The sequence below is a fragment of the Meles meles genome, chromosome 1 (genome assembly GCF_922984935.1).
Source record: "Meles meles chromosome 1, mMelMel3.1 paternal haplotype, whole genome shotgun sequence".
Lineage (NCBI taxonomy): Eukaryota > Metazoa > Chordata > Mammalia > Carnivora > Mustelidae > Meles > Meles meles.
The window spans coordinates 180440259-180902934 of record NC_060066.1 but is presented as its reverse complement, the minus strand read 5'-3'; the positions used below and the strand labels follow the sequence as shown (position 1 = coordinate 180902934).

General features: G+C 41.1%; 6 protein-coding genes, 1 long non-coding RNA gene, 1 other non-coding gene and 1 pseudogene across 19 annotated transcripts; 3 read left to right on the top strand and 6 right to left on the bottom strand.

The window, feature by feature from the left end:
* The first annotated feature begins 40284 nt into the window (after positions 1-40284).
* Positions 40285-246212, top strand: MAST2 (microtubule associated serine/threonine kinase 2). Of its 11 annotated transcripts, XM_046010782.1 has the most exons (31): positions 40285-40790; positions 66524-66671; positions 71117-71259; positions 119878-119909; positions 151131-151328; positions 188918-189009; positions 209963-210038; positions 211207-211227; positions 213032-213110; positions 215280-215434; positions 217309-217384; positions 227530-227739; positions 232689-232790; positions 233591-233723; positions 234537-234598; positions 234866-234951; positions 235412-235620; positions 236660-236798; positions 238671-238803; positions 239585-239750; positions 240274-240375; positions 240611-240733; positions 240910-241019; positions 241344-241498; positions 241745-242028; positions 242137-242334; positions 242951-243174; positions 243355-243477; positions 243897-244033; positions 244148-244341; positions 244648-246212. In XM_046010782.1, the coding sequence occupies exons 1-31, from the start codon at positions 40599-40601 to the stop codon at positions 246153-246155; spliced, it is 5610 nt and encodes a 1869-aa protein (XP_045866738.1). In that variant the 5' UTR covers positions 40285-40598; the 3' UTR covers positions 246156-246212. The 11 variants fall into 11 exon arrangements, with proteins under 11 accessions (XP_045866738.1, XP_045866723.1, XP_045866770.1 ...); XM_046010767.1 differs by having other exon boundaries at positions 119881-119909; positions 241745-242334; XM_046010814.1 differs by lacking the exon at positions 151131-151328.
* LOC123928237 lies at positions 143024-143127 on the bottom strand. Its single transcript, XR_006815648.1, has one exon. It is a non-coding gene; the product is annotated as a U6 spliceosomal RNA (small nuclear RNA).
* Positions 246213-251883: 5671 nt separating the features above from the next.
* On the bottom strand, positions 251884-373639 carry PIK3R3 (phosphoinositide-3-kinase regulatory subunit 3). Of its 2 annotated transcripts, none has more exons than XM_046016273.1 (10): positions 372795-373639; positions 299578-299686; positions 297397-297495; positions 287331-287511; positions 286574-286699; positions 268710-268852; positions 265836-266012; positions 262773-262847; positions 262174-262344; positions 251884-254240 (listed from the first exon to the last, which is right to left on the bottom strand). In XM_046016273.1, exons 1-10 carry the CDS (start codon positions 372898-372900, stop codon positions 254042-254044), a joined length of 1386 nt encoding a protein of 461 aa, XP_045872229.1. In that variant the 5' UTR covers positions 372901-373639; the 3' UTR covers positions 251884-254041. The 2 variants fall into 2 exon arrangements, with proteins under 2 accessions (XP_045872229.1, XP_045872237.1); XM_046016281.1 differs by lacking the exon at positions 372795-373639 and adding an exon at positions 366764-366787.
* Positions 317718-318357, bottom strand: LOC123949026 (annotated as a pseudogene).
* Positions 373640-406617: 32978 nt separating the features above from the next.
* Positions 406618-407460, bottom strand: P3R3URF (PIK3R3 upstream open reading frame). Its single transcript, XM_046016316.1, has 2 exons — positions 407086-407460; positions 406618-406797 (listed from the first exon to the last, which is right to left on the bottom strand). Exons 1-2 carry the CDS (start codon positions 407327-407329, stop codon positions 406754-406756), a joined length of 288 nt encoding a protein of 95 aa, XP_045872272.1. The 5' UTR covers positions 407330-407460; the 3' UTR covers positions 406618-406753.
* A 1034-nt stretch (positions 407461-408494) lies between these two features.
* Positions 408495-410861, bottom strand: LOC123949040. Its single transcript, XR_006820014.1, has 2 exons — positions 410716-410861; positions 408495-408608 (listed from the first exon to the last, which is right to left on the bottom strand). It is a non-coding gene; the product is annotated as an uncharacterized LOC123949040 (long non-coding RNA).
* A 778-nt stretch (positions 410862-411639) lies between these two features.
* On the top strand, positions 411640-416452 carry TSPAN1 (tetraspanin 1). Its single transcript, XM_046016293.1, has 8 exons — positions 411640-411776; positions 412221-412285; positions 414697-414903; positions 415114-415188; positions 415287-415385; positions 415465-415620; positions 415721-415804; positions 415978-416452. Exons 2-8 carry the CDS (start codon positions 412229-412231, stop codon positions 416023-416025), a joined length of 726 nt encoding a protein of 241 aa, XP_045872249.1. The 5' UTR covers positions 411640-411776; positions 412221-412228; the 3' UTR covers positions 416026-416452.
* A 2103-nt stretch (positions 416453-418555) lies between these two features.
* POMGNT1 (protein O-linked mannose N-acetylglucosaminyltransferase 1 (beta 1,2-)) lies at positions 418556-427817 on the bottom strand. Its single transcript, XM_045978266.1, has 22 exons — positions 427703-427817; positions 427051-427220; positions 426310-426424; positions 426037-426155; positions 425342-425407; positions 425137-425250; positions 424199-424316; positions 423909-424007; positions 423615-423742; positions 423221-423291; positions 422918-422993; positions 422651-422734; positions 422520-422561; positions 422246-422304; positions 421837-421909; positions 421624-421752; positions 421394-421519; positions 420321-420385; positions 420078-420122; positions 419713-419848; positions 419329-419438; positions 418556-419229 (listed from the first exon to the last, which is right to left on the bottom strand). Exons 2-22 carry the CDS (start codon positions 427168-427170, stop codon positions 419142-419144), a joined length of 1983 nt encoding a protein of 660 aa, XP_045834222.1. The 5' UTR covers positions 427171-427220; positions 427703-427817; the 3' UTR covers positions 418556-419141.
* Positions 427818-431330: 3513 nt separating this feature from the next.
* LURAP1 (leucine rich adaptor protein 1) lies at positions 431331-443189 on the top strand. Its single transcript, XM_046019781.1, has 2 exons — positions 431331-431718; positions 441937-443189. The coding sequence occupies exons 1-2, from the start codon at positions 431515-431517 to the stop codon at positions 442465-442467; spliced, it is 735 nt and encodes a 244-aa protein (XP_045875737.1). The 5' UTR covers positions 431331-431514; the 3' UTR covers positions 442468-443189.
* The last annotated feature ends 19487 nt before the right edge of the window (positions 443190-462676 follow it).

Sequence of the window (462676 nt, the reverse complement as noted above, 5' to 3'; positions counted from 1 at the left end):
ATGCTCTTCCCTTGAACCAGTCAGACTTCCTTAAATTTTAGAAATTTTAGAAGTTTTATAACTTATCCATAAGGGTCTTATATATCTTTTATTAAATTTATTCCTAAGTACTTTATCTTTGTGTTATCATACATTATATCTTTTTTAAGAATTACACTTTATGGGGGCACCTGGGTGGCTCAGTGGGTTAAAGCCTCTGCCTTCAGCTCAGGTCATGATCCCAGGGTCCTGGGATCGAGCCCCGCATCGGGCTCTCTGCTCAGCAGGGAGCCTGCTTCCTCCTCTCTCTCTGCCTGCCTCTCTGCCTACTTGAAATCTCTGTCAAATAAATAAATAAAATATTTAAAAAAAAAAAAAAGAATTACACTTTATGTTTGTTGGGTAAAGAAACTAAATGCATGCCTGTACACTAATTTTACAGACAACAAGCTTAAGTCCCTTATTAATTAAAAAACTATAGGTTTGTGGAGTGCCTGGGTGGCTCAGTTAAACGTCCGGCTCTTGATTTCGGGTCCTGTCATGATCTCAGGGTTGTGAGACAGAGCCCTGCATGTGGCTCTGCACTAGGCATGGAGCCTGCTTAAGATTCTCTCTCTCCCTCTCTCCCTCTCCCTCTGCTCCTCATCCCCAAAAAGAAAAGAAAAAAAAAAAAAAAGAATATGCACATTTGTATTTATGAGTGAGGCTGACCTTTACTTTTTCTTTATTACACTATTCTGTTCTGATTTGAGTATCAAGATGATACTAACTAACCTTCTAACTCAGATTTAAGAGTGTTTCCTTTTTTCCTTTTCTTTCTCTGCATGAGTTTAAGTAAGGTTGAAATTGGGTAAGATTGGAGGAGGTTGAACTTGCCTATAAAATTACGTGGCTCCATTGTTTTCTTTGTGCAAGAATTTCTACATGTTGATTCAATCTCCTTAATAGTTATGAAACTATCATGTTTTCTCTTTATTCTTGAGTATGTTTTGCTAATTTATATTTTTCTAGAAATTTGTCCTTTTAATAAAATTTTCAAATTCATTGGCACATAATAAAACAGTACTATTGTTAATAATATTCTGAAATTTTAATCTCTGTTGTATCTATAGTTATAGCTTCTTTTTAATTCCTTTATTTTTAAAGTAGGCTTCATGCCTGGCATGGAGTCCAACACGGGGCTTGAACTCACAACCGTGAGATCAACACTGGAGCTGGAGAGCAAGTTAGATGCTTAACCACTAAGCCACTCAGGTACCCCTCCTTTTTAATTCCTAATATTTATTAATGGCATTTCCCTTTTATCTTCATCAACCTCGCTATAGATTTCTCAATCTTATTCTTTTCAAAGAAATAATTTTGGCCTTGCTGATCCTCTCAATTATATCTTTGTTTCCTACTTCATTAATTTCTGCTTTTATGTTGATTATTTACTTATTTTAGTTTTCATTGAAATTACTATTTTCTGGGGCGCCTGGGTGGCTCAGTGGGTTAAAGCCTCTGCCTTCGGCTCAGGTCATGATCCCAGGGTCCTGGGATCGAGCCCCGCATCGGGCTCTCTGCTCAGCAGGGAGCCTGCTTCCTCCTCTCTCTCTGCCTACTTGTAATTTCTGTCTTTCAAATAAATGAATAAAATCTTTAAAAAAAAAAAAAGAAAAAAAATTACTATTTTCTTATTTTTAGTTTAAGGTTTTTGAGTTGCTTAGTTCCTGATTTTCAGTCTTTTTTCTTTTAGAATCTAAGTTTAGGGTTATAAATTTTCCTCTCAGTATTGCTTATAACATAAACATGAATAGTACCCCTCTGGAAGCTAGGCAACAAAGTAGCCCTGTTGGTTATAGCTGGTAGTAGAGACAGAGTTGTTTAGGGAAACATAATGAAATTTTCTGGCAGTAAGGGTTAAAAGCTTAAGTGCTAGAATCACAATGCCTGAGTTGAAAATTAAGACTCTGTCCTTTATTAGCTGTGTTACTTTTGGCTAGTTATTTACATTTCCATTTCTTCAACAATAAAATTCAATGAATATTTACTTTATGGTGGTTTATAAGTATTAAATGCATTAATGCATATAAAGTATTTATATCACTTTTAGGAATAAACATTTAGCTATTACTTTTCTTATTTATCTCATTTTCACTGCTTGAAGTAAGTAACCATGAATTTATAGTGACATGGATTTACCCAGTTGAATAATTTTACTTCAATAGTGCTTTGCTGCCTGCCTGGATACAGAAAAGCAACCATTTGGATTGATCCAGGATTAAGGTTTTGCCACACAGATAGAATGAAAAGAAAATGGGTCAAGGACCTTAAGGATTTTATGACAGTGGTTGAATGAACTGAAAGAGTCATTCTTAAAAGCCCCAGGAAAGTTGTTCAGTAGAGTATGTCCCAGAAAAGTCTGTGGCAGAGGTCTACTGCTTGCTGAGATTCTTGCTAACTTTTTTTCCTGTTTTTACAGAGAGGGACTAAAGGAAAAAAGGAAAGGAGACATGAGAGTGAGCTTCATTTATCCATACTTAATGAGGGCCAACAATGTAGCAAACACTTTAGGTTGTGGTGATATAGTAGTGAACAAAAATGTTCCAGTGGCACCTGGGTGGCTCAGTCATTTAGCGTCTGCCTTCGGCTCAGGTCATGATCCTAGGGTCCTAGGATCAAGCCCTGCATCAGGCTCCCTGCTCCTCAGGAAGCCTCCTTCTCCCTCTCCCACTCCCCCTGTTTGTGTTCCCTCTCTCACTGTCTCTCCCTCTATGTCAAATATATAAATAAAATCTTAAAAAAAAAAAAAGGGAGAGTGTTCCTGTTCTTGTGGGATTACATTCTGAACAAGAAGGCAGAAATCAACAAATAAGTGAGTAAATATATATCAGGAGATGATAAGTGTTATGAAGAGGATAAAGAAGGATAAAGAGATAAAGTGACATATTAGGGAAGGGGTACTCTTCTAGACAACGTCGTCAAGGAAAGCCTTTCTAAGAAGATGACATTTGATCAGAGGCCTGCATGGAGAGAGAGAGTCATGTAAAGGAGAATTCTAGACAGAAAAGTAAATGCAGGGGTGCCTGTGTGGCTTAGTCGGTTAAGTATCCGACTCTTGATTTCAACCCAGGTCATGGTCTCAGGGTTGTGAGATCAAACCCCGCACTGGGCTCTGCACTGGGCATGGAACCTGCTTAAGATTCTCTCCCTCCTCACTTGCCCCTTCCCACCTCTGCTCATGTGCAGTCTCTCTCTCTAAAAAAAGAAAGAAAGAAAAGAAAAGAAAAATAAATTCAGGGGCACCCGGCTGGCTCAATCAGTAGAGCATGCGACTCTTGATCTCAGGGTCATGAGTTCAAGTCCCACGTTGGGAATAGAGTTTACTTAATAAAAATAAATAAATAAAAAGAAAGAAAAGAAAAGTAAATGCAAAGGTCCTATAGTGAGAGTATGCTTTAGGTTATTTAAGAAATAACAAGGAATCCATTGTTACTGGAGAAATATTAGCAAGGGGAAGAAGAATCTTAAGATATGAAAGTAGACAGGTAGCTAAGACCAATATCGCCTAGTGTCTTGTATACAGGAAGGGCTTTGGCTTTTTTTCTGGGTGAAATAGCTATACTGTATAATTGTTTTTGTTGTTATTTGTTTTGTTTTCTGAATGACAAAAGACAAATGGCTTTCACACATTTCTGCTTATAAAAACCTGAAGAATTACCAAAGAATTAAAAACACTAATATGCGGGCGCCCGGGTGGCTCAGTGGGTTAAGCCGCTGCCTTCGGCTCAGGTCATGATCTCGGGGTCCTGGGATCGAGTCCCGCATCAGGCTCTCTGCTCAGTGGGGAGCCTGCTTCCCTCTCTCTCTCTCTGCCTGCCTCTCTATCTACTTGTGATCTTCTCTGTCAAATAAATAAATAAAATCTTTAAAAAAAAAATAAAAACACTAATATGAAAAGATATATATGCACCCTTATGTTTATTGTAGCATTATTTACAATAGCCAAATTATGGAAGCAACCCAAGTGTCTATCCATAGATGAATAGATAAAGAAGATGTGGTATATATATAAAAGAATATTATTTATTCATATATAAAAAATGAAATCTTGCCATTTGCAACAGCATGGATGGACCTAGAGTGTATTATGCTAAGTGAAATAAGTCAGAGAAAGACAAATACCATATGATTGCACTTATATATGGAATTTAAGAAATGAAACAAACGAGCAAAGGAAAAAAAAGAGACAAACCAGAAAACAGACTCTTAGCTATGGAGAACAAACAAAAGTTTATCAGAAGGGAGGCAGACAAGAGGAAGGACTGAATAGGGGATGGGGATTAAGGAGTGCACTTGTTGTGATGAGCAACACAGTAATGTATGGAACTGTTGAATCATTATATTGTACACCTGAAACTAAGATTAACTACCTGGATTTAAAACAAAACAAAAACAAACTGTCTGAGTTCAGTTGTTTGAGTTCTTAAAGAACTACATGTGTTTCAGAAATCTGATTGTTGAGCAGAAAATGGAGGGACTCTAAGGCCAGTTTTTCTAGCTAGCCTAGGCACCCTTCTCTCATGCCCTGATTTCTAACCTTTTCCTTGTATATTGTTTGTAAACATTGTGTCTCTGGCTAACCTTGTGACCAGGACGGACAGACTGAGGGAGCAACTGAGCAAGGGATTTGTAAGATTGGGTGCCCCTATTTTCCTCTATTTTGTATTCCTCTATTTGTATTCCAACCACCTAGAACAGTGGTTGGCACACGGAATTTGTTCAATATTTATTAAGTGAGGGGCGCCTGGGTGGCTCAGTCAGTTAAGCATCTGCCTTCTGCTCAGGTCATGATCCCGGGGCCTGGGATTGAGTGCTGCATCAGGCTCCCTGCTCGGTTGGAAGTCTCCTTCTGACTCTGATCCTAACCCCTGCTCGTGCTCTCTCTCTCCTTCATAAACAAATAAAAATTTTAAAAAATATTCATTAAATGAACGAATGAATAAATAACATTTCACTCTTTCTGCTTCGAGTTTATCCCTGCTCCAATTCATCTCCACCTGCAAGTCAGACATGGGATTATATCACACGTGAGATTATATCTTCCTACACGTGGGATTATATCACACCCTTGCTTATATTCCTTCAGTAGTTTCCAATTATGTTCAAAAAGAAATATCATGAAATATTCAAGAGTACAAACCAGAGTCACGGTGCCTAGGTTCAGGGCAGTTTGCCTTTGGGCAAGTTACTTAACTTTATTGGTAAATAGGAATAGAGTGCCTTTCTCTTAGAGTTGTGGTAGTGATTAGATAATCTTATATGTGTAATGTTGCCTAGATAATTGCCAAATCCATTATTTCATTAGAGGTGGCAAAACATTGGCTTTTAAATTCTGTCACGTCTTTATCATTCATTTACTAGCAATGCTATTTCTATAAAGAAATTTCCCACATCATACTTAAAGTATAGTCTATATAGTAAAGACAGAATAGAGTTGGATGCTTACTATTACTTAACAATTTTTCAGAGTAATGATTCAGGACCCTAGAAACTTCCAAAGATGACCAAAGAATAAATTTTAGTGTCATTATGAAATAATAGATCTTTATTTATTTTATTATTTGATTTGGTTCTATTCCTTGCAGTCATTTTCATTTATATTCATTTTCATTTAATTCATTTTGGTAAGTAGGAATCCCTTTTTTTGGTTGGCTCCTGTATCTTTTGACACACCACCAGTAGTCTTTGATAACTTCTTTGCTTTCAGGCACAAGATATTTTAGGCTCATCTTAAAGTTTCTTGTCCCAGGCCTGGAATTGGCCATTTATCCAAAGATCTATCTCTAGGTCTTTTTTAATGGGAAATGGTATTTAGAGACTACAATTTGGACACCAGAGGGAGCTAATTGCTACTGGGTTAGAGTATACTTTTTTTTTTTTTTAAAGATTTTATTTATTTATATGACAGAGAGAGACACAGCGAGAGAGGGAACACAAACAGGGGGCATGGGAGAGAGAGATGCAGGCTTCCAGTGGAGCAGGGAGCCCCATGCGGGGCTTGATCCCAGAACCCTGGGATTATGACCTGAGCTGAAGGCAGACACTTAACCATCTGAGGCATCCAGATGCCCTAGAGTATACATTATTTTAAAAAGATTCTGAGTTGTTAGTACACAGTTTGGCTAATACCATTGTTTTCCTTAGAAAGTTATGTTAAAGACTAGACAATGGAGACTTTCCAACTTAGTAAACTACTTCACAATGAAGTAGAGTAAATTTATTAATCAGAAGTTCAATACTAGGGGCGCCTGGGTGGCTCAGTGGGTTAAAGCCTCTGCCTTTCGCTCAGGTCATGATCCCAGGGTCCTGGGATCGAGCCCCGCATCGGGCTCTCTGCTTGGCAGGGAGCCTGCTTCCTCCTCTCTATCTGCCTGCCTCTCTCCCTACTTGTGATCTCTGTCTGTCAAATAAATAAATAAAATAAAATCTTTAAAAAAAAAAAAAAAGAAGTTCAATGCTATTTATATTTTTCTTTTTCTCTTTTTATTTTTTCCATTTCTCCTGAGAAGTAGTAGTGTGGGTTGGAAATGAGGAGTAGGGAAGAAAAATGGTTGATAAGAGAACCTGCTTTAAGGTTTGAGCAAAACATGTGCTATAGAATTACCAGAGACAGAGACAAACAGAATTTCTCATATTAACCAAAGAATACACAACTCTGGAATGCAGAGAAGACAGAAAATATAGTGGTTCCTTCAGGAGAGGGTCATGGAAGGAAAGTATATGATTCTTTTTGGTGCACAGCCCAGAAGTGCTCAATAATTCCACAGCCATTATATATACTAATTTGGTAAGCAAATCAACAAAATATCAAAGAACAAGTAAAGTAGCTTATTTACACATGGGAAGAGAATTGACCTCAAAGTTCACACTCCACCCTGTCCATACTTTCCTCAAAATTTAATCTTGAATCTTGGTTGAGGCCCACTCTGCATCTAAAACATATGCTGGTTTTGACGTCTATTTAATGCCCATGATTTTATTTTGGTTAAGAAAAGAGAGATAAATCTGGCTGGACCTCTTGTGATCTGGATTATATTTCCTCTGCGGGTCAGTTTCAGGGCTTCCAGGAGTTGGGTTTAGCCAGAGAATCACACCTCTCCCAGGATTTTTTTTTCAAATGGGTCTTTTTTCACAAAGTACTTTTCAGACAATTGCCTGTTTCAAAGGCGATAGTTCTCAGCCCTGGTTGTCCATTAGAATAACCTGAAGAGCTTTTAAAAATAGGGATGCCTGGGTGGTTCAGTTGGTTAAGCAGCTGCCTTTGGCTCGGGTCATGATCCCAGCGTCCTGGAATCGAGTCCCACATTGGGCTCCTTGCTTGTCGGGGAGCCTGCTTCTGCCTCTGCCTGCCACTCTGTCTACCTGTGCTTGCTCGTGCTCTCTCTCTCTGACAACTTAAAAAAAAATAATAAACAAATAAAAGTAATATTATGCCAGATGGCTTAGTTGGTTGAGAGACTGACTCTTGATTTTGGCTCAGGTCGTGGGCTCAAGCCTCCATATGGCAGCTCACAACATGACAGCTTATTCCTTCCAATCTAGCAATTAGTGATAGTCTCCTAGCGAAACAGTTACAATCTTATGCAATATAATCACAGATAATCATGTACAAATACAGTCACCTTTGCCATATTCTATTGGTTAGAAACAAGTTACTGGTCCCATTCACATTCAAAAGGAAGGTACCACATAAGGCAGTGAACACCAGGGATCATGGGAACCACTTCAGAGTCTGTCCACCGCTTGAACTAAGTAACTAAAGAGTGAAGGAGGTTAAAGGGAAAGCTTTTGTTTCTGGTAACAGATCGACTAATAAATGTAGAAGAATGATAGGCAGTCACTATTTTCAACCATCACAACAATAAATGATATAAATAAAAATAGTTAATGGATGCTGAAACTATTGAGTAAAAAGATGTCAGAGAACAGGATATTTACATCCTCTCAAAGTATCTCCTCCTAAACTTTCACTTCCAACCATAATTTACACTCAAGCATAAAACAGGTAATAATTTGGACAAAATATTCAGAAGAATATTTTTCAGATATTGGAAAACAGGTAGAACAAGAGAGTGATTCTTGAGAGAAGGGAATCAGATATAGTGAGCCCTATAATTACCCCAGCTTACTGCATGAAGAGAATTTCCTGCGACAGTTCAAGGAAGGAGAACACACAGTGCAGCATTCTTACTGAGTTGAGGAGACAAAGTTGTTTCCTACTAGTGTAATTTACCTTGATCTGTCCCTTATTTTTCTGTAACTGGAAGTTAGGACTAAAAGTTTGCTTAAACTCAATTAACTATTGAGGCTAGAATATTTAGTAGGTTTTACTGGGTCCTTTATACTGTATAACAATATGATGCCCATAATGTTAGGTTGTTTAATTAATAGTGATGCTAGATTTGATCACTTGGTTAATGATCCCCAGATCTCTAAGTTGTAAGGATACGTTTTTCTTTTTGCAATTAGCAGCAAAATAATCTGTTGGTAATGGTTTGGCATGGTGCAAATATCTCGTCCCCTAACGGCTTTAACTCGTGATTTCAGCATCCCCCAGGTTTTCTTGCCTTAAACAAGTATTTTACAGGGAGTAGAGAAATGGCAATTTCTTAATTCAGTTATTCCTTTTGCATTTAATAGCTGATTTCCCATAAAGAAAAACTTTCCTTACCTGCTTAAAAGGTAAGGTGAGGAAAAAAAAAAAGGTAAGGTGAGTGCTTAATCTCTTATATTTGCCAATTTTCAGAATAGTGTGGATTTTCAGGAGCCTGGTTGGCTCAGTCATTAAACGTCTGTCTTTGGCTCAGGTCATGACCCCAGGATCTTCAGATCTAGCCCTGCATCTGGCTCCCTGCTCTGCAGGAAACCTATTCTTCCTCTCCCACTCCCCCTGCTTGCGTTACCTCTCTTGCTATGTCTCTCTCTGTAAAAAAAATAAAATAATAAAGTTTATTGTCAGTTAATTCCATCTCTTTTTCTGTCTCTAAGCAGTGATATGGACTTGCTAATTATTATGTATTCAGTATTTTAAAATCACAACCATTGTTCTTTTTGATTCTAAAGTTATCCCAAATTTGGCCAATGAGAATTCCTTCAACCTGTTTCCTTGTGCTTATGATATGTTTCCATTAGACTTTGAGAGATTCCTTGTTTTCTGGCACAACAAGATAACCCAGGTTTACCTTATACTTTCCCTGCCCCATACCTCTCATAAGCTATTTCTTTAAGAAATTGTGGCTTAGGACGTCTGGGTAGCTCAATCAGTTAAGCATCTGCCTTCAGCTCAGGTCATGAACCCAGAGTCCTGGGATCCAGTCCTATATTGTGTTCCCAACTTGTTGGGAAGTCTGCTTCTCCCTCTACCCCTCCTCCCTGCTCGTGTGCTCTCCCTCTCTCAAATAAATAAGTAAAATCGTTTAAAAAGATAGAAATTGTGGCTCATTTTAGTGAAAGATAATAATTAGAGATCACAATGTCAGTGCTAGGTATACCGATTACTGTTGGAGTTTGTCCTCATTTGGATTCCCCTGAAAGCAAACCCTGAGACAAGGATTTGAATGCAAGTATTTTTTTTTTTTTTGGAGGGTGATCCCAGTAAGTATAAATCAGGAAGTGGGGAAATGAACCAGGAAAGGGGAAAAAAACCATAAAGGGTGTATTAATGAAAACATTACTGTTGTGAGCAAATCGGGCTCAATCCTGCTGAGAATCCTTTGAGGAACAGCCTAAAATACGCCCCAGAACTATCCAACACAGGGACAGAAATGCTGGGATATCTATCCACTAACTTCCATCCCTCATTGTTTGAAGAACTGTCGAGATTGTTAAATCCCAGCACTTCTTTCAGAGGTTTGAATTCATAAGCATGACTGAACTATTTACTGTAGCTTCAGCTGAACTCAGAGCAGACAAAAAGGAAATATAGTATAGACCATCCATATAATCTATTACAAATTATAGCCTCTAGGTGCTTTCAGAAGACAAAGCTGAATCCATACTAATTTCCAACTCAAAATGAACATTACAGGATTTTTTCTTTATTTTTAAATTTTATATTGTATCTCCCTTCTCATTTACTGAAAATCCTGGTTTTTGTTTTTTTTTTTAAAGATTTTATTTATTTATTTGACAGAGATCACAAGTAGGCAGAGAGGCAGGCAGAGAGAGAGAGGAGGAAGCAGGCTCCCGCTGAGCAGAGAGCCCGATGCGGGGCTCTATCACAGGACCCTGAGATCATGACCTGAGCCGAAAGCAGAGGCTTTAACCCACTGAGCCACCCAGGCGCCCCCAAAATCCTGGTTTTTAATACTGATAAAATTTATTCATTTGTTTTATCCTACAACATACATAATTTTTTACATTTGTTTTTATTTAAATTCAATTAATTAGCATATAATGTATTTTTAGTTTCCGATGTAGAGTTCAGTGATTCATCAGTCTTATATTATACCTCATGCTCATTACATCCTGTGCCCTCCTTAAAGTCTATCACCCAGTTACCCCATCTCCTGACCCCCTCCCCTCCAGCAACCCTGTTTTCTTCCTATGATTAAGAGTCTATCTTATGGTTTATCTTCCCTCTCTGATTTCATCTTGTTTTATTTTTCCCTCTCTTTCCCTATGATCCTCTATTTTGTTTCCTGAATTCCACATATGAATGAGATCATATGATAATTGTTTTTCCCTGATTGACTTATTTTGCTCAGCATAATACCCTCTAGATCCATCCACATTATTGCAAATGGCAAGCTTTCATTTTTTTGATGGCTGAGTAGTATTCCATTGTATATATACCACATCTTCTTTATCAATTCATCTGTTAATGGACATCTGGGCTCTTTCCATAGTTTGGCCATATAATACACATCATTAAATTCAAAATACATGACCAATATTACTACTATCAATAGTAACATTATTGTGGCACCTGGGTGGCTCAGTCAGTTGAGTGTCCAGTTCTGGATTTTGGCTCAGGTCATGATCTCAGGGTTGTGAGATAGAGCTTCCCTTTGCTGGGGTATGCCCCCAGCATAGAGACTGCTTGGGATTCTCTCTCTCCTCTTCCCTTTCTCCTTCCATGCTTCCCACTCTAAACAACAACAACAACAACAACAATAATAACAACAATAAGAAGATTATTGAATAACATTGAAGATTTCTTCAAAATTTTTGTATCGTTAGGATATACCTTCTGACTGTAACCAGAATGTATAAAAAATCCTTACAACTCAATAATAGACAAATAATCCAATTTAAAAATGAGCAAGGAGGGGCGCCTGGGTGGCTCAGTGGGTTAAAGCCTCTGCCTTTCGCTCAGGTCATGATCCCAGGGTCCTGGGATCGAGCCCCGCATCAGGCTCTCTGCTTGGCAGGGAGCCTGCTTCCTCCTCCTCTCTCTCTCTCTGCCTGCCTCTCTCCCTACTTGTGATCGCTATCTGTCAAATAAATAAATAAAATCTTTAAAAAAAAAAAAATGAGCAAGGAGGGACGCCTGGGTGGCTCAGTGGGTTAAAGCCCCTGCCTTTAGCTCAGGTCACGATCCCAGGTCTTGGGATCAAGCCCCGCATCAGGCTCTCTGCTTGGCAGGGAGCCTGCTTCCTCTTCTCTGCCTGCCTCTCTGCCTACTTGTGATCTCTGTCTGTCAAATAAATAAAATCTTAAAAAAAATGAGCAAGGATTAAAAAAATGGGCAAAGCATATTTATGAATAGACATTTCCTCATAGAAGGTATACAAATGGTCAATAGCACATTAAGTCATTAAGGAAATGCAAATCAAAAGCACAATGGTGGGATGTTTGGTTGGCTCAGTTGGTAGAACATGTGACTCTTGATCTCAGGGTTGGGAGTTCAAGCCCCACATTGGGTGCAGATATTACTGAAATAAACTTTAAAAAACAGAAACAAAAAACCCACAATGAGTTATCATTTCACATCCATAGGGTGACTGAAACAAAAAGATAGACAATAGTAACTGTTGGTGGAGATGTAGAAAGATTAGAACCTTCATTAGAACCTTCAATTAGAACAGCCACTGTTCTGCAGTTCATCAAAACATTAAAAACAGGGGTGCCTGGGGGTGCCTGGCTGGCTCAGTTGGTAGAGCACATGACTCTTTGGATCTTAGGGTCCTGAGTTCAAACCCCATGTTGGGCCTAGACTTTATTTTTAAAAAGTAAAGGGTAAATTTTTTTAAAATGTTAAAAACAGTTACCATATAATCAAACAATTTTGCTCCACAAGAAATGAAAATATGTGTCTGCACAAAACTTGTATATGATGGTTCACAGTGACATTATTCATAATAGCCACAGAGCAAAAACAACACAAATGTCCACCAACTAATGCATGAATAAACAAAATGTGGTATCTCTATACGGTAGAATATGACTTGACTATAAAAAAGAATGAAGCACTGATATGTGCCACAACATGGATGACCCTTGAAAAAATTATGCTCAGTGAGAGAAACCAAAAACAAAAGACCACATATTATATGAAATCTCCAGAATAGGCAAATCTGTCATAAGTACATTTCATCAGTCAAGTCCAGGCTCAACTCCTCCTCCATCCTCCTCTCTTCTCCTTAATTCTTCTCCCTCACTTCAACATAGCCCAAGAGGTACTTGCACCCTGATTTTTTTTAAAAAGATCTTATTTATTTATTTGTGAGAGGGAGAGAGTAATAGTGAGGGAGACCACGAGCGCAGGGGAGAGGAGGAAGCAGGCTCCCCGTTCAGGAGGGAGCCTGATGCTCAGGGCTTGATCCCAGGGCCCCGAGGTCATGACCTGAGCTGAAAACAGACACTTAACCAACTGAGCCACCCAGGAGCCCCTGCACCATGATTCTGATGGAAAAGTCCTAGAGGGGATTCTGCCTTCCTTCTCTCTGTCTGAGCTGAACAGGCCCAGGTGCATACATTGGACAAGGTTTCTAATACATCTGGACACCTCCTGAGATATTCTACTCCTGGGTTTCCTCTATCCCAGCTCATACAAGGTTCCCTGGATGAATTGTCAGGAAGAGCATTATGTGGCTGAGCTGAGGACCCTATCTATTTGAGGACAATCAAGTTCTTGGGCTTGTATATTGGTTGTAAACATTGTGTCCAATTGGGTCCAATGAAGTGGATCCTTATTTTTCCAGGAACCCTTTTTTTTGGGGGTTTTGTTTTGTTTTTTAAATATTTTATTTATTTATTTGAGAGAGAGAAAGAAAGAGGGAGAGAGAGTGATCACAAGCAGTGGGAGTGGCAGGCAGAGGGAGAAGGAGAAGCAGACTTCCTGCTGAGCAGGGAGCCTGATGCAGGGACTTGATTCCAGGACCCTGAGATCATGATTTTAACCAAAGGCAGATGCTTAACTGACTGAGCCAACCAGACGCTCCTCTAGGAGCTCTTGTATGCCTTTAGGAAGGGAGCATTGAGGACACCAGTTTAGGAAAGGAACTAGAAGAGACAGAATTTTCTGGTTTTGGAGACAGACAAACCTGGGATTCTAGTCCTAGCTGTGTCACTAACCAGTTATACAACCACAGGAATATCACTTAACTTCTAAGCTTACATCACTTTAACTGTGCAGTGGATATGACACTGCCCCCAAGGGCCCAAATGAGGCTCAAATGAGATCATACAGTTAAAGGGCCTCATAAACTGTTTGTCTTTATGCAAGCATATGCCATTGTTATTGCAAGGACGATTGCTTCCTGTATGGCCAAAGTGGCTAGTGGATTTCCTGTATGTGCAGTGTGCATCTGGTCATACTCCGGCTGCTATACTGGATCCCAGGGAAGCCACACTGAGTTTTTGCCTTCAACCAAGGAGTTTATTTTGTAACTTGGCCCTGTTCACCTTGGGCTGGCATCGGACAGGACCATCCAGGAAGTTCTGCCTGGCTAATCTCAGCCTCCTAAGATAAGGGGTTGGAAAATCATTATCTGGATCCTGTATATTATAGAAAAGGTCTTCTCAGTTCAGTTCTTGGCTTCAGTTTTTTTAAATATGTAAAAAAATGTGTATAGTTTTACAATTTTACATTAATTTCAGGTGTACAGCATAGTGATTTTTTTTTTTTTTTGACAAATGGTGGGTCTTTTGTTTTTTTTTTTTTTTCTTTTTTACAGAGAGAGAGAGAGAGAGAGAGAGATTACAAGTAGGCAGAGCAGCAGCCAGAGAGGGGAGGAAGCAGGCTCCCTGCCAAGCAGAGAGCCCGATACGGGGCTCGATCCCAGGACCCTGAGATCATGACCTGAGCTGAAGGCAGAGGCTTAACCCACTGAGCCACCCAGGCGCCCCTACAGCATAGTGATTTGACCACCCTATACATTATACTCTGCTCACCACAAGGGTAGCTACCATCTGTCACCATATAACATTATTGCAATATCACTGACTATATTTCCTATGCTATACTTTTCATCTCTGTGACTTATTCATTCTATAACTGGAGGCCCATAGCTCCCATTCCCCTTCATCCATTTTGCCCAACTTCCAACTCCCTTTCATCTGACAGCCACCAGTTTGTTCTCTGTATTTATGGGCCTGTTTCCCCTTTGTTTGTGTGTTTGTTTTTGGCTTCAGTTTTTGAGCTGTCCACATCTGCTTCACCTCCCTCCACTTTCTCTGTTTCCTGCCCCTGCTTCCCCTGCTCATGTTCATAAATATGCTTTTTAGGCTCTGGTCTTGGCTCTGCTTGGCTGGACAATCAATCATCTATTTGATGATTGAACCACACCAGTCTCTATGCAGCTGGCTCCAAGAGGAAGGGCTGCCTGGATAATTTGTCCCCGTAATTTCTCTCAGATCCAAAATCACAGGGTAGCTTTAAAGAAGAGACCTCTGGGCTTGGTGAAAGTTGCGAAGGAGAACAAGGCAGCCCCACTCCTTCACCCCCATAGACTGACACTCTTGTCCACAGACATGCACACACGAACACATACACATTGTATACACACATCATGGACAGACAGAAACATGCAAAATGATACGATCACACACATACATACATAAATACACACTGACACAAATACTTTAAGTTGGAAGGTCTAGATGGGGTAGGGAAAGTGATTGGCTCTGATTCCCCTTTATTCCTCAAAGTCTGAGACAGACACGTAAGAGCTTTACGCAAAGAAAGACTTGGCTTTTTTTTTTTTTTTTTTTTTTTTTAAGTAATCTGCACACCCAATGTGGGGCCCTAACTCACAACTGTGAGATTAAGAGTTGCACCTCCACTGGGGGCGCCTGGGTGGCTCAGTGGTTTAAGCCGCTGCCTTCGGCCCGGGTCATGGTCTCAGGGTCCTGGGATCGAGTCCCACGTCCGGCTCTCTGCTCTGAAGGGAGCCTGCTACCCTCTCACTCTCTCTGCCTGCCTCTCTGCCTACTTGTGATCTCTCTCTGTCAAATAAATAAATAAAAAATCTTTAAAAAAAAAAAAAAAAAAAGAGTTGCACCTCCACCAAATGAGCCAGCCAGGTGCCCCACCCCAGGACTTGGCATTCTGAAAGATGTGCCTTCTGTCTTTTTTTTTTTTTTTTTTTAATCTGAGAGAGAGAGAGAGAAATAGAGTGAGCACAAGCAAGAGGAGGGCAGAAGGACAGAAAGAAGCAGTCTCCCTCCTGAGCAGGGAGCCCAGTGCAGGGGAGGGAGGCTCGATGCAGGGGCTCAATCCCAGGACCCCTGGGTTTATGACCTGAGCCAAAGGCAGCAGCTTAACTGAATGAGTCACCCAGATGCTCCTGTAGATACATTTTTTTTGCCTGAAGGTCACTCAACCTTTGTATCAAGCAGGCTGCAAGTACACTGACAGGAGTGGTAGGGAAGGGAATGAGCTCCCCCCACCTCCCCAGCAGTCCTCAACCAGTGACCAATGGGAGTTGGTGTTCCTTACCCTTGACATGCAGTAACTTTGAGGCTTATATTCTACACGGTTTCCTACAGTTTCTTCAAGAGATTAAGCTCTAGTAACTACTGTGATAGTTCGTTTGACAGTTTGTTCTTTATTGACCTTTCCTTCCCTTTGTCACTCCTCACTTTCCTGTTGGTGTTTCCTAATAAACTACTTGTTGTTGAATCCTTGTTTCAGAGTCTGTTTCAAGGGGAATTCAGATTAAGACACCCGCTCTCCAAGGAGACATTGGTCCCTTTGGTGTATGCGTCCTTGGTGTTTCCTCCTTCCAGCTCTCATCTCTCCCGGGGAAACTTTCCTATGTTAACTCATACACAGAGTACACACTAGCTTACTACCTCCATCACAGTCCAGACTCTGAGTGCAGTTTGGGCTCAATTGGGACATCACACTATACCTGTAAGTAGATGGAACTGAGGGTCAGAAAAGGAAAGTGGTGTTTCCTTCTGGTTGTATCTGTGCTGAGACTTGGCACACCTGGTCTTGGTGTAGATCTAAGAGGCTATTTTGAGCTGCTCCTGGGTGGAAGCTTTGAGTGTAGAAATGTAGATTACAACGCTGCCCTTAATCCCAGCAACATGGTGACATGAGGCTGCCACTTTCAAAAAGGCTTTGCCAAAGCCTTGAAGTTGACACAGGAAGTAAATGCAGAGTCACATGATATTAGACCATCTGTCTCACAAATAATAGTCTGTTTTCTTCACCTTCATTCATTTCCATTCTAACTCTGAGCTACCTCCATGCAGTGTACTGGGCATAATCTGCCCTCTTTGACCTGCCTGGGGGCTGGGCTGCAGACTTTTAAGCGTCTGGACACGGGAGTGATTATGATTTTCCAGACTTCTTGTCGCTATCAAAATATCTATTGACTGAATACAGCATATAATTCCAATTCATTCACAAGCAACAGAGACTTTCTTACACAAGATGAGACCTCAATCAGCTTTTCTTTTCTTGATCCAGCCTCTGCCTGCTCTGTGTACAATGGCCACTGGATATCTAAGAGGCAGCTTTGGCTGCTCCCTTTGCTTTGCCTGCAGTTTTGTCTCAGTTTCCCCTCACTGTCACTCACCAAATGTCTGGATTTTCTAAGCAATGCTGTAATTGGCTCTGCATTCCCACCCATTCTGCCTTTCATTCATCCTAAGGCTTTGGGGGAAGATTTTGTCTTATGTTGTAAGAAAATCACAGAATAATCTTTTCTATCCTTATAAGGCTTTGACAGGTTGAAGTTTCATGCTAGAAGACACAGCTGTATGGTTGATCAAACAGTGCCATTTGTACTCCTGTCTCATACAGAGCAAGGGCATGTTTGAGAGTCCACACCGAGTTCTGGGTAGATACGAGTGCTATAAGCTCCATTTACAAGCACCTGAGACCTCTTAACTCTCATCCGGTAGTATTCAGAAAAAATGTGGCGGAGGGCTGGCTCACGTTAGCCTAAGGAAATGGTGTTTATAACTTTCTCTGACAACAGAACAGAACAGAGATGAGGAAACCCAGGGGGACTCTTCCTTTGCATTACTAAGAAGCCATAGTTCTCAGAGATACCCTTGAACAGTTGACCTTGCTATTGGACTCACCTTGCTATTACTGTTGCTGCTAAGTTACAGAGAAAGAACATTGCCAACTGCGTGGATATAGGTGGTGGGTTTAGAACCACCTACCCTTGGGCCAAAGCACAAATTGAGCATATACGTGCACATGTGCGAAGTCAGTTACATTCCACTCCCAGAGAAAAAATGCAACTGTATCTTTTCCAAGTCCCCAGTTGTTTAGACCGTCCCACTTATTTATTTGTTTGATTGAAAAAATTGTCCTGTCATTTTGTGTGTGTGACTGAATCAGAAAGAGGATGGGTCAGGGGACCTGGAAACCACACCTAGTAAGTCACTCTTGCCTTGTTCAATGTTCTGCAGGCCTGAGAGTCAGGTCTGGTCTGAAAAGACTCAGCAGAAGGCTTCATGTGGTCAGGTCAACATTTGCAGATTCAATCCCCTGCAGGCTTTCTACTCTTAAAGATTTTTAAGGTGCCCAGCATAGTCCTAGTACATAGCAGGTATTTACTTTTTAAAAGATTTTATTTATTTATTTTGGAGAAAGAAAAAGAGTCAGCACATAAAAACAGAAGAGGGGCGGGCGACAAGAAGACTCCTCGCAGAGCGCGTAGCTGGAAGCAGGGCTCTATCTCACGACACTGAGATCACGACCTGAGCCGAAATCAGGAGTCAGACACTCAATTGACTGAGCCACTCAGGCACCCCCATGGAGGATATTTAATAAATTATTTTTGAGGAAATGGATGAATGAATTTGAATAGCAAATCTCTCTTAAAAGGCAAATGGAGAAAATGTCTAGAGGAGGAATGAATTTCAAGGTCACATTATCATTTAGTGAAAGAGGACTGGGAATGAAGTTGGTCAGATAAATGGGGTGTGACTGTGTTTTGGTGTCAAAACAACCGAAACTGCTTGGGGACTTATAAGAATTCTATCCAAATGCCAAATTTCCTATCTGCAAACTTACTAATGGGAGTAGATCTAACCAGAGATGCTATCTAGTTTTCTTGACTATTTCAGACCAGGCCCAGTATTCAAGGCTTGACTAAAAAAGCATCTTCTCTTTCAACCATAAAGTTGAAAAGGTCCCTTAAGATTTTTAAATTCATCCCCTCAGGGTACAAGAAGGCAGTCTTTAGAGTCTGGCGCCCCAGGCTGTCCAGAACTTAAGAGTGTTGAAGGAGTGGCTCCCAAGGCAGACAATGACTCCAACAATTTTTAGCTCTGGTAGCTAATGCTCTTGGCTATTTAGCAAACTTTTACGTTCACCCGTTTGGATAACAAAACTTGCTCCTCTTTCTATAGGAAACATAACTCAGCCATAGCCCGTTGTAGAGGTCCATTTTCCTAGCTCAGTGATTGGTCCACAGGGGACATGTGACCAAGAAGAGCTAATAGGAGTTCCTTCTTGGCTTAAGCTCCACACTGTAGGAGAGAAGCCCTCTCCTTTTTGGTGGCAGGTTCTTTTTTTCTGAGGTACTGTAAGTCTGGGGCTGCTGGCTACCATCTTTCCTATGGTGCAGAAAGCCCGGGAACTGTAGGAGAGAAACCAAGGGAGCAAAAGTGTACCAAATAATACAATTGCCTAGCATTTAGAAAATGTTAGCTTCCCTTCACTATCAGCCTTGTAAGTTCAGTCTTCAGTCAAAAATCTTTCAGTTCTTGGGGCGCCTGGGTGGCTCAGTGGGTTAAGCCGCTGCCTTCGGCTCAGGTCATGATCTCAGGGGCCTGGGATCGAGTCCCGCATCGGGCTCTCTGCTCAGCAGGGAGCCTGCTTCCCTCTCTCTCTCTCTCTCTCTCTGCCTGCCTCTCCATCTGCTTGTGATCTCTCTCTGTCAAATAAATAAATAAAATCTTTAAAAAAAAAAAATCTTTCAGTTCTTGGGGCGCCTGGGTGGCTCAGTGGGTTAAGCACTGCCTTCGGCTCAGGTCATGATCTCAGGGGTCCTGGGATCGAGTCCCATGTTGGGCTCTCTGCTCAGCCAGGAGCTTGCTTCCCTCTCTCTCTCTCTGCCTGCCTCTCTGCCTACTTGTGATTTCTCTCTCTCGCTGTCAAATAAATAAATAAATAAAATCTTAAAAAAAAAATCTTTCAGTTCTTTAGTTTTTTGAATAACAAATGATCCATCTTGGGTCTTTACCTATAGTCTCTATTTTTTTTTTTAAAGATTTATTTATTTATTTATTTATTTATTTATTTATTTGACAGAGAGAGAGAGAGAGAGCACAAGTAGACAGAGAGGCAGGCAGAGAGAGAGAGAAAGGGAAGCAGGCTCGCCGCCGAGCAGAGAGCCCGATGCTGGACTCGATCCCAGGACCCTGAGATCATGACCTGAGCCGAAGGCAGCGGCTTAACCCACTGAGCCACCCAGGCGCCCTAGTCTCTATTTTTTATTCTCCAGCCGGGGAGCTCTGAGGAAATGTTGGCAGAGCAAGTCTAGCAGAGGAGTTTCATAGAACTAAGGACACAGATAAACAAGATAGATATTGTCTCTATCCTTAAGGAGTTAATACTTCAGGGAGGAAAAAGACATTAGCACAGACAACGACAACACAATATGTCAAATGCAATGACAGAATTTTGCACTAGAGGCTGTAGTGGGATAGGTCCAACTTCACGGACAAATGCAGTGCAGGGGAATGAAACTTTGGTCTTCATAGTTGCATGTTCCATCCATAAGGTCAGCACAGTGAAAAATCTCCGGGTAGCTGTTTCTGGCACCACATGTAAGTGTCCAGCTTCTATGCTGCAGTACTGACTACTGGAATGTTGGCTCCTGTTAGTGGGGACTTAACTTCTGAACTGACTTCCCAGAAGACAGAGCTGTCCAGACAGCCCAGGACTTCTTAAATTTCTTTCTTTTCTTTTCTAAGACAGGGTCAGGGGGAGAGGCAGAGGGAGAAGGAGAGAGAATCTTAAGCAGGCTCCACACCCAGCACAGAGGTCAATGCAGGCTCCATCTCATGACCTTGAGATCATGAACTGAGCCAAAAATCAAGAGTCAGATGCTTAACTGTCTGAGCCACCCAGGTGCCCCAGATAGCACAGGACTTCTATCCAAACTCAGCTATAGCTCCTAGAGAGGAGGGGAGGACTTGGGAGAACTGGTGGTGGAGCAGCGAGTGGAACCAGGCAGGAGACAGCAGTTGCTGGAGAGCAGGTGTGGGTAGCCCAGAAGAAATGCAGATGTTTAGCTAACAGTTCCAGAGGTCTCATTTACTCATCTGCCCTGTAAGAAAGCCTGACTCTTCAGCCCGGTAGCGGAAATCTTCACTTTCTTTACCAAGCAGATGGGAAGAAACCACACAAAGTTCTGCCCTGGACAGAGGAAGCACTAGTCCATAAATATCTGGAAAAATACTCAGGCTTACTAGTGATTAAAAAAAAAACCCACAAATTAAAACCACAACAAGATACCACTTTTCCCCTTTCAAATTAATCACTGTTTCCTTAAAGTTAACAGGTATAAGCAAACAGGAATTCCTAGTTACTGCAGGTGAAAGGGCAGGTTGATACTCTTTCTGGAAAGCAATTGGCTTTAAAATGCTTATATCATTTGATCTGATGTTTTCACTTACCTATCTATTCTTTTTTAAAAAAATTTTTATTTATTTGACAGATAGAGATCACAAGCAGGCAGAGAGGCAGGCAGAGAGAGAGAGGAGGAAGGAGGCTCCCTGCTGAGAAGAGAGCCCGATTCGGGGCTGGATTCCAGGACCCTGGAATCATGACCCGAGCCGAAGGCAGAGGCTTTAACCCACTGAGCCACCCAGGTGCCCCTTACCTATTTGTTATAAGAAGAGAACTTGACATATGGAGACCATGGTAGACATCTTCTGACTTACATTCTCAGCTCATGATGATTCACTTGTCTTTGAGAATAGAGGGTCCTATTCATGTCATCACCCACCTTACTCCAGCCTCATTGATCCATTGACCTTGATCCATTGGCTACTGTTGACTGGACCGGGGTAGACACCTGACCAAACTAGGTTAATTATCTTTCTCACCTATGAATTCTGAGCTGATATCTTGGATGGACGGAGTGTGAAAAATCAGGAATTATGTCAAGGCTATTATCCTCCAGAGAGACTGAAGAGCAGAGGACACCAGTTTGTAGAGAGAGGAGAATGAGGCAGGGATGTGGAGAGAAGCAGGGAAAAGAAAAAGAGATAAAACATTCTCCAGAGCATTCCATTGTACATTCTAGTTACTTTATGCATTCCTGCCTCTTCATTCTATAAAACACAAGATCCTTTTAACAGCTAATAATTTTTCCTTTAAGACAACTGAGTTTTAATTCTTGCAGCCAAATACTAATAATAGCTTTATAGCTAAGGGAATGGCTGAATAAATTATTGCACATTCTTTGTATGTAGATTATTTGCCATTAAAAATATTTTAGGGGCGCCTGGGTGGCTCAGTGGGTTAAAGCCTCTGCTTTCGGCTTGGGTCATGATCTCAGGGTCCTGAGATCGAGCCCCGCGTCGGGCTCTCTGCTCAACAGCGGAGCAGCTCAACAGGGAGCCTTCTTCCTCCTCTCTGTCTCTGCCTGCCTCTCTGCATACTTGTGATCTCTGTCAAATAAATAAATAAAATCTTTAAAAAAATATTTTAGAAGACTATTTTATGCCATGAAAAATGCTCATCCTACAACAATTAGTAAAAGTACCAGGATATACAATTTCCTGTGCACCGAAAAAGTTTGAAAACACACTAAACTTTTGGCAGTAGTTACCCTGGGGTAAAATTTCATTTTTACTTCGTACACCTTGTTTTTATTTGAATTTGTACTTGGAGCATTGCTAATATTATTAAGGTTATGTTAGAAACATTTTCTCTATATATACTTTTTAATTGCTATCATTTTAGTGGCTACATAATATTACATTATAAGAGAATATAATAATGTATTAAACCAGTTCTTACTATTCATTAAGTTTTTAATAATTTTCACTATTGTTTTTAAAGTTTTACTTATTTGAGAGATAGAAAGAAAGCACGAGCTGGGGGGACGGGGGCAGAGGGAGAGGGAGAAGCAGACTCTTAGCTGAGCATACAAAGGGCTCTATCCCAGGAGCCCAAGATCTTGACCTGAGCAGAAGGCAGACACTTAAACCACTGAGCCACACAGGTGCCCCATGACTGTCAATATTTAATGTAAAACAGAGAAGCTGTTGTTGGCCATGTTTTCTGCTGTATGGACTGAGGAGTAGAGAAAGCCAGATTAGATAAGAAAAGAGTATTAATTCAATATGCAGAGAATAATAATGAGATAAAAAAGGAAGATCTATAGCATTCCAGCTTCTTCCAAGAACAGTTTACTGAACTCCAGTTTAGTTTGTACAATCTGTGAGTTACTTTAGGATCCCTCCAATATATTCTCTTCATCAGTTAGGGATGTATTCAGTTTTAGGTAATTAACATGGCCTAACCATATAGGAATTTATTTTCCTCTTATAAAAAAAATGCATGGAAACAGGCATCCAGGGTAAGAGCAGCTGTTTCAGATTACAGAATGTCATAAAAGACCAGGCTTCTCTGTCTTCCTTTTCCACTATCCATAGTGTGAGAAAAAATAGAGGCTGTACCTCCCAAGTAGAGTCTGCTGCTGCCTTATCAAGAAAAGAAGGAAAGGATAAAGAACAGAGGACTGAAGGAGTAAGCATATTATCCACATACCTCTGGAAACCTTACTCTGAAACTTTCTTTTATTCTCTCAATGGTCAGAGTTGGGTCATATGGTCAGTCCTAAGTACAGATTACCCACATTTTCACTCTAGAAAAGTAAGAATTTTTAGCTGCTATAAGCACTGCTATCCTGTATAAAATTGGTATTCCTTCACACAGAAGACAGAAGAATAGATATTGGATAGGAAATTAGCAGTGTGTTCTGTGCTTACCTCATTGAATTAGGTTTTGAACACTTGAAACCAGATACATTTTGACTAATAACAGCCTTCATCATCTCTTTACTGGATTACTGTATTGAGGCCCCTTCAAGTCTCCCTGCCACTGATTCTTGAAATGGTGATGCAAATGCAACCAGCCTTCCCAAAGCACTTCTCTGCCTGACTATTCCATTGCCTAATACAGAGGTCAGCAAACTTTTTCTATAAAGTCTAGGCTTTGGGGGCGCCTGGGTGGCTCAGTGGGTTAAGCCTCTGCCTTCACTCAGGTCATGATCTCAGGGTCCTGGGATCAAGCCCCGCATCGGGCTCTCTGCTCAGCAGGGAGCCTGCTTACCCCTCTCTCTCTGCCTGCCTCTCTGCCTATGTGTGATCTCTGTCAAATAAATAAACAAAATCTTAAAAAGAATAAACAAGATTTAAAAAATATTCTAGGCTTTGTAGGCCAAGTGGAAAAATTGAGGATATTACACAGATGCTTGTATAGCAACAGAGAAAACCAATTTCCACAGACCACAGACTCTTAAAAAATTTTTATTATTTATTTATTTTTAAAAGATTTTATTTATTTATTTGACAGACAGAGATCACAAATAGGCAGAGAGGCAGGCAGAGAGAGAGGGGGAAGCAAGCTCCCTTCTGAGCAGAGAGCCCCATGTGGGGCTCGATCCCAGGACGCTGAGATTATGACCTGAGCCGAAGGCAGAGGCTTTAACCCACTGAGCCACACAGACGCCCTTATTTATTTATTTTTAAGATTTTATTTATTTGACAGAGAGACACAACGAGAGAGGGAACACAAGCTGGGGGAGTGGGAGAGGGAGAAGCAGAACTCCTGTCCAGCACAGAAGCCAATGCAGGGCTCAATCCCAAGATCCTGGGATCATGACCTGAGCTGAAGGCAAACACTTAACCAGCTGAGCAACCCAGGTGCCCCAAATTTCCACAAACTTTTATTGAAAATATATTAACTGGGTTGTTTGGCTTTTCTGTGTGTTTTTGTTGTTGTTGTTGTTTCTATTTTTGTTTTTTGTAATACAACTCTATTCATAAGGAGAATGAAGTTCTTTTTTGAGGGGAGCTAACATTTCATTTAACTGGGGTTCAAAATTAGTGTTTTCTATCATCAAGTAGATTACAAATGTTGATCTGTCACATGGGCCTAGCAAAAATAGGCAGCAAGCCAGGTTTTTAGTTTGCCAACCCATGGCCCAGTGCCTAAACCTTCTACATTCTGAAGTTTGGTAATCAAAGAGTTTCCAAGATTTGGCTATTTGCTGCCTTTCCATCTTATTTCTCGTGGCTTCTATTCACATACTTTACTAGTCAAACTAAAATATTTACCATTCATTATAGACCACCTACATATCCCCAAGTCCACTCCTTTGTTCATGTTGTTCCACCCCAAATCTCTCAATACCAAAATAGTTCAAGGTTCTATTCAAGTGACATTTCTTACTTGAGGTTCGTCCTGAAACTTTAGCAAGAATTGATCCTTTCTTCCTTTGAATTCTCATAAAACAGGCATTGCCTATTTCTCATCACTTGTACATGTTTTAGTTTTTATGATAGACTCTGAGATCCTTGAGTGCAAGTATTAGGTCTTATTCATTTTTGTGTCTCCTTCAGGATACGGCATGAACAGACATTCAATAGATAGTTGTAGAATTTAGGATTGGATACTGGGAGAGAATGATTCATATTAGGGGAAATGCCCTCTGGAATTCTATAATCAACAATAATAACAACTGTGTGGTAAAGCTCTTATCTAACTCACTGCTACGGGAACTCTCTAGTTTCAGTGCTCACTTCCTTGTCCTTTGATGGATGATTGAGTAACATTAATTCTCATGGTATATATACACTACACAGATTATTTATATCTGCTAGGGTCTGGTCAGAGAAACAGAGTCCATTCCAGTAGTTAAATAGAAGGAATTTACTATAGGGAGCTAATTAAAAAGAGATTAGTGTAACAGGGGATGGGGAAGCAAGTCAGAAATTAGGCACAACAGGAAACCTCTATCACCCCCAGGGCTGGAGAATGAGAGGAGGAGGTATTGTTAACAGATCCCATGACCTGAGACAAACTCAGTGGGAACTGAAACCGTAGACTCAAGAACTGCCCTATAGGAGCTGAGAGAGGGAGAAAGGGAGGTTGGTGAGACCTGGAATCATGGAAAAGACATAGCCTATGTTGGAGATTCTGTCTGTAACAGAGAGCCTCCAGCATTTTCCCCACTAAACAAAAGTAACCATGTTAGGAAACTTTAGATATATAGTTTGCATGAGCCAATCCTCTGCAAGATAGAGCAAAGTAGTAGAAGGCCAAGAAATCAATTTGAGATTAGCACAGTTAATTACGGATGAAGTTTACAAAGATGTCCCCAAGTGCATTAGATTTTTATTTTATTTTTATTTTTGAAAGATTTTATGTATATATTTGAGAGGGAGAGGGAGAGTGAGAGAGAGAGAGAGAGAGAGAGCGAGCATGCCATTGAGAACACAAGAGCAGGGGGAGGGAGAAGCAGACTCCCTGCTGAGGAGGGAGACCAAAGCAGGGCTCAATCCCAGGACCCTGGGATCATGACCTGAGCCAAAGGCAGATGTTTAACCAACTGAGCCGCCCAGGCACCCCTGCATTAGGATTTTAAAAAATCTAACCTAAAAATTGTAGAACATTAATAATAAAAATAGAAATGTCAGGGCTAAATGGACTTTCTTATTCTATTTGTTATTGATTTCTTTTTTAAAGATTTTATTTATTTATTTGACAGAGAGAGAGAGAGAGAGATCACAAGTAGGCAGAGAGGCAGACAGAGAGAGAGGAGAAAGCAGGCTCCCTGCTGAGCAGAGAGCCCAATGTGGGGCTCCATCCCAGGACCCCGAGATCATGATCTGAGCTGAAGGCAGAGGCTTAACCCACTGAGCCACCCAGGTGCCCAGCTATTGATTCTTCAATATAGGTCACATTTTAAATCGCTTCATCTTTGGACTCTAACTTTTTGTTTTTCTGGAGATTCTAATAGCCTTTTTTTTTTCCTTATTAAGAAACTTGTATTTTCTTTTTAAAAAGATATTGTTTATTTATTTGAGAGAGAGAGTATGAGAGGGAGCAGGAGCAGAGAGAGAGAGGGAGAAGGAAACTTCCCACTGAGTGCAGATCCTCGTGCAGGGCTTGATTCCAAGACCCTGAGATCATCACCTGTTAGCTGTCTTCCATGTGATAACTCAACAATTCCACGCTTCCAGTGAGTCTCTGCAGTCACCTACAGGGAAGGGAGAACATGACAAATTTATACTCCCTCTTTTTACATTTTAGTTTGAAACTTACATATCTTAGTTCCTTTCATAGCTCACTGGTCAGATCTGGTCAAGTGATCCCATCTAACTGCAAAGAATGATGGGAAATGTAAGGAATCATATGGGTATTTAGTGATCAATAAATGTGTCTTGCACATATCCATGCAAAATAATGCGTGGAGGCACCTGGGTGGCTCAGTGGGTTAAAACCTCTGCCTTCGGCTCAGGTCATGATCCTAGGGTCCTGGGATCAAGCCCCGCGCCAGGCTCTCTGCTCAGCAGGGAACCTGCTTCCTCCTCTCTCTCTCTCTGCCTGCCTCTCTGCCTGCTTGTGATCTCTGTCCGTCAAATAAATAAATAAAATCTTTAAAAAAAATGTGTGTAACATGTATGTAAGTTTAAAGCATAATAAAATAGACACTAGGAAATTTACCACCTCACCAAATAACTACAACATTACCAGGACAATTGACCCTGTCAGCTTTTGGTCTTCTAGGAATTTGTCACAAACTGGAATTTTACCTATTTTATTATCTATTTATTTGTTTATCAAATTTGATGAAATTTTTAGAAAGGGAAATTGTCAAACATATACTGTAGTAAACATAGCCTCTTGACTTATACTTTCAAAAAGACAATGCTGGTTGAAGAATGGATTAGAAGGGGCAAATAGAAATGGGTAATCTAATTAGAAAGCTATTACAGTTGTACAGATGAAAGATGATAATGGCCTGGGCTAGAGAGGTAGCAGTAGAAATAAGAAATGAAGAAGCTGAAGGTTTTTTTTTTTTAATTTTATTTACTTATTTGAGAGAGGGAGAGAGAGCATGAGAAGGGAGAAGCAGACTCCCCAAGGAGCTGGGAGCCTGATGTGGGACTCAATCTCAGAACTCCAGGATCATGACCTGAGTTGAAGGCAGTGGCTTAACCAACTGAGCCACCCAGGTATCCCAGTTGAGGTCTTTCTGTAGATAGACCTAAGAGAATTTGGTGATTGACTGCATATAGGGGATAAGGAAGTCAGTGGCATAAAAGATGACTTCCAAGTTTTTGGCTTAAGCAAATAGCTAAATAAAAGTGTTATTTTTCAAATGTTAGGTGAAAAAATGTAACAGGAAGGAGGGAATGGACTGTACCGGGCTCTCTGCTCAGCAGGGAGCCTGCTTCCTCGCTCTCTCTCTCTCTCTCTCTCTGCCTGCCTCTCTGCCTACTTGTGATCTCTGTCTGTCAAATAAATAAATAAAATCTTTAAAAAAAAAGAATGAAATTCTGCTATTTGCAATAACATGGATGGACCTTGACGGCATTTGCTAAATAAAATGAGTCAGACAAAGAGAGGCAACTACATGTGATCTCACTTATATGTGGAAGCTAAAAACAAACCAACTAAAAAAGCCAAAAAAACTGAGCTCATAGACGGGTAGTTGCCAGAGGCAGGGGATGGGCAAAATTAGTGAAGTGAATCAAAAGGCATAAATTTCTAGTTATAAAATAAGTAAGTCATGGGGATGTAATGTATAGCATGGTCACAGTAGTTATTAATACTGTACTGCATATTTGAAAGTTGCTAAGCAGTAGATCTTAAAAGTTCTCACCACAAGAAAAAAATTTTTGTAACTATGAATGGAGATGGATGGAGACTGAGAGATCATTTTGAAATAGATACAAATATTAAAATATTACCTTGTACATCTGAAGCTAATGTAATATAGTATGTCAATCATACCTCAGTAAAAAAAAAGAAAAAAATTAGAAAAAATGAAATAAGACCAAAACATAGAAAATTTCTTTTTTTTTTTTTTTAAAGATTTATTTATTTGACAGATAGAGATTACAAGTAGGCAGAGAGGCAGGCAGAGAGAGAGAGGAGGAAGCAGGTTCCCTGCTAAGCAGAGAGCCCGATGCGGGGCTCGATCCCAGGACCCTGGGATCATGACCTGAGCTGAAGGCAGAGGCTTTAACCCGCTGTGCCACCCAGGCGCCCCCAAAACATAGAAAATTTCTTACAAGTAGATTCACAGACATAAAATTACTCTGCCAAATTGTTATAAATGTTTTGTGAGAGCTTGCTCTCAGTTTCTTTCCTTTTACTTTATAGATCAATAACAAAGAGTTTGCCAACTGGTTCAAGTCTCGAGGCTAACACTTGGAGTAGCTCTGCTCCCCATGATATCCAGATTCCTTTTTGCTCTGAGCAGTCAAGAATTTTTTTTAAGATGATGAACTTCTAATTTTTATCTTTATTATATAACTTCCTTTATTTTAAAAAGATTTTATTTTAGTTTCAGTTTTTAAATTTTTATTTTATTTATTTATTTTTAAAGATTTTATTTATTTGTTTGACAGACAGGGAGACAGTGAGAGAGGGAACACAAGCAGGGGGAGCAGCAAAGGGAGAGGGAGAAGCAGGCTCCCCGCTGAGCAAGGAGTTCTATGCAGGTCTCAATCCCAGGACCCCTGGGATTATGACATGAGCCAAAGGTAGATGCTTAAGGACTAAAACAGGTGCCCCTAGTTTTAGTTTTTTTTTAGAGAGAGAGGAATGCATGTGCACGTGAGAAGCTGGGAGCCTGCTTCTTCCCATCTGTTTGCTGTTCCCCCTGCTCGTATTTCCCTCTCTCTCTGTCTGTCAAATAAACAAATAAAATCTTTAAAATAAATAAAATAAAAATTAAAAAACTGAAAATAAAATCTTTTTTAAAAGAAAATAAGTTATATAATAAATATAAAACTAAAAGATCTCTTTGTCTCTGACAATTAAATAAAATCTTAAGAAAACCCAAAACATGTAATTTAATTTTTTAAATTTTTATTTATTTATTTATTTATTTATTTATTTTTTTAAAGATTTTATTTATTTATTTGACAGAGAGAGATCACAAGTAGACAGGCAGGCAGAGAGAGAGAGAGAGGGAAGCAGGCTCGCTGCTGAGCAGAGAGCCCGATGCGGGACTCGATCCCAGGACCCTGAGATCATGACCCGAGCCGAAGGCAGTGGCTTAGCCCACTGAGCCACCCAGGCGCCCCTATTTATTTATTTTTTAAAGATTTTTAAATTTATTTGAAGTTACAGAACACAAGTAGGCAGAGAGGCAGGCAGAAGGAGAGGGAGAAGGAAGCAGTCTCCTCTCTGAGGGGAGATAAAAAAATTTAAAAAAATAAAAATAAATAAAATAAAAATAAAAATATAAAAATAAAATAAAAATATAAAAAATATAAAATTAAATTAAAAAATAAAAATATATTAAAAATGAAAAATATATATATTTTAAAGATTTTTAAATTTATTTGAGTTACAGAACACAAGTAGGCAGAGAGGCAGGCAGAAGGAGAGAGAGGAGCAGTCTCCCCTCTGAGCAGGGAGCCCAATGTGGGGCTCGATCCCAGAACCCTGGGATCACGACCGGAGCTGAAGGCAGATGTTTAACTGACTGAGCTACCCAGGCACCCCCAAACCTTTAACTTTTTTTTTTTTTTAAAGATTTTATTTATTTATTTGACAGACAGAGATCACAAGTAGGCAGAGAGGCAGGCAGAGAGAGGAGGGAGCAGGCTCCCTGCTGAGCAGAGAGCCCCACGTGGGGCCTGATCCCAGGACTCTGGGATCATGACCTGAGCTGAAAGCAGAGGCTTTAACCCACTGAGCCACCCAGACGCCCCCGAACCTTTAACTTTTAAATAAACTTTTATCTCTATTATTTATTGGCTTTAAACAATACCTTTTGACCTCTCCAAAGTGAAAGATGAGGAAATCACATTTTAAAAATTTCTCTATTTCTTAAACTTTATTAAGTTATATTAATATTAATTTTATTAGTTATATTATTATTTTATAATTAATATTATTAATTATTATTAATTATTAATTATTAATATTATTTTATAATTAATAAAATATTATTAGTTATATTATTTCACATTGCGTTAATGTGAAATAGCACTAATTTTGTGCTCCAAAATTATAATGCTCATGGTTATTTTAGTCTCAGGCTGCCATTTGTTTGCAATGATGGAGCATCTGAATGTTTAAGATGCTTTAGAAGTTATAGGCTTCCTCACTTTTCTTAAACAACTGTTCATCCATCATCCTTACCTTAAATGTTGGACCTTAATCTTTCTACCTCGGCTACGTACCCTGAATGACATATATATACACAGAGCAACGACTTCAATTTCCATGTGCTCCCAAATTTATACATAGCCCTTAATGAATGAGAGAGGGTAACATAGCACAATATTTGCATGGAATCATATTTAGAGAAGTACATAGTTCAGCAGCCAAAAGTAACTTCAAAATGGTGCAAATAAAAAATATGATAAAAAAAATTTAAAAAATGATGCAAATCATTATGGCATTGCTTGGGAACAGAGAAGAGGGTTTGTAGCAATACTTATTACAGCTCCTCTTCCTCTCTTATCCACTTCCTCCACAGACCACAAAACAAGTATTCCCAGCCACCCATATAGTTTTCTTCTCTTTGCTTCCTTACCTCCAGCTGTCTACTTTCCTCCCCTCTTATAGCTCTTTTTAAGTAATTCAACTTAGCCTCTTGAACTAAGTTCTACTTCTTTTATCCCTTAAATTCTTCTTCTTCATTCTCATTCTCATTATTCTGCGTCCCCAAAGTCCAAAGAAGCAGCCTGGCATCCATAGAACTCTCTTGGCTGGGGAAGACTCAGGGGTGGGTGAGAAGGTTGGGAGCATTTGCTTGTTAGCATTCTCATTCTGTCATGTATATGTCTGACTGAGAGTGTTCCCTGAATTTTAGACCCATTTATTCATCTGGTAGATCTCAGAGAGGCTGCACAATCAACATGTTTCAAAATTATGCCTCTTTTTGACACCCAGTGAGTGTATTTGTTCAATATTTCCCTCCCTGCAAGATGAAAAAATACTTGTTGAATGTGTGAATAAATGAGTGAATGAAATTATGAAATTTTTTCTTCCTTCAGTATTCTCAAGGATATGAAAAACATCACCATTGACCTGGCTATTTAAGCCAGAATCCTGAAAATCATCCACGACTCATCCCATTTGCTTATTTCCCCTTTCTGACTATTCATTAAGTCCTGCAATTCTACATCTTTAATATTTTTTCAGTCTCTCCCTTCCCCTTTAGCTCTGCCTATAAAACTCTGACAAGAGTCTGAATACTTTTATTTATCAATATAGACTCCAAAGTGGTTTTTTTTTTAAAGATTTTATTTATTTATTTGACAGAGAGAGAGATCACAAGTAGGCAGAGAGGCAGGCAGAGAGAGAGGAGGAAGCAGGCTCACCCGCGGAGCAGAGAGCCCGATGCGGGGCTCGATCCCAGGACCCTGAGATCATGACCTGAGCCGAAGGCAGCGGCTTAATCCACTGAGCCACCCAGGTGCCCCCAAAGTGTTTTTTTTTTAAAGATTTTGTTTATTTATTTGATAGAAAAAGATCACAAGTAGGCAGAGAGGCAGGCAGAGAGAGAGAGGAAGAAGCAGGCTCCCCACTGAGCAGGAAGCCTGATGCGGGGCTAGATCCCAGAACCCTGGGATCATGACCTGAGCTGAAGGCAGAGGCTTTAACCCACTGAGCCACCCAGGTGCCCCTCCAAAGTGGTTTTTGGTCTCACTTTTATTCTCCTCCAATTTATCTGTCCAAGACATTTTACTCATAATTCCAGAATTTTATTCATAATTCGAGACAAGAATACCATTCCCCTTTATGGAAAATTATCCCTTCCATATCTCTGTCTAGGGATGGTCTTAGGCAGTCATATTCTGTACCATATAACATCGACTTCCCAATTCCTAGACATTGCTGACTGGACCATGAAGGTATCCCTGAATAATGTGTTAAGATATCCAGTAGCTATAAAGTAACTTGACAGGTAGAGTTTGGCTAATTAGCTTCTCAATCTTAAGCAAATGAATTAGCAAGTAGGGAATGGATCGGGTATTAGAAGCAAGAAATGATTTTTTAAAAGTTGCATAGAGAGGCCAATAAATAGAGAAAAGGCCATGATTGAGACAAAATTTTGGCTAAGCAGAGAATATTGGTAGGCAGAAGTGATGATAAAAAACAATGATAGGTTACAGAGGATTAAAAAAATGGTTAATTCTGGGAGGAAAATAAAAAACATGCATGAATTAAAGCAGAGCTCAAGAGGGAAACAGTCATGGTAATGACAGAGCATAGAATAAAATGCCCTAAACTCCAACTGATGAGGAACCTGGAGATGCTTCCACATCCAGATTCACTGAGGTCAGATTATACTTTTATTCTTGGATTTCCCTGAGACTCCTGTCTTTTTTATTGCCAAGTGTATCCTACTACATTTAATATGACTTCAGTTTCCATCTGTAGCTGGTGCCCTACCCAAAATTACGTTTGGGAACCATCAGCTTCTCTAACACAACAGGTATTAGAAATCATCATATTAAGTGTTAACAGTAGAGGTTGGGTTACATGTAACACACATCCAAATTTACAGTGACTGAAACAAGGTAGAAGTGTATTTGTCTATCACATAATAGTACAGAGGGCAAGGATGCTGGCTGTGCTCCATGAGTTCATCTTGGAACTTTCTTTCCTTATTATGAAAAAATTAAAAACATTTAAAAAAATTTATTTATTGTTTGTTTGAGAGGAGAGCACACGCACTCGAGCATGTAGCGGGGGAGGGGCAGAGGGGAAGGGAGAGAATCTCAAGCAGACTCCCCACTGAGCGCAGAGCCAGTGAAGGTTTGGGCTTGATCCCATGACCGTGAGAGCATGACCTGAGCTGAAATCAAGAGTTGAATGGTCAGGGGCGCCTGGGTGGCTCAGTGGGTTAAAGCCTCTGCCTTCGGCTCAGGTATGATCTCAGGGTTCTGGGATTGAGCCCCGTGTCAGGCTCTCTGCTCAGCAGGGAGCCTGCTTCCTCCTCTCTCTGCCTGCCTCTCTGCCTACTCGTGATCTCTGACTGTCAAATAAATAAATCTTAAAAAAAAAAAAAAAGAGTTGAATGGTCAACTAATTGAGCCACCCAGGCAACCCTCATCTTGGAACTTTCTACTTTCTACACTGTTGCACTGTCATCCATCCTAGGATGTTTTCTCATCTCTGTGGTCCAAGATAGAGTTCTACTATGACTGCTTTCTAAGCAATAGGCTGGAAGAAGAGAAAAAAAGAAGAAAGGAAATACCTTTAATAGCATAATTCAAAAGCTGCATTCAACTCTTATGCTCAAATCTCATTGGTCAGAGCAGAGCTTAGTCACAGAGCTACATGAACCACAAAGAAGGTTGAAGAAACTTGTCTTTATTCTAGGTGGCCATATGTCTAATAATCAAAAAAGGGGAAAATGAATATTGGGGAACAAGATCTGGTTTTGCTATTATTATAATAAAGAATCTTTTAAACTGACTCTTAGAAGAATAATATAGGCCCCTTTGAATTACCTAGGGAGTCTTTCTTGGAAGGGTTAGATCATGTTAATATCACTGAAAGAGGTCTTCTGCAAGAGGATATGTGTAGATTCTCCAGGATTAGCAAGCAATCATTGCCCAGGCAAAGGGAACATTCTGAGCGTTTGAGAAGAAAAACTGCTGGTCTCTAGAATGTGGGCTCCTTGGGAAACTTGTCTTGGGAATGTTTGTTTTTCTGGCAAGTGACTGTGCTATGTATGGAACTGAAATAGTATAGGACTAAGAGCTTCGGTTGTGGGAACTCTGATCTAGGCATCTTTGGTTGATCTTGGCACTGATGTAATGGAATTGTCCTCCCTCAAAAAACGTTTTTCAGATTATGAAGACCTTGTTTTATGGTCTGTATTGGTCTGCTTGAGTTGCCATAACAATATATCATGGACTGCATGGTTTAGTTATTTTTATTTTTATTTTTTAAAAAGATTTTATTTATTTATTTGACAGACAGAGAGATCACAAGTAGACAGAGAGGCAGGCAGAGAGAGAGGGGGAAGCAGGTTCCCTGCCAGGCAGAGAGCCCGATGTGGGGCTCGATCCCAAGACCCTGAGACCATGATCTGAGCCGAAGGCAGAGGTTTAACCCATTGAGCAACCCAGGCACCCCTATTTTTTATTTTTTAAGATTTTATTTATTTATTTGACAGAGACCGAGAGAGAGAGCATAAGCAGGGGCAGCAGCAGGCAGAGGGAAAGGGAGAAATGGCTCCCCAGTGAATAGGGAACCCGATGTGGGGCTGGATCTCAGGACCCTGGGATCATGACATGAGCTGAAGGAAGGTGCTTAATTGACTGAGACATTCAGGTGCCCCAGACTGGGTGGTTTAAACAACATAAACCTATTTTCTTACAGTTCTGGAGGCTAGAAGTCCAAGGTCAGAGTTCCTGGTGACTCAGTTTCTGTTGAGAGCTCTCTTCTTGGCTCGTAGATGGTCGTTTTCTCACTATATGGTTACATGGCCTTCTTTGGTGCATGAATGACTGGAGTGAGGGACTGGTGTCTCTTCTCATGAGGATAATAATCCTACTAGATCAGGGACCCACCCTTCTGGCTTCATGTAGCCGTAATTACTTCCTTAGAGCCCCATCTCCAAATATAGCCAAACTGGGGGGGTTAGAGCTTCAACACATGAATTTTGGGAGGATATAAACATTCAGTCCACAACATGGTCCCAGGAAGTAATGATGCTAATGGACTAGTCTAATTCTAGCTAGACTTGGCTGTGGAAGTTGGACCGGTCTTCCTGGAGTAGATTTCAAAGATAGTCACAAATTCTTCCCCTCTCTGAATTTACTCTTTCTTGCTATATAGCTTTAGTCCCTTCCCACAATGACCTGCTTTGGCAATATCACAATTGCCAATGTGACGGTAAGAAAGTCCTGCAAAGTGCTTTCACACTGGGGCTTGCTGTTTTTGTTTCGTTTTGTTTTGGTTTTTGTTTGTTTGTTTGTTTTTTCTGTTTTTGGAACTCCTACCATTGCTGCCATGTAAGGAATTTCAGGCTAGCCTGCTAGAGGATGAGAGATATGTGACTTAGTTACTCCCATTACTATTGTCAATAACCTCCAATTGCCAGACATGTAAGAAAGGCCATTCTAGACTATCCCCAGCTGACAGCGGATGCATTTGCAAACCTGGCATTAATCAGCTAAACTGGCAAGACCTAAAAGCCACCTAGATGACCCACACAAATTTCAACTAAATAAATGGCTGTTGTTTTTTTTTTTAAAGATTCTTATTTATTTATTTGACAAAGAGAGATCACAAGTAGGCAGAGAAGCAGGCAGAGAGAGAGGGGGGAAGCAGGCTCCTTGCTGAGCAGAGAGCCAGATGCGGGGCTCGATCCAAAGACCTGGAATCATGACCTGAGCCAAAGGCAGAGGCTTTAACACACTGAACCTCCTAGGCGCCCCCAAATGGCTGTTGTTTTAAGCAGCAAATATTCGGGTGGTTTATTATATTACAATAGGTAACTGCCATATCTTTTAGAATATATAAGAACCTTGGAGTTTTTAGATAACGAAGGAGGAAGCACTAGACTTCCTGATAATATGACATGAGGAGCCTGAGTGATGAAATAGAAAAAGAGCAAAGAAATGTGGTCTCATTTATACTCTAAGATTACATAACAATTTATGTTAGTAACACATCTAAATATTGGTAACCCTCAGTTCTAAGCGCTAAGTCAATTTAATAAAAAAATGTACTGGAGATTTTCATTTGGGCTTCTCATAGTCACTGAAGAACAAACATTTAAAATAACCATAATCACCTTCAAACTTCTTCTCCACTGCTCTGTACCTCAACTGCCCATGCCAGAACTCAGAAATGCTCTCATCTTCTCTCTTTAGACTGTAGGTCCTGTTTTTCTCCTTTATGAGGCTAAAATCCATCCACTTTCTTCCTTCACCACTATTGCTCTTTTAGTATTTGTGATCATCACCTCTCTCCCAGATTTTGTAATATCCTCTTAATTTGCATAGGATTTGCTAGTGGAGTGGGTGTGATGTGTATGAGAAAGAGAATCATTGTGGATCCTGATCAATGGATCAAGGATCATTCTGAGGTCTTGGCCTAAGCAACTGAAAAAGAATGGTTTGTCATTCATTAAGCTGGAGAAGACAAGGATAAGAGTTGTTTCAGGCCAGGTTGTATCACATAGTCATCTCTGACTGATGGGAGGCTGAGAAAGTATTTGGCTGTATTTGTTTTCTATTACTGTCCAATTACCACAGACTTATCAGTTTAACATAACACACACTTGGGTGCCTGGGTGGCTCAGTTGGTTAAGTGCCTGACTCTTGATATCAGCTCAGGTCTTGATCTCAGTGTCATGACTTCAAGCCCTGCATTGGGCTCCATGCTGGGTGTGGAGCCTATTTAAAAGGTAAAAAACCCAAAACCCAAAACCAAACCCAAACACACACACATACACAGTTACTGTGGTTCAGGAGTATAGGTATGGCTGGGCTGTGTTCTCATCTGGAGATTCAACTGTAGAAAGATCTATTTCCAAGCTCACTCAGGTTGTTGGTAGAATTAATTTCCTTTGATTGTAGAACAGAACACTTTGAGGTTTTTTTGTTTGTTTGTTTGTTTTGTTTTTGCTTTTTTTCTGGCTCCTTGGTCCCTTGCTCCTAGCAGTTATTTGTAATTTCCTGCTATATGTCTCTCTCTATAAGCCGTTCAGAACATGTAACTTGCTTCTTCAAGACCATTAGAAGAGAGAGAGAGTGAGTCTGCTAGCAAGACAGACTCTTAAAAATGTAAAGTAAGGGGTGCTTGGGTGGCTCAGTGGGTTAGGCCTCTTCCTTTGGCTCAGGTCATGATCTCAGGGTCCTGGGACCGAGCCCTGCATCGGGCTCTCTGCTCAGTGGGGAGTCTGTCCCCCCCCCTCTGCCTGCTGTTCTGCCTACTTGTGATCTCTCTCTCTCAAATAAATAAATAAATAAAATCTTTAATTTTTTAATTTTTAAAAAAGATTTTATTTATTTATTTGACAGACAGAGATCACAAGTAGGCAGAGAGGCAGGCAGAGAGAGAGGGGGAAGCAGGCTCCCCACTGAGCAGAGAGCCCAATACAGGGCTCTATCCCAGGACCCTGGGATCATGACCTGAGCCGAAGGCAGAGGCTCAACCCACTGAGCCACCCAGGTGCCCCTAATTAAATAAAATCTTTAAAAAAATGTAAAGTAATCAGGATAGAGATATCATATCATCTTTGTTATATTCTATAGGTTAGAAGTAAGTCATGGGTCCCACCTACATTCAAGGGGAGGGAATCACACAAAGGCATGAATGCTGGTGAGGAGACAGATCATGAGGGCCACTCTAGAGTCTGTGTGCCACATTGACTTCCGTAGTTCCTATAGCGGAAGGTGAAAAGTTAGAATGGATTTCTGGTCCCTAAATTACCAAGGCTGAGTCAGTGGATTCTCCTGCCAGAGACTGTGAATCTGGAATGGTGATGTAATTATGAAGAGATTAGAGTCCTTTTGCAGAGGTGCATGGCAGCAGCATAGTACATTGTCTGTTGGTGTGTGTGGGAGTGGTGGTGACAGCAGTGTCCTGACATTGTTCCTGATTTTCAGTTTGTAGAACTTCTTGTTTCCTGTCAGTTTCATAAGCCTGCTTCTCCAGTCTCTGTTCAATTTTGTGAGCCCCTCTATATAGCCTTCAAATAAATTCTCCCTTAGGTCTAGGATACTCAGAGGTTGTTTCTAATGTTTGTAACCAAGAATGTGGCAGCTCCCGTACATGCAGGTAACTTCAGACATCTGGTATAACTGTAAATAGTTGGTACAGCAGGAATTAATAGGAGAAGGAGAGGTAGACAGAGATTAGATCTTGGATGGCCTTGTCAAATATAATAAGTGAACATTTCATCTTGGAGGTCATCGAAATCCATTCATTTTAAATAAAGGCATAACATCATCTTATATGAGGATTCTTTTAATGGCTTTTTGGAGGATGGGTTTGAAGAGAAAAAGAGTGTATGTAGGTGAACCAGTTAGAAGGTTTCTTTTTTTTCTGAAGATTTTGTTTATTTGTCAGAGAGAATGAGAGAGAGAGAGAGAGAGCGAGAGGAAGAGCATGCAAGCTGGGGGAGCAGCAAGCAGAGGGAGAAGCAGGCTCCCCACAGAGCAAGGAGCCCAACACGAGACTTGATCCCAGGACTCTGGGATCATGACCTGAGCTGAAGAGAGATGCCCAACCAACTGAGCTACCTGGGGGTCCCAAGTTTTGAAAGTTTATCAGTCAAGTAGGTGAGAGAAGGTAAGACTTGAGCTGAGGTAGTGTCAGTGGAATGGAAAGAGGAGACAGTGGAGAGAAAGTAAGGTTATAGAAGTAACAAGGACTTGTTAATTGGACATGGGGGCAGAAGGTCAGGAGGGAGTCTAGGATGACAACGAAATTTCTGGTTGAGGCAAATGGATGGATGGTGGTTAGGAATCGAAACAGAGTATACAGCAGCAGACTGGTGATAGGCAGTATACTTGATTGTGTGTGTAGGGTCTGGTATCTGACAGACCTTGGTTTGAGTCCTGGCTTTGCACTTATAAACTATGTCATATTGAGCATGTTAGGCAACTTGAGCCTCAGTTTCCTCAACTATAAACTAGAAATTATATAACTTAACTCTTGTTTTGTGTGTATCAATTGAATGCACAGTGTCTGGTTTCCAGTAGGCACTCTATAATGCTGGTTATTATTACTTCTCTAAGAAGGTTCAGGGAGAAAGCCTAGGAAAAGTGGGTGAAAGTGGGTGAAGAAAATCTTCAGGAAAGGTTTCTAGGAGAAAACTGTGTTCAAGACTAAAGAGGAAAAATACAAGGTTGTGGCAGACCAGCTGAACCCAGAAGGAGGAGGCCAGACAGGGCTGAGCTACAGCCACGTTGCTGTGAAGATGAGTCACTGCAAGTGCAGGCAGGGCTGCCCAAGCCACAGCTGGACTGGCTGTGGCCAGGCTGGATTGGGCTATAACATGACTTCATTGTCAGTGGGGAGTCATGAGGATTGTTCCAGAACAATCCTTTTTTGTCCTCCCCTTCCTCCCAGAAGGAATCCATCATTTCTTCCTCCTTTATAGGACTTTGCATAGCCTGTCTTACCTTCTGGAAGCAACAGAAAACAGTGAAAAGGGACAAAAAGCAAGAATTTGAGTTTGGTCACCGGTTGGCTGAGTGACCTGGTGCATGTCACTTCACCTTGGTCTTCTTATTTTAACAGGAGAATGAGCTGACCTGCATCCAAAGTGTGATGTGAAAACAGCTCAATAAAAGGGCACACATTAGTATCCCATTCGTTAATTGTGTATTTTGTTTCCTACTTGTTCCTGGTCCCTCTTTCCCTAGATTCCTGAAGACACTAATCAGTTCTAACTCATTTTCAGATCCCTAGCGCTTAGCTTGGCGGGGCAAGCGATTTCATGAATGGATGAATGAATCAATGAGCGCCCTCAGCCGCAGTAGCGGCGCCAAAAGCCCCGCCCCCTTCCGTTCTACTCTCGGAGCTGGGAGGCCACGGGCGGGTCTGCAGCGACCGTTCTTTGGCGCGTGCGCGGGAGGCCGCGCGCGACCGAGGCGGCGGGCGGGCCGCCCGTGCGCTCGCGCGCGCGCGCGCGCGGGACGGGGAGGGCAGGGGCGGGGCAGGGCCAGAGGCGGGCGGGCCCGGCTGGTTGCTGGCTGTAGTGCCGGCGGCGGGTGGCCTGCCGAGCGTGTGCCGGGTGGGAGAAGACGAGGCGGCGGGGATGCTGCCGCCTCTCTAAGGAGCGCCGAGGAGGTCGCGGCGCTTGAGGCCCCAGAAAGCGCGGAGGAGCGGCGAGCTGGGGTCGGTGGCTTCGGGCGCCCGCCCGGCCATGGTGGCCGCGGGCGGTGGTTGGCGCGGCAGCGCTGCGGCCCGGGACCGTACGGGGCTGGGACGGTCGCAGTGCTGACGCCCGCGGGGCCCAGCCACAGATATGAAGCGGAGCCGCTGCCGCGACCGACCGCAGCCGCCGCCGCCGGCCGGCCGCCGGGAGGATGGGGCTCAGCGGGCGGTGGAACTGCCCCAGCCCCAGCCCCAGCCCCTGCCGCCGCGCCGGCGGGCGCCTCCCGGGAGGCAGCTACTGGAGGAGCGGACCGCGCTCTCGGGGCCCGAGGTCAAGGAGCAGGTACGGGGGCCAGACGGCGTCCGGGAGGGAAAGGATGGGGAGCGGGAGCCTGAATGGGAACAGTGGGGGAGGGGATCTCAGGCGGGAAGACTTGGGCCAGGGCATTTGAGGGGTGGGGACTTTGTAGTTCGTGGAGAGAAAAGGAAGGTCTGGAAAGGCAGAAAAATGGGGAGTGGAGAAATGGAAGTCATGGCCTGGGGTTGAATGGGAAATGGGGGAATTGGGGTTTGGAAAAATGGTCCTGTGGACGTTTGTAGTCAGGGATTCTGGATGTGAAGAAGGGACGCTGGAATGTAGCCTGGGAGTAAATGAACTGCAAAGAATAGGCTTACTCAAGGGATTCCGAGGAGTTAGCCAGAGGGGTAAATAGTGTAAAGTAGGGAAAATCAATATGAAATAGTAAATGTTACCCTATTTCCTAGAGGTTGTCTTGACAGTTATAAAAACGATGTCATTTCTAAGCATTCTCCGATTTGGCTATGATTGTATAGTCTGGTAGGAAAGTGTTCAAATCTTGAAGATTTTCTTTGGTAACGATCTATTTCATGAGAACGCACTTATAAATAACACTTGCATATGTGCAATTCCAAATCCAGCGCCGTGAGCCCTGAATTTATATGGATAGGCTCTGTCTTCTGGGAGTTTACCACTGAAAACATCTTCATGGGAAAACAGAGCTAGAAAGCAGTGTAAAAGAATTTATGGAGTTTCTGAATGGACAGGATGTGTTTGTATAATTCATTCATCAAACTTAGGTGTATTTAGAAATAGGGGATAAAGGTCAGTTTTATCAGGGAGAAGTTGCCACCAGTAGCTGTAGGAAGTGGTGAAAGGAGAATGTGTTACTGACCTTGTAGGATTTGCAGAAAAAATATTCTGTAGTAAGAACTGTAGTGACAGCTTTCCTTTTGCAGAGCCCTACTTGAGACCCTAGTAACTTCATCCTTGATGTTTTCAAGACTTTTATTAGACCTACCTCTTTCCCATCACTTAAATAAGTATTTTACATTATGTGTGTGTATATATGTAAATAGATAGATACATATATAGATATACAGGGAGAGAGTGAGCATAAGCAGGGGGAGCAGCAGGCAGAGGGAGAAGCAGGCGCCCCACCAAGCAAGAAGTCCCATGCAGGGTGCAATCCCAGGACCCTGGGATCATGACCTGAGCCGACTGAACCACCAGGGCACCCACCTCTTTGAAACTTTTAAAATGTATTTAAAGCTCTGATCCTTTCCTGACTCAGTTTACTTGATTCAATTGACCTTATTGCATGCTTCGCCAGAGAGTTCAAGGTTACTTGTTTTTCCCTTCTTTTCTATCTCACAGGTATTTTATTTGTTTATTTAGCCAGCCAGCAAGCAAGCTCTCAGCCCAATGTGGGACTTGAACTCCTGACCCCTAGATCAGGAGTCACGTGTTACACCAACTGAGCCAGCCAGGTCCCTCTCTATCTCAAAATTTCTGTCTGACTTCTATGAACTATTTGTCACTGTTGCCCATGTGTTCCTTCTTGGTATTTTCATTTCTTTTGTCATTATGTCCATTATAGTCCTATTTCTCCGACTGCTTCCCATGTGTCTTTTTTGTTTTCTCTTTTCTTCTAAAAGTTTCTTGAGGATATGTCCTCTCTTCTTGGCTCTCTCCTTTATTATACTGTTTTTTGGCAGGTCTACCCTATTCATGGCAAGTACTTAGGATGTGGAACAGGGTCTCTGGTCTTTTATTCATGGCCTTGTGTCACAGAACCTCCTTGTAGAGTGATCTGAGTTTCCAAGTTTGACCTCTTTCCTTAGCTCTACATTTCCACTTTTGTGCTTAATGTTTTCACTATAGACTCAGCCTTTGTGATCTTAATATTGTGACTTTTATAATTTGATAGTGTCCTTGAAAGCCCATAACTTGTAATTATTTGATTTTGAAAAGATAAAGATTTCACATGTGTGTTACGAGGTCAGATGGATTACCTTCATTCAGAGAGTAAGCTTAGCTAATCAATAAATTTCAAATTCTCACAGACGACTTTGTTTTCCTCTTCTCATGACATGGAGTAATGCTTGTTATACTTCATAATATACTGGTATTTAGAAATAAGTTCTGAACAGGATGCTGGACTTGGATCTATGGATCAGTGGCTTGCTATATCCTTAAAACAGAATCCATTATTTCTCCTTTGAAATGTGCTTTTCCCTGTCTTTCCTTTTTCTTGTCATCCAAATTGAAGTTGTATCCATGGTCTTTGACTTCTCCTTTTGCTTGACCTCCTTATCCAGGTTTTTGCTGATTCTACCTTCATGACACCTTTCAAATCTTTATTCTCACAGTCATCACCCTAATTCACCGTTTATAAATTTGTCTTGGTTATTGTAATACCTTAACTGTATTTATTCTGCTTTTAGTTTTAACCTCTAGTTTATTCTGCATTCTAGTAAAAAAAAAAAAAAAGATTATAATTCACTACCTGCCTGAGTTCCTGTAGTAGATAAATATTTGTTAAATGATCACTTCATTTCTTTTCTTTCTTTTCTTTTTTTTTTATTTAATTGAGAGAGAGAGAGAGAGCACACATGCATGAGGTGGGGTGGGAAAGGAGGGGGAGAGGTTAGAGGCGGGCTTCCCACTGAGTGGAGCTTGGGGCTGGATCCTAGGACCCTGTGATTATGACATGGGCTGAAGGCAGACACAACCTACTGAGCCACTCTGGTGCCCCTCATTTCATTTATCTTCAGAAACCTTCATTAGCTTAGTCTCTATAGAATAAACTCTGGAGATCTTGGCATTTAAAGTCTACTTGATACTTACCACTATTTATTAGAAGAATTGAAGTTAGATTCCCCTTCTCTTGGTTCCCAAGACTTGGCTTTATAAATTCTCTGAGGCCCACATTGTTTCATTTACTGTTGTACAACTAAGGCCCACTGTGGTATTTGAAACATAGTTATTAGTCTGAATGATTATTAGAAACATAGATATGTGGTAGTGCTTGAAACAGATACTTGCTCAATGAATATGCTAATTGGCTTTAAGTGTCTCTTAAGAGAAGAAACTCCTCAGAGACTGTCTTATTCATCATTGTGTCCCCTTAGTGTTTTAACTGGTACAGTAATGGGCAGTCAGTAAGTATTTGTTTACTAATGGGTATTTTCGTATACTTATTCTAATTTGTCATCCATCTGAAAAACTCTCTGCTTCTTCCCATTGAAATTCTATTCAAGCTTCCAGGTCTAACTCAAATGCCTCAGAAACTGTTCTTTGAAGTTGTTTTCCATGTGAGGTCCACCTAAGAGGATCCTTGATTGTGCTTAATAAATCTTTAAATCTCCTGAAATTTCAGTTCTCAAATTTCTGTGATTCAGAAGGTGAAAGCTTGGGTTCTATGAGATTAAAGGAAAAAATGATTAGAAGCACATAGTAGATAGGTACTTAATTTAAATACTAATTCTTATCTCACCTTGTTTCTATTTACATTGTTTTGCCCATTACATGGTATATAGTAGTATCTGAATAAAAATATTTGCTCAATGAACAGATGAATGAATCAGTGTTTTAGCACTTTTATACTTCCATATTTTGTATTTCTCATTTTTGTTTTTAAGTTGTAAATGATTAAAGGTAGGAACTATATCATCATTTTTTCTGCCATAATGCATGGTCAATGGCTTTGCTCACAGCAGGTGCTAAGAATTATTTATGACTAGAAAAATGATTCAAATATTTTGAATTTAGGTGATTTGAATAATAATGGTAGTATGATAGAAATAGCCAACTAAAGGAAATGAGACATTTTTGAGGATGAAGGAAGGTGGAATTTAATTTTGGTTCCTAGAATTCCCTCAGCACCATTGAGAAATTTTCAAAATTATTTTCATGGGAAGCAGCACCATCTCTTTCCTCTGTGCTATAATGTTAGTACATTGGCAAAAGCACAGAGAAGAAAGTAGACAGAGGGGAAGCTGCATATTGTGTGTGGGGAACTAAAATCAGTTTGGTATTGTAGGAGCTTCAAGTTTAAAGCATAGGTGGTGAGTTAAGAAACTGAAGGATCCTGGATTGTAGAAGGTCTTTAATATTATGTAAAAGGTTATCCCATAAGTATGGGAGCAGGATGATCTTACTTGTGTTTTAGTTGGATTACTTTGGCGACTGTGTGGGGGATAGAATGTTCAACATGGTGATTGAGACATGGACATTTGAGAATTCTGAGTTTTCAATGTAGAAAGTTTTTTAGCCCTTTTTCCTGTCTTGTCCACAAGTGAAATGGGGAGAGGCCAGCTCCTAAAAACCTGTTAGCTTTGGAAGATTTGATTTCATCAAAGGTAGTCGGGGTAGAGAGCCTGGGATGATTGAAGCTAAAGGCTGGCTTCTTGTTTATTTTCCTTTCTTTGTTCTACTAGATGCCCCTTAGCCTAAAGATCGGCCTAAAGGCTTTCATCCCAGTTAATGATGGTGACCTACAGACATGAGTATCAGAAGCAGCTAAATATTGCAGTCAGTATATTTCCTTCATTGCTGGTTTTAGCTGCCATGACTCTCTGCTAAATTTGTCAACTATAATATAAATAATATATTATTATATTATTAATTTATATTATATTAATATAAAGAAAACTTTATATTTTCTTGATGAAATCCCTATGGTACCTTGGTAATTATTACTTTTCATCAACAGGTGTTAACTGTTTTTCATTAATACACATACTTGGGGTCCCAAAGGGGTTTGAAAACTGAGTTTGTTGGATCAAGGCTTAGCCTTGGTGAAGAAGAAAAAGTCCTTGAGGGAGAATAGAGGCTAGACATTATTGGGAATAAGGGTTTCCACAAAATGCATCATTAGTGAGACATAGTTGACAACCTTTTCTTTTAGTTTTGAACCTCATTTTTAACTCCCAAAGGTTCTTTCCTCATCTCTGTACTACAGCCATGTACACAGTGAATATATAATAAATATTTGATGTAAAAAATTGACATCAACCTGAACCTTCTACTTCAATGTTCATTAGGTATATTTCATCTTTGCCAGTAATTGTCCCACCTCTAAAAATCTTAGTTTTGAGCTAGCTACACTCTGACATTCACATCATCTCTATTTTTCTATTTCACACTTCTTTTACTTTTTTATTTTATTTATTTATAAAAGATTTTATTTATTTGACAGAGAGGCACAGTGAGAGAAGTAACACAAGCAGGGGTAGTGGAAGAGGGAGAAGCAGGCTTCCTGCAGAGCAAGTAGCCCCACGTGGGGCTCCATCCTAGGCCCTAGCTAGGATCGTGACCCGAGCTGAAGGTAGATGCCTAATGACTGAGCCACCGAGGCACCCCTCACACTCCTTTTAGAATTTCCTCTTCAAAAATTGTTCAAGGTCTTTGGAATTTCTAACCATTTTTTTTTTTTTTAACCATCTTTTTATTGTCAGTCACCCAATGCTTGTACTTTCCTCCTTTGTCAACTTAACATTTCATGGACTATCATGATCTTTCCTGTGCGTGTACCTTCAGTTTCTTTGCCATTTTCCCTTTCTGTCATATGTGACTTATCCACAAGTAAATTCCAGCTATCCTTGCACCAACACTGAGACTTGACTAAATTCCAAACATCATTACACCAACTTTACCTATTTTGTACCTGTGTTTAAGTAACTGAATGTGGTTGGAGAAAAAAATGACCATATTGACATCTTAGTTTGTGATCAGGAACCTCAAAGAGTCTGTTAGGACTGCCACTCCTCAGTTCTATGACATTTTCCTAGTCTATTCACTGTTTTTTGTTGTTGTTGTTTTTCTTTAGAGGCGTGGGGAGGGGCAGAGGGGGAGAGAGAGAGAAAGAGAGAGAGAGAGAGAGAGAAAGAGAATCTTAAGAAGGCTCCACACCCAGCACAGAGCTGAATCAATTCTGGGCTGATCTCATAACCCTGAGATCATGACCTGAGCTAAAATCAAGAGTTGGAGGCTTTAATTGGCTGAGCCACCCAGGCACCCCTTCCCTAGTCCTTTTTAAAAGATTTATTTATTTATTTTAGGGACAGAGTGTGAGTAGGGGGAGGGGCAGAGGGAAAGAATCTTCAAACAGACTCCCCACTGAGGAGGGAGCCCCATTTGGGCTCCATCCCACAACCCATGAGATCATGACCTGAGACGAAACCAAGAGTTGGCTGTTTAACCAACTGAGCCTCCCAGGTGCCCTGAGTCCTTTCACTCTTAAATGATAGTTTAATTTTTCTCCACAAACCTCCAACACTCTGTCCTCTTTACTGTCTGTTGATGTCCTTATTTCCTATTTAACTGAGGGGGAAAAATAATCAGAAGAGAACTTCCACAAGCTCCCATTATAAGTTACCCAACCTACCTCGATCTGTACCCACATTTTATGCCTTCTGTCCTATCGCTGTGGATAATCTCTTTCTACTTCTATCAAGGCCAACCTCTACATCAATTAAGAGTTTTATTCTTAAAATTAATCACTAGTTTTGCTTTTCTGTTGCATGTTGTGTATGTTGTTGTCATCAATATACAAACATGGCTATAATACTTTCCATTCTAAAAAAAATATTAATCTTACACTCCTGCTTCTTTCATTCATTCTTTTAAAAAAATTATTTGAGAGAGAGTGCATGCGCACAAGGGTGGGGAGGGGCGGGCCAGAGGGAGAAGGAAAATCAGATTTCTATTGAGCAGGGAGCCTGACATGGGGCTGGATTCCAGACCTTGAGATCATGACCAGAGCTGCAGGCAGAAGCTTAACCCACTGAGCCACCCAGGCGCCCCTTTCATTCATTCTTTGATTCAACAATTTTTTGTCTGTTTTGAATACTCTTGGATTACAGGAGTGGAAAAGGCAGACCACAAACCCTGCTTTCATGAAGTTTCTATTCTAGTAGAGGTAATGTCACACTTGATCTTAGCCAAAAGCTGAGAAGTGATAGTAGAGGGAATATCAGATAATAAAATAAAATATGTTGTATGTTATATGGGGATAAATACTATGAAAAAATAAAGTAGGGAAGGGGGATAAAGAATGATGGAGGATTATGGTTTTATTTAATTTTTGAGAGAGAGAGAGAGAGAGAACACGAGAGAGTGGGGGTGGGGCAGAGGGAAAAGGAGAGAAAGAATCTTAAGCAGGCTCCATGCCCACTGCAGAGCTCAGTGTGGCTCCATCTCATGATCCTGAGATCATGCTTGAGCTGAAATTAGGAGCTGGGTGGTTAGTCCACTGAGCCATTCAGGTGTCCCTGGTTTTAATTTTTTAAAAGATTCATTCATTTATTTGAGAGAGAGAGAGACAGACAATGTGCAAGTGAGTAGGAGGAAGGGCACAGGGATAGAGATAATCCTGAAGCAGACTTCCCATTGAGCATGGAGCCTGACTTGGGGCTCGATCCCAGTACCTTGAGCTCATGACCTGAACTGAAATCAAGAGCTGCTTTTATATTGTGGCTATTGTAAATAACACTGCAGTAAAAATAACGGTGCGTACGTCTTTTCAGATTAGCGTTTTCCGTTTCTTTGGGTAAGTACCCAATAATGGAATGACTGAGTTGTGTTGTATTTCTATTTTTAATTTTTTGAGGAACCTCCATGCTGTTTTCCACAGTGGTTATACCAGTTTACATTCACATTAATAACGCATGAGGGTTCCCTTTTCTCTATATCTTCGCCAAAAATTGTTATTTCTTGGGGCGCCTGGGTGGCTCAGTGGGTTAAAGCCTCTGCCTTCGGCTCAGGTCATGATCCCAGGGTCTTGGGATTGAGCCCCGCATCGGGCTCTCTGCTTAGCGGGGAGCCTGCTTCCTCCTCTCTCTCTCTGCCTGCCTCTCTGCCTACTTGTGATCTCTGTCTGTCAAATAAATAAATAAAATCTTTAAAAAAATAGTTATTTCTTGTCTTTTTTGACACTAGCCATTTGTATTGGTGTAAGGTGATATCTCATCATGGTTTTGATACGCATTTCCCTGATGATTAGTGATGTTGAGCATCTTCTTATGTGTCTGTTGGTCGGTCATCTGTATGTCGAATTTGGAAAAATGCCTATTCAAGTTCTTTGCCCATTTTTTTTTCAAGTAATTGCTATACCCAGTATGGGGCTTGAACTTACAACCCCAAGATCAAGAGTCATACCCTCCATGTATTGAGCCAGCCAAGTGCCCCATCTGACTATTTTTTAATCAGATTGTTTTTTGTTTTTTTTTTGTTTTTGGTTTTGAGTTGTGTTAAGTTCTTTATATAGTTTGGATATTAACCTTTTATCAGGTACATAATTTGCAAATATCCTCTCCTTTAGTAGGTTGCCTTTTTGTTTTGTTGGTGGTTTCCTTTGTTGCACAAAAGCTTTTTATTTTGGTGTAGCCCCAAAAGTTTATTTTTGCCTGTTTCCTTTGCCTGAGGGACCTATCCATAAATATATTACTAAGGCAAATGTCCGAGAGATAACTGCTTATGTTTTCTTTTACAAGTTTTATGATTTCAGGTCTCACAGTTAAGCCTATAAGCCATTTTGAGTTTATTTTTTGTATTGTGTAAGGAAGTGGTCCAGTTTTATTCTTTCACAGGTAGCTGTCTAGTTTTCCCGGCACCATTTATTGAAAATACTGTCTTTTCCCTGTTGTATATTCTTATCTCCTTTGTCTTAGATTAATTGACCATAGAAGCATGGGTTTATTTCTGTTCCATTGATGTATGTGCCACTACCACACTGTTTTGATTACTGTAGTTTTATAGCATACCTTGAAATCCGGCATTGTGATACTTCCAGCTTTGTTCTTCCTTTTTTTTTTTTTAAAGATTTTATTTATTTATTTGACAGAGAGAAATCACAAGAGAGTCAGGCAGAGAGAGAGGAAGGGAAGCAGGCTCTCTGCTGAGCAGAGAGCCCGATGCGGGACTCGATCCCAGGACCCTGAGATCATGACCTGAGCTGAAGGCAGCGGCTTAATCCACTGAGCCACCCAGGCGCCCCTGTTCTTCTTTCTTAAAACTGCATTGATTATTTGAGGTCTTTTGTGATTCTGTATGAATTTGGGGATTATTTGTTTTAGTTCCATGAAAAATGCTGTTGGTATTTTGATACGGATTCCATGGATATTTTAACAATATAAATTCTTCCAGTCCATGCGTGTAATGTATCTTTCCATTTGTTTGTGTTGTCTTCAGTTTCTTTCATCAGAGGCTTATAGTTTTCAGAGTATAGATCTTTCACTTCCTTGGTTAAATATATTTCTAGGTATTTTATTCTTTTTGGAACAACTATAAATGCGATTATTTTCTTAGTTTCTCTTTCTGCTACTTTGTTATTAGTGTATAAAAAATAACAGGTTTCTGAATATGAATTTTGTATCTTTAACTTTACTGCATTCATTTATTAGTTCTCATAGTTTTTTTTGTGGAATCTTTAGAGTTTTCTATATACAGTATCATGTCATTTGCAAATAGTAACAGTTTTACTTCCTTCTTACTGTTTGGATGCCTTTTATTTCTTTTTGTTGTCTGATTGCTACAGGTATTACTTCCAGTACTATGTTAAATAAAAGTGAGGGTGGTCATGTTTATCTTGTTCCTGATCTTAAAGGAAATGCTTTCAGTTTTTTACCATTAAGTATGATGTTCGCTACCGGTTTTTCATAAATGAGCTTTATTATGTTAAGGTATGTTCCCTCTACATTCATTTTGTTGAGGGGTTATGGTTTTAAATAGCATCAGGAAAGACATCCTGTTGGAATGGGATATTTGAGTAAAGACCTGAAGGTTGTAAGAGACAGAGGCATTTAGATAATCTGAGGAAAGGCATACTTGGTAGAGAGAATAGGAAGTACCTTCTGCCAGAAGTATGGCTCCACTTTTAAAATTTGTATTTGAGGAGCAGGAGGAGGCCAGTGTGGCTGGAGTGGAGTGAGTAGTAGATGAGCTCAGAGGGGGTAAGGTGGAGAGAAGTGCTGGATTGTGGAGAGTTTGTAGTTTGTGAAGGGTCTTGTAGGCAGTTGCAAGGATTTCAGCTTTTACATTCAATGAGATGGGAAGCCATTGGAAAGTTTTGAGTAGAAGAATCATGTGAACTAACATTAATTTTAATCCAGTCTGTTTGGCTACAGTACTGGGACTGAATGGGTATGTGGAAACAAAGACCAGTTAGGAGGCTTTTTGCAGTAATTCAGGCAAAAGAGCAAGTGATATGAAATAATTGACCACAAGTAGGAGAGTGCTCCTCCTTATAACTACTTGAAGAGTTGTCTGTATCTTTGCTTTCATTTCCTCTCTCCTCATTCTTTTTTTTTTTTTTTAAGAATTTTTTTATTTGACAGAGAGAGACACAGCGAGCGAGAGAGAGAAAACACAAGCAGAGGGAGTGGGAGAGGGAGAAGCAGGCTTCCTGCTGAGCAGGGAGCCCAATGCGTGGCTCCATCCCAGGACCCTGGGATCATGACCTGAGCCGAAGGCAGAGCCTCAATGACTGAGCCACCCAGGCGCCCCTTTCTCCTCCTTCTTTATTGAACCGACTCCAATAATAATGGAGACAATTGTCTCCAATTGTCTCCATTATTCCACTGAAATGCTTATGTCAAGGGCACCGTGGCTAAACACAGTGGCTAATTTCCATTCTTCATCTCACTCAACCTGTTTGCATTTGACACTGTTGATCACTCTATCATTTGGCTTCTGGGACCTTGCTCTCTTGGTTTTCTTCCTATCTCAGTGGTGCTTGGGAAGGTTCAGTCTGCTTTTACAGTCTGTTCTCCCTTTTGATATGATCTCATCAGATTGTACTGCTTAAAATTCCATCTGTGTGCTGATGATTCCCACATTTATTTATCTAATCATGATCTTTCTTTCTTTCTTTCTTTCATTTATTTGACAGACAGAGATCACAAGTAGGCGGAGAGGCAGGCAGAGAGAGAGGGGGAAGCAGGCTCCCCGCTGAGCAGAGAGCCCAATGTGGGGCTTGATCCCAGGACCCTGAGATCACGACCTGAGCCAAAGGCAGAGGCTTTAACCCTCTGAGCCACCCAGACTCCCCATGACCTTTCTTTTGAGCTCTAGACTCTTAATTTCAGTTGTCTGTGCCTATGTCTGTTTTCATTTGGATAGTCAATAGATCTCAAACTTAATGTGTATAAAACTGAATTCTTGATTTTTTTACTCCCATTCTGTTTCTTTCCAGTCTTTCCCATGTCAATAAATGGCACTACTATTCTCTCATTTACTCAAATCAGAACTTGGAAGTTGTCTTTGATTCTTTTCTTAACTTCATATTCCACATCAGTCCATCAGGTCTGGTTGCTGCTACCTTAAAATTGCATGAGACTTTTCCCCACTAGCTTTGCTGCTACCCTAATCTTAGCCTCTGTTATCATTCATTTGGATTACTGTAAAAGTCTCCTCACTGGTCTGATTATGTTCCTACTTCTCCCCACCCGGTGATATTTTGTATATTTGTATACACAAAGATCGGTATTGTCCTGTTAAAGCTTAAATCAGAGTTTGTCACCCCCTAATTCAAAACCCTGTGATGGTTTTCCATTACAATGGAAAGCTTGCTTTGTCCTATAAGATTCTGCATGATCTGCCTCTTGGCCTTCACTAATTTACTTCCACTCTTCCTCTTGTTCAAGAGGTAGTCATACTGACACTTTGATGGTCTCTGAATATATTAAGCATGCTCCTGCCTGAGGATGTTTTAAAAATTATTATTTGAAGAATTCTACACTTGGTAGTTTTCTTTACCTGAGATGTTCTTTTTCCAGATATATCTGTCTATTGGCTATAGTTCATTCAGGTTTCTGTTCACATATCACCTCCTCAAAGAGCCCTTTCTTGACTAGTCTTTTTAAAGTAACAGTTATTGCCTTTACCTCTTCTTTTTTTTCATTTCTTTTATTTACCTGGTATTGTCAGATATTTGTTGTTTATTATCATTCTTCCACATTAGAATATATGGTTCCTGAGGGCAGGGATTTGTATCTACCACACTGTATCTACTATACTGCTGTATCTCTAGCTTCTAGAATTGTATGTAGAAGATACTCAATAAATATTTCTGAATGAATTTGTAATGATTAAGACTGAGTCATTTTCTGACTTCAAATCCCAGCTTTGTGACCTGAGATAAGTTACTTAAGTTCTCCAAGCCTTAATTGTCCCTTATATATAGCAGATGATATTATTATCTATTTCATAGTGTTTTTGTGAGGATTTATTAAATTAATCCACATAAACACTTATTAAAAGCCTGATATCAAGAAACTATCATCATATATATATATATATTTATATTTTAAGGTTTTATTTATTTATTTGACAGAGAGAGAGAGAGAGAGATCACAAGTAGACAGAGAGGCAGACAGAGAGAGAGGGTGAAGCAGGCTCCCTGCTGAGCAGAGAGCCCGATGCAAGGCTTGATTCCAGGACCCTGAGATGACTGAGCTTCGGCAGAGGCTTAACCCACTGAGCCACCCAGGCACCCCACTATCATCATATTTTTAAGGTTCACGCAGAATGTGTGAATATAGAATTCATATTTTTTTAGTGTTCTCATCTGGTTTTAGAAAGAAATATAATAGAAAAAGATGTGTCTTGACCTTTGATTTGTTGGTTTTATTGAACTATTCTTTCACTTTGTTCAGCTTGAAAAGAAGGCTTTAATTTGTGCGTTTTTCCCTTTGGGAACCTTTTATGAATTTTTTGTTAAGTAACTGGCTTAGGAGATGGTGTAATCTCCCTAGGTTTTGGAATGTAATTAAGAACAAATTCAGGCCAACGTAACCACATTTAAAAATTCTGTGATACCATTTAGGTGTGCTAACTTTAATGTAACAGTACTTCCTAAGGGTGATCCTGAGTAGTAGATGCACAAATTTTTTAACCCTTAATATTTTGGAGATTAAAAAGTCACATAGTTTCTCTGTGTATATTTCAGTAAAGCAGAGGTTATATAGACTTGTCAGGCCTTCTAATTTGCACAACTCTTTCAGGCATGTTTTAAAAAGCAGAGAATAGAAATAGTTGGTATTTTTAAAAAGTCCGTAAGCTATTTCAAACGTGTTTTTTTTATTTTATTTTATTTATTTATTTGACAGAGATCACAAGTAGGCAGAGAGGCAGACAGAGAGAGAGAGGAAGGGAAGCAGGCTCGATGCCAGGATCCTGAGATCATGACCTGAGCCGAAGGCAGAGGCTTAACCCACTGAGCCACCCAGGCGTCCCTGCTTTTTCAAACGTGTTTTGTTCAAGATGGTTTCAAGATGGTTTTGTTCAGGTGACCCAGGAACATCTGAGTCCTGCCTTTGACCAATAAGAGAAGGGGACATTTTATTAGTAGCACTCATGTTAGTAGTCTTTTATATTAAAGAACACTAGTTGCTATAACAGATACACTCAAAAGAATCTAAACTCTACCATTTTCTGCACATCACTTCCAAGGTCATCTGGAGCAGGTAGGGGAATCTCGTGGGAAGCTTTGATGGACCTGGTCTGGAAATGATTAATTACTTCCACCCATCTTGCATTGCCAGAATTCAATCACAGGGCCGTGCCTAACTGCTAAAGGGTTGGGAAATAATCTAGTTGTGCCCAAGAGGAAGGTGGATCATGTTTGGTCAACAAGTAGCTAGTCCCTGCTAAGGCTTCAAACCACAATATAGTCCTCGTCTAGAACTATATAGAAATCCTCTTATTTTGGGTATAGACAGCCTAGGACTATAGTCTCCTTTCATTTCTTGTAGGTCCACAGAGTTTTGGGTAATAACCATTTTGAATTCAAGTAAAGGCCTTTTTCTTTTTTTTCTTTTTTTTTTTTTAGATTTTTATTTATTTATTTGACAGAGATCACAAGTAGACAGAGAGGCAGGCAGAGAGAGAGAGAGGGAAGCAGGCTCCCTGCTGAGCAGAGAGCCCGATGCGGGACTCGATCCCAGGACTCTGAGATCATGACCTGAGCCGAAGGCAGCGGCTTAACCCACTGAGCCACCCAGGCGCCCTAAAGGCCTTTTTCTAAGAATATCTAGGAGATCTGGAAAAGCTTGTTTTCCTCAGCCTCTGGCAGGACTAGTCACTGCCAACCTCTGTACTCCTTCAGTCTTGGTGGCTAGAGAAGGCTGTCCTCAGGCATTTCTCACTTTGTCCGTGAGCCATGGGGAAGAGGGGAAAAAGCCAGAAGAAGCCAAAGAGATGCCGGAGAGAAAAGTGACTGGGTTTCAGCTGTTCTCAGTATAATAGGCTCCTGGAAGGAAGCATGGTCCTAGACAGCCCACCTCCACATATTCTTTGACTTTTTAAGTTACAGTAACATATGCTTAACATAAAATTCGTGACATTTACTACATTAAAATGTTGTGGAACCATTATCACTAAATCCAAAACATAATTTTAAAAGATTTTATTTATTTATTTGAGAGAGAGCATTAGCAGGGGGCAGAGGGAGAGTGACAGGCAGACTCCCTGCTGAGCAGGGAGCCCAACACTGGCTCAATCCTAGGACCCTGGGATCATGACCTGAGGCAAAGGCAGAAGCTTAACTGACTGAACCACCAGGTGCCCCTAATTCCAGCACATTTTCATAACCCCGGAAGGAAATCTATCTATTAAGTTTGTTACTCCCTGTTTCTTCCTCCCCCCAGTCTTTGGCAACCACTAATTCATTTTCTGTTACTGTGGACTCTGGACATTTCATATAAATGGAATCATACAATATGTGCCTTTTTATGTCTCGCTTCTTTCACTCAGCATAATGTTTTTGAGATTTAGCCATACAGTGGCAAGGATCAGTACCTCATTTCTATTTATGGCTGAGTATATTTCATTGTATGGATGTGCCACATTTTGTTTGTCATCAACTGGTGGACATTTGGGTTGTTTCTACCTTTTGGTGATTGAGATGAACTACTAGGAAGCTACTATGAACATTTGTGTATAAGTTTTTGTTTGAATACCTGTTTTCCCAGGTTTTTTTGTGATATAGACAGGAGTGGAATGGTTGGAGCATATAGGAGTTTTATGTTTAAGTTTATGAGAAATTGCCGAACTGTTTTTCATGGTGGCTGTACCATTTTAATATTGCCACCAGCAATGTACAAGGGTTCCAGTTTGGCCATGACTTTCTAACACTTGTTATTTTCACATTCTAATAAAATTTTTAGCCATCTGGGGGTGCCTGGGTGGCTCAGTGGGTGAAAGCCTCTGCCTTCGGCTCAGGTCATGATCCCAGGGTCCTGGGATCGAGCCCCACATCGGGCTCTCTGCTCCGCGGGGAGCCTGCTTCCTCCTCTCTCTCTTTCTGCCTGCTTCTCTGCCTAATTGTGATCTCTGTCTGTCAAATAAATAAATAAAATCTTTAAAAAAAAAAAAGTTTAAATTAAAATTTAAAAAAATTTAAAGATTTTATGTTAAATAATCTCTATACCCAACATAGGCTTAAATTTACAACTCTGAGATCAAGAACCTCACGTTCCACCTTCTGATCCAACCAGGTGCCCTCATTGTGCTTGCGTATGTATATATGTATGTAATTTCAACACCCAATGTGTGGCTCAAACTCATGACTCCAAGATCAAGAATCTCATGCTCTTCTGACTGAGCCAGCCAGGCGCCCCTCGTTGTGCTTTTTGATTTGCATCTCCCTATAGGTCAATGATGTTGAACATCTTTTTGTATGCTTAATCTTTGTTATAGAAATGTTTACTCAGTTCTTTGCCCATTTTTATTTTATTTATTTATTTATATTTTATTTATTTGACAGAGAGAAATCACAACTAGGCAGACAGGCAGGCAGAGAGAGAGAGGAGGAACCAGGCTCCCCGCGGAGCAGAGAGCCCGATGTGGGGCTCGATCCCAGGACCCTGGGATCATGACCTGAGCCGAAGGCAGAGGCTTTAACCCACTGAGCCACCCAGGCGCCCCTTAATTTATTTTTTTATTTGCCCATTTAAAAATTCGTTTGTTTGTTGTTGAGATGTTGAGAGTTCTATATTTATTCCGGATACTAGACTCTTATCAGATATATGATTTGAAGGTATTTTCTCCCCTTTGGCAGACTGTTTTTCACTTTTTAAAAAATGTTTTATTTATTTGAGAGAAAGCAAGAGAGCGAGAGCGTGTGGACGAGTGTGGGTGGAAGGGCAGAAGGAGAGGGAGAAGCAGACTCCCTGCTGAGCAGGGTACCGAACATGGGGCCCAATCCCAGGACCTCCCAGAATCACAACCCAAAATGAAGGCAGACACTTAACCGACTGAGCTAGCGAGGAACCCCTTTTATTTTATTTATTTTTAATTTTACTTTTAAGTCATCTTTCCACTCAATGTGGATCTCAAACTCACAACCCTGAGATCAAGAATTGCATGCTCCACTGACAGAGCCAGCCAGGTGCCCCGTTTCAGATTTTAAAGAAGTAAATAGTTACTGTTAGCATCCCTTCCCTCCTCTAGGAGGAAACCACTATCCTGAAAGTGGTGTGTATTTGATACTACACAAGTGGGGGGAAAAATCCATTACAAAAGATATTTATAAGTAAGATGTAGCAGTATTTGTTTTTAAATTTTATATAAATTATGTGTTACTGTATCTATCCTTTCACTCTTACTTTTTTTCACTCATCATTGTTTTTGAAAATTATGTATATCGTGAATCAACAAACTTTTTCCTTATAGGGCCTGATAATAAATATTTTAGACTTTGTTACACTGTCTCTTTCTTAACTACTCATTCCTTTCGTAGCACGACAGCAGCTATATGATATTAGGTAAATATATAATCGGTAAATAGGTAACTGCACTATGTTCCTATAATATAGACGTTGAAATTGGAATTTTATATAACTTTCAAATTCTTCATATTGAAAATATTTGATGAAATATTGTTCTTTGATTTGTTTTCCAACCATTTACAGATGTAAAAACTACTTTTAACTTTTTTTTTTTTTAGGATTTTATTTATTTATTTGACAGAGAGAGAGATCACAAGTAGGCAGAGGCAGGCAGAGAGAGAGGGGGAAGCAGGCTCCCTCTTCAGTAGAGAGCCCGATGTGGGGCTTGATCCCAGGATCCCAAGATCATGACCTGAGCCCAAGGCAGAGGCTTAACCCACTGAGCCACCCAGGCTGCCCCTACTTTTAACTTCTTGGCTGGACATATACAGGCTATGGTTAGGATTTGGCCTGCCAGCTGAAGTTTGCTAACCTTGATCTATGTTAATATATTTAAATCCGTTTCATTAATTTTTTTTTTAAGATTTTATTTATTTGACAGAGACACAGCGAGAGAGGGAACTCAAGCAGGGGGAGTAAGAGAGGGAGAAGCAAGCTTCCCACCGAGCAGGCATCTGATGTGGGGCTCGATCCTAGGACCCTGGGATCATGACCTGAGCTGAAGGCAAATGCTTAACGACTGAGCCACCCAGGCGCCCCCAGTTTCATTAATTTTTAATTTTTAATGAATAAATGAGTTTACTCATTCTTATAATAATGGACCCTTAGGTCATTTTCATTTTCCCTATTACAGTGCTGCAGTAAATATCCTTGTGCTTATTTCCTTGTGCATATATGTAGGAGTTTTTCTTAGTGGATATTTTTGCCAAATTACTTTCTACAGTGATTGTACCAATTTACACTTTGGCCACTGATGTTTCTCTGTCTTTGCCAACTCTTGGTGTTATCAGGTTATTACTTTTTTGGTAATTTGTTAGGTTTATTTGGCATGTCAGTGTTTTAAATATATTTCCCTAATTGCTAGTGAATTATATAAGTTATTTAGATTTTTCCCTTATATCTATTATTTGGATTTTTTTTGTCTTGTGACTTCCTTATCCACATACTTTCTTTTCTATAGACTGTTTTTTATTTTTCTTATTGATTGTTACAAATTCTTTATTAGTGTCATTTAAATATAACATGGAGGAAAAGCATGCTTTGGACTAAGTTTGAATTCTCCCAGTAGCTTAGTAAGTTTGAATATGAAATAGGATAAGAGTGTCTATTGTGTCGTGTTGTTTTCATTGTTAAATCAAGATTTAGAATTTCTCATTTGTATTGGATCTCACTAAATGTTTGTGTTTTTTATAGTGCTTGTTTTTTGTTACTGCTCTAACTTCATGTGTAGCAGAATATACCCTTACTTTTGTAGCAGGCTACTTGTTTTGTGATTATTTTTCTTCTTTCCTTTTTTCTTTTTAGCCTTTTTATTGTAAAATATAACAAGTACAGAAAAGCATTCAAAACAAATGTATAGCTTAATGAATTATTATGAAATGAGCACCCTTACAACCACTCCACTACCCAAGTTAAGAAAAATGATTTTGGGGGCGCCTGGGTGGCTCAGTCATTAAGTGTCTGCCTTTAGCTCAGGTCATGATCCCAGGGTCTTGGGTTTGAGCCTCTGCTCGGTGGTAAGCCTCCTCCTCCCTCTCCCACTGCCCCTGCTTGTGTTCCCTCTCTCGCTGTGTCTCTGTCAAATAAATAAATAAAATCTTAAAAAAAAAAAAAAAAGATTTTGCCAGCCATTCTAGAAATTCCTCTCCCTGTGTCCAACCTCAATCACAGCCCCACCTTACCTCCAAAAGTAATCACTGTCCTGACTTACAAAGTAATAATTTCCTTGTAAGTTTGCATCTAAAACATTACAATTTAGTCTTGCCCATTTAAAAAATCTAGATATGGTAAAATCTTTTTTAATCTGTTGGTTTCTCTTCCATCTCTTCCTTTTCCTTAAAATTTATATGTTGAAAACCCCCGAGGTGTTTGACATATGGAGTTTCCCACAGTGTAGCTTTGCATACTTAGATGTATTTTAGAATGTTTCTTTGTCCTTTGTATTTCTTGCAGTTTGCAGCTGGATATAGTCTTCATCCGCCTTAGGTTCAATTCCTTTGGCAAGATTATGGATGTTTGTGTGGTCTTTCAACAGGAGGCATGTAATAATAACTGATGTTTGCTCTTTGATTTTAGCAGTTGTTGATGCTCATTGCCAATATTCAGTAGTTGGGAGTTGCAAAATGGTGATGCAATTCTGTCATTTTATTTTCGATCACTATATGGAATAACATTTTAAGGAGATGCTTCCCTTCGTGTATTATTTAGTTCTCAGTGGTATAGTACATCTAAGAAAGACTTGATTCTTTCTTTTAAAATTTTAAGATAGCAAATTGGTTCCCTGTCATCTTCAGAAGGCGACCAGTTAATTAGTTTCTTATTATCAGTGTGGTTATACACTTAAATATATTTGTGTTTCAACCCATATGTAAAGTGTTCTTGTACTAATTGAAGCTCAGATTGTCTTGTTGTCTAGAAAAGAGCATTGTTCATTCCTTAGGCTTTTGGAGCTGATCCTAATAGGATTTTGTTTGTTTGTTGGTTTTGTTTTTTAGGATTTGCATATTTATTTGAGGGGGAGGGGCAGAGGGAGAGGGATAGAAGCAGAATACCCTCTGAGTGCGTAGCCAGACACAGGGCAAGTCTCCATCTCAGGACCCTGCTATTATGTTGGTCGTTGTTTCTACAGCTTTTCAGTGAGTGCAGTTAAGAAATACATAACTATGTTGTCAGTTAACGGTATATTTGCAAAGAACTACAGAGATTTCTTTTTTTTAAACTTAATCTCCTGTATATTACATTAGTATTTCTTCTCCTCTGTACCAAGAATAATATTTCCAAAGATTCAGGGGGTGAAAGAATTGAGTCTTGGGAAATGTCATCAAAAAGATGTGACTGGTTGACCTGTGAGCTGGACCTGGGTTCTGGGAGGTTCCTTACCCCCAACCTTCTGTCCTTAGGAATGGGTTCCTCTTGCCTTTCCTGATCCCACAGGCAGCTCCAAGGACATAGCCTTGAGATAGTGATGTCGTGTTGAAAACACCTGCATGGTACACGTGACCGCACCTAGTTAAAGCCTCTATAAACCAAGATCTGGCGGCCCGGTGTCCGGATCCATTTATCTTGTTGCTCCCAAGACAAGCCTTGTATGTACGTTCCCTTTGCTTAATAACGCTGCCACCTACCAACTTGGAGTTCTCTGTCTCTTTTGCCTCTCCCTGCTCTCTGAGTACAGGGGTCTGTTTCAGATTATACCCGGGAAGCTCCTGAGAGGGTTTTGAACCAGCAATTAGAATATCCAGGAATTATTCATTTACTTTGTCATATATTAAATATGTGTCCCTAATGGCATTACTAATATACTATCACCAATGATGATTAATGAGAACTCTTAAGTTATTTTGAATAAGCTGTTTCTATCTTCCCCTTTCCATTTTGTGGTTGACCTATATCTACCCTTGCAAATTATATAGTCATTATGTACTGTACTCTCCCTTTTAATGTACATTTATTTATTCTACAAATGACTGTATATTTAATGCTAATCACCATAGTAATATCACTTTAGTTATTTTGATTGCATGAATCTTCTTCTCTAGTAGATTCCTTAGGAGGGACTTATTGGAAGAATATTCAGAGTTATTTTATATTGATAACAGTTTGCCTGTGCCTTTTACATTGAAGGTTAGTTATCCTGGATGCAAAAATCCTTGGCTCACATTATCTTTCCTTGAGTGTCTTATAAATGCAACCTTGTTTTTCTTTCATGCGCTTTTTTTTGGATTTTCATTTGTACAATTTGAGCATAGACAGGCATTTAAAGTTTACTATTAGGTCTAATGCTGGGCTTCCTCAGGCATGGTTTCTGTTAATTTATTTTGATTGTTTGAATGGGCCATACTTCTTCATTTCTTTGTATGTCTTGTGCTTTTGTTATTGTTGCTGAAAATGGACATTTGAATGTTGGTAACTCTAAAAATCACCTTCTCCCCTTTCTCTAAGTTTGTTGTTTTTGATTGTTGAAGGCTGTAGTTGTCCATTTATCTAGTGAGTTTTCCCAACTCCCCCGCCCCCCAGAAATTGAATTCCTTGCTCTGTGTGGTGCTGAAGTCTCTGTTCTTAGCTTGTGTTTTGATGGAGACATCCTTGATCACCAGGAGCTAAACAAACATATCTCCTCCAGGGTTTTTGCAGGTGGACTCTGTGCTTAGCCAGACTAGAGATCAGACTGAGATGAAAGCTTAAAATCTTTTGAGGTCTTCCCTGAGCATTCATTTTGCCCAGGGCTCCCCCCCCCCCACTTTATTTATTTAATCTCTACACCTAACATGGGGCTTAAACTCAGGATCCTGAGATCAAAAGCCCATGCTCTTACTGCTGAGCCAGCCAAGTGTCCCTGCCTTGGGTTTTCTGAGTTATCCTATATACACAGGTATTTTTAATTGCCCTAATTTCCCAAAGAAATTCTTCTCTTTTCCTCCCAGATTTTAGGCAGTTTATTTTATGTCTCATTTATAATCTTTTGGCCCAGGTCGCTGTGGGTGGTTGGATCTTTTCACAGTGTTTTTGAGCAATGCCTTCTGCTTTTCCATCATGAGCAGATTCAGAGTTAGGTGAAATAAAGGTACGCCTTGAGTCAGTCCTTCAGGTAGCCCCAGACAAGTTGGAATAGATACAAACAATAATTTGCAAACAAGGTCTGTTGTGTTCCTTTTAGAACCAGGGGTCAGGGTCCTGCACTGGAAACACCAGTTGACATCTGCAGACTGTATCTAGGAGTGGGTGGGCAAGGGCAAGCGAAAATGCTGCAAAGCTGTCCTACTATTATTTTTTTAAAAAGATTTATTGATTTATTTTAGAAAGTGAGCACATGTGTGCACATGAGCAGGGTAGAGGGGTAGAGGGAGACAGAAAAGGAGAGAGAATCTAGAGCAGCCTTCCTGGTGAGTGCAGAGCCCAAAGTAGGGCTGGATCCCTTAACCTTGAGATCATGACCTGAGCCGAAACCAAGCCGAAACCAAGAGTCCCAACACCCAACCAGTGGAGCCAACCAGGTGCCCCGCTTTCCTACTATTTTCAGGTTGACTTCTTGGTTCAGCATTTTCTTGGCTGTAAACTTTTGACTATTTCCCAGAATTCTGACAAAGGTGGTTCTGACATTTTCTGTATGCTTTTTCAATTGTTTCTGTGGGGGGATGTTAGCTTGCAGCTGTGGGGTTTTGTTTTTGTTTTTGCCTCTCATTTGATTTTTTTTTTTTACACCTCTCATTTGATTTTAATTTTTGTTTCCCTAATGATAAATGATGTTGAGAATGGTTTTGTGTGTTCATTTGCCATAATTGCCTCTTGTTTAAGTGTCTATTCAGTTTTTCGCTCATGTTTTTTATTGGCTTATGTGTTTTCTTACTGAATTTTCAAAGATCTCTCTATATACTGAATGCCAGTCCTTTCTCACATGTGTTTTGCAAGTATTTTTTCCTTGTGTGTGATTTGTTTTCATTTTTTTTTTAAGATTTTATTTATTTATTTGACAGAGAGAGAGATCACAAGTAGGCAGAGAGGCAGGAAGAGAGAGAGAGAGAGAGGGAAGCAGGCCCCCGCCGGGCAGAGAGCCCGATGAGGGACTTGATCCCAGGACTCCGGGATCATGACCTGAGCGGAAAGCAGAGGCCCAACCCACTGAGCCACCCAGGCGCCCCTTGTTTTCATTTTTTAACAGTATCCTTTTATGAGTAGTAGTTTGTTTTTTTTTTAAGATTTTTTATTTATTTATTTGACAGAGAGAGAGAGATCACAAGTAGGCAGAGAGGCAGGCAGAGAGAGAGGAGGAAGCAGGCTCCCTGCAGAGCAGAGAGCCCGATGCGGGGCTCGATCCCAGGACCCCGAGATCATGACCCGAGCCGAAGGCAGCGGCCCAATCCACTGAGCCACCCAGGCGCCCCATGAGTAGTAGTTTTTAAATTTGATAAAGTCTAATTTATAAATTTGTTCTTTTTAAACTTATGTTTTGTATCTTATCTAAGAACTCTCAAAGTAACAAAAATTGACTCTTGTATTTTCTTCTGAAGTTTTATACTTTTAGATTTTATAGTTTGATTCATGATCCATTTAATTTTTGTCTGTTTTTGATATGCTTGAGGTATGGGTCAAAGTTCTTGTTTATGTATGTGTGTATATATATACACATACATATAGATAAGCAAAGGTTTTTTGATATGGATTAAGAGGATGGACTTTGATTAGCGTGGCACCTGGGTTTGACTCTTGGTAGGGTAGATCAGGAAGAATCTGCCACAAGGTACAGAATTCTTTTCACCTACCAGTCTTTGGTAGGTGAAGGTAGGTAAGACAACTCCTAATGAGAGTTAATCCAAGTTTTTAGTCTTTGAGTGTAGACTCCACTTTCAGCTGTGAATCCTTTACTTTGAATCCTATCCTTAATAGCACAGGTACAGTGTAAGCACAACACTAGCTTTCTGGGTAAAGTTTGCTTTGGTATTGTGGAGGAGGGAGATGGTTCTGAGCCAAGACACAGAGACTGAGTCTTTGTGAGGATTCCCAGAGTAATAGGCAAAATAGCCACAACTCAGTACTCTGAATTAAAAGAGAAAGCAGTAAGCTGCAGAGTATATGGATGAGCAATTAGTCTTAGTCACAAAAGGAGCAACAATAACCACCAACACAGGACTAGATCTCTACCAATTAAGAGAAAGTCTTATCCTTTTCAATCATCCTATTCCCTAGCATAACATAACAAAGGAAAAAAAAAGGCCAGAGAACATTCTCTCTCTCTCAAAGAAATAAATAAAATCTTTTAAAAAATACTAATTTGAAAGTTAAATTTCATATCCAATTTAACTATTTCATATCCAATTTAACTAATTTAACTAATTTCATATCCTCCCTTTGCAAGGTTTTGACAGGTGAGACTTAGAATAAGAAGGAGTATGATTTACTTTTACTTTTCTGTTTTCTAGCTTTTTTTTTTTAAAGATTTTATTTATTTATTTGACAGAGAGTGATATCACAAGTAGGAAGAGAGGCAGGCAGAGAGAGAGGAGGAAGCAGGCTCCCTGCTGAGCAGAGAGCCTGATGCGGGGCTCGATCCCATGATCCCTAGGATCATGACCTGAGCCGAAGGCAGAGGCTTTAACCCACTGAGCCGCCCAGGTGCCCCTCTAGCTTTTTTTTTTTTTGGTATGTTATAAGAAATAGGATAATTGAAAAGGATAGGGCTTTCTCTTAATTGATAGTGATCTAGTCCTGTATTGGTGGTTGCTCCTTTTCTGGCTAAGACTAATTGCTCATCCATACACTGTAGCGGGCACTCCAGTGCCGACTCTCTGATGTAGCTCATTTGTAAGTTATTTTGAGGATGAGACCTTTCCTTCTCCATATTGTCTTCACCTGAGATATTATTTCAATGCTTGATATCCTTCAGGGCTTCCTTATTTTCTTCCACCGAAAGCTGGTTGCTGAGGGTGTTGCCTATGTGAGTAGCCAGCCCTTTTTTGTGGGTTATCAGCATTAGTGCCCAAACCTGGCTTCCTTCCATGGTTTGTCCTTGATTCATAGGTAGTTTCATTCTTGACACACCAAATGGTGGGCATGTAGACTGCTCTCTTACTGCCTTCTTTCTGTATTAGCTACGTCTTCCAATTCTGCCTCCCTGCTCAACTCTGTTACAGTTAACTTGACACATCATTTGCTTTAATGATTCAGTGCCTAAGTATCTCTCCTTATCATTTTATCCATCTACTACCAGTCTGTTTATTTATTTTAAAAGATTTTATTTATTTATTTGACAGAGAGATCACAAGTAGGCAGAGAGGCAGGCAGAGAGAGGGTGAAACAGGCTCCCTGCTGAGCAAAGAGCCTGATGTGGGGCTTGATCCCTGGACCCTGAGATCATGACCTGAGCTAAAGGCACTTTATTTAGCTCAGCCCACTGAGCTAACCCAATGAGCCACCCAGGCGCCCCCATTTACTACCAATTTAAAAAATACTGTTTCCTTGTTTCTTCTGTTATTTTTCTTTAAGTTTACATTTTTTTTTCCCTTGGGCATATATAAATTATATTCTGGATAGCCATCACCAACCAATATTGGCACTTTCCCATGTTTTTGAACCCATCGGTCACACTGTATGATCTTAGAGGGTTTTTTTTTCCTTAAATCTTAAGGAGGCTGGCATTTTCTGATTTTTCCCCCTCTGTGGCTTTTACTATTTACTCGAGTCTTGTTCTTCACACGGTGGGAAACATAGATTTTAGTTATTTCTTTTTATGTTTCTCATTTTTGTCTTTGTACTGTCCATATCACTTTGATGTGCGACTTGTCTGTGTTTGTTATAGCTTCCTTCATTGAAATATGAAAAATATGTCTCATTTGCCTTATTTTTTTCAGAATAGTTTAGTCACCAATTAGGTGAGCATTTGCTTCAAAATGTATGAATTTTTTTTAAGATTTTATTTATTTATTTGAGAGAGAGAGAGATCACAAGTAGGCAGAGCAGCAGGCAGAGAGAGAGGGGGAAGCAGGCTCCTCGCTTAGCAGAAAGCCTCATGCAGGGCTCAATCCCAGGACCCCGCGACCATGACCCGAGCCCAAGGCAGAGGCTTAACCCACTGAGCCACCCAGGCGCCCCAAATAAATAAAATCTTAAAAAAAAAAAAAAAGAAACTAAGAGTTGGATGCTCAACCGACTGAGTCACCAGGTGCCCCTTTGGCATTTTATAATCAATGTCCCACAGCCTTCATAGCATACCCAAACAGCTTTTACTAAGAAGTATGTTTCTGGCTTTAGCTGTTGAGCAGAAAGTATAAAATGCTGGCACTTTTTAACTGCAATGAATGTTGTAGAGATGTTTGATATAAAGTCCTTGCAGACTTTATATCAAACATTACAGACTTATATTTTACCTTTTTTTTTTTTTTTTCTTTAAAGGATGTGATAGCTGGACTTAGTCCCCTGCTTTTTAGGAAGCTCAGTAATCCTGACATATTTTCATCCACCGGAAAAGCTAAACTCCAACGACAACTTAGTCAGGATGACTGTAAGTTGCGGAGAGGAAGTCTGGCCAGTTCGCTGTCAGGTGAGTATCTAATTTTGTTTTTTAAGAAATGTGCAACTGTGTTGTCCACACATTCAAGTGTATATCACTTATATTTAAGGGTATATCAACTGACCTGGCATCTTGATACCTTCTTCTCTGGTGATAGTCTTGTATAGAATACTTACAGGATAAGGCCTTCTTCCTCTCTTTACTATTTCCTCATGGCATATCAGAATGGTGGCTTCAACCCGCTAGATATTTCATAGTTGACCACTATCACTGGTTTTTCCTTTCGAATTTGACTTTTGCTCTCTGCTTATTCTGTGGACCTCAGATCCTTTGCTTTTTTTATTTACTTTTTCCTATTTTCAAAATCTATTCCAAAGCCTACAGTGCCTCCCCACCTTCCCCATAGAAAAGTCTTTAAAAAATTCAAGGGGAAGAAATGATACAAGAAGTCATCGTCCAAATAGGAAACAGTTAAAATGTGACATAATTTTAAGCAATCAGTACACTATTAAAGAATCCACTGGTCTCAGCTGAAAAGATAGTAGAGAAGAAAATAAAATCCTCCTGTATTCCCTTCTAGTTTTAAATTTCTTCTTATTTTTGTCCCTTTTCAGGGGTATTCCCTTGGCTTTATCTTTCCACTCTTTGATTGAAATTGTTATTTTGCCAGGCATTTAATCACATAGAGCCATTTTTTGCTTTCATTGTATTCTGTTCTTCTTTTAAGGAGGTATTATAAGGTAATAACCTTATAAATACTGTCTGAGTAAATAGAATTTTGATTTTTGTATTAAAATTTTTTTAAAGTTTTATTTTGTTTCTGAATCAACTCTTTTGAGCACCTAATAACCAGAATCCATTGCTTTGCTCTGAGATGCCATATTCCTTCTATCCTTTGAAGTAATTGATTGTACTGGGTTGTACAATGTGGGAATGTGGTTGTGTTTGATTCTTTATAGATTTTCAGTTAATCTGAGTTCAGCCTTACATCTTAATTTTATATCCTCTTTGGTAGCTTGCATTTCTGAGTACTGAGCTTATCTGAGATTTTGCAGGGTAGCCTCCTATTGCATTTAACTGCCATTTAACTGTAGCCTTCTCTAAGCTTATTTTACCTTGTGTCTTTCTTTCTTTCTTTCTTTTTTTTTTTTAAAGATTTTATTTATTTATTTGACAGAGAGAGATCATAAGTAGGCAGAGAGGCAGGCAGAGAGAGTGAGAGGGAAGCAGGCTCCCCGCCGAGCAGAGAGCCCGATGTGGGACTCGATCCCAGGACCCTGAGATCATGACCTGAGCCAAAGACAGCGGCTTAAACCACTGAGCCACCCAGGCACCCCTCCTTTTTTTTTTTTTTTTTAAAGGTTTTATTTATTTATTTGACAGACAGAGATCACAAGTAGGCAGAGAGGCAGGTAGAGAGAGAGAGAGGAAGGGAAGCAGGCTCCCTACTAAGCAGAAAGCCTCGACTCGGGGCTTGATCCCAGGACCCTGGGATCATGACCTGAGCCGAAGGCAGAGGCTTTAACCCACTGAGCCACTCAGGTGTCCCACCTTGTCTTTCTTTGCCCAGTTCCATTGGTTACGATTCATCTGTCTGTTTTAGGTTTCCCACAAATTTTATTCATCTCCTCAGTTACTCCCCCTTCCCTCATTACAGCCTTTGTTTATTTTACTTCTTTCTTTTCTTTTTTTTTTTTTTAAAGATTTTATTTATTTATTTGACAGACAGAGATCACAAGTAGACAGAGAGAGGGGGAAGCGGGCTCTCTGCTCAGCAGATCGATGCGGGGCTCGATCCCAGGACCCTGAGACCATGACCTGAGCTGAAGGCAGAGGCTTAACCCACTGAGCCACCCAGGCGCCCCATATTTTACTTCTTTATTTTCATTTTCTGTCCTGGGTGACAAAAGATAAAAGTGTGTGCTCATTCAGCCATATTTAACAGGGAATCTTTTACATATTAACCTCTTGAATCATTGTGAGAATAATTAGAAGTTTTTTTTTTCTGAGTTATTTCTCTACTAAAGGGCTAGTTTCTCCATTTGTTCATATTGTTGCTTCTGTTTTATATTGTTTGTTTTCCTCAAATTCTTGGCAATCCTGCGTACATTTCTTTTTTTTTTAAAGTGGTTTTTTTTAATTTTTATTTATTTATTTTTAAGATTTTATCTATTTATTTGACAGAGAGAGAGATCACAAGTATGCAGAGAGGCAGGCAGAGAGAGAGGAGGAAGCAGGCTCCCTGCGGAGCAGAGAGCCCGATGCGGGGCTCGATCCCAGGACCCTGAGATCATGACCTGAGCTGAAGGCAGCAGCTTAATCCACTGAGCCACCCAGGTGCCCCCCTGCGTACATTTCAAGGCCAGACTAGTATATGTCCAAATGGGTTTCTTTTGCAGGTGCATAAATCTCTTTCCCCAGCAAGCCCTTATTTTGAAGGGAGATAGAGATATGATACTAGCCTTTGTTTATGTGTATAGGGTAAGTTAAGGAGCTAGCTTTCCTTTAGAATATATAGATGAGGATAAGCAGATGATCTGGAGAACTTAGCAACATTTGTAGAAGGAAAGCAGACAGGCTGTCTCTACTCTGGTCTTAATGGAAGTTTTGAGTAGGGAACTATTCTTTGTAGAGGGTTTTGTGGGAAGACTTTCTGGTAAAGCATACATTTGCACACAGACTTGGAAGATAACTAGACTTTTAAAAAAACATTGCATTTTTCTGATTAAAAAAGTAAATATGCCAGTAATAAAAAATTTGAGTTCAAAGACCAGCATTATGTCAAAGTGAAAAGTTCTTCTTAGGGGTGCCTGGGTGGCTAAGTCGGTAAAGCTGCTGCCTTTGGCTCAGGTCATGATCCCAGGGTCCTGGGATTGAGTCCCGTGTCTGGCTTTTTGCTCGTCAGGGAGCCTGCTTCTCTCTCTGCTTCTGCCTGCCACTCTGCCTGCTTGTGCGCGTGCTCGCTCTCTCTCTCTGACAAATAAATAAATAAAATCTTTAATAAAAAGTTCTTCTTAATCTTTACTTCTGTCTCCCTTCCTCCTCCCTTAACCTTTATATATACTCTTTATATATACCCTTTATATATACTTTATATGTATATATACTCTTTATATATACTCCATTATTTTAAAAATATACTTTTAAAAATTTATGTAAATATACACAAACATTTTCTTTAAAATAAAAATTGATATCATATGCCATACACTTCCTTTTGGCTTTCTTTACTTAACAGGAAATGTTGAACATTTTTCCCTTGACTACATTTTGAGATGCCTCATTATTTTTAATGGGTTCAGTATGTCATTTTGTAGAGATACTATAATATCTTTAAATTGCAATAAACGTTTATCTTATTTTCAGTTTTATTCTGGTGAGCATTGCTAGGTGAGCGTTCTGGTTTATTTTTTCGTTATACTACACTACTACAGGTGGAATGCTGGGTCCAAACATATTCAAATTAAAATTTTAGTCAGTTTTGCTAAATTGCCCTCCAAATAAATTGCATCACATTTTGTTTGCAGTAAAAGGGAATGTTGTACCAAAAACAAAACTAAAAACTCCTTTTGCTCACATCTTTATTACAGTGGGTATTTCCATGTTGAATAGGATTTTTCCAGGAAGAGGGAAAGGTTTTCACATGAATTGGGTGATCAAGATAAACCCAGGTGAAAATGCAGGGCATAATATTGAAGTTGAGTGAGCAAAGGGATGTGGAAGAATTAAAGGAGATGAGGCCAGGAAGATAATCTGGATTTATGGAGGAGGATCTCTTTAGTTTTTTTTTTTTTTCTTCTTCTTTTTTTTTTAACGTTTGGCTAATTTTGAACAGTAGGGAGTCATAAGAAGTTTTTTTTAGGGTAGGGAATGATACCACGTTTGTTTTGGTTAGATCACTAGCATCAGTGTTGAGGAACATGACGAAGGAAGAGATTGAGATAGGACTTGTACCTCAATTAGAAGGTCATTGCAATTCTAGGTACTCTGTCTTTTGTAAGTGACTCTCTTGTAGTCTTTGGGATTAAGGTAGCCAGTCAGTCAACCTGGACTGAACACATGAAGTCTGGCCAGAGCATTATAGATTCCTTGTTCATCTTCTGAAAACGTGAGGGCCAAACTTACCTAGGAGAAACTTTCAACTCCACTCATGTTGCATTGAGTTGGTGAGAAACTAAGTAGCATGGAAGGGACTAGAAAAAGCCTGCTGGGTTGGATGTCAGGTTTGGGTGCTGGCATGGTGATGGATATTACAGAGAATTTAAAATAGTCAATTCAGTTTCAGTACTCTATTTACAATTCTCCTTTCCACCAAGACAGCTGGAATTTTTTAAAGGGCTACAGATTCTAAAATGAATATGGCAGAACTTCATTTTATTTTGGATCACTATACTTTTATCCACTTGATATTGTATATTTTCATTAATTAATTAATAAATAATTACAAGTATATTTTCCAAACTTTGTGTTTGAAGGTAAGCAGCTGCTCCCCTTGTCCAGCAGTGTACATAGCAGTGTGGGACAGATGACTTGGCAGTCTTCAGGAGAAGCCTCAAACCTGGTTCGAATGAGGAACCAGTCCCTTGGACAATCCGCTCCTTCTCTTACTGCTGGCTTGGTAAGTGTTGGTAAAGACTGTCCCTTGCTCTATGAACAAATTCTTGATTGCCATGGCCACATTTATTATTTTTCTTTTTAGGATTTTGATAGTTTAATTTTTCAAAGTAAATTATAGAAAAAGAATGGATTTAATTGAATATATTCTGATTGCTCTCATCCAGTCACTGTACTGATTAGGTACGGAGAGTCAAGAAAAAGACTTAGTATGGTTGATTGAATGAATACATTTTCTGGGAAAGAGCTTTCCTTTTTCTTTTCTTTTCTTTTTTTTTTTTTTAAGATTTTATTTATTTATTTGAGAGAGACTGAGATAGCGAGAGAGCACAAGAGGGGAAAGAGAAGAAGAAGTAGGCTCCTTGCACAGTGAGCCTGAGGCAGGGCTTGATCCCAGGACCCTGCGATCATGACCTGAGCCGAAGGCAGATGCTTAACTGACTGAGCTACCTGGGCGCTCTATGTTAAAGAGCTTTGTAATAGATAGGATTCTTAACCTTGTGAAGTTATGTTGCTTCTGTGTATAGTTCTGTGATACACATATTTAGTATATGAGGATAGCATAGTGGGCAGTTCAGGATATATTGGATGCAAGAATGAGCCTTTCAGGATTTGTAAGATAGACAGAATCTAACAAAGGTTAAGCTGTGTAGTCTGGGCAGGTTGTTTTCTGCCTGTAATTGCATCTTCTACACTTTTATCCTCAGTACCTCTGCCTTTCTATTGAAGGTGCCCTTTGACTTCCTGCTTATCTCACATTCTTCCTAAAGGACAAGGCACACAAGTAATTTTCAGGGTACAGTAACAGAAGCTTGTTCCCATTAAAATATAATCTCATTGGGGCGCCTGGGTGGCTCAGTGGATTAAAGCCTCTGCCTTCTGCTCGGGTCATGATCCCAGGGTCCTGGGATTGAGCCCCGCGTCTGGCTCTCTGCTCCGCGGGGAGCCTGCTTCCTCCTCTCTGCCTGCCTCTCTGCCTAGTTGTGATTTCTCTCTGTCAAATAAAAAAAAAAAAAAAATAAAAAAATATATATATATGTATGTGTATATATATATATATATATATATATATATATATATAATCTCATCTATTCTTTAGGATTATAAATCTTTTGGGTTGGCATGTATAGATTAGAAAGCTTTGTCCATTTGTCCATTCTGGGAAGTGGGGATAGGGAAAAGAGTCTTCTTTATTGTAGGTGGGAAGTTAATTTTTGGGTCACAAGATTGCCCTGTGATCTGAAGTTTGTGACTCTTAGGCCACAGGAAGAATCAGGAATTTTCCACTCCTTAACTTTTTATTTTGAAAATTTCAAATACAGTGAATATCCACATAAATTTACTTAAATTGGTCAATTTGGTTGTAACTCATATTTTGCCACATTTGCTTTATCTGTGTATATATATGTATTTTTTTTTCCTCTGAAACATTTCAAAGCAAGTCACAGACCTTATGATACCTCATCCTTAAGTATTTTTTGTAAGACCAAGGGCAATCTCTTAACCATAGTATATTATCAGATCCAAGAAGTTTAAGATCAATTTAATAATAGTATCTGAGAGAAAGACTATATTCAAATTTCCTTACTTGGTCTCAGCATGTCTATTAAAGCGCTACATCTTCTTCCTTTTAACCTCTGGAATATTAAAAAATATATATATATATATAGATATACACATATATCTATATATATGTATATATATATGTACCCTATCATAGAGATTGATTAATTTAGATTTTAAAGTAATCTCTTGGGGCTCCTGGGTGACTTAGTCAGTTAAGCATCTGCCTTTGGGTCAGGTCATGATCCCAGAGTTCTGGGGTTGAGTCCTGTGTCGGGGAGTCTGCTTCTCCCTCTGCCCCTCCCCCGTTCATGCTCTCTTTTTCTCTCAAATAAATAAAACCTTAAAAAAAAAAAAAAGTAATCTCTACACCCATAGTGGGGCTCAAATTCACAACCCCTGAGATCAAGAGTTACATTCTACTAAATGAGCCAGCCAGGCACCCTGCTTCATAGAGATTTGGATCCAATGGGACTTATTGCTACATAGACCCAGCCTCCAAGGGATTTCTGGGTCAACAGGAGACATATGTAACAACTAATTTTAACATTTAATGAACTGCCCATTATGACTACTTAAAACATAATTAAAAGGGGACAAGAATAATTATTCTTGGGTGTAATTATTCGGGAGATAAATTTGCTGGAGGTTACACTTGACCAGAGTCTGGAGAATGGATAACCAAAAGCTTAATATAGCAAATATTTTCTTTTCTTTATTTCTTTTTTTTTTAAAGATCTTATTTTATTTTATTTTATTTATTCATTTGAGAGCCTGTGTGCATGAGGGGTGGGCATGAGCAGTGAGGGGTGGGAAGCAAAGGGAGAGGGAGAGAGAATCTGAAGCAGACTCTATGCTGAGGTGGAGCCTGACATGGGGCTCCATCTCACTGCTGAGAGATCATCGCCTGAGCTGAAAGCAAGAGTCAGTTGCTTAACCGACCGAACCACCCAGGCACCCCTACTTATTTATTTTTTAAAGGGAGGTGCAGAGGGAAAGGGAGAGAGAATCCTAAGAAGCCCCATGGTGCTGAACATGGAGCCCCATACAGGACTCATCTAATGACCCTGAGATCAGAACCTGTGTCCAGGGGCGCCTGGGTGGCTCAGTGGGTTAAGCCTCTGCCTTCGGCTCAGGTCATGATCCCAGGGTCCTGGGATTGAGTCCCGTATCGGGCTCTCTGCTCAGCAGGGAGTCTGCTTCCTCCTCTCTCTCTGCCTGCCTCTCTGCCTACTTGTGATCTCTGTCTGTTAAATTAAAAAAAAAAAAAAAAAAGAACCTGTGTCCAAACCAAGAGTCAGCACTTAACCAACTACACTATACAGGCCCCCTGCAAATATTTTCACTTTGAGGCCATCCAAGTGGTGGGTGTTTATGAAGAGATTTTTAGACTTATCCCTCATTTCCTAGTATCTGGTGAGAGGATTTCTCTGAAGACCTATTTCCCCCATATATGTAGAAACCATGATTCTAATTAGTGGCTTCTAATTAGTGTTCTTATAAAAAGGATTATACAGTCATTATATTGTATGCTCCCAAGTGGGAAAAATTTTAGATGACATCTTGTCCGAGATTAACTTTGTCTTTAAAAAAAATTCATATACAATTGAAAATCTAGTGTTAAAAGTGGCATGGGAGAAACACGTTTGGATTAGAACTTGGAAGACCAGGATGTATCTGATACTTAGCTGTCTGAATCTGAGTAAAGACTAGACTTATTTGAGCCTTTTTTTCACATCTTTCAAATAAACTTACTTTCTGCTTTGCTTTCTCATGAATTGTTAATATCTAAAACTTTGATCTTTGATTTTTGTCTCTTGTTATTTCTGACATGAATCCACTGAACTATATCATCATGTCTAAGACTCCATCTGTTTTAGCTTTTTACACTTGTTAAATTTGTTTTTAAAAAATCTTTTTTATGTATTTGAGAAAGAGAGAGAGAGAGAGTATGTGTGAGTCAATGCACAAGCACAAGCAGAGGGAAGAGGAGAGGGAGAGGCAGGTTCCCCACTGAGCAGAGAGCCCAACTTGGGGCTCCATCCCAGGATTCCAGGATCATGACTTGAGCCCAAGGCAGACGCTTAACCGACTGAGCCGCCCAGGTGCCCCAGGACTCCATCTGCTTGTTCTGCCTTTCTGTTCCCCTAAACCATTTCTTCCTTGGCTGTTCCCTGAATTGTTAATTAGCGCTATTATCCACCCAGTAGTTCAGCCAGACACCTGGAACTCTTTTTTTTTTTCCTTCTTTTTTAAAGATTTTATTTATTTATTTGACAGAGATCACGAGTAGGCAGAGAAGCAGGCAGAGAGGGAGAAAGGAGGAAGCAGGCTCCCTGCTGAGCAGAGAGCCTGATGCTGGGCTCAATCCTAGGACCCTGAGATCATGGCAGAGGCTTTAACCCACTGAGCCACCCAGGTGCCCTGAGACCTGGAACTCTTTGACTCTTCCTCTACCCTTCCTCTTCTCCCCTCCCCATCCAGTCACCCAGACAGCGTTAGCTTGCAACATCTCCAGGTGTCTACATTTTTTTCACCACAGTTGTAGCCCATTCTAAGCCATAATTACAGTCTTTTTGCTGAGATCATTGTTATGTCCTCATTATGTGAACACCATATTCAGTCTTCTTCCTTTCCAGGCCGCTTTTTACTCTAAAGTCTTATTTCAAAGACAAAGTGATCACGTCTATTGTTTCTTTAGTTTTTTTTTTTTTTAATTGAAGTATAGTTGACACACAATGTTATGTTAGTTTCAGGTGTATAACGTAGTGATTCCACAAGTCTGTATGTTGTGCTGTGTTCACCTTAAGCGCAGCTCCCATCTGTCACCACACAGTGCTACTACAATACCTTTAACTGAGTAACCTTTTAGTTTTGTCTTCCAGTTTTTTCATTTGGCTAATATTTATGCAGCACCAATGTTTAGCCATTCACTTGATTGTCTTTCAATAGCTTCCTATAATGGTTATTATAATGTATAATAATTAATAATTATTGAGTGGATGAGTTTTCATTGAGATAACAAATAGGTAATGAGAAACTAGAGACAGATTGCAGTTGGAAGAATTAGGCCTGGATGCTTTTTCTTGGAAATCAGAATGTTGGATTCAAGTAATTTATATCTCAGTATAAGGGTGACCTAAGCAGTGAACAGTACTGAATATTGGCATTTTAGTAGGAGGAATGTGAATCCCAAAAATCTTATAACCTGTAGGGTTTGACTGATTCTTCAGATGTACAGTACTCATACAGTATTTGTCTTTCTCTGATTGACTTATTTTGCTTATTTTTGCTTTTGAGATTCTTTTTTTACTTTGTTAGCAGACATTGCCTTTATAGGAATGATGCCTTTACAGTGTTAAAAACAAAACAAAAATCAACCCGACTAGATTTGAAGATCTAATTAGCTTTATTAGATCATTTATGAATCAGACAGCATCACATCCAGCAAGTAGAAGGGAGCTCCAAGGAGTTGAGCAAGAAAAAGGTTTTTAAGGGAAGGAAGAGGGCACACAAAGAAAAAAAGAAGGATTATTATTATTAGCAGGGCATGCATTGTTATTTTTTTTAAGACTTTATTTATTTATTTGACAGGCAGAGATCACAAGTAGGCAAAGAAGCAGGCTGAGAGAGGAAGGGAAGCAGGCTACCCGCCGTGCAGAGAGCCTGATGTGGGGCTCCATCCCAGGACCCTGAGATCTTGACCTGAGCTGAAGGCAGAGGCTTTAACCCACTGAGCCACCCAGGTGCCCCAGGAATGCATTATTTAGGCAAGGTTGCCCTCTTTTTTATTTATTTGTCAGAGAGAGAGAGAGCACAGGCAGACAGAGTGGCAGGCAGAGAGAGAAGCAGGCTCCCTGCTGAGCAAGGAGCCCGATGTGGGACTCGATCCCAGGACACCGGGATCATGACCTGGGCCGAAGGCCCAACCAACTGAGCCACCCAGGCGTCCCGCAAGGTTGCCCTCTTAAGGGGAGGAGGAGTCTATTAGTAAATTTTCCAGTATTGACTGGGAAAGTCCTTTAGGTGGGTTAAAGGTTATATTGTTGGGGATCGAAACTACAGTTAGGTTAGGTATTGTCTTTCTGACTTTAGGCTTAACCTAAGGGATGCCATTTTGAGTCTCTGGTTTTCTTTTTAACAATAGGAATGATCATTTGCAAAGAATGACTCTGTCCATCATTATGTTTCCACTTTACATGTAGCATTATATGTGGCACATAGTAAGCAATGCATAATTTCTTATTAAATGAGTAAAGAACTTTTTGGAATATCTTTGCTAATGTTACAGCTGGTTGGATTAATACTTGTTTGCAGTATAACGTCTGCAAAAGAAGGTTGATTTTTTTTTTTAATGTGTCAGTATTAAAATGATATCACACAGATCTGAAATGATGTCACACAGATCTCTATTCTTGTCCTTAATAATCATTCATTTCATCAACTTCCTTAATAAACATATAGAAAGAATGTTTATCACATATGCTGATGGCACATTTTCCATGTTGAATACATTCAGTCAGAACCTCAAAAACAGAAATGATGGCTCAAGAAGAACTAGCAAATGAGATTTAACAGAGAAAAAAAGTAAGATTTAAAGAACCAGAGCTCAACACCAGATTGAACTTTGGAGTTAAGTTTGAAGACATTATATACCCTAAGAGAAAAATCTCTAACCATTAAGCAGTCACTCTCCATTCCACCTTCATCCCATCCCTGGCATCTACCAATCTGCATTCTGTCTCTATGGATTACCTAATCTGGATAGTTCATGTAAAGGGAATCATGTAATTTGTGATCTGTTTCATTTAACATAATGTTTTTGAAATTTATCTACCTTGTAGTTGAGTTCTTGGTTTAAATTCTTTTGGATATATAACTAGGGGTGGAATTGCTGAATCATGGTAATTCTGTGTTTAACTTTTTGAGGCACCACTAACCTGTTTTCCACAATGGCTGCATTGAAAATTGTTTTGTAGGGGCGCCTAGGTGGCTCAGTGCGTTAAAGCCTCTGCCTTCAGCTCCAGTCATGATCCCAGGGTCCTGGAATCGAGCCCCGCATCGGGCTCTCTGCTTAGCAGGGGGCCTGCTTCCTCCTCTCTCTCTCTGCCTGCCCCTCTTCCTGCTTGTTATCTCTATCTGTCAAATAAATAAAATCTTAAAAAAAAAAAAAAGAAAATCGTTTTGTATTCCCACCAACAATGTATGAGAGTTTCGGTTTCTCTACATCTTCACTAATATTTGTTATTTTTAAAAAAAATTACAGTCATTCTAATGGGTGTTTAGTGACTTTGATTATTTAAAGTTTTCATTATTATTATATTTTAAAAAATTATTTTAAGATTTATTTATTTGAGAGAGAGAGAGTGGAGGGGAAGGACAGCAGGAGAGGGAGAGAATCTCAAACAGACTTGGTCCTGAGCGTGGAGCCCAATGCAGAGGCTCAGTCATGACTCAAGCTGGAATCAAGAATCTGATGCTCTTGGGGCACCTGGGTGGCTCAGTTGGTTAGGTGTGTGCCTTTGGATTGGGTCATGATCTCAGGGTCCTGGGATCGAGTCCCACATCAGTGCTCTGCTCAGCGCTCTCTGCTTCTCCCTCTCCCTCTGTACTTTCCCTCTCTCTCAAATAAATAAATAAAATCTTAAAAAAAAGGTCAAATGCCCAAATGACTGAACCACCTAGGCACAACTATTATTGTATTTTTAATTTAATAATAGCTCAGAACTTTCTTGAGGTGGGCATATATGGGCTACACTTTTTTTTTTTTTTAAGATTTTATTTATTTATTTGGCAGAGAGAGATCACAAGTTGGCAGAGAGGCAGGCAGAGAGAGAGAGGGAAGCAGGCTCCCTGTGGAGCAGAGAGCCCGATGCGGGGCTCGATCCCAGGACCCTGAGATCATGACCCGAGCCGAAGGCAGCGGCTTAACCCACTGAGCCACCCAGGCGCCCATGGGCTACACTTTTAAAGGAATTAAAAATCCATGATACTGGGGCGCCTGGGTGGCTCATGGATTAAAGCCTCTGCCTTCGGCTCGGGTCATGATCTCAGGGTCCTGGGATCGAGCCCCGCATCGGGCTCTCTGCTCCGCAGGGAGCCTGCTTCCTCCTCTCTCTCTGCCTGCCTCTCTGCCTAGTTGTGATTTCTCTCTGTCAAATAAATAAAATATTAAAAAAAATAATCCATGATACTACTTAGAACCTTCTCATAACATTCTTTTTATTTTAAGCATTTGAAATATGGTTAAGCTTTATTCATTTTTAGATCTTTGTGATTAAAAAATTTTTTTAATGTAGTTTAATTTAGTTAACATATAGTGTATTATTAGTTTCAAGGGTAGAATTTAGTGATTCATCACTTGCATATACCCAGTGCTCATTACATCAAGTGCCCTCCTTAGTGTCCACCCCACTTACACTCCCCCAATCTCCCCTCCAGCATCCCTCAGTTTGTTTCCTGTAGTTAAGAGTCTCTTATGGTTTGTCTTCCTCTCTGTTTTCATCTTATTTTGTTTTTCCTTCCCTTCCCCATGCTCATCTGTTTTGTTCTTAAATTCCACATGTAAGTAAAATCATATGGTATTTGTCTTTCTCTGATTGACTTATTTTGCTTAGCATAACACCCTCTTATTCCATCCACATTGTTGTACATGGCAAGATTTCATTCTTTTTGATGGCTGAGTAATATTCCATTATATGTATATACTACATTTTTTTAATCCATTCATCTTTTGATGGACATGATTATTCTTTAATTATCATATAACAACTTCAAAGAGCAATACCCACAAATTTTTGTTTTACCCACTTCTATGTGACAGAGAGATTCTAAACTCAGCAACTTCCCCTTTCAGTCATGCCATTCTGTAGCTGTAGCTTTGCATTTTTTCCTGTGAGAGTTGAAGATCTCTGTATCTGTATTGTAATCAGTTGTATTGAGGTATCATTTACCTCAGGATAAAGTTCACCCATTTTAAGTGTACAATTTGATGAACTTTCCCAGATGTATATAATTGTGTCACTGTCACCAAACCATGATATGGTATAGAAAATCAGGGTATTGAAATATCATCCCAGAATATTCCTTGTCTCTTGTTTGTGGTCTATTCCCTTCCCCAGCCCCAGCCCCAGCCCTTGGCTACCACCGATCTGTTCTCTATCACTGTGATTTTTGCCTTTTGCAGAATCTCCTGTAAATGGGATCATATAGTATGTAATGTTTTGTGTCTTGAGTTCTTTTACTTAGCATAATGGTTTTGGGATTCACTCACATTGTTTTCAGTATCAGCAGTTCTTTTTTTTTTCCAAATTGCTGAAAGCATTCCTTTGCCATGGGTGTAATCAGACTTTGTCCATTCATCAGTTGATGGTCGTTTGGATTGTTTCTAGTTTTTGCCTGTTACTGAGAAAGCTCCTATGAAAGTTTGTGTGCAGTATTTGTGTGGGCTTATGCTTTCATTTCTGTTTGATAAATAGCTAGAAATGAGATTGCTGGGATATATGGTAAGTGTATGTTAATCTTTATAAGAAACTGCCAAACTGTTTTCTAAAGTGGCATTTTTGCATTTCCACTAACATTTGCTTCACATCATTGTCAGTATTAGGTATTATTAATTTAATCATAGCCATCCTAATGGGTGTGTAGGGGTATTTAATTGTGATTTTAATTTGCATCTCTGATGGCTAATAAGGTCGAATTATTTGTGTGTGTGTGTGTGTGTGTGTGTGTGTGTGTGTGTGTTGATTTGCCATTCATATATCTTCTGTGATGAGGTATCTGTTCAAATCTTTTGTCGGTTAAAAAATTTTAAGCTGGGGGGCGCCTGGGTGGCTCAGTGGGTTAAGCCGCTGCCTTCGGCTCAGGTCATGATCTCAGGGTCCTGGGATCGAGTCCCATATCGGGCTCTCTGCTCGGCAGGGAGCCTGCTTCCCTCTCTCTCTCTCTCTGCCTGCTCTCTGCCTACTTGTGATCTCTCTCTCTCTTGCTGTCAAATAAATAAATAAATAAATCTTTAAAAAAAAAAAAATTTAAGCTGGGGGTGCCTGGGTGGCTCAGAAGGTTAAGCCTCTGCCTTCGGCTCAGGTCATGATCTCAGGGTCTTGGGATCGAGCCCCGCATCGGGCTCTCTGCTCAGCAGGAGCCTGCTTCCTCCTCTCTCTCTGCCTGCCTCTCTGCCTACTTGTCATCTCTGTCAAATAAATAAATAAAATCTTTAAAAAAAATTTAAGCTGTTTGTCTTATTACTGACTCTTAAGAGTTCTTTGTTTATTCTGATACTAGTTGTATATCAGATAATATGCTTTTAAATATTTTCTCCCTGTCTGTGGCTCACGTTTTCATTTTCTTATCTGTGTTGTATTACAAAAATTTATATATGGAAAAAAGCAGAAGTCCATTGTATTTCTCCATACCAGCAATGAAAGAAATTGAAATTTTAAAAATCACTACTATTTACAATAGCTTAAAAACATGTAACAAGTAAATATAAACTTAAGAACTCCTTTGTAAGACCAGTACATTTTAACTATAAAACATTACTGAGGGGCGCCTGGGTGGCTCAGTGGGTTAAGCCTCTGCCTTCGGCTCAGGTCATGATCTCAGGGTCCTGGGATTGAGCCCCCCATTGGGCTCTCTGCTCTGTGGGGAGCCTGCTTTCCCCCCTCCTCTCTCTGCCTGCCTCTCTGCCTACTTGTGATCTTTCTCTCTGTCAAATAAATAAAATCTTAAAAAAAAAATACTGAGAAAAATTAAAGAAGACCTAAATGAATAAAGTGATATAGTATGTTAATGGATTAGAAGACTTGATATCAAGATGTAAATTCTCCCTATTGATTTATAGATTCAGTGCAGTCCTATTAAAATAAAAACCCAGTCTTTTTCAGAAAGTGACAAGATGATTTCAAATTTATATTGAAATGCAAAGGGCCTAGAATCACCAAAATTTTGAAAAAGAAGACGAGACTTAGAGGAATAACTTCAGGGCATCTGGGTAGCTCAGTTGGTTGGGCATCTGCCTTTGGCTTGGGTCATGATCTTGGGGTCCTGGGATCAAGCCCCACATCAGGCTCCTGGCTTGGTGGGGATCCTGCTTCTCCCTCTCCCTCTTTTCCCTCTGCTCATGCTCTCTCTCTCTCTCTCTCACGGTCTCTCTCAAATAAATAAATCTAAAAAAAAAAAAAAATTAGAGGAATCACTTCACCCAATTTTATGACTTTCTATAAAAGTACAGTTAGCCAGACAGTGTGATATCAATATAAGGATAGACATGTAGATCACTGGAACAGACTATAAAGTCCAGAAATAGATAAATGTGCCAAATTAATTAAGTAGGGAAAATACAGTCTTTTCAACAAATGTTGCTGGAGCAGTTTACATGGGGAAAAAAAAAAGAACTTTGACCTTTGCCTCATGTTATATACAAAAATTAACTTGAAATGGATAAGATAAAACACGTATAAGCAAACACAAGAGAAAGTCTTTGATTTTGGGTGAGGTAAATATTTCTTAGAGTACAAAAAGTAGCACAAGTCATAAGAGGGAAAAAAATCTGACTCTATAAAAAATTTTTGCTGTTGAGTATTAATTTTTAATGGGATAGAGGCAAAATGAAGTGCATCTACAATAAGGTGAAATGGAAAGCGTCATGTAACATTGTTAAACCATTAAAGAGATAATAGGTTTTGTTGTTTGGATTTTCAAAAAATATCCCTACCTCCTTTGGAGATACAAATCCAGAAATCACAATAAATAATACTTGCGAATAACTCCTATGGGCTTACCCATTAATTCTACCTTTTTTACTCCTACTCAAGAAAATATATTTGAATGAAATGATTATGAATGCTTTCTACTTTACAAAGGAAGTAAATACTAGCTAAAGCTGTAAGCCTATACTCCACGCTCTTATCCTGCCACTTAGTAAACATATAAACCTAAGGAAGTCACTGAACTTTAATCATCTCGGTTCTCATCTTTAAAATCAAGATAATTATAGGGCTTTCTCATAGAGTTGTTAGGATAACATGAGACAATCTATGTAAAATAACATAGTGCCAGATTTGTCATAAGTATCAACTAAATGTTATTCTTTATTTGCATGCCTTTAGGTACCTTAAGTAGTAATAGAAGCAGTTATTTATAATAAGGTTATACTCATGGGAAACTGCTGGATTAGACAGAAGAGAATCAAGAAATAAAAATGAATTCTTTTATAACTTTGAGGGTTAGATTGTGGTACATTTAACTGAAATTGGGTATGTAGGAAAAGGAACAAGCTGGGAGAGGAAATTAATGAGTCTGATTCTTAGCATATTGATGATGGGTCATATGGTATAGATACCCATTTATTTATTTTATTTATTTGAAAGATTTTATTATTTCCTTTGAGAGAGCGAGATGGAGATAGTGACAGAGATAGCACAAATGAGGAGGAGAGGAAGAAGCTGGCTCCCCATCTAGCAGGGAGCTCCATGGCAGCCAGATCCTAGGACTCTGGGATCAAGACCTGAGCTGAAGGCAGATGCTTAGCCTACTGAGCCACGAGGCACCCCTAGGTATGTTTTATAAATAATTTATGGAGATGAAATTCATGTAAGTGTAACCATTTTAAAGTGAACAGTTAGTGAATATTTAGTACATTCACAGTGTTGTGCAACCACCACCTCTATTCATTTGTAAAACATTTCTGTCACTCCTAAGTAAAACCCCTTATTCATTAAGCACTTCTCTTTCCCCTTCCACTCAGCCTCTGGCAACCTTCAGTGTGCGTTCTGTCTCTATGGATTTATCTGTTTTGGATATTCCCTATAAATGGAACCCCACCCTATGTAACCTTTGCGTCTGACTTCTTTGGCTTAACACGATGTTTAGATGGTCTGCCTATATTCTAGCATATATTAGTACTTCATTTTTTTGGTGACTGAATAATTTCCCATTGTATGTATTTTTTTTAAAAGATTTTATTTATTTATTAGACAGACAGAGATCACAAGTAGTCAGAGAGTCAGGCAGGGAGAGAGGAGGAAGCAGGCTCCCCGCTGAGCAGAGAGCCCGATTGGGGCTCGATCCCAGACCATGACCTGAGCCGAAGGCAGAGGCTTAACCCACTGAGCCACCTAGGTGCCCCCCGTTGTATGTATTTAACACTGTTTATCCATTCATCTGTTGATGGACATTTGGAATGTTTCTGCCTTTTAGCTGTTGTGAATAATGCTGCTGTGAACATGTATGTATGTATGTATACATGTTTGAGTATCTGTTTTCAGTTCTTTGGGGTTTAAATCTAGGGAGTGGAAATTGAGGGATCTTATGATAATTCTATCTTTAACTTGTTAAGAAATTGGGATACTGTTGCTATACCATTTTACATCATCACCAGCAATGTGCAAGGATTCCAGTTTCTCTACACAGTTGCCAACACTTATTTTCCATTTAAAAAAATTGTTATTTTTGGGGCACTGGGTGGCTCAGTGGGTTAAAGCCTCTGCCTTCGGCTCAGGTCATGATCCCAGGGTCCTGGGATCGAGCCCCACATCGGGCTCTCTGCTCAGCGGGGAGCCTGCTTCCTCCTCCTCTCTCTCTCTCTCTCTGCCTCCTCTCTGCCTGCTTGTGATCTCTGTCAAATAAATAAATAAAATCTTAAAAAAAAATTGTTATTTTTTTATTATACTATCTTGGTGGATATGAAGTGGTATCTCATTTGATTTGCATTTCCCTGATGACTAATGATGTTGAGCATCTTTTTTTAATGTGCTTTAAAAAAATTTTTTTTATTTTTTATTTTTATTTATTTTTATTTTTTAATTTATAATAATAATTATTATTATTTAATGTGCTTTTTTAACCATTTACATGTATTTTTAGGAGAAATGTCTATTCAAGTACTCTGCCTGTTTAAAAATTTTGTTGTTCAATTGTAAGAGTTATTTATATATTCTGGATACTAGATCCCTATCAGATGTTGATTTGCAAATGTTTCCTCCCATTCTGTATTTTCACTTTCTTAATGGTATCTTTTGATGTATAAAATTAAAAATTTTGGTGAAGTCTAATTTATTTTTTTCTTTTTTTGCTGGTGCTTTTGGTCTCCCATCTTAAGAATACATTGCCAGATCCTGGGTCATGAAAACAATACTTCTATGCTTTCTCCTAAGAGTTTTTCAGAGTCCATAGTCTCTTGCTTTCTCCTAAGAGTTTTACGGTTTTATCTTGATATTTACTTCACAGATCCATTTTGAGTTAGTTTTTGTATACGGTGTGAAATAGAGGGGTGCAGCTTTATTCTTTTGAATGTGGAATATCCACTTGTTAGATAACCTTTTAAGAGCTAGAAATAAACACTTAGAGTAAAGGAGATCAGTTTTAGAGCTATAGATAGGGATTTAGAAGCTGTGGGTTAAATCATGCAGAAGAGGACAGAGAACAAAAAGGAACATAGGAGAGCATGAAAAATTTATATGTGAAAGGGCAAAATAGTGAAGTATTCAACTTAGTAAGATTTATAGGAGTTTAGATCATTCACTGTCAATTTGAGAATTGCTGTCTTTTGTAGTCTTAGTTTCTTCATTTTTGTAAGAGGAACATGTTTCTAATGCCACCTAGTGTCTTTTCAAAGTATGAGGGTAATATTTCATAAGAGATTTGATATTAAAAGTTGAGAGATTTTCATAAGATTGAATAGGACACTAGCAGCTTGGTTGCTTTTTCTCACGAACATCTTTAAGAAAGAAGCAAACGAACAGACTATTTTCCTGAACAAATTCAGAGCTGAATTTAATTTGGATTTGTTAAACATTTTTATCATATCTTCTGCAATAATTTGTAAATTCTTAGAGAATTTAAGGTATATAACCTTAAAAAATAGTGGGCTTCATATTTTTAAAAGACATTTAAAATTAAAATTTTTTTTTTTTTTTTTTTTTACTTAAACTGGTTGATTGGAACTATTGAAAGACCTCTTGTTGAATTTGTTGAGGTTTAGAATACATGACAGAATGTTTTTGCAAGTGTTTCATAAAATATCACATATGTAAAAAAATGGTATTGTTAAACTACAGTTAAAAGCTATAGGTTTTGTTCTGTTTTTGTTTTAAATCTTGTACAGAAAGTCTTTTAAATGTATTATTAATCTCATGTACTGCTATCATAAGTGTATTTAAGAATGCTGAGGAAAGATTGAGAAGTATACATATTGGTACATTATTCTTTCATGTAGACAGGGTAGGATTATTGGAGATATTTGAGTTGGGGTAGAAAAGTAATGATGTTTACTAGACCCTAAACTTAGGTTCCTTTACATATATTATCCTTTATTTTCTTAGGAACATTGTGAGGTAGATGTAATCATCTTATTTCATAGGTGAGGAAATTCAGTCTTGGAGAGTTATGTTTATTTGTTCATTTATTCCACAAATATTTATGAAGTACGTGCCATGTATCAACACTGTACTAGATACCTGGAATAAAACACTGAAAGGAACAGTTAAGTACTTTGTTGTAGGTCATTAAGTGAATGTTAGAGCAGGCATTCAAGACAAGTTCTGACTCTATTTTAAGACTTGTAAGTAAATGGAGGGGAAAGTCTTTGGCAGGTTGGATTATTTGAATTGCATTCCTCCACCCTGAATTGATTGATTGATTGATTGATTGATGTATTTATTTGACAGAGAGAGAGAGTAAAAAAGGAAATATAAGCAGGGGGAGTGGGCAAGGGAGAAGCAGACTTCCTGCTGAGCAGGGAGCCGATATGGGGCTAGATCCCAGAACCCTGGGATCATAACCTGAGCCTAAGGCAGACGCTTAACAACTGAGCCACCCAGGCGCCCCTCCCCTGGATTTACTGATTTTTCTGTTTGGATACTGAAGACTTTGATCAGGATTACATATAGGGAGAATTTGGTTTTGATTACATAATATTTTCTATGAATAGAAAGGATTTTCTGTTCTTTAGAGTAGGCAAGTAAAGATAAAATACATTTAATTATATTCCACATATTAGGGTCCTGGCAGCAAACAGAACAGGAAAATTATGACACTTTAATAAAGGGATATGGGTGGGGTATACTGAAATGGTAACATACATACAGTACCTTCTGCTTAATAGCAAGTCGGTACTGATACTAACCCTGAAAGGGTGAGGGAAAAACTGATTCTTGGAACTTGGGAGTTAGAGAGCCTGTTTATGTAGAAAGTGCCTGATAATTGGTATAACTTGTGGTAGTGGGATGCAGCCAGCCTAACTTGACCCTCTAGGAACCAACTCAGGAAAATAAATTGCCCCCGAATTTCTCTGTTATCCCCTTTTCTTTCTCTGACCTTTTTGTTGATGCCACCTATTGGCTGAATCCAACTGGACAGAAAAGGGCAAGGAAACCTTCTGATATAGTTCATAATAATCCTACATTTTGGGGTACAGAGGATGATCTGGAGGGGCAAATGGAGATATCAAGTTTTGAACTTATTCAAGTTGCAATCAAATACATTGCAAGTTTTGAACATTGACCTTATTTATACATAGTTTTGATTATGGATTACTTTATGTTAAATTATATTGCAGGTCAGGAACTTTTCAGCTGTTATTTCTTCAAATACTTTTTTTTTTTTTTTGATCTCTTTTCTTCTCTCTTCTTCTGGAATCTCTGTAATGTGAGTTATTGTCCTTGATGGTATTGCTGAGTTCCCTTAGTCTGTTGTAATTTTTATTATTCCTTTTTCTCTCTCTCATTCAGTTTGATTGCTTTCTATTACTCTGTCCTCCAGGTCACTTGTCCAGTCTTCACTTTTTATAGTCTACTGTTATTCCCTCTAGGGTATTTTACAGAGTTCTTCATCTCTAACTGGTTCTTTGTTATGTTTTCTATCTATTTTGGGTCTTACTGAGGTCCTTCACTCTTTTCTCAACTGCAATGAATATCTTTGTGGCCATTACTTTAAATTTTCTATCAGGCACATTACTTACCTCTGTTTTGCTTAGGTCTCTTGCTGTGATTATTTCATCTTTTCTGATTTGGGACATATTCTTCTGTCTCCTCATTTTGTGAGCTACATCTCTTGCTCTTGTAAGTAGTCATCTTGTAAGTAGTCAAGAAGAGGTCCTGTAGTGCACTGCAGTGCTGTGTCTGTTGTTCACCAGAACCTGGTGCTTCAGGGCTGTCTCCTCCTACATGTGTTGTGTGCGCCTTACTGTTGTGGTTGAGCCACATTTACCTTCAATCTGGTCATCTGTAATGGCTCTCTTTTCCTATCATGAGCAGGTTTTGGTCCCTGTGCTGTTAGTGGGCCACTCTGGGGCCACCTTGGGCTTAAGTTGATTCAGACCAGAGATCCAGTAGCACTGAATTTCAGGGTGGTCTCCCCGTGTTGCCCCCTGAGAAGCTTTTGTTGGTAGGTGGGGCCTGCACTCAGACCAGCTGTCTGTGTCTCCTCCCTTTCTACCATCTTCCATGTGGCTCTTCTCTACATTTAGCTGGGGAGAGTCTGTTCTGCCAGGCTTTGGGTCATTTCCTAGACTTTTTACACTGATGTGGATGTTATCCAGATGTATCGTGAGAAGAGGTGAGCCTAAGATCTTCCTGCGTCATCTTCCCAAGTTTTGTAGTTTTACATTTAAATCCATGATGACTTTTTTTTTTTTTTTTAAAGATTTTATTTATTTATTTGACAGAGAGAGATCACAAGTAGGCAGAGAGGCAGGCAGAGAGAGAGGAGGAAGCAGGCTCCCTGCGGAGCAGAGAGCCCGATGCGGGGCTCGATCCCAGGACCCTGAGATCATGACCTGAGCTGAAGGCAGCGGCTTAATCCACTGAGCCACCCAGGCGCTCCCCATGATGACTTTTGAATTAATTTTCACATATGGTATAGGTATAGTTCAAAGTTCGTCTGTTTGTGTCTTGTCTGAGCTGTGGATGTTCCCCTGCTCTTGTACAGTTAATTGAAAGGTCTATACTTTCTCCATTGAATTGCTTTTACACTTATATGTCAAAAATAAATTGGGAATGTTTGTGTGGGTCTATTTCTGGATTCTCTAATCTGTTCTATTGGTCTATGAGACCATCCTTAAATCTTAGATATGGTTAGAGTGATTCCTTACACTTTATTCTATTTCCAAGTTGTTTTAGCTATCTAATGCTTTTTCATGTAAAATTTAGAATAAGTTTGTTTCTACCTATAAGAAGTCTTGCTGGGATTTTGATAGAGGTTTGATTAAACATATTTGCCTTAATATATTAGAATAGCTTTTTCATCAATATATTCAATATTTTAAATATCAAATTTGCATGAAAAATTCTCACATTTCTGTCCCCTACCTTGTTTATTTTCTTTATTGTGTTTATCATGTTCTAACATACTGTATATTTGATATACTCATTGTCTTGTTTAATATCTGCCTATACCCACTTTAATGCAAGCTCCAAGAAGTCAGAAATTTTTATCTTTTTTTTTGAGAGAGAGAGAGAGAGGGAGCGAGCAAGCAGGGGTGCTGGCAGAGGGAAAGAGAGAGAAAATCCCAAGCAGAATTCACGGCCAGTGTGGAGCCTGACCCGGGGTTCGATCCCATGGCCCCCCCGAGATCACGACCTGAGCTGAAATCAAGAATTAGGCGCTCAGCTGACTCTTTATCTTTTTAAATTAACAGTTTTATCTCTACTACCTAGAATAATGCCTGATACATAGAGGATACTTAATTTTTTTTTTAAGATTTTTATTTATTTATTTGACAGAGAGAGATCACAAGTAGATAGAGAGGCAGGCAGAGAGAGAGAGAGAGAGAGGGAAGCAGGCTCCCTGCTGAGCAGAGAGCCCGATATGGGGCTTGATCCCAGGACCCCGAGATCATGACCTGAGCCGAAGGCAGTAGCTTAACCCACTGAGCCACCCAGGCGCCCCAAGGATACTTAATTTTTATTCTACAAATAAAAATACTTCCCAAAGAAAATGATTTCCTGTGAGGTTTCAGTGAGGAATCTTAACTCTAAAAATATGCGAATTCTAAAATAGGGGATATCAGATAATCAGTGGTCTTTTTACCCTGGGGAGCATATTTTTCCTCAATAAAAAGCCTACCTATTTTGAAGGAACTTTACTTGACTGAGTTTCCATGTAATCAACAATAAAGAAGACTCTTTTGTTGAACCTGTCACGAACCATAGAAGTTCCAGGTTCTGTGCTTTGTGGTATGTGCAGTGTCACAGGCAGAGGCTGTGGTGGGTCTAGTGAGAAAATCTCTGCGACTGCCTTTAGGGCTTAGGTTTTGTAGCAAATTGACTTTTCTCATTGTGCTTACATTGGCATGTTTACCATGTAAAGCTCCTTATAGCTTTCCATATTGAAATAGTTACAAGATATTCCCTTTCTGATAAATGAAAGAATGGTAATTTATGTTGAGAACATACGTAGATGCAAAGTAGTCTAAGAATTTATGTATTCAACTTTATTTAGGTTGATACTTAGTTTTAACCTAGTTGTTGCTAAATAGTCTTTCTCTTTTTTAAGAGTTTATTTATTTATTTGACAGACAGAGATCACAAGTAGGCAGAGAGGCAGGCAGAGAGTGAGAGGGAAGCAGGCTCCCCGCTGAGAAGAGAGCCTGATGCGGGCCTCCATCCCAGGACCCTGAGATCATGACCTGAGCCGAAGGCAGAGGCTTTAACCCACTGAGCCACCTAGGCGCCCCTTAAGATTTTATTTTTAAGTAAACCCGACACTCAGTGTGCAGTGTGGGGCTCAAACTTATAATCCTGAGATCAAGAGTCGCATGTTCTACCAGCCACATATCCCCCCAGTAGTCCTTTAAAAAAATATATATATATTTATTTGAGAAAGGAGAGAGTGAGAGAGTGTGCACATTTGAGGGGAGGGGCAGAGGGAGAGAATCTCCAAACTCTACACTGAGACCTCCCAATCCTGAGATCATGACCTGAACTGAAACCAAGAATTGGACACTTAACTGACTGAACCACCTAGGTGCCCCTCTGTCTTATTAACACCAAATTAATGTAGAATAATTGACGAAGATGTTCTCATCTTTTCTAGGCTAAGTAACCCTCCACCATCTGTTCTATTTAGTTAAATATGCATGTTCTAGCAGGAACATGTTCCTACATATAATTTCTAAGCATGTTGCATTCCCTTGGTGGGTCTTAGATTTATTCAATTATGAAATAATATATTTCATAATTTAACTTCCATTCAGTTAAATTAATACATCCATTTATAAATCAAATTTATTTGAAGCAGAATTCAATGTGAACTACTAGGGTAATTTTTCTTAGCAGTCCTTATGTCTAAACCCTTCCTTTCCTCAATGCTGTATGTACTAATCTTCTAATTATTTTTCCCTTCATGTTAGATACTGTCATTAGGCATAAATCTCCCAACTCCTGCTATTATCTTCATTATCTTTATCTTCAGCAACCATGTGGACCCTATCAATATTCCTACATCATAGTTGCTGGACCTTATCACCATTATTTCTAGTCTACCTGTATACTCTCTTTGGGACTGTAGTTTGTGCATTGTCATACCACTGAAATGTTCGCCTTCTAAAATCATAATGCTGGATAACCTTCTCACTAGAGCTTGATAGATTTCAGCTTATTCATATGCTTCTTTTTTTTTTTTTAAGATTTATTTATTTATTTGACAGACAGAGATCACAAGTAGACAGAGAGGCAGGCAGAGAGAGAGGGGGAAGCAGGCTCCCTGCCGAGCAGAGAGCCTGACTTGGGCCGATCCCAGGACCCTGAGATCCTGACCTGAGCTGAAGGCAGAGGCTTTAAACCACTGAGCCACCCAGGCGCCCCTCATATGCTTATCCTTTTTTTTTTTTTAAAGAGTTTATTTATTTATTTGACAGAGAGAGATCACAAGTAGTCAGAGAGGCAGGCAGAGAGAGAGAGAGGGAAGCAGGCTCCCCTCTGAGCAGAGAGCCCGATGTGGGACTCGGTCCCAGGACCCTGAGATCATGACCGGAGCCGAAGGCAGAGGCTTAACCCACTGAGCCACCCAGGCACCACTCATATGCTTATTCTTAAAGCATACCAGTTCTTAGGCTTATCAGTATCTCCATTAGATTCTTCTGATTTCTTCCTGTTCTTTCATCTTTACTTTCCTCCCTTTTTAGCTTTGATTCCATTAACTAACTCTTTAGTCAATGTCATAAATCTTTTGTCTCATTTTTTGTTAGTCAGTCTGGTAAATCAGTCTGGTAAAACTTTTGTCTTTGTGTCACTGTAGTGTACTGAAAAAAGCCACATGTGGAACGGATTGGTGGCCCTATAAAATTATGATGGGTAATGTCAGTCAGTCCTCAGCATTGCTCACCAGTCCTACCTTTTTCTTTAATTAACTCATCATCTTGTTCTCTACATTATCTTCAGATTTCCTTGCTCTTCTCAAATCTCCAACCTCTTTGCTCTCTGCTGATTTCCTTCTTTATTTTGCAGAGAAAATAGCTCTAATTTGGAAACTTCTTTAGCTTCTTTACTACTAAGATTACAGATATTTTGTTGCCTGTACCTGCTTTTTAGTTAGAGTGGAAGAAGTATTCCTTCTATCTCTGTTTATGCTCTGAAAACCATCCATTCCTTCTTCTTCTTCTTCTTCTTTTTTTTTTTTTTAAGAAAATTGGCTGTCAAAGGATAGGAAAGAATTAAATGGGAGCTGGAAATGCTGTCTAGATTCTCTGTCTTTATTTCCTCATCTCCTACTTAATCTGTAACCCACCGCAATTGGGCTTCTGCTCCTATCACACATTTACCCTGAAACTGTTCTTACAAAGGGCACCACTGACTTTCATGTCAGTAAATTCAAGGGTGTTCTTGGGTCTTCTGGCAGCATTTGTTATTGTTCAGCCTTCCCTGAACAGTCTTTTCTTGGCTTCCTTAATAGCATTTTATTTTCTCTCATTTCTCTGGCTATTCTTCTGTCTCCTGCAATTTAATCAGTACTTAATCGATATTAATATTAAAAAGTAAGGGTTTCTTAGGTTAGAGAGAAGTATGCAAAATTCCAATGAATTTTAAGAACAAAACATGAAAATTCACTTTTTTTTTTTGGTTGGTGGGTTATTTTAAAGAGAGAGAGCATGAGCAGGAATGGCAGAGGGAGAAGGAGAGAGAATCTTAAGCAGACTCCACGCTGAGTGCAGAGCCCAAGTTGGGGCTCTGTCTCATGACCCTGAGATCGTTACTTGAGCTGAAACCAAGAGTCAGATGCCTAACTGACTGTGCCACGCAGGCACCCTAGAACATGAAACTTTAAAGAAACCAGGTTGTGGAAGGAAATTTGTGCAGGGTGCACTCACTTTTGTCATTAGAGATAGTGAAAAAAGTTAAGAATCGTCGATATATGTTATTTAAATTATTCTTTCAACAGTCTTATAAGGTAGATGACTGCATTTCTTTGCAACCACAAAGGATGCGAGATGGAGAAGGATGGTTGTGTTCAGGAAACTGTGTGTTTTTCTTTCTTATCGGAAGGCTCAGGTTACAGTAACGTAGTGGAGATACAGTCTATTGTTTCAGTGTTTTGGGGTGCCTTGAATGCAAGAGGAGGAGTTTTTTTTTTTTACTTAATTTTTTAGATAATAAGGACTGGTTGAGGATTTTTAAGCTGTGTACAGGAAAGGGAGACTATCACAGCCAAGGGCTGATAATCTGTAACACTAGTTTCAGGGACCAGATTGACACTTCTACTGGAAGCCTTTTTGGAGTTGTCCTGATGTAATGAATTGAGCCTTCAATGACCTTCCTTTTTTTAGCACTTTGTCTTATCTCTGGTAGAATTTCTTACACTGTACCATAATTATTTGCTTATATTTGACTTCCCCATTGGATTTGAGATCTTCTGGAGCAGAATTATAGTTCATGAGTAGTGTTAATCTTGGTAATCTTTCCCCATGCCCATCTCAGTGCTTAGCATAATAGATGATTCCTGAATTAGTAAATGAATAAAGAGTTTGAATTTTGAATTACTGGTCTGAACAGTTTATCAGACTGCACCATTTATATTTCTCAGGAGATGGATTAGAGACCTATTCCTACCTTGTCTCTGCTGATGTATGTTTTATTTATTTAATAAAATCTACTATGATAGAGAAGTTCTGTGGCTTTAAAAGCCTGTAACTTTGCAGAAGCTCACATAGGGGATAGTATACCCTATGCAAATCAGCTGTCTGTTCAGGTCTTGTGTTTGTTTTCCCCATAGTCATAATCCAGCCGTTAGTGGTTTAAAGCAGCAGATGGAAAGAGTCCATGGAGATGTGGATTTATTAGCTCTCACAATGAAAGACCACACTGGTTGTCTAAGGATTAGAAGTTTGTTGCTGAATGAAAGGGAGATGAATCCTGCTTTCTGTGCTATTTTCAGCAGTATGGCTAGTTCTTGTTTTTACAGTCAGTTTTAAGACGAGAAAAAGATTTTGTAAATAAACTTTTAAGCCCCAGACTGATGGTACAGCTGCCATAAATATATGAGCGGCAGCTTTTCTTTTCTCCTTGTTGAGTGCAAACTGAATCAGTCTTATGGTTATTGCTATATTTATTCTAAGGAGTAAAATATATATATAGTCTCTAAGGAGACCATAACAGCCTGCTTCATATATGCTATATATACCTTTATATATACTTTTATGTGTATACTCTTTATACTATTGAGAAGAGAACAATGCTTTATATATACCTTTATTTGTCAAATTAGGAAGTTTGGATCACTATCTCCCACAGTCCTTTGGAGAGTGAATAATTTTTATAGTATGTCCTATAGTTTGAAGAACGAATGATTACAAATTGGCAAATAATGTTTTAACCCTCCTCCTAAAAATATAGTGCTGCCTTTGCTAACAGTTTTTTTGTGTGTGTGTGACTTAATTGGAAACACCACCAGTTTGCTTCACGTTTCCCCTGTGTTTACTAAGATTCTGGAAATTAGTATAAAATTGGAAAGTTTAAAACATTACTTATAGGGTGTTTAATAAAATCATACCATGTAAGCCAACCTTTCACTATAGAACTCTTAAAATACCTGTATATTTTAAGAGTATATATATGTGTATATATATATGTATATATATTCCTAATATAAATTAAGACACTAGAAGCATCTTTAAACTTGGCTGAAGTCTTGAAAATGGCAGCCAGTGACCAAAGAAATGATTCCGAGATCATTAAAGCCTGAGTAAAACTAGACTTTTTCATGCTGTGCCCTTTGAGAAGTCTGATGGAATGGGGAGCTTTTCCTGTGACAGTACTATCAGCAGTGAATAGATGAATGAATTCATCCATGCTCAGAACTCACCACACGTGTACTAGCCCCTTCCAGGAGATAAAAGAGCAGGGAAACCGACCTTAGCAGTGATCTAAGCTCCTGAAGAAAGAGGCTTTCTTGACTGCCCAAGAAGTGAAGACCAGCGTATCTAGAGATAAAGAAACAAAAGAGCTTGTGACAGTATCAAAAGAATCTGACATTTGCTTTGTCTATACAAAGGATGAAAGGAATTTTGCCGACTTAGTCAGAACAATAACTGGTTTTACATCAGCCTCAGCCTAAAATACAGGCGTCCGAATAATATGTTTTTCTTTGTATTTCTGAAGAATTGTTATCTTTTTAAAAACGTATGTGAAGTGGTTTTGTTTTTGGAAAGGAAAACGTGACATGGATTTTAAAAGCTCAGTAGCTGCAGGTGGAGACTCTCTTGTTTTGCCTGCCAAACCTTTTTAATAAGCAATGAAGTCAGGAAATCAAAGATTGGATTTTTTCTGGGACCTTTATCCTTTTCTTGTTTCTTCAAATATTTTAACCAAAGGAGTATGCCTGGAAAAGAAAAACAAATATGAAATATTTTCCTCTATTTTGGTGGTGATTCAGATGAGATCTGTCTGTATTGCTGTGAAGAAAGACATGGCTCTGATGCGAGGCAGAGACTGTCCACTCACACTGGACTGAGAACGGATTAGTGGAGTGGTGGTTAGTGGGCATAGCATGGAGAAAGGGATTGTTTGTCTCTTTACCCAGCAGTAAGCAAGTAGGCACTAGTAGTTGACTGTCTGGGGAGTGGCTTTTTTTTTTTTTTTTTTTGGTCTGGCATCTATTATGGATGATTCCAGTATTCTGCGAAGGAGAGGGTTACAGGTGAGTATCAGAAAGCCTTTTTACTGATCTTCTTCCTCTTAGTGTCTTGAAAATGGTACTAAATGGATTGCTTCAATTTTATTTAATTCATTTGAAGCAAGGTAGAATGCCTCTGAGTTCCTCTTTATTCCATCATGTATAGTTATAATTAGAGAAATTATCTAAGACCCTTCTACTTTGATAGAAAAAAAATGCTGCTTGCACTTACTTACAATATATTAAATGAGTGGTGCAATTAAGTCAGATCTTTGTAGCATGCAAGTCTAATTTTTTATATTACATATTACTGTTGACAGATTGTTTACAGTCAACATGTTCTGCTCCTGACCACTGTGCCTGCTTCCCCACCCCCCTCCTTAATTAAGTCACATATATAATATACATTTGACTCTACACATAGTTTTAGGAACTTTATAAAATTACGACTTTGCATACGTATGTACACATATACAAAATAGTCATATATGATAGCCATATATCTGACACCTGTTTTCGAAGTCTTGGGTAATTTGGCACATGAAGAGGTAAGTAAGGTTTAATAATGAAAGGAAAATGGAGAGACTGATGGATAGCATTCAGCTGAGTTTCAGTGAATGTCTTTAGCACTAAGAGAAGACATACCACATTTCTTTTAAAATTTATGATCAATTTTTTCATCCTTTGTAGAGTAGATCATCCTGTCTTGGTCTTATTAATAAAGAACGAGCCAGTTTCCTTTAGTCCAACATTGAATGTGTTAAGGACTGACCCAGTGAAGGTTTCAGTATAAAACACTGAATTCAACAAACAACCTGTGCAGTTCTCCTCATGAAATGTAGCTATTTCTCTTGTTTTTATTTTGACATTTGTAAAGCACTTTTTTTTTTAATACAAAGCAACTTGGGTCTTTTGAATGATCATAAATTAACGTCATTTTGGTTTCTTTAAAGTGTTCAGAAAGAAAATATACAGGATTGGTAAAATTTAGGTGGATTATGATATTTGTAGCTCTTATTATTTATCTTTTTTATTAATGGCATTATGAGCATACATAGCCTCCTGGGAGCACTTGCTGAATCTTCAGCACTTTTTCAGTATGACTGGCCTTTAAAAGTCAATGCCTTATTTTAATTTCTCCTACTAGTGCAGTTGCTTTGATGAGATCTGTCATTTGATTTCTTGGGGGTATTTTAAGAAGTATTTATAAAGTACTCAGAAGACCTCTCATAAATCGTGATGTGTGTTCAAGTAGCTGTTGATAGAAAATGGCTGGCACATTTAATTGCATTGCCTATTTATATCGTTATTTAACTTTTTAGTTCCCCAGATTCTGAAAGGGAATCCTATTTGTTGAGTAGGGAATATTTTCAATTATTGTGTCTGCTTTGTGTTGACTCAGTCATTTTCTCCCTAGTGACTGAGTCAGTCTCCAGTATCCGCTCACTCTGTTTCCTAATGCCCTTCCTCCTGAGTCTTTGTTTCTATCTAGCTGGAACTCCAAATTGCCAGACTACATACACTGGAGTGTGTTTTCTTACAGCCCCCTCTTTCCCCACAAGTATTTTTCATTACTTTAACAGTTCATTCTCCAAAAGACTGCATTGGAACATTCTGAAATAGAAATCATATTGAAAAGCAGCAGTTTAGATTATTTGTTTTAAACAGGTAAGTTATAATGTAAAACTTTAAAAGTTAGTTTTAGATTTGTGTATGTAAAAAGTGAAATGTATCCAGTGGTACAGGTAATTTACTGGATAACCTCAGATTAGAAGATAAAAATCCAAATGAATGTGTGAGCCTTACTAACTGCCTTTTGATAAATAATTTAGAGTTCCTAAAAGTTTTCTAGAAAACCAGTGAAGATACAGCCCTGCTTTGATCTTTCTGGCTTTCTTTCCCAGGTTTTCTGGGAGGTGGCAGTGTGACAAATGATGCATTTATTGTGTGCCTGTTTTGTGCCCTTCGTTGTTAGGCTGTACATTATCTCTTTCAGTCATCAAGACGTTGATGACAGGTAGGTTTTATCCACCTTTTCAGGTGCAGTTAATTTTAAAGAAGGAACAGAAGATTGGTTCAAATTATAGTTCTGCCACATTCTAGCCATAATAACCATGGTTAAATTTTGAAAAACTCTTACTGCCTGCCATTCTGTATTCCACTGTAGAGGCAAGATGATCCTTTTTTTTTTTTTTAAGATTTTATTCATTTATTTTATTTTATTTTTTTATTTTGAGAGAGAGCACAAGCAGGGGAGGGGGCTGAGGGAGAAGCAGACTCCCACAGAGCAGGGGAGCCCACCGCAGGGCTCGATGCCAGGACCCCATGATCATGACTTGAGCCAAAAGCAGACACTCAGCCAACTGAGCCACGCAGGCACCCCAGAGGCAAGAAGATCTAATGATTTGTTGGAGGTAATAGCAGTGGAGGCAATGGGAGATTTTTCTGACCGGCCATTTTTTCAGCTCTGTGAAGCTTAGTAACTTCCTCAAGGACAAACAACTTGTAAGTGGACAGGCTAGGTGTATAGGTCTGGATACTCTGATCTGAAAGTGACAGAAAACTCTACTATGATTTAAATACTTAAAAAAAAGATATTGACTTGAATATGGATATCCAGAGGTTGGGTGGGTTTCAGAGTTGGGTAATCTAGTGACCTAGTGTCTTCCTCTGCTTCTCTGCTCTGTGTGTTCTCAAGCCGGCTTCCTACTTATTAGAGAAAGGGCTCTAGTGGTTTCAGCCTGCACGTTCACACATCATAGCATCCTTAGGTCCTTTTAGACATCTGGGAGATTATGTGGCAGCTTCTTTTCCTTAGACTAAAGGAGACTCTATCCTGTGTAGGAACTGACATTGTCTTGTTTGAAGAGTGGTTCAGGTTTGGGTCTTTGGGTCAGCTTTCATCCTATTGCTACTTTTGAGGTTGAAGCTCCTTGTGGATGAAAGAAGGTGCTTTTGTATTTGCTTTATTTCTCAATCATCTTTATGGGAGAGGATTTTATTTTAACTTTGAAAGGTAAGCTGATTAGCTACCATAAATACATTTTTATTATCGACTCTTTTACTTTCATGATTTCTACATATTTGCCTAGAAGGCAGACACAGTGAATGGGTTTCATTCTATATATAGAGAGAGAGCCCCATTTCCTAGGTTCTGAGTTAAGAATATTTGTTGTGCTGGTAAAGTTATTGCCCTCGGGTGAAGACCGTGTAATGTTTCTTCCACCCCTTTTGTGCTTTTGATGTTCAAAAATAAGAGTACTTAAAAGTGCCATTGTTCAGGGGCATTTAATTATTTTGGAGAACATATGACAACATAATGCATACTGGGAAGAAGCATTGTTGACAAAGCTTTCTTGGGATTTTTTTTTTAAATTTTGAAAATTATGAACTGTCCTAATTAGTTCCTCATATGAAAGTAATTCAGTTTAGATTTGTAGTCCTTTTTTTTTTTTTTTAAAGATTTTATTTATTTATTTGACAGACAGAGATCACAAGTAGGCAGAGAGGCAGGCAGAGAGAGAGAGGAGGAAGCAGGCTCCCTGCCAAGCAGAGAGCCCCATGCGGGGCTCGATCCCAGGACCCCGGGACCATGACCTGAGCCAAAGGCAGAGGCTTTAACCCACTGAGCCACCCAGGCGCCCCAGATTTGTAGTCCTTAAAAGCAAAGTCTTCAAGAACCAGCTAGATTTCAAACATTCCTTTTCCTCTTTAAAGTTATTTCACTTTTATTTTTTTATTTTTTTTTAAGATTTTATTTATTTATTTGACGGAGCGAGATCACAAATAGACAGAGAGGCAGGCAGAGACAGAGAGAAGGAAGCAGGCTCCTGCTGAACAAAGAGCCCGACGTGGAACTCGATCCCAGGACCCTGCATGACCTGAGCCGAAGGCAGCGGCTTAACCCACTGAGCCATCCAGGCGCCCGTAAAGTTATTTCACTTTTAAAAAGATGATAGTGTATGTACAAAAATGTAACATAGTGATTTCCTTCTGATTTTTTTTATTCCCTTTTGTGGGAAGTTGAAATAAAAATAGAGAAATTGCAATTTATAGTCATCAGTCCTTAGTACTACTAAATATTTTCATCATGTCAGTAAACTAAATGACTTTGAAAATTGAATGATTTATCTTACTCATGTACCTTCTCTCTTTTTTTTTTTTTTTTGCCGTATATATTCCTGTTCTATGTTGGAGCCTCAACAGACTACTGTCTTTTATTGGGAGGGATTTATATTTAACATATTCAGGTTCTCTGACATTTTTCATTCCTGAGTGTCGTTTTCTTCCTTCTCTATCAACCTCCTGGTCATCTTCCCCATGTCCCATCTAATTTTCAGATTCTTACTGTCATCCTGATTAAGTTCAAGATCTATGTAGAGAAGGATAATTGGGCCCGCCTCATAGAGTTCCTCTTCTTCCTGGATTTTATTTTAATGGCACATTTTCCCTAAATAGGATGTATTTTGTCCATGGAGTTGTTTCATTTAGAAATCTAATAGTAATCTAACGTTACATCCCCTTATCATCTCTGAATTTAATTCCTGCATTCTCCTCTGTAAATCAGGATCACAGATTTGTAGGTCTGTGAACCACTTCCTGTGGAAGTGGTTTTTTTTGGGCCACCTTTAGAGATTTAAAGAAAAATTGATGAATATAGTCCCTACGGATCCTTCCTTTGTTTTGTATTTTGCTGCTTCATGTATTTACTCTGTTTCTTTTATTTATTTATTTATTTATTTTAGTAGAGAGGGGGAGAAGGTGTGGTGAGTGTCAGAAAGAATCTTTTTTTTAAAGGTTTTATTTATTTGACAGAGAGAGAGTGCAAGCAGGGGAGCAGCAGTTGGAGAGGGAGAAGCATGCTCCCCGCTGAGCAGGGAGCCTGATGCAGGGCTCCATCCCAGGGCCCTAGGATCTTGAACTGAGTCGAAATCAGGAGTTGGACACTGAACCAACTGAATCACCCAGGGGCGTCTGTGTTTGTTCATTTATAAGACTCACATCTTTTTACTTAACAGCTCTGAAATTGTGGTATGTTTTGATGGTGTGTTTTACTTTAATTGGCAGTTATTTTAGTTTTGCTTAAAAAAAATTTTTTTTTAAAGAGTTTATTTATTTGACAGAGAGACAGTGGGAGAGAGAACACAAGCATGAGGAGTGGGAGAGGGAGAAGCAGGCTTCCCGTGGAGTAGGGAGCCTGATTCGGGGCTCAGTTCCAGGACCCTGGGATCATGACCTGAGCTGAAGGCAGATGCTTAATGACTGAGCCACCCAGGCGCCCCCCCCATTTTTTTTTTTTTTTTTTTTACTGATATCTGAAATAATGTCATCTTTTGCAGTAATAGTTTTTCAGATTTTATGAAATATATTATATTACTTTACTGGCCTGTGGAAGTATTTAAGTTTGCAACATTTATGTTTCACCCTGAGAATGTCTACCTTTATTTCAGCTCTCTTCTTTTTCTTTTTTCTAATGTCTTGAACATTTCTGGTCCCTTGATTCTTTGCCTTTTTTTTTTTTTTTTTTGCTTTTCTTTTAATAAGCTGGTACTCATTTGATATGTCCTTTCTGTATCTTTTGAGAATATGATATTGTTTCTCCATTAATTTATTTGAGATGTATTTATAAATCTTGTATTGCGTAACCACTTAAATTTTGATGCTAAACCCAACTCAGGCATAATGTATGATTCAGATTTTAAAATGGAATGGATTTAATTTAAGCTTCCTATTTCATCTTTAGGTAGTTTTGGTAAGGTTTATAGGATATATTTATAGGAGTTTGTCCATTTTGTCTGTTTATGGAGGAAAAAAATTGATATTATTTGCTTTTTAAGAAAAATCTCTGTTGATGGATAGAACTAGAGGGTATTATGCTAAATGAAATAAGTCAATTAGAGAAAGACAGTTATTCAAATGATCCTACTGATATGTGGAATTTAAGAAATAGGGGAAGAGAGGAAAAAAATGAAACAAGACAGAACCAGAGAGGGAGACAAACCATAAGAGACTCTTAAACAAAGGAAACAAACTGAGTGTTGCTGGAGGGGAGAGTGGTGGGGGGATGGGGCAACTAGGTGATGGACATTAAGGAGGGTACATGACGTAATGAGCATTGGGTATTCTTTAAGACTGATGAATCAGACCCGTAACCCTGAAACAAATAATACATTATACGTTAATTGAATTTAAATAAAAAACAAACAGAAATCTCTGTTGAGTCTGTTCTTTTGTCCCTCTTTGTGTCTCTTATTTTTTTAAAGATTTATTTATTTGAGAAAGATTGAGAATTTATGCATGTGCCAGTGCAGGAGTTGGGGGAGGGACAGAGGAAGAGGGAAAGAATCACAAGAAGACTCTTGGCTGAGCATGGAGTCCAATGCTGGACTCAGGGGTCGAACTCATGACTCTGAGATCAAGACCTGACCTGAGATCAAGAGTCAGATGATTAACCAGTTGAGTACCCAGGTGTCCCATGTTTTGTTAGTTTTTTTTTAAAGCCAACTATCACTTTATTTCAAACTTTCTATGTCATTTTGCTTTTGGATTATCTGCAAATGGCATGCAGTAGGTTTTTTGTTTTTTCCTGTCTATGCTGGTAAATTTGTCTGTTAACATTTATTAAGATTACTGATATACAGGGGCGCCTGGGTGGCTTAGTGGATTAAAGCCTCTGCCTTCGGCTTGGGTCATGATCCCAGGGTCTTGGGATTGAGCCCCGTGTCGGGCTCTCTGCTCAGCGGCGAGCCTGCTTCCCTCCTCTCACTCTGCCTGCCTCTCTGCCTACTTGTGATCTCTCTCTGTCAAATAAAATCTAAAGGGAAAAAAAAAGAAAAGAGAAGATTACTGATATACATGAATTTGTTTCTACCCTATTATTTCTTGTATTCCAATGTCCTGCATTTCCATGCCTTACTGCTGCTCCCCCCTCAATTAAAAAATATTGATAGAGGGACACCTGGGGGGCTCAGTTGGTTAGGCATTTGCCTTCAGCTCAGGTCATGATCCCAGGGTCCTAGGATGGAGCCTGGGAGTCTTTTTCTCCCTCTTCCTCTTACTCTGCCCCTCCTACTGCTTCTGTTCTCTCACTCTCAAATAAATAAATAAAATCTTAAAAAAATATATCGATAGAAACTTTTTCGGTTGTTTTTCTTCCTTGATCTTTCTAACTCTACTGGTGAGTTAGAACAAAATCAGAATATTACCCCATCTTAAACAACAGGGCTCCTTACCTCCTCTAAACTTACATGCTGCTTTTGTACAGTATTATAGTAAAAAAAAAAATTTCAGGGGCGCCTGGGTGTCTCAGTGGGTTAAAGCCTCTGCCTTCGGCTCGGATCATGATCTCAGGGTCCTGGGATCGAGCCCCACATTGGCCTCTCTGCTCAGCGAGGACCCTGCTTCCTCCTCTCTCTCTGTCTGCCTGTCTGTCTACTTGTGATCTCTGTCTGTCAAATAAATAAATAATAATTTTTAAAAAATTCACAAATTAGATATTGTTATTACTGTTATTTTATACAATCAGTACTTACTGACATTTATGTACATTTACTAGTTTTCTTGTTTAGTATTCCTTCTTGGGCCTTAGACTTTTGTCCTAGGATCATTTTCCTTCTTAAAGTATATCATGTAGACATTCCTTTAGTATGGGGTAGTTTGTTAGCAAATACTCATATTTATTTAAATGTCTCTATTATGTCTTTGACCTTGAAAGATTGTATGGGTACCCAACTTTATGTTGGTTGTCATTTTCTCTCAAACTTTGTGCATGTTACTCAGCTATCTTTTGGTTTCCATCATTGCTATTGAGAGATATGCTGCCACTGTAATTGTCTTTCCTTTGTAGTTTATGGATCTTATTCTCTGGTTCTTAAGATTTTTTTTGTCTTTGGTGTTTTTCAGTATTACTGTCATTTACCTCGTCTGGATTAAAAAAAAAATAAGCCCACTTGAGTATATTATGCTTCTTATATATGTGTATTCATTTCATATTACCAATTTTGGAAATTTTTTAGCCACCGTATCTTCAAATTTTGTAACTTCTTTACTTTTTGCTTTCTGGGATTCAAATTAGACTTATATTGAATAAAATTGCTAGACACAAAAGAGTATAGACTTTTTATTGGATTTAAGAAAATGCCAAGACAACAAAAGTGATCTATAAAAGTTAGAAGTGAAGATGATGGTTTCCTTGGGGACTGTAGGTAGTGACTGAAAGGGGGAGGCACAAGGATATTTCTGGGTTGATGGTGATGCTCATTTTTTTAAAACCCTGGCTGTTGGCTACACTACTATATTCAGTTTGTGAAAATTTGAGTTGTATGTTTATGTGTACTTTTCTGTATTTATATTGTTTTTCATTAAGTAGTTAAAAAAAAATTTGTTGTCTTCTTTCATCCAGTGGGATACTGAAGTACAGGATGTTAATTGTCATCAGCAGTGGAGTCTGAGTGGGCCCTAGAATGTTGTTCTCCACTCCTACCCTCACCCCAAGCAGTGTTATTTATGTTAGTCACAGTATATTGTTTTATTTATAAGTTCTATAAAGAGCTATCTAGTCATTCAGTGGTGAGAATGCCATTTTCTCCCCCCTTATTTTAAGAATTTGTTTATTTATTTGACAGACAGAGATCACAAATAGGCAGAGAGACAGGCAGAGAGAGAGAGAGGGGGGAAGCAGGCTCCCCGCTGAGCAGAGAGCCCGATGTGGGACTTGATCCCAGGATCCTGGGACCACGACCTGATTCGAAGGCAGAGGCTTTAACCCACTGAGCCACCCAGGCATTCCCCCCCCTTGATTTTATATGTTAGTAGAGGTGTTGTCTCCGAAACTGAACCCTCAAACTTTACTCTCTGTGGAGTGGAAGGTTGAGTTATATGTTTCTTGAAGCCTGTTAATTTCCTTCTCTAGGAAGAGTGCTGCTATTGCAGTGGAAGACGAATGGGTGAATGAATGAGTATGAGTGAGAATTCAACTGGAAACTGTGAGGGAGGCTCAGAGAGGGAGCTGCCTGAGGCAGAGAGATAGCTTTGACCCACCAGTCCTCTCCATGCTGGTGAACTATTGATGTAAAGGACAAATACCAGTCTTGTGACTCTTGGCTTGCATATTTACTTGTGGGGGTAGTAGTTATTGCCTTTGGACACTTGGCCTTTGTCTTTTCTTTGGAAATATTTTATGGGTTTAGTCATTGTGAATTATGAGTAATGCACGTATACCGTGATTCCCCATGTGAACAGCGCCATCTCATTTTGTAAGTAATACCTTTGGAAATTTGTTTTGTGGACAAGTGAAAGGGAGTGAATGGTTATTTTCCTAGAATTTAGTATATACAGCTTTGTTTGCTGCTTTAGAATATAGTTCAAGAAAATATGGGAATATCATCTTCAGCAGATAGTATCAAACTATCTCAGTTTCAGGGAACCAAAATAGTTGTAATAAAGTAATAAGAGAGTAATAAAGAGACTTTAAACAATATATCCTTGAGTTTTGGGGATAGAGTTAGTTTTTGGAGAATAGTGCCTTTTCCATTAGCTTTACAGCCTTGGTGCAGGTGGGTCAAATTAGGAAAATGCATCTCCTGTTACTCATGATATTTCAGGCTGTCAAACCTTAAGCTTTTCTTGGGGGTTGGGGAAGGTCATTGTTGTTGTTGTTTTTTTTACTTTCTTTTTAGAACAGTTGTAAGTTTACAACAAAAATGAGAGGAAGGGACAGAGATTTCCGACATATCCTCTAGACCCCACACATACACGGTTTCCACCATTATCAGTATCACTCACGAGAGTGATATCTTTTTTTTCCCCCAAGGATGAACCCTTAATTGACACTTTATTATCACCCAAAGTCTGCAGTTTATTTATTTATTTTTTTTAAAAAATATTTTATTTATTTGACAGAGAGAAATCACAACTAGGCAGAGAAGCAGGCAGAGAGAGAGGAGGAAGCAGGCTCCCCACGGAGCAGAGAGCCCGATGTGGGGCTCGATCCCAGGACCCTGGGATCATGACCTGAGCCGAAGGCAGAGGCTTTAACCCACTGAGCCACCCAGGCGCCCCATGTCTGCAGTTTAATGTAGTGTTCACTCTTAGTGTTGTGCATCCTATGGGTTTGGACAAATGTACAATGACATACATTCCTCGTTAGAATATCATATGAGCTATCGTGAGTGCTGTGAAGTGTGTAAACCTGGTGATTCTCAGATCTGTACCCCTGGGGCTAATAATATATCATATGTTAATAAAAAATAAAAAAATAAAAAAGGAATATCATATGAGGGTTCCTGTTGCCCCATATCACCAGTATTTTTTTGTTGCCAACATTCCATATTTGGGGCATTTTTATAGAAGTTGTATAGTGCTATCTCATTATTTTAATTTGCATTTCCCTGATTACATATGATGCAGAGCATCTTTTCATTTGAAAACTTTGTTTTTAAGTATATATTTTTAAAAGATTTTATTTATTTATTTGGCAGAGAGAGAGATCACAAGTAGGCAGAGAGGCAGGCAGAGAGAGAAGGAGAAGAGGCTCCCTGCTGAGCAGAGAGCCAGATGCGGGACTTGATCCCAGGACCCTGAGATCATGACATGAGCTGAAGGCAGAGGCTTAACCCACTGAGCCATCAAGTCGCCCCTTAAATGTATTTTTTTAAAGATTTATTTATTTACTTTAGAGAGAGAGATTTGTGGTGGGGTGGGGGGGCAGAGGGAAAGAGAGAGAATACTGAGCAGAGTTTGTGCTGAGTGTGGAGCCCTATGCGGGCTCGAGTTCACGACCTGAAATCATGACCTGAGCCAAAACCAAGAGTCAGTAGCTTAACCAACTGCCCCACTAGGATGCCTAGGTGGCTCAGTTGGTTAAGTGTTTCTGCTTTCAGCTTGTTCATAATCTAGGGTCCTGGAGTCGAGCCTGAGCCAGTCTCCTTGATCAACGGGGAATCTGCTTCTCCCTCTCCCTATGCTGCTTCCCCTGTTTGTGCTCTCTCTCCCTCTCCCTGACAAATAAATAAATTAAAATTTTTAATTCAAACAAAACAAAAATCTGACTGCAGCACCCAGGTGCCCATTAAATGCATTTTTGTATTCTAACCTTAGGCTGTCTTTGTGAGATAGGCAAAATAGCTTTTTGTTTTTTGTGAAGTAGGTATTTTTAAAAAAATTATTTGAGAGAGAGAACATGTCCGTGCAAGCCAGGGGAGGGCAGAGGGGGGAATAGAGAGAATCCCAGGTGGACTCTGTGTGGAGCTCAAAGCCCCTTATAGGGTGATGGAACCAAACTGAGATCACAACCTAAGGCAAAACCAAGGGTTGGGTGCTTAACCCACTGAGGTACCCAGGCGCCCCGCAGAGTAGGTATTGTTATTGCAGGTATGCGGAAAAGAAAAATGAGATTTAGGAAGGCATAATCACCTACCAAGATTTATGAGCATAATAAGCAGTAGAACTGTGTTTAAAAATGTTTCGACTCTGAGCCCTGAGTTTTTATGCCATGTGGAATACCCTGTTAGTATCATCAAGCTGTCTTTACTGTTCTTCAAACTCACAGGAGAACACATCTGTCATTTGTGTCGCGATTTATAGAATAAAACACTTTCATATACATTATTTTATTTGACCTTTATAAACATTTCATCTAAGCCTTAGAGGCAGGTGAAATTCCAGATCACATAAGTTATGTGTTATTGAGCCATAACATGAACTTTATATTGTGTGCTCTTTTCCGTGTTCCTTAATATTGTATAATGTAAATACTGTATCATTGAAACCTGTTCTCAGGGTGATGACATTTGAATTTAATGGAACGAGGTGAGTGAAATACATTAGTTTCATAGGTGTACTGTAGCTGCGTTTACACTGATTTCCCCCTTGGCTTCAGACCTTAAGATAGATTCATACTCAAGTGGAGCTAAAACACCATAATGCCCAGAGCAGTAGTAACAGTACATTTGCTACATGGGAAAGAGAGCTTTTTATGCATCCCAGCAGATTTATTTGCTGCCAGAGCTTAGGGGAGAGGACTGTATTTGGGGGTAGTGGTTCCTTTAAAAAAAAAAAATATATATATATATATATATATGAATATATATATATATATATATATTTATTTGACACAGAGAGAGAAATCACAAGTAGGCAGAGAGGCAGGCAGAAACGGGGAAGCAGACTCCCTGCTGAGCAGAGAGCCAGATGCGGGCCTCGATCCCCAGACCCTGAGACCATGATGACCTGAGCTGAAGGCAGAGGCTTAACCCACTGAGCCACCCACGTGCCTGATAGTGGTTCTTTTAAGCCCACTTAGTAAACGGTGTTAAAGTATATTTCTGTGGTGGGTTATGTTTTTCTTTCCTAAAGGCATTTTTCTTTTTTACGGTCATTATAATACCTACCAGCCAGGAGACTGTAGTAAAAAAGCATTGATAACAGAGTGTATCCTTTCTCTAGTAAAGCCTCTTTTACCAACCTTTATTGCAGTTGATATTTTTCATCAGTTTAACTCCAAATGAGTAAGAAGACCCTATTTTGAGCATTATAGTGATGATAATGATAGTAAGTACCATTTACTTACTTGATTGATTCATTGTTTTATTTATTAAATATTCATTTGGTACCTACTAGGCTAGGTATTGTGCTGGATGCTAGGAATGTCCTTGTGAGCAAGATTAATCTCTGTTCCTCTAGAACTAATAGTCATTCTCAGAAAACGGATAATTAAGTAGGTAATGATAGTGAAGAGTTGGAAGTATGTAGAGGTAGGCTAGGGAAACTGTATGTAGGGAGACTTCCCAGAGGAAATGAGATTTAAGCTAAGGTTCAGGAATGTATAAAAGGAGATAAGGAAATGTATTCCAGGCAGAATAATAGGTGTGAAGCCCTGAAGGTGAAGAGAAGGTATGCCGCGTCCTAGAGATCAAAACTCCAGTGAGACTGGGGAGTTGTACAAAGGACACTGAAGAGGTAGGCACTAGCAGCCAGGTAGTACCCTGTAGGCTACAGAAAGGATTTTTGAGTTTATCCATTGAGGAGTTTAAGTAGAAAAATGACCCAATCACTTCTGCAGTTTAAAATGATCTTTTTGGCTGTTTGCTTTGTTAAACAAAGATAGTATCACTTAGACAGATACTAATTACTTGATATTTATATTGATATAACATTAAGGATCCAGGGGAACAAACTAAAAGGTGATGAACTAGGAAGGTGATAAAGCATGATGCTGGTTTGGACTAGGGGACATGGCAGTGGAGATAAAGTGAAACTGACAGGCTAAAGATAGACCTTTTGGAGGTAGAATTGGCAAGGCTTGCTGAATAATTGGATTGGAGGGTGAGAAAAAGTGAATCAAGAAGGATCTGAACTGAAGTTGATAGAGGGAGGTAGGTGGGAGATGGGCTACATGGGTGATTGGTGGGCACTTATTAAGATGAACACTGGGTGTTACATGAAAATGATGAATCACTAAATTCTACTCCTGGAACCAATATTACACTATATGTTAACCCCTGAGAATTTAAATAAAAATTTGTAAGTAAAAAAAAAAAAAAAAAAAGAATGACTTTGGATTTGTGGTACCATCACTGAAATAGAAAATACAGGATGAGCTAGATTGAGTAGAAAGCCAGGTTGAGTTTTTAGACATCTTAAGGACAAGATAGTTATTTTAAGACTATAGAACTCAGGAGAGAGATGGGATGAAGATACAAATATGGGAGTCATCTGTAAAATATGTAGAAAGAGTTTCCAGGCAGAGCTTTAAGGACAGTCAACATTTAAAGGTCTCAGATGGTGAAGGATGAGCCTGCAAAGGTTTTTAAGTAGTGTTTTCAGAAGTAAGAGCTGTAACAGGAGAATGTGGTTTTAGGGAAATAAAATTCTTTCAAGATAGAAGAGTGAATGATACTGTCAAATTCTGCTGAGCAGTCAAGCCAGAAGAAGAAATGGTAGACAAAATGCATGGGAGGTTTTTTTTACATGGGGTCCATTCATAGCCTGGCAAGAATAGTTTAAATGGGGATGGTAAAGTCTGGGGATATTTGCAATGTGCTGAAGAACGATTAGGAGGTGAGAAATTGGAGACAGTGAACGTTGAGTAATTCAAAAATTGTGGTTGTGATTTAAAAAAATGGGGTGGGAGGGTGCCTGAGTGGCTCAGTCCATTAAGCTTCCAGTACTCTTTTTTTCCAAAAGATATATTTATTTATTTTTAGAGAGAGATTGAACGAGAGTGAGCTGGGTGTGGGGAGGGGCAGAGGCAGAGGGAGAGAGAGTCCCAAGCAGACTCTCTGGTGAGCACAGAGCCTGACACGCGCTCGGTCCCAGGACCCAGAGATCATGACCCAAGCCAAGACCAAGAGTCCGATACTCAACTGCCTGCACCACCCAGGTCCCTAAGCTTTGGACTCTTTTTTTTTTATTTAAGATTTTATTTATTCATTTGACAGAGATCACAAGTAGGCAGAGAGGCAGACAGAGTGAGAGGAAGGGAAGCAGCTTCCCTGCTGAGCAGAGAGCCCGATGTGGGGCTGGATCCCAGGACCTGAGATGAAGGTAGGGGCCTTAACCCACTGAGCCACCCAGGCGCCCCAAGCTTTGGACTCTTGATCTCAGCTCAGATCGTTGGTCTCATGGTCAGGTGTTGAAACCCTGCCTTGGGCTCTATGCTGGGTGTGGAATCTACTTAAAATAAAAAAAGAAGAAAGAATAAAAGAAGTGTGATTGTGAAGGGAAAGAGACTTGATAAGGCAGTGGTTGAAGAGGGATGTGTAGTAATCAAGGGAATAAATTTTTTTAAGGTGGGATAGACCTGAATGTGTTCAGAATGCTAATTCTGATCATGAAGAATATGGAGAGTCAAGATATAACTAGTAGATCAGAGAAGCCGGAATGGGATGGGCTTCACCTGATGTTATAATGTATTGTCAGATATTATCATCTTTCTGATATGAAGTGATAAATCAAATTTATAGTTATCTGTCTAAATGAGGGTGCTCTTATCTCAGCTAAACTTCCTGACTATGCAGCTTCCCTCCTTAATTTGCTTTGAATATTCTCTGGGAAAGGGAGGATTGGGAAATCCTATCTGATTGGAGAGCACTTTTTGTTCCACTTTGTCTTGGGCCTGTCTCTGTGGTACCAGAGTGCTTGTCATAGAATGCACTCATCTGGAGCCCTGGGCATCCATCTTGCAAGTGCAGGCTTTTGTGGAGGTCCAAGAGGAGAGGGTAAGGAGGAAGGGATGGATCTTCATGGATGCATTTTGTTATCTTATCTAAAAGGAATTCAGAGAGGGGCACATAAGCATTGTAGAATTTTTATTATTATTAATATAACCCACCTCATGTTACCTATTTAAACTATTCAAAAAGCCAGAACTGTCATACAGGTTCAAAGAATGGTATTACCAGTTTTATATAGATTGTTTCAGAATAAAAAAGAAAAAGAGGACACATTCTCTAACCACATTTTATGAGGATTATGATGCCTAAACTGATAAGGACAGTTTGAGAAGAGAAAATACACAGGCCAATCTTACTTAACAGAGAGGCAAAATCCTCAATAAAAGCCTCCAGACCTAGATGATTTTATTAATGAAAACTGTATAATAGGGGCATCTGGGTGGCTTAGTTGGTGAAGCATCTGCCTTTGGCTCAGGTCATGGTCCTAGAGTCCTGGGATTGAGCCCCGCATTGGGCTCCCTGCTCAGTGGGGAGCCTGCTTCTTTCTCTCTCTCTGTAGCATCCTCTGCTTGTGCTGGCTCTCTCTCTCTCTCTCTCTGTCATATAAATAAACAAAATCTTTAAAACAAAGCAATGCTATTTAATAATTAAGGAAGAAATAACACCAATCTTATACAAGCTCTTTCAGAAAATAGAGGCAGGAACACTTCCCAGCCAATTTTAGGAGGCCAGTATAATTGTGATACCAAAATCTGACAAAGGCATTGTAATAACATCTAGAGACCATTATCCCTTATGAACATATAGATACAAAAGTCATTAATAAAATATTAGCAAAGTTAATCTAACAAAGTTGGGTTATCCCCAGAAATGTAAGATGAGTTTAATAAGGATAGTCCCCAACTTATGATAGTTTGACTTGTGATTTATTAACTTTATGATGATGTGAAAATGATACACATTTGGTAGAAACTGTATGTCGAATTTTTAAAATTTGGTATTTTCCTGGGATAGTGGTAATAATGTAGTATGCTACTCTCCAGTCAGTCACACAATTGATATACTTACAACCATTCTGTTTTTCACTTTCCCAGCAGGGGAGAAGGGCAGAAGGAGGAGAGAGGGAGAAAACTCCCTGCTGAGCGGAGAGCCCAATGCAGGGCTTGATCTCATAACCCTTAGATCAGGACCTGAGCCAAAACCAAGAGTCAGCCACCTAAACCGCTAGCCACCCAGGTGCCCCAAGAATGTAATTGTTTATACATAAAAATCCCACAGAATCTACAAAACAGCTATTACAACTAATAATGAATATAGCAAAGTTGTAGGAATCAGTCAAAATATAAAACAAACTTGATTGTATTTCTGTACTAGAAGCAAGCAATTGGAAAACATTTTATTTACAGCAGCTTTAGAAATATTGACTTAGGGGTAAGTTTCACAAAAGAAGATCTTTTTGCTGAAAACTATAAAACTTTGCATAGAATAATTAACATAGATCTAAGTAAGTGGAGAAATACTATGTTCATGGGTTGGAAGACTCAATATTAAGATCTCAGTTCTTTCCAAATTGGTCTGTAATCTCAGCAGACATTTTTGTACAAAGTAATAATTTCTATGCAACATTTATATGCAAATGCAAAGAGTCTAGAATGTCCAAATCATTCTTGAAGAAGAATGAAGTTAAAAGACGACATGGTCTGTGCTCGCTTCGGCAGCACGTATACTAAAAGACGACATGGTCTGACTTTAATACTAAAGCTACAGAATCAAAGTGTGGTGCTGGCACAGGGTAGATAAATGGAGTGCAGTAGAGAGTCCCAAAATAGCCCATTCTATTTTAATTTGATTTTCAACAAAGGTGACAAAGAAATATGTTGGTGGAGAGATGGTGTTTTCCATAAATGGTGCTGAAATAAGTGGATATCTATATGGAAAAAAAAAATGAACCTTAACCCTAACTCCCATATTACCCCCAAATTAATTCAAAATGGATCATAGGCCTAAGGGCTAAAAACCATAAAACTTCTAGAAATAAAATATAGGAGAATATTTTTGTGCTCTTGGCATGGGCAAAGTTTTCTTAGGCAAGATCCTGAAAGCATTAACCATTAAAAAAAAAAATGGATAAATTGACCTTCATCAAAATTTAAAACTTTTTGCTCATCAAAAGACACCAGTAATGACTTTGTTAGTCAAGCCACAGACTGAGAGAAAATATTAATCAGACATATCTAACAAAGGACTTGGGTCTAGAATATGTGAAGAATTCTTTTTTTTTCCCCAAAGATATCTATCTATCTATCTATCTATCTATTTATTTATTTGACAGACAGAGATCACAAGTAGGCAGAGAGGCAGGCAGAGAGACAGAGGAGGAAGCAGGCTCCCTGCTGAGCAGAGAGCCTGATGCGGGGCTCCATCCCAGGACCCTGGGATCATGACCTGAGCCAAAGGCAGAGGCTTTAACCCACTGAGCCACCCAGGCGCATGAAGAATTCTTACAACTCAAAAATAAAAAGATAAATAGCCCAATTGTAAAAGGGGCTTCATAAAAGAAAGATGGTTCATAAAAGAATATGTACTGATGGCTAATAAAGCACACAAAAAGAAGTTTAACATCATCATCATTAGTCATCTTCAAAATGCAAATTAAAACTCAATGAGATACACCTACGCACTCACTACAATCTAGGCTAAAATTTAAATACTGATGGCACATATTGGCATGAATGTGGCACAGTTTCTGGGGTGAGTATAGAGCAATTCTTATTATTAGTAATTATTATTACTATATTAGCTAGAGTGTGGAGCAAGTTAAAATTCTAATACATTATTAATGGGAATGTAACTTGGTATAATCACTTCAGAAAAAGATCTGGTAGTTTCTTATAAAACAAATTTATGTCTGTCTTATAACCCAGTATTCCCATTCCTAGGTATTTACCTAAGACACATGAAACATAGGCCTATCAAAAGACTTGTACAGGAATGTTAATAGCTCATAACCCAAATATCCATTAGTAGGAGAAAAGCTAAATAAACTGGTATATTCATATGAATATTTCATATGAATTTCATATGAATTTTTCATGCAACATATGGATGAATTTCTAAAATGCTGTGCTGAGTGCAAGAAGTTTTATATACAAGTGTTCATACTTATTCCATTTAATGAAGTTCTAGGACAGGCAAAACTAATCCATGGTGGAAAAATGGGAATAGTATTTGCTTGGGTGGGGTAATAGTGGTTTGTTGGGAATTTACCAAAAAAGGATATGATAAAACTCTCTGGATTGATGGACATGTTCTATATTTTGGTAGGGATTTGGGTTACCTGAGTTTTACATTAATTAAACTTATCATCTGGCATACTTAAGATTTGTGCAGTTCAGTGTAAATTTATTTCTATCTATGTATCCAACATGAAAGCATAGTAAATAAATGTTGAATTCTGGGTAATGATATACATGCTTAAGGGTCTACTGATATTTGTAGTCTGCTTGAAGATGCATTTTGTTTTTAAAAAATGGATGGGTGGCTAAATATGTGATAAAGATATTGTGTGTTCAGTTCCAGAGCACCACAGTAAAGCAAATATTACAATAAAGCAAGCCAAATGAGTTTTTTGGTTATCCAACGCATGTAAAAGTTATGTTTACACTATACTATAGTCTATTAAGTCTATTAATAGTCTATTAAGCAATAGCATTAGCAAAGCAGAAGCAATAGCATTCTGTCTAAAAAAAAAAACCTATATACCTTAATTTAAAAATACTTTATTGCTGGGCGCCTGGGTGGCTCAGTGGGGTAAAGCCTCTGCCTTTGGCTCAGGTCATGATCCCAGGGTCCTGGGATCGAGCCCCGAATCGGACTCTCTGCTCAGCGAGGAGCCTGCTTCCCTTCCTCTCTGCCTGCCTCTCTGTCTACTTGTGGTCTCTGTCAAATAAATAAATAAAATTAAAAAAAATACTTTATTGCTAAAAAATACTAGCCACCATCTCGGCTGTCAGTTATAATCTTTTTGCTGGTGGAGGGTCTTACATTGATGTTGATGGCTGCCAACTGATAAGGATGGTGGTTGCTGAAGGTTGGGATGGTTGTGGCAGTTTCTTGAAAAAGACAACAGTGAAGTTGCCACATTGGCACTCTTCCTTTCATGAATGATTTCTCTGTAGTGTGACATGTGGTTTGATAGTATTTTACCCATAGAACTTCTTTCAAAATTGGAGTCAATCCTCTCAAACTCTGCCACTGCTTTTTTTTTTTTTTTTTAAGATTTTATTTATTTATTTGACAGAGAGCAAGATCACAAGTAGGCAGAGAGGCAGACAGCGGGGAGGGGGAAGCAGGCTCCCTGCTGAGCAGAGAGCCCGATGCAGGACTCGATCCTAGGACCCTGAGATCATGACCTGAGCCGAAGTCTGCCACTGCTTTATCAACTAAGTTTATGTGATATTCTAAATCCTTTGTTATTGTTTCAACATTCTTCACAGCATCCTCACCAGGAGGAAATCCCATCCCAAGAAACCACTGTCTTTGTTCATCCATAAGGAGTAACTCCTCATCCGTTCAAGTGTTGTCATGAGATTGTAGCAATTCAGTCAGACCTTCAGGTTCCACTTGTAATTCTAGTTCTCTTCCTATTTATACCCCATCTGCAGTTACTTCTTCCACTGAGCTCTTAAGCTCCTCAAAGTCACCCTTGAGTGTTGGAATCCACTTCTTTCACATTCCTGTTCATGTTGATATTTTGGCTGCCTCCCATGAATTACGAATATTCTTCGTGGCCTCTAGAATGGTGAATCCTTTCTGGAGGGTTTTCCATTTACTTTGCATAAATCTGTCAGAGGAATCACTACCTATGGTAGCTAAAGCCTTGTAGAGTATGTCTCTTAAATATTAATACTTGAAAGTCAAAATTATTCCCTGATCCATGGGTTACAGAATGGTTGTGTTAACAAGCATGAAAACATTAATCTTGTTGTACATCTCCATCAGAGCTCTTGGGTGACCACATGCATTGTCAATGAGCAGTGATACTTTGAAAGGAGTCTTATTTTTTTTTCTGAGCAGGTCTCAACAGCAGGCTTCAACTATTCAGTAAAACATGCTATAAACAGATGTGCTATCATCCAGGCTTTGTTGTTATGTTGATAGAGTACAGGCAGAGTAGATTTAGCATAATTTTTAAGGGCCCTAGGATTTTTAGAATGGTCAGTGAGCATGGACTTCTACTTAATTCACCAGCTGCATTAGACTCTAACAAGAGAGTCAGCCTGTCCTTTGAAGCTTTAATGCCTTGACCTTTCTAGTTATGGAAGTCCCAGATGGCATCTTCTTCCAAAATGAAGCTGTTTCATTTACATTACATTACATTAAAAACCTTTTGGGTAGTGTAGCCACCTTCATTAAATATCTTAGCAAGATCTTCTGGACAACTTACTGTAGCTTCTACATCAGCTCTTGAACCCATTCACCTTACATTTTTATGTTAAGGAGATGGCTTCTTTCCCCACAGCTTAATGAACCTACTTTTGCTCGCTTGATACTTTTTTTTCTGCAGCTTCCTCATATTTCTTAGCTTTCATGGAAAGGAAGGGAATTAGGGCCTCGCTCTGGATTTTAGGGAATGTTGTAGCTGGTTTGATCTTCTATCCAGCTACTCAAAATATCAGCAATAAGGCTGTTCTGCTTTTCTTATTCATGTGTTAACAGGATCAACTCTGGATCAAGTGCAGTGTCAAAGTTTTTATCTACAAGTTGACTCTAAAATTTATGTGTAAGAGCAAAGCCCCAAGATTAGGTCTCATAATTTTCAAGAGCAATAACAATGTGAATGGACTTGTCTTATGAGGATCAAGATTTATTGTCAAGCTATGCCAATTAAAGAGTGTGGTATTGGCACAGGGGCTGACAGTACAGTGGAACAGATTATAGTCAAGAGAGACATCCCTGCATTTATGGAAACTTAATGTTGTACTGAAATTGCACGTCATTTAACAAATGACCTAAGATAATCGATCATTTATGTAGAGAAAATATGATAATATTCCTATTTGTATGAAAAGAAACCTACAACTCTTTTAGGGGAAAACTTAAGCAAATATTTTCATGTGGCTGTGTGTTAGAGATGTATTTCTTATGTATAAAAAATAATATAAGGAGAGATTGGTAAGTTTGACGATGTAAAAATTAAATCTTTTGATGACTCCATTAAAAATAAAAGTAAAAAAGAAAGTAAAAAAGATTAGACTAAGGAAACATTTTCAATGAATTAACTTATAAATAATTATTATCCAGAATATATCTTATAATTCAATGAGAAAAACAGAAAATCTAGTAGTAAAATGGGCTGAGGTATAAATAGGCAGTTCACTGTTGAGGACACCCTAGTGGTCAGTAAAAACATGAAACCTTGCTTAATTTCACTTATAGTTATAGGAAATACCAATTAAAACCATACTATGATGGGGCTTGCTTGGCTGATTCAGTTGGTGGAGAATGTGTCTCTTGATCTCAGGGTTGTGGGTTTGAGCCCCCACGTTGGGTGTAGAGATTACTGAAAAATAAAATTTAAAAAATTTGAAAAAATTGAAACCATACTATGATCAGAGCCAATAGATTGGTAAAAATGGAAAAGTCTGGGGTGCCTGGGTGGCTCAGTCAGTTAGGCATCTGACTCTTGATTTCAGTTCAGGTCATGATCTTGGGGTTGTGGGATTGGCTGTGTTTGGCTCTGCGCTCAGTGTGGAGTCTGCTTGAGGTTCTCTCTCCCTCTCCTTTCCTCTCTGCTTCTCCCCCCTTTATATATAAAGACTATATAAATATAATCTTTAAAAAATTAAAAAGTTGGGGCATCTGGGTGGCTCAGTCAGTTGGACGTCTGCCTTTAGCTCAGGTCCTGGGCCACATCAGGCTCTCTGCTCAGCAGGATCAAGGCCGGCCTCTTCTGGCTCTCTGCTCAGCAGGGAACCTGCTTCCTTCTTTCTCTCTTTGCCTGCCTCTCTGCCTACTTGTGATCTCTGTCAAATAAAGTCTTAAAGAATTCCTGATGGATGGTATGATTTCACGCATATGTGGAATTTAAGAAACACAGCAGATGAACATATGGGAGAGGGAAAAAAGAAAAAGGGAAACAAGTAAGACTCTTAACGAGGGGCGCCTGGGTGGCTCAGTGGGTTAAAGCCTCTGCCTTCAACTCAGGTCGTGATCCCAGGGTCCTGGGATGGAGCCCCACATTGCATTGGGCTTTCTGCTCAACAGGGAGCCTGCTTCCTCCTCTCTCTCTGCCTGCTTCTCTGCCTACTTGTGATCTTTGTCTGTCAAATAAATAAATAAAATCTTTAAAAAAAAGTGACTCTTAACAATAGAGAACAAACTGAGGGTTGACGGAGTGATGTGGGTGGGGAGATGGACTAGAAGGGTGATGGGCATTAAGGAGGGCACTTATGATGAGCACTGGATGTTATATATAAGTGAGGAATCATTGGATTCTACTTCTGAAACCAATATTGCACTGTATGTTAACTAACTAGAATTTAAATAAAAATTAAAAAAAGAAAATCCTTCAGAAGAGAAAAAAGGGGAAAATGATTGTGACAAAACTCTTGATAATCATGAAATTTTAATGATTAAGAAAATAAAATTATAAAATAAAGAATTTCTGATGGATGGGATATGATGGATGTGAATTATGGAGAAGTCCAGGTATTTTGGTCTAAACAACCAGAAGAATAGAAATACCATCATCTGAGATGGGGAAAGCCTGTTGTTGAAATCAATTTTGGTGGAAAGAATGAGCTCAGTTTGGGACATATGGGTTTTGAGTTGCTGAGTGGGCAAATTGGTTATAAGTGTCAGGAGCTTGGGAGACAGGTCTGGGAAGCACTGGAGGGGGAGGTTAAATCTAAATGTATACTTCCAAGAAACTTTTTATAATGTGCATGATGACACAAGTACAAGCTATTTATAGGAGCATTGTTTTGATGGAGAAGAAAAATATGCAAAGAAAGTTAACTTTCTGTTTCCTGAAAAGTCGATAAATAAATATTATAAATAAGTGTCAAAATAAATTTATAAAGTGGATTAATGAACAAAAGTGAGAAATATTCATGTGGGTGAATCTCCCAGTTATAATGTTGAAGTCAGCAGATGAGTAGATACAATATTTTAAATAATTTAAAAACATGTGAAACAATATTAATAACTGTTTATGAATATATATGTAAGAAAATATAAAGACATATGGCAAAGAAACAAAATACTCATAACAGTTAAAGTGGGGAGTTGTGGGAGGTGGTCCTTGATAAATTTTGAAAGCAAGTCACCGAGGCCCATCTGTGACTGGTGTTCTCACCCCAGTGGTGTCTATAGTCATCCCTTTGTTATATTACTTTCTGTACTTCTTTGTCTAAAATGTTTCCTAATTAAAGAAAAATCGTTTCTATCTTCTCCCTGACTCTTAATGACGGGTGAATACTTTCTAATTCATCAAGTTAATGGCTAGCCCAATGTGTAGCTGGAGTAATCTCCACTGGTGAGATGGTTCCATCTAGTGGGGAAAAGGCTGCCAGTAGTCTGAGACATTCCTTTTGGAAGTAGTTAAACTGACTGCTCTTTGCTTTGCTGAATTTAAAAGGTAAGAGAAGAGGTTATTGTTTGGAAATACTTAACTTTTGCTCTTGTTAAGATAATGCTGTAGGACATTTAATGCAGACCTGTAGGACTTAGGTGTGTCCTTATTTCTGTGTAACTTGTGTTTGTGCTTTGTTTTTCAGAAGGAGTTGAGCCTTCCAAGAAGAGGCAGCTTGTAAGTTGATGATTATTATGATTATGATTATGAACACTAGCTTAGGAATCCCTCCTGGGGACCATTGTCAGTTATTATTTGGAGGAGTCCCATATATTCCAAACTCCCCCCCTCTCCCTTCTTATTTGGTCCATAGGCATATTTTGGTCATTTTTGTGATATCTAAAGTTAGGCTTACCATAACTTCCTTAAAATAATTAGAAATAAATACCTTTTAATAAGGTAACTCACATTTAAACAATTGATCATTCAGTAAATGCACACTACACCGATCTAGGTTTTGAGGTTACAAGATTCAGTTAGACATAACCTTATATTTGGAGGATTTATCATTAATTAAGCCAGAAGTACCTCAGTGCAAACAATGGTTTTTTAAATCTTTAATATTGGAGGAGTAGAAAAGTTTTATTTTGGAAGGAAGCAGGGAATCCTGGATACTAATCTAGGCTTTGCCACTAATAAGTTGTATGTTGACAGGAACTATCATTTCTGGGACTGAATTGTCTTACTTACAAAACAAGGGGTTGGGCTTACTTCATGTCTGTGCTTAGATCTCTCACCAAATAATTGAAGCTCCATGGCATCTCTTTTGCATAGAGCTGGGCAAGTCTTTGTAGGAAGTATGTAGTAGGTAGCAAAGTATGGCTTAACATTTGTAGTAAAGAAGCCAGGAAGGTATAAACAACACAACATAAGATGTTTGAGTAAGTTTAAATAATACTTTAATTTTATAGTAAGTGTGGAGAAACTGGTACTAATGAAACAAGTGACTTAGCTATTTACTCCATTGTTTCTGGTCCTTATAGACTAGTCTGGAAGTTTGTTTGTTTGGTGTTTTTTTTTTTGGTTTTTTTTTTAAAGATTTTATTTATTTATTTGACAGACAGAGAGATCACAAGTAGGCAGAGAGGCAGGCAGAGAGAGACGAGGAAGCAGGCTCCCTGCAGAGCAGAGAGCCCGATGCGGGACTCGATCCCAGGACCCTGAGATCATGACCTGAGCCGAAGGCAGCGGCTTAATCCACTGAGCCACCCAGGCGCCCCTGGTGTTTTTTTTTTAAAGATTTAATTAATTTATTAATTTGAGAGAGAGAGAGAGCACATGCTCTCCGGGGTAATTTTACAGGAATTACCACTGTCTTAGTTCAGAACATCTTCATCATCTGAAAAGAAGACCCTACTTGCTGGCATTCGTTCTCCATTCTGTACTCCCTCCAGTCCCTGGTAACCAACAAGTCTACTTTCTGTCTAATAGATCTGCCTATTCTGAACATTTTATTTAAGTGGAATTATATAATATGTGGACTCTCGTGTTGGGCTTCTTTTGCTTAACACAATTTTTTAGAGACTCATCCATGTTTTAGTTTGTGTCATACTTAGTTCCTTTTAAGGCTAAATAATATTGCATTGTATGTATGTATCACATTTTGTTTATCCATTATCTGTTGATGAACATTTTGGTTGCTTCCCCTTTTTGGCTGTTGTGAATATTGCTGCTGTGATCATGGGTGTACAAGTTTGAGTCCCTGCTTTCACTTATTTCAGGTAGATACCAAGAAGGGGAGTTTCGGGATCATATGGTAATTCTATGTGCAACTTTCTGAGGAACCACCATCCTGCTTTCTATGGTAGCTGCACCATTTTACATTCTAACCAAAAATGCATGAGGGTTCCAGTTTCTCCACATCCTAGCCAACACTTGTTTTTCCATTTTAAAAATAATAGTCATCTTCACAAGTTTGAAGTAGTATTTCATTGTGGCTTTAGTTTGCATTGTCCTGATTACTAGTGACGTTGAGCATCTTTTCAGTGCTTACTGGTCATTTGTAAACCTTTGGTGAAATCAGTTTCTTTGCCCATTTTTTTAATTGGGCTGTTTATTTTTATTGTTTAATTGTAGGAGCTCCTTATATATTCTGGATATTAAACTCTCTCTCTCTTTTTTTTTAATATTTTATTTATTTATTTGTCAGAGAAAGAGAGAGAGAGAGCATAAGTAGGGGGAGCAGCAGGCAGAGGGAGAAGTAGGCTCCCTGCTGAGCAAGAAGCCTGATGTGGGACTCCATCCTCAGATCCTGGGATCATGACCTGAGCCAAAGATGGATGCTCAACTGACTGAGCCACCCAGACGTGCCCACCCCCCGCCTTTTTTTTTAAAGATATTTTTTGGTATTTAACTCTTGTCAGATAAATGATTTCCATATATTTTCTTCCATTCTTTGGGTTGCATTTGCATTTTCACTCCCTTGATAATATCTTTGATTCACAAAAGTTGTTAATTTTCATGAAGTCCAATTGATTTATTTTTTCTTCCGTTGCCTGTGCTTTTTGTGTCCTATCCAAGGAATCATTGCCAGATCCAGTGTCAAAAAGGTATCTTCCAAGTATTTTCTTCTAAGAATTTTATAGTTTTAGGTCTTTGCTCCATTTTGAGTTAATTTTTGTTTATGGTATAAGATAAGTGTCTAACATTCTTTTGCATATGAGTTTCTAGTTTCCCCAGAATCGTTTGTTAAAAAGATTGTCTTTACCCCATTGGATGGTCTTGGCACCCTTGTCAAAAGTATTGGATCATATATGTGAACATTTATTTTGGAATTCTCTATTCTATTCCATTGGTCTAAATGTCTGTCCTTATACTAGTACCATACTGTTTTGATTACTGTATCTTTGTAGTAAGTTTTGAATAAGAAAGTTTGGTATCAAAGAACTCTGTTCTTCAAGATTATTTGGTTATTTAGGGTTTCTTCTGATTCTATATTTCTATAAAAATGTCATTGGGATTTTGATAGGGGTTGTTTTGAATCTGTAGATCAATTTGGGTAATATTATCAGATTGACTAATATTAAGTCTTCCTATGTTTGAACATAGGATATTTTTCCATTTATTTAAGTCTTCTTTAATTTCCTTCAGAAATGTTTCATAGTTTGCAGTATGTGGGTCTTTCAGCTCCTTAGTTGAACTTATTCCTAAATTTTTATTCTTTGTAATATTATTATAAATGGACTTGTTTCTTAAATTCTTTTTTGGGTTGTTTATTGCTAATATATAGAAATGCAACTGATTTTTGTGTTTGTGTTATATCAACTTTGCTGAATTTATATCTCATTGTAGTTTTGATTTGCTTTTCTCTAATAGCTAATGATGTAGATAGAGTCTTTCTTTTTCTTCTTTCTTTCTAGGATTTTATTTATTTATTTGAGAGAGAGACAGAGATAGCAACAGAGATAGCGAGAGAGAGCACAAGCAAGGAGGAGAGGGAGAAGCAGGCTCTCCTCTAAGCAGGGAACCCAATGCTGGGCTTGATCCCAGGACCCTGGGATCATGACCCGAGCTGAAGGCAGACGCTTAAGCAAGTGAGCCACCCAAGTGCCCCTCTTTCTTTCTTTTTTTCTTTTCTTAAAGATTTATTTATCTATTTGAGGGAGAGAATGTGTATATGAGTAGGGGGAGGAGTAGAGGCAGAGAGAGAGAAAGAATTTCAAGTAGACTCCCTGCTGAGTGCAGAGTCCAGTGCAGGGCTCAATCTCATGACCCTGAAATCATGACCTGAGCCAAAATCAAGACTTGGATGCTTAACCAACTGAGCCACCCAGGTGCCCTGGTAAAGTATCTGTTCATGTACCTGTTGGCTATTTGCATATCTTCTTTGGAGAAATGTTCATTCAAGTCCTCTGCCCATTTATTATCTGAGGTATTTATCTTTTTATTATTGAATTGTAAGATTAGTTTATATATTCTGTATACTAGACCCTTATCAGATACATGATTTGCAAATATTTTCTTCCATTCTGTGGGTGGTTGTTTCACTTTCTTGATAGTGACCTCTGATGCGTGGAAGTTTGTAATTTTGATGAAGTCCAGTTTATCTGCTTTTTCTATGGTTGTGCTTTTATTTCATATCTAAGAAACCATTGCCTAATTCAAGGTCTTATTTGTTTCTAGGCTGAATATATAAAGGTAACTAAGTAATGACACAGAAAGACTAATACTATTGAAAGAAAAATTTATTACTTAAAATTTCCCCAACATGGGGTGCCTGGGTGGCTCAGTGGGTTAAGCCACTGCCTTCGGCTCAGGTCATGATCTCAGAGTCCTGGGATTGAGTCCCGCATCGGGCTCTCTGCTCAGCAGGGAGCCTGCCTCCCTCTCTCTTTCTCTCTGCCTACTTGTGATATGTCTGTCAAATAAATAAATAAAATCTTTAAAAAAAAAAATTTCCCCAACAGAAAGGAACATGCCATGCCATGCAGGCCACATGAGGAAAGCACCAGGTTTGGTCAGGAGGCAGAAAGGAGCAAGAGGAAGGCCTAAGCCAGAGTCTTTATTGGGGTTTGTACAGAAAAGGCAAGGCAGGGCAGGGTAGCCAGCTTAGGACTGGCTACTTTGAATAACATTAGTGGGTTCTAGGCTGTAGCAGTGGTATTTAGTTGTCTAGTACTTGACCCTGAGTGATACAGGGCAGGGGAAATACTAGCTTGATGTGTGAGCGTTTGATAAAGGAGGTGGCTGTGAGTATGGACTCAGGATTGGTTAGAAGGTTTGTTAATAGGATTTTTGCCCCACCCCCCAAAAAAAATTGGATTGCAGGGGAGATATAAACAAGTTTAGCTCTTAGTTTGGCCCTATAATTAATAAGTGCCAAATAGGGGGTGCTTGGCTTACTCAGTTGAGCATGCTTGATCTGCATGTTGTGAGTTCAAGCCCCACATTGGGTGTAGAGATTACTTGAGGGAAAAAAAGCCAGTAGGCAAATACGGAATCTGAGAAAACAGAACGACATTGTGATGACTTATTTATATTTCTTTTTATGTTTTAGTTTTATGGTTTGAGCTCTTACTTTTGGACTTTGATTCATTATTAGTTAATTTTTATATGTGGTATAAGGTGAGGATTTGATTTAATTCTTCTAAATGTGGATAGCTGTTGTCCCAGCTCCATTTGTTGAAACAACTTTTCTTTCTCTGTTGAATTGACTTGGGTTTTAACAAAGTCACTTCTTGCTCAGAGGGTAGGGAGAACAGAAGTGAAAGCAGGGAAGTGTGTGAGGAAACCATTACAAAAATCAGTCAAGGTGGTGGTAGTTTAAACCAGGTGGTAGCAGCTGAGGTGGTAAGAAATACTTGGGTTCTGGATATATTTTGAAAGGAGAGCTGACAGTATTTCTTGATAGTTAATTTTGGTATATGAGAGAAAGCAAGGAACTGGTGGTGATTGCAAGATCTTAGGACTGAATAGCTAGATAAATACGGTTGCCATATATTGAGCAAGATGGGGAATATGTAAGTGGAACAGGGTTGTTTTCTGTTGTTTCTCTTTTTGGGAGGAGCAGGAGTGGGAGTTGTTGGAGGAATCAGGACTTTGGTGTTTGTTTGACATCCGAGAAGGAGTGTTGAAAAGATAATTATGTATGTGAACTGGGGATCAGGGGTGAAATCTGATCTGGAAATATATATTTGGAGATTGACAACATATAAATGATTTTCAGAGTTAGGAGATTGGAGAAATAAACTACCAAAATGCTACTCAAGTGTAGTCAGCTGACTGGTGGTGGTTATCAAACTGTTTGTTACCAGTTTGCCATGAGTTAAGTAAAGAAATTTAGAGTAAGCAGCGGACATTGTTGTAACCATCAAGCATTTGATCATTTTTCTGTTATTCCATATTTATTGTATCTTGCAGTGGTTTGTGATGGATTAAAATTTTTGCCTGCTCCTTCACCACAGCTGGTTTGAGCAGCACTGACCTGTTGAGCGAGTGAGTCTAGAAAGAGATAGAAGGACTGAGCCTTGGGTCACTTGAGTGTTTACTGGTTAGGAGGTAAGGAGAATCCGTTGGTAAAAAAAAAAAACAAAAAACTGGAAAGGAGCAGCCAGTGAGGCTGGAGGAAAACCAGAAGAGAGAGGTGTTTCCAAAGCGATGAGGAGAAAGTATGCCAGAAGCTGCTGACAGATTATGTAACATGAACGCTTAAGAATTGACCTTTGGATTTAGTAATAGGCAATTCCCTATTGGTGACCTAGGTGAGCAATATATATATTTTTAATATATATATACATTTTAAGATTTTATTTATTTATTTGTCAGAGAGAGAGAGAGAGAACAGGCAGGCAGAGTGGCAGCAGAGGCAGAGGGAGAAGCAGGCTCCCTGCTGAGCAAGGAGCCTGATGTGGGACTCAATCCCAGGACACTAGGATCATGACCTGAGCTGAAGGCAGCCGCTTAACCAGCTGAGCCACCAGGCATCCCCTAGGTGAGCAATATTGATGGGAAGTGGGTATAGAACTTGATTCGAATGGGTTCAAGAGAGAATGAGAGATAGTATTATCTGTGTAATATTTAGGCTAAAAATGTTCTACCTCAATGTGCTATAGGAAGAAACAATCAGAGAAGTCCAAACTGAGGGGGTAATCTGTAGAAGCTATTGGCTTGGACTCTTCAAAAATGTTGAAGTTGTAAAAGATTTAAAAAAAAAAAAAAGACTAAAGGATGTGTTCCAGACTACTAGATACAAAAGAGACTTAGTGAATAAATGTAATGCTTAATTCTTGGGTGGATACTGGATTTAAAAAATAGTTGAAGAACAATATTGGGACAATTGAGGATACTTGAATGTGGACTTTTATTCAATAGTATTATTGTATCAGTGTCAAACTTTCTAGTGGGACAGTTGTGTGGTGGTTCTTTCTTGTTAGGCAAGGATTAATTGTGGAAATATTTGAGGGAAGAGGTTTTAAGGTGTTTACAAGTGACTTGCCAATGGTTCAGCTAATTAACAAGAAGTAATTGCATGTGTGCCTGCTTGCCTGCCTGCCTCTGTGTACAGAGAGAGAGGAAGAGGAGAAGGGAGAGAAACTAGCAAATCTAAGTGAAGAGTATATAGAATTTCATTTAATTATCCTTGCTCCTTTTCTGATATTTTGGGAGGATTAGTGAGTAATATTATTTCAAAGAGATTTGCTGAAAAGAGGATCATAGAAATCAGGTGATAATTGGAAAAGCTCATGGAGTTTTCTCCCTCTCTTTAAAATGCAGACAGGAGGTATTACATTATGTTTTTATGTCAATGAAGTTATCCAGTAGAGAAGGAGAAGTTAATGTGAAAGAGGCTAGAACAATTGCTGGAATGTCCTCAAGTAGGCAGAAATGGAGGACTCAGGAGTGCCTGGGTGACTTACTCAGTTAAGTGTCTGCCTTTGGCTCAGGTCATAAGCCCAGGGTCCTGGGATGGAGTCCCACATCAGGTTCCCTGCTAAGCGGGGAGCCTGCTTCTGCCTTTCCCTCTGCTCATGTACGTGCTCTCTCTCAAATAAATAAATTAAATATTTTTTTAAAATGGAGGACACACATCTCAGTATTTATTGAAATACTGGCCTTAGACAGGAGCATTGACAATTTGTCCCCAGTAGCCTTGGTTTTCTCAGTTTATTTGTAAAAAATTATGCATGTAAAATGAATGGCATGGTGCCTGCAATGAAGCCCTCAACTATTTGTTACAGAAATTAGTACAGTGCCTGTTAGTATACTTCTGAAAAACCAGTAGTTTATTTAATTTTATTATTAGGCCATAATTACCTGTTAGAAACTGTAAATTCTTCAGAAACACAAATTAGTTAAAAAAAATTCTACCTAATAAATTTGAAGATGTAATGGGCTTTATTAAATGATTCATGAGTCAGGCAGCATCCCACCCAACAAGTGGAGGAGAGTTCCAAAGGGCTACAAAAATGGAAAGGTTTTTAAAGGCAGGACAAGGAAGTCCTAAACAGAAAAAAGCGTTATTTCAGGTGAGGTTACATCTGAGGATGAAAGGGTTTTACTAGGTGGATGGGGAGGGTCCATGTGACAGATTACCGTTATTGGTGCTGACCAGAAAATTCTTGACCTGTTAAGACTACATTTCTGGAAGAGGTTGTAAATCTAATTAGGTTAGGTATTCTGCCTTCCTTTGGTGACTTGGCCTAAATAACACCATTTTAGGCCTGTAGGTTTGTTTTGTTTTTTAAACATTAGTAAGATGCTAAACCAAGTTAAATGAAAATTGTGCACCGTAGAAAAGCCAGAGGACATTCATGATTGGCTTTGTTCATGTAAGGGAAGAGAACAACTAAGTTCCAGTATGGGAAATGAGAAAATCCAGGCCTGCAACGATGAGGGCTTTGTTGGAGAAGTTGGTTATGTAAGTTCTTTTGGCTCATACCATTTATATTAGATACAGCTTTCTGAAATAAAATTTACATATTTAGAAAGCTATTTCGCATTTAAGCCCATCTGGATATTTTTCAATACATTAAAAAATGTAATCTAGAATACCAGACCTAGAGGAGTTGATAACCTTGTTAAAAGTGTATATATCTGTGGAAAAAGAATTGAGAGAAAATGAAGTTCTAAAGCTATTTGCATTTGTTTTCCAAGCTATGGGAATATTTTGTTTTGCTTTTTCTCAATTGGACCAGCTCTAAATAGCTTCCCTTGCCCAGCTTCATGAGGCAGCCCTCCTGTGGCAACTCCTTTCAAATACAATTACTTTTTTGTGGATTTCAGCTCCAATACCTAGACCCTATGCTTAGGATTTCATTGTAAATAGTGTTTAGTTAATAAACACTATTAAGCTTTTCTACTATTCATTACAACTTAAGGTAATTATCTTCATATTTCTTGAAATGTCATTGCTTTATTTCTTTGAGGCTGTGAGCAGTCCAGTGGAGGTGAAGAGGAGACTGTAGGAGTGAAGAGGTAGCTGAAGCACCTGTCGTGTGTGTGTGTGTGTGTGTGTGTGTGTGTGTGTGTGTTGCTATTGGTGACTTTTATTCTTAGAGTCCCTGGGAATAGTAATCCTTTTGCATTGTTGGCTTACTCATTCAGGCGGTGGACTTAGACATCAGATATTGGATGAAAGTAAATGCTGGGTGTAAGTAAATGCAATGATAGGCGGTGGGCAGGGAGGAGTTCCTGGGGCTCAAGGATATGATGTGTCTAACTTTTGCCCCTGTGAAACTGACATGTGAAACAGTGTCATGTACTTTCCCACTCTGATGCAACTTGATGGTATTTGCCTGGATAAATGCTTCTGGAGAATGTGCTAAAAAGAGATACCACCTGCTGCACATAGTAAACTCTTTGTGTGGTATCCGTGGTGCCTGATATAGGGCTTTAGTTTCTCTATGGACTTTGAAAATCAGGAAATTTTGGTAGTTTTAAGGACTCTGAAGGCCAGAGTAATAGCTCTATGTACTTAATAGTGTCTCTTCTTCTTCTTCTTCTTTTTTAAATTGGGCTTATATAGGAAATGATTCATGTAAGTTCTCTATTTCCAGTGAGAAGGCAGGGATTGGCAGAGGTTGGCAGGGATAGAGCAATAGTCATCACTAATTTCCTAGTAGGAGTCATTTCGTTGTTAAGAAATGGATGTATTTTGTCAGTGAGCCATGAGTATGTGGACACAGGACTTGAAAACTGAAATTCTTTGAGAGCTCATTTTGTTACTGTTATTTTTAGAATTGCTATTGTTATGTTAATTCTTCTCACATTTGTATCTCTAGACCTCACAACTACCAATTCACTATAATCTACTTGGATATCTCAGAAACATCTGAAGTTTAGTGTTTGTAAAACTGAAGTCATTGTGGGGCACCTGGGTGGCTCAGTGGGTTAAAGCCTCTGCCTTCGGCTCAGGTCATGATCTCAGGGTCCTGGGATCGAGACCCTCATCGGGCTCTCTGCTCGGCAGGGAGCCTGCTTCCTCCTCTCTCTCTCTCTCTGCCTACCTCTCTGCCTATTGTGATCTGTCTGTCAAATAAATAAATCTAAAAAAAAATAATCAGGTTGAGTCATAAAAAAAAAACTGAAGTCATTGTCTTTCTCAAAAACCTACTCCTCTCATATTCCCTAGCTTACTAAATGGTGCCACTTCCTGATAGAAAACTTGGTTATTCTTTCTCTTCCTTACACTTACAACTCCTTTCTGTTATATCTCTCAAATATCTCTCAGATATTTCCTCTACTTCTTTCTACTATCACTGGTATGTCCATGTAGTCCAAGCCATTGTAATCTCTTGCCTCTGTTTGCTGCCATAACTTCCTAACTGGTCTTTGTCTCGCATTGCTTTGCCCTAGTCTATTACTCCTCTATCACACAGTAACCAGAAAAAGCTTTTTAAAGTACAGATTTGATTATTAGATGTTTATGTGAACTTGTTTAGTGAATTTTTTATTACTCTTAGGATCATAACTGAAAGTCTTGACATGGCACATAAAACTATCTACACAGTCTGGTTCCTGTCTTTGTCTCCATATTTTGCACAGTATGTTCCCTGTACCTGGAATGTTTTTTCTTTCATCTTTACCTTGCTAGTTCTTATTTTCTGTCAAGTGTCAGCTTATATCTTACTTCCTTATGAAAAGCTTTTCTGATCTCATCCGTACTGTGCTGTCCTTAGATTAAGTTGGATTTCCCAGATGTACTTTCATTCTTTTCTTTCATAGCTTTTTACAGCAGTTGTAAATGAAGAACTATTTATCTATATTCTCCCATTGTTTGATCTGTTAGTCTGCTTGGGCTGCCATAACAAAATACCACAGGCTTGGTGACTTAAATAACAGAAATGTATTGTCACGGTTCTGGAGGGCAGATGTCCAAGATCTAGATGCCAGCAGCATCGGTTTCTGGAGAGGTCTCTCTTTCTGGCTTGTAGATACCACCTTCTTGCTCTGTGCTCGCATGGCCTTTGGGAGGGAGTTGGGAGAGGAGAAGGGGTAGGGGGTGTGTGTACAAGAAAGATTTTTTTCCTCTTATAAGGCCACCAGTCCTTTGAGATTAGGGCCCCACACTTATGGCTTCATTTAATTACTTCCTAAAGACCTATCTCCAAATAGGGGTTCGACATATGACTTTGGGGGTGGGTGGGAACATGGTTTGGTCCATAGCAGATGGTAAGCTCCATGAGGTTAGGACATGTTGTGTGGTACAATTCTGTGGTCCTGCGGCCTAGTATAGAGTTAGCACATAATGGGCAATCACTTATGCCTGTTCCTAGTGTTTGGTTAGCCTGGAACAAAAATACAAATGGAGATACAAAGTTGGAGTTTTACATAATGCTAACAAACTGTAAAATAAAATGTTCTAAAACATTTTAAACATTAAAACATAATTAACATTAAAATTAAATTTAAAAGTTTAAAATTAAAAAATTAAATTAAATTTAAAATTTTTTAAAAATTAAAATTAAAACATAAAATATGTTCTATTTTCCTATCCTGAAAAATATAGTTTTATAATAACAAATTAAAAAAAAACGTGTGAAGCTATTGATTAAAAAAATTAACCAGGTAGATGTTGCGGCCAGTTTAGAGAAGTAGAAGCAGCATAGCTTTATCTGTATAAGGAAATGTTGAAATATATTTGTAAATGGTTACAAAACTGGATTTTTCTGTGGGGAGAAGGGAAGTCAATTGAACCTCAACTTTACAGAATTTATTTATAAAATTTATAGACAAGAACTGTTTGTGTGTCAGTATCATTTATATATAATTTACAGAGCTGTAAAATAGCTTAAAGGCAATAAAAGGATAGAACAAATAATGTATTCTCTAATACATAGTTTTCCATCAGAAGATTGTTATGTTTTCTTTGATTATAACAACTTTCCTTACAGTCCTTACCCTTTTGATCTAAAGCAATATCAAATATTATTTTAATCACAAAACAGGGCTGGTCTTAAGTTTGGCTTGGTTATTTACATGGGATAGAAATAATGTTCATTTTCCATATAGACCTTTTTAATTTGCTTTGCTGGAGAATTTATAAAGAATCTCAGATTGAACTTTTAAAAGCCTCTATTATTTGTATTTTGAGGCTAGAAATCCAAGCTAAAGAAATGCTCTATCAGATTTCATCTGCAGTACCTATAAAGTTGGGTGAATACATTTCTCAAGATCTCCTGAATGTCCTAAAGGTCCTGGGCCTTCCAGGAAGTGACCTTCTTTACCATCTAGAAGGCTGAATCCTGGAAACTAGGAACCACGCAATTTTCCTGGGAGGGTTTCATTGGTACTGGCCCCATAAAGCCAACTGTATTTTCTGAAAAAGTTGCTTAAATAAGTAAGCATCATTCTCAAATATGACATTTCAAGCAAATTCTTTCTTGGGGGGGGGATGGGGAATGGGCAAATCCTTTGTTGTATAACTTTTTACAGTGATGTTTTAAGGGCATTTAATAAGAAAATTCAGCAAGACTCAGATCTCACTGGGGGGAAAAGTCTGTGAAATCAGGTATGATTCAGGAATGTTGCGTTTTACAAAAGCAAAGGGTAATACATTTTTTAGGGTTTAGTAGCTTAAGAAGGAAGAGAGCAGGCTTGCTTCTATATCTAGAAAACAGTATTAAGGCAATATTCCAAATAAATAACTATAATCATCTCTCAGTTCATTTAGGCCTGTGTAATTAATTCTCATTTCACTGGATCTAGTTTAATGGTCCGCTTCTCAACTAAAAAGAGTTCTGGAAATTCCGATCCAGTTCCCTGGAATGGTCTGGAAGTTGTCCAGTTGTCCAAGCAATGGCTTTAGAAGCCTGTCCCCAAGAATCCATTCTTTCAAGTGTCAGTAGTTTGAGATACCTGCTACAGTCCTTTTCCAGGGGGCTCTAAGACAATCCTTTGTTGAAAACACAGACTCCGACTTCTAGTTTGATTGCAGATCATTCAGACTGCATCTGTGTAAAACAAAATCTCTCTATGGATGACAGAGACTTAAAATAGCTGTGGTCGGTTTATAACTGGTGATTTTTTAAATGTGAAAGGTCTAATGAGAGTTCATAACAAGAATAAGGCAACTAACCAGGGAATTAGGTTGTTTCTGGGGCATACAAAATAAGGATATTAGAACTAACTCAAAAATATTTTAGCAAAACATTGCTAAGAGTAGTTCTTTTCAAAGAAGACAGTAAATATGATAGCTGATTTATAAAACATGAACATAATTATTACAGAGGAAAAAATCCTGATATATAGCATATGATAATCTTATGGCATAATGTACATATCAAGGCTTTACGAAAGATCTCAAGTAAAAAGATTTAGTGAGTCAGAAATAAGTCCTAGATACCTATATTTTTTAATAAAACTACATTGACCTAGAAGATTCAAATTTTAAAAGTAAGCTTGTTACCAAGTAAGCAGCTTATTTATTTTTATAAGTTTATTTATTTAACTAATCTCTACTCAGTGTGGGGCTCAAACGGAGATTAAGAGTAGCACGCTCTTCCGACTGAGCCAGCCCAGTGCTCCCCCCCAACAAAGGATTTTAAATAATAAAATGCTAGATTCAAATTTTAAAAATAAGATTGTAACCTAGTAAGCATTTTAAATAATAACCAAAATTAAGACTGAAAACACTAAACTCTTATTTCCTCAAATGTGGCAAGACACTATCTGAGGGCGCTTGGGTGGCTCAGTGGGTTAAGCCACTGCCTTCAGCTCGGGTCATGATCTCATGGTCCTGGGATCAAGCCCCACATTGAGCTCTCTGCTCAGTAGGGAGCCTGCTTCCCCCTCTCTCTCTGCCTGCTGCTCTGCCTACCTGTGATCTCTCTTTCTCTCTGTCAAATAAATAAGTAAAAATCTTTTAAAAATATATTAAAAATTAAAAAAAACACTATCTGGACTCATAAACAAATATTATACATAATGGGGCATTGGCAGATCTCTGGGAGCTTCCCATAAATGATACAATTTCTAGGATATTTATACTAATTTTGCCTGTATGGATTTAAACTATGGAGGGATGAGTGTCTTTTCTGATTTGAAAAGTTTTCCCATGAAACTCATCAAAAGTAAATATCAAATAATTCTATTTCTTTTTTTTTTTTTTTAAAGATTTTATTTATTTATTTGTGTGACAGAGAGATCACAGGTAGGTAGAGAGGCAGGCAGAGAGAGAAAGGGAAGCAGCCTCCTGGCTGAGCAGAGAGCCCGATGCGGGGCTCGATCCTAGGACCCTGGGACCACGACCTGAGCCGAAGGCAGAGGCCTTAACCCACTGAGCCACCCAGGCGCCCCCAAATAAATCTATTTCTAATTCCTCTCTAAAAACTTGAAACAACACTTCATGGTTTTTCCAGGAATGCTCTGGAATATCTCTAAGATAGTTTTAGTTAGTAAAGATATACTGGAAGTTTTATTGTTTCCTATATCTAGGATTGGATTTTGGGAAGACAAAACTTCAGAGCTGTCAGTGAAAATAATTAAGATAGGAGCGTTAGTGCTTGAGAAACAATGCCCAGTTACTTAAGCAAGGTGACAACAAAACACTTCATTTTTGTTTTGTTTTGTTTTTAAAGATTCTATTTATTTGTCAGAGAAGGGTGGGAGAGAGAGAGAGAGAGAGTGAGCGCACAAGCAGGGGAGTGGCAGGCTAAGGGAGAAGTAGGCTTCCTGCTGAGCAAGGAACCTGACATGGAGCTCCCCAGCCCAAGGCAGACGCCCAACGAATGAGCAACCCAGACGCCTCCCAATAAAATACTTTAAAAGGCAAAAGATTTGTGCAATCTGAAGAGAAACCAGAGTATGCCTAATAAAATACTTTAAAATAAACATAGAAGTTAGCCAAATTTGAAGAGTCACAGCTTTTTCCTGAGGAGACTTTGTTTTCTTAAATAATTAAGGACATGCTAAGCATAAAGCAAAGAAAATTATTCTAGTAAGACACGAACTATTTACTACCTGGACATAATACACAGAAAAGAAAAGAATAACCTTTAATATTGTAGGTGAAGGCAATAAACTGTAAACCAAGGAGAGTTAGCCCATCAACCTAGCAAACTTAGCTAAGATTTTAAGCAGTTCAAAGCTTCTCAGACTCATGGCATGGTATTATAAACCATGGCAAACAAAATTCACATTATAAATTTTGTTCATTCTTTTCCTTCATATTCTGTAACATTTATACTCTACTTGAGGACAGTTCTTAGGGGGTCATCAAGGTCAAGTTTAAATTTAAAATAATGCTGAAATGATACTGACATGCAGTGCATTTATCATTGGTGTTTTCAAATTAATTAATAAGTAAACATTTAAAAATGTCTCAGACTGTCCAGCCGATCATGGTCAACCCGTAGAACCAAGAGAGGTTTTTTTTTTTTCCAAGAGAGTTAATAATAAATGTTTTGAGGTACTAAGTTTTGGGATTATTTGTTAAGTAGTGTTTTGTACTGGATGTTTGTGTCCTCCCAAAGTGCATATGCTGAAGCCTATTTCCCAACCTTCTGGTATTTGGAGGTGGGGCCTGTGGGAGGTAGTTAGACTACCACAACAAACAATGTGTAGAATATTTTTATTACCCAAAAATATAACTGGTGTCCTTGTGCAGGCAATTCTCATTTTACCTCTTGGCTCCAGGCAACCACTGATCTGCTTTTTGGCACTATATATTAGTTTGGCCTATGGCAGAATTTCATAGTGTCTGTTCTTTTGTAATAGACTTCCTCATGTTTCAATACTCCTGTTCATTTTTTTTTTTTTAAGAGAGAGAGAATGTGCACATGCATGCACAAGGTGAGGGGTGGGGAGGGGAAGGGGCAGAGGGAGGGAGAGAATCTTAAGCAACTTCCCCGCTCAGTGCCAGTCCCACACAGGGCTTGATTTCACAATCTGAGGAGAAATCAAGAGTTGGATGCTTAATCGACTGAGCCACCCAGGTGCCCCTGCTCCTGTTCTTTTTAATGCTTAGTTTAGTATTTTTCTTGTGTAAATATACCACTATTTGATGGTTATTTGGATTGCTTCCTGTTTTGGGATATTATAAATAAAGCTGCTATGATTATTCATGTACAAGTCTTCTTATGGACATATTTTCCACTTTGGGGGGTTATATACCTGAGAGAGGTCAGGCCATGAACACAGTATCCTAATCGCTGCTCCCACCAGTGGGAGTAACTTAGCCATAAACAAACCTAAAACAAAATCTGATTGTATAGAGGAAAAATAAATTTATAAAGGTAGAGTCAGCAAACTTCAGATAGCCACTTCAGATTTACCTCTGGAAGTCAAGAAAAGACATTCCTGGGCAGCCCACATGAGATATACTTATCTCTGTGGCTTTGTGAGGTGAATCCATTGGGCATTTTGGTGGAGGACTTCCAGTACTGTTTAACAGGTAATTTTCCAAAAAAGATAAAATCATGGCTCTTATCCAGATATAAAATGAAAACATTTAAGGATTAAAAAAAAAACCCTCATCTTTAACAAGTGAACCACCCCGATGTTACAACCAGTTATCAATTCTTTTCCATTATCAATTTTTATGATTGAAAGTTGAAAAAAATATTAAGGATTATAATTTAATTAATGTTGTCGCCATCTAGGTATTCATCTGTTTGAGCAATAAAGTAACGGCAAACAATTATTTATTATTATTGAATGTTCTATACTTTTCCTTGCCTTTATTTCAGCAAAATCATTGTTGTAATTAAGATTTCTAAAAATACCAAAAAAAAAAAAAAAGATTTCTAAAAATACCATGAGAGACTATGGACTCTGAAAAACAACCTGAGGGTTTTGAAGGGGCGGTGGGGGGGGGGGGGAGTGGGAGGCTGGGGAACCAGGTGGTGGGTAATAGGGAGGGCACATATTGCATGGAGCACTGGGTGTGGTGCAAAAACAATGAACACTGTTACGCTGAAAAGAAATTTAAAAACAGTGAAAAAAAAATTTCTAAAAATAAATGGACTTGGGGGCGCCTGGGTGGCTCAGTGGATTAAGCCGCTGCCTTTGGCTCAGGTCATGATCTCAGGGTCCTGGGATCGAGCCCCACATCAGGCTCTCTGCTCCGCGGGGAGCCTGCTTCCTCCTCTCTCTCTGCCTGCCTCTCTGCCTACTTGTGATCTCTCTCTCTCTGTCAAATAAATAAATAAAATCTTAAAAAAAAAGTTTAAAAATAAATGGACATGGGGCACCTGGGTGACTCAGTCGGTTAAGCATCTTCCTTCAGCTCAGGTCGTAATCCCAGGGTCCTGGGATCAAGCCCTACATCGGGCTCCCCGATCAGCAGAGAGCCTGCTTCTCCCTCCCCCCGACCCTGCCTGATGCTCCCCTACTTGTGCTCTCCCTCTCTCAAATAAATAAATAAAATCTTGAAAAAATATGGTGTTATCTTTATGCCAATTATATCTCAAGAAAAGCGGGAGAAAAGAATGTTAAATAATTCATTAACATTTCATCTTATATATTGAAATTATATTTTGAATATATGATACTCAAATAAAATATATTAAAATTTTACAAAATTGTGTTATTTGGCAATATTGTGCCAAATTAACAAACTTACTTGAGCCATTTTGTTTCTTACCTTATTTTAAAAAGCTAAGTTCTCATTAAGTTCTCATGGCATTCTGCTGCCATGAATTTCACACATCAAACTTCATAATGGAGTTTCATAAATTACTGTTGTCATAGGAGATATTACACAATGTTTTAATATCATCTTATAAGTTGTTATCTCTGTTACTACAATGTCACTGTTTCTTAAAAGCATTGTCTAAGGCCATGTAACAGTTCTTAGGATCTTCTTTCATCATTTCACTACTAGGGTATTATAAAGAAAAGCAAAAGTAGCAGCATGTTCATGATAAATCTTAATCTGTGATGGTCTCAAAGTAGTCTGTAGAAATCAGTTTGAGATTATTTGGTGGTGAATCTTCTTCATGGTCATGTATGGTGAACATCATATAAGGTGGCTCCTATGCAGTCCTCCTCCTTTGGTGTTCATGCTTTTGTATATTCCTCCTCCTCTTGAGTGTGGACAGTACCTGTGGTTTGCTTCTAACCAATAGAACATACATAGTACATGTGATGAGATATCACTCCTGCGACTATATTATGGTATATAAGACTTTGCCTAGTTAGTGGACTCACCATAGAGACTGTACTGGTTTGAGAAAGTAAGCAGCACATTGGGGAATAATACAACCCAGGTGACGCTATGATTATAGCCTTGTGAGACCCTAAGCAGAGGACCTAGCTAGGCTGTGCTTGAATTTTTGACTCACAGAAACTGTGAACTAATCAGTGTTTATTGTTTTAAGTAGTTACATTTGAAGTAATTTGTTACTCAGTAGAAAATGACTACGTGATGCAGATGTATTTTCACATTTTCTTTTATTTCCTTGTATCGCAATGTCACTTTCCTTGTATTTGCTATGTGGAAATTCTTCTGATTAAAATATTTTTAGTCTTTTAAAAAGTGAAAGAACCCAACTGCCGAACATATTTCTTTGGTTTTTGCCCCCTCATCAAATGATAAATGTTAAGTGTATGTTGTAAGTTTATAAAAAAAAATCACATAATTCTTTTTTTTCTTTTAAAGTCCTGTGAGGTTGGTTTCCTTTCAAAGATTTTATTTATTTATTTGAGAGAGCATGAGAGAGGAGACGGTCAGAGGGAGAAGCAGACTCCCTGTGCAGCTGGGAGCCTGGTGTGGGACTCGATCCTGGGACTGCAGGATCATGACCTGAGCCGAAGGCAGTCGCTTAACCAACCGAGCCACCCAGGCACACCAAGTCACATAATTCTTCAAATGGTTGTACCATTTTATACTCCCACTAGTGATACAGGGAATTCTGATTGACCCACATCCATGCTAAAACTTGTTGTGGTAAGACTTTAAATTTTAGCCATTCTAGTGGGTGGGTGGTGGTATTGCTTTGTAGTTTTTAACTTGCATTTACCAGAAGAAAATGATGTTGAGCATGTTTTTCATATATTTATTAGCTATTTGTATATCTTCTTTTGTGAAATGTGTGCTTAAATCTTTTGCTCACTTAAACAAATAAATTGGTTTATTATTATTGAGTTGTAAGAGATGTTTGTATGTTCCAGATACAGATTTTTTTGGTCAGATGTGTTGCGACTCTTTTCCTCTAGTCTATGGCTTACCTTTTCCTTTGGAAGTACATGGAATAGTAGCTTTCAGAAAGCGTAAGGTTTTAATTTTGATGTTCAGTTTGTGAGTTTTTATTTTTTACTTATTTATTTTAAAAAGATTTTTATTTATTTATTTATTTATTTATTTATTTTCTTTTTTTTTTTAAATATTTTATTTATTTGACAGAGAGAAATCACAACTAGGCAGAGAGGCAGGCAGAGAGAGAGGAGGAAGCAGGCTCCCTGCGGAGCAGAGAGCCCGATGCAGGGCTCGATCCCAGGACCCTGGGATCGTGACCTGAGCCGAAGGCAGAGGCTTTAACCCACTGAGCCACCCAGGCACCCCAAGATTTTTATTTATTTATTTGACAGAGAGAGAGATCACAAGTAGGCAGAGAGACAGGCAGAGAGAGAGGGGAAGCAGGTTCCCAGCTGAGCAGAGAGCCTGATGTGGGGCTCAATCCCAGGACCCTGAGATCATGACCTGAGCTGAAGGCAGAAGCTTAACCCACTGAGCCTCCCAGGTGCCCCAAGTTTTTATTATTTACTGTGAGTTCGATTTGTGAGTATTTATCCTCTGTCCAAGAAATCCTTGCCTATCCTGAGATCATGCAGATTTTCTCCAGTGTTTTCTTCTAGAAGATTTGTAATTTTAGCTTTTATGTTTGGGTCCTAATCCTTTTTGAATTCATTTCTTTAAGTTTTAAAAACTGTAATAAGATACATATAACATAAAAATTTGCCATTGAATTGTATACATTCTCAGGTATACAATTTAATGGCATTAAGTTCATTCACAATGTTGTGTAACCATCACCACTATATTTCTAAACTTTTTCGTCACCCTAAGTAGAAACTTTGTAACCTTTAAGCGGTAATTCCGCATTGTCTTCTTTTCCTAGCCTCTGATATCTCTATTCTACTTTCTGTCTGATGTATTTGCCTGTTCTAGGTATTTCATGTGAGTAGAACCACACTATATTCGGCCTTTTTGTCTGGCTTCTGTCACTTAGCATAATTCATATTCTCTGTATCTTAAGTTTTGATAAGATATTTTATGAACTTTTAAAAAAGATTTTATTTATTCATTTGACAGAGAGAGAGAGCACGCACAAGCAGGGGGAGCAGCAGAGGAGAGGGAGAAGCAGAGGAGAGGGAGCAGACTCCCCACTGAGCAGGGAACCTGATGTAGGGCTTCATCCCAGGACCCTAGGATCATGACCTGAGCCAAAGAAAGGTGATTAACTGACTGAGCTACCCAGGCGCCCCAGTTTTTTTTATTTATTTGAGAGAGAGAAAGAGAGAAATAGAATGAGTTGGGAGAAGGGTAAGAGGAGGAGGGAGAGAATCCCAAGCACACTCCACACTGAGCACAGAGCCCATCTTGGGCCTCAGTCTTAAGGACCCTGAGATCATGACCTGAACCAAAACCAAGAGTTGGATGCTTAACCACCTAAGCCACCCAGGTGCCCCTGAAATTTTTTTTGTAAGTTATACATCTTACATATTACTGGCATAGGTTGTTCATGGCATTCTCATTCTTTTATTGTCTGTTGAAGTATTGCAATAACCCATCTTGTATTCCTAAGAACGGTAATTTGTGTTTTCTCTCCTTTGCTTCTTGATTCGTCTTACTAGGATTTTTTTTTTCTTTTAAGTAAACTGTACGTCCAACATGGGACTCGAACTCATTACCCTGATATCAAGAGTTGAATGCTGTACCATTTGAGCCAGCCAAATGTCCCTGTCTTACAAAGATTTTTATTAATTTTATTAATAGTTTCAAAGAACCCACTTTTGGTTTTGTTCATTTTTTTCTATTTCTTTTCTGTCATTGATTTCTTCTTTTTAAAAACAAATGCTTAGGGGTGCCTGGGTGGCTCAGTGGGTTAAAGCCTCTGCCTTCAGCTTGGGTCATGATCCCAGGGTCCTGGGGTCAAGCCCCGCATCGGGCTCTCTGCTCAGCGGGAAGCCTGCTTCCCTTCCTCTCTCTCTGCCTACTTGTGATCTCTGTCTGTCAAATAAATAAATAAAAATCTTTAAAAAATAAAAATTAAAAACAAAACAAAACATGTGCTTAAACCATCAAGGCAGCTTCTAGAGTTTGTGACCATGCTCTTCTATCCTCCTTCCCTTTTTTTAATTGAAGTATAGTTGGCAGTGTTTCAGTCATTGATTTCTGTTTTTGCTTTATGTATTCTTGTATTTTGAATTTAATTTGCTTTTTTCAGTTTTTAGTGTAGAGGTGTAAGTTAGTGATTTTTAGGTCTTCCTTTTTTTTTTTTTTTTTAAATTTATTTGACAGACAGAGATCACAAGTAGGCAGAGAGGCAGGCAGAGAGAGAGAGAGAGAGGAGGAAGCAGGCTGTCTGCTGAGCAGAGAGCCCGATGCGGGGCTCGATCCCAGGACCCTGGGATCATGACCAGAGCCGAAGGCAGAGGCTTTAACCCACTGAGCCACCCAGGTGCCCCAGATCTTCCTTTTTTAATGTAAGCATTTAAAGTTATAAATTTCCATTTAAGCACTCCTTTAGCTGCATACTCTAAAGTTTGATATGTTGTATATTAATTTTAATTGAATCTAAATTATTTTCTAATTTCCTGTGTCATTTCATCTTTGACCTATAGATTATTTAGAACTGTGGCTTAATTTTCAAGTGTTGAGGAATCATGTAGGCTTTTTTAAAAAATTGTAATTGATTTTGAGTTCTGTCGTGTTCAGTTAACATTATTTTGTAAGATTTCAGTCTTTTGAAATTTCTTGAGATTTCTTTTATGTCCTAGTTTGTGGTCTTTCTTGATGAATGTTCAATGCATCTTTGATTAGCTGCCCTGAACTCTTACCTGTGCCTTTTCAGTTTAGTGGAACTACTGTGTTTTGCTCTCTGTGCCACTGTAAGAAAATTGTTCCAAGCAGAGGGTAGGGACAACTGGGATGCCTCTGCATTTGAGTTTCCCTTTTTTCTGGGTTTGCATTTTTGTATTGCTTTTTCCTAATGCCTGAAAACTACTGCCTCAAATATTTTGTCTAGTTTTATGGGGGTTTGTAGTAGAATGGTTAGTTTTGTTTCCATAATTGTGTCATAGTTGCAGGTGAAAATTTGACAATTTTAATGCCTAAAATTGAAGTTGGGGATCATATGATAGTTGTCTTTCTCTGATTGACTTATTTCACTAAGCATGATACCCTCTAGTTCCATCCACGTCGTCGCAAATGGCAAGATTTCATTTCTTTTGATGGCTGCATTGTATTCCATTGTGTATATATACCACATCTTCTTTATCCATTCATCTGTTGATGGACATCTAGGTTCTTTCCATAGTTTGGCTATTGTAGACATTGCTGCTATAAACATTCGGGTACACGTGCCCCTTCGGATCACTATATTTGTATCTTTAGGGTAAATACCCAGTAGTGCAATTGCTGGGTCATAGGGTAGTTCTATTTTCAACATTTTGAGGAACCTCCATTTATTGACTTTTTTTACTGCTGATAATTTTAGGTGTGCTTTCTGGATGTGGTAAAGTCTTGTTCATGTCTTAGTTTTTTTTTTTTTTTTTAAGATTTATTTATTTATTTATTTGAGAGAAAGAGACAGATAGTGACAGACATATAGCAAGAGAGCACAAGTGGGGAAGAGAAGGAGAAGCAGGTTCCTGCTGAGCAGGGAGCCCTACTTGGGGCTTGATCCCTGAACCCCCGAGGATCATGACTTGAGCTAAAGGCAGAAACTTAACCCACTAAGCCACCCAGGTGCCCCATTAGTTTTGTTTTTCAATTTAAGCAACTTATTTGTAGATTTTCTTTTTCTTTTTTTTTTTTAAATTTTTTTTAATTTTTTTAAAAGATTTATTTATTTGAGAGATAGAGAAAGGAAGAGAGTGCACAAGTGAGAGGGACAGAGGCAGAGGGAGAGAAAATCTCAAGCAGACCCCATGCTGATCATGGAGCCCAACACAGGGCTTGATTTCACAACTCTGAGATCATGATCTGAGCAAAAACCAAGAGTCAGATGCTTAACCGACTGAGCTTTTTCTTAAGCTACACTTTCCTGCTTTTCTATCTCTGTCATGATTATAGCTTGTACTCGTTATTATAATGATCTTTAGGATTTAAAAATAAAATGTAATTGTGTTCAGAGGTACCAACTTTGAATATGTATTTTTTCAGTTTTCAAAAATATATTAAAAAATATAAAAATACAGAACACTTCATGAATTTGTGTGCCATCCTTGTGTAGGGGCCATGTTAATCTCTGTATTGTTCTAGTTTTAGTATAAGTGCTGCCCAGGTGAGCACAAGTTTGAATGTATTTTTATTAAAAAAAAAAATCAAGTGTTAAAAATGGGAAAATTTTCATGCTTCCAAATTTATTTTTGTTTTTATTTTTATAAGATTTATTTATTTATTTTAGAGAGAGAGCATGAGAGCACAATCAGGGGAGAGGGAGAGAGAGAATCTTAAGCAGATATCCTGCTGAGAGAGGAGCCCCATGTGGGGCTCAGTTTTATGACCCAAGGTCAAAATCAAGAGTTGGACACTAAGCCAACTGAGTCACCCAGGTGCCCCTATTTTTATTTTTAAATATTTGAAATTATTGAGGTGTCTGGGTGGCTTAGTCAGTTGAGTGTCAGACTCTTGGTTTTGGCTGGGGTTGTGGTCTCAGGGTCGTGGGATTGAGCCTCAGGGCTCTGCAGTCAGTTGGGAGTCTGCTTAGGGTTCTCTCTCTCTCTGACCTGCCCCCTGCTCATGTACTCTCTCTCTAAAATAAATCTTGGGGTGCCTGGGTAGCTCAGTGGGTTAAAACCTCTGCCTTTGGCTCAGGTCATGATCCCGGGGTCCTGGGTTCGAGCCCCACATAGGGCTCTCTGCTCGGCAGGAGGCCTGCTTACCACTCCCCCCTGCCTCTCTGCCTACTTGTGATGTCTGTCTGTCAAATAAACAAATAAAAATCTTTTAAAAAAATTCTTTTTTTTTTTTTAAAGATTTTATTTGTTTATTTGACAGAGAGACATCACAAGAGAGGCAGGCAGAGAGAGAGGAAGGGAAGCAGGCTCTCCGCTGAGCAGAGAGTCCGATGTGGGACTCGATCCCAGGACCCTGAGATCATGACCTGAGCTGAAGGCAGCGGCAACCCACTGAGCCACCCAGGCGCCCTCTTTAAAAAAAATTCTTAAAAAAATTAAGCTAAATTAATGGGCGCCTGGGTGGCTCAGTGGGTTAGGCCTCTGCCTTCGGCTCAGGTCGTGATTCCAGGGTCCTGGGATCGAGGCCCGCATCAGGCTCTCTGCTCAGTGGGGAGCCTACTTCCCCCTCTCTCTCTGCCTGCCTCTCTGCCTACTTGTAATCTCTGTCAAATAAATAAGTAAATCTTTAAAAAAAATTAAGCTAAATTTAAAAATTTTGTCATTTTTAGATAAATCTAAGTATGTATTTTTAGAAAAAACTTTTCAGTCTTAGCATTAACGGTACAATTGTCCTATAAAAAATTAGTCTATGGCTTTACATATGTTATGCCTAGACCTGCACAAAAATAAATTAACTAGTACTATGGATTAGTTCAGCAAAATGTTCCTCAGCTGCCATGTGCTCTGTTACTGAGTACCGAGCCAAATGGTGGATACTGGATAAATGATGGATATCTTTCATACCATGGATTAGAACAGAAAGGAATCAAGTAAATAGTTAATTTGGCTATATTAGGAACCAGCACTTGTATTAGCCAAGAAATCTGTTATATTCATGTTACCTGAGAGGAGGAAGGATTTGACAGATTAATTAATTTGTCTTTTTCCTTTTAAGGCCCTTTACTGTTAAAATATTTTATAATCTCAACGGAGTTCTTTACGAAGCTTGTTGCTTCACAGTCTATAGCAATGTGACATGGTTGTCTTCTTAAAATATACATAGGAAGAAAAAAAATACATAGGAAGAAAGATGTGGGCAAGTGTTTTCCTGGGGTTTGAACAGTGTAAATAGTAAGAATGGATTTTTAGGGTTCCACTTTTTCAGTGCAGTATTCCAGATCACAGGTGTGACAGAGGCAACCCATGTCTTTAGGGAATTTATATTTTGTATTTGTGGTTTTGCAGAACTGCTAAAGTGAGAAGCCCATGGCAGGGACCTTTCTTGTCTGACTGTCAGGATGGTAAGACAGTCAATAAATAGTTGTGTGAACAAACAAGAAGAGGTTGCTGTTTGATTTTCCATACCTCAAGTTGTTGGGTGCTCTCCAGTCCCGGGGAAATGTTAAGCTTTTGTAGTGCTGACAAAGCTACAGGGATATTGGCACGAATGTATTATAATGCCAGTAAGTTTAAAGAAAGTGCTCTGTGTGGAGATACTTTATTTTTTTATTTTTTATTTTTTTAAGATTCTATTTCTTTATTTGACAGAGAGAGATCACAAGCAGGCAGAGAGGCAGGCAGAGTGAGGGTGGGAAGCAGGTTCGCCACTGAGCAGAGAGCCTGATGCCGGGCTTGATCCCAGGACTCTGGGATCATGACCTGATCCGAAGGTAGAGGCTTTTTTTTTTTTTTTTTAAAGCTACATGATCTGCTTGAGTTGACACACTGAAGAGTAACTTCAGGAGTACCACGGAACATAGAAAGGTGTTGGGAAGTTGTTCCACCTTGTTTTCTCCTCAGGTGCTTATTTTTTTTTTAAATGTTTATTTATTTATTTGATAGAAAGAGAGATCACAAGTAGGCAGAGAGGCAGGCAGAGAGAGAGGAGGAAGCAGGCTCCCTGCCGAGCAGAGAGCCCGATGTGGGGCTCGATCCCAGGATCCCGGGACCATGACCTGAGCTGAAGGCAGAGGCTTTAACCCACTGAGCCACCCAGGCACCCCTGAAGGCAGAGGCTTTAACCCACTGAGCCACCCAGGCGCCCCGGAGATGCTTTAAACTCTAGGAGTAAGAGTGATAGCTTCTTTGGGTTAGATGAAGAATATAATATATGATTCCATTCTCTAAAATGCAAATATTTTTAACCTTTAGCATTATTTAAGGAGCTCCATGCTCTCTCTCCTCTCCCAATTTATTATTGCACAGCAGGCTAGAGAGAAATGTATTTGCTATTGTCAGAATCTTCTGCTGAAAGGTATTTATAGCACAGAGGTTCATAACATTGATTCTAGAGATTACTTCAGTTCACCAACTTGGCTGAACACAGGAATACTTCTTGCTAGCATAATTCATATGTAGGGTACCTAGGTGCAGATATATTGAGGAAAGGGTATTTTCCACTTTACCACCCCTTTAAAAATTTTAACCTCTTTGTGTGTGTGTGTGTTTTTTAACAATGGGAATAATAATAGTACATGTATCATAGGACTGTGATGATGAGGACTACCTCGGTATTATGTGTAGAGTACTTAGAATAAAATCCAGTACATAATAAGTACTTATAATAACAAGTACTTATAAATACTTATAATAATAAGTACTTATGAACATTGGTTGCTGTTATGTCATCATAAGGAGAATGAGCTTGAGTTTTAGAGAATGGATTGTATTGAGTAGAAACTTAGGGCCTGGCCTTAATTAACTGCATGGCTTTAGCTTGGCCTCAGCTTAGGATGGGGATAGACCATGGCTGGTTTCTTAGTTGTGGGAGTGTGGGCTTTTGTGACTGACCCTGATAATATCACAAAATTTTCCCAAAGGGGGACTCAGGACTTATTGAGACATTGTAGATTTCTGAGAGTATTTCCATTTTCATTAGGACTTAGAGAGAGCAGGGGATTCTGAAACAGGAGCTGTGAGAGCCAAGTGATTAGACTGGTAATGGGAGGGAAAGTGAGTGTAGCTACTAGGTGAGAGTGAGTTTGCTTGGGTAATAAGTACAGTGGCTTTCTAATCTTTTAGACTCTCACTCTTAATAAAAATAAATTTTACATTGCAACCCATCACAACTGTTCGCCTTTGTATTTATATGTATTGTCAGTAATAGATGTCATAGACTTACATGTTTCATAAAACAATTCTTACTGTGTGAAGCACTCTGATATTTTCTGTTCTATTTCATTCTCTTTCCCTTTTAAGAAAGTGTTTGTCCTGATTTCTAAATTGATTTTATGAGTTACTAAAGAGTTGTGACCTGCAGTTGAAAAAATACTGGCTAGGATAGAATTGTTTGGCTCTTACCCTAGAAAAACAGTTTGACATACTTTGTCATGTCAGTAAATTAGAGGAGCCCTTCAGAGTTGGCAGGGGCTCTTATGCAGGGGACCAAGACTTCTACTTACTCTGGTTCGCTTAGCTCCACTGGATCACTCGGTTTTCTTCAGGCCAGGCTGCTTTTGTCAGATGGTTTCTTGTATGTTGGGGCTAATCTCCTCCTCTACATTGGGAGCCAGCTCCTGGAGGGCAAGAACTATAATAATAGCTAACACTTCTGGGGTGTCTGGGTGGCTCAGTCGGTTAAGTGTCTGCCTTTGGCTCAGGTTATAATCCCAGGGTTTTGGGATTGAGCCCCGTGTGGTGTTGGGCTCCTTGCTCAGTGGGGAGCCTGCTTCTCCGTCTGCCTGCCACTCACACTGCTTGTGCTTTTTCTCTCTCACTATCTCTGTCTGTCAAATGAGTAAATGAAATCTTTTTGGGGAAAAAAAAACTAACACTTCTATAGCACTTCCTCTTTGTTAGGCACTTTTCCGCTTTTCATATATTAATCTTCACCACAACCTATTTATTAGGCACGTGAAGTTATTTTCATTCTACAGATAGGGAAAACAAATCATACAGAAGTTAGGTAGCTTACCCTTCATTAGAATTCTTCTGTAGCTTACCATAATGTCTTGTGTAACATCTGCCATACAGATGATTTCATTAATAGTTACTGACACGTTAAGCCAAATAGTTTCTGGGTTTGTTTTCTTAGCTTTCTTATGGTTTTTCTCACCACAAGGTTATTCAAGTGATTAGAGAGTAGTAGAAATTGAATTAAAAATGATGCTGAACTTTGTCAAAGGAAGGAATATAGAGTTTATTTAAATTGGTCAAATTCAGAATTTAAATAATGGCTGTGCTTTGAGCCCTAACATTAAGACTGTCATCCTCACCTGACATGGGTTTGAGAATGAATAATGTTGCAGAAATGCCCACCTATTCTTAGCTCCTTAATTTACTGATTTGGGATCTTAGTGTGCTTTCTTCCAATCCTGTGCCCGCTACAACAGCTGTTCTATACTGGCCCACGCCTCCAGAGTGAATGGTATTTCTGTCACAGTGTGAGTTTTCAAGTTGGTATGTACAATTTTTGCCAGAGTCTTCACTGCTACCAGGCCTCAGGGTTGGAGGTTGAAACTGACTTGTGGGGGAGGGAGTTTGGTGCTTGTCACTGAGGAGGAACAAGGTGCTCTCTGACGCTCTGATTTGTTACAGGCTGAGTGTGAATGATGTCAGGCAGATCAGAGGACAGCTGATTCATTTGCGATCTGGGACTCCTCACTGTGGCTCACTGCTGCCTCCTGGTCTCTTAGGTCTTTCACAGAGGGGGTGGGAGGGAATTCTGAATATTATGTTTTTGAAGAACAGTGCTTTAATTTTTCTCTTAAGTTTGGGGAGCCTTTGTAAGTTTCCTTTGGCTTATAGACCACATACCCCTTGTGTGAGAGAACTTCCTGCCAAGACTCCCGAGTGTGAGAGGGCAAAAGCTTTGAGTAGCCAGGAAAATGATGAAACGGAGGAGAGAGAGACTGGGAGCACCATGTCTGCGGATTCAGTAAGGAGGCTGGGGTCTCTGAGTGGAAAATGGCAGATGTCAGGAAAAGAACTAATGCCAACTAACACACTTTCATTTGCTTGAATAAAGGCTCTGCTTTGGAGATGCCTGTCAGAAAGAGGGCTGAGCTGGCTTCACAAATTCAAGGTCAAAACACTGGTCCCCGGCAGGGGCCTATGGGGCTTTTAATTATGAAAATTGAGTTAGATGCCATTTTAGGGGTCCTTCGTTACCTGGGGAACTGGGTTAACAATGAAGATCTTTTTTTCCTGTCATGAAAGCAGATGTGTATTTAAACTTAGTATTGAAGCTGTGTATACAAGCCCCAAGAATGTGAGAAACAAATGGAAATGAAAGTATCTTCTCCTTGGACTAGAGAGGGTGTTGTATTTCTGCCCCAGGCCTGTCAGCTCAGGACCTCAGATCTGCCCTTGCAGATCCAAGCCTGAGTCCTTTAGGGTGTGACTTGAATTTTATTTCTGTGTTGGCCAATAGAGAAATAAAATAGAAAAAATAGAAAAATACTTAGATAAGAATTTCATAGCTGGGGAATGGAAGAAGGCTTCCATGTCAGGTTAGCTTTTCCAACAGCTTTTCCAACAGGCTTATTTAATGAGGAAGGGTGCATTGATCAGCAAAGTAGGGAGCCAGGGAAAGAAGTGTCCTAGAATCCATTCCACTTCAGTAATCTGTCTTGAACTGTCTTTGCATGACTCACAGAGTGAAGAGCATGCCCTTCAGACTTTATTCCCATGAATGTTAGAGCTTACCTGGAGATAGCATGGTATACTTGAATAGACACACATACTTCTTCAGTGGGTTTCCCTTGGGTCATTGCTCTTCTGTGTTAGTGGATGCTTGTTGATTAAATTAATGATTGTACCAGACCTTGGAAGACTGTAGTTGTTTGAAGCATATAATTGGAAAGATTGGTGTATGTTTAAAAAAGTGTTTATTCTCCTACTAAGACTAAAAGTTAAAGACTGTAAAAAGAAGCTTCATGAACTAAAGTGTCATTTAAAGTGAAGAGGATTTGTTAGCGAAATTTAAATTTTTTGAATTAAGCTTATAGTGTAAGAAAACATAAGTGGTCAAAATCATTCTCTCCAAATGTTGGTGCACTATGGTTGGTAATCGTTGTGTCTGTTTTAGTGACATTGAATTTAGCTTAGGAAAATTCCCCCTGTGGAACTAGTAAGTAGTTTATAAATCACCTTTCCTTTTTCAAACAATCCTATTTAAACTCTAGCCTCATTGTATAACCAGTTTGCAGAGTGGCAATTACTAGCAAATAGAGAATGAGATTTGGTTCTTATAGATTTATAATCTTAATTATATATGCATCAAAATGGCTAAGCCTCATTTTACGTGTTAAGATTTGAGACTCCAAAATTTTGTATAAGCAATATTATTTAGGTTAATAAGAACTGTCTTATTGTATATTCTATTTAGCTCTAGCTTATATATACTAGGGAGCCAAATTTTTGAAATAGTTCTTTAGAAAAGTGAAAATTCTTTTTGAAAGTGAGAAATTAATCCAAAGTTAATATTTTCAATTCTTGTAATTTTTATTAATTGTTGAGTTTATGGAAATTTGAGTACACCTGTAATTTGATATAGTTTTCTGCCTTCTACTTTTCTATCCTTTTATATCCTCATATTGTATACTCATCTGGGAAATATTCTGAAGCCAGCTAAAGGGATGATTAGTAGCAAGGTAAAGATTTCCTTTGACTATATGTAATTAAACACAAGTAGAATATAACCATATATAAACTGTCAGTAATAACAGTACAGGAAACTAATATTTTTAAACAGGTGCTTATGTGATGCTTAAGTTTTTCAAAATCTTTAAAATGAAATATTGTGGCTAAATACGGTATTTGTATAGAAAGCCATGTTCCTACTATAGTAAATTAAATGCTGTGCATCTGTCAATTATTTTTCATCATCTGTGACATATCAATGATCAAAGAAGTAGAAACCCATATTTACCATCCATTTTCAGTCTAATGATGTTATTTAATTTACTCAATAGTCTTCAGTACTACTTAACATATATCGAGATGATTAGGTTGTTTTTAGGGGAAAAAACTAATCTAAAAAACCAAAATTTAAGTAGAAGCACAATTCAGTGATGTTATTTGAGGTTTCATTAGGCAGAAGTTAGCTAAATAAGTTGGTGTTATGGTAGATATAATCTGTTAGTGTTTTACTTTTATGGATATATTCATTTCTATAGGAAGTTTTAGTCATTGCACACAGAATATTACTTACTGCTTGCTAATTGGTGAGTTGTAGTAGATTTGCAATATTTTTCCAGAAGTGAATTCTAAATACTTTGAATACCCAAAGCTTAAATTTTTGGTTTTAATTCTATGGATTAAATTTTAGTCTTGATGGTCCTCATGTGCCATTGCACTGAGGTAGGATATTTGAGAATGATTTTTGACCGCCTTTTTTTTTTTTTTTTTTTTTTTTTTGAGCCTCTTGCCTAAACTAACCCACTTTGCATATGTTTCTTTTTGGTTGAGAAATTATCCCTGACCCTGCTTTTTTCTATCATGGTATGTTGTCAGAATCTCTTCTCTTTGCCGAGGATCTGAAGTAAACCAGCACATGTTTTCGCCCACATCAGCTCCAGCCCTGTACTTCACTAAAATCCCATTTAGCGCTGATTGTGCCCTGGCTACTACTTCTCCTCTTGCCTTTTTCCTGAACCCACAAGCTCATAGCAGTCCTGGCAGTCCCTGTTGTAGCCGCCCGCTGCAGTGGAGGTAAGGAAACCTGCTGCGACGTGAATGTGGGCCTTGGTGATTGCTTTTGGCCTAGTAGCTAAAACCCAAAACTTTCTCCGTAATAATGGGGAGAAATAGAATAAAAGTCACAGAGAAGAGTAAGAGGAATGTCAGATATTTCTGCTATATTCAAAATTCAAGAGAAAGAAAACATATCAGTAGTTAGACAATTATGTGCCCATTGTGACAGTAGGACAGCCCTGTGACCACTCCATGGGAGAAGCACAGTGTGAAAGAATGCTAGAGCTCTCTAAAGGTTAACTAGTGCAAATGCCACATTTTGCACAACAGGAAAATTTGATTCTGAAATAGGTTAAGTGATTTGTTCAGATTGCTGAAAATAACCCTCTTCTCCTCGTTTCTTTCTGCCTTTTTATCTAGTTACCATTTGAGTACATGCTATGTACTGGACACTGTTTTAGGCCTGAAAAACAGAAGAGTGACCAGAAAGAGCTAAAGTCCCTGCCCTCAGAGGAGCTTAGATTCTAGTGGAGTAAATATGAGTAAATGAGTAAATATATAAATGAGTAAATATATAACAGATGGGCATATGCGATATTGGGAAAATAAAGTAGGTTGAGGAGAGTAGGGAATGTGAGGCCCAGGGGTTGACATTTTATATAAAATTGTCAGGGAGGTTCCTTACTCGTAAGTTGAGATATGAGCAAAGACCTGAAGGAAAGTCCCAGAGCCAGAAAAGAGGTATCTGGAGAAGAGTGTTTCAGACAGAGGCCACAGTAAATGCCGAAAACCTGATCTAAGAGTTTGCGTCATGTGTTCTTTGTTCAGCAGAGTCCAGTGAAGCTATGTAGAATGAGTTAAGAGGTAAGAAGTGGGAAATGAGGTCTGAGACATAGTGATAAGCCAAATGGAATAGAGCTTTAAATCCATCGTAAAAATTTTTATAAAATTTTTGTAAAAATTTTATGCTGAGTGACATGAGAAGCTCTTGGAGGGTTAAGCAGAAGAATATTATGATCAGACTTAAATCAAAAGGGCACGTTTTGCATGGAGCACTGGGTGTTGTGCAAAAACAATGAATACTGTTACGCTGAAAAAAATAAATAAAATAGAAAATAACTAGAAAAAAAAAAAGGATCCTTCTGGCTATAGTTAGAAGGTTACTGGTGTAATCTAGGAAAGACTCAATGATTGTTTGAACCCTTGGTGGTACAGGTGGTAAAAAGTGGACAGATTTGATTATGTATTTTGGAGGTAGAATTGATAGGATTTGTTGATGGATTAGATGGCAGAGTTTGAGAAAAATATGGTGAAGGGTGACTGAAAATTGGGGGTTAAACAGCTAGAAAACTGTAAAATCCAGGAACTGACACTGGGAAACTGTAAGAGATCGCTGATTAGACATTTGGTTAAAGATAGGTGAAATTTGGGCTGAGGATATATAAGGAATTGTCAGTGTTTAAGTGAAACAAATGATTAGGTTTATGAGATCATCCAATGAGAGTCTGTTGATAAAGAAGGAAGAAATGTCAAAGGATTGAGCTCTGAGGCCATCTGACTTCAAGAGATTGGGGAGATGAAGAACTAGCAGAGGAGAGACTGAAAAGGAGTGAGGCTTTTTAGGAATGAGAAGAATCAAGAGAGAGGTAACTAATCAAAAAATACTTCAAAAGAAAGTATGTTTGATCAATAGGTATTTGTTAAGCTTTATGTTAGAAAAAAAGAAGTAACCAGGAAACCTAGAAATTTGAGTAGAAACAACACTTATTATATAAACTTAAGTGACATTATTTGATACAGGAGTTCAAATTCCACAGACATACTAGGGCAGTGTTAGACTGACATAGGACAATGTTAGGGGCTGACTTCTCCTGAAGTCACCTTTCCAGAGGTACTAGACTTGGTATATGATGCTGGGTAAAATGGTAAGTTGGGTAGCACCCACAGCCCAACGTGTGCCCCCTTCTTGGCACGTGACTTGAAGTCTTATCTCTTCACACCTGTGGTCTTGTAGCTTAGGGCTTGAAAACATCTTAAATTTTTTTTTTTAAAAGATTTTATTTATTTATTTGACAGAGAGATCACAAGTAGTCAGAGAGGCAGGCAGAGAGAGAGAGGAGGAAGCAGGCTTTCCACTGAGCAGAGAGCCCGATGTGGGGCTCGATCCCCGGATCCTGAGATCATGACCTGAGCTGAAGGCAGAGACTTTAACCCACTGAGCCACCCAGGCGCTCCCATCTTAAATTTTTTAATATTTTTTTCATACACTTGTTCACATGTCTGTGTTAGTGTTTCATTCCATTCTTCTTTTGTATCCGTCTCATGCCAAGTACCAGTCAGTGACACAGCAAGATGACTTTACCTTGTTGTTTGCTGCATATGTTTGTATTTCTTTAAACATTCTTGAATTTTATTCTAGGATGCAGTTATATTATTCAGATATAGCTTGATCATTCTGAGGATTACTTTTTGGCTTTGTTGGGTGGGCCTAGAGCAGCACTGGGAGGTATAATTTTTTCTTAACTCTAAAGCAGTGCTTTCTGAGTACTCTAGTCAATGTCTATGCATAATGGGTTTTGGTTTTTTTTCCCCCACTCATGCTGGTGGGTATACGATCTATCCCTATGTGATCTCTGGGGAGTGTAATGCCTATTCATTTTCTTGGATAGTTTTCTCACCCACATCAATTGGCTGAAAATTCAAGAGGAACCCCCTTGCTGAGCTCTCTCTGTGTAGCTCTCTCCTTTCTAGTACTCTGCCTTCCAAATTTTAGCCACCTTAACCTCCCCAGCTTCTCAGTTCTGACTCTTCAACTTGGGTAGATAGCTCAGCTCTTTGGGTACTCTCTGTGTTTGCTTCCTAGAAATGTTCTCAAGGTAGTAAGCTGGGGCAATCTTAGGACTTACTTTGGGGCAATTTTAGGGCTTACTTTGTATGTTTCCCTTCTGTAAAATATCTAAAAGCTATTGTTTCACATGTAGAGTTTTATTTCATTTTTGTTTTGTTTTTACTTTATGAAGCACAAGGGTGAATCTGGTCTTTGTTTCCCCATCATGGCAGGAAGCAAAAATTCAATCTTTTTTTTTTTTTTAAAGATTTTATTTATTTATTTGACAGAGAGAGAGATCACAAGTAGGCAGAAAGGCAGGCAGAGAGAGGAGGAAGCAGGCTCCCTGCGGAGCAGAGAGCCCGATGCGGGGCTCGATCCCAGGACCCTGAGATCATGACCTGAGCCGAAGGCAGCGGCTTAATCCACTGAGCCACCCAGGCGCCCCAAAAATTCAATCTTTCTTAATATTTTGAACTCAGGCCTCTATGATCACAAGTGAAGATTGCCTCATGAGATTATCGGTAGACTGATTCATATGTTAGATAAACCTAGTAGAAGCAGGACAGACTGTTTTACCATGCTTAGTCAAGAAAGGTTGAGAACTAAAACAGCAAAAGAATAGAATAGGTAACTTAAGAAAAAAAAGTAAGAGGGGTGTCTGGGTGGCTCAGTGGATTGAGCCTCTGCCTTTGGCTCAGGTCATGATCTCAGGGTCCTGGGATCGAGTCCCGCATTGGGCTCTCTGCTCAGCAGGGAGCCTGCTTCCTTCTCTCTCTCTCTCTCTCTCTCTCTCTCTGCTTGCCTCTCTGCCTACTTGTGATCTCTCTCTGTCAAATAAATAAATAAAATCTTTAAAAAAAATTATTAAAAAAAAAAAAAGCAGGTAACTTTGCCAGACATTTAATGTGTGCTGAACATTGTTCTAATCCTCAGAATACCCTGATGAGATGGTTATATAAATCCATTTTATTGATGAAGTAGATAATCCAAGTAAATTTATTTATAGGTAAGGGCACTGTGGTACAGAGAGGTTAAGGAAATTATTAATAAGTAATAGAAACTGGCACTTAGCCCCACGAATCTCATTTTAATATCCGTTGTCTTTTTTTTTAAAGATTTTATTTATTTATTTGGCAGACAGAGATCACAAGTAGGCAGAGAGGCAAGCAGAGAGAGTGAGAGGGAAGCAGGCTCCCTGCCGAGCAGAGAGCCCGATGCGGGACTCGATCCCAGGACCCTGAGATCATGACCTGAGCCGAAGGCAGTGGCCTAAACCACTGAGCCACCCAGGCGCCCCAATACCCGTTGTCTTAAAAACACTGGTCTAGGGGCGCCTGGGTGGCTCAGTGGGTTGAGCCTCTGCCTTCGGCTCAGGTCAAGATCCCAGGGTCCTGGGGTCGAGCCCCGCATCGGGCTCTCTGCTCACAGGGAGCCTGCTTCCTCCTCTCTCTCTCTGCCTGCTTCTCTTCCTACTTGTGATCTCTGTCTGTCAAATAAGTAAATAAAATCTAAAAAAAAACAAAAAAACAAAAAAAAAAAACACTGGTCTAATGTTTCTGATGGAACATGTGCTATTTTGTATTTAGTTAAAAAACTAACAAACTCTGAGGACCTAATCGGTCCCAGGGAGTATTCTAAGCATTTAAAAATTAGAGGTCATTCAGTCCTCCCACCAATTTTATGAGGCAGGGATTATTATTATGCTTATTTTGCAAATGAGAAGAGGTTAAATAAATTGCTCAAGATAAAACAGCTGGTAAGTGGCAGAATTGGGATTAAAACCTAGACAGTCCAGCTTCAGAGACAATATTCTTTTTTTTAAAGATTTTTACTTATTTATTTGACAGAAAGAGAGAGATCACAAGTAGGCAGAGAGGCAGACAGAGAGAGAGTGGGAAGCAGGCTCCCAGCTGAGCAGAGAGTCCGATGTGGGGCTCCATCTCAGGACCCTGAGATCATGACCTGGGCCAAAGGCAGAGACTTAACCCACTGAGCCACCCAGATGCCCCCACCCCTTTTAAAAAGATTTTATTTATTTGAGAAAGAGAGAGAGAGAGAGCACAAGTGGTAGGGAGGGGAGAGGGAGAAGCAGACTCCCCACTGAACAGGGATCTTGATGCGGGGCTCGATCCCAGGACCCCAGGATCATGACCTGAGCCAAAGACAGACACCCTTAACCCATTGAGCCACCTGGTAACCCAAGACCATATTCTTAACAACTATATTGTCCTGCTTCTCCATCTAAGATACCTCATTAATCTAATATAGTATATTCTGAATCTATATTATTTTTCAGCCCCAGGTTTTCTCTTCCTAAAAGACATGTTCATGACATTCTTTACTAAATTTCCCCATACTGGGGGTAGGAGTTAGTATTTTATAATCTATTGTCACTTCCAGGCCTCTGCCTTTATTATCTTTTTTCTTCTTTTAGGCTTATTTTATTCAATTTTATCTTTTACCCCTGCTCATTGCAGTTCATCCACTAATTTAGTTTTGTTCTCTCTATTCACATTCAGGGCCTAAAAGAGCATCAGTGGCTAGTGAGTACAATGGTGCACTTAAATTCTACAAAATCCTTACCATATAAATGTGTTTATTGCACATTGCTGTTAAGCAATTGAGCAAATACAAGTTAAGAGAAGAGAAAAATGATTCTAGTAAGCAATATGAAGAACTAAAAATTAAGAGCTACTGGCGTGAATTTGACCTCTATTTAAAAATAGATGCCCAAGGGACACCTGGCTGGTTCAGTTGGTGGAGCATACAGTTCTTGATCTCAGGGTTATAGGTTTGAGCCCCACATTGGGTGTAGAGATTACTTAAAAATAAAATTTTTTAAATAAATATATAAATATATAGAGAGATGACATGAGAAAGGGAGCTAGGATTTGTACACTGCCATCTTGCAGTGGCCATATTGAATTGTCTTTTATTCCGTGGGGTATAACTATTGATATGGACTGAATTGTGTCCTCCTTAAAATTCATATGTTGAAGTTATAACCACCCCCCCCCCCAGTACTTTTAATGTGACTGTATGTGGAGGTAAGGTCTTTACAGGTTAAATGGGGTCATTGAGGTGGACCCTGATATGAATGGTGACCTATAAAGAGGGGATTTATGACAAAGATGCAGAGAAAACCGCCATTTACAAGCCAGGTAGTGCGGTCTCGGAAGAAACCAACCCTCTCGACACCTTCTAGCCTCCAGAACTGTGAGGAGATAGATGTCTTTTGTTTAAGCCACCCAGCCTATGGTATTAGTTCTGGCAACCCTAACAAACTAATAGAGCTATTGAGGCTTTTGGCTGCTTTGCCCTAAAGGGCTAGAAAATAGTATCCCTTTGCATGGTTGTTAAAACTGGCCCTGCTCAGAATCTTAACCTTCCTTATTGACTACATCTTTGTCATGTGCTTAGAACCTTAGTTATGTGCTAGAACTAAATTGTTGCCCATAATAATTTGACGAACAGTCAATGCACAGTTTTAAAATGATGCCCACCCAGTCTGCACTGCATTTCTCTTTGTTCCTTGATGAGAAAGGGTAGATGGGTCTGTTCTAGACGAGCCTGAGGTGGCTCTTAGGTGTCTTGGTAGGTTCTGATCAACCTTAAGAGGCATGGTAAATATAATGATTTGGGTTGAACTGACTAGCCTGTAAACTTTAGTCAACTTACGCATCTTCCAGGAATATAATTCCAGCCTGTTGATTGGCACTCAGAGTATTGCACTGGGTATTGCACTGTTGACACAGCCTGATTTGAAGGGGTGCTAGATAAGGTCTGTGGTGCAACTGGTGTCCCTGCAGAGAAGAAAGGCAGTTGTGTCTGTTGCTATTCACGGGTCCAGCTAGGCCTCCTGGGGATAAAAGTTTGGTGTTGGCAACTTCCTGGAACGTAGAACGGTTTAGATTTTGATTCGGTTTTAAATGCCATAGACTTTGTGAGCCCTGTGTAGTTGGGAGGATTTACAACAAGAAATATTTACTCGAGTTATACTGGAAGGGTTCTAACTCTAGCTCACTCCGTTCTGTGTAGGAATTCTTTTTGTACATTGTCTAGAAAAAGCTATTCAGCCTTGGCTTAAATCTTTAGCAAACAAGAAGTTCACTACTGAAGTTTGCAACTGATACTAATTCAGCCCTCTGGCCACTCCCATGTCACATGTGTGAGAGGCTTTTTGTAGACTTTTATGGCAAAGGACAGGTGTTCTTTTGGGCCTCCTCCCAAATGAGGCAGCCTTTGAAACCCCTTTTTGGTAGTGTCAAGATTGTTTCCTGCCAGAGAGAAAGCACTATTTTCATTTTACCAACACCTGCTTTTCTTGTCTGTCTTTTTTTAAACAACTGTTTTTCAAAGTAACTCTAAAGAGGAACGTCTCCAGAACTTGTTCTTATCCTGGCCCTGTTGAAGGCAAATTACTTCACTTCTTTCTGCCTCAGTTTTCTACATCATTAAAATGGGGATAATAATAGGTTCTTCAAGGGTTGCTGTAAGGATTAGATGGGTCATTACATGTAAAATTGTTCAGAATTCTACCCAGGCTGCGTAGCAGTTACTGTGTTGCTGTCTTTGTTGGAAAACTCACATGTTGCTGGTCCTTACTCTTCATTTTCTTCCATTTGTTTTCTCATATTCTTTTTTTTTTTTTTAAGATTTATTTATTTGACAGACAGATCACAAGTAGGCAGAGAGGCAAGCAGAGAGAGAGAGAGAGAGGAGGAAGCAGGCTCCCTGCCTGAGCAGAGAGCCCAATGCAGGGCTGGATCCCAGGACCCTGAGATCATGACCTGAGCTGAAGGCAGAGGCTTTAACCTACTGAGCCACCCAGGTGCCCCTGTTTTCTCATATTCTTATTTTCCCTTGGATAACTCTAGATAATCACTTATTATTCTGCCCTGCCTGTGGAAGCTTTGTTACTGGCTAAGATAAGGCAGTGGCAGCTGGGTGCTCTTCTGCCCTCTCATACGGTTTCACTAATTGCTGCTAAAAACTGGCCTGTTGGGGCGTAGCAGGATGTGGACTAAAATGAGGACAACTCTTTCGGGGCTGTTTTTTGGCAGTAAGAAAAGTTCATCAAACTCTAGGGTTAAGGTGTTTCATTTTTCCTGTCCTCCTGTGTGAGGGAAAGAACAACTTGAAAGTGCCTTTGGGAGATAGGAAAGGGAAAGTATTTTATTATTTAAAAAAAAAATTTTTTTTAAGTAGAAAGGTAAAATAATGAAGAATACTAGCTGTGAATTATCCTTGGTATGGCAGAAAATTTTTCATAGATCCTGGCTTCAGGTAACTGAATAAATATATAGTTCTATTTGGCAAGATGCCAAAGTCTTGCTCTTGGATTACGAGCAAAAAGCTGAAAGTTTCTAGGATATTTCTATTTCTAGAAATAGGAAAATTTTGTTTACTGAAAAACTCTTTTTAAAAAAATGTTGTATAATAGAAAATATCAAAAACATTACAAGATAGAGTAGTCTCATGTCTTGAGTATCTACTTACCAACTCGTGGTCAGTATATTATCTTCTCTGCAGCTCTATCTAGACCCTGCAACCCATTTATTTTAAAGCAAATCTCAGACTGTGTCATTTTACCTGTAAATATTTCCGTTTCCATCTAAAGGTAAGGGGTCTTTAAAAATATAAGCATATTACCATTTTAACACCTAAAACAATAAGAATTTACCAGTATCATCAAATTTCCAATGTTCTTGGCTTTTTTTTTTTTTTTTTTAAGATTTACTTATTTATTTTAAAGAGAGGAAGAGAATAGGAGGGAGGGGCAGAAGGTGAGGGAAAGAGAAACTCCAAGTAGACACCACACTGAGCACAGAGCCCTTACAGGGTTGATCTCACCACAGCAAGATCAGAACCCCAGCTGAAACCAAGAGTTGGACGCTTAACCAACCGTGCCATCCAGATACCCCTGTTTATTTATTTATAACTTAAAAAATATTTTTTAAAAGATTTTATTTGAGAGAGAGAAAGCACAGAGGGAGAGAGACAGGGAGAAGCAGACTCCCCTCTGAGCAGAGAGCTGGACATAGGGCTCCATCCCAGGACCCTGAGATCATGACCTGACTGAGCCAAAGGCAGATACTTAACCCACTGACCCACCCAAGCACCTCTGTTGTTCTTCTTCTTTTTTTAATCAATATCCAAACTATGCCAAACACCGTTCATTTGATTAATATGTGTTTTAAGTAGGGTGATCTTACAATTTATTACCTTAACTGGGAGATTCTGTTAATAATTATACTGGGACAACAGGCAGAGACCTGATTGTTATGGACAATTTGGGATGTCTGGTCACTCTGCTTCTAAGTTTCTTTTAATTTAAGTTTTCCCACAGTTTTTCTTTTTCTTTTGGCATTTCATTTGTTGAAGAAACTAAGTTTGTCCTCTAGACTTTTCCTACATTCTGGATTTTGCTTTTTGCATTCCTGAGAGATTATTTAACATGTTTTTATGACCTCTGTATTTCCTGTAAACTGGTAGCTTGATCTGATTCTGGTTTGATTTGGGGGACTGGGGAAGAATGCTTACTAGTTGGTGCAGTGCACAATTGTCGGGAGGCAGATAATGTTAGATCCCTTCCATGTTTTGACAGTATTGACCATTGAGAATTGTTGCCATGGAATGCCTGGGTGGCTCAGTTGGTTAAGCGGCTGCCTTGGGCTTGGGTCATGATCCCAGTGTCCTGGGATCAAGTCCCACATCAGGCTCCTTGCTCAGCGGGGAGCCTGCTTCTCCCACTGCCTCCGCCTGCCACTCTGTCTGCCTATGCTCACTCTGAGAAATAAATAAATAAAATCTTAAAAAAAAAAAAAGGAGAATTGTCGCCATTATTTTATTAAGAGTTTGCAAAAGTGATTCCCATTCCCTTTCCATGTATTAGCTTTAATACCTACACTAAAGGAATTTCCCCCTCATTATCTATTTGTTAGCCTTACTCTTGAGAGAGTTTAGCTAGACTCTTTCCTGGCTCTTCAACCTGATGCATCAAATGTCACCAGTTCCTTGGTCTTGTTTCAAACTTGGTAACTACTGTTTTGTAGTGAAGATTGTATACACAGAGTAGTGCAGCAGCAGATTTTTGTGTGTGCAAAGGCCTTTGGAGCTTGCTGTTTAAGTAGATGCTAATTGATTGCAGCGCTGAGGAAAAGCTCTGCTTCTCTCTTGGCTCCTAGTAGGCATCCTGGGGTAGCTTTTATATAGACTCTTGTTATGCAAGTGCTCCAAGAGGTGAGAAGGGATCCAGATATCAAGAACCCAGCAGCCCAGGCAACCGCAAAGATACATGTTATTTGTCCGTGGCTTTCTTTTTTTTAGGCGGGGCTCTTGCAGCTGCTTCTCTCTCATGCCCCCAGATGCTACCAGAGGAGGAACCAGTGCCAGTCCCGATTGCCTTGGAGGGTCAATCCCTACCCCCGTCTTGGTAGATAGGAGGTTTGGAGTTAGTCCTTTTGAGGAACTAGCACACTAGTGGAAGAGTCAAAGATACAAATAATGTTCAATGAGAGAAACAGTTACCTAGTATAGAAGAGTTAATTTTCATGGTGTACCTTAGGATAAATTCCTAGAATCGGGGATTCTGAGTCAAAGAATAAATGCATAGTGGTTTTATTAGCTATTGTTCAGTTTCCCAACATAGTGGTTATATCATTTTGTATTTCCACCGGTGGTGTAAGACAATGTGTGCAGTAGTCCCCTCTTATTTGTGGGGGACCCAGTAGCTGCCTGAAACTGTGGATAGTACCAAGCCCTATATTTACTATGTTTTTTCCTATACATACATACCTATGATAAAGTTTCATTTGTAAATTAGGCACAGTAAGAAACTAACAACAACAAAAAATTGTAAAATAGAACAATTATAACAATATACTGTAATGAAAGTTACATGAATGTGGTCTTTCTTTCTCTGAAAATATCTTACTGCCCTATGTTTACCCTTCTTGTGATGATGTAAGAAAATAAAACGCCTGCATGATGAGATGAAGTGAGGTGAATAATACAGACACTGTGAGGTAGCATTAGGTTACCACTGACCTTCTGACAGTATGTCTTCCTGACTGTGGAAATAAAAAGATTGAAAAATTAAAAAGCAGGGGAACCACTGTATTTGCTCACAGCCTTGCCATTCAAGCTTTTTAATTTTTCCAGTCTGATGGGTGAGAAATATCTCAAAGTAGCTAACTTAAAAAAAAACAAAAAAAAAAAAACCCAAAACATATTAAGGGACAACTGGGTGGCTCAGTTGGTTAAGTATCTGACTCTTGATCTCAGTTTAGGTCTTGATCCCAGGGTGATGAGTTCAAGCCCTGTGTGGGCTCACAGCATGGGGACTACTTAAAGTAAAATAAATAAAAAGTAAAAAAGTAAAAAATCATATTAAAATGATCCTTAAGGATGAGGACTGTGTTTTCCAACCTTATGTGGAGGGAATTCGTTGTCCTGTCCTAGGAAATGAGGTGGATTCATTCATTATTTCATTCAACAGTGTACTAGATCCTGTGAGTAGAGGAATGGGCCTAAATTGGCAGTAGGAAAATTCCCAGTAATGGCAGAGTGAGAGAGAATGTTTTTTGTCCAGTAAGCTTTCAGCTTTCAGCCTTATTCACCTCTATTACAGCCATCCTGAGATTGCTCTGGAGTTTAGCAGATATTTTTTAGAAAGATTTTATTTATTTATTTGGGAGAAAGAGTGAGAGAGCAAGAGAGAACAAGTGGTGGAGAGAGGGAGAAGCAAGGACTCCGATGTGGGCCTCCATCCCAGGATCCTGAGATCAAGACCTGAGTCGAAAGCAGACACTTAGCCGACTGAGCCAGGTGCCCTGAAATTATTTTTAAAAAATAGCTGCTAGGGACGCCTGGGCGGCTCAGTCAGTTAATCATCTGCCTTCAGCTCAGGTCATGATTCCAGGGTCCTGGGATGGACCCCTGCATCGGCTCCCTGCTCAGCAGGAAGCCTACTTCTCCTTCTCCCTCTACCACTCACCCCCAGTCGTGCTCGCTCTCTCGCTCTCTCTCTCTGTTCTCTCCCCCTTCTCTCTCTCTCAAATAAAATCTTTTTAAAAAAATTTCAAAATTGCAAGAATAGTTCAAAGAGTTCCCCACCCCCAAACCAGTAGTCAGCAAACTAGAGCCCATGGGCCAAATGAAAGCTGTGGCCCCTGTGTTTGTACAGCCCTTGTGCTAAGAATGGATCTTACATTTTTGAAGGGATGTTTAAAACAAAACAAAACAAAACAAAACAGCCTGAGGACTGTGCAACAGAGATCACATATGGCCTGCAAAGCCTGAAATTTTATTATCTGGGCCTTTACAGAGTTGGCCAACTCCTTCCCTAGTCCATTTGAGAATCTGTTCCTGACAAACCCCTCACCCCAGAATCCTTCAGCATGTACTTCCTACAGAGACATTTTTGTAGCTATGATATAAGTCCTTAAAATCAGGAAATTAACATTGATAAATACCATCACCTAATCTATAGATTAATTCATATTACTCCATACATCCCAGGAATGTCTTTTATAACAAAGGGATCCAACCAAGAATCATGTGTTAAAATTTTATTTCTTTTAGTCTCCTAAAATTCAGAACAATTCTGTAGTCTTTTCTCAACTTTTATGACTGACACTCTTGAATGTTACAGGTTGGTTCTTTGATAGAATGTGTTGCAGTTTGGGTTTGTCTGATAATTCCTCAGGATTAGTTTCAGGTTATGCATTGTTAGGGAGGAAAAACTTTTCCTCTACCCTCTTAGTTCAGTGCCTGGGGGCCTGTGAATTAAATTAACAAAAGAAAGATTAGCAGGAGAAAAGGCATAAATTTTTATTAATATTTGCATGTGTAGGAGTTCATAGAAAAGGAAACGTAGCTCAAAGAACTGGTTAGACTCAGAAACTTAATGTTCCTTTTTACAAAGGAAAGTGGGTTTGGGCTTCAAGGGATGATAATTTGTGGGGCATACAGGAAATATGTGGTGGAACTAATGGAAAGTAAAGTTTGTTTATGCAGACATATTGTAGCTCTTCTCTCCTAGGTACAGAGGGACACATTCCTCAAAGGGATATCTGCCTGGTTTCAGGCAGATAATGAGAGGGCAGAGAACCCTTTCTGGATCTGTTGATTCTCTTTTGTCTTTGGCTTAAAATAATCCTTTTACCAAAATAGCGTATTTTGGGGTGGCAAATTCTGGTCCCCTTCAGCATGTTTAGCAGGATGTTCCCTTTGCTGTTCCTGAAAAAGGGTGGTGTGTTCTTGTTGCATCCTATCGGTGATACAGGCTTTCATTTTATCCCATTACCCTAGTATTAACCTTGATCACTTGATGTGCTAGATGTGTCTGCTGTAAGGTTACTTTTTTTTTTTTTTAGCCTCTCTAATTAGTAAGTATTTTGAGGAAAATTTATGTGACTTTTAATGAAATTTTGGAATAACCCTATTTCTCATCAAATTCTAACCCAGTATTTTTAGCTTCCATTCATGTTTCTTGACTGAATTGTTACTCTGTGCTGGTTGTCAAATGTATTTTTCGAATTCCATCATTCTTTCTGCACTCATCAGTTGGCATTGCATTATTAATGGAATGGTTTCTCTTCTCATTTTTTCTCTTGTATCAGCATGGATTCAGGGGGCTCTTATTTTGTTTAATGGGTTATAGTCCATTTTAAAAAAATATTTATTTATTAGAGAGAGAGCACAAGTGAGGAAGGGCAGAGGGAGGGGGAGAAATAATCTAAAGCAGACTTCATACTGAGTGCAGCGACGGATGGAGGGCTCAGTCCCATGACTGCAAGATCATGACCTGAGCCGAAACCAAGAGTTGGATTCTTAATCACCTGAGCCACAGTTTGTGCCCATATTTAATGGGTTATAAGCTATAATCTATAATAATCTATTAATAACATTATATATTTTGATGTTCAAATTGTACCATATAAGGTCAAGGAGAGTCTCTTCATTCTGGCTTTTTTTTTTTTTTTTTTGGGGGGGTGGGGACACGTCCCCACCATTCTTTCAGAACCTCATAACTTTCTGGCCCTGTAAGACATTCCTGTCTGGCTTATTTTGTACTCTGTACCCTGGCCCTTGTATTAGCCATTTCTTCAAGGAATGCAGATCCTTTTAGTGGGGAATGGGATTTAAAAGCCAAACTATGACTGATAGGCACGGTTGCTGATATTTGGGTTCATTGTTCCAGGGAATGTATACACGTACCAGACATGTGTGGGTGCCTTCCCCAACCACTTGGCCATTGTCATCATCATCTAATGGGTTCTAGACTGAATTATTCGGGAAGGAAGAGGAGGAGGGAGGATTTTAAGTCCACTACTTACATTAGATGCAGCCTTAGATGCCTGTATAGTTTTTTAAGATTAGGTGTACTGAGATATCATTTACATACTATAACATTCAATTCTAAGTTGTCCAGTGGTTTTTATCTAAATTTGAAATATTTTCATAACCCAAAGAGTTTCCTTGTGGCCCATTACACCATTGCCCTATTTTCTCCCAGGCAACCTCTTACCTTAGGCAACCACTGCTCTGATTTTGGCTGTAATTAAATGTGCTGTTTCTGAACATTTCTTAGAAATGGAATCATATACTTTGTAGGTTTTGTTTGTTTGTTTCTGGCTTCTTTTAGTGTAATGTTTTTGAGGTTTATTCCTTTTTATTGCTGACTATTGTATGCATAGACCATATTTCGCTAATCCATTCACCAGTTGATGGACATTTGGATTAGTTCCAGTTTGGGACTGTTAGGCATAAATGTTGCTGTGAATGTTTGCATACATGTCATTGCGTGGACATGGAAATGTTTCCATTTTTCTTGGGCAGATCCTGGGAATGAAATTATGTTGTATGGTAAGTTTATACTGTTTAAAAACCTCCAGACTGTTGTGTATCGTTTTATATTCCCACCAGCAATATTTGATGGATTGTTTTTCTACTTCTTTTCCAACATTAGATATTCTGCCTTATTGACTATAGCCAGTTAGTGGGTGTGTAGTGGTAGCTTATTGTGGTTTTGATTTGTGTTTGCCTAATGATTAGTGATGTGGAGCAGCTTTTTATGTGTTGTTGACCATATGTATATCTTACGAGAAATATCTTTTCAAGTCCTTTGGTCATTTTAAAATCTGGTGTTTGTTGTTGTTGAGTTGTAGGAGTTCTTTATATTTTCTGGACATTAATTTTTTATAGTATCTTTGCATAGATTTTGTTCTGGTCCTATTTGGATTACTAATTATTTTTAAAAGAGGTAGATTCTTCCTAGTCTAAATGTTTGTAAGAAGTTCACGTAGAAGAAGGATCAAGGCAGTGAACTAGACTGTATGGAAGTGTCTGTGGTTCATAAAGAAACTCATTGTACTGCAGTTTTTCTCTCTAACTGTAACTCTGTCCTTCAGCCTCTGCATTATGGTCCCAAATAAGGGAGTTTATTCAGGAAATAACTCCTATAACCATTCATTCAGTGTGTCTTTGAGTAGGTTCCTTAGTACTGTCTTTCACTAATTCTCTTTTTGATTATTTTATCTCAGAGTTTACCTCATCTGTTGAGTTTTAACAGTTTTTAAAATTGAGGTATAATTGACATATTAGTTTCTTACAACATAATGATTTGATATTTATATATATTGTAAGTGATTACAGTATGTCCAGTTAACATCCATCACCATACACAGCTATAAATTTTTTTCCTTGTGATGAGAACTTTCTATTTTTTTTTTAAAGATTTTATTTATTTATTTGACAGAGAGAGAGATCACAAGTAGGCAGAGAGGCAGGCAGAGAGAGAGGAGGAAGCAGGCTCCCTGCAGAGCAGAGAGCCCAATGCGGGGCTCGATCCCAGGACCCTGAGATCATGACCTGAGCCGAAGGCAGCGGCTTAATCCACTGAGCCACCCAGGCGCCCCCTTCTATTTTTTTTAATTAGTGAATTAATATAGAGCAAGGGAGAGAGATCGAGTAGGGGCAGGAGCAGAAGGAGAGGGAGAGAGAGAATCTCAAGTAAACTCTACACTGAGTGTGGAGCCCAACACAGGGCTCTATCTCACGACCTGAAATCATGACCTGAGCCGAAATCAAGAGTTGGACGCTCAACTGACTGAGCTATCCAGGCACCCCTGTGTTGCAAACTTTCAAGATCCCCTCTTTTAACTGTTTTCAAATATGCAATACAGTATTATTAACCAGATCACCATGCTGTACATTAAATTCCTATGACATTCATTTTATAACTGGAAATTTGTGTCTTTTTACTCCCTCCACCCATTTTGCTGTCCCCCCATCCCTCACCTCAGGCAACTGCCATCTGTTCTCTAGATCCATCAGCTAAGTTTGTTTTAGATTCCACATATAGGTAAGATCATACGGTATTTATCTATTTCTTTCTTTCTTTTAATTTTATTTATTTATTTGACAGAGAGAGATCACAAGTAGGCAGAGAGGCAGGCAGAGAGAGTGGGGGAAGCAAGCTCCCTGCTGAGCAGAGAGCCCGATGCGGGACTCGATCCCAGCACCCTGAGATCATGACCTGAGCCGAAGGCAGAGGCTTTAACCCACTGAGCCACCCAGATGCCCTGGTATTTATCTATTTCTTTCTGACTTATTTCACTTAGTATAACGCCCTTGAGGTGCACCCATGTTGTTGCACATGGCAAGATTTCGTTCTTCTTTATGGATGAATAATAATCGATTATACCACATTTTCTTTATCCACTTATCCTTTCAATATCTGTAATTTTAACTTATAAAATAGCTAATTAAATTATCTTCTGTATTCATTCTTATTTTTGCTAGTTTTGATTCATTTTTATTTTTAAAATGTTATTCATTTGTATTTCTGATAAGCTGAAGTATCTGTATTTGGAAGTCTTTCTTAGAGTTCCTTCTCCTTCCTTCCTTCCTTCCTTCTTTCTTTCCTTCTTTTTGAGAGAGCGGGTGTGAGCAGGGCAGGGAGAGAAGGAGAGAATCTTAAGCAGGCTTCATGCCCAGCATGGAGCTCATCTAAAAACTGTGAGATCATAACCTGAACCAAAATTAAGAGTTGGGTGATTAACTGACTGAGCCAACCAGACATCCCCAGTAGTTGAATTTTGACCCAAAGAAATTCATCTTCCCATCATTGATTTTGTTGACTGATTTTCTTAGCATAAGAATTCATCTATCCATAGCAGAAATTTCCATCTAAGCTGCAAAATGCTTCTCAGTATGTTACATCAGATGATCTAATCACCCCAGCATTACTCCTAGAACCCTCTCATCTTCTGTTCTACTCTCCAGTAATCTGGCATAGTTGTTCTCAAGGTATTCCCAGGACCTCTCTCTGTTGTTGGTTCTGAGTTCCCTAGACCTTCTGCCTTCTTCTTAGTTTAATCTTTCATTTTTGTGGAGCATAGATACCTAGATTCTTTTTTTTTTTTTTTAATTAACATATAATGAAGTATTTGCTTCAGGGGTACAGGTCTGTGAATCACGTCTTACACAATTCACAGCACTCACCATAGCACATACCCTCCCTAATGTCCATAACCCAACCACTGTATCCCTCCTACCTGACCCCCCAAGCAACCCTCAGTTTGTTTCCTGAGATTAAGAGTCTCTTATGGTTTGTCTCCCTCTTGATCCCATCTTGTTTCATTTTTTCCCTCCCTACCCCCCATGACAACTTGCCCTGCCTCTCAGATTCCTCATATTAGAGAGATCATATGATAATTGTCTTTCTCTGCCTGACTCATTTTGCTCAGCATAATACCCTCTAGTTCCATCCATGTTGTTGCAAATGGCAAGATTTTGGGGGTTTTGATGGCTGCATAGTATTCCATTATATATATACACCACATCTTCTTTATCCATTCATCTGTTGATGGACATCTAGGTTCTTTACATAGTTGGGCTATTGTGGACATTGCCGCTATAAACATTCAGGTGCATGTACCCCTTTGCATCACTACATTTGTGTCTTTAGGGTAAATACCCAGAAGAGCAATTGCTGGGCTGTAGGATAGTAGCTCTATTTTCAACTTTTTGAGGAACCTCCATGCTGTTTTCCAGAGTGGTTGCCCCAGCTTGCATTCCCACCAACAGAGTAGGAGGGTTCCCCTTTCTCTGCATCCTCACCAACATTTGTCCTTTCCTGACTTGTTATTTTTAGCCATTCTGACTGGTATGAGGTGATATCTCACTGTGGTTGTTCTGATTTGTATTTCCCTGATACGAGTGATGTTGAGCACTTTTTCATGTGTCTTTTGGCCATTTGACACCCAGATTCTTAAAGGGAAACTGTGTTAGCTTATGTTGCTTGAGTTCTCTTCCCTGACCTATCTAAGTTTCTTCTTTCTTGGGCCTCTGAAGGCCAAGGATTGATTATATATGCACATTTTTTAGTCCTTTGTGTGCCTGCTGTAGCACCTTGTGATTAACTGTCACTAATAACCACTGTGATAGAATTTTGGCTACTAAAAGTGGGGGCCTGGTCCTTAAAGTAGCCTCTGTATGTATTGCTGCTTCCTAGAAACAGAACTTTTTTTTTTTTTAAGATTTTATTTATTTATTTGACACAGAGAGAGAGATCACAAGTAGGCAGAGAGCAGGCAGAGAGCGGGGGGAAGCAGGCTCCCCGCTGAGCACGGAGCCCAATGCAGGGCTCGATCCCAGGACCCTGGGATCATGACCCGAGCCAAAGGCAGAGGCTTAACCCACTGAGCCACCCAGGCGCCCCTAGAAACAGAACTTTGTTTTAATCTTCTCTATTATGGAAATTTGGGCACAGGCCAGATAGCTGGGCTATTTATTGAGGAAGGAGACAGAAAAGAAGGGCTATCACTAATGCGGGGTTTAATCTGGATGTTGGACTAACATATGGGAGTCATTACAAGACCTTTTTACATTTATTTATTTATTTAGATGATCTCTACATCCAATGTGGGATTCAAACTCATGACCCTGAGATCAAGAGTGACATGCCCTTCTGACAGAGCCAGCAAGGCACCCCTTCCGGACATTTTCGTGTCTCACTTTAACCAATAGCTCTCAAAGAAGCTGGTCTGGAAATGTAACGTGGGAGCAAGCTCATAATTTGGAATTTCCAAAGAAATTTGGAAACCATGGGAATTAATAAAGACAAACTAAATTTACCACAACTTCCTAGATACTGTGTAATCAGGAATAGCTTTATACTATTTCATTTTACCAGGGCCCTATATTTGTGGAGGGCCTCTTTAGTGGAAGTATACTTCATTCAAGGAAAAAAAATCTTTAGTCTCAGGATGCCTGCATGGCTCAGTCAGTTGGGCATCTGCCTTCAGCTCAGGTCATGATCCCAGGGTCCTAGGATCAAGTCCCACATCAGGCTGCTTGCTCAGTGGGGAGCCTGCTTCTTCCTCTGCCTTCTGCTCCCCTGCTTGTGCTCTCTCTCTCTCACTCTTTCTCTCTCCAAGTAAATGAATAAAATCTTAAAAATCTTAAAAAATAAGATGACTTTGACTACCAAGTGATGTACAGCTTTAAAAATGTATGACAGGACCATTCTCTCCCATTCATTATTTATCCAAGTAATAATAACTGTGTATCAGTTCTGGGCCCTGAACATACAGACATGCTTAGAATATATGAATTCTGAAGCAGTAACCACTCTTGGGCTTTTGAATTTCTTTCCTGTCTCTATGGCCATGTTTATTCATTTAGAACCCTGGGAATTTGAAGCGCCTGGGTGGTTCAGTCAGTTAAGCATCTGCCTTTGGCTTAGGGCATGATCCCAAGGTCCTGGAATTGAGCCCCACGTCAGGCTCCCTGCTCAGTGGGAAGGGAAGTCTGCTTCTCCCTCTCTCTCTTGCTTGTGCTTGCTCTCTCAAATAAACAAATCTTAAAAAAGAGAGAGAGAGAGAGAACCCTGGGAATGTGAACATCAACTACAGTCACCAATGACAGAATTATCTGGTCTCTAGATGGTGGGTACATTTACTGAGTGGGGGTGGGGACATGTTGCTGTCGCCATGTTAGGGAACCTTACCGCCATGTCATACAGTTGACAGGGGAGGGTGTTGCACTGGTCTACATTTGGCCAGTTTTCCCCTCTCTCCTCAGGTTTTTTACTTTATAACTGTTGATTCATTCTAAGCATTCTGGATCTTTTAAATCCATGTGGAGTTACCTTGGACATTGACATTTGAGCTTTAGACCTATGTTTATTTCTTTTCACTCTTAAGTTGTTTTTGTTGCAGGATGATGTTGCTCTTTTAAGTTTGCCTGTTAAAAACTGCTACAAGCTGAATCATATCCTTGTTTTTGTGGACGCATGCCTTCTGAATCATCTTTAGAGTGGAGATCCACATTAAGAAAGTCCTACACATGATCTTAGCCAAAATACCAAGAAGCAGTTTCACATTGAGAAAGTCGTAGAGCAACGAGATGTAAATTACATTCGATTTTCAAAAAATGTTAGTACCTTATTGTGATTTAAGATTAACTACTAAGCCTCTCTCTGTCTCATAGTTCCTTGTCTGTATAAGGGGAATAATAATAGTACCTGCTTCATAGGGTATGAGATGCTACATGTAATGCCTTAAATGGTGCCCAGTTAGCACTTAACAAATATTAGCTATTACGATTATTGCTTTTTTCTTTTTAAGATTTTATTTATTTGACAGAGATCACAAGCAGACAGAGAGAGAAAGGAGGAAGCAGGCTCCCCACTGAGCAGAGAACCCAATGCGGGGCTTGATCCCAGGACCCTGAGATCATGACCTGAGCTGAAGGCAGAGGCTTTAACCCACTGAGCCACCCAAGCGCCCCACGATTATTGCTTTAAATGTGTAGCTAAATTCAGTAGACTATAAGGAAAATGCCAAGGGACCCAAATCTAAGAAAACAGTACCTGAACAGTGGGAACCAGTGTGGAACTTCTTAAAAAAAAAAAGTGGGCTAAAGAGTAAGTGTATTAGTCTTGATATCCTTTAGGGGAAAGAGGATAGGCCTTGAACTTGTTTTGGGTAGGGAAACTCTAAGGTAATACAGAATTGAGATTCCATATATAATTAGGACCCTCAGAGGACTTTATCCTCAGCGGGCTAGGAAAACAGTTTACCACTGGCATGGAATGAGGAAAAATTCTTTAGTCTCATCTTGGTTTTAAATAGGGCTCTTAATAATAAAAAGTTTTCCTTAAAAATAAATTGTAGGCTTTTATTTAACTGAATTTGGGGTCTGGAGTTTATAAATGTATATGTGGTCTAGGAACTGATTCTGAGTTGGTAATAACCTTGACAAATCTGTCAGAAAGAAACTCAAAATTTCATTTAAATGACACATCTTGAAATCAGGTAGTGCAAGGTTCCCATAAATAAAGCCGTACTGAGGGGCACGTGGGTGGCTCAGTTGGTTAAAACCTCTGCCTTCGGCTCAGGTCATGATCCCAGGGTGCTGGGATCGAGCCCCACATTGGGCTCTCTGCTCAGCAGGGAGCCTGCTTCCTCCTCCTCTCTCTCTGCCTGCCTCTCTGCCTGCTTGTAATCCCTGTCAAATAAATAAAAATCTAAAAAAAAAAAAAAAAAAAAAGACAAAAAAAAAATAAAGCCGTACTGAAGGTGATTTCACAGTACAAAATCATAGATCATACAAGGAAACAATCTACCACAAATGAGATTCAATAGAAAAAAGGAAAGAATAAGCCTAAGAACTTTAGAAAGTAACAATATGGATAAAGATTATGAAATAAATATATTTAAAAATGAATAAAAATATAAAAGACACAAGAGAAAAAAGACTTATTTAGTAAAGCCTTTATTTCCTTGTTGAACTTTTGCTTAGATGATCCGTCCATTTCAGTAAGGGGGGGGTATAAAAATTCCCTACTATTATATTATATTATTGTGGATGTGTTTCTTTGATTTTGTTATTAATTGGCTGCTCCCATGTTAGGGGCATAAATATTTACAATTGTTAGATCTTCCTGTTGGATAGACCCTTTAAGTATGGTATAGTGTCCTTCCTCATCTCTTAATATAGTTGTTGGTTTAAAATCTAATCTGTCTGGTATAAGGATTGCCACCCCAGCTTTCTTTTGATGTCCATTAGCATGGTAAATGGTTTTTCACTCCAAAACATATTTAGTAAAAAAAAAAGACCAGGCATATTTGGGGAAAATGTGAATTAGAATTCAAGAAATTAAATATGTTGTGTCATTAAATTTGCAAAATTAACAGGTTACATAGTAAAGCTGTGGACAAAGTTAGTAAAATTTTATCTAGAGTGCAGCACAGAGATGGAAAGATACAAGAATGAATGAGAGCTAAGAAGTATGGAAGATACAATAAGAATGTCCAACAGAATATAGAGAAATGGCGGGGGGGAACCATATTTATAGAGATAATGATTGAGACCTTCCAAAACTGATTAGAAATAAAATAACTTCATGAAGTACAATAAGCAGAAATAAATCTCCATCTAGATACATTGCAGTAAAATGGCAGAACCATAAAAACAGAGGTTTTGAAAGCAGCTAGAAAACCCTCAAGAATCCACAAAAGCTAAAAGAACTCTAACAAATGAATTCAGTAAGGAAGCCCCCCAAGAGAATTGAAAACAGATATACACACAAATACACAAATGTTCATAGCAATATTATTTAAAATAGCCATAAAATAGAAACAACCCAAGTGTCCATCAATTTATGAATAGATAAATAAAATGTGGCATATTTACTCAATGGAATATAATTTAGCCATAAAAAGAAATGAAGTACTGATAAAAGCTGCAACGTGGGTGAATCTGGACAACATAATGCTAACTGAAAGAAGCCAGACACAAAAGACCACATAATGTATTATTCCGTTTCTATGAAATATCCAGAATAGCTGAATCCATAGAGATAGCAAGTACATTGGTGGTTGCCTGGTAAGAGAGGTGGGAGAGGAAGGGAAGATGGGAGTGACTGTTTGTGGTTACAGAAGTTCTTTTGGGGGTAATGAAAGTGTTCTGGAGTTAGTGGTGATGGTTGCACAGCTTTGTGAGTATACTAAAAAACCCTGAATTACATACTTTAAAAGGTTGAATTCTATGTTATGTGAATTATATCTAAAAAACAAAGCTAGCGGTTAAAAAAAAAAACTAGAGAAAAAAGAAAAATTAACTACAAAAGAATAATAATCCTAAAAGCAAGCTTCTTAACAGCAATAACAGGAGCCATAAAACAATGGGATAATATCTTTAAAATACTGTGAAAAAAGTCACTCTCAATAAGAGGTTGTAAGATTCTATACCTGCTTATTTGTCCTTGGAAGGTATTGAGCAAAATAAAAACACTTTCAGGCAAACATCAAAATTGAGAAGTTTTTTATCACTATCAAATTCTGACTGAAATCATTGCTAAGAAAAGAAGAGAGATGTGAGATCCAAGAGGAAATGCTGAGCAAAGGAATTGGAAAATCTATGATAAATTTAAGCAAGCAATTCTTGCATAGAACAGTAATAATTATTAATTTGGCAATATAACAGCCAGCTAGACCTGAAATACTGGACCAGATAACATGTAAGTTGAAAGGGGATGGGGGAGAATTGGAGTTAAGATCTTTTTACTTTGTTCGGAAGGGTTGAGATGCTGGCTAATCTTAGATTTTATTAAGGTAGGAGTACTTATTAAAACTTTAATAATAATAACTACTTAAAAAAATAGAACAGTGTATAATTTCCAAATCAATGAAGGAGGGGTTAAAAAATACTTGGTTAATCCAAGAAGAGCTTCCATCAAAAAGAGAGAGAGAGAAAGAGAGAGAGAGAAATGAAGGAAAAGAAAAAGAAAGAGTAAGGCAGATTACGGGAGAACAGGACACAGTATCATATAGGGAAATGGGTAAGTCACATTTTGGTAAGGTCTTGAAAGAGGTAAGGGATTTTTGCCATTGTATTACTGAGGAAAGGGCATTTCAGGTAGAAGAATTAGTGCAATGACTGGTGTAGCTAATAACTTCTATGTTAAGTTAGGCTTTGGAAGGTTTTGGGCAGAGTAAAATAATCTCATTTATGTTTTTATTTTTTTTAATTAAAAAAAATTTATTTATTTATTTATTTATTTGACAGAGATCACAAGTAGGCAGAGAAGCAGGCAGAGAGAGAGGAGGAAGCAGGCTCCCTGCTGAGCAGAGAGCCTGATATGGGGCTCGATTCCAGAACCCTGGGATCATGACCTGAGCCGAAGCAGAGGCTTTAACCCACTGAGCCACCCAGGCGCCCCCTTATTTATGTTTTTAAAAGATCATTTTGACTACTTGTGTTGAAAAGACAAGTAAACAAGGGAGAATAGTTAGGAGGCTACTGAAACAGTGATTCAACAATTCTATTACTCCATGCTTAATGCTGATAAAGTATACTCTTAATCCTCTTCACCTATTTCATCTATCCCACCACTTTCCTCCGCTCTGGTAACCATCAGCTTGTTCTTTATAGTTAAGATTCTGGTTTTCTTGGTCTCTTTTATTATTTGTTCAATTGTTCTGTTTCTTAAATTCCACATATGAGTGAAATCATCTATCATTTGTCTTTCTCTGTTTCATGTAGGATTTTACCCTATATGCCCATCCATATTGTTGCAAGTGGCAAGATTTCCTTCTTTTTGATGGCCGAGTAATACTCCATAGCATGTATATACCACATCTTCTTTATCCATTCATCTATTGATAGACACTTGGGTTGTTTTCATATATTGGCTATTGTAAATAATGCTGCAATAAACTTAGGGATACTTATAGCTTTTCAAATTAGTGTTTTTGTACTCTCTGGGTAAATACCCAGTAGTGGAATTATTAGATCATATGGTAATTCTATTTTTTATTTTTCAAGGAACCTCCGTACTGTTTTCCACAGTGGCTACACCAGTTTGCATTCCCACCAATAGTGAATGAGTGTTCCTTTTTCTCCACATCCTCACCAACACTTGTTGTTTCTTGTGTTTTTGATTTAGTCATTCTAACAGGTGTGAGGCAATATTGTAGTTTCAATTTGCATTTCCCTGATGATGAGTGATGTTGAACAACTTTTCATGTGTCTGTTGGCCATCTGTATGTCATCTTTGGAGAAAGTCTGTTTATATCTTCTGCCCATTTTAAAATTGTATATATTTGTGTTTTTGAGTTGTATCAGTTCTTTATATATTTTGGATATTAGCCCCCTAGTGGATATATTATTTGCCAATAACTTCTCTTCTTAAGTAAATTGTCTTTTAGTTTTGTTAATGGTTTCCTTTGCTGTGCAGAAACTTTTTATTTTGATGTAGTCCCCTTAGGGTTGGTGGGGTGGGGGGGCTTTTGTTTCCCTTTCCTCAGGAGACCTGTCTAGAAAAATGTTGCCATAGCTGATGTCAGAGTAATACCTATGCTCTCTTCCAAGATTTTTATGGTTTCAGTTCTCCCATTTACTGGGATGATCAAATGATCAAATGATTAATCCATTTTGAGTTTATTTTTGTGTATGGTGTATGAAAGTGGTCCAGTTTCATTCTTTTTATGTAACTGTCTAGTTTTCCCAACACCATTTGTTGAAGAGACTGTCTTTTTCCCATTGCATAATCTTGCCTTCTTTGTTAAAGACTAATTGGCCATATAATCATGGGTTTATTTCTGGGCTTTCTATTGTGTTCCATGCCCTCTATGTGTCTATTTTTGTGCCAGTACTATACTGTTAGGATTACTACAGCTTTGTATTATATCTTGAAATCTGAGATTGTGGTACCTGCAGTTTTATTCTTCTTTTTCATGATTGCTTTGGCTATTCAGGGTCTTTTTTGCATGTTTTCCCACACAAATTTTCAGATTATTTCTTCTAATTCTATGAAAAATGCTGTTGGTTTTTGTTTTTTGTTTTTTGGGTTTTTTTAGATTTTATTTTAAAAATTTTTTCTTAAGATTTTACTTTATTTGAGAGAGAGAAACAGAGCATGAGCAGGGACAAGGACCAGCGGAAAAGCAGACTCCTCCCTGAGCAGGGAGCCGGACCCAACCCAGGGCTCCATCCTAGGACACTGGATGACCTGAGCTGAAGACAGACACTTAACCAGCTGAGCTACCCAGGTGCCCCTAAGATTTTATGTTTTTAAAGCAATCTCCGTACCCAACTTGGGGCTCGAACTTGAAGCCCCGAGACCAAGAGTCACGTGCTGTGACTGAGATAGCTGGGTGCCCCTGTTGCATTAAATCTGTAGATTGCTTTTGGTAGTATCAACACTTTATCGGTATTTTCTCCCAACCTGAGAATGTAATTTCTTTATATTTGTTTGTATCATCTTCAATTTCTTTCATCAGTGTTTTATGGTTTTTAGAATACAGGTCCTTTACCTCCTTTATTACGTTCATTCCTAGCTATTTTATTCTTTTTGGAATTTGACAATTCAAATGGGATTATTTTCTTAATTTCTCTTTCTGCTACTTCATCACTGATGTATAGAAATGCACTAGATTTCTGTATATTTGATTTTTGTATCCTGTGACTTTACTGAATTCATTTATCCATTCTAGCAGTTTTTTGGTGGAGTATTCCAGGTTTTCTGTATACAGTGTCATGTCATCTGCAAATAGTGAAAGTTTTACTTTTTCCTTACCAATTTGGGTACCTTTTATTTCTTGTCTGATTGCTGTGGCTAGGACTTCCAGTACTATGTTGAGTAAAAGTGGTGAGAGTGCACATCCTTGTCTTGTTCCTGACCTTAGGGGGAAGCTCTTTTTCTCCACATTGAGTATGCTGTTTGCTGTGGGTTTTCATATATGGCCTTTATTATGTTGAGGTATATTCCCTCTAAACCTACTTTGTTGAGTTTTTTTTCATGAATGGAAATCGTACTGACAAAAATGCTTTTTCTGCATTTATTGAAATGATTATGTGGCTTTTGTCCTTTCTCTTATTGATGTGATAACCATTGATTGGTTTGCAAATATTCACTCACCCTTCTATCCCAGGAATAAATTCCACTTGATTGTGATGGGTGGATTTTTTTTAATGTATTGTTGTATTCGATTAGCTAATATTTTGTTGAGAATTTTTGCATCTGTGTTCATTAGAGATATTGGCCTGTAGCTTTCTTTTTTTGTAGTGTTTTATTTTATTTATTTGAGAGAGTGTTTACCTAGTTTTGGTATCTGTAATGCTAACCTCAAAGAGTGAATTTGAAGTCTAGCTTCTTAGTCTTCACAGGGACATTGTCATGGTTGTTACTCTGAAATAACATTTGAAAGTCCTTGATCTTAAATGATCCCAGTTTCTTCTGTATTTTATTGATCACACTTAATGAACCAGAAGTGGTCTTTTCCTCCCTCTGAATTTTGAAGGGAAGTAGCTACTTGTTAGCCAAGTACTGAGTTCTCAGGTTTCTCAGAGCAACTGGACTTGTGGGATTTGGAGATTGGAGAGGTATTGCTTCAGTCTGGGAAGGAGACCTCCTAAATGAGTTTACAGCAGCTCCTGCAGGGAGAGGGCAGGGGCAGATTTGCATACCTGCTAGTTGATGGAAAGAAGCATTTTTGAAGGCTGGGATTTCTCCACATACGGCCACAGTGCGACAGTATCACAGAGATTGCACAGGGTGCTTTAGTCGTTGCTGCCACTATCCACCGAGATGACTATGGTGAAGCATATAGGAAAGTGAAATACCAGGTCTTGCTCCAAGTGACCAAGTGACTGGTATGGTATTAACCAGCAGTCTGATTTAACCCAGTTCTTGCAACAGGCATCAGAGAATCAGCTCAGAGGACTTCTAGGTTTCCTCCTTGTCAACTGAGAGTTAATGTGGCTGACTCCGTAAACATCCAGTACTTTGATCTTACTGGGATGAAGGAATTAAGACCTGATCTTTATCTTCTAGGATCCAGGGGAAATAGCCAGAGTCTGTTGAAATGGAAAAATTAGCCAGTTTCTTGTTTCGGAGCCCAGCTGAGTCATGGCATCTGTACCAGGGTGTCTGACCTTTTTTTCCCCTGGCAGCTGTTGCAGATTTGCCAGTTGAGATTATGTGTACCTTCATAAAAAGGCACGTGGCCTGGAAATATGATCTTCAGTGTTTTGGATTTTGTTTTAAATTTTAAATAAGATCATGGCAAATGAAATTAGAATCAATTATCTGTTCCTGTGGTGTCAAGAGATCTTCATTTTCATACACAAGGAGTTTAGACACAATGGTTTGATATACCTTACACAGGCGAGGTGTACATTAAAATACTTATTTTAATCCTTATGACAAATCCTATTCATCCATTCATTCATTCATTCATTTAACAAATATTTTTTGAGAGCCTGCCATGTGCCAGGCAGTGTTCTAGGAACTGAGGAATACAGCAGTAAGCAAAGCATGCACAGGCTTCTGGCCTCATGGAGCTTAGATTTTAATGGGAAGAGAGACAGCAAACAAAATGAATTTGCAAAAAATGTAGTATGTTAGTAGTAAGTTCTCTTGAGAAAAATACATTGGGAAAGGGAGCTAGAGAGCTTTGGGGGTGGAGTTACATTTTAAATAGCATGATTAGGGGCAAATTCTTGGAGAAGACTGCACTTGAACAAAAACCTTAAGGAGGTGCGGGACCAAACCGTGAGGCTATCTGGGGAAACAGAGCGAAGGAAGTACCATTTGTAAAGGCTCTGAGGCAGTGGCATGCTTGACCTACTCTAAGAGAAGGGAGGAAGCCCATGTATCTGGAGTAGAATAAGAGGGAAAGAGGAAATGGAGATCCAGACCATGTAAAGCCTTGTAGGCCGCTGTAAGAACATTGATTTTCATTCTTAGTGAGACAGGGAGAATTTTATTTTATTTTTATTTTTTTCAAAATTTTATATTTCTTTTTTTATTTAATTTTTTTTTATTATGTTAATCATCATGCAGTACATCCTTAGTTTTTGTTGTAGACAGGGAGAATTTTAAGCAGAAGAGTGACTTTGATATTATTTACATTAAAAATATTTTTATAGTTTTTGTTGAATATGATTGAAGCATAATAGATTGTACATGTTTAAAACATAAAATTTGATGGGTTTTGATATATGCATGCATCTGTGAAACCATCATGACAGTCAAGATAAACGTATCTAGAAGTCCCCCAAATTTCCTTATGCCTCTGTATGATCCCTCTCCTGCCTCTGGTCAGGCAACCACTAATCTGCTATCACTGTAGGTTAGTGAGCATTTTCTTAAATTTAATATAAATGGAATCATTCAGTATGTACTCTTTAATGTCTGGCTTCTTGCTTTCATCATAATTATTTTGCAGTTCATCCATTGTTTGACTTAGTATTTCATTCCTTTTTATTAAAGAATAGTTGTCCAGTGTATAGATATATTATGACTGATCGTTCATGTCAGTGAATATTTGAGGTGGTTTCTAGATTCTGGCTGTCACAAATAATAAACAGCCTATAGTTTGGCCCTGCTATTTTGTTCAATCTGAAAGTCTCTGCTGTTATTTGAATATGTTTTGAGAACATTTATATTTTATGTGATTATTGGTATAATTGGCTTAAATCTGTTATCTTACTATTTGTTTTCTTTTTTGCCCAACTGTACTTTTTTCCCTTTCTTCTTCTTCTTTTTTTTTTTTTTGCCTTTTTTTGGATTGTGTATGTTTTATGGTTCTATTTTATTTCCTTTGTTGGCTTATTAACTGTACCTTTTTTTTTAGTGGCTGCATTAGTTTGTATAGGATAAAATTTTAACTCATTATGGTTCACCTTCAAGTAATACTGTATCACTTCACATTTAATGTAAGAGCCTCACAGTGTTGTACTTCCATTCTTCCCTCCAAAGCTTTGTGCTGTGGCTGTCCCCCATTTTATATCTACATAGGCTTGTAAAGCCCACAGTAAATTATTATATTTCCTTTAAAACTCAATTATCTTTTAAAGTGATTTTAAAAATAAAAATCAAGATTTATATTTGCCCATATATTCACCATTTCTGGTGCTTTTCTTTCCTCTGTGTAGATCCAGATTTCTATCTGGTATCCTGTCCTTTTGCCTGAAGGCCTTAATGCAGGTCTGTTGGTAATGAATTATTTCAGCTTTTATATGTGTGAATAAGTCATTATTTTGGCTACCTTTTTGAGAGATATTTTCACTTGGTATTGAATTTGGTGTTCAACATTTTAAGACGTGTCTTTTCTATCTTCTGGGTTGCATCTTTTCCCAATGAGAAGTCTATTGTCATTGTTGTTACCTTTGTTCTTCTGTGTGTTACATAATCTTTATATGTAGTGCTATTAAGATTTTATCACTGATTCTAAGTAATTTGATTATGATGTACTTTGGCATATTTTTCTTCATGTTTCTTGTCCTTGGGGTTCGTTGAGTTTCTTGGATCTGTGAGTTTATAGTTATCATCAGTTTGGAAATTTTTTAGCAGTTAGTTCTTCAAATATTTTTTGGTCCCTCCCTTCCTTTTAGGGACTCTAATTACATGTTTAGTCTGCTTGAAGTTGTCTCACTGCTTGCTGTTGCTGTTTCCAGTTTTAAACATTTTCTTTTCTGTTTCATTTTGCATAGCTTCTCTTGCTGTCAGTCTCGGTTCACTGATCTTCTGCAGTGCCTCATCTCTGTTAATGCCATCCAGTTTAATTTTCATCTGAGACTCTTATTCTCTAGAAATTTTATTTGTGTTTTTTTAAAGATCATGGCTATTCATAAATCCCTCCTTCACATGCTGATACTTTCCTGTAGCTTATCGAAAATATAGAATATAGTTATAGTAACAATTTTAGTGTTCTGTTAATTCTATCATCTCTATCATTTCTGCATCTATTGATTTCCACTCATTATGGGTCCTATTTGCCTGCTTTTTCCCATGCCTACTGATTTTTTATTACATATAAAACTGTGGATTTGTTACATGTGAATATTTTTTATTCCTTTTTATTTAAATTCATTAACATACAGAGTAATATTAGTTTTAGGTGTAGGATTTAGTGATTCAACACTTGTTTACATCTGGTGCCCATCACAACAAGTGCTCTCCTTAATCCCCATCACATATTTAACCCATCTCCCCACCACCACCTCCCCTCTGGTAACCATCAGTTTGATCCCTATAGTTAAAAGTCTGTTTCTTGGTTATCATCTCTTTTTCTTCCTTTTCCATCTGTCTTCATTTGTTTTGTTTCTAAATCCCACATATGAGTATAATCATGTGGTATTTCTCCTTCTCTGACTGACTTATTTTGCTTAGCATAATACTCTTTAGCTCGATCCACAGGATCTCAAATATCAAGAGTTCATTATTTTTTATGGTTGAGTAATATTCCATTGTGCATATATACCACCTCTTCTTTATCCATTCATCTGTCAGTGGACATTTGGGCTCTTTCCATACTTTGGCTGTTGTTGATGGTGCTACTATAAACATCAGCGTTCATGTATCCCTTTGAATCAGCATTTTTGTATCCTTTGGATAAAACTTAGTAGTGCAATTGCTGGATCCCAAGGAAGTTCTTTGTTTTTTCTTTTTTTAAGATTTTATTTATTTGACACAGAGAGAGAGAGAGAATGAGTAGGCAGAGAGGCAGGCAGAGAGAGAGGGAAGCAGGCTCCCTGCTGAGCAGAGAGCCCTCCCAGCATCCTGAGACCATGACCTGAGCTGAAGGCAGAGGCTTAACCCACTGAGCCACCCAGGCGCCCCCCAGGGTAGTTCTATTTTTAACTTTTTGAGGAACCTCATACTGTTTTCCAGAGTGGCTGCACAGTTTGTATTCCTACCAACAAACAGTGTGAGGGTTCTCCTTTCTCCACATCCTCACCAACACCTGTTGTTTCTTGTGTTGTTAATTTTAGCTATTCTGACAGGTGTGAGGTGGTATCTCATCGTGGTTTTGATTTGTATTTCCCTGATGATGAGTGATGTTGAATATCTTTTCATTCATGTGTTTATTGGGCATCTGTATGTCTTTTTTGGAAAAATGTCTATTTGTGTCCTCTGCCCATTTTTAAACTGGGTAATTTGGTTTTTTGGGTGTTGGGTTTTATGAGTTCTTTATATATTTTGGATGCTAACCCTTTATCAGATATGTCATTTTTATTCCTTTCAATATTTTTGAGCCTTAACTGAGATACAGTTAAGTTACTTGGAAATAGTTTGATCTTTTTCAGGATTGTTTTTAAGCTTTGTTAGGTAGGACCAGAGTAGCATTTGAGACCAATATTTTCTTTCTGCTGTCCCATGAATAACCAGATTTTCATCTTCTGAGTGCTCAGAGCACAAACTCTTTCTAACCCTATGTGTACAATGAGGAATTTTCACCTCCTTTTCTTGGGTAGCTTTTTCAACTCCAGGAGACTGCCAGGCTCTGTGCAGGTCTCCTCTTCCCTGCACTGTTGCTGGGAAGTTTTTTCAGATAGTAAGCTTGGGTAATCATAGTACTCATGTTGTTTGTTCCCCTTCTCTTAGCGATCATTGTCCTGAATTACTACTTGTCCAGGGTCTAAAAATTGTTTCATTTTTTTGGTCTAGTTTATTATATGAGAGGGTAATTATATTATTTGTTACTCTATCATGATTGGAAGCAGAAGTATTTTCTGAATTATATTTTACTTATTTGACAGACAGAGATCACAAGTAGGCAGAGAGTCAGGCAGAGAGAGAGAAAGGGAAGCAGGCTCCCCACCGAGCAGAGAGCCCAATTCGGGGCTCGATCCTAGGACCCTGAGATCATGACCTAAGCTGAAAGCAGAGGCTTCAACCTACTGAGCCACCCAGGCGCCCCTCTGAATTATATTTTAAAGGCTGTTTTGTTGAGAACAGATTCCACGGGAACAAAAGTGGAAGTAGGACTACCAACGAGGAAGCTAGTTTACTTAATTCAGATTAGTGGCTTGATCCAATGATCAGCTTTGGATATATTTTGATGTTAAGGCCAACAAAATTTATGAGGGATCGATATACAAAATTTATGGTGGGTCGAAAGAGAGGAGTCCAGAATGATAAATAAGGTTTATATTATCTTCATTTTATAATTGAGAACACTAGAGCATGAGAGTTTATGAGGCTTGTTCAAGGTCGAACAGCCAGTTTCAAACTTAGATCTTCTAACTGCAAAGCCCTGTCTCTTTCTACTATACCACAGTGACACACTGAGTGTAGGATAAGCTACAAGTGCTAGAAGAGTACAAAGAAAAGAGAGACATTAGCCTGCTTGGAAGAATAAAGGAGCATCCATATCAAATCCTCATTTGAGCTCATGCTTTCTAAAAATTTGGCATAATTGGGTAAGTCCAGGAGGAGAGAGCGTTAATTATTAAGGGAGTAGGGTGACCTCGGGGTGCCTGGGTGGCTCAGTGGGTTGGGCCGCTGCCTTCGGCTCGGGTCATGATCTCAGGGTCCTGGGATCAGGTCCCGCATCGGGCTCTCTGCTCGGCGGGGAGCCTGCTTCCCTCTCTCTCTCTCTCTCTCTGCCTGCCTTTCTGTCTACTTGTGATCTCTCTCTGTCAAATAAATAAATAAAATCTTAAAAAAAAAAAAAAAAAGGGAGTAGGGTGACCTGAAGTGCAGAAGTCTCTGAGGTATCTTTTGACTCAGGATTCCCTTGATCTGGGTAAGCTCGCCAAAGGTCAATATGGTTTCATATGTATGTTTTGTAAAATTTCTAACGTTCAAAACTGAAGGGCCTACTGACAATATTTGTATCCTATTTGCCCTTAGAACAGGGGGCTGAATAAACATAGGTATGTTTCTTTTTAAGAAGATCCAAAAGACAAAATCTTACTTGAGATCCTTAACATAAAACAACAACAACAACAACAACAACAAAACCTTTATAGTAGGGTTAATTTGAATGGCCATGGTGAGGAATTTGAATTATATTGCAAATGGGATGGGAAGCCATTTTTTTTAATTAATTTATTTATTAGAGAGAGAGAGAGAGCGCACGCACACATATATATGTGAGTGAGGGAGGAATAAAAGGAGGGGGACAGAGAATCTCCTGAAGACTCCCTGCTGAGTATGGAGCCTAATGTGGGGCTTGCTCCCGAGACCCTGAGATCATGACCTAAGCTGAAATCAAGAGACAGGAACTTAACTGGTGCCCCACCATTAGAGTTTTTATTTTTTTTATTTAAAAAAATTTTTTTTTAAAGATTTTATTTATTTATTTGTCAGAGAGAGAGAGATCACAGGCAGACAGAGAGGCAGAGCAGAGAGCGAGGGGAAGCAGGCTCCCTGCTGAGCAGAGATCCCAGGACCCTGGGATCATGACCTGAGCCAAAAGCAGAGGCTTAACCCACTGAGCCCACCCAGGCGCCCCCATTGGAGTTTTTAAAAAGGGAATTCACATGATTTCATCTATAATTTTTAAAATATTACTGTGGCTGATAGGTGAAGAATAGACTGCTAGGAGCGGGGGGTGGGCAGGAAGAACCAAAGTGGAAGGAAGATCCTTCAGAAATCTTTTATAGACTTGAACTGGAGTTGTAGTAGTATTGAAGGTAATGAGAATGGCTTGCACTCAGGGTATATTTTTAAGGTATAATTCCACAGAACTTGCTGGTTGTTTTGGATGTGGGTGTGAAGAAAAGAGAACAAACAATGATTCATAGGTTTTTGCTTGAGCATCCGGATGAATGGTGGTACCATGCAGTGAGATAGTACAACTTAGGAAGGAGTGGCAGATTTTAGAGGGAACTTCAAGAGCTCTGTTTTAGAAATGTTAATTTGAGATGCCTTTTAAGACATCAATGGAGATGTCAAGTAGGCACTTGAATATATGAGTCTTGCATTTTCAGGAGAGAGCACAGTATTAGCAATAAAATGCTAGGTATTGTTAATTAATATCAGAGATTTAAAACTATGAAACTGGAGGGGTGCCTGGGTGGCTCAGTTGGTTAAGCATCTGACTCTTGATTTTGGCTCAGGTCATAATCTCAGGGTTGTGAAATCGAGCACTTCATTGGGCTCCATGGAGGCTTAAGCAGGTTCTAAGATTCTCTCCTCTCTTCCTTGACCTTTTCCCCCAACTCCCTACTCATGTGCTCTCTCTCTCTCTCTCTCTCTTTCTCTCAAAAACTATGAAACTGGACAGAAAAAAAATAATTTAGGGAGTGAGTGTAGGGAGAGAAAAACAATATTTCAGATCTGAGCCCCTGAGTGCTAAATGATTTAGTGGTCAGGAAGAGAAGGAGCTAGCAAAGGAGAATAAAAGATGAGTAGCTAATGAGATAGGAAGACCAGGAAATCATCATGTCCTAGAAACTAAAGAAAGAAAAGTGTCTCAGGAAGAGTTACACAGATATTAGTTTGAACAAAAGGCAAGCCCACACAAAAATACATAGTGTGCAATTCTACTTATAGGAAATCCAGTAAAATACAAATAATGCCATATGTTAGAAGAAAGTGATTGGGAGACAAGAGTTTGGAAAGGGGCACATGAGAACTTTCTGGGGTAATAAAATTATTGTCTTTTGTTTTGGACATTGTTATATAGATATATATAATTATCTCATGAACAGAACACTTAAGATCTGTATATTTTATTGACGGTAAATTATATTCCAATTAAAAAATTTTTTTAAAAGAGGGAGTTAAAAACTAAATGATGTTGAGAGGCTACATAAGATGAGGACCAAGGTCACTGGTGATTTTTTTTTTTAAGATTTTATTTATTTATTTGACAGACAGAGATCACAAGCAGGCAGAGAGAGAGGAGAAAGCAGGCTCCCCGTGGAGCAGAGAGCCTGATGTGGGCCTCTATCTCAGGACCCTGGGATCATGAAGGTCATTGGTGATTTTGACAGCAATGATTTCAACGGCAGAATGGGGATGATTGACTCAAGTGGGCTGAAAAGAGAATAGGAAATGAAGGTGTGAAGATGACAAGTGTAGAACGCCCACATGGAATCTTTCCTAAAGACGGGAGCAAAGAACTGCACAAGCCAGGGAAGTCTAGGAAAGATTTTGTTTTTATTTTTGTGTGATGGAAGAAATGACATGTTTTTATGATGATGAGAATGATTTAGTAGGAAGTAGAAATTCATGGCAGAGGAGAGGGAGGGCAGTGTAGGTGGAGACCTTAAAGAGGAGAGTCAGAGGAGTTGTCTTTGACAGGAGCATGGTGTTTCCTTCTGCTGTTGTAGATAGGAAACTAAAGTATATGGATAAAAATTTAGGCTAATAGACTTGTATAGCAGAATATGAAGCATTTTTGTGTTGTTGCTTTTTACTCCCAGTTGAATAAAAAGCAAAGTCAGCAGATGAGGGTGAGATTTGGGGGAAGGAGTGCTGGAAGTTTGGAGAGAAGATGAGAGTTAGTTGTCTTGGAGAGAGAGTGGGCACACATTGTCCAGGTAACTGTAGTATGGTTAAGGAGACCCACTTGATAGTTAACATCTTAAATATAAAGAGATACTGGCCAGCATGATTTGGGGTTTTTCTTTAGTCACCCTTCAGCTGCCTGAGTGCAGTTGTAAAATATATGGAAAGTTGGGTTTAAAATGGTTGGGATTTCACCAGGACTGCGGTGTCCTATGTGTGTGTTAGGATGGGGATTAAGCAAGGTTTCAGTTAGAACTAGAATTTAAAATGAATGTTAAGCAAAGAAGTTGAGAATATAGGCAATTTGCTGAAGACAGAATGAGTTCTGTTCAGAATGAGTTCAGTGGAGACACACTGCAAGCTTTTCTTGTTGGAAGATCGGAGAATAAAGGGAGACTATATCACATTGGAGAACGAGAAGCTTGGACATATGATGGTGACTGAGTAATGAGGGCTGTGAGACAGGATTAGATTTTTCCTGATGGTTTCTTAGGGGAAAGTGCTCATTATTTCTTATCGTGATCTCATTCTTGAGCTTGATCTCAATCCTTTCTGTGATTTCCTGTCACATTTCCAGTAGTTCTTTAGAACAGTCTACCAGACCTGCAGAGTCTGGCTGTGACCTACCCCCATACCCTTTCTAACCTACTCTTTTTCCTATCATTCTCCCCTCCTGACGCCCATTTTACTATTTCTTGAACATTCCGCCTCCTCCCCCCATCCCTCTCTTTATCTTTCTTCATAGCAGTACTCCAGTTTGAGGACAAAGACTTCTCTCTTGTTTCCTATTGCTTCCTTAGCATCTAGAACAGTGCCTGGTGTCAAGTAGGTGTTTGGTAAATATTTGTTTGGATGAATATAAATGGCAAGTTTCCCTAATGCCTTTCAAATACATTTATACACGTTTTCACTAGCAAGTACAGCATGAAATGGCTTTTCATGATGATTTGGTTTTCTCCAACCACAAGAAAAAGACTCAGGCATTAATTAACATGTTATAGGAAGCCAGTTTTTAGAAAGAACCCACCTTTTCTGAAATTTATAGTGAAATGAAAGTATTATTAATTCTTGATTAAGCAGTTTTTAAAAAATAAATTTCATGGGTTAAGTTAATGGTTTCATTTTTATGGCAAGAACATTAATTTTTATGAAATATGAGAATATGACTTGTGTGTTTTGTTTTCTAAATTTACCATCACCATTCTTCTTCAGATACCACTAAATCATGGTTCTTACCTTTAGAGGAGCTCCTTGAATTTGCTTGGGAAGCAAAACCTAAACATTACAAAGTGCAATGGCAATACAAGATAAAAGTCAAGACAGTGACAAAAGTTATTGTAAGGCAGTGAAGTCTTTCTGGGGCAAACAGAATTTGCTGCCCTAGTTCAGTTTGAAGTAGTATACTGCTCAGTCTGTCGAATGATGTCACTCTTGTTCCTTAGTAGCCATTTAAGTTCTCTGAGCCCATGGTGGACCCTATTATAACTCACATTTCTGTTTTCATTGCAGTTGTCGGACAAGTAACCGCAAGAGTTTGATTGTGACCTCTAACACATCACCTACACTACCAAGGCCCCACTCACCACTCCATGGCCACACAGGTGAGTGCTTGAAGGTTAAGGCAGGTGGGGGAAAGAGTGACCTGTGACACCTAATTTCTTTCCTACTTCTCACTTTGTGTGGCTCAGCATACTACATTATTACTTCACTCAGTTGACTGAGGAATACAGAGTTCATGGGCATGCTTTCTATGGGAGATGTGTTCAGTCTGTTTTTGACTCTTAGTTGTTTCTTGCCTCGACCTACCAACATTCCTTTTGGCCTTGTGCATGTTTGGGGGCCGGGTTTGTTTCCTGGTTCTATGGCATCTGTTCTGGTATATAGAGAGCATGTTATGGCTCCAGTCATCTAGGACCATGGGAAAAGAGCTTTATTAAATGTTGTCCTACCATGCCCAAGGGGCAGTCCTTATAAAGATGGTTTTCTGCCTCATGCGACTCCTGATAACTTTCTCTGTTAGAATAGGAGTCAACAAAGTGATAGGAATATTTGTTTTAAGTTGGTATTGATTTCACATATTGTGATTGAAGCAAATGATCTCTATATTCAGACTCTGCTCCATCTGGAATATGGGCTCCTCTGAACAGTATAAGGACTGATTTACTTGCCTCTGATTGGGGAATATAGAAAAATTAAGAAGGAGAAGACCTCATTTGAGTTAGCCATATATTTTAGTTGAGACATGTATTTTTGTATCCCAGGGAAGCCAGCAAAGGGGTCTTAGCTTTGCTAAAGGGGTTGCCACACTGTTACACTGTTCACTGCTACATTATTTACAGTGGGAGTTCCAGACCTAGGTGTAATGGAAATGGAACAGACTTGGAACCGTAGGAAGCTGTTTAGAGCTTACTGCGTGGATAAGCCATGGGCCTTGTCTATCTTTGGGCAATAAAAGAGTACCAAAGCAATGAAACAGCTCATCATCAAGCCAGATAAGACAGATCTGTTTCACTTGGGTTTGTTTCCTTGCTCACAGTTTACTGTGTCTTTGGAGGGAGAAAATGAGTGCATGTGGAATAGTTGTCTAAGCACCCTGCGAGACGGCGATTCTGAAATTGCTCTTTGTCCTTGGGAGAAGGTTCTCACTTTACTGGGCTCCTATCCAACTATTCAGTGGGCTCATAGCCCGTTTCCAGGAATCAATAAAACTCTTAAACACTAACTGTCACATTAGAATACACCATGAAGAGTGCAGGAGGACCCAGGGGATTAGAGACTTACTGAGACTGGAAAGCAAAGCTCTCATTGTGTTTAGGTATGTTCCTCCTCAAACTGACTGGGTTATGTGCACTCTACCCTGGAACTTTGTAAAAACAGCTTATATCTGACCCGGCCTTTTTATCCTATAGAAATAAATTTAGCATCTCTAGATCTTATACATTATTTCATAACTATAATGTGAGTACTAGGCATTAATTACTACTGGCTGTTCATTTCTGAGATGATTATCTATTTAGATTCCCAGCAGTTAGAGTTTAGGACTAGATCTTCCCTATTCAAGGGACTTTGATTGAGAACATCATCTGGTCTTTCAGCCTGCCTAGGACTGTGGACTGTAGCTTTGAATTAGTATGTATAACATACTTCATATTCCATAAATGTTACCTGTCATCATCATCATCTCTCCCCAAATCACTGCAGAAAATCCAGGTGAGCCTCAGACCCAGGGAAAAAGGATTAACTTAAAAGCCTAATTCATGGCTGTAGACCCTTTACCTAACCTAGATACTAAGAAAGGCAGCACTGATTATTCCATGTAGATCAAACTTCCCATTAGATTATATCCTCAGATCTTATACATCCTGATCTGTTGAGTAATATGAAGTCTGTTGATTTGAAAGGCGATTTATTCCATACAGGTCAATTCGTTATTAAATATTTAGTATATATAAGTAGATTACAACTACAGTAAGGTCAGTTTAGTAGGTAGTCATTCTGGAAATAGAACCTTCCTAGTTTGTTGGTTTTTTTTGTTTTTGTTTTTGTTTTTTTTAATTTATAAAGTTTGTTTAATTTTAGAGCAGTTTTTAGGTTCATAGCAAAACTGAACAGAAAATAGAAAGAACTCCCTTATACACCGTCCCCACACCACGGGGCAGAGTGGGGGGTATCCTGCACCAGAGTGCTACATTTGTTGACGTCAATTAACTTATATTGGTACATCATTATCACTCAAAGTCCATAATTTATATTAGGGGCCACTCTTGGTGTTGTATAGCCTGTGGGTTTTGACAAAGGTACAGTGACGAGTATCTATCATTTTAGCTTCATACAGAATAGTTTCACTGCCCTAAAAGCCCCCTGTGCTCTGCCTTTTCATCCCTTCCTGCCTCTAACCTCTGGCATCCACTAATCTTTTCATTGTCTCCATAGTTCTGTCTTTTCCAGAATTTCATATAGTTGGAATCATACAGTATGTAGCCTTTTCAAATTGGTTTATTTCACTTAGTATTTACACTTAAGATTCCTTCATGTCTTACCATGGCTTGATAAATTATTTCTTTTTAGCCGTAAGTAATAGTATTCCATTGTCTGATGTACCACAGTTTATAAACCCATTCACCTACAGAAGGACATCTTGGTGGCTTCCAAATTTGGCAGCTTGAATAAAGCTGTGGTAAATATCTCTGTGAAGATTTTTTGTGGACATTAATTTTCAGTTCATTTGGATAAATACCACAGAGCTTGATTGCTCTGATCATATGATTAAGGGTATATTTAGTTTTAAGAAACTGACAAACTGTCTTCCCAAGTATCTGTACCATTTTACACTCCCACCAGCAATGAATGAGAGTTCCTATTGCTCCACATCCTCACCAGCATTTGGTGTTAACAGTGTTTTGGAATTTGGCTATTCTAATATGTTTGTAGTGGCATCTCATTGTTTCAATTTTCATATCCCTAAGGCATATGATGTTGAACATCTTTTCAGATGCTTACTTGCCATCTTTTTTGGTGAAATGTCTCTTCACATCTTTTGCATGTTTTTTAATCAGGTTGTTTGTTTTTTTATAGTTGAATTTTAAATGCTCTTTGTATAGTTTTGATAATAGTCTTTTATCAGATGGCTTTTGCAGATATGTTTTCCTAGTCTTCAGCTTGTTTTTTCATTCTCTTTTGCATAGCAGAAATTTTTAATTTTAATGAAAACAAACTTAATTATTTCCTTAATGGATCCTGCCTTTGGTGGTGTGTGTATATTTTTTTATGAATGAATGAGGCAGTGGACATACATGCAGGAGAGGAGGGACAGAGGGAGAGGGAGAGAGAAAGTTTCAGCAGGCTCCATGCCCAGTGCAGAGCCTGATGTGGGACTCGATCTCATGACCCTGAGCTGAAATCAAGAGCTGGATGCTTAACCAGTTGAGCCACCCAGGCATCCCTGGTGTTGTGTCTAAAATGTCATTGTCAGAGTGCCAGGGTGGTTCATTCGGTTAAGCATCCAACTCTTGATTTCGGCTCAGGTCATGACCCTGGGGTCCTGGGATTGAGCCCCACATCAGGCTCCCTGCTCAGCAGAGAGTCTGTTTCTTCCTCCGCCCCTCTTCTCCACCCATGCTCGCTCTCGCTCTCTCTCTCTCTCAAAAATAAATAAATAAAAAATCTTTTAAAAAAGTAAATAACATGTCATTGCTATATCCAGGGTCATAAAGGTTTTCTCCAATGTTACCTTCTTTTTTTTTTTTTATTTTATTTATTTATTTGACAGATAGAGATCACAAGTAGGCAGAGAGGCAGGTAGAGAGAGAGGAGGAAGCAGGCTCCCTGCCAAGCAGAGAGCCCGATGCGGGGCTCCATCCCAGGACCCTGAGATCATGACCTGGGCCGAAGGCAGAGGCTTTAACCCACTGAGCCACCCAGGCGCCCCCAATGTTACCTTCTAAGAGGTTTATAGTTTTGCATCTTATGTTTAGGTCTGCGATCCATTTTTAGTTAATTTTTATTAAGGTCTGTAGACTCATTTTTTTGCATGTGGTTGTCCGGTTGTTCCAGCACTATTTGTTGAAAAGACTGGGTTTTTTTCATTTTGTTTTGTTGCTTTTCTCCTTTGTCAACGATGAGTTGACTGTGTTGGTGTGGGTCTGTTTCTGCCTATTTGTTCTGTCTCTATTCCGTTCCATTAATTTGTCTTTTCTTTATCTAGTACCATACAGTCTTTTTTTTTTTTTTTTTTAAGTACCATCCAGTCTTGATTACCATAGTTTTATAGAAAGTCTTGAAGTTGGATAGCATTAGTTCTCCAACTTTGTTCTTTTTCTTCAGTATTAAGTTGACTATTTGGGGTCTTTTGCTTCTTCATATAAACTTTAAGAGTCAGTTTGTCAACATCTACAAAATAATTTGCTGGGATTTTGGTTGGGATTGTGTTGAATCCATAGATTAAGTTAGGAAGAAATGACATCTTGACAATATTGAGTACCCCTTTCTATACCCTTTTTTTCCTAGTCGTATTATATTAGCTAGGACTTCCACTGCAGTGTTGAGAACCAGTGATGAGAAGGTACCACTTGGTGGAAAAGCTTCAAGTTTCTCACCATTAAGTATGATATTAGCTGTTTGTAAAGGTGCTTTATCAAGTTGAGGAACTTTCCTTCCATTCCTAATTTGCTGAGAAGTTTTAAAACCATGAATGAGTTTTGGATTTTGTCAGAAGCTTTTTCTGCATCTGTTGACATGATCATTGGATTTTGCTTCTTTAGCTTGTTGATTTGATGGTCGTGTTAGGTAATTTTCAAATATTGAACCAGTCTTGCATACCTGGGATAAATCCCCTTAGTTACGGTGTATAATTTCTTTCAGGTGTTGTTGGTTTGATTTGCTAATATTTTTTGGAGGATTTTACATCTATCATGAGAGATAATGGTCTATAGTTTTGTTTTGCTTTTTTTCTTGTACCATCTTTGTCTGGTTTGGTATTAGGATAATGGTGGCCTCATAGAGTAAGTTCCCCCTGCTTCTGTCTTCTGGAGGAGATTGTGGAGAATTGGTATAATTTCTTACTAAATGTTTGATAGAATTCATTATTGAACACAACTAGGTCTGGTGCTTTCTGTTTTGGAAGGCTATTAATTATTGATTAAATTTCTTTAAGCCTATTTGGATTATCTATTTTTTGCCTGAGCTTTGGGAGATTTTTTTTTTTTTTAAGGAATTGGCCTATTTAATCTAGGTTTTCATATCTATCGACACAGAGCTGTTCATAACATTGTTTTATTATCCTCTTCATATCCATGGAATCTGTAGTCCTGTCCCTTCTTTAATTTCTAACATTAGTGATTTGTGTCTTCTATTTTTCTTAGCCTGGCTAGAGGTTTATCCATTTTGTTGGTTTTCTCAAAGACCCAGCTTTTAGTTTTGTTGATTTTTCTCTGTTGATTTCCTGTTTTTGATTTCATTGATCTCTCCTCCAGTATTTATTTATATCTTTTATTTACTTTAGACTTAATTTGCTCTTTTTCTAGTTCCTTAAGGTGGAGGCTTAGATGATTAATTTTAGATCTTCTTCCTAATATATGCTAATACTATACATATATAATATATATAATAATTTCATGCTATGACTTTCTCTCAAAGCTGTGTTTCACTGCACCTAACAAATTTAGGTAAGCTGTAACTTCATCTTCATTTAGTTAAAAATATTTTTAATGTATTTATTTATCTTGAGATTTCTTTTTTGACCCATGTGTTACTTTAAGGTGTGTTTTTAATCTCCAAGTATTCTGCCATTTTCCAGGTATCTTCTGTTCTTGATTGCTAATTTAATTCCGTTATGATCTGAAAGTAGACATTTTGTGATTTCTGTTCTTTTAAATTTGTTCAGATGTGCTTTATGGCCCAGAATGTGGTGTGTCTTGATGAATGCTCTATGTGATCTTGAGAAGAGTGTGTGTTCTGCTGTCATTGGATTTAGTCCATAGATGTCACTTATGTCTAGATGATTGATGGTGCTACAGAGTTCAGTTATGTCTTTATAGATTCTCTGTGTATGTAAATGTGGAATTGCTGAATCATGGAATATACTGTATAAATTTTGGGGATAAGATTAATAGGTCTGTGGTCATACAGATTTATATGATGTTTAAATATCACCTGATTTTAAACTAGTATACTGGGACTTAGAGGGTGACTTCCTTGAACCTTTGGAGCAAGCCCCAATAATTCATTCCTCTTTACTCCCTAACACTTACAGCCTCCTCACTCTATCTTCCTTGAATCCACTAGGGCTAATTTCATTATCCCTTATTCCTGTTACTGTCAATCACTACTGGACTCCCCTGGCACCCTCCTATCCCATCTCCTACACTCTTAATTCCCAGAAATCTCTGAATATTCCCTGTTTTGTCCCTTTTTCTTAACCTAATCTCTCTGACTCTTGAAACCCTTCCAGTGTATAATATAATAAACTCCTTCTGGAGTTTATTATCAGCAAAGTATCCTATACGCTCAGTCTTGTTCTAATGGAATCTTGTAGGAGAGGGAAGGGCAAGAACAGATTGTCCTGCAGCTCTCTCAAGTGTTAGCTCTTACCTATCCCATGACCTTATACCATTGGGCCTGAAGGGAAGAGGAAGTTGTCCTCCTTATCTTTTCATTATTCTCTTTCTAATGTCCCCAAACTTTGAATCTTTTTTTTTTTAAGATTTTATTTATTTATTTTACAGAGAGACATCATAAGTAGGCAGAGAGGCAGGCAGGGGGGAGTGGGAAGAAGGCCCCCCCCGCTGAGCAGGGAGCCAATGCAGGGCTCTATCCCAGGACCCTGAGATCATGACCTGAGCCGAAGGCAGACGCTTAACCCACTGAGCCACCCAGGCGCCCCCGAGCTTTGAATCTTATACTATTAAATTCTATCACTACCCATTGTTGCAGTTGTAAATATCTTAGCTTTTAACTCTGTTACTCTTCACTTCTAACTGAGAGACCGTGAGAGAGGGAATACAAGCAGGGGGAGTGCGAGAGGGAGAGGCAGGCTTCCTGCTGAGCAGGGGGCCCGATGTGGGGCTTGATTCCAGGACCCTGGGATCATCACCAGAGTTGAAGGCAGACGCTTAATAACTGAGCCACCTGGGTGCCCCTAACTCCTGTTATTCTTGATGTTTGGAATACACTCGTTGATTTTGCAGTTGTTTGAACTCCTGTCTTCCAGTGATTTTTTTTCTTCCATAGTACCACAGTTACTTGGGCCATGTGTGCATAATTTTAGTTTCATTTTTCTTGCTGCTCTCCAAGCACCTCCAGTCTTTCTACCTGTGCCATCTAGAAACCTCAACCCCCCAGACCAAACATTTGATTCCAGGATCTCCAATCCTTGAGACCCTTAAGTATATTAAGTTTGGGATGCCTCCTATATACTGATATGGGTAATTAAATGCATTAGGCTGGAGAGTACCTGAAGAGAACATAAGGAGTCAGCAGAATACCTACCCCACGTCTAGGGCCTGTGATGCAAAGGGATGTGTGAAAGCAAACACTTATTACTCGAAAGAACTTCAGGGGAAGCTGTGTATTCAGGGAACAGTAAAATTTCACCTAATATGTTACGGGCTGTATTAAATATATGTACAAGGTGCTTGGGAGTATAAAAGCAAGGATACACTGGCAGTTGCAAGACCAGTTAGGAGACCATTGCCATTGTCAAGATGTAAGGGAATGTCAGAAATGGAAAAAGTATATGAATATGAGAAAAATTAATGAAGTTAAATAAGCAGGGATTAGAATCAATAATCTCCAGATTTCCTGCTTGGGTGATTAATGAGTAATAATGCCCTTATCTTAAATAAAGAATATTGAAGAATCAATGTAAGGGAAGGAAAAAGAAGATCCCGGAGGCAAATCTATATATATATGGACCCTTGATTTATGATGAAAGTAACACTGGGGCAGTTGTATGTCCATATAGAGAAATTGAAAGATTTAACTCTTACTTTACAGACATCAATTCCAAGTGAATTTTATATATTTTTTCAGTCTCCTTAAAGTATAACTGATAAATAAAATTGTAAGACCTTTAAAGTATACAGCACAATGACCTGATATACATTGAATTGTAGTTTTGATTTGAAAGTCAATACCCTCCAGTTCCATCCATGTTGATGTAAATGGTGGGTATTCATCCTTTCTAATGACTAAGTAATATTCCATTGTATATATGAACCACATCTTCTTTATCCATTCACCTGTTGAAGGGCATCTTGGCTCCTCCCACAGTTTGGCTATTGTGGACATTGCTACTATGAACATAGGGGTGCAAGTACCCTTTTCAGTATATCTGTATCTTTGGGGTAAATACCCAGTAGTGTAATTGCTAGGTTATAGGGTAACTCTATTTTCAGTGTCTTGAGGAACCTCCATACTGTTTTCCAGAGTGGCTATACCAGCTTGTATTCCCAGCAGCAGTGTAAGAGCGTTCCCCTTTCTCCACATCCTCACCAACATTTGTTGTTCCCTATCTCGTTAATTTAAGCTATTCTGACTGGTGTAAGGTGGTAACTCATTGTGGTTTTGATTTGTATTGGCTAATGGCTAGGGATATTCCCTGTTCTGTTTGTTTACACGTTTCATTATAACTTGTTTCTCTGGCATGGATGACTCTTTGCCTTGGAACCATCTCTTGCAACTGCTAAACTGCTTGGTAAAGTTGAAAAAAGCCTGCCTTATAGGCTGCTGAGTTTTCTGTCTTGATGAGATTTTTTTTGTCCTGTTTTCCCATTTCTGGCTTTTTTTAAGAAAGAGGTTTTTTTTGTTGTTGTTGTTTTGAAGAGTTCTTCTGAATAATGTGATTTTTAATAATTAAATATTTGCTTCAAAATGTTAATATTCTAACATCTTAATCTTATTTTTTTGAGTTTTTATTTAAATTCCAGTTAATTAGCATAGAATATAATATTAGTTTTGGATGTACAACGTAGTGATTGAGCACTTCCATATGTCACCCAGTATTCATAGATTCATAGTGACAAGTGCACTCCTTAATCCTCATCACCTATTTAACCCATCCCCCTACATACCTCCCCTCTGGTAACTATACTTTCTTCATAGTTAAGAATCTGTTTCTTGGTTTGCCTTTCTCTCTCTCTTTTTTCCCCTTTGCTCATTTGTTTTGTTTCTTAAATTCCATATATGAGTGAAATTGTGTGGTATTTGTCTTTCTCTGACTTACTTTGCTTAGCATATTCTCTAGCTCCATCCATGTTGTTGCAAATGGCAAGATTTCTTTCTTTTTTATGACCGAGTAATATTCCATGGTATATATATACTATATCTTCTTTAAGACTCAGGAAAAGCTGGGGTAGGGAGAAGAAAAAAGACAGAAAAACCTTTGATAAACTAACTTTGAGTGAATATATTCTGACTTCTTTATGGTCTTATGAAGGCCCTTATCACCTTTCATTTGACTTATTGAAGAAACTCCCTAACTCCTTTTTTCTTTCTACTCAGTCCATTCTAAGTTTTGAAACTGGACTTTTTTCCTAATATATCACTTTGTACCCATCATTCTGCTACTTAGAATTTTTGAATAACAGCATTCGCCAAAGTGGTTCTCTAAACATGATCTATTCGAGCATGGGGGGAAATACAAAAACTTACCTTTTACCATGAAAAATGAGAATTAAATCAGGGTTTACTAGCATTTAAGTATGGATCCACACTGGTACTACCCACATTAGACCCATGTGCTAGCCTGTGTCATAAACTGTACATAACCGACCATGAACAGAGTTGAGTTCCCCTGTGCACCCTCAGTCATCATTTTCGTTGGGCATCTTGCAACTTACAGGTGCACTTCCACAGTTTTTGGTTTTACTTAAGTTTTTGCTATTACTTAAGTCTCTTTTAAATTCCAATATTAGTGTACAGTGTTAAATTAGGTTCAGGTGTACAATATGATTCAGCAATTCTGTACATTACTTAGTGTTCATCAGAATAAGTATGTACTCTTCATCTGCTCACCTTTTTAACCCATCTCCCCAACCCCCGCATTTGTACAGAACCTTGTAATACAGTGTGGAGGGAGCCTTTGAAATGGTTTGTGTAAGAAGGAAATTTACTGGTTGTCTTATGGCAAATTACTTAAAAGAGTGGTCAAACTAAATGTTGTAGCAGTTTTCTTTTACAAAATGTCAAGTCTCCCAAACTTGGAGAACTTGTCTGTGCTAACAAGTGCTTTTCAGTAGTATGCTGCCTAGAAGTTGAGGTGGAGAGTGGATAGCAGTGACAAATACACTTAGTCTGTCTGTTCAAGGTGAAGGTAACGTGTAACAGTGAGTGAAAAAGTAGCTTCATTTTGAAAGAAAATTTGTGCCATGGAGAGAGCGTTTTGAAAATGGATATTTGGAAATGTTCCCATTTGTATGTGATTTTTATTGACAAAAATGATGCACTTATTTTTTTATGGGAAAATTTTTATTGTTAAAAATTTTAGAAAATATAGATAATACTGATAAGGTGAACATTTTAAACCACCCAGAATCCCACCACGTACTCATAACTGCCAACAAGAGTTTGTTGCAGAGGTTTGACTTTTTTTTGATGTCATTATATGTGATACTACATTACATTATATTAATTACATAAGCGGGGGGAGGGGCAGAGGCAGAGAGACTCTTAAGCAGGCTCCACACTCCAAAAATGATGCCACTTATTAAAACGGATACATTTGCCTCTTAAAAATATTGGAAATAAGATGTTCTCATCTTCCCAATGAAAAGTTTAATAGATTTTGAACCTATTTGTTAAAAATGTAATAATATTAGAAACTTTTCCATTCATTTGCAAGAAAAACTGCTTGGCATCAAGGAAGGTGGAAATTTACCATCCTGGGACACCTAGGTGGCTCAGTTGGTTACGTGTCATGATCTCAGGGTCCTGGGATTTAGTCCTACATCAGGCTTCCTGCTCAGCAGAGAGCCTGCTCCTTCCTTGCCTGCAGCCTCCTTTCCTGCTTGTACTCACTCACTCTCTTTCTTGCTCTCTGACAAAATCTTAAAAAAAGAAGAAGAAGAAATTTACCATCCTTTGGGTAGAATTAAAAGATGAGTACCATGATCTAATTAATATGGCTAGTAAAGCACTTCTTCCATTGAGAGCTGCATATCTTTGTGATATTTATTTTTCGTCTATAATATAGACATGGGGGCACCTGGGTGGCTCAGTGGGTTAAAGCCTCTGCCTTAGGCTCAGGTCATGATCCCAGGATCCTGGGATCGAGCCCCGCATCGGGCTCTCTGCTCAGCAGGGAGCCTGCTTCCCTCCTCTCTCTCTGCCTGCCTCTCTACCTACTTGTGATCTCTGTCAAATAAATAAATTAAAAAAAATAATAATAATAATATAGCCATGAAGGTCATGAAATAAATATAAAAACTAAACTGCAAAAGACCTAAGATTTCCAAAAATGTGAACCATCTTCAATCACACTACACTCAAAAAAGGGGGAGTAAAAAATTGTGTACCATGAATAAAATTTAATTTACAAAATATTTATTTTAAAGTATATAATTTGAGAAAATTTGACATACATATATATACACCTATGAAATTATCACCACCATCAAAATAGTGTATGTGTCCATCATGTCCAAAAGTTTCCTCATTACATTCTGTAATTCCTCCCATCTCCAGGCACCCACTGGTGTGCTTTCTGTTAGCTATAAATTAGTTTGACTTTTGTAGAATTTTATCTAAATGGAATGATATAGTATGTGTTCTTTTTTGTTTCCTTATTTTTTTTATTTCCATATAAGTTTGAAAATCAACTTGCCCAAAAGGTAGCTGGTAGGAGAAAGCTTGAGTGAGGGCAGAGAGTATTTTGAAAATCCTGTGCCCTTGCTCAGTTTTGCTGTGAACCTAAAACTGCTCTAAATAATAAAATCTATTTTTAAAAAAGGCAGCTGGGGTTTTGATTGGGTTGTTCTAACCTGTAGATCAATTAGGGGAGAACTGACTTCTTAACAGTGTTGAATGTTTTTCCCTGTGGTATATTTCTCTATTTATGTAGGCCATCATTAATTTCTCTTAACAATGTTTTTAAAAATACTTTAAATTTTTATTGAAAAAAATTTTAAATTTATTATTGAAGTATAGTTGCATACAATGTTTGTTTAGTTTCAGATGTAAAACATAGTGATTCAACACTTTTGTGCATTAGTGCTCACCATGATAAGTGAAGTCACCATCTGTCTCCGTTGACTATATTCACTATGCTGTACTTTTCATCTCAATGACTTATTTATATATATATTTTTAAAAGATTTTATTTATTGGGTCACCTGGGTGGCTCAGTAGGTTAAGCCTCTGCCTTCAGCTCAGGTTATGATCTCAGGGTCCTGGGATCAAGCCCCACATCGGGCTCTCTGCTCAGCAGGGAGCCTGCTTCCTCCTCTCTCTCTGCCAGCCTCTCTGCCTACTTGTGACCTTGGTCTGCCAAATAAATGAATAAAATCTTAAAAAAAAAAAAAAGATCTTATTTATTTATTTGACGGGGGTGGGTGCGGACCACAAGCAGGGGGAGTAGGAGTGGGAGAAGTAGGCTCCCCGCTGAGCAGGGAGCCTGATGTAGGACTCGATCCTAGGACCCTGGGATCGTGACCTGAGCCTAAGGCAGGTGCTTAACGACCGAGCTACCCAGGCGTCCATGACTTACTTATATTGTAACTGGAAGTTTGTACCTCTTAATATCCTCTTAACAATGTTTTGTGTCCCTCTTGTGCATCTTTTATCAGATCTTCCCCTAAATATTCATGTTTTTATGCAATAAGTGGTATTTTTATTTTCAATTTCTGATTATTGCTAGCATACAGAAATATAATAGATTTTTGTGTATTGTCCTTGCTTTAAACTCATTTAAGTAGCTTTATTGTAGATTCTGTCGGATTTTCTAAGAAATATAATAAATACTTTATATAAATGTAAATCTATTATAAAAATACATTAATATAAATATTATACTTTAAAACAAATATTTCTCCCTTTCTGACCTAGATGGTTTTTATTTCTCTTTATTTTCTTATTTCACTTACTAGATCCTCCAGTACAAATTTGAATACAAATGGTGAGCATAGACATCCTGCTCTTGTTTCTGATCTTAAAGCATTGTGTCATAACCATTAAAGTCTGGTGTTAGCTATACTTTATCACCGATGCCCTTTATTCATTTAAGAATGTTTGTTTCCTTCTATCCCTGGTTTGGTGAAAGGTTTTATCGAAAATGGTTGTTGGGGGATGCCTGGCTAGCTCAGTTAGTAGAACATGCAACTCTTGATCTTGGAGTCATGAGTTCAAGCCCCACATTGGATGTAGAGATTACATACATACCTACATACATACATAAATGTTTGAAAAATGGTTGTTGGGGGGCGCCTGGGTGGCTCAGTGGTTTAAGCCGCTGCCTTCGGCTCAGGTCATGATCTCAGGGTCCTGGGATCGAGTCCCGCATTGGGCTCTCTGCTCGGCAGGGAGCCTGCTTCCCTCTCACTCTCTCTGCCTGCCTCTCTGCCTACTCTCTCTCTGTCAAATAAATAAATAAAATCTTTTAAAAAAGAAAAAAGAAAGAAAGAAAAATGGTTGTTGGATTTTTGACAAATGATTTTTCTATGTCTACTGGGATGATCATGTAGTTTTTGTCAGCCTATTATAATGATAGGTTGTATTGATTTTTCAGATTTTAACCAACTTGTATTCCTGGGATAAATCTACTTGGTCATAATGTATTATTCTTTTTATAATTGTTGGATTTGATTTGCTGAAGTTTCATTAAGAATGTATGTATATACATTCATCTTTGGCTGATTTTGGAATCAGGGTAATGCTGACTTCATAGAATGAGTTGGGAAGAATCAGTTTTCTGGAAGAATTTATGTACAAACATTTCCTTGAATGTTTGGTAGACTTGTCCAGTGAAGTTAAGGGGCCTGGAATTGTCTTTATGTATATGTTTTAAATAATAAATTTAATTTCTGTAATACAGAATACAGGTGTATTCAGGTAACCTATTTATCTGTGAATGAGCCTTGGTAGTTTGCATCTTGAAGAAAATTTTCAATTTTCAGTTTCATTTAAGTTGCCAGTTGACAATGTTCATAATATTGTTCATTTATTCATAATGAATAAATATACATAAAGTTGTTCATAATATTGCCTTATTATTTTGATATCTCTAGAATCTGTAGGATATCACCTCTCTTTCTTGATGTTGGTAATTTGTGTTTTCTTTCTCTCTTTCCTAGTCTGTCTGTAGTTTATTAATCTAAAATCTGTGTATGGTTTTGTTAATTTTCTCTGTTGTATTTTTTTTATTAGTTTCTCCTATGATCTTTGTGATTTCCTTTATTCTGAGTTTCATTTGCTTTCTTTTTTCTAATTTAAGATAGAAATTTAGGTCACTGAATTTAGTCCTTCTTTTTTAATATAAGTGTTTAGTGATACAGTTTTCCCTGTAAGAACTGTTGTAGTGGTTTCAGATGTTAGGTTTTAATTTTTGTTTAGTTTAAAGTATTTTTCTATTTCCTTTTTGATTTCTTTCAGTTATTCAGAAGTGTGTTGTTTAGTTTCCACAGATTTGGAGATTTTCCTGAGATCTTTCTGTTACTGATTTTTTTTTTCTGTTACTGATTTTTAATCAATATCATATTTGTCTGGAATTCTTTGAAGTTTGTTGAATATTGTTTTATGGCCCAGAATATGATTATTCTTAGTAAATGTTCCACGTTCACTTGAAAAGAACGTATATTCTGCTTTTTTTCTGTTAAGTGTTAATTAGGTCAAGTTGGTTGATAGTGTTTTTCACGTGTTCTATATCCTATCAGTTTGTCTCTTCCCCCATTTATAAATTTGTTTAATCATTTATGTCATAAACAATATGATCCATAGACATTTATTTCATAGTATAACTTTTATAGCATTAGAATATAGTGTAATATATAAATATTTGTAATCTATTAATACTTCATTTTGTTCCAAATTGTTCTAGCTTTGGCCATTTGGAGTTCTTTCATTAGGCTGCTGTTTCACTTGGCATACTGCCAGCAGTGTGGTTTTTGCTTGGTTTTTGTTTTTATTTTTTTAAAGATTTTGTTTATTTGTTAGACGCAGCAGCAGAGGGAGAGGGAGAAGCTGATCATGACCTAAGCTGAAGGCAGACACTTAACAGACTGAGCCACCCAGGTGCCCCTCTCTTAATAATGTCTCTTGTAGAGCAGAAGTTTTTACTTTTCATGCAGTCCACTTTTTTTTCCCCCATTGATTGTGCTTTTGGTTTCATATCTTAACAGTTATCACCAAAGCCAACATCACCTTGATTTTCTCCTATATTATCTTCTAGAAGTTTTGTGTTTTACATTGAGGCAGATGTTACATTAGGATCATTTACATTATCAATGTTGAGTTAATTTTTGTGAAAGGTTGTGTCTAGATGCCCTTTTTCTGCATATAGATGATCAATTGTTCCAGAACCATTCATTGAAGAGACTGTCCTTTCTCCTTCAAACTGCCTGTGTTCTCTTGTCATGTATCAATTGACTACAGTTGAGTTTGTCTGTTTCTGAATGCTCTGTTCCGTTTTATTTATCTCTATGTCTGTTCTTTTACCAATATCACATTGTCTTGCTCACTGTAACTTTTTAGTGAGTTTTTTTAAAATTCCAGTATAATTAACATATAGTGTCATATTAGTTTCAGGTATATAATATAGTGATTCAGTAATTCTATACCTTACTCAGTATTCATCACAATAAGTGTTCTCTTCAATCCCCTTCACCTGTTTCACCCATCATCCCACTCACCTCCCCCCACCCCTGGTAACCACCCGTGTATTCTCTGTATTTAAGAGTCTCTTTTTTTGTTTGTCTCTGTTTTTCTTTGTTTATATCTTAATTTCCTCATATGAGTGAAATTATATGGTATTTTTCTCTGATTATTTCATCTAGCATTATACCCCCTAGATCCATTCATATTGTTGCTAATGGGAAGATTTCTTTCCCCTTTTTATGGCTGAATAATATTCCATTGTTTATACCTCATCTTTATCCATTCATGTCTTAGTGGACGGTGCTTGGGTTGCCTCCATATTCTGGCTATTGTAAATAATGCTACAACAAACAGAGAGAGGTTCATATATCTTTTCAAATTAGTGTTTTCATATTCTTTAGGTAAGTACTCAGTAGTGGGATTGCTGGATTATGGTAATTCTATTTTTAATTTTTTGAGGAACCTCCATACTCTTTTCCAGTGGCTGTACCAGTTTGCATTCCCACCAACAGTGCATGACGGTTTGTTTGGGTTTTTTTTCCTCCACCTCCTTGCCAACACCTGTTGTTTCTTGTGTTGTTAATTTTAGCCATTCTGACTGGTGTGAGGTGATATCTCATTGTGGTTTTGATTTGCATTTCTCTGATGACTAGTGATGTTGAGTTTTATAATGAGTTTTAAAGTCACATAATGTCAGTCCTCCAAGTTTGTTCTTCAGTATTGTGTTACTTTTCTGGTTATTTTACCTTTCCGTATAAACATTAGAATCCATTTTTCAGTATCCACAGATGAGCTTGCTGAGATTCTGATTGAAATTGCATTGAATCTGTAGATCAAGTTGGGAATAATTGACATCTTAGCAATATTGAATCTTCCAATCCATGAACACGCAGTACTTCATTTATTTAGATCTTCGATTTCTTTAATTATTATAGTTTGCAGAATATAGTGTATATATTTTGTTAGATTTATACATACTTCATTTTTATGTTAAAGTTAATTGTATTGTGTATTTTTTTAAAAGATGGGGTTGTTTTTTGGTTTTTGTTTTGTTTTTTTTTTTTTGAGAGAGAGAGAGATAAAGAGCACGAGCAGAGCTGGGGGCAGAGGAACAAACAGACACCCCGCTGAGCAGAAGGCCTGACACAGGGTTGGATCCCAGAACTCTGAGGTCATGAGCTGAGCCAAAATCAGATGCTTAACCAGCTGTGTCACCCAGGCGCCCCTTGTGTATTATTTCTAATTTCAAGTACCAATTGTTCATTGTTGGTATAAAGCAAAGCAATTGACTTATTAGTATGTCTTCTGTAGATGTTCTTGGTCAAGTTGAGGAAGTTCCTCTCTATTCCTAGTTTGCTGAGAGTTTTATCATGAATGGGTTTTAGATTTTGTCAAATACCTTTTCAGAATCAATTCATGCAATTATGTGGTTCTTTCTCTTTAGTCTGTTGTGGTTGTGGATTATATTAATTGATTTTCAAATGTCTGATCAATCCTGCATACCTGGAGTAAATTGCACTTGATTGTGGATGTAGTTTTTTATGCATTGTAAAATTTTATATTTCTAACGTCTTGTTGAGAATTTTACGAATATATCCATAAGAGACACTGGTCTATAGTTTTCATTCCTTCTAATGTTCTTCTCTGATATCTGTATTAGGGTAATACTGGCCTTATACAATGAGTTTAGGAAGTGTTCTTTCCCCTTCTATTGGAAGAAATTGCAGAGGTACCAGTTTTTCTTTAAAAGCTTGATAGAATTTATCAGAATGACACATGAAACTGATGTTTTCTTTTTTCAGGAGTTACAATATAGCTTCAGTTTCCTTAATAGGGTCTTTTTAATCCAATCTGACAATCTATGCCTTTTATTTGGGGCTTGTAGACGATTTATATTTACTGTTGTTGATACGGTTTGGTTTAAAACTGTCATCTTCCTATTTGTGTTATAATTGTTCCATCTGTTTTTTTCTTCTTTTTCTCTTTTTCTGCTTTATTTGGGGCTGAATGGTTTTTATTCCACTTTATATCCTTTCCTGGCTTATGAGCTATAACTGTTACCTAGTAGTTGCATTGACATGTGCAATATATATATTATACCTCTTCACAGATAGTATAAGAATAACACTATTCCATTTCTCCTCTTACAACCTGATGCTGGTTTCAGACTTCTTATTCTCACATGTTGTAAATACCACACCACTTTATTATTATTTTTGTTTAAATATTTGTTATTCTTAAAGATATTTAAATAACAAAAAAAAATCTTTGTTTTCCCATATAGTTAACTTTTCTACTTCTCTTCATTCTTTTGTGTTGATCCATATTTTAACTTGGTATCTTTTTCTGCCTAAAGGACTTTTTTTTTTTTTTTTAATTACAGTGCAGTCTACTGTTCTTGAGGATTTTTTTTTTTTTTAAATCTGAGAAGATATTTATTTCACCTTGGTTTTAAAAATATTTTTACTGGTGCAATGACTTTTAACACTAATTACGCAGAATTAAGCCATATCTGGATTTGGTTTTGGACATAGTCCTCCACAAAATTGTCATTACTTGAGACACCCAACTGCAAGCTTGGGGTTACGAGGCTACCCATAATTCTGACCAACTGAATGTAAATTCAAAGGTTCCCGCTACCTCTTCAGGTTTAGTATTTCAGTAGAATGACTCATAGAACTCAGGAAAGTGTTATACTTACAAATAGAGTTTTATTATAGCAAAAAGAATATAAATCAGAACCAGCCCATAAAAGGGACTCATAAATTGTAGTCTGGGATGGCCCCACATGTGATGTTTTTGGTGTCTTCTCCCCATGATATCTGGATCTGCCCTCCTCCCAGCATATTGATATGTAGCAATATACAGAGTAATAGCCAGGAAGTTCACTGAAGTTTTGGTATCCAGAATGTTCATTATGTAGGTGTGATTGATGGACTCATTGAATATGTGATTAAACTCAGTCTTTAGCCCCCTCTTCCATTCCCTGGAGGTCAAACTGTTATCAAATGGCTTAGAGCACTGACCCTCTAACCACATGGTTGGTCTTTCTAGATTGACCAGCCACCATCCTGAGTCATCTCATTTGCATAAAGTATCAGGCCCCACCATGAATATCAAAGACACTTCTGTCACTTGGGAAATTCCAACATTACGAGGCTCCTTCCTAGGAACTGAGACAAAAGCCATCAAATTCTTTATTACACAGTAGCTGGGTATAGACTCTTGTTTGGTAGGGTTTTTCTTTTCATAATTTGAAGATATTGCTCTGTTATTGAAGATACTCTTACATTGTTTTTAATAAAAAATCTGCTAGAGTCCGTATCTTTGTTTCTCTGTATATGTCTTTCCCACCTACCACCCAACTGTTTTTAAGATTTTTATTTTTATCATGTGTTTTGAACAATTTGATTATAATGCGTTTTGGTGTAGTTTTCTTCATCTTTCTCATGCTGAGGGTTCTTGGAGATTCTTGGATATCATTTCTTCAACTGTGTTTTCTGTATGCCTCACTATCTCCTCCTTTAAGGATTATTAGGCTGCTTGAAGTCATCTCCTATCTTAGTGATGCTCTGATGATGATGATGGTGGTGGTGGTGGTGATGATGATGATGATGATGATGGTGATGATTTGCAGGGATTTTTTTCCTCTTGGTGTTAGTTATTTTTGACATATGTATGTTTTTTGAATCCCTAGCATTACTGTTAGCACCTGAAAGATTCTTTGTGTTCTATCCCATAACCAGCACTGCACCTGGTCCTTGGACGGGCAGTCATTATTTGTAGGATACCCATGTTTAGGGATTTCTTTGAGGCTTTAGCTGAGGAGTTTGGGGAACCAACAAAGGGCATTTAGCTTTACACTCAAGGATCAAGCTGAGGATATTTGTTAATTTTGGAGTGACATTACTTTAAAAGAATAGAATTTTTTTTAAAGGCTTTGATAATTCTGAGGAGGCCTGATACTTATTAAGGCCTGGCTAAGGAAACAATTACTGCGGATCATTTCTCTCACACCCTCATAGCCTGTGCTGGCCAGGAGGTAAGAATAGATCCTAAGAGATAATCCTAGACACAGAGCGTGGGAAACCCAGAGTTGGTGCAAGGTTGAGAGCAGACCTAGTACATAAGGCTGTGCACCTCACAGAGGCTTCCAGTCAACGGGATAAGTGGAAGCTGAAAATGCCTCCTCCTAATTAGCTTTCCCATAGTGTCTTTATTTATTTATTTTTATTTTTAAAATATTTTATTTTTAAGTAATCTGTATGCCCAGCCTGGGGCCTGAACCCATAACCCTGAGATCAAGAGTTGCACAGTCCACTGCCTGAGCCAACCAGGCGCCCTCAGAATGGCTTTATATAACTGATTCAGAGGTGCTGTGTGGGAAAGTGAGTAGAGAAGTGGGGAGGTGGACAGAGATTGGCAGAGAGGTCAGCACATCATGTAGTATGGGGCTTACTTTGACATGGCCCTTTGGGTAGAGACACATTGACAGTTCTGCCAGCTAGGAGCTTTTGAATACTAACCCCCAGCTGGAAGTTAGGCCAGAGAAGTATGGCAGTCTTAGGTTCAAGAACTATTGTGACTAGTGCAAAGGTAAGCAAAGTTTTATTCGAACCTTCTGTACTGTACATTAGCAAGTTACAGGGAACATGTGAAAACTAATAAGGGAATGGAGGTAATTCCTATACCATGAGGAGGTTGGGCTTGTTTGCAGACTTGGGGGACTTGTGTTTGGTCTCTTTTAAGGAATGCTGCTATCCTAAGTCCCCACCGGAGAACTTGAGTTTCTCTTACACATGCATATTTCTGGGTTAGCCTTGGATGCAGTGTGCGGAGATATATGTCCAAAAGACTTTTAGATCAGGAAGAAGTCCTGTTGCCTTTCAAGAAATGTTTAAGCATCTGCACCAAATGAATTCTTCAAGCCTTTGGAAAGTTGGGTTAACCTGACTAAGCAGATTGGAGCCTAAGAAGTTCCGAGGAAGGCAGGAAATTGGCAAGTTGCTGCTGTAACTAGAATGGATGTCTGAGAGACATAGATGGTTACAGGCAACTTGGGAACAAGGGAGAAACCTATGGGCTACCAAACTTTTACAAAGAGAGAATTGTTGAACTGATGGTGGGCCTGAAAACATAACCATCTGAGTGCTAATTGCCAGTGCTCAGGGGAGAATACTTCCCTAAAGGTCGCCTCAGTCCTCCTCAGAAACAGACTTCACAGAGGGTTTCTTTTCCTTTCCCCACCCACAGGTAACAGTCCTTTGGATAGCCCCCGGAATTTCTCTCCAAATGCACCTGCTCACTTTTCCTTTGTTCCTGCCCGTAGGTAAGTTGATAGAAAACCCTGTGAGTAATTTGTGTGTGGCATCTGCATGAATGTCAGTTAAATGTTAGCTTCCTCCTTTAAGGTGCTGCCTTGGGCTGTTAGACATCAACATTCCTTTCCTGCTTTCCCCATCTTGTTCAAATTTTGCTTTCCAGATGCCCTAGGTATTTGCCTTTAGACGTTTGAATGGGCAAGTACATACAAGAAGTGGATTTATTTTTATAATCCTAAGCACAAGTCCCTGGTTTCCTGAGGTATCCTGGCATGATCAATGAGAAAATGGCCTCTCATCCCAGGGAGACCCAAGGTTTTACTCTTACTCCTCAACCAGAATAAAAATGCCTTTAATAGAGATTCCGTAGTATTTGACAGCTGTGTCCCCTGGTGTATAACAAGCGCTTAATCATTGCATTTTGGTTGAATGAGTGATGGGGAAGAATAATGAATAGGCAAGCACTTATAGTTGTAAACTGTGGTAAGCACCAGGAAGTGAAAGAATGTGAGGCTGCATGAGAGTGTAGGAAGGGAATGGGGCTGGAGGATCTGTACCAGGCGGTCATGTAAGGCCTCCCTGAAGGGGATTGACTTTTAAGTTAGGACCTGAAGGATAAGAGTGAGCCTGCCATGTTGAAAGGGAGGACACGAGTGTAGGCCATTGTAGACAGATGGAATAGCATGTTCCATTTGTGCCCTTGTGTCTGCCTCATTATCAGGGCTTTAGGAATAAGATCAGCTAGGGGGGTTTCAGGGCCCAGTGTTACGATCCAAACAGGACTGTGCTGCATGGCATGAAGTTTGAGTCATGTGTGTGGAACATGGAACTCTGGGCTGTCCTCTTAATAGGACATAGTAGGAAAAGCAGTTAGGTATTGGTAGGGGTGGGGAAGAGGACTTCAGCCCTGCCAGAGTACTCAGGAATTGTGTTTGCTAGGTTACTGAGGTCAGGTTTGAACCTTACAGGATCACATGGGTTTGGGATATCACACAAAGCAAAACATTTAAGGAATTGCTAAGGATAGATCCATCAATCCTGCATTTCACCTCAAACATACACACATTCCTAAGCAGAAAGTGCCCCTGCCAAGCATGACCAAATGCCAGGGGTCAAACAGATCAGTCTTTCTGGTTCCATTTGATTCTCACTATAATATATGTCTTTTCACTACAGCCATGGCCACAGAGCAGACAGGTAATAGTGGACATGATGGGGAGAGGGGCTGGGAAACTGCTATGCATGGCCAGATAATATGGTTTGTGATGTTGTGCTTGGTGAGAACTGGTTGTGCCAAGTCTTCTCTGACTGTGGATATGAACATTTGGCCTTTCATATCTAGTGAAGAGGCCCTAAGGGAACCCCTGCTGGAACCAAGGCTCAGAGCTCGTATACTTAGAGGCAGGAAATGCTGATAGTTCCAAGTTTCTGAGCCTGGGGACAAGTCCCCCTCATTCCCACAAATTTCCTCAGTCACCCAGTGAGATGACCAGGCGGAGGAAATGGAGGCATCCTGGAGAGGCATTTCTTTCTGACTGCGGTAGCCCTTGCTCTTCAGATTACAGAAAAATGGCTGCCCTGCAGCTGATTTCCATTTCTTTTTAAAGAAGGAAAGATGACTTGTGAAAAGGTCTATGTGACAAGGGTTTGGGAAATTCCTCCCTGAGTTAGACTAGTGCTATCTTTGCCGAGCTCTGTTTTCCTGGAATTGACTTGCTTTCTCGTATAGAGCTCCCAGGACCCAACAAAAGAGGTCAGAGAGAGCATCATGTTTGAACACCCTCCTGGACATTTCTTTGCCTCAGAGACTAGGTTCCAGCAGAGCTAGCTGCCTGGGTGGCATGAAGTTTGAACCAGATGCATGTAGCATGGAACCCTGGGCTCTCCCCTTGCAGATTCTAGTAGGAAAAGCTGCTCAGTATTGGTGGGTATGGGGAGGAGTGTTTTGAAAGGGGAAGCCCTGGCAAGATGGCGTCCTCTTTTTCTCCTTCCTCTCCCTGCCTCTTTCCACCTCCCTTAACTGTGAAGCCCGGACTAAATCCCTGGGTCGCGTGTTTTCTCTGAAGATTGAGGGTATTTAAATTCTAAAGGTCCTCCATTGCTAATGTTCTAAAGTTCTGCAGTAGTAGTAAGGAAGTTTTCCCCAGCTTCAACTAGAGCAGGCTGGGCCCCTGAGCTTCACAAGAAAAAACACTTGGGTGACAGCACATCCCATAGTCCAGGAAAGAATCACTTGTCCACGTAATAAAAGCTTCACACCAGGTACCTGCTTGATCTTTCTCCTCCACAACAAAGCAAATAGCTTGTCCTCTGTGATAGGAATTTTGGGGTGAGTCCTCGCAAGAGCAGCAGGAAACCTAGCTCCAAAATCTTAGATACTGCCGCTGGCTCTTTCTTCATGAGGTTACTGCCACTCTTCACAAACATTCTCAGAGACTGGTTTTCTGGTTTCTGGTGGATCTTAAGTAACCTGGGCCTGTTTGCCAATGATTGATTCATACCAGACCCAGATTGTGGGCCACTTCTTCCTTGTCAGTGCAGTGACCCGGGAAAGACAAAGACAAAGGGCCTTCAAAAAAAGGAATAGCTGCATTTCAGTGGCTCCTCTGTCCCTGCGGTGGTGCCTTTAGCTGGAATCCTCTGTCATGGCTTCTCTAAAAGTGAACACGGTGCATAAATAAATAAATAAATGTGACTGCATTGAGATTATGAGGATTTTTATTTCAGAACCACAGTATTGTGTAACAGATGTTCTTTTTCAAAGGCACAGACTCCTTTTTAGTTAGATATGTTTGTCTTTGCAGTGGAAAACATACCACCATAGCCCTCATGGAGGAGAAAGACGTGAAAGCCTGTACTAGACCAAGCAGTACTGTCTAGAGACAAGGAAGAGTCTATCAGTGAACCAACTGCCCAAAACAGTGCTGATGGAAAGATAGGCAGGTCCAGGGCTCAGGGCGGGGTCCTATAGAAACTGCCTAATATTCTTAATCTTACATAGGAATGATGGACGACGCTGGTCTTTGGCCTCTTTGCCTTCTTCAGGCTATGGAACCAACACTCCTAGCTCTACTGTCTCAGTAAGTAGTTGGATCTTACCCCGAGGAACTACCTCCCGACAGATTACCGCTGCCTATCCTACAGGATTGCAAAGTGGTTCTCAGTTTTTCTTCCAAAGTCAGTTTAAACTCAGAGAGATTGTTTGGAGATGAGTCTGAGTGGGGCAGTGGTGGCCCTTAACAGCCATAGCCAGATATAAACGTTAAACACCTTTGGGAAGGACTAACCAGCATGCTCTCTGGGCATAATTTTTCCAAGTGGAGTCAGAGGGGGGTTTGAGGATGGACTTTTGCTTTGCCAGACGTGGAGGAACCTAAGCATGATTCCCCCACTTCCCTCAGCTTGCTTCTAGAACTGCGACCAAGAGCAGATAACCCCTCCCATGTCCTGAAGGCCTGGTGGACCCTCTTTCTCCTCTTTCACCTTTTCCTTTCAAAAAAGAAGGGAAGGATGATTGTTTTGGTATTCAGGTTTGATGTGTATCAGCAAAAAGTTGGGCCTGTCTCTAAAACTTCTCATCATGTTTTTTTAGAGGAGGTTTTAGCCTAAAACACAACAGATGTCCTAATTGCTGCTATGCACAACTGACCATAATCTGAGTCTTGCTCATTAAGCAAGTTTTAATTGAAGCCAGGATGACAAGGTGGGCAAAGTCATTCTGTAAAGGACCATAAAGGACGATAGTAAGTACTGTAGGCTTTGCAGGCTGAGTCGGGCAGCAGGCTGGGTGGCCTGTTCCCCATGTCCTCCACCATTCTTCAGGTCTTCCCAGGGCAGCTTGTTGACATTTGTGACTCCCAAGCAGATAGAAGGAGTATCATTTCCTCCCTTGACTTGGATATAACTCATAAATTAACCCAAAGATCTCATTGGTCTTTTAGCAGCAGTTAGGCTTCATATCTAACTTTCCCTATAATCCTTTACCCAGACAGGTGACCTTTTTAGACCTAAGGCAAGATGTATGTGTGTGTGTATATATATATATATATATATATATATCATATACCTGTTCAGTAAATTTTAATAGACTGAACCCATAGCTGCTGCTTATTTTATTTTGATACTTTAAAATACCAATTTTACTTCCTGTCCATGGCAGTTGAGTGAAGATACTTTTTACAGCTTCTGTGCACATCATTTCCCAAAATGTGGCCAAGACAGAGCCCTGTGGAGACCTGCTCTGAACTGTTCACAGCCTCACGTGTTATAATATTCCATGACAGAGCCTGTGCTGTTTGCACCCCCCAAAATTTTGATTTCTCACTTGGTATTGAGATTTACTTGTGGCAAGAGAGTTTTCTTTGTGTGGTGCCACACATTTAAGCCCCAGATTCTTCATCAGTTGATGAACAGAAGCTAAGCTAGTGAGGTTAGACCTGCCTGCTCTCTTAGCCAGTCTTGTCAGGAAAGGGGCCCCTCGCTGATTCTAGTGCTGTACTGGGCTATCCTCGCGGCTGCTGTGTCTGTGGGATACTTGCAGGAGCATGACTCGCTCCCTCACGTGGTCTCTTGTGGTTGGCAGTGGGCTCATTGTCTGCAATCTCAGTCATTGGGCCATGTTTGGAATTCTTCGTCATTTTCAGGTCAGGTCTAACCTTTGGGTTCCAGATCTAAAAGTAATTTTCTTCCCTGCCAGATTTTCTTGCCTACTTGTGTCCTTAGAGTCTGGCCACAGCCTGCCTAGCCTCAGCCATGCCAGTTGTCCTTTGGGTAACAGCTGAAAGGAAACATTACTGAGTTCTCCCAACACTGTGGAATGGAAAACTTATAGGGATTCATTTGTAGGCTGGGTATACCTGGGACAATTCCGAAGCCAGGAAGCATGATTTATTAATTACTTGCCATTCCAACTAGCCAAAAGCTTCACTGAGGGCAGAGCATCCATGCAGAAGAATCAGCCTTTTGCCTCCCAAAGAGGTTCCCTAGGTAGTTATGGAGCTCCCACACCTTGTGAATGCCTGGGTCCAACTGCCTGCCAGACTCATGAAGGCTCCTAGTATCTTGGCTTCCTCAGGACTGAAGGCTCGGAAGGAGTAGAGAGGGGAATCGTGCACAATGGAGGCTAAAAGGTCAAGGCAAAGAAGGGCTGCTTTGGGTTCCCTGTGGGTTTACATTGACTAGCAAGTCCTCTCTGTGCCTGGACTGCCCTTAGACATGTCTGTAATGCTGCTTGTTGTTTTTCTCTCTAGTCATCATGTTCCTCCCAGGAGAAACTCCACCAGTTGCCCTTCCAGCCCACAGCTGATGAGCTGCACTTTTTGACGAAGCATTTCAGCACAGAGAGTGTTCCAGATGAGGAGGGACGTCAGTCCCCAGCCATGCGGCCCCGCTCTCGCAGCCTCAGGTGAGGGCTACTCTCTGCCTGTTGCCCTAGGGCCTGTGGAGCCCAGCTTATGTGCACAGCAAAGGAATAGGCAAACATTTATAAAGGACAAGAGAGCAAAGAATTTAGGCTTTGGATGCCACACAGTCTCTGGGGCAACTACTTAACTCTGCTGTTGTAGTGTGAAAGCATCCACAGCCTTTCTGTAAACTTTATTAACGAAGACAGGCAGTGGGCCAGGTTTGGTCTGAGGGCCGTAGGTTGCCAACCCGGGGCTTCGCTCAAATGAGCCAAGGCCAGTGGTGCTCAAGTTGCCTGATGATGCTGCCAAGAGGTCCCTCTCTTTTCTCCTAGAATGTAGTTAGCAGTGGAAATACACTTAAGCTCCATTTAGTAAAAGGAAAGTGATAGGATCGTCCATTCTGATAGTACCTGACTGTGGAACCCATAGCCCCAGGGCACAGGAGCTAAGCCAGCAAAGAAGGGGGCTGCTGAAGTTCACCCTTGTGGCTGACTTGGGGGAGAAGCCTGCTTTCAGAAGCAGAATGAAATGCCCATCGGAATCTCACTCAATTCCCTGAATCACCTGGGCTCATCAAACCAAACAAAGCTTAGCAGCTGATTTATCTGTGAATTCCTTCAATTGATTAGCTCTTTTCTTTGACATTAGCTGGTAAAATAATGCCAAAATTCCAGGTTAAGGAAGAGGGTGAAAATTAAAATGGGCTTGGCTTTAATGACTGAGTTCAGCTTTCCAGAATCCCTGGAAAATAATTAATTGGCAAATATGTTCGCAGTGGGAGCCCAAAGGAACAGGGCCTTCCACAAAGAATCCCCTCGGGTTATGTTGCTACTCTGAGTATCAGGGAGTAAGCTGAGCCAGACCACAAAGACTGGTTCAAGTTCAGAGACTGATGAAGATGATCACGGGGACTGCTGTGCAAAGGATCAAAAACACAAGTGAGTTTTTGTGTAGTGTGGATCCCAGTGCCTTTCTTTGTCTCACTCAGAGGAACACCTGAATCTTGGTGCTCTCTGCAATCCACAGGGTAAATAGTTCATTTTTAGCCCATTTGAGACCGAGAGGGATATAGTATATCAGGGAAATCCCTGCTATATTACTCTTAAAATACTTGGTAATGTGTATGGATGCAGCAAGCAGACCATGGCCCACTCCAAGGAGGAAAAGCAGAGAACAATTCTGAACCTCGCTCAGCCCAGGTCATGTGTCAGGGGCACCAAACTGGTGGCAGGACTCAAATATCCATTCATTTGTATGGCTCAAACTTTGAAATCCTTTAAGAAGATATAACTGCACATGGGCCAAAGAGGAAGATTTGGATGACCCAGGCTAATAACTCAGTGCAGGCTGGATTGGCCTCATTTATCTCCCAGATCAGAGCCCAAGTTGGTCTCATTGGCTGCAGCTTGTTTGTTTGGAAAGGATACATATATACACAGTCTTCCTTTGGTTTTTCTGGTGGTGGTTTGATTTGATTCGATTCCTAGAACATGCTGAGGTATACTCAAAACACCACTGGCCAAAGCAAAGAAGACCCAGAAAATCCTGTTCCGGGGGAGGTCATCCTAGGAAAGCCACAAATAGACTCAGGAGTGTTTTCCTCCTTTCTAGGCCTTTTCAGGCCCTGGCCGAGGTCTTTGTGGAAAGCCAGGCTTCTTATAGGAAAGTAGCCTATTTCCAGATGGCACCATTTGAGCTAAACAAGGTGTGCTGAGAGCTTCAGGAAAAAAGAAGGCTCTAGAACCCAGCACTCTTAAGGTGGGAGTGTGTGGGTGCTGCAGACAGTGGGAGGGCAGGGACTCTGGGAATGGTCATCTTTCTTCTTGAGAGTTCCATGGCACTAAAATAACATAATTGTTTCTTTCTTATTTAGTCCTGGACGGTCCCCAGTTTCCTTTGACAGTGAAATTATAATGATGAATCATGTATACAAAGAAAGATTCCCCAAGGTAAGGATCCTGAAGATGGCTGCCCTGCGGGAAGACTGGGGCTAAGGGGTGGAGTGCTGTCACCAGAGGCAATAAGAACACAAAGGCACTCAGCAGGAGGAGGAGGCTACAAGCACAAGGCTGTCCGCCTGCTGGAGTAGAGGCAGGCAGCAGAGGACTGTGAGTTTGGGACTTGTATTTGCAGGGCCTCTATTTCTCCACTCCCTGGAGAGGTGTCTAGAGGGAGATGTTAGAAAGGTGTTCCCCCATATGTTATGGGGAAGGAAAGGACTGAGACCTTGTTTCTAACCATACGCATCAGGGCCACAAGTCAGGGTCCCTGCAGAACGGGATTGGCTCTCAGAAAGCATGTTCATTCTGTGTAGATTTCTTTAGCAGTGCCTCGTCACCAGGCCTGGAGTGTGCACGCACTGGTGTGCTGGACTGGCAGGAGGTTGGCTGGAGGGAACAGAAAGGTGGGAGACAGTTTTCAAGCAGGAAGTTGCTGAGAAAGGAAGGCAGATTACTCTCCTGAGAGAGTTGAGAACTAGTCTTTGTGGCTGTGCGGTTTGGCTAGAAACCATTGTGTATGTGGAACCCAGGGGCTTGTTTTCCATTTGCATTTCTTTTTGGACATGGCATATCTATACGCTCTGACCTCACCTCCTCATGACAGGCCCTATTCCTGCAGAACATAACCAGCTCTGTCAGAATCAGGGCACTGACACAGGCTCCCTGTCCAGGACAACAAGGAACACGAAACCCTCAAGCCTCTTGTCCAGACTTCCGTGGGTCTACCTATTCTTCTGAGTCTAGGTGCTAAAATGTGTGGTGGTTCCCTGCTCTTCTGAGAGCGTCCTTTTTCTAGACTCCGGTATAGTCTCCTGGACACACATGGATGGCTTAGGGAAATGATGTGAAGCCCTGTGCTTTCCCTCTTGACATACACAGTGAAGGATAGCAGTAAGGAAGGACATACGTCCTGGACCCAGACTGAATGGGTTAAAATCTGCTTCTACCATTTACTAGCTACAGGACCCTGGACAGATGATTTTTTTTTTTTTTTTTTTAAGATTTTATTTGAGAGAGAGAGAGAGCGGATAGTGACAGAGATAACAAAAGAGCATAAATGAGGAGGAGATGGAGAAGCAGGCTCCCTCTGAGCAAGGAGCCCAGTGCAGGGCTTGATTCCAGAACTCTGGGGTCATGACCTGAACGAAGGGCAGACGCTTAACTGACAGCCACCCAGGAACACCTACCCTGGACAGGTGGTTTAACTTCTCTGAGCTTCATTTGCCTCATTTGTAGTTTGGGATAATAAGAGCATTTATCTCATAGAGAGTTTGTGAAGATTAAGGAGCATTAAACAATTCTAACTGTGCCCAGAACATAGTAAGCACTCAATAAGTGTGAGCTGTTATTTCTCTGCTACCCTGGGCCCTATGGTCTATGTCTTCTAGCCTTGAAGCAGGCTTTAGAGAATAAGAGTGAGGAAGAGGGGCACAATAGTCAGCTAAGGAATCATGTTATTATGCTTGATCCTTTATAACAAAGTTTAGGAGTTGGGGGTGGGGTTAAGATGGACCTTACGTTTGATTGCATGAATACATCTAGATAGTCCCAGATCATTCTGGGTACCTAAGAAATCAGTCAAAGATCAGAGAAAAGAAATGCTGTAACTCTGCAAGCAGAAAAGTGACCACTTTGGGGGAGGTAGGAGATGGGGAGACTTGAATCCAGGGTGATATGTCAGGATATGGTTGAAGGAAGGGAGCCTGCTTAAGGAAGCTACCGCAAAGTATTATAAGCAGCGGAGAGCAAAATTGGACTTTTCAGAAGTCTGCTCCAGTGGGGTACATCACTTGTCTAAAGGTGCTCAGGTGGCAAAGTGGGGTGGAATCCCAGGGTCCACAGCATGGTGTCGGGATCCCTGGGGTCACAAGAAGAGTGGGGGTGTCTGAGTGTGGCAGAGTTCCAGAGTTCCCAGGCACAAGAGTTGGGAAAACGGCTAAAAACAGCGAGTCTAGGTGCTGGCTTTCTGCTCTTTGTTGCCATAAACTGTGAACCGCTGTGCAATCCTGGGACCACTTTCCTGGCAGGAGTCCATCCAGCAAAAGGGAGAAGGAAGGGGAGGACCCCTGCCCTCCCCTGGGGGAAAGAACACTGGTCCATGCTACAGGTGTCCATAAAATCTGGAGTTTTGAGGGGTGCCTGGGTGGCTCAGTCAGTTAAGTGTCTGCCTTCAGTTCAGGTCAGGATCTCAGGGTCCTGGGATCGAGCTCTGCGTGGAGCTCCCAGCTCAGTGGGGAGTCTTCTCCTTCTCCCTCTGTGTGCTCATTCTCTCTCTCAAATAAGTAAATAAATCTTTTTAAAAAAATGGAGTTTTGAAACTCACCCATGTGCTTGAGATGAAAATACTCAGACACAGGCCAGGTGAGCTCAGAATTCCGAGGAAAACTTGGGAGACAAGAGTGATTGACGGCTTTTCTGTGAGGCTCACCAAAGAGTTGGTGAAGGGGGCATGAACTTTCAGTTCTGGGGCTAGAGATCAGGGTGCCAGGATTTTCATACCTCCCGTTGGTGCTGAAAGCCTTCAGGGTGCAAAATAGCACCACATAGTAGAATCTGAGCCGCTTAGACCAAGCCTTGACTCTCTTTGCACTGAAGGCAAATTTCTACTAGGGCAAGTACACCTGAGAATTAGTGGCCCCTCCCCCAAAAGAGCAGCTTGAACACTGGCTCACATCAAGTTTACTGATCGTAGATGACTACAGACCTTCAGCTTTATATATATAGTATTTGTTGTTTTGATTTTTTTAATACTTTAATCTTTCAGTATTTTTTTGTTTTTTTTAATTTTCAAAATTTTTATTTTAATATGTACATTATATATATTTATTTTGTGTTGCATTGTATTTTATTTTGTATATATATAAATATATGTATTTTATTTTGTGTATATATATAAGTTTTTCGTCTTTCCTATTTGGGATCTACTTTCTTAAAATAAGCAGACCAAAACACACCCAGGATCTAGTTTTTTTTTCTTGTTTTGTTTTTGTTTTTGTTCTGGTTTGTTTTGTTTTGTGTTGTGTTGTCGTTATTATTTTTTTCTATTCTGTTTTTTTCTGGATAAGATGACGGGATGGAGAAATTCACCCCAAAAGAAAGACAGGAGGTATTACTCATTGCCAGGGATTTAATCAATAGAGATATAAGTAAGATGTCTGAACTAGAATTTAAAATGATTATAAAAATACTAGCTGGGCTTGAAAAAAGCATAGAAGACACTATAGAATTACCAAGATGCAGTCCTAAATGGGGGCGTAAAAATGAGAATGAATGAGGCAGAAGAGTGAGTCAGTAATATAGAAGATAAAATGGTGGAAAATAAGGAAGCTGAAAAGAAGAGAGAAAGAAAACTACTGGATCATAAAGGGAAACTTAGAGAATTCAGCAATTACAGGAAGCAAATAATATCCAGATAATAGGGGTCCCAGAAGATGTGGAGCGGAAGAGAGGGGCAGGTTTATTTGAACAAATTATAGCTTAGAACTTTCCTATTCTGAGGAAGGAAACAGGCATTTCAACTTCAGGAGACACAGAGAGCACCCCTCAAAATCAATTAAAATAGGTCAACACCTCAGCATATAATAGTGAAGCTTGCAAATTTCAAAAATGAAGAGAAAATCCTGAAAGCAGCTTGGGACAAGAGGTCCTTAACGTACAAGGGTAGACACATGTGGGTAGCAGACCTGTTCACAGAGACATGGCGGGCCAGAAAAGACAGGCATGATATATTCAGTGTGCTAAGTGGGAAAAATATGCAGCTGAGAATACTTTATCCAGTAAGGCTGTCATTCGGAAAGGGAGAGAGAAAGAGTTTCCAGGACAAACAAAAACTAAAGGAATTTGTGAATACTAAACCAGCCCTGCAAGAAATACTAAAGGAGATCCTTTGAGCAGAAAGTACAAAAGTAACAAAGACCAGAAAGGAATAGAGACAATCTACAGGAGCATTGGCTTTACAGGTAATACAGCGGCACTGAATTCATAACTCTCAGTGATTACTCAGTGATTACTCTGAATGTAAATGGACTAAATGCTCCAATCAAAAGACACAGGGTGTCAGGATGGATTTAAAAAACAAGATCCAGGGGCATCTGGGTGGCTCAGAGGGTTAGGCCTGTGCCTTCAGCTCAGGTCATGGTCTCGGGGTCCTAGGATCGAGCCCCACATCAGGATCTCTGCTCAGCGGGGAGCCTGCTTCCTCCCTCTCTCTCTCTGCCTGCCTCTCTGCCTACTTGTGATCTCTCTCTCTGTCAAATAAATAAATAAAATGTAAAACAAACAAACAAATAAAAAAACACAAGATCCAGGGACGCCTGTTTGGCTCAGTCAGTTAAGTGTCTGCCTTTGGCTCAGGTAATGATCCCAGGGTCAAGTCCCCCATTGGTCTCCCTGCTCAGTGAGGAGCCTGTTTCTCTCTCTCCCTCTCCTCTTGCTTATGTTCTCTCTCTTGCTCTCTCTGTGTCAAATAAATAAATAAAATCTTTTAAAAAATTTTAAAAAAATGAATGGGTCAACCAAGAAATTAAAGAAGAATTAAAAAAAAGAAAACATATGGAAGCAAATGAAAATGAAAACACAATAGTTCAGAACCTTTGGGATGGACCAAAGGCAGTCCTAAGAGGGAAGTATAGCTATACAGGCCTTCCTCAAGAAGCAAGAAAAGTCTCAAATACACAGCATAAGCTTACACCTAAAGGAGCTGGAAAAAGAACAGTAAATAAAGCCTAAATCCAGCAGGAGAAGAGAAATAATAAAGATTAGAGCAAAATTCAATGACATAGAATTAAAAAAAAACAAACAAACAGTGGAACAGATCAACTAAAGTAGGAGCTGTTTCTTTGAAAGGATTAATAAGATCAATAAACCCTAGCCAGATTTACCAAAAAAGAAAAGAGAAAGGATCCAAATAAATCATAAATGAAAGAGGAGCAATCACAACCAACACCGAAGAAATACAATTATAAGAGAATATTATGAGCAATTATATGCCAACAAATTAGGTAGTCTGTAAGAGATGGATGCATTCCTAGAAATATATAAACTACCAAAACTGAAACAGGAAGAAGTAGAAAACCTGAACAGACCCATAACCAGCAAAGAAATTGAATCAGTAATCAAAAATACCCAAAAAAACAGGAATCCAGGGCCAGAGAGCCAACCAATGAAATTTTACCAAGAGTTTAAAGAATTAATACCCATTGTTCTGAAACTGTTTCAAAAAATAGAAATGCCCATCTGTACCCCAATGCTCATAGCAGCAATGGCCACAGTCACCAAACTGTGGAAAGAACCAAGATGCCCTTCAACAGACGAATGGATAAGGAAGATGTGGTCCATATACACTATAGAGTATTATGCCTCCATCAGAAAGGATGAATACCCAACTTTTGTAGCAACATGGACGGGACTGGAAGAGATTATGCTGAGTGAAATAAGCCAAGCAGAGAGAGTCAATTATCATATGGTTTCACTTATTTGTGGAGCATAAGAAATAACACAGAGGACATGGCAGATGGAGAGGAGAAGGGAATTGGGGGGAATTGGAGGGGGAGACGAATCATGAGAGACTATGAACTCTGAAACAATTTGAGGGTTTTGAAGGGGCAGGGGGTGGGAGTTTGGGTGAGCCTCATGGTGGGTATTATGGAGGGCATGTATTGCATGGAACACTGGGTGTGGTACATAAACAATTCTGGTACACTGTAAAGAAATTTGAAAAATAAACTTTAAAAAATTAATACTTTCTGGGGCACCTGGGTGGCTCAGTGGGTTGAGCCTCTGCCTTCGGCTCAGGTCATGATCTCAGGGTTGTGGTATCGAGCCCCACTCGGGCTCTCTGCTCATCGGGGAGCCTGCTTTCCTCTCTCTCTATCTCCCTCTCTCTCTGCCTGCCTCTCTGCCTACGTGGGATCACTGTCAAATAAAGAAATAAAATCTTTTAAAAAAAATTTATACTTTCTGAGAGTTCAACATTAAAAGTCAGCCTTTTGGCAAAGGCAAAAAAAAAAAAAAAAAAAAGAAACGGAAGGAAAACTTTCAAACTCTTTCTGTGAGGCCAGCATTACCTTGATCCCAAAACAAGACAAAAAGATCCCACCAAAAAGGAGAATTACAGACCAATGTCCCTGGTGAACATGGATGCAGAAATTCTCACCAAGATAATAACTAGTAGGATCCAACAGTACATTAAAAGGATTATTCATCACAACCAAGTGGGATTTATTCCTGGGCTGCAAGGGTGGTTCAATCAGTATGATATACTACATAAATAAAGGACAAGAACTATATGATCCTCTCAGTAAATGCAGAAAAAGCATTTGACAAGATTCAGCATCCTTTCTTGATAAAAATTCTCCACCATGGAGGGATAGAGGGAACATACGTGCAGAAGAATGAAACTGGACCATTTCCTTACACCACACACAAAAATAGACTCAAAATGAAGGAAAGACCTCTAAATCTGAGACAGTTGTCCATCAGAATCCTAGAGAACCCAGGTGGCAATCTCTTTGACCTCAGCCACAGCAAATTCTTGCTAGACATGTCTTCAAAGGCAAGAGAAACAAAGGGAAAAATTAATTATTGGGACTTCATCAAGATAAAAACCTCTTGCATAGCGAGAGAAACAGTCAACAGAACTAAAAGGCAACCTACGTAATGGGAGAAAATATTTGCAAATTCTGCATCAGATAAAGGTCTAGTATCCAAAATCTATAAAGAACTTCTCAAACTCAACACCCAAAGAACCGAAAAAATCCGGATAAGAAATAGGCAGAAGATACGAACAGATATTTCTGCGAAGAAGACATACAAATGACCAAAAGACACATTTAAAAAATTTTTCCACATCACTCACTTGGCATCAGGGAAATACAAATCAGAATCACAATGAGATACTACCTCACACCAATCAGAATGACTAAAATTAACAAGTCAGGAAACAAATGTTGGCAAGGATGCAGAAAAAGGGGAACCCTCTTGGGTTGTTGGTAGGAATGCAAACTGGTGCAGCCACTCTGGAAAACAGTAAGAAGGTTCCTCAAAAAGTTATAAATAGAGCTACCCTACAACCCAGTGATTGCCCTACTGGGTATTTATCCAGAGGATACAAATGTAGTGATTTGAAGGGACACATGGTACCCCAGTGTTTATAACAGCAATGTCCACAATAGCCAAACTATGGAAAGAGCCCATATGTCCAATGACAGTTGAATAGATAAAGAAGATGTTGTATTTATATACAATAGAATATTACTCAGCCATGAAAGAGAGTGAAATCTTGCCACCTGCAATGATGTGGATGGAACTAAAGTGTATTATGTTAAGTGAAATAAGTCAGTCAAAGGAAGACAAATGCCATATGATTTTACTCATGTGAAATTTAAGAAACAAAACAGATGAACAGAGGGGAAGAGTAGGAAAAATCAAATGAAAATAGAGAGGGAGGCAAACCAAAAGAGATGCTGAACTATAAGAAACAAAAGGAAGGTTGCTGGAAAGAAGGTGGGTGGGGGAAAGGGGAAAGTGGTGATGGGCAATAAGGGGGGCATGTGATGTAACGAGAGCCGGGTATTATGTGCAACAGATAAATCACTAAATTCTGCCCCTGAAACTAATAAGACTATAGGTTAACTAAATTGAATTTGAATGAAGAATTTTTTTTTAAAGTTTAGGAGTATGTAGTGTTTAAAATGCACCTCACATGTTTCGTCCTCCTCCTCATATGTATTATGTATAGTATTGTCATTCTAGCATTGCGTGTGCTTTGTATGGATGTCTCCGTCAATGTTAAGATGCACTCTTAGAGAAAATGTATTAAGATTCCTTTTCTTCCATCCTTCTTCCCTCCACCTGTCTCTCTCTCTTCACACACCATATACCTATGTGCACATATACTTAGATACGTGTTTATATCCGTGGCTCTAGATGGTTTCACATAAGCACTTTCAGTACATAACTAATTGGCTGCTAGACAATTCTGCTGTAAAACCTAAGGTCCCCCAAAATAAATGAAGGACATTCATTAGAAAGGCATACAAAAAGCAAATAACAAAATTAAAAGGCTATTGCAAAATACAAAATCTTTTAATACATTCAAAATGTATAGTGTAGATTCATGGCAATACAGCACAAATGACTGATTTTATTTTTTTTAATTTTTTAAAAATAATTTATTTGACAGAGAAATCACAACTAGGCAGAGAGGCAGGCAGAGAGAGAGGAGGAAGCAGGCTCCCCGTGGAGCAGAGAGCCCGATGCGGGGCTTGATCCCAGGACCCTGGGATCATGACCAGAGCCAAAGGCAGAGGCTTTAACCCACTGAGCTACCCAAGTGCCCCGACTGATTTTATTTTGATTGTACCTCTGCACTTGTCTTCAAAGTCTTTTGGTTATAATATTAGACATTTTGGGTTTGCTTGTGATTCATCTTCTTGCTTGGCTTCACACTTTTTCTTTTTTTACCAAAATTTCATCCTTCATCAAGGGAAGTATTAGTTTCTACATACAAGGATACGTATTTTTTTAAAAGATTGATTGATTTGAGAAAGAGCAAGCATGAGCAGGAGGGGCAGAGGGAGAAAGAGGGAGAGTCCTAAGCAGACTCCAAGCCAAGTGCAGAGCCCAGTGCAGGCCCGGTATTACAACCTGAGCCAAAACCAAAGCCGGACACTTAACTGACTGGGCCACCCAGACACCTCACGAGGATGCGTATTTATAACTAAGCCATGTGTTGCGTTGTTAAAGCCTTCCATGCTGTTGTTTGTCCTTAGCATATTGTCACATGTCCGTTTATAGACGTTCCAGATTCTAAGGGAAATGTAGGTTCAAAACTCTGAGCCACTGTATAGACTGTTACCGAGGCTAGGATTTGTATGAAGAATGGGAGTACTGTATCATTGGAGAAATGAAACCAAACTGTCAAATGAAACTGTCAACTAGTTATTGTTTTCCTTTACAGCAAAAATGCTTTATGGCCAATTAGTTATGCAGTAAAAATGTGGCAAAAATGCTTATGGTGAAAATATCTCTCATACACACAACCAACCCCCCCAACCCCCCCCCCCCCCGCAACACACACTGGAAATCAGAAATTGCCCCCTAGTGGCAAAGGAAAGAAGGCCAAGTCCTAGATAGGCAGCCAGAAACTTGTTAACTGGTATAATTTATCATTTGGCATGATTATGCAGTTAGGTCCCTGAGAAGCTTCTCAGCCAGACACCTCTTCTGCCCTGCTGAGGGTCCGGGTCCATGAGGAGGCAGGTTCACACCTTCAGTAAACACTCTTTGAGCATCTGCTTAGTCCAGTTGGGTCCTAAGGTCAAGTAAGAGGATCCTGAGATAAATCAAATTATCTCTGATGTGAAATTCCCAGTGCAGAGAAGTTTTAGAAAGCAGCAGTGTCCACGCAGTACACGCAGTAAGATTATGCAGTTGAGAGGGCCAGGGGCAGCACAGAGGAAAGGAAATCTTAGGTGGCCTGGAGGAATCAAAGACTTCCCAGAGGAGAGACAGATGATGTGGGAACTGAAATTGGAAGGAACGCTAGGAGTTTACCAGGCTGGCCTGGCTGGTGAAGGAGCCACACACAGGGAACAGCATCAACAGGCCTGAGGCAGCACGTTAAAGGGTGGGGGGTGGGGAAGAGCAACCACTTCCAGGTCCTCAGCAAAAGGGCACACCCTCCAAGGAGTAGGGGAAAGAGACAAGGCCAGATGAGAGAGGGCCTGGACTATAATGTTTTTGTTTGTTTTAAAGATTTATTTGTTTATTTTAGAGACAGAGACAGACAGTACATGAGGGAGGGGAGGGGCAAAGGGAGAGGAGAAGCAGACTCCCCACTCCCCATGCGGGGCGTGAGCTAACAACCCCGAGATCACACAACCTGAGCCGAAACCAAGAGTTGGACACTTAACCCACTAAACAGCCCCTTGGCTGTTTTGATTTGACTTAAGGGTCATCTTATCATGTGTGTAGCCGTCAGGTTCCCCAAATGCAGCATCAGGAAACCAGGATCACAGAGCTTACCTTCAGGCTGAGCTCCCATCTACGCTGCAACTAGAAGGGAAGTGTTACTTTTCCTCTTTTATTTGTAGGCCACTGCGCAAATGGAAGAGCGTCTCGCAGAATTCATTTCTTCCAACACTCCAGACAGTGTGCTGCCCTTGGCAGATGGAACCTTGAGCTTTATTCATCATCAGGTGATTGAGATGGCCCGAGACTGCCTGGATAAATCCCGCAATCGTCTCATTACATCACACTACTTTTATGAACTTCAAGAGAATTTAGAGAAACTTCTACAAGATGTGAGTGTCCTTGTGCTGGAACCCTGATACATCCTCCTGTGAGGTAGTGGATTATTTATTCCGAGCTAAGAGAAGGGCACTAATGGTGTTTCCAGTTTTCTTAGCTGGCTCGTCACCTCCTTGCTCATATGCACGACCTACCCCCAAGGGTGGTGCTGATAGACTTCAGTTCCTCCTCAGTCCCTGGCGTCACTAAGAGAAACCTGTCTGGTATCAAAAGAACTCAGTTCTGTGGGCCTTTTTTATGATCCCACTTAACTCTGCATGAGGTTCCAACATTGGTAATATTCATAAATACTTGACTATGCTTGTAATCCAATGCCTAAAAGTGGCCCCAGTGACTGTGGTGGGTTCTGTCCTAGTGGAAATACTGGGGTAAGCAGAGCCTTCAGACTGCTTCCACTAACCCTGGGGAAAACCAGCCAGGTCTTGCACTGTGGGTTTATCTGTTTGCTGACATTTTGTGTTTACATGGTGACAAGTTTGCTGGTAGGGATTTAGGTGTTTAGAGACCTGTTCCTCCCCAGTGTGAAAAGACTTCTTGGAAGGCTAGAGATAAAGTAACCCAGAGATGGTCAAGACCAGAGTATACCGTGAGTTCTTTTTTTTTTTTTTTTTTTAGATTTTATTTATGTATTTGAAAGCACGTGAGCGTACATGAACGGTGGGGGAGGAGCAGACGGAGAGGGAGGGGAAAAGAATCTCAAGCATACTCTGTGCTGGGTGTGAGCCTGACACAGGTCTCAATCCCAGGACCCCAAGATCATGACCTGTGCCAAATCCAAGAATCTGACACTCAACCGACTGAGCCCCCCCAGGTGCCCCATACAATGAGTTCTCACCCAATGCTTCCTGCTCCAGGGTTTGCTTTCCTCTTCGCCTCTACAGTAGGGCGTCTGTTGCCTTCTCCCCTCAAATCGCATTTACCTCGTATTACACCAGTGGGGTACAGTGGGGAAAACATGTGCCCCTTCATGTACTGGAGTATTTCCTAATTCAGACCCCTATTACCTCCAGGCACTTGACCTTGCTCTGGTGTCCTAACAACTGAGCTGAGAACCCAGAGCTGTTGATCAAACAGGACTTCAGTGTGTTAGTCTAGAAATTAGGAGGGAGGAGTTGTTTGTTTTGTTTTTAATTAGGAAACAGTTGCATCTAGAGAAAAGACTAAAGATGGCTGTGATTATTGCTGTCAAATATGGAAGATTTCTCATACATAATAGGTAGCAGATCATTCCCTGTCCTCTAAAAGGCCTGTTAACCCAGTGGGCAAGAGTCACAGTGAGGAAAGTTTTGATTTAATAGATGAAAAAGTGCTTCCTTCTACAAAAATGTGCTTTTTTCCCCTGATTTCAAGAGTAATGCTTAAATTCAAATGTTGTAGAAATACGATTTGCGCACACAAAATTCACATGCAAATCCCTGGCAGCTCTTTGTTTCTGTTCAAGAGTAACTTTCTGACAGTGGATAGGAATCCAGGACTGTGGCCTTAGGTAAAGATCAAGTTGGAGTGACTTCCCTGGTTGCTTGTATATCTAAGATTAATCTTCTGAAATGCTAAAGTCAGAGCCTTGCCCAAAACCTTCAGGCATTTTCCGAGACTCGTGACCCCATACCCCACACCCCCCACCCCACCCGGGGAGTAGGTTGTGCAGTAAGAGCACTGAATACGGAGCCAATGCATTCATCCATTCCCTGATGTGCTGGGTCCTGGGGATGCATAAAAAAGCTCATTGCATGTTCCAGCTCAAGGAATTTGCTGTCGAGTGGGGTTACAGGCCCATCAACAAGTGGAAAGAACACCTATCATTTATTGGAGTGTACTGTGTGCTGACACCACCCTGAGCCCTCTACATGAATTATCTCACTTTTATGTATTATAGTGATTGTGACTGAGGAGCACTGAATAGTCGAGGTCTGTTCTGAGCACAGTTCTGCATGGAAGGTTTGCGAAAAGTTGAGTCTTGACGTGTAGGTAGGAGTTCACCGGACTTAGGAAAAAGTTTTTTGTTGTTCTTTTTTCCTTTTTCGTTTTCTGTGAAATTTATCGCTTCTACATTAAAAATTTTTTTGAGGGGGAGTATTTTCTTTTTTAGCCACATAATGTCCAGAGTAGACCACCATCGTAAGTCATTAACATGTGAATTTTAGCCCAAGTTATATACAAATATCTTAGACAATAATATTTACAAACCTGTGTACAACAAAGCAAATGTAAACAGTAAATGTAACATGAGAGGAATCAAAGGATTCACGGGAACAACCACTTAGGGTCAGTCTGCCCACCAGGAGCTGGTACTAACCAGCCCCTGGAATCCCGCCACTGTGAGAGGCACAGAGGAACTAGGTACATTCCAGAAATCACAGATGAAGTAGTTTGGTATGACTAGGTGAGGGATGCCTGCAGGGAAAAGTTGGTGGATGAATTTGAAGAGACAGAACGGGAGGGGTTGGGAGGAGGGGCAAAGGCTGAAGTGTATCTATGAGGAGCTTAGGTCTTATCACAAAGGCAATGGGGAAATTACTGAATGGTTTTAACTTGGAAAATGGCAGGTAAGATTTACATTGGAAATAAAATCACTATCATTTATAGAGCACTCAGTGCATACTAGGCAATACATAATCTCATTTAATTTAATGTGGTCTTCACACCACCACCAAATCCACAGGTGCGGAAACCAAAGCTTTTAAAAAGAGGCTGTGTGAGCCCAGCGTAACTCTTTTCTTATAGCAGAGCTAGAACCCAAACCCAGGTTTGTCTTATTCCAGAGCCTGAGATCATTTTTTCAAACACTCCATCCACAAACGTTGACATCCTCTATGTAAGAAGCCCTGTGATGGTCTTAGCACATAAGGGAAGAAAAGGAGTTCCGGTCTCTCTGTTCACGAGGCTCTACCATGTAGGTGGAGAGGCAGACAACTAGTTATGAAACAACATGTGGTACCATGTGATATGAGCAACAGAACGTAGAAAGCGGAGCAGTTACTTCTGGTTCTTACATATTTGGTGAGGGGTGGGGTACAGCCAGAGAACCAAGATGAAGATTCACAGTTGATATTTGGGCTAAATCTTAAAAGAATAAACCTCACATTCTATTCACCAAGTGCCCAGCGTCTCTCTTCATATCATAACCAATTTTTTTTTTTAATGGTCCTCATTTGCTATTATTCTTTCCTAACAACCTGTTCGCTGCTTGGTCTTCTGCCTTCTACTTTCCCTTCCCACCATTCCTCTAAAACTGTTTCAGGCAAAATTCACTGAGGAACAAATCAACCAATTGCCAAAAAGATCCTGTGGCCTCTTTCCATCCTCATCTGTCTTCACAACTCCGCAGAGCTCTGCACCATGAATACCTCTCCTGGCCCCTTTTCCCCACTGGGGATCATGACACTGTTCTCTCCAGTCTTACAGTCTTGCTGCCCCTTCACGAGTTCCTATTCTGCCCAGCTCTTAAATGCTGGTGTTCATGTTGGAAGAGCACACGATTCTTGATCTCAGGGTCGTAAATTCGAGCCCCATGTTGGATGAGAGATTACCCCCCCCCCCAAAAAAAAACACCTTTTAAAAAAAAGTATTAAATGCTGGCGTTCTGCACGGCAACACCCTGTGTATCGGTTCTCCTGCTCCTCCCTTCTTCATGCTGTCCTTGACAGCTTCATTTCCTTCTATGTATCCCATTGTCGCCCATGCACTGAGCCCACCCACCTGACTGCATCCCTCCCTCCCTGTTCTCTTTAGCTCCAGATCCGTGTTGCTAGCTGCTTCAGAAAGAGGCCTCCACTTTGGCTTGCCAGGTTGGTTAGTATTCTTCGGTTGCGAGTAATAGCGAGCCAGCTCAGAGTAGTTTAAGCAGGAAGGGAAACTAATTACCAAGACGCAAAGGGTGGGTCTTCGAGAATTAAAGACAGGAATACAACTGGGCCCTGAGGGACCAAAACCAGAAACCAGAAGCTGGGGGAAGCTCAGGAAGTGGTCACTGTCCTCTCATGCCGCTTTCCTCTGTGTCTTTGGTAGATGCGGCCATCCCTTTTCACCCAGCAGTAGATTATACGGTCCTGCCACGCTGATATTAACAGTTGTCTTTCCATCCATTTTTTTAAATTCACAGGAGAGTCATCCACGCTGGTCCGCTCCTGGAGGTGGGCTGGAAGGGGCAGCCACACAATCCAGGTGTAGCTGCTAGATGTCAGAGCGGTTTCCATAAAAAAGAGAAAGGCTCCTGGGCTGGGTAGATACCCAAGGAAGTATCTAGTATAGGTTAGTACAGGCACCTCAAACTGCACCGGCAAAACAGCTTTTCCACCTGCCCTTACCCAAACTACTTACCTTCTTATATTTCTTATTTCATTTGTGGGTTCACTGAAATGCCCCTGAACTTGTAGCTGCATTTCCCTTCTCTTCTTGCTTCTTCCAGCCCCGGGTCTACTCAGTCCTCCACCGCAGAAATGGCCCCAGGCTGTGTCTTTCTCTCCACCCTTCCTGCCAGGCTTTCTGGCTTTCTCATGCACGTTACTGCAATAGCCCCTTCATGGATTTTTCCCCCTTTTCGGCTTGCACTCTTCCATGCACTGTCCACACCACAGCCAGAGTGATCTTTCTAAAATGAAAGCTGTTTGCCTCCCTCCTGCTTTGAAGTCTTTCTGTTCCTGACATTCTGCCTGGGTTGGGAAGTGAACAGTGAAAGCTCCCATGAGAGTTGCCCCTTGAGCTGGGGTCTGAATGGAGGGACGGGTAAAGGCACGTGTCTCTATGACATTCTGTGGTGTCATGTAGTGTCCTAGAGCTCCCTGTCATGGTGCACTGGCTTTCTCTAACTTCTTCATTTTGCAGAAGTCTCTGTACCACCCCGCGGTTTGTCCCCAGAGCCAGCTCCGCCCAGCCCCGGCCGGCATTAGCCCCGCCATGCTGTGCCAGTGGATTGCTTCACCAACCTTTGTCTTCTCTACAGGCTCACGAGCGCTCAGAGAGTTCAGAAGTGGCTTTCGTGATGCAGCTGGTGAAGAAGCTGATGATTGTCATTGCCCGCCCAGCTCGACTTCTGGAATGCCTGGTGAGGGCACTCCCAGGAAGGTTGGGAGTGGGTGGGGCGTGGAGCGGAAGTATCCCACTACCAGCAAAACTGCGGTAATCCTTATTTAATATGATCTGCCAACGTGGGGACCTAGATGAGTTCCTGTGAGGAAAATGGTTGCTCCTGAGGAGTATTAATCTGGCCCCCTCACGGCCAGCAGGCCCCAGGTGAGTGGGGGTCTGGATGGTCAAGAGCATGGAACAGTTTCCTTGGCATAGGTCCAGTCCTTCAGTTCACCATACCCAGCACTTTACTGAGCACCTACTTTAGGGCAGGCGCTGGTTACACAGACACGAACAAAGCAGAGTCCCTGATCCTGAAGTGCTCCCCGTGTTGTGCAGTTAGTCTCTTAGTGCCTCTGATGGGACAGGACCGCTGTACTGTCCTCACGGCTCTCCAGCCCCTAGCAAACAGGGGGCGCCGGTAAATATCTGAAGGCAGGTGTACGTGTGTGTGTGTATGTGTGTGTGTGTGTGTGTGTGGCTGGCAGGAGGCTTTGGACCAGGTCAACAGGCTGAGCTATCTTGAAATAAATAAAAGGTCTGGTTCTTATTGTCGGGAAGACAGCATATGCTTAGGCTGTCCAGTCTGGAGCTGACCTGGAAGATGGCTTTGTCCCCATTTTTATGATCCCTGAATCATGATGCTTCTGGGCATGGGGCAAGGTGTCCCATCACAAAGAAAAAGTCCTTTTCATCATTTTGGGGCATGTGCTGTCAACACCAAAGTGGCCTTCCCTTATAGCCCTTACCTCTGACTGCCTCTTTCCCCTGGTGCAGGAGTTTGACCCTGAAGAGTTCTACCACCTGTTAGAAGCAGCCGAGGGCCATGCCAAAGAGGGACAAGGGATTAAATGTGACATTCCCCGCTACATCGTTAGTCAACTGGGCCTCACACGGGATCCCCTAGAGGGTGAGCATGCTGCCTCATGACCGCAGACACACCCCACAGCCAACAAGCTCTAACGGCAGGGAAGCCACTTGAAGAAGAAGCTTAGATCGGACGTGGACACGATGCAGCGCCAGGGGCCTCAGGGCTGTCAGAGGAACCCCATCTTCTCTGTCATGGTGCAGCTCCTCCTTCAGATTGGTTTACATATCCGCCTGATATAACCTAATCCGGATTGCCATGAGCCCCGCTGGGTTGGATTTAGAACCTAATGTCAAAAGAGGTCCACAACAAAGGACCACAATTGCATTTTCAAAAATGGCCACCTCCTGTGCATGCTTACCTCCCCTTCTGCCACCTTACTGGCCCTCCTGTGACTTCACTGTGGTCCCAACCCCAGGCTTGAGCAGATCTCTCCGTTCTCCAGGATTCAACTATGTCCCCGCAGGAACCCGGGCTTCTAAGTCCCTGGTCTCTTTTCATCCACCTTCCCTGCTTCCCAACCTCACCGGTGGAGTGGGATACGGACCGATAGCCCCACCTTTGGCTCTGTTTTCCAAGAATTGTCCTAAATTTGAAGGAAGCTTTTTAAAATTTGCCAGGCCTTGAGAATGGCACTGGGCTTCTAGAAATAGGAGTGGCACTATTATTTGGCAAACAGGTCCAAAAGCTGTGACAGCTCTGGGAAGAGAGCCACAGGACCAGATTTGCACCCAGCCTGATGCAGGAGATCCGAATGCCCACCTTGCATGTGCTGTTGTGTGCTCTGAGGGGACCGTTGGGATGCCTGACATCGCTGCGCACACATTTCTCTTGTGCCCTTCGCTTTGTTTCTAGAAATGGCCCAGTTGAGCAGCTATGACAGTCCTGACACTCCAGAGACAGATGATTCAGTGGAGGTAAAGACCTTGAGCTCCTGCCCCAATCCTGGAGACTGGGCCCTCTGAAGCAGAGGGCGCAAGTCCTCTTTGAGAGGACATCTGAGGGCAGGATGGGGAGTGGATGGTTGCACCCGCTGTCTCTGAAGTCACTCAGCTCCTGCATCAGGAAGCTTGGGTGGGGCTGTACCAGGATTAAGAGCTGAGCGGATGCCGGGCCTCCAGCTTCCCTGAGTACCTGGGCTCTAAGGAGCATGCTTGCCTCCTGCCTTTGCTCTTGTCTTCCAGGGCCGTGGGGCATCTCTGACATCTAAAAAGACACCCTCTGAAGAGGACTTCGAAACTATTAAGCTCATCAGCAATGGCGCCTATGGGTAAAGGCAGGGGTGAGGTGTGGCCAAGACTGGAGCTGAATTAGCCCTTGGGCTCTTCCTTCTAGAAGTGTATGATGCCCGGTGCTCTGGGTGGCAGTTGCCTCAGGATAGGCCCTCTCCCTCCTCAAAGCCTCATGGGGAGAAGGAGTTCAGTTTCCTCTGACATCTGGCATTGTTCCTTTCCCAGACAAGGTCCCCGCTCCTCTTGGTATCAGTCCTCCTCTAGTTGAGCTCTGGGGAAGGGTTGAACTGTGTCCTCAGGACCTGGTGTATTGGAAAATTGAAGAGTTCTGTGGGTGGGAGGCCCAGATCCTTCTCATCAATAAGGACACCCCTGCTCCTTTGGTCTGTGCATTTATAAGGTGGGATAGGAAGCAGTTTGGATGCCCCGCTCTGGGTGGTAGGGAGCACAGCCCAGGTGCTGAGGGCCCATGGGAGATGGGATGGGTTGTGTTTCCAGGGCTGTATTCCTGGTGCGGCATAAGTCCACCCGGCAGCGCTTTGCCATGAAGAAGGTCAACAAGCAGAACTTGATCCTTCGGAACCAGATCCAGCAGGCCTTCGTGGAGCGTGACATACTGACTTTTGCCGAGAATCCCTTTGTGGTCAGCATGTTCTGCTCCTTTGAGACCAAGCGCCACCTGTGCATGGTGATGGAGTATGTTGAAGGTACTGTGGAAGAGGTGGCCTGGCATGGAGGCCAAGGCACTGTGTGAGGCCTGGCCCGGAGCTGCGACCAGCAGCTTTGGATAGGGGTGACGTTTCAGGGCCCAGCTTCCCAATCTCTTTGGCATTGGTTTCTGCCTTAGGGTCTCAGAGACCATTTGGCCACATGGCTGGGCCACATGGTGGGCACAAGGCTCCCTGCCCCACACAGGGAGAGGCCTCCGGGATAGTAACTGCCGTGAGGCTGTCCATGTCAGGTGCAAAGAGAGGCTTTTGGGGACAGGATGCATCAGCCCAACAGCTGTAGAAGCCTGCGCCCCAAAGCCTGGATGCCGTCTACGGCTGGCCCAGGTGGGAACAAAGGAGGGAGCAGAGCCATGCAAGCCCAGGGTGGCATGCAGGAGGGAGGAATGCCACTGTCCTGATGGGTGGCTGTGAAGGGGACATCCCTTGAAGGGGACACACCGCACAAAATACTCTGGGTATGGAGTCGAAGAGTATCACGGGGCCCCCTGGGGGAGAGACGGCAGCTTTCCCAGTGACCTTCACTCTTCCCTTCACACTGCTGGGTGCAGCTTCCAGAGACACTTGGCCTAAGTCTTGAAGTTGAAACTGAACAAAACTCTCCTTTTAATTCAGGGAGTACGTGCTGGGAGTTTACAATGTTGCCTTATTCAAAAACCAAAGGATAGCCAACAGGAAGGACATAAGTGGACAAACGCTGGAGGCTCAGTCAGATGTGTTTGTAATATGCAGGACTCCCACCCAGAAATCACTTCGCTCCACCCCTGCCAGTCCCCTCACAGGCATGAAGGCCCAGTTTCCTACCCTCCCTGGCCTGAACAGTGGCTGTGACAGCCGTTGGCAGACTCACTTCTGCCTGCGCCTCCCCACATTCTGTTTGCCCCCCTGTGCCAGCACTGGGAGAGTGAGACGATCTCTAGCCCCAGAGGAGTCCCTGAGGCCTCAGAGACCGGAAGCCTGAGACCACCCTGAGTAGGGAACTGGGTCCTTCCTTCAGAGTGTCCTGGGCTTGTTGCAGGAGGAGACTGTGCCACTCTGCTGAAGAACATCGGGGCCCTGCCTGTGGACATGGTGCGTCTGTACTTTGCAGAGACCGTGCTGGCCCTGGAGTACTTGCACAACTACGGCATCGTGCACCGTGACCTCAAGCCTGACAAGTATGCCCACTCTCTGAGGCCCTAGTCCAAGGTCTCCCTCTTGGGTCTCTAAATAAGTGGAGGCAGACACAGCATATTTGAATCTGTCCCAGAATGGCTGCTTGAAAACAGTTCTCATGCGGGTGTCTGTCCAGGCCTAGCTCTCTGGCCCCTGACTGCCCCAGATGCAAAGCCTGTTGCCTGCGAGTCTAGCCGGGTCTTCGTAAGGCCTCAGTGACGTAAAAGCCTCTGAGGAGCTCTGCTAAAGAAACCAAGCAGGAGAGAATCGGCACCACCTAGGAGATGGCTGAAGGAGTGTTTTGACATTTACTGACATGTCTGGGCCAAGTACTATAATCTGGGCTGTAAGGTAGTCCCTGGCCTACAGAACTTTAGTGTGGGAAACAGCTGTCTGCCTATAGACTACTTCTCAGAAAGCTTTAGTCAGGTGGGGGAAAGGTGGGAGGAGCTTTCTAAAGCCAGGAAGCAGGATTTGCAAAAGGCACACAGGCTTGAGAGCCTGCGAGCTGGGAACTACCTTAATACACTGCGAGGAGACGGGGATGCTTGACTGGTCAGAGTGGTAAGGGATGAGGCTGGAGAGAGAGGCAGGGATCTTTTTGTTAGGTTTGGGTTTTAACATAAACGGTCCTAGCGAGTCTTCAAAGGGCCTGTTAGCCAGAGGTCGGATAGAATGACACGCTCAGATTTTGGTTTAGGCTTAGCAAGATCACTCTGCCAATGGAAAGATGGTGAGGCTGCTGCAGGAGACCAGGCCAAGCCAACCATGCCTGCAGGGTGCAGAAGAGAGGGGAACCCATTAGGACATAGAAAGGAAACCAAAATGTGGGGGTAGGCATGGGTGTGGGAGAGTCTGGGATATTTTCCAGATTTCCAGCTCAGTACTAGTGCATGGGGATAAGCCTCTGTCATGGAAAGTGGCTTTGACACTAGACAGACCAGAGTTCAGATGACCACTTGTTAACTCTATGAGCTTGGATCCGTTAATTAAACCTCCGAGCCTCTTGTTCCTCCCCCTTTAAAATGTGGATAATCATACCTACTTTGTTTTATTAGTTACTCTGTTGTAAGACCTTTCAGGAGCCAGAATATAAATAATCAATAAGGTACTTATCACAGAGCTCAGAGGTAACAAATCATTTTCTGCAAAGAGGACCTGTTAGGAGGCGTGGCTCTGTTTTGGACAGGTCAAGCTCACAGTGCTGTAAGACCTCCGGGCAGTCAGTAGGCCTAGAGCTCTTAAAGGAAGTCAGGATGCTGATTTGGGAATAATATTTGGGAAGATACTGATTTGGAAATAATATTATAAAGGAGTGGCAGGGTTAAGCCTTTGTTATGAAATGAAATGATTCCGGCAGAGTATGTGACTAGAGAAGAAAGAGACCATTTTCTGTGAAGTCCTATCTCTGGTTTCTCCCAGCTAGCCCTCCTTTAAAACCAGCTGTGGACATGGCACATGATTCTGTGCTCCTCTCCCCTCTCCCTGAGCCTGGGTATGGTGAGACGCCCAGGTGAGGAGAGGGGCCTGGGTATGGCGGGAGCTGTGGGCTGAGGCTAATTGCTCTGGAAGCAAGTCTTTCCCTCAGCTAGCTGGTACCTGCCCCCAGCAGAGAATATGGTTGAGGGCAGCAAACGGTAATGAGTTGGGTGAATGTGCAAAAGGCTGGTGAGTTGCTTGTGCAGAATGCAGAACTCACAAAGCCAGAGATACCTTTTCTTTCACAACTGCCTGTCTCCCTCCTGAAGTTACCCTGCTTAAGTCCCACAGGAACCCTATAAAAGCCTGAGTGGGAAAATTGGGCATATACTAAAATCAGCATTCTTGGAAAAACCAGGAAATAACCCCATACTTTTGTGTCTCTGACTTCCCAGCCTCCTGATTACATCCATGGGACACATCAAGCTTACTGACTTTGGCCTTTCTAAAATTGGCCTCATGAGCCTGACAACAAACTTGTACGAGGGCCACATTGAAAAGGATGCCCGGGAGTTCCTGGACAAGCAGGTAAGGAAGGATGGTGGAGACCTTGGGGGTTGAGGTCCAGACTTCAGAATACGGGGTGAGGGGCCACATATTTAACCCCGTGGCTACCTGTTAAGACTGGGAACTCCTCTGTCTTTTCCGACTTTTGGTTCCAGGGAGGCATTGAGATAAGGTAACACATTTGGAAAACGGGGTGGGCCTCAAGAATCATAATGGATATAAAATCCAAAGTCATCTTCTTCCTCGGGGTTTGGAGAAAATAGGTTACATAACCACTGTTACTCTAAGAGACTAACACGAGATGAGTCCTGATCCTCCTAGTCTCAGTCAAGGGCAGGGCCCTTCTGGAGTGTGTTGTTCTTGGAGCACAGCTCCAAGTTTCCACTGGGCTGTGGCCCAGCTTCCTGAGAGTAGCCTCTGGATGTTTCCTGATTTGACAGTTCAGATGGTAACTGTCTGCAAGTCCCTGCAGTAGTCATGTGACTGTAAGGACTGTCCTCTGAGAGATTGGAGGGTAGAGGCCAGTGTGGGAACTAGATGCCATAAAGAGGTGTTGAGGGCTCAGGGGGTGGTTTTCCAGGCTAGAACTACATGTTTTGGTTAACTGGGAAGTACATAAAATCACCCCACCAGCAGTTCCAACTCTGATACCCTGGGTTCCTATTGACCTCGCTCTTTAACCGAAGTAGGCGGAGTCTTCATTCAGAGACTTCTCCAGGAGTGGGAACATCCCCACCCCTTCAGCTGTGATGCCAGTGAGCTCCCTCAGGATGCTGAGCCAGCCTGGCTTCTCTGTGCCCAGGTCTGCGGGACCCCAGAGTACATCGCGCCTGAAGTGATCCTGCGTCAGGGCTATGGGAAGCCGGTGGACTGGTGGGCCATGGGCATAATCCTGTATGAGTTCCTGGTGGGTTGCGTCCCTTTCTTTGGAGATACTCCGGAGGAGCTCTTTGGGCAAGTGATCAGTGGTAGGTACCGTCACCCTGGTACACTGGGGAGACAGAGTCTGGACCCACAAATAGGATTTATGCATTCACCTGTGAGGCTTATGTTGTAACTTCACGTGTGTGTGTGTGTGTGCGCGCGCACACGCATGTGCATACACATGTACTCTGTCACCCAGGGCTTGTTCTGTTTGTGTTCGTGTCACCCTATATGGGCATGAGTGTGCCTGTGGTATGTGTGTCTGTGAGTACAATAGTGTCTGAAGTGTCGAGTCAGGCTGAGCTAGAGCTTCAGGACAGGGGGAGTCCTGGATCACAGGATGGGACAGGTGAGTGGATGTGAGACACCCCCCTACCAGGAGGACAGGAACCTATAGAACTTAAGGAGCTGGGCCCCAGGCAAGGCTTTCAGGGGCTCTGGGCTGGACCTTCTGTGGCTCCCTCCCCATCTCTTATCCTAGAACCCTCCTCTGTATCTCCCCACTCTGCCTGCAGCCTCTGAGACCCTGCTGTAAGCCCCTCCTTCCCTCTTTCCCCCACTCTACAGATGAGATCGTATGGCCTGAGGGAGATGATGCTCTGCCGCCAGATGCCCAGGACCTCACCTCCAAACTGCTCCATCAGAACCCTCTGGAGAGACTGGGCACAGGTAGGACAGGGCCACCCGACCTTTCTCACAGCTTGCAAGAGGGAGGTTGAGTCCACTCACCCAGGAAGCTCAGGCTGGCCCTGAGACTGCCCTGCTCCTGTAAGCGCGGGAAGAGAGGTGCTGGAGTGGAGGCCTTCAGTACTGGCCTCCTGAGGGCTGGGTTCTCACTGGACTTGCTGGTCGGGACCCCACACAGCTCAACCTGTGCCCTGACCCACGCCCTTCCTGTCCACAGGCAGCGCCTCTGAGGTGAAGCAGCATTCCTTCTTTACTGGTCTGGACTGGACAGGACTTCTTCGCCAGAAGGCTGAATTTATTCCCCAGCTGGAGTCAGAGGATGATACCAGCTACTTTGACAGTAAGGCCACGGTGGGATGGGGAGGAGTGGGGATCCTGTCTGTTTGCCCAGAAACGCCTGTGCACCCTGAACTTGGCATCAGGAGCAACTTCTTCAGGCCCTCTGAGGTCTGATAAGGGTCAAAAGGAGGCACTACCGGGGCCTCTGAAGGGAACCGTCCCGTGTGTCTGGTCCAGCCCGCTCAGAGCGCTACCACCATGTGGACTCAGAGGACGAGGAAGAAGTGAGTGAGGATGGCTGCCTGGAGATCCGCCAGTTCTCTTCGTGCTCTCCAAGGTTCAGCAAGGTGTGACGCGGCAGGCCCAGGCTGGGCAGAACAGGACGACTGGGAGAAGAGGGCCTGTCAGGAGCTGTGGCTGGGGCCGGTGGGGGAGCAGGTGGTGGGGCTGGCCCTAGGAAAAGGGGGAGAAAGGGCTGGGCCTGCATATGACAGAGACTGCAAGAAGCGCTCCAGGCCCTGACGGTGGGATAGCTGCCGCCTCCAGTATGCAGCTGGCATGGAGGAGGAAAGGGCAGGACTCGTTCCAGTTCCTGGGCTTCAAATGCCAAGGATACATTGGGGTGGTGTGGCTGTTGGGGCCTGTCACCAGCACAGACTCTGTGCCCACAGGTGTACAGCAGTATGGAGCGTCTGTCACTGCTCGAGGAGCGCAGGGCACCACCCCCCACCAAGCGCAGCCTGAGCGAGGAGAAGGACGACCGCTCTGACGGCCTGGCAGGGCTGAAGGGCCGAGACCGGAGCTGGGTGATTGGCTCCCCTGAGATGTGAGCACCCAGAACTCCCCCTAGGGTGGGCAGCACAGCCATCCATCCGTTGTTTCCATCATGGACGAGATTCAGATGCGGGGTGGAGTGCTGGTGGCCGTAAGGGGGCATCACAAGCATGGCTTCCAGGGGACTATCCAAGGGAAGAAGTTCTGGGACTTACAACCCTTGTGAGCCCCTAAGGAAGCTTGGGCCAGAGGAGGGAGACCGCCTGCCTGTCTCACCTGGGCCTTGTGTCTCTCACAGATTGCGGAAGCGGCTGTCGGTGTCTGAGTCATCCCACACGGAGAGTGACTCAAGCCCTCCACTGACAGTGCGACGCCGCTGCTCAGGCCTCCTGGATGCCCCCCGCTTCCCTGAGGGCCCTGAGGAGGCCAGCAGCACCCCCAGGAGACAGCAGCAGGAGGGGACATGGCTTCTGACACCCCCTTCTGGAGAAGGTGTATCTGGGCCTGTCCCTGAACGTCCAGTGGAGCGGCAGCTAAAGCTAGACGAGGAGCCCTTTGGCCAGAGCTGCGGTTCCAGCCCAGGTGTGGCCCAGCAGGCGGCCCGAGGGCCTGGACCAGAGGCTACTGCAGGCAGGCAGGGTGGGGAGGCTCGGCAGCATTGCAGGTCTCACTGCTCACTTGGGCCCACAGCTGTGGAGACTCCAGGAGGCCGTGGGACCCCACAGCTGACTGAGGGAGCCACAGCCAAGGCCATCAGTGACCTGGCAGTACGCAGGGCCCGCCACCGGCTGCTCTCGGGGGACTCTGTGGAAAAGCGCACCACTCGTCCCATCAACAAAGTGATCAAGTCTGCCTCAGCCACAACCCTGTCCCTCCTCATTCCTGCAGGTAGGGCTCCCAGGGAACTAGGCTAAAACTCACAGGAAGGGCGTTGGAATCTGTATGGGTCTGTGGCAGGGGTCTGCATGTGGCCGGTACGTCTGTACATTGTGTATTGAGGAGCAGGTATCCGAGAGCTGTGTGTCACGGCTGCCCCGTTACAGGAGGTCTGTGTTGTGCATTGGTGTCAGGTTGCGCGTGCATGTGCCACAGGGCAAGATGGCACCATGTAACAAGGGCCAGCTCTGAGGCAGAGAACTCACATTCAAGTCCTTGTTCCATCACCAGGTGGCTCCCGACCTTGACAAAGTGGCTTAATCTCTCTGAGCCTCAAGTTCCTCATCAAAAAACTAGTGGTAGCTCGCAGAGTAATGGCGATATTTGAATCGCAGTTGCTCTACGGCCCCCAATGGATACAAGTACACACTCAGTGCAAGCTGCTCCTGTGGAGGCTCTGGGTGCATGAGGAGCTTTTCTGCTTCATGTCTGTGGGAAAGACGTCCCTGGGCTTAGGCTCTGCCTGTGACTACAGCTGCCTGGGATTAGCAGCCTAGATGGGGCTGGGCTGGGAGCATGGCCAGGCCGAGGTCCTCTGACCTGCTCAGTCCTGTCTTTCCTTCTCCAGAACACACCTCTTCTCCACTGGCCAGCCCTATGTCCCCACATTCCCAGTCATCCAACCCATCATCCAGGGATTCTTCTCCAAGCAGGGACTTCTTGCCAGCTCTCAGCAGCTCAAGGCCCCCCATCATCATCCACCGAGCCGGCAAGAAGTATGGCTTCACCCTGCGGGCCATCCGTGTCTACATGGGTGACTCGGACGTCTACACTGTGCACCACATGGTGTGGGTATGTATGGGCATCCAGACCTGTTGTTTCCCAGTTTCATCGTCCCCTCCAAGGGCCTGTCTGTCTCTGCTTCTGTTCCACACTATCCTCAGGGGTCCGAGGAGGGTGGGTAATAGCAGAACCAGGCCCCATACTTCATGCTCAGGCTCCAGGCTGAGGACTGTTATCTTCCTGGGGCAGCACGTGGAGGATGGAGGTCCAGCCAGTGAGGCGGGGCTTCGTCAGGGTGACCTCATCACTCATGTCAACGGGGAGCCTGTGCATGGGCTCGTGCACACGGAAGTGGTGGAACTCATTCTGAAGGTTAGTGCTGGGTGTGCTGCTTCTGTGGTCCCTGAACGACTCCGGCCTTGTGAGTCTGTGACTGGCCATAGGGGGTGGGAGAGTTGGGCACATGTGGCACTGAGAAGGGAGGCACCCAGGGCAGTGGGTTTTCACTGGAAGGCAACGTCCTCACTGACCAAGGCCCAGGGATCCTTCTGAGCCATGGATAGGACTGAAGAACAAGACAGATGAACCTCTTCTCTACCTTTACAACCCCAAAGTGCCCAGGCTCCAGTTGGAGCCATTTCCTAATCTGCGAAGAGGGAATAAAGGCCTGTGGTTCAGACTTGTTAATACTGGGGCAAAAGCTAGAGCTGTGGTATTGCCATGCCGGAGGGTATGGGTGGGAGCAAGGAGATGTTCACTACCTGAGCTTGGGTTCACGCTCTGTTCCTCAGAGCGGAAACAAGGTATCTATTTCAACAACGCCCTTGGAGAACACATCCATCAAAGTGGGGCCAGCTCGGAAGGGCAGCTACAAGGCCAAGATGGCCCGAAGGAGTAAGCGGAGCCGGGGCAAAGATGGCCAAGAAAGGTGAGCCAGACTGAGCCACCTGGGTGGCCAGCATGTGCTGGGGGTCCTGGCCACTGGGCCCAATATATGCTATGTCCTGTGCCCCAACTCAGCCCTTAACCCTTTTTTCTGCAGCAGAAAGAGGAGCTCCCTGTTCCGGAAGATCACCAAGCAGGCATCCCTGCTTCACACCAGCCGCAGCCTTTCCTCCCTTAACCGATCCTTATCGTCAGGGGAGAGCGGGCCAGGCTCTCCCACACACAGCCACAGCCTTTCCCCCCGATCTCCCACTCAGGGCTACCGGGTGACCCCGGATGTTGTGCATTCAGGTATGACGTGGTGTCTGCAAATCGCAGAGACAGCCCCTGGGAGGTAGGAAAGAGCCTAGGCCCTCTGTGCTTCTCTGCGGCCCCATTCTGAAACTCATTCACTCTACCCCCGATAGACCCAGCAGTGGTGGGGAAGAGGGTTCGGGGGTGAAGAGTGACTTTATTTCTGTAGCTTGGGCTCTGGATCACTGGTGGGGTCACCTTGATCTTGGGGAAGTCCAGGGCTAACCCTGTCTTCCCCCTCAGTCACTTCTGTCGGCTAACATTGCTCTGCCTTTGTCTGTGTGTCTTTCCGTGTGTGCAAAGTGGGAGGGAATTCGTCACAGAGCAGCTCCCCCAGCTCCAGTGTGCCCAGTTCTCCAGCCGGCTCTGGACACACACGGCCCAGCTCCCTGCACGGCCTGGCACCCAAGCTCCAGCGCCAGTACCGCTCTCCGCGGCGCAAGTCAGCCGGCAGCATCCCACTGTCACCACTGGCCCACACCCCTTCCCCACCACCAGCAGCTTCACCCCAGCGCTCCCCATCACCCCTGTCTGGCCATGGAGCCCAGGCCTTCCCCGCCAAGCTTCACTTGTCACCTCCTCTGGGCAGGCAACTCTCACGGCCCAAGAGTGCAGAGCCGCCCCGCTCACCGCTGCTAAAGAGAGTACAATCAGCCGAGAAACTGGCAGCAGCACTTGCTGCTTCTGAGAAGAAACTAGCCACTTCTCGAAAGCATAGCCTTGACCTGCCCCACCCCGAGCTGAAGAAGGAACTGCCACCCAGGGAAGTCAGCCCTCTAGAGGTGGTCGGGACCAGGAGTGTACTGTCTGGGAAGGGCGTGCTGCAGCCTTCTCCTTCATGGGCCCTAGGCACCCTCCGACAGGACCGGGCTGAACGGCGAGAGTCACTGCAGAAGCAAGAAGCCATCCGTGAGGTTGACTCCTCAGAGGATGACGCCGAGGAGGGACCTGAGAATAGCCAAGGTGTACGGGAGCCAAACTTGGCACCAACCCCGGAAGTGGGCCGGGCCCCACCCCTCACAGGAGCAGGAGAGGGTGAGGAAGAGGATGCCTTCTTGTCTAGGGACCCCAAGAGTCAGGGCCCAGTGGTCTCAGGTCTCTTGACAGAGGTCACACTGAAGTCTCCCAGAATGGAAGGCCCTAGTGTTCCCCAGAGGGAGCTTGGGATCCCACAAGCCTTTGAGGAGGCTGCCAGCTCCTCATCAGCGGCCGCCAGCCTAGGTGAGGCTGGACCCCCTGACCCCATCCCTCCTGAAGGCTGCTGGAAGGCCCAGCACTTCCACACCCAGGCACTAACAGCACTTTGTCCCAGCTCTTCAGGACCTGTCCCCACCAGTCGTTCTGCTGCCTCCTCCACCTCTGGAGAGCCAGGCCCATGGTCTTGGAAATTTTTTATTGAGGGTCCAGACAGGGCATCACCAAGCAGAAAGGCAACAATGGAAGGTGGGATGGCCAGCTCTCAGGATTTGGAAACGATAACTCCAGCCCACCCTGAGAACCTGTCTCCCAGACAGGAGGGGAAGTCATGGCCACCTGGTGCCCCCGGGCCGGTCCATCCACCTTGTGAGTTTCCCCACCAAAGCCGGCTATGGGAGCCCGAGTGTGCACAGAGAGAGAAAGAGGAGCCAGCCCTGGGCATCACCAAAGTGCCTGATGCCTCAGGTGACAGGAGGCAGGACGTTCCATGCAGAAGCTGCCCCCTCACCCAGGAGCCTGGGCCCAGTCTACTCCAGAGGGGCCAAGACCCAGGGGGCCCTCAAAAGCATCAGGACCTGGCACTGGTACCTGATGAGCTTTTAAAGCAAACATAGCAGTTGTTTACTGTTTCTTGCACTCAGACCTGTGTAATACATGCTCTTGGAAACCGTCTTTGTCTTTTGCTTTCTTTCAGTCAACACAAATGTAACTCAAGGTCTATGTTGCTGCTGGGAATATAGTGGTAAATAACACACTTTCCACTGTCAGGGGAGGGTTGCCTAGTCCAACTTGGCTTCTCAGAAACTAGGACATCTGAGCTCAAACCTGAAGAACAGATGACAGGTAGCAGTTTACTGGGTTAGAAGAGTGGGATTAGGACGAGTGTCCAGGCAAAGAGCATAGCACTCACCGTATACCTGGTATATTCAAGGAACAGAAACCAAAGCGGAAACGGGTCTAGTGAGTTAGGCAGGCAGGCGCCATAAAGATACTTCAGGAGTATAGACTTTCTGTAGGTGATGGGGAATCACAGAAGGCCACATAGCATAGTATCTCTGCTTTATAGAGGAGGGAAACTTGGGTTTTCAGATAGTAACATAGCTTGGGCCGAACTAGGATTAGAACCTAGGTCTCTCTTGACTCCAGAAACCACCTTTATCCTCTTACTTGGAGTGCTTCACAGCCGGAAAATGAGGAGGAAAAAAGATGGAAGGGGGTGAAGAGTTAAACTTGGGATATATTTGAGGTACTTGTTGGACATCCAGAAGGTAACTGGATGCATGGGCCTGGAACTCAATAGGAAAATCTAGACTGAAGATAGAAATTTGAGAACCATCTATAACGATAGTTGTACATTGTGGAGCATTAGCATTTAAATCAAAGGAAGAAGACTTAGAAGCAGCAGCTAGAAGAGTCCCAAAATCCAAGAGAGGGAAGAGTTTTGAAATGGATGGAGAAGTTGTTAAAATGTTGAAGGCCCACTTAAGATGAAAATGCAGAATTGCCTTAATGCCTTAATGTTTGTAGCGAGTCCCTCCTGGGCTTTTGTCAGGCAGTTTGGGCTTTTGTCAGGCAGGCCTAACTGCTGCAGGTGGACATTACTGAGGTGGGCAGCCCCCAGTGAGTAGTACTACACTTGGCAGATGGGTGAGTGGGTGGTGTGGGAGTGGGGAGGACACCTGTGACCTATGGGACCATTGTGTCGGAGGAGTCAGGAGATGGCATCACAGAGTAGGAGCTGCGAGTAGGGCGGTGGGGCACCTACCTCCATGGTGAAGCAGGACTTTTCAGACTCTGGTCTTGTACAGACTGTCCCATAATCCAATGCTTAGATTTGAAGAAGAGTCATCCAGAGGCCTGGAGACTCGCCGGGCGGGGGGGCGGCTCAGGACCATTGGCTGCTGCCTCCTGCAACCCACAGCCTCTGTAACCGGCATGGTGAAGGCTGTGGCCGCCGGAGGGCATACCCTCCCATGGTGCCAGAGCCCACAAGTAGCTTGTCTGCCCCTTAGCCTTCAGTTCCTTTTTGAACTCATTTCTTCCCTTCAATCATTCACTGGCAGCAGACCTCGGCCAGCCTGTACCGGATGCTGGGAACACAGGTAACTGGTTGTCTGAGGGAACCTCCCACATGTATCAGGATCTGGTTAACGGCGCCATAGCAAAGGTGAAGGAAGTGGGGCAGGCACATCTTGCAACAGTTCCTGTGAGAAAAGAACTGCCCCCTTAGGGGGTTGGAAATGGCGGGTGAGGGAAGGAGAAGACACAGAGATGCTAAGCATCCTGTAATGCATAGGGCAGCTGTCCCAAGTGCCAGTGGTGTTCCTTTGAGAAACACCACCACATTAGCCTGAGGGGAGTGAGGAGCTCTGAAAGGTAACTGCAGGGAAGTGGTATAATCAACATTTATGGTTTAGGAAGACACTGGCTGCAGTGTAAAGAGGCCCTAGTGGAATACGCAGACCAGAGAGAAAATGGTGTAATGATCCATTCTAGTGGACTGAACTAGGACAGCCTTGAGGACAGAAGGAGTAGGAGCCGGACGCAGATTTGGCAGCCATCAGCAAATATGGGTAAGGCCACAGGAATAGATGGCAGTTGTACAGAGAATATGTGCAGAAGAAAAACCCAAGACATTGGGACTGGCTGAAGGGAAGGATCCAGGGAAGAGTAATTCAAGTAGGGGATGAGATCCTAAACTTGAGAGAAACCAAACCACTTTAAGAATTTTGTAATTTACCCTAAGAGTGATTGAAAGTTAATGGTTTTACACAGGTACAGATTTGTATTTTTTTCATGATTTTATTTGACAGAGACAGCAAGAGAGGGAACACAAGCAAGGGGAGTGGGAGAGGGAGAAGCAGGCTTCCTGCCGAGCAGGGAGCCGGATGCAAGGCTCCATCCCAGGATCCTGGGATCATGACCTGAGCTGAAGGCAGACGCTTAATGACTAAGCAACCCAGGCACCCCCCAGCTTCGTATTTCTTAAAAGATAACTGGTTATGAGAATGGGTTTGAGGGGGGCAACTATGGAAGAAGGGAGGCCCTTCCAGTATTAAGGTTAGAGTAGTGAAGAAATGAAGTTGGGGAGAAGTGATGTCTTTGACATTCAGAAAGAAAACTTGATATAGGTTGGTGGTGTGTATTATGCCGACCTGAAATACAGGAAGGTCTCAAGGATGATGACTGCTTTCCTGACTTATGTAACCAAATGAGGTATATATTTCCACCACTGAAATGTGAAATAATGGAGGAGAACCTGGACTGGTGACCCCACGTTCAATATGCTGAGAGGTACCTCCTGATAGAGGGTTGTGCCGGAGAAACACAGGCAGACATAAATGGCCTAAAGATGGTACATGGTATCATGGATATGGAAAAAACTGCCAGGGAAAAAGACGTAAGTGAGAAGGCAGCCAGAGTCGTCCAAGAGAATTAAAAGGAACAATCAAAGATCTAGGAGGAAAACTAGATGCTGAGTCATCATCGAGTTCTGGAGGGGCGGGGGCAGTTGTTCATGGCAAGTAGTCAATGATGATGGTTACTGAAGACCTCAAGGAGAGCAGTTTCAGCTGGTGGTGGAACCTGTACTGAAATGGTGGAGAGAAAATAGAGACAAATTTAGACAGTTTTGTAAAAAGTTTGTCTTTGAAGTAGGGCAAAGAGATAAAGGGATATAGGATTCAGTAGAGGTTAGGAAGTGGAGTGAGACACACTCAACCATGTTTAAATGTCAATGGATGATCTGGTTGAGAGAAAACAACAGTGAAAGAATTGACAACTAATCATGTGAAATTCCTGAGAAGGAGGGAGAAAATAGAATCCAAAATTATACAACCTGTGGAAAGGTTGGCTTTTAGTTGGAGGAGGGCTAACTTCTGTAATTTAACAGGTGAGAGGCAGAGGAATCATGTGGACATAGGCAGGTTTGTAGGTTTGGTGGTAGAAAAGGAAGAGAATTCACAGCCAAGCATGTTTTCTCTGTAAACAGAAAGTTTGTAGTGCCTGTGGGACGTTCAAGGCCCCAGTGGAGCTATCCAGCTGACAGGTGGAGTTTGGAAGACAAGTCTGGGCTGGAGACAGGAATTTGAGCATACTGCGCAGAGTGGAACAATTCTTGGGATGTGGGGAAGTCTCTATAATTCTTAGGAGTGGGGTGAGAGGATATAGGCAAGATAATTTAGAGCAGTGGACTATCCCCTACCCAGTCTGATGTAGAATTCACTACACACCTGGGTGGGGCCTAAGAGTACACAGGAACTCCACTGTCTTGTGCAAAGAGGTGGTCACGCTTTGTTAATTATGGTCTACCATACAGAAACCTTAAAGTGCTGTGGCAGGAGGGTGACAAGGGCCTAGGGCAACAAACATCTTCCCTGCCCCCAAAAAATAGACTGTGGAAACACTTTTATTTCCAGGCCGAAAGATGTGATGAGAATCAGTAAACTGGGCTTTCTAATACTTCAGAATGGGGTGAGGAGGAAACAGCTCTCAGATTTAACTTTCTCAGGACTGGTTTCTGAGTCTCACTGTGTCCTGTGCTGGATGGATGAAATGCTGGCATCATGCCCATTGGGGTCAGCTTCTCTTGCTCAGGGGAAGAGCTTAGTGGACCCAGTTCAGCCCCAGGACCAATCTTTTGGTGCTCATGGGAGAGAAGGTTTGGGAGTTTCAGGGCTTTCAATATCCTAATCCTCTTCTTGCCGCCCACCCCCAGCCCAACCCCTCTATAGCATGAGGACAAAAAGGTGCTTTATTGCAATGTCTTTATTGCATTACTGGAGCAAGTTGGCCAGACTGTCCCCTCTTGGGGAAGATAAAAAAAACAAAAGACCAAAAAATTATCTCCCACTTCCCTCCCCCCCCACCCCACAACTGCACAGCAATGTCTGAACACATCTGGTGACAAGAACAATTTGCAAAAGTGGTCTAGGAACTACATTATGAACTGTCCCAACACAAGACATATAGTTGGCTTCTTTGTGAATCAGATATTTTTACGTAAACTACATGGGTTTTTTTTTTTTGTTTTTGTTTTTGTTTTTTTTTTGACTACATCAAAGACAACAGAAGAATAGTTTTTCACAAGTAACAACAGGGCACCAAAGTCACATGCTGGAATTTATAAGGAAACAAGGTTGTTTGTCACAGGTGGCTAGAGCTAGAGCAAGAATGAGCAGTTGACAGCAAAGAGCCCAGCTCTGGAGTCTTAACTGGCAACAGAGACCACCTTGAAAACCAGGAATTGTCCAGATGCAATTCTTGGCCAAGAGGACCCATGAGGCTGGTTCCTTGCAGCAAGAAGAGACCTATGGAAGACATCACATTGGCTATCAATGCTTCTTTAGAGCACATGAGGTCCAGAGTAAGTGGGAGGTCCCATCGGCTTGGAGATGGAGTAGGAAGTCCCCAACCTTGGCCAAATCAGTGGTAAGGACACAGCCTATACAATCCTGAGTCCTGGCCATGATTTACCATCTATGATCAGGAAGAGACAGAGACCACTGTTCTCTGATGAAATCTCCACCTGGAAAATTTGGGTGTAGGACCTGTGTTCAGCCAGCCTCAAGCTGCTTCCATGCTGGTGGCTGGCTGTCCTAGCCAGAAAAACAGTGAGCCCCTCTGGTCTTAGTCTGTCTCTTTACTCTGCTTCAGTGAGGCTGCAGTTAGGATGCCAAGAGAGAGAGTCCCAGGGCCCAAATCATGGGACAGGACACAGAGCTAGGCTCAGATGAAGGCCGCCAAGGCCATGAAGTATAGGAGCTGCATACTCCCCCTCCATGTGGTTAGCAGACTGGTCCCTATGCCATTTCCACTGGCTCAGGATCAAGCACATCATATGGCAAGAGTCAGAAGAGATATTTTCCAACTTCTCAAATGATCCCTAGGCCTTATTTCCCAAAAAGCAATTGTGAATTTTCAAGAATGAAAAACAGGAAGGAAAAAGTGAAGGAATATAGGATCCAAAAAAAAAAAGAAAGAAAAGCAGTCCTCCACAAGCCAGCCCTTATCTGTAAGTGTAGTAAGTATTAGATGGGGCTAGCTCCCTCCCCATGCACCCTTGTGACTGCCTGAAAAGAAGCAACACATGGTTCAATGTCACATGCATGCGTCCTTACTCCCATTTTATTTTATTTTTTTTTAAAGATTTTATTTATTTATTTGACAGACAGAGATCACAAGTAAGCAGAGAGGCAGGCAGAGAGAGAGAGAGGAGGAAGCAGGCTCCCTGCTGAGCAGAGAGCCTGATGTGGGGCTTGATCCCAGAACCCTGGGATCATGACCCGAGCCGAAGACAGGGGCTTTAACCCACTGAGCCACCCAGGCGCCCCCCCATTTTATTTTAAAAGAGGGTCAGAACACACTAAATTTCAATACCAGAAAGGAGGGATTTTTTGCACCCAATCTTGAACATCCAACTGCTTAAGCAGGTTCAACACCAGGTGTTAAGGCCACCCAGCAGCAACTAGCCTGACATTATTCAGTAAAACCCTCAGTAAGATTTCCCTGGCAATGTGGAGAAGAGATGTGCAGCTGGCTTTCAGTTAAGGGCTTAAGTCAGAACATGACACGGGAGGGAGGGACTCATCTGTCTGCCTTGCCTGATCCTGAAACTGCAATGGAACCAAAGAAAAGCCGAAGAAAGGCCCTTTCCTTCCTATCCTCATTGTTAGTAACTCTAGAAGTTTTTCCAAAATTTTTTATCTATCTTTATATCATGGTCCATTCTAGACCTTGTCACCAAGATAAGTGCTCAGGGAAAGCAGGATTTCTTTCTTTCATTCCATCACCAGAGCTTTCCTAGCTGTAAACCTTATGTACCAAGATGCAGATACTGGCTGCTTCTCCAGTTCAGCCAGGATGCCTGACTGCACAGCTTTGGACTCAAACAGCTGACTCACTCTGAGCCTATTATGGTTCCAGCCTTGGCTCAGAGGCAGCTTAACTCTATTTGCCGAATGAGTGTTGACTGATGGGGGTGGGGCGTGATGGAGGTAGGAGTACAGGCCTGCCTCCAACTCCACTCGCCTAGCTTCACTCAGCTGGAAGGCTTAAACCACATGGAGCAGAAGATTCCTGGCCTAAAATCCGGGCCACTGGAGCATGAGGACAGTCTGTGCACATCATCTTAATGTCAGGCTCACAAAAATGGCAAAGAGGAAAACTTCCATATGGCTTTTACTAACAGTCTAAACTCCAAGCCATTATTTCCTCTCTTTACAAAAGTTTCAGAAACCACTGCACGGAAGCACACCGGTAATGTGGAGGACCCTCACCCTAGACACCAGAGCCTCCGGGTCTGTGAATTACTGAGGACCCTGACAAGAGTCTGGCTCCCTTCCTGCTACAACCCTCGCCACCTGTGGCTTCCCTAAGCCCTACCCCACAAAGGACGGGGATGAAGGGAAATTAAACCATGTTTACTGTTTTCTGCAGGGCCTTTAAATTTAGGGAAGCACATATAAGACTGTTGTTCTATATCATTATTTGGTATATCAAGCCATCTAAAAGCACTGGATTGCACCTTTTCTTTACTCATACAAACAAGTTACAAAGGTTTTCAACAATAGATCATTCTTTAGGCTAAAGAAACACCACACAAGCACCAACTTCATTTTATGATTCAAAACTCACCATGCCCCCCAAAAGAACACTATTCCTCATCTCTGAGAAACACGGGCAGGGCAGAAAGAGTTACACTGACCAATTTTAGTGTTTGCTAAAACTAACAAATTCTGGTTTTCTTTTCACTTTCAAGTTTTGGTACAGAAGTGTGCATTCAGATACTAGTGCTGTCTTCTTCCATCAGACATTAGTCTGGCAACAAACATTGTTCTGCTGAGATCAATTTGGTTTCTAAACATAATGCTTCTTTAGAGGGAGGAGCTACTGAGATGTTGACACCTAACTTATGTTAGTTAATAAAGTACCTTCAGTTGAAGGTGTTTTTACTCCTTGACTAAGATTATCTAAATGAAATATCCCAAGCCTCCCCATTTTCCTTTGGTTGTCTTTTTCACCAAATGCCATTCTACCACAGAACTAAAACAGCCTTCGTTTTGGGAGGAGGTTAACAGAGACCGCCAGATCAAAACAGAACTCCCCACAGAGCCATGCCCCTGCCCCCTTCTCAGAAATGAAGACCAAGAGAGGACGTGGACTCTTCAGAGATTTCCAGATATAACACCCCAACCCCATCAAGCCTAACATGTTCTGTTGAGGGTGCCTGGCTAAACAAAACAAAAACCCAATGAAACAGACTTTCCCAGAAAACATCATCTGCTTCCGGCTTCCTATGTCAGTGCAGCGGCACAGCTGAGTCTCAGAGAACCTCAGGCCTCTTGTGCCCCAAACCTGGCCGGCTGCTGCTCGGCCTCTCCACATTCACAGAATCACTTCTTGTGCAAAACAAGCAGTCTACGTAGAAAGAATGCCCTCATAGTCTAATAAAAACTGTAGGAAAAAATGCTAGAGAGCAACCTCTCTTCCCACTCGCTCTTTATCTGCAGAGGGAGGGCATCTGTGCGTGGACAGGGTAGGCAAGCCTGACATTGAGGGAGTCGTTGTGCTGAACGAGGGATGTCTGCTGGTAATGGAGCACCAGCTCCTTCAGGGAGCTGTACAGGTTGTAGGGCTCTGCAAAGCCGTAGCCCCGAGCAGTGCTGTAGATCACACAGTGCTTCACTTCCCCATCGGCACTGCAAAGACACAACACACAGACACCACAGGGAATTAAGACAGGTAACGATAGACAGATCCAAATGACCAGAAGCATGAACAATTTTTCTGCAAAGGAGGTACAGAAGTGTTCTGCTCAAGTTTGTAAAACGCGACGGCCATGTGTGTCCCCTCACCCCCATATAGACTTAACACAGAGAGATCTTTCACCTCGCACCAGGACCTAGTGGAAAGAAAATGAGTGGCTGAATTTAATCACTCAGCTCTGCATCTTCATGAGGCAAGAAGGCACTGGAAAGAGAACGCTTTTTTTTTTTTTTTAAGTATACAAATCAGTGATTTTTAGAATATTCACAAGGTTGTGGAACAATCACCACTACCAGAATATTTTCATTGCCCTAAAAAGAAACCACATACTCATTAGTAGTCACTCTGTATTCCTTCCTCCTCCCCCTGGACCTTGGCAAACATTTACGACTTCCTGTCCCTATGGATTTGCCCATTTTGGCATTCCACATAAATGGAAACTTACAATATCACACAACCTTCTATATCTGATTTCTTTCACCTTAGCACATTTTCAAAGTTTGCCTGTGTGTAGATGTATCTCAGTACTTCATCTGTGGTTGCATAATATCCTGTCTGGATATCCACATTCTGTTCATCCATTCATCAACTGATGGACACTTGGGTTGTTTCTACTTTTTTGACTATTATGAATAATGCTGCTCTGAACATTTGTGTACAAGTTTTTGTATAGACACATGTTTTTAATTATTTTGGGTATACAGAGAGCCAGACATTGAACCGCTGAGTCATATGGTATCTCTTTTTGATGAACTGTCAAACTGTCTTTCAAAGTGGTTCCTCCATTTTATATTTTAGCCAGCAGTATACGAGGGTTCCAATTTCTTTACATCCCTGTCAACAATTGTTATTGTCCATCTTTTTTATTATAATCATCCTAGTGGTATCTCATTGTGGTTTTGATTTGTACTTCCCGAAGGACTAATGATGTGGAGCATCTTTTTGTATCTTTATTGACCATTTATAGATCTTCTTTAAAGGAATTTCTATTTTCTATGCGTAAGTACTCAGTAGAACAATTACTGAGTCATATGGTAATTTTATTTTTAATCTCCTGAGGAACCTCCATACTGTCCAGAGTGGCTGCACCAGTTTGCAACCCCACCAGCAGCGCACAAGGTTCTTTTTCCTCCGTATCCTCGCCAACAACTGTTGTTTCTTGTGTTGTTGATTTTAGCCATTCTGCCAGGTGTGAGGTGGTAACTCACTGTGGTTTTGATCTGCATTTCCCTAATGATGAGTGATGTTGAACATCTCTTCATACATCTGTTGGGCATCTGCATGTCTTTGGAAAAATGTCTGTTCAAGTCCCCAGCCCATTTTTCATTGGGTTATTTGAGTTTTTTGGTGTGTTAAGTTGTCTAAATTCTTTATATATATTTTGGATATTAACCCCTTGTTGGATATATCATTTGCAAAAGTCTTCTGTCAGTAGGCTGCCTTTTTGTTCTGTTGATTTCCTTCACTGTTCAAAAAGATACAAGCACCCATATGTTTACCGCAGCATTTATAACAGCCAAGATATGGAAGCAACCCAAGTGTCCATCAGGATAGATGAATAAAGAAGATATGGGAGATATACACACAAAGAATATTACTCAGTCATAAAAAAGAATGAACTCTTACCACTTGCAACAACATGGAGGGACCTGGAAAGTATGATGCTAAGTGAAATCAGTCAGAGAAAGACAAACACCGTATGATTTTGCTCATATGTGGAACTTAAGAAACAAAACAAATGAACAAACACGGGGGAAAAAAAGACCAAAAAACCCTCAGACTCTTAAATACAGAGAACTGGTGGTTACTAGAGGGAAGGTGGGTAGGGAGATGGGTGATATAGATAAAGGAGATGAAAAGCAAACTTATCTTGCTGAACTTTGAGAAATGTATAGGATCGTTGAATTACGTAGTACACCTAAAACTAATAAAACACTATGTATGTGAATTTTTAAAAATGTCTATCCAAATCCTTTGCCATTTTTTTAAATGTCCATTTTTTAAATGTCTATCCAATTTTTAAATTGAGGCCCTTGGTTTTTTTTTACTAAGGGTCATGATTTAGACAGTAGTTGCTTAACAGACACATGATTTGCAAATATTTTCTCCCATTCTGTGGGAGAAATATTTCACTCTGATAGTGCCCTTTGGTATAAAATGTTTCTAATTATTGTTCTTTTGTTGTTTGTGCTTTTAGTTTGTAAGAAACAACCATCTAACCCAAAGTCACAAGGGTTTATGTCAGTATTTTCTAAGTATTTTATACTTTTACCTCTTACATTTGGATCTACGATCCATTTTAAGTTAATTTTTATATATGGTGTGAGGTAGGGGTCCAACTTTATTCTTTTGTGTGTGGCTTTCCAGTTGTCCCAGCTTCATGTGTTAAAAAACAACTTCCTCCCCCAATGAATGGTCTGGAGACCCTTGTTAATAACCAATTGACCATAAATGTAAGGGTATTTCTTGACTCTCAAATCTATTTATTGATCTACATGTTTATCCTTGTTAACACCTCACAATTTTGATTACTCCACCTTTGTTTTGTAAGTTTTGAAATCAGGAGATGTACTTCAACTTTTTCTGTTCTTTCAAAGTGATTTTGGCTGTGCTGGATCCCTTGTATAAATCATAGGATCATTTTGTCAATTTCAGCAAAAATCCAGCTGGGATTTTTGATAGGGATTACATTGAACATGTAGATCAGTTTGGGATGTTATTTTTGTCTTAACAATATTAAGTCTTTTAATCCATGAACACAGGATGTCTTTCCACTTATTTAGATCTCCCTTTAAGTTCTTTCAGTGATGTTTTATAGTTTTCACCATACAGCTCTTGCACTTCTTTTTGTTTTAGTCCTAGGTATTTCTGATGATATTATATGTAGCATGCTTTCTTCATTTCATTTTCAGATGGTTTATTACTGGTATTTAGAAATGCAACTGATTTTTGAATCCTGATCTTTTAACCTGCAACTTTGCCAAACTTATTAGATCTAATAGTTAACATCTTCCTTACCAAAATGGATGCTTTTTATTTCTTTTTCTTGTCCAATTTACCTTAACTAGAACCTTCTGTACAGCGATGGTTAGAAGTGGTGAGAATAAACATCTTTGTTTTCTTCCTGATCTTAGGGGAAAGCACTAACTTTCACCATAAAATACATTAGCTCTGAGTTTTTTCTTCAACTTTATCAAGTTGAGGAAATACCTTCCTATTCCTAGGTTGTTCAGACTGTTTTTTAATATGAAAGAGTGCTAGATTGTGTCAAATGCTTTTTGTGATTCTACTTAAATAATCATGTGATTTTTTGTCCCTTATCTATTAATGTAGTATATTATGTTCATTGTTTTGTTTTTGATTTATGTTGAAAAAACCCTTGCCTACCTGGGATGAATTCTACTTAGTCATGGTATATAATCCTTATATGCTGCTGGAGTTGCCTTGCTATTATTCTGTTAAGGATTTTTGTGTCTGTGCTTCTAAGGGATATTGATCCATAGTTATCTTGTGATGTCTCTGTCTAGTTTTGGTATCATGGTAATACTGCCCTCCTGAAATGAGCTGGGAAGTTTCTCTCCCACCCCCCCCCCTTTTTTTTTTGAAGAGTTTATGAAGGACTTCTGTTAATTCTTTTTAAAATATTTGGCAGTATTCACCAGTGAAGACAATTGGGCCTGGGGTTTTCTTTGTGGATAGCTTTTATTATTATAATTATTATTAACCCAATTTCTTATTATAGTTCTGTTCAAATTTTCCGTTTCCTCTTGAGTCAGTTTTGGTGGTTTGTGTGCTTCCAGGAATTTGTCCATTTCATCTGGGTTTAATTTTTTTGGTATATGATTGTTTATAGCATTCCTTCATTATCTTTTTTTATTTCTATAAGGACTACAAGTAATGACCCTCTCTTTCATCCTGATTTTAGTAATTTGTTTCTAAATTACTGTGGGTATGGGGTATGGGGCAGTTTAGCTTGAGGTTATAATTCAGTTCCATCCCAACTTTTGGTTTCACTCATTTTCTCAATTGTTTTCTACTCTCTATTTTATTTACTTCCATTCTAATCTTCATTATTCCCTCCTTTTTGCTTAGGTTTAGTTTGGTCTTCCTTTTTCAGTTTCTTAAGGTGGAAGGTTACTTTATTAATATGTGGTCTCCTTTTTTTTTAACATAAATGTTTACAGTTATAAATTTGGCATTTAGGACTGCTTTAGCTGAATTCTTTGAGTTCCGATAAGCTGTATTTGTTTACTCATCTCAAAGTATTTTCTAATTTCCTGTTTTCTTTCTTTGATCCATTGGTTATTTTCTTTTAAAGATTTTACTTATTTGACAGAGAGAGATCACAAGTAGGCATAGCCGCAGACAGAGAGAGGAGGGGAAGCATGCTCCCCACTGAGCAGAGAGGCTGACTCTGGGCTTGATCCCAGGACCCTGATACCATGACCTGAGCTGAAGGCAGAGGATTAACCTACTGAGCCATCCAGGCGCCCCAATCCATTGGTTATTTAGGAATGTGCTGTTTACTGTCCACATTCGAGGATTTCCCAAATTTCCTGCTGTTTTTGATTTCTAATTACTTTCCACTGTGGTTAGAAACATTTTCTGTGGGATTTCAACACTCCTTAAATGTATTGAGACTGTGGCCTAACCTATGGCCTATCCTGGATAATGTTTCATGTGCACTTAAGAAGAACGTATATTCTGCTGTTGTTAGCTCTAGTTGTCTTTAAAATATCGTTCAAATCTTCTGCTGCCTTTCTGATCTGTCTAGTTCTATCCTTATCAAATTTCTTATCCCAAATGGCAGTAAGGATCACAAGTGCTCACTACCTGAATCCTAACCCAGAGAATCCTTAACCCGCTGACTGCGGGTCTTTAGCCTAAGAAGGTTGTAGAGTTAAGCAATTTCTTCTTAGGCTTCTTGATGATGTCAGTAACAGAAATCAAAACGGAAGAACAAATGAGTTCTATGTGTGACTTCCTACATGATCATGTTAACTTTGCTATGAGAATCTCCTAAAAAACTGAACATACTCATATTCCAACTTCAGCAAGTTGTTCTAAGTATACAGGGAGATTACTGTAGGCAGGCTTCCTGTAGCCAGAATGGCTGGCAAACAAATGGGAGTCTTTGTGATGCTAGACTCTGCTTCCAACCATCCTCAGTGTGAATGGAAACATGATATGTGTCTACAGGTGGTTTTCATAAGCAAGGGAAATCCACACTGCTGTGGACTTAGGCCTGGGAGTCTCTGCCTAAAGGAAGAAGGAAAAGAATACACCTCTTGAAGGTACTCAAGCTGTTCCTTGGTCTCCCAGGAGTTAGCCGAGCTTCAGGGCAGCACCTTCCACCAGCCAAGTTCTTAACCCACAGGCTGCCACCCAGTGACCTGGGTGAGGGTAAGAGTACAATGCACTGGTCTTACTGCCTTTCTTCTTTTTATTTTTTTTTTTATTTTTTTTTTTAAAGATTTTATTTATTTATTTGACAGAGAGAGATCACAAGTAGGCAGAGAGGCAGGCAGAGAGAGAGGAGGAAGCAGGCTCCCCACGGAGCAGAGAGCCCGATGCGGGGCTCGATCCCAGGACCCTGAGATCACGACCCGAGCCGAAGGCAGCGGCCCAATCCACTGAGCCACCCAGGCGCCCCCTCTTCTTTTTATTTTTAAAAGATCTCAATTTCTGTAAGAACAATCCTGTCCTGGCATTTACACTCAGATAACTTAAGTAACCCAGGTAAGAGAGAAAAGAATGTTTTAAATAACTGTAGGGGCACCTGGGTGGCTGAGTCTGATAAGCATCTGACTCTTGGTTTCAGCTCAGATCATGATCTCGGGGTCCTGGGATCAAGCCCCAAGTCAGACTCCATGCTCAGTGGGGAGTCTGCTTCCCCTCTCCCTCTGCTCCTCCCCCTGCTTGCGTGCTCACTCACTCCCACTCTCACTTTGTCTCTCTCAAATAAATAAATCTTTAAAAAAATATTTTAATAATTGTATCTTTGCAAAAACAGTAATCTAATGCACTTTTCAAGTCCTCCCCCATATTCTGCCCATAGATATCCCATTATTCATCCTTTCAAAGTCCAGTTCAAAACTACCTCTTCCACAGAACCTCCCAACCCTCTCCTCTTCCACCAGAATTAATAGTTCTTTATGTGTACAGCCTACTGATGATACCTATTTCACAGTAATTCTATTTATCTTGGATATTTAATGGTGAAATGAATAAAGTATGGTATAATAGAAAAATGTGGGCTTTGAAACCAGGTAAACATGGAATCAAACTCTGACTCCAGAGACCACAAAGAACAAGATGATCACATAAAGCACTGAGCACTCTGTTAATATGAGTGTCTTTTGTCCATCCTCACCACCTTGCCTTCTGAGGGCAAAATCATCCTGTTATTTTTGCTTGCTTTCTGCCATATCCATCATTAGCATCATTATCATAATAATATTGGTAGATAACATTCACTTATTATGTACCAACATTGATTAAAGCACGTTAATTAACTCATTTAAGACTTATAAAAACCCTCAAGTAGATATTCTTATCCTTATTTTTCAGATAAGGAAACTGGACAAAGAAAGGTAAAGTAATTTACCCCAGATTATACATCTGGTTAAGTAGAGTCAGGATTTGAATGCAGTATATTTGGTACCAAAGCTTGCTCTCATATTATACCTTTCTCTAACTATGGTCTTTGTCACTGAAGGACTATACACGACACACAAAATGTGACAGATATGGTTAGCTATCCCCAGAATCTCACTTTCCACTAAAAGGAAACTAATAGAGGCACCTGGGTGGCTCAGTACTCATGACCTCCGCTCACGTTGTGATCTCACAGGTAACAGGGTGGGATCAGGCCCCAAACTGGCACCCCTCCTCTGCCCTGTGTACTCCATGCTCAGCAGGGAGTCTGCTTGAAGATTCTCTCCCTTTGTCCCTCCCCCTTCTCTCACACACTTGCTCTCTCTCAAACAAATATATCTAAATAAATAAGTAAATAAAGAAATGAATGGATGGAAACTAATAAAACAGGCTTTTCCAAACAAAGTCATAAGATCATCTTAAGGAAAATACCCAACATATTTGATCACTACCCCAACAGAATACTACTTAAGTACAAAATTTAGACAGTTTTTCTTCTGAAGTAAAAACAGTTCTTAAGCCTTACTTAAACTAACACTGAAGCCCAAATTAGATATGTAGGAGACTACTACAAAATTATGTGATTGGACGGGGGGACACCTGGGTGGCTCAGTTGGTTAAGCTGCTGCCTTCAGCTCAGGTTATGATCCCAGAGTCCTGGGATCGAGTCCCACATGGGGCTCCTTGCTCAGCAGGAAGCCTGCTTCTCTCTCCACCTCTGCCTGCTTAAGCAGCACTCTTTCTCTCCCTGACAAATAAATAAATAAATAAATAAAATCTTTTTAAAAATTATGGATTTTTTTTTTTTTAATTTCAACTAATATACCTATCTAAAGTAGGCTCCACAACCTACGTGGAGCTTGAACTGATGACCCTGAGATCAAGGGTCACAGGCTCTACTGACTGAGCCAGCCAGGCACTCCTCTTAGGGGATCTTTCAATTGAAGATCTCACATTACTTTTCACAAATACCTGAAAATCCAATAGCAACACTGCAGGGCTAATCTGCTTACCATGTGAAATTAAAATCCCCAAATAATTTCAGATACCATTTCTCCTAAAGCAACTAACTGTTTTCTTTATACAGATACTAAAGGTCTAAGCCATGGGTTCTCATTACTCTAGTTCAAATAATTTTAACTGAATTTTAGGAGGGATTGAGTTTCTATTAATCAATGCACAAATTTTCAAAAGCCAGAAAAGACTTACACCACAGAGCAAGCATAACATCCTTTCTTGCTACTCTCACGAATTAAAAATGCACCATCGGGTTTCCCATAAAGCAAGTCCTCTGCTTGTACTCGATTGATATCCTCAACAAACCAGGTTTTCTCATCATAATGGGGCAGGTTTTCATCTTCTTCATTGATAAAATAGGTCCTAAAAATTAAATGTTAAAATATTATTCTAACAACCAGGTTACTCACATCTAAAAGCAAACTCATGAATAAAACACTCTTCTATATCTTTAACCACGAAATGACAAAGTAAAACTACAATTACTTGGACATTTTTTAACAACTTCATTATTGCCTATGGTGCAGAAAACACAAAATTCACAAGTCTCATCCAATCAGCTGACACATGAATGTCTGAATGAGCAATGCTTATGCACCCAGGTTTCACGTGGCTCAGTGGGTCTCTGACCTAAAGTGCCTACAGGGTACTCTTCAAGCAATTCAATTTAAAAGAAGTACAAAGCTCTTGATTCAATGTCCTCAAGTGAAAATGAGAGCCAACGTCTTAGTATGTACAAAGAAGGCTTAGATTGGTAACAAAACCCTCTGATAGAAAGGTAGAGAACTTACTCATCAGCATCCTCATTCTTGATTCCCAGCCAGGCATTGAGGCGCTTCTGTCTCACTCCTTTGTGATTGAGCCACCTGCCAGAAGGGGGACACCAGTGTCAGTATCTGTGCAAACTCTGACTAAGTGGACATGTCAAGCTAACCAAATTTCCAGAGTCCAAGAACCTCTTTTTTAACTCACTCCCACTAAAAGTGGCAAGAGATTTCCTTAAACTAGTTTCCCCTTAACTTTCCCCCAATTTTCGTAAAAAAGCAAAGGAGTTACCCTGAGATTGGGCACTTCTGTCATTTTTCATTTTCCTTTTCTAGAAGGTTGTACAACCATAAACACACATATACTTGTACTCAAACACACAGGGACATCTGTTTCTGAAATCATTAGTTAATGTGAGCATGGTGTCACATTTGCAATCTCCGCTAAGCCAGAAGACTCAATTCCTATGTGGCCCACTACATGGAGTTAAAACATTCTAGAACAATTTCAAGGTCTATTCTTGTACCAAAGCAAGCCACAAGAAATTCATGATGGCAATCTGAATAATTAATATAAATGTGCCTCATCACTAGACAAATCATAGTATTTTTAAATATACCAAAACTTTAGATGTAAAACAACACACCATTAAATTTAGTTCCACTGAACAGCCACTGATGTAAAAATCTGAGTGAGTACGAAAACTCTTTCATTCATCCCCATCCTCCAACCAGGTCTCATCATAAACATCCTCTCTTCATCAGGGAGGACTGCCCTGATTATCCCAACTAAGACAGTCCCCTTGTCACTCTTCTCTATATTTTGCCTTATTTTATCATCTTCATAGCACTTGCCTGAAATTCATTATTTTATATTTTCACTTACGTTTGTCTCCCCCACTAAGATGTCAGCTGCTTTAAAGAAAGGGGTCTGTCCTATTGTTCAGAGCTATTCCCAATGCTGAAAATGGTGCCGGCATATAGTAGATAATCTGTAAATATCTCCCTAAACACCCTAATTATCTTTACTAGCAGATCATGATTTATCACCCATGATGTTATCTAAACTCTTTTATATGTAGTTTATGTAACTCATTAAAGGAACATTCAACATCTAGTTTGCCGTACTTATTCATGCCTCTTGGGATGGTGTATTTTTTTAATAATCTCATCAATTTCCAGAGCAAACAAGGACTTCCAGTCATTCCTCTGGTCCACGGCCTAAGTCTTCTTCTTGGGCCTTTTTTCAGCTTCCTTACGTGACCAGAACCACATAAACTTCCCAAGAGCAGACTCCCCTGATTTTAGACAAGGTACTTCCTTGCCTTGTTTCCAAAACTCTTCTGTATGCTATGTGTACTTGCTTGATTTTTCTTTCCCCCAAGAGCAAACTGAAATGATCTCTAGAGAGGAGTTACTAAAAACTACTCAGCACAGCATAGTTCTAATTGTTTGCCCCCAAAACTTATCACCTTAGATTTTACTCTACTGAAGCTCAACAGCCACTGTTCCCACCTCGAAGCTTTTATTTTCTCCCCTCTCCCGTTCTCATACAAAGAAACCTTGAAGGCAATGGAAAACCCAGTCAGAGGTCTTTACTTTGTCTTCTACCACGAGTTTGAATCAAGTTGTGTTACAAGCATAAAAGTCAACTATAAACATATTTTGTAGCAGAGTCTATTCATTACCTAGAACAAAACCTTATATTTTCCTTTCTCATGGATTCTCTCCTTCTATAAGACAATCATTTGTCCTAAAAATCTAACATCTTGTTCTGAAAATATATCTTTAATCTATATTTGAGTAATATCCCTGTATCTAGCTGAATCATACAGTTTTCTATAATATTAAAGAGTTGAGTTTCACTCCTCAAATTATCTTGCATACCTGCTATTGGTGGCACATATAACTATTACTTGAATACAGAATTTCATTTCTTAAACATAAAAACCCTTTAAGAGACTGTCCTGTATACTTATTTCTAAGCCCCACTATTAGTGTTGTCTGTGCTCATGAGGGGTAATTTCTATTTCTGTCGTTCTACTATGTAGTCAAAGATTCTGGTTTTTGTATTTAGGCAAACACTAATCTGTCCTTTTTTTTTTTTTTTTTAATAAACAGATAATATATTTTTAGCCCCAGGGGTACAGGTCTGTGAACTGCCAGGTTTACACACTTCACAGCACTCACTACAGCACACACACTCCCACCCAATGTCCATAACCCCACCACCCTCTCCAGCAACCCTCAGTTTTCCCACCAACAGTGTAGGAGGGTTCCCCTTTCTCCACATCCTTGCCAGCATCTGTCATTTCCTGACTTGTTAATTTTAGCCATTCTGGTGTGAGGTGGTATCTCTGTGGTTTTGATTTGTATTTCCCTGATGCCAGTGATGTGGAGCACTTTCTCATGTGTCTGTTGGCCATATGGATGTCTTCTTTGCAGAAATGTCTGTTCGTGTCCTCTACCCATTTCTTGATTGGATTATTTGTTCTTTGGGTGTTGAGTTTGCTAAGCTCTTTATAGATTTTGGATACTAGCCCTTTATCTGATATGTCGTTTGCAAATATCTTCTCCCATTCTGTCAGTTGTCTTTTGGTTTTGCTAACTGTTTCCTTTGCTGTGCTAAAGCTTTTGATCTTGATGAAATCCCAATAGTTCATTTTTGCCCTTGCTTCCCTTGCCTTTGGCAATGCTCCTAGGAAGAAGTTGCTGCAGCTGAGGTCGAAGAGGTTGCTGCCTGTGTTCTCCTCAAGGATTTTGATGGATTCCTTTCTCACATTGAGGTCCTTCATCCATTTGAGTAACCTGTCCTTTTTAAGCTACACCACATTGCTCATGTCAAACCCTCCCTCTGAGATTTCCCATTTATATGGATTAAAATCTAGAATGCTACATTCTGGTTTGCCCCACATGTTGATTTTAGGTAAACTCTGGTACCATCAAGTACTACCAGGATTGCTTTCCTAATTTCTTAACAATCTCACTGGCCAGTTCCCAATTAAAATCTCTTCTTCTGCCTCTAACATGTCTAGTGCCAGCAGTAATCTTGTGCTTGTATTTCTTCCCATACAGGCCCAGACTACTCACACAAGGTGCTGATCTCGGATCTTGCGCAGCTGGATCAGGTCAGGTTTGATACTGTTCATTTTTTTATCTATTTCCCGGTTGTCCAAAGCTTGTTTCTTCAAATCCTGCTCTAGACGCATTTTGCTATCATGAATCTCACCGAGACGTGATTTCAATTTGTCATAATTCATCATAATTCTGTGAAAATATTGACATATTAGGACTAAAACAGGAACTGAGCAGAAACATTCTGTAATGTGAGCATAGTCCTAATACCTTAAGTGTGGAAGACATCTGTTGTTCTTGCCTAGCCCTTATCTATTCTCATTCTTTTGAAAATGGCACCTTGGTCTTCCCTTTAGGTAAGGTCTCCCTGCCCCCATCTCAGTCACAGGTGAATATTCATACAACCCAGCCCGCCCGCCCCATTAAGAGATCTCTCTGTCAAATAAATAAATAAAATTTAAAAAAAAAAAAAGAGTTTTCCATTACAAGGGGTGCCTGCGTGGCTCAGTGGGTTAAAGCCTCTGCCTTTGGCTCTGGTCGGGATCCCAGGGTCCTGGGATCAGTCCCGCTGCTCAGCAGGGAGTCTGCTTCCCTCCCCTCTCTCTGCCTGCCTCTCTGCCTACTTGTAATCTCTGCCTGTCAAATAAATAAATAAAATCTTAAAGGAAAAAAAGGAAGAGTTTTCCATTACATCCTATAGCTACCCTCAGGCCAGTGACTGGTTCAGGAATGGGAATAATACCCTAACTGGCCCAATGAGAGTCAATTCTAGTTTGCTAGAACTATTGCCAACAGAGATCCTCTCTTCCCACTGAGATGCTAAATCAAAAATATGTGATTCTAGGACTCCCAGTGGCTATCCTGCCACTTCATAGGGAAAGCCTTCCTGAGGATGAAGCCAGCACAGAGAAAAACAAAGGCAAAAGATACGGTATGAGAGAAAATCCTGATGACCCTGTTTGAGCCCTGGATTCAGTCATGACTGAACAAGTAAAGCTGTACGTATGATCTTCAAGAGGTAGCACGACGTAACAGTTAAGAGCAACGACTTTGCAGTCAGCCTACCTGAGCCTGAATCTCTGCCACCTACTACATGGTCTGGGCAAGTTATTCAGCTTCTTTGTGCCTTCATTTCCTTATCTGTTTAAAATGCATGGCTACAATAGTACCTACTTCACTAAATTATTATGTGACTTAAATGTGGTAATACATGTAAAAAGGACCAAACAGTGCCTGGTATATCTCGGCAAGCACTCAGCAGATAATGGTGATAAGCTTTTCCAGCAAAGTTTTGCTGTGCTCTGAAGGCAGTAACTGTCTGCGTCATTCATTCGTCACTCAGAAATATGTGGTTTTGTATTACTATTAAAACTTCATCATCAGCTTACTTTACCTCCCTTTGCAATAAAAGTACAAATTATTTTCTATCCCTTCATTGTTAATAATAATAATGGCTATTTATTGATATCATATGCCAAGATATATATATACATACATACACATGCCTTTCTGTACCATAAATATGCATGTGTGTGTCTATCACCTGATTCTCACAGCACTTCAAAAAGATATTATCTATATTTCATAGAGGAGGAAACAGGCTGAGAGAGTTAAGTAACTTACCCAAGGTCACACAGATAGTAAATGATAAATACAGAATTCAAGCCCATGGTTTTAACCACTACGCTATACTGCCTCAACAGCCCTTATAGCCCTATTCTTATACACACAGAACTTCACTGACACTTTGGTGCTAATATGAGAAACAGTTTTGCTTTTCCCTTGCAGAAGATTCATTTTTATTTATTATCCACTTTTTCATTCCTCGGCCCACTGTTATCTAGCTTCGTCTCCCAACATTCCACTAAATTTGATATGATAAAGACTTCCAATATCCTTTTAGTTGCCAGACTCCCAATACTTCTCATGCTGCTCACTCTCTCTGGGTAATTTTCTTAGCACCTACTATCACCTACACACTTATGCCTCCCAAATCCTTTCTGTACCGTGAGTTCCAAAACCAAATAACCGGCTGTCTGCTTCTCAGACAACTCCATTTGGGTTCTGACAGAAACCTCAAACTCATTGATTCCAACCCTGAACTTTCCTCATGCACTTCCTATTTTGGTGAGTAACACCATTCCTTATTCATTCTTATTACAAATTTAGGAATAATCCTTGACTTCTCCCACACCTATCATATTTGGTCAGGTATCAAGTCCTCAGCATTTCCATCAATTCCCCCCCTCTCCTTTCCTGCCACTGCTCTGGTTCAGGCCCTCACCATCATTTAACCTGATGACCACAAACACTGCAGTCACCAGCAACAGTCAAGCTGGTCTTCCTGCCCACAGTTTTGTTCAGCCTTCAATTTATTCTCAGAGTGCTGCTGTTGATTTTCAGTTCAATAAAAATTCAGTGAGCATCACCATGTACTCTCAGGGACCACAACAGGTGCTAGAGCTATCAGGAAAAATAAGCAACCATCCTTATTCCACTAACAAGCCTGCAGTTCAGTGGTTGTGATCTTTAGTAAATGTTACAGAAGGAATCAGAACCAGATACTGTCAGGGTAGGGATAAAAAGCTTCTCAACCAGTCTAGGGAATCAGGGAAATTTTTCTTAGAAAAGACATGTGTAAAAAAAAAAAAGGAAAGAAAGAAAAGACATGTGTAAGCTGAATCCTAAAGGATGAGCAGCAGTTAAAAATTTGGAAGGACACAGAAGGAACACAGAAAAGAGAAGATTCAGTTTGGTGCCATTAGTCAGGACAGCAAATAGTTCCAGATATGACATTTAAGGGGGTAAAAGCAAACACAAAAGAGACTATTGGGGGAAGAAAAGAAGTCTCATCTCACTGATATAGTTGGAAGGGTTAGATAGATTTACCGTTCAATTTCCTTCTCATTCCCCTCTCTGCGAAATCGCTCAATATATTCTTTGCTATGTTGTTTTTGTGTGTGACATTGCTCTTCAAATATTTTAATTGTTTCATTAAAAGCTTCAATTGCAGTCCTCTTCATCTGTATCTCCTAAAGAAGAGAAAAAGGAAAGACATACACTTTATTTATTTATTTATTTATTTATTGGTAACTTTGGTCTTAAAACAAATCTTATAATTCCAGTTGTAATTCCATATAAAACTGAATTTAGATGGCTAAAACAACTCCTAGTTAACGCCTACCTTTATTTATATGCAAAATACATCACTCAAACCTTAAAATAAAAGAAAAAGAACTGGGGCGCCTGGGTGGCTCAGTGGGTTAAAGCCTCTGCCTTCAGCTCAGGTCAGATCCCAGGGTCCTGGGATCAAGCCCCGGATCGGGCTCTCTGCTCAGCGGGGAGACTGCTTCCTCCTCTCTCTCTGCCTGTCTCTCTGCCTACTTGTGATCTCTGCCTGTCAGATAACCAAATAAAATCTAAAAAAAAAAAAAAAAAAAAAAAAAAAAAAATCTATTACTTGAAATATAGCTGAGAATCACCATAAAAAACCCTGAGTTGCTAAGAGAAGTTAATCCTGAACTCTTTGAAGACAAGGATAAAATTATGCCTTTGCACTTCTTATAGTGCTGACCCCCAAAAGGTGTTAAAAGAGTGAATGAATAGAATGGAGGAGTTCATACACCAGTGTGCATAGCCTTATTCCCAGTAGAGTCCTATAGAGTCTATTTACTCTATCAATTCTAAAATACATAGTTTTCCAAACAGATTCATCAACAGATTAATCTGGTTAGAAGCAGAAAAGCGTCTGTATGGCTCAGTCAGTAAAGCATGGGACTCTTGATCTTGGAGTTGTAAGGCAAGCCGAATGTTGGGTGTAGATTATTTAAAAATAAAAAAGATCTTTAAAATGAAAACAAAGAAGCAGCAGAAAATGAAATGGAGAAGAATAGCAGCTAAAATCAGATGGAGAATAAAGTGAAAAACTAAAACTTCACAAAACAAATGCCCAGTAGGCTAAGCCATTCAACATCAGCATAAGTACTCCTGCACGTTTTGATGAGCTATGAGGTTATCTAAAGACTTTGGCATCTGAACCCTAATTCCCCCAAATCTTCAGAGGGTTAAACTTTGTTCAATTTATATTAGAAAGTCAAGAACGATGCATGAAGTTCTAGAGAATTGCTATCCTGAATGTTTACAATTTTAAAAGTTTTGGAGCTTACCGGATAATTCCTCAAAACTATCTAGCATTGATTAATGACAACAAATGACTACTGAGAACCCATTGTACAGAAAGTACAATCTGGTGATAAAGAGATTAATAAAACATGAAGCCTGCCCTGCAGGTTTTAGAACACAGAGATGAAACTGATTTCCGAACCCCAAGAAGGTTCTGTTTCATGTCCTGATAGAAGCAATCAAGTAAGGGTGAATTAGTTATTTACTGCTATACAGAGGCTTCATGGAGGAGATAAGAACCTTATGCTGATCCATGTGGTTGAGGTTATATCATACATATCTCAAATAGTACTGTGAACTTATTGGAATGCCCACATCTAAATAGCTATAAATTCTACAACTCTCAAATTACAGTGGAGAGTCCTGGCTCCCTTGCAAGGTCAAAAATTACCTATGAAGTTCTGGCCCTGTATCTTTAAAGACAACACTAATAATTTACACTTTACTAACACTGGTGTTTTACAGCCTGGCCCAAGCAGTAGTTGTCCCATAAACAATGCCACCATACCTACCACAGAAACTATAAATCTCCCTGTATCTACATCCCCTCTCTCCTTCCTCCTCTCCAACCCCTTATGATTCCTTCTCATCAGCATATAAACAAGTTCTAGTAACACCACTTTGAAAAAATAATCCCTTAACCCTAAATTCTCTTCCAGTCAATTAAGTTTCTTGAACAAATAGTTTATATGGGCTGTCTGTCTTTCCTCATCTCTCATTCACATTCCAACTCACTCTATTCTGGCTTCTGTACCTACCATTCCACAGAGACTGCTCTTTCCAAGGTCACGAATGATCTCATTGCCAAATTCCTGTCCCTTATCCCAATCCATCACTAAATTCTATCACTTCCTCCTAATTACCTGTGATCCAGATGCCAAATATCCCCAAACGCAGTCTATTCTTACCCTATGCCAACTATGACTCAAGATACACAACCTCTTCCCATTCTCTGGGAAGAAATCACTTACTTATATCAAAGCAATCCAAATTTTATCTAAGATTTCACAGGAAAAAAAAAAAAAAACCAGAGGAGGTCTGTAACACTTGTAAATATTTATAAACAGAGGAGATAAAGTCTTTAATCTCCCTTTAACATTCACCTTCCCAGCACATCCTGTACTGGTTGCTAATCACTGCATCCCTCCCTTTCTCTCCCCACCTCCCAAAGCCTTAAATCCTCCAGAGCTCTTCTCTACTCAGCCATTTCACGTGTTGCTCTCAGTTCTCACACAGACAGTTAGCCCTCTCCCAGCTTTGACCCAGGGGTTTTGGCTGCTTCCATCTACTCCCATACCCAGCTCCCCAAATAAGGATTCCATGCCCAGAACCCAGTCTCACATCAGCCGCTCAGAACTCATATTCTGCTATTAAATCCCCAATATTACTAAGGATATGGGCAGCATTTTGTCTAGCCATGACAAGAAAATAGAAATGCAGTTCTATACAAGCCCAAGCAGCAGGCATCAGTGTCTGCTTTTTCTCACCTTTTTTAACAGGAGGGTTAGTACCCCACCTTGACTCTAGTTCAGACCATGTGGCTGACTCCAGGGCCCTACCAAGATGGAGTGTTTTTGGTTCATTATCTTGTATAAATTCATTCAACAAATAAGTTAACACTAACTATATGCCAGGTATTACTTGCAGCACATGGGATACATAAGTAAGCAAGCTTAGATAAATATTTCTGCCCTCCCAGAACTTACAGTTTAGGGGGTTATACAGACAATAAATAACAGACATATAAGTAAGTAATTCACATTGTTTGTTAGAATTACTAAGAATCTGTAAGAATTGTTAGGGAAAAAAAGAACAGTAGAGTGGGAAAGAAGGACTGAAATACAAGTTGCAATTTTATTTATTTATTTATTTTTAAAGATTTTATTTATTTATTTGACAGGCAGAGATCACAGGTAGGCAGAGAGGCAACCAGAGAGAGGGGAAAGAAAGCAAGCTCCTTGCTGAGCAGAGAGCCCAATGCGGGGCTCGATCCCAGGACCCTGGGACCATGACCTGAGCCGAAGGCAGAGGCTTTAACCCACTGAGCCACCCAGGCGCCCCGCAAGTTGCAATTTTAAATCAAGTTGCCATCTGAGACTTCACAACATTTGAGCAAAGACTTGAAGGAGGTGAGGGGGTTAGCCAGGTGAGGTGGGTGGGGAATGTTTCAGGCAAGGAAGCAGCCCGTGCAAACACTCAAAGGTAGGAAGCAGGTCTAGTATATTCGAGGAACACCAAAGTGGCTGGTGTGGTTGGAGTACAGTGAAAAGGAGAGTTAGAAAAAATGAGGTCAAGGAGGAAGAGTGTCACAGAGCATACTGGGTACTATAAAAAGCACTCTGGTTTTTCCTATGTGTAAACCATGGAACCAGAGATAGGTCTTAAACAAAGGAGTACTGTGATCTTACCTATGTTTTACAAGTACAGGTTTCCCCAGCATTCTCCAAATACACAGTTCCTATGAAAGTTTTCATAAAAGTTTTCATAAGCCAAAATGGCATAAAGCAAAGAAGCAATTACCTTAATTTACATGGGAAAAAATCTTTCGTGTTCCTAGAGTCAAAAAATAACGTCTCCTAGGCTTTTTTCTGACACCTTAGGACACATCCTGCTAAGGGATGCACAAAGTAAATGGAGATAAAACACAGATGTACACAGACACAGTTCAAAGTTATGGTGGCTTGACGCTGGGAGGCTGAAGCAGTTCTCAGGGAAGGAATGAGGCGGCACCTCTCCCACCACTTCGGGATGTGCACAGTCTCTAAAAGCTCACTGCAAAACAAGCTCCGGGTGCTATTGTCACTTTTCACTCTTTTTTGTAAAAGCAAAAGTCTTCAGATTTCTTCCAGTTAGTGAAAACAAGTACTAATGTAGGTCCTTCATAAAAGCCAAGTGGTATAACTTGATCTTGCAAAATGCAGGAGATACCTGTATTACCAGCTGCTCTACTGAGAACTGATAAGGGGGAGGGGAATGTGGATAAGGGCAAGAAGATCTGTTAGGTTTCTACGGTAAATCAAAGCAAGAAATGATAATGGGCTTCGAACAAGGTAGTAGTAGTAGATGTGGTGAGAAGGGGCTGAATTCTGGCTACATTCTAAAGGTAAAGTAAACAGGAATTCCTGATGGATTAGGTAGAAGATGTAAAAGAAAGTGTCTCGGTTGGCTTCAAGGCTTTTGACCTGAGCAAAACAGATATGATTGCTCCAACTGAGATAGGGAAGGCAAAGTATGGAACAGCCTTGAGTTCAGTTTTGTTCACGAATTCAGTTTTGACATGTTAACTTTGAGACACCTATTAAACATCCAAGTGGAGCTGCTGAAAAGGTAGTTGGATATTTATGAGTCTATTAATTTAGAAGAAGCAAAGATGTAAGTTTGTGAATTACTGGTGTTAGGGTCCCTCTGGCTAACCAGGCCCTTACACTGGCATACAGATAGTATGTAAAGTCATGAGACTATGTGAGATCATTAGAGAGTGAATAAGTAACCAGAAAAAAGAAGAGGACCAATGTCAAAGAGGAGAAATCAGCAAAGAAGTCCTAGAAAGAATGACCAGGGAGGTCAAATTCTCAGTGGTCTCTACTTATTTCTAGATCTGGAGGTTCCATTTATAATTATTATTACGGTTTTCTGTTCTACTTCTGATCTACAAAAATAATCATATTGTCTCTGCATACAGCCATGTTTTTAATGTTTATTTTTTTAGTGTGATATATAATAAATGCATAAAACAAATGCACAGTTGAACAAATTATTATAAAATAAACTTCCACGACCAGCAACCCCAGAAATTCTTTCTGTGTCCTTTCTGGATCATAATTTCCTGCCTCTTTCCACTCTACCTCCCTCACCTTGGTGATAACACTACCCTGCCCTTTATGATGATCCATTTCCATGTTATTCTTCATGATTTTACCACTTTATATCCCCATCCAAAATTTTTAAAAAATTAACATTTGCCTAGTTTAGTACCTTCTATGAGTAGACGCATAGTATATATATACTTTTGCATCTTTTACTTAATAGTTTTTGTAAGATTAAATGTAGTGTTGCATGTTGTCCTTTAAATAAGTATGTTCACAGGAATACAGTAATCCATCATTGCTTTGTTTGATGCAGAGAAAAGGGAAAAGTATGCCATTTTGGCAAAAGCACACTGTGTTTGACAAATCTTGTCAGAGTACTTCAACCTTTTGTGGGAAAGAGTCTCATCTCTCCCTCTGTGTTTCTTTTTTTTTTTTAATATTTTATTTATTTATTTGCCAGAGAGAGATCACAAGTAGATAGAGAGGCAGGCAGAGAGAGAGAGAGAGGGAAGCAGGCTCCCTGCTGAGCAGAGAGCCCGATGCGGGACTCGATCCCAGGACCCTGAGATCATGACCTGAGCCGAAGGCAGCGGCTTAACCCACTGAGCCACCCAGGCGCCCTCCCTCTGTGTTTCTAAAGTCAAGCATAGTATCATGCCTAGATACTACAAATGAACTAAATTGGAATTTAGGAGATATATATTCTAGTCCTGATTATGCTAAATTGGTTATATCCCTTAAGAGAGTCTTTCTATGCTTCAAGTTCCCATCTATAAGATGGAGATAATGGCAACCCCAGCTATATTTGAGAGAGAGAGAGAGAGAGAGTGTGTATGTGTGTGTGAGAAAGAGAGAGAGAGAGAGAATCAGATTAAAAAAAAAAAAAAAAAGATAGGGAGATTATACATCCAAAAACATTTATTGAATATCTTAGTCTAGTCATGATATATTTTAACTATAGATGACAATAGACCACATACATTTTTCCCTACCCTTTTTTTTTTTTTTTGGCATAATACGTCTTAGAAATTACTCAAAATCAGGGGACACTTGGGTGGTACAGTCAGTTGAACGTTCAGCTCTTGGTTTCAGCTCAGGTCATGATCTCAGGGTCGTGATCCCAGAGTCATGAGATCGAGCCCCATGTCTGGCTTCACTCAGTGTCGGGTCTGCTTTGGATTCTCCCTCTCCTTCTGTCCCTCCCCCCACTCATGATCAGACACGCTCTCTTGCTCTAAGATAAATAAATAAATAAATAAGTAAATAAATCTTTTTTTTTTTTTAAAGCAACCGAGTTTTAAGATTTTGTTTATTTATTTGATAGAGAGAGATCACAAGTAGACAGAGAGGCAGGCAGACAGAGAGAGAGGGAAGCAGGCTCGCCGCTGAGCAGAGAGCCCGATGCGGGACTCGATCCCAGGACCCTGAGATCATGACCTGAGCCGAAGGCAGCGGCTTAACCCACTGAGCCACCCAGGCGCCCAAGTAAATAAATCTTTAAAAATTACTCAAAATCAGTAAATATAGGCCATCATTTTTGATGGTTATAGAATAATTTTGTATCATTTTGTTTTAAAAAAGGTCATTTTCATTATATATATATTATTGTTATTAATGTGCATACTATTATTTCTATTATTTCTTCCTTTCTATTTGTAACTGTATTTTTCCCAAATCCTCTTAATTCTATCACCTCATACATAGCAGCATATTTTCATTAATTGTTCCTTTCCAGTCAGTGGGTATAACCATAGCTGAAATCACTCTGTTCACACACTTCTACATGCTGTCTCCTTTGCCTGAAGCTACATCGTAAGCATTTCTCAAGTCATCAGGAATTCCTAAAAATCACTCAGTAACAACAGTTGCCTCCAGGGAATGGGGACTTTTATTTTGTATGCAATAATTCATATAGAATTCAGCGATAATTTATGCTGAATTTAACAAAAATATTTATATAGCTTTTGTACTTTTTAAAAATTAAAGTTTTAAAATAATTTCTGAAAATCTATTTTAATAGCTATATAACATTCTGTTATATGTATGATCATTTCACCATGCCCTGATGTTGACCATTTATGTTGATTCAATCTGAAGAAGCATCAGTAACTTTTCCCCCATTCTACCCCAAACACTGGCCTCACAGATCACTCATCTAGAGAGCTAAAGGAATACAGAGAAGTTGAAATTTGCAGTGTAAAAAAACATACACAGGCACACCAGAGATACAGCTCAAGTATCAGGTGGAAAGAAAAAGTTATTAAGATCGTTCTCAGTAAGTGACTTATTAAACCTGAAAATAAAATGTAATTAAACATCTCATGTAGGAAAACAGACCATTATAGTATTTCTGGCCACAGGAATCCCACACTTTTTCCCAGTCAGTACTGTATTTCATATCTAATCAATAATCTTCATAGGGCAGTATCCCCTAGTAAGCCCCACAGCCCTGTAGATCCAGGTGTAGTCTCTATCTTAACACCGCCCACCACAGACACTAGCTTGGAAATAAGATCAGTGGCTTTGGGCTGGAAAAATCGATAGTATAAATATTAGGGTCAAAACAAGATCATGAGTTACAGTAGTACCAGAATAGCTCATAGCTACTTAACCTTTCCACAGGTAACAATTATAATTATAAGCTATAGACCAAGATACAAGAAACATGTAATTTACATTAAAGTCAAATTGTCAAAAGACAGAGACTCTTGAAAGAAGCAAGAGAGAAGAAATTTGTCATGTACAAAGGATCCTCAGTAAAATTAATAGCTGGCTTCCCATCAAAAACCATGGAGGCCAGAAGGCAGTGAGATGGCATATGTAAAGTCCTAAAAGAAAAAGACTGTCAACAAAGTATTCTATCTCCAAGTAGTTCCATCCTTCAAAAATGAAGAAGAAATTAAGATATTCCCAGATAAACAAAAGTTGAGGGAGTCTGTTACCACTAGATCTACTCAACAAGAAATGCTGAAGACTTTCAGACTGAAATTAAAGGACACTAGAGAGTTATTCAAAGAAAAACAAGAAGAAATAAAGAACACTGGTAAAGCTAACTGCATAGAAAATATAAAGCCAAGTAGTACTGTACTTTTGTTTTATAACTCCTTTTTTTTCCTATATATGTAAAGGACAAATCCAGGGGCACCTGGATGGCTCAGTCATTAAGTGCGTGCCTTGGGTTCAGGTCATGATCCCAAGGTCCTGGGATTGAGCCCTGCCCTGGGACTGGCTCCCTGCTTCTCCCTCTCCCACTCTCCCTACTTGTGTTCCCTCTCTTGATGTGTCTCTCTCTGTCAAATAAATAAATAAAATCTTTAAAAAAAAAAAAAAAGGCGCCTGGGTGGCTCACTTGGTTAAGCAACTGCCTTTGGCTCAGGTCATGATCCCAGGGTCCTGGGATCGAGCCCTGCATTGGGCTCCCTGCTCAGTGAGGTGCCTGCTTCTCCCTCTCCCTCTACTGTTCTGCCTGCTTGTGCTCTCTCACTCTGTCAAATAAATAAATAAAATCTTTTTAAAAAAGGACAAATGCATAAAACAATGATTATTAATCTATGTTAATGGGCATACAATGTGAAAATAATTAGTGACAATAACAATATAAAGGGAGAAATAACGATTATAGGAGCAAAGTATTTATACACTGCTGCAAATCTGAGTAAGTTATAGTCGAAATTAGATTGTTGTGCAGTTAAGATATTAATTATAATCTTGAAGGTATTTCCTAAGAAAAACTTAAAAAAATACAGAAAAGGAAAGAAGTGGGGCATCAGAAAAAAGATGCCCTACAAAAAATCAATTAAATACTAAAAAAAATCCAGTAATGGTAGAACTTAAGTGCAAAAGACACATAAAAAACTAATAACTAAATGCCAGAAGTCAGTTCTTCCTTACCAGTAATCAGTAATTATTTTAAATATAAATGGATTGAACTCTCCAACTAAAAGGCAGACACTGCAGATGGATTAAAAATTTAAAACAACCCAGGGTGCCTGAGTGGCTCAGTCGGTTAAGTGTCCGACTCTTGATCTTGGCTCAGGTCTTGATCTTGGAGTCGTGAGTTCAAGCCCCACATTGGGCTCCACACTGGGCGTGGAGCCTACTTAAAAAAAAAAAAAAGAAAAAAATTAAAAACAGCCCATGATCCACCCGTATGCTTTCTACAAGAAACTTGTTTCAGATGCAAAGAACATTCATTCTTGGGGTGCCTGGGTGGCTCAGTGGGTTAAAGCCTCTGCCTTCAGCTCAGGTCATGATCCCAAGGTCCTGGGATCGAGCCCCGCATCAGGCTCTCTACTCAGCAGGGAACCTGCTTCCTCCTCTCTCTCTGCCTGCCTGCCTCTCTGCCTCCTTGTGATCCCTGTCTGTCAAATAAATAAATAAAATCTTTAAAAAAAAAAAAAAAGAACATTCATTCTTCTCAGGTATACTGGGAAACCCATAAATATGTGGAAATCAACACATTCTTAAACAATCACTGGATCAAAGAAGAAATGAGAAATTAGAAAATACCTTGAGATAATTAAGAACTAAAGCACAGCATACTGAACTTATGGGATGCAGCAAAAGCAGTGCCCAAGGAAATTTACAGCTGTAAATACCTTTTTTTTTTTTTTAAGGTTTTATTTATTTGAGAGAGAGAGAGAGCGAGCACACACACAAGCAGAGAGAGAGGCAGATGGAGAGGAGGAGAATCCCAAGCAGACTCTCCACTGAGCATGGAGCCTGATGTGGGGCTCAATGCCAAGACATAGAGATCATCACCTAAGCCAAAACCAAGAGTTGGATGCTTAACTGACTGAGCCATCCAGGTGCCCCTGTCAATACCTACATTTAAAAAAAAGAAAAAAATCTCAGGGTGACTGGGTAGCTCAGCTGGTTAAGCATCTGCCTTCAGCTCAGGTCATGATCCTAGGGTCCTGGGATTGAGAGACCCACATTGGGCTCGCTGCTCAGTGGAGAGCCTGCTTCTCCCTCTCCCTCTGCTGCTCTGCTTGTGCTCTCTGTCAAATAAATAAATAAAATCTTTTTTTAAAAAATCTCACATCAATAATCTTAGTATATGTGCTGCCGAAGCAAGCACTCACATCAATAATCTAAGTGTATACCTTAGAAACGAGAAAAAGAAAAGCAAACCAAACCCAAAGCTAGCAAGAGGAAATAATAAAGATTGGAGAGGTAAATGAAACAGAAAATAGAAAAACAGAGGAAAATCAACAAAACTAAAAATTAGTTCTTTTTTAAAAAAATAAATAATTTTTTAAAATAAACTTTTTTATAGACAAAGTCTTATTTATTTATTTGACAGAGAGAGAGATAGAGCACAAATAGGAAGAGAGGGAAAGGGAGAAGCAGGCTCCCCACCGAGCAGGGAACCAGATGTGGGGCTAAATCCCAGGACCGTGGGATCACAACCCAAGCCAGACACAGATGCCTAACTGACTGAGCCACCCAGGTGCTCCTAAAAATTAGTTACCAAGATCAACAAAATTGAAAAACCTTTAGTTAGACTAAGGGAAAAAAAAAAAGATTCAAATTACTAAATTCTAAGTCTAAAAGAGAACACTACCCACTTTTCAGAAATAAATATTGTAAGAGAATACTATTAAAAAACTGTATGCCAAGGGGTACCTGGGTGGCTCAGTGGGTTAAGCCGCTGCCTTCGGCTCAGGTCATGATCTCAGGGTCCTGGGATCGAGTCCTGCATCGGGCTCTCTGCTCAGCAGCGAGCCTGCTTCCCTCTCTCTCTTTCTGCCTGCCTCTCTGTCTACTTGTGATCTCTCTCTGTCAAATAAATAAATAAAATCTTAAAAAAAAAAAAAAAAGAGAGAGAGAGAAAGAATCTTAAACAGGCTCCATGTCCATTGTGGAGCCTGACACAAGGTTCAGTTTCATGACCCAGAGATCATGGCCTGAGCTGAAATCAAGAATCAGGTGCTTAATTGACTAAGGTGCCCAGGTGCCCCTAACCGTCTGACTCCTGATTTTAGCTCAGGTCTTGATCTTCAGGTCATGAGTTTAAGCCCCAAACTGGGCTCCACACTGGGTATAGAGCCTACAAAAACAGACCGATAGGCCTATAATCCCATAAGGAGACTGAAATAGCAGTCAAAAACTTTTCAACAAAGAAAAGTCCACTAGATTCACTAGAGAAGTTACCAAACATTTAAAGAATTAACGGGTGCCTGGGCAGTGGCTCAGTTGGTTAAGAAACTGCCTTTAGCTCATATCATGATCCTGGAGTCCCAGGACGGAGTACCACATTTGGCTCCCTACTCAGTGGGGAGTCTGCTTCTCCCTCAGACCCTACCCCGTCTCATGCACTCTCTCTCTCTCTATATATATATATAAATAAAATCTTAAAAAAAAAAAAAAGAAAAGAAAAGAATTAGCACCAATCCTTCTCACTCTTCTAAAAATTGAAGAGGAGGGAAGAGGGAAGATGGAACTTTCTAACTCATTCTATAAGGCCATCATTACTGACACTGACACTGAGAAAAGAAAGAAAAGAAAAGAGAAAAGAAAACAACAGAACATCGCTTTTGAATATAGATGAAAAAATCCTCAACAAAATACTAGCAAACTGGGGCGCCTAGGTGGCTCAGTGGGTTAAAGCCTCTGCCTTCAGCTCAGGTCATGATCCCAGGGTCCTGGGATCGAGCCCTGCATCAGGCTCTCTGCTCAAGCTGGGAGCCTGCTTCCCCCTCTCTCTCTGCCTGTCTCTCTGCCTACTTGTGATCTCTCTGCCAAATAAATAAATAAATTAAATCTTTTTAAAAAAATACTAGCAAACTAAATTCAGCAGCATATTAAAAGGACTGTAACTGTACACTATTACCACATGGAATTTATCCCAGGAATTCAAGATGGTTCAACATACAAAAATCAGTCAATATACAACATTAATATACTGAAGGAAAAAACCCACATGATCAGATCATCTTAACTGGTGCAGACCAAGTATTTGACAAAATCCAATAACCCAGCATAATAAAAACAATAAACTAGAAATGGAAACTTCAACATGATAAAGGTCATTATAGATTGAATTGTGTTCCCACATAAGATGTGATCAGTCCTAATCCTCAGGACCTTAGAATGTCACCTTATTAGGAAATAGGGTCTTCTGTGAATTAAGATGAGATCATATTGGATTAGGATAGGTCTTAATCCAATGATTAGTTAGTATCCTTATAAAGAGAGAAAACAGAGACACAGAGGGATAATATCACTCATAATGAAGGCATAAACTGGAGTGATGTGTCCAACCCAAAGAATGCCAAGGACTGCCAGCAACCACCAGAAGCTAAGAAAACAATGAACATTCTTCCCCAGAGAATTCAGAAAGAGAAGGGCACTACCAACAGCTTGATTTTGGACTTAGAGCCCCCAGAACAGTGAGATGATAAATTTCTGTTGTCTCGGGCCATCCAGTTTGTCATCTTTGTTAGAGCAGACGTAGAAAACTAATACAGCCAAATATGAAAAACACAAGATTAACATCATACTCAATGGTAAAATGGGAGAGCTTTCTACCTAACATCATGAATAAGACAATGAGACCCACTTTCACCACCTTTATTCAACAAAGTACTTGAAGTCCTAGCCACAGCAACTAGGCAATGAAAAGCAATTACAAGACATCCAAATTGAAGGGGAAGAAGTAAAACTATCTCAAATGAGATGATCTTTTTATAAAACCCTAAAGAATCCACCAAAAACTCTTAGATCTTATAAATTCAGCAAAGTTGCAGAATATAAAATGAATACACAAAATCAACTGTATTCTATACATTAGCAGTGAATAATCCAAAAGAGAAACTAAGGAAACAATTTCATTTATAACAGCATCAAAAAGAATAAAACATTTAGGAATAAATCTAACCAAGGAAGTAAGAAATTCATATATTGAAAGCTACAAAACAATGCTGAAAGAAATTAAAGAGGACATAAATGGAAAGACATCCTTGTTCATGGCCTGTAAGACTTAATATTGTTAAGATGATAAGACTACCCAAAGTGATATATGGATTCAATGCAAACACTATCAAATTCCCAACCATGTTTTTTACAGAAATAGGAAAACTGAACCTCAAATTCATCTGGAATTGAAAGGCACCCAGAATAGCCAAAACAATCTTGAAAAAGAACAAACTTGGAAGACTCACACTTCCTGGTTTCAAAGCTTATTACAAAGCTATGGTAATCAAAACACATATCCTTGACATAAGGACAGACATATAAATCAAAGGAATATAATAGAAAGCCCCCAAATATACCTTCACACCTATGATCAATGTCGCACTTCAGCAAATATCCCAAGTTCATTCAATGGAGAAATGGTGTTGGGGACCACAGCGAACAGAAAATGTATTTTCACATGTAAAAAAATAAATCTGGAACCTTAGCACACCACATATAAAAGTTAACTCAAAATGGATAAAAGAGGGGCGCCTGGGTGGCTCAGTGGGTTAGGCCGCTGCCTCCGGCTCAGGTCATGATCTCAGGGTCCTGGGATCGAGTCCCGCATCGGGCTCTCTGCTCAGCAGGGAGCCTGCTTCCCTCTCTCTCTCTGCCTGCCTCTCTGCCTAGTTGTGATTTCTCTCTGTCAAATAAATAAATAAAATCTTTAAAAAAATGGATAAAAGATCTAAATTTAAGAGTAAAAACACTAAACTCTTAGAAGTAAACACTGGAGAAAGGCCTTATGACACTGGTGGAACAAGTTCATGAATATGATACCAAAAGCATAGGCAACAAAAGAAAAAACAATGGATTTCATCAAAATTAAGAGCATTTGTGTGTCATAGGATACTATCAAGAAAGCAAAAAAAAAACAACCTACAAAATGGGAAAATACCTGAAAATCATATATCTGATAAGGGATTAAAAAACCTAAAACTCGGGGCGCCTGGGTGGCTCAGTGGGTTAAAGCCTCTGTCTTCTGCTCAGGTCATGATCCCAGGGTACTGGGATCGAGTCCCACATCAGGCTCTCTGCTCAGTAGGGAGCCTGCTTCCCTCTCTCTCTCTGCCTGCCTCTCTGCCTACTTGTGATCTCTGCCTGTCAAATAAATTAAAAAATCTTTAAAAACAAAAAAACCTGGGGCGCCTGGGTGGCTCAGTGGGTTAAGCCGCTGCCTTCAGCTCAGGTCATGATCTCAGGGTCCTGGGATCGAGTCCCGCATCGGGCTCTCTGCTCAGCGGAGAGCCTGCTTCCCCCCTTCCTCTCTCTCTGCCTGCCTCTCTTGTGATTTCTCTCTGTCAAATAAATAAAATCTTTAAAAAAAAAAATTAAAAACAAAAAAACCTAAAACTCAATAATGAAAACAATACCACTTCATGACTGCTCGGATGGCTATAAAAAGTTGAAGATAAAAGCACAAAAAAACCCAAGTCTTAGGATGAGAAAAACCTGGAATCTTTATATATTGCTGGTGGGAATGTAAAATAGTTTTGCCGCTATGGAAAACAGTTTGGCAGTTTCTCAAAAGATTAAATACAGAACTGCTGTATGATCCAGCAATTCCATTCCTAGGTATATATCTAAAAGAAATGAGAGCAGAGACTTGCACAGTTATTTGTACACCAATGTTCATTATTCACAATAGCCAGAAACTGGAAAATGACCCAAATGTCCATCAACAAATGAATGGATAAACAAATGTCATATACACATACAATGCAATGTTATTCAGCCATAAAAATGATATTTTGATATATGCTAGAACATGGATTTTCCTTGAAAACATTGTAACTAGTGAAGTAACCAAAGGACAAATATTGCATGATTCCTCTTATATAAAGTACCTAGAATAGGCAAATATTAGAACAATAAATTATGGGGTTAACATGTAGACAGAAAATACATGACAATAATAAGAGGAGGAAATAGAATTATGTAATAGCACAGTTATTAGATTCACACGCTACATGGTACTGTATGAACTTAAGTAACTGTGATTAAGAATGCATGTTGTAATCCTTAGAGCAACTTCCTATAGGAAAAAAAAAGAGAGACAGACATAGCTTAAAGTCCAGATGAGGAATCAAAACAGAATACTAAAAAATGTTTAATGCAAAAGACAACATTGAAAGAGTTGAGGAACAAAACAGATGGAGCAAAAAGAAAACAAACGGCAAAAACATAAATGTAAACCCAACCATATCAATAATTACAAGATATACAAATGGATTACACACTCCAATTAAAAGGCAGAGATTATCAGGCTGGATTGAAAAGCCAGACCCAACTATATATTATTATCCATAAGAAATGCACTTTAACTATAATGGCACAAATGGATTCAAAGTAAAAGGACAGAAAATAAATAAATAAAGTAAGTAAGTAAGTAAAAGGACAGAAAAAAATATATCATGCAAATACTAAGTGTACAAAAGCTGATGGGGATCTATTAGAAAAAGGAGACTTCAAGACCAGGAAGATTACTAGATATAAGGAGGAATATTCCACATTTTAAAAAAATATTTATATTTATTTGAGATAAATAAATATATTTATTTATATATATTTAAAATATTTATATTTATTTGAGAGACAGTGAGTTTGGGGGGGGCAGTGCGTGAGGGGCAGAGTGAGAGGAAGAGACAGAATCTCAAGCAGTCTCAGTATGGAGGATAAGGGGCTCAATCCCACGACACTGAGATTGTGAACTGAGCTGAAATCAAAGAGTCCAGCACTCAACCAACTGAGCCACCCAGGCACTCCAAGGAATATTTCATATTATAAAGGTGTTAATTTACTATAAATGTATAAGAACTTAATAGAATTTCAATGCATAAAAGGCAAAAAGCTAACAAAACTAAAAAGAGAAATAGACAAATCTACATTTGTAACTAGAGACTTTAAGACTCCTAATTAGGGGACCTGGGTGGCTCAGTCGTTAGGTGCCTGCCTTCAGCTCAGTTTATGATCCCAGGATCCTGGGATTGAGACCCATATCTGGCTCCCCACACAATGGGAAGCCTGCTTCTTCCTCTCCCACTCCCCCTGCTTGGGTTCCTTCTCTCACTGTCTTTCTCTGTCAAATAAATAAACAAAATCTTTTTTTTTTTTTTAAGATTTTTTATTTTCTTTATTCAACAGAGAGAGAGATCACAAGTAGATAGAGAGGCAGGCAGGGAGTGGGGGAAGCAGGCTCCTTGCTGAGCAGAGAGCCCCATGCGGTGCTTGATCCCAAGACCCTGAGACCATGATCTGAGCTGAAAGGAGAGGCTTAACCCACCGAGCCACCCAGGCATCCCTAAATAAACAAAATCTTAAAAAAAAAGAAAAGACTCCTAATTAACTTATGATACCACCAAAAAAAAAAAAAATCGGTAAAGATATAGAATATCTGACTGACACCATAAATCACTTTGACCTAACTGATATTTATAGAGGACTATACTGACAACTGAAAGAGCACTATACCAACTTTACTAGTCTTTGTCAGTGTGCAAGTTAACTAAGATAAGGCATGTACTAGGTCATAAGTCAATAAATTTCAAAAGACTGCAACCTTAATGAGTATGTTCACTGACTACAAAAAAATTAAACTAGAAAAGCAATATCTAGAGAATTTATTTATTAAAATAAATAAAATATTTATTTTATTTTATTGTTACTTATTTTTTATTAACATATAATGTATTATTTGCCCCAGGGGTAATGATTCCTGTTCAGCAGGGAGTCTGCTTCTTTCTCTGCCCCTCCCCTTGCTTGTGCTTGCTCTCCTTCAAATAAATAAAGTATATATTTTTTAAAAAGTAGTTCTAGGAAAAGAACTAGAAAAAAAAGTTCTAGGAAGAGAAGGAGATTATTCTTCAGAATTTTGTTCTATCACATACATATGATAAAAGAAATCTTATTGATTATTTACATTTATGATCTTAGGGTGCCTGGGTGGCTCAGTTAGCTAAGCGTCTGCCTTCAGCTCAGATCATAATCCCAGGATCCTGGGATGGAGCTCCATGTCAGACTCCCTGGTCAGCAGGAAAGTTGGCTTCTCCCTCTCTCTCTGACCCTCCCCGCTGCTTGTGCACACTCTCTCTCTCAAATAAATGAACAAAATCTTAAAAAAAAAAAAAAAAAAGACTTACAATCTAAAAGTTGTGATTAAGACTCCTGGTGGTCTCATAATTCCCATTAATTCCTTCTTCCTCAGTAAACTCTCAAATGTTAGTTGGGTATACCTGACCAAATAAAAATTAGCTTTCTTAGCCTCCCTGCAGCTAGTTGTAATCTGTAGCTTTGTCTTACCAGTGGGATGAAAATAGAAGCAGTGTATACTTCTAGGAAGTAGCCTTAAAAACAGGAAACTTTCCTTTCTCCTTCCTATTCTATCTTGTTTGCTAGAATATTGTTGTGATGGCTGATAGTGGAGTGTAAGCTAACTTCTACAGACGGCAAAGCATCAAAACAGAAGAACCCTAAGCCCTAATGACTGTGTAGTCGACATAATATTCCTGGCACTGTGTCTATACATGAAAGAAAAATAAATCACATTCTGAAATCTTTGCTATTGTTATTTTTTATCATTTTTTAGTCAAACCTTATCCTAGTTAACACTAACTGAAAAAAAATTAACTAAGAAAAACAACAAAAAAGTGATTTATGAATGGGAGAAGAATCTGTATCATCACAGTCTCAAAAAGACTGTTGAAAATATTAAGACAGCTAAGGATTGCCAGGTGAATTACAGAAAATCTGAAGTAACTGTACCACTGCATATTTAACTGGCTTAAACAACAAAAATATACTAACCTGGGATGTTCTGGTATATTCCTCATATAGCCTATCATACTCTTTACTCTTTTCCTGATACTGAGAGTGGTACTCTTGCAGTTTTTTACCAACTGCATCAATGTTGTCTTCTTTTACCAGCTGATCCTGTACAGTTAAACACAAGAAATAAAGGATGTTAACAATTATGACACGTGAATTTTTCCACATCTATTTTTAAATTGCTTTTCTACTGTAAGTTTAAGCCACTGTATTAAGCATGCAAAAGCACTAAATCCTTTTTTTAACTCTCAACCTTTAGACCACATCAAAACAGTTAATACTTGAAAAATTAAGAAACAAAGTATAAATAGGAAACAGAAACAGAAGTATTTTTATACAAAGTTAATAAGTACATGCAACAAGCTATTAAGGACTAATAGCCAGAAAATAAGTTCCAGAAATATCTTAAATCTTAGGTGGGAAATTTAAAATGACTAGATTTGTTCTTTTTTTTTTACTGATAAGCCTGGTAAATTAAAATGAAATGATGTTAAAAATGACTTGAACAGCTATCAAGAACTTCTATAAGGGCATGTCTGTGGCTCAATCAGTTAAGCATCTGCCTTCAGCTCAGGTCAATCTTGGGGGTCTGGGGAATCGAGTCCCACATTGGGCTCCCTGCTCAGTGGGGAGTCTGCTTCTTCCTCTCCCTTTGCTCCTCCCCCCTGCTCATTCTCTATCTCTCTCTCAAATAAATAAATAAATAATCTTTTTAAAAAAACTTCTATAATCATACCTGTTGGTATCTGGACACTGGGTACATTAGCTTCACATCAAGTTTAGGATTGTACTGAGCAAGAGATTCATGATGATAGTGGTTAATGAGCTCCACCACAGAATTAAATGTCAGAGGATCAGAAAAGCCGTATTTACCATCTCGATGATAGATCTTTATTAATTTATTATTGCCTCCCTTCCTGTGAACAAGACAGCAACTGTAGTTTTTTTCCCCAAAATTCTATCAAAGTAATACTTTCATATGGAGATATAAAAGTATAGTGTCATGTAATAAACAAGTTTTACTATGTTAATGAGACTGGAACTGGTGATATAGGCATATACATTATGTGTGTAATAGTATATACAATATCTTGTTATTTTTACAACTATTTCATTTGTCTATAAAATATCTTGATTACTAAAGGCAAATATACCTATCCAGTAGTCACTATCAACAAATTTAACAAAAATAATCACTTAAGAAAAATAACTAAAACAGAAGTAAATTATATCTTTTGTTTATTTTCTGAATGGATTTTCTAATTTAAACTCTAGTAATATTTTTTCAGAAAGAGCAGAGACGATCTCTTTGGGACCTAAAGATAAAAGGTTGTGTATCTGTGGGGGGAAGCAGAAGCCATCTCTATATGAAGGGGGATGATAAACATTGAGTCACACATAATCACCAACACCCTCAAGGGTTTATTGTGAATGCACAAACATGAATGATTTATAATTGAGTAATTAATCTAGCACCTTACATTATTTTGTCTTTTATATTTGTTTATAGTTCTTAGAAATGACTATTTATTTAGACCATCACTATAGTTAAATGATTCAACTGTCTTTCAACTGCTTTATAAAGTATAGCTTTTGAAAAGCCATTTATATTAGAATAAGGCAATTTGATGCTTAAATAGTTTAGACCACTTTTGCTTATTGAGTCATATCCAATGGTCCCTTAAAAATAATTTATAACCAAAGCTTAAAATGGCAGTGTTTTTCAAGTTCCACACAGTGTAATCAAACCACAGCAGGTTGATTCATTCTATCATAGCAAACACTGCCCCATTCCCACTCAACTCTTCTTCCAACAGCATGCAGACTTAATGGGGGGAAAAAAAACGTCTCCACATCTCTTTATGCCATGCTATTACACATGATAAATGAGGCACTGGGATTTGTGAAAGGTCAAACATAACAGGTTTGAATCTATGGAATGATTTAATAATGCTTATACAACGTCAGTATTTAGATGGATGAAGAACTATTCCTATAAAATGCATATTAGAAGGACCACCTAATCATATGTAGTTATTTTAGGTATGTACACCCAGACATATACTCACAATAAATGCAGGCTGGTCTCTCTGCTGGAGGAATGTTAAAAGGCATGCATTCATTCAAAATAACTTTATTTGGGGCACCTGGGCAGCTCAGTTGGTAAAGTATCTGACTTGATTTCAGTTCAGATCATGATCTCAGGGTGGTGAAATTGAGCCCCGCATCTGGCTCCACGCTGGGCATGGAGCCTGGTTAAGATTCTCTCTCCCTCTGCCTCTCCCCACTCTAAACAAAACAAAACCCAAAAAGCTTTATTTTGATTATCTACTATATGCCAGGAACTGTATGAGGTACAGTTCACATGAGGATGAACAAGCAAGACTTAGTTTAAAATAGAACATAACAATAAAAAACTAGATGTATCAAATGGTAATAGGGCCTATGGAAAAAAAATAAAGCAGAGTAAAGGAAAGAGATCATTCTGGGGGTGGAGGGTTTGCTATTTTATATGTTGCACAAGAAAAAACACTCTATTCAGGTGACATTTAAGCACAGTTCTAAATGAAGTGAGGGAACTAGCACATCAGATACCTAGGGAGAAAGTTTTTCAGGCAGAGGGAACAGAAAGAACAAAGCCCCTGAGGTAATAGCTTGGTTGGCATGTTCAAGGAACAGCAAGGAGGCCAGTGATGCTGGGGCTGAATGAGCAAAAGGGAGAGTACTAATCGGAGAGAAGTAAGAGCTGCAAAATGAGCTCAGATCATGTAACAGTCTGTAAGCCAGTTTATGGGCTTTGGCTTTTACTGAGTAAGATGGGGAAACACAAGAGGATTCTGAGCAGAATGATATCATCTATCATGTATTTTAAAAGGCTAACTCTAACTGCTGGGTTAAGAAACTGGTCAAAATGAGCAGGAGTAGAAGTAGAAAGATCAGGTGGGAGACTATTAAAATAATCTAGGAAAGTGATGATGGTATCCTGAGCAAGGATAGTAGCAGAGGAGATTGTGAGATCGTGAGATTCTGAATATATTCTGAAGAAAGCTGACAAGACATACTGATCACATGGACAGGTATAAGAGAAAGAGACAACATAGAAATGATTTCAAGTTTTTTATCTTAAGCAATCAGAAGAATGGAATTGTTATTTATTGAAATGAAGAAGATTATATAAAAAGAATATGTTTAAAGGGGGAAATATTTTGTTTTTAGACATGTTCGGTTTGAGATGCTAGTGAACATCTGAGGGTAGATGATCCAGCAGTCTACTTGAAGAATCTAAAGTTCAGGAGCTGTCCGCCTATAGATACTACTTGAAATGAGCATAGTTGAACAAAAGAAGAAGTCCCAGGTCTAAGTCCTGGGGTTCACCAATGTTTAGCAGTTAGGAAGATGACGAAGAACCAGCAAAGGAAACCAAGAGCAATTAATAAAGTTAAAAGAGAACAAAGAGCATGTTGTATTTTCAAGAAAGCATTTCAACAAAGAGGAAATGATCAACCAGGTAAATGCTCTCAAGGCTTGGTGAAGTAGAGATCACTAAATGATCTTGATAAAATAGTTTCAGTGGATTGTAATGTATTAAAGAGAACGAAAGGAGATGAAAAAAAATGCCTATAAGAACTGTATTGAGGAGTATTGCTATAAACAGGGAGCAGAGAAACAGGGAAGTAGCTAGAAAGAGATAGAGGCTCAAGGGAATTTTTTTTTTAAGATTTTTTTTTATTTTAAAGATTTTATTTATTTATTTAAGAAAGAGAGAAAGAGCACCACCTGGGGTAGAGGGAGAGAGGGAGAGAAGCAGATTCCCCGCTGAGCAGGAAAGCCAAACCAGGGCTCCATCCCAGGACCTTGGGATCCGGACCTGAACTGAAGGCAGAGGCTTAAGGGACTAAGCCACCCAGGCAGCCCTCTTTATTATTCTTAAATGGGAGATAGTATCTCATATTTATATGTTGAAGAATGGCTCAGTAAAGAGACAAAAAGAGATGATGGCCTTAGAAAAGGAACAAGATAATTCCCAAGGGTGATGTCCTTGAACAGAATAGAGGGATGGGATTAGATTTAGCCCATAAGTAAAAAACTTTTACGGTCACCCACTAGAAGAAGAGAAAGAGTGCACTCACATTCAGGTGTAAATATATTGATAGCTGTGGCAACAGGACCAAGAGATAGTTAGATATCTTTTGACTATCTCAAAGTTACCAGTGAAACAGAAAGCAATTTCTTTTTTTTTTTAAGATTTTATTTGTTTGAGAGAGAGAGCGCAAGAGAGCACAGAGGGAGAGTGAGAAGGAGAAGCAAACTCCCTGCTGAGTAGACAGTCTGATGCAGGGCTTGACCCCAGAACCCTGAGATCATGACCTGAGCTGAAGGCACTTAACTGACTGAGCCACCCTCGTGCCCCAAGAATGGTGAATTTTCAATTATATTTCTCTCTCCCTCACTGTACTCTTCTTTAACAGAAGAATCATGCTATTCCTTCTCATATCCTACAACCTGGCCTAATGCCTGGCATATATCAGATTCCTAAGGATTTAACTGTCCCGGGGCACCTGGGTGGCACAGCTGGTTAAGCACCTGACTCTCGGTTTGGCTCAGTTTGTGATCTCAGGGTTGTGAGATCAAGCCCACATTGGGCTTGCTCAGCACAGAGTCCGTTTGTGACTCTCTCTGCCCCTAATCCCTGCTCGCTCACTCTCTCTCTCAAATAAATAGATCTTTTAAAAAAAAATTAAATATGCAGATTTTCTACAATGAATACTATTTTTAAAAATGGTTACTGGGGGCACCTGAGTGGCTCAATCAATTGGGCATCTGACTCCTGGTTTCAGCTCAAGTCGTGATCTCGGTTCATGGAGTCAAGGCCCACGTCAGGCTCTGAGCTCAGCATAAAATCTACCTGTCCCTCTCCTTCTGCTCCTCCTCTGACCCACACAATCTCTCTCTCTCGAATAAAATCTTAAAAAAAGAAAAAAAAAGTTACCGAATTGGAAAACTTCTATTTCCTTATCAGCTACCCCTCACAGTCTGATTTCACTCTCATTCCTCTCATTTGAGGGTCACCAACAACTTTTTTTTTTTTTTTTTGAGAGAGAGAGCATCAGGGGGGTAGATGGCAAACAGAGAGAATCTTTTTTTTTCTTTAAAGATTTTATTTATTCACTTATTCACTTATTTATTTATTTGAGAGAGAGCACAAAGGGGGAGGAGAGGGAGAAGCAGGCTCCCCACAAAGCAGGGAGCCCAACTCGGGGCTCAATCTCAGGACACTGGGATCATGACCTGAACCGAAGGCAGATACCTAATCTATTGAGCCACCCACCTGCCCTGGGAGAGAAAGAATCTGAAGCAGGCTCCATGCCAAGCACAGAGCCCAACCTCACAACCCTGAGATCACGACCTAAGCCAAAATCAAGAGTCAGACACTTAACTGACTGAGCCACCCAGGCACCATGAGGGTCACTAACAACTTTTACTAAATTCAGACTCGGCCTGCCTCCTCCCTCCCTCCATTCTTTGCAGTGCTGAGATTTCTACTTTCCCTTCCTTCTCCCCCTACCATTTGTTTTTAATATTTTGTCCTCCTGTGACTTCTGTGACATTACACTTTTCTCTCAAACTCTTTTGACTGTTCTTCCTCTGTTCCTTCCTGCTGCTAAACACAGTCCCTAGAAATATTTGTCTTCAGTTTCTACCTTTCCTTCCCTCTATATACTCTCCTTAAAATCCCATTCACTCTATGTAGATGGTACCTGAATCTTTCTCTAGTTTTATGCTCTCCTCTAAGCATTAAATCTGCATTTCTAGCTATACTCTAGATATATTTTTATCTGGAAGTTCTGGAGCAGGTAAAAATCAACATCTTTCCCCTGTTCTCTATAAAACAACTGTTTCTGACTTGCCTATTTCTATAAATGGCACATTCATTCTAAGCCCAGCAAGCTCAAACCAGTCATCTTTAACTCTCCCCCCAACCTCATACCTACTCTATTATTAAGCCCTTGTGCTCTTAGCTCTATATTGCCTCTTACTTTGACTCCTCACTCCCTTCCTAGAGCTGCTCTCCTAGCTAACAGTGTATTCCACCTTTCCATCATTTCATTCTCCTGCTTAAAACACTTTCTTCGTTGTGGTTTCTGTGGTTTGGGGTTGTTTTTTTTTTTACTTAGAAATAAAATTCAAATTCCTTACCACAGTTCATTAGGCTCTAAGCATCTGCTCCTTCCCACTTTCAAGTTCATCTCCTACCACTCTGTGGTTCACACTGTAAGTCAGCCACAGCAATCTTTGTAGTCACTGGATCCACCAAATCTTTCCAAAAATCAGTGCTTGGCATTTTCTGTTCCCTCTTCTTGGAACACTTTCCTGGCTGGTTCTTACATATCCTTACATATCTTACATATCCAGAGGTAGGTCATTTCCTCACAGAGGCCCTCCTTCTCGAAATTATCTTAAATTCCCTCTCCCTATATCCCTATCACATAATCCTGTGTATTTCCTATATAGCATTTCATATACCGTGAAGTTATTTTTTATCTGTTTATTGTCTTCTTCTCCTCTATTCCTACTTCTACCTCCAAATATAAACACGATAGACAGGAGACCATGTCCAGCTTGTTCATCATTTTCTTTCCCTAAAACAGTACTTAGAACATTGTGGGCATTCAATAAGTATTAAGTGGTTAAAGAATAAATTTATTCTAGATCACCACTACCTCTCAATTCATAATAGTCTATGTTTTAAAATTTTCTTTTTTTTTTTTTAAAGTAAGCTCTATGCCCGAAGTGGGGCTTGACTCATGACCCTGAGATCAAGAGTAGCGTGCTCTACCAACTGAGCCAGACAAGTACCCCAATGATTCACGATATTCTAACCCTTTACCAGTATCTATCCTCTTTTATTCTTTCTTTTCAAATATAGTCTGATCATATACTTCCCTGCTGAAAAAATGCAATGGTTTCCTCTGCCTACTTACAGTATTAAATAAAAACTCCACATTTTAGAATTCAAGGCCCTCCTTAACACGAGCGTTTTCCAACCCTGCATCCCCGATCACTTGTTCCTCTTGTTGACTTGGCCCTCTAGCCAAATGGGACTGCATCTCAGAGAACAGGGCACTATAGTTTCTCACCTCCATATCTCTGTTCTTGTTGTTACCTAATCCTGCAACTTCCCCTCCTACTTTTACAAGGTCAAACCTATTCCCTTCTTCCAGATACATGGCAATGCAATTTTTTCTATGAAAGGGCAGCTTTCTATACCCTCTCAACAAGATACCTCTTTCCTTCCTTTCAGCCCCCAAAGCACATTGTTTGAACTTCTCCCATTATTTTGGTTTAATTCAAAGCAATTTTCTTATTCGTGTTGCCCTCACCAGATTATGGCTACTTTGAAGCAAAAAGTGTTAACTCTTTGTTAGATCCTCTGCAGAGTAATTAGTACAGAGCTATGAGTATTTACTAAACCCTAGTAAGACCATCACTTTTCTGCCTAACAAAATCTACCAACGCCCAGCTAAACTGTCATTTCCTCTAAGAAAACTTCTCTTTGTCTTTCTCTTATTTATTCTTTCTTTTCAAATAGTTACTGGGTACCTACATGTCAGACATTCTGCTAGATACAAAAAATTTTAAAATATTCTTGCCAATGTCCATTGACCAATGGACAAATAAAATGTAGTACACACATGCAATAGAATACTATTCAGCCTTAAAAAGGAAAAAAATGTATGACATGCTACAATATGGATGAACCTTAAAAACATTACTTTATATAAAATAAGCCAGACACAAAAGGATAAATATTGTATGATTCTACTTATGTGAGGTACCTAAAATAATCAAATTTGCAAAGACAGAAAGTAAAACAATGGTTACCAGGAGTTAGGAGAAGGGGTAAATGGGGAGAACTCTAATATAACACTACAACGCATTAAGGTATAGTATATATGTATCTTTCCTATTCCACCATTACACACCAAATTATGAACTCTTGAGGGTAAAACCACATCTTATTCATGCCCTTATTCCTGGTCCTACCATAATATCCAGCACAACAATAACCCTCTAAACTTTAAAGCTGCCCAACAATAGACTGGACCGCCTCAAAGGGAAGATGCTAGCTCCCTCTGACTGAAAGATCACAGAAAAGCTCAATGACTCTGAAAAATGTTATGCAGGGAATTCCAACATCTGCAGAAACCCAGTTGAATAAGGTAGCATTAATGATCCCTTCTAGCTGTAGGTCTCTAGCATAAGAATTCTCATGGTGGCTTTGAGTGGGATCCCTTGCCAGCTTTTGTTCCTGAACAGCACTGCAACTTCAGGTAAATAACGGAACTTTTGCAGGTTCTTTTCCTCAGCCCAAGATACAAAAATTGTTGCTTTTAGTTAGTTGCATTTAGGAATCTAACCATCATAAAAGAATGCCTTAGTGTGGGATTAAAACCAATTTTCTGATAAATGAGGACATTCATTCTGTTAATAAATATTTATTAGGCATCCATTGTTTAATGCCTATCCATTATCACACATTGCAGTCTGGAAATATAACCATGATCAAAAAGGTCCCCAATAGCAGAGAACTTAATTCTAGTGGGGTGAGAACTACAAAATGGGAAAGGAGAAAAAAATACATAAGTGACCCATACAGAAAATTAAATTGAGGCACTATACATCCTCTGAAAGCTACTTTGGATAGAGTAGTTCAGGAAGACCTGAAGAGATGGCAATTATGCAGAGATCTGAATGACAAAAAGTAAACAAAGATGCAAAGATCGGAAAGGCCTATTGCAGAGGCCCTGAGGCAGGCATAAGGCTCACTTGCCTGAAGTATGAAAAGGCTAAAGAGGTTGAATGTAGTTGGGGGGTGGGGGGGGATGAATTTTAAGAAGTAGACCACGTCCAGGTCAAATAGAGTTCTGTAAGCTAGAATAAAATCTAAATTCTTTACCTTAAGTGCAGTAGGGAAACTCTTAAAAGAACTTTAAGCAAGGGCGTAATCCAGACTCATTCCTTAAAATGATCACTCTAGTAGTTTCTGTGCAGAAAATGGTCAACAGGGGTGGGGAAAGTTAGAAATTGTAAGATGCTGAGAGGCCTGTCAGGAAATGACTGCAAAAGATCAAGCAAGATGACGGTAGGCTTATTGTTGGGTGGTAGAGAAGTATGAAGAGATTACGAATATAGATTTGGAGGTAAAGTTGGCAGGACTTGTTCAATGATGGATCTGTATGTGAAGATGAGAGAAAAGTAAGTGGGGGGGGAAGCTGTAACTTGAGTACTGTAGAAATGGTGGTTCTATTTCTGGGGGGAAAAAAAGTAAATAGAAGAGAAACAGTTTGGGTAGGAAGAGTTGGGTTAGAAAATAAGAATTCTTCTTTGACCTTGTTCAAATTAATATGTACCCTAGTTATATAAGTAGCAAAGTCAAGTAGGCAAGTGGATATATGCATGTGGAGATCTGGAGGTCAGGCTGGAGATGGGGTTTATGAATCATCACCATTTAATTGCATATTAAAGCCATGGAACAGGACAAGCTCACCTTGGGAGAACCAATACAGAGAAGGGAAGGAGGCCCAACACCAAGCCTGGAACACTTAACATTTAGATATTGAGCAAAGGAATGGCTGGCCTAGAGACAGGAAGAAAATCAGGAGTGTGATGTCACAACAGTCAAGACAATAACCTGTTTCTAGGAAGAAGTGCCTATGACTAAAGCTGCCAAGGGGTCAGGTGACGTAAGAAGAGTGAAGTGGTCATTGGTTTAACAGTCCTTATGAGAGTGGTAAAGACAAAGCCGGACTAGAGCAGGGGAAAAAAAATTAAGTGAAGTGAATCATTATAGAATTTTGTTTATTCCTCAGAATAACTAAAGTTCCAAGGTATTAACTTCTTATAATGTCTTTACCAGAAACTCCAATAGGCAGAAAGGCAGTGAAGAATCAGATAAAAATGAATCTGACTCCATCTTCTGCCATTTACTAGCTATATGTCTTTAGGAAAGTTTCTTAACCAGGTTAAGCTTCAGTTGCCCCATTTATAAAATGGAAATATTAATAATACCTAATTCATAAGTTGTTGTGAGGAATAATAAGATATTGCATGTAAAATGCGTAACACAATATTGCTGCTATTTTCATTATATTTTTCTTTAGGTAGTCCCTTTTTTAAAAAATCACAGTACTTTATTGTAATTAGACTATTTTAATTGTTAAAATTAAATGTAAAAATATCTAATACAGTTTTCCTAATCTTTTAAAATACATGTCCCATCTTTGTAAATATAAAAGGTGATACATCCATCACTTAGGAAATTCTAATATGCCCACATAGATGGCATGATAGAGGCTAAGAACTGTTTTATCTTCTACATATCCTTGTAAGCCTAAACTATGTTAAGCTTTACTCTCTGAAGTCTGCATTGAGGAAAATAATAGGGCTATTAGAGAGGTAGATTCCCAACGCATCTTAATAACCTCAGGCTGTCCCCATGACTTCTACTTCACATACAAGGTCAACAGTATTAATTGTTACTTCCTAACTTCCTTTGAGGGATTTTAGCTTTTTAGTTTTATTCTTACATAAAAATTAAAATTGTTGCCATCTTTATATAAGACATTTAAATATTTAACATATGGAGAAAGGATAGTTAAACAATAAAACTTATGTATCTAAATTAAGTAAGAATATTTTAAAATGTGTAAATAATCATTTAAATAAATACAAAAATCTCTGTATACCCAGAAATAAATAACACTAATAGAGCACTAGTCACAATGCTGAAAAATACTCACCGCAAAGTCAAAGTATAATCCCCCTGCATTTTTGTTGAGGCATCTCTGACCAAGAACGTACCATCTGGCATATCCCGTAATTTGTCATTAACCTCCTCCCTGAAAAATATAATTATAGGATATAATTATAGGAAAAAATGTAATCATCAATTGTTCTCTTCACATATTATTACTAAAGCTAGTTGGGAGAGGAGTATGTCTAAGGTCATAGAATAATGGGGGCCTTCAGAGGTCATTTAATTCCTCCCCCTAGATAGGATCTTTCTGTTTTGATTTTCAGTATTATGCAATCTAAGGAAGGTCTATTTGCTTTTTAAACTCTTCCCGATTTCAACCATCCGTAGGGGATAGTGTTTCCATTAAGCCTTTAGGGCTTCCTTAGGCAGGTCTGAACTTGCAGGGTTTCAGGAAAAACCAGCAGCTGTTTAGAAAGAAGATTGTGTTTAAGCAACAGTGGCAGCTGTGTCTGATGGGGGGGGGGGATTCACTAAGTTCACAACCTTTCAATATAATCTTCTCCAATATGAATTTATAGTGATGATAAATTCCTTCTGCAGAGGTGATTTAGGACTTCAAGAAAAAACACTAAAAAACACTCAGAATATGGCAGGGCACAGAAGACTCTTGAGTTACAGACCCATAAGGTATTAGAATATAAATTTAAACAGGTGTGCAATTATAAACAAATATTTTCTGATCTATTTTAATATAAAATATATTAAGTCTCCTTCAAAAAATTAAACATAGAATTACCATATGACTTAGAAATTCTACTTCAGGGTATGTACCCCAAAGAACTAAAAGCAGGGACTTGAGGGGCACCTGGGTGGCTTAGTCAGCTAAGCAGCCAACTCCTGATTTCAGCTCAGGTCATGATCTCAGGTTGTGAGATTAAACCTCATATGGGCTCCACATAGTTACGATTCTCTCTCTCTTTCTGCCCCTCCCCCCCTTTAAAAAATAATGAAGAAATAAAAATTTTAAAAAAACAAAAGGGACTTGAAAAAACATTTATACACCAATGTTCATGGCAGCATTGTTTACAGTAGCCAAAAGCTATAAACAATCCAGATGTTCAAAGCCAAATACCCAGATGAATGAAAAAGTTAAAATTTGGTATATACACATAACGGAATATTATTCGACCTTAAAAAGGAAAGAAATTCTGATATATGCTATAACAACGATGAACCTTGAAGACACTGTGCTAAGTGAAATATGCCAGTCACAAAAGGATAAATACTGTACGATTCCAATTATGTGTGGTACCTATAGTAGTCAAATTCATAGAAACAGAAAGTAGGATGGTAGTTTCCCAGGGTTGGGAAGTGTAGGCAGAAAAGGCAGTTAGTGTTTAATGAGTACAAAGTTTCACTTTGGGGGAAGATGAAATAGTTCCAGAGACAGATGATGATGATGGTTGAACAATAGTGCGAATGTACTTAATGCCACTGAACTGCACATTTAAAGATGGTTAAAATGGTAACAAAGGAAAAAAAATGAGTGCCTCTTTGGTAGTTGAAGAGAACAGACAAAAAGAAAGAGAAATACAAGCATATTGAAGAATACACCATCAACCTTGAACCCAATTTGACAGAAATGGATAGGTCTTTTTTTTTTTTTAACTCAAAAAAACCAAGAAATCTAAATATTCAAATTCAATATATATGTACTTTTCCCCTTCTCTAGGTTCAACATTTCCAAAAAATCACATTTTACCTAAGAAGCATTTTACTGCTCTAAAGTCCCATTTCTCAAAATGAGTGCATCAAACCTGGAGAGGTTGTTAAATTTAGATTCCTGGGCCACACCCCAATTGATTCTTATGCATGCAAAGATTGTAGAACTGTTGCCTTAGACAGAAAGGTAAAGAAAATTAAGCACCTATAACTATCTTTTATAGAAAAACACATGTAGCTATCCTAAATCTTTTAAGTTTCATTATTCAGAGATCTATCCTTAATATAGTATTAAAAGTAATAATCACACCTGTAATTTAAAGATCTTCTTGATAATTTCTTGTGGAAAGACAGCATTTAGAAACTTTTGAAGTGGTTCTCACAATTTTTAAAATGGTAATCTTTAAATGACAACTAGTAGGACATGAAAAGGTTTTATTTTTAACTTCTCAAAACTGATTTGTTTCTAAACTGCAGTGAATTATAATAGTATTCTAGTTACCTTGAAATATCCCCCCAGTACCATTCTGCATCCTGAAGAGAAACAGAACTGTCCTTCATTCCATTTGTAACGGCTGAAGTCATTGGCTTAGGTGGCTTTGGTGGAAGAGCTAGAAGAAAAATGAATATTATTTGGTAGCTATAAATTACTATTTGTTGCTAATTTCCTCAGTCAGGAACAGCTCATTAACCAATGTACATTAAGATTCAAATAATTATAAATTAAGTGTTATTTTATGTTAAACATTAGCCAAAGAAGAAATCCTTCTAGAACTCTACCAGTAACTGCCTAAAAGGTGAAGTTTTCAAGCTACTTGGGTTTTTTTCCCTTCTTATAAAGTACTAACTTTTAATTCTGAACAAATGTCCAAAAAAAAACTTCATCTCTCAAAAGACAATGGGACACCCTTTAAAAAATAATTCAGTCCAAAAGCCATTAAGTGAGAGTGGTCATGATGGCCAAGACTTGGTTGTCAGAGCCCAAAGCAGGTGAAGGAGGATTATGTCCATATAGAAAGGCAGCAACACAGCACAGGATCTCAGAGCTGGAGGAGGGTGAGGAGGAGAGCCTCACCAGTGCAGCCTGGCATGAGATGCTAAAGCTGAATGAAGGAAGAAGTGCAGTGGCATAGGGCCCGGATGGCCCAGAGTAGTGGAGACCAAGCCAATGAAGACACAATCCTCAGAAGGGGGCAGACCAATATAATGGGACAAAGTCAGATAAGGGTGAAGAGTTTCTACTTGGGGGAGGGGAGGCTGGGAGGTGTCGAGGGAATGCAGCAATGCCTATAAGAGATAGGGTACAGGGACGCCTGGGTGGCTCAGTGGGTTAAGCCGCTGCCTTCAGCTCGGGTCATGATCCCAGAGTCTTGGGATCGAGTCCCACATGGTCTCCTTCCTCGGCAGGGAGCCTGCTTCTCTCTCCACCTCTGCCTGCCTGTGTGCTCTCTCTCTCTCTCCTTCTCTCTGACAAATAAATAAAATATTAAAAAAAAAAAAAGGGAGAGATAGGGTACATACACAGTGATAGATCAAATAAATCCAACTATTAAAAATAATAGGAACCAGGTTTCTCATAGTCTAAAAAGGAAGTTACAAATATGGAAAGGTGAAAAATACAGAAGGATCCCTCTAGTTTGAACTGGAATTACAGCTATTGATATGAACTCATGAAATTTAATAGAAAGAGAGATGCAAATGTCTATACATACAGGTAATAAAACTATTCCCTCTGTCCCCTGAGAGGTCCTACGATCAGCAGCATCCCCAGTATGCATAATTAGCACCCAGATCTTAGTTTTGTTTTGTTTTTTTTTAATATTTTATTTATTTGACAGAGAGAAATCACAACTAGGCAGAGAGGCAGGCAGAGAGAGAGGAGGAAGCAGAGAGCCCGATGTGGGGCTCGATGTGGGGCTGGATCCCAGGACCCTGGGATCATGACCTGAGCCGAAGGCCGAGGCTTTAACCCACTGAGCCACCCAGGCGTGCCCACCCAGATCTTAGGTTTTTTTGTTTGTTTGTTTTTAATATTTTATTTATTTGACAGAGAGAAACCACAACTAGGCAGAGAGGCAGGCAGAACCAGGGCTCTTTGAAGAAAAGCTGATTCCAAGGCTGAGGTAGAGCTAGGCTACAGCTGGGGTAGAGCAAGAACCAAATGAACCTCGAACATCATGTTATACCAAAAAGTAAAAAGCAAGTGCTTGAAGAACGAGGGGCCATGACAAAAGAATAAAGAAGCCACCTTGAAGGGGCTTCCACTATCAAATATGGAACAACTCAAGCATTGATACAAATGATAGTAAGGTAATGTAAGCCACCAAACAAAATAAGAATCCATGTGCCCATTCAGATGTAAATGAGTAAGTGAAAAACCAAAAGATTAACAGGGAGGATTTATATAATCACAAAGGGCTTTCCCACAAAATGCTTATTAGTCACAAAAGTAAAAAGACAAATAATAATAGTGGAGAAGCCTGGCAAACACTACCTTAATCAAATAATCAATCAAGTTAATACCACCAGTAATGATAAAATCTTGGGTCCCCAATAGGATGCACTGGGAAGAATATTAATATCACTTCTGGGATATTCCTGCCAAATACCTATAAACTGAATTTAATCATGAGGAAACATCAGACAAACCACAATTTAGAGACCTTCTCAAAAAAAAAAAAAAAAAAAAAAAAAACTGGCCTGTAATCTTCAAAATAGTCAAGGTCATGAAAATCAAGAAAGATTGAGGAATCATTCCAGATTGAAAAAGACTAGAGAAGCATGACAAATGCAGTGTGTAATTCTGGACTGGATCCTTTTTGTTATAAAGGATATTACTGGAACAAGAATGAAACTTGAATGGAAGCTGAGGATAAGATTGGTACTGTAATATCAACATTAATTTTCTGCTTTTGTGTCACAATTATATAGGAAAATGTTCTTATTGGTGGGAAATACACAAAAATGTGATCATTGAGGGGTATCATGTCAGCAACTTACTCTCAATAGTTCAAGAAAATAAGTTATTAGTACTGTACTTGCAACTTTTCTGTAAGTTTGAGATGGTTTCTACATTTTTTTAATTAACAAAAAAGACAATATGGAGGGAAAGGGGAACAATGTGAATATGTTCTTCAAAACAGAAACTCTTTACTGTCAAATGTTTTTAAAAAGGATGTCAAAAAATTCAATGATGAAAAAAATAGTCTTTTTAATGAATGGTGCTAGGACAACTGGTTACCCACATTCAAAAGAATACAGTCAGACCCCTGCATCACACTGCAAGAATTAACTCAAAATGAATCAAAAACCTAAATGTAAAAGCTAAAACTATAAACCTTTTTTTAAAAAAAGATTTTATTTATTTGGCAGAGAGAGAGAGAGAGCACAAGCAGGGGGAGCGGCAGGCAGAGGGAGAAGCAGGCTCCTTCCCAAGCCAGGAACCCAATGCAGGACTTGATTCCACAACCCTGGAATCATGACTGGAGCCAAAGGCAGACATTTAACCGACTGAGCCACCCAGGCAGCCCAAAACTGTAAAACTTTTTAAAGAGAGCAGGCTTGAATCTTTGTAACTGCACTAGGCACTGGTTTCTTAGATAGGAACCAAAAGCACAAAGTAAAGGAAAAAAAAATAAACAGATAAATTGGACTTGATAAAAATTAAAAATTTTTGTGCTTCAAATGACATCATCAAGAAAGTGCAAAGACAACACAGAGAATGGCAGAAAATCTTTGTAAATCATATATCTAATAAAGTTGTATCTAGAGCAAAGAAGTCTTACTTACAACTTAATAAAAAGACAAATAACTGAATTAAAAATGAGCACAGAATCTGAATAGACATTTCTCCAAAGAAGATATACAAATGGCCAACAAGTAGATGAAAAGATAATATCAGCCATCAAGGAAATGAAAATCAAAATCACAATAAGATACCACTCCAGGGGCGCCTGGGTGGCTCAGTCGGCTGAGCATCCCACTCTTGATTTCAGCTCAGGTCATGATCTCAGCATCATGGGATCCATCCCCTGTGGCGTTCCAGGCTCAGCGTGAGGTCTGCTTGGGATTCTCTCTCCCTCCCCTCTGCCTCTCCCCTTGCTTGCTAGAGCTCTCTCCCTCTCTCCTCTCTCTTTCTGTCAAATAAATAATAAATAAAATCTTAAAAAAAAAAAAAGATACCAGTTCACACCCATTAGGATGACTATACAGTTGACCCTTTGATAACAGGGGTTTGAAATGGGTCCTTTTATACACAGATTTTTTTTTCCCAATAAATACATTAGAAAATTTCTTGGAGATTTGCAACAGTTTGAAAAACCTTGCAGACAAAGCACACAGCCTAGAAATATCAAAAAGCTTAAGAAAAAGTTAAGTATATCATGAATGCATAAAATGTATGTATATAGTAGTCTATTTTATCATTTACTACCATAAAATATACACAAATCATAAAAAGTTAAAATTTATCAAAATTTTATGCAAACACATACATCTGTACATGGCCCCATTTGCAGCTGAGAGAATTATAAACAAAGGTAAAGATACAGTACTAAATCATAACTGCATAAAATTAACTGTAGTACATACTGTACTACTCTAATAATTTTGTAGCCATCTCCTGTTGTTATTGCAGTGAGCTCAAGCGTTATGAGCATCAGCTTAAACTGCCCTGTGTCACTAATCATCTCTGCATGAACAGTTCATCTCTCCAGTGAATTGTATATTGCCGTAAAAAGTAATCTCCCATCGTTCTTGCACCTAGAATAACACCAGAGGACCCATACAAAGTGCCACTAGTGATGCTGAAAGCTCCCAAGAAGCAAAGAAAAGTCATGACATTACAAGAAAAAGTTGAATTGCTTGACTGAGGTCTGCAGTTGCCCACCAGCCCAAGGACCATTGGTTTAAAAAAAAAAAAAAGGAAATTTTAGAAGCCATTCCTGCAGCTATGCCAGTAGACGCAAAAACCTTGCACTTTTTAGGAAATACCTTTTTATCCTGTATTGAAAATGCAGCCTTTATGTGGGTGCAGGATTGCTGTAAGGTACCTATAGACTCTAATATTATTCAGGAAAAAGCTAAGTCATTATAGGACAACTTAAAGCAAAAGGAAGGTGAAAGATCTAAAACTGGAGAATTTAACCAGCAAAGGGTAGTTTGGTAATTTTAGAAAGAGGCTTTAAAAATGTCAAGATAATAGCAGAAGCAGCTTCTGCCAACCAAGAGGCAGAGGACAAGTTCCCAGAGGCCATTAAGAAAATCATGAAGGAGAAAGGATGTCTGCCTGAACAGGTTTTTAATGCAGACAAAAGTGCCCTTTTCTGGGAAAAAATGCCACAAAGTACATTCATTAGTAAGAAAGAGAAGCAAGCACCAGGATTTAAGACAGGAAGGGACTTAAAAAAAAAAAAAGACAGAAAGGGATAGGCTAACTCTACCATTTTGCACAAATGCAGTTGGGTTTATGGTCAGAACTGCCCTTATCTATAAAGTTGCTAACCCCTGAGCCTTGAAGAGAAAAAATAAACACCAGCTGCCGGTCTTTTGGTTATACAACAAGGCCTAGACAACAAGAACCCTTTTTCTGGATTAGTTCCATTGATGCTTTTTGTCCCTGAAGCCAGGAAGTACCTTGACAGTAAAGGACTGCCTTTTAAAGTTCTTTTGATATCAGACAATGTCCCTGGCCACCCAGAACACCACAAATTCAATACCAAAAGTGTTAAAATGACCTATTTGCCCCCAAACACATCTCTAAATCAGCCTTTAGATCAGCGAGTCATAAGGACCTTTAGGGCTCATCATGTACAGTACTCTTTGGAAAGGATTATCATTAAAATCATTAAAATCTCGGGAAGAGAACCTTGTTAGAGAGACCATCAAGGAAGTCTAGAAGGATCACATCACTGAAGATGCCATCACTGTTACACAAAAAGCAGTGAACGCCATCAAGCCCGAAATGATAAATTCCTGCTGGAGAAAATAGTGTCCAGATGTTGTTCATGATTTCACAGGATTTACAACAGAGTTAATCAAGGAAATCATGAAAGAGACTGTGGATATGGAAGAAAAAAAAAAGAAGAAAAAGAAAAAGGTGGCAAGTAAAGGGTTTTAAGAACTTGGAGAAATTCAAGAGCTAAGTGACACATCACAGGAATTAACAGAAGATGACATGATGGAGATGAGTGCTACTGAACCGGTGTCAGATGACAAGAAGGTGAAGAAGCAGTTCCAGAAAACAAGTTGACATTAGACAATCTGGCAGAAGCATTCCAAATATTCAAAACTGCTTTTTGACTTATTTAGAAATTTTCTTTTCTCTATCTTGCCTTCATTTGTATGATACAAGCACTGAAGTGGTAGAAGGATTGGTACTGTATAGAACATTTTTTTAGAAAAATGAAAAAGCAAAAATGTCAGATAGAAATTATTACATATTTCCATAACGTTACATCAAGTGTGCCTGCCTCTCCTGCCTCCCCTTCTACCTCCTCCTCCTCTTCTGCCTATGCCACCCTAAGACAGCAAGCCCAACTCTTCTCTTTCCTCTTCAACCGACTCAACATGAAGACAACATGGATGAAGATCTTATGATGATCAAATTTCACTTAACAGCAAACAATCATCATACTGAACTATATGTACATACTATAGATAACAAATTTATCTGTTATACATGTATCTTGATAGGAGAATCTAATAACTATATAGCAAGAACTGCATGAAATGTTTTTGTCATCATCATCATTGCCAATCATACTGATGCTTCATTATCAATGCATGAATTGTTGTACCTGCAAATAAATATGAATTTTTTTCACATTATCTTCTCATTTTTGATGTCTGCTGTTAGTAATATGTATAACATCTCACAGTGTTTTGTATCATATCACACTGATGCAGGTATTGAAAGATGATTTTGTAAACAGACAACATAAACTTACACAATCAATAAATACAGCACTGTAAATGTATTTTCTCTTATGATTTTCTTAACATTTTCTTTTCCCTATCTTGCCTTATGGTAAGAATACGGTATATAAATACATACAACATGCAAAATATGTATTAAACAACTGTTTCTGTTATCAGTAAGGCTTCTGGTCAATAATAATCTATTCGTAGGTCAGTTTTTGGGAAGTCAAAATTGTGCTCGCTTCGGCAGCACATATACTAAAATTTGGGAAGTCAAAATTTATATAGAGATTTTGGGCTACACGGGGATTGGTGTTTCTAACTCTCACATTATTCAAAGGTAAACTGTGATCAAAAAGACAAGTATTGATGAGAATGTGGAGAAACTGGAACTCTCATACACTGCTGATGGAAATATAAAATGATGCAACTGTACAGTTTAGCAGTTCCTCAAAAGGTTAAACCTAGTCATCATATTACCCAGCAATTTCAATCCTAGTTATATACTCAAGAGAACTGCAACATACGCCCATAAAAAAACTTGTGTATGAATGTTTATAACAGCACTGTTTATAATAGCCAGAAAGTGGAAACAACCCAATATCCATCAACAGATGAATGGGTAAATAAAATGTGGTATATACAGGGGAATATTATTTAGCGGTAAAAAGGAATGAAATATTCTATAAAATGTATGAACCATTAAATCATTTAGGTTAACTGGAAAGCCAGGCACAAAAGTCCACATTAGATTATTCCACTATCCAGAACAGGCAAATTTACAGAGACAAAAAGTAAATTAATGGTTGCCTAGGGCTGGTGGTGGGATTAAAGAGGAAAAGGGAAGGACAGCTAATGTGTGCAGAGTAGGGTAATGAAAATGTTACAAAATTGTTTGTGGTGAAGGTTGCAAAACTGTGAATATACTAAACATACTGAATTATACACTTTAAGTGGGTGAATTATTATGCTATGTGAATTTTATCTGTTATTTTTTTTAAAAAGCTGTTATCTTAAAAAAAAAAATCAGGCTATCAAAATTACTAGATGGGGTAACAGCTTGCTATAATCCATACTTTTTTCCTAAATGCTACTTATACCTATCTTGTTTGGAAAGGACTTGATGTGGCTTATAAAAGTAGAGTTGGACCTATAATTTTGCAAAATTTAAAATTCTTCTTTAAACTTACATTATATAAAGCATTTTGCTATAGCTATGAAAGGTACAAGGACAAGGTGTTTCCAGCCCTCAAAAAAGAACAAACCCACATGGAACAACATATAGAAACACCTAACCATAACACTCAGCATAACTAAGTAAATATTATAGTAAAGGTAAAAGCAAAGTCTAATGGAAACCCAGCAAAAGGAGCAATTGATCCCCTCCTGTGGAAACTTCAGTGCAAACGCTAAGCTGCTCAAACCTAATCCTTAGTGAGCTGAGTGCCATGAACAGCAGGGCCCAACATTATGTTTTCCAACTTTTTAGAAAAACTTTCAAAAATTCACTTTGGTATTTTTTAAAAAGATTTTATTTACTTATTTGAGAGAACAAGAGAGCACAGGAAGCGGGAGTAGCAGAAAGAGAGGGAGAAGCAGGTTCTCTGCTGAGCAGGGAGCCTGATGTGGGCTTGATCCCAGGACCCTGAGATCATGACCTGAGCTGAAGGCAGGCGCTTAACCAACTGAGCCACCCAGGTGCCCACTTTGGTATTTTTTAATTAAAGAGAGTATTCAGGGGCTATAGCACTGCAAAAAGATTATTTCTTTAGTTGTAATCTATAAATAATTTATAAACAGTGAAGTATCATATCAAAGTTAAATGTACTGAAGTTGATAACTATGGTATACTGTGGAATGTAAAGGAACATTCCTATTCTTAGGAAATACATATTACGGTATTTAGGGGTTAAGGGCCAGGATGATTGTAACTTAAATAGTTGAGAAAAGAGCACTTTTCTCTGTATAAAGATGACTTTATACAGATAGAACATGAATTATAAAATAAATTGAATAAAATATTAACAAGTGAACCTGATTATGTTCTTTGTATTCTTATTTTTGAAACTTTTCTATAAGTTTGAAATTATTTCTACATAAAATATTTAATTTTAAAAAGTTAAGAATCAGAGTGAGGTACTTATTAAAACCAGGGAGGAATGGCAGATCTCAGCCCTTATAGTCTATGTTAGGGTTTGACTTTATAAAGGATGGCTTTAAATTTTTTTTTTTTTTAAGATTTTATTTATTTATTTGACGGAGAGAAATCACAAGAGAGGCAGGCAGAGAGAGAGGAAGGGAAGCAGGCTCTCCGCTGAGCAGAGAGCCAGATGCGGGACTCGATCCCAGGACCCTGAGACCATGACCTGAGCCGAAGGCAGCGGCTTAACCCACTGAGCCACCCAGGCGCCCCAGGATGGCTTTAAATTTTAAAAATGGAAGAAAAAAGGCTAAAACATTTGAATGTATGTCTCCAGTCTTTGCGAGAGGGAGAGGGGGCACACCCAATTATAGAAGCAGTCGGAGAGACTTCAAGCCTTTTGATTCTGAGTACCACAAAACCAGGAGCCAGCTATATATCCCTCATTTTACGGTGAAGTTTTAACCAACATTCTGTCTGAAACTCTGACCAAAGCTTTTCTTAATTCTGTAACCCAAACATACAGCACAGTGGCCGGTACACAGTACACACAATAAATGTGTTCATTCAACAATGGCTGGCCTTCTTATTCTAGGCCTTTGTTTCCTCCATCCATAAAATAGGGCTAAAGTAGTTTCCTTCATCCATAAAATAGGGCTAAATCCTCGTAAGATGATCAAATGAGTCAATATATGTAAACTTAAAACAGTGTGTGACACACAGCACTCAATGAATATTAACTGTTAGACACAGGTGCTAGGCCAGATGCCAAAGATAATGACAAGACAGTCCAGTGGGCATTTTTTATTAAAGATTTTATTTATTGGGTACCTGGGTGGATCAGTTGGTAAAGTAACTGCCTTTGGCTCAGGTCATGATCGTGAAGTCCCGGGATTGAGTCCCCCATCAGGCTCCCAGCTCCACAGGGAGTCTGCTTCTCCCTCTGACCTCCCCTTTCATGCTCTCTCTCTCTCAAATAAATAAATAAAATCTTTTTTTTAAGATTTTATTTTTATTTATTTGACAGAGAAATCACAAGTAGGCAGAGAGGCAGGCAGAGAGAGAGAGGGAAGAAGTCTCCATGCTGAGCAGCCCAATGTGGGGCTCGATCCCAGGACCCTGAGATCATGACCTGAGCTGAAGGCAGAGAGTTAACCCACCGAGCCACCCAGATGCCCCAATAAAATCTTTTTTTTTTTTTAAGATTTTATTTATTTGAGAGAGGGAGAATGAGAGTGCATGAAAGTGGGGAGAGTCAGAGGGAGAAGCAAACATCCTGCTGAACTGGGAGCCCTACGCAGGACTTGATTCCAGGACTCCAGGATCATGACCTGAGCTGAAGGCAGTCGCTTCACCAACTGAGTCACCCAGGTGCCCCTGGTGGGCAATTTAAATAAGTAAAACATATAATTACTGTGCTATGGTTAAACACAGTAAACGTATTTTTAAAGTGTATCTTAAAAGGTAAATATTATAGTATATGATTTAGATCTCAATTTAAAAAAAAAAAGAGTAATGGGGGACCCTGGGTGGTGCAATCAGTTGGGCATCCACTCTTGGTTTCAGCTCATACCGTGATCTCAGGGTTCTGAGATTGAGCCCAACTTCAGGCTCCACAAGAGTCTGCTTGACATTCACTCTCTCCCTCTGCCTCTCCTGCCCACTCTCTCAAATAAATATTTAAAAAGAAAAAAGGGGACAGACACAAAAAAATAGGATGCCATGGAGCATGCATGGATCTAGAGAGAATCAAGGAAGAAAAGATGGTGTCCTAGGAACAGCATGTCTATCTAAAAAAAAAAAAAAAAAAAAAAAAAAAAAGTCCAAGAGAGAATTTAAAGAAATGCCTGAAACATGGAGAGTACAAGGTAGAGAGAGTGGAAGTTCATTTGAGTCACCTGTCATCTCCTGTGTTCTTACCCCAGTGTAGCCACCTCCCCCACTAAACCATCTCTTCATTGCTCATCATTCCATTATGTCTTCTGGGCTTTCCTCCTTGATCATTCTCCCTACATTGTAATTAAAGTATTTTATTATTTCAGTATCTTCCCAGAAAGTGTTTTTTCCCCACTTCCTAGCCTGCTCTGAAGTCTGGCTTTTCCTGAAGAACACTACTAATCTTGCAGCCCTTGCTCTTAGAAGGTTGCTCATTTTCCCACACCTCATATACTCTGGGCCTCTGTTCTTCCTTAGCTCTCAGTTTTCCTAGAAGGCCCTTTCTTCCTTTATCCACACCTTAAAACTGATATTTCCTTGACCCACTTTTTACTCTATACTTGCATCTACTCCCATAGATTCAAATAATATCTATACTCTGATCCCAAAACAGTATTTCTAATAAGAAAGTCTTTTCTAAATATCTGAGTGTCCAACAGAAGACACCTAATATGTGTCAAGCCTGTACCAGGAACAGTGAATTAGACCAGTGCTTCTCACATTTATTTATAATAAATTACAAATAATCCAGGGATCTTATAAAAATATAGAATATGGTTGGCTAGATATGGACTGAGGCCTGGAATTCCGCATTTCTAACAAGCTCCCAGGTGATACCAATGCTGCTAGTCCAAACTTTGAGTAGCAAGAAGTATATACGTATCTCTCTTTGAAAATCTTCTATGGGATAGGGGAAAAAAAAAATTAGGCAGTAGATTACAAGAGCCAAAATACAGTTGATTTAAAACATGTGGTTCTTTATTACCTCTAAAATCTCTCCAAATTGGCAATAAAAAATATTTTTAATGGTATAAACATAGAATAGCAAAGAGATGAGGAGAGGAAACAATAGCAGATGATAGCAACAAAACTTTAATACAGAAAAAGCAAATAGATGAATTTGACTTGGTAGATTGCAAAAACTGAAACCTAAGCCTGAAACGAGAAAGTCTAATAAAAAAAAAATCTAATTCACACCACTGTGTTCTGGGAAGCCAGAAATTGATGGCACAACACATCTCTGAAAGGAAGACTGAGTGCTGGGACCATAACCTGAAGAACTGGCTGACAAGTCTACAGAAAGAGCAGTTAGATCCCTAGTTCTCCACCCCAAGCCCCAAACAACCAGTCAACTACCCCTCCTCCACACCACACAAAGGCTGCCTGTCAACTTACTGATCCAGAGAAGCAATTAGAGAGGCTCTGGACTCAGGGAACACCAACCACAGCTAGGACTAGGGTAAGTCCCTAAATGAAAATAGCAGAATTAAGGAAAAGATAGATGTCCCAACTCCCTTCCCCACCTCAGTTCTTTGAACACTGCACCACCAAGCTTTCATTCCCCAGGAGGAGTCAGGTAGATTTTTCTCTGGGTAAACTGACAAGACCACAAAAAAAGACCTAAAGATATAGATATTTGGGGGTTACCAAAGAAAAAGATATTCACACCTCACCAACTTTCAGTGAAGGGCTCCAATTAACACAGCTTGATCACTGACATGGAGGTTCCAATCAGCTTTTTAGTATATCATTCTTTTTTCCAATCTTTTTATTCTTTTTTTCATTAACATATATTATTTGCTTCAGGGACACAGGTTTGTGAATCAGTCTTACACAATTCACAGCATTCGCCATAGCACACACCCTCCCCAATGTCCATAACCCAGCCACCCTATACGTCCCCCATCTCCCCCCACTGCCCAACAGCCCTCAGTTTGTTTCCTGAGATTAAGAGTCTCTTATGGTTTGTCTCCCTAGTGTATCATTCTTAAATAAGAACAAACCCTTTAAAAAAGGAAATTCTGACACATCCTACAACATGGAGGAATCTTGAAAACATGTCACAAAATGACAGATAAACTAGTCACAAAAGGACAAAGATTGTGTGATTTCTCTTATATGAGGTAGCTAGAGTAGTCAAATTCATGGAGACAGAAAGTAGAATGGTGGCTGCCAGAAGCTGGGGGGAAGGTGAATGGGAAGTTAATTTAATAGGTACAGAATTCCAATTAGGTAAGATGAAAAGGTCTGGAGACGAATGATACTTATGGTTACACAACAATGTGAATGTACTTAATGCCAAAGAACTGTACACCTAAAAATTATTAAAATGGGGCTCCTGGGTGGTTCAGTCATTAAGCATCTGCCTTCAGCTCAGGTCATAATCCTGGGGTCTTGGAATGGAGCCCTGCATCAGGCTCCCTGCTCAGCTCCCTGCCTGCTTCTCCCTCTCCCACTCCCCCTGCTTGTGTTCCTTCTCTCGCAGTAACTCTGTTAATAAATAGAATTTTTAAAAAATTATTAAAATGATAAATTTTGTTATATATATTTACCACAATTTTAAACACAGAACCAGAAGACATTAAAAGAAAGTTATCAAGATTAAAGAAAACCAAAACCAAACAAAACAAAGGAACTTTGAAGTAAACAAAGAATTCAAGGAGAAGAAAACATCACAGACACACAAAAAAGTATAACATCCTCAGGAAAGGAAATATTGAAACACAAACAAGATCTATAATAAACACTGAAGAACAAGAGCCCTTACATATTAAATTCAAGATATAGATTTTTTTAAAAGAACAAAACAAAACAAAAAAACCGTCAACTGACAAGCTGGCAAATAACATCGAGGAAATCTCCCAAGAAGTACAACAAAAAGAGAAAGTAATGAAAACAGAAGATAAAATAGAGGATAAACCCAGAAGGCCCAACACTGAACTAACAGAAGTTCCAGAAAGCAGAGAGAAATATTTAAAATAAATATAAGAAAAAATGTTCAGAAATGAAGAACATAGATTTCCAGAATAAAAGTTTACACTAAAGGGGCACCTGGATGGCTCAAGCAGGTTAAGTGGCTGTCTTCTGCTCAGGTGGTTGATCCCAGGGCATGGGAGGTTGGGGTACCCAAGCCCCACATCACGTTCCCTGCTCAGCAGGGAGTCTGCTTCTCCCACTGCCCCACACCGCTCATACTCTCTCTCTCTCTCGTTCTCAAATAAAATGTTAAAAAAAAAGTCCACACCAAGTATGCCACATAAGGAATGATAAATATCCACATCAAAATACATCTCTGTGGAATTTTACATCAGGGATAGAGATGGTCCTAAAAATCTACTGTAAGGGGGAAAAAAAATCACAAAGGGCTAAGGCCTGAAATGTTTTTGAATTCTTCAATAGCAAGGCTGGAAACTAACAACACTGGAGAAAAACCTTTGCATTTGATGGCGAATGATTTTTCTACCTAAAATTATATATCCTACCAAATTATCAATTACACGAGGGTAGAATTAACATTTTCAGACATACAAGGTCACAAACAACTTATAACTTATCTCTTGGAATCCTTTCTTAGGAAGCTCCTGAATGATGTGCTCTAGCAAAATAAAAAGTTAAACCTAGGAAAGAAAAGATGGTATAGGATTCAGGAAAATGGATACCAATGCTAAGGAGAAAAGCAAAGGCAATCCCCAGGGTAATGGTGAATAGGAGTACCAGGATGAGAGTTGTAAATAATAGGTGGGATTCTCACAATAGAATGAAGGACAACTTAAGGAGCATGTTGAAAGGGGAAAAAGGGAATTATCTGATGTTTAACCAAACTGAGATGAGTTTTATAGTTCTGTCACAGAGTATGGGGAAAATACTGTCATAAGTACCTTTAAAAATGAGGCAAATGTTTAAAATTTATGGCAATTACTAATTTCAAAAACCTATATAAGATAAAATCATAATGTATTTTATTTCAGTATCTTCCCAGAAAGTTTTTTTTTTTACATTTTTTTTCCATTTTATTTATTTTTTCAGCATAACAGTACATATAATGTATTTTTATCCCCAGGGGTACAGGTCTGTGAATCACCAGGTTTACACACTTCACAGCACTCACGATAGCACATACCTTCCCCAATGTCCATAGCCCCCTCCCCCTCTCCCAATCCCACCTCCCCCCAGCAACCCCCAGTTTGTTTTGTGAGATTAAGAGTCATTGATGGTTTGTCTCCCTCCCAATTCCATCTTGTTTCATTTATTCTTCTCCTATCCCCCTAACCCCCCATGTTGCTTCTCCATGTCCTCATATCAGGGAGATCATTCTTGCCATTTGCGACGACGTGGATGGAACTAGAGCGTATCATGCTTAGTGAAATAAGTCAATCGGAGAAAGACAACTATCATATGATCTCCCAGAAAGTGTTTTTATCCCCACGTCCTAGCCTGCTCTGAAGTCTGGCTTTTCCTGAAGAACACTACTAATCTTGCAGCCCTTGCTCTTAGAAGGTTGCTCATTTTCCCACACCTCATATACTCTGGGCCTCTGTTCTTCCTTAGCTCTCAATTTTCTTGTCTGTGTGCACTGTTTAATCGATCATAACATGTAAATACTAAAAGATAACTTAAGGGGCACCTGGCTGGCTCAGTCAGTAGAACATGAAACTCCTAATCTCAGGGTTGTAAATCCAAGCCCCAATCTGAGTATTGAGTACTGAAAAATAAAAATCTTTGAAAAAAAAAAAAAAGGTAATTTAAGAAATAATTATAATTGTCATGTATTAGAAAAGTGGGTAACGAAGAACATGTAAGGCATAAGAGAGCTAAATCCCCATCTTCCTTAGAAGGAATCAATAATATCAAAAAGTTAAAAATTTTAAAATAGAAGTGTAAGCACATTATGAAAAATAGGGAAGTAGAAACCAGAAGAACAATATTAGGACTGTAGATCAGAAATTGGGGATACAGAGGGTAGATCAGGGAACTGCTGCTTTTTTAGGGGGGGTTCCTACTATAAACCTTTTGACTTTTTAAACTATGAACTTCTATTGTTTTGATGAAAATAAAAATCAGGGGCACCTGGGTGGCACAGTCAGTTAAGCATCTGACTCTTGGTTTCAGCTCAGGTTGTCCATGACCTCAGGGTCAAGAGACTGAGCCCTGCATCAGGCTCCATGCTCAGCATGGAGTGTGCTTGAGATTCTCTCTCCCTCTTCTTTTGCCCCTCCCACACATGCTTTCTCTTTCACAAGTAAGTAAACTTTAAAAAGAAAAATCCAATTAAAAGAGGGGTGCCTGGGTGGCTCAGTGGGTTAAGCCTCTGCTTTCGGCTCAGGTCATGATCTCAGGGTCCTGGGATCAAGCTCTGTGTCAGGCTCTCTGCTTGGTGGGGAGCCTGCTTTCCCCTCTCTCTCTGCCTGCTGCTCTGCCTATTTGTGATTTCTCTCTCTCCCTGTCAAATAAATAAATAAAATAAAATTTAAAAAGTTTATTCCGATTCTGGCACTTATAGTTGATTTGGGAAATTATCTCACCTCTCTAGCCTTAGCTTCAATATGTTGACGCCAACTCATATAGACTAGCAAAAGCTGATACATTTTCAGGAATTTTACAAGCCAAGGTTATATCCAATCATTAAAAATTAAATCATATAAATGCACAATGAAGTTATATTAAAAATAAAGGTGGATGCCTGGCTGGCTCAGTCAGTAGAGCATCCAACTCTTGACCTAGGGGTCGTGAGTTTGAGGCACCCTACAGTGGGTGTAGAGATTACTTAAAAAAAGACAAGGGGAGCCTGGGTGGCTCAGTTGGTTAGGTGTCTGACTTCAGCTCAGGTCATGATTTCAGGGTCCTGGGATTGAGCCCCACATCAGGGTCCTCACTCAGCAAGAAGTCTGCTCATCCTTCTTTCTTCCCCCCACCCCCAACTCGTGCTCACTCTTTCTCAAATAAAATGTTTTTAAAAAAGAGAAAGGTAATAAACATTCAAAATTAGTTCATTAATATTTTATTATGTTTTATCTACCTATCTACAACTGCTGTATTTATATAGTAGAAATACTTTGTGCTACCGCACATCTCTTTCAAACTCTTCATTCAGTATAACACATTGGTAGCTTAAAATCAGTCACAGTGGGAGTATGTACACTTCAGAAACCAGCAAATGCTACAAATCAGAGTTTGATTTATTGTTGTATTTATTATCTCCCAGGGGTCAGCAAACTATGGCCCTCTGCCTATTTTTGTACAGTGCAAAGAATGGTTTTTATATTTTTTAATGTTTGGAAACACACACATACACCCCACACATAGAATATGCAATGGAGACCATGTGTGAGCTACAAAGCCTGAAATAGTCACTATCTGGTTCTCTACCCACCCTCCCACACACACAAAAATGTGCATATGTCTTATAATCTAAACTTAATGGAGAAAATGTCAATTCAGTTTAATAATCTTAATTCTATAGCTACAGTTTTAGTGCAATAAGAAATTAGATGGTGTTGAAAACCAAATGTATCTTCCTCACCATCCACATCGTTGTAAGATTTCATTTTTGATGGCTAAGTAGTATTCCATTGTATATGTATATATATATATACACACCACATCTTTATGCATTCATCTGTCAATGGACATCTAGGTTTTTTCCATAGTTTGACTGTTGTGGACACTGCTGTTATAAACATTGGGGTGCAGGTGCCTCTTCGAATCACATTTGTATCCTTTGGGTAAATACCTAGCAGTGCAATTGCTGGGTCATAAGGTTCCTCTATTTTTTTTTTTTTTTTAAGATTTTATTTATTTATTTGACAGACAGAGATCACAAGTAGGCAGAGAGGCAGGCAGAGAGAGAGAGAGAGGAGGAGGAAACAGGCTCCCTGCTGAGCAGAGAGCCCCGCGATCCCAGGACCCTAGGATCATGACCTGAGCCAAAGGCAGAGGCTTTAACCCACTGAGCCACCCAGGTGCCCCAAGGTAGCTCTATTTTTAACTTTTTGAGGAACTTCCATACTGTTTTCCAGAGTGACTGTACCAGTTTTCATTCCCACCAACAGTGTAAAAGGATTCCCCTTTCTTCACATCCTTGCCAACATTTGTTGTTTCCTGACTTAGTTTTAAGGCATTCTGACTGGTGTGAGCTGGTATCTAACTATAGTTTTGATCTAGAAGGTATTATGCTAAGCAAAATAAGTCAATCAGAGAAAGACAATTATCATGTGATTTCACTCATATGTGGAATTTAAGAAACAAAACAGAGGACCATAGGGGAAAAGAGGAAAAATAAAATGAAATGAAATCATGGAGGGAGACAAACCAAAAGAGATTCTTAAACAGAATTAGGAAACAGGTTTGCTGAAGGAAGTCAGGTAGGGGTATGGGGTAACTGAGTAATGATTACTGGGTGTTATACGCAACTGATGAACCACTGAACTCTACCCCTGAAACTAATAATATACTATATGTTAATTAATTGACTCTAAATAAAGTTTTAAAAAATCTCGTCCTCACCAAATCTAGTCCTCTGGTCTATTCTATCCTAATAAAGGGTATCACTACACATTTGTCAAACTCTTAAAACTATACACTATAAAGAGAAAATTTTACTATATGTAATTTTTAAAAACTTTCTTTAAATAACACATGAAACCTTTTTTTTTTTTAAGATTTTATTTATTTGACACAGAGAGAGAGAGAGCACAAGCAGGTGGAGCATCAGGCAGAGGGAGAGGGAGTAGCAGATTCCCCACCAAGCAGGGAGCCAGATGCAGGGCTTGATCCCAGGACCCCAAGACCAGGACCTGAGCCAAAGGCAGATGCTTAACTGACTAAGCCACCCAGGCACCCACATGTGAAACTTTTTTTTTTTTTTTTAGCACAAACACATTTATTTACTAACCAAAGGGATGATCCTAATTAAATCAACACTTTGAAATAGTTGCATGTAAAATGTTTGTGATAAAGATAACTGAACACAGTAATGGAAAAAAAAAAAAAGCAGTATGGAGATTTGCTCATTGAACTGAGCTTGTTCATCCTCACAGGTAATTCCTATCCAAAATGATGATGGAATTTTTACTCTACTTTTTCATAGACCCGAGTACAGGTGACATTGTTCATGACGCATTCCACCACTAATTTCCCATTTTCCAATTTTCTTGTGATTGTGCTTTCCTTCCCATCCCATTCCTGATGTTGAACCAATGCGCCGTCTGTGAAGTTGCAGACCGTCTGAGTTTTTCTGCCATCAGCTGTAGTTTCTTCAAACTTCTCTCCAGGTTACATGAAAACTGGGTTGTTTTCAAAGTGCTCTCAGTTTTTATGGTGAGGTTTTTGCCATCAGAAGAGATGATACAATCTGGTTTGGCCATTGCACCCACTTTTCGCAGAGCACTCCTACTTCCTTCATGTATTCGTCAAAGCCTTTGCTCTCCACTAAGCGCCATCTTCCTACCAGCTGCTGAATGGTGGCCATGGTGGGTGCGGGCGGGCTGAGCTAGCAGAGCAGAGCCGGGGCGTTGGGAAGCGTGGCTTACCCATGTGAAACTTTTTAAATGAAGATGCCTCAATCCAACTTCCTAGGACTTCTGAGTCAGTTGATCCAGAATGAAACCTGAACCGTTTTTTTTTTTTTTAAACACAACTGGCAATTCTGATTTAAAACAAAACAAAACAAGACCTGTTCCTTTTTTAAGTTATTTTAACTCTAGTTAATTAATATAGTGTTATATTAATTTAAGGTATGGAATTTAGTGATTCAACTATTCCATACATCACCCAATGTTTATCACAAGTGCACTCCTTAATCTCCATCACCTGTTTAACCTCCCCCTACTCCAGCCACATCCCTCCTGGTAACCATCAGTTTCTTCTCTATAATTAAGAATCTATTTCTTGGGAGAACTAGGTGGCTCAGTCAGTTAAGTGTCTGCCTTTGGCTCAGGTCATGATCCCAGGGTCCTCAGATACCTGAGTCAGGCTAGCTGCTCACTGCTTTTCCCTCTGCCCTTCTCCTCCCAGCAATACCTGCTGCACCCCCCCCATGCTCATTCCCTCTCTCTCTCTCAAATAAATAAATAAATAAAATCTTTAAAAAAATCTATTTCTTGATTTGTCTTTTTCCCCCCTTTGCTGGTTTGTTTTGTTTCTTAAATTCCACATTTGAGTGAGATCATATGGTATTTATCAGACTTCTTTCACTTTTAGCATTATACTCCCTAGCTCCATTCATGTCATTGCAAATGGTAAGATTTCACTTTTTATGGCTGTAGATATATCACATCTTCTCTATCCAGTCATCAGTTGATGGACACTGGGCTGATTCCATAATTTGGTATTATAGATAATGCTGCTATAAACACTGGAGTACAGGTTTACCTTTGAATTAGTGTTTTTGTATTCTTTGGGGAAATACCTTTAAGTGTGATCGCTGAATCGTAGGGTAGTTCTATTTTTGGCTTTTGGGGGAAACTCCATACTGTTTTCCAGAGTGGCTGCAGCAGTTTGCATTCCCACCAACAGTGCACAGGGTTCCTTTTTCTTCACATTCTCACCAACACTTGTTTCTCGGGTTGTTGATTCTAGCCATTCTGACTGAAGATGTGAGGTGGTATCTCATTTTAGTTTTGATTTGCATTTCCCTGATGATCAGGGATGATGAACATCTTTTCATCTGTTGGCCATCTGGATGTCTTCTTAGAGAAACGTCTGTTCATGTCTTCTGCCCATTTTTTAATTGGATTATTCATTTTTTGGGTGTTGAGTTTTGTAAGTTCTTTATATTTTGGATACTAACCCTTTATCAGACATGTCATTTAAAAATATCTTCTCCCAGGGACACCTGGGTGGCTCAGTTGGTTAAGTGTCTGCCTTTGGCTTGGGTCATGATCCCAAGGTCCTGGGATCAAGTGCCGTATCATCAGCTTCCCCGCTCAGTGAGGAACCTGCTTCTCCCTCAGCCTGCCTCTCCCCTTGTTTGGGCTTGCTCACTCTCTCACTCTCGCTCTGCCAAATAAATAAATAAAACCTTTTAAAAAATGTTTAGAAACCTATTTAAAAAATAAAAACCTGGGGCGCCTGGGTGGCTCAGTGGGTTAAGCCTCTGCCTTTGGCTCAGGTCGTGATCTCAGGGTCCTGGGATCGAGCCCCACATCGGGCTCTCTGCTCGGCAGGGAGCCTGCTTCCTCCTCTCTCTCTGCCTGCTTCTCTGCCTACTTGTGATCTCTGTCTGTCAAAGAAATAAATAAAATCTTTAAAAAAATAAAAATAAAAATAAAAACCTTCTCCCATTCCGCAAGCTGGTTTTTAATTTTGTTGATTGTTTCCTTTGCTGTGCAGAACTTTTTATCTTGATGTAGTCCCAATAGTTTATTTTTGCTTTTGTTTCCCTTGCCTCAGGAGACATCTAGAAAAAGGTTGCTATGGCCAATGTCAAAGAAGTCATTGCCTGTTTTCTCTTCTAGGATTTTTAGGGTTTCAGGTCTTACACTTAGGTCATTAATACATTTTGAATTTATTTTTGTGTATGGTGTAAGAAAATGGTCCGGGGGCCCTTGGCTGGCTCAGTCAGTAGTGCATGTGACTCTTGATCTCAGGGTCATGAGTTCAAGCCCCATGTTGAGTGTAGAGTTTACTTAAAACTAAAATAAAATTTTAATTTAAAAAAAGGGTTTTGGGGTGCCTGGGTGGCTGTTGTTAAGAGTCTGCCTCCGGCTCTGGTCATGATCCCAGCGTCCTGGGATCAAGCCCTGCATCAGGCTCCCTGCTCAGGGAGAAGGCTGCTTCTCCCTCTCCCTCTGCCTGCCACTCTCCCTGCTTGTGCTTTCACTCTCTGTTAAATAAATAAATAAATAAATAAATAAATAAATAAATAAAACAAACAATAAAACTCTTTCACAAAAAGTGGTTTGGTTTCTTTTGCATGTTGCTGTCCAGTTTTCCCAACACCATTCATTGAAGAGACTGTCCTTTTCCCACTGGATATTCTTTCCTGTTTTGTTGAAGATTAACTGACCATGCAGTTGTAGGTTTATTTCTGAGTGTTCTATTCTGTTCCATTGATCTATGTGTCTATTTTTATGCCAGTATCATACTGTTTTGATTACCACGACTTTGTAATATAACTTGAAGTCCAGAATTACGATGCCTCCAGCTTTGCTCTGCTTTTTCAAGATTGCTTTGGCTATTTGGGAGGAGAACCCTATTCCTAATCCCACAAATATACTTTGACTTCTATCTCTAAAGCTTTCCCAATTACTCATACTCTCCCTGTTCTGTCACCTCTATTAGACCTCCAATTCCATAAATTCATTACTTTCTATACTGTACTGGTCTTCACACCCTCTCTATCTCAACTAATACCCTCATCTCTTTTGTCCCTTTCATCCTCCCTACTGCAACTGCCTGGCAAGACCCCCATCACAGCTCAATCCATTTTCATGCTTTTTCTGCTCCTTCCTTGGTTTACTAGAGGGAGAAAATTTTTTTTCAATATGGTTTCATTAGTAATGATCTTCAATCACAAGTAGACCCTCCACATGATCCAAATATCTTCCCCAGGTCACCTGGATGGGTCAGTTCGTTAAGCATCTGCCTTTAGCTCAGGTCATCATCCCAGGGTTCTGGGATCTAGACCTGCGTCAGACTCTCTGCTCAGCAGCAAGTCTGCTTCTCCCTCTCTCTCTGCCCCTCCCCCTTCTCACACTTGCACACACTCTGAAATAAAATCATTTAAAAAAATTTTTAATTAAAAAAATATTTTTAAAAAACACAAATATTTACCTAGACTTCTCTCTCTCCCATTCTTCACTACAGCCATTTCAAACCTTCTCCACCTTCTTCAAACATCATATTCTACTTCTCCTCACTCATTTTTAGCAAACCCCATTTCACCCCCTACATGAGAGAAAATAAAAATTGTGTGGAGGGGTACTTAGGTGGTGCAGTCAGTTAAGCATCTGACTCTCATTTTGGCTCAAATTGTGATCTCGGTGCTGTGAACTCAGGGTTGAAAGATCGAGCCCCTTGTTAGGCTCCATGCTCAGGACAGGGTATGCTTAAGACTCTCTCTCCTTCTCTCTCTGCCCACCCTCCCTGCACTCTCTCTCTCTCAAATAAATCTTTATTTTAAAAATTGTGTGCAGGGGCACCTGAGTGGCTCAGTCAGTTAAGTGCCTGCCTTTGGTTCGAGTAGTGATCCCAGGGTCCTGAGATCCAGCCCCATGTTGGGCTCCCTGCTCAGTGGGAAGTCTGCTTCTCCCTCTGCCCATCCCCTTGTATGAGAGCTTGTATGCTCTCTCACTCACTCTTTCAAATAAATAAATAAAATTTTTGAAAAAAATCAAATAAAATTTTTGAAAAAAATCAAATAAAATTTTTGAAAAAAATTAAAAATTAAAAAAAAATTGTGCCAGAGAGCTACTTCAGTTCCCTGCCATTCGCCATAAATGTAATTGCATCTACACTCATTTTTTTCTTTCTTGTCTAAATTAGTCCCTCTACTAAATTCTCTGTATCTCATCTCATTTTACCACTAGAAAGATTTCAGTCCTCCACAACCATATTCCTACTCTCTAGCTCTCCTGCTTTACTGGCTTCTTCCTACCAGTTGCTAAGTATGTCCAATCCATTCAATTACAGGTCCCCTGACAGAAGTCGTTCTTTCGGATTATAAAATCTTTTGAAGAGCTGATGAAAACTTTATGGCTTCTGTCCAAAAAATGTATGTACACAGAGTTGGCATATAATATTGAGGGTGGGGTGTCCATAAATACCTAGTTAGGAATCCATACTCTATAACTTCTTTTTTAAAGGATTTTATTTATTTGACAGAGAGAGTGGCAGAGGGAGAGGGAGAAGCAGACTCCCCACTGAGCAGGGAGCCCAATGTGGGGCTTGATTCCAGAACCTCAGAACTCTAGGATCATGACCTGAGCCAAAGGCAGACACTTAATCAACTGAGCCACCCAGGAACCCCAATACTCTACAACTTCTGTTCTCTTTTCTCCTTTATACCCAAGCTTTGTCAAAGAGCTGTATACTGTCTCTCTCCACTTAAATTCTCTCCTGAGTCTATTGCAATCCTGCATCCCAACCTCACAACTCCACTAAAAACACTTGTGCCAAGGGTGAGTGACCCTTGTTACTAAATTCAGTAGACATTTTTTCAGTCCTTATCTGCAGAATGTGATGCTGCTAATACTTCCCTCCTTTTTGAAACACTATCTTTACTCAGCATCTGAGACCCTCTAATTCCTCTATACTTTTTCTAATTCTCTGGGTTTCCTTCCTCCCTCCCGCCTGCCCACCCTCCCTCCTTTCCTTTCAATTCATTCATTATTTTAGAGAGAGAGAAAAAGAGCATGAGCAGGAGGGGCAAAGGGAGAAGAGAGAGCCTCAAGCAGACTCCAGACACAGGCCTGATCCCACAACCCTGAGATCACAACCCAAACCAAAACCAAGAGTTGGATGCTTAACCAACTATGCCACCCATGTGCCCCTCCGGACATTCTTTCTAAATCTGCCAGAGGCAACTTTTCCCAGGCCAGTTAGGGTATCATTAGAGATCTATGTTTAGTTGTCTCCTTAACCACCACTCTATACAGCCAAGACATCATAGACTGGCAGACCACAAGGCTGATTTTAATGGTCAGAACTCTATACCTGTTACAATGCATACTCTCCCCCACCAACTCCATTCTCAGAATTTTCTGATTTGCCAACACTTAAAAATTAGGGAATTCCACTCAAAATTTTCGTTTCTGGCTTCTCTCAAAAAACTGGAAGTTCTGGAAATTCTGCACCCATTACCACAAAGAAATATTCCCTAGAGGCTCCCAAATACCTGAAGTGAAGTATCAGTTATTACTTTCATTTTGCTGGTATAGCATTTTCTAAAAAGTATCTGGCCTGGGCACCTGGGTGGCTCAGTGGGCTAACCCACTGCCTTCTGCTCAGGTCATGATCCTGGAGTCCCGGGATCGAGTTCCACATCAGGCTCCCTGCTCCAAGGGGAGTCTGCTTCTCCCTCTGACCTTCTCCCCTCTCATGCTCTCTCTCTCAAATAAATAAATCTTTAAAAAAAAAAAAAGTATCTGATCTGTTTCACTCAATGTTACTTATAAACATGTAAGTTTGCAATACTCTGCTCTGTCACTTTCCTGGGGTAATTTCATGCTATAGGCCTCCAAATCTTATTTCCAGCCACCCACTCCCCACAGGGTTATTTTCTATGTGTAACTCATTCTCAGTACCTCTTCAGGGAAATTTCTCAGATTTCCCCTCCCCCCAGCAAGACTAAAGTGACCCTCTATTTGATACCATAAGCATTCCCTACTTATCCCTATTATAGTACTTGTCAGTCTCTGTGAAAATAACTTCTTTTTTGTGGTCCCTACTAGCCTCTAAGATCCTAAGAAAACAGTGTATACTGGTCATCATTATAACCTCTGTACCTAATATTGTGCTGAATCTCCACAAGTATTTTGTAGAGTTAGTAATGGAATTTCCTGATATACTAATTAATCCTAAATTTATCAAAGCAAACAATGACTAAAAATCCACCATAAAGAGCTTAATAAAAATATCTGGACCAATATTCCCCTTCAGTGGGGACATGTACTACTATTTACTGAATGTTTACTTACTATATGTCAGGTATTATTCTAAATGATTTACATTATTAATTTATACCATGTTACCATGTTACAAATGGAAAACTGAGGCACAAAGAGAAAGAGATTAATTATCTAGCCCTTGCCCAACTAGTAAGAGTTAGAGCTGGGAAATGAACCCAAGCAGCCTTGCTTTGCTCTAGATTCTACCATTTTAACCACTTTGAAGACCACTTCTTACTTATATAGAAATGAATGATCCTTTTTTAAGCCAAGAATTTACAACATGCTTTGGGAGATGATTTTGAATGAAAGTGGTCCCTCCTTCAGAAGTCAACATCTTGAGCAAATAAAATAACTAGGAAAATGTTTAAACAGGAGTACCAAAATCAAGTTTTGATACTGCAAGAATGTCTGAGCAATTCTTACTGGATGGAGAATAAAAAACTTAACATAAAATGCCGTATACACATTTTCAACATAAACTTGTAGATTAACTTAGGGGGTCATTGAAAGAATTCAATATTATCCAATACGTTTTTCCATGTAGTAGAAAATGCTGTTTTAAAGCAGTCTCATTACATTGTGGAAATTGGTAACAATGAAAATTCAAGCCTATTAACTGAGTATTCTAAGAAAATTAATTTATGATTAAAATGTAACAAAGAACCACTGGACCAGTAGACAAAAATACTGTCCTATGAATCAAGGGAGCTGGGCTTCAGTCTCAAATTTGCCACAACTGATAATGACCAAATGGGGTCTTGGAGGAAACAGCTGTTTGTTTGTTGTTTGGCTGTTTAGCATCCATTTCCCCATCTTTGGCAACAGTAACACACTGCATCTAATAGAATAACTCCTTCCCCATATGTACATCTTAGTAGATCAAGGTCTCTTCCTATCCCCTAGGGTAAGGGCCTAAGGAATGGACACATAATCTGAATAAAGCAAATTGGATCTTTTCTTACAGGAATTTGGAACCTGAGCAAAATGATGCAAAAATGCAGTGAGACTGGAAGTCCTAGACAAAGTAATTAGGCAAGAAAAAGAAGTAAAAGACATCCTAATTAGGAAGGAAAAAGAAAAACTACTTCTATTTGTAGAGGACATGATCCTAAACATAGAAAATCCCAAAGAATCAAAAAATGTTGTAGGGTTCCAAGATCAACATATAAAAATATGTGTTTCCAAAAATAGCAATGAATTCAGCAATGAACAATCGTAAAGGAAATTAAAAAAAAAAAATTCCATATACAACAGCATCCAAAAGAATAAAATACCAACTCTATGCAATTGAAAATCCGTGTATAACTTCTGACTCAAAATTTATCTACTAATAGCCTATTATTGACTGGAAGCCTTACAACATAAACAGTTGATTAACACCTATTTTATATGTCATATATATACATATATATATAACACACTCTTACAATAAAGTAAGCTAAAGAAAATGTTACTAAGAAAACTGTAAGGAAGAAGTAATACATTTACAATGCTATATTATATTTATCTTAAAAAATCCATGTATACATGGATCCATACTGTTCAAACTTGGATTGTTCAAGAGTCAACTGTATTTGCAAATCATAAATCTGATAAGGGTTTATTACCTAGAATATGCAGAGAACAAATCAAGAACAAAAACAACTCAATCAAAAAATGGGCAAAGGACTTGAACAGAATTTTCCAAAAGGAGACATACAAATGGCCCATAAGCACATGAAAAGATGCTCCACATCAGTAATTATTAGGGAAATGCAAATCAAAACCACAATAGGTTATCAGTTTGCGCCTATTAGGATGGTGGTTATTATCAAAATAATGGAAAATAACAAGTATTAGTAAGGATCCAGTTTAATAGTAACCCTGGTGCATTACTGGTGGGAATGTAAAAATGGTACAGATGTATGAAAATAGTTTGATGATTCCTCAAAAGTTAAACATAAAAAAAAAAAGTTAAACATCAAATACAATATGATCCATTAATGCCACATCTAAGTATATGACCCAAAGAATTAAAAGCAGAGACTCAAAGAGAGACCCAAGACACCAATATTCATAATGGCATTATTCACAATAGACAAAAACTAGACAACCTCATGTATATCTGAAGAACAGACAAAATGTGGTGTATACATATAATGAAGTTCTTCAGCCTTAAAAGAGAATGAAATTCTGGGGCGCCTGGGTGGCTCAGTCATTAAGCATCTGGTTTCGGTTCAGGTCATGATCCCACAGTCCGGGGATCAAGCCCCCACATCGGGCTCCCTGTTTGGCAGGAAGCCTGCTTCTCCCTCTCCCGCTCCCCTTGCTTATAATCCCTCTCTTACTGTCTCTCTCTCTGTCAAATAAATAAGTAAAATCTTAAAAAAAAAAAAAAAGAAATTCTGACAGACTACAACATGAATGAATCTTGAAAACATTATGTGCTAAGTAAATAAGCCAGACTAAAAAAAGAACAAATATTGTATGATTCCACTTATATGAGGGAACTAGAATAGATATATTTATAAAGACAGAAAGTAGAACAGAGGTTACCAGAAGCTGCAAAGTAAGGGAAATGGGGAAATATTAATAGGTACTGAGTTACTGCTAAGGACGATGAAAAGTTCTGGAAATGGACAGTGGTAATAGTTGCACAACATTGTAAATGTACTTAATGCCACTGAATTGCACACTTAAAACAATGGCTACAATAATACGTTTGACATTTTGTATTTTCTTAGAACAATTTTACAAGATTCACAACCAGAATTTTTTCGTTTTGTCTTCCCACACAGTACTAAGTAAATGGCCAGAGTGATTTTCACTAAAAGTCATGACATAGATAAAGCACTCTTCTGTTGATATAAAGAAGCAGTTTTCAAAGTGTGTTCCTTTTTTTTTTTTTTTTTTTCTTTTTAATTTATTTGACAGACAGAGATCACAAGTAGGCAGAGAGACAGGCAGAGAGAGAGGGAAGCAGGCTCCCGGCTGAGCAGAGAGCCCGATGCGGGGCTCGATCCCAGGACCCCGAGACCATCACCTGAGCCGAAGGCAGAGGCCCAACCCTCTGAGCCACCCAGGTGTGTTCCATAAATCCATGGGAGTCCCTGAGACTTTTTCAGGAAATATACAAGTTCAAAACTATTCTCATAGTGATAGTGTAAAAGCACCTTGGATAAAAGATAAAGCAGTGGCATAGAACGACTATTTCATCACTATATGTACTCTATTCTCCATTATCACACACCTGGAGTTTTGTTTTTGTTTGTTTGTTTTTTAAAGTCAGTGGTACTTTGGGATGCCTAGGTGATTCAGTTGGTTGAGCATCTGCTTTTGGCTTGGGTCATAATCCCGGGGGTCCTGGGACTGAGCCCTGCATCGAGCTTCCCTCTTAGCAGGGAGTCTGCTTCTCCCTCTGACCCTCTCCCCTCTCATGCTCTCATTCTCTCTCTCTCTCTCAAATAAATAAAATCTTTTAGGGGCACCTGAGTGGCTCAGTGCATTAAGCCTCTGCCTTCAGCTCAGGTCATGATCGCAGGGTCCTGGGATGGAATCCTGCATCGGTCTCTCTGCTCAGCAGTGGGCTGGCTTCCCCCACCCCGGCCTGCCTCTCTGCCTACTTTTGATCTCTCTCTCTCTGTCAAATAAATAAATAAAATCTTTTAAAAAAAAATAAAATCTTTTAAAAAAATGACTAACAAATTGTAATTATTCAGAATTGGGTTTTGGCAGACATATTTCCTAAAAATAAAGTAAGCCTGTCACTTTACGGAAAACTACACTGTTTGTTGTCACTGATAAAATCAAGCTTTCAAAAAAGAATATTAGAATTTTCCAAAACTTGAAAGCTTCCCAATAACTTAAAAACTGTTCTACTGAGATAAATGGTGAAATTAATGTGATTACTTCATACTGCAGAATAACATGTGAAAACATCTGGAAGATCTACATAATTCAGTCAACTGATATTTCCAAAAAGAATGCTATAGACAAACAAATAAATACATACATAAATAAATACATAAAATAAAAATAAAAAATAAAAAAGAATACTATAGACAATGTTGTATCCCCAGAAAATTGATATGTTAAATCTTAACTCCCACAGTGATATTATTTGGAGGTGGGGTCTCTGAGAAGTGATTAGGTCTTGAGGGAGGCCTTAATGAATGATATTAGGCTTATTACCCTTATAAAAGAGAACTTAGAGAGTTCCCTTGTCCCTTCCACCATGTGAAGACATCGTGAGAATACCGCCTTGAAGTGGGACCTTATCAGATACCAAATCTGATGGCACCCTGATCATGGACTTTTCAGCCTCCAGACTCATGCTCACTCGCTCGCTCTCTCACTCCCAAATAACAAATAAAATCTTAAAAAAAAAAAAATGTCTGCTGTTGATAAGCCATATAGTCTATAGCACTTTTGTTATTGCAGCCCAAATAGACTATAGCAAAGACCAATTCATAATGTTACAAAATCATGCATGGGTAAGAAATCCATTAAAGTATAAGACACACCAAAGAATTGTAATAAAATAGAGTATGAAAAGTTCTTTCATATAGTTTCTGCTTCCATGTTTCAAATAATCTTTAAGAAACTACCACATGTGGGGCACCTGGGCGGCTCAGTCATTAAACATCTGCTTTCAGCTCAGGTCATGATCCCAGAGTCCTGGAATCAAGACCCATGTCCGGCTCCCTGCTTGCAGGAAGCCTGCTTCTCCCTCTCCCACTCCCCCTACTTGTGTTCCCTCCCTTGCTGTGTCTGTGTCAAATAAATAAATAAAATTAAAAAAAAAAAAAAAACCTACCACTAGTCAAGTTTTGGTGTAGTATCAAGGAAGAACTTAAATATTAATATTAATTGATATTAAAATAGTCTTCCTGTTTGCAGTTATGTGTATGAGGCAAAATATATCTTCATAGACTTCAACCAGATTGAAAGCAGCAGCTTTAAGAAACCATCTGCCTTATATTAAACCAGAGATTAAAGAGATTTGAAAAAAAATGTAAACCTATGCCACTCTTCTAAATTTGTTTTAGAAATTATTTTTCATTAAAAATGTGCCATATATGTTCCATGTAACAGCACTGTCATGTTTTTAAATAAATAAATACCATTTTCAATTTCTAATATAGTACCAAACAAAAAGTCTGTAGGGCCTTCAATAATGTTTAAGAGTGTAGAAGGTCCCAAAGCAAAAAGTTTGAGGGTGGCTCAATTGGTACAGCATGCAGCTCTTGATTTTGGGCTTGTGAGTTCAAGCCCCACACTGAGTGTAAAGATTGCTTAAATTTAAAAAAAAATTATTTTAGGGGTGCCTGGGTGGCTCAGTGGGTTAAAGCCTCTGCCTTTGGCTTAGGTCACAATCCCAGGGTAGTGGGATCAAGCCCGGCATCAGGCTCTCTGCTCAGCAGGGAACCTGCTTCCCTTCCTCTCTCTCTACCTGCCTCTCTGCCTACTTGTGATCTCTGTCTGTCAAATAAATAAATAAATAAAATCTTTTAAAAAAATTTTTAAATAACAAATAATAAAAATAAAATTAAAAAACCAAAAATTTGAGAACCGCTGATATTTGTTTCAAAAAGGGACTTTTCATTACTCCTTTTGCTCAGGTACAAAAAGGGTTTATATATAACTGAACAGTACTCTGAAACAAATGAACAAAAAAGGGGCTAGAATAAAGAAAAGACAAGTTCTGAGCCTCTACAATCTATTCAAAAAGCCATATTTGTTTAGGAACAAAATATGCTCAGTGAAGGAAATAAGAATATGCCAGCCCAAAATATGTCACTTTGGCATAAGGAGTATTGGCAATTTAGAAACAGTAAACACAGGAGGAATTCTGTGCCCTCCCTTTCTCTGCCTAAAAAGCAGGGCATATATTTCCATTTATAAAGATGTCTTCCACTCCCATACAAGAAGAGGAGAATGACTCTTAACCAGTGAGGATTATTCTTATCACAGGTGTCAGCCAACTTGTGTCTGCATAAAACAAAGTTTACTAAAATAACCCTTAACCTCCATTAGTTTATCCCACATTTTACCTTCCCATAATTTACTGCCCCCATAAGCCTAAACCCCGTTTACTTTGTTTAATCGCTTCTCCACAACTTAACCACTCTTCCTTAAACTGGCATATAAACTCTAAATGGTTTTTTGAAAAGATAAACAAAATAGATAAACCTTTAGCTAGATTTAGAGCTAAAAGAGTTAAAATAAAATCAGAAATGAAAAAAAAAATCAGAAATTAGAGGTTATAACTGATACCAGAGAAATACAAAGGATCACAGGAGATTGCTATGTACAAAAAATTAGACAACCCAGAAATATGGATAAAATTTTTAGAAATATACAACCATGACTGAATCATGAAGAAGTAGAAAATATGAATGGACTGATTACTATTAAGAAGACTTGAGTCAGTAATCAAAAGCCCCCCAACAAAAGTCCAGGACTAGATGGCTCCCCACTCTTGAATTCTACCAAACATTTAAAGAAGAATACCACTTCTCAAACTTTTCCAAAAAACAGAAGAGGGAAAATCAATTTGCAAGGCCAGCATTACCCTGATACCCAAACTAGACAAGGCTATTTTAAGAAAAGAAAATTACATCCCAGTATCTCTGATGAACAGCCACAAAATCCTCAACATTCAACAAAGTATTAGCAAACCTAATTCAGTAAGACATTAAAAAGATCATACACCATCACCAAATGGGAATTATTCCAGGGATGCAAGGATGGTTCAACATGCACAAATCAATCAATGTGATACACCATATTAACAAAATGAAAGACAAAACCATACAATCATCTCAATAGACACAGAAAAAAATATTTGACAGAATTCAACATCTACTCAGTAAACTCTCAATAAAGTGGACATAGAATATACCTCAATATAATAAAGGCCATATATGATAATTTTATAGCTAATATCACATTTGATGGCGAAAAGCTGAGAGCTTTTTCTCTCAGATCAGAAATAAGACAAAGATGCCCAACTCTTAACACAGCTGTTTTATTATTTTTCTATTTTGCTTTTTTTTTTAATTAGAAATGGGGTCATATTTATAAAGTTACTTAAAAAAAGATACCCAGTCCTTTTTTCTTTCTTTCTTTTTTTTTAGTTTGTTTATTTGAGAGAGCGAGAGCACACATGCAGGAGCAGGGGGAGAAGCTGAAGGAGGAAATGTATATATGTATGTATCAACTTGGGAGAGAACGAGAGCAGGTATGCAAGAGCAGAGGGGGAAGCAGATGGAGAGGGAGAAGTAGACTCCCTATTAAGCATAGAGCCTGATGTGGGGTCTGATCCTAGGACCCCAAGATCATGACACAAGCTCAAGTCAGATGCTTAACCGACTGAGACACACTGGCACTCCACTCTTACCACTTTTATTCAGCACAATACTGGAAGTCGCAGCCAGAGCAATTAGTCATGAAAAAGAAATAAAGGTATCCAAATCAGAAAGGAAGAAGTAAAATTGTCTCTATCCGCAGATGACATTACATATAGAAAACCCTAAATATTCCACACACAAAAAAACTGTTAGAATAAAAAAATTCAATAAAGTTGCAAGATACATATCAATATATAAAAATCAGTTGCATTTCTATATACTAATATTAGAAAGAGAAATTAGGAAATCCCATTTACAACTGCATCAAAAAGAATAAAATACCTAAGAATAAATTTAACCACAGAGATGAAAGATCTCTATACTGAAAACTCTAAGGCACTGATGAAAGAAATTGAACACACACATAAGTGGAAAGATATTCCATGCTCATGGATTAGAAGAATACTGTCCATACTTATTCAAAACTATCTATAGATTCAATGCAATCCCTATCAAAATTTCAATGGTATTTTTCATAGAAACAGAACAAACAATCTAAAATTTGTACAGAACTACAAAAAAACCCAAATACGTAAAGCAATCTTGAGAAAGAAAAGGAAGCATCACATTTCCTGATTTCAAACAGTATTACAAAACTAAAGTAATCAAACAGCATGGTATTGGAATAAAAGCAGACATGCAGATCAACAGACTGGAATAGAGAGCCCAAAAATAAACCCACATATATGTGTCAATTTATGAGAAAGGAGCCAAGAATATAGAGTGGATAAAGAAGAGTCTCTTCATGACAGTACTGGGAAAACTGGACACCCACAAGCCAAAAATGAAACTGGAACACTATCTTTCACCATACATAAAAATCCACTCAAAATTGATTAAAGATCTGAGTCTAAGACCTAAAACCATAAAATTCCTAGAAGAAAACATAGGCAGTAAACTCCTGGACATCTGTCTTGGTGGTAATTTTAAAAATTTGATACCAAAAGCAAAGACAACAAAAAGTGGGACTAATTAAAAAGCTTCTGTACAGCAAAGGAAATCATTAACAAAATGAAATCATTAACAAAATGAAACAGCAACCTACCAAATGAGAGAAAATATCTGCAAATCATATCTCTGAAAAAGAGTTAATATTCAAAATATATAAAGAACTAATATAACTCAATAGCAAAAACCAATCTGACTGAATGGGCAGAGCATCTGAATAGATATTTTTCCAAGGTGTAAAGATGGTCAATAGGTACATGAAAAGGTGCTCAGCATTACTAATTACTATGGAAATGCAAATAAAGACTATAATGAGATATATCCTAACACCTGTCAGAATGGCTATTCTCAAAAAGACTAGAAATAACAAGTGTTGAAGATGATGTGGAGAAAAGGGAGCCCTTGTGCACTATTGGCAAGAATGCAAACTGGTACAGCCACTATGAAAATAAATAAAATTAAAAAAAAAACCAGTATGGACATTCCTCAAAAAATTAAAAATAGAAGCGTGCCTGGGTGGCTCAGTCTTAAGTGTCTACCTTCGGCTCAGGTTATGAGCCCAGGGTCCTGGAATCAAGTCCTGAATTTGAATCCCTGTTCAGTGGGAAGCCTGCTTCTCCCTCCCTCTGACTGTGTTCCCTCTCTGTGTCTCTATCAAATAAATAGAATCTTTAAAAAATTAAAAAATAAAAATAGAACTACTGTGTGGGCCAGCAAGTCCACTTTCGTCTATTTACGTGAAAAAAAAAGAAAAACTACCTCAAAAAGATATCTGCACTCTCATGTTCAATTCAGAATTGTTTACAATAATCAAGATATGGAAACAACCGAAGAATAAATGGATAAATAACATATGTGTTATTGAATATATATATTAATATAATATGTATTCTATTTTTATATATATGTGCCACATTTGTGTGTACACACACAGGAATATTATTTGGTCATAAAAGACAAAGGAAATCTTGTCATTTGGGACACCATGAATAGGCCTTGAGGGCATTATACTAAGTGAAATTAAGTCAGACAGAGAAAGACACATACTGGATAATCTCACTTACATATGTCATCTGAAAAAACTCAGAGAGGGGCACCTGGGTGGCTTAGTTGGTAAGTGTCTGCCTTTGGTTCAGGTCATGATCCCAGGATCCTGGGATCGAGCCCTGCATCGGGCTCCCTGTTCAGCAGGAGTCTGCGTCTCCTTCTCCCTCTGCCTTTCCCCCCAGCTTATGTTCTCTCTCTCAAATAAATAAAATCTAAAAATAACAACACCTAAAAAAACTCACAGAGAATAGATTGGTAGATGCCAGCAAGCGGTGGGAGATGGGTGAAATGGGTGAAGGTAGTCCAAAGGTATAAACTTGAAGATATAAAATAAATCACAGGGATATAATGTACATTGTGGTAACTATATTTAATAATACTGTACTGTATATTTAAAAAGGTGCTAAGAGGGCTGCCTGGTGGCTCATTTGGTTAAGTGTCCAACTCTTGGTTTCAGCTCAGGTAATGATCTCAGGGTCAGTGGAATCCAGCCCTGTGTCAGGTCCATACTCAGTGCAGAGTTGGCTTGAGATTCTTTATACCTCCCTTTTCCTCCCCTTCTGCTCCTTCCCCTGCTTGCGTACTCTCTCTCTCTAAAATAAGTAAAAAAATATTTTGAAGATTTATTTATTAGGGGCGCCTGGGTGGCTCAGTGGGTTAAAGCCTCTGCCTTTGGCTCAGGTCATGATCCCAAGGTTCTGGGATCGAGCCCTGCATCGGGCTCTCTGCCCAGCAGGGAGCCTGCTTCCACCTCTCTCTCTGCCTGCCTCTCTGCCTGCTTGTGATCTCTGTCAAATAAATAAATAAAATCTTTAAAAAAAAAAGATTTATTATTTTTTTTTATTTGACAAGAGATCACAAGTAAGCAGGGAGGCAGGCAGAGAGAGAGGGAGAAGCAGGCGCCCCGCTGAGCAGAGAGCCTGGTGCGGGGCTTGATCCCAGGACCCTGGGATCATGACCCGAAGGCTTTAACCCATTGAGCCACCCAGGTGCCCCAATAAGTAAAATATTTTAAAGAGTCACTACGAGAGTAAATCTTAAAAGTTCTCATCACAAGAAAAAAATTTGTAACTACATGTGATGATGCCTGTTAACCAGAGTTATTGTGATCACTTTGCAATATATACATATATTGAATCATTATGCTGTACACCTGAAACTAATATGTTATATTCAAATATAGCTCAATAAAAAAGAAAAAAATGGCATACAAGCTATCAAACTTAACTACTGCTTTGGGTTTCTACTTCTTTCCTGTGAAGATTCCTGGGTATATGAGTAATAAACCTTTTCTCCTGTTAACTAGGTGTTTGTCAGTTTAATTTGCAGACCCCAGAGCATGCCTATGAGAGTAGAGGAAAAGTTTTTTTTCCCCCCTCTGCCCTATATTTAAGCAAAGGTGATGCAGGTAGTCAGAATTTATCATCTGATGAAATACTTCAAGTTTGTCATGTGTGTTTGATAATATTTAACTCTGGCAATATTTAACAGGATAATCTTTTTATGTACTTAGTATTTAGACACAATACCACCAGTACTATACAGCAAAGGTGTATATAAATGAAATAATTTTCTTACACTGAGAAATTTTTTGTCAAGGATATTTGTAGAAGATGGGATTTACTATTTGGAGGGTAAATATTAGTAATTGAAACCAGGGCACTTGGGTTGGGTGGCTCAGCGTTTGAACCTCTGCCTCTTGATCTCAGTTCAGGTTCCGATCTCAGGGTCAGGAATTCAGAAATTATACAAGAAGTTTTAACCATGGTTTTCTGACTGAACACATTAGTAGAAAGCCATCTTAAGGGGCACTTGGGTGGCTCAGAGGGTTAAGCATCTGCCTTTGGCTCACGTCATGATCTCAGGGTCCTGGTACTGAGCTCCACACTGAGCCCCACATTGGGTTCCCAGCTCAGCGGGGAGTCTGTTTCTTCCTCTCCCTCTGCCTCTCCCCCCGCTTGTTTTTGTGTGCTCTCTGTCTCTCTCAAATGCATAAATTAAAAAAAACTAAATAATTTTATTAAAATACTTTTCCTAAAGTCATAATCTATTTAAGAGGAATACAAACAAAAATATGCACCTGAAACTAATATAATACTGTATTTTAATTATACTCAAATAAAATAACACTAATAAGAATATTAAAACAAAAATAATTTAAACTATCTTAGATGTTATGATATAATCTTAGATGCAGAAAAATGCTTAGGAAAAAATGACTGGTTGATGAGGCTAGCCAAATAACAATCATCTTCAGGGGAAGGAAAAAAAAATTTTATTTAAACTAAAACTTCAGGGGCACCTGGGCGCCTCAGTTGGTTAAGTGTCTGCCTTCAGCTCAGGTCATGATCCCAGGATGCTGGGATTGAGCCCTGAATTGGGCTCCCTCGTCATCTGGAAGCCTGCTTTTCCCTCTCCATCTCCCACTGCTTGTGTTCCTTCTCTAGCTGTGTCTCTCTCTGTCAAATAAATAAAATATTTTTTAAAAATAAATTAATTAAAATTTTAGTTTTTGAAACACTAAAAAATAAAATTATAAAATTATAAATGTAAGACTACGAATTTATTATAAAATTATAAATTTAATTATAAAATTAAAATTGTAAATTATAAATTATAAAATTATAGAAACAGGAGAAGAGAAACAAAACCAACATTTTTTTTTTTTTTTTCCAAAACCAACATTTTATCTCCCTCAAAGGGAAATCTTGCTATTTGCAACGACATGGATGGGACTAGAGGGTATTAATGCTGAGCAAAATATGTCAGTCAAAGAAATACAAATACCATATGATTTCACTCATATGTGGAATTTAAGAAACAAAACAGATGAACATAGGGGAAGGGAAGGAAAAATAAAATAAGATGAAAATTGAGAGCGAGGCAAACCATAAGAGACACTGAACTCTAGGAAACAAACACGGTTGCTGGAGGGGCGGTGGATGGGGAAAAGGGGTAACTGGGCGATAAGCAGTAAGGAGGACACTTGATATGAACACTGGGTGTTCTATGCACTGATGAATCACTAAATTCAACCTTTGAAACTAATAAAAAATAAAAATAAAAGGGAAAAACTGACAGCTTTAACGAACTTCTTTTTTAAAAGGCAATGATTAAACAAAATTTCCCCTCATATCAGTGAACGGCCACATTCAAATCCAGACTTCACTGACTATTCGGCATGCAGCATCGAATTACAGAACAATTTTGATCATACGTGGACAAATGCTATTTTTCACCACTAAAATGATTTATCTGTAGCACACTCATTAGTAACACTAACCTTCCCCTCATATGTCCCAACAATCAACCTGCTTTGTGAGCTAAATCTCAATCCCAAATCAGATGTTGTTGGCAGAACTAATTCCTGAATGAAAACAGTACAACAGCCAATGAGAATATAGAATTTGGATCATATGTTACTGATGTTGTGAGAGAAAACCATGCGGTTTCCAGCTGGTAGTTTTAGTCAGATTTCTAGGCTCAGCAAAGTTGAAATGTCATCTTTGGAGACATATGTGATATTTTCTTATATTGCTGTTTTTTCTTCTTGGAAAATGTTTTTTGGGGTTTTTTTTTTTTTTTTTTTTTGAAAGTAAATTTTTCTAAAAGACTGTCTCACAACCAAAGCAATGAGTTCAACAATTAGTAGAAATAATATGTAATATTTAATTAATTAAAAGCTAAAACATTGAGGTTGAAGTAAGTAACGTGATTTTATCTCTTCTGTGTTCTTCCTCAAACTAGAGACAGAACTCCTTCAGATTTCAATTTATTTTGACGCTACCATTTTTTGCCCACTCATTTGATATAATTTAGGTAAACAGCAGTTTGTTCAGTTAAAATTAACTGCTTTGAAGATCTCAAAATGCTAATAATTTTTCCCAATAACGACAAATTAATTATATTTTCAAGGACTTCTCTAGTTGGAGAATAGGATGATTAAGGCATGATAAGTTTTAGACATATTCCATTCAAATAAACAGAATACAGTTTCTTAGCATTGCTGACAAATACATAGATGGAACTGAAACAACTTTTTTTAACTTATCCTTTTCACAGATTACTAATCACTGGTGAATGAAAGCTATTGGCCTAAAATAAAATCTGGTTCAGGGACACCTGGAGAGCTCAGTTGTTAAGCGTCTGCCTTTGGCATAGTTCATGATCCCAGGGTCCTGGGATTGAGCCCTGCATCAGGCTACCTGCTCAGCGGGAAGCCAGCTTCTCCTTCTCCTACTCCCCCTGCTTGTGTTCCCTCTCTCACTGTGTCTCTGTCAAATAAATAAAAGTCTTTTTAAAAAAATAAACAAATAAAATAAAATCTGGTTCAGCCATAACCTAGCAATATAATTTTGGACAGTTCTCATACTTTTTTGACTGCTTTATCTATAAAATATTTGATTATACCTACATAATCCCTCCTGTCTCTCATTTTAAATGGACCCTTAAAATTTGCCATCTAAGAAAGACAGTATCCTAGGCAAATTTCACAAATTTCATTAAAACTTTAATGGCAGGGGTGGAGGAGGAGCAGGGAATGCTCAGTCTCTTGGGCATCCAACTCTTGGTTTCAACTCAGGTCCTGATCCTAGGTTCCTGGAATTGAGCCCATGTCAGGCACCTTGCTCAGCAGGGAGTCTGCTGATGATTCTCTCTCTCTCTCTCTCTCTCCCCCTTTGCCCTTCCCTCCTGCACTCATTCTTGCTCTAAGATGAATAAATAAATGTCTAAAAAAATTGACTAGGTACCATAAGTCATATTCCCAACTGGTAACCTAATGCAATTACAAAGACCACAACGTTTTTCTGGGTGTTCATAAAAAGAAAAAACCAGAACCAAAAAGAAAACCATTAATATTTTTTTAAATAAGTAATAAAACTGAAGAAAACTGGATTAGATTTAGGGATAAGGGAGTGGAGAAACAAAACAGAGGAGGAAACACTTTCCAAATCATTGTATGAGGCCAGTATTACCCTAATACCAATACCAGAAAAAGACAATACAAGGGACACCTGGGTGGCTCAGCTGATTAAGCATCTAATTCTTGATTTTGGCTTGGGTCATGATCACAGGTTTGTGGGATTGAGCCCTGTGTGGGGATTCGTGGTGGGTATGGAACTTGCTTAAGATTCTCTCTCTCCCTTTTCTTCTACCTCTCTCCCCACACCACTCATGTGCATACTCTCTGGAAAAAAAAAAGGCAAAATAAGAGAAGAAAACTACAGACCAATACCAATATCCCTTAAGAACAAAACACAAAAATCCTCAACAAAATACTAGCAAACCAACTCCAACAACCCATTAAAAAGGATTATATACAATGACCAAGCGAGATTTATTCCAGGAAGGCAAGGCTAGTTCAACTAACAAAAATTAATAATGTATACACCATATTGACAGAATAATAGAATAAAGTTTGGTTATCACAATAGATGCAGCAAAAGCATTTGACAAAAATCAAACGCCCTTTCCCAATAAAACACTCAACAAGTAGAAAAGGGCATTTCCTCAACCTGATAAAGGGCATCTACAAAAATCCTACAGCTAACATCATACATAATGGTGAAAGACTGAATGCTTTCTTCTAAGGTCAAGAATAATACAAGGATGTCTTCTCTTGCCAATTCTATTTAACACTGTACTGGGGTTCTAGCCAGAGCAATTAGGGAAATAAAATAAATCAAAGGCACCCAGATTAGAAAGAAAGTAGTAAAACTACCTCTACCTCCGTATAGAAAACCATAAATACACACACACACACACACACACACACACACACACACACAGAGTTAATAAACAAGCTTGGCAAGACTGGAGGATAAAAGATCAACACAAAAATCAACTGAATTTCTATACACTAGCAATTAACCATTCAAAAATGAAATGAAGGGGCGCCTGGGTGGCACAGTTGGTTAAGTGTCTGACTCTCGATCTCAGCTCAGGTCTTGATCTCAGGGTCATGAGTTCAAGTCCCACACTGGACTCTGCACTGGGCATGGAGCCTACTTTTAAAAGAAAGAAAAAATGAAATTAAGAAATAATTCTCTTTACAATAGCCCCCAGAAAATAAAAAATTGAACAGATATTTCAGCAAAGAAGAAATAAAAATGTCCAAAAGTACATGAAAAAATGTTCAACATTATTAGTCATTACGGAAATACAAATCAAAACCACACTGAGATACCCCTTCTCACCCACTAGGATGGCTATAATTAAAAAAGACAATGGACTTATACACAATGGAGTATTATGCCTCCATCAGAAAGGATGAATACCCAACTTTTGTAGCAACATGGACGGGACTGGAAGAAATTATGCTGAGCGAAATAAGTCAAGCAGAGAGAGTCAAGTATCATATGGTCTCACTTATTTGTGGAGCATAACAAATAACATGGAGGACATGGGGAGATGGAGAGGAGAGGGAGTTGAGGGAAACTGGAAGGGGAGATGAACCATGAGAGACTATGGACTCTGAAAAACAACCAGAGGGTTATGAAGGGGCGGCGGGGGGGGGGGGGGGGGGGTGGGAGGTTGAGGAACCAGGTGGTGGGTAATAGGGAGGGCACGTACTGCATGGAGCACTGGGTGTGATGCCAAAACAATGAACACTGTTATGCTGTAAATAAACAAATAAAAAGAAAAAAGACAATGGACTAAATACAAAAAGATAAAAACAAGTGTCAGTGAGGATAAAAAAAAAAGGCAAAACCCTCATAGAAGCTGACAAAAAATTGTAAAATCATGTAGCTACATGTAGCTACAACACAAACATGTAGAAAACAGTGTGACAGTTCCTCAAAAAGCTAAAGGTACCATATGACCCAGTAATTCCCCTCCTAGCTATATACCCAAGTGAACTGAAAATGTCCATACAAAAATTTGTACATGTTCATAGCAGCATTCTTTTTTTTTTTAATATTTTATTTATTTGACAGAGAGAAATCACAACTAGGCAGAGAGGCAGGCAGAGAGAGAGGGGGAAGCAGGCTCCCTGCAGAGCAGAGAGCCCGATGCGGGGCTTGATCCCAGAACCCCAGGATCATGACCTGAGCCAAAGGCAGAGGCTTTAACCCACTGAGCCACCCAGGCGCCCCCATAGCAGCATTCTTTGTAACAGCTAAAAAGTGGAGGAAAGTCAAATATCCATCAACTGATAAGTGGAAAAACAAATGCGGTACATCCATAAAATGGAATATTATATAGCCATATAATATTATATAGAAGTACCGACACATGAAACAATTGGATGAACCTTGGAAACATTACACTAAGTAAAAGAAGCCAAACACAAAAAGCCATGTACCATGTCATTTACTTTATATGAAGTGTCCAGAACCCATGGAAACAGAAAGTAGATTAATGACTGAGACAGACCTAGGGAAGGGGAATGGGGAGCGACTGCTAATAGCTACATGGTTTCTTTTTAAAGTGATAAAAATGTTCTGGAATTAGATGGTAGTGAAAGTTGCACAACTCTGTGTACATACTAAAAGACACTGAGGGGCGCCTGGGTGGCTCAGTGGGTTAAAGCCTCTGCCTTCAGCTCGGGTCATGATCCCAGGATCCTGGGTTCGAGCCCCACATCGGGCTCTCTGCTTGGCAGGGAGCCTGCTTCCTCCTCTCTCTCTGCCTCTCTGCCTGGTTGTGATTTCTCTCTGTCAAATAAATAAATAAAATCTTTAAAAATAAATAAATAAATAAAAATTAAAAAAAAATAAATAAAAGACACTGAATTACAGGGTCACCTGGGTGGCTCAATCAGTTAAGTGGCTGGCTCTGGATTTTGGCTCAGGTCATGATCTCAGGGTGATGGGAAGAGCCTCACAATAAGCTCCACACTTACCATGGACTCTGCTTGTCCCTCTCCCTCTCCCAGGCTCCACACTTACCATGGACTCTGTTTGTCCCTCTCCCTCTCCTCCCCACCCTCCACCTCCGGCTCATGCTCTCCAAAATAAATAAAATCTTTTTTTAAATAAATAAATAGGAGCCCCTGGGTGGCTCAGTTGGTTAAATGTTTGCTTTCAGCTCAGGTGGTGATCTCAGGGTCCTAGAATAAAGCCCCACATCGGGCTCCCTGCTCAGTGGGAGGTCTTGCTTCTCCTTCTCCCTCTGCTGCTCCCCTCACCCCTGCTCATCCTCTCTTGTTCTCTCAAATAAATAAAATCTTCTTAAAAAATTAAATAAAAAATTTTTTTAAACCCACTGAATTATATGCTTTAAAATGATGAATATTAAGGCATGTAAATCAGATCTCAATAAAAGAGAGAAAAAGTTGGGGCGCCTGTGTGGCTCAGTTAAGCTGCTGCCTTAGCTCAGGTCATGATCCCAGGGTCCTGGGATCAAGCCCTGCATTGGGCTCCGTGCTCAGCAGCAGAGAGCCTGCTTCTCCCTCTCCCTCTGCATGCTGCTCTACCTACTTGTGCTCTCTCTCTGTCAAATGAACAAATAAAAATCTTGAAAGAAAGAAAAAAGAGAGAGAAACAGAGAGGTGGGGGAGAGAGAGAGAGAGAGAGAGAGAAAAGAGCCAAAGGTACTTTTAAAATTCCACCAAATTTGGGCCCATGGATGGCTCATTCAAGCATCTGACTCTTGGTTTGGGCTCAGATCATGATGTCGGAATCATGATGTGGAGCCCCCAAGCCCGATATCAGGTTCTGGGTTCAGCAGGGAGTCTGCTTCCCCCTTCCCCTTCCTCTGCCTCTCCCCTTCACTCATGCACTCTCCCTAAAATAAATAAATCTTTAAAACATAAAATAAAATTCCACCTAATTTAAAACAGACTTTTATCAGATCTTTTAAAGTCATGGCAAAGAAAAAAATTAAAATACATAAAAAGACCAATCATAGAGAGGAGGTGTTTCAATTCAGGGCTTACTTTCAACCCATTACCACAATTTTATATATAACAGAAGAACTATCTGGTTCTGAACCTTTGTAGTTATATGTTTAGTTATATGTTCTTGTTGTTCCTTTTTAGGCTCCTAGCCTCACTTTTCTTCCTCTGCCACTGTTTTTCACCCTTTCCAAGTTCCCTTATTTCTCCCCAAGAGCTATGTCTCTCCCAAATTTGTCAGTTTATGACTTTTGTATAGGAAGAATTACCCCATAATATTTCATTCTACATTGTGCTTTTTTTTTTAAGATTTTATTTATTTATTTGACAGAGATCACAAGTAGGCAGAGAGGCAGGCAGAGAGAGGGGGGAAGCAGGCTCCCCGCTGAGCAGAGAGCCCGATGTGGGGCTCGATCCCAGGACCCTGGGATCATGACCTGAGCTGAAGGCAGAGGCCCAACCCACTGAGCCACCCAGGTGCCCCTACATTGTGCTTTTTAAAGATTTTATTTGAGAAGGAGCAAGCATGACAGAGAGAGAAAAAGAGCAAGTGAGCAAGCACAACGAGGTGGGGAGCAGCAGAAGGAGAGGGAGAAGCAGGCTCCCTGCTGAGTAGCAAGAATGACACAGGGCTCGATCCCAAGACCCCAGGATCATGACCCGAGCTGAAGGCAGATGCTTAACTGACTGAGCCACCTGGGTGCCCCTCATCCTGCATTGTTTTTAAGGTTCACTTATATTGATACATTACATGACTACTATTACATGACTACATATAGTCATATTACATGACTATTCTATAAATTCTTCTTTCTATTATTGATGAATTCTTTGGTTATTTCCAGTTTTTTGCTTTAATGAATAACATTGCTATGAACTTTTCTTCTACTTGTCATGGGTACAAACTCTTGTCTACCTCCTAGAGTTGCCATAAGATATATACTTTATTAGATATTGCTAAATTATCCTTTTCTAAAATAGGGTTCCAATGGCTACTCTATTCCCCACAGCAGTGTATGATGAGTTCTCATTATTCCACATCTTCAACAAAATGGTGAGTATAAAATATTGAGATTTTTTACTTGCATTTCTGTAACAACTAAGGAGATTGAACACTTTTTCATGTCCACAGGTCATTCGTATTTCCACTTCTATGAATTATCAACCCACTATCTATTATTACAGTGGTTTATAAAATATTCTTTATACCATCTGGATACTAATCCTTTTTAAGTTAAATGTTCTTGCAAACATTTTCTCCCAGAATATTTTTCATTTCATGTTGTCTTTTGATAACTGTACATTTTTAATTTTGATCTAAACCTGTTTATTCATCTTTTCCTCCACAATTCAAATTTGAAACCTTATTAAAGAAATCTTTCCTACCTTCCCTGTCCTGATATCATAAAAATATTCTTCCAGGGATGTCTGGGTAGCTCAATAAGTTAAGTGACCAACTATGGGTTTTGGCTCAGGTTATGATCTCAGGGTCGTGAGACTGACCCTGGCATTAAATTCTGCACTGGTAATGGGGCCTGCTTGAGATACTCTCTCTCTCTCTCTCTGCCCCTCCCCCTCCACCATTCACTCTCGTTCTCTAAAAAAATATATGTATATATATATTATATATACATATAAATTAAAATATTCTTCCATATTTTTTAAAGGTTTTGCTTTTCAAATTTACATATTTAATCATTAGAAATTTACATATATGGTGTGAACAGAAATCCCATTTTATTATTTCCCATATAGATAACCAACTGTTTCATTATTATGTATTGTTTAGTCAGTTCATCATTGTCTCACTTGCCGGCAAAACTCTATGATATGTTTTAGTTTCCTTATATGAAATTCAGTTTCTGGTGTCTTTGTTCTGCTCCATTGTTTGGTTTATCCTGTGCCATTAACTAACACATTGTTAACATATTAGCATATTGTTTTGTTTTGTTTTTTTTAAGATTTTATATATTTGAGCAAGTGAAGAGAAGGGGGGAAAGAGAGAGAAAGAGAGCACAAGCAGGGGGAGAGGAACAGGGAATGGGAGAAGCAGGTTCCCTGCTGAGCAGGGAGCCTGATGCAGGGCTCGATTCCAGGGCCTGGGATCATGACCTGAGCCAAAGGCAGACACTTAACCAACTGAGCCACCCAGCATCCCCCCCAGCACATTGTTAATTAGTATGGCTTTAAGGAAATTTAATTTTTTTGGCAGTTTGCTCACCTACTATAAATTTTGGGTAGAACTTGTTGCATTATTTGAAATATCCTATCATTATATTAAACAGAATTGTACTACACTTGTAAATTAATTTGGAAAGAACTAATGTGCTTATGGTACTGAGTCTTTCTATCCATTAATATGGTATCCCAATTTATTCAGATCTTCTCTGAATTTTGTAATTTTCTCCATAAAAGGTCATGTGCATCTTTCATTGGTTGTGTTCTAAAGTACTTTTTCAAATGTTGTTGCTATAATAAATCTTATCTTTTTAAAATTCCATGTGTTATAGGAACACAAGTGTCCATCAACAGATCACTGGACATACAAAAGGTGGTATGTGCACATAATGGAGTATTATTCAGCCATAAAAAATGAAGTTCTGAAAAAAAAAGTTCTGATACATGTTATAATATGGATAAACCTTGGAAACATCCTAAGTGAAATAAGCCAGGCAAAAAAAAGGACAAAAACTTATGATTCAATGTTTATGAAATACCTAGAACAGGCAAGTGCATAATTATTTTCCAGACTCAAGAGTTTATCTTAAGCTATGATTATCTGTAAATATCTTATTGTCCTCACTTATAAAACTATATAAGTCTGATTTGGGTGACTACTATTTAAAAAAATGAGGAAATAACAAGTGTTGGTGAGTATGTGGAGAAACTGGAAACCTGGTGCACTGTTGGTGGCACTGTAAAAATGGCACAATATGAGTAGCAGAGTGGCGCAGCGGAAGCGTGCTGGGCCCATAAAAATGGCACGATACTTTGGAAAATAGTACAGAGGTACCTCAAAAAATTAAAAATAGAAATATCATATGATCCAGCAATTCCAAGCTAGGTTTATATCCAGAAGAATTGAAAGCAGGGTCTAGAAGACACCCATGCTCATGGCTGCACCATCCCCAATAGCCAGTAGTGGAAGGAACCCAAATGTCCACTGATAGATGAATAGATTTTAAAAATGTAGCATATGCATACAATGGAATATTACTCAGCCTTAAAAAAAAGAAAGTAATCCCACAGCAACTTCTTGCTAGACGTGTCTCCAAAGGCAAGGGAAACAAAGACAAAAATGAACTACCGGGACTTCATCAAGATAAAAAGCTTTTGCGGGGCGCCTGGGTGGCTCAGTGGATTAAGCCGCTGCCTTCGGCTCAGGTCATGATCTCATGGTCCTGGGATCGAGCCCCGCATCAGGCTCTCTGCTCTGCAGGGAGCCTGCTTCCTCCTCTCTCTCTGCCTGCCTCTCTGCCTACTTGTGATCTCTCTCTCTGTCAAATAAATAAATAAAATCTTTAAAAAGAAAAAAAAAAAAAAAGGCTTTTGCACCGCAAAAGAAACAGTCAACAAAACTTAAAGGAAACCCCCAGAATGAGAGAAGATATTTGCAAATTTCATATCAGATAAAAGACTAGTATCCAAAATCTATAAAGAACTTCTCAAACTCAACACCCCAAAATCCAAAAAATCCACCCAAGAAATAGGCAAAAGATATAGACATTTCTCCAAAGAAGACGTACAAATGGCTAACAGACACATGAAAAAATGCTCATCACTCTACACCAGGGAAATACAAATCAAAACCACAGTAAGATACCACACCACACCAGTCAGAATGGCTAAAATTAACACGTCCGGAAACAACAGGTGTTGGTGAGGATGCGGAGAAAGGGGAACCCTCCTACACTGTTGGTGGGAATGCAAGCTGGTGCAGCCACTCTGGAAAACAGTATGGAGGTTCCTCAAAAAGTTGAAAATAGAGCTACTATCCTACGACCGAGCAATTGCACTTCTGGGTATTTACCCCAAAGATACAAATGTAGTGATATGAAAGGGCACCTGCACCCCAATGTTTATAGCAGCAATGTCCACAATAGTTGGCCAAATATGGGAAGAGTCCAGATGTTCAAAGACAGATGAATAGATAAAGAAGATGTATTATATTCAGAGTTTTTTCCACTTTCCTTTTCCAGCCTATCAGTTCCTCTTTCCCCAGAGGTGGTATTTTTTTTTTTTTATGGCAACCAACGTAAATGATATATGACCATAAATAAATAGACTCCACAACAACAACAACAAAAAACCAGAAGAAGATGTGTGCACATGTGCACATGTGTACACACGCACAAACACGAACACATAATGGAATACTACTCAGCAATCAAAAAAATGAAGTCTTGGGGCACCTGGCTGGCTCAGTTGGTTAAGCAACTGCCTTCCACTAAGGTCGTGATCCCGGGATCTCAGGATCCAGTCCTGCATCAAGGGGAGTCTGCTTCTCCCTCTGACCTTTCCCCCTCTCATGCTCTCTCTCTCACTGTCCCTCTCTCAAATAAGTAAATAAAAATCTTAAAAAAAAAAAAAAAAAGGCGGGGATGGGGGGAGCACCTGGGTGGCTCAGTGGGTTAAGCCTCTGCCTTTGGCTCAGGTCATGATCTCAGGGTCCTGAGATCGAGCCCCACATTGGGCTCTCTGCTCGGCAGGGAGCCTCCTTCCCTTCCTCTCTTTCTGCCTGGCTGTCTGCCTATTTGTGATATCTCTCTTTTTCTCTCTCTCTGTCAAATAAATCTTTAAAAAAAAAAATGAAGTCTTGCCATCTGCAACAATGTGGATGGAACTAGAGGGTATTATGTTAATCGAAATAAGTCAGTCACAGAAAGACAATTACATGATCTCACTGACATGTGAAATTTAAGAAACAGAACAGAGGATCGTAGGGTTAGAGAGGAAAAAAATAAAGGAGACAAACCAGAAGAGACTCTAATCATAGGAAACAAACCGAGGGCTGCTGAAGGGGAGGGGAGTAGAGGGATGGGATAACTGGGTGATGGACATTAAGGGGGGCTCATGATATAATAAGCACTGGGTCTATACAATTGATGAAACAAAAAATACATTATATGTTAATTTAAATTTTAAAAAAAGAAATCCCGTCACATGCTACAACAGCAATGAGCCCTGAGAACATTATATTAAGTAAAATAAACCAATCACAAAAAGGCCATCACTGTGATTCCACTTTATATGAGGTAACCAAATATAAAATACACAGAAACAGAAAATAGAATGGTAGTTACTGGGAGCTGAGGAAAGGAGGAAAAGGGGAGTTGTTATTTAAAGGAGATAGCAAGGGCACCTGGGTGGCTCAGTGGGTTAAAGCCTCTGCCTTTGGCTCAGGTCATGATCCCAGAGTCCTGGGATCGAGCCCTGCATCAGGCTCCCTCTCTCTCTCTGCCTGCCTCTTTGCCTACTTGTGATCTCTGTCTGTCAAATAAAGAAATAAAATCTTAAAAAAAAAAGGGGATGGCATTTCAAGTTTGCAAGATGAAAAAGTTGTAGATATATATTCAACAACAATGTGCATATGCTTAATGTTACTGAACTATGCACTCAAAAATTTTTATGCTAGTAAATTTTATGGTGTTTTTAAAACTGTAATTAATTATATGGGCCTGGAATTGATTCGGTAGGTAGATTTTTTAAATTACTAATTTAATTTCCTTTATGGCTAAAAGACTATAAATATTATCAATTTCTTCTCAAGTCGGTTTTGGTAATGTTTCTAGAATGTGCTTTTGCTACTGAAGTTACCTTTTCATGGCTCATTAAAATGACATTACCTTTACTTCTTTGTAGTTACCAGATGGGCCCTATTAAAAAGTATCAAGTATTCATTTAAAGCCATAAGCCCAGGCGGCCTGGGTGGCTCAGTGGGTTAAGCCGCTGCCTTCGGCTCAGGTCATTATCTCAGGGTTTTGGGATAGAGTCCTGCATCGGCTCTCTGCTCAGCAGGGAGCCTGCTTCCTCCTCTCTCTCTGCCTGCCTCTCTGCCTGCTTGTGGTCTTTCTGTCAAATAAATAAATAAAATCTTTTAAAAATAAATAAAGCCATAAGCCATTATGCATGGACTTGATCTAAAATTTAGACAAATTATAATGGGGACTACTTCTTGTAGAAATCTACAGATGCCAATTACAGATATATCCAAATATAAAAACTGATAAATAATATATTTACATATGGCAATCCCTACTTTAACTATGAATAAAGTAAGATCAATCTTATTAAGTCCTTTCTGGTAATTCTTGAAGATTCCTCATATGTAAAATGTTTTATATTCAAATGCTTCTTCCACTAAAACCACAGAATGAAAGTGCCAAGACTGGGGAAAAAGGTAAGTGGAAATTTAACTAAAAAAAGTCCTAATTTTTCCTCTTTTAGCTCAGCATGGAAGAGCGAAATCTCTGGTTCAGTGGTTCAAATGAAGTGTTTTTTTCCATTAACCATAATAAGTACTGAAATATAAATGATTATGTAAGGGGAAAAAGAACTAGATAGAGAGATTTATACTTATATTTGAAACCCATTCTAGAAGCCTACCAATGAATTCATGATTCAACTTGCAAAGTTAGTTGGAAGACATTATTTCTTCCATTCCCTCCAAAGCAGTCTCAAAAGTGATGTACTAGAGATCCAGAAATTATGTTCGGTCCCTTTATGACATCTACATATAAGTTGGTCTTTCATTAAAATAAGCAAGGGGGGGGGCAAGAATAGTATTGTTTTCTATTGTTTTTTTTATTTTTTATTTTTTTTAATTTTTTTTTAGTTTTTTTTTTTTTATTTGACAGAGAGAGATCACAAGTAGACAGAGAGGCAGGCAGAGAGAGAGAGAGAGGGAAGCAGGCTCCCTGCTGAGCAGAGAGCCCGATGCGGGACTCGATCCCAGGACCCTAAGATCATGACCTGAGCCGAAGGCAGCAGCTTAACCCACTGAGCCACCCAGGCGCCCCTAGTATTGTTTTTTTAAATCTGAGCAAAGGCTCCAGAAACATGATATAGACTATTAACCTTTTTTTTTTTAAGGTGAAAAAAACAAGTCAAAGAGACCCAAAAAATAAGACTAGCCTACATATCCTTCAGTCCAATATCATCATCTCCAAAGACTCTCTTCTACCCTAGTCCACAATACCTCCTTCGGCTAAACTTCTAAAGCACTTGTTGGTATCACTCTTTTGAAACTTATCTATTACTCATACTATTATTCACCTCAGAATCTGTTTTCTTAACTGGAAAATAAAAATTAGAGCAATACATGAGGAAAATATTAAGTAAGACTGGGTATATAAAACAATGTCTTTCTGGGCACCTGGGTGGCTCAGTGGGTTGAGCCTCTGCCTTCAGCTCAGGTCATGATCTCAGGGTCCTGGGATCAAGTTCTGCATCAGGCTCTCTGCTTGGCAGGGAGCCTGCTTCCTCCTCTCTCTCTCTGCCTGCCTCTCTGCCTGCTTGTGGTCCCTCTGTCAAATAAATAAATAAAATCTTTAAAAAAAAATAAAACAATAAAACAATGTCTGACATAGTAACTATTCAATAAGTACTGTAAAAGTTATCTTTCTGCCATTTACCAACTTTATGACTCTGAACAAGTCACTTTTGCTAACTCTCATTTTCTTCACCTGTAAAGTAGAAATAACCTCTGTCAAATGATTGTCTATGTGCTAATATGGATGACCAATACTCATTGGTTTTCAGAATATTTTTTCATCATTATGCCTAACACAATCCCTTGCCTATTCTAGTTCACCATTACTAAACCTTTATACAACATACAACACTTTGATTACCTTACCATTATAAAATAAGCACTTTATAAACTATAAACATAAATTTCAATAGCTACAAAATAGTTTACATGAATGTGTCATAATTTACTTAACTATTCCCTCAAAGTTGTGCATCAACTACTCTCTTGTATCTCCACCCAGCTTCTTGTTCTTTCACAACACCAGCCCAGCAAATCTCTCAACCATGGAGAATCAATCCAACCACCTGCTGAATTCTCAAGAAAATCACAAGCTGGCAATTTGTGTCACTACAAATTTACAAGTCTTTACTCTTTGAGATCAGCTACCCTATTAGTAATTTATCTACATGCTGACCTTACCCAGTTTTCCAATCCACATTCTTCTTCAAACCCATCTTTTCCTTACAAGTGTTGGATAAAAGTATCTCTCCTTCCCTGGGGTTATAATCTCCACTCACCACCAAACTCAGCCTTCCTGCTCCATCAAATCACACCTCATGTAACTCAAATTTACCTCTACCTTACCATCTCTGCCAAAACACAATACACATGAAACTCTTCTATCTTAAAAAAAAAATTTTTTTTTTTCTTAGATTTACATCCCTCTCTCTACTCACTTCTGTTTCACAGCAAGTTTCCCAAGAGTGGTCTATACTTGTAGTCTCTATTCTCTTACCTCCCACTCACTCTTGAATCTAATGTAATTTGATTTCTACCCCATTCACGAAATATAATCTTGTTAAGATCTCCTCAACAACAGAGCCCAGCAGCATATTTTCTATTTTTATTTTACAATTACTTCAAATTTTTCACCATTAGCCATTTTTTCCTTCTTAAAAAGCTCTCCCTGGGCTTCCCCAGAGACCAGTTTCCTTGTTCATTTCCTACCTTTCCTGCTGCTTTTGAGTCTTGAATCTAACATGTTGGTTCACCACACAATGTTTCAAGAGTTCCTCACTACCCATAGGATAAATGCCAAACTCTTCATTCAACATGGACTATAAGGCCCTTCATAGTCTGGCCTCTGTTTAATCCTTTTTTTTTTTTTTTTTTTTTTTTTTTGAGAAGGGGGAGAGTGTGAAAGAGAGCAAGGGTGAGGGGCAGAGTGAGGGAGAGATTCAAGCAGCATGGAGCCCAACATGGGGCTGGATCCCACAACCCAGAGATCACACCTGAGCTAAAACCAAGAGTTGGACGCTTACCCGACTGTACCACTCAGGTACCCCTCTGCTTACTCTTCTAAGCTCATTCTCCTATTACTTTCCTACAGGCACCTTTTACCCTAGCCACAACAAAAACACCCACAGCTCATCCAAATACACAACACTTTCTATGTCTTTGTACTTATGGCTCTCTGTACTTCACAGAACACTCATTCCTTCTTCCCTCCCCTCCACCTCTTTCTCTCACCAGGATCCTTTATATCCAGCTACTTCTGGGGGGGGTGGACTCAGGTCATACATTATTTTTTCTGTGAAACCATCCCTCACATCTTTAAACACCACTATTTTTTTTGGTTCCACAGAGCTTTTCTCAAGCTTCTAATGTAAAGCTTATTCAATATAGTTTAGCTATTGACCTATCTTTGTGCTCAACTATGAGTTCCTTGAGGACACACATTCTCTTATTTATCTTTTCTATCACCAGTGCTGGGTGTCTCACAGAGAGAAGGCACTCAAATATTTGTTGAATTTATACACAAGATGATCAGTTTTTAGGCTTACCAGAGAGAAATGAAGATCCAAGAATAATCATGCTGTAAGTACAGAATGGAATTTTACTGAAGGCAGGGGGAAAAATGATCAGCCTGGACAGAGAACAAAATTGAAATTTCCCATAGAAAAAGGTAAAATAGGCTAACAGAAAAAAATGATAATCAGCCACACTTGCTACAAATACTAACTCATTGCTTCTTTTTGCCCAAAATTTTACCCATACTGATCTTAGAGTCAAATAGGAGTCAGGCAGCTTCTAGCAAGTAAGATATGTGGTGGCCTCTAGCAAAACTTTTAAACTTTTAGCATAACCCCTCGCCTTAACCTAACATTTTCTCACTGTATCACAAAAACACTGATCTTTCAGAAAAGTGAGTACCTGCTATATGCCATATCCAAGGTAAGATTTATTATATGTATATTTGTGTATATATGTGTGTATATATAATAGTTTTATAATTCTTACAAAGATCTTTGTGAATTAAGTATTACTATTCCCATTTCATAGATGAGAATTGTTCAATGCCACACCATTTTTAAGCAGACTAAATTCAAACCAGTCTTCTAACAAAGTACAATCCTCTATCCTCTCAAGGCAGCAACTCCATGAACATATGATTTGAAAGTTTCCAGTTGTCTTTCAGGCACCCCTCACATCATGTGTAAGGTTAACTCTAAGCTAGCCTTCTACAGCAGGGGTAGAAAATTCAAGACAAGACATTCACCAAATTCATTCTCTGCTATTAAGGGTCCTCTCTCTTTTATCTATACTTCCAATTCCTCATTCATCAAACCCTAAGAAACAGGGTTAGTGAAAATTTTATTCTCAAATTTAGAGTCTGTAAGGTAGATAGAATAATAGGCCTACAAAGATGTCCATATCCAATCCCTGGAACCTGTGAAAATATTATATTATATTATGTAGAAAAAGGGATTTTGCAGATGTGATTAAGTTAAGAACACGGACGGACACAGAAAGATTACCTTGGATTATCCATGTGGACCAAAGAAATCACAAAAGTCGTTAAAGAGGGAGGCAAGAATATCAGAGTCAGAGAAACAGATATGACAAAGGAAGTAGAGGATAGAAAAAGAGAGAGATTTAAAGATGCAACACTACTGGAACCAGCAGCCAAGGAATGCAGGAAGCTCCTAGAAGAAATGGATCCTTCTCTAGGGCCTCCAGAAGGAATGCAGTCTGCTGACATCTTGATTTTAGGACTTTTGACCTCCAAAACAGTAAGATAAGAAATAGGAGTTGTCTTAAGTCACTAAATTTATAGTAATTCATTATGGCAACAATAGGAAACTAGCAAGAGTTTCTACTTATCAATGCCTAAGAGTAAGGGGCAGCTCTAAGTTTATCTTTCTGAAGATTAATTTTTTGTATTTAGTATTTACTTGTAAATCTTGTAACTTTTTATATGTACTTTTGACATTGTTTTTGCTATATAATAATAAATCGAGGACAAAAATTGTCCACAATGCTGTTATCAAATCAATGTTTTCATTTTATCATATTCTAGGTCTTTTCCTTTACCAAATTCTATTTGTACGTATTTGTAGTAATATCAAGGAATGGATTTTATAATCTATACTTTTACTAGTAATGCTTACTCTGTGAGTTCTTTCCCCATTTTGCTTCATTTTTTTCTGAGATCCTCTTAACCTGTTCTCCTTTCCAACCTCAGGTCAGCATCTTTTGCTGCTCCTGCAACATTTCAAAAATAACTCCTGCATCAGGTTCTTTGCAATTGCTGTTCACTCTACCTCTAGTACACCTCATTCAGCTATCCTCACAACTCAACCCTTCACTTCCTCCAGGTCTCTGCCCAAAATGTCACCTTAAGATATTGCAATACAGGGGCGCCTGGGTGGCTCAGTGGGTTAAAGCCTCTGCCTTGGGCTCAGGTCATGATTCCAGGGTCTTAGGATCGAGCCCCGCACCGGGATCTGTGCTCAGCAGCCAGCCTGCTTCCTCCTCTCTCTCTGCCTGCTTCTCTGCCTACTTGTGATCTTTGTCTGTCAAATAAGTAAATAAAATCTTAAAAAAAAAAAGATTTTGCAATACATGTAATAGACAAGAATATTCAGAATCTTTAACTCCAATAAGCCAGTAAGAAAAAAATACAACCCAATAGAAAAAAATGGGCAAAAGACATGAAAAGGTGTCTCATACCAGAAAATAATCAAATGGCCAACATGTGAGAAGATGATCAATCACATTAGGAATAAGGAAAATGCATATGAATTTAAATCATAATGAGATACCACCACACACTTAGGAGATTTGCAAAAATGTGAATGTCTGACAACATCTAGGGCTCAGATACCATTACAGATGGCAATAACTTGGCACTCTCTAGAAAAGCTGAGATACACATTTTATAAACCAGAATTCTCAATCCTAGATATACCTTACAGAAATGCATTCACATGACATGTGCAAAATCTTCGTAACAGCATTGTCCATAATAACCAAGATAGAAACTATCCAAATGTCTATTAAAAGTAGAAATCAACTGTGTTCTACAATGAAATACCATATAATAACAACAAAAAAAGAAACTACAGCTACATCAAAACAGTATAGATGCCTCGGCATGATAGTGAGCAAAACACCCAAAAGAATACATACAGTATAATTCCATATGCAGCAAATTCAAAAACAGGCAAAACTAAAATATATTCTTTAGAAATACAATTATAAAGAAAAACAAGAAAATAGTTACCAAAAAATGTTAAGTCAGTGGTTTACTCTGGTGGGAAGAAGGGGGGATATATTTGAAAAGAGGCATGCCTTTGGTTTCTAGGAAACTGGCCACCTTCAACATCTTTATCTACATGGTAGTTACATAGTTGTTCACAAATGTCAATAAACTACATTTCTGTTTATATACTACATAAACTACATGTTTATGTACATAAACTACTACTATATATTTACTTCTTAATTTATTGTCATACCTCCTCCTACATAAAACAAGGACTTGGTTTTGTTCACTACTATATTCCCAGCCATTAGAAGAGTACTTAGAATAAAATACACCTTTATACCTTTCTCCATTTTCATATAATTCTAAAAAAAACCCTACATATTTACATCTTTATTTTATAAAAGATATTATACACATTTCTTTATAATTTGCTTGTCTTAATCTACAACCTCTTAGATATCCTTCTAGGTCAAAATATATAGATGTAACTCATTCTCTTCAGGTTGCATAATATTCCACAATATAAGTACATTACATTCTATATCCATGCCCACTATTGATGGACATTCAGGGTATTTCCAATTTTTCCCATTAAAAACAACATACTCTTGGGCGCCTGGGTGGCTCAGTGGGTTAAGCCGCTGCCTTCGGCTCAGGTCATGATCTCAGGGTCCTGGGATCGAGTCCCGCATCGGGCTCTCTGCTCAGCAGGGAGCCTGCTTCCCTCTCTCTCTCTGCCTGCCTCTCTATCTACTTGTGATCTCTCTCTGTCAAATAAATAAATGAAAAAAAAAAAAAAAAGAAAAAAAAAAAAAAAATAAAAACAACATACTCTTCATGTTACTTTCATTTCTACAGAACAGATTTCCAGAAGAGGAATCTGACCAATTATTATTGCCAAACTTTCCAAAATGGCTATAGCAATCACATTTTCACCAATACCGAACCTAACTCATGAATCTTAACATTTTTTAAAATTTTTAAAATTATTAACACTTTTAATTTTTTAAAATTATTAACATATAATGTAAAATTATTAACATATAATGTATTATTTGTTTCAGGGGTACAGCTCTGTAATTCATCAGTCTTGTACAACATACAGCACTCACCACAACATATACCCTCTCCAATGTCCATCAGCCACCTCATCTCCCCATCACCCTCCCCTCTAGGAACCCTCAGTTTGTTTCCTAAGATTAAGAGTGTCTTATGGTATATCTCTCTGGTTTCCTCGTTTCATTTTTTCCTCTCTTCGCCTATGATCCTCTGTCTTGTTTCTTAAACTCCTCATATCAGTGAGATCATATGATAATTGTCTTTCTTTGATTGACTTATTTCACTTAGCATAATACACTCTAGTTCCACCCATATCATTGCAAATGGCAAGATTTCAATTTTTTTGATGGCTGCATAATATTTCATTGTATATGTATATATACAAGGTCTTCTTTATCCATCCATCTGTTAATGGACATCTGGACTCTTTCCATAGTTTGGCTATTGTGGACACTGCTGCTATAAATATTGGGGTGCAGGTGCCCCTTAGGATCACCACATTTGTATTTCTGAGGTAAATACCCAGTGGTAGTGCAATTTCTGGGTCGTAGGGTATAACAGTTTTCTTATAATTTATGCCCACTTGCAATGTAGCAAAAATGGTCCTAAGAAGTAAGTATATAGCAATACAGGCCTACCTCAAGAAGAAAAATCTCGGGGCGCCTGGGGCTAAAGCCTCTGCCTTCAGCTCAGGTCATGATCTCAGGGTCCTGGGATCAAGCCCCACATCAAGCTCTCTGCTCAGCAGGAAGCCTACTTCCCCCTCTCCCTCTGCCTGCCTCTCTGCCTACTTGTGTCTCTGTCAAATAAATAAATAAAAACTATTGCCAACAAATTAGACAACCTAGAAGAAATGGATAAATTCCTATAAACATATAAATAACCAAAACTCAAACAGGAAAAAACAGAAAACATAAACAGACCAATAACCAGCAAAGAAATTGAATCAGTAATCAAAAAAACACCCAACAAACAAAAGTCCAGGACAAGATGACTTCACAGCTTCATGGGTAAATTCTACCAAACGTTTAAAAGGAGTTACTACTACTACAGGGGCGCCTGGGTGGCTCAGTGGGTTAAATCCTCTGCCTTCGGATCAGGTCATGATCCCAGGGTCCTGGGATCGAGCCCCGCATCAGGCTTTCTGCTCAGCAGGGAGCCTGCTTCCCTTCCTCTCCCTCTGTCTGCCTCTCTGCCTACCTGTGATCTCTGTCTGCCAAATAAATAAATAAAATCCTTCAAAAATATATATATAAATGGTTCAGCATTATTTTAAAAGTTAAATCTTTTAATTATTAAAGCATATAGAGAAACATGAAGCTAAGAAATTATTATTATATAATAGTAAATATTTTATAACATTCAGAATCCAACCACTTTTCTCTACCTTAGGAGCTTCTACCCTTGTCCAAGACACCACCATCCCTCATCTTGTTTACTGCAATAACCTCCTAACCATTTTCTCCACTTCCATTTTTTCGTATCCTCCCCCAGCAGCCCAAATGATAATTTTAAGCCAGGGATCATAATATATCACTGTTTAATACTCTTGGATGGCATCTCATCTCAGTCGAGTTTTAAAAGCCAAGTTCTTACAATGTCCTATATGGTCTTCCCTACCATCCACAATACTTGTTTTCATTTTTTAAAAATAAGTATCATGTTTTTAAAATTTTAATGTAAGTAATCTCTACACCCAACAAGGACTTGAACTCATGACCCCAAGATGAAGAGTCACATGCTCATCTGACTGAGTCAGCCAGGGGCCCCTACTTATCTTCATTACTTTCGCCTTATTCCACTCCAGCTAATCTGGCCTCCTAGATAATCCTTGAACACAAGACAGACATGCTCCTGCCTCATATTTTCGCCTTATTCCACTCCAGCTAACCTGGCCTCCCAGATAATCCTTGAACACAAGACAGAGATGCTCCTGCCTCATAGTAAGCCATCTGGTATTCCCGCCACCTGGCACACCCTCACACTTCTCAAAGATCTATGCCTTGCTCCCTCATTTCCTTTAAGTCAGGCCCTCACTGTCTTCCTATTTAAAATAGTAATCCTTGGGCGCCTGGGTGGCTCAGTCATTAAGCATCTGCCTTCCGCTCAGGTCATGATCCTGGGGTCCTTGGATAGAGCCCCACATCAGGCTCTCTCCTCAGCAGGAAGCCTGCTTCTCCTTCTCCCACTCCCCCTGCTTATGTTCCCTCTCTCACTGTGTCTCTTGTCAAATAAATAAAATCTTAAAAAAAAAAAATAGTACTCCTTATGTTGTTGATTTTAGCCATTCTGATAGGTGTGAGGTGATATCTCATCATGGTTTTGATTCGCATTTCCCGCATGATCAGTGATATTGAACATCTTTCCATGTGTCTGTTGGCCATCTGGATATCCTCCTTGGAGAAATGTCTGTTCTTCTGCCTGCTTTTTGATTGGATTGTTTGATATTTTAAATATGAATGCTTTTCCAGATGTGTCATTTGCAAATATCTTCTCCCATTCAGTAGGTTGCCTTTTAGTGTTGTTTCCTTCGTATTTTACTGAAGCTTTTCATTTTGTGAAGCTATTTGTATTTGGGCAGAAGCTTTTTATTTTGATATAGTCCCAATAGTTTATTTTTTGCTTTTGTTTCCCTTGCCTCGGAGACCTGCCTAGAAAGAAGTCGCTACGGCTGATGGCAAAGAAGTTAGCTGTGTGTGTTCTCCTCTAGGGTTTTTATGGTTTCAGGTCTCACACTGAGATCTTTAATCCATTTTGAATTTATTTTTGTGTATGGTGTAAGTGATCCAGTCTAATCGTTTTGCATGTTGCTGTCCAGTTTTCCCAACCATTTGTTGAACAGACTGTCCTTTTCCCATGGGATATTCTTCCCTGCTTTGTTGACAATTAACTGACCATAGAGTTGTGGGTTCATTTCTAGGTTTTCTATTCTGTTCCATTACTCTGTGTGTCTGTTTTTGTGCCAGTACCATACTGTTTTGATCTCTATAGCTTTGTAATATAACTTGAAGTCCAGAATTGGATGCCTCCAGCTTTGCTTTTCTTTTTCCAGGTTGCTTTGGCTATTTGGGGTCTTTTGTGCTACCGTACAAACTTTAGGATTGTTTGTTCCAGTTCTGTGAAAAATGCTGTTGGTATTTTGACAGGGATTACACTGAATGTATAGATTGCTGTGGGCAGTATAGACATTTTAACAACATCTGTCCTTTCAGTCTAGGAGCATGGAATGTCTTTCACTGAACACCACAGAAATCCGAATCAAAACTATGATGAGATATCATCTCACACCTGTCAGAATGGCTAAAATCAGGGTACCTGGGTGGCTCAATTGGTTAAGCATCTGGGTTCCTGGGATCAAGCCCCCATTGAGCTCCCTGATAAGTGGGGAGCCTGCTTGTCCTTCTCCCTCTTCCTCTGTCTGCCACTTTACCTACTTGTGCTCCTTCTGTCAAATAAATAAGTAAAATCTTAAAAAAAAAAAGAATGGCTAAAATCAACAACACAACAAACAACAGGTGTTGATGAGGATGTGGAGAAAGGGGAACCCTCTTGCACTTTTTATGGGAAATGGGAATGTACAGCCACTGTGGAAGAGTATGGGGTTTCCTCAAGAAGTTAAAAATAGAACTACCTTACAATACAGCAATTGCATGGTTACATATTTACCCAAAGAACAGAAAGATACTAAATCAACGCAATACATGCCCCCCAATGTTTATAGCATCATTATCTACAATAGCCAAATTATAGAATCAGCCCAAGTGTCCACTGATTGATGAATGGCTAAAGAAGATGTGATACACAAATACACACACACACACACAGGATGGGCTGTCACTCAACCATAAAAAAAATTAAAATCTTGCCATTTGCAACAACATGACAAAGCTAGAGTGTATTATGCTAAACAAAATAAGGCAGTCAGAGAAAGACAAACACCATAACATTTCATTCATGTGGAATTTAAGAAACAAAACAAGCAAATGGATAAAAAGAGAGCCCAACCAAGAAACAAACTCCTAACTATGGAGAACAAACTGATGGTTTACTAGTGGGGAGGTGGGCAGGAGGATGAATTAAGTAGGTGATGGGGATTAAGGAGGACACTTGTGATGAGTGCCGAGTGTTGTATGGAAATGTTCAATCACCACTGTACACCTGAAACTAGTATTACACTGTATGTTAACAAATTAAAATTAGAACTTCTAAAAAAGTAAAAATAGTGCCCCCAACCCTGTTCTCCGAAACAATTTATACACAAATTTTAAATTTTGATTTATGGGACACCTGGGTGGCTCAGTGGGTTAAAGCCTCTGTCTTCAGCTCAGGTCATGATCCCAGGGTCCTGGGATCGAGCCCCGCATCGGGCTCTCTGCTCAGTGGGGAGCGTGCTTCCTCCTCTCTCTCTGCCTGCTTCTCTGCCTACTTGTGATCTCTGTCTATCAAATAAATAAATAAAATCTTTTTTAAAATAATAATAAATAAATAAATTTTGATTCATGATTGAATTTACTTTTTCTTAAGTTTAAAAACAAAAACTATAAAGTATTTAAGATGACATAGCCACAAGCTCTGGATTTGAAAGAGAGTACAAACACAGGGAGAAGCAGAGAGAGAGAAAGAAGCAGGCTACCACTAAGCAGGGAGTCCCAGATGAGGCTTAATCCTAGGACTCTGGGATCATGACCTGAGCCAAAGGCAGCAGCTTACCGGACTGAGCCACCAAGGTGCCCCTAAATAGCATGTTATGATTTTTTTCTGTATGTTATGATTCTTTAAAAAGATTTTATTTGAGAGATTGAGTAGGGAGCCCGATTCAGGGCTTAATCTCAAGACCTGAGATCATGACCTGAGCCGAAATCAGATACTTAACCAAGTGAGCTACACAGGTACCCCATAAATTTATTTATTCTCTACCTTCTCCCCTCCCTTAAAACACTCCATGAATATATCAGTTTTCCTGTTCTGTTTACTGTTATATCTAGAGCAGTGCCTGGTCATCAAATATTTGTTGAAAAACATGAATACATGAATAAAAACATTTATGGGCACTTAATATGTTCCAGGTACCATGTTAAGTGCTTTACAGTTACAATTTTACGAAATCCTCACAATAATCCCATTGAAGTAGAGACCATTATCAGCCCTAATTTTGGGGTGAAGAAACCAAAACACAGAAAATATAATTAAGTTGCCCAAGGACATAAACTAGAAAATGGCAGAGACACAATCTAAACTCAGGCACTCTGATTCCGAAGACATCTCTTAATCACGCCACTAAACAATTTATAGTGAAAAGTCAATACTTAGCTATACAGTACATTTTAATTGAAAGACATGACCTATAGGTTAAAGTAGTGTCCTAATTTTTAAGACTAGTCATTCAAATCATAATACATGCCACAGGTCTCAAGCTTATTACTTCATTTACTAAATTTTGGAATATGGAATTTATGGTTTGGCAAAATGCTCTCTCATACTCATTTAACTGATGCACTAATATACTCTATTCCCAATATCTGCATGCCTCAAACAAGGAAACTGTCAACCAGGGAAGTTAGCTTCCTCATCTTCTAGTAAGCAACTGACAAAAAGACTTTTTTTTAATATATATTATTTGTTTTGGAGAGAGAGGAAACATGTGCAGAGGAAGGAGGAGAGGAAGAGAATCCTTAAGCAGACACTCCCCTGCCCTGCTGAGCACGGAGCCCAATGTGGGGCTCCATCCCAGGACCCCGAGATCATGACCCAAGCCAAAATCAAACGTAACCACTTCACTAAGTGAGCTACCCAGGTGCCCCAAAAAGGCCTGTCTTACGTTAACTCTCAACACTATGTGACCCTGTGAATTCCCATTTAGAATAAGGAAACCTGTTTCCCACAACTAGATTACAGTTTTGAAAAAGGAAAAAAAAATGCTAATTCTTTCTATTTACGAACACAAAGAACTCTGGAAGGTGGTATAGTTCCCACTATTGATTATCTACCCAGCTAGCATTCATCCCCTCCATGCTCCTTCCTAACAGAATCCCTCCCCAATACAGGGCCTCAGGGGAAGTTATTACCACTCCCAAATTCAGGCATGGCCATGGTTAGTTCAAGGGTAGCCACTAGTGATTAAGGCAGGAATGAGTATAGGACTCAATTCTGACCAAAAAGGTGTGAAAGAAGTCTGCTAGATGTTTTTAGAGGACATTTCTTCTCTCTGAAAAGAGGCATAGGAAGAGAGATCTTTCTTCTTTTAGAAGATCTTGTGTAGGTGTATAGAATTGTTGAATCACTATATTGTACACCTGAAACCAATATGATATTATATAGTATATATATAGATATATAGTATATAACTATACTTGAATAATTCTAAAAATTTCTAGTCAATTCTATCTACAAAAAAAAAAGTTCTTCTGTACGGATCGGACACGTGGAATCACTATACCATTTTGCTACTAGCCTGTGGATGAAGCCAATTCCAAGGAGAGCAAAATTGAATCATGGAAAGAATAGATTTTACTGACATTGTTGATCTGATGTAATCAACCAACACCTGAAGCTGCTCATATGAAAAGACAAAATTTTTTACTTCTTAATCCATTTTAAATTAGATTCCTGATGCTTGTAGCTGACAATATACTATTTTTTTATGAAACGTCTCCCGGAACTAATCTCAAAAAGAGTCTGTGGTTGGCATGCCTGGCTGGCTCAGTTGTGGAGTATGCAACTCTTGATTTTGGAGTTGTGAATTAGAGCCCCACGTTAAGTGTAGAGATTACCTAAAAATAAAGTCTTTAAAGAAAAAAAAGGTTTGTGCTTAATTCCACAAATGCATATTAGAAATTCAATATGAATATTATACTGTCTTTGTGGAATAAGAAAGTTAAAAAGAATAGTACACATGAAAGAACAAACTTTAAAGCGGCATTTTCCAAGCACAAACAGTTCATTTCAATAAGCCGTTCTCCAAAACAATTTATACACAAATTTTAAATTTTGATTCATGATTGAATTTACTTTTTCTAAAGTTTAAAAAAAAAAACTATAAAGTATTTAAGATGACATAGCCACAAGCTCTGGATTTGTTTCCCTATACCCTTAAACAAGGGTAAGCAATCTGTCCCACAAACAGAAGTCCAAGGTTGGAAAAGGTGGATGGTAGGACATCATGGTATTGACTTTAGCTTTGTGTTGCTTCTATTCACAGGACACAGGGCAATTTTCATATTGACAAGACACATGCAAAATGGCAAGATGTAGCAGGCTGGACCTAGCCTACTGCCTCTTTTATACTAAAAAAACAAAAAACAAAAAACAAAAAAACCCCTATTACTTTATATTAATTTATAAATATTCACAAAGATCAACAAATATATCATATATATCAGCAAACAATTTGGAAACTAATCTTATGAGCCTACATGGCTGACCTTACCTTGTTATCCCAAATCAAGTCCCACACCTTCTAAATTTAATTGGTATAGTAACACACTGGGTAATTTAAATCTACATTTGGCACAGTGCTGTGTACAACTAGCCTAACAAACTTTTTAAAAAGTTTACTATTCACTTCTAATTCTTCAAAATTTCAAAAATAATTTTAATTCAAACTCAAAAACATTTTGCTAACAACATTAAGGATTGTACTTTTTCATTATTTCCCTTTTTAGAATAAATTATCCTGGAGTGCCTGGGTGGCTCAATTGGTTAACCATCTGCCTTCACCTCAAGTCATGATCCCAGGGTCCTGGGATGCAGTCCTGCAGTGCGTTCCTTGGTCAGTAGGAAGCCTGCTTCTCCCTCATCCTCTGATGCTCCCCGGGTTTATTCACTGTCAAATAAATAAAATCTTTTTTTTTAAGAACTTATTTATTTGTCAGAGAGAGAGAAAGAGAAAGAGAGAGCAGGAGCACACTAGCCCTAGGTGGGAAAGCAGTAGGCAAACTTAAAACTTAAGTCACAAAATGAAACTGGTTGGGTCCACAGGCCTAAGACTTCAATAAAATATTGAAGAACAGGGTATTTCAAGCAAAAAAAGAAATAAATACATAGCTCGACCTCAAGAAACTGATCTTGTATTGGGGAGACAAATTATATTCACAAAATAATTAAATGTCATTAACATAACATGATTTTGTATCAAAACTATAGACCACAGTCCCAGATAATTGTGGGATTCAGTGCTATAATTTTTTTTTAAAGATTTTATTTACTTGACAGAGAGGGACAACAAGAGAAGGAACACAAGCAGTGGGAGTGGAAGAGGGAGAAGCAGGCTTCCTGCAGAGCAAGGAGCCTGATGTGGGGCTCCATTGCAGGACCCTGGGATCATGACCTGAGCTGAAGGCAGACACTTAACCGACTGAGCCACCCAGGCGCCCCTCGATTCTATAGTTTTTGGAGGAAGAAAAGAAAGAAAGGGGACCTGCAAAGGATCCAAATTTGAAGATGGGGGTGGGATGGGCATAATGCTTAATCTAACATAAGCAGCAGCATAAGCAAAAGGTTGGGGATGGAAATAAGAAAGGGTATGCAGTGGATACCAAGGAACTGGGCTAAAAGTAAAAATGAGAATGGGGCAGGCAGGGGGTGGGGTGAAGGGAAAACCTGGCAGGCTCAGTCAGTAAAGCAGGTGACTCTTAATCTCAGGGTTGTGAGTTGGAACCCCACACTGAGAGTAGAGTTTACTTTAAAAAAAAAAAAATGAGGGGCGCCTGGGTGGCTCAGTGGGTTAAAGCCTCTGCCTTTGGCTCAGGTCATGATCCCAGGGTCCTGGGATCGAGCCCCGCATCGGGCTCTCTGCTCAGCAGGGAGCCTGCTTCCTCCTCTCTCTCTCTGCCTGCCTCTCTGCCTACTTGTGATCTCTGTCAAATAAATAAATAAAATCTTTAAAAAAATGAGAATAGAGGATTAATAATTAAGTTGGAAATGTAACTTGGTACTAAAGATCATGTATGCCTAGTTTAAGAATATGGCTTCTGCCTAAAAGAAATGGATAGCGCTGATTATTTCCTTATATTATTTCAAAATAACATTTGAGCAGGATTAACGTGGCTGAAGAATTCTGGATAAATTTATGGGGGAGGAGAAGAAATTAGAAACCCAGCAACCAGTTAGGAGGTGCTTACTGGTTAAGAACCAGGGAATTAGCAAGGCAGACCAGCTCTGCCACTTGCTAGCTGTGAGGCACTGAATAAGTTATTAAACACATCTAAGCCTCAGTTTCCTGTCTTTAAAGTGAGGTAATAATAGTGCCTATTTTATAAAGTTGTTGTGTGGCAAACAGTAATAGTACATGTAAAAACATTTAACATGGGGCCCCTGGGTGGCTCAGTGGGTAAAGCCTCTGCCTTTGGCTCAGGTCATGTTCCCAGGATCCTGGGATCAAGCCCACATCGGACTCTCTGCTCAGCGGGGAGCCTGCTTCCTCCTCTCTCTCTCTCTCTGCCTGCCTCTCTGTCTACTTGTGATTTCTATCTGTCAAATGAATAAATAAAATCTTTAAAAAAAAAAAAACATTTAACATAGTGCTTGGTCTATATATTCAACAAATGTTAGCAACTATTACCTTCATTATGAATCATTTTAAATGTGTGGGATGAGGAACTAAAGGAGGACAACAGAAACTAAAAAGAGAGGATACTTGGAGTGACATTTCCATAGACTCATGAGATGCTATAATTAGAAGAGACCCTAAAGAACTCTTCCAAAAACAAAATGACCCCCATTTAAATGTCAGGGATGAAGGGGGAAAAACAAATGGAGCAAGATAACTCAAAAGGTTTTGACTGCTCAAGAGTATTCCAAGAGGTAGACCTGGGATAATTACGTGTTAACAACATGCTGTAAGATATATGCTGTAAGATATAAGCTACATGGGTGCCTGGGTGGCTCAGTTGTTAAGCATCTGCCTTCTGCTTGGGTTATGATCCCAGAGTCCTGGGATTGAGCCCGGTGTAGGACTCCCTGTTGCCCCTACACACCCGCCCCCTTGCCCCCCGCCGGGCTCCCTGCTCAAAGAAGATATAAGCTACAATTGGGGCAGCTGGCTGGCTCAGAGAAGCATGTGACTCTTGATCTTGGAGACAGGAGTTCGAGCCCCATGTTGATTAGAGATTACTAAAAAAATAAATAAACTCAAAAAAAAAAAAAAAAGATAGAAGCTACAATGAATTGGGTCCATACCATGTACCAAAGACTGTGTTAGACATTGATGTAGTGTATCTAATCCCCAGAACAATTCTGAAAGGTAGAGTATTAAATCAATTTTATAAAAGAGCACAGGCATCCTGCTTCTCCAAGCAGAAAGAGGTTAAGTCCTAGTCATATAACCTTGGTAATGGTAAGAAGTAAAGCTAGGTTTGGAAGCCTTATCATGTTTCCAAAGCCTGTGTTCTTTCTACTTCACTCACACTGCATCCCCCTTTAATACCAATAAAATTGTATCACATAATTATACTTGTAGTTATTTTTCTACCTACCTTCTTAAATAAACATGTCCAATCTTTTCTATATTCTAAGAAAAATATGAAGGTATTCAGCACGAAAACAAGGAGAATGAATTTTAAAAGCATTATCAAATGGAGAATTATATACTTCTAATGAAATATAGCTGAGTATACTCTAAACTATAAAACGTTAAATGAAAGCAATGACTAATCTTTTTCAATAAGAAAATGCAAACAAATTTGGCATGGCTTTTACATCATTTGATTATATTAACATTTGTCCCACACTACAATATCATTTTAAAAATGACACTAAGCTCATAAAGAAATATCTTACCACACACAGGAGAAGGATTTATATAATAACCCATCAAATGTTCAGTTACAGACAAAAATTCAACCACAGTAGAATGCCCAACCTGCTAACAGTAAGGACCACATAGTGGCAGGTGACCTATTTCTTTAGTGTGTTTCTCAGCAAATATTTTCCTCAACCACGGAGGCAGCCAGTGTGCTAGTTCTCTACCAGAATGTTACTTAATCTAAACGATGAAAATACCAAGTATGCCAGAGTAAGCAAGTAAGTTTCCTGAAACAATCTGTTCATCTATATTCAAAAAAGTCAGAAAATAGTTTCCTAGATTGACCATCAAACTATGTAGTTGCAAAGCATGTAACTTCTAGACTAGTAGTTTTCAAAGTGTAGTCCAGAGACCACCCCCCTGTCTATCCCCAAGAGCCTTTCAGAAGATCCAAGGGATCAAAAATAGTTTCATAGTATTACTGAGACATTATTTGCTTTTTGCACTCTCATTCTCTCACATCTGTACAGTGGAGTTTTCCACTTAACCAGTGGTTAAGACCTGTGGTATCTCAAACAGACTGAATGAGCAGACATGGGATTTCTTTTTTTAAGATTTTATTTATTGGGGTGCCTGGGTGGCTCAGTCCTTAAGCATCTGCCTTTAGCTCCGTTGTGATCCCAGCCTCCTGGGATTAAGCCACGTAGCAAGCTCCCTGCTCAGCAGGGAGCCTGCTTTTCCCTCTCCAACTCCCCAGTGCTTGTGTTCCCTCTCTTGTTATCTCTGTCATAAATAAATAAAATCTTAAAAAAAGAAAAAAGATTTTATTTATTTGAGAGAGGGAACACATGAGCGCAGGCACAGGGTGAAAGGTGAAGGACAGAGAGAGAGGACACCCCAGTGAGCAGAGTAGGCAGCCCGAAGTGGGACTTCAGCGCAGCACTCCGGATCATGACCTGAGCCAGAGGCAGACACTTTTTTTTTTTTTTAAGATTTTATTTATTTATTCGACATGGAGATAGAGAGAGAGCACAAGTATGCAGGGCGGCAGGCTGAGGGAGAGGGAGAAACAGGCTCCCCACTGAGCACTGAGCCAGATGCAGTGCTTGATCCCAGGACCCTGGGATCATGATCTGGGTCTAAGGCAGACACTTAACCAACTGAGCCACCCAGGCACCCCAGACATGGGAATTTAGATATTTCCTATTAAGCCAGATATTAAAGATTAAAATGCCAGACATTAAAGTTATTTGCAAAAATGTAAAACAATGCCACCCTCGTCACTTGATTGCTTTTTTTTTTTTTTAAGATTTTATTTATTCATTTGACAGAGAGAGAGAGAGAGGGCACAAGCAGGGGGAGCAGGAGATGGAGGAAGAGGGAAAGCAGGCTCCCCACTGAGCAAAGAGTCCCACTCAGGGTCGTGGCATCAGGACTCTAGCCCAAGACAGATGACCAATTGACTGATCCACCCAGGCACCCCACTTGTTTCCTTTTAATATAGTTATTTTTTCATTAAAATAAATTATATTAGGGGTGCCTGGATGGCTCAGTTGGTTAAGCAGCCAATTCTTGACTATGGCTCAGGTCCTGATCTCAGGGTCCTGGGATCAAGCTTCTTGTCAGGCTACACACTCAGCGGCAGTCTGCTTGAGGACTCTCTCTCTCCCTCTCCCCCTCCCTACACACACACACACACTCTCCCTCTCAAATAGATAAATAAATCTTAAAAAAAAAAAAAAAGATGTTAACATGTAACATTTTATTATTTTTAAAGGAATTAAGTATTTTTAAATTTCTTAATTTTATTCTAATACAGTAAATATTAGTAAATACCTCTTTGAGATCCTCAATTTTTTAGATTATAAAAGGGGTACTCAAACCAAAAAAAAAAAACCTGAGAACCACTTTTCTAGACCTTCCTATATTTATATTTGCCAATAAAGACTTTTAATTTTCTAATTATACTAAGATGTTGCTGCCCTACAATTTCAGAAATTTGTCTTGATAAGAAAATTGTCGGGGCACCTGGGTGGCTCAGTTGTTGGGCATCTGCCTTCGGCTCAGGTCAGGATTCCAGGAGCCTGGGATCGAGCCCCACATCGGGCTCCCTGCTTGTCAGGATGCCTGCTTCCCCCTCTCCTACTCCCCCTGCTTGGGTTCCCCTCTCTCGCTGTGTCTCTCTATCAAATAAATAAAATCTTTAAAAAAAGAAAAGAAAATTGTCTATAGGTAATCTTTAAAAGCATTGTATCCATTAAATTATAAAAAGAAATCACCTGTTGTATCTTCCCAAAATAAAAAAAACAAAAACGTCAAAACTAAAAGTGCTATCTTACAGACAACTAATCTATAAGCTTTGGGCATGAATTTATCATCAGCTGTTTATCTGTAATCCTCCAAGAGCTCCTATACAAGAGATTGGGCTCTTTGAAAGGTGTACCCAGCAACTGTTCTGTTATGGAATAATCCTGATTCCCAAATCACAAGAGGACTAACCAAGATGCTCAAAAGCAATTCTCTGTACCACACTTTTAACATTTCCAAAATAAAAACTTTTGTTTCATCTAAACTGTTCACTATTTCTACTGCTTCTGGGAAATACATAAAGATTAAGACATCAGACTTCCATTTGGATCCAATCCTTACATTGTCAGTGAATTACAGTAGATACAGCAGTCCATGCAGTTATTAAAAACCTTCAGGATGTGGGCGCCTGGGTGGCTCAGTGGTTTAAGCCTCTGCCTTCGGCTCAGGTCATGATCTCAGGGTCCTGGGATCGAGTCCCGCATCGGGCTCTCTGCTCGGCAGGGAGCCTGCTTCCCTCTCACTCTCTCTGCCTGCCTCTCTGCCTGTGATCTCTCTCTGTCAAATGAATAAATAAAATCTTTAAAAAAAAAAAAAAAAAACCTTCAGGATGCATGGTAATGGTAGTTTTTTAAAAAATAGGCTGGAGGGAAACACCTTTGGAAAACAGTTTTTGAGACCACTAGAAGCAATAATAGGTAACAATTTTGCATTTATGGTTCAGTCTTAAATGTAAATGAAAATCATATTTTTAAAACTGTAATACTAATATTACAGTTAAAGGCCCTAAGTCAATAGCTGTCTAATTCAAGTTATTTAACTCTAGGCTATTGCAATAGCCAAGGAATGAGGTGACCAAGGTAAGTAGAAAAGCACTGTAAGTAGAAAAGCACTTAGAGGTTAGAAAGAAATGGTGCTCCTTAGATATTTATTAATTCAACACAAATTTATTAAACTGCCTACTGTTTGCAAGACCTTGAGCAAGAGAAGCAGCTCATAACTTGATGGGAAGACAATTCCATGGTGTGGATAGTATACATAAAAACAGAATCTACTTCATAGAATGAAAAGGAGTTCTAAGAAGTGCTAGAAGAGAAAAGGAAAAGAAAGGATGTCTTCTAATATCAGGGATCAGGAAATATATATCCGGTAAAGAAGGCATCCAACGTAGATCTTAAACATATAAGATTTCAACAAGTGAAAAGTATCCCTGGAAGAGGAAAAAGCAGACATTCAAGAAACAGCAAGTATAAAATAGCTTTCCACAGAACCTGTGATGGACTCTAGTAAGAAACTAGACTGGAAAACTTGGTTGGAAACGAAAACAAACAAACAAACAAAAAAACCGGGGACTTAAATGACAAGGTAAGCAATCTGGGACTCTTTAATAAGCAAAGGAAAGGCACTGGAAGGTTTTCAAAGTCATTGGGAGATTTACCACTGGAAGGTAAATCATCTGACGGTACTTTAATAATACTGTGGACTGAACAAAGTAGAAACAGGGAGAACAGTTAGAACACTACCAAAGCAGTCCAGTCATGAAATAAGAGCTAGAGCTGGGATAGAAGGTAGGAAGAAGACAGATACAAGACATGCTGCAACCTCTTCACTAATAATTTACTTAGTTTTAAGTGTTTCAAAACCTTAATTTATCACACAAAAACAAGACTGGCATCACATTATTTCCATTAAAAACCATTCCCAACACAGGCAATATCCTAGCATACTCAAGTGTGCTTCCTTTATTAAAAGCTGTTAGGCATAACTAACCATAATCTACACTAAGACTACAAAATGAGTAATAAAGAGCGGCATATGCATATTTCCAATATTCTGAATAGAATCTCAGTATGCAAAATTTCATCCAAGGATGAGCATTTTAAACTCAGAAGTTTATTTCTATGTAAATGCACAACGTTTGGATCAGAATTTTCTATAGAACCTTATAAGACCCACATCACTACATAATTATAATAGTCAACTTTTTTTTTTAAAACCACTTTGGACAACTCAACTGAACTTGGCCAATATTTTTCCACTGGGCCCAAATTTCTCAAACATTAGTTCCTTCTTCATTTTCTCCCCTCCTCCCTATTCACCTCTCCGCCCAACAAATTCCCTTTGTATGTCTGCAAGGCAAGATACTATGATATAGTGATTCTGAGGCAGTTTGAATATATAATTCTTATAATAAAAATCTAGAATTATTAACTTTACTTTTTACAGGAGGAATCAATGATGTACTAAATTTTCACTTACATGAATGACAAATGCATCTAATAGAAATGATGCTTTACCGTTAGGGGGAAACAAAGGGGGAAATACACACAATAGATGGGTGGCAAATCTTACAAACTTTGCAAAGCACTGAAAAGCTGCATCTGGATTGCAGTCACAATGACAAAAGCAAATAAAGAAAGCTCCAAAATGAAGGGAAAGAGAAAAAATTCTAAATTATCATAAAGAGTGAAAAAGGCTGATTTAATAGGAGTTTTTAATATAGCATCATTTAACACTCTAACTGGAAAAAAAACAAAAAAGATAATTTACAGCTCACGGACACAAATAATTTCTATAAACATTCTACAAAACAGCTATACTTCATTTTACTTGCATGGGCTCCAATCCTTTCAAAGGTTTCCAAAAATACATAGTCTTATAATAATTGAGGTTCCCCAATGACACACAATTTATTTTGTAAGCTTAACTGCAACACATTTTTAAGACATAACCAATTCATCCTCAACAAAAATAAGGAGTCACAAAGGCCCTCTACTTATTCAAAATCATTACGTAAAGCACTATCTGTAACTGCAAAAAAGGGTTTGAAAATCTGACAGCTAATAATCATAAAATGAGGTTAGAATTTAAAGAAAAACAATTACCCAACTTTTCCATTTTCCCTTCCTTTTCCTTTCTTACCAGATACACAAAATGTCTGTAAGGGTCTCAGACAAAGCTCTGAAGTAAAAATACAGTATATGTATACTTTACATTATGTGTATTCGAACCTATCACATATATGTACACATCACATAGATTCACACAAAAAAGGAAGATTCCTCCCTTTTTTTACTCTAAGAATTGAAGTTACATTAAACCCTATCTCATAAATTAAGTGAAATCACCATAAATTAACGAGTAATAAAATATTGCATGTAGATCTGTCTGAGAGACTATATCTTGAGAAGAAAAACCTCAGACTAAGACCATGACTGAATAAAAACGCCCAATCCCTGAAAATTACTAACCGGCATTTGGTTTCTGTAAGAGAAAAAGGGGGTCTTAAAATGAATAATCACATAGGCAACCCAGTTTCAGAAAGTTAACGAAGGTGAAACACAAGGAACCAAATAAGACAAACGTATGAAATGACAAGCTTTAAAGAATTCCCCCAAAGGAAAAGGCTGAGTTCAAGGCTCGGGTATAAAGCATCCTTTGCAGGTAGAAGAATCTTTAATTGAAAAAAAAGGGGGGAGGAGGGCACAACAAAAACCTGAACGACACGAAGTAAAAGAAACGGGTCTTTCCTCCCACCCCCACTCCAGCCCCCACCCCCACCCTCGCAGGACAATAGGATCAGGGTCCTAACTGCAAACTTTAAACGGATAAACCAGAAGCAGTTTTACTGCAGCTCTAACTGCAAATCTGCCCCTCATCCCAAACCTAGCCAGGAACACTTCTGCCCTGAAAACACCGCCAAGGTCTCGTTATATACAAATCAGACCCATCACAAGATTCTTTTTCTCTCCCAAGTACCTGGAGGATCCATTTCAATATAAAATATCAGTTCTGTCGAATAGGGCATCATCACCTCCCTCCAGTCTGCGTCATCGCGGTCCATACTCCACACCGTATTGTACATCGCGCTGTCAGGGGCAGGTCGTCAGGAAATATATAGAAAGCATATATATTTTTTATCTGATATTTAAAAATCTAAAAATATAGATCTGTAAAGTCCCACATGGATATATACTTCTGGGTTTCCAACGGCCGGTGCAAGTCCAGCCAACTACCAGGACGAGGATGGGGTCCTCCCCCTCTCCTCGTACAGCACCCAGCAAAATGCCCCCCGAACTTTCAATCTATGGGCTTTTTCTCCTCAGAGAGGTACAGGGAGGCTTGGGGCGGGGGGGGGGGGGGGCTGTGGAAGCAGAGGGCTGAGGTGTTAAAAAGCAGCTTCCCAAAAATCCCTTCCACACAGTCGCTCTCCAAAGAGAAAAGCTCCCACTGCCTCCAAATCTTCCTCGGCAGCCACTTTTGTGTCCTTCGAGGAAGGGAGAATGAAGAGAGGGAGATAAAAAGAACGCGCTGGAAGAAAGGTGAGGAAGTGACAAAGGAAGGCATAAAAAGGGGGGTGGGTATTGCGTTCAAGTTTCGGGGTCCCACTGGTCTGCAGAGAGCGATCCCCTCAGGGGCCGGGACTCGGGCTCCGTTCCAGTCAAGCTCGGAACCGAAGCTGCTGCAGCCTTGAGATGGGGGCCCGTCGGAAAGTCCAGTTCGCTCTGCCCGGCTGGGCGCTCCCGCCGGGCAGTAAGTAAGCCCGCCAGTGCCGGCTCCCCTCACGCTCTGCCCTGACTCCAACCACTAGAGTTTCATTTTAACGGCGCGGAGAGGGACACCCTCCCCCGCCTCACGCTCCCCCGCTGAGGTACCACCCAACCGCACCGGGCAGGGGGGGAAGGCGACATCACTACTGCTCCTTCCCCTCTATACCGACTCGATAACGGGGGATTCTATCAGCTGCCTGTGCAAGCGTTTCGAAAGCCGTCCTCCACTTCGGCTTTCAACTCTCCCCAACGCTCTCTGCACTTCGACTTCTTAATCATTCATCCTCTCTCCCCCCAGCCTCAATCAAAATGGTACAGTCCGGGCGCTGGCCGCACGCCAGGAGTCGGTGCCGGGAGCACGCGAGCCAAGAGGGGAGGGAGAGGAGAGAGGGAAGGAGGGGGTAGAAAGAGAGGATAAGGTGAGTGGTGATTGGCTGAGCCGGGTTGCCGGAGCCCGGAGCCTGCGTCTTTTGTCTGCCTTCCCCCAGCAAAGGAGCGGGAGACGGCTGCGCGCCCCAAGCGGACCAATCAGGAGCCAGCCGGCGCTGACCGGCAAGGCGGTGATTGGTCAGAGCCCAGTTACTAAGCGGGACAAAGGCAGAGGGGGAAAAGAAAAGAAGAGGAGAAAAAAAAAAAAAAAAAAGAAAGAAAGAAAGCGCAAACGGCGGTTACTGACAGGCTGGGCGAGCGCTCAGGGGCTTAGGCTGCCCGGAGACAGGCGGGGCTCCCGCTGAGGCTCGGTCGGGCCGGACGAGTGGGGGTTTGGGGGGGGACGAGCTGGCGCGAGACACCTCTGCCAGGAGACGCTGCGGGGGAGGGGAGCGGACTGAGAGGGGCGCGTGCTGTCACTTGGCGGGACGTGCGCTCCTCTGGTCCTTAGGAAGTCCCCGGGAACGGTCCCTCCCCACAGATCTCTTAACTGGGCTGGGACAGGCCCCATCCCCCGCAATAAGTAGTCAAATAAAGAAAAGGTCCCTAAACTCACTGGCAGGACCGTTACCCCTCGGTGAGAGGAGATGCCCATGGCACCCGGTAGCCTTCCCAGGCCGCTACCACAACCCAGTCCCGGCTTCTTCCTTTGAACAGTTAGGCTTTTCTTAAGGAGGCATTTCGCAGTTTCTCTGCGCTTCCCACCCAAGGACTTTTGAACCCAGAGGTAACTCCCCACACCTGAAATAAATAGGGAGCTGCAGCAGGCCCCTCAGCTCGAGTGTTCACGCCAGAAAACATGCCTTGAAATTACAGTGCGTGTGTGGTTTGAGATAAATCACAGGTGTTAGAATCCCCAGCCAAAAGGGCCCTACTCTGTTTCCCTGGCAGACCCCCTTTCATATACACCCAGTCCCTTCCTCAAGCTTAAAACTAAGATGGGCTTCACTATGAAAATGCTGAATATTACCATGCATTTCAGAAACAGCTAATTAACTTGCTGGGGAACACTGAATAGCCAAAAGCAGATTTTTGTCTCCCAAAGTTTATGCCTGGAATTGCCATTCTGCATACCCTACAATACAGTCTGGGGAGGCCAAAAACTGTTCCATTTCCTCTTTACACAGGAGTAACAAAGCCCATTGTGTTTGGGTTGACAACCTGATTTAAGCCCTAGTGAAACCTCCTACCCTGAGTGACTCTGCTATATTGATTCCTTCCTGTGGAAGAGTTGCCACGTTTCACCCTCTACCTCCTAAAGGGAGCCTGCCTTCCTTAAAGGTGTTCTAAGTTGAGACAGTTCCTGGGAGCCAGCAGTCAAAATGTGTATGGTCTCTGTGTAGAGTCTTGAATTAAAAGGGGCCGGTAAGAGTAAGTGGACAGGGTTGAACTGAGGAAATACATCAGGATTCTTACATGCTTTCTTTTTTTTACATTTCTGAAATCCAAACCTGATTCAGAAGCCAGATCAACTTTGGGACAGGGAATGTTGCTAATTTGAATGTCCTGAGCCCTTTCTCTAGGTAGGAGACGCTGGAAGATCAACTCTAATTTGTGGCTGGCTTCCCAGCAGTCTCTACTTCACCATATCTGGGAGCCAGAAGTACTCACATGTGATAACTCCAAAGGCAGAACAATCAGTCAAGGGCAAGTTGGTTTATTTTTGTTCACGGGTGTCCCTGTGCATTCCCAAACAAAATGAAGGTGAAGAGAGGAAGTGTGGAAAAGATAATGGCTTTCAGATTTCCACAGCAGCTTTCGCCTGGACCACTTTACATCATTTAGTGGTGGGGTTTCAATTTTTAAAATGCAGAGCAATCACCCAGCCTTTCCCAAACCTAAGACTTGGAGAGATGCAGTGAAGAAGCAGCACAGTATATAGTCTGATCCTCAACACTGGCACTTGGGGTAAAGCTTGAGTCAATCTTGCCACCTAAAATTATATGACCCAACTATCCAACAAGTAAAGCTTTGAATAGGAGACCTCCAAAAAATAACAGTGATGCAAGAGGCAACAATGAATCAAGGGGAAGCACATTTCCTTTGAATGGGTCTGGAACCACTGCCTGCTATGGTGGGAAGCGCCTGTCATATGATGCTGGCCTTACTTTCCTTCAGTTGAGAAATAAAAGTGAGGTTGTGACTGCATGTCATCAAACCACCTCAGGCTCTTTGGCAAAGGCAGAGAATGTTAGCTCTGGTGTCCTGGACCATTTCCATCCTGGAGAATTATATTTGGCCTGGGTGTGGATTAAATTAAGCTCTAAGAGCTCAAACTCCTGGGTCACAACCTGCTACTTTGGAATTTTTTTTCCTCTTTTCCTCCTTCCTTTCTTTTTTTAATTTTTTTAAATATTTTATTTGTTTATTTGACAGAGATCACAAGTAGGCAGAGAGGCAGGCAGAGAGAGAGGGGGAAACAGGCTCTCCGCTGAGCAGAGTGCCTGATGCGGGGCTCGATTCCAGGACCCTGAGATTATGACCTGAGCTGAAGGCAGAGGCTTTAACCCACTGAGCCACCCAGGCGCCCCTCTTTTTTTAATTTTTAAAAAAATATTTGTTGGGGCGCCTGGCTGGCTCAGTGGATTAAGCTGCTGCCTTCGGCTCAGGTCATGATCTCAGGGTCCTGGGATCGAGCCCCGCATCGGGCTCTCTGCCCCGCGGGGAGCCTGCTTCCTCCTCTCTCTCTGCCTGCCTCTCTGCCTACTTGTGATCTCTCTCTCTGTCAAATAAATAAATAAAATCTTTAAAAAAAAATATTTGTTTAGGGGTGCCAGGGTGGCTCAGTCAGTTAACTGTCTGCCATCCGTTGAATTCGTGATCCTGGGATCTTGGGATCAAGCCCCATAGATCAAGCTCCCCCTGCTCAGTAGAGAGCCTGCTTCTCTCCTTCCCTCTGCTGCTCTCCCTGCTTGTGCTCTTGCTCGCTCGCTCTGTGTGTGTCAAATAAATAATAAACACTTTTTAAAATTATTTATTTATTTACTTTATTTGAGGTGGGGATGTAGGCAAAGGGAGAGAGAGAATCTTAAGCAGACTCCCCACTAAGCACAGAGCCCAACACAGGGCTAGATCCCACAACCCTGAGATCATGACCTGAGTGGAAATCAAGAGTCAGACACACCTAACCCAACTGAGCCACCCCGGTGCCACTCTTTTTAATTTAAAGTAATTTTAGGTAAGTAAAAAAATCTGTCTGCCTTCATTTATCTATCTGTGAAACAAGAGATTGCCTTCAGATTTATGCAAGCTTCTTAGCTTACCGTGAAACACTGAGAATTTAAAAAAAAAAATGCCACTTTAGTATTTAGAATTAATAGTACCTTTCTATAACTCCAAATGAATAAGGTGTCCTTCACTTTTCACCCTGGTATGGTCTTGCTATCAAACTGTTCAAATATGCTCCAATTCCCCCTCTTTTTTTCAGAGATGGATGAAATATTTCTCCTGTGCACTGAATATAGGGTATGATCTCAGAGCTCTCTGTGCCAGCAGAATCAGCCTGGAACTCAGCCAAAAGTTCTTCGTGATTAAAGGTGCCATCTGAGCACACAATATTTTTTAAAAGCCTTGCAAAATGGAAACACACTTTTATTATTTTTTTAAGGTCACTAGCTTTAATGCCAGAACTGACTTGGGCCTTTGGGGAAGAATCACTGGCCTCAATCCCCCTCTTTTTTTTTCCCCCCTCTCTCATCATCTTTCTTGACCAAATATCTTATGATAAGGCCAAATCCAGCAGCCAAATAACTCAGTAAATGGTATTCCAAGAAAACTCTACAAATCATCAGTTGCAAATTTGAGGACCTCCTCAGCCATATGCTTTATAGGTTGGGCACATACCAAGTTTTGACATAAAAGTTTCCCTTTACTTTTGTAAAAAGTAAAAGGGTCAATGTAAAAATACCAGTGCTAGTGGATCTTCCAGAAAGATCTCTCACCTGGGAATGGATAGTCATCTCTTGAGATAGTAATGTCTAAAATCATGATTTTCCCTTTTTTTCAGAGTGGTATTCCTTTTACTTGGCATTTGCAATTTTTTCTCTCCCCTGCACATCTTTCCTAAAACTTGAAAAACTATGTGATGGGGATTAAGGAGTACATTTCTTGTGATGAGCACCAGGAGTTGTTAGTGTTGAATCACTAAATTGTACACCTGAAATTAATAATATGTGATATGTCAACTAACTGGAATTTAAATAAAAACTTTTTTTAAAAAGGAAAGAAAAAAGAAACTATGATAGTGTTAATGGCACTGAAAAATTATAAACATTGAATGAATGAGTGGTCTTCATACAAGTGGCATTCCTCCAGATGCTGCTAAACTCCTGGGTTTAGGGGACACCATTTAAGGGCTTCCTCAGAACCCTCAGCACATGATATCTCTCTTCCCCCCCTTACTCTCCCTACTTTGAGTCCTCCTTCAGCTTTAGGGTATCACAAAAAAGCAGGAGTCTCTCTCTCTCTTAACATACGCCTCTCTTTTTGTTGTCCGCCCTTCCAGCAACACAGGGGCCACCTGGATGGTATGTATGCCGCTGCTGCAAACTTCCCCTCCATCAAGGCTTCAGCTCAGCTCTCACCAGGAGAGAGAAAGCAAATGAGATCCAAAGGACAGGAACAATAGTCTAGGCTGTTTGACAAGGGCAGGGCACAAACAGGTCAGGCAGCTGGTGAGCTCTGTTACCTCATTTAATCTCCATAACCCTGAGTAGGAGGGTTGTATTTTTATTCTCATTTTACAGATGAGGAAATTGAGACCCAGAGCAGTGAGGGGACATGTTCAAAGTCACTCAGCCACTTGGTAGCAGAGCCAGGATTACAACCCCATGTCCTGACAGCCAGTTCAGTACCTTTGCCACAGCTTCCCTCCCCGCTTCATTCAGTTAATGAATGTTTATTGATGCTTCCAAACACTGGGGGTACAAAATGAATAAAACAGAGTGCCTATGGGCACTTGGGTGGCTCAGTTGTTAAGCAGCTGCCTTCCGCTCATGTCATGTCGTGATCTCAGAGTCCTCAGACTTCCATCTAGCTCTCTGCTCAGCGGGAAGCTGGCTTCTCCCTCTCCCATTCCCCCTACTTGTGTTCCCTCTCTCCCTATGTCTCTCTCTGTCAAATAAATAAATAAAATTAAAAAAGAAAAAAGGCAGAGTGCCTAACGTTGAGTCTGGAGCCCATAGAGGAGGGACCAACAAAGGAATAAATAATTATAGTAAGTTCTATAATAGAGAAATTGACAAAGTTCTATGTGAGCACCCCAAACAGTGATGATTTCTGCCCACCTGCAGGTGAGTAAAGGCTTCCTAAAGGAGGTGACATATCGGCTGCCCAAACCTATATGTGCCTGATTTAAACATACGGTCTGTTTATTTCTGTTTCCCAAATATGTATGATTAGCTCCAAGCCTGAAAAACTTTCACTGAAAGCTGACCCAAAAATCAGGTCAACCAGAGAGTCCCTCATCATCTTTAAACATACTCTGCAACAACCTCCTTATAATCTCCCTGCCTGACCCCCTCCAGTCCATACTCCACAGGGAATGATGACTCAAAATAAAAAACTTCCTTGCAGGGTGCCTGATGGCTTAGTGGGTTAAAGCCTTTGCCTTCGGCTCAGGTAAAAAAAAAAAAAAAAAACAGCAACAACTTCCTTGCATAAACCCTGCATTAATTCCTTCTACCTTCAGGCTAAATTTAAATCTCAGCCTGGCATTCAAGGCTTTGATAATCTAGCCCCTGCCTACCTCTTCCCATCACTTCGCACACAGTTTTTTCCTGTCACTCCTAAGACTAGTCATACTGCAGTCCTCAAAACAGTAGAAATTTGGGGCACCTGGGTGGCTCAGTGGTTTAAGCCTCTGCCTTCGGCTCAGGTCATGATCTCAGGGTCCTGGGATCAAGCCCCGCATCGGGGCTCTCTGCTCAGCGGGGAGCCTGCTTCCTCCTCTCTCTCTGCCTGCCTACTTGTGATCTCTGTCAAAAAAATAAATAAAATCTTGGGGCGCCTGGGTGGCTCAGTGGGTTAAAGCCTCTGCCTTCAGCTCGGGTCGTGATCCCGGTGTCCTGGGATCGAGCCCCGCATCGGGCTCTCTGCTTGGCGGGGAGCCTGCTTCCTCCTCTCTCTCTCTCTCTGCCTGCCTCTCTCCCTACTTGTGATCTCTATCTGTCAAATAAATAAATAAAATCTTTTTAAAAATAAATAAATAAATAAATAAATAAAATCTTAAAAAAAAAAAAAACAGTAGAACTTTCTCCTCAAAAACACACTCCACTGTTAAGTGGCAAACTCCCACTCATATGCCAGCCTCTGCACAGCCCTTGGCACACCATGTTCAAAATGTCTGTTTCCAGGTCTATCTCTTCCCCATGATGAGGGATTTCCTCATGGGTGGAGACCATGTTCTTGAATCATTAGTGTCCAGCATCAGGCCTGGCACACAGTGGGTAGCCAATGAATGTTCTTTGAGCAAATAAAAGCTGTAAGAAGAAACTAAACTCTCCAAGAAGGTTCTGGGGCAGCCTAAATTCAGATTACCCTGATAATCCTCTCTGTAGGTCTTCAGCTGATTCCTGTTTATTTAAGAGGACAAAAAAAAAATTAAAAAATTGTACAGTTTTTGGCAACAGAAATGCAAGGGACAGTGACCCTTCTATCCTGCTGGCTGCCTCTGGGGTCTTCATCACAGACACTGAGTTCTGCTGCCCTTCTATTTTATCAGCTGTGAATTATTTGCAAAATTCCAAGCTGCTTGTAGGAAATTCAGAAAAACTCAGCAGCGAGAAGAGAAGCTGGTTTCATTTTCTAGCCCAGCTCATTTCTGAAATGTAACACCATATAGGGTTTTTAAAGTATGCTCACTTCCTGTGGTCATTATTTCAATAGTTTGGAACAATTTGCAGTTCATGCCTCTGTTCTGGAATGTACAATAATTACCCTATAATTCCACAGGTCTCAAATCTGTACTGTCTTACTTGTTTTCTTGTTACAGGGCAAAATCAGTGCAGTTCCTGTTTTGGACATTTTGGTTTTAAAAAAAAAAGTATTATCCCAGCTTCTATGAACAATAAAATTGCAAGCGTCCTTTAGAAATATTTTATAAAATCAATGTTTTATTTTTTTATTTTTATTTTTTGACAGACAGAGATCACAAGTAGGCAGAGAGGCAGGCAGAGAGAGAGAGAGAGAGGAGGAAGCAGGCTCCCTGCCAAGCAGAGAGCCCGATGGCTCGATCCCAGGACCCTGGGATCATGACCTGAGCCGAAGGCAGAGGCTTAACCCACTGAGCCACCCAGGCGCCCCTAAAATCAATATGTTAAAACAAGGCCTCCTGCATCCTCCCTGGATACATTTGTAGGGCCATCATCTTTGAAATCTGGGGAAATGATGCAACCTCTGGGACTTAGATCACCATTTGAATAAGAAAAGTACAAGTATAGAACATGAAAGTCCTGGTCATTTGTATCATCAGCTCTGAGAATTTGAAAAGTGATACACTCACAGTGACGTTCTTTTAATTCAAGAGTAGGGACTACCTTGTGTTCTGCTCATCTTGTGCTTCTTGCAAAGGAGGCACTCAGTGAAAATCACTATTATTCCCTTTGGATCCTGTTTCTCCCCTCTTAGTACCAATGCGTGAAATTCCTTGTTTGTTTAAGCAGGCTCCAACTATATACTGTTACTTGCAACCCAAGAATCCTAACTAAGGCCACTACATTTACCCTCTGAACTACTGCCCAATCTTCTCACTCTTTCCCCAAAGAGCCCATAGTAGTGCCTGAGAGCGCTTCCTCAAGAACCCTAATGCTTACTGTGTGGGCCAGAAACAGGCAAACAGCTTTTTTCACAGGTTCTCCCTACAGTGGTAAATTATTTTGATCAGTCACTGTAACTTTCCTCTCCCTCTTTCAGGCTATACATTATACCTCCCATTAGCTATTTTGAGTTTAACGGGCAGCCCCAAATCCTAAAACAGCATTTTATCTCATTCTTGCATCTTCTAGCACCACACTCAACATCATATTAGAGTTTATGGGCCTTCCCTCCCATCTGATTTGGGAGTCCTCCAAAATAGGAAGGGTGTTCAAATGCTAGGCAGCCAAAATGTCAAATATTCTGTATAACCCCATTAATCAGGACTTGAAGCATCTCCTTTGGAGGATGTTCTGGTCCTCTCCCTTGGGAAACTGAGAGCATTTTCTCTGGGGACAACCCCCATACACATAGGCTTGGCTTGGGTCCTACCAATCACTCCTCTCCCCAACTCCACATTCACAGTTAGGGTAGTAATGATTTTCCCTGGACTATACAGTCAAATGTCACCATAAGCATGGTATCTAAGGCTTTCTGCTAGACCTGTCTCAGAGCCTGACTCTCAGAGGCCTATGAGTATAGATAGTGAAGAGAAATCACCAGCATGCTCACAGACCTATAGCACCCAGTTACAAAAAGCAACCAGTCTAGCACTGGGAAACATATGAGCCCCTGAGGTGTAGTCCAGTACCTGACACACCTGGTCTGTCTCAGAACTTACCTGTGACTTCCCTCTTTTGATCCAGGAAAGCTTTTTTAAATAGTGTTGCTCCTCACTATTGGAAAAAGTAATTTGGTACCCCTGGAAGCAAAGTTAACAAAAAATATAAACTTTTCCTCGTCTTTATTTTTCTAACATAGTCCCTACTCTGATACCCTCAAAAATATTATCAGGGCAGGTGAATAATAGTAGCTAGGACAAGCCTCAACTAAGTAGCTCATCAAAGTTACCAAGGCCATGAACTCCAGAAAGGGGTCAAGGGAGTGAGGGAATTGACTTCCTTCTGAATTTTAAGCTAATTTCTGAATTGGTGTGCTGGGTCTGTCTTGATAATACCAAGTTGGAAAACAAAAAATGTTTCCAATGTAATCCTAGAAGAGTTTTTCATACACATAAACATTATGAATATTTCTAGTTTCCCATATTTGATAGGGTGGGACTAGTTATTAACAACAGATATCTTCTCATGACCTGTGTTTACCCCCTGTGTAATTACATGTCATCACCTTTTATTCATATCGAATAAAAATACTCAAGTTGTAAAATCTCCCACCTGGTCTAGTATCACCATTATATTAGTGTGACTTTTTTAGTTTAAATGACAGAAAACAAACTTAAACCAAATAAAAGGGTGGTCTTACGTGACACACAGCTAAGTAGAGGTGCTCAAACAGTGTTAGCTGGAACCAGGTTCATTCTCAGTTCTCCTTCCCTCTGAGGGTTCCCCAGGTGGTGACAAGGATAGTGTCCAGCAGCTGCAGGCTACATTCTACCTGCTTAGCAACTCCATCCAGCAGAATGCAAGTTTCTCCACATAACTGCAGAAAAATTCTGGGGGTTGAGTCTCATTGGCCTACCTTGGGTCACATGATCACCCCTGAACCAATCACTGAATCCAGTGAGATGGACTGTCCTAATTGTACAGGCCTAGGTCATATGGCACCCTTGGAAGCAGAGTATGGGGTCAGCTGCACCCAAGCTACACAGATTGAGAGTTTGGGAGGGGCAGTTCCTCAGAAACAATCTGGGCAGACAAGAAACACTTTCACTACTCTTTTTTTTTTTTTTTTTAAGATTTTATTTATTTATTTGACAGATAGAGATCACAAGTAGGGAGAGAGGCAGGCAGAGAGAGAGAGAGAGAGGAGGAAGCAGGCTCCCTGCCAAGCAGAGAACCCGATGTGGGGCTCGATCCCAGGACCCTGGGATCATGACCTGAGTGAAAGGCAGAGGCTTTAACCCACTGAGCCACCCAGGCGCCCCACTTTCACTACTCTTGAAGTGCCATTGTTCATGTTTTTCAAGGTTTTGGAGAATTTACATATGTGCGTGTGTATATATATATATATATATATATATATATATATGTGTGTGTGTGTATATATATATATATATATATAATGACTATATAAATATTATATATAAATGAATAAATAAAACACTTCCCTGGTAAATTCACATGACCAATCATTTTGTCCAGTAAGCCCTGAACAGGAACAGGGGTCCCAAAACCCCCATCCCTTCATATTGTTAAATCTACACAGGATTGTTAAATCCACCCTGTTTATGTCCTCTGCAGTCTAGGGACTTTATAATACCTGCTCTAACATCCAATGCTGGAAACAACCAACTCCATAGGAAGTGGCTAAGCCATCCTGTATAAGGAACACAGTGTGCTGGACTATTTCGGACTGTCTATTCAGAGCCAGGAAATCCACACAATCCCAGATCCTACCTGATTTTTTTTTCTTCTCTATCACAAAAGGGAATCAATGGGATGTGAAACTCAGAGATGGTGCAGTTAATCAGTAGGTCTTCAAAGTGAGCTAAAAAATCACCCATCTCAGACAATATAGACTTCCTGCACTGTTTTCTAAAGGGCCGGGGTTTCCAGCTTCAAGCTTATGTTGCTTATCCTAAGCCCAGTCACTCCTCATTCTTAGAGAAAACTATTCCTGATTTTGGTCCTTCCATGACACCTTCTCTTTCCACTTCTGAATTTGGGGAATCCTCTAAATTAAAGCTTTAAGGTAGAAGACTCAAAGTGGAAACAGAGAGGGTGGGAATTTTAGCTCTTCATTGCCTTTATTTTCCTGTGGCTTCTACTTCTGGATGAGGTGAAAACATCCAGAAGCTCTGTCCCTGCATACTTCTGGTAAATACTCTAGCCTATACTTGATCCCTACCAATGTACCTACCTCTCCTGAACAACTCCAGGGTCCTACATATAACTACAGATTTTTCACCTCTTCCCTCGTCTCCACAAGACCTGTAGTCTCACAATCAGGACTAAAAACCACATCTGACCCACCGGATTTCTGTCATGGGAGGTGACTTGTGTGCTTGCTTCTTGTGAATTCACCATTAAGCAACATTTGGGACTTAATAACTTTCTTGGCTGGCCTTCCTCCTAGGATTCTGCCTCCATAAGACAAAGGTGGGACCTTCTGGGAGGCCTGGCCAGGGTCTCTTGTGAGCGTTGAAAATAGCTCAAACTCCAGGCCTATCTTCACTTCCTCTTTCCCTGATGTTCTTCAGCTTTAGGGATGCTACAGCCAGAATTTCTTCTTGGCCAGGAGCTCCCCGACCCCCAAGTTCCTCCAGTGTTCTGCCTTTTAGAGCCTCAGAAATGTCCACCTTCCTACCTCTTTCTCTAGACCTATAGGGCCATCATTAGCAATTTCAACTGTTCCATTTAGTCCTCAGGTATAGTTGTCATTGGAGTCTTCGCTGGATAGCTACAATCACGTCAGTTGATTCAGTTTCTCTTACTCCAAGACTTGAGCTGCCTCCCCTCCTCCTTTTCTCATGTCACTTTCAACAGTTGGCACAATCTAAAAGACCACTTTGGGTCTGGCAGCTGAAATTTTCCCTAAAGCCCCTTTCCCATGGGGGACCTGATTCATACTATTTGGATCTTCAGCTCCTATTTCCTCCTCCTTCTATAAAAGCATCTCTAGCCCCAATTCAAAAGCAGGTATCTTTTCTCATACTCTCTGATAGAGCAGAGACAAAAAATCTGAGCAAACCTGTGGTTATAAATCCTGCAGGGGGTGCCGGATGGCTCATTAAGTTAAGTGTCTGACTCTTGATTTTGGCTCCGGTCATGATCTCAGGGTTGTGAGATCAGGCTCCATGTCAAGCCCTACATCCAGCCTTTCATTGAGCCCTGCGTTGGGCTCCATGCTTGGCATGGAACCTGCTTAAGATTCTCTCTCTCTCTCTCCCTCTGCCCCTCCTCTCTCTCTCTCTCTCTCTCCCTCTCAAATAAGTAGATAGATAGATAGTAGATATTAAACCCCCTGAACTAGTAATTTGGTCAGAACATTCAACACTCAGCCGGCTGACACTGAAGCCTTGATAACCTTGAAAACTTTCTTTGTCACTCAGAGGTTCTGCTATCACTTCTCCACATCTGGTATCCATCACTCACAGCATCTCAGCAGAGCACTCCACAAAGAACACACTTTCCTCATGCCAGGGATGGTCTTCCTCAAAAATACTCCCAACTTTTGGATCCTCATAAATCTCTATATTAACTGAAAGGCCTTTCATTTCACTTGCTCCATTCCCTAGGCCAAGAATTCTGGTGGCAGCTGGGGCTCTTTTCATACAGGAGAACTTCCAACCATATCCAAGACTGAAACTCTGCTCCCTCTTATTTCCAAGACCACAGGCTAGTTAACATCTTTAGCAAACTTGAGTAGGGCCGTGTTCTCACCCCTCCTGAAGACCTCGCTGGGCCCTCTTCATCTGCCTAAGGCCCTAAAAGTTTGCACAGCTTCTTCAGTTTCAGGTTTTTCACAGTTCCTTTGAATCTCACAATTCATAGAGACTTCTAGAAGTCTTTTATCTACTTCCATGTGCAATTTTCAAATGTTATCTTGGTCACTGCCCTAAACAGTTTAGTTGGCTTTATTTCTAGCAGTAGTGATAAGTCCATCATACAGATATAAACTTCAGGAAGATATAAAGATACACAGATACAGATATACAGATATCATGTAGAAATCCCAGCTAGAACCCCCAAAACATAATCCACATGTCCTCAGGCTCATTTGCCTGTATGAAACAAGGTTATATTATTTAATAACCTTTTTGTACCAAGTTATTCTAGCATAAGCACCCATTTGCCTACTTATAAGGAATTAACCCCACCTCAAAATGTCTCTCAGTTATTTCTCAGAGTCTCTCCAGGGCTTCTTGAGTCCTCAAGAATAAGTTCAAGGGCTGGTCCACTTGCCACGATATTTTCAGCTTTGGTGGCAGATGATTCCCAGGAGCTGGCAGCTCCCAGGAGTTTACTGCGTCTCCAAGGGTAGCCACAAGCAGCAACCCATTCCGGCCTCCAGGAGAGAAGACACACTGTGTCCTGGCTGTTCCCACCTTTAGGGTGGTTTCCTAAGATCTGAATCATTCAGCCTTACTCTCCCTGACGCCTCATTGGAATTGGATGTGGGAGTCAAGGAGGAAGGAAGAATGAGGGATATCTGTGCTCCCCTCCAACCCACTCCTCACAGAAAGTGTACTATCACTACTTTGCAATTACTCCGTCACAGGCCTGTTTTTCTCTCCGGACCACAAACTCCTTGTTTACCACAGTGCAGGCCTTACATTAGGTTCATGGATGGAATAGAACTCTATGGTAGCCATATATGCAGTGTACTGTGAGGCCACAGAGGAAGAAACAATTAACATTCCCTGGAAAGGATGCAAAAAGCAGTACTTAAGGCCTGGTCTTAAAGAATAAATAAGGGTTCGCCAAGAAGATGAGGAAAAGTAAGAGTAGAAGCAAAGGCGCTCTAAGCCAACATACAGCTTATCAAACAAGACAGAAGTTTTTTTTGTTTTTTTTTCCGTCATATCACAGGCCAGAGATAAGCCAGTAGTCCAGATCGGTAGAAGGCTCTATGTGTTTTCCCTCAGCTTAAACTCAGGGAAATCCTATTATTCAAAGGAAGGAAAGAATAGTAACAGCCAGACATGCTGGCTTGAGGGGACAGACCATGGAAATGTCAGGAAAAGAACAGCTTATTTAGAGAACAGAAAAGTTCAGAATGCCTGGAGAGTAGAGTGTGAGGGGCAGACCAGTGGGAGATGAGGAGGCCCAGTGGAAGCTTGAGTGTAAAGGTCCCCCATCTACTTCTTGCCTCATCTTCTTACCCATTTCCCTACATGCATCATCAGCTTTGGCCTTCCTCCTGTCAGGATCAGAGAGCCCTCAGGACCCTCTCTGTAGAATATTCTTTATCCCAGATCATCATTATAACTTCTCGTCATTAAAGTCTCAGCTCAAATGTTGCCTTCTCAAAGTGGCCCTCCGTGATGATGCTAGCCAAAGTAGTCCCCTTGAATCAACTTTTATTCCAGCACCTATTTTCATTTACTACTAGGACTTACCACAGCCTGAAATAATGTGGCTTACATTTTTTTTTTTTTTTATTGACTCTACCTCCAATTAGAAAGTAAATTCTAGGGGCACCTGGGTGACTCAGAAGGTGAAGTGTCTGACTTCAGCTCAGGTCATGATACCAGCATCCTGGGATTGACACCCATGATGGGCTCTCTACTCAGCAGGGAGCCTGCTTCCCCTCTCTGCTGCTGCTCTCCCTGCTTGTGCTCAGTCTCTCATGCTCAATCTCTCTCTTTCAAATAAATACAATTTTTTTTAAAAAGAAAGAAAGTAAATTCTATGAAGTCAGATATTCGGATGTATGCTTTGTATTTCTGTATAACTAATACCTAGAACACTGCTCCATAAATGTTTATCAAATGCACTTAATTTCATTCCTTTGTTCTTTTTAATTGTGACCTAGAGAAGTTGCGAGATTTGCTCGAAGCCATGGGTGCTTCAGTGTTCTCTAAGCACCTTCACATGTCTGAGTCATCAACTCTGCCACCCTCCAAATTTGTTACAATATCTCCACCAAAATGTAAGTTTTAGGTTTTAAATATTTCACAATCTTGGATGTGTTAAGCATGCCAGAACACTCACTGGACACATAATCATTCCAAAAGAATTCACCTTTAGGAATTTTATTTAAAGTGTGTGATTAGACAGTATGGTATTAGCAAAATTAGCATTGACACATAGATTGATGGAACAGAATAGTGATCCCAGAAATAGTCCCACACATAAAAGCTCATTGATTTTTGACAAAAGTGCAAAGGCAATTCAATGGAGAAAGGATAGTCTTTTCAATAAATGGTGCTAGAACAATTAAATGTCCACATTAAAAAAAAAGAACCCCAACATATACTTCATACCTTATCTGAAAATTAACTCAAAATGCATCATAGACCTAAATGTATAACCTAAAACTGTAACGTTTCTAGAAGAAAACATAAGAGAAAATCTTTGTGACCTTGGGTTAGGCAAAGACTTCTCAGAAATGACATACAAGTACAATCCATAGGGGTGCCTGGGTGGCTCTTGAATTCAGCTCAGATCATGATCCAAGGATCCTGGGATCAAGCCCCACATCCAGCTCTCTACTCAATGGGGAACCTGCTTCTCACTCTCCCTCTGCCTACCGTTCCCCCTGCTTGTATGTTCTCTCTCTCTCTGTCAAATGGATAAATCAAATATTTTTTAAAAAATTAAAAAGTATAATCCATAAAATTAAAAAATTGGTAAATTGGACTTCCTAAAATTAAAAGGTTCTGCTTGCAAAAGACACTGTTAAGAGAATAAAAGAAAAGCTATGGGGGTACCTGGTCATTAAGTGTCTGCCTTCGGCTCAGGTCATGATCCCAGAGTCCTGGGATGGAGCCCTGAATCAAGCTCCCTGCTCAGCAGGAAGACTGCTTCTCCCTCTCCCACACTCTCTGCTTCTGTTCCCTCTCTCACTCTCTAATAAATAAAATCTTTTAAAAAAAAAAAAGAAAGAAAGAAAGAAAGAAAGAAAAGCTATGGGCTGAGAGAAAATATTGGTCAATCACTTACCCAACAAAGGTCTTATATCTAGAGTACATAAAGAACTTAGTAATAAGAAGACAAACCACTTCATTTAAAAAATGGGCCAAAAATATGAACACTTCACCAAAGAAGAGATACAGGTAGCACATAAAATGATGCTCAACACCATTAATGATTAGAGAAATGCAAATTAAAACCACACTGAGACACCACTACACACCTATCAGATTGGCAAACCAACAAACAAACAAAACCTGATGATACTGAGTGCTGGTAAGAACCTGGAGAAATGAAACTCTCAACCATGGCTGGTAGGAATTTAAAATGTTACAGTCACCTTGGAAAAATTAAACATACAATTACCATATGATCCATAAATTACACTCATGGGTGTTTACGGAAGAAAATGAAGACGTATGTTCCCACAAAAACCACACACATGATCCCAGGGTCCTGGGATCGAGCCCCACATCGGCTCCTTGCTCAGTGGAGAGCCTGCTTCCCCCCTTCCCACTCCCCCAGCTTGTGTTCCCTCTCTCGCTGTGTCTCTCTCTGTTAAAAAAGTAAATAAAATCCTAAAAAAAAAAAACCCCACACAAATGAAATCAGCTTCATCCATGATCACAAAAAAACTGTAAACCATGCAAATATCTTTTAACTGGTGAATGGACACATTGTGGTATATCCATATAACTGAATACTACTCAACAATAAAAAGGAATAAATTACTGATGCACTCAACAATAGGAATGAAGGTCAGATGCATTGTGCTGAGTAAAAGAAGCCAAGAAAGGCGAGTGGCTGTATGATTCCATTTATATGTTATTCAGAAAAATACAAAATTATGGAACAGAAAATAATAACTACCATGAAATGGGAGAGAAGGAAGTGTTGACTATAAAAGGGTAGCGTGAGAGCACTTTTTTTTTTTAAGATTTTATTTATTCATTTGACAGACAGAGATCACAAGTAGGCAGAGAGGCAGGCAGAGAGAGAGGGAGGAGGAAGCAGGCTCCCTGCTGAGCAAGGAGCCCAATGTGGGGCTCGATCCCAGGACCCTGGGATCATGACCTGAACCAAAGGCACCCAGGTGCCCCGAGAGACACTTTTTTTGAACAATACAACTGTTCTGTTTCTTGGGAGCTTGTTTGGAGGTGTTATCGGGGGAACGCAGCTACTAGCACGCCCTCGACCAAAGATCTGTCCTCTACTGGGGAAAGGTCGCCCTCCTTGACAGAGTTCTGGCAGCTTCAGGAGGGACACACATGGAGCTGTGAGGGAGGAAGGGGATACCTGCCTAGTCAGCCAGATCAGCCGTGTCAACCCTAGTGATGAATGCAGAGACAGATGTCACAGCCAGATTGCCCTCACATCCAAGAACTGTTCTGTATCTTAATTGTGGTGGTGGTTAAATGACTGTACAATTGTTTAAACCAGTGATTCTTAACTGGGAGCAATTCTGGTCCTTAGGAGACATTTGGCAATGTCTAGATATGGTTTTACTTATCACAACTCAAAGGGAGAGTGGATGCTATTGGCACTTTTGGGCCGAGGCCAGGGATGCTGCTAAACATTCTGCAGCAGGACATCACCTAGAGCTAAGAATTATCTGGCCCCAAATGTCAATAGTGCCAAGGCTGAGAAACCCTGGTCAAAGCCAGAGGTCAGAAAGTATAGCCCAAGGGCTAAATTCAGTCCACCACCTGTCTTTGTACAACCCTAAGAAGGCTAAGAATAGTTTTTAGATTTTTTAATGATTGGGGGAAAAATCAAAAGAATAGTTCATGAAAATTACATAAATCCAAATTTCAGTGTCCATAAATAAAGTCATGCTCATTTATTTATGTATTATCTGCAGAAGTTCCAGCATTCCAAAAGTAAAGTTGAGTATTTATGACAGAGACTATATATCCACAAAGCATAAAATATTTACTACCTAGCTCTTTATGGTTAAGTTTTTTAACAGTCTAAACCATGGAAATGTACACCAAAAAAAAAAAAAGGTAGGTTTTACATACATAAAATTTTTTAAGTGAATTTAAAAATGTGAAATTATAAGATGCCTACCCTGATTTAGTATGAGCTGTGTGCCAACACTCATTTCTGTAAATGTGCGTGTCCTTTCTGCTTTTCCTGATAGAAGGTAAATAGTGAATAACAGGAATTTATCACTGACTGGGTTCTGATGTGAAATTTTCCTATTTTTAAAAAAAAATCATATGCAACATCTCTGACCGTGAAGAATCTCATTCAGTTTCCTGGACACAGAGACAGTTCTCCAGAGAAGACATCTGTGATGAAGCAGCTAATACCCCGTGCACTTGTCATCAGATCAGTAACAGGGTCTGACTGGGTCTCTCTGACCGTGACTGCTCCTGGACTGAATGGGGCATTTATCGCACTGTCTCGGGCAAACCAGCTGACCATCATGCACATGGGCCCAAGAGCCTGTGAATTAGCTCCTGTCCATTAGCCCCTGTCCAAACACTCTGGCCCTAGTACCGTAGTCACGTTATCAGTCCCCTCCAGACCCTAGAAGCGTGATCAGGCATGAGCTCCCTGTCTCCTACCATCTCTCATCTCCACTTGGACAAACTGTCAGTTAATTAGCTAATGTGGGTAAAAATGCTCGTAGCTGAAAATGCTCAGCTGGGCTATTATGATAATCATCTGCTGGCTCCCCTCCCTCCAATTCCCTCTACCCCAAATTCAGCCCACAGGACTCCTTGCTGTCTGCGGATGAGAAAACTGGAGGAGGTCATTGAATGGTCACCCATGTTTAAGGCCAGAGCCCCCCTAGCCTCCTGATGCTATGCCAGCTGGTATTGTAAATCCTGAAGCCCATGGTCTGGATTGACTTTCCTTATTTAAAGGAATTGGCAGGGTGCCTGGGTGGCTCAGTCAGTTAAGCATCTGCCTTTGGCTCTGGTCATGATCTCAGGATCCTCGGATTGAGTCCCACATCATAGGGCTCTCTGCTCAGCGGGGAACCTGCTTCTCCCTCTCCCTCTGCCTGTTGCTCTGTGCTCTCTCTCTCTCCCTGGAAAATACATAAAATTTTTTTTTTAAAGATTTCATTTATTTAGGGGTGCCTGGGTGGCTCAGTCGTTAAGCGTCTGCCTTTGGCTCAGGTCATGATCCCAGGATCCTGGGATCAAGCCCCACATCGGGCTCTCTGCTCAGCAGGAAGCCTGCTTCTCCCTCTCCCACTCTCCTTGCTTGTGTTTGCTTTCTCGCTGTGTCTCTATCAAACAAATACATAAAAATCTTTAAAGAAAAAAAAGTTAAAATTAAAAAAAAATTTCATTTATTTAGTTGAAGGAGACAGAGACAGAGAGAGAGAACAGCAATAAGGAGGAGAGCAGGGAGCCCAATCCCAGCAGGACTTGATCCCAGGACCCTGAGATCATGACCTGAGCCAAAGGCAGATGCTTAACCAACTGAGCCACCCAGCTCCCTTAAATAAAATCTTAAAAAAACAAAAACAAAAACAAAAAAGCAATATGGCAGATCTAGGATTCCCCCAAATTATCAAATTTTGGATGATGTTTGATTTCTTTCTTCAGCTAGATGGATTATTTAGAAAGTCAAAACAGCCTTTTGAAAAGATTATGTGGGAATCATAGCATTATCTGCTCCAAGTTTACAGAGCTTTAAGCCTGACATTCCTAGGGCCAAAACTCAATTCTCCACCCTCAATTCAAGCTGCTTTGAGAAATCCCTGTTCAGAAAGTTGATCCCTGAAGGACAGGATGTTGGCTACAGTGCCCCAAGTTGGTGAAGTTTCATGCAGTTATCAAATGCCAAAACAGGAAGGTATCCAGGGGCAGACGGTGTTACTCCTATCCATCTCCCCTTTCTCAAAGGTCTTTCTGTGGGGTGGGACTGAAAATAGCTGACCTCAATTCCCCAAAGCCCAATTTCAGAAGAGTTAACAGCACAATTTCACTGTAGCCATATTTGGTCAATTCCTGTGTGTTCCCTGATGATGCTTAGAGAACAGTTAGACTATCTTGTTTCTCTCTGCCTATCATCCTTCTCCATTTCCTTTCCTAAAGTCCCGTCAGTTCTCATCAGGGCAGCTGTTATGGCCTCTTCCATGGGTCCCCACTACCATCCCCTGCCCCTGCTGACTCCCAGCTCTCCTCCTCAACAGCCAGACAGATCATTCCAAAACAAAATTGTGACCAGTATCACCCACTGCCTTAAAGTATTTAATGGCTCTCTATCATTGGCAGAGTAAGTCCAAACTCCCTAACCAGACAATCAAGTCCCTTCAAAATGTTGTCCCCACTCCAGCACACTCTGCTTGTACCATACCAGGCCATTCCCCCTTCCCCACCTGTGACTTGGACATGCCAGGCTCTGTGCCCATGCTCATACCATTTCCTTCCTTCTGGAATGCCTTTTCCACCTCAACTGCATCCATGAAAAACCTTTCTTCAAGAGTCAGCCCGGGGGTGCCTGGGTGGCTCAGGGGGTTAAGCCTCTACCTTCAGCTCAGGTCATGATCTCAGGGTCCTGGGATCCAGCCTGGCATCGGGCTCTTTGCTCAGCAGGAAGCCTGCTTCCCACCCCCACCCCCACCCCTGCCTGCTTCTCTGCCTACTTGTGATTTCTCTCTCTGCCAAATAAACAAATAAAAATCTTAAAAAAAAAAAAGTCAGCCCAAATGCCACCTCCTCCAGGAAGCCTTCTATGAGCTCACCTCTGAACTGCCAGAGCCTTTTGTTATTCTCTTGGGCCTGCTTTGCTTTCTATGGTGGCTATTAATGTACAGATACACTTTTCCCCACAGGACAATAGGCATATTTTAAAAAGCCCTATAGCCTAGTACAGCATATAATAGGTGTTGGTAATCATGAGTGACAGATGAACAAACTGCAGTAGAAGACCATAGGCTAATAGGCTAACAAGAGCATGAATCAGAGGAAGGGAACTGGGTTGGAAGGAGAAGCACAAGTCACCAAAAAAAAAAAAAAAAAAAAAAAGCCAACAAGGTTGAAGACTGAGCTGTATCTTAATAACAATAGCTTGCAAAGCCCAGGAATTGTGCTAAGCATTATCCCTTTTACTCATCACAACCACTCTAAAATACAGATACTATTATCATTGACATTTTTCAGATGAGAAACTGAGGCTCAGAGAGGGTGAATTCATCATTTCAGCCACTGGCCTCCTTATTGGTCTTTAAATATATCCCACATACTCCCAGTTTTTGTTTTTTTAAAGATTTTTATTTATTTATTTGACAGACAGAGATCACAAGTAGGCAGAGAGGCAGGCAGAGAGAGAGGAGGAAGCAGGCTGTCCGCCAAGCAGAGAGCCCATTGCGGAGCTCGATTCCAGGACCCTGAGATCATGACCTGAGCCAAAGGCAGGGGCTTTAACCCACTGAGCCACCCAGGTGCCCCTCATACTCCCACTTCTGAGTCTTCACACTTGCTCTACCCTCTGCCTGAAACATTCTTCCCCCAATCACAGGCAGAGCTTGCTTCCTCCCTTCTTGTGGGTCTCTGTTTAAATATCACTTTACCAATGAGTTCTCTTCTGGTTACCCTATATAAAATGGCAAATAATCCCCCAGTCAGGGCCAAAGCCCAGATTTAAAACCAATTCTGACTCCAAAGCCAGATAACAAAGTTATAGTCATGGGGCGGGGAGGGGAGGGTGGTTTGTCAAAGGAACTAGAAATGCTCATCACTGAACCAATTACTGTGATGACTGGTTGGGCCAGGGTCTCAATGACCATCCCTGGAATTGGGCAGGGTGGGGGAGGGCAGGCCCATTTGGACTACATGGATCAAAATGGAGGAGGGATACTCCAACAAAAAATTGGGAGACTGCAAACCAAAGGGAGAGAGAATTCCAGGCAGGTAAAAACAATAAATATTCACAATAGTCAAACCCTACCAATTTAGTGAAGAAGACAGTCTGATCTGTAGATAAATTCACCATTCCAAATGGACCAAATCATTGACATAGTAGACCCACATTGCTCTGGCCTCCAAGAAACTACTCAGCACCAAAAAACTGAGATTCCACTGAGATTCCATTTTTTACTTATCAAATTAGCAAGAATTTTATTTTTAAAGGTTTTTTTTTTTTTTAATTTATTTGAGAGTAAGAGTGTGGGGAAGGCAAGAGGAAAAGGGAGAAGCAGACTCCACACAGAGAGCAGGGAGCCCGAGGCAGGGCTCAATCCCAGGACCCTGAGACCACGACCGCAACTGAAACACCCAGGTGCCCCAAGATTTTTTTAATGTTCATACCTCTATCAGGATGCTGGAATATAATTGGTAGAAACTTTCTTTCTGGAAAGCATTTTGGAAATACATATCAAGATCTCAAAAAATATTTTGATCCTCTGACCCAGTAATTTCACTTCTAGAAAAATTTGTAAAAAAATATTATCCAAAATATGGGCAAAGATTTAGGCACCAAGGGGGCACCCAGGCAGCTCAGCCGGTTGAGGAGCAGACTACTGATATCAGATCAGGTCATGATCTCAGGGTCCTGGGATGAGCCCCATGCCAGGCTCTGGGCTCAGTGGGGAATCTGCTTGAGAATTTTCGCTCTTCTTCTGCCCCTCACCCCACTTGTGCACACACTCTCTCTTTCTCTCAAATAAATACTTTTTTAAAAAAAGATACAGACATCAGGGCACCTGGGTGGCTCAGTGGGTTAAAGCCTCTGCCTTCAGCTCAGGTCATGATCTCAGGGTCCTGGGATCGAGCCCCACATCGGGCTCTCTGCTCAGCAGGAAGCCTGATTCCTCCTCTCTCTCTGTCTGCCTCTCTGTCTACTTCTAACTTCTGTCTGTCAAATAAATAAATAAAATCTTAAAAAAAAAAAGATACAGACATCAAGATTTTCATCACAGAGTTTTTATAAGAGCAAAAAAGAAAGCAAAGAAGAAAGATAGAAAAGAAGGAGGAAAGAAAGAAAATCTATATGTGTAAGGATTAAGGTTTGGTAAAATGTAACTCCATATAGAAGATTATGCAGTCATTAAATGATATGGGATAGTTCCTATCAATTTGTTGAGTAAGAAAGCATGATACAAAACTGTCTACACAGTATATTAACCATGTAAAAGAAAGCCACATATGCCCAGAAATGAAAAAGATAAATATATAAAAAATGCTGGTAGCCTTTAACTCTCCATGATAGATGCTTTATATATTTTTTCTTCTTACTTGCATATATTTTCCACAATGATCAAATATTACTTAAACATTATTTTGAAAGTAACCCCTTCTTAGCTCCTAAGAATTTGGCCACCCACTTACCATCTCAGCCATTTGGACACCTGGGGAGAAACACTTGGTGGGTGACACAAGAAGGTTAGCAACATTTTTTGTGTCTTACAACATTTCCCCCATCATTCACAGAAAGATCAGGTTTTCTTGTATTTGCCGGTTCACCCTTAGAAAGAATCCATCACTTCCTCACATGATGCCTCTTTTTTTTTCTTTTTTCTTTTTTTTTTTAAGTAAAACAAAACCTGGGAATGGACCATAAACTTGTGCTGAACCCTGATATGAAAATGGGTAGGCCTCGGGCTTCCAGCTGCCGATGGAGTGCCAGGGCAGAAGGGATGCCCAGGCTGATGGGTGCCAGAGGAAGGAAAAAGTGCCCCCATTGTAGGCCTGGAATACCTCCAAGAATTCTAGCCTGCCACTATTTGGGGTTCTGTGGACATGGTCTGCCTAGAGGGCCGTCAGAAGACAAGGTCTCCCTCACTGCAGGCGATGGCCAATTGCCAATGATTGCTGGCCTGGGAGACAGAGAAAAAGATTATGCTTCTATGACAACACAAATGGCACTACCTCCAGGAAGCTTTCCTTGCCTCCTTTCCTGAGCCTCACTACCATTCCAGATTACATTTCTCCTGCAAGGAGCTGTGTCTCTGGGTACTTCCCTTGCCCCTCTTGGAGCAAAAGTGATGATGTGGCAGCTGGTACTGTGAGAAGATATCCCACAGACCTTGGTTCCCTCTCTGGCTCTGCCACTCAATTCCTGAACCTCAGTTTCCTCAGCTCTAAAATGGAGACAGTAAGCAGCACAGAGAAACTGTCCCCATCCTGGGACCTGACAACCTTACCAGGCTCCTGTAACATGATTGTACCCAAAGAAACTGCCAGGCAGCCCAGAGCTACAAAAGAATACTCACTAGGCCCAGCCCAGTGGTGGCAGCAACCCCCCCAACCTCCCCACCCAGACCTCCAGCCAGCCGCAGCCAGGGAACAGACAGCCAGTGGTGGCTAATGATACCTCTCCCATCTTCTGGACAGAGTAATTGCCAGGTGGGATGGCAGGACCCCAATTATTGAGGGTCTGTCCAGGGGTGTGGTCACAGGCATGTCCAAAACTGAATTCAGCTTCCCCTCAAATGTGTTACCCTTCCTGCTCCACCACCCAGGGGACCCAAGTTGGAAATCAGGATAAGGTCCTCACATCTCCTTGTCTCCCATTCAATCCATCTGACACCAAGTCCTGTCATTTCCATCTCTCAAATCCACATTTCTTTCCATTCCAGGGCCTCCCGCTGTAGTTCACGTCACTATCCACCTCTTCACAGGTCTTCCGGCCTTCACACTGCCCCGCAGGGAGGCTCTTTCGTCCTGTTGCTGCTGAAGACCCCTCAAGCTCTCAGAAAATCAGCCTCATTAAGTTTAAGCCCCGCACCTTGCTCCAGTTTGGTCCCAGCTTACCTTCCTAACCTCATCTCCATTCCCTGCCTCCTGTCTGTAATTTCCCCTAATTCACTGTCCTGTTTCTCACCAGCCTGTTTTTGCTCATGTCATTAATGTCCTTCTCTTCCTCCCTTTTCCACTGTCTAGTTCCTTTTCATATTTTAAGAGTTAGCTCAGATTTCCATTCTTCCAGAAGGCTTTTTGCTCCCACATTCCCAACACACACACTCCCAAACTAAGTGTCCTCATTGTTGCCACTTAGTATGAGCACTGTTCCAAGCACCTTTGATGCTTATAACTCATTTAACCTTCACAGCAAACCCTGTGCCTAGGTTCTCCTATTATTATCATCATCTTTGGATAAGAAAACCGAGGCTTGCAGAAGTTAAAGTAACATTTCCAAGGCCAAATCAGTGGCTTAGCAGTGCTGAAACCAGGTCTATTTTTTTTCCTTCAATAAAAAGACCTGCATTGTTCTTTTTTGATTATAAAAGTACCGAGAAAGAAGTAAAAATCACTCTTGTTTTTGTCAATTTGGTAAATACCCCTGGTCTGGCATGCAGTAGGCACTCAGTAAATGCCATTTCTCTATGCCTATGTATTCATGCTGATTTGGACAGCATTTTATATAAATCGCTCACACCAATCCTGCAGTTTCCTGAATCTGGAGCTCCTGGGAGTGCACCGAGCCCCCCACTCTCGCATTCATCTAGTCCCTAGTAGCCTCAGGCTCCCCAGCCTCCGAGGTCTCCAAACTACAGCTTGGTTTCCCTGCGAGATGAGGACAGGGATCGCTGGAACTCGTTCTCAGGTCACAAACCACAACTGTACAGAGACCAGACACCAGAGACCAAGTGAGGTGCCCAAGCCGCGCTCAGGCTTGGGGTAGCCCCTCCTAGGCCGGAGCATTCCCCCTCGCTCCACCCCCAACGCTCTCCAGCTCTACACCTCTAATCTCTCTACCAAAACCTCCGGTCCAGACCTGGGGACCAAAGGCTCTACCTGCCCAAGATGCTCCCACCCCCACACTCCCAATCAGGCTCCACACTGAATCTCGGGTCTTCCACACCGCGGCTTCCGGCTTCCCACCCTTAGCCCCTCCCCCTTGGCCCCTCCCCCCGCGTGGTTAATTACAGCCCCGCCCCCAGGTTTAGGGCCGCGGCCGCCCTATTCCCCGGCTCCCACCGCCACCCCGCCCCCGGGCGGCTTCCCTAGCTGGGAAAGTACCGTCCCCTCCCCCCGCCCGGTTCAAGGCCTTGGCGCCCTTGGGTCAGGGCGGGAGGAGGCCCTTCCAGACAACTGCTGGCGCCGGGTGCGTCGCACTTTACGGAAAGGACGCCCGAGAATAAATCCGGAGCGGATTTGCATCACAGCGGCAGGGGAGGGCTCGCAGCCACCGAAGTTCTATAGCGAAGGACGTCCCCGTCCTGTCCCGGACCTGTGGCGGGTTTAGGAGCAGTGGGGGAGTGGGCAGGAAGGTGCTTCAAGGGTGGAGGTGTGCGCACCGCCGTGAAACTTAGGGCGGAGAGCCAGCGAGCTGGGAGTAATCTCTTCCCCTTGGCTGGGCGGACCTCAGCCTCGGCCTGGGTCCTCGTCGAGGGAAGTGGGGACTGAGGTTTTCTGTGCATGCGTGTAAGTTGGACTAAAGGAAACAGCCCCGGCCCGGGGTTGGGGGGTGATGATAGGAGAGCTTAGCAGTCCCCACCCATACTGCTAAGAATCTCCCAGCCCTGGTCTCCTGCGATCCCCCGCCCTCCGTCCGCTGGGGCCCTTGTATCCCTGTGGCCTGCACGTCTGTGACTACTGTGTGCTCACAGAGCGACAGCCGTGACCTCAGTTCCTAGCCCGGGCTTAGACTGCAGCTCATCAGACTTCCACTCCACCCCCATGGGCCAGTCTGCCAGGCAATTCATTCGCGTTCTTAGATGAGGCCGCTCATGCTTTCTCAGCCGCAAAGTCTTTTTTTTACCCCTTTGTATCAGCTAAAATGTTGCTCCTTTTAAGTCCAGCTCCAAAACCACCTATACATCTTCAGTGAAGCCTGTAGGGGTCCGTGCCCCTGCCTTTCTAAGCCACCAGTGTCCCAAGTCTGAACCTCTCTTTTAACCCTGACACTTCTCTCAGTTTATCTACCAAGCACTAGGCTGCAAATTTTGAAGAACGAGACTTAACAGTGTCCTCAGTGCCAAGGCGAGTGCCAGGCACTTGGTGGGGACAGCACTGGCTGCTGTGTGATCCTTGGCAGGTCCTGCTCCCTTTCAGGACTTCACACTCCTCCCTCACCCTCACGGTGAAGCATTTGGATGAGATGGCCGTCAGGGTTTCCTGCCTCTCTGACGCTGTGAGCCAGTGACTTACCGGATCTCCAAGCCTCCTGTGATGACCCACCCTGGGACGGGTAAAAGTCAGGGATCCATTTGAAATTCTTACACTCCGCTGAGTCAGTTAATAGAGACAACTGTGCAAGGTAGCTGAAGCTTAGGGATCTAAAAGGTTCCTAGAGGTGAGTCTAATGCCAAGGCACCACAATGCTATCCCAGCTGGAAAGTACCCCCCCCCCGGCCCCACCCACCAGGTTCCAGAGCCCTGAAAACCAGTTTCGTTGGGGGGCGGGGGATGGGTGATTAGGCCATCCCAGAAAGTGAAGAAGCACCCATTCACCGCCCCTTCCCAACACATACACACTCTCTCCAGGAGCAGTGGCAGCAGCCTCTCAAGCCCCTGAAGACCAGCCCAGGACCACCCCTCTCTCCGTTCCTGTCCCGCATATAACCGCCTCAGTACAGCTCTCAGTAGTCTGAGGTGGGAACACCCAATAGGAAGAGACTCAGTTTAGCTTTTCTCAAAGCATAGACTGTCAGCCCCTATTGCACACTTCCCTAAATGGACCTCCCTACCTACCTAGGGCCAGCCACATGGACTACTGCTCCCTGAAACTTCCATCCAGGGGTTTTCATTTGACCTGTTGAAGCCACATGGATTAATGCTAATCTGAAACCACAGCCCTCAGATTAAAACCATCGCTGAGATTCCAGTTCTCCCTAGCCTAATGACCTTGGACATGTTATTTATCCTTCCTGAGCCTCAGTTCCTTCATTCATAAAATGGGAGCAATGATTTATATACACAGGGTGGTTGCAGGCATCATGTAAGATTTATAAAACACCTGTCATAGGAACTGACATATATAGGATGTCAAATGTAAGCATTATTTATATTCCTTATTCCCTGCTTTCTCCCCTGAAGCTGTCTAACACTTTGTCTGAAAGCTGAGCATGGAGACATCTGAAAGGGAACAGGACAAAACCAGGAGTATAAAATACTAAAACCTGTGCTTAGGACCCAATTATCAACTTCAAAAGAAAGCAAAGGTGGTTTGAGGCCTAGAAAGGGGACATGATTTGCCAAAAGTCACACAGCAGATGGAGGTAGGGAGAATGGCAGGCAAGCAGGGAGGGGGAAGCAAATGAGGATGTGGGTAGGGGTTGGGGCTGAGGTTTTGAGCTGAATCCAGGGACAGGCAGCCGAGCAAGAGGATCTCCAGCTGACATTGCCCCATTAACCATGCCCAGAAGAGTTTGGCATTTGCCTCTCTCTGGAAATGCTCCTTCTGGGTTCCTGAGTTTGCAGTAGTTTCCCAGAAATGCTGGGTAAATATCCGTATCGTTTACTGAGTAACCAACCCCATAATCACGCGGGAGTCCCCATACCAAGTGCTGCCTCACCTCCAGTTTGGCTCTTTCTGTAGAGATGCGTCTCCTAGGCACCACCCCAGGGAGATGGCCCTCCCCCACGAGGTCCCTTACCAAGGCCTTGCTAGGGGCTCTGCACCCCACCCCACAGCATGGCTTTTTTGGTCACAGCTCAGCATCCTCTGTTTTGTTTTTGTGTTTTTAAAGATTTTATTTCTTTATTTGACAGAGAGACATAGTGAGAGAGGGAACATTAGCAAGGGGGAGTGGGAGAGGGAGAAGCAGGCTTCCCGCTGAGCAGAGAGCCCGATGATGATGATGATGATGATGATGATGATGATGATGATGACGACAACAACGCAGGATGATGTGGGGTTCAATCCCAGCATCTTGGGATCATGGCCTGAGCCCAAGGCAGACGCTTAACAACTGGGCCACCGAGGCACCCCTCAACATCCTCTTTGGAGAGTTGGCTCTTCCCAGCAGCCCCAAGAAATTGTGGTATACAGAATATTTTCAACTTTTTCTTCCGAAAAAAGCCAGATGTGGCTTGCCATTCCAGTGTGATAAGGTGTCTTACTAACATTTAAAAATGTCTTGGGCTGCTGTTAACCCCAGTCAGAGAGAAATCGGGAGGCATTGTGACTGGTGTCACATTGTGACTGATTAGGCTACTTGATAATATTTTCTTTAGGCTATGTTTTCTTTGTTTCTATCGTTCCACTCTCTGCGTCCCCCTCCTGCGGTCCCACTCCCCGGATCCTCAGAAATCAAGAATGTGTCCTCTTGGAAGATGTCTGTCCTCTGTCTGGTTTATTGCAGGCTTCTTAACTTATTCTAAGCTCATGTGTCCTGAGCTCTCTGCCTCCTCCTTAGTGTTCATCTGTGAACTCCTTTCCCTGTCGTCAATGCCCATCCTCTAGTTTAGACATTCACCTGAAGGTAAGGGTTTCACTAATTGACTTCTCAAGACTTCTCTATTCGAGGATACTCTAAACTTGAGAGCTGGGAATCAGTGATGCCAGAATTCCATATTTCTGACTCTAATTCAGATTTCACGACTCTAGAATTCTGTGATGCTAAGATTCCATGACTGTGGATTCTATGCATTTAGAATTTTGTGGTTTTTGTGTTTTCATGAATTTATCATGGACTTAGGGACCATAACTAGGACTCATTTGTCCTGGGTTTTTGTGTTTGTTTTCCAGAGGAAGCAAGTCTCAGCTCTGGGCTCTCTTCTCTGTATTCGCTAAAGGCACAGGAAGATTGTTGGATAAAAGGTAGCATTCCCACTTTCCCTGGGGCTGGAATATGCCCAGGACAGCCTAGTCCTAGTCCCCAGCACTCAGTTCACCCCACTCCTCCCAAGCTCCTCACTGGGGCTTTGAATAGCTGACGGTAGCAGGAAAAGTAGGCTCCTGTGCAGGCCTTGCATCCAGCTTCCTTTCCTCCCAGGCCGGCCCCAGGATCCAGGGCCAGAAAGTTAACTGGGAAACTGGCCTGGTCAAGTGGGCAGACAGGGAGGGAGGGTTGAGCACAGGGCAAGGAGCCAGCAAAGTAGGTATGGGAGATTCCCCAGGGAGCCCAGGAGCTTTCTCTGAAGGTGAGGAAGGAACAGAGGACGGAAGTAGGGGTGTGGGTGAGGGTACTGGTAAGGGTGGGGTGACCCATATAGCATTGTAGGGTTGGAGCTAGGCTTCCGGTCATTGACCCACTGGTGACAAGGAACCTCCAGCCTGGCGCCCTAGGGGCGGTCGTTCCTGTCTTTACCCATTGTCCCAAACACAAACTTTGTATTTCTTTGCCTGAGTCAGACTCCCAGGAAAACCCAGAGGGCAGGAATTGGGGATGGGGAAACTGGCCTTCTTGCACTCCTTTCTGGAAAGGGGGCAGGACTTTCCACGGATCACACTAGGGTTTGGGACAGATAAGGACTGGAATTCTGGGCTCCTGCTTGCAGTCCAGAGCTATCCCCCCCCCACCCCCCCAGTATTACACAATGCTATCCCAACAGGACTGCTCAGCCTGGGGCCTGACTGGTCTCTGGGTTGGAAGATGAGCCCGCCCCTAGGCAGCCTCCCAGGAGCTGTCTGGACCCCTCCTCCAGCCCCTGGGCTCTTGGCTGAAGCTGCCAAACCCGATTTTCCGGTGGCTGCCCGGAGGTGGACTGGAGCAGGAAGCCTTCTCTGAGCAAGGACCCGTTAGGCCACTGTCCTCCCCTCCTGACCCCACCCCTCTTCCCACATCTGTGCCTCTAGGCTTCTTCCTCCCTCAGCCTGTCATCTCCTCACGTTGCTGCCCCGGCCTTAGGAGGTGTGGGCCAGCCCTGCCCCTCTCATCTACAGATGGAGGACTCAGGACAGGCTCCTAGGGATCACTCGTGGAAGGTTCCAAAGAACCATACCATGAATTGTGGAGGGGGGGGCCACCACTTGGATGCTGGTTTGGGGCGATGTTGAGAGCACTTCCTGGGGTACGAGGAGGAAGCTCTGCTCTATGGAATTCTGGAGTGTGATTGTCAAGGTGGAAGGTGCAAGGTTAGGGAGGGTGCCCCTCTGGTTCCCTCAGGTTTTCTCCAGGAGCTAGAAAGAGACAGAAAACATCATCCCAGACCAAGTCCCCTTGCCACCAATGTTCCGAGTCCTTGCCACAGTCCGGTGCAGTACCTGTGTGATCTGTCTCATGTCTGTATCCCACCAAGTTGTAACACCCCCCCAGGAAGAACTCCTGCTGTCTTGCACACTGCTCTATCTCCAGAACTTGGCACCCTCCCTGGCACATGGCAGGCACCACTGACTGAGACCCAGTTTCAGATTGAAAAGCAGAAGCGGAGGAACCCTAGGTGCTGGAGACCAGCCAGGTCTGCTCACCTAACCCAGGCCCCTGCTCCAGGCTGCCACATGGCCCAAGCCTCTTCCTCTGGTGTTCTCAACCCCCAGGGAGATCTGGTGGGGTGGGAACGAGTGACCAGTACCCAGTCATCCACGGGTCACCTAGACTGGAGTGGTGGGTGCCCTTTGGCTGCAGCTGCCTCTGGGAGCCTGGAAGGGGAGGGGCCGTGGAGGAGCCCGTCATTGCAGAGGGAGCTAAAAATAGCCATAAGAGATGATGTCATCAGGTTCCCACAGTTCAGCATTCCCCCCCACCCCTTCTCTCACACTCAACACACACACACATACACACATTCTCAGAGACACAGACACAGACACAAGTGTGTGCACACACACACACATACACCCACTCTTCTAGGGGAGGGAAGCTTCTGGGTTCCAGGGCTGCAGGGGCAGGGAAGTCTGGTGAGTGTGTCTGCATGTGTGTGTGTGTCTGTGTGTGCCTGGGTTTGCATGAGTGTGATTGCATGTGTCCATCTATATGCTTAGGTGCTCGTTCGAGATGCACGCATGTTTATGTCAGCGTATGTTCTTTCATAAACGTGTATGTGTGGGTGCATCTGCCAGCTGGGGAGGTCCACGTGCATTAGTGGCAGTGTGTAGCTCTGTTTATAAGCCTGTACTTGCATGCACCTGTGTTTGTTGCATTGTGTGTCTGTGAGTCTACTTCTGTTTACACGTCTGCATATGTTCATGGACTGTGACATGTGTCTTTAAACGTGTGGGCCCCTTGGTGGGCCTTGGGCAGCAGCCCAGCCACCTTCCTGCTTTGACTGAGGTTCAACACCACTTCCCCCATACCCGAGGAGCCTCATCCTCCAGCCTGCGCAGTCTGGGTGCAATGTGGCAGTGCCGTCTCTGCCTGGTCCCGCCTCTCTGGGTCCTGGTGTGTCTGGCAAGCTTTGGAATCGAAGGACACAGACACAATTCATTTTCTCCTCCCAGGCTTTTTGAACCCCCAGGGGGTCAGGCCATGGCTTTCAGGCTTCATTCCCACCCCCAACCCTCAGGGAAGGAGAGCCCCAGACACACACCCATGCATACAGTGACACCTTAGAGCAGAGTCCCTCACAGTGTTTCCCGCCACTAAGACACAATGCCATGGAGACACACCCCACAGCAATTCAGTTACACCTGATGACACATTGGCACACACTCAGAAAGCCAAATGGAAAATCCCCAGGCCGGAGCTCAGCACCCTCCCCCTTTCTGGACTCTACTCAATCTCGCCCCACCCCTAACTGCCCAACGCCCAGCGCAGCTGACAGTCCTGGAACACACTGGCCTCAGGGAATAGCTCAGGGGTTGAAGGTGGCCTGCCCTCCCCAGAAGCAACCCTCTCCTGCCTCAGGCTGCCCACACCCCATTCCTGACCTTCATTCCTCTCAGGGATGCCTCCCTCCCGCACTCGCATACCCTAACAAACACACCTCGATGATGCATGGAGGCACACCCACACGTCCACTCACACTCCCATTGTCCTGGCCTCACACACACACACACACCCCCGACTACATCCGCACACTGACCACCACAGCCACAGAGCCACATACAGCTCACACTGAAGCACTCCTGGAATTAGACTCAAGCCCTCTTCTGGTCCCTGCCTGATCCATGCCTCTACCTCCCTCCTCAAGGACTCCTCCCCATAACTTCCAAAATGTCTGTGGAAACCCTTTTCCCTGTGCAGTGTGGGGAAATGCCCCCTACCTCATGGGGCTGACCAAAAGCTGAGGCGTGCATTGAGAAATGGTGTGCGTTGCTGACCTTGTCCTGTCCTTCCATTGTCTAACTGTGATCCCAGCTGTCCTCACTGAAGCCTGTCCCTGGGAGCATTCAGCCCCAAACCCACCCTCCTACCCAGCATAGTTGTCTGGAAACACCTTCCAGTGGAGTAAGCAGCTGGAACAGAAATGATTGTATTTGCCTGCTGTTAACCACCCATGGCCCCTAGGAGATGCAGGTCTGGAGCCAGCCAAGCTTCTGGACTAGTTTCTGGACATTTCTAGAAGATCAGAAAGCTGCCAGGTTGACAGAGGTGTCTGAGAACTGAGGAGAGAAAGGAGAGGGAAGAGTGTGAGGAAGAGAGCAGTCCTGGAAGTTCCACTGTTCTTAGAGTCACAGTTCCCCAGGCCCTCCTCTCTCAGCCAATACACCCTCCATTAAGGCTCTCAGTCTTTAGGACATCTGCCATCGGGACCCCACCATACTTTGGGGGTGGTATTTCACACAGGGCATGCCCCCCTAAAGTGCCTCTGCAGGGCTAAGACGGGGGGGGGGGAAACGAATGGCCCTGGTTTTCCCAACCCCCATCCCGCCAGGAGGCCCTTGGCTAACCTTGTGGCGGAAGGATCCACACACTGGTGGTGGTGGTAGGAGTGTTGTTGATATCTGTGGCCACAATGGCAGGATTGGTGGCTGCAGGGGTGGCAGCTGGGCCTTGGGGTTTCAGCCGGTACCTTCTGCGGCTACACTTGAACATCTTGGGAAATCGAGGCCGAGGCCAGCCTAGCCTTGGCCTGTGGTAGGGGGAGCTTAGGCCCCGGGGCCGAGGGGCACGGACAGGCTGAGAAGGCCCCATGGGCACAGGAAGCTTCTGTAGTGTGCCTGAGGGTGCGCCTGGACAGGGCAGCTGCAGCCTCTATGACATAGAGTCCACATAAGGGCGGTGCTCTTTTTTATAGGTCCTGGGCTCCCGCCCCACCCCATGGGTCACAGTGGTCTCCATGGGTCCAGCCCAAGGGCCAGAAAAACCTCAGCTTGGCCCCTAGGGAAAAGGAACTCTGAGGAGGGGAAAATTACTCCCTGGCTTTCTCATTTACCCACATTGACAATATTAACAACGTTTCTTAAGCATTTACTGTGGTGCCAAAGAGCACCCAGTACTTTATGAACACTCTCACTAATCCCACAACAACCTTACAAGGACACTCTATCATTATTCCTATTTCATATACAGTCAGTTCTCATTATTCACAGTAGTCCTAGTCTAATGAAGTCCCCACCACAAATAGCACATTAGCAAATGGAGCCAACGCTCCTACAGGGTTATGTTCCTACCAGCCTCTGGTCACATCGGCTACAAGGCCCATTGCAGCCTTCTTGTGCTCAGAGACACTAGATAGCACTTCAGCATTATTCAATAAATAGCAAATCACCACCACAAGCACAAAAATGGGGAAAATATGACACTGAATGGACCACAAGAAGAACAGGTATATATTCTTTTTTTTTTTAATATTTTATTTATTTATGTGACAGACAGAGATCACAAGTAGGCAGAGAAGCAGGCAGAGAGAGAGAGAGAGAGGAGGAAGCAGGCTCCCTGCGGAGCAGAGAGCCTGATGCGGGGCTCGATCCCAGGACCCTGGGATCATGACCTAAGCCAAAGGCAGAGGCTTTAACCCACTGAGCCACCCAGGCGCCCCAAACAGGTATATATTCTAAGAGGTCAAACAAGGAGGCAGAGAACCCTCCTATTCAGCTTCCGCTGAGAACATGGGAAGGAGGCAGCTCAACATTTTTGCAGCTCTGCGAATGTCTGTGAGTGACCGCAAATGTGACATGAAGGTTGGCGTGGGGTTACAAATAAATTCTAGCGAGTAGGTCAGTTCACAGATATGGAAGCCATGAATAATGATCGGCTATATAAGGAAACTGAGGCTCAGTTAGGTGAGGTAGCACAATAAAGGGCAGGCAGGGGTTCCAATCCCTGATGGCTACAGTCCAAAGCCCAGACATTTAACTCTTGTTGTTCTGCACTCATTTATTCATTCAATCCTTCAGGAATTGTTCGCTAACAACTTCATATGTGCTGGGTGCTGGGGTCATAGATGGAGATGACCTGGCTCCCATTCTTCCTGAGGGGAAAGAGAAAGCCATGAATTAGTGTGGCTGGAGGAACACCTAGGTCCTTAGGGCAATGTAAGTTGTGTCAACCCTTTCTTATAGCAGACAGGAATGTCAGTGGTTCTGCCAGGCCTTGCACTGAGTTGTTGTGGAGTGGTGGACATCCGCCCCCTCTCTCTGCCCTCTTACTCCACCTCCAGCCCTCCTTCCCAGCCTCCATCTTCTCTGCTCCTGTAGGAACTTGCTAGGAGACTTTGGGGTCCTTAGCACCACCCTAAAAGTCCTCACACCCCTTCCATCTTCTATTGCTATCCTCAGTCTTAGAAAATGGTCCTTGCTCCCATCAACTTCTAGCTACTGCACCTATAAACCCACTTGGCCTTGTCCATTTTCTTCCTCAAGTCCCAGACCAAGGCCTCCTCTCCTGTTCTTTCTGGAAGTCTGCTCCTCCTCACGTAGAGATTCCATCACTATAGACAGTCTGCTTGGTGGTTAAGGTAGAGACTCTGGCACCAGACCGACTAGGGGTGAATCCTGGATCTGCCACTTACAAGCTGTGTGATCATGGGAAGTACTTAACCTTCCTGTGCCTATGTTTCCCCATATTTAAAAAGGGGAGAAAAGAGAATCTATCTTACAGGATTGTTGTGACAAGGGGGAAAATAACCATGTATGTAATGCATTTAAAATATGATCTACACAGATATTAGTGTTATTGGCCCCTTCTCTCCAGTTTCTTCAGCTGTTTCCTCCCACTATAGAAAAACAAAAATTAGGGGTGCCTGGGTGGCTCAGTCATTGGGCATCTGCCTTTGGCTCAGGTCATGATCTGCCTTTGGCTCAGGTCATGATCCCAGGGTCCTGAGATAGAGCCCTGTGTCAGGCTCCCCACTTAGTGGGAAGCCTGCTTCTCCCTTTCCCTCTGCCTCACTTGTATTCCCTCTCTCACTGTCTCTGTCAAATAAATAAATAAAATCTTTTAAAAAACCACAAAAATTAGTGTCAACTATATTTACATTAAAAAAATTTTTTTAAAAGATTTTATTTATTTGGGGCGCCTGGGTGGCTCAGTGGGTTAGGCCTTTGCCTTCAGCTTGGTCGTGATCCCGGAGTCCTGGGATCCAGCCCCGCATCTGGCTCTCTGCTCAGCGGGGAGCCTACTTCCCCCTCCCACCCCTTCTGCCTGCCTCTCTGCCTACTTGTGATTTCTGTCAAATAAATAAATAAAAATCTTTAAAAAAAAAAAAGATTTTATTTATTTGACAGAATAGAGACATTGGAAGAGAGAGAACATAAGCAAGGGGAGTGGGAAAGGGAGAAGCAGGCTCCCCGCTGAGCAGGGAGCCCAATTCGGGGCTAGATCCGAGGACCCCGGGATCATGACCTGAGCCGAAGGCAGACACTTAATGACTGAGACACCCAGGTGCCCCTAAATTAAAAAAAAAAAAAAAATTAAGATTTTTTTTTTTATTTGACAGAGAGAGAGACAGCTGGAGAGGGAGAAGCAGGCTTCTGCGGAGCAGGGAGCCTGACGCAGGGCTCAATCCCAGGACCCTGGGATCATGACCTGAGCTGAAGGCAGACGCTTAACGACTGAGCCACCCAGGCACCTCTAAATTTTTTTTAAAGTCCACTTCATCCATCTCACACCCCCTCTGGCTCTGACTCTCCACACTCTGACCTTCCCACTGTGGTCATTCCTGTTTGTCCCAGAGAAAATCTTATTTACGGTCTTATTTAAGGGGTGCCTGGGTGGCTCAGTGTGATCTCTCTCTCTGTCAAATAAATAAATAAAATCTTTTTTAAAAATAAAGTAAAATCTTATTTAAAATCCCTATAGGGCGCCTGGGTGGCTCAGTGGGTTAAACCTCTGCCTTCTGCTCAGGTAGTGATCTCAGGGTCCTGGGACTGAGGCCCGCATCAGGCTCTCTGCTCAGCCGGGAGCCTGATTCCCCCTCACTGCCGGCCTCTCTGCCTACTTGTGAGCTCTCTCTCTGTCAAATAAATAAATAAAATCTTTAAGATCCCTATAACTATTCTCATATAAACCAGCCTAAGCTTAAAATCATGCGCCCCAGGTCGCACAGCTAAGCAGCAACAGAAGTAACATGGAAGTACCTGGTCTGAATGACTCCAAAGCCAGAACTTCCCCAGCACCTCGATATCCGGAACACTGGAGTGGAAAGGAGGATCGGCAGTGAAAAGAGACAGGCAGGGGTCCAAGTGAAGCCTTTGAAGGGTTCACACTGGGACTGCGGAGTCTAACAAGTGGGGGGTGATGCTTTTGTGGGATCATGGCGCCACCTGCTGGCAGAAAGGTTGCTTTCTTCTGTTCCTGCTAAGAACACTGGATGGGAAGCAAAGCCTGGGGAGGGAGATGGGTAAGGAGGAAAGAGGAAGGGAGGAGAAAGATGGGGAAATTGAGATTCTGTAGAGAGAAAAGGACCAGAAGTCATTTGCTCCTCAGAGAAGGGGGTAGAAGCTGCTAAACTTGGGTCATTTCCTTGTAAGTGTGTGTGCACTTGAGTGTGAGAGAGTGTGAGAGAGACAAAGACAAAGACTGGGAGACAGACTTTAGGTATGTCCCTCCGAGGTTGCTTTGTGGTTTCTCAGTTGCTGGGAGTCAGTCCACACGCGGCGCAGAGTGTGTGTGACGCACGTGCCTGTTCACTCATGGGCACGGCTAGGTGTTTGTGTGGGGATCTGTGGGTGCCTCCATAGACGGCTGCTTGGGCAGATGACTGGGCCCTGGAGTGCACAGGGTATGGAGGAATGGGTCCTCAGGCCAGCGCCTCTGTGGTCAAGGGCGCGCGAGGCTCTGGGACCCACTTGTTTACCCTCGGACTTCTCTTTCTGCTTCGGATCAGGAAGGGTGTTGCTGTGGTTGGCGTTGCCAGGCCGATGACCATGAGGACTGCGACTCTGGTGGCTATGGGGACAGATCTCCAGGCAGCAGGGGGCAGCAGGGAAGGAAGAGGCTGGCTGGCTGTGGGGTTGGGCGGGCGGGAAGGTGAGCCCAGGACTTTAAAAGGGCTGCCCCGCCTGCAGGTGAGCGGTGGAGCGGGAGAGCCAGCCCTGTCTCACTGCCTGCTCACTGGAGTGGCAAATCCCTGGCGTAAGCTGTCCTCTCTGGAGCCTCAGCAGAGTCTGCCTTCAGAACTACCAAGAGCCCTGAACAGGTGATGGCACAGGATTGAGATCATCCTGCGAAGTAAAATCAACCTGGAAAAGGGTTTGGGAAACTGGAAGGCCAGTGGGGGAGGGTCCCGAGAGCCTAGGGTTGGTTTGATGGAGAGGTCCAGAATATATCGGGGCCAGGGAAGGGCATGGAGTGACCTATGGTGAGGGAGTTGGGCTTGGGGTGCCTGTGGAGAGAGCTGGGGGATCAGTATCCCAGTGTCGGGTGCTGGGAGAGGGCCTGGGCCCTACAGAGAGGCAGGGGTGTCAGGATAGGACTTTGGAGAAGCCCTGGGGGGTCAGAGGCTAGATGTAGGGGAAACGGGGTGATTTAGGGGTCCTGGATGCTGGAATCAGGTATGGCAGGTTCCCAGTGCAGGGGCCGGCCCAGGTAGTAGCAGAGGTGGGCAGCAGGTCTCCCTAACTCCCACTTGTCCACCTCCCAGGAGCCACCATGCAGTGTTTCAGCTTCATTAAGACCATGATGATCCTCTTCAATTTCCTCATCTTTGTAAGTATGGGAGTTGTGGGCTGTTCGGGCCTCCTTATGGGAGGGGGTCACAACTACAGCAGAGCCCAAGCTGGGAAATGGGAGATTCCTGGGCCCAGACTCTGTTGCACACTCTTCCCATTCGGATAGGGTGCCAAAGTCTCCCCAAATGCTGAGTCCTGTCTCAGGAACAGCCCGGCTGCCACAGTTGGGGTAGAAAAGCTTAGGAGAAGCTCCTCCCTTCCAGGAAGCTTCAGACCCGAATTAGGGCAAGGTGGGATAGGCTAACAGGAATGATTGCTGCTGTTTCATAGGCACTGGGGGCCCAGGGAGGGGAAGAGGTTTGCCCATGCTTACCTGGTATACAAGGAAATTTAGTGGCCTCTGTAGGATGGATGGGGAGCTGAAAGGAGAGATGCCCGGAGACCTCAGAGCAGAGGTCAAGAAACGCTTATTCATTCAACAAACATTTATTGCCTAAGACTCTGTGCTAAGTGCTGGGGGAAAGGTGAGTGAGCCCTTTCTCTGCCCCTGAGGACCTCAGGTCCAGCAGGCCAGGTAGACAGTTGCAACATATAACGTCTGGCCTTAGCACAGGGGCTATAGGAGACCCCATGAGGGACTTAAACCCTGGTCTGAGAAGATTATCTGGAGGAAACAGCTGAGGCTGGGCATTTGCGCTGGGTGAAGGAGTTGTAAAGCATGCAAAAAAGGCCCAGAGGCAATGAAATCAGGTATTGTTCAGAAAACCAGGAACAGAGGAAACTGAGTAATGAGGCATGACCCAGGAGATGGCAGTGGAGACGGGGGAAAAATGGATGAAGGACAAAGCCCTCAGATGGTGGCTGAGGGATGGAAGGAGGGGTAAGGGAAACAGAAGCTTTGAAGATAAAGCCCATGTCTCTGGTCTGAGCAACCCAGGGGATGTCCCCCAGGCAGGTGCGTACCCAGTGGGATTGCAGCTCCGGTTGGAGCTGGACATGGATGTTTGGAAGTCACAGGACCACAAACAGTCAGTGAAACCATGGGAGCGGGGAAGAGCACTCAGGCCAAGTGAGTTCCGCAAAACCCAACTTACAAAGAGTATGTGGAGAAATGGCCACCTGGAAGCAGCTAGAGAAAGAGCAACAAGAGGAAAACAAGGAGCCCACGATCTCAGAGAGGTCCGAAGGGTCTGGCGCACGAGGTGTCTACCCGATTTAGCACAGGATGGCACCACAGATCTTGGAGCTACGTTAGAGGGGCTTACAGTGAGTGGAAGGTGAGGAGGTGGAGACATGAACTGTAGAGGGATTTGGAGAAATTGGGCTGCGGATATGTTACCTCTCTGACTCCGATATGGTGCATGCTTTGGGCCTCTTTTGGCTTCAGGGAAGTAGGCTTTGCCCATGTATCTGGAGAAGGCAGGGGGATCCCAGCAATATGGAGAGGACTGAGGGGGTTAAAGGCAAATCCGGTTTGGTTTCTGGCCTCTTTTGCTCAGGCTTTGCCAGGCTGGGCAAGGCAGGGCAAGTCTCAGGCCCCTTGAAATTTGACCTGTAGGCTGGGAGCCCAGCCCTCTCTATCCTTGGGCAAACATGCCTGGGATCCAGCCACAATCTGGCATCTCACTCCTGGTTCTAGCCTCAGTTTCTACAGCTGGGGACTGGACAGCTAGGTGGAATCAGGCTGATATATCCACTGGTGCCTGGATCAGCTAGGCTTTTCTCTAAAAGCTGTGGCATCTGGACATTCCCCCCCACCACCCCGCATCTGGGCCTCTGGATTCCATGAGGTTTGGGATTGAGACAGAGAGCCTCTGAAAGCAGTCCCAACAGCACTCCCTCCCTCGTGCCTCAGTTTTCCCTGTGAGGCAAGGAGAGGTCTAGGTTAGATGAAGGGCAGGCCTGGAGTTTGATTCTGGAGAGGCCCCAAGGTAGGTGTCCCTTCTCACCGAGTCCCTCTCCAGGGTTGGAAGCAGGTGTAAACCTCAGCCCCGCCTCTGTTGCTACGGTGACTGTTGAGCCTGTTGTGGCTTCCACCCCACTGTTTCACCTATCCCAGGACAGAGGCAGTCAGCTCAGCAAGGAAATGGGGTAGGGCCCCCTCCCACCCCCCAGCTGGCCTCACCCACTTGTTTTCACTCCTAGCTATGCGGCAGTACCCTGACAGCAGGGAGGGAAAGTCTTGCCTGGCCCTGCCCCATTCTGTGGATATTTCTAGAACCCCCGATTCCATTTATATCTGCATTGGTGTGCAGCCTGGTGCTGGCTTTGGGTGGCCCAGCTCCCATCCTTCTGGCTCTACAGAAGGTTTTTCCTCCCTACAGGGTGAGTTTTTAGACTCCTTAGCCAATAAAGGGAGAAATTTCTCGTTTTCCATCTTCCTGTCTCAAATGAGTGGTAAGGAGCTGCTTGCCCGCACCGTTTTAAGGCCTGCCTCTCTGTCCCCAGCTATGCGGTGTCGCCCTGTTGGCCGTGGGCATCTGGGTGTCGATCGACGGGTCGTCTTTCCTGAAGATCTTCGGGCCGCTGTCGTCCAGTGCCATGCAGTTCGTCAACGTGGGCTACTTCCTCATCGCTGCCGGTGCTGTGCTCTTCGCTCTCGGTTTCCTGGGCTGCTACGGTGCTCAGACTGAGAACAAGTGTGCCCTCATGATGGTGTGTCAAACCCAGCTCCCCGGGCCCATAACCAAGACCCAGGGTCCCCTCACCCTTGAATCCAGGCCCTGGAGATCCCCAAGCCATGCTCTGGACTCCAGGGCCCTCGGCAGAGGGGGCCGCTGCCTTGCCATACTGGGTGGCGGGTTACAATAGGTAAGGCACTAGGGACCGCCTCTTTCCAAACTTAGACCTCTGTTCCCCATTCAGTTCTTCTTGATCCTCCTCCTCATCTTCATCGCGGAGGTGGCAGCTGCCGTGGTCGCCCTGGTGTACACCACCATGGTGGGTAGCAGGGGACGGGGCAAGGGGGAAAGATGGGGAAGAGCCCTGCAAGTGGGCTGTGGCCCCCAGGGCCCTGAGCACCGGCCTGCCCCACCCAGGCTGAGCACTTCCTGACGTTGCTGGTAGTACCTGCCATCAAGCAAGACTATGGTTCCCAGAAAGACTTCACCCAAGTGTGGAACACCACCATGGAAGGGGTAAGGAGGGCTGGAGGACATTTTGGGGTGGGGGAAAGAGGCAAGGCCCCGCTGAACTCCCTTCCCTCCTCCTCTTCAGCTCAAGTGCTGTGGCTTCAACAACTACACAGATTTTGAGGGCTCTCCCTACTTCATGAAGAACCATACCTTTCCCCCGTACTGCTGTGCTGACAACGGCAATGGCACAGCTGTAGAACCCTGCACCGAGGAGAAGGCTAAGGACAAGACTGTAGAGGTGTGGTATGGAAGGTTGGGGGCGGCTTTAATGGCCGCAAAGTGCTGAATGAGGGAGGGATGCAGCGGCTGACTGCAGATGCTCTCCCCTCTCCCCCAAGGGTTGTTTCAGCCAGCTTCTGTATGACATCCGGACCAACGCCGTCACTGTGGGTGGTGTGGCAGCTGGAATTGGGGGCTTGGAGGTAAGGGGGTGAGGAGGGTGGGGAAGGGTAACCTCACTGGACCAGGGTACTTGACCCATCTTGGAGACCTTGCTGGAGGAGACAGACTTCTGGTGGGGTGTCTGGGAGACAGGGGACTAAAGCATAAGGGCCCTGATCACATCCCTCACCTCTGCCCCTTCCTTTCCCATCAGCTGGCTGCCATGATCGTGTCCATGTATCTGTACTGCAACCTGAAATAATCCGCTTCTACCTCCGCCGCCGTGGCTGCCACCCACAGACCTGGGAGGGCACCCTGGCACTGCCGAGAAGCAGTGACTGGGGTGGGGACAGGATCCAGCGGTGTCACTTGGCCAGAGAGGGCTGGCCTTGATGCTCTGGACTCAGGGCCAAACAGGGGAAGGCCCACTTCAGGCTGTGCCTGACTTTTCCTTCCATAGGTGGGGGTGGGGGGGCAGAACCTCTAAGGCACCAGTTCTCCTGCCCAGTCTGTCCCTCAAACCCTTGACACCCTGTGGCACAGGGGTACTCTTGGTGATCCCAGCAGCCCCTGGGGGATGAGAGAAAGACACCCCATCACACAGGCATATGTAAAACCGGCAGGTACCGGGCGGAGATGTAGAAAGCACAACAGAACTCATAACCCAATTAAAATGTCTCCATTTGGAACTTTCTGTGTATCCTTGGAGAGGCAGGACGCCTTGCCTCAGATTCCTGAGGGGCTGGTGGCTCACAAGGCCCCTGTATAGGTCTCAGAAGGGAAATAGGGTGGAGGGGGGTGCCTGTTTCTCCTTTCCTTGAATTCCAGGCCTGGGAGGGAGCCTAACAGGGATGACCAGGAGGTCACTCGGGGAGGACATGGGGGCTGGGCCAGTCTGCCTTCCTATAACATGTGAGGACTTTGGCCTGAAACCACCCCCCTCCTGAGTAGGGGCAATGGACTGGAAAGCTATGAAAATAACAAGGCTTTGCCCAAGTGGGGGCGGAGTCACCAGAAATACTGCCAAGGCAATGGGAGAGGGTCACTTCTTAGGCTCTGGAAGTCCTCCAGAAGCTGCCATCAGAGGATCCAAGCTGTCCACCCTTCTCACTGGGGCAAAACCCCACACCTGTCCCTGCCTTGGGGATTTTAGAAAGAACTTTATTTATTCTTGGTTCTGGCTTGCCTCTGGGACTCTACAGATCTGATCTCTTATTTAATTTTAACTACCCCATGCTCCAGAAACTGGGCCTAGAAAGCCCAAGTGACTTATTCCACATCTACAACCTTCCTTGAAGAGCTGAGCCTTGATTTGGGCCCAGGCTGTCTGATTCCAGAGCCTGCTGGGGTCCTGGCTGGCATGGGGTCAGATTTACTTGAAAGCCAGAAGATCTGACATAGATCTGATAGCTGCTGAACCAGGACCGATAGCACGAATGAGGGAGGCTATGACCAACAAGACCCAGGCTGGCAGACTGTGCTCCTCCTTGCTTCCCTTTGACCCCTGATTTTTCCTCCCTGGCTTTTCCAGGGCAGCCCAGAACTATTTACTATCCCCTGCTGAGCCCAAGAAGGAAGAACAACCTGGCCAGGGCCATACACAGTGCCTGAGAGCTAGTCTGAGGCCTAGATCAGGAGCCTACTGGGGGTGGGGGGCTGGCAGGGAGACTAGTCGCCCGCCACTAGTCCCTCTCCCCGCTTCAGCACCTGACCTCTCTCACACACCAGGTGCCTACACGGAGGCTGAAAGGGATTTGTTTGCCCAGGGCGGGGACTCTGCCTAGTCATGGGCTAACTTCCCCTCAACCTGGCTGTTGGGGCACCTGCAGCACTTCCCTATCTCCAGTAAACACTGAAGGCGTCAGGGTGGCGACAAATGGTCCAAGCAACACACCACCTGTGCCACCTATGCCATCAGGGAGCTGGGTTCCAGGCACCAGTCGGGGAGGGAGGGGTGGAGCTGGTGAAAAGGTGGGGGTTCTAGACAGTTCCTGCCTCCCTGGCCAAGGCTCTCTATAAGGAGCTCACCAGGCTCACCTTGAAAGGACTCTGCAGGCTGACCCCTTCTCAGGAGGTGTGTTCTATACTCAGCTTCCTGATCCTGCCTTAGTGCTTTCTCATCCATTACCTCTAGATAATCGCATTCATTTCCTTGTGCTTCCAGGGCTATCTAAGTTAGATCTTCCTCATCTCTTCGGGTCACTGGCTAGGTGAGAATCTGATGAAAACAATGGTTTTTCTCCAGAAAAATGCCTAGATATGGAACCTGCACACGGAGTACCCTGAGGGCCACAGATCCTCGCTCCTGTAACTCTATCTGCAACCCAGACTCAGCCTCCTGAATAATGCCAGCCTAGTTCCATCCACCCCCCACAACCTTCCTTTCAATCCCCACTAGACTCACCTGCTCTCCCATCATCTCTCTCATCCCCCAAGCATCTCTTTTTGCTCTCCTGCTCCATCTTTGGGGATAGGTACCTGCCCAGACAAGCTAGGTGAGATAAAAGGTCCGTAGGGAAGGGGTTTGGGGTGGCTGTTGTTCTAAGCTCAGCCCCAAGTAGGGTGGGGCTAAGGTCAGGCTCTGTTGTCCTAAGGTGGAGCTTAGGGAAAAATCTTGGAGTTTGAGACTTGGGCATCCCCTGGTGGCCAAATGGCCCCAAAGGAAGCTAAACCCTGTGGAGGACAGTAAGGAAAACTATGGTGACCATTCACTCTCCTCTCTCTGTCTCTCTCTCTCACACAAATGCTCCCACCCCAAACCACCTCACACATAATCATAAAACACAACCCCGGAGGTTTTCTCCTTTTTTAATCAATGACCACCTTATCCAGCTTTGGAAATCTGGACAAAGGGGAGGCTGAGAAGACGCCTGGTTCCGTGTCTGAGGGTCTCTGAGTGAGTCTGTGGCAGCAGGCCGGGCCCCAGCGGGCCTGTCCGTGGGTTGGGCACAGCAGGTTCCTGAGTAAGAGCCAGCCCCATCCCCAGGGCAGCACCCCAGCCGAGAAAGGAATCCAGGCCCTCTGGGCTTCAGCCTGTTCCCAAGGCCCTCAGGACAGTCAATAAATAGGTTAGATTCTGAACCAGGCCTGGGAGGAGGGAGTGTGCAAAGGGCAGGATCAGCTGCCCAGGGACCCCAATGATTCCCAGGTACTATCCTGGCCCTTCCCAACAGGGAAGTAAATAAATAGACCTCCAACTCAGGTACAGGGGCGTTGGAGCAGGGGAAGCCTCCCCTTTGAGTTAGTAATTAAGTCTCATGTTAAAAACAAGCCAACCCAGACCCCTACCAGTGTCTACAAAATCCTATAGGATGGGGTGAAGGGCTAGCCTGCCTGGGGGTACACAGTACCCAGCCCTGCAGGGTCCTGGAGGAGGTCTCATGTCTGTTCTGCGGCTGCTGGGGCTCCCTCTTCCTTTGGGGGTGGTTCCAGGAAAATTGGGGTGATTGATGGTGGCTTCTTCACCCTGGGAAGATAATTTGAAAATGTATAGGGAAGAGGTAATGAGCTATGTCCTCTAATCCCATTAGTCTCCCATTTCCCAGGGCAGAAAAGAGTCACTCACGAGTAGGGGGAGGCTGGGACGCCCACCACCAGGAAGTGATTCTTCTTTCGAAACAATCTCCACAGGCCCCGGTGGTTGCCACGCACATCCAGGTCCCAGATATGGAGGCACTGGTAAAAGCGGGGTAGGGGGAGAGGCAGTGGTCAGAGAGCTGAGGGGAGGGGGGCATTGAGGACCCTTGGTCCAACCCCCCACCCCTCCTCAGTAGTCTCCTCAATTTGCAAGATGTAGCATCTTCTAGAATATGGAACTGGACAAAGGGGTTGGAAGAGGGGTTCCCAGAGTATGAAGAAAAGGTTTAAGAGTAAAAAATGATCCCAGAACAAAGGCTCCCTATATTTGGTGGGGAGGAGTAAGCCTGGGGTGGGTGTATTGGTGGGGCACCTTGGCAAGCTGGGTCCAGGTAGTGAAGTCATCATCTTTCTCCATTCGGATGAAGGCCACATAGGTGTGGCCCTCTGTATCTGGCAGGAAAGAGTCTTCACAAGGGTTCTTGCTGTGGTCTAGAACCTCAGCCTCACTGTAGCAGGGTGTAGGGGAGAAAGGCCAAGACAGAGCCTGTGTCACAGGTGGGTACCCTAAGACCCCATGCTTAGTTTAACGCTCTGCTATTGCTGTCTTGAAATTCTTAATCCTTGAACAAAGTGCTGATTTTCATTTTGCAGTGGGCCCCAAAAGTTATGGAGCCAAGACACCCAGTATTTGTCTCCTCACTCCCTGCCATATATCCCTACTGGCAGAGGCCATACCTGAGCAGCCTGTGAATTTCCACTTCATAAGCTTCCTTCTTCAGACTGAAGGAGAAGGAAAAATGGGTCAGGGGAAGGGGTCACCCTTCAGGTTCCAGGGGCAAGGCAAGGGATCACATGGGTACTGGGTGGCAGCAGGGCTGGGGGTAAAAAAAAAAAGGCCCCACGGCAGGAAGGGAATACTGGGGATTGGTCATCAAGGCTCCTAGACATCTTCCCCTTTGCCCTGTCCTCAGTCCCTACCTGTCCACGTTCCTGAGCTGGACACCTGGAACCGTGTTGAACTTGTGCTTCTTGAAGTAGGCCTCCTGCAGTGGGAGTAAGGGTAAGCATCAGGCCTTCCACTGTCAGACCCACACCTGCCCACTGACCACATACCCACAAGGCCCACAGATGAAGCTCTGGACCCACAGAGGTCCCTCTAACCCGCCCCCTCCCAGCCTCTCCTGTCTTCCCCATCCTCTTCTTTGCCACATCCTCGACAGGCTCTTACTAGCTTTAGTTTGGGCTCCACCATTGCTAGAGAGCTCAGGCCCATACCGGCAGCTCGTGCTACTGACCCCTGAGCTAATCCCTGCTCCCAGGAGTTGTCCTGGGGTCTGCTGCTGTAGGGCCCCAGAAGCCAGAACAGGCCCTACCAAGCCTGGTGGGCAAAAGACCAGGCTGTGCTGAGAGGGAGGACAGTGCTGTGACTAAGGTACTGACAGTGACCTCAGGTAAATGCCTACCCCTCTTTAGGACATGACTGGGGTCTGGTATAAGCCAGTCTCTCAGGGTCCTTCTGGCTTCTCGGAGGTTCCAAGCTGTCCATCTGTTCCTTTGGGCCGGGCTGTCTCAAAGCATACTCTTGCTATAACTGGTGAGTGGCTCTTCGGACACAGCCAGGTAAGGCGTGGGGGCCTGGGGACATCCCTGTTCACTTCAGGCGGAGGCTTGAGCCCCCACATTTGCAAGGACGGGAGAGGGCAGAGCTGGCAGGGCTGTGTAAGTGTCTGGTGGCAGAAATACCCTCCCCACACTGGCAGTCTGGCACTAAGAATAGTAATAATAAAAATAATACTAGCTAGTCCTTACATAATGCTTGCAGTCCAAAGCCTTTTCCATATAGTAACTCATTTAAACCTCATCACCTCAAAACCTAACGAGGTAGGTAGGATTTTTATCTTCATTTTACAAATCAAGAAACTGAGGCAAAAGAGGATACGGGATTTTCCCCAAGGTTCGTCAGTGTCAGAGCTGGGATGGCTCCGGAGTCCACATACTTGCTCCGTCTATCACACGGTGCCTGCCTCCGCAACACCCCGCTTCCCACTCACGTGGAAGTAGCCGTTCATGTTGAGGCCAACGATGCCAAAGTGGTAGGACCGGGAAACATCAGGGATGATGCACTCTCGGCCCCGGCGCTGTTCAGGCATCCGCATCCACATGTCCCAGTCCCAGAGCTGCAGGCCCGGAAGAGGATGAAGATGAAGAGGTCTGGAGTAGGCTGGGGGGGTGGGGGGGGGGGGTGGGACTCCAGTCCACTCCCCCTACCCTTCCAGGGCACCTTTTCTGGTGTAGGCCACTTGGGCTCAAGCTCTTCCTTGTACAAGGACTTCCTGAGCACCCAGCCCAGCCCAGGCATGGTCTCCACGCGGTACAGCAGCGCTGGGTCCTCAGCCGTGTGTTCGTATCCCTGGACACAGAGGGGAGCCACAGTGGGAGGTCTTAGCTTGGGGCTTATACCAATGCCCCAGCTGACCCCGTCCCCTGGGCTTACCTGGTCGTTCCAGGCAGAGATACAATACAGGCTGTCATCCTCCTCCAGCAGGTGGATGGACTGGCTCAGGAAACTGAGAGAGGCAGGGTCCAGGGGTTCAGGGAAGGGCAAGGACAAACACAGTCACACAGTGATGCTGGAAGAGCTGGAGATGGGACTCAGGAGTCATGCCTTTGTATCCCCTCCCATCCCCCAGATACCCACTGTCTTCACCCATCCTTTCTACACTCTACTCCAACCCCAATACCTGCCATCTTACCTTTGTGCTCAGGCTTTTCCCCCACTTTCAAGCTGACTTCTCCCACACAGCTCTCCCAGACACCCTACTGCCTTCTTCCCTGGAAAGCCAGTTAAGCAAAGAGGCCTGAGGCAGCTCACAGAGGCATTTACGGAGTGGCACTCCCCTCACCTGAAAAAATCCACAGCAATGTCCAGGTCCTCTTCCAGAACCACTGCAAACCTGGCTTCCTGCAGGGAGAGGTGGGGGACAGCATGACCCCAAGGGGGCCCTTCCCATCCTGTGCCTCCTCCACCCCCATCTCACTTCTCAGGCAGCACTACCCCCATTTTCCAGATCAGGAGGCTGAGGCCCAGAGAGGGCAAGAGATTGCTGTCTATTAAGACCAGACTTTACACCCATGTTTTCCCACCCGAGGCCCGAGGGCTTTGTCCTTACTACTCACGGGAAACAGGTTGAAAGTGGCAGTGAGGCTGGCTTTGTAGTGCTGGGTGGGGAGTAGAAAGAGGGCATATGAGCTTTGGGGTGGACGGTGGGGTAAGGCGTCTGCCCCTTCCATCCTTGCCTAGGCAGTACCTGAGACACACGGGCGTTCTTGATGCTGATGGGCGTGTGCTGGATACCCCTCAGACCAAACAGTGCCACCACATCCATTGGCTCCTGGGAGGCATGGCTACTGGTCACCATGTGAACCACCTGCCCCCCATCCACCTTGCAGGCTCTGCCATGCCAAGCCGTCCATATTGCACAGCCTTTGCCTGGGCTCTCTCTCTTGTAATCACTGCTACCCCGCGCCCACGGCCATGGGCTCTGCTCTTCCCATAGCCTCCAAACCCCACTCACCTCGTAGTAGCCATCGATGAAAACTGTTATCATCTGGGGAGACACCCCCTGGGCTGACAGCAGAGAGCGCAGCATCCTGGGGAGCCCAGGGATGTGTTAGGCCTTTCTGTCCCCTCAACTCAGGGTCTCTCTGTGCTAACACATGGGCTCACATTCCCCCTGTCCACCCACATGGGTGAATGGGCCTAGGATCTGCTGCCTTTCCTCCCATCTCAAGAGTTCTTCCTGCAGGCCAATGAGCCCGAGGGCCCCCGTGCTAAGCACCCTTCCGTTCAGCACTGAACGGCCCTCTCCCAGGCTCACCTATACAAGTAATTGGGCCGGTTCCCTGCAATGACAGCCACAGGCACGTTGAGGACCTTGTTGTCCGGAAGCTAAGGGAGAAACAGCTTTTAGCTCTTGCCTCACTCCCTCTTCAAACCAGGATTCCCACCTAGGGAAGAGTTCTTTGGAGAGAAGGCGACTCCAGAGTAGAGAGGGAAATGGCAGAGGGCCTCCCTGTCCTGGACCAACCCAAATCCAACTCCAGACCTTTGTTCACATGCCTCCCCTCCCCCGATCTTTCCGAGTCAAGGTAAATCCCCAGGTCCTGGTTCCCTCTCGGGCTGGGATCGGCAGAGCCCAGCCTGGCTCTTTCCTAGATCTCCCTGCCAAGAGGAGAAGGGGTCTAAACCTTCCTGTCTCGGGCCCCACTCACTGGGTCAGGGCTGAACTCGATGGGTGTGGGGTCCTTGCAGCTGCACACACTCCCATAGCCCTCCACCTTGCTGCAGAAGCGCCGGCGGCGACGGTTCAGCTCCGTGTCTGCCCAGTGGCACTCTGCCTCTGACAGAGGGATGGGGTCAATGGGATGACGTGTGAGGGGGCATGAGGCTAGTGTGGTCTACAGAGCCCCAGGCACCCAGTCAAGAAAATAAAGCTTCATAAATAGGACCCAAGGCCCGCCTCCAGCCCAGGCACTGCCCTGGAGCCCAGTCCCCACTAACCCCACCTTCGGCTGAGCTCAGCGGCACATCTGTCTTCAGCAGGACTGGGTCCCCCCAGGAGGAGAGGGCAGGTGACTTAGAATGTTTCTCCCCAAGGACAGGACCTAGCAGGGGAAAGGAACGAGGTGCAACAGAGGCCCAAGCTCCAGTTTTCAAGCTTCTTCCCGGCTCTCTGCCCATCTTCATCTAGCCCACCGCTTCCGGCTCCTATTGCCCCAACCCCACCCCATCTCTTGGGGTTCTGCTCCTTCCGGGCCCCTGATACTACAGGGTGGATGGCCTATGGTGCCCATACCTCCTTTGCGTCCCACGAAGGCCCACGTGTCCCTCCAGCCCAGGACAGGGCCGGCCTGGCTACCCAGACTCCTCAGCAGAGCCTTGGCTGTGTCCTTGAGATGGAAGGAGCCTTCGTCCTGGGAGACCAGGGAAGGCAGTCAGCCTCACTGGCACTTTTCTGGGAGACCTGGCTGCACGGAGCACTCACTCTGTGTCAGGCACCATGCGAAACCTTTTATTTTACATTAGCTCATTAAACAGTCAGGACAACCCTCTGAGGTTACTCTCCTTTCACAGATAAGAAGACTGCTTAGAGAGATTCTGAGAATCATCCAAGGTCACCAGGCTAGTTAATCCTTACTAGGATCCCACACAATCTGCACCTCTCCACCCTCTTTTCCCACCCCCCCTCCCCTCCCTGAATCTCCAGCTCCGCGGGCACCCCTGCAGCTCCTGAAGCATGCCACCACCTTCCCTCCTCAGGGCCTGCGCCCTCACCATCTTCTTACCAAGAACACTCTTCCTCCAGGTATTCGCTGGGCCCTCTCCTTACTTCCTCCCGCTTTCTGCTTACATGTCACTTCCTTACAGAGACCTTCTCTTTCTAAAAGGAATCACCCATAACTCTATCTTCCTTGCCTTACTGTCTTCATCAGGTTATCGTTTCCTGACATTATCAGTGTACTGGGCTTTTTTGTGGTTGATCTTGCCCTGTGGAATGTAAGTTCCATAAAGGCTGTTTCCTGTTGTATCTCCAGCACCCAGAACAGTGCCTGGCACACAGTAGGTGCTTAATAACTACCTGCTGAATATAAATGACAAGGCTAAGATTGGAACATGCATTACCTTCCTCCAGAGGCTCCTCCCACTATGCTTTCTTAGGGGTAGAGAACCCAGGGCCATGAGCACAGTTGGAGCTGGGGGCACAGACAAAGGGATCGGGGCAGAGTCACTGACCTTGACCGTGCAGATGAGCACTCGGCCAGGTGCCACCATGTTGAGGAACAAAACCATGGCCTCATCCTCATGAGGTGAGTACGTGTCAAACACACGCTTTGCCATCACGTGGCCCTGGTGGGGGACATAGCTCTTGTGAGTTAATGTCACCAGCAAGGAGGGCTCAGCTTCAGCCCTCCAGGCCCCCCCGCCCCTAGAACCTCACCGTGGCCTGGTTGAGAACGATGACGTGGATGCCGCGGCCCTGCTCCCGAGCCTCGTCCTCCAGCACCTACCGGGCAGCAGAGACCAAGCCCAGCTCTTCACGCTGGCATTCAAGACCTCTCTGTCTTACAGGAACTCAAAAAACCAGCTGTGGGAAACCTCCCTCCTGCCTGTGCTTCCGTGAACAGCTCTTTTCCAATCCGGCCTGAAGGCCACCTCTTCCAGAAAACCTCCTTAACTTACCCATCAAAAAAGAGACCAGATCTTTCTACAACCCTCCTTTCCATGGCTTTCAAGCTCTTAGAGCCCTTGAATGTCTCTTCCTCACGCTGGAGATATCATAATCCATCAGACTGAGCCCCTCAAAGTGGAGCCAATGCCCCAGACAAGGCCCAGGCCAAAGAAGGGACCAGAAGACAGTTATGAAATAAATCAATGAATTGTCTGCCTACTACTGCTAATGCTCATTTTTTATAAGATCCCACTACATGTAACACATTTCATGCACTTTTCACCGAATCCTGACAAGTTAAAATCACTAGTCCCAGCCTACAGATAAGGAACCGAGGCCTCCAGAGCTACATAGCTTAAAAATGTCAAGACAGGCAGTACCCACCCAGGCTGTGGGTCCCAGAGCCAGGGAACCACACCCTGAGAAGAATACAGGGCCGCTACACCAGACAGTGGCCCACTCACCGTAGTGCCATCCACTGCCACATACACTTTGCTGCGGCTTGAGTACACCTCCACATCCAGAACCCGTCGGGGACCACTGCCTCTGCGCCGTGAGGGCTCTAATCGGCCCAGGGCCTCATCTGTGGGGGTGCGATAGGTTATGGAGATAGTCTCTCCAGCAGAGTCTCACCCCTTGGCATCTGCCTACCATTTCAGCTGTGAGATCATAGGGGACTTCCACCCCCACCCCATCCTTCATCCCACCAGCCAATCCCATCCTCAGCCTGGCCCCACCATAGTCTTGCTCTGGTTCTGGGTCTCCATTAGCCTCGCTGATTGCTCGCCGCGTGTCCAGAATCAACTTGATGTTGACGATGACGGTCACCAGTAGGAAAAGCACTGCCCCTGTCTGAGGGGAGGGGTAAAGATGACTAAGGAGGCGTGCCCCTCCAGATCACTGAGGGTCTTCCTGAAAGGAAGGCCCCTGGCTGCAGTGAGGACACAGGGAGAGCCTGAGGCCTGTCTCTCCTCCTTCTGTCCACCCAGTTCTACTCTCCCCAACCAGGGTCCAGTTTCAAGATCACTTCCTCCAGGGAACCAGCCCTGACCCTTCTCTCTTCATCAGGGCCTTCCCTACCCAGAGCTCCTGTATTCTTCCATTTGAGGCCCTGATTTCCTTGGTCCCCTCCACAATTAGTTCCCACAGATGGAGCCAATCCCAGAGAACCAAACTGGGGATCAGAAGACCTGGGTCTTAGCTCTAACGGCCTGACAGGTGAGTGCCCCTGAGCAAAGCCTTCCTGATTAGACTTCAGGTTTCTGTCAGAAGCCTAGGGGTTTGTACTTGAGTTCTGATTCCAGAACTCTGGGCCCAAACCACCACCTCGGAGGGGCATGACACAAAGAGGTTTCCTCTCTAGGAACCTGCTGCCTCCTTCCAGGGTTGGGAACAGCCAAGGTAGGTCCCAGTGCCCATAGTGTAGGCTAGGGTAAAGCAGGGAGGGAGCCCCCAGGGGCGCTGGGACAGCTCTGTACCTGACAGAATCTCCGCAGGGCCCGCTGGTTGGTCAGTTTATACTTCCAGGTAAGATACCAGCTCCGCTTCTTCCGAGCCCCAAAGGGCTTGATGAGGGAGCTGGCCTTCCAGTCGTCCATGCCGGATTGGGGAGTCACCACTGTCCTGGCCAACCCATGCCTTCAGGAATCTGAGAGGACCAGAGAGTCACAGGGACTAGGGTGTACCTCTCAAAGTCTGATGCCTTCTGGGGAGAGCAGGGAGGACTTCCCAGCAACTCTTTCCTGCAGACATCCAGGTTGTGTGATCTGGGAAAAGTGGCTCAACTGCTCTGGAAAGGAGCCATTCAGAGGGGTCGGGTCACCTGGAAACTCCCCTGGGGCTGGAGTGCCTGGGGTAACTGGCAGAGCTGCCCAGGGCCCCCAGAGCAGAGGCCAAGTAATCGGCTCTCAATGTTCAGCAGCCCCTAAAGAGACCAAGCCCCAGGGCTTCCCGGTCCTGGGGGTGGGCAAAGGGCACAAACACCACCCCCCACCAACCCTGGCCCCCAATCCTCCACCCGCTTGCTTGCGCCCTCGCCCTTTCCTATCTGGCCCCGCTCTTCTCCTTCCAGGGCTCGGGGCCGCCTGAGGACTCGGGAGACCTGTCCCGGCCCCGCCCAGGAGGACTCACGGCTCAGGGGGCCCGGGCCCCGCTCGGGCCCCTCTCGGGCCCGCACTGCTCTGCCCGGCGCGCCGCGGCCTCCGCCTCCTCCATGCCGCTCGCGGCCCCGCCCCGGCCGGGTCCGCCCCGCCTCCCCGCTTCCGCCGCCGCCGCCGCGGGGTGAGAGGGCGGCGGGCGGTGCTTAGGGCGGCGGCGGCGGCGGCGGCGACGACGACGACGGCGACGAGGATGACGGCGGGTGTCAGCGGCCGGCGAGCACTCGGAATACTCAGTCCCCCGGCAGCTTCGCAACTGGCGCGCGGGATGGCTGCTGGGAGACAGCAGCAGCCCCTCCCCCTACTTAGCCTTGGCCCCCAGCATCATGGATGGCGAACCCTAGAGCCTAGAGCCTTGGATGAGACCACTCGGGATGCCAGGGTCAGAGGGCCTACAGGCTCGGGCACAGCTACCCGCTTCCCTTGCTTCGGCAAGGCTTGCACCTTGGTCTAGGGTGTGCCTTGGGAGGCTAAGGAGAGTTAAAAATCTGATTCTACCACTACGCTAGACCTTGGGCAAGTCACTTAACGTGTCAGCCTGGATTTCCTAATCTGTGAAATGGGGGTATGCTTATATGATGCTTACTCTATGCCAGTCACTGTTCCAAGCACTTTATTTACACCACCTCGTTTAATTCCACAACAATCCCATGAGATGGGTACTGTTAGTAATGAGATTCAGTGTCACAAAGCTGGGAGCTGGACTTCAAACGGAGATATCCCAGCTCCATTCCTCTCTCAACACCCCCTCCCCCTACACTGACAAGAATAATACAGATTTGCCCTGACGGTTTAATGAGATAATACATACAAAGAACTTAGCTTAACACAGTGGCTCTTAAATTTACCTTGCATCAGAATCACTTGGAGGGCATCTTTTTTTTTTTTTTAAGATTTTATTTATTTATTTGACAGACAGAGATCACAAGTAGGCAGAGAGGCAGGCAGAGAGAGAGAGGAGGAAACAGGCTCCCTGCTGAGCAGACAGCCCAATGCGGGGCTCGATCCCAGGACCCTGGGACCATGACCTGAGCTGAAGGCAGAGGCTTTAACCCACTGAGCCACCCAGGTGCCCCACTTGGAGGGCATCTTAAAACACAAATTGCTAGGCCCTGTTCTTAGAGTTTTCCATTCAATAGTGGGGGGAGGGGGCAGAGCAGAATACTGCGTATCTAACAAGTTTCTAGATGATGGTGATGTTTATCTGAAGTGAGTGGGTAGACAGGGAAGTTTTAAGCAGAAAAGTGATATAGTCCTATTTAACAGGAACTTAACTGTTTTGTGGAGAATGTTTTTAAAAGGAAATGGAAGAAGCCAGAAGACCAGTTAGATTTTTTTGAGCTCTCCATATTCCACCTGCTTCCTAAATGGTGGGATGGTATCCCCCAAAATGTTAACATGGGTGATTTTTACTGGTTTTTTTTGGGGGGGGCGGTGATTTTTCCAAATAGGTATGTATTAGAGAATAGAAGAAAACCCAGCACATTTTATTAGCATTTGAAAAAGATGTCGCTCAGAGCTCATCCCTGATCTTTGCTGCCCAGTCTCCCTCTTCACAGAAGATCTTATCCACTCTCCTGACCTGTTAACCGCCTAGATTCTTACACTTGTATCTGCAGTCCTAACATTTCTCCTGAGCTCTAGGCTGACCTGGGTCCACCTGCCTGCTGGACATCTTCACAGACCCCTCCAACTCAGTGCAACCCCTGCTGTGATCATCTCTTTCCACTCCTAGTCCTCTTTCTGGGTTCCCTTCCTTTTTGAATGGCACCAGGCTAAACAACTAAGAGTCACCCTTGAATTTTCTTCTCCAGGAACCAGTCCAGGTCTGTTTGCTCATCACTGTATTCTCTGTACCACACACACTGGCTAGCAAATAGTAGACTCTCCATAATATTTATTGGAATCGTTTGTTTTCTTGAACAAGCCATCATGAATGCCACTATAATTAAGTGAATATAACCAGTCTTGTCAATCTTATCTCCTTAAGAGTTCTCCATTCTCGCCTCTTTTCCAACCTCACAAACAGCCCCTGGTCCAGGCCATTTCAGTTTCTTGCCTTCTAAACAGTTTCCTTGACTCCAGATTTGTACCCCTCCAATCGTATCTCCTTGCAAAATCCAGAGTAATTTTTCAAAAAGGCAAATCTGTTTTTTTAACCTCTGATAGCCCTTCTGTGGACTGAGAGACACTAAGGAGAAATCCTTTACTTAAAATTACAGAGGTAACCATTAAATGAACTAAAAATAGTGATAGAAATATATAGGGCCAATGGGAGAGGGGAAGCACAGAGTGTGAGATAAATCATAGTTATCATAATAGAAGTCAGTAGACAATATTTAAAATTAATAAATTTAATTAATTAATTAATTAATTTATACACTCCTGTATGAGTGTATGTGGGGTTATACGTATAAACACCAGAAAAAAGTAGTTGAATGTGGTTACCTCTGGGGAGTGGGGCTACGGGTGGAAAATGATAGACCAAGTTAACTATCTTTACGTTTGTAAATCCTTCTGCGACCCTGTGCTGGAATTACTTGGATAAAACATCCAAATCAAGCCAAAACAAAAGTTTTTCATCGCTCCCCATTGCCTACAAAATATAATCCAAGCACCATAGAACCATCTTCTATAACCTTGTTACTCAAAGTATGGTCCTTGGCCGAGCAGCATGGCCATCACCTGGGAGCTTGTTACAAAAGAACCTCAGGCTCCATCCCAGATCTTCAGAATCACAGTCTGCATTTTAACAAGATTTGCAGAAAATTCATAACCACAGTCAAGCTTAAGAAGCATAAGTCTAGGGGTGCCTGGGTGGTTCAGTTGGTTAAGTGGCTGCCTTCAGCTCAGGTGGTGATCCCAGGGTTCTGGGATCAAGAGAGCCCCCTGCTCAGTGGGGAGCCTGCTTCTCCCTCTTCCTCTGCTCCTCCCCTTGCTTGTGCTTTCTTTCTTTCAAATAAATAAATAAAATCTTAGAAGAAAAAAAAGTGTCAGTCTACAGGATCAAGCATGTTCTGGCCCATGTGGACCTTTTCATCTTCAATACTGGTTGCTTCTCATTGGCTAGAAGAACCTTATTTTCTACTTTTATTTAAACTCAGGGGCAGGGCACCAGGCTGGCTCAGTCAGAAGAGCATGTAACTCTTGATCTCCCGGCTGAGTTCAAACTTCATGTTGGGTGTAGAGAAATATTTCAAAATAAATGAATAAATAAACTAAAAAAAAAAAATAAATCCAGTGGTTACACTGAAAGTGTATGTGTGTGTGTCCATAGCTAGCTAAATTCTAACCACTGTTGTACACCCAGCCCCGCTACTTCAGGAAGCCTTTCAAAATCCTCTACAGCTTCTGTCACCACTGCTCCTTAAACTCCCATATCCCTGAGGATGCTTAGCTTTTTTCAGCAAACATTTATCGGGCGCCTGCTGTGTGACTGGCTAGACTCAGCTGTCAGTGTAGGGAGAAGGCACTGAACTCTCCTAGTGCTCCTTCAAGTGCAAATCCAAGTACAAATCGCCCAGCCCCACCCATTCTAGGTACAGACATTGTGTGCACAGCACTCGAACACACACACACACACACACGAACACGAACAAACACGCGCACGCACGCACGAACAGCTCTGCGCGGCTTTTCCGAGTGTTACGGCACCCTCCGCCCGCCCCCGCGAAGCGCGGGCGGGGAGCCACCGGTTCCGCTCCGCACCCGCAGCGGGCAAAGGAGGACCCCCGGGAACGAGACCCCGCCGTCCGGTGGCCCAGTCCTCTTCAGCCATAGGCCCGCATGGAGGGGACTGCGGAGTTCCAGACGCCTGACCTGCGAGATGTGGAGGGCAAGGTGGGCAGGAAGACCCCTGAAGGGCTGCTCCGCGGGCTGCGAGGCGAATGGGAGCCGGGAACCTCCGGCGCCCTGCTGCTCTCGGGGGCGCCTAGCACCGGCCACGGCCACAGCCTGGGGGACAAGATCATGGCGTTGAGGATGGAGCTGGTGAGTGTGGGTTCCATGGGCCAGGAGGACGGAGTCCCCAGCTAGGGTTGGAAGGGACAGACTTATGCCTCCAGAGTTGGACTGGAGACGAGCGAATTAGAATTCCCTACCTAACTCCTCAGGATTCCTTCCAGATCAATCCTTAAACCCTGGGGTCCATTAATTGCCCCTCCAAGGGTGAGTGGGTCCTGAAGACTTGAGGGGGGAGGCACTAGCTCTTGGAAGTTTTTCCTGCCAGATAATCGGGAGGGGAGAGGTGAGGCAGGGAAGCACTGAAAACCTAGCACAGCACAAATCTGCACCCTCCTCATCCCCCCCCCCCCCCCCCCGCCCCATCTATGCCCTGCCCACCATTATAGGGCCCTCAGTTTCTTCTCCTTCTGCACACAGGGCCAGGGTTTGCTCGCCTGAGACCTGGGTGTTCATGATAGGTTTCAGCACAGAAGAGATGAGGGTGAAAAACACCTGGTCTAGGGCTACCAAAAACATCCTCCCTTTCCCCAACTCCCCCAACCCCCCACATAAAGTACTTGGAAGTCCCTAGAACCTGGGCGGTCAGAGTAGCAGCACCATCGCTATTGGCTCCATCACCTCTGAGCTCCCCAGGTATATAGGATTTTTGCATCTTATCTATTCCTTCTTGGGGAGAAGAGAAGGAAATAGGCCCCCTCTCCCTCCCCTGTTGCTGCTGGTCTAAATTCAGAGCCAGAAGGCATTTGGGGCTGCCCAGGCTCCCCAAGGCACTGGTTCCGGTGAAGGGGGTAATTTACACCTGCCACCAATTTGCAGCCAGTTCTGGGGAACTGAAGAATCCTCTGGCTCAGAACCAGGAGGCCACAGTGAGTGTGTCAGCTAATAGGTCTTTCTGGAGCCCACCATCTGCCTAGCTAGGCTGTGAGAGAACAGAGGAGGGCACAGGGGCTCTTAGGCAGGGAGGAGAGCCTTCTGGGCAGAGCGATCAGGGAAGGCTCCATGGGGGAAGAACTTAAATGCCATGTGTGCACTTGGCCCTGAAGGTTGGAGGTGAATGCCAGATTCTTCAGAGCAGGGCTGTGACTGCCCACCTAAGGGAGGGGCTTGCTTCGCTTCTTTGTACAGAGTGGTGCCAGGCATCATGCTGAGCACTTTACAAAATACTCACTTAATCCTCACAGTAACCCTATTAGCAAATGATATTTAATAGATAAAGAAACTGAGGCACAAAGAGATTAAGTAACTGCCCAAGGTCATACAAAAAGGTAAAAAGCAAAGCCAAGCTTTGAACTCAGATGATCTGCCTGCACTTTACATTTTTACCATTGAGATGTGCTTTGTGCCAGATGCTTTAAAGACATTTTATGCCACTGAAGTGAGAAAAGCGGTCCTGTAGATGAAGTATGCTTGCAGGTGTTAAAGGGGCTCAGCTGGGCTCACACAGGGAGCCAGTGGAGAAGCCATGCCTTTTCTCTGACTCTAATTCTTTTGCCTTTGATGGTGATTAGCTGTTTGTAAACTTTAAGGGCGTACATTCATTTAACTTCTGATTAGGTCTCTGTGTTCTTGACCGCCTGGTATGGGACCCTAAGCTGCCCATTAAAGGCGCACAGGAGGGAACCTACTGGGGGCCAGAACAGGGAAGCGCTCCTTACCCGGATTCCTTTCTCCTTCCTTGGCCAAGATGTCATTGATGTCTTTGTGTACTCAGCCCTGCCCACTGGGGGTGGGGGGGGGTGAAGGGAAGCCGCAGGCCTGGGCAGAGGGTTTCCCTTGAAGCCACTGGTGGCAGAACAGGTCCAAGCTCTCTAAGCACAGTCCTTCAACTGTCCCTCTCCCAGCAATCCTGCAGAGCGGGGCCAGGCCTGCTCTTAAAGCCAAGGTTATTCCTGCCTCTAGGCTCTTTTCCTCTTGGTTCTCTCTTCCTCTCACAGGTTGAGTGAACCAGCCAGACTCTGGGATTTGTGGGAAGGGGAAACAATGGAAACCTTCCCTACTTGATCCTCCTACCCAAAAAACTGTTGTTGCGGACAACCCACACCCACAGAGCTGGCTTTAAAAAAAGCTTTAGGCAAGAAGGGGAAGTCATGGGTTCAAGTTCTGGCTCAGCTCCTGAATCATTTTGAGATCTTGAGCAGAGCCCTGACTTTCTGTTGGCCTCCGTTTTTCTGCCTCTTTGAGGATGAGGGGGCAGGGGCTTGTGGGATCAGATAGTTCTAGTAACAGTTGTCTAAGAATCTCAATCCAGGGCCAGGGAGCAGGGCAGTGGGATCTCCGGGCTTTACCCCAGGGCCTGATTGGGACTGAGCAATGAGGAAGCCACACTTGTGACCCCAGGGCTGGGCAGAGTCTGGTGTGTCTTTGTTAAGAGGGTTAGCGGGGCACCTGAATCCCCCTGGGAAGAGAACTGGGTTGGAGTGGTCTTTGAGGCTGCATCTCTCCTGAGGATTTATCCCCTTTCTGTTTCCAAAGAGGCGGTATGGAATTAGTGTTTCTTTTTCTGGCAAGAAAGCCTTGCTTTTTTTCTATTTTGGGAAGTGTTGCTGTCACAGTCAGGGAATCCCACTGTTACAGGACTATAGAATCTAGTTCTCAGATTCATTTCCCATCAACACAGTAAAACTCAACCGGATGAATCCTGGAGACCACCAGAGAGGCCAAGGATAGTAAAGGCAAGAGAATCACAAAGCCGAATCTGACCTATCCAGTCTGAGGTTAAGTGCCACCAGTGAACTGTGTAGGACTGCTCTCAGGGAGCTTACAGGCTGAGTTCACAGGAGGGAGACAGACTAATAACTCTGGTACAGGATGATAAGTGTTATTAGAACCCAGGGTGGGCTTCTTGGAAGAGTCTTCATTAAAGAGTGACGTGGTCAGATTTGTACTCTGGAGAGACTCCTCCTCCTCCGCTTCCTCCTCCTCCTCCTCCTCCTTCTCCTCCTCTTCCTCCTCCTCCTCCTTCTTTTTTTAAAGATTTTATTTTTGGGGGCTCAGTTGGTTAAGCACCCACCTTTGGCTTGGGTCATGATCTCAGGGTCTAGGGTTCGAGCCTGCTTCGGGCTCCCTGCTCAGCGGGAAGTATGCTTCCCCCTCTCTGTCTGCCTACATGAGCTCTCTCTGCCAAATAAATAAACAAAATCTTAAAAAAAAAAAAAAAAAGATTTTATTTTTAAGTAATCTCTACACCCAATGTGGGGCTCGAATCTACAATCCCTAGATCAAGAGTCATATGCTCTACCAACTGAGCCAGCCGGGCACTCATGGAAAGGCCACTTTGAACTGGAGGGGACACATGCTGAGTCCTCTAGTTGGAATGCCTCTCTCCACTGTTTACTTGACTAAGTCCTATTCAACCTTTATGTCTCAGCTCATGTGCCTTATTGTAGGAGGCATTTTCTTACCTGCCTTGGTTGGGTCATTGCCCTCTAGATAGCCATGGCCCTCTGGATAGCATTTGTTTCCCCTAGCATTTACCATGCTGAGTCTTAAGTGCCTGTATCATTGTCTTATCCTACTTCTCTGAGGTTAAGAAATGGTGTCTTTTCTTCCTTGAACACAATGTGATGCCTATAAAAAGACCACTAAAGATTGTTTCATAACTGAATGGATTAATTCTGTCTTAAGGAAGTGCAGGGAAGACTTCCTAGAGGAGGAATGGCATTTGAGGCTGGGGCTTGAAGGATGAATAAGTCAGCAGGAATTCTAATTCAAGATGGCGGATTGAACACATGCATTTACCTCCATTTCCTTCTGAAATGTCACTAGAAAGCCAGTAGAAGGATTATTTTTAAAGCCATGAAACCATTATGATGACAAACGTAGGAGAGAAGATGATAGGAACAAAATTTTGGAAGCTGAAAAGCAGAAGGAAGAGTGGTAACTTAGAGGACCTGAAAAAAGCTGAATTCCAAGCCAGCAGCGAGGAAAGCTGAAAAAGTAACACGATTTGCACGACAGAAACTCAAAGCTTTCAAGGAGTTGGAAAAACCCAGTGTTTAGGGAATTGGGTGTTTAGCTCAAAACCAAAGGGTTTGTGAATGTCTGTTTACGAAAAATTGTACTCTAAGATCCCCTCTCTAACTGGCCAACCAAGTGCCAGCCACTTCTTTATCCTAACAGAAGATTGGGGATATAAGTTTTGGAAAAGAATTGTACAGAGGGAATAGAGGAAGGGGAAGAAAGGAAGGAGACAATATAGCAGGAGAAGAATTTTTAGTATGAGAAGTTTTGTTTAATCCATTTAGTTTGGTTATGGACTAGGACTGTTGGTTTCACTGTTAATTTATTTGTCCTCCCTGGGGTTCCTGGGTGGCTCAGTCATTGAGCATCTGCCTTCAGCTTGGGTTATGATATCGGGGTTCTGGGATCGAGCCCTGCATCAGGCTTCCTGTTCAGTGGGGAACCTGCTTCTCCCTCTCCCACTCTCCCTGCTTGTGTTCCTTCTTTCACTGTCTCTCTCTCTCTCTGTCAAATGGATGGATAAAAATCTTTAAAAGATAAAAAAACAAAACTTAGGGGTGCCTGAGTGGCTCAGTCAGTTAAAGGGCCTGCCTTCAGCTCAGGTCATAACCAAGAGTCCTGGGACCGAGCCCCATGTCAGGCTTCCTGCTAAGTGGGAGTCTGCTTCTCCCTCTGCCCTTCCTTCTGCACTCTCTGTCTCTCTCTCTCAAATTTAAAAAAAAAAAAAAATTTCCCCAGTGCGAAATAATTGAAGATCATCTTTTATTGCATGTCATTAATAATCTGCATAGTCTGTAGTATTTCAGTTATTTATGTCCATATCTCCTTATTGAAACTGCAAGTTTCTGTCAAGCAGGGACAGTTTCTTCATGATCTTTGTTATTATTAGACAACCCAGGTGCCAAATAATCATTTGTTTAATTGAATTAGAGTTGCGATATTATTCCAAAATCACAAATAATTTCAGGTACAGAATTTTGTTCTGTGCTTATGCCATGGTGAATAAATTGACCACAGTAATATCTAAAGCCACATAGCTACCATTCACAAACTGATTACCTGCCAGGAACTATCCTGTGCATGTTAATATGTTCCTTCCATTTTTTGAAATAAACCTCTAAATGAGATAGTATCCTCATTTTACAATGAGGAAATGAGGTTTAAAGGGAAAAAAATTCTAATTTCCTGTGGTTTGTTAATGGCATAACTGGAATTTGAATCCAGGCCTATTTAATTCCAGTGCCTATACTTTTCTCAATGTACAAATACTTAGTCATATTCTGGTTATTATTCTACTTGTAAGACAGTTATGTCCTGAATAATTTAATAAACATTTATCAATTGAGATACACACACACACACATATACTTAAGATTTTATTTACTTACTTGAGAGAAAGTGAGAGAGATCACAGAGGGAAAGAGAGAAGCAGACTCGCTGCTGACTGAGCGGAGAGCCCAACGTGGGGCCTGATCCTAGGATCCCAAGATCACGACCTGAGCCGACAGCAGCTGCTTAACTGACTGAGCCACCCAGACACTCCAATTGTTATATATTTTTTAAAAACTCAAACCAAATATCTCCAGATTAGAGACAACAAGTTGAGAACAAGAGGGATTAAATAGGGGTGCCTGGGTGGCTCGGTTAAGCATCCAACTCTTGATTCCAGCTCAGGTCATGATCTCAGGGTGGTGAAATCAAGCCCCATGTGGGGCTCCATGCTCAGTGGGGAGTCTGCTTGAGATTTTTTTCCTCTCCCCCACCTCCCACACTTAGCCCCCCAAGTCCCACTCCCTTGCATGCACACTCTATCTCTCCCTCTCAAATAAATAAATCTTTTTTAAAAAGAGGGATTAAGTAAAAATGTACTAAATGTTATTAAATACCCTTCCAGCCTTTCTCCTTACTTGGCAGCTTTGCTTGTATTATATTCTTGAGATGGGTAGAATATGGTGAACATGGTGAACCCAAGAGAAAAATACTAAAGATACTGACTGCAGGGCTAACCCAAATCACCCAGCCAGATAATTCCAAGTGAGGCTCAGAGTTGGCAAGCCTCACGTACGTATGTAAAATTTGCAATCAGCTTTTTAGAAAGCTGAAGTATAGTCAGAAGTATAAACAGCTGCTAGAGACTGTAAGACATCTGATGAGACCCTCCGACTATTTAGACATAAATGAACAGGAAAAAACACCTTGAATGAGATGGAGATAATACCGGGAGATGAGAACTTATAAAAAACATTAATTAGGGGGAGGGGGGTTATAGACATTGGGGAGGGAATGTGCTATGGAGAGTGCTGTGAAGTGTGTAAACCTAGCGATTCACAGACCTGTACCCTGGGGATAAAAATACATTATATGTTTATAAAAAAATAAGAAATAAATTAAAAAATTAAAAAAAACCCCAAAACATTAATTATATCCTTAAAAAGATGAGGTAATATTGCAGTACCGCAGGAAGCTATAAAAAGGAAAGTGTTCAGGGGCGCCTGGGTAGCTCAGTCCATTCAGCATCCGACTCTTGATTTCAGCTCAGGTTATGATCTCAGGGTTGTGAGACTGAGCTCCTTGTGGAGTCTGCTGGGGATTCTCTCTCCTTCTGCCCTTCCCCCACCCCACCCTGCTCTCTCGTGCCTGAACTCTCTCTCTCAAATAAATAAATCTTTTAAAAAAATTTTTTATTTTAAAAGGAAAACATCCAGAGAACTAGAACAACTCTTAGAAATAAAAACACGATAGGAAAATATGAAAAACTCAACAGAAGCATTGATAATATTGAAATACTTCAGAAACTAAAACAAATATAGAAGATGGAAGAGGGGGGGAAAAAAAAGGATCCATCCAGGACACCCTCTATTCAAATAATAGGATTTCCAGAAAAAAAAAAAAAAGTAGAAAATTAGTGGAGGAGAAATATTCACCAAAGAAATAAAGAAAATCTCCCAGAACTGAGGGACATGTATCTCCAATTTAAAAGGGCCCAATATGGGGCACCTGGGTGGCTCAGTCGGTTGAGCATCCAGCTTTTGGGTTCAGCTCAGGTCATGTTCTCCCCCCATTCCCTACTGCAGTCCTGTGTCAGGGTCTGGGATCAAGGGGGAGTCTGCTTCCGTTCTCCTCTCCCTCTGCCCCTGCCCCCCCAAAATAAATAAATAAATCTTTAAAAACTAAAATTGCCCAACAAGTGGCCAATTCAGTGGATGAAAATAGACACACCATGGCAAATTATTGGGATAATTTAGAAACTGGGACCAAAGAGAAGATCCTGAGAACTTTCAGAAAGAATAGGAAGATGGTCCCATATGAACGACCAGGAATCATAATGGCATCAGACTTTTCAAGTGTGACACTGAAAATTAAAAGTCAATGGAACAGGGGCGCCTGGTGGCTCAGTGGGTTAAAGCCTCTGCTTTCAGCTCAGGTTATGATCTCAGGGTCCTGGGATCAGCCCCACATCGAGCTTTCTGCTCAGCGGGGAGCCTGCTTCCTCCTGTCTCTCTCTCTCTCTGCTGGCCTCTCTGCCTACTTATTATCTCTCTCTCTCTGTCAAATAAATAAATAAAATCTTTGGGGGGGGGGGAAAAGTCAATGGAACAATGCCTTAAATCCTGAGGAAAAATTATTTTTTACCTAGAATTCTATACCCAAGAAACTGTCAGTGGTGTGAGGGGAGAGCAGCATTTTAAAACGTGTAAAGCTTCACGTTTCCGGAGAAAGTACTTTCTCCGGAAGCTACTGGAGGAATTGGAGGAAAAGCACCTACACACAATGAAGGAGTAAACCAAGAAAAAAGAAGACATGGACCCAGGAAACAAGGGATCCAACTCGGGAAAAGGGGCAAACGAACCCCAGGAGGCTAGTGAAGGGGGAATCCCTGGGGGACGGTTGTGCAACTGGTTCAGACTGGGGCTGATCAGAGGGCTCCTAAAGAGCTGCCTCTAAGAACCAGCAATAGTTAGAATATGTGATATGTTTAAATGCCTTGAGAGGAAAAATCAGACAATTGGGAGAGGGTGTGGGGATGACTTATTGATCACTATGTAGGAAATGAAGCAAAAGAGGAGGAGTAATATTGTAGTAATAATAATGATATAACAATAATGGAATATATGAGGTATGCTATATATCGTTTACTATTATTCTAAGGCATAATTCTATGGAATAATAATAATTATTATTATTGGGGCACCTGGGTGACTCAGTCGAATAAGTGTCTGCCTTCGGCTCAGGTCATGATCCCAGGGTCCCAGGATCGAGTCCTGCATTAGGCTCCTTGCTCAGCAGGGAGCCTGCTTCTCCCTCTGCCTATCGCTCCCCCTGCTTGTGCATGCTCTCACTCTCTCTCTGACAAATACAATCTTAAAAAAAAATCATTTAAAAATTTTTATTATTGGGGCGCCTGGGTGGCTCAGTGGGTTAAAGTCTCTGCCTTCAGCTCAGGTCATGATCCCAGTGTCCCGTATTGGGCTCCTGCTCAGCAGGTAGCCTGCTTCCTCCTCTCTCTCTGCCTACTTCTGATCTCTGTTTGTCAAATAAATAAATAAAATCTTTAAAAAAATAAAATAAAATAAAAATTATTATTATTATTATTCTAAGGAAAACATGAAGTAAGGAATGAAAAGTAACCATAGTAAACTGTACAACTTAGCTGTGAATAGCATTTCCAAATCCTTATAAGGTAATCACCCAACAACTCATTTTATTGCATATGTTGGGAAAACTGGAAGATGGGAAAGGTGTCTGTGTGGCAGAGGAATGGGTAGTAGGATGAGAGTTAAACCCTTAACCTTCCATCATGTGGGAAGTCAACAGAAAACACCTAAAACTTAAAAGTCACTAAGTAGGGCGCCTGGGTGGCTCAGTGGGTTAAAGCCTCTGCCTTCGGCTCGGGTTGTGATCTCAGGGTCCTGGGATCGAGCCCCACATCGGGCTCTCTGCTCAGCAGGAAGCCTGCTTCCTCCTCTCTCTCTGCCTGCCTCTCTGCCTACTTGTGATCTCTCTCTGTCAAATAAATAAAATCTTAAAAAAAAAAAGTCACTAAGTAGCATGTTATTTGGAGATTCGACGGTAAGTACCAAAATAAACAGCTAAAAAAATGAGTAATAGTTGTCTCTGGGAAGCGAGATTTAGGATTAGGGTGCAGGCCTATTACGTCCATAATAAATCTCACAGAACCGTTTGCCTCTTTAATCCATGGGCATCCATTACTTTGATTACAAGGAAACCAAATAAAACGCAATCAGAAAGTCATGTGTGACAAGACCAGGGTCTCCCGGGACAGTGAGCTAGAGGTGAAGCTGGAGAGATGCACAAGGGCTCTATTGTGATAGCTTTGGAATCCCAGCTGCTGAAGGGTTCAGATCTTCTTCTTCAAGAGGAATGCAAAGCCTGGAGAGGCTCTTGAGCAGGAAAGGGACAGATTCAGACTTGTGTTTGGGGAAGATATTTAGGGCATCTGAACTGGGAGGGACCCTGGAGATTCCCCGGAAAATCAGACTTACTCCCGGTACAGAAGGGAGACAGGTGTGTGGTGGAGAGAATCCCCGAATCCCCAGCCAGCAGGCTTCTGACCCTTTGAACAATGGCTACTGACACCCTGAAGGGACTGGGGGACCAAGTTCTCTTCCTCTTTCTTTCCCAGCTTTTGCCTCCCTTTGGCCCTACTTTGTAATTAACACCAGGCTCCCTAGCAGGCTATTCTTTGAATCTGGACTGTTTCAGTAGTTAATACCTTACCTAATTTCAAAGCTTAGCAGGATCAGATTTCAATACTAAACGTTTACTGAGACTTTGTCAAGCACTGTGTTGAGTACTCAATAAACAGCATCTCCAAATTCTCAGGGCCATCCTGTGAGATGAGTAATTTAGCCCTGTTTTACAAACAAGGAAACTAAGGCTCAAGGAATGTAAGAAAGTTGCCCACAGTCGTCTGGCTAATCAGTGGTAGAACTGAGATTTTTTTCTTTTTTTAAAGATTTTTTTCTTTTTTTAAAGATTTTGTTTTTAAGTAATCTCTGCACCCAACATGGGGCTCGGATTTACAACCCTAGATCGAGAGTCACGTGCTCCACTGACTGAGCCAGCCAGGCGCGCCCCAGAACTGAGATTTTAAACAGCAGTCCGTCTGCTTTGAGACCCCATGCTCTAAACCAGCCATGCTTCTGTTCCCAACCTTCTCGCCTTTGAAGCATGGTTGGTTGGACTTGAAAGCGGGGCCCCTGGAAACATTTGGGAAACCCATGGCTCAGAACCTTAGACTGATTCCTTCTTCCACTCCCCTAGGCTTACCTGCGAGCCATCGATGTGAAGATCCTGCAGCAGCTGTTGACCTTGAATGAGGGCATCGAGGCTGTGCGCTGGCTGTTGGAGGAGAGGGGGACAGTGACCAGCCACTGCAGCAGCCTCACCAGCAGCCAATATAGCCTGACAGGCGGGAGCCCAGACCACTCAAGGCGAGGCAGCTGGGACAGCCTGCCGGACACCAGCTCCACTGACCGGCTGGACAGTCTCTCCATTGGCAGCTTCCTAGACACGGTGGTCCCCAGCGAGCTGGATGAACAGGGCCCCCCTGGGGCTCCCCGTCCTGAGACTGGGCAAAGGTTATACCCAGTGGGGACAGGGCCCAGTGGGGACAGGGCCAGGACTGAGGTGGACCTGACAACCAGCAGGCTAGGGAATTTGAGGGCTGTATGGAAGCCCCCAGGGGAGGGGCTCCAAGGTGGACCTCCTGAGCCACTAGAGGATGAGAGCGCCAAACTGGGCTTTGAGACCCACTGGTACTGGCAGTGTCAGGATGACGTGACCTTCTTATAGTAATTCTCCCACCCTTTTGTATTCCTGCGGCTCTCTCATTGCTAGGCCCTGGTCTCCCTGGAAATTTATTCTCCCTCATTCTGGGTCTAGGAAGAGGCTGCATCAAAATCAGTTACCATGCAAATCTGACCTTATCATCCTTCTGGACCGTGAGGAGGCTCTTCCTTTATCCCTCAATTATTGGGACCCTAGAGCTATTTCCGTAGATACATTTGACTCTAAGATAGTAACTTCCCCTCCCCCTCCACGCCTCCCCCCTTCCTCCTGCAACTAGGTAAGGATTTGAGGGATTTAGGATGCCTAAGAGATTGCTGATGAAGAGTTGGGGGTGTGATTACCTCACCCAACATCTAGGAGTCTTGGCCCCCCTCTTGGCCAAGATGGAGAACCGTGGAGGAACATGGACATTCAGGGCCAACCCTCCATGGATTGGCCCTCCCAGAAGTCTCTGGGGTTGGTAGAACCATCCCTTCCTATCTGGTGAGTGATGTCATTTCGTGCCAGGATGGAGTAGGCTTTCCTCTGTACCATCTCTCAGGGGTGGGAGGCCAGTATCCGGCGGCTGAGCCCCTGCTGCTAGGCAAGACCATACCGTTTATTCTCCATACTGTTACTTCTTGCAAGTGGGAACATACCCTTTGGAAGGAAAGCTCACTATCAGAGGTTTGTGTTTCTTTTCAGAAAGATTGTTACTTTTTTTTTTTTTTTAAGATGTTATTTGTTTGAGAGAGAGAGCACAAGTGAGGGGAGAAGCAGACTCCCGGTTGAGCAGGAAGTCTGATGCGGGGCTCCATCCCAGGACCCCAGGATCATGACCTGAGCCGAAGGCAGATGCTCAACTGACTGAGCCACCCAGACACCCCAGATTCTTCCTTTTTAAATGGGGTGTTCTCATTTTATTCTAGAGGGTTCACTTCCTCTGTGGCTATACCCCTGTCGATGTGACACTCTTGTATCTGTGCTTTTAGGGAGGGAAAGGCAGGGCCCTCTACCTCCGGCTTTCAAAATTTGGCCTGCCCTGTTTGGCCCCCTGTCTTTCCCTGTCCCTGGGTTGCCCTCATTCTTGTATTCTGGCTCCAGATCTGTCTGCCAGGAGGTTCAGCCTTTGTGTCTCCACACCTTCTCGGTTTCCACTTCCACAGGCCTTTTATATGCAGATGATCCCCCATCCACACCCCTTCTCTCCCTACTGCTGATGGAAATCAGAGGAAGGAGACACTTGAAGTCTGGGAGCTCTGGGGGTGTATCATAATTTCCAAAGGGGGGAGGTGTCTTCTCTGATCCTGTGATTTCCCTTCCCCCACTCTGCCCCAGACCTTCCACCATTTGGTCACAAGGATGCTTGCCAGAGGCCGAGACACAAGAAATCCCCTTGTCTGGGTTACAATGAGTGGTGGTGGTGGTGGGGGTGTGGCAGGGAAAGACAGAGGCTCTTTGGTCCTAGGGCCCACGTCCTGGGAGGGGGAGAGATCCAGAGAAAGGCTGCTTTCCTTCCTCCCTTAGAGCAAGCCCTGGACTCCTGGGACCTGAGGAGAGAGCAGGAGACCGGCTCTGGGCCTGGGTCCTAGAGCCCTAGTGAATTACAGCAAAGAAAGAATTCGCAGAAGCTGCCAACCTGGGGCCCAGGAGGGGATAGGTCTGAGGCGGGGCTGTACCTGATGTCAGAGAATGAATTCTTGGAGATTATCCTTTTAAACCCCAGCTAACTGCCCATATTTTGGTCCTTATCTTTCCCGGGGCCTGAAACTAATTATTGAAAAGCAAAAAGGAGAGAGAAGGATGTTGGGTGATCCTTGCCTAGTTGCTGTGCTGTCGTGCATGGAGGAGTCTCCCCCAGATCCTAGAATAACTTCTGCAATTTCTTTACTTTTCATTCTGGGGAAGGGAAAGAAGCCAAGTTCATCTCCACTTCCCCTAAATTCCTCAGGTTTTGTTCTGCAAGCACCATTCCAGTCCTTTTGGGGCAATGCATTCAGACTATGGCTCTCCCCTAAAGACCCACCCTCCTCCCATCCTTTCAAAGTGATCCAAATCTCTGAAATATATTCTTAGCCTCTCCTCCTCTGCTGCCTACCAGCCCTCTCCATACCACCTCTCCTGGCCTTGGGGCTCTGGACTTCCCCCTCAGGCTGGGAATTCAAATATCCTTTTCCAGTCCCTACCCTATTGCCATTTTGTAGCGTGCTCTTGGGTAAGCTACCTTTTCACTTAGAAGGCTTGTATCCCTTTTGAAGCTTGCTTGTTTGATTAGGCTACAAACTTCCGAGCTGAAGGGGTTGCGCGCCCTCTTGTGGCCATTATGCACCACTGCCAGGAGTAGCGGCATAGAACCTCTGAGTTTCAGTATAGCCTTAAAGAAGACCAGCCTCTCAGTGCACTAACGGCCTGGAGAGACGGGCCTAGAGAGGGCAGAGATTTCCCCAGTGTCACCTGCTGTATATCCATGGCAATGGCCGGGGTTAGAGTACCCAGATCCACAGTGCCAATTGGCCAGACTGATTGTTGCCCCACCCCACCCGGTCAACACCACTCAAGCCCAAAGGACCGAAAGCAGTTTTTTCTGGTTTAATATTTGGGTCTTAACCCCACCCTAGAGAGGCAGCTTAGTGTTTGGAGAAAGAGCCATAGGCTCTAAGGAAAGAGAACCTTGGCCCTGGATTGGGTAAAGGGTTTGTGAATCTGGACTGCAGATATAAGAAAAATTATCCTGGACCAACTATTTTTCCAGGGAGGGCCAGTAGGCCCAGATATGATGGTGGCAGAGAGCTCAGCATTTCAGGCTTGGAGGTTAGAAGTGGGGTGGGGGTTGGGAGCTTTGAGATAAGGAAATCCAGATGGGTCCTGTGGAGTTGGGAAGCTCCACAGGTCAAGGGAACAGCACAGTTGGATAGGCACAACTGGGTAAAGGCAGAGATGAGACCGCTCATGGGAGCTGCAGAAACAGTGCCTAGGAGGGTAAAGGGTGCTGCTGACAGAATGATGGACCATCAAGGAGATATGAGACCACGGGAGCGGGCAAGGGTAAGGGCCTGCATTTAGGATGGGATGGTAAGGTTGAGCACTGGACGGACTGGAAGCTCAGTGGCAGCTCGGGGGAGAAATGCTAGGGGCTTGTAGCAGACAAGTCATTGTGTGCATGAGGCCAGGCCTAGTGGATGCTCAGTGACACCTCCTGAACGAATGGAAGAATGAGTGTGTGTAAACCCACAAGGAGGTATGACTTATTTTGTTAAAAAGTGGGTAATTAGATAGTAGTAGGTAATTTAAAGCATTCTATTTAATTCTTAGCAACCCTATAAATAATGGATTATTAACAATGTATTGTTGCTTAGACATTTGCTCAAGGTCAGATAGGTAATAAAACAACTGTAATATGAATGTGGGTCAGTGTGGCTGCTTGGGCTTCCAGAAAGTCTTCTCTGATTCCCCTCTCCTCAGTGTCACAGATGTCACTCCTCTAGAACAGGCTACCCTGCCCAGCAGCAGGACCAATGTACTAGCTTCCTGCTGCTGCTGCTGCTGTAATGAATGACCACAAACTTCTTGGCTTAAAACAACACAAATTTCGTATCTTCCGGTTGTGGAGGTCAGGAGTTCCCAAATCAGCTTCACTGAGCTGAATTAAAGTCAAGGTGTTGACCTGTCTGTATTCCTCTTGGAGACTCTAGGGGAGAACCCATTTCTTTGCCTCTTCCAGCTTCTAGAAGCTGCTTGCATTCTTTGATTCATGGCCACTTCCTCCATCTTCAAGGCAGCAGATAGCATCTTCTCTCCTCTGTGACCTCTGTCTGCTTCCAACCTTTCATCTCTTTCAAATTCTCCTTTCTCTTACGAGGATTATGTTGTGATTACATCTGCTTGAGATTATATTGGGCCCACTGGGATGATCTAAGGTCCTCTCCCCATGTCAAGATCCTTAATGTAACCTTGTATTCTAGGTCCCTTTTGTCATAAAAGGTGAAATATTCATGGGCTTTGAGGATTAGAACATGAATGTCTTTGGAGGAAGGGCCATTATTCAGCCTACCAAAGACAGAGATGGAGGGTAGTTGGATGGAAGCACCCAGGCCCAGAATGAGGCCCTATGTTTTGTCTAGACTCCCTAGGCCTGGAGTGAAGGGTGGTGGGAAGGTGGTGGCCACGGTCCAGGCTCCGTGTCTGAAGAATGCATCATCACCACCAGGGAGAGCTGAGACTGAAGGGAGAAATTCCCAGCTTAGGGAATTTTCAGTCTTGACACTTTCCCGGTGAACATGGTGGAGGGTTCCAGCAGGTTCTGTCTTCAGTACTGCCTCCTCTCTAGAACCATTCTGTGCTCAAGGCAGAAGATCATTACCAGCAAACTAGCCTGGGCTGTGTCTGGGAAGGGCAGATTCGTTGTCACCTTTTAATTTGAATTTTTTCCAAGATTTTATTTTATTTATTTGACAGAGCACAAGCAGAGAGAGCAGTAGGCAGAGGGAAAGGGAGAAGCAGGCTCCTCACTGAGCAGAGAGCCTGATGTGGGGCTCGATCCCAGGGTCCATGACCGGAGCCAAAGGCAGATGCTTAGCCAACTGAGCAGGTTGGTGACTGCTTGTCACCTTTTAATTTTAATTTAATTTTAAAAGGTGACTCCTTGTCACCTTTTAAAATTATCATATTTTTTCCTTAATAAGTTAAACCATGCTCCTTAGAGCATGATGAACTCTCATTCTCAGTTGATACTAGCCTCTTTATTGCTTTATTTTCTTCTTTTGATCCTTGACCCCTCTTCTCATTCCTCTCCCTGACCTAGGCATACCCTCTAATATTTTAGTATGTGTTTGGATATGTTTGTATCTTTAAATATGTATATATAATTGTGTACTTAGGTGTTTTAATATATATAAATTGTATTCTTTTACAATAAGCTAACTTTCCTAATGAGTTGCCCCATATGTCAGTGATTTCACACAATAAAGATTTATTTTTCACTTACAGGGGATCACAGGTGTTCCTGCTTGGGCTCTTTCTCTTCCACTGTCCATTTCAGGTCCCAGGCTCCTTCCATTTTTCAGGTGGTGATAGCCTGATTCTGCATCATAAGCTTCCGGTCAACTTTTTGCCAGATTGTTTAAACATCTGTTAATGTCTGCTTTATAAATTGGCTATTTCACTAGATATTACAAAATGATGACTTTTCCAATGCCATTATGACCTCTTTTAGTAGTTCTTTCAATACAGAGAAGCTTTTCCACATCCTCTAGGACTATTAGGTTACCCTAAAATAAAGTTTATACCAGAATAGCAAGATGAATGCTCAACTCTCTTTCCTCATTTATCACTTTTAAAGTAGTAAATTGATGCCCTGGCAACTTGGTGTTCAATGATTTTGTTTTGCTCTGCTCTCTCTTTAAATTATTATTGTGAATTTTTAGTTTTTAATGTACTTAATGGCTTTTAATCACTTGCAGTTCTTTCGTTTTATATAGAATTTCAACCATAGACAAAAGTACACAAAATAGTACAGTTGACCCTTGAACAATGCCATAGGTTAGGGGCACTGACCCCTGCCCTTTTGAAAATCTGCATGGAACTTTTGACTCTGCAAGAACTTAACCACTAATAGCGTAATGCTGACTGGAAGACTTACTGAGTACAGGAAACAGTCGATTAACATATTTTGTGTTATATGTATTATATATTTCTTTCTAACAATAAAATAAGCTAGAGAAAAGAAAATGTTATTAAGAAAATCATAAGGAGGGCGCCTGGATGGCTCAGTGGGTTAAGCCGCTGCCTTCGGCTCAGGTCATGATCTTGGGGTCCTGGGATCGAGTTCCGCACCAGGCTCTCTGCTCAGCGGGGAGCCTGCTTCCCTCTCTCTCTCCCTCTGCCTGCCTCTCTATCTGCTTGTGATCTCTCTCTGTCAAATAAATAAATAAAATCTTTAAAAAAAAAAAGAAAATCATAAGGAAAATACATTTACAATACTATACTGTATTTTTATAAAAACAAAATCCATGTATGAGTGGACCTGCACAGTTCAAACCCATTTTTCAAAGGTCAACTGTATTATGTATAAACACACACACATACACACACGCACACACATAGTAAAATACCTCATAAGTACATATTTATACTTTCAATTCAAATTCAAGATTAAAGAGCTTTTACTCAATCTCTTGTCTAACTCCTTTTTTCTGTACCAAGAATCCTGGTTTTCAAGGACACAGGTGATAATAGAATTAGAATACTCCTTAATTACTCATTTCTTTGATCTCATCCACAGAGCTCTCTCAGAATAACCATATTAATACCACAACCAGTATGAGTACTGAAAACATGATGAAAGTATTTTACAAATGCATTTCACATTCTCTACCTCATTAAAAACCTTTGTAGTAAATCATTGTCAGGGAATATAATCATTATATAATACATCTCTCCTTTTTTCTTTTTTAAGATTTTATTTATTTATTTCACAAACAAAGATCACAAGTAGGCAGAGAGGCAGGCAGAGAGAGAGGGGAGGAAGCAGGCTCCCCACCGAGCAGAGAGCCCGATTCCGGGCTCCATCCCAGGACCCTGGGATCATGACCTGAGCCGAAGGCAGAGGCTTTAACCCACTGAGCCACCCAGGCGCCCCTATATCTCACCTTCCTAACCCTTATATAGCTTTAGCTCTACAAGTAATCTTATAATTAACATTAATCTCTAGTCTTTAGGGGCACCTGGGTGGCTCAGTGGGTTGGGTCTCTGCCTTCCGCTCAGGTCATGATCTCAGTGTCCTGGGATCGAGCCCTGCATCAGGCTCTCTGTTGAGCAGGGAGCCGGCTTCCCTCTCTCTGCCTGCCTCTCTGCCTACTTATGGTCTCTCTGTCAAATAAATAAATAAAATATTTAAAAAAAAATCTCTAGTCTTTACATTGTTCTGCTCACTTTGGTTGTCAGAGCGGATTTTCTAGTAGATTCCCCAGGAAGGGTACTTGGCAACAGTGTTAGAGCTCTGAGATCTTGCATGTTGATAAGTTTGTGCCCTTTATGCTTACAAAGTCTGTTTTGCTAGGTTCACACTTTCCTTTCTTGGGTCTCTTAAATGTTACTTCATTTTCTTCTGGCATATAGTGTTTCTGTTAAAGCCTAATGGTGATTTACTTTTTCCTGTGTGTGTGTATGTGTGTGTGTTCAGATGCCCGAAAGATTTTTTTCATTTTCTTTAAAGTTCGGACATTTTAGGGGCACCTGGCGGGCTCAGTCGATGGAGCGTACAACTCTTGGTCCTCAGGGTTGTGTGTTCAAGCCTCACGTTGGGTGTGGAGATAACTTAAAACCAAAATCTTTAAAATGAAATAAACTTCATCATTTTACTAGAATGTCTTATTGCCTGTCATTTTGGGAACACATTCTCAGATTTGCTGTGTGCTTTTTGAATACATCATTTTGAGTTTTTCTTTATTTTAGGAAACTTTCTTGAATAGTTTTTAATATTCTGTTCCTTTGCTCTGGTTTTCTTCTGGGACTCATGTATCTAATTTTTTAATCTTATATCCTGTTTTTATTATTTGTCAGTGTCTAACTCTTTATCTCTTCATATTTTGTATTTTTAAACATCTCCTCTTTTCCATCTTTTAAGGCATCATCTTTCATGTTCACTGTTCTTGTGTACTTTCTAGTTTAGTCTTCACTTTAAAATTATTTTTTTCTTTCGTTTCTCATTCCATCCTGAGTACTGTTGCATCATGTCTGAATTCTTCTAATTCTGACTTATGTTGTCCTTGCATGTATCATATTGTGTTCTTAGTGTCTTTTGGCTTGTTTTGAAAGAGAAGTTAGCAGTTTTGGTGATTTTGGTGTTTTGTGGTATGCCTTTCTGGTGTGCTTCACTATCCGTAGTAATGTGACTTTTATGGAGCTTTTATAACTTTGTATGGGATTTGATCTTGATACTTTTCTATTGTTCATTTTCTATCAAATTAGTTTTCCTGAAATTAAAAAGTGAGGTAGGGTTCGGAAAAACTTGTATCACATCACAGAGCTCCCTCTTCTGTTACTTTGTCTGGCTTGCTTTCTGGGATATCCTGGCTCTCTTCCACACCCCCACCCCCACCCCAGCTAGGCTGGTCGCCTTGTTCCTTTCCTTCCTCTGTGTTGTCCCCACCCTACTACATTTTGATTCTACTCCAAGCAGCTTCTCCTCAGTGTGGGCATGGTACCAGAAGAAAGCCTTGGTGGGTCAGTTTGACAGTTCATAGGACCCGGACCTGCCCCAGTGCCTTTGACCTTCTTTCTCACTGCAGGCCCTTGGCGCTCATCTGCTATTTTAGGCCGCAGATCCTTCCTAGTTTCATTTACTGTTCTCAATTGGCCTGTCTTGATTCCAGTGACTCTCTGTAGGCTTTTTTGAGTTCTCCTGGTCTTACTCTGTTTCCTTCTTTCTCCTGCACGGATCCTGATCCTGTGTGGGTCTGGCGGCTTGTGGTGGTTCGTTCCTACTTGCTTGTATTTGGGTGTGGAGATGCCTTTGTCACCAAATTTTGTTGTAAATGTTTTCATGTTTTTCCTGTTTTTTTCTTTGTAATTTTACTCATCAGTCACGGCATAAGTTTTTATGTGGGGATCTGTAGACATAGAACTACACTGCCAACATAGCCATCGTTGTCCCTTTTATCCTTTGATACCTATAATATCTGTCGTCACATCCTCTTTTTCATTCCTGTTGTAAATAATTTGTGCTTCTTCTTGATCAATCCTCCTAGGAGTTTGCCCCCTTTATTAATATTTTTTAAAGAACCAAATTTTGGCTTTATTAATTTTCTCTGTTGTTCATTTTGTATGTCCTCGAACTTTAATCTTTATTTCCTCTATTCTATTTTGGGTTTAATTTGCTCATCTTTCTCTAGTTTCTTAGGTGGAAACTTAAAATCATTTTTTTTTTTTTTTGACAGAGAGGAAGACCACAAGTAGGTTAGCGAGGGGAAGCAAGCTCCCCGCTGAGCAGAGAGCCTGATGCGGGGCTCTATCCCAGGACTCTGAGATCATGACCTGAGCTAAAGGCAGAGGCTTAACCCACTGAGCCACCCAGGCACCCCTAAAATCATTGGTTTTTAAGCCTCTTCTTTCTAATATAAGCTATACATTTCTCTCTAAGCACTGATTTGCCTACATGTCATATGTTTTTTTGGAGAGAGAGTGAGCAAGCAGAAGGGGTAGAGGGAGAGAGAGAATCTTAAGCAAGGCTCCACTCCCAGCACAGAGCCCTAATCAGTGCTCAATCCCACAACCCTAAGGTCATGTCCTGAGCAGAAATCAAGAGTCAGATGCTTAACTGACTGACCTACCCAGGTGCCCCCATCTCAACATTTTAAAATACATTTTATTATTATCATACAGTTAAAAATGTTTTATGATTTCCTTTGCTACTTCTTTTTTGGCCTATGAGTTAATTGGAAGAATATTGCTCACCAGGTATTTGGGGTGTTTTAGAAAGCTTGTTATTGATTTCGGGTTTTTTTGTTTTTTTTTTAAGATTTTATTTATTTATTTGACAGACAGAGATCACAAGTAGGCAGAGAGTCAGGCAGAGAGAGAGGGGAAAGCAGGCTCCCCGCTGAGCAGAGAGCCCGATGTGGGGCTCGATCCCAGGACCCTGAGATCATGACCTGAGCTGAAGACAGTGGCTTAATCCACAGAGCCACTCAGGCACCCCCTTGATTTCGAGTTTAAATGCAGAAAATACATTCTGTGTGATACCTATTTTTAAAAAATTTATTAAGTTTTTTTTTTTATGGTCCAGAATATGACCTTTCTGGGTGAATGTTCCATATCCCTTTGAAATGAATGTGCACTTTGCAGTTGTTGTGTATGATGTTATGCAAATGTTAATTAGGTCAAAGTATTTGATAGTGTTGGTTTAGTATATCCTTGCTGAATTTTTGTCTGCTCCATGCTCAGCACTCAGCGGGAAGTCAGCTTGAGGATTCTCTCTCCCTCTCCCTCTGCCGCTACCCCCGGCTCATGTGCACACACACTCTCTCCCAAATGAATAAATAAATCTTAATAAATAAATACATGTAAGTGGACTAAAAAAAAATGTAAGTGGACTAAGCATTGCAATTAAAAAACAAAGACTGTCAGTCTGAATTAAAAAACAAACCCAGGGGCGCCTGGTTGGCTCAGTGGATTAAGCCGCTGCCTTCGGCTCAGGTCATGATCTCAGGGTCCTGGGATCGAGCCCCGCATCGGGCTCTCTGCTCAGCGGGGAACCTGCTTCCCCCTCTCTCTGCCTGCCTCTCTGCCTACTTGTGATTTCTCTCTGTCACATAAATAAATAAAATCTTAAAAAAAAAACAAACAAACCCAGTTATATGCTGTCTATAAGAGATGCATATTTATTTATTTATAAATTTTTTTTACTTAATTTATTGTGGTGGGGGGACTTGTGTATGCATTCAGGGAGAGGGACTGAGGGAGACAAGGAGAAAAACAGACTCCCTGCTCAATGTGGAGCCAGACTTGGGGATCCATCCCAGGGCCCCGAGATCCTGACCTGAGCTGAAATCGAGTCCATTGCTTAACCAACTGAGCCACCCAGGTGTCCCAAGAAATGCATTTTATTTTATTTTTTAAAAGATTTTATTTATTCACTTGAAATCGAGAGAGAAACAGGATAAGCACGGGGAGGGGCAGAGGAAGGAGGAGAGGGGAAGCAGAAACCCTGCTGAGCAGGGACCCCAACGTGAGGCTTGATCTCACAACTGGAGATCATGACCTGAGCTGAAGTCAGATCCTTAACCGACTGAGCCACCCAGATGCCCCAAGCAATGCATTTTAAATACAAAGGTACAAATAAGTTGAAAGTAAAACTTCAGGAAAAAATACACCATGCAAACATACTGATCCAAGGAATCTTGGAAATTAGTATCAGGCAAAATAAATTTTAAGACAAGGAGAATTACCAGAGGAAAAGAGAGACATCTTATAATGGTGAAAGGTTCAATACATGCATGTAAACTATGCATACACCTAATGAAAGAGCTTCCAAATTATATGAAGAACAAAGTTGGTAAAACTCAAAGGAGAAAAACCAAATTCACAATCCTCTCTGGAGATTTTTTTTTTAAGTTATTTTTAAGTAATCTCTACCCCCAACGTGGGACTCAAACTCGTGACCCTGAGATCAAGGTCACATGCTCTTCTGACTAAGGCAGGCAGGTACCCCTCCATTTGAGATTTTAATACCTCTCCCTTACCAATTGATAGAGTAAGCATTGTACTACTTTACATAAAACACAGAAATCTTGCAGCAGTGTGGTTCCATTTCCCCGGTTTGACCCAGTCTTTTCAGCTGCAGATGTACTACATCTACATGTTACCAACTCCAGAATATGGGATATAGTGTTTATTTTACCATGTAATACACATGTTAAAGAGACAAAGAGAAGAAAGAAAAATTTCTTTTTAATTTCCAAGAGAAGGAAAACAAATTTAAACCAGACTTTTTTTTTTTTTTTTTAAGATTTTATTTATTTATTTGACAGAGATCACAAGTAGGCAGAGTGGCAGGCAGGGAGAGAGAGGGGGAAGCAGGCTCCCTGCCGAGCAGAGAGCCCGATGTGGGGCTCCATCCCAGGACCCTGGGATCATGACCTGAGCTGAAGGCAGAGGCTTTAACCCACTGAGCCACCCAGCCACCCCTTAAGCCAGACTTTTATACAACAATATTAGTTTCCTGTGGCTGCTGTAACAAATTACTACCAATTTAGTGTCATAAACCAATGCAAACAGAATACCTCAGAGCTTTGGAGGTCAGAGGATACTTCTGATTTCTTTGAACCAGATAATCCAGGATGATCTCTCCATCTCCAGGTCACCTGACTAGCAACCTTAATTCTCCTTTGCCAAGTAACCCATTATATTCACATTTCTGGAGATTAAGCCAGGGAGATCTTTGATGGGTCATTATTCTCCCTACCACACCCACGTATTTATCATTTCTGGTGATCTTCTTGCCTTCCTGTAGGTTATTTGGTGTCATTTTTCTTTAGTCTGAAGAACTTTTCCTTAGCATTTTTTGTAGTATGAGTCTGGTGGTGATGATTCTCTGTATTTGTTGATCTGAACCTGTATATATTTTGCTTTCACTTTATTTTTTTGAAATTGAAATAAACTTTATTGAGGTATAATTTACATATAATAAAAATGAACCTACTTTATGTATGCAGTTTGATGAGTTTTGACAATATATACACTCATGTAATCATCACAATCAATACTTAGAACATTTTTATCATTTCAAAAATGTATCACATACCCCTTTACAGTCAGGCTCTCTACTGCTCTGGCCCCAAGCAACCACAGATCTGCTTTGTAGCAATCAAGATTAGTTTCTTCTTGTTTTTAAAATTTCCTATAAGTAGAATAACACAATGTGTACTTTATTTTTTTTAAAGATTTTATTTATTTATTTGACAGACAGAGATCACAAGTAGGCAGAGAGAGAGGAGGAAGCAGGCTTCCCACTGAGCAGAGAGCCCGATGTGGGACTCAATCCCAGGACCCTGGGATCATGACCTGAGCCGAAGGCAGAGGCTTTAACCCACTGAGCCACCCAGGCCCCCCCACAATGTGTACTTTAAAAAAAAAAAGATTTTATTTATTTATTCATGAGAGATAGAGAAAGAGAAAGGCAGGGGCAGAGGGAGAAAGAGGCTCCCCACAGAGCACGGAGCCCAACGCAGGACTCAATCCTAGGATGCTGGGATCACCACCCAAGCCCAAGGCAGATGTGTAAGCTGACTGAGCCACCTAGGCACCCACAATGTGTACATTTTTATATGTGGCTTTTTTTGTTCAGCATCATGTGTTTGAGATTCATACATGTGGTATACATCAAGAATTTGTTACTTATTACTGCTGAGAAGTATTCAATTACACCGCTATTTGTTAACCCTTTAACTTATTGATGGATATTTCAGTTATTTCTAGTTTTTTGCTCTCAATTAAGATTCCATGAGCATTAGGGGCGCCTGGGTGGCTCAGTGGGTTAAGCCGCTGCCTTCAGCTCAGGTCATGATCTCAGGTCTTGGGATCGAGTCCCGCGTCGGGCTCTCTGCTCAGCAGGGAGCCTGCTTCCCTCTCTCTCTCTCTGCCTGCCTCTCTATCTACCTGTGATCTCTCTCTGTCAAATAAATAAATAAAATCTTTAAAAAAAAAAAGATTCCATGAGCATTCGTGTACAAGGATTCTTGTCAACAGTTTAAAAAACATTTGCTTATTGAATAAGTACTTTTCTTGGATAAATACCTAAGAGTGGAATGGGTGAGGTCTGTGGCAAGTAAAATTTCAAAAGACACTGTCAACCCTTTTCCCAAAGTACTTGTACCATTTTACATCCCAACAAACAATGTGTGCGAGTTCCAGTTGTTCTACACCCTCCCCAGTCCTTAGTATTGTCAGTCTCTTTAATTTTAGCTATTTTAATAGGTAGGTAGAGGTATCTGTTTGCATACATTTTCCTTTTTGTCTTTGAAACTATTAATAACAATGACACTAAAATTCTTGTCTGCTAATTTTAACACCTGTGTCATTTGGGGGAAGTTTTTATTGACGACTTGTGTGTCACATTTCCTGTTTCTTCACTTGTCTACTCTTCTTTGGTTGGATGCTGGACATTATGAATGATATGTTTTGGGATTCTAGATTCTGTTACATTCTTTTGAAGAAGGGTTTTTGTTTCAGCAGGAAGCTAACTTGGCTAGACTTTGCACTTGATCTTAGCCAAAAGGCCGAGAAGCGATGTAACTTGACTAGACTTTAGCTCCAAATTCTCTCTCCTGCAGTGGGCAAAAGCTGAAATCTTCACCCAGCTTGAAATGTTGGGAGAATTACAGAAATGTGGCAGAGACCTAAAGTGAGCAAATACTGTTGAAAAAGGGCAATGATAGGGCAACTCTCTTGGGTTCCCACCCCCTACAAAGCTTTGTATTGTTGGGCGCCTGGGTGGCTCAGTGGGTTAAGCCTCTGTCTTCAGCTCAGGTCAGGATCCCAAGGTCCTGGGATGGAACCCCGCATTGGGCTCTCTGCTCAGCAGGGAGCCTGCTTGCCCCTTCTCTCTGCCTGTCTCTCTGCCTGCTTGTGATTTCTGTCTGTCAAACAAATAAATAAAATCTTAAAAAAAAAAAGCTTTGTACTGTCACTTTGCTATCGTTCAATAAACCTTCTTTGTTGCTCACCAAAAAAGAGGGGGGGGACTGATAGACTTACTCGACACAGGATGGCAAGAAACCTTCAATTTGTTAAAAAACAAAAAACAAAAAACCAAAAAAACCTCTGTATCTGCCAAGTGCTATAAAGTAAAGCTCAATAAAATGAGGTGTGTCTGAGCAGTTGGAGATGTCAACACCCCTCTCTAAGCATTTAATAGAAGGATTAGACAGATAATGGACACAAATATTAGAAATAATAGCACTGTCAACCAACAGGATCTAATGGACATTGTACAATACACCACCAAGCAATAGCATGCTATGTATTCTCTTAGAGTGGCCATGGAACATATACCAAGATAACCTTTATCCTGGGTCATAAAACAAATTTCAATAGAAAAAAAATCATATAGAGTGTATTCTCTAGCCACAATGGAATCATTAGGAATCGATAACAGAGCGATAACAAAATTAATTCATACTTGGAACTAAACACATTTCTAAATAATCCACTGGTCAAAGAAGAAGTTTCTTTCTTTCTTTTTATTTCTTTTCAGCATAACAGTATTCATTGAGTTTCTTTTTTTTTTTTAAGATTTTATTTTTTTAAATTTTTTAAACAAACCTTTTTTTTTTTTTTTAGATTTTATTTATTCATTTGAGACAGAGGGATACAAAGAGAGAACATGAGCAGGGGAAGAGGCAGAGGAACAAGCAAACTCCCCGCTGAGAAGGGAGCTGGGGGGGGCGTCTTGATCCCAGAACCCTGAGATCATGACCTGAGCTGAAAGCAGATGCTTATACATCTGAGTCACCCAGGTGCCCCAGAGAGGAAGTTTCAAGGGAAAAAAAATATTGAACTGAATAGAAATGAAAATACAGAATATCGAAATTTGTGGGACACAGCTATAACAGTGTGGAGAGAGGAGTTTATGGCATACATTAGAAAAGAGGAAAAAAATCTCAAATCAATAACCTAAACGTCTGTCTGAAGCATTTGGAAAAAGAAGAGCAAAATAAACCCAATGAAGGCAGAAGTAAGAAATAATACAGACAGGGCACCTGGGTGGCTCAGTGGGTTAAAGCCTCTGCCTTCAGCTCAGGTCATGATCCCAGGGTCCTGGGATCGAGCCCCACATCGGGCTCTCTGCTCAGCGGGAAGCCTGTTTCCTCCTCTCTCTCTCTCTGCCTGCCTCTCTGCCTACTTGTGATCTCTATCTGTCAAATGAATAAATAAAAATTAAAAAAAATAAAAAAAAAGAAATAATACAGACAAGAACAGAAATCGGTGAAGTTGAACACTGATTTATGGGTCTTAATTTATTAAGGTGACTGATAATAAAGAGAAATCAATGCCACTAAAAGAGAAGTTTAATGCTACTGTTCATAATTTCCCTAGAAACGAGAAGCACAGCTCACCATGCAGGGCCATGGCAGAAGCACTAGTGTCGTGTCAGTCAGGAGGCAGAAAGGAGCAAAGGGAGGGCATAGGCCACAATCTTTACTGGGGTTGCATGGGAAAGGTAGGGCAGGGTGGGTAAACAGTTTAGGATTGGTTAATGTGAAATAAATCTGGTGGTCTTTGGGGCATAAGGATGGCCTCTTGTTGTCTGGAACATGGCCTTGGTTGATCTAGGGTAGGGCGAATATTGGCTTGATGGGTGGTTAAAAAAAGGTAGTGGCTGGGAATATAGATTTGGGATTAACTGAAGGGTTTATTACATGATTTTCAATGCCTGTGAAAGCTGGATTTCAGGACAGATGTAAACAACTTTGGTCATTAGTTCGGGACTGTGATTAATGGGTGCCAAATAGACAAACGCAGAGCCTAAGAAAACGTGGAAGAAAAATAGAAATAGAGAAAATTAATGAAACAAAGAGTTGGTTCTTTGAAAAGATCAATAAAATTGACAAATCTCCAGCAAGACTGTTGAAGAATAAAAAGAGAAGACAAATTAATAATACTAGGGATGAAACAGAATATCAATACAGACCCTGTAGACATCAAAAATATAGTAAGGGTATGTTACAAACAACTCTGCATACATATATTCAACAACTTAAACAAAATGGACCAATTCCTCAAAAAAATACAGAGTACCACAACTTATCCAATATGAAATAGATGATTTGAAGAGTCCCATAACTATTAAGGAAATTGAATTCATAATTTAAAAACTCCCATAAAAGAAATCTCCAGATACAGATGGTTTCACTTAAGAATTCCACCAAACAGGGGCGCCTGGGTGGCTCAGTGGGTTAAAGCCTCTGCCTTCAGCTCTGGTCATGATCCCAGAGTCCTGGGATCGAGCCCGGCATCAGGCTCTCTGCTTAGCGGGAAGCCTGCTTTCTCCTCTCTCTCTCTGCCTGCCTTTCTGCCTACTTGTGATCTTTGTCAAAGAAAGAAAGAAAGAAAGAATTCCACCAAACATTTAAAGAAGAAGTAATACCAATTCTATGCAATCTCTTCTAGAAAATAGAAGAGGAGAGAATACTTCCCAATTCATTTTATAAAGTTAAGTATTACCTCAAAACAAAACCAGACAAAAACAGTACAAAAAAGAAACTACAGACTAGTATCCTTCATGAATACAGATGCAAAAGTCGTTAAGAAAATATTAGCAAATAGAATTCAATAATATATAAAAAGAACTTTATACTGTGTCAATAGGGTTTATTTCAGGGATGCCAAGCCAGTTCAATAGTCAAAAATCAATCAGTATAATCCACCATATTAACAGTCAAAAGAAGAAAATCACATGATTGTATTCATTGATACAGAAAAAGCATTTGACAAAATTCAACAGCCATTCATGATAAAACCTAAAATAGGAATAGAAGGGAACTCTTCAAATAGTTAAAAAGCATCAACAAAAACCCTACAGTTAGGGACCCCTAGCTGGCTCAGTTGGTTAAGGGGCTGCCTTTGGCTCAGGTCATGATCCCAGGATCCTGCAAGAAGTCTACTTCTCCCTCTCCCTCTGCCCCTGCTCCTGTCTTCTCTCTCTCTCTCATGCGTTCTCTAATAAATAAGTAAATAAAATCTAAAAAAAAAAAAAAAATAACAACAAGAGGTGCCTGGGTGGCTCAGTGGGCTAAAGCCTCTGCCTTCAGCTCAGGTCATGATCCCAGGGTCCTGGGATCGAGCCCCAACATCGGGCTCTCTGCTCCGCAGGGAGCCTGCTTCCTCCTCTCTCTCTGCCTGCCTCTCTGCCTACTTGTGATTTCTCTCTGTCAAATAAATAAAATATTAAAAAAAAATAACAACAATACTGAAGTTAGCATTACACATAGTGGTGGAAGACTGGATGTTTTCCCCCTGAGTTGGGAACAGATAAGGATGTCTTCTTTTACTTCTCTTACTCAACATGGTGCTGGAAGTTCTAAATTGGTTCAATAAGGCAAGAAAATGAAATAAATAAAAGGCGTACACATTAAAAAGAGAGACAAAATTGTCCCTATGTGTAGAGGACAAGATTGTCTACATGGAAATCCCCAGGAATCTACAAAAAACTTCCTAGAACAATTGACTTCATCAAGGTCACAGAATACAAAATAAATATATCAAAACCAGTTGCATTTTAGGGTGCCTGTCTGGTTCAGTTGGTAGAACATGCAACTCTTGATCTTGGGGTTATGAGCTCGAGCCCCACATTGGGTGTAGAGATTACTTAAAAAGTCAATATGGGGGCACCTGTGTGGCTCAGTGGGTTAAGGCCTCTGCCTTCGGCTTGGTTTATAATCCCCGGGTCCTGGGATCGAGTCCCGAATCGGGCTCTACTCCGTGGGGAGCCTGCTTCCTCCTCTCTCTCTGTCTGCCTTTCTGCCTACTTGCGATCTCTGTCTGTTAAATAAATAAATAAAATCTTAAAAAAATTTTTTCTTAAAAAAAAAAAGTCAATATGAGCAATGACCACATGGCTACTGAAAGTAAAATACAATACAGTTTACAATAAAAAAAAGAAAGACAGACTTAGGTATAAATGTGAAAAAACAGGTACAGGGTATGTATACTGAAAACCATACAATGTTGATGAATGAACTAAAAGAAAATCTATATAAATGGAGAGATAGAGCCATGAGAGATGGCTCATTTGGTTAAGTGTCTGCCTTCCGCTCAGGTTATGATCCCAGAGTCCTGGGATGGAGTCCCACCTCAGACTCCTTGCTTAGCAGGGAGCCTGCTTCTCCCTCTGCCTGCTGGGCCCCCTGTTTGTGCGCTTGCTCTCTCTCTCTCTCTGACAAATAAATAAATAATCTTAAAAAAAAATCTATGGGTAACTTAAAAAAAATGGAGAGATGTACTTTGTTCATGGATTGGTAGATTCAATCCAGTAAAGATGTCAATTCTCTCCAAACTGTTATATGGATTTAATGAAATTCCTGTCAAAATCATAGCAACTTTTTCTTGTAAACATTGACAAGACTATTTTCAAATATATATGGAAAGTCAAAGGAACTAGAATAGCTAATACAACTTCAAAAAATAAAATAAAATGGAAGGACTTAGTCTACTCAATTTCAAGGCTTACATAGCTACAGTAATCAAAACTGTAGTACTGGTGGGGGTTAGACACATAGATCAATGGAACAGAATGAAGATCCAGAAATACACTCATATGAATATGCACAATTGATTTTTGGCAAAGGTGCAAACGCAATTCAGTGGAGGAAAGACAGGCTTTTCAACAAATGTTTGTTCAAGTAAATTTCTTGGCCCAGGTTGGAGCCAATTCTGTGCCATGTCAGCAAACAGAAGCAAACTGAGAGAACTTTCATGTCCTTGTAAATGCTCTGCTTGACCAGAAACAGTATATCTACTCAGCCAGTCTCCAAACAGCAAGCCAACTCTGGACTAGTTAGCTACTCATTTCCCTGTTCCTTCTCACCACAAACGAGGTTCTGATTGCCCCAGCCAATCAGATATTTTCTATTTTTCTCTTCCTTGTTCTTTATTCTTGATCCTATAAAAACTCCCTGCCTTCTGTCCCATTTTGCAGTTCTCCCTGCCAAGCAAGGAGCCTGATGAGAAACTTGATCCCAGGACCCTGGGATCATGATCTGAGCGGAAAGCAGATGCTTAACCCACTGAGCCACCCAGGTGTCCCTAAATTGTCTTCTTTAACATGGTACTGGAGCAATTGAACATTTATAGGCAAAACAATGGATCTCTACCTAAATGTCACACATTATTAAAAAAGTGATTCAAAGTGGATCATATATTTGAATGTAAAACATAAAACTATAAAACTTTATAGGAAACTTTTAGGAAAAAACATAAGAGAAAATCTTTGGGAGATAGGGGTTAGACAAAATATTCTTAACACCAAAGTCATGAGCTATAAAAAGGAAAAATTGATAAATCGTACTTTGTAAAAATGAAAAATGATTGTTCTGGGACACCTGGGTGGCTCAGTCAGTTGTGTCTAACTCTTGGTTTTAGCTGGGGTCATGATCCCAGGGGCATGAAATCCAGCCCCCTACCAGGCTCCATGATCTGCAGGGGGTCTGCTTGAAATTTTATTTTTCTCCCCCTACCTCTCCCTCTGCTCTCTCTCTCTCTCTCACATGCATGTGTGTGCTTGCTCTCTCTCAAATAAATAAACAAATAAATCTTAAAAAAAATACTTGTTTTGTGAAAGATTCTGTTAAGAGAATTTAAAAAACAAGCTACAGAATGGGAGAAAATATTTACAAACCACATATCTAACAATGTGCTAGAATATATAAAACATGCTCAAAATTCAACAGTAAAAAACAATCCGATTAGAAAATGGGCAAAAGATATGAGACATTTCACTGAAGAGGATATACAGATATCAAATAAGCCCTTGTAAAGATGTTCAATGTCATGAGCGACTAAGGAAATGCAAATTAAAATCACAATGAGATATTACTTCACACCTATCAGAATAGCTAAAGTAAAAAAATAGTAACATCAGATTTGTGAGGACTTAGAAAACTGGATCACTCAAACATTGCTGGTGAGAATGTAAAATGGTACAGCCACACTGGAAAACATTTTGTCCCTTTTTAAT

Excerpts from the sequence above, each read along its gene's own strand:
- MAST2 (XM_046010751.1), top strand. The coding sequence starts at position 40,599 with ATGAAGCGGAGCCGCTGCCGCGACCGACCGCAGCCGCCGCCGCCGGCC. Across the intron at positions 241,020-241,343 it reads GCTCTCCAAGGTTCAGCAAG|GTGTACAGCAGTATGGAGCG; the intron begins GTGTGACGCGGC and ends CTGTGCCCACAG. Across the intron at positions 243,478-243,896 it reads TGGTGGAACTCATTCTGAAG|AGCGGAAACAAGGTATCTAT; the intron begins GTTAGTGCTGGG and ends TCTGTTCCTCAG.
- PIK3R3 (XM_046016273.1), bottom strand. The coding sequence starts at position 372,900 with ATGTACAATACGGTGTGGAGTATGGACCGCGATGACGCAGACTGGAGG. Across the intron at positions 266,013-268,709 it reads AATGAGAAGGAAATTGAACG|AATTATGATGAATTATGACA; the intron begins GTAAATCTATCT and ends ATATTTTCACAG. Across the intron at positions 254,241-262,173 it reads TGTTATGCTTGCTCTGTGGT|TGCCGATGGGGAAGTGAAGC; the intron begins GTAAGTCTTTTC and ends GTGTCTTTGCAG.
- P3R3URF (XM_046016316.1), bottom strand. The coding sequence starts at position 407,329 with ATGGGGCCTTCTCAGCCTGTCCGTGCCCCTCGGCCCCGGGGCCTAAGC. Across the intron at positions 406,798-407,085 it reads GTGGATCCTTCCGCCACAAG|TTCTCAGACACCTCTGTCAA; the intron begins GTTAGCCAAGGG and ends TTCTCTCCTCAG.
- TSPAN1 (XM_046016293.1), top strand. The coding sequence starts at position 412,229 with ATGCAGTGTTTCAGCTTCATTAAGACCATGATGATCCTCTTCAATTTC. Across the intron at positions 415,621-415,720 it reads CTAAGGACAAGACTGTAGAG|GGTTGTTTCAGCCAGCTTCT; the intron begins GTGTGGTATGGA and ends CTCTCCCCCAAG. Across the intron at positions 415,805-415,977 it reads CTGGAATTGGGGGCTTGGAG|CTGGCTGCCATGATCGTGTC; the intron begins GTAAGGGGGTGA and ends CTTTCCCATCAG.
- POMGNT1 (XM_045978266.1), bottom strand. The coding sequence starts at position 427,170 with ATGGACGACTGGAAGGCCAGCTCCCTCATCAAGCCCTTTGGGGCTCGG. Across the intron at positions 424,008-424,198 it reads CTTCGTGGGACGCAAAGGAG|GTCCTGTCCTTGGGGAGAAA; the intron begins GTATGGGCACCA and ends TTCCCCTGCTAG. Across the intron at positions 423,743-423,908 it reads GCCGCTGAGCTCAGCCGAAG|AGGCAGAGTGCCACTGGGCA; the intron begins GTGGGGTTAGTG and ends TCCCTCTGTCAG.
- LURAP1 (XM_046019781.1), top strand. The coding sequence starts at position 431,515 with ATGGAGGGGACTGCGGAGTTCCAGACGCCTGACCTGCGAGATGTGGAG. Across the intron at positions 431,719-441,936 it reads TGGCGTTGAGGATGGAGCTG|GCTTACCTGCGAGCCATCGA; the intron begins GTGAGTGTGGGT and ends CCACTCCCCTAG.